General features: G+C 36.4%; 1 long non-coding RNA gene across 2 annotated transcripts; it reads right to left on the minus strand.

Annotated features, from left to right (window-relative positions):
• Positions 1 to 241,694: 241,694 nt before the first annotated feature.
• On the minus strand, positions 241,695 to 255,205 carry LOC135328384 (uncharacterized). Of its 2 annotated transcripts, XR_010389214.1 has the most exons (4): positions 254,929 to 255,205; positions 246,245 to 246,265; positions 242,256 to 242,292; positions 241,695 to 241,803 (listed from the first exon to the last, which is right to left on the minus strand). It is a non-coding gene; the product is annotated as an uncharacterized LOC135328384 (long non-coding RNA). The 2 variants fall into 2 exon arrangements; XR_010389215.1 differs by lacking the exon at positions 246,245 to 246,265.
• Between the last annotated feature and the right edge of the window lie 321,511 nt (positions 255,206 to 576,716).

The following is a 576,716-nucleotide window of genomic DNA, read 5'->3' on the forward strand; positions in this document are numbered from 1 at the left end:
TGTACCAGCCATAAATTTTATCAGCAGTGATTTTGTACTTACTTCCAAATCATTGCTCAAAATATTGAGAAACTTTTATCCTAGAGTGGAGACCTGTATCATTCCACTAGAAACAGTCCTGTACGTTTAAGTATCTGACCCTTTTTACTTCTTCAGAAATATGTACCTATATGGATGCATTAGACTGGCTGGAAGTATTCTCTAATAGCAAGAGATGACTCGCTCTTAGACTGTTACTTTTAGTGTATCTAGTGATAAATATAGGCAGATCACATGTAGTAGCCATACACAAACCCTACAAAAATGTGTCAGTTTCTATCATTAAAAGGCTGTGAAAGCAGCTTGGCACCCATAGCAGTTGCAGAGCAAAAAGAGACACACGCCTACTACAGAGTTAAAAAAATTTCAGTCCTAAAAGTAATCAAGTCTACATACCTGGTTATATAAAACTATTAGCCTGGATACGTACATCCACGTAGGATTTCAACCTGAAAAGGACATCCCAGGTGATTTTATATTCTTTAGAGTTGCTCTAACTTACAGTCTCAAGAGACCACTGCATCCATCAAAGATTGCCAGAATACCATGTACTCTGGTCATTCGTTGTTTCCCAGGACACACTTTGCTTTGGGATAATTGAAATATTCGTTTAGCACTCAGGTCTTCGATTATGCAGCCAGAATCCACAGCTGGTCCAGTTTCAGGTCTGTTTTTACCAGTAGTACAGCATAAAAGTACCTTTTATGCAGCTGGACTAAAAATTTTAGAAAATCAATTAAATATACCTGCTAATTTCATTATTGCTGTCTAACTGATGACTATGCAGTACTGGTCTTTAGAGTATATTAAGAGTTTGCACCAAAACCCAATCCCTGTCTGAATAAATAGCACTGGTCCAAAATGCAGATGGAGAAGTAATGCGAAGTAATGACTTTGTTGTTTATTTTTGGCTCTAGGCATTTCTGGCTTTAAATATCTACTTAAGAAGATATATTTTGTCCTCAGATGTCAGACTAACAGAGAAGATGGATTTCCCAGAGTAGCTCTGCCCACTCAAGTTTCACAGGTTTGGGTTTTCAATGGCAGTGCCTAGAGGACATTCAGGGATATGAATATCATTAGCTCAGTAATTCAGATCACATAAGAGTGACCTGGCTGTCCTAATTTTAAAGGTTATTTTAATTTTATGTAAATCTGTAACTGCCATTCACAAAAAAATCTGCATAATATGCCTTGCATTTTAGTTTTGCTTGTCATCCACTTTTATACATGAGTTAACTCATTTTTTGTGTCTTCTGGTGCATCAGTGTTGTCTTCTCAAGTGAAACAGATATTAAAACTGAAGAGGCTTTTTCCCCCTTAATTATGAAATGCAAACTCATAACTTTCCTTTCCTATTTCTTTTGTGTTCACCAAGCGATTTTCAAAAATATGTGCAGTAGAACCAGAAAAAGCTGACTGTTTCATACTTATGAAAAGGATAATCTGAACCAAGGAAAATATTCAAATTCTATGCTAGGCTGTGACCCCCATACTTATATTAGTGAAGAGTTATTCACCTTATTAAAATTAATCCCAGCTCATGTCACCACCTGCCCCAGAAGGCATTCCTTTATTTCAATATTTATTATATTTCATAGCCTTTATTTTTTAATTAATTTTATCTTTAATAATTTTTGCTTGGTTTCACCTCCTTCTGTGATTCACCAGATAAGTTGCATGATATTGACTCTTTCCTGATCAGTTAAGGCCACTTCCAGAACAAATCTATTCCAACTCTTTCTCTAAAAGGGAATGACCACATTTTTTATACGTTATCGAAAAAAGAAAAAAAGAGAAGAAAAGTCAATAAAAGAAAATGTTCCCTCCTCAACACTAGCAGATGATATCTTCTTCTCTGTGATTGTACTTACTTTTTTTTTTTTTTTAACCATTTAAGGTTGGCACTGTCCCTTGCTGAAAGCAAAATCAGAGCACATTCTTTGAAAAGTGCCTACTGGTCCTTTCCTTGTTTCCTAAAAATAAGACATGTCATGGAAAAATTGTTGCATGTTGTTTTTTTGTTTTAAATAGAGGATGTGAATCTAATCTGGTATGAATTTTCACAGATATTGGCACATGGTAATATGTATGAAATTCATAAATTTAACTTCAGGTATGTAAGAACATCTACTCTTAGGGGGTTTTCCAGACTCTCTAATCAATGGATAAGGAATAATAAATGGTAATTAATAAATTGCATCCTAGAGGCTTCTCTGAGATACATGGGGTGAATCACCCTTAGCAAGAAACTATCCACTGCCGGTAGTGCTAAGAAATCCAAAATATGTTCCAAAATGATAAAAATATATACATTCTTGGAGAATGAAGTGATAATTAAATGAAGAATATCATTTTCTAACATTAAAATAGTAAAATCAAGTAATAGCCTAACATTTTTTGAAAGATCAGAGCTTTCAAAGGAAGAGGAGACGTGCCTCAGACACTAAACCAGTCAATTTACCTTGCTATCCATACAGTCGAATGATTTTGGTATTTGAGTATTGAGGTATTTCAACAATCAATTAAGTGTCCTGAAAGCCATGCCAACTTAAGGTGGACTATGAGTATCTCATTTATTTTCACATCGTGTTCCAACTTTTTCAAACCTTCCTATCCTTTCACACCTTGGTTCTGACTAGGAAGATAGCGATAATGAAGTCCTCACAACAGCAGCATCATGTTAATCTTTTATCAGTTGTTGTTGACTCTGGACTTTATTATTTTTTCAGTTCTTTCTAGCTTAACTCTCACAATGATTTTCTTCATTGTTCTTGTTTTATGTTCAGCAGTGCTCCTCAGGAGATGAAAAAAGCTTGAAGCATAACAAACATCACAGAGACTGTCAATTAATACCTCATTAATAAAGAAAACAACAACAAAATGAACAAATAAACAAGGAAAATAGGCTAAGTGGAAAGGTGTTAATTGAGGAAGATCTGAAACGCTTGAAAGATCTAAACATAAAGAATTAAGAGAGCAGTGAGAGTTTTTTCCAATGAATTCATCTGCTTGTAGGTTTGAGGAATTGGTCCGCACATATGTTACATTGTGAAAACACATGAAAATTAGAGGCATAAGCAGAATTGACAGAACCGGGAAAGAGAGAGAATAGACAGTCAGGATTCTCATTAATCCCATCAATATTTGTCACTCACTCTGGATTAGCATAGATTGAGCAGACACTCAGCTGAAAACTTTCCATTTTCAGATGTGATTGAAAAAAATATTCCACTCATTTCTACTAGCTGAATTCCAAACCAGTGTCCAGAAGTATAGAAAAATATAATCAACATTTAATACTCCTGCTTTCCTTGACAACTTTGGTGTGACATGTTCACAACACGTCTTAGGTCCTTGGAACCCAGTCTCCTGTATTGCTCACCCTAAAAATTTTCCTTTTTTCCCTTGGCCTACTATGGATGAGTAAAATGTGAAAATTAATTTTTAAAAATAGAGAAAGAGTAGGAGAGTTGGGAAATAAAATATAAATAAAATAAAGTGAAATAAAATACAATGGCATGAAAGAAAGAAAAAAAGAATCGCATGCAGGTCACATTGTGACAAAATTAATTCCTATGTGATAACTTTCAAGATACAAGTTGATCTATCAAACGGTGCTTTTAGGGAAAACATATTTAGATTAGACTGCTTGCCACTGCATTATTGGTCTTTGGGGGATATTTCTTGTATAATTGTTCCAGTTAGAATCATTCACTTTGTTAAGGGACTTGTTTAACATTATTGTGTTGGTCTATCTGTGGTCAATATTAAAACATATAAAATCTGAAGGTAATTTTGATGAGTTCTTTTTAAGAGAAATTTTAATTTCATTCTTCTATGTGATTCCCACTGTTAGCATAACTGTCTATTATTGTGTGTAATTTTTCCTCATCTTTATTTTCAAGAAAACAACAAAAAAAATTAAAGAACTTGGGATGTTAGTATTTAAAAGCATGTTTTCTTTTAATCCTGAAAATTTTTATAAGAGGGAGAAAATCCTCCAGCTGAGATCAGCACAGAATGAAAAAGAAAAAAAAAAGATTATTTTTAGAGCTGGTCTCATGGGTTGGGTATGGGGCACTTCAGTTGAATGGAGAAAATCTTGCAGTTCTAGTGTCATACGTTTTCTCTTTGCATATTTTAATTTCCATGGCTGTCAAGTTAAACCATTTTATTAAAACTAAATTGACTGCACTAAAAAAATACAAACTAAACAACAGCAAAAGCTAGACCTTCTTCATTATCCACAGTGAATAAGGTGTACAGTATTTTTCCCCAAGACCAATTTATTCTGTGAACCATGCAAGCAAGCTATCAAAAGCTGTAAATTACTGGTCACCTCAGGCATTAGAAATAAGAGCTCCTTTACAGGAGCTCCCATTGAGTCAGTCTTTTTCATCTTTGCTAATTAACACTTTTTTACCATTGCCTTATAATAAATAATTGAAACTATCATGTAGGACATGATTCAGAAAAGAGATAGCAAAAACTTTAAACTAGATCATTTTCAAAGAAATCTTTCTCTGATCAGCTTCTTCAGTAAAGCCCTGAATAATTAGAAAATAAACTGTTTTCCGGCCTTAAAAAGTCTTTGAAACTCTGTTTTACCTGAACAACTCTAACTTATGTGCATATAGAACATGTCTTATTAGTACTGAAAAGCAAACCAACTGAAGATTTCATTCCCTGAAAAATCCAGGTAAGCTGTAAAATACTTCGCAGTAGTACAAGGACGTACTTTGTTGTGTGTAAGAATGCTAAAGGATCACAAGATCTAAAGCCAATAAGCATCTTTTAGTATGAAAACAAGAGAGTTTATCTTAAAGCTATTGGACTAGGTGTCTCTGATCCCAGCCTCGCTGTAGGATTTCTAACCAGAACTTCTTCAGAATATGTGAATATATTCTCCTAGTAATCTCTCATACTCCTATCAGCTCCCATCCTGTATTCAGGAATAATAATAATAATGTGGTGACATTAGTTGGTGCAGTGAATGTGCAGTTAGCTTATGATCTAGGAAACAAACAACCAAAAAAGCAAAGAAAAAAAAACAAACAAACAAGGATTTCCCCATATTTGTCAGTAGCTTTTAAAAGAATCTCAACTAATTATAAGCAAGTATTAGCTCTTGCATACCACAAAGGACAGTAGATGTTTGTGTATTTTGAGTTACCCGAGGTAAAACGATCACAAAAAAATGCAACCATTTTTACAATCCCAGCTCTCACCTGCATCTTGTATACTCCAAGTGATTCTGTAGTAATTGGGCACACCTGCATAGCCCTCATTTGCAAGGATGAAGTTTCTGCCATATTGTGATTGTCAGTATGAAGACTTGTTTGATTAAGCTGTGTTAAGCAAATGTAGAGCGCGCCTTATTTCGGGATTGGTCCACAGGGCTTCACTGCAAGGAAATGCTGTATGAATAAATATAATTAAGGAAAAGAAAAACCTAAAGATAATTTGATAACCCTCTGCGGAATTTAGCAAGGTGTCTAAGAATGAAATGTTGACATTTCTATGGTTACTTTACATATAAAAGAGGTACCTATCATAAAAAGCAAAGCATGCACTTAACATTCCTCAAAGGTGGCTCTAGTATTCTTCATTAGCTAAGTTTCAATTGCCTTTGTCAAATTCATCTTCCTGGCAAAGGTCTGTCAACTGTGAAATCCATTTAACATAATTAGTATTCTGTTGGATTTGACAGAGAGTCTGTGAATTAGAACTATAACAAAAGAGAACATCTACTTGTTTCTTTATCATCAAACACGTGGCGCTTCCAGCTCCTGTGGCAGCCGAGTATGGTTCCTTTTTAAGTCATGCAGACCACGCTCAGAGTAAGCGTTAGAGCCCCGCTTAAGTCTTTGAACATCCATTTTGCCAGAAATGATGACATTTCAAAGTGTTTTTATTCTGATTCATAATAATAGTAAATCTCAACATTTGTGGTCATATTGAAATTCCCTCCAAATCAGTACAGCACTTCATTTTTAAATTTTCTCAAGATTTTCTAATTTTGTTTTAGTATTTCGACATTTACTTTTATTTTTAAGCTATATCTCTGTTTGTTATTTTTATATTTGATTATGGCACAGAAGCAGCAGCCATGTACAAATCTACAACTGTTACAGATCTCTAAAACCGTGACATGAAATAACAATTGTAATATTCTAATGCATACTTTATTTTTAACCTCTGACCCTGAGTGTTTGCTACTTGCTGACTGAAATTTTTTATCCTTTCTAAGACAAAGAGAATTTTTTTGGTCTAAAAAAGTATGTTGGAATGAAACAGATTGATATGTTATCAGATCTGCAGGGATTAGAAACAAAGGTCCCAAATAAGTATAAGCAGCTATAATGTAGACAAGCACCCAAAAACTAGGAAGAGACTGGGTTATTCATAGTAAGGTCAGAGAAGAGACAAGGAGGAAGATAGTGGACCAATTGGCTGAAAATAGGAATGTCTGTATACAAGTGCAAAAAGTATGGAGAATAAACAAGCGAAAAACAAGGAAATCTTAATAACTCATGAAAAAATCTTAATTCTTCAGTCTTAATTTGAATTTATGATTTAGCCAGCATAATAGAATTTGATGGGGCAATTCTTCTGACTGGAACATATTAATTTTATAAAAAAGTGTCCTATCAATAAAGATTGGCACAAAATGAAATTAAAATATGTTGCCCTATACTATGTATATTACACATACGCACTTTTGAATTGCAGAATACACATGGAACTAGTTCTGTCAGTGATACCTTGACAAAGAAGGAGCCTTTTTATGGTTTAGCAGCCCAAGTGAGGGTCCTCATCACATTTATACTGGTTTATATTAGTTTATGCTGAGACACCCATGCTAGCCAAATTTCATACTCAAACTCTAGCTCTGCCTATGCTGTAATCACATCTTCAGTTTGCTGTGTAGACACGCTATGAGATCAAAGTGTTTTCTGTTTGTCTTATAGTGACACAGTTTGACACTTTGAAGTATGAAACTGCTTCATCACAACACAAATAGAAATCTGCTTCAGTCACTAGTAAGGGTTTGTCTTCACAAAGAAGCTACTGAGAAATTAGGAAGTGTGTGAATATGGAATTAGCATTTGTTGCAGTCTGACCATCTTTTTGGCCATTCTTATTATTACCTACAGCCTTTCTGCAACTTAGCTAAAACCTGCTTCTGAAGTGGTATAAAAAAACCCCTTTTTAATAAGAAATAACAACAGCCATAACAGGAACTCCAATGGAACAGTGAACCTGCATTTGTGGTTCTAGATGTTTCAGTGAAAGCACGGTTTAAGCAGAAAAGAATGGAATATTTCAACTGTTATCTTGACATGAATAAACTAATACAAACCTGAAAATAGGAAATATATCTATAATTTTAAGTGGGAGTTTGAAATTCTGAATTTTTTGAGTTTTTCTTAAAATTTCACCAACTATTAATCTGAAAAAAAAATCTAAGCAAAATAACAGCAATGCAGCAAATGCAGTCAAAGCTATCACATTCCCAGTTGTCCTATGGATGTCCTTTTTGTTGCTAAGTCATATACAAGTTTACTCTCTCAGAGTAATGTTTGAGGAAGGAATTATTTTGGCCGAGCTCATCTGTGTATTCATGCAGTTGCCCTGTGGTGTGCTTACTACTGACAGAATTCTTCAAACTGCTTTCATATCTCTGCTGACATACACATCCAGCTTGCCTTACTGTCTTATTTATGTAATTATTTTAGTTTTAAATATATCTATACTTTTCCCTAAATGCCTGCTATAGATATGAATTGTTCAGGTGGCTTTTCCTGGCTGTGCTAACGCATTCACAAATGGTAACAGAGAAAGAGAGGGAAAGAGAGAGTCCAGCTTGCCATCTTATTTATGTATTTATTTTATTTTAAATATGCCTATATTTTTCCATAAGTGCCTGGAACAATATATGCAATAAACAATATTAATCAGTAACTGTGCTCACATTATTCAGTTCCTTCAGCTTAATGCTGTGAAATAAATGTGAGAGACTAAACAGGCTTTTCAGAGTGCCCTGTAGTTCAATGAATCCAAGCCCTGTCTGATCATGGACACAAGGTAATTTTAGGCATTGACATTTCATCTGCAGTACCCTCCCTCTGTTTCTCTTCAGCTTAAACTGGAGAATTATGAACTTTTTTTCTCTCGCTTTCAATCTGTTTTCACTTATACGCCATGCAATAGTTTTTTTATTACTTGGTGTATATATATATTAAAAAAAAAAAAGAAAATGAGAAGCACTCAAACCATTTCAAGGCTGATAGAATAGCAGAAACAGCTTCATTTTGACTCCAGAAAAGAATCTCAGACAAAGAGGTGATGAAAGAAGAAACTATCAGTGATAGTCTCAAGAAAATACTGAAATCCAGAAGAAAGCTGAGCAAGAAGAGAGTTAGAAAAGGAAAAAAGAAGTGTCAGCCATAAGTAAGTACAGTTGTATGTCTGAGTTGTCCACAGTATTTCTAGGCATGTTTTTAATTCTCATATACATTTTGCACAGTTAATATTGTATTCATTATTATTCCACAGTAAATCTTATTCCCATAAATCTGGGAAACAGTATAAAAATGGTTTCTTCTAATCAGAAGATTTTTTTCAAAACCGTAGAATACCTAGCACTAAATGAGCACCAATTCGTTTAAAAAAATATTTACCTCAGAGTTTCACCTTTATATGATGGAAGCTTTCCAGTTGTTCGACTTCCAGACTACTAAACTGAACTATGCAAATTTCAAGAGATTCTTGTCATAGGGAAATTAAGATATTTGCACAGCTATGGTATGTTTAGAAAATGAGTGCACTACTGGAATACTATAGGCCAGATAGCTGCCTATAAGAATTAAATTAATGAATAAAAACCATAAAACAGACAGCTAACATGTATTTATCAATTTAATTTTTATTAGTCAACTTTTTTGAATGGTAAATGTATGATACTTGTAAAGAGTTAGTAGCTGAAATTACACGGACCCCAAAGCCTTTGAAATACATGTCCTTTGCGAGTGGTCTTAAAATGAGGAATGGAAAATGAAGGCAACCTCTTTCCCTGCCCCCAAAACACATGGTCATATCTATGCTGACAATATGTCCGTGGGTGTATGTGAGAAGGAGAACGGGCACATGTCTCCCTCTTGTACTTACGAATTTATTTTCATTTTAAACATGTCTATAATTTTCCTGGGTGTCAGCTATGGGTATGAATTGTTCAGACTGGTCTTAGGTCTATGCTAATAACTTTGTATTTTGTTCGTGTGCTTACACTGCAATAATGCCCAGGAGACCCAATTGTGGATAAGATCTCCTTGGGATGCGAAAGCTGTACAAACACATAACAATCTCTTGGTGATCCAAATAATCTGATTTTGTCTAAACTTTCTGTCCTTTAATAAGGGTATCCTTAAAAGCTTATTTTCATCATTAGGTTTGGCATTAGAATAATTCTTGTCTTTTGGTGTGGCCTGATGATTTAATAAGCTTATATGGACTCTGCAATTTCATAGTATTATATGTAATTTATTTCCTTTTTTAAACAGCAAGACACACTTGTTTGCAGAAGTTTTAGTGGCAACTAAATAATGATACTGGTGACAATACATTGCACTGGCAAGTCTATCCCCAATTTGTATGCACACAGCTTGAAATCCTTCTACAAGGTTCATATTTTGAGCACTCGTGTCTAGATGTTCAGGTTGATATCATTCAAACAAAATGCAAAGCTGAGAACCAAAATGCCTGCTTATCCTCAGGGATGCCATGACAAATTAGTAAGACTATCTGGTATTATAACAATGCTCTCAGTTGTTACGACAGTTGTCATATTTAAAGTCTTTACGAGCTTTCATTTGGGCACTATCATCCAAATTCTTTGTACTAGCTAATTTGTTTTTGAGGTAAGCCTCCCTTATTTCCTCGTTCTTTCTGGTACGTGCCAGCTTGGTCCCATGTGGATCGGCGCATCCCGAGGACCGCTCTCTTTCACAACAGACTGCCTGTGTTCCCAAGGCGTCGTTCTGGCAGCAGCTGATTGCGCAGACGCTGCAGCCGTCCCCAGTCGTCTCTGGCTGGGGTGGTAGTGGTGCTGCCGAGAACAAAGTAGCTCTGCGCCACTTATGGATTAGGCAGGAAAATCATCCGAGAGCTATTTCAGTCGGGTTGCAGCTGTTCTTTGCCTCCAGCATGGCACAAAGTGTCTATAAAATAACATTTTTGGGGAGGAGGGAGAGGATGTCACTGTCCCTTGGTATCCTGTTCTAAGCTGTTATATGATGCTTCTGTTAATATTCGCTACCAACCCGGACTGGCTTCAGATCGACAATCTCAAGACGCACCTATCGTTCCTAATCTCTTGGTGATTTGTACCATCAGCTCTTGAGAAAACTGGCCATTTTGTTTGTTGGGCCTTGGGTTCTTCAGCCTTCTAAGGCGTTGCTTCATTAATTTGGGGGAAAAGATCAACCAATCAGTGAAGACTGCACTGTGTTTGTTCTTAAGGTATGAAATGATGATTTATCAGTAGCCTTCAGACAGTGTAAATGACACCCAGCCTCTGCAGCTGTGTTGTGTAGCTCCTTCCTTCAAAATAAATCTAAATAAATAAATAAAGCAGCAAAGCACCATCTGACTCTGAGATCATGCACTGTGTGACTAATCCAGTCTTGCTAGACAGCAGAAGTCTGTGGAGGCTAAGAAAAGGTGTCATTAGCTGATTTTCATTCCAGGACCAAAAGCAAATAAAGCAAGAGCTGAAAACAAACAAAAATGTATTAAGCTGACAAAAAAGTCTCCAGTGGGAAATGGAAGACAACTAGAAACAATGATAATAACATTTTTGTGTGCTTTCATTACATGAGCAATTTGGGGATGTGCTGAACAATTCAGAAATATTTCGAATAGCTGGGTATATGCCATAATTGCTAGTTTACAAATATGTCAGATTCCTTACCATACAGGCTCCTTTTATCCTTTGCAAACAATTCTAGATCAGATGTTTTCCATTTAAACTGTTAGAAGAAAATAGTGCTGTCTGGGAGTAGTATTAATTTCCATGGCTGCACCGATCAGGATTACTCAAGCAATGTATCAGTCTGCAGTTTATTAATAAATAATCTTAATTTCCATTCTGATCTGAATTAGGTTAAGATAGTCTCAGTATATTAACGCAGTATAACATAGAGTATATATACTTAAAAACTAAGTATAAAACTGAGAAACCTGGGACAATGGTTAAAATGGACATGTGCAAAGATGCTAGAGCTAAATAACAATAACCTTTTTTCAATTTGTTTATATCTCCTTTAAAATTAATGTAAGCAATTCATTTTTAGTATCTATAAGTGTTTATATATATTGAATCAGTAGTCACCAAATCTGAGGGTTTAGTGTAACAACAAATCTCTTCAATCACTTATTAAAATTAGAGTAACTTTGATACCACTGTGGTGTTCTAAATTTGAGGGAGTACTTTTCAGTAAAAAAGACACAGAATTGATATCCCAGATCACGGGGTTTTTAGAGACCAGAGGGTATCCTCTTTATCTAATTTTACTGGTTCAGGAGAGGGAGAGGGGCAAAGGAAACCTTTTGTAACGAACTGCCACAGCTAACCTGGAGGAAACACAACCAATAGTTTGAAAGTATTGACCGTCAATGTGCATTAAATAATTATCCTCACTGAATGCTCAAAAACCCCACTGATGGTCAGGACCAGCAGTGTGTTCTTTAGAATATCCCCTCCTGGAAGAAGTAATTCTCCTGTATTGCCTAATATATTTTTCCCGATTCTCATCTGCATCAGAAACAAATGCTGCTCTGGTGAGGAAAGGTGGTGAACCTCCCGATCCTTCTCTGCTTATGGGGCTCTGGTTCATGTTGCAGAACTTCCTCGGAGTTTGAGAAGTGTCTCCTGTTGGCTGAAAGGAAACTGGAAGACGCACGCTCTGAGGGCTTGCGCGGCACTTCAGCCATCAGCGACGTTCAGTCCTGGGGTGAGTCTGCAGCAAAGCACACGCAGTGTGAAAGCCGCGTTCCCAGCACTACCTGTTTTGCTCCGCTTGTGGTGCTCCGACTGTACGGTAGTATTTGCTGTTGTAGACATCACTTTCAGCCGGCGGCATGGTGCCATCACCAAGACTAGGAAAACCGGTGGTCTTGAAGCTTCTTGTATTCTGTGAAAATTAGGAAATTCCCCTCACCTTGTGGCTATCCTGAAAAAAAAGGAATCTGGAATTTGTAGTCTACTGGCATCACTGAACTCTGTCACAAGATGTTTTGGTCCCCCATATCTTCATACAGCAAATCAACAGATGTTTGCCTTTGAATCCTTCTAGCATTAACAGAAATGTGCTTTAAACAAGGTTCTGTAAACAATAATTTTCATTTTCTTGCAATGCCAAGGCCATACTTTGCAGAAAACACTGCACAATGTCTGAGGAAACATTTTCTATGAAACTTGCATAAAGAATCATATTTTTAATTGGAAAGTCTAACGCAGTGGAGGTTTTAGAAGTGCTGTAGATTATAAAAACAAAGATTTGTTTGGGCTAGATTGTTTGCATAAGATTTGTAAAACAAAGAGGTTAGGAAAAATAAGAGTGTATTTATATTATTTTACTTCTCTCTTGTGTTCCCCATAAATACTCTGGAAGCACTGTCCTGTTAGCACATCTATTTGGTGTAATACAATTACTATATTAAAATTTATGTTGTTGTTTTAGGGATGTCTGTTAAAATTGCCCAGGCCTCCTCCTTGCATCTTCTGTCACCTTATGTTATTTAATTGACATGATTATCTTAACTAATTTTGAAATTCATATATGGATACATGACACATTTGAATGGCTTCTTTGCTATGTAGACAATTTGCATGAGATGGCACTGATATAACTTAATTTTGAGAAGACTGTAAGCAAAATGCTGAACATGGGCATAACTGTCCAGTATTGGAGAACTGCCAGCTGGAAACTCCACACTTTAAAGAAGCTTAGGTCACCGATTTGTAGCTTAGGCTTGACTCTAGCAGTAATGACATGTTCATGTTCATCCTGCCATATTGCTTTGGAGCCTTCCCATACGGATTTGAGGACCCCACTGGCCTAAGTAGTGAACAAATACGGAAGAGATTACCTAGGTCTGTGTCTAAAAGTAATGTGAGGATCATGAGGAAACAAGGAAATTAAGCTAATCATAATAGTGTGTTTAGCACACTGGCTGCCTAAATAATGACCAACATTTTGTGGGCAAAAAATATTTGTTATGCTTGCTGGATAGTGATATGAATGCAAAAATAGATAGCCAAACATTTAAGCTTGACAATAAATAATCTGGCCTTACAGTATTTTCCTTCACAGGAAATAAGAACTTGCCTTATGCTTAGGGAATGCAATCAGCATGAAGCTTGATGAAAATAAGCACGTAAGTGTTCCTGTGAATGTGTTAACCGCAAGCGATAGATTCCCTGTCACTGATTCTGAGCAGACAATAATAGTCACAACCTAGTCCAAAGTCTCAGGTTTGTTCAGACTTTGAAGCATTTCAGACTTAGGTCCTTACATTTCATTCACTCCCAGGCCTATTTTTGAGAAGGAATTGGTGGAAAAAATATATAGATATATGTGTGTGTGTGCATGTACATGTATATGTATACCCACATAAAAATCTTAATTAGGAAATGGTAAATTGAAAATGTCTATGTAAATAAAACATTTGGTTTTGTGGACCGTACCGTTAGATTGCATGTGCTCCCCTATTGCATGTCACATACTGTAATGAGTTCAAGTTTGACTAGGCAAATAAGAAGGTAAAATCCTATTTCCTGATTATGTCACAGTGATCTGCCAAAAAAAGCAACTACAATGGTAAGAGTATGCCACAAGAGAAAGCTGAAAGGCACACAGCAGTGAGTAATGGTGACCACAATTTTGGCTGTATCTTGCATAAAATTGGCAGTGCTCTGTTCAAGCAAATACGAGGGTCCTTTCAAGAACGGTTTTTCTTAACAACCCTTGTAAAGATAGAACCAATAAATTAAACAAATATAAATATTTTTGTGACAGAACATCTGAGCAATAATTGTAGGTTTCCCATTACTAATATGATAATGTTTCTGTGCATAAAAGGTCTGAGTTTAAAATCAAATTACATTATGAAAGTAGCAAATGCACTGACAAGCATCAAGACAATGTAACCTTCAATATTAGGACTGAAAGTCAGAATATTAAACTTTGTAGTTTTATTTACTTTATATGCTCAGTGATGTGCTTGTGTGCAATATTGTATCTTATCTCTGATCAATGAATATAGGATGGCAATATATTCATGATAATGATGCACATATATATCTGATGCATTTGGAGAATTATATCATTAAAATATAAGTGAACAGATAAATTTTATCATTAGCTCCTGTAAAAATTAAAACTTTCTTAGGGGAAAGAAATGTTGATTTTTTTTTTCCTGCAATAAGGAGGAGAATATTATTCTTCCTTTAATCTTTTTTTTTTTTCCGTAGGCTTTTAGAAATATCTGCAGAATATGTTGGCAAATTATAGATAGAGATCCAGAGCCTTTTCTATTATTTCAGACTATGGATAATGGCTTCTTAAGTAACATATGGTAAATGTGCTGAAGTATTATCATTTTAAAAAATCAAATTGAATGTAAAATGCAAATATAATTATTCAGTATTCAATAATAACTAACACATTTCAATGTCTATCTTAATACATCAAAAAGCACAGGTTTTCTGTTTGAGTCTTCTGTAATGGTAAAGGTATTCTCTTTGACATCCTGGCCTGATATTGCATGTGTTACACTAATTAGAAAGTCCAGTGAAACTAACCATGAACTCAAGGACAGTGAAAAATTCTGAGAAAGAGTAAAAATGTCTAAATAGTTTCAATGAGCTGCTTTGTGAAAATTTACGTTCCAAATTCTTCTTGAACAAATATTTTCTATAAGGAAGTTTGTCTGAAAAATAAGACTTTGCTATGACAGCATTGTTTTTTATCAGCTGGCTAATCTATACAGCTGTTACTTTGGTGCTATTTTAAGAAACGTGATACTCAGTGGGACAGTTTACATAACTGGTGAGTATCCGTTAGTGTTGACATTCACTAAGTGTGTTTTATTCTTTATGAGCAAAAAAAGAGTTCTTGTTTAACTAGAGCAGCTGCACTGTGGAAATGAGTTGTCATTTGTCACAGAAATTTGTAAAATCAAAGCATGTTTTCCTTGAAATTAAGAAATTTAGTGAGCAAATATTGAAAGCAACAGCTGTTTTAATAAATTCCACGTCCATAGCAGAGCTTTTCTTGGACCCTGGAACATGCGGCACAGGGGACTGCGAGTGCCAGTCTGTGCAGCAGGAGCGCTGCGGGAAGCACGATGCTCTTGCTGCTCTTCCTCTAGCGAGGGCAAGCGATAAGATATCAAGAGCAGTCTTAGTAGTAGACAGAAAGGCTCTACAGAAATATTCTGGCAAATTCTGTTTTTAAGAGCAATCTTGATATGCTTTGATTATATTTCTGTTTAAAAGCTTGATCTCTGATGGTTGACATAGTCCTAATTAACTACTGGTGACTTTGTGGATTTATGCTACAAGCTGAATATTGTGCTGATTCATAAACTGCTTTGTCCTCACTTGTTTGGATTTGCCCCAGGTTCTTATGCCGGGCTAAGACTCTAGCCCAGGCATTTTCTGCAATACCTCTCTCAGCATCTGTTTTAGCTGGTGGTGTGAAGAACAGTTTAGCAGCTACCCAGGGTTGAGGACTGATCCCTCTTTTTTTCTCAGCTCTTCAGCACAAGCAGAAGAAGCAAAGAAGGAAGCAAGAAAGTCATGTTCAGGCTCAGGTCTGTATCCTGAACAGTATGACCAGAGAGACTGCTATGCAGCACTTTTCCTTTAATGCTCTGGCAAAGAAAAGCCTGGGGCTGAGAAAGAACTGAAAGGGACAGAATGGGGATGGATAAGCAAGAAAGGAGCACTATCTGAAATGGAATATATATGAAAAAATAGATTGGACTGGATGGAGGAAGGATTCATAGATATGGAAAGCATAAGGATGGAAATTGAAGATTAGGAAAAAATACAATTCAGAAGGAATAAGCAAAAAAAAAAAGCAGAAATCTCAAAGCACAGAATCTCTTTTAGGTGATTCCCTGAACCTCATCAGTTCATCAAGAAAAGAGGACAGCCAAGAAGAGGAAATACTGTGGACAAGAAAAGTATTTATCTTTCTCCTAGAGGGCAAGTTGTCTTCTGCAACCGAATAGAAACAAAAGAAAGAGAAATGCCTGCTGTGAGGTACTTCACCAAGTATATGTCACCTACTCAAGGAAAACATGGGGGGGGGGGGGAGTGCCGTTAAGCCACAACAGTATTCAAACTTATAAATGTTTAACTATTCCTTCAACTCCTGCATGTTTTATATTTAAGCATGCATTTTTAATTGACCCCAGAAATTATTTCAGTTTATATACAGTTTTTCTAAGCCTGGGGCCTACCTGTCACAGGCCTATTTGAAGATTATCTATAGAAACCTTTTATGAAGGAAGGAGGGATGTTTTCATTTACAAAGGCCTACATCCAAAAGCCTGTTCTGGAATTTGGCTTAATTATTGATGTGCAGTTACGCAGGGATTTCCTACACAGTCTCCCAGTGGGCAACAGATTACCTTGAAGTTACAATAACCACTGTAATCTGAACAGGTCCTTCGTAGAGAGCAGAAATATAGGTCTGGATATGAAAAATCTTTAATGTGTTGCACAACGCTAGCCTGAGACCATGCTAAAACTGTTCTTAATGATGCAGGCAGTGTCCTTTGCTACTTCAGATCCTTTCTTACCTCTCTCTTCAAGGAAGGGAATCTCACAAGTTTAACTGCTATGGGAAGAAAAGGATTTGCTTGTTACGGTAAAATTACATGCAACTGGGTAGTCCCAGGCTGAGGTTGTAGTGTGCAGAGAAAGCCTGTTCAAGATAGCTGGGTTTGTACTTTCTTTTAAAGGATCGAGAAGGTTTTCCAAAAGCGTGCAGGGGAGAGTCCTCCACAGTATGCCTGTCATAGCTATTAGCTTCCTTTCTGGGGCTGTAGGTGTCTCAGTCTCTTTAAAATCTAGCTCCCAATGTTTTATCTCTTCAGGGGAGTCATTCCTAAACCCATATGGCAACGTGCCTGCAATTTTAAGTGCAGTATCCTAGATGATGGTTTCTGGAAATGCTTTGAACATGTATGGAAGATGAATCCTCCCATTTTCCCTAGAGCAGTGTTAATAGGACAGTGTGTGAAAGGTTTCATTGTCATTACCCTTAAAATGAACATAAACATTGGCATTTAAAAATAATATTTAGCTATCATAAAACTTTATATTTAAGAACTATCATCCAGCAAGAACCCAGTTTGTTTTATATATTGTTCTGTATGTAGGGATGAGTACAGTCACCTCTGTGACCACCAGCAGCTGTTTAATAGTGGCAGCAATGCTGCAGAGCAGTTTTAGGACATAAAGAGTAGAAGAATAACTTATCTAATTGAAACTGTGTGGGGAATTTAAGTAGGCAGAATGTAATTACTCAGGCTGGAATTTGGCTATTCAAATACTGAAGCCTTTAAAGAAATGTTAATAACTATTCACAGCTTTAGGAATATATCTTCAAATCACAATTTTAATAAAAATAAAAAGGGGAAAATACATTTAGCAGCTTATGTTAGGGAAATATTGTATTAACTGCAGAGGACGAAAATGAAGGTAAATATTTAAATACATCTGTTATCATGGGATAAGACTTTGATGTATCAATCCCATCTTCACTAAAGCCTCCTACTATAAAAATAAAACTCCCACATTGAAGTATGTCTCTGTTTTGCTTTTGCTATGATAAATAGCTATCACAAAAAAAGAAATTCGGCATAAAGCATGGATAATAAAAGACGTTATTTAACAAAATAACTTAAGGCGGTGGTTTTCATTACAAAAAGGTACAAAAGATGGAGAAGAGCAATGATCTGTTTCGCATAAACACTTCAAAAATGTTGTTTTTGTGATAGATCTCTTGTATACCAGTTACTGCTTTGTATTAGCGACTGCTAGGCAGCGTGGTTATTCACCAAGACAAAAAAATTGGCAGAGTTAAAAAGGTGACCTATAATTATATCAGAAGGTAATTGCAATGTCCATTAGGTACAGGTAATTTACACTGGAAATTTCGAGAGAACCTAGCCTTCTTTGAAGTTTTACTCTGAAAAGCTTAGATAGCAAAATTTATGTACACTATCAGGTTACGGACATTGATTAGAATTTTAGGATGCCTCTTTATTTTATTAATTTTCATTACAGCTTTTTGTCCAAGTAATATTAAAATTCAATTTGAGACCTGCTTCAGTTTGGATGCTTATCTGAAGTTTAGTCCTGCACAGGAATCTGCAAGCTGACACAGAAGCCTCCACTAGCAATGGTCGTACTCGTATCCTTCCTGCTCATGAGAGTGATAACTATCATAATCAATGTTGTCACTGATGGTGCCAAGCAAAGGAAGTTTGTGAACTCCTCCTACAAATGCAAGGTTATGCAAACTAGCACGGATATATTCCATGTGGCACACTGCAGTGCAGTGCTGTGCCTAGCTACTGGTTTGTCCTGAAAGCATCTGAGCTCTATTAGTGCAGCACTTTGTCTCAACTTATTATGGCTGAGCTGACGAAGCTTTATTGTCGTTGGTTTGGTCACTGTGGGTTTAGAGATTGCTGCCTGGCGCTCCAAAATACAGCTTGGAAAGCATCAAATTTATCTTAGGCTTAGATACAATTAAAAAACAATAACAACCAAAAACACAAAAGGAAACCTACAGTGCAAAGGGACAGTTAAGTATCTTTGTTTGAGATCCAAAATGGTTATCATACTGAGTATGGATGGCTGCGGGATATAAAGCTAATACGCTTTTTACATATTATCTGAGTAGTTAGGGACCAGAGCAATGTTCCCTCCTCATGCTGAAGATTTCAAATCCATATTGCTCATCTTTCCCCAGCCTGCCTGAAACACTAGCCCAGAGGCTGGTCTACCTGTTCATGTTCCTGTCGAGCCTGGACTGCTTACAGTCGAGACTGAGAGATTTGTGGAGACCAGAGGAGACTGCATGTCTGTACCCGGGATTCATGCGGAAACGTGGTAAGGCTGGTTTTGCTCGTTGGGCCAAACTGTCTTTTCCTTTCCTGCTCCAGGTGAAAGCAGCATTCATTAGTCTACAAAGTCATGGTCACTCTTGTTTTTGAATGTCGGTTCCTTTTTCAGCCTCATTGGCTATGGTTGCCATCAGACTGCAATTATTTACCTTTCAAAATGCATCTGTATGCTCGTCTGTGTCCTTCCCACATCCCCCAATAACTTTTGATAGCTTCTGCATGGTTCATTGCAGCCAGATTTGGTGGAAGGTAGAGGTCTCAGAAATAATTACCTAGGTTCAAGTTCTGAGCGATAGACAACCTACAGAGGGAAAATGCACACCGTTTTGCATAAGCACAATATTGGACACCAACGAATCCACACTGGAGAGGCCTCTTATAAAAACCTTTGTATCAGGAAAATATTTGGTCAAGATTTCATTTACTATCACAGCAAACCAGACAATAAAGAGAACCAGGTATGTGGGAAGCTCAGTTTCATTAGTTCTATTGGTCATGAAACTGTCTTTCTTTTTTTCTTTTCTTTGTTAATGTGGCTTAATCTTCCATAATTGTTGTAATAAGGTTCCCAAAAGGTAATGATATCCTATGACAAATTTTATACATTATGATACATGTCCCTTAGGCTTTATACAGGCTTCTTGCGATGGGTCTGACAAGCTTAAGAAATCATGTCATCCCTGAGGCAACCGAGGCTCCTTTACATAGTTCATTAGTCGAAAAGAGCAATGGCTTCAAGGTGCTCTAAAAAGATTAATATTTTTTCAGTTCATTGTTCAGTGGAAGAAAAGTACTGGTAGAACAATTCAGGGCCAAATTCTGACTTTAATCAAACCATTTCAGAAAACTACATATTTAGGAAAAAAATACAAAGTTGGGCAGATAGATGAGTGTTCATGAGAACCATGTGGCTCAACCAGGACAATTTCTATCCTTAATTTGAAAACTGAAGAAATTTGTCCTCCTTGTGCCAGGTGCTCCCTTCCTACTTTCCTCTCTAAGATCAGTTTGCAACATTTATATCAGAGAACATTTGTAATAAGATAAGAACATTTATAATAAGATAACCTAGGACAGGATAATGAGTGTTTCTCAGACACTCAGGGAGGGAGAAGTGCAAAAAAGTGATTGCCAACCTTTTACTCCTCTTGTCTTGAGCTATACTGCCTTGTCTACAGCTCAGCCATTAGTACAGGCGTGTGCCTTAATATATTAGCATAACCTTCCCTTGTCTTCTAGGTCAGAGAAAACTCCCATTTAAAGTCTTCCTCATTTGTCAAGACATCCATAGTCTTCCATATAATTATTCCCCCTCTCCCGTGCTACCAGTCTTGCTTTTTGTGTGTGTCAGTTAAAATGAACCACCTGCTTTTCCCTCAGGTGTAAATCCTGCTTAAGAGTCTCAGTTGCAGTCCTTATGCATCAGACAACACCAATAAAACAGAAAATCGATGTTTTTACACTCCTTCCTGCCTTCCGTGCAAGACTAAAATTTAAATATAATTCCTTCATTAGGGTTTTACAATAATGCTGTAGTGCTTCAAAGGTAGTGGTATGGTGATACTGACTTGTTTCAGTTGTCTCTGGTAATAACAGTGTTTGGAAAGCCCATGGAGGTTTATTGCAAACAACCTTTAGTGTATCCAGTAAAATTTATGTAAACCTGAAATGAACCAGGAACAATAAGGACAGCAAAAAACATCCTAAGGAACTTATGTATAGATATGTTTTATGAAAATGTTCTGGAGTTAGATACAGACTATACATTAATATTTTCCCTGTCAGGGGAAATTTAGAAATGTATGTGCTAAATAACAAGCAATTTTTGACAGCTGATTTTCTTGTATTTATGTAATATTTAAAACTGCTTTAATATATGCTGTTCTGGTTATCAGATAAGGTGTAATCCATTCCTCTTACTTTCCTTCAGTCATTCTTCTGTTATATTAAAAAAAAAATTAGAGTTATAATACTCTAAAATTTTTTTTAAAACTGTTTGAAAACTTGCAATAAGTTAAATTGTTATTCTAAAAATGATCTCCAGTGCATATGGCTTTTAATTTCTTCGTATATTTAGAACATTAATAAGCAGCATGTGTTATCATATGCGTATAGTTATTGCTGATAAAATCAGCACACACAAGCATAACAAGTCTGCAAGGGAAAATTTTTGCTTTGGTAAAGCTGGTGGTACAAAGGATTTTTCTCTCTGTCACTACCAATACAGTTAAGTCAAGCCTGGCTAACAAAATGTAGACATGCAGCTTTCAACATTGACTAATACAGCCATAGGCTTTTGAATTCAATGGGACCATCATGTGCCGTCGCTCAGATTTTAGAACAGTATGTAATTATGAATATCAATGGTTTATACAGATCTCTGTCTTTCACTTACCAGTATTTGCATTTCCACTATAGTTTTCTATCAAAATAGAACTTATAGTTACATGCTAAAGATTAGTAGCTAGAATATAAAAGACCACAATATTCATTTTTTTCCAGATGGCACTTTCCCATGACTCAGTTTTAAAAACTGATTCAACTAAAAATTCCTCTATATTCAGTGTTTGAAAATATCTACATACTGTTTATTTCAGTCCCAAATACAATATTCTTTTAAGCACATCTGTACTACCATCTACTGGAAAGGTGAGTAACTATGTATCAGCAATCACTGCTTCCATCTGCTACAGAACCTAGATTAAAAAAAAAATGAACCTTACATTTTCCCATAAAAAATTACATCTTTATGTGCACTTTAAGTTGTACTGACTTTACAGCTCTCTCACTGGTAATCTTTTGCAGTGATCGGGTTGAACTAAGGCTGGGTAGTTTTCATGAGGATGTGTTTTAGCCAGAAGTGAGGATATTCTTTATGATTTTCTTAGGATAAGGTATTGCATGTCAGTAATTCTCTTTTAGCTTGTGAGATAAATAGAAAGAGGACTCTGTGTGTGTGTGTGTGTGTACAATTACATTTCTCAGGCAAATGAGGGACTCGGAGAATCCAACCGAGCTATGCGTGGCAGAGACTGTGCGTGTTATTTTATATGCTTCTGGACTGCAAATCTCAGTTACGGTTTCTCACAGTTCTGTTACACCATTCTAGGATATCCTAAAACTGCTTTGCCAAGACTGGTGAACCGTATTCTTGTTTAGCAAAGTGAAGAAACATCTTCTGAACTTGGATTAGATTACTTTTTCTTTGTTTTAATATGTGACAGTCTGCGTTCTTAGCTAACCAGCCATGCATACACGCGCACACACACACACACACACACGTACAAACAAATAAAAACACCATAGGAGTTTTGCAAATAGTACAGCTGGATATGGTCAAGAGAATATGCAAGTAATCTCTAGCTGCCTTGTGTGTCATCAGCCTCCTAGACTTTACCTCATTTCTGCTACTGGCCACACACGCTGCCATGTTACCTGCTTCCAGGCAATTAAGTAATATTTGACGCTGACTACAGACTTCTTCCCTTTCATTCTTCAAAAACATGCACAGGCAAAAGCAGGGAGAGATGAGCAGGAGTGTAAATGAGTGTACATAAATGAAAAGCAGAGGATGGCAGCAGTGTTATTAGTTTCATCTGGATATAAGGAAATGGCTGTTCTCTATACATCTATTTAAAACTGTATTTAGAATACTGCCTACGAATTATTTTAAAAAAGGTTATTGCCTTGTTCTTAGGCACATCAAGAACAGCTAAAATAATCATTATTTGTTAAAATAACATTTAGATGAGAAACTATTAACTGTATATACCGTTATTAACATACATTATTTCAGCACATATAAAGCAATGAAAAGTACTGTAGAGGAAACTTTTAAAAATAGATTTTACATATCAGATCAAATCTGCAACAGCCCAGATAGTTTACCTTTGCTCTTTTGCTGTCTACCAATGAGTTGAAGAAGGAAACTCTGTCTTTCATCAGGAAGCCATCTGAGACCGTTCTCTGTCATCAGAAATCAGTCCAGAAGATGCATTTTGTGTCTCTGAAAGCTGTGATAACTTATTTCCAAAAACAAAACATGCAGTCCTTCTAACAGGGTGTAAACTGAATGCCTTCAACACAAGTACTTACCTTCATGACATCAGGATAGAGCCTAAGCCTCCCTAACGTCAACCTGGCTCCCAAAAAACAACAACAAAAAGAAGATTGAAAGGAAAAATTAAACAAGCTAACCAAACACACTCCTATCCTTAACATACTTTGCACAACCCTTGCTGGATTTTCACCTGTTCTGTAGCATCCCACCACACAGGGAGAACACACTACTTCATGGTCATTAACAGATTTACTGTTTCATAGCCTTCCTTTGGCCTTAAACCGTCTGTGTGTTTCTGTTCAGCCTGGCAGTATGGAGTTCTTTCTGTTCCTAATCTAAGGCATAAGGACCCTCTCTCTGATGTTAAAGAAAACGCTGATGGCCGTTCCGTCCACCACTCAATCTCTTTTCTCCTTTTTACCTTCTCACCCTTGTCTCGAATAGTCCTTCATGCTTTCCTTTGTCCACACTGGATTTTGCCCATCGAACTAAATCTTTTCTTGCTGCAGTGGCTGCTTTATTACAAAGTTGCATGTCCTCTCCTTCTTTAATATTCTTAAAATGAATTTTTCAGTGATTTTTAATCCTGTAAGTTACTTTTTCTTTTTCCAAGTCATCTTTCTTGATTGGCCTTCTTTGTTCCCATGCTACTGGTTCATCTAAGAAAATATCGTAACCAAGGTTTTTTCTGTGCTTTGTAATGTTCACTTGCCTTTACCTTTCACCAGTTTCTATCATAAGCATCCTTATATTCCCTAAGGTTACAGATACCAAATTTACTGGAAACAGTATTTACGGATGTAATACTGTTCTAACTGAAAAATATCTCTAAAACTGTCATTTTTCTTTGGCTATATTACTTGTACAGGAGAGGACTTAAAAGTGTGAATTTTTTCCTGATATGAGCTGTAAAAATGATATCTCTTTCAAAGACTTCCTCAAGACTCACCTCTGCCCTAAGGCCTATAAAATTCTAGCTGTTAATCATGTTGAGGGAAGTGATGGGCTGTAACTGTAATTGCCTTATTTCTTTTTTCTAATTAAGCCCCCATTATCCTCTCTCTAACATTAAGTGAAAGAAATCCCAGCAACATGTAATTAATAGTTATATCAGTTCTTCCCTTTCTTTATTTACTTGGACGTTGCATCTGTATTTCCTATGCATCCCTAGGAATGGGGATTGCACCATTTAAGACAGTAAACTTGCTGGATCCAGGTTTCCTTTTTTCTTAGTTGTTTGCACAGCTAACACAACTGTTCTCTAAACCTGAGGGAGGCTTTTGAATACTGCCATCAAATAGAGAGAACTACTCTACTTTTCCCCTTTTATTTTTCTATGTTAGAGGAGAGGAGAGGAGAAACGAGAGGAGATTATCAGGTTTATCATAGGCTTAAATACATGTCTAGTCATACTTGGGCTGGTTGTATCTGTTTAATGTGAATCATTTTACAAGTGGAGCTGTTTGGCCAATCTGAACAAGGATTTGTACAGGAATGAAAAGAACTGCTGTCTGAGAAGGGGATTAATTTATCTGAGAGATTCCAACATCTATGTAGTTTTCACCACAGTCATTTCCACCATGTAAATGGGAGCAGGTACATAGAAATATGTAGTTTCCAATCTTCTGATAGCAGTTTGGGACTAGCCTGTCAGAATTGTTGACAAATTTTTGACTCATATATATCAATGGTAGCTTTGACCTAATATGGGTAAGTATTAATACAGATGTGCAAGAACCAGTAAAACCCCACCACATTTAGAACAATTCTTCCTTTGGGCACAGGTATAAAGTACAAGAACACAACCAGCAGGTTCCACCCACAAAAAAGCCCCCAAACAAAACAAAACAAAACAAAAACCTTAGAGCCCATTAAATTTTAAAATGTGGTTATACAACTCTCTACTTGAGCAGGGGGCCCAGCAGGAGAAACAGTAGCAAAACAACACCCTACACCCACTCCTGGACTGCTGCTGAATTCATGAATATTGCAGAAACATTTTAGCTTGATGAAAAGGAGATTGAAAAGATCAAATAAAAGCACTGAGTGGGAAAAATAGTCCTCTAAGCCATTCACAGTGGGAGGAGAAAAATATAGAGAAGAGAAGAGAGGGCCTTTTAGATTAGAGAACCTTTGAGAGTGGAATGACATGATTTGGTTCTGTCATTATTAAAATTCATTGTTTTTAAAAATAGTACCTTTTTACAGCTGTTTTCGAGCCAGGCATGTAGAAAAATGGGGGAAGCTATTCTTCAAATTACTAATTTCTGAACATTAGATCTATCCTATTTATTGTTCATTATGTGGCAGGTGTAGGCGACTGGATTGAAGAGTAAAGAGTGCCACCATCAGGATGACTGGCCAAATGGAAGTGATTTTGTGAAGGTTGATATTCCCTCCTTTCCCAGCTTCAAGGTTTACTTGCAAAAATACTCTCTGAAATTCTCTTACCTAACCTTGTCTGAGCAATTAGCCAAAGCTGATTGAATGGGTTACTTCCAAGAGGTAGAGATGTCTCAGAAAGCTCACTCTCTTTTCTTACTCTCTCAGTGTCACAGCACTCAGTCCTCTCAGTCTGAGATCTTCTCAAGTTTTCTACTCGTTGTCTGTGTTGTCTTTCAACTCCTCCTTTCACACAATGGCCACCAAATCAATCCTGGCCTCTTTTTTTCATTTAGGTGTTTGGATGATGGTTTTGGTTTCATTTATTGATAAGCAAGAGAATACTTAATTGTTCTTTCATTTAGTATTAATGGCAGGCAGTGAGACCACTCACCATCTATCAGTGAGGTCTGTGGCTATTCACAGATTAAAGACAAGCACATGGAGAAACACCTTAACAATGTATTTATTATAAGATCTCAACAAACAAGGCATTCTCATCCTTCACATCTTGCTCACGTTGGGACCTCTTGAACCCAAAGGCATACAAACATGTTTTTATTCTTTCACAGAAGAAAACAAATAGACAATCAAGTAAGTGGATTTCATTAAAAAGTTCATTAAAAGTGAAGCAGACTGCAACAAGCTGAGTAGCAAACTATATCTTGCCTAGGGCAACAAGCAGAATTTATTTACTTTTTGTCCCTTTATCTTCCAACCCTCTTGTGTCAGACTGTGATGGATGAAGTAAGTACAGATTCTACACCAAAATCTGAATTCTCAGCAAATTGCTGACAGCTGGTGTCATTCCAAATTAGAGACAGGCTATTACTAGTGATCAGTTTATGCTATGAATTTAGTCTTTCTGACTGCTTGCAAATTATTTGTGAATTGGTTTTGATTTTTCATGTGCATTTGTGTGTAATTGATTTTTGTTTGAGATACTGCTTGTGTGGAAAAATGTTAATCATGTGGGAAATTCTTATTTATCTCTATATGTGCTATGTAACACTTTTTAGATAACTCATCTTCTATTTTCATTATAAACAAAAGAGGTCATCTTCTATTTTGAATTTATTCACTGACATATTTATTGAGAAGTTGCTTTGTGAACAGTTAAGTTCAAATTATGCCAGAGGGATTTCAATATGAAGCATTCAACAAGTCTTTCTGAGCCAAGTATCCTCAGCTCTTTGCTTCTGTGTGAACATTCTTGCAAATGAAACCTATCTATCAAATATGTATGACTGGACAATAGAGAAAGGTCGTTGATCACAGCAGGCAGCACAGGAAGAGCACATTCTCTTTGCAAGAACATATAAAAATAACATTATGCTTCATTTGCGCAATTCTAATTCAGAGCTCTCTTTTGCCATATCAGTTTCCTTCAGATTCGTCAGCTTGCTAGACACTACTTGACAATACAAGCACAAGAGGGAAATTAAAGGATATGTAAAAATAAAATAGCAACCCCTTTTTAAGTTGATACTATTCCTTCCCGATGTGAAAGGGATTGTGTCTTTTCTATTTTTTGCCACAGATAGAGATAATTTAAAGAACCATATAAATAGTAAAAATCTTTGCATCATTTTTTTCTAACTTGCTTATTATTCACTCCTTGTCTCCTCTTGGCTCTTTCTCTAAGGAGCAGGATTCTCTCACATTTTATTTTATATTCTAAAGCGCATGCTTCTCATTTCTGACCAAAAAATATAAGAAGTAAAGAAAGGCTGAACAAAATTGTGTTTTTCTGTATTATTCAGATGACTAATTTACACATGAGGAATGTCACTGAGGTGGCAGAAAAATGAACCTGATAATCTGGAAAATTTTGGCAGGGAGGAGAGGTTGCTATCTCTAGTTTCTGTAGCTTGCTTGAACCAGTTCTTTTTCTTACTTACTCTAGGTCAAGTTTTGTTCAATAGGAGTCTTTAAGTACTTGTATACTTTCTTTACTTCCTATTTCTCACAGCACAGAATTCATTTTCATCATTACTGATCATGCTCATTAAGACAAATAGTCCTGGAATAAATCTTTACTTTCCTGCCACTGTTTTTTAGTAGATGAAAAGGTTTTGGAACATTCTGTCTGTGTCTCTGTCTCTACCCTGGTCCCTTCTCCTTCCCTCCCTCCCTCCCCCCTTTAGATCAGGAAAAAAAGAAAAAGCCGTTCTCTGTACCTAGTTCATAAGTGGTACAAGATGTCAGAAATCTCAGGAGACTTTTGTCTCATCAGGACAGACTGGTCTGTATCAAAAGTGAACTCTCTTTAAAATGGACTTTAGTTTGTGGAGATCTCATAAGCACATCTCTAATCAAAATGGAGTAATTGCTGCACCAAAGCAGCATTCAAACAGAACATACATTTCAATGCAGCTGAGCTTGAGAGGGAAGATTAAAATGATTTCAGGAAGGGATATGCATGCTTCAACACTGAGTAAAGAAATAATCTTTAGAGAACACAGAAAAGTTTAATTTCACTCAGAAGTGTAATTTCTGCTGCGTGCAATATGCATTGACAGGAGAAAAAAAGGGCTGTGATAAGGTTCCACAATACTGAAGCCATATTATTATTTTTTGTTGTTCTGGTGCTTTTTGTGTGACATCAGTATTTACTACCATACTGTTTTGCATTGTATGTCAATACGCATGCATCATTCTATGGCTTCCATGAATCACACTCCTCTCACTTTTCAGGTGAAACATTAGCTGGACTGGGGCTGCCTCCATTCAAGGCTGATGAATTCAGGAATGATTGTCACCTTTCTTTTTCAGTATATATGCAAACATCTTTGCTAAATAAGAGTGATCTATCATTCTTCATGAACTTACAACATTAATGTAGTTGTCATCCTTACAAGACCTGCACCCTCCACAACATCTCAATGATACAAAGGAATACCACTATTATTTTCATTTTACAGAAACAGAATTGCAATAGAGAGACAAAATGACTTTGCCAAGGTTATACAGTAAGTCTACAGAAAAGCAGGGAATTATCTGAAATTTCAAAGCTTCAGGCTAGCACTGTAACTATTGGTCCAAACATTTGTTTTCTTTTCAAGAACACAGAGCATCCTAAATAGAGAATTGACACAAATCCTTTGAGGAAAGAAAATTAATCCTAAAGCACACATTTCAAATCTGTATATAACACTATGCCTACCGTAGTTATTTTCATTAGTACATTTCTGAAGTTTTAAAAAGAGTATCTAATAGCAGGCAAGCTCAGATTCAGGGGCTAGTCTTCTCTTATTATTTTTTCCAAATTAAAAAAAAAGCTCAGCAAGTCTTTAGCAAAGTAAGGAATTACCTAAGATTTCACAGCTTCAGGCTAGCATTACAGCTTTTGGACTAAATGTTCAACTCCTTTTCAAGAACCTTCAGCATCCTAAATAGAGAAGTGATAATAAGCTACCACAAATTTGAAAGCAAATAGGACTGTTGTTTGATTACTGAACTGCACAGTAATATAAGTAGAGCCATTAAAGCATGAAATTTTCATATAATTTAAATAGTGGTTGATCAGAGATTCAGGTAGGTGATGTAAGAGTATGAAAATCAGAAGGAAGAAGGGGAAAGAATCTTACATAGAACTTATTTTTAATAACTTTGTTTTGTTCATCTCTGTTGTTTAAGGAGAAAAAAAGAACTTCAGCAGAACTTCAGGATATTATTAGCACATAAAAGCAATAAAAGTTATTAGATTATAACCTCATTCACTTAATACGTTAATACATTTACCTTTTTTTATAGGGGTACTTCAGTATGCCAAAGCAGACTGTTTCTTGCAAATGTGTGTGGGTGAAAGCTCTTTCCCTGACTCTGAAATACAGGGAATAAAAAAGTTTAGAACTTATTTCCCACAGGTAGTTTTATAAATAGAAAGAGAACAGAACAAGCAAGAGGCAGCATGTGCTTTAAAGCAGATTGGGTACCATTTGCAAAAGTCAGGTAACACACTCTGTAACAGGCCAGTTTTATTTCTGCCTTGATTTAGTGGGAGGACTTGGACCCTTTCTTTGCTCTGCATGTTTATTTCACTACTATAATTTATCGGTGTTCATGTTTTAGTGTAATTCTTAATATTATGTTAACTGGGATCTATGTTATTTATAGTCTTATTTCAGGACCTGCTTTTGGGTGTAAGAGTCTATCGTCAAGAAGTGAAGAGAGGAAAGTTTTCTAGGATATTTACAGTAGCTGTTGCCGGCAAAAAGAACAAAATAAAACCATCTCAATATTCCTAATAAAAATGTTGACTTCAAAAAATTTAGCCATTGTAAAATATAGTTTGTATCAGTAGTCTGAGATACTACATCTGAGACCTTGTAAAAAGCTGGATTTACTTTGTACCTCTGTTAATGACCTATGTAAGATGTGGGAGATCTTTCGTCTCAGCTCATCCTGAAATGGGTAGTGCTCTGCCATTCCTTTTACAGTTATTCTACTTTATAAATAATAAAATACTTATTGGCAATGGTATTTGAACTCATTGTCGCTTAACTGCCCTAATGACCACTCTCCAGAGTGGCCCTCCCCACACACTTGCTCAATGAATATATAATTATTTATGTCAAAATGAGATTTGCTTTACTGTCATCTGCTGAAATTATCTATTACGGAACTTCTGTAACAAGTATTACATAGGAAGTTAGTCTCCATGGTCAACATCATAGTCTCGTCTGACTTTATAATCAATTAATCAAACTTGTTCTTAAAAATGATGGAGAGCCCCTCCCAGATAGCCACTGTATTGCAGAGCACGCTCCTTAGGGATATTCGAAAATGATGCTCAAGTCCTTGCCACACATCAGTCAGGCGAATTGCTTTGAAACAGTTTCTCTCCCACTGCAGGAAAGTGTTTTCACCACTGTTATTTGAGCACGGATTTCTCTTTTTTTGGTCTGCATGAGAAAAGTAGTCTCTAGGAGGGAGTGAATAGTTGAAAATCTTTTAGGGAAGGAGACAGTCAGCTCTCCAGAACTGGTGCCTATGTTATGTAGACTAATTGCTCAAGTGCCATGGAAACTGTCTTGGTCCTCTTTTTAAATTTTTTTTATTTTATTTTTTTTTAAGGATCCCCTCTATAGGTCCCTAATCCACCTTGTGTACAAAGCCAAACTTCCTAACACAGAACTGGATAGCAACCACAAGTTCCCCATTGCCATAGTGAGGAACCTTTGGAGCTCCTTTCTTACAGAACCACCAGCAAGGAGAATAAAATACATGCCTAATTTTTTTTTTTTAATCTGTTCCATCCACCTCTAATAGGTTAAGGAAGCAAAGGGATATGAATAACTGAATCTGTACAAAATATCTTTTTGTGACTCTTCCTTTGCCACCAAACTTCAGTTTGGCATAGGTAAGAGTAATGGACCTCATAGTTACAAAAACAGAATTTCCTGTAACTTTGTTGTGCCTCTTGCTGTTGCATGTTTATAACAAATTAAGAAAAGAAACATGCATTTTCCAGGAGTGACTTTATTTTTCAACCAACTTTCAGGAAGCATCCTTAAAAATTTCAGAAGGGATATCAATACTAAAGTCTAGAACTTCACTATCACCTTTTCTTAGTCTACTATGACTTTAAAGCAAAGCGTGAGGTTCAGGTCATTGCAACATATCAGTCAGGCCAAAAAGATTTGAACTAGGTTTTTCTGATACTCTCAGTGAGTGTTTTAACCACATCACAGTTGGTTAAAGCCTTGCTGATTGCTTCAGGTGAGAGGATTCCTTCCACAAGTTCAGTTCCTAAGCCTATTGTAATGCATTTATCTATGTCTCCAAAGCCTCTTATTGAAAAAAGCTATTTTCACTGAGGTAAAATGGTTTTTACTAATAGGAAACTTTGCAAAACTGCACTCAGCTGGGTTATGCTATATATAATTGAAACTATATTTTTCCTTTCAGTTTTCCTCATGGCAGCAGAGATGTATCTCATCACTGTAATTAAGTCACTATAAATATAAATTGATTATTCTGCAACCTGTGTTCTGATACAAAATCCCAGCATTACTGTGCTTGAAAACACAGCTTTGACATATTACTTATTACTACAGTATTGTACTCCAGCATGATAGTAAACTATTCAGTATAGGACTCTCAGGGGGATGGGGGAGGGAAGAGATAGAAAAACTAAAAACTTGGTGGTGTATCTTCCGTAATATTGATTTTAAGAAAATGGTTTAGTGCTTTCTGTAAAGGGCTAAAATATTTCCATGCTTTATTTTTGCTACCAGAGTCAGACTTTTCATATATCTGAGCTACTGGGGTTAACCCTACAACACTGTTTAAACAGAGTTTGCAATCTAGCACTTTTTAAAAAAAGTTCTTCTATGGATTGACACCAGCTGGGAGATGTAAAATGCAGAGATGTGAATAACTGGCAACAAAATTAACAGCGTAGGCAGAGATTTATAATGTATATCATGGAATTATTCAGGGTTTTAGCAGGCTTCTACTAAGTATTCTAACATAAACTGGGCCTGAGAAACTTGCTTCCTTTCGATGACTAAAGAAAAATCAGTTCTATTACCTCTTCTTTTCTTAATCCAGCCTTACTGATTTTACAACATTATTCTCAGTTTTATTAGCACCAATGAGACAAATTTCTTTACTTTAAAATGTATCTCCTACAAGAAGAGGACCACCCATAGCCTCAGTGTTCTGGGCAACACTGCAGAGACAAAGTTAAAGGATGACGGTTGTTCTTACTCTGACTGTTTTATCCATTCCAAGTCTGATCCTCACTTCAGAGGCCCTGGGTCACTCCAAAGTTGGTGATTTACCTGTTGTGTTATGCCGTATGTATTTACATACAACTGCTCCAGAACTACTTACTCTCATCAGTCAGTGACTCTGACTCCATCAGTCCCCTTTAACAACAGAGTCCATTAAAAATACCAAATTTATCATCAGATTAATTCCCTTTAATATTATATCAAGTAATAAGGAAAATATAGTACATTGATAAGATCCCGCTGTACCATGCAGCCCTCATTGTCTATTAGTAGCTGCCTGTCAGAAGCCCTTTTCATTTGTCTGAACTTTAACAGGCGTTAATTTTACTCTTCTTCAGACTTGCACAAACTTCTGTTACTACCAATAGGGTGTAAAGGATGATCCTCAAGCAGATGCACTGGACTACCCTTTGGGGAATCCATAATGTATAATTTTGAATGCTGGCAGATCTCTTGGTAGTACTGGATGTCATCCTGTCATCACCCAGAGGAGAAGGCAGATTGGCTGGTTGCTTAGCTTCAGCTCAGTGAACTAACTCTTAGCAGTAAGGCACAGAGAGATGAAGGCTGAACCTTGTAGATCTCCACTCATGACAACAGTAGCTTGACCTGCTTCTTTTCCTCCTCTTCTCTGTCCTCTGCTGAAGCAGTCATCGGAGGAATTGCTTGGGGTTATGAGCTCTTTCTGCAATCATGGCCATCAGGAAGGGCTGGAAATTTGACAAGCAGAGCTGCATGTAGTATTTAGGATCATGGTCAGGATGTGGTCCACAAAAGCAGAAATCTCGGGATGGTCAGTGCTATGTAGATTTCTGGGAATGATAGCAATGTTGGATGGAAGGGACAGCAGATCAAGTCAGCTGTGGCTTCGTCTAGCTCAGTCTTGCAAAAGTCCAGGGATGATGAGTCCACAGTTGACTGGGGCAACATGGTCTCCACAACTTTCTCCAGGGTTGTATCACCCTCCTAGTGAAGATGGTTTTCCTAATTTCCATCTTAAATGTTCCAAGCCAAAACTGGCGGCCATTGCCCATTGTTTTATCATCTGCCACGACCATGAAGAATTTGTCTCTAGCATCTGCAGTTCCTACAAGTTACAAATTTGGGGCTGATCTGGGCTTTTTGGAGGCTTGTTTCATGTTTGTCAGTGGCTTCATCAGTTTTTGGCCAGATCCAGCCTGTATGCAAATCTTACTGTATCCATATTTGTAATCTGGCCTTAGCAAATTTGAATAACAACATTAGACGTAATTTGTTGAATTATGTCTGGTTAAAATGCTGGCTTTGGTTTGCAGGTCAGTTCTGGATTCTAAAATGAGTATTTTAAACCATATATGTCACAGATCAATAGAGAAATATTGATTTTTTTTATGATGCTAAACCTTTTCATTTATTCACCTGTAAGATACAGTTCTATGGGGTTTTTTTTTTGAAAAAATTGTGAAATTCACTGCTCACCAGGTACTTCCACAAAAGTAGTATAATTATATGCTTTTAAAGCTGTGCATTATTGCGCCTAAATGCTCTTTATAACGGAATACGGTTATTTTATGGCTTTAGCAGGGGGACAGGCAGAGATACAGTTAAACACCAAAAGATTTGAATCTAATGTACCAGAACAGTTAGGAGCGACCTTAATTCTAATGGTGAATTTAATTCATAGCAATATCTATAGGACTACCTAAATTTAGCCCTTAATCCAGAGTACTACTTTTATTTTCATTTTTTTTCAGTACTGTGTATTTAAAAGTGCTAAGCTACTCTTAAATTTGATTTTCTGGCCTTTTAACCCACAGATCTTATTATTTAACATTCACTTAATATCTGCATTAATGTATTAGTATTACTAATATGATACTAACTGAAAGGAGAAAAAATAAACCTGATACATTCAATCCACTTAGGCTGATCAATAATGGACAATTCTATTATGTACAGCTGCTTTTGTAAATTAGGATAAAGCATCCTTAAACGGATCATTTACAGCTTAGGTACTACTCCACAGAACTGAAGATGGTGACGTCTTTGCAGCTTACAATAAAAGAGCAGGAACAACAGCCATCAGAGATCTAAATAGCTAGCTTAAAAGAACTCAGATGGGTAAGATTCTAAGAGTGATATTGATATTGTTCTTACATCAGTATGAATATTGAGAGATGTTAATTTAATACAGTAGCATTGCATGTATGCAACTGAACACTCAATCTTATCTCCAGACTTTCTGGAACTCTGGATCCTTATTCAGACAAACCTGACTGTCGCTTTCATCCTTCAAAGGTAAATTAATTGAATGCCGTATAAATAACCTGGAGTTCTTATGGGAAGAAATAATAAACTTCTTTCTCTTGCATGGATATGAAAGCTTTTATTGCACTTTTTGTAAAAGTGGAATATCTTATCTAAATAAACCACTACTAACATCCCCATATATGACCAAGCAAGCTTTCGGCTAATGCACTGCATGTGCATGAGCTGCTGCAAACCATCCCAATGGTGATTTATACTTTAACTGTGCTAAAGGCATGTAGTTTCTGAAACTCACTGAAATCTTGTAGTTTAAGGGGTGCTAAAGGGTGCTATATAAATCTAACATGCTTAAAAATATTTTTTCCTGTCAGGGAATACATGCATATATTCAGACATCAAGCAGAAATTGCACTGGGAATTTTGTAATACTGGTTGGATATTGTCATTGGCATCACAGTGGGTATACACATATTAAAGAAGACAATTTAGACCAAAGGTGACCTCAGGGTGAAATTCCAATCAGTTCATTGCAGCTCTTTCTGGGAACAGAAGAGATCCCATTATTGTGATCTGTACTGTCATCTGCGATATAGGCATACCCTTTAGTGAACCTTTCTAAAGCTGTTTATACTTACAGATTAAGATTCACAGCTTACTTTGCTTTGCAGCCCATTTAGGGAGTATCTGCTGCATGTGCAAGTCTTTATGCTTTTTATAGAACTATGCATTTCCATTTCCTTTTTTCTCTGGCTAAACTAATCATGTGTTGATAGGAGCTCCTATTGCACTAGAAGAAACAGCCATGCTCGGTATATAGTTCAACCAAAGAGGGAGGAAGAGGCAAGGAATGATAAAAAAAGGGGGTTGCCAAATACTTTCTAATCATTTGCATGCTTTATCAAAACCTTGCACTTCTTGAAAGCCCAAGAAATTTCAATATATTCATTTCTGTCTTTATGTTTGTGAAGAAAGTGCTAAACTTCACTCAACAGATGTTTTCTTTCTTTTCTTTCCCTCATGAAAATAAAATGCATTATTTGTCCACCTTAAACAAGAGGTGTCTATTCTTTTAGAAAGATGCCTAAGTAACTTTTCAGTTCCAATTTTTTCTTCCCACATGACAGGTAGGTAGGCACCTTTAAAAACTATGGGAAAATGCCTTAAGCTCATATTTAAAAACAGACATATTCAGCTATTATGGAGATGTGTGCAAGTAGCTACAACATTCTGTTTCCAGGAAACCCTCCAGAATTGCTACCAGACCCTGCAAGGTTATGAGTTTTAGCATCCATGAATTAGTTTATCTAATCTGAAGATTTCAGTTTATCAAGGATTCTCAGATCATAACTACCAGGTCAGCTGCTATCCTTCTGTTAACTCACAGCTGAGTGGAGATGCTTTTTATATAGTATCTTACTATTGAAACCTTCTCCAGACATCAGAGTTAGGTTCACATCCTTCCTCTGCCGAGACCTCTTAATCCTGTGTATCCCACCTTCCTATAGAATCCTATGTCGAGCTACAGCAGAGAGGGAAGCATCCCACCTTTATTTTTACTGAAGCTTACTTAAAAGAATTCAAGACTATTTGGACAAAGACTACAAGAGTTAGCCTGGCTGTGTAAAACAGCTGTCTTCATACCTAGTCCTTGTTTGAATGATTTCTCATCTGTTCACACACTGCCTACTTCATGTAAAAATGTATGAAATCACTGGAACTTAGGTTTCTCTCTCTCAAGTGAAAGCCTTTCCATGAGGCAGGAGTTAGATCTGAGAGTGCTGACATTGAATTTCTGCAGACTACAAAGGTGGCACTTCTGTTGTTCAAGATTATGTCACCAGGTTATCCTCTCCTTGAAGTATTAACTCACCTACATTAGCTTTCTAGGTATCATTGCTTCAGGATTTCTCTATTAGGTTGTGATTTTTCATAAAGAAGAAAAGAAAAAAATCCTGATGTAATCCGGTACTAAGCCCTTAGGAGGAACAGTGGGGGAGTTGTTTTCTCATACTTCTTTAAGTTTCTTGGGAAACAGCTTAGCCTTTTTCTTTTTTTTTTTCTTTTTGTCACTGGAGCTGCCATTATTCTGGTTCACAATACTAGATCTGTAGTGATGCTACTTAGAGAGTCCCTTGTGGTTGTGAATCTGGAGTAAAAATCTATAGTCATCCACTGGCAGTGCATATTCTTTGGCAGGAATAGATTAAAACCAACTGTTTTTTATATAAATCTCTAAATTTATTTCACACAAAATATGTTTTTACAGCTTTAACCACACAACTCATCTTTAATTTGATTTAAGATTGTGTATTTCATTTGATAGTCACTAAAATATACTGCATTGTCTCAAAATGGTACTAAATTCTGAGCTGCCGTCACCAGCAAGGCAATCTTAATTTTATCCATCAGTGGTATGAGAAGAGAGAAAAACATAATAAAAAAGTGGAAGAAGATTACTTTGCAGAGATAAGGCTTCAAGAAGACAAAGGCAATTAATTTTTGCCCTCTCTGCTCAGACAACAATTTGCAACCTGGAGGAGTGACGAGTCAGTTATTGAATACTGTGTCAACACATGTATCTCATCTTTCATTACGACATTTTCCTGCCGTTTTTACATTCTCAGAAGTGGACCTGCTAGAGAAACTTATGATTATATGAAAATTAGGATTATTTAATAATAGCAGCATGATTCCAAGGTGTTCCAATGTAATTGGTTATTTTCCTTGTAAATCTTTATGAAACTCCAAACTGGCAATGGTCAGTTTTCACGTCTTGCATGTTTTTTTGAGTGCCTTTATCTTCTCTGAAAATAATGTGTTCTCAACACTGATATCTTAGCTTTTGAAATTAGAGGGCTCTGTAAACACAGATAATAGAGAGGCAGCTCCCATCCCATATATTGATATCATAAATTATGGAACACTGAGGGTTTTTTTTTTAGCTTTTTAACAAAGAAGAAAAAAATTAAAGAGAAGTGACATCCTGCCTGTTTCTGAACTCTTTAAGAGTAAATATACTGCATAGCATATTTCAAAGTATACTGCCTTGTGTGCCACAGCCCCCTCCCCTCTATAGTCTACCTGAGAATGTGTATTAGAGGACACTGTGAGAGTTAAGCTGAAACTTCCCCTATTGAGGTTTATTGTGGCACCTTTAAGATGTCCCCAGAAGCACTGCCAGAGCAAAATATTATGAACAGTGAAGGAATTTGGCCGTCAGGCACCCACTGACAACAGTGACATAGACATAGTAGATGCATGCAGTGAATTCAGGCAAATGCTTATACTTTAGAGTGAACGGGTGCAAAAATCTCACCAAGAATGCTGTTTTTGTAGAATGCAGACCCAGCAGAGTATTTTTCATTTTCTTAAAGCAGGTGGGCTCTCTGCTCAGGCAGCACTGACAGTCTGAAACTCCCAGATTTTAATCCCAGGCTACACTCAAATTCCATCTGTGATCATCATGGGCTACTCTGCTCACTGCACTAAATTCTCATTTCCTAAAAGGGGCATATCAAAAGGTTATTTAATGAAGAGACTTTTACATTTAAACTAACTGCCTCTGGAGAGACATACTGAGAGAAGACATATTGAGAGATTACCGTGTTGCACAACACTAGAGCATGTTTCCAAGCCGTTAGCAGTCCAGGCAGCACACGACGGCTTCAGCGGGAGCGAGGTCAGTCTGGAGCTAGGGAGGCAATAGGCTCAGAGACCAAGAGTGACTTTGGCAAGTGTCCGCTTTTCTCCTCGGTGATATTGCCTCTGCTGTGAGGAATTAGCTTCCTCAGACAGTCATCAGAAGGACTGCAAACTTCCCAGGCCTGAGAAGCTACCAAAATGGAGTGTTCAGCCTTGCTCAGACAATTGTTTTGTAATAAAAATTATAAATTGAGCTTCAGAAAACAGTCTTAGTGAATAAATGGTGCAGCTGATGCTATTTTCTTTTTAGGAGAAGAGGCCCTACGGTGTCTGACTGAAGAACATCAGCTAACACGTAACCCGAAGTCTGTGCCACTGATACCTTGCAACTTTATTCCCATTTTGCCTAGTCTTTTTTTCTGCCGACTGCTGTTCCTGTCTGTGTTGTCGAATGCCTAGGAAAGTGTTTCTGTTACTGAACAGGACAGGCAGAGGAATTCAGATGCCTTCCGCAGAGCACAACTAGTGCAGTCATGAGACCGTTACCTCTGTTCATTGTTTGCATTCATTTAGACTTAGTAATTCTGAAAATCCCTTCTCCCTGTTCAGTTACTGGCCTCGTAGAAGCTGCCAGCCTCTCCTGGTTCAAAGCAGAATTTCAGTAAAACCCTCCTCAAAAGATTGCAAGAGATGTTCCTAAGCCAACTTATTGCCATTAAGCATTTAGCACGAAGATCCAGTTTAAAACACCACGAGTTGGCCCCCACTTCATTTAATTAACATTGATTCTGAAAGCACAATATAAATTTTAGTGCTTTTTTTAATCACTCGTTCTTTATATTCCAGTTGCACTGATTCTAAAGCTTATATGATTATAATCACCGTGTTCAAAGTAAAAGGCTTTTTCCCATGCCTTCCATTCCTTAAATTGTTTTTAGATTTCCCAAGGGGCACATATTGTGTAAGATTATGATGATAAAGTTTTTAAGGTAATTACGTTTCTTCAGTTGGAAGCCGAAGCGAATGTTTTTGAAGGTTACAGTCCCAAGAGCCCTGGTAAAAACAGGAGGTATGATGCCCTCCTTTACATCTAAGTAGACCAACTGCCACAAATAAAGCAGAGAGGCTAGCGCATCTCTGCGAACCGCAAGTCAATTTTTCACTTAATATATCTGCTTCTGGTTGACTAGAAGATGTCCATAACAGAGCATTAACAAACACTGTAATTTGCTGGGGTCAGCCAGGTCTGTAGCTTTGTGACTCCAAGCCCTCTTAAATTACGCTATCGGCTTTCAAAACCTGATTAGGTTTAACCCATTTCGGCGCCACTGGCTTCTCGGAAGTACTAATACACCTCTAATCAGAAAACCGCAGAGAAGTCAATCTGCTGCTATCAGAAACCTCGGCACAACTTTGTGTATTAATATTTCAGAAAGCCTGTAGGAACACACGCTCCCTGCTGAGCATTACCACCAGGCGAGCTACAGCAACAGCGGAGACTGATGGTCGGCAAACCCGGCCAAAGAAACTTACTGCTGTCGCTCCGCTGGCTGCGGGTTCGGTAACCAAAGGAGGGAAAATGAAACGGCTTACCTGATTTGGCTTGCGATTAATAAATTCCTGTAACTGTCAAGGGAGATGGCACACACAAGTTACGTCTCTTACAGGAATAAAGGCTACCTCAAAGTAATACACTACACTTACGGCAGTATTTGGTGGGGCTAACGGTTGTGCACTATTACCTTATGGCTTGATGTTACAGACCCTCTGCTTTTTTCTTTCTCTTCCCACCTCTAGTGAAAAGGTATTTACGCGGTCTTTTTGAAGTGTTTCACAGACATGAGAAGCTGTGCATCCTCCATGCGGATTAGACTGTTAATATTTTGAGTATTATCACATGAACCACAGCCAGAAAGGGGGGGGGGGGGGAGAACAAATTTTTCAGTGCTTAGCAACAAGAAACCTTGCCATCCCTTCATGAGAACATTCAAACATGACAGAAACATATTTGACACGCAATTCATTTATTTATTTATTTTTGACGGCAGAATTGAACACCACGCTTGACGCCTCCGGAGGCAGCAGCCCGGCGCCGTGGCCAGTCCGAGCCGGTCCGGGCCGGTCCGAGCCGGCCGGGGCGCGGCGCGGCGCCCTTTAAATTTGGGGGCGGGAGAGGCTTGCGGAGGTGAAGTGGTTGCTTTGGGGAAGGTGTTGTGGTTTTGTTCGGCAGGTAAATGGATTTGTTGCCTCACGCCTCATCTTAGTTTTCTCCTTGTCACTTTCTGAAGGGTTGTGTACCCTCGTGTCGATACGCGTTCGTTGCCGGTTTTGCCCTCTTTCCCCCCAGTTTCCCGCAGCAGACTCCTCGAGGGGGGCAGCCTCGCTGCCTCTACACCGAAAGGGAGAAGCTCGTGCTGGGGGCGGGCGGGGAGGAAGCGACCCGCCGGCCGCGCCGCCTTCCTGCAGTGGCCGGGGACGGGCGGCCGCGCTGCGGCGGCGGGGCTGCTGCGGCGGGGGTAAAGCGTCGCCGTGCGCTGGCGTGTGGCAGGGTGGCTGCGCTGTGCTGGGGCGCTGGGTAGGCAGCGGATGTTCATCTGAGCTCGGGTTTCTCTGCCGGGTGCCCACCGCCGGGGCTCAGCGGCGCTCCTGCGAGCGGTGGCGTCTGCCTCGCTTCCCTCCCCCCCCCCCCCCCCCCCCCCGTGTGGGAGAAAGGCGAGGAAGTCTTGAGAAACAAGAGTTAGGAAACTGAGTGAGTTTCACAAACTTGGCCTAATGAAGACTGACCAGTAAGAGAGACGCCTGTAAGAGAAAACTGATAGGAAAATGCAGGGTTTGCTGAGAGATGAGGTAAGCTGTGGGAAGGGGCATGTGCTTTGCAGCAGCAGAGCGACGCTGCCTGTGCCCAAAAGAGAGGGGGAAAAAAAAAGTAAGTTAATTGACTGCAGATCTATCACATATACCCTCAGTTTTTATTATCTGTTTAAAAAAAATGCTGGGAGAGTTTAAAAGGTTACTGCTTTCTGGAGCGCAGGTAAAAATCGCATCTCTGTGCTGCAAGCGCAGGTCTCCTTCCTGTGTGCTGCCCCGGGGGAGGGGGGAAGGTGATTTTTCTCACTTTGGAACCATTTTAACGTTGCTAGAGGCAATTTTTGTTTGAAGCGCTTGCGTGGGTGTCACGCCAGAAGTGGTGGCTGGAGAATACCCTTAGCAATAAGGAAGCTCTGGAGAGAGTGTCTGGCTTGGAGCTGGAGGCTGGCTTGTGAGCGCAGCTGGGGAAGCTGGCCTCAGTCAGCTCCTGCCTGGCAGGGGCTGCCACACCAGACCCCAGAGAGGCCGCAGTCTTCCCCTTCCAATCACAGTTCGCTGTTGTAATATTTATGGATCTCTTTTTTTCTTCATTTGCAGCTATCAACTGCAAATTGTTTAGGCGAGTGAACTGCTTCCCTCCCATGAGAAGCGATGGTGTAAATTCAGTTTTGTATCGGGCTGGAAAATAGGGCCTGCCCTGCTTCTGTGCATGTGTTTTAAGGAGCAATGCCAATATTAAATCTAGTACTTTGAAACTTCTGGCTTAGTTAAACATAACATGAGAGCTCCTGGGAATGTTAACTGTCTTAAGGGAATTAAACTCTTACTAACCTATATTTAAAAAATACATAAAATATTTATGAAATCCATGTTTCAGTGGCTGTCATGATATTTGGCAAGTTTTTTTCTTTGTGTCAGATGATTAAAATAAAATTTTAGCTTTTATTTGGCCCAACTTCAGTTTGCTTAAAGATCACCTCTCTGAAAGCTTCCAACCTAAGAGGCAAATCTAAAAAACTACAAAATTATTCTTTCATTGAATGCACATGCGTGCACACTTGGAGGGCCTATCTAATGCTTTAGTGTTCAGTGCTCTGTTATCTAACCCACTTTTGGGGGGCTAAAGGGTAAAAAGGAGAGAGAAAATGCTTAGCAGTAATTATAAATGAGTTGCAAGAAACAAATGAAGAAACAAACTGAAATTTGAAGGCTTAGATGTTTTTCTTAAACCAGGAGTTTGGTTTTTCTCTACATGCTTTTTTTTGTTACATTTTTGAGGGTTTTCTCTCCATTTCTTTTCTATAGACAGATTTATATACTGCTTATTAATGTCTGGGAAGAGAGCCATTTTTATTACATTCTTATATGTGTGTATATATATATATGTACACACACATACACACAAACTATATATATTGCTAGGAAGAATATTTTTGTTTATAATATTATTATTAAAATATTTTTGTATCTCCATTTCCATATTTTACACTGTGAAAAAGCCTCTAGGAAGCTGTCTGAGGTGTCGTGATCCTAGTTGTGTCAGGCGCCATGGTAGCGATAGCTTTAATAAATGCAGCATTATGTTCTCTTTCCAAATCTTTCTTGCTGAGATGAATTTAGCAGTCATTCCATCTGTATTAGGGAATGATCTTTTTGCTTAATATGGAGTGGCATTATTTACTTGTGAAATGATGAAATGTCTGTTTATAACTCCAGAAGAGTTGACTTTTGTTTGTTTAACAGTAATTTGTGTTTCTGTTATGTGACGGTTTAATTAAGGTTTTTTTTTAGGACTGTCTCTTTGATCTGCTATTCCTGGGCTTTAAAATTTGACTTTAAAAACGTCCTCTAGGCCAGTGCTCACAATATGCTTTTGTTTTGTGGGAATTATTGGAGTAATAACTGGAGGAATACTCCAGTTAACTGGGAAATACAGGAAGAAATAACTGACTTTTATACAGAAGTGTGCCTTTAGAGCTTCATAGGTTATGGGGACACACAAAACCAAAAAACAGCAAAGCTACCATTTACATTATAATCTAAATATTAACAGTTTATGCTAAGAGTTGTGCTGACTCCAGGGAATCCAAACCAGAGATGTCACAAAAAGCTTGGTAAAGCTTATATAGCCAGCAACACTCTACTTTAGTAATCTATATTGGCACTAATGGTATCTTAAAGAGATGTCCTGGGCAGATCAAAAATGCATACAATATTGTAAGAGCAAAAGTTGATGGTACCTGTCATTTACAGTCTTCAACTTATCTGCTGGAGAAGGTGATGCTCTACCATACCAAAATCTAGATTTTTGAGTACTCGTCTAGATCTGTGATTGTTTCAGACGTGCTCTTCTTCCAGCAACAACTTCTTCCATGCTCACATACCCTGTTTTACCTTGAACCAGGATGAGAGTGTTATGCTTGCTTGATGCTCTCTTTTTTGACCTGATCAGTATTGTTCATTTAGGATAAAAAGTAAAAAAGATTCACTAAGAGAGACAGATTTACCAGTTTAGTAAAATAGCTTAAGATGTGTTAGGGAACTTTCCTAAGAGACATGGCTGAGAATTAAATAGAGGTCTCTCACATTCTGCATGAACAGTATAACTTCCCTAGCTGTCATGTAAAAAGTAGTTACTTGCCCTTCTTGTCTCTGCTTTATATCTATATAAGTGACTAAAACTACTGAATGGTCTCAGCTGATGCAGCCCTTCTGAACTACACTAGATAGGTTGATCCATTTTGATCAATTGATGATCTTCCAAGGATTTTCAGACACCCTTTTACCTCCTGCCCAGTGTTTTCCTCAAAGTGGAGCTTTTCTTTCACTTAGAGTGCTAGAGTAAGCACTGTCTTCAGCCTCCAGTCAGCTGATAGTTCTAGCAACAACTTGGTGTTTGTGTCAGCCAATTTTTTGCATACTCTGGGATGACATCGACCCAGATCAGACGATCTGAAAACATGTTCTTGCAGTCTGATTTCCTTTGTAGTTTCCAGCTGTGGTTTGACAGTTCTGATGACTCTTGAAAATCACTAATTCCAAAGCAGGTCAGTAAGACATGGAAGAAAAATAGGGGATGTTGGACAGCAGAAACCAATGTGGAGGTGACTTCAAGAGACTGTTACCTTTCCCATCAGAATGTAGTTGGAATACTTTATTAACTCCTAAGCCCTTCTTCCCTGTACATGCACAGGCAAAATGCTTCCCAGTGGCTCTGATCAAAAACAGGTTTCTCCATTCTCTATAAAGGCCAGGTGATACAGAGAGTAAATCTTTGCATATGTAGTATAGTTATACAAGTTTTAGTCTGTATTGTCCGTGATTGAATTTTCATGTCATATCTCTTTCACCTAAGAAAAGCAAGTTGTAACAATCAAACTTATAGCAAAGCATTTTGAAGATAAGTGCTCAGGAGTTAATATTTATTGTACGTTTATTGATCTGTTCAGTAACTAGTTTAATGCGCCTAGAAGAGGAAACATTTAGGCACTAGCTTACAGTGATAAGGTGTAATGCAAAACTCCTGATAAGAAATGGTGGCACCAGGGACGAAAATACTCTGCTTCTATCTGCAGCTAAGTTGACAAATTCTTGCCAGTTTGTCAGTTACAAGAATGAAAATTACATACGTGTGAGTAGAAAACTAGCTTAAATATACTTACTTAGCCAAATAAATCCCTTAATTCCAGGATAACAACCTGCTTCTGGAATTGCATATTTTTTATATGGTAGACAAAACCAAAGTTTTTGACAAAACACTTTTAGAGGCATTTGCTAACTGAAGAAACAAATGACTTCCAGGAAATACAATGAGAAAGCTGCACAAAGGGAAATGACTTTAATATTTAGGTGCTTCAGATTTTCTTTTTTTGTTGTTAATTCCACATCTAAAAGTTAAAATGGTATCAGTGCTGTTTTTCTGATGAGTTGTAAAAGTGAGATTCTGTGAAGGGAAAGGTGAAGTTAATCTTTAATTCCACAATTATTCCACAGCATTGTGAAGATAGCCATCTTAATGTCAATCTGACAAAAGAAAAACATAAAGCTGTTCTGCGGTATTGCAATCTTTGTTCTGTAGGATGACGCTGGGGGAGTGGGCTGTCACTTCTTGTTGTACGGAGATGAACCACGTTTTAATATCTTATGTAAAGATTTTCATGACAAGATTATGGGAATCACTGGCTCATCCAGTTGTCCAAGGCTGAATCATAGAAATTCTGACTGCAACACACAAGGAACATTACTAGCTATGGTTATAGTCATGAAACCATCACTTGTGGGAGTAACCCTAATACAAGCAAGTAAACCTTTTTTATTTTTTTAATCCACTGAAGCACCCTAACCCTATTGTCTGTAGTGGGACTATATGGATTAAAAGATCAGAAAAATGATTAAATGTATGAACTCTCTCATACCTTTGTTTCCTGAACAAGGCTATATATGTCAAACTAATATCTTGGGAGAGAAATGCATAGCTCCTATTTCTAATCTGATCAATATAACTAAAATAAAACTTACTTAGGGCATAGCCTGCTTTGGGGGGAGGGAGGGTATTCAGGAAAAATATATTTCCCCCAATTTTCTGTGCAACTTAACAGGCTTTGAAGTAGAAAATGTATATGTAGCTAATGAGAAAAAGGTTGAAATATTAAAAAAAAAAAAAAAAAAAAAAAAAACAGTACATGCGCAGATTTGTTTACAGAAGTGTTCAGGAAATACGCTCTGCAGATTGAAAGCGGGGGTGGAGAGGACAGATGTCACTGCTGCTTATCCTATAGTAATTTCATATTTTCATACTCAGAAATTATACTGATTTGATAGCAAGCTAGAAATTAAACCACTCTGTAAAATAGTCGAGGCAGAAATCTTCCAGACATGTTATAAAGTGTGTTTTTTCTCAATTAAGGGAAACATTTGCATCACATTTTTGCAGCCCAAAGAAGCAGGGATAGGAGGAATGCAGTTTTATTATGCCTTCATGAGGATCCAAAGACAGAATTTTCATTGTTCAAAAAAATCGAGGCAAGGTTGTCTTCTGTTCTTATATCAAGATGTAAGTATCTTCTTCCAAATCTTCTTACATTGTGGGAGGTCAGCATATGTAGATGATGCAGTTTGCATGGGGGCCTTATGCTTTTGCACTGGCCTTGGTCGTCTCTAGGAGCTCTGGTTCGCTTGCAGCAAAGTTCTGCCAATTTGCTGCTAGCTTCATTTTCCAAGAACCAGAGTTTAAGTGATACACATTTCTATCCCTTCCACTTTGTTCCTTCTCTTCCACTTCTTGCAGTTTTACTTGGACTCCATTTATTTTCCCAGCTATCATCCTGGGCAGAGTGCTTTTGAAGACTGATGGAGACTTTTCTCTGCTGATTAGATGCATGCAGTCTCACTTGCTTTCAGTAATGGAAAATTGATGCAAGTCAATGGAAGTCTTGCAGTCTTACGTTACATCCTGTTTTTCCATTGCCTTTCCAGAAGCCACATACTTGCCGTTGGGGATTTCATAATAATATACAGCAGCTTCAGAATGAGTCTGTATTTGAGTGAAAGAATCCTGAGAAACTGGTGCAGGTGATCTGAGTGATGATAGCTGCATTATGCAAAGCTGTAACAAACCATTAGAGCTCAATATTGGTGTGGGGATGGCAGCGCCTTCCAATTATTAGGGTCTTGTGTACTTCATAATACCAGAGTTGTAGTTCATGGAAAAAAATTGGTATACTGAAAAAGTGCTCTGCAGGTGCAGGTTGTGTGGATGTGTATGTACAGTGCCAATGAAATACATACTTTCTCACCATACATCACTACTCTAGTCTTTCTGCCATGTATTAGCATAAATAAACACCTCTTGCAAAATTACTTTTATTGCAGCAATATGGCTGCAAGCCTGTGGGCCTCCAAATGACTTTCCTGCATCTCGTTCACAGATCTCCACAAATCACTGGTCCGTAAAGTTAACCTTTGTTTACATGTGTCCTGCCAACTGTTGCTCATGAGTGGTTCCCGATGCCTGCTTCAGCTTGTGAACTCCATGCACTGAAGCAAGCGCCCTGATAGAAGTGTGGTGTGCTGAGTCAACATAATACTTGCTAAGAAGCTTCAGAGACATCTGATTTCTCTGTTAACTCTGTTACAGAGAGTAACTGTCTGTAACAGAGTTTCTGTGTTAACTCATTTGATTTCTGTGTTAACTGTACTCTGAAATAACTGTTGGTTGAATGTCAAAAATATGTTGATGTCTAGCTATTAGCACAGAAGTTGGGAGATTAAAGGATTAGTTAGCTATAAGCCTGCCTTTGTAGATTTATTAGAATTAAAAGAGCTGAAAGATAGGGAAGAGCCTTGAGTTTTGCAGTTTTATAAACTTTAGGAGATAATGAATCCTGCACTGCTGAATTGATATTACTGGTGTCAATGAGTATATCAAGAGTTCCAATATCTTTGGTAGCCTGGAAATTTTTATGCATGCATAATTTATGTACATATGCTCCTGATTTCATGTGTGTTACATAAAGCTTACAGACACAGGTCATCAGGTGCTTTTCATGAAGGCTGAGACAATTTGTGGTTGGTACCAGTTCTTTTCATTAAACATATTGCTAAAGAAGGCATGCTTATTTTCTTTCTTAAAAAAAGAAAAACAACAATTGCTTTTGTGTAGTGCATTCAGACTGCACCCTTAGGCACAATCTCAATTGTTATGGTTTATATAAAAACATTTATTTACTCTTTAAAATCATCTTTACCTGGTCTGGAAGTCAGGAGTATTTCAAACAGTTATCTAACTTGTTTGAATTTCTGTGAAACTGAATATTTTTGTAGCACTGGTAATTAATAGAGATTTCAGATAACATAGAAGCATTCCACTTTCAGAATTTTCAACAAACCATTAAGAAAATTATTTTGGGTCTTCTGAGAAAAATTTCTAAGTCTTCTCCTACGTTGTGTGGTTCAGTTCCTAAAGCACTGGCCAGGCTGGCTGTGCAACCTAAATCCTGCGTTTAATAGATGGGCGCTTTACGTTTTTTAAAGATAGGTCAATACCTAAGTATTAGAGGCAGATTTGGCGTTTTGGGATTCATAGGGCTCTAAATACCTACATACGTTTTAAGTATCTTTCCATTGTTACAATCTAACCCTAGGAGGACCTGAAGGTTAGGCTAATAGCCCATTCTTATGTTATTTTTTTGAAAAACAAAACCACCACCTCCCTTTTCTTGTATAACTGGAAAGCCTTCTGACAGTGTAAAGATTAGGATTCCTCCTTTGTAGTTTTGGTGCCTGAAATAGTTGCTTTATGATGTGATACCACTTGTAGAGTACTGTAACACAATATTTTGCGCTTCCATGGCATGTGACACAGCTGTGCTGTGTCTGCTAAGGCAATTCTGTATCTTTGATGATTAGATGACAAATTTCTGATTATCAGATGTTTTCAGTAGGATATTCTGCTTGAGAGTTTGAAAAAACTCCATTTTTATAAATTTCTGTTTGTCTTGGTTGTTTGTTACTGTAGATTCTCTTGGTTGCTTATATAACACAGCCAGCTGTTGATTATTTTTAAATTGATTATCCTTTTTAAATATTTTTACTCCAAAGCAAGAGCTTTATGCTTTATTGAGGCTTCCTGCAATTCATGGACTTCCGTTCACAACAGAGGAGGTTGAATTGCATGCAGTACTTGAACAAAAAGTCTTCAGTATTATTCAGTATTGGACCTTAAAAGATCGTATAACTAAATTTAGTATCTAGTCAAACTCTGAATAACTGCTAATGGTATCCTGTCAGAGTGAATCAGAAACTCAATACTGGACAAAGCAATAAGTGTTACTCATTTTTAACATTGCCAACAGAAATAATAGAAGAAATGGGAAGGTACAGCACTGTGAGTTATCCATTTAATTGGCACCACCTCAAGCTGACCTTTATGTTTCTAAAGCATAATGTATATCTTGTATACACATCAAGAGGAGAAATAATGAAATTGAAAGGCTGAACTCATCAATGAAAAAATATGTAATCCATTTTACATTGACACATAATTCTTTGAGCTTCTGGAAGCCATCCAAAATCCATTTTAGTATTTTCGGACAAATGGCTAACACTTTAATGATCAGCTATTTAAGGTCAACAATTTCAAACACAGTGGTCTACTTGTACCAAATGAAACTTCATGTTTAAAAAGGAGTTTAATGTTCAGCTCTCTGTGCAATATCTGAAAACATAATTTGACCTCCTGGAAGGAATGTCTGCTTACCTATCTACGTGCACATCTAATGATATGAGCAGTATCATAAGGGTTGGTCAATTTGATCACATGCATTTATCGTTCTATATTGATGTACACAGTGGCATGTGCATTATCAAAGTTTTACCTTACAAAAGGCAAGCTGGGTATCAAATGTTCTGTCTGCCATGACATATTGAAAGACACATGGTGTGTATACCCAAATCATATATCAGATCTCTCTTTTCTAATTAATAAACATTGTGGCAAAATTTTGCTGTAGGCATAGTTTGACTTTTAGTGCATATGTTTTTAAAAGTATGTTCCAAATGCTAGTCTGTCTTGTTGTATCATTCTTCATTTCATAACTTAGTAATCACAGTAGATTTTAGTAGGTGTACTGCAAGCTGAAACACAACATTTTGGTCAACATAATTTATTTAAATACAAAGAAAGTATTAGCTGTGTTTAATATTCTCAGCGCTACATATCACTTAATGCTATATTGTTCTCTGGTGGTGATATACAAAATAATAGTGACAGCAGGATGAGGTGCAGTTCACAGAATTTCACAGTGCTTTTAACAAGAATAAAGCTAAAGCTTAAGATAATTAATTGCAACATTGGCATAGAGTACTTTGGATTATCTTTCTTGATCATTTGATGAAAAAACATTTCCTGCATATGCTTTCTCAATATAAGATCAGCACAATTACAGCTGAATAAACGCCTCAGAAAAACCACTTGTATTTATATTGAGTAAAATAATATGTTAAATTGCCCCTTCCTTTGCTCATACTTTCTCCATGCGTCTCCCAGCTGTTTCAATGAATTGCTTAATGTGAAGAATATTTGCAGAAAGAAGAACTGCTAAAACATTTTTAGAAAACTCTTAGAGAAGGCAATTATTGGCCTCAAAAACCAGTAATCGCTCAAAAAAACCCCCGTTATTAAAAAGTTGCTTGGACCAGTCAAGTTAAAGATCAGCTAGTTTGTGTCTAGTCCATAAAAGCCTCTGGATGCTAGTTTAAATGATTTGATAACTGTTACGCAAATGTGCTAGCTAAAACTGCCACTACACTCTTGGATAAAACAAAATGGATGAAAGGTGAAAGCTTTGTCCAGACACAGCCAATTTCAAAGAATTTCAGCAGAAGTACTTCCTTAATCTGCTTTCTGAATAAAGGGCATTCAGAGAGGCATTGTCCTCAGAGATTAGTGGGATGACACCGGATTTTAATTCTGAGCCTGTAGAAAAGGTACAGGTTAGGCCTGTGATGGGTATCTGCTTCCGTTGCTCATCCAGACTTGCAGTCGAGTGTGCTTTGAGCAGGGGAGTGTGCTTGGTGACCTCCAGAAGACCTTTCCAGCCTAAATTATTCTCTGATTCTGTCACTACCAGCGCCTGCCCCTGCCCCCAGCAAAATCCTATCAGTGAATTTGCCTCATTCTTCTGAGTTTGTCCTTTTTGCTCAGTTCCTGTCACACTAACTCAACTCAGAAATTAATATTCCTGCTCAGCTGCTCTGCCGATGGTACTTGCAGATGCAGTACTTTAATGTGGAAGTTTATTTTAGGCTTTGTGGAAACCACTCACTTTAACCACAGTGATCATCAAGTCTTTTGCTTCCAGTTGCCAGACAAGATATTGGTCATCTTAGTGTCTGATGTACTGAATTTTCATCCTATTGCTGCACCCTGAGAGGTATAAGCTTTCCATTTTAACTGAAGGCATTTATTTGCCCACATTAGGATCTCAGTTGCACCCTGTAGCTGGTGGTGGTTCAGTACCTTCACTCCTCCTGACTGTGCTGGAAACAGGATTCATAGGCTGGCAGTTTCAAGCTCCCTTAAACGCATAGCAATCTCGTACAAGACCGTACGTTGTGGTGGTGGCTGAGCTATCTTTAAGGTAAGCTTTGCAAATGTATCCTTCCAAAAAGCCTAAATTATCTTGGTCAAAAAGCAAATAAAATGCTCCAGTAGACAAAACAGCTTGTTTAGACCTAGTTCTTCTCTATGACCCTGTATTTGACAGTGAGTTATTCTCAGGGACCTTGTCTAGATTGAGAAAGTACCACTCTTAAGTTGTACTGTCTTTTGAAGATTCAGTGAACTTTTATTTAATCAATAATTGATCAGCAGGTAGTTCTGGGGAGGAGCAGAAGCACCATCACTTCTGGTGTCTGCTCTTGCCCTGTGGCAGCCGGGAGAGATAGACCTCCAGCAGAAGGCTAGAGGGGACGTTTGAAGGTAGTATCAAATCACTTTTCTGGGATTGCTAGGAGGATATCTGACAGCAGTTTCAAAGGTCTTTCAGGAAGGGTGATGGCATTAGTGTAAGGAGTGCTAACAGAAGCTTAATTAGCTCTGTTCAGAATAACGTGCAACTTTGGTGCCTTGATGAGATGAAGAAATGAGCATGAGAATCTTACTTCTCTGTACTATATAGAGTTGGTGAGTCACCAGGTATAGCATTTTAAGAAGCAAGAACAGTAGGGTTTGATTAAGAGGTGTTATTATCTTCATTCTTTTTAGAATATTATTAATAAAGAAAATCTCTATAGATAAACATATGAGGAAGATCTGATCCCCATAGCAAATCTTTATTTAGCATTTTTATTGTAGATTTTGATATTAAAAATGTTTTTTTGGCAGAATGATACACAGTTTACTTAATGTCTTCATATTAAAAGGACTAAGGGTGCATGTGGAAAAAAAAGGTAAGTCTTATTAACCAAATTTCCTGTAACCTCAGATCTTGTTCAGCTATTTGCACCTTTGCACAATGGATGCAAAGCAACACTAGATCGTAATGACCTCCTTGCGTGAAGAAGTGCTGGTGGCCTATCGCTTACACTTTGTCTGGGTGTAAATTACCCGGTCAGTCCCAGAGCACTCTCTCCCGAGTACCTTCCAGCAAGAAAACATGAAAATGTAGTCATAAAAGTAGTAAACTCTTAATTTATAATTTGAGTGCCAGTGTTGAGCTTTTGCCGAAACAATGTTTGTTTGTGTTTTTTCTACTGTCAGTGGGGAAAAAATGAAAATCAGAGGTGTACTTGAACTGCCTAAAGGGGATTATAAACAAACAAAAGGTTATTCTTTCTTGGTTTGTAGTGAATATAGGCAATTTACTCTGCAGTTGCATCCCAGTTGCGCTTCACAAATTGCTTCACTCTTTGCATATGAAGCTTCCTGAGCACTCCACTGTCAACACTTTACGAAGCCGTCGTGAAATTGTATATGTCATAGGAGGTAATGTGTTAACCTCACTGAATACTTCAAGCAGATTGCAGGCTGAAGAGCAGGATGGTGCTTAATTACTTAATTATCACCTTTTTTTCTTGTTCACTGAGACCCTGTTATCATTCCGCATTGCTGAAGGAATGTTTAGGGACAGACTGTATTGAGAAAAGTGCAGGTGCTGTTTTATGTTGGTGCAATGTTTTTTGTTTTTTCACCTTACATTATGAGAAATGAATTTTTTTTTTTAACTGGAAGTACTTTTTTTCTTGTTATTTTCATGTTGTTTTTTAGCCTGTCACATCTTGTTTTTTTGATTTGTACAGCCCTATTTTTTTAAAAAAAGGGACTTGGACAGCCAAACAGGTGTTGATAAAGGTACATGAAGAGTTTTGTAGTTTGTTCAAAACTGATGCGGATTAGTCCTGGGTAAAATTTTTCTGATGCAGAGAGCTTACAATAGCAACAAAATTCATGAATGCACAAAAAGGACTTCAGTATCACAGAGCTGAGCAGCATGCTCTTGAAGAGTGTGATTGCTTCTACTGTTGGGAATAAGACTAAGAGGATGAAGCCATTTTAGACTTACTTCTGAGGAACTAGCTGTGACTCTGAAGGGGGGTTAGCAGTTAGGATAAAAGCAATCATGAAAAAACCCAGAATATAGCATATGTAGAGAAAGAAAATGTTTAGAACAGTAGGCGAAAAGATTAAAAAAAGATGAAAAAGTATGAAGTTAAAAAGCTGATATATGATGCATTCCCTGAGGAAAGCATCTCACTGGGAATAGAAGAGGGCAGGGCAGACAGATGGCAGCGTTGAAAAGGGAACACACTAAAGGTGCAGAACTGGTCTGTCCTAATGTGCAGAAGGAGAGCAAGAAACCAAACATGGATTTACTCGGGCCTTTCAGTGACCCGACAGTCCAAACAGATCATACAAGAATGTGGAAGGAGATACTGCTAGGAATGGATATAAAATAACATAAGCGTGTATGATCAAGATAGGGAATGATAACAGATTCTCGAAAGACTCTGAAATTACATTTGAAAATAGAGAAAGATGAAGGAAGCCATAGATCCATTGTCTAATGAAGTGGATAAGCAAATAAGGGGTGTAATAAATGAGGCTGAAATATTTAATGCCTTTGCTCTTTACATTTTTAGTTGCTTTGAGCACATGGTAGCAAATAATCACTATCACCTGTGAGGTCAATGAACAAAAGAATAGGAAAATAATAGGTCAGGAGTGTTTAAATGAGCTACATATACCTAAATCAGGATAGCATGATGAAAATTACAGTAGTCTAGCTATGGAGTTAGCTGAAAAGGGCTCTCTGAATTATTAGTCAATATTTGAAAATGAACACAGGGTAAGTAGGGCCCTAGATGAATGAGAGTAATTTAGTACATTTACAGGAGGAGAGGAAGGAAGACCTAAAATTTTGAACAAAGCAGACTAATGTTGTTAACAAGGAAAATTTTCTAATAACTTAGTAAGCAGTTTAAAAGCCTCTGAAGAAACTTACAGTGATAAGAGTAACAAAGGTGAAAAGAAACAGCCCAGACTGATTTGCCAGAAGCACTACATGAAAGCATTCTGATTTCTTTCTTGGCAGATTACGAGGTCTAATGGGTTTAATAGGGAGTAAAAGTTATGGATTACTGTGATTACAGTATAACCTTATAGGCAAGAAGGACAGCTAATGTCTGTATTAAAAGTTAAATGCAGAACAGGTAGAAAACTATGTTCCTGTAGCAGTTCGTATAGTATAAATAAGCCAACATATTAAGTGGAGCATATCAAGTATTATTTAGTACTTTCATTATTAATCTGATGACAGAACAGGGAAAATACTTTAGAAAAGCTGAGCCCTTGTACTTCTGTGATTCCTGTTAGCTAAAGCAATATTTGAGTGTGAGTGAAGATTACATTTACTTTGGAAGGTAAGATCATGGCAACATAAAATGCCATTTCCATCTATAACTGGGAAATTCCATTCTAAAATAAGATTACATAGATTTTATGTAGTGATCTTGGCTAATCTCTTCTAGTTTCCTTATCTATAATATAGGATAGTAGAGAAATCTGCTTTACTGAAGTTTCATTTGCTTTTCTCTATGGGGGACCACTCTAGAAATACAAAGGACAGTAGCATTACACCCTGTAGGATTATGCGTTATCACAGGAAAAAGCGAGAAACGTGTTCAGACTTTCTTTTTTTTTTTGGTACTTCCATCCTAGTTTGAACTTGTTTGTATCCAATCCATACTTAAATTTCTGTAGGTAGAAAATTCGAGTCCTGGCCTGGACTCCAGAGATTAGTGGTGAATCAATCTCTGTCTTCAGTATACAATAATCTTAGAATATGTAGGATAGCTTATGTCACACATTCGTAGCCCAGCACATATTTGAATTCATCTTCATATTTTAAGCTCCTGTAGCCTTGGCATGATGCTGGTGCAAGTCTCATATATCTGCTGAAGTACTAGTGTGGAGCTTTAAAGTGGAGAGGCTTGCAGAGTTACTGTTTAATATTAGTAATGTTCAGTCAGTGTGAGATACTGCGTCGAGCGATAGAAAACATGTTTTTCCATGAACTGTAAAAATGAAAGCTTATTTTTCCTTGATCCCTGTGCTTTTACCACAGTAGCTCCTGCTCTTCCTATATTTCCTTTGAAGTTTATCATTCTGTAATGCTTCCAGTTCCCTAGCTATCCCTCTTCAGCCAGTGGCCCCAGCTTGACCGTTTGTCGAGTTTAATTATCTGTTTGTCGAGTTTAATTATCTGTTAAAAGAGCATGTTCTGCCTGGTTAATAAGTATGTGCGTTCATATTGGTCAGTCACCAGATCAGTCCGAACACACGGGTATATATTGACATCACACTTGCCTTTTCATGTGGGAAAAGTTTAATGTGGGTGTTTTCACTACTTCACTTTCTAAAACTCCTACCAATTTTTCACAGAGCTTGTAGAAACTTAGTCTCTTTGATACCTCTATCCTTCTCTCGAACTGAGGTAAAATTGGCCAATAAATCAAAACTTACTAAGGAAAATAAGTGCAGAATGCAATTGCAAAAAAGTTTTGAGGAAACTAGTTTTAAAAATATAACAAGCATCAATCCTGCAGCTTTATTTTAAAAGCAGAGGCAGAAAATCAAGGGGAGAAGTAGCATTATTTCAGTTTACAGGTTAGAAGTTGATAGATTAAACTTTTACAAGTCTATGGCTAGAAGTCTAGGTCAAAGATGAGACATGAACCCACAGGAGATGTATGCGTGATGAATTTTAGGGCACACAAATGTGTAGTGGGTAAATGCCTGTGTTTCTTGGTAATAGATTGGTTGTGCTTGAGAAACGGACAGTCATTCAGTTCTTTGAAATAAAATCAGACCTCACCGATGTGGGCTTAAAACAAAATTTTTTGATTCGTTGTCTAAATCATAAAGGCTAAACCAATATATTTAAAAACAGCCCAAGAGGGGTTTACAAAAAAGTGTCTTATCTGCTCCCCTTTCTATTGGCGTTGTTCCAGTCATGACACAGTGAAGCAACAAAAGAGGTAAGAGGTTCAAGCATAAAGCTGGACATGGGATAGAATCCCTTAAAATAGTTATAAAGATTAAAAGTTGTGATAAAAGCAGAAAGGAAGGACATGAGAGATGAAAGGAAATTTCTGACATTGTAAAGAGAGCTTGAAAGAGCTCTCAGTGAGGACTCGTAATGAGGAACATGGAGCTGGGGTAGTCTCTTTTATCAGTGCGGTTAAGATGGAGAGTTAGTATGAAAGAGATGTACAGTAGGAAGGTACCTGTCCATTCAGTACATAAAATATGGGGAAATGTTCTTCCCTTCCTCAAAAGGTAGCATTTCTTTACCCATGTCTATTTAATGAATATAAACCGAAATGACTAGCTAAAATACCAATTATTGTCCAGTCATTTTATTGCTTGCTGGCCTAAATAGCTCATAAATATGCCATAAACATAAACCCGTTTAGATAGAAATGTTTGAAACAAAAATTATTTAATGTTCCTTAGGCAGTAACCGATGATAGTCATGGCATTGTAAAACTAAATTTTTTTGAGTTGTCCTTTTTTTAGATAATATTACTGAGGTGTTATGGATTAACGTTACGTAACTGCTGGAAAAATAGTGATTAAATATTATAAAATATAAAAATCGCGTATAGTTTATCTACTTAGATGCTTATACCTTGGCTAACTTTTATTATTTTTTTTATGGAAAATAATTTCTGTTTGTTACCACTTCTGCCTCCAGGTTTTCTTTTCCTCTGTCAAAGTAATTACCGCTTGGAACTCGCAAATTTTCGTAGACTGTGGGGGTTTATACCTTAACATACAAGAGAAGTTGTTTAAAGCCCAGATAGTCTTAAAAACAACAGAAAATAATCTGAAGAATAATTCTTCAATGATTATGTTGGCATCAGCATACACTAAACTTAAACTTGGAGGACCTGTTCATACGGGATCTGGATTACCCCACTAGGTGTAGTGGAATTTGTGTAAAATAGTAGCTTTGCACTTACGTGCCGGAAATTATATGTGAGGAAGGAATCTGTATCATAGGATTCAAAGAAATGTGAGATGCTTACGAGTCCCCTTAATATTTCTGGTTTAGATAGTCTTGATCTTTAGTATCTAATTCATGACTTGGGGTAACAGATAAGAACAGGACCAATAAATAGATACTGGACGTGCTTCCCACGTCTGCAAAACACCTTTCACAGCACTGCCTTGGTCTATGTATCATTTCCACTTTTCTAACTTGGAGCAAATTAAAGTCTTTTGTCTGCTTTACACATACAGACTATGCTTTTTTGCAACAGTACAATGATATTTTGAAAGAAGAAAACCCAGCCCTTACTTGTTGCCCATAGAAACTGCATACTTTAGAAGAGATGTGAGCTGTTACAGTATATAATCTACAGCTTCTGCCAGCGATGCATTCTGTGCAGGCTCAAATACTGGTTTAAAGACAGTTTGTCTCACCTTTTTAACTTGTGTCCCAGGAGAAGATGGCAACTGTAGGGAAAGGAATAGTGATGAGGAGAACATTCCTCCAGTTCTGATCTGAACATTCCTCGTGCATGTGTATTACAGACAAAATATGAAAGCATCTAATGTAAAGTATACATGTTACAGCACACTTCCACAATGTATTGCTTGGTTATTATATTGTCAGGTCCTATTCACTAAAGAAGATATTCACAGATTGACTGTTTATTTAGCCAGAGAGATTGCTTTTCCTTCCTGCCCTCTTCTCTGCGTATCTGACTGGAGCTTCACTTTAGGAATGCCTGCTGCATTGGTTGTGTATAGGAAAAGAAATAGTGCAGGTTACAGGTGAAGGATTATTCTGAGGTAGGCAAAACTGCTCAGTGTCCTTTCCAGTACACTGTATAATCTATTTTTTATGCCATCTCTGCCAAGTCTTAGAAAGAAGTATTTTATTATAGTAGACCTTTAATGAACCAGTCATCAGAGGTATGTTATTGGACAGACCCTCCTAGATTAACTCCAAAAACTTCATGAACTCCCCAACTTCCGTCTTCGTCTTTCATTAAGCAGGGGATCCAAAACTCTTTAAGAGATTTATAAATTTATAATTTGGAAATGTAAATCTTATCTACAGCTAATCCAGATTTGGTCTGAGAGTAGTGTAGGTTAGGAAGAACAGTTTTAGGAATGAAGAAAGACTATGTAAAGAAAAAAAGTCATGAGGTTTTTTCTTCTTAATTCCTATTTTATCTCCATTTTTGGTTACATAAGCTCATGAGCCTTAGAATAATCCTCTACTAAAGAACCGAAACTTGAGCCAACTTGCCAGTTTAAATATTTGATATGAGCTCTCACTTGCTTCGTAATAGTAATCCGTCACGAAGAGAAGGCTCCATTTTGCAGGTGGAAATGTCTCGTATGTTGCTGAACGACGTTATTGTTGATTGTGGTTCTTCTGTCCTTCATCTTTGCTGCTCTCATTTAAGTAGCGGAACAACCTATTTGTGCTCTGGGATAGATTAACATACATACAAAGTTAAGTATAAATTCTCTATAATACCTTCTTATTATCCTGGGTTATTTCAAATAAACCTCTACAGGTTTAACAAGATCATGTTGTTCAGGGTCTCCTTGCTGTTGCAGTGCAGCATTTCAGGCATTTTTGGCCACTAGAACTTGTTTCACTTTCCAAACTAGCCCTTACGGCTAAATGGAGATCTACGCTATCAGTATTTACTGTTGCCCTTGAGATACTCTAGAGCCATGTATAAAGGTTCAGGTTTCCGTGAAAATCAGTTCTGAACACGTTTCATGAGTCAGAGTTTGGGAACTGACTGACAAAGTTAGCCATTTGCTTTGACTCAGGCCAGATTAACATGAAACAACTAAATCCTTTTTTTTTCTTTTGCAAGATTGCAAGATAAACAAAGTTAAAAAGCTTTATACAGTTACAGATAACGATAATGAATAAGAAAACTGTATTTACTAAATATTTAGATTAGCTTCTCTCCCCCCTCTCCCCAGCCTTATGTGCATCCAGCTGGCAAGTTGACTGATGTTTTGTAGGTTGGTAATCCCAACCCTGTGATGTCAGATTGCATTCATGGAAAAGAACTAAAGTTTGGTGGAGCCACGGAGAATTATAGTTTGGGGAAGATACCTGGGATATCTTCCATTTAAGGGGGTTTACTTCCTCCTTTCTATTTGATGAAGTCTTTAGCCTTGGTCTTTATGAGAAATCAGTTTCAGCTGTTCTTTGCGCTTCAGCTGTAGAAGCAGTAATAGCAACTGGGCGTTGCTGGGGGCAGTTGTCACCCATCCAAATAGGTTAACAGTGGGGCAAGCCAAAAATGTATTTTCAAGGCGTTATGAGGCAAAACATGCTTTTAATAGGCCTGAATAATGCTCAATAGGAGAGTAAAACCTTTTGTGTATTTCTGACCTTCGTGTTTGTAATATAAACATGGACTTTGCCAGTCACACTTTGTTCAGCCATATAAATGGAATTAAGACAAGCACTCCATTACTGGCTGCCTTTTGAGACATGATATGTGGTAACCAGCCCTTCTGGGGTGATGCCAGGGCCAAGGTTCTGACTGATTTCCTGATATGACATGATCTTTACTGAAATAATTTCATTTTAAAACCACTTTCAAGTCTCAATTCCTTAAGCATTAAAGAGAATGTTATTGCTAATGCATTTTTGTGCTTAGAAGTGAAAACCTTTGCTGTTTTTTGATCACTTAAAATGCTAACGTGTTGAAGGTGCATATTTACAAATATTTTCCATGTGAATATAACCTGTCTTGTAATTGCTAATATGACTTTTATGTAAGTGCTGAAGTATGATATTAAGAAGTATAAAGCAATTTAGGCAATTGCAGTTACTAAAATTGAAAACCATTTGACCAACATGAGTCTCTAATTAATATAATTTAGGAAATATTAACTTGGGATTTGTTGATGGGGATTGAATAACCCTCTCTGCACCAATCAGAAGGAAAGGAAAACCTCTTTAAAACCAGTGAAGAGAAGTTATGATGCATTTTTTTATTTATACCTTTAAAGACTTTGTGGAGGGAGAAGACAAACACAAAACACCCCATGGATAAATAACAGTAGAATTTCTTCAGTTCCTTGACACTGGAACCACTGACTTAAAACACCCCATGGATAAATAACAGTAGAATTTCTTCAGTTCCTTGACACTGGAACCACTGACTTACCAGATGGTACATTTATTTGTGCTAGAGGAGATGGGAAATCAACAGGCCTCAAGGAAATTTTTTGCCTGTCTATGCTGTGTCTTGGTTTTCCTTAGCTCCAATAAGATTAACAAAAGTTTATTATTTCCTAAAACAGCAGTGAATCCTATCTGAGAAAATACTGACTTTCAAGGCTGCAGTGTCTATTGAAAGCTCCCTATAGAGGGAGACAGATATCTGGGAGAAATTAGTAACTGAGATAGCAGTTGTTTATTTTTTCTGTCTATTTTGAAATGAAACTAAAACTACAATTAGCAAAAAAATCATAGTTAAAATACAAACAACTGTCTTCAACTGTAGTGTACATTAAGAATTAAGTAGCTTTAGTGTAAGTATATATATAAACAAATTTTTGTAATAGAATAATTAATAACAGTTCAAGGTCTCCTTCACACCTGGCTTTTCCTTGGAACACACCTTTTCTCAGTGACATTCTGTTTATGTGCAAGTCCATTAGTTTTAGCATTCAGGTAACAGCAACATCTGCTTCTGTGTGCAAGTAGGAGGCTAATGTGTGGCCTTATGCCTGTCTTTAGAGATGGATGAAACTTCCTCTGTATTTGGCAATGAATGTCAGTACTTAAAAAATCCCATTAATTTCTACAATAAATACTGTAACTGAGTTAAACTTTGTGTAGCTAGATGTTGTACTATCTATGTAAAATGTAGATATTTTATGAATTCATTAGGTAATTGTGTTGTAGATGAGATTTCTGAAATTCAGGTTTGCAGCAGTGGAACAGCTGACCTCTTATGCAAAGGGAATTTCCATACTGCAGTTTTCACCTCTTTGGCTAGGGAGTAATAGAACTTTGAGCATTAATGGTAGGGTGAGGACTTTTTTCAGAGTTTTTCAGAGGGAAATAAAGGTATTTTTATCCTGAGTAGTCTTTAATTAAATGTCTGCATGATTTCTGAGTTCAATGCAGTACCTATCTAACTAAATACTAAGAAAACTGATGTTATCCAAACTGTCATAATTTGCATATTTCTTCTATTGGCGATATAGTCAGGGATTTAAAAACCTGATTTGATTCCTCTCTGAAAGCCTTGTTGCCATGTGGAGTGCTTATTCATTGTTATGACCTTGCCAATTCTAGAGATGTAGTGATTTTTATTTTTGACAAATGAAACAGCACGTAGTTACATTGCAAGATATCTGAATGCAACATGTTTTGAAGTTTCATTAGTTGCTTAAGGTAACTGGAAATGTCTGAAACTGCATGCTACCAAATAATAGTATAATAGTAATAAGAGTGTATTTTTTCATTCTGAACATACTAAACTGAAGGTCCATCCCAAACTCTTACCTGCTATAAAAAATAAAGTTCACACATATAATGCTTCTGCATTAGTCAACTGTTGTGAAGTACTCAATAGAGCTCTTAAGGGAAAACTGTAAGCGAGTATTTCTTCAGTCAAAAGTGCCATAAAACACTGAAGATTGTTGTTGTATGGGGCAGTGGAATTACTGTAAATGAGGAATAAGCACATGTATTCGGTTCGTTCTCTGGCTTGCAGATGAGTAAATTATTTTTCTTACGCATAAAGGCGTAGCTATATAAATTGAAAAAGAGTAAGAAATACAATATTTGGGGATGGAAGGGAGTGTATTTGTTGTTCCTCAACAAATGTTTATAGAAAAGCCTCTTCATAAAGACAAAGTTAGTCAACAGTATTTATCAGTAATATATAATTAAGAATGCAACAATTCTTCTGAAGATGTATTGCAAATGCAGAAAAGATAAGTCTTGCAACCAATTTAAGTACCCTCAAGACACTCAACCTTAGTTCAGCCCTGTAGTGACACCATGAGGAAAAATATATGTTTTAAAACCACTTTTCTAGAAGCTGGGATCTTAGTCACTAAAATGCATTTGTCGTGTCTTCATGATCAGTGCACGGAATCAGTAACAGGAATGAGCTGATGCCTCTCATGTTCCACATGTTTGGATATTTTTTTACATTTAACCTTAATTGATTTTTCATATTTGTGTACTTCTTGGTTTTGCCCAAATCTTCATATTAATAGTTTATCTTTAAATTATTAGTAATTATAATTATGTCTTAAATCTAGAAATACCTTTATATTGTATGCAGCATATAAGTATACTTTCTTGTTTATGTTTGATGCCAGATACCACTTACATAATTTTTGCAGGAAAATTGAAGTTATTTTATATACTGAATATGATCTGGCTGTCCTTTCATCAAAAGAAAGTGATTGATACTGGACTTAAAATACAATAATTAAGTATGGTCATAAATATGAAAACCCTGAGTAGAGGAAGAAGGGTGTTTTTTTAATAGCAGGTTTGAGAAGTCATGAATTCACATGCATCCACTTTTTATAAATTATGAGTCATGCTAGAGTCACGCTTCCTAACCTGAATATCTGTGCTGTTTAGATTTCAAATGAACACTCTCTATATAGTGATATTCAAGAGGTTTGGGGATTTTGACGGGTATGATGTTGTGGAGATAGCATTACTGTGTCAGTTCTTGAGCACCAGGAGTAGCTTAATGGTGTTCCCGTAACTGTCTTTGGTATCTGAATGCTAGTACTGTTTGAGGAGCACCAAAAATGCTCTTGTGGACTGTAAGCTTTCATATTAGAAGCCTCATACACATTCCCTGTGTGTTTTCCTCATGCAGCGTTGGTAGGTTAGGGAAGAGGAGGGGAATGCACTCCTTTGTCTCTTATGTCTGAGCTGGTAGAAGATTTTACTCCTCCAAGGTGGATTCTTTTTTTTTTTTTTTTTTTTTTTGGACATCCATTCTCCAGGTCTCACAGGAGGAAGATTTTCTGCTTTCAGGTTATTAGCAAATGATCTGATTATGCTATATTTGAGGAGATTAAAACCCAGCAGCAGGAATGTATAGTGAAGGAGATGGACTGTTAGAGAGGAGAACAGGTTGGGCAGTTTCCATGCAGTCAAATAGCAGTGAGGGCCCAGAAATCCTTTCTCGTGCTTCATCATGTTTCAGCTTCTCTTGCACCACCTTGATGTCTCTGCTCTTAGGTACCTTAGGATCCGTTAGGACCCTGCACTTTATAGTCACTGACAGCTTCGGCCTTCTGCAAGGAGGAACAAGGCACAAAGGGCTTTCCGCTTCAACAAGAAATAAGTGACAGCATAACAGAAAATAATTTAATAATTGCCTGAATTTCTCCTAATCCTTTAGCATTCTTTTTATTAGTAAATAGTCACTGGCAGCATTGTGTAATAGTTCATTTATTACCTCAGTTTTAAGTAGGAAAGAACTGGTTTATGAACTCATCTGTGTATATTAGTAAAAAAGTGCCAACCTATACTATTATTTTAACCCTAATATGAAACAACTATCTTAGAGCTGTATGAAAAAATCTAATAGTAGGATAGATAGCTAAATTCACAGCTAGAGGATTCAGATATTCCTTGTAGACTAACAAATCATTATAATTTATCCTCATTTCTAACAGTCTAAGTAGTGGTTCTCTAGGTCTTTTGAGAGCTGCCTAGCCTACGTAACTGAGCTGAATAATTGTAACCTATGACTCTGACTTAACCACATTGCAAGACAGCCTCACCTTGTACTTTCTCACACTTCCTAACAGCTCCCATAAAAATAAATTAATAGTATGAACTGAATTTAAGTCAGTTTTTCCATCCCGATCTCCAAGCTAGTCAAGTGCTGGGAATGGGTCAACTTTACCATCTGGATCAGATGAAGAAGTGCAGTGAACAAAGCTAGATGTCGTACGCGTTTTGATGAAATGACAGCCCTAAGTGTCTTACTCTGTCCCTGAGAAGCTTCACAAAAACATTGAACAAGAAAGGCAACAGAGTGGAACGCTGAAAAACCTGTTCACAAGAGCCCTTAGGGCAGAGGAGCAATTGTCCGACATCACCCTCCGAGACCTTGCGGAGAGGAGAAACAGGAGTCACTGCTCTGATTTTTGGCCATCCCTGCCAGTTTCTGCAGATGAGTCAACAAAACTTAATGGTTCATGTTAACAAAGGTTGCTGACAAATCTACAATAATCAGCATGGAAACTTGACCTTTGTACTTTGCCAAGAGGCGATCATAGACCAATTAAGCCGATGTAGTCTTTGTACCTTACCTAGGCTGAAAGCCAGATTGAAAAGGGTCATGGAAGTCAAAGATGCCAGATGGCATAACAGCTGTTTAACATAAACTTCTCAGTCACCATCTTCACTGCAGGAAGTTTAGACAGGGGATGACAATTGATAAAATTACTAATACTGAGCTGACATCTCAAAGGCAGGTGTGCAGCTGATTATTGGAAGAATGCTTGCATTTAGCTTTTTCAGGTACTGATGAGAAAAGTAGAGTTGATAGCACTTCTGATTATTTGATTTTATGCCTGAAGAATAGTTTCATCCTGCTTAGTTTTACCATGCCTGTCACAATATGGTTAAAATGCCCAGAATTCTTGGAACCGATCCATATGTTTCTTAGCACCTCAAGTGCGTGTGTGTTCTTTTTTTTTTTTTCCTGTTGTCACTCTAATCTTGAATCAAAAATCTGCAGCTTCCTTTAAGACTTCGGTAATTTTATCAATCCAAGGGATTGATACTGGATACTGCTTTAGTTTCAGCTGTTCAGCTGGATAAAACAAAATCTGTAACTCCTTTTTCAGAGGTAGAAAACAAGCCGATGGAGCATTATATGTTGTTATTTTGTCAAATGAATTTATCCATAGAGTTATGTTTGAGAAATCAGGGTTGTTGTTTTTTAACGCTTATTCACCAGGAATTTTTGAAACAGAAATGCACATATCTGCAGAAAGAAACAGTTTATCACTTACTCTATTACTGTGGAAAGTGAACTTTTAAAAAATCGATTCTGATGTAAGATGAGTATTTTCTTCTGACTATCACTATGGTAAATAATAAAGAATTGGTGAAATTTTTATGTCTAGGTTCAAGACTGATTCTGCCCACTGCAGTTTAAGATGTTCTGGGCTGGAAATGTCTGTGTATAGCTGGTAAATAAAGCTAGATTTCTTCAAGTGCTCCAAACATTTACAGCTCTAGCTGATAGATGCTTAGGGTTGTGCAAAAGATGCACTTAAACGATGATTTCTAAACCTCTCTAAATCTACAGAAAGAGTTAATCCATTAGGCCTTGTTGATCCATCCTTGAGCCAAAATTAACACTTAAGAGTAGCACTGAGTTCAACTCAAAACATGGGAAGGAAAGAGATTTTCCTGTCTCTCATGAAATAGCCTACATACTGAAAGACTTGCCCAAGAAGTGGAAAGCTGGGCTGTAGAATTTCCCCAGTGCGAAAGAGGATGAATCCACTGCTTCCACTTCTCATGCAGACATCCTAGCTGTACAGGCTACCAAGCTGCTATTGGATCATTTCCCCCTCTTTCCTTTTGTAATGGGCCACTGAATAGAAAGAAATACAAATTGGGGTTTGAGGAGCAAGAATAAACAAGAGGAGGTTTGGTTCTGTAACCTGTCAAAGAGTCAGCTCTTCTAAGACTGTAAGCCCTGGGTTCTTGTCACAGCTCCAGGGATTACTTGTGAATTTTGCAGTTAAAATGCACGAGTAGCATGGACCTGAACCCAGGAGGTAGCTCTAACTGAATCTTAAGCCAGACTGATGGCCTGCTAAAGTGATTACCTCTCTGAATAGGAAAGGTTTCTGAAGTTCTTTGAATTAATTTCTGTTTCCTTATGGTTACTTTATTGTAATTAGACAGTATCTTTTGGAAGGCTTCAGATGAGATCTAAAATTTTACAGTGAACAGCCAGGATAGAAATGGGAACACTGTCAAATGGTCTACTTACACTTACCTATTCATGCTCGACTGGACATAGGTGATCCTTAGGTACAGTTTTAAGTAATGAAGTTACACGCTCGACCACTTTTTTGACAGGTATTCTGCTTCTTTTCTAGACCTGAATTTACAAAGATCCTCAAAAAAAGAGATTCCCAGATGAGAACAGGATGGAGAAAAGCCTGGAAAACATTTGCTTTTTCATCTGGTAGAGAGAGGGAGAGAAAAGTAGCAACTCGCGCTGACTGGTAAGTGGATTTTTTTTTCCTTTAGTCTTCCTTCTAGACTTTACATTAAACTGTAACAATTTGAAGAACTACAGGTATGTTCTCCCTTTTCACCGGTTACCAATGCCATCCTTACAATAGTAGAAGTAAAAAGAATGATTCACCCTGATGATGCAGAAAGCTTTAGTATGCTCCTTTTCCTTTACTTTCCTGTGGTCCTAATAGGTATCAGAGAGGGGCAAGAGATAAATGTATGTGTGCAGAAGCTCTTATGTTTTCAGCACTGGCCATGTGTTCAAAAGAAATATCACCATGGGACTCTCTTTTTTGTGATGATCTTTTGTTGCATCAGTTGAGAAAGGAAGTAATCACTTGGGAATAGCTACTTTATACAAGTTCAAGAGACTTCCAAAAGAGAACAAAGTCACGCTTCTCTATATAATACAGCAAATGCCAGAAAAGGTGGGTCATTCTCACTGCAAGCTGTAAGACACATCAGGCCAAATTTAACCCTTGTTTAAATCCACTGAAGTCTCTGGAGTTATTACAAGGTGACAAAAGTAGACAAAAAATAAAATATTGAGAGGTCTTTTGAATATGTGATAGTTTCATATTATGTGCTATTGACTTGTCCAGCATTACTTGCTAACCTACCTCCCCAACTGAGTGCTGATTAGGTATACGTTGCCTTATAGTTTACAGGATATCACTAGTCTGGGACCTGTCTGCTTGTGAAAGGCCTAGTGCAGTGTAGATCTGGAACATGACAGAGATTTCTAGGCCTTACTCTCCAGGGAAGAATAGATAGTCTCAAAGCAGATTTTATTGCACGTTTTTTCTTCATAATGAAGCATTTTTCTCTCAGCAGCCTGCTAGCTCCCTGCTTTACTTAAGGCCTGCGTAAAGGCTGCAGAAAAGTTCAAGAAAAGAACTAGACAAAAAAATAAATGGTCTGCATACGTAGGTCAGAGTGGAAATCCAGGGACAGGGTGGGGAGGAGAGTCCAAATTTTCAGAGCTTGCAGGAATTGCTTAATTCAGATTTTGGCTAGAAGCAACAGGAATTTTATCACTGAATTCGAAGTAAACAGGTTGCTGACACAAAGTGCTTTTGAAAATTGAAACATTTGTATATAAACTTCAAGATGTACTTTATATGTTATGATATAACTTGACAGTATTACAGGGTGATATACACTAATGAAGAAAACTACACTTTTAAACACAGAACATGTGTTAAAAAGAGAAAATATGTATGTATATTTATGACTGTTCAGTCAATTCTTCTGCTGTGAAGCCTTTCATTAAAAATGGTGAAGTAAAATTGTTCAGTTACTGCTTCTAAGTTCTTCTCGCTACTCTTTTGTGTGATCTCAGATGATGCTACACTTTGCAAGGACTTACTCCAGGAGTTCCCCTACAGCTTCGCTTTGTGTTGGCAGGAACAAAGATAAGAATGCACTTAGCAGAAAGACTCAGGAGTCTGCCTTCAGACCTGTGAGATACCCAACTGTTTGTGTGTCTGTAGCTTCTTATAGCAGCTTTCCCTTTTTCTTTGACTCTTCGGCAACAAAATGGGGTCATAAATACTACCAGCCTCACACTGGTCAAAGGATTCCAGTGGAAGATTATTTATATTGCATTTACTGCCTAATTTTTCTAGAGTTGAAAAGTTAAAAGATCTTTTTACTGCTCTTCTAACAGTTTTTGTTTTTCCCTCCAAAAAGAGAGCACTCTATTTAAAATGCCTTTCATAAACAGAACAATGGCTGTTTTACAAAACAAATACATTCAAAACACTGGAAACTTCTTGCTAAGTGTATTTTCCTAGCAGATTTTCCTAGTTTTGTGACATTCAGTTGTAGTGTAGAAGCTTATAAAAAATTTTCCCTCTTCATATATGAAGTTTTGAATCTTGTTTCTTGAGAAATTGGTTTTAAAATACCATATCACTTTTATTTTCTAGCTGATTATATCTGCTATAGTTTCTTTAATGTGTGGAATTAGTAGTCATTTGGAGTTGCTGAGTGAGTGTTAATTATAGTGGATCAAATTCATTCTTTTCTGCTTGAGTTTTTAGAAAGCTATTCAAATTTGTGCTTGACTGTTTAAATAATATTTACACTGATTACCAGTTATGTATCTTTTGGAGAAATGAATGTGTTCAAGGAAACAAAAATGATGAGCAAGGAAAGTCTGCTCAAGCATAAGCATTTTAAGGGTTGAAATTAATACTAGATACAAGATTGTGTTGGCTCTGATTTGTTCCTGTTGTAATATTTTCTCTGCTGGCTTCATCAATTTCTTAAGGTAAAAATAAAAATGTGTACTGTGCCCTCCCCTTGTTATGTACACATTACCAGCCTACGATGAATTTGGTAAGTAAGGCCAATAAAATCTTCAGCAGTTCTTTTGATTTTTACTATGGTTGCTCTGCAGTTTTTCTCAACTACAGAAATGTTAACATATTCCCCAGGGTTTCCAGAAAACCATTAGCCCTATACTTCTGTATGTGTATTCTAGCGAAGGGTCTCCAACAGTAATTTTGAGTGCTTGCAATTTTCAACCCAGGTGGTTGCAGAGCATCCACAGTGAGAGAAATGAAGCCAGTACTACAGTTTACAGTGAGAACATCCTAAACTCCTTGGGGATTAAATGCAGTCTCCCCTAATCCCTGGCTTTTACTCTGAAGTATGCAATACTCTTTTCATTATACAAGTGCTCTATGAATTCATCTCAAAAAGCTGTATAGTAGTAAGGGTGGGGCTTTGGTTGCTTGTTTTGGCAACTCATTCTTTACATGCTCTCTTCTTTCTTCATATTTGAGCATCTTTATAGTTCTTGTATGATTGGAAAGTTACTTTCTGTTTTTGGACAAACTTACTATAATTGACATCTTGGCACTTGTGGCTCTGTGGTTATCTGCAATACAAACTAGTGTCAACTGTGCCCTAGTGATCACAGACAGTAAAACGGCAGATTGCTAATCCTTTCTCGTTTGTACTGCCTTTCTTCCTACCTTGGTGATTATAAGGTTTATTTCCCTGGCTCAGTAGCCGTCATTTAAAGAAGTGAATTATTTCTCAGTATCACAGTGCTCGTAGGACTAATTGTATGGGGTTTTCCTCTTTAAATGTGTGAAAATAAATGACAATTAAGTAATTTACTTTAAAACCATAAACTGCATTTATTGCTTCTTAGTAAATACATTAATGGAAAGTTTCTATTACGTTATTAGTATGTGTGAAATTAATTCCACTTGTTACTCTGTGCACGCACATACCATATAGGCCAGTTACTGTATGCTCAGAGACGTTCATTTTATAGTAAGTTGCTCCTATGCTCGCAGTTAGTCACTGGAGATCATTCTGTGCTTCTCTGGGGCTGAGGTTGTTTACAATGAGCAGTGGGAAAGCGCTAATCCTTCCTCAGAGCTCTCCATCTGCAGAAGCAGATGACTGTTCATTTCAGAAATTTGTCCTGATATAGGGCAAAGAGCACATCTGCTTAATCACCCAAATGGCCCATTTTTATAAATGGATGCTTGCTTTCGTAACCATAATGCACATGTACAAATACAGACACAAACTCCACTGTAGTTTCAGTGATTGATTTCATTATTTTAATGGGTGATAATCCACATTATGGAATAACATGGATCTTTCCGAGTAAAGCTTTTGCAAACCACTTTATTAGAATATGCTACTTACAATGTTAAGAGAAAACAACAAAATACTTACTACTTTTATATACACATGCATGTATATCCAAGTGTGTATATTATATATGTAGACACACGTCTCTTCTGAATACCTGAACTGGTGGACATTTAGCAACTGTTTCTTGTAAAACATATGCAAACGAATTGTACATAGCACATATTTTTCCTGATGCAAACAAACATTTAATAAGAAAACATTATAGGTAGAATCCTTTGTTTGCAAGATTGCTGCCAGAAGCACTTTCCCAGGACCCCACTGGCTTTCAGTCGTTCGTGCTCAGAAGTGACCTTTTTTACCTAAAAGGATGGTCTGAGAGCTGTGGAACAATCTCCCTGCATAGAGAAGCAGTTTTCTGGTTGATCAGCCAGCACGGTTTTCTAGCAGTTGGTAAGCCCTGGTAGAACGTACTAAAATAGAAATGGCAGATATTTCTTAACTGTGGAAGGTTTTCCATCTATTGGACAGCTATTACAGTACTATAGACTACTTATATTTTAGGGATTTTTTTTTTTAAGGGTTACAGCATTATTTCTCCATTGACAAGACAGAACTCAGCGGTAGGCCATGATATGAGGCATTTAATCATAGCTGTGAGAGAGGGTGTGTGGAGAACAGTTTTCTATACTGTGAAATTTAACGCCTCAGTTTTGTTTTTTTTTATTTTTAATATGTTTCATAAGGACTTAGCAAGTATGTGTGAGTGTGTGTGTAAGAGCTGTTTTTGGTAGGCAGAGAAGTGGAATGGGGAAGAGAGGTAAGATGAAAGTAGTGTGAAAGAACTATGCATCAAATGTGTAAGAGTCAAGTACCTGTGCTGACATCCCAAGTAAAGCTCTTAATAATGAACATAGTTTTCCTTCTTTCCCAGTGGATGGTGTGTCAAAGCTGACTTCTTTTGACTGAAAAGTTTCATTTTTGAAAAGCTAACATTTTTCCTGCAGTAGTAGTTTCATTAAAGTTTTTGCATTGGGAAAAAAGAAGTTTCACTTCAGAGCTTCTAAGTGTGGACTCCTCAGTATCTATCTACAGCACTCATTCTTCATCAATAGCAGCTATGTAGGGCTTCTGGAATGAAGCGTACCAACCAACACTGTAAATGTATTATATGTGGCATGCAATAATCTAGAAATATCATAACACAATGAATATTTTATACCTGTGCTGGCATAAATTATTAATTTGGTTACTCGTTCACCTTTAATGATTCTAAAACATTGGAATCACATTTTGAACCAGTTTAAAACATTATCCATGTTTATTGGTCTTGCAACAGAAACATATGTTAAATATTCCGTTTATCAAATTGCAGACCAAATTTTCCTTCAGCCCTTTCCTTCTTCCCCAAGCTACTGGTATTCGTAGCTTATATTTTGTGCATTTATGTGAAAAATCATAACCAGTAGGAAGAATTGCATGAAAATGCCACTGAGCCTGTGGAAATCACCCAAGAACAAACTGCAGTTCCTATTCTTCCCACCTCTCTCTGCAGCAGGTGCACAAAGCTGCCTCTTTACCTACTTCTTGCAGTTGCAGCATGAGACCATCTGACACAGCCACTCTGAATGACATGGAGGCCTGGCTTCATTCATCAGATGCAACCACAATTTAGACTCAGGTGATACTAGAGAGTAAAAGCACTCATTTTCCATTGAGTATACTCAAAGGAATGCAGAAAGTACAGGATGAAATTGTCAGAACAAAAATGAAGCAAAGTGCGGAAAAACATAATGGAGAATGGAAGGGTAATCAAAAGAATGAGGGGATGCTACGTAATTGGCTAGGTAAATGGCATCAGAGTGCAAAAGGACGTGAAAAAGAAACAGAAAAGAGTAATCAAGAAGACAAGGGAAGCATATGTTAAGACATAAGACATCAAGTATAAGTGTTTAAGCATTACCTGTGCATTCTGTCAGATATATCTGAAGGGGAATGTTTTATGCAGTCATATTTTCAACTTTATGACTTAGTAATTGCATAGGCTGACTGTCTCAGAAAAGTGAATTAAAATACAGTATTTAAACTACTATGAGCTCCTATCTCATCTGCCAGGTGTTAGGCATTTCATAGTAGCTTGAGGACTCCATTTATATGTATTATATGGCTTTAAATATTGTACAGATGTGAAAACAATTACATCATTTTAAATGTGCACATTCAATAAGGCATCTGCGTTCCTCAAAAACATCATAATTGCATAAAGGAGGGAATTATGAATGAATCCTTGGATCTGTGATTTTAACATAAATATGTAGTAAATATTGTTAGCTCTCTATTAAAGGGGACACTGGCTAAATACAATGAGTGTTAAGAAGAGGTGTAATTTTCAAGCGTTTTGTGTTAAATATCTAATCAGTGTGGAAGATACCAGCTAAATCTCAGCAACATAAAATGGATGGCTTTCATTTTATCTTTCTAACATGTTTTTCAAAGAAAAATGAAATCCCTTCTGCTTAACCCCCCCCGAAACAAAAATAAAACCCTCCCCCCACAATTCCTAACCCTCGTTCCCCAAGAGATGGCTTTAAATGGTATGTTTTTTTTAAAAAAAGAGATTGAGCTGAATACAATTCTAACTTAGATGTAGTTTTCCAGGGTGCAGTTCTATAATGTAATTTAATGTCTGGCTGAAGAGAAATGAACACCTTTTCAGAATTGTTGAAAATAATTAAAATGCAGATACTTCTATCTTTGAAGAGTAAATTACATGGCAGTATTATCATCTGCGAGCCTTTTGTTAGTCAGGAGCGGAATAAAGTAGCTACTTGCTGCTTCTCACCTGAAACAAGAACCTGGCTGCATCTCCAACTCCTTCTCAGCTGCTGGTTTATACTGGTACAGAATAGAGGCACTTGATCACACCATTAGGTTGTTGTTTCACCTGGAAGATGTTTGCCTCCCAGATGAGAACTCTGTATTTGTGTATGATCCCTTCTCTTCCCTCTGTTCTGTATTGCTTATTCGCTACTGAGCTGTACTGGAATGGAATAGGCAGAAGTGCATGTTTAACTGGTCTCAGCTAGGAAATTCCTCTGTGCTATAACTTTTCCATTTCAAGGCAAAGTCAAATATTACTTCAAACCATCTTCAGTGGTTTTAAGCCTAACCTACATAGCTCTTGTTCTGAAAAGCACAAGATGTGTTCATATTGTCAGATACAGCAAAGCAGCAGATTAGGAAGAGGTTTCCTTGCCATTTTCAGCAGCTCCTTATGATCCTCCAGGTGAGACTCTTTATGTGAATGTAGCTGTGCAAGTGGAATTGCTGTGTAATTGCTGTATATATTAAATGTGAACTCAACATGACTGAGTTTAAGCTCAAGAGCTTGATTTCATAATGCCACAGGCATACACTTAGTTGTGCTGGGCCACACTGTTCATACAGAAATATCTTTGCTGAAAAACTGATCTTTTGCCTTTATAACTTGTGTTCTGGGGAAAGAGGGTTTTACTGGTTTTTAAAAAAATCCTGTTGACTAGGAATACTTTATCAGGATGTTTTGATGATACAATTATGCTGGCAAAGCCATCTTCATTGAGATCAGGCCTTTCAAGTGCAATTTATCCAAAAAGCAATGTTTATGAAAATACATAATTTTACGAGTTTGAAAACACCAGTAAATTATGTATCTTAGTTTTTCCATAGTTTACATTCAGGACTGAATGCATTCAGAGCATGTTTGTAAAAGCCTGATTCCCTGAACCTTTTTCCTTTAGCTGGTTCAAGTTAAAAAAATGCTATAATTTGATAAGTAAATAAATGTTTACAGATTTTGTTTTTCTGAAATGCAAGCAGCAGAGCATGAGACAGTTTTTATGACTTGCATCACTAGTGCCCAGGATATAGCTGTGCCAGTTGAATCTGTACCGAGAAAACCAGTTCAAGGTTATTATATTCCCACATCTATTTGGTTATTTTAAGCAGAGATAAAATGCCAAAACACCTGCCACACTTCACTAATCTTCCTGTTGCACAACTACAATAAAGTTTGCAGAGGTGAAATGAGACTCTTCTTCTTTTCCCCGGATTACAAGCCTCTTGTCTCTTCAGTTCTGCATAATGTTTCCTTCCTGAGGCAGTCTGAATATATGCTGCTAGACTTCTCACGTTAATAATCCCACTTGCTCCATTTTTTAGCAGGAAAAGCCACTGAAGAATCGGCAGAAGCTGCATGGCTCCATTGCATGAAAAGTGTGGGAAAAGACTTGAATGCGTGATTGGAGTTGTCAGCAAAATTATAGACCTCCTAAAAACACTGGAGTTTCTTTGCAAAGGAACTTCCTTTGCTTCTTCACTAGCCTTGCTAGAAGGTCAGAGTTGGGTTTAACCTGTCCTGAGAGTGTGCTTAGTGGTTCACTTCATGGTCCTCATACCACACTTCCATACTGGAGGCTATTTGGGAGCATTTGTGGCTTTCGTCTGCCCTGTTCGTTTAGCTTTCATTTCCAAGGAAACCAGAGCACAGAGAAGGAGGAGATGTGCACCACAGTCCTAATTGGTACACAGTTGAGGCATGCCTGACCAGTCTAGGTTCCCAGGTTCTCTATTTTAAAATACCAGTGGAAATCTAGTGGCCTTTCCATTTGGGGAGGAAAAACATGGAATCCTGTACATATGTTCATTTTGCTCTAATATACTTATTTACTTTTTCTTCTATTCTTCTAATGTCCTTATTAGTCTTCTGTCATCCTTTTGCTGACATTTGAGTAAAATGTTAAAGAACGAAGAATACAAAGCAGCCACTGCAAGTGCGGCTTTAAACTATTGAACCAGAATATTTCATTCTGCATATTACCTAACTTGTGTTATCTCACATTTCATTGATTAATTATATTTAAATGTAAATTTTGATTCCACATAGCCTACATTCTTTTTAATCAAGATAGACTTGTCTTAAAATACAGCATTGTATTTCTGATTCAGTAGTCAGAATATAGTATTTACTCGAGATTATTTTAGTAAGTATAGTTTGAACTATCTATATGCTTTTCCCTTCCTTACCTGATGTAAGGCCTTGCTGCAATACTGCTGTATTTTTAAGCAAATAATATGAATCTATGTGAAGGGTGTGTGAGAAGTGGAAGTAAGCATTTTTTCCCCAGTGGGAAAACAGATTTATTTTCAGGGATAGGAGGTTGAAATTATTGCATATTCAAATATCTGGCAACTTATTTAGCCCATAAAAGGAAACCATTTTTTAACATTTAATTAAATGGTTTGTATCAGAAATGGTGACCATTTCAGCTCAACATATTCAAAACAGCAAGTTTTGTTTCAAAACTGATCTAGCCTAAAAGAAAAAAAAAATTAAACTTCCCAAACAAATAAATGAACTTATTTTCATTAGAATGACATTTTTAGCATTTAATCAGAATTATTTGGGGCTTTTTTTTTTGCTTTATTAAAAAGCCACAGTTCTGAAATGTTTCAGTTTTACTCAGACTATTTATTTTCTCTTCTTTATCATAATATCCTGATTGAGTGACTGAATCAAGGCTCTGTTCTTGCCAGCTTTTAATGAAAAATTGTATATAAATTTTATATCATGGCTGCCTGGAAAGGATTCTGGATCACTAAGGGAATGGCCATCCATGTTGATAGTTGATTGTGTACTGTTAAGTAAGGAATGCCAATGAACTGCAATAGATACCACTTCTGTTTAAGAAGCAAATAATTTATAAAATATACACCGTGAGTGTATATTTCCTAATTTCACCCTATATATCAAAAACAGAAGCATAAAAGTTATGAATGAGAATCTCAAGGCAGGGTTTAGTAAATCCATAGATCAAGAACAACATGGATCTGTGATGGACTAGTATCTCTGTGCCTGGTGGTAAAGGACCTACCTAATTTTCTGAATGAAAATGGTGTTAGGTTGTTAAATGATTCAACTTCTGAAGTATGAGAGCAAATATTTGCTTGAACTATGCTTTCAGGAATATCATTTAGTATGCCTAGTCCATTAATGTTTCTGAATCCTTAGCCTTGCCCATCGGGCTCTAACACCAGTGTTGGATATATGATGTAGGCCTTCTCTAGCATATTGACAACCTTGCTGAATTTAAGTTGACTTTATTTTTCATAAGTGACATCCCATCCAGCTGTAGGCATTACTTTTATTTAAGCTAATCTGGTATCTCATCATCCTAGGACGCTTTTACAGCAAATGGAGAAAATAAGCACTTATGAGACATGTTTCATCTCATCCTGAGGTAGATGTCTGAGAGGTCAAATATATCATAGAAAGTGCCTGTTTATCCTCACCAATTTTAAGGAGAGCTCAGGGCGATTAGCTCAGATATGGGTGTCTCTAGTGTAACAGTCTAAAATTAAGTGAGATAAATCTTAATGTCCATGGGCAGCTGTACTCTTTCTTAATGGCTTTAAGTAAATGAACTCTTTTGGAAAATGTATAGTCACTTTCAGAATATTTATCAGCCTACAAATAGCTTTGACTAGAGAGGGTTATATTTTTTCTGCTTTGAAAGTTTAGCTTTGAGTTTTGCGATACTGATTGCACTAGGATGATATCTGCAGGTGTATCACCTATTTTTACATAAGATTCAAGTCTTGCAGAAACCCTTTCTTAAAATATGCTGTATCTCCTTTTAAAATAAGTCATCTCTTAATAATAATTTTATCCCATCAGCAATAATTCTGTGAAGATATCAAAAATCATACTCTTTTTTTTTTTTTTTTTCTGTGCAGGAGCTGTTCTTTCATATGTATGAAATGATGAATAAAATTCTCCCTTAAATCTAGGTTTTATGGCAGCTAGCTATTAAAAACTGAGGTTCTTGCTAACGCATAATGAAAGGAAAAATAAGTTAGTTTTCCCTGCTGAGAAATCTCTCTACCATCAGTGACGAAAGGACTGTTCTCAGCGAACTACAGAACAATTGTCTTGCAGCATTTGTTTAAATTAAGCCTATTTTATTGGCCTTTTGCACCTCAAAAGGGCCTCTCAGATTATGGTGGGTTGAATTCCTGCCCTACTGTGACAAATTCATGTGGTCTCATTTTCATGAGCACTGAACAGACGCCGCTCATGTTGAAATCCATGAGAGCTGTGTGTGAGAGTACTTCTGAAATCCAGGCCAAAGATTTGTAGCATAGTCTTAATGCGCCTAGACACCTCTGTGGCATTTGAATCCTTCTGTTAAGAGTATATAGGCTAACACAGTTAATGGGCATGCTTGAGCATGTTGTGACCTGCTTCCACTAAGCACAGTTTTATGTGCACGCACACACGCACACGCTATATATTCTTTGAGAAGTCCATGCGAGCATCGACACTGCACCCACATTGTGGCAAGGACCTGGCCCACATCTCAGGGAACGCTTCATCAGTACGTAACTATCCTTCCTATTGCTGGTTTCATAGTGGAAAGCAAAAACACACCAGTGATGGAGCTCTTCCTATAGATAGTAAAGACTTTGCAGCTGGTAGTTTCAAGCTGGCTGTAGAATTGCTGCTGCAGCAATTAGTAGCGAGCAGGGTCACTTCCATTTCTTGTTGTCTTGAAATGCTTTCGAAAGACCCAGTACTCCTCAGCCTTTGTTTTCAATACTGTTACTTTTCAATGAGAGTTTGCAACAGACGTTTGCTCCTGCATTTATATCTGGCTATGTGACTGCAGTGTTGGACTGCTGGGGACTATGCAATATAAGAACACATTTAATTAACACCGTTGTAAATACTCAGTTACATGAGCCCTACTCCTTCTCCCTGTCTCTCTATCTCCCCACTTCCCTAAGACTGTATGAGGGTTAGGAAAGGAGATAATTTTTGGAGGTTTCTATTGGATATTTGATAGTTTTCCTCTTGTTCACACAGAGGTTACTTACAAAGTCATTTCAACTTCTTCATAATTTACAAACTGACTTAGACTGTCTCATGAAATCATTGCAAAGAGTATGGCAGTTATGTATCTAGCACTTTAAGTGGTAGGAGATAAAGCAGTGCATCTGGGAAGAACAATGTTTATTTCCACTGAGAAAGATATGCTATGATGTGGTGTGTAAAGATTTTCTAAAAAATAGACTTCTTTTGTACTTGCAAGAAGGAAAACATTATTTTGTTTTGTTTGCTCTATTCATCTTACATACTGTATTTACTGTCAAAATCTCCTCTTAGAGATATCTCCATGACTGGTGAAACATGACACATGAACCATGAAAATCAGACTCTTATGCACTGAGATATTTTGTGGTACTGTTGATTCTTTTGTAAGTTCAGCTAATACAGCTTCACAGGTCAGCTGTGGGTTATAATTGAGATGGGTAATGTTTTTGTGGCTTTGAGATGGCAGATCATCCAGGGAAATGTTAACAGCTATAACACACACAGCACTAAAAGCAGTCATCATTAACAATAGTTATATGTATCTAAATTTCTACTATTTTGAGTAGTTTCAGCTATAAAGGAACTATTAGTTGTTAGTTTAAGTATAGATATGTACATGTGTGTATGTAAATATATATAAATTAATAGAAATGCATTTTATAGATATGTAGATGTACCAGTATATTCATTCTGAATAAAGACTGAAGAATCTATTGCAGGTGTATGAAAAAAAGTTTTTTAAAAAATACTGTTTTGGAAAAAAAAAAGGTTATACTCAAATTGAGTTGTGCATAGAAAATGCAGTGTTTTAATGAACACAACATGACAACAGGGAAGGGCTTCCCAGGTGCTGCAGAAAAATTCTGCTTTTCATTTGTAGTGCACTTTTAAAGACTCTGTTTCTGGCAGAAATAAGCTGCAGGCCTTGCTGGAGGAGAGAAGCCCTCAACTCCAGCCGGCTTCCACTCATCTGCTGAATCTTAGGGTTTCTTATGGGTTGGTTTCACTGGCTGTTTCTAGAGAAGCGCTGCCATACTGTCATACTGCCTTCAGATTTTCATTGCAGTTGTACAGTGAACCTGTAGTGCAGATTGCTTAGCAGTAAAAGCTTTACCTTAAAAAGCAGGAATTCCAGTGGTGCTGCTCCAGGGTGCAGCTGTCAGAAAGGGGAGTTCGATCATTACTGTGATGTACAGCACGTCTGCTGCCAAAGTAGTATCTGCCCTGCAGGCAGCAAGTGTGCACGTCAGTGTCGTTTCCCTGTGTGCTTCCAAAGCAGGACTCCCGCCGTTGTTTTTGTGCAGCTTCTCCGATGGAGGGACTGTAAAGGCTGGCAGAGCGGCAGGGCGAGCGCGCATGCAACGCGAGCGTGCTGATGGTTCTGCCCTGCGGCCCTGGTGTCCTCGAAGCAGAGCCGCGCCGCAGCCCAGCGCCTGAGCTTGCTGCGATGAGGACGCGGCCTTCTGCCAGGGGGGTTGGTCACTGTAATACTGGGGTCTCGCGCTTCAGGCTAAGTTCCCCATACCTACCTGCGATAGAAATAAATCATGACAACGAAGAAAAGGAGGACTGCAGCGCCTCCCTCAAGGCACAGCGTGATCTGCAGTTTGTATACTGCAGTCAGAACTAGATCACTGAGCAGGGAATCTTGCCCCTGGAATTACGTGGGCTTTGGATGCTGAACTGTGGGACCGAAGTTAAAAATCTCTACCATGAAGTTAGAGACCTGCCCTGGAGCAGAATTGTCTCATTGCAGAGATGAAAGCTGCAGCCACTCTTTACGTGCAGAAGGCAGTGTGGTCAGGTGTCCTGCCCTGGGGGTAGGCACTTGATACCACTTAAAACCTGGCAGTAGCTGCATGGAGGCTGTGTGCCATGTCTGCCCTGCCAAGCAGTGCTGCAATGGAAACGTACTTAATAGCAGCAGTTTCCAAGTAGTACAGTACAAAATACTCGGAAAGATGTGTGTGTATAATATGTATTCACATATATATATATAGTGTGTGTGTATAGATATAACTATACAGACAAGGTATATGTATAAATATGTATATATAAACATGTGTACGCACCCCCTCCCCCTCATGAACATGCTTAGAGTTTTCAAAAATTCTGGGGAGAAAAAAATATATTTTGGGCTTTTGTTTTCCATCTTCAGAAAATCTGTTGTCTGTATATTTATCAGGGTTCTACGTCTGCCTGTAAGCTTGGCCTTTCTTACATAATGTGAAGTTTGTTCAGTTATGTATGACTTCAGTGAAAAAAAATGATGAGTGTGAATGAAGGATATTTATTTCTTTCTGTATTCCTTTCTGTATTCCTTGCTTCAGTCCTCTGTTGGTTTTGTGACCTCTGCGGTCATGCTGGATGTTGGTGATCTCTGTATGCAGACTACTGGGGCTGAGGAGAATTAGTTTGTCTCTATTATGTGGTCTGTGTTTCACAGGGAAAAGCTTGTGAGGGCATAACGCTGCGCCCTTTGTTGTAGAAGAGCGAATAAACTTTTCTAACCTCTCGATACCTTTATGCCATAAAGGTGCAAAAAATCCTTGTGTCCAAATTTGCCTTTATCAGCATGTCATTTTTGTGGTCAAAAGTGCTCAGCTTAACTGACTAATTGCTGGTTTGCTTTCATGAAGGAAAGAAAAAGAAACCCTTAAGAAATGAAGAGTAAATAAGAGTTTTTAAACATCTGTTTGATTTTAATATTACAAATGGATTCAGTCAACTGGAGACGCAATTTAAAAAAAATGGGTCTGATTATTGTTTTTGGTTCTTCATTCGCATTATTTCAATGAAGCTTTAATGGAATTGCAAAGAAGTAGCATTAATCTGGATCAGATTAATGTGCATTTTAACTTGAATATACCTACTACTTTTGATTCTGGGGGGCAGGACCAAACCCTGTAATTTGAAATCCATTAATAACATTAAGATGAGAATTACGACATCTTTTATATCATCTTCTGGCTGAAGTTCAGTAAGAGCTCTAATGACTAGCTCAGTCCATTAACAAAAGGAAGTAGTCATAAAATAGTGAAGTGTTTATACATATGGTTGATCTCAACACTTGAGGAGAGGGGAGAAGAATACAATGTCTTGTAGATGCAAATATTTTAAAGAATTTTTCATTAGCTACTAACAAAGAAGCAGACCTCTATTGCAACAAAGGGAATAATTAATGTTTAAAAGAAAAACGTTTTAATTATCTTTGGACAATTTTCTCAGGATCAACTTAGAAGTATGACAGAGCTATTGTTTGAGTGATGATTCATTTATTACCAGGCAATTAATTAAAGTAGCAGCCCAGCCAAGAGAGGACAGTAAAATGTGTAAGAAATGTAATGACATTTAGGGATGCAGATGATGCTAGTGACAATGTAAGGAAGAAGTGGAAAGCATCTGTAATTCATACATTTAATCATAAAGCATTGTACTGGGTGTGTTGGGTCTCAGCAGTCTTGAGACAATTTGTCCTGTTTAAGTAAAATGACTTTCTGCACTCTTCTAAAGCATTGTGTCATGATTGCCATAGGAGTAAGCTAGAATTTAGCTGAAATATTCAGCACTAGATCCGTGTAGAGGATCTCGCTTCAGTATGAGATACTGATTTTTTTTATTTTTGTAATAATTTAAACTGTAACTAGTACTATTTCAGATGCAAGTAGGAAAATACAGTGCACATTTAAGTAGGGGCTGACCTACTGGAGAGAACTGCATTCTTGTGAAAGGTTCTTATTAATGTCATGGGCCTTATGTAGCTTACTAAGACAGTGGTAAAATGATTCTTTAGATTTTTGTTAATGGTTTTAGCAAAAGCGGAAAGAGATTTCCAAAAAGAAGAAAAGGTCACCTCCCCCTCCCCCACCCCTTGTGTGCCTTGCGTAGAAGCAAGCATGGTTTTTTCCCTGCTCTCTACTTCCATCTGCTGAAAATGTTCCAGTCTCCAGTCTAATTAGCCCTTTACCTCCTCTTCAGACTGTAGGAAAGTGACTTCAGCTGTAGGAAATCAAAGGCAGATAATAGCATGAGCCAAGTGCAGGAAGTTTCAGACAGATCAGAATTGCCGTTTGGCTGCATCCTTATGGCAACACCTATGGTAGTAAATGTCTAAGATATAGGAAACGGCACTCTTGAAAATTAAATAGTCAAATGATGTATCTCTGTAGCATACAGTTTTCTTAAGTAGTGAAACGTTGCTGCTCTACCTTTGTCAGCATGTTACAGCGCGCTCTCCATGCGTGTTAAAAGGATGGATGATTGTTGCCTTGTCAGTGAGGGAGCATGAGACACAGTATATAGGAAAATACTGTGTTTGCTTCTCACTGTTGATTTCAATACTTTTCTCCTTGGTTGTGAGACTCATTTTCTTGGTTTTAGATGAACTTGAAATTTTCATGTAAATTCAGGACTCTAGTGTAATGAGTTTTAGAAGGGAAAAGAGTCAAATATTGTGAGACTTGTTATAGGCTGTCAGAGAAGCTTGTACAGAAATATTTTTAGAGAAATGTTTACTATATTACTAAATTCATACTAAATAGATTTCATAATTTAGATTATTAATTTAAAAAAGCTTTAAAAGCTTTTTCTGCAAGTGATTTAGGAATGGAAGTGAATATTGATACCAAAAGTATGTTTCAAGATTTAACTGAAGCTTGAACTATTGTATAAATTTGCTGAATCATGTGACTAAAAATATGGATGAAACGTGAATAGTTATTCTACTGTATGTGTATGTAGACTCCACTAAATCACAAAATGTCATTGGGTGTTTTTCAGCACACACATCTAAAAAGGGGTGTCAGATATGGACATAAATTTATAATTTGATTTATCTCAGTAACTTTTTTCATTAGCCTTTGCTTTCATCTTTGTCTCAGACAGTGTCAGGATATCCTTTTTGCTGCTATATTATTATATAGTATTACCTATCCAGTACTGGCTTTTCAGGAGAGAATACAGCATGAAATATATAAGGACACACATTGCAATTCAGTGAAAAAGGTGTCTGGACTTGTGTTTTGGGGTATTTATAAAGCTCGTGAAAATCTCTGGAGAAATCATGTAACAGAGCTATGACAAATTACGATCAAAAATACCCTACTAAACAAATCATTAAGGAACCTTATGTCATATTTACATAGCCTATGTGCTAATCCAAAACCAAGGCGCGATTTAGAATGGCAGCAGGGCCTTGTAATCTGTGCAAGGTAAGTAATAGTATTTCCTAACACTACCCTAGGCAGCCAAGAGCCATCTCACTATGATGTCTTCCTGGCCTCATTTTCTGTTGGTGATATCATTAGCATGATAAGGGAGAAGCGAAGGACCCCCATGCCCACTGTGTGTTAGTTGTGGGTTCCCGTGTTGATGAATCCTTTGCTGTTCAGCTGTGCTGGAGTTAGGGCTGTTTTTTGCTCTACTGAAGCTTCTTCTTTTATCTACAGAAGTACAGAGATGCTGTCCCACAGCACAGGGGACCTTGTCCTCTGAAATGCTTCCAGCATGTTTCGAAATCAGGAGACTTTGTGTTCGGGATGGTATGTGGTAAATCCAGTGAATGGCTTGCAGCTGAATGGCTCTGATGCTGATCTAGGAAATCACCGTGAATCTCTACTCACCTCTGTATGTTTTAACACAGGTGAAAATACAATCTGCAAGCTTGTGCGTTACATCCTTTTTGCTAACAGAAGCCACATTAGTAAGGGTCAGAGCTTGCAAGTTTTTTAACCTTTGTTTTGCCCTGTCATACCCCAGAAAGATGGAAAATGGCAGAAATGTATTTATTAAGCAAAATTATATAACCTTGTAAAGGTGCATATTGACTGTTTTTTAAAAAACATAAAAATAGCCATAAATACTTGAAATATATTTATGGGTGTGGAGAAGTGAAGTTGCAAAGCTTCCAGTATGGAAATTAGTAAAAGCCATTCAACCACTTAAAAACTGTAGTTATAAGGCAAAGCAGAAGTCAGGATTTCGCCATTGACTGCAGAGTTTATCTGCCGTTAGTGGCATTCAGCTGTTCATTGAGAAGTAAGATGAAGTACACGTAGTACAATGTGTGTATCATCTCCTAGCCCTTGGTATTTATTCTGCAGAGCATTAGTGACGTTCCTGCAGGATATTGACAGTGCTTTAGAAATCATAGAAATTGGAAACAAACTGATGTATCGTGTTGCCAGTGTATCCTTCCTCAATCATCTCAGCAGAAGATTTTTCCTTTAATATATTCCCCAGTTTCTTGGCAATTTTAACTAGCTCAAAAAAAGCAGTAAGTCATATGACTGATTTTATTTCCATGTAGAAATTTTAGTCACATGTTTAGAACATAGTCTGAGGGGAATAACTTAGTAGCAGATTTTGAGTGATATGCTTCGTATTTTCATCAAAAACAATAAACCACATATCTGCATTCTTACCTGTTACATTACGTTGAAAACGAAGAGCTATGTTAAGGCTTGTGTTGAGACAGAACTGAATGACTGCATATATTATTTCAAATTTGATTTTTTACTCTGGAGGGGGTATTATTGTTTCTGTGAGGGGAAGAGAAGAGATTTATTTGTCATGTCCTGAATCATTCGTCTTCATCCTCTTATCATCAGTGTTTGCATCCAGGAGGAAGAGACCTTCCAGCACCTGGTTATCAGAGCATGCTGCTTTTAAGCAAATTATACTAGCTGGGTTCACAAGGATTTTAGCACTCTGTGTATCGAGCTAACACCAACTTGTCATTGCTGACCTAACCCAAAGCTGAACCCACAGAGGAGAGAACAGACAAGGACATTAGTTTGATTTAGCTGTCTTTAAAATACCATTCATGTAACTAGAAAGTGAATAGCTGATACACTGTAATACATGGGCATTAATGCCTCTGAAAAATTAGGAAAACATGTATTTGAAAGTAATTTTGCTAAAGCCTTCTGTTTTTTCATATTTTGGGAAAACATCTAAGGAAATGCATCAGATACCTAGCTATCCATTTTTTTTTAGTTTTGCTTGAAACAGTTGGTTACTTACTGTAACAACCTGCTGTTCTTACTACCTTTGATGAAGGTTTGCCTGTTTCTGAGATCTGATGCACAATCTCAGATAAAGAATGATAACAAGAACCAGTAAACCTGGAAAAAACTAAAGATCTCATATGTGTGTAGGGGTGTTTTATTTATTTACTGTGTGAAAATGTCCCTGGTAATTCTAATTATCTGAGTGAAGGAAAGATGTAGGCAAAAGCGATTTTATAAATGAGGAACCTGCCACAGAAAATGATATATTTACCAGAATGATCTACTTGTGATCAGAAAGTCTGCTCAGTGGTTTGATGGTAGAGGCAGGCTAAACCTTGAGTACAGTGTCCCATTTGCCTTTTAATAATGCTATCACATGCCTGGTTGCTCTTGCAGGTAACTTATCCTGGTGAATCCAACGAAATGGATTGCCTGGCACTTCTGCACATACTAATGAAGTTTAGAAAATGCTTTCTATCATTTTAAGGGGGGGGGGGGGAAATACTGTTCCTTCCAGCTTTTTGACCACCTAACTTGTTTTTCTGATACTATCATACTGTCATGTTTCTTCGATCAGTCTCTAACCTTTGTGCTCTTTCCTACAGTCTTCTGTATATACCATAGCTTTCTATATATGCCATAACTTAGAACAAGACCAGAAAATATAGAAGAGGCTACTTGACATTTAAGGAAATCAATGAGATGCTGACCTTAGTTATGTACAAGATGCAACTAGATGATCTAAGCTTCTCTTCTGGCCTTAAACTCTCTTGACTCTATAGTATACTATAATATCCACTAATATGACAATATTCATTGAATATCTAAAGCTTTTCTAACTTCATTTGGTGTTTCAGAGGATAGCTAGGTACCTGAGAGGTTTGGTTCTTTGAAATGAGCAGATGGCAAGACAAAATTCTCTTTTAAAAGGTTAGAGTTATGTAAGCTGGAAGGCTACACAAAGTATTTCAAATCTGGTACAGATCTTGTACCTATACACAAGTTAAATGATGGTAGAGAAAAATTAGGTAATTGCTTTGGAATAGGCATTGAATCTCAAACAGCAAGAAACTACTCCAAGGCTTAACAAAGACCAGCTTGCAACTAGAACCTGTCTGATGGAGAAGACAGCAGTAAGTACCAAACCCAAGCTGTTTTGCTACTTCCAGAGGGACATCATTTTAAAAGTAGCCTTCTATTTTTGTGATAATCAAATGTTTAAGCTGGCAAGATGAGTTTTTGCATGTCTACAGATTTCATCAAATCCATTTGGATTTGCATGTATACGATTACATTCTAGCTTCTGTATTAAATTTAGCTTACTTCATTTAAAAGCTTAACGTTTGCTCCTACAAGTTATTCCAGAGAGTACCTCTCCGGAAGAGGAAAACCAATTTAAACTTTAGTTGAAAAGGGGAGCTAAAGATTGCTTATATCCATTTAATACTGAAAGACAGTTCCAAGATCTATAACTGACACACTTGCTTAGGTAGGTAGAATCATGGACTAGCCTAAAGATGAAGAGGCATCCTGAGTGTGGGGACTGAATTTAACAGCATGTGAATTGATCTCTTAGATTATGTCTGTCTGATCTTTTGAAAGTTCAAATTATCAGCTCGTACCTATCTGAGGGGAAGAGAGGGAGGTAAAAACTGGGGTGTGAGGCTCGTATTTCACCCCAGCATGAATCTGAGACATAGCGCAGAGACCTGGATCTGAAAACTGTGAGGAAGCACTTGTGTGTAAGGACTGTTTGGGGTCCTGAATGTTAGATTTAGTGCAGAGAAAACGTCTGACATAGTTGGTTTGATGCATATTTAGCTAATTACTCTTACACACTCATGCTAGAAATCTTGTCACTTGCTTTGAGTAGGTTGTTGCTACTCTGAGTTCTTGCTCATTCGAGCCTGGCAAGCTAAGTTAAAAATACTGACTGCATTAAATATAACGAGCGGAAGTTTAGATATTCTTTCAAAACTTTGTGGGAAATGTACCTGCATGTTAAAATACAGATCAATTGAACTAAAATTAAAAAGAAATTACATCATTAATTTTTTTTCTTCAATGTGAATATAAATTCTGAATTTAAAAAACAAGCATTGCTAGATGTGATTACAGTGTTCAGAGTGATGGAGGAGACAGGGCTTTTAAAAATATAAATAGCTGGTATTTAAGCACTGTGCTTCTCAAATGGGCTGATACGGATACAATTTTTGGCTAAATAATGAATGAATAAGCACTTCAGAATGTGTTTATCTCTCATTATAGTTCATCTCAGAACATATGGCAAAGCAACAATCATTTCAGATCTTGGTAGAGCAGCAAGTAAGTCTGTCATAAGGTTTGCCGGTAAGGACCACAATATTTTTCTTTTGTTTAAAAATAATGTGTAAGTATTGGCCAATTTAATTTATATATTTAAAGAGATGAAGGTAGCCTACAATGGTATTTTTAAATGAACTTGATTTCTATCTCCCAATAGTATCAATCTTTTAAAAACACTGGAAACTTTTAAACATACAAATTTCTTTCAAGAGCTGTTCTTATTTCATTGATGGAAAAAAAGCAGAGGTGCTCTAGTGATTTCCAAGAAAGACTTTGGAATTAGCAAACAAAAAAGTTTTAGAAAGTCATGGTTCTTTGCAGTTTTAAAATAATGCTGTTAGATGAAAGCTTGAAAATTAGGAAACACTGAATGTTCATCCATCAATTGAAAATGATAAATTCATGTAGTCAGCCATTGAAAGAATATTATATGGTCAAGATGGCAGCCCGTTATTATGATGTTTAGCTAATGGGCTACAGCTTTTATGACTAATTATTAGTTTAGGGACTTAGCTATAACAGAGAGTGGGCACAAAATCCTTCTTTAATCCTCTTTCTATCATTAGAATTATGACCACTGTAGGATATTAAGATACCATAGTGATTTTTAAAATGGTTTTGTGAAAGTCAGTTTTAGTAATACAAGTTATGGAAAGCTACTTTCTCATCTTCACAATAGTAAACTTCATATTTTTAATTGGTGAAGAAAAACCGGTTCACTGCATGCTAATCTTTTAATATAATGACAACCTGGCTGTATACAGGCTGTATATACAAAATAAAATCTTTCATATTAAAAAAAAAATCTCTTGCAACAGGTTGCATGCTTCTGATATGTCTATAAATTTAAAAAAATGGCTTTTACTTTTAAGACTTTGTGGTTGCTTGTCACTGGAGACTATTGGGTTTTCTGTAGTTGTTTTTTAACCAATTCAATATTATATATGGCCCCTTCATCTGTTAAATGGTAGGACAACCCTGAGACTAGTCTCAGTTACGACAAACCTGAATTGTATAGTATACTGTGAGAAGAAACATGGTTGTAACTTAAGTAACAGTGGCTCCGATCCTCAGAAGAAAGTGCTTTTTGCTAGTGTAGAGAGAGAGTTACTGGAATAAATTCATACTTGTGTGCATCTATGTGCATATTCATAATCTGAATCAGAACTAAGTGAACTTCACAGGTTTAATTTTTAGCATGTCTTGATTTTTTTGTCAGAAATTTTTGCCTGTTTTTCACTAGTATTTGTACAATTCAGTTTCACTCATTTAGATGATCAGAAGTAAATTTTACATAACTTCATAAATATAAGATCATGTTATAGTTTATTTTCTGTGAGCTTGACAGTATAATCACACAACTTTTATGGCTAAAGCACAACAAAATAAATTTCGTGTTTTATTTCCAATTAGAAACCACAGAGTGAATAAATTTTATGGAGTTAATAATAATTTTTAAATAAAGATGGAGAAAATTCTCACTATTTATGTATATAAAGAGTCAAAAAGTAGGAGGTACATAAAACCATGATTTACAAATTATTTGCTCATTGTATTCAGCGGATTTCACCGCTTACAGAAGTCATACAACAGTGACACCAGTAGTTACATAAGTAGTAAGAATTTAGGCATGTATCTTGGAGAAGCAAGCTGGTAAGTATTGTCCCACTATGCAGACTGAGAAAATGAAGGAAAAAAAAATCAGATCACCTTCACAAAGCTGTAGCTAAGTCTGTGGTAAAGCAGAGCGAAGACTCATTGACTCAGTTATCTATAGCTGCCTGCCTCTGAAAATCACTGCTACGTAGTACGTACAGAATTCCTCTGTTAGCATAGAAAATACTCGTGATAAGTCGTTCTAATTTATTTGTCAAGTAACGAGATTTCTGGTTCTTTTTTTCTGATTTACTATCGCTTTGCTCCACTAGTAATCTTATTGGCTTCAATGAGACTAGTCATATAATGAGTTGTATTTCATCAGAGTAAGGTCACAAGACTCTGAGTTTAATGCGGTTGACAGTTTTTGTTGTCTATAAGTATCAACTCTGTAATGAGGTATTTGATTAACTTAGTTTATACAGCATTTGTTTAATAAAAATTGCACTGTGCCTCTCCAAATAGATTATCTGCATCCTAAATAAGTGGAAACATTCTGATCAAACAAAAGCATGCTAGTCAAACTTTGTATTTAAGTTGCTTAATTTACATGCAGATGTAGAGCAATACTCAAAATGCTTTAATAGTCTACCACGAGCTTAGGAAGGCTTCTAGCGTGCCTGGATGCCTTTGTTAATATCCAAGACATGCTGAACAAAGAACAGTTCAATAAAGCTATTTTGGATAATGGTATAGTTCAGTCAAGATGAGACTTTTCTTTTGCAATGTATATTTTAACTTGGCAGAGACCGCAACTCTTTTTCTCTCAACAGTTCCCAGATACATAATGTACGTGCTGTTGTACTGTCAGACAGTAGTAGAGGTGCCTGGAAAGCAGTTGAAGGAAGAAGGTTGAGTGACCAGAACTGTGGCTGAGCTTCTATTATTAATATTACATGGTGTCAGCATGAAATGTATTTTTAAAATTAAAAAAAAAGTAAAGTAATTGAAATTCACCAACTCAAAAACGTTACGCTTTCAAAGAAATAGATCAGACAACGTAAATGTAAATGTAGTAAATGCAAAAGTCAGATGGTCCAGAGCTTCAGTGCTCCCCACTTTTGTACTGTGCAGGAGAAATGGACTGCAGGAGCTTTATACATTCACATTTGGCGGTGTGAAAACAAGGCATGAGTAAGAGGGGAATTTGTTGCCTTGTTCAGAGTTCTAGTATTGTAGCAATCTTCAAGGAATTTTTGAGCATAATACATTCAGTACTGAAAAAGAAATGCCAGGGAAGTTAGACGGGTCTGTAATAGAGCTGAGAATATTCACACATTTTGTTGAGTATGTATTTTACACATGGTATAATTTGGAATAGAATTACAGGGTGAACTGTGAGCTGTAAGACAAGAATTATAATGATTTGAACACGGTGTAACTCTTCCTGCAGGTGGAAAGCAGTAGAAGTATCAAACTGAACAAATGAAATTTCTGGTATAGAAAACTGTTGAAAGAAACCTTCAAGCCCTGTTCTTGTAAACAAAGTTGCAGAATGTTTTTGGCAGGAGAAAAATAGCAAAATTTCCAGGTAAATTGAGTAATTTGAAGTACAAAACAGTTATATATAGTTCTCTGGCTATTAACAGTAAGGAATGGTATGTAAGAGTCTTAGGGGAACACAAATATTACTATAGGGAGTCTCTTTGTAAATGTCTCCAAGGGCAAAAATAAGTGTAATTGAGACAACATTTAATGACAAAACGAAATGAAGAACAGTGTTTAGTATAATATATAGTTGCCGAACCTAGAAGTATAAAATTTAAGCCCAAACTTAACCTGTGAACATGTATTTTGACCTTATGTATATTGCAAACAACTGTTTCGGCAGTCTGTTTGGGCACCATGTGGAGTAACCTGTGTTTGGGTAAAATGTGCTTTTTAGATAGATACCTAGTTTTGACTTGAAGATGTCAAAAGGTAGAAAATCAATCACTTTTCTTGGTAGTTCTTTTCCTAACGGTTAGTTTGAATTTGTCTAACTTCAGCTTCTGGCTGCTGAGTCGCGTTGTGCCTTTTTGTGTTGGAGAGCTGCAGGCGGCCATATTTTCTACCGTTGGAAGTGCTTGTGTGCTGCTGTCAGGCCACCTCTCATAATTTTTGATGAACTGAGCAGGCTGACATAGCTAAACACTTTTACAAGTGGTGGTGAAATACGTTTTTATCTCCCTCTGAATGGATTGAGATTGTTCTGTATAATACCTGTCCTCAACATCATTTACCTTGCCACCGTTTTTGGACTTGTCACTGTCCTGATCCAATATCGGGAAGGTTTCGTTACGATCCCAGGGACGAGATTAAGACCCTAAAACCGGTCAAATGTCGTATAACCCTTTAACTTTATTTTCACCAGAGTGGGGAGAAAAGGTGGGGAAAGGAGAAGGGGAGAGGGGAACGAGGGTAAGGGGAAAAGATAGAGAAAGTTGGAAAAGGAGAAAAGAAACTGGGTACTGCCACTCCGAGTCTGATGATGTTCCGCTGCCTCCACTCGAGATCTTCAGCCGTCACAAACAAGCCCCCCCATTCACAGAGTCTGCAGTTTTTATAGGTTCTTGCCCCGCCTCTGGGAGGTGCTTCCTCCCTTCCCGTGCAGATTAACTGTCGTGCGCAGTCCGCCCTCTCGGAACCTTCCAGAAACGGGCTGGGGGCATCTGGGGGTCTCCTGCTCATGTGCAGATGTGTAAATGTGTACGTGCGGTTTGTGCCAGACGTGCTGTTCCCCTAGAGGCGACCTTCTGCCCTTTTCACGCCTTTTTTCCCTGCGCAGGTGCATGAGGTTGTTTACCTCACGGACGGCTCCCGGGGGATGCCGGCGCGGCATTGCCCGGCGCGGCTTGGTGGCAGCGATGTCAAGACAAAACTGCATTTACTACCAGTTCTCTACAGTCACCCATAGTTTTGTAATCACCTAATGACTGCTACAGAAATATTGCATAACATAACCTCTGATTTTAACTTCCGAGGAATCTTACTTCTGTTTATATTTGACTAATTACTTTTGCTTGAAAAAGCTGTTGGGATGTATCTGATAGTCTGCTTGTTCTGAATTCTAATTATTATGGGCAATATTAGCAATATTGTATAATGCTAACACTGTATTTTAGTTCTCTTTGCCTAGCAATATTTGTTAGTAAATCAAACCTCTTACACAGGTTAAGTATTCCTCTGTCTGTATCATTACCTGTAGCAACCGAAGACGTCATTTTATCAAAGAAAAACATTGGGTTTGGTTAGTGTGGACTACTTAGTCAACCCTGCTAAATGTAGTTAATTTTTCTTTAATGCTTATTCGCATCTTTTTTTCCTGTAATTAATGCCACATGAGTTGCCCCGTAATTTTTTTATCATGTTGCCTGCCATTAAAAACCATAACTTGAACACTCCTGATCTCTGAAGTAACCCTATTAAGCCAGAGTTATGGAAAATTAACATCTCCAAATCAGAGATATCCTCAGATAACTCAGGCTTCCTGAGTGCTGATTAGTGAAGCTCACTGGTCCAAAAGTTCTTGGTCATAGTATCTCTCATTCTTCTTAACAAATAGAAACTGGAAGCTATTTCATTGTTGTCCTTAATGATGTTTTGTTATGAGTCACCTGAGGCTTCCAGTATATTCTTCAGCATTTGAAATCTTTGACAGTGTCAGGTTGAGTTTTTTTCTTCTGCATTATAACCATGAACTTAAAAATATAGATCCTTTATTCTCTAACTTAAAATATAGATCCTTTATTCTGTTTTCTTCAATGTCTAATAACACAGTTCTAGTCTATATTTTTCTGTTGATGTCTGTGTTCAGTGTCTGTGGTTTTTTGCTATCCATCACTTAAAAAAAGCAAGAGTATTTTTAATGTGCAGTCTCTATACCATGATGTTTCTAGACATATTGTAAACAGTATTTTAACATTTCAGTCTTTGTAATCCAAGAATTTCAAGTAATACCAGTTTTGCTCCATTTCTTTTCAGCAGAACAAATTTTTTATTTTTCTTATTTAGGACAGGCAGTAACCACGGATATGAAAAGAAATGTCTTCTGTCTTCCTCTTCTTTCCGTGTTTGCTCGTAACTCCCTTAATTTGAGTTCATGCTGGATTTGCCTGGTTATCACACTTCCTTTTAAGCTGTTGTGAATTGTGTCAGCCTCTTTTAGCCAGCAGTCAGTTTAGCAGAGTAGCTTCTTCGTCTGTTTGTGGATGCTGATACCCTTCCCAGCAGGCTACAAAATAAGAATCTTCAGCTCCAGAACAGGTAGGTGTCAGCATTCGCAGTGCTATTTTCCTTCTTCACTCTTGGTTGAGTGTAAGGGTTTTTGAGATTATTCTGTTCTTTAGCCCTCTTTGAAGATTCCCACAGTTACCAACTGCTGTATTTCCAGATGTTATTTTACCATAACCTGCAGTTTTTTATCACTACCCAGCACATACCAGACAACTTCATAATTATACTGAATCTTGGGTGCACATCTTGAGCTTTATGAATGAAAGAACTGCTACACTGGGTCAGACCATAGGCCTTTCTCTCCTAATACCTTGTCTTCAGCAGCTGCCAATAAACAAATGCATAAGGAGCAGAGCAGAGTAGAACGATCCATTTCTAACATGTCCGATCAATGGCATGAGCAATTTCCTGAAGAATCGCACTCCAGATCGTTGTGTTTAATAGCCACTAATGGACTTACCACATCTTTCCAAGAGACCTTAAGCATCTGCCTGTTGCTGTGTTCAGTCTTGTATTCTTTGGCCATTTCTTTTAATGAATAGTTCACAGTTAAGATTGCTTGACCTCTTCAGACTGTTAAAAAGGAAAAACATGTTTGTTAGTTATGCTTCCCACTCCTTGTTCGTATAAATTCTTCAGTTTAATGAGGATGCTGATGCTACCTTTCTTAATAATATTTTTAATAGAAAACAGGCTCAACAAGACCTATTCCAGACTGACACTTCATTTGTTCCTTTGTGTTTTTTAATGCACTGGATGGATGTGTAGAAGGTGGTCGTCCATCCCACTATGGCTTGTGTAGCCTTTAGGTTCTATAAAATCTTACAGATGGCGGAGCTCCTGCAACCACAAGTTTTTTGTAATATTTTGTCTTTCTGGCCTAGAAAAGCAAAACAACTCTAACGTTCAAACTCTTTGCAGTCTCCTCACTCACCGTACCTTACTCAATCCCTCAGTGTTGTATGGAAGAAGTACCTAGGAAGTAAAGAAAATATGTGCTTAACGAGGTGAGAGGGCAGATGGCACTCTCAGAGAAATCTCCTGTTTTAAATCTAACTTCAAAGCTAGTCCTTTTTCATGCTTCGAATTGCAAGCAATAAAAAGAGGCAATAAAGGAGCCTACCCAAAGGCATCTTCCAGCAGTTTGGGAGTCTGACCAGTTCCTTCGCAGTGATGAGAATAGACCTACTTAAGTTTAACTGAAATTGCCCCCAGATCACCAAAGATATAATCAAAATGGAAGTTGTGACAGTAATAAATCACCTCAGACTATACAGCTGGTATGAGCAGTCCTTTTTGGCTTTTTAACAATCACAGTAAGAGGAAAGTGGGCAGAAATTTGAAAGAGAGTAGAAGTAGGTCAGTCAGTGCCATTTGATATAGATGCTCCAGGTACTGATACTACAAACAGACACCTGTACAGTCTCTTCGTACTTGCCATCAGTTGATTCTGCTGGCTTGTCAAATCTTAAGTTTTTTGCATCCCTGCCTTCATGAACTCTGTCTTTAACCTAATTTTGAAAACAAACCATGCTCCAATACTTGAAAGTAGACTGAGGTTCCCAAATTAAGACTTTGGAGTCTTCTGATTGTGGCTCTCTGTTTATCATTACAATCCTGGAAAAATTAATCAGTAACGATTTCTTCAGCCACTATCACCTAGCACACTAATTCCAATTCTACCCTTAAACTTTTAAAAGACTTTAAACCTGAAACCCATAAAAGATTAGTAACCTGTTGAAGCATGGAAATGAAAAACTGGGCACTCAAAGCTACGTATACCAGCTTTCAGTTTTCTTCTGTGGACCTTCTTAAATACAGCACTAATTTTATCCCTTGCTTTCTCAGATACTGATCCCAAACTTAGCCTTCACTGATGTAGAGGAATAAGAACCCACAGCCACATAAAATTAAAACTAAGGCACTTTCATCTCCTAATGTCAGCTGTCAGCTTTGCTCCATCAACCTGACAGTACTTAGCAATGGTTCAGGCTGTACAACCACCTTAACATTAACCTCAGTTTGACCTCTAGCCATCATCTTTTAATTCGGACTGGGTACCTACTGTTTTCGACCATTAAGCACTCCCCCAAGTTGAAAGTAAGACTCTCAAATCACCTAACACTTAAAACTGCAGGGCTTAGCAGTAGCCCAGTCTCTGTAGCTCTTATTTTCCTTATGCTTTATGGGGAGCTAATGGGACAAGGCCGGTTGGGAATCTAGCCCTTTCAACCTTACTAAGGTATGCCTGTTTATTATTCATGCATGTTACTGCGCTGTCTGTATTTGGAGGTGTTCTTTGGTTCAGAAAGGGTATTTTTGTAAGAGTTTTGAATGAATAGCTGAACTTTTCAGTGATGCTCCTTAGTAAAAAACAAAAACACCCACAAGCACCTATTTGATTTAGTGGCTTGCATGCTTGCAGCTGCTCTAAGTGCAGGACTGTTACACAAATTCACAGTTCAGCCATGTCCGACTACATCCATGGGGGGAACTCTGGCCCCACATACACCAAACAATCTTTGGGAATTAAGGAAGTTGCAGACCAGATAGGTTTGTAGTAAACCCAGAGCTCTGCATACACAGGCAGCCAGATCTTGACTACCTTGTTTTCCTCATTACTAACTTAAATGCTTGCTTGAATGATTAGGCAAGTACCAGTTTATGTTAAAGTAAATGTCAATATGGAAGGAATAGGAAGTCTAAATGAAGTGTAAAAAATATATTTAAACTTTGTGGATACAGATTTGAGTGGGCAAATCTATGAGAACCACAAGGATGGGGTATAATCAACATTATCAAATTACATAATTATATTCTGAAAATGCTGTGTCCTTAATCTGCTGTAAAGAAAAAATATATAAGGGAGAAAAATAGTTAGAAAATGCCAATGTAAGTAACACTCTGCTTTTTATTTTTGGGAAAAAAATCTAGATTTATACAATTCTGCTTTTAAGAGTTGTATGATTTCACTATATCTAGTCAAAGAAAAGGATATTTGTTTTCTCTAAGACGGAAATATTTTGTTAGTTGTTTTAGCTGCAAACCAGGTTAAGAAGATATCTGAAATGTTAGTGAATTGAAAGTGTCACCAAATTATGGTTTTCAAATGGCAATGCCATTAAAATGAATAAATAGTAATTTAGCAAAGTGAAATAGCCTTACATTTTTTGATGAGAATGGCACTGTGAAGAAAAGTCAATTTAACATAAAGAATTATCAATTTAAGTTTCTAAACTTGAAAGTAACTGAAAATCCTACTTTCCTGAGAATAAAATTAACAAGTGATTTTTTTCAAAGGTTTTTTCCACTTTCATTCTTTAAAAGATACTAAGGAGAGTATTTGCACTACCAATAATATGTAAAACAGTGCTGAGATGGTTATTTCCTTGCTGAAAACATACAGAAATTAAAGTATTAATGTTTTCTGTAGGGAAGGCTTTTTAATTGAATAGGATAGCCTTCTTTTGTTAAAAATCTTCACTGTAAAAAAGTAATTTTAAATTTCTCATTTGAATGGATTTTTTATTTTGTGATTAATCTCTCACATGCTTTATCTGCTTCCTCCAGGGTGTTGGTGTAGATGAATACTAAAAATAACATTCCTTAGAAATAATAAGTTGTCAGACACAGCTTTTGTGATGCATGGGGCATATAGATATGTTTAAAACAAAAACTAATACTGATGGAGTACACTTTTAGAATATAGCTAGGTCAGACGGGAAGTATTTGCAGAAATCCAAACTGAGTCCAAAATATGAAAATATAGATTGGTCGTTCTCAGATTTTTTTTTTTTTTTTGAATCATTAATTTCTCTAGCAAACACAAAACTGCAATACAAAGGATTTGGGATTTTTAGTAGTAAGTTGCTGTCAAGTCAAAAGAATTTTGTGGGAGTTTAACAGTTTTGAAAACAAAACCACTTACTTTAGTGCTCAAGTTCAGTGTAAGAAGGTTTTAGGTACCTTTTCTTGAAAGTCTTCACTCTAGTTCTGAACTCACTGTATACAGGTCTGCATACATGGTAAAGAACAGTTCAGATAAAGAAATACCAGTCCTTATGATGAATGTTGAACCTGAAAGCAGTATTTGCTCATTCTCCGTTCTGTTATCATTTAGTATTCAAACGCATGTTTTCAAAATGGGGAGGGGGAACCTTCTTGAAACTCAGAAGGAGATATATGAAGGAGTCACTTTTTTTCCAGTAATAATGGCTTTAAAAGGCACTGTAACTGCATATGTATTAAGGTAGAGAACAAAAAATGAAATCCCTGCTGTCTTGGGATTACCCACACAGAGCCTCTGGTATCTTTTTAAATTTTCTTTTTACTGGTCTAGACCCAATATCTCTGTTAGCAGATTTTTTTCTCTTGAGTATGTTAAGTATAGTTCCTATGCATCTTCCTAATACAGGGAATGTGAGGAAAGGAAAGGAGATCGTTCGCTCTTCCTGTTTATGAAGAAGTTATTACATACCGCCATCTACCAACTAATTGCACCTGGGATCCCAGGCTGTCAGAGCTGGAAAAACACTTATCAGATATAATTTTCACTGACGGCTAAATTTCTGCTAATATTTAGCAGTAGCCTGGAAAGATAAATGCAAGGTTATTTGCAAAATAGGTTACTTTCTGACCTGTATGAATATGAACATTGTGAGAACTTCATAGGCTTTACTGTATTGTTTTAATGCAATAACTTGACACAGAGCTTATATAAAAAAAAAATTGAATGGGCTTATGATTATCTGGATAATTCTGTTGCTGGTTTTTCAGGTAGAGAGGAAACTTGGCTGAACTGAAGTGAGGGTATAGTGAGGGAGCTTTGCTCATTTTGTGCCTGGTCACTGTGAACTTAACTACCTCAGAGTCAGGTTTTACATGGTGTTCATAACCGGCTGATGGGTATCAGCATCGACAGCTTAGCCTGCTCTCATCTATGGGTTCAACCATATTACAGGGATTTGATCGAGAAAGCCGTAACCATGCCAACGGAGAAAGTAATGAATACATCACAGCACGGGTATCTTTTGTGCCTTGAGGTGTCTCAGTTAACCTGAAGAAGCAGGTTACAGTGAGAAACTGAACCCATCTGGAAGTAGAGGTGGGGCAAGAAATGCACTTAGTTCAGAGTGCACTAAGGTTGGGAAATTATGATAGTGGGATATCACCCATCCAAAGAACTGTTTTCCTTGCTACTGAGGGAAGAGATAACAAAAGATAGCAAGAAGGAGGAGTCAGAGAGAACAAAAGCATGTAAGATTCGTGTCTCAAAAAATCTGACATACAGTTTAAAATACTCTCCTTTTTATATGGCAATATTAATTCAGAAAGGCTGGAGCTGACAAAGTCCTGGTAAAATATGGAGATAGCTATCTTAGAAGCAGAAAACTCATTTGACAGTTCAGTTGGCCTCTGTTGTGATAAGGAGCCCTGGCAACAGGGTCTCAGTGAAGAATGAACTGGAGAGGTAATGACACAGACCTGCAGTTAACGGTTAAAACTCCTGTGTCCACAGGAGTCATTGCGGAAAGCAGTGACCACAGGAGAATTTAGGTTGGAAGGGACATCAGGAGGGCTCCAGTCCAACCTCCTGCTCGCAGCATGGTTGGCCCTGGGGTCAGACCAGGTTGGTCTGGGCTTTATCAAGTCAATCTTAAAAACTTCTAAGAACGGAGACTGCACAACCCCTGGGCAACCTGCTTGGCTGTCCTGTAGTGATCTTATTACAAAACAAAAATACAGTCCATTTTTGGAGTGCCAAGTATCTATATATTTGACACCAATGGGTAGTATTGGATGGGAGAAGGAAATGGGTCAAGATTCTATATGAAACTGTTAGATGCGATGTTGTAAATAGAAATTTGAAACCAAAAGATGTGTTTGAAATATTGGTACACCTAGAGATGCTGCATAACATAGAAGCCTGCCCTTTCCAGAAATTTACCATCCACAATTTTCAGGTATCTCCATCTAGTTTAGTGCCACAAGGTGCCAAGCAAATAGAGGTTTATTCACTATCTGTCATACACAGGGTACTTTTAATTATGATAACATTGTTTCACAGCCCAGTCCAGTGCATTATTCATCATGAAATTGAGGAGCTAGGACATGGCTAGCAAAATACAATATTAACTCTTTTTTTCTCTGTCCCTCTGATTGTGACTCATTGACTTTAAAATCCTGAGATCAGTACTTTTCTGATAAGGAAAACTTGTTCATGAGAAGTTTAGGGTTCAGAAGCAGTAGCATTATGACCATATTTGAGTCAGTCATGGATATGCTGAATGCAGAGGGAGACAACAGCTGCTGCTTGGCTTAGCAAATCACATCTTCAGGACCTGAACAAAAGATTAGCTGGTGGGATCTCTTGTTCTGTGGAAGAAGTACACTCTACAAAGTTGATTTTAGAATTAAAAAAATCATGCAAAAATGGAGCTGTGAAAACTGATAGGGGACCATATTGCTCACAGAGTGGTAGCACTACGTAGAGGTTTTGTGCTTCAGCTGCTTCTGCTAGGATCATACAATCTTGAATCTGCCTGAATGTCATCAAAGATAGAGTCTTTCTTCATCCTCCTAGCACTGAGAATGTAGCAGGAAGAATCTGCTAACAGGTATTTTTTTGTGTGTGGCAAGCTGTAATAAGTTGTGCATACCATTTGTGAAGGTGTAATTGCATCCACTATATCAGGTCAGCTAGTAGGCCTTGTTTTCAGTTGTGGGTTTGAATTTCACAAATCCTTATTCTGGTGTATTTGGTTGAAATTTATTAGAAGAACAATCCTGAAGGATACGAGTGTGTAAAGAATATCCTGAAGAACAAATATTTGACTACATGGAACATCTGGATGGTGGTGTTTCAGGAACTTTCTGATAATTGCAGCTCAAGTAATGAAGTGGTTTTGCTTCTCACAGAAGTCGTAGTAATGTACTTTGGAGTAGTTAGGCTGAATAAGTACAGTTGTCATCAGATATAGCAAATAAAACCATTGAAGTGAAAATCTGTGAAGATTATTTGAAGCATTGTGAATTCTCTCCAGGAAGTCCAATATGGACCAGAAGGGACACTTGAAATTTTGATGGCTCAAATTTAGGGTAAGGGAGCCTTATGATACATGGGATTGGGAGACAGGTAGATTCACAGCAACAGCAAGAACATATTACATATTTAAAGCTTGATGAGTTGTTATATTTTCTCTTAGCATTTGCGTGACAGGGCTGGAGGCATATCAGAATCAATTAAAATACAGAAGTCTTAACTGCTGTAGGTTATATATTCCCAATATGGAAGGTCATTTCAGTTCAACATCTGTAGTACATTATTATCCCCCCCCCCAAAAAAAAAAAAAAAATATTGTTCTAGGATGATAACAGAGGTAGGAGAAGTCAAGGAAGGCAATGGGGTCACAGTGAAGTGTCTCAGTTAGAAGTGCAATGAGATGGCCAGGCACTGTAGTCCTCAAAAGGACTGAATACATGTATACAGAGTAATAACCTGGAGAGCTCTATTTAGAGACAATCTGGCAGCCATGAATGCTGAGAAAAACTTGAGTTTTATGAATAAGGAATGAACACTGTCAGATCTTCATTGACCCAGGCATTCTTCTGTGTTACCAAAGTGGTCCAGTGTTTAATCAGGAGACTTGAATATACCTTGATGGAGGAGAGCAACCCCTGGAATTAGGCCTGTGTTAGGTATGTATATACACACAAACACACACATTGTTAAAATTAAAAGACGCAGCCTGCATTTTAAATTATACTTTATTGCCTCTGTGTCTAGGTCAATTAGCTCTCAGTAATCACAAGTATATGTGAATGAAAACACTATTTAAATACAAGAAGAACTGATCCTTAAGTCAGTAGATGTTAACTAGCAGTCTCAAACTACCACCTTGTTTATAGATTTCATATGACCTTGAGCAAACCGTATTTATCCCAGGTGAACAGTGCTCAACTTCGCGTACAGTCCTCCTAGTGAAATGTAAGTGTTCTACTTTCATGATCGATGTAGAGTACTGTTAGTGAACAGAGATGAGCTTAATGAGTTCCCTGAAGTTTTTAAAAGTGTTCTGTTAATAGAAAGTATCTAAGCCTTTCCATCTGCAAGGTGGTGGACTTTTTTTTTTTTTATTATTATTAACTATTTTGCTCATTCAGGTTTCAGTCCTACTATAAACATCAAACAAATATACGCCTAAACAATTTGAGCACCTATTGAATGCGGTATGACAGGATCAGGTGTTAATCTGTGAGACTTTAGAGAATGTACTCTCTGGGAGAGGGACTACTTCATATATATATAAGTAAGGACACCTGCTGCTGCACTGGGACTACAAAGTCTATATTTACACTTTTGGTCCAGGATTTCTTGTGCAATACAATGAAATTCCAAAGCATAAGCTTTGTTAAAAGAACAATAACAACAACAACAAAGTTATAGGTGCAAAATGCACCTAAACTTGAACTTCTTGCAACTAGATTATCTATTGCAAACTTCTGGAGGAACATTTTCATCCTCTGAATAAAGAGGTGATTCACAAGGGTGTACAATAGTTGTGCCAAGAAGAAAAATTGCCTATCAAAAAATAATAATGTATATTTTACTACGTGGAATTTGTCTTATGCTCTGTAAGAAATCTATAGGAAGTTATCTTTGAAAATTTTGGCCCTATCAGGAATGGATATAAAAATGTATTAAAATGTGCATCTCGAGCTTAAGGAGAAGAAAGAGAACATTCCTGCAAATATATTTTATTGTTCTTTTGATGAATTGAATTCTATATTTTCTTGGCACTCTGGAACTTTCCCGGAAAAAAGAAAATACATTTGTGAAGTGTTTCTTAAAGGGCTGTGCAATGATTTTTGAGTGCAGAACAGTAGTTAATTTTGTTATTTCCCTGAGGAGGATGATTTGATGAAGTAGTTCTCAGAGGCAGTTGTAAACCTATTTTGTTTATGATACTACTCATTCTTTCCAAGTTTCCTAAAGTGTGCCTTTTTGACCTGTACTTTTGTTCTTTCCATCTTGTGGGTTTTGAAGAGATTTGTAATGTGAAGTGTGCATTTCACTGGTATGAGAAGTTGTCAGTTTACAGATGAGGAGACACAATAATACTTCATTATATTATGTTTGGTAAGCACCCAGCTCCTGGGGACATGCAACTAGCACCATGAAATAGAAATGAAATATTTGTGATCATGGTGAAGTGCAAGTCCATAAAATCTACTCAGTGATAGTAACTAATAGTTTCAGTGTAAAGTGTTTGATCCTGCATGTTTCATTAGAAGAGAATAAAGAAAACAAGTACAATTTTTCAGTGGTCCTTCAGCTGTGAGAAACAGAACAAGAAAGAGAGGGTAGTGGAGAACAGACTATTTATGAGTTAGCAAGAGTAGATATTAATTCAAGAAAATGTAAATGTTGAAATTTCAGCAAGACAAGAATATTAATACAATATGAACAACAAGAGATGAAGGTCAAGAATAATTCACCAAGGTAGAGTGAGTCATCACTGAATTCATTGTTTTAAATTTGGCAAATATGATGATTTTACTTTGATTGTATAGAATATAAAATAATTCAGTAAATTAAATACCTCAGTATAATACTGAAAAACCTGGTAGTGCTGCAGTACTGGAAGGTGGGAAAGGGAAATATATTATGAACAAAATAATGGATGTGTGTTACAAAATAACGGATATGCGTTAATGAAGACAAATTGTATAGCATAAGATTTTCAATTTGATAGTGCCCTTGTAGTGTTTCTCACTACTTAGTGTTATGTGCTACAGGCTTAGAACAAGTAATTACATTTTTTAGATATATTTCCAGACCAGTGTTTTCCCAGGGCTGTATGTTACTTTATAATGCATTGCTTTGTCCTGTAACACTTATCATGAGAAGATGTAATTATTTCAGTTTGGTCTAGCATTGGGGTGCCAGCATTCTTTGTCTTGCATCTTTTGTGTTACTGTTTAGTATAACATTGCATTACAGATTTTTGATCAAAGTGGCCTTTGGTGATTTCTGTCAGCCTTCATGCTACGTGTTCTGAGAGCCTCAACAGCGTGATTGCTTTGGTTTCTGAGACGACTTCTGCAAAGTATTTGAATCTGTTATTTTATGGACTGTGGCTGTGGCTATGCTAATGATACTGCTAATACCTTCCATGAGCTGCATTAAAAATATTCTTCATAGGGACAAGAATAACAGGAGCAGCCTAGGCAGTACCACAGTGCCTAGTAACTGTAGCTCAATGTCTGCTGCCTCAAAACCTTCTAGGGATTTGCACGTCCAGAGGTCGATCAGCAAGAGTCTGAAGGGAATCCCTGCGTGAAAGGAGCAAGCAGCTGAGTGAAAACAATTCATCATGAAATAAATCAGTCACTGAGAGATTTTCAAACCTCGTACTCACTTGATGCAATCACAGTCTTTAGTGCCATCTATAAAAAGAAATGAATTTCAGGCTTCACGTGAAATAAATAATTGAAAGTTACTTTTATAGGCACCACCCTCCCCCAAACCCAAAGATAGGGCTAAGCAGTCTGTAGGCTTGAAAGAGTCCTTGTGCTAATCATTGAAAAATAGGTTCTGCATGAAAAAGTAATTATTAAATGATTAACAAGAAAAATACGAACATGAAATGAGCTTCAATTCACCACAGCTGCTGTTATGTTAATTTTTCTTTGAAGTGAACTTTTAGATACCTGGCTGTGTATGTCAAATTGTTTCTAATTTCTCATTTCTTAGAGAACCTTTTTTTTTTCCCTTAAATCGTTTGTTGACTTTTCAGAATACTCCAAGTCATTAAGTACAATAACAGGTCTTCTGTTCCTACTTTCTTGCTTCCCTAATGAATAATATTTATACCACAAGGCTAATGCTCCCTAATGTATGACGATCGCTGTAGTATACCTCCTATGTATACCTTCAAAACTCACAGCCATGTAAAACACAGCATTATTCAGTCTAAGCGTACAATTCCCATCACATCAGTTTTATAGGAACTTCACCCCAGGTGACTATTAAAGGGAAGACTGAATTCAGGATTAACATACTGACTTTCAAGGTGCTTAACTATGCCTTCTGAATAAATTCGTCCCTTACTAACCTGAATCTACCATGGCAGATTTCCAAAGTCTTTACTGGGAATACACTTCTCTTTAGTATGCCTTTTAAAAAACCTTTTTTTTCTCTTTTCACCTGAATTGATTAAAGGCTTTAATGTTGTCATATTTATCAGATTTTATGTTGTCTTTGCCTCTGAACCTCCCAGAAAGCCAACATGAATTCTGCAGAACCACACTGTGGAGTTTTTGCCTTAATCTCTTTTTTCCTTAGTTACCACACAGGAACACATCTGTTTTAATGTTATATAACAACCTATTGGGGAATCTACATTCTAGCACTGTTTTCTTACAGTTATGCTTTTATTTCATCCACGTTTCCCAAAACCTATTGTAGATCTCTGAGAAACCACAATAGGCCAGTACTATTGGATGTATACGCAAGACACCAGCATGGCTTTACTTCTAAATAACAGAGAAAGAAATCTGTTCTATTGAGTTTAAAGATGAAAGAAATCTTTATAGTTTGCAAACATTAATACAAGGTTAAGACTAAATTATTTCTGTATTTCCAGAGTCTACATTAACTTCTCATGCCATGCTGTATGTTGTGTATTTTTGGGAAGCTGTGATAAAATTATATTAGAATAAACCAGAAACTTACACATAGATGAGAAATGATGCGTTAAAATCCAGTGGTGCTTTTCAGAAGGTGCTGGAAATGAGCTGGTTTCTTCAGCTAATTCTAGTTTTTGCCTAACATTTTCCTGTCTATTTTATCTTGCATTTTCAACTAGAGACAATATTTTGTCTTTCCATGCCAAATTACAGTCTCGCTGTCTGCTCTGTGCAGGTGACAAATTCCTCCCTGGCTATGCTTCAGTAGAGGATAAAGCAATAGCTTAATTCTTTGTTCTTGAACAGGTTGGAGATTATTTAAAAACTGACACTAAATTCATGCATCTCTGTGTTTCTGTTAGAATATGTGGTATTTTCTAGTGTAATAACCTAAGCACCATCAGCTATAGCTTGTGCTTTGTGAACTATATGCCTCTGAGAGTGCATCTTATATCAAAAGAGTCTGTTGGTCTTCTATAAACAATGGTGATGGTTAGTTTAATATTTCGTAGGATGAGTTAGATTCTCATAGCTTACATCTTCTTGCTGACAAGTTCAACAAGAGAGGTACTGAAGTCATAATGTTCACTAGCCTGGAAGTAACATGTTAAAGGTTATATTCATTATGGCAGAGTATGTCAAAAGGCTGGAAGTTACAAAATGTCAGCTAACAGTGTGTAAGATTATGACAAAATTAATTAGGGAAAAGAATACTGGTTTTGGCTCACTGCAAATGGCATTGCTGGATGAGTTTAAACAACCACAGAAAGAAAGGTGACAAGGTGCAAATCTATCAAATAACATTTTATCGTCCCCAAATTACTTCTTCTCATCCTTGATCAGGATCCAGACAGTGTCTGTTCTATAATCTTCTTCAAGGAAAGTTCATTTAATAAATGAAGTTGGATTCAAGTTGAACTATTTTCTGATGTCTTTTAAAGGGGTAAAGTGCTTTGAAGCTAGGCCATGTAGAAAAGATCACAAGAAGCATCATTAATAAATTGTTTAAATTAGAAATAAGAGTTTGGGGGAAAATGATTTTTTAAAGTAAAATGGGCAGCATATAACTGTGGAAAAAAGAATTTGTGTTTCTGTGGTGTCTCGCTTAAGTGGTAGTTTTTGAGTGATGTGTATTTCTGATTTACTGTGTAGAGTGGTTTCAGTTAAAAATTCAAGTTCTCACTAATAGTAGTAGATATGAATTTTAGCTCTTTCTGAGTTTTCCTCAATTTAGAACTCAAGCATGAGGAAGCAAAAGTATTTGTAGATCAAATAGGTCTAAACCATTTAGTGCTACCTAAATCTCATCTCTCCCTCATCAGAGGATAGACCTGGCTTAGCGTTGCTGCAGTTTACATCTATTGCTAAGACCCATCGAGAAACTATCGTAAAGTGTTGTCACAAGGGCTGAGCACAACTAGTGTTCCAGGTTGCTCTCATGTAGTATTTCCTAAAAACAAGAAAACGTTCACATGTTCCTAACCAAAATTCTTGAGGTACATGTCTGCCATCAGTCAGATTGTTTTCCAACAGTGTGAAGAACATTAACTCTGCAGTTGCGTTTCTAATTTTACAGTGTTTTTAAAGTCAGCTGCCAGCAAAAGTAATGTTTAAAGTTTTTAGATTTTGTCAAAAATATTAAACTGACTTTTGCATGAAATCTGAGAGTATATTTTTAGCACCAGACTTAAGGGAGTCTAGGCTGCAGTTACCAGTGCAAAACTCTTCTAACACTAGTGCAACTAAAACCAGGTTTAACAGCTTCTACTGATAGCGTAGTATTTTGAATAGTGGTTTGAGTACTGCAGTCTGATGAGGCTATTAAGTGCAAAAGATTAAACCGTATGAACATGATGTTCTAGCATAAGTGCTGAAAGTTGTTTCATTTCGTATGTGCTTTTATATTAATGAAACAAAAAAGTAAGCTCAAAGTAATAGCATTCTAAATACAAATGATTTAGAAGAAAATGGGATATATGAATAGTGCACAGAATTCTTAAGTAGTCTGCTATTTTATTATCGGTGTTGGAAAAAATGTTACTTATTAATACTTAGATTTTTAGCAAATACAACAAAAACAGTCAACAACAAATGATATCACAATGGGGATATTTACATGACAACAGTGTTTGAAAATGCAAGTCAAAAAGATTTGTAACGAGTAACTTTCTATTAACATTACTTTACTATTTACTATCAGTCTTACAAAATTGTTATGAACAAATCAGTTATTAATATTTAAAGAGTCTTCAAGTATATGTTTTTTCAAGCTCAAGCATTGCATAGCTCATTCAAGCCTTTTTTCAATCTCTTCTCTCTTATCTTGTCAACACTACTAGAAATTGCTTTGAGAATTAGTTTATGAATGGACCTTATCATTGATACTGCAGGCATATATACAAGTGTTTAATTCTGCCACTTTGATTATTCCAAATGAGATGAAGTATATAAGAATTAGTGCCCTGGCTTTATTGTTAGTTTAATCCTCTTGTCTTTAATCAGGCAAAAGGCTCATTGTTTTCAGTCTGATTGCGCCCTTTAAACGTTAGTGGAGTAAGTCAGCCACATGAAAGAAAGGACATAATTGGCGGGCTCTGGGAAGATAATTTCCAAAACCCTATCTATAATCTCCCTATCCTCCTTTCGACAATATCTGAAGGTTTTCAAAACTTTTATTCCCACTGCTATCTTCTGTTTGTTTACCTGTTTTTTTCTGGTGTATCACTGAAAAATTTTACTGTAGCAAATTACTGTGGCAAGTATTCAAGTTTCAGTTTTCATTTCAGACAGAGCTGTCTTGTTATAAATGATAATATACATGATGTTCTCATTAAAAATATTCTGTGTGTTGAAATTCATGAAAATAAATTATTCTATCCTGTTTGCTTAAAAGCCATGAATATGAATTTTCTGTTCTCTTTGAGCCAGTTGGAAGGAAAATAAAAGCAATTGTATGTAGTTTATTTTACTCAGGAAGAGATAATTTTTAAGTGTGAGCTGAGTGGAATTTATTTTCAAAGGGATGTTATCAATTTTTATAGAGCTATTGAAACAAGGAAATGGAGCTATATGTTGACCTCAAGAGGCGAGCTAGTCCACATCCTGATCCCCAAGCAGTATTAATTACATGTATGCAATACATAATAGATCGTAATCCAGTCTGGTCTTGAAGTCGTCGATAACTTTTCCAGTTAAATCTATTCTACTCTTAGAGAATAAATTTATCTTAAAGGTTAGAAGTGGGGATTTTGTTTGGGATTTTGTTTTTCATTCATTATCTAATTTAAATCTTCTTTGCTGCAATGTAAGATAGTCTGTTCTTGAGGTACTCACCACAGTCATGAAAAATATATATACTCCTTTCTCTCTGCCCTGCATATATTTTTGAATATAATTATCTCTCTTTGCTCTTGTTATGAATAACTCCAGTTTGTTCAGTCGTGTCATGGAGAGGTTATGTTCTAGACCTCTAGTTATTTCCGGTGCCTCTTTGTGGACCATATTCAAATTGTTTGTATCGCTTTTGAAGTGCAGTGCCCAAAATGCACTACTGAGCTGGGAAAAGGAGAGAGAGTGTGTTCCGCTTGTCCTAAAGACTCTAAGCCTGTATATTCAGCCAGTGCAAGGGTTTTGCCTTTTTCACAACAGCATGTCTCATATGTAATTCATTACAACTTTCAGGTTCTTTTCTGAAAAGAAATTGCCTCTTAAACAGTCGTTTCTCACACTGTGATTGTGCATTTGATTATCCTGGCCGAAATGATCTGCCTGCACTTCTCCTTTCATTGTTGCTTTTTATTTTTTTCATAATTTCTGTGATTTGGGGTAACACACAAAACAAAATTTCTAACAAGTCTTTAAGGAAATTTCCAACAAGCAATAGTGTTATGCTCATGGCTTTAAAAATAATTTCAGGTGCAGAAATTTTACCTAGAAGATGGGCTATTTCACCCCATTCACAGTGGTAGAGAAATCTCCCTTGTCCTGATACTGCAGATACAGTACTGGAGTTGCCCAACTGGATTACCTATGCTTAGCTATATATGTTTGGAAAGTCTGCTATACTCTGCTCTCTACAAATACTATTTTATCATTTAAATTCTACCTCTGCCCTTCAGAAAGATGGGCACCTGGTATGATAAAAGCTGAAAGCCTCCGCAAGTTTCAGTCTAAGTTGGTCTAATTCTACAAGAATTTCACTGAAGTGGGAGGGGAAAGGTGAAGTGTGTTCATAATCTCTAATTTTCCTTCCTGATGATCTTGTCAAAGACCCATAGTCTTGCTATCCTTCCCTTTCCTGTCCTTTTCTCTGAAATAGTCTTAGATTTTTTAAATTGTTCTATTGATTTTTAGAGAAATAACTAATATAAAACAAGACAGGAAGACTGTGGTTTTCATGTATTTGCATTTTAAGATTTTTTTCAGAAAGATGACGCCAAAATTATTACAGGTTGAACTGGTGCTTTGTATATATGGTACAAGAAATATATCTAGATAAAAAATTCCAGGAACCTAATTTACTTTAAATTGATGTTCATTTTGCTCTTTCAATGAAATGCAAATTTTGCAATTAGGTTATGTATATACACTACAAAATTTCTAAGTTCATGTTCATTAAGAAATGACCATGCATCTAATGAGTGGAAGTCCACCTAAGTATATAATTGTTCTGACTGCTGTTACCAAGTCATAATTTATATCAAAATCTAGTTTATTGAGCAGCTGGATGTGTGGTATTTTCTTCGGTTTCTGTTCAAACCAAAATATTCCACACAGGAAACAGGAATGTGTAAGTAAGCCTGGACTGGTTAAAAATGTGATTCTCTGTACATAATGATGAGGTTTGTTAAGCAAACAGTGCCCAGAGATTCAGCTGAACCCCGGTTCATGCATTCCCTTCAAATGTTTAGTGTGTGTATTCAGATCCTATCATTATACTGCTGATATTCAGATTGTAACTCATGATTCAGGGCATGATTTAGCCTTCTTAAATCTGGGTTCCAACTCTTGCGGGGCAATGATCATTTTTACCTTGTAAATGTAGCTTTTATTTATTTTTTAGTAGGCTTAGAGACAGCTGGAAATTATTGTTACAAAGGTGCTTCTGATCACAAATAACACAGCTGAGAGACCTCGTATATTCTCATTCATTTCTGATATAAAATAAAGCTTGGCTAGTGAGTTTTCCCTGCTTATCCAGTTGAATTTTTTTTTAAAACAGGTGGGTGAACAGAATAACCTGATTCAGTTAATACTTTTTCCACACTATCTCATTTGGGAAACTATTGGAGCTTCAGAATGTGAAATTAGGCATGTTAGCTGGCGTAGCCCATCAAGCGTAAGGAAGAGCAGTAGTATCCCCAGTGTTACTCTACATTATGTATTCAAAGACTGTCACTTTCTGACCAAAGAATATGTTAATTTAGCTATTGTAGAGTTACATCCATTTAAGTTAACTGCAGGTTTTATACTTGGCCGTGTGAGCACAGGAGCAGTGCAGGCTTCCGTCCTCCGTACCTGTTGTGCGGTCCAGCCAGTTGCACTGATTTAGGGTGTATTCCCATTACTGATGCTGTAAACTGTGACATAAATGTGGAGACAATAACAAGTTACACTAGATTCAAAAAAGTTAAATCTAGTTCCTAAAATTTGAATTATTTCTTCTAAACATAGTGAAGTCAGCCTCAAATCCTAGAACTATTAAGTTAATAATACAACCTTACCCTGAAGTCAACCTCCTGACTTTGGAGTTGTTACAACTCTTTAGGAATGTGTATTTATGTGAAATGCTTATTTAAAGTGTCAACAATGGGAGTGCAACAAATGCATTGCTACGGAAACTTTTTGTTGTCTAATTTAAAAACAATAATAATACACTTTGCTGTCTTAAATTCCACAGACCTATGCAAACATCTTATGAGGATAAATTCTGAAATTTATTAGTAAGTATGTGTGGAGGGGGAGACATACAAAGACAGAGATTTCATTTTAACCACTTATGCATATTTACAAAAAATGCTATGTTAAGAAGGTCTGATTGGGTTTAAGAATTTCTCATTTTACATCGTTTGGAAGTTAAAACAATCAGAGTAATGTAATTTGTAGTTCAGACTACAAATATGATTTTCTTTAACTTAACTGGGAAAACTGTTGTGAAGTTAAAGAAGTTGAATTTGAATTGCGGAGGTTTTAAATCTGTGTAATGAAAAGCACGTTTTAGATGGTTGGTATTAACAACCATCTTTGTGGAGTTTAATTTATTATTTTCATTCATACTGTAGATGGGGGAAAAAAGGAATAATACATAGTATTTTTCAGTTTAAGCAAATTAAATCATGTCTCACTTGTGAAGTTTGTCTGAAGCGTAAAATTGATAGTTTATTTTGCTAACTGAAACAAAATACCTTGTATAGTCAGAAAAGATCTTGCCTGCTTTTCACAAAAAATATATATTGATGAAAAAAATTGTTTTAAATTAGGATTTTAGCAAGATCATGTACTTTCATGTGACCAGATATACCTGAAATTAAACATATACAGAACTTTAAGTTGCAATATGTATATAGAAGAAACCATCTGCTTGAAGTTTTAAAGCAGAGGTTGCAATAGCTCTGTTTAACAAAGAGACTTAATTAATAAATTAACATTAGCAAGCACATAAATTAACATTAAGCAACAGCTAACTGGAATGTTAATGTTTGTAAAATCTTCCAGATCCTCACATCCCAGATCAAAAGACATGCAAAGCAGAATAATTATAAGTGATGTGCTTTTAAAGTACAGCATCTAAGTCGAATTTAAGCTATCCTAGTTTTTTAATCTGATTTAATAGCTGGTGAATATTTTGGAATGTTTACCATCCCAGAGGATATTTCTTTCAGTGAGTCCTTGTGTGTCGTGTGGCTATCCTGATGAGGATAGTTTTTAAATAAATAAAAACATCAACATAAGGAAAGTGTTTCTTCAAGGTTGCTAAATGTGCTGCTGCTGACACAGAACCCTAAGGAATTTGCAGTGGAATATTGAAAAGCAAGTAGCCTGTATGTCCCTGCATTCAGCTACAGTAGCAGAGAATAAAATTACTATTCATAATGCAAGCGCTTTATCACTGTTCTTGCAAAAAACTGCTGTGAACTTTGAGACCTTGAAAACTAATATGCTAGAAACAATAGTGGAGAGATGGGAACTTAGAAAAGGTAATTATTGAGCTGTTGTTAAATAATAACCCTTTTGGGTCCCTGTATCTAGAAAGATATATTAAAAAAAAAAAGAATTTGCTGGCTGGAGAGCTATCAGAGAGATGCATTTTAAGTCAAATCATTCTAGACAAGAGGGAATATAATTTGGAGTTTCACAGAACCTGTAGAGTTTTATAAACAGGATCAAGAGTTTTGTTAGAATAAATAAAACTTTAAAGCTATTTCAGATAAACACTTCCGTCTCCCCAAGGGAAATTATTTGATATTCACTAAAACTGGGTCTGGGGAGAAGAGAAGGGAATGAGAGATGGTAAAGGGGGAAGCAGAGAGATGGAATCAACACACATTTTGACTGGCAGTAATCTAATCATAGTCTCTTGTCAAAAAACACAAAAACAAAGATATACAGCTAGAGATACAGGAAATAATTTGGAATAGTTCTAGTTTTAATTGGACCTCCTCTAATGAAAGGACCTTCTCCTCATCTAATGCCTGGTTTCCTCCTCTATTTTGCATGCCATTTCTCTGCTTTCCCTATTCTTTGGTCTCCTCTGTACCATCACACAGTATTTTGCTATTTCTTGTTGTTCTTGAGGAAGGGAAGACCTAGGACCTGAGAGCTGCATGAAGTGGGGCAAAGCTCAGAGGCGGTTTTGAAGGGAGAAGGGAAATATATTGTTTTTGCTGATAAAAGACGACTAGTTACGCAGGTGTTTCAGCTTCTTTTCTCTTGGCCGTGAGCACCAGGAAAGTGTTTCCTAAGCTTCCAGCTATGTTTTTTGTCTGGACTGAGCTATCGTCTCACTTATATTATCAGCAGTTTGTGACAGAGAATTTATTTGTTTTTTTGCAGACTTCTGGACTTTAGCACACATATGCAGGACACATTTTCTTCCCCTGTAAATTTCAAATGTGTATGTGTGGGACGGAGAATAAGACATATTACCAAGAAACCTTGTGTAAAGAAGGCGTACGCTGATGTTTTAAATCTATAGAGTTGTTGGTATTTGATGTTTGCAAACTGAGGAAGAATTTGAGTTTTCCACTTGGCAATGCGAATGATCTCAAGTGGCAGTGCAAAGATCTCAAGTAACTCTGAACGTTTTCTTCCCTACTGTCATCTTCTGCTGGTTTGAAATCTGTTTTGTTCTGTTAGAACGTACTGTGTAGGTGCATTTAAATTTGTACCGTTGCAAATATTGAAAGTTACAAGATTTTATTAGATGAATATCTAAAATCAGATTTGTAACATTGCTTAGATTTGATCAAATTCCGGCTTGCGATCCTCTTGGCCTTAGCGACAGTAGTGTGGTAAGGAAATCTTAGCAAGTGGGAAGACTGAATGAACCTTTAGTCAAAAATTAGAACAGGACAGGATTTTTTGAAGAAAATGTGCAAGGGTCATGTTGCATTGCAACCAGGGCTTCAGAAAGCTTTTCGGATGGATATAGCTTGTTGTACCTGAGAAATCTAAATGGGGAAAGAATAAGCGCAGAAGTTCTAATAAGATCACTATCTGTATGTATCTTCACATATTTATTAATATAAATTAATAAATTCATGTTTTTAAACTGTACTCAGGAAGAAAAAGGTGTTTTCATTTTACTTCAGGATGCAGAGACTCGTTACATTACAAGTCCAAAGTATACAGGCACAGCACCACACTAAAATTATTTGCTGTGGGTTTATGTTAGAAGCAAGAAAAAAAATAACCACTTTGATCAATTTGCTGTCTCGAATGCCCTCTAATCTAAGTGTTACAGAATTATATTTGATAGTGGCTCCACCAAATGAGTCACTTTAAAAATGAGGAATATTTGTGTCAATTAATGCTCCTGTCACTGTGCATCATCATCTAAATAAAAATGTAGGCACTAAATTTTGGCAGTTTATAGAATATTTTATTATACAAATATTTCTATTCTTTTTGGTTAGCTTCTGTTTGAGAGATATGTGTCTGCATGTGTATATTGAGAATATCTTTATAACCTCTTCAGTAAAGCTTTAAATTGGAACTGCTGGAATATAATCAATATTTTAATGAAGAGACTGATTCTTTAGTAAGATTGGTAGGCCTGGCAGGAGGCTGTGAAGACTGTGTAATTGATAGTTGTCTAGAATTCGTGCTACAGCAACTGTCAAGTCAATTAAAGAATGTAGTGATAGGTATTAAAATATAATTTAGGTATTTTTTCTCAGTTGCTCTTTCATAAAAATATATGCTCTCAATTATTACGTTGAATAAACTATTGCTCTAAAAATACAAGCTCTTAGGTTAAGTTTCTCTTGCTTGAAACTATTCTGTTTCAAAGAAATGCCCAGAAGCATGCCAGTTCTGATTGATCGTAACTCGTGATGGGCGCACCTCAGACATGGGTGGGATTTGTGGGTGCTGATGCTTAATAGCAGTGAGAACAGGAGCACAACTATGGTGTTCCTGTACAGTTTAAAAACAGTAGAATGGTGGGATAAATTTTGGCGTATTTCATCCTTTATCCCCTTCCCTCCATCCTGCATAGTGTGCCATCTTTTCTAATCTGCTATAAGTTGCATTGTTAAGGTGCTAACAAGGCATGTTATTTCGGCAAATCTGCTTAACCACTGAAGTAAAATAACAGTGCTTCTGCCTTCAGCAGCAGCTTTACTCTGTTGCTTTTCCCTCTCTTGCCCATGGAAACATTGATTTGCGTCATCTGCAGAGAGGCAGACTTAAACGTGGATCCCGGCTGTTAAGTGTGAAAGTGTCCCACGTGCTGGTCGTATCTGATGCTTCACTTTCTTCCTGGAACATACCTATCTTGTACATCTGAATGCACATTCAAAAGCATCGGTCTATGGTAGGGCTAATCTCATCTAACCCTAGTCATTCAAAAGTTAGGCAGTTGTCCAAGCAGTTCTCGGCTTCCTGCCTTAAACACAAGGATGCTCAGCTGTCCTAAAATGTGGTCTTAAAAACAGAGATATCACCTGCTCCATATGACTGGCTGAGCCCCTCATGTTCAACTTGTGGACAGTCAAGGTCAGGTGAGAGAAATCCCATGATGGAAAATAATTCCAGTACTGGGTACTGCAGGTCTGCTTCTGGGATAACTTGTTCCTATTTGTGAGTATTCTGAATACATACAGGATGATATTTTTGTGTAGACATTTGTGAGATTGCAACAAAGTCAGTCTTCTGAATTGTCATCTTCTATTTCCTTTTTTTTTTTCTTTTTTGTTTTGAGACTCGAAGATTGGCTTCATAGCTAAGGTATAATGACTGTTGTGTTTGCTTTGTGTGGTTTAGGAGAACTACCTAGTAATTCTCGTGATGACCTTTTATGCCAATCTCTTGTACTGTTACTGGTCCACTACTCAGTCTGGTTTCTGAAGGCTTGTATTAATGATGATATTTTCTTAATACTATGTAATTCAGCTTACAAGGGAGAAAGCAGCAATTGTCTTAAATACCATCAGATAGATTGATATGATATGCTTTATTTGCACTTGAATTAAGGTGATTTTTTTAAAAAAAGCTATTAAACACAAAAGATAGTAATGGACAGCTTCCTTTCTGAAAGATTGTAAAGTGAACCTGGGGCCTGTTTAAAAAAAGAAAAAAGGCTAAGAAAAGTGAAAACCCTGTAAAACCACAAATGAAAACCCCCAAAATATAGGGGAGAAGCTACTGCTTGTACAGGCACAGAGAAGATTACACTTTTTTAAATTCATTCTTATATAACATACTGTTTTAAGGGAGATAACTGATGTACCTTTTTTGGATAATAGACTGGAAACTGTGCTTGCTAAGTAAGGTTCATTTAGTGCTGTGTGTTACTAGACCTGCAGTAGAATTTTTGTGCCATTTAGCTTTGTTCTGGTTGAATAAATAGAGAATAATCAGTATTTGTTTCAAATGTGTGCGTGTATGTATGTGCCTATATGTATATATGTACACATTTGCACACACATGTAGGCCAGTAGTAGATCAGCCTGTAGTTGGTGTGAGCAACACAACCTATGAGTGACATCTGATTCAGTTTGGTGGGAGTTACTGCGGTGAGAGTATGCTTAGGAAGAGAGAGAGGAGATACCTGCAGAATCTTCTATTTCTCCTCCTACTATTCCTGATAGCAGTGACCAACTCAAACATAGTTTTTTACAGTCCCTCCAAATATAAAAATCAAACTCTACTTGTGCTTTGAATACTCAGAATATTCAATATTCTATTTTTAAAAATACATAAGAGAAACGATGTATGTTTATAAAGTGCTTTGAGAATCACAGAGAGGTGGTGTTGGAAGGCACCTCTGGAAATCATCTGGTCCAAGTCCCCTGCTCAAGCAGGGTGATGTAGAGCAGGTTGCTCAGGACCATGCGCAGTCAGTTTTGAGTATCTCCAAGGATGGAGACTCCACAACCTGGTCCAGTATTCAACCACCCTCGCAGAGAAACCGAGCTGTAATACAGTATAATAAAAGCTAAGAGATATTACATAATTTTTATGTCAGATGTTTTGAAACAAACCGAGTCGTATGTTGTCCTCAAAATCAGCATTGCAGAGAATGTACATAGCTGCCACATAAAGAACGGTGCTCTGAAGAAACATTAGATTAATTCTTCAGAGTAATACCTTTGAATTAGTGCTGTTGTTCATGCCACAAGATAAATACAAGTGTTTAGTGTGTGTGTACTCTGTTAGCAATGATAATGGTTTTATATTTTCAAGTAAATGCCCTGTGATATGTTTAAGGAATAACCTAATACATAATAAAAGTTTCAGTACAGTAAAAACTGAATTTAGTTACTCTGTTATAATCAGTAATTATATTGATGCAAAAAGAGATGGGTTTGTGCTGATTAGCCTGAATACAGCTGCCATACAAGAGAAAGCCATAGCCTATTTGTTTTTTTACCCCAGTACTTTTAATTCCATGGTTAAAAGGTAATCATCATAAAACCTGTGTAGGTGATTCTTCACTGTCATTTCTAAGATGGTCAGAAAATCAGAATTTATTATTTTTCCCCATTTTGTTATTTTTTTTCCTCATTTTGAATTTAAATGTAAAGCCAAAACTACTTCTGCAAATCAAACTCTAAAAACCTTAGGATAATTAGTTTGACAATGTCAGAGATATTTATAGCGTAGAAATGTGTCATGCATAAATGAGTCAACAAAGTATTTTATAGTAGATCAACCAAGAGTTAAAACAATTCATTTTATTCTCCTATCTAAAGTTGAAATAATGTATTATTGTGGAACATTTTTTATTTTGACAAAACCGTGTTTTCAAAAGGAAAACTGTTCCCTGGTAATTTTAGTCACTCTGTATGATATTGATCATTTTTATTATTGTTATGGCATCTGCATATTCTGTCAATAGAAAAGGTAATGAACATTTTTGTTTCAAATGTAATATCAGAAATTTTAAATAATATTATTCAAAGTGCAAGTATGGGCCATTAGAAATGATTTTAATGTCTACATGAAAATAAATATTATGGAGAGAAAACAGCAACGGAGGAAGATTAAGAAGACCATGTCAACGCAATGTAGAAATTCAATTTATATTAAGGCAAAAACTTTTGCTTCATAAATAAGAGCTGACCAAGCTATTGGTAGTTATAGATACATCTGCAAAAATCTATGAATCAGCAAGTTACTTTACTTCATATAAAACTTTTCTGTCTTAAGATCGATAAAGGTAACATTAGAGTATCAACCTTATCACATCTACAAGGATTTTATCAGTGAACTCTCTTATTGGCAAAAATACCCTTCTCGAAAGCACTGCTAATTGGAATTCAGTAAGAAATTATGATGAAGCAATGAATGAGCATCTTCTTCTGTAAACTATAGAAGTACTTGAAAAAGTTATGCTAGATATGCATTAAAGCCCTTCATTTGGATGTATAGATGTGGCTTGATTTTCTTTTCACTTACAGTCAGACTGCCAATTTACTGCAGCAGATGGCTTTCCTCACACAATCACACAATTTAAGATTCTCTTCTGTATTTTATAATGTCCTGTGTTTACATTCAGTGGCAAAAAAGAAAAAAAAGAAAAAAAAGTCAAGGTTGTGACACAGCCTGCCTTAGAGGAAGAAAATAAAGAAGTCTGTCTATGATTCTGCCCATAATTCCTCTGATTTAAAAGAAGAAGGAATGAAACTGAGTAAGTCCAAACCATCAGATAAGATTTTTCTACTGTATGTGCAATTCTGTAACATGCTTTACTTTTCACATGGTTACTACTTTCCATTCAAAATTTCGTTTTGCATAATCATCTACAGTAAAGAAATACAGTTCATGCAATAAATTAAGAAGGTTTAATCTCAAGAAATGTACACTGTTCAGGCATTAGAAACAGATGGTTTACTCACAAGGAAAACCCCCTTAAATTTACCATATACGTCTTAAAATAATCTCATTCTTGGTGTTTGTTGCATGAAAGCTCTTGTTCACCAAAATACATGTCTGAACAGTAGCTTTTCTAAATAAAAATTATGGCCTACTAACCTGCATTAAATACCCTTGGAATAATGCAGTTACACTTCTGTGCATAGTCACTGTATCCATTTTATTCAAGCTTTAAATACAGATCAAATATACTCAAGTCATCAAAGAGCAAATGTTAGTTGTATTCAAATGACCTGAATTCTACAGTGTTCCTGAACCTGGTGTCTACCCGTTGTCTCTTGGTGGCTCCCAGCTCAGCTGTTTATTCAGGGCATCTGAATTGCTTTTCAGAGGCTCTCAGGAAGTGTTGGCCTTTCTCTATTGACCAGAGACCTAAATTTACCACAGTATTTCTCCAGGTAAAAAGACAGGAATTGTATTGGGCTGTATAAGTATTTTTACAGGTTGTCCCGGGTAGTGCAGCCTTTAGACTGAAGCTTGTGAGTGATGCACATACATCTGACTTAATTAAGAGAATGATAGCCTATCGTAATGATACTAGGGTTACTTTTCCTGTAGCATGCAGATTGAAAAAAGCCCCTCTATTTACACCCTTTCAAATTGCAGTTTATTGTTGAACTATGATTTTATCTTTGTAGCTATTGTTTGGCTGTAAAAGAGGTGTGCCTTGTGCCTGGGTAGGGCTGCAGACTCCATAGAGAAAAAAGTAGCATGAAGTGATTCCATCAGGAGGTATCTAAAGAAAAGATACTGGTAGAAGGTCTTCGTTTCAAGACTGGGATTATTATTACAGTACTTAAAGTCACAGTGGGGTGCAGTTGCATTCAGGCATTGTATATGTGTATGTTAAATTGCATCTTACTTCTGTAATTTTATCCAGGCTTTTTCCAGGGCAAAGGAATGCTATCCAGGCTAACCTTTATGATATTGCATTTATTTGCTTTCTTCAAAAGATATGTTACTTGCAGCTGTGTCCGTGCTTGAACCATTCTTGACAATTTGAGACTAGATTAAGTTGTGGACTTTTGGTTAAGATAAAGAGCTTGATGAAACGTTGTATTGCAACCGAATGGAATTGTCCCAGGACAAGGGGTCAGTAGTTAATTTTGATGTGGAATATCAAGAAGATAAAATGGGATTAGCAGTGTAACAGGATATAAAGGCAACAGAGACAGTTATTTGCCTATGTATTAGACCTTTCTATTGAGGACAGACCTCTATTTCTTTTCTACTTACTGTATTTTTGCTCAGTTCTGATATTATTCCCAACACGTTTGTTTGTGGATAAATTGTTGATTTACCAAAATGAAAGGTATTCATGTGGAAGGGAGTTGTTTTTGACTGGTTCCTGAGCTGTGCAAATTTCTGAAGAAAACATTTCAGAATTATTTAGAGGTTTCATCCAGACTGTCTTAAATGTTCTGAAAAGAGTCTAATTTCTTTTAAGGTGATTTGGAAAACTTTTTGCTGTTAAAGTCTTAGCCTTGTCACAGAAGCAGCTCTGTACTGAAAGTTTTTTTGTCTTTGATCCTGTATGGTGGCATACTCAGTGCTGTCTCTCTGCTTTTTGCATGTTTGAAGAAAACAAGATGAATGGACTGAGAAAAGATGAGTATTGAGACATTAGAGTTCTTGAAGCTGAGTATCTCTTTCTCATCTAATTTATAGAGCCTTTTTAGCTTGTCAGTACCTTACCTGCTAATACGCACACATCAGGGGAACATCTGGTGTTTATGAACATCTCCATAATTTGGAGTTTTAGCTTATACTTATATTCAGCCATTTGTTGAGATATTTCACTAGTCTTAGTAATTAAAGTGTTTGTTTTGCTTGCTAGTGTTTTGTCTGCATGGCTTGGAGTGTAGGCATATAAAATCTCAATTTTATCTGCATATGTGAAGCACTCTACCTATAGTAGCACAGTTTTTATTCCTCTGGAATCTACTTAAATTTCCTGAACAATCTCCAAAAGAACACAAGTATTCGGTATTTAAATAATTAATTTTAATAACTAGGGACAGTATTAAATGATCAGAGTGCATTTAGTCATACCGTATTTATTTTTGTAAACTTTCATTTGCTTTTAAGTAGAAGTGTCAAATAAGCATATTCTGATTTAAAATATTTTAAAGTATAAAAAAAGGCTTTATATCAGATATGTTTGTATGGTAGGAAAAATAATAACACTTTTCTCTACGAAGTAGTTGAGGGAAGGAAAATAAAGATTTTGATCCACAATGAAAACAGATCCTGTCCACCACTTTTCATGTGGAAGTCTGGTTTACAGATTACAGTCTATGGTGCTTTCGTCCACAGGTCAGAATGCTCTATACAAAAAGCAGGGGATAATAGTTCATTCAAATGTGGCTTTCTAATAACACTTTAGTTAATCGTATGAAAGAAAATAGTAATGATGGGAGGTGATATGATTTACAGAGAGGAAAGAGTATTCTCCTTGAAGTTTTTCAAAACTGTTGGTTGCTTGGAAAGCAGTGATTTTCTGCGAGTTCCTTTAATTGTCCAAAATGCTTCAGTTAATAAAACTAGCCACTAATATCAATTTTGTTTATATTTTTCAGAATTCACACATGAAAATATATGTAAATCTTTACAAATTTATTAAAAATGCTGGATAATTTTAACTAACTTGACTAAAAGTATTAAAATATTTAATGTACTAAGAGCAATAGCTGTCTCAGAGCTAATCACCAACATTGTATTATGATGACTATCCAAATGACAAAATTACAGTTTTGAGTTATAATGAAACATCTTATTCGGCTGATTGTTACAGCACTAACATTTTTTCTTGCATAGAGCAAGTGGACCTCTGATCATTACCTGATTCACAAATCCAAAAGCAGGACAACTGAAGTTCTTCAGAAAAGACTGCTTTTTAAAAACTGTGTTATCTGAAACATACTATCCCACTTTCTGCTTCTAAACACATTTCAATAATATTTTGAATTTTCCATGAAAAAAATTGACTAGGATTCCTACACCTGAGGAAGCAGCTCCTTGCTTGTTTTGAATACACCTTGGAAGTGAACTTGAAATCATCACGTGGTCTTTAACAGCAGCAGTTATTTTTAACTTGCACATGGCAACTGGTGTCCTTTTGGAAAATAACATCGAAAATGTTAGTGATGGAGTTTAGATCTACAGATCAACTTGCGTTAAACTGATGAGAAAAAAATATATATTGAAACAGGCATTTGCAGGAAAGCAGATGATCTTTTCATACGAAGAAGTTTTTCAAAGATTTTTTTTTTCCTTAACAATATCAGTATGGCTTAGGCAGCAGCATGCTTTAAGCAATATGCTGAGCTAGTCTCATGAATCTCAAGTTTAAAATATATCCTTTTTAAAGTTATTTACATTCCACAGCATAGTTTGATTTTGATCTAGAAGTGCACCAGGAAAATTAGAATTCAATAGAAATGGAGAGTTCCTGAAAGACGATAACAATAAACTTCCTGAGCAGTGAAGCTTAGTATCGTCAAAGTGAGTGAGTGTTGTTTGGTCAAGATATTCCTCAGAAAAAGCCTTCTCTAGCATAAGTTTCTCATTACATTTTCAGATTTGTGTACACATAAATACTTTTATATAGTCTTGGAAAATACTTCTAATATGAAAGGATAGAAAAGATTATCTGCTTTCTTGCACATGGCCATCTCAGTTTCTTTTTGTCTCAGCAGTTCAGCACAAATTTGCGGATCTAAGCACCAGGATCATACATGTGAGTGCATGTTTTCTGTAGAGTGAGGGAGAATAAGAAGGTTCAACTTCCAGAGAAAAGTGTGAGAGTGTTCACGCAACATGGGAGGCCTAAGGTTTAGGAAGGTTAGGGACTGTGTGGTGTCTGCGGCAAAAAGAGTAAGGATTGGTGAGTAGAAGTGACCAGGTCAGGGAGTACAGTTTAGTTACAGGTTATATTCCTAAAGAATACAGAGAAATAATGCATAAACTTTATTCAGAACGTTGAATTTAATCCAGCAACATCATTATCTGACTGTATGTTCTGATGTTACCATAATATGATGAAAACATAAAAGTAGCTCTATGCTTAATTTACTGATAATATAGACAATATTGTCGTGCTACATTTTAATGAATATTATTTTTTCAAGTAGTCCAATTATGGTGTGTTTGTGTGTGTTCTGTATGTATATATGGATTTGACTCTAAAAATATGCAAAGATTACAGGGGACTGTTACTAGAAAGTACATTTTATTTGCAAATACTGATCTAATTGGAAAATTCAGTGACCACAACACAAATATTCAATTCTGTATCTTATGCCCAGTTAAAGAAATAATACGGCTAGTTTTTAAGCTAGTTTTTAAAGCTCAGGTATTTAGATTGCTTACCAAAAGCAAAATTAGAAAATGTCAAGGGTTAAAAAGAGTATTGCTCTGTCTACTAATTATAAACAACAATGCAGAGTTAAGAATTAATTTGGAAACATACATGTATAGACAAAGGATTTTTGTCTGTATAATAAAATGATTAATAGTCATGGGTTTTGGTGATAGTACACTTAAAACTATTAAATAATTGAATTCATATGCAATATAAATGCCAGGTTGCCATGACATTATGGATCTTTCAAAGAAGCTGTTGCTATTGAAACTGCTGTTTTTGAGAATGTACACTCTAAATAAAGATTGCATTACTGTTTTTCAAATGACAGTGAATTTTTAAACCTTTTTAATTAGAATCTTAACAATTTTTACTGTAAAATGTCAACTACAAGTACATTAAATGTAGCAAAATGAGTTAGCAACATGTGTATGCACACAAAGACTAATAAGGAAGAGCAAGGTTGCAGGGAGTTATGACTAGTACTTGCAAAGAATTAAAGGAAGACTCAGAAATTGTCGCATTAAAAGACAATTTTTTCTTTCTCTGCTGTGGAGTGAAAACTCAGATTGAGCAGCCATACTTCTGGTATAAGGTAACCGTGAAGGCTCTTTGTAGGTCTGTAACTGAAGAACCAAAGTTTTATAGTTTTAACTTTATGCAAGCTTTTGCTTAGATAACAAACCATTTAGAAGCCCTTTAACATGACTGAGTGACAATGGTACAACAAAGCCTATTATTTATTTATTTTTAACCTAAAACAAATCTTTCCTCCAAAACAATGTTGAATGGTATCTTTTTAAAACCATATGGAAGGAAGTTTTGCTTTATTCTGAAGGGCCGACCTTTGATGAGACATTGTTGGTCTTCTGCAATGTGCCATCATTGACAGTACTTCCCAGCAAACTACTCAGCAGCCTAGGGTTTCCTCAGTGTTGTGTGCCTGTGTGGTTGAAGATAGACTTGATTTCTATTGAAGCTAGCTTGATTCCTGTGATGAGCCCAGAAGATTTAAGATCTTAGGAACATGCAAATTGATCCAAGATGACTCTTTGCCTTTGGTCAGCTCCAGGAATACTTTTCTGTAGCAAACCTCTTTAAGCTTTATTGTTGCTGTATTTTTATTTCAGTGTCCTCCTTTGAAAGTTCCTGAAGGTGGGCCACTTGCGCTGTAAACACTGCTTCTGTCAGACATCTTCCTGTGATAGCTCTGTAAGGCATACAGTTGACCAGTGTGCTGCAAATTCTTTTCACAGGCTGCAGTTTCTTGTTGTAGACTTGAAAAGTTTGATCTTTTCTCCCCGTCTCTCTAGCAAATACGTGAAATAGCAACATGCAAACTTATATGTTATGATACAAATTATGATGTTTTAATCTAAAGATCAGTATCAGGAATCAAGACAGTTCAGGAGCAGGACAGAAAAATCCCAGCGAAAGTCCTTGTAGGAGGGGAGAGTGCTTTTATTTTAAAACCAAACTGGTTTCATTCATAGACCCACACACTCATACCTACACAGTCTCTAGCACCAGGACACACGTGCCAACATACTCTCCGTGTCAGCCAGATGCCCCGATGCTTGTATCCATGTGGTCTGTTGAGGTCCGTCTGTCAGATGCCATGGAAGACAAGGGATGCCAACCCCCAAGCCGTGCTCACCTTCCCTGGGCTCTTCTGGGCTGGTAGCTGCCAGAGGGCTCTGGATGAACCTTTCTGTCCTGACTGGGACCTGACTCTGGTTACTCTCTCCATCCTGAGAGTTGTCAGGATTTCCCTACGGTCTCCCCACCCAGCTGTCCTGAGAAGCTGCACTTGAGGTGCTGTGCTAGGGTTTAAACGACCTGCTAATTTAGGGGCAGTTAACTCATGCTGTTCTTACTATCTTTCTCTGGAGTCTGGTCCTACTGGAGCTTCCACACCCATGCATTCGCTATTTGTGTCTATCTTAACGTTTCTGTTACCATTCTCTTCAAGAAAACAACTTTTCTTGCTGATGAATGCCATGTAACTAAGTAGAAACTGATGATTTTATAGGTAATAGTTACATCTCTGTGGCTATTTTTGCAGGTCTCAACCTCCTAGCTTGCTAATCCTCAGGTTAGTTATGCCGCAGCATTCACAGGGAATGACCTGTGATGGAAAGCATGCCTGAGGACTCCTTTCATGCAGGCTGGACTGCTCTAGTGTTTGCTCAGACTGGTGGCTTCCTTGTAGGCTGTCTGCACTTCTTGCAGTGTTGTATGATTGGTATCAGTGGGATGAACAATATGGCCTATGATTCTTTGCAGAAGGGCTCAGCTATTGTCAGGAGCCATGGTAGCTAAGATTGTTAATAGACTGTGCTCAGTTGTAATTTGGGGAAAATGAGGGTGCATAAGCACCAGGGTTTTACGGGACTGACCAGCTTCAGTATGCACAAATGAAATGTAGAAAGTCTTTCATTTGGCTATGAATAAGCCTGGTCTCTTCATTCAGACTTTATTCTGTTATATTCTCATTCTCCGTACAATTATATCCTATATACTCCTGAACCCTGAAACCTTTCTTCTGTTTTAAAATATTACTCAACTAAATAGCTTAGAAGACACCTCGAAGGACCCTTCTTAAACACAGGTAGATTTTTTTTGCAGCTTTGCAAAGGTGTTTGTGGATGGTATCTCCTTTAAGACCACTTTTTGAAATTCCGTGAAAGTTTCTTGCAGCCTTGAACTTCAGCAGTTCTTTAACTTCCTCAAGTTGGAGGCTAGAACTGAAACTTCTTCCTCTAAAGCTTTTTGTTTCTTCAGTGGCAGCTTAATAGGAACGCTCAATAGAGTCTATGAGTACCTCTCCTTGGAGAGGTTCATTTTGGACAGACAAATCACAACAGCTACAGCTGAAATCTTTGCACTCTGACTGATAGTTAATCTAAAAGGAGGCTTTTAATTCCATTGCTTTTGGAAGATTTATCCCTGAAAGATATTTACTCATTCATTGTCCTAGACATGCAGGAAGATGGTCAAGATGCAAGGGGTATGATTTAATTAGCCTTCAGCTATACTAACTCTTCTGGAAGTATCCAGCACTAATTCAAACAGTGCAGGTCCTGATTCTGCTCAGGTAGAAGCCTGAATTGCTTCCTGATGAATGTTATTGTCCACTTTCTGAAGGAGTGGCCTGGTACCCAAAGCCTTGCCTATCACTCAGGTGCCAGCATTTTTAATTGCTGATGCCACTGCTCTTTGTATTGGGGTGGGGAGGGAGGAGAAAAGGGGAAGGGAAGGAAGCTAAGATTGTGTTAGTTATGATTAGATTTGTTATCTTGTCTTGAGATGTTGAATCAGACTAACATTCTTTCTTAAAAGCAGGCAGTCATCATTGTGTCTTTAGAATGCTTAGCAGTATTTTCCAACATCTAAAAATAAAAGCCGGGCTATGCCAGCTTTGCTGTGGGGAGATTAAACCATAATGGAAACTAAAACTAAGATCCTGATCGCATTTCTTTGGCAGCCTCAAGCCTGTGAGCAGAAAATAGACAACTCCTTACATGCCTGCTTTTTCCCTCAATGTAGCACAGCAAGTAACTGCCAGATATTTGTTTCCCCACAAGAAATAGTTACTCTTTTCCTGTGGTTTCTGCACCCCTGCAGCTACTTCTATCTGAACATTTCTCCTAAACAAAGTATTTTCAACAGTTGCTGGTGTGCTTGGAGTGTATAGTGATAACTGATACAAAATACATGAAGATGCCAGCTATATATATATGTGTATATATATATATATATATATGTATATATACACAGACACACACACACATATATATATATAGAGAGAGAGATTTTGCAGAGGTGGGGAGGAGGGAGCAGAGAGTGGCTGTGAAAGAGATCTGATAAAATTTGAGGTAGATTTTTTGCTAAATGCACTAGAAATTTCAGAGGCAATTGAACACTCAGGAATCTTCATAGGGTTTAAGCATTTTATATTGGCTTGAATTACATGGCTGCTTATTATATATTTATGAGGAAAAACTCATTCCTTCCCAAATTAACATAGGTAACATAGACTTACTGGCAATATTCAAAATGGATAGCAAAGTTTCACACTGAAAGTTTCAATTTAAGGAATAAATAAAAAACATTGTTGGTCTATTAAGATCATGGAACTCAATGGAATTCTTGTAATGAGAATGTTTGCTTTCTGCAGAATTTTAGCTCAGGAAGTATTTTTGCTTCTGTCACTGGAGATAACATCTGGGCAGCTGTAAGAAATCTGTCTTTCTTTGGAAATGTTTTTATAGGAGGTTCGTCACAAATGCAGATTTTTCCAGTAGCAGCTGGTTCTGTACAGAGGATAATGGATTTGTCTCAAGGGAAACAGTATATATATTAAATCCCTTGCCCACCAAAGCTATAAAGATTTCATGTAAAGGTGACAAGACAGGAGTATAGCAGATGACTTTGGGCTTGTCAATACTCTCTCTCTGCTTTTTCAAGTGTAGGCATATGAGTGTTTTGTATTTTTCACTTTTAACACTGATGTAAAATTTAGCAACTCTATACAATTACTTCTGCTAATAATGCTATCAGTCCTTCTGTTATACATTCTGGTTGTTTCGAGGACATTTTTTCAGTGATTTCTCTGTTTGTGCTGAAATGCCCAAGATAATATTACTAGTCTCACATAGTCTTTTCACTTCTTTTCCTATCCCCGTTGCTGGAACACTTATGTTGGTAATTGCAGAGATCGCTATGTCAGATTCAATTTTAAATCTGTTTCATCCATTGAGATTCAGCTTTCTGTTCAGTGATCTCGTCTATTATTTTAAAGGTAGCTCACCTCGAGAATACCAAATTATTTGTCAATTAGACAGTTTTCACTGATCCTAGAGACTGGTATGTTATTGAAAAATGTCATTTTTGACGTATCTCATGCTTTGCTCTTTTTGCTGGACGTTACTTTCAGCGGTGGTTTGGTTTCGTCATGCCACAGCTTTTTTTTTTTTCTTTTCTTCTTGTAGGATTCCTTTAGTCCAACACAATTGTAATTCAGTCTCATGCTGGTTTTCATTGCTTCCTTAGATTTTTTCTCCCCACTTACTGTCACTGTATTGTTATTACAGCAGTAGGAATTCTATTTTATATGTAATAGCGGGGTTTTTTTAAATTAAGTAGCATAATTTATACATATGCCTGTAATACAGAGGTGTACACTTGCGAAAAAAAAAGATATAAGAATTTTATTAAAGTCACAAAGTAAGGCATTTAAAATGTAGGAATGAAGATTTTCCGTGCATACTTAATTGGCCTCTCCATGTATGTTATTCTCTTTAGTTAGATGATCACTCTCTATTTTTCACTGTTGCAGTCCATGTACAGGACACGCTGTGCTACCGAATGTGCAGATATTCACAGTTCTGTCATAATCATCCGGCAGACAAAAAAGAGTGATGCTAGTGTAGAACTGAGGAGCTGCAGCTTTGAATATGCAAGTATGGATCCCACACGTTGGAGGGGCACTTAGTTACATGAGAAACCAAAGAACTCCATCGGGAGCCTGGCGTATTTTCGGCGGGGCCTGGCCAGCGAGGCAGGGCAGCCCAGGAGCAAGCCTGCTGCTGGGGGAATGGCATCCGTTTCAGCTGCCTGTATGTGCTTCAGGGTTGATAAAATGACATTTGCCACGAGGGAGAAACAGGAGTACATCTCCTGTGGAGAATTTCTAAGTAAATTCATCTTGCCTTCATTTTGTAGGTGTAGAAGCAAGACATTGAGAAATTGGGTTGAAAAGTTTGGGTAAAAAGCTTGATAAGTCACAAAATGTGATTGCCTGAAATAAGTGATATTGCACACTTACAGAACAGCCCCTACTTATCTTCTAGTTTAACTGCGAATAGTTAGTAGTTCCACAAAATCTCTGCCTCTCCAGGTAAGTGCCCTGAGAAATTAATTAATGCACCTGCATTAATAACTTGGATTCATATACTTACCCCACTATTATGTGACAACTTTGTGGGATAAAGTCCGAGTTTCTAATGCAGAATTTGACTGTAATAGTATATTCAGCAATTAACAGCACAGAAGTCTGCCTTTAAGATGAACTGGTGTCAAGAATTCATTTCCTTCCTTTGTGTGCTTTTGTTGCTTCTATGTCAGGAGTTTTCCACTGAGACTCAAAACTATTTCCTAGGTAAAAGAGGAAGGGTATGACTCTTGAACCCTTGTTCAGTTCCAGAATCTGGAATAGACATTTACTCTTCAGCTTGCCATCTCTCCACTGCTCACATTCTTCCTGCCTCTGGTTTCTGCTGCCTTTCCTTAGTCTTGTCAACGTTGCCTTATGATTTCAGTCCCATCCTTTCCTTTTCCCTACTCCATCTGTTCCTTAGTTTGTCGTGAATATTTTTTAAAAACATGCCATCCTGGTTTTTGGAATTATATTGTTAAAATTCAATAGAAATGGATTGGATTTTTCATTGTTATTTTCCACTTCGCTAATAGTTTGTCAAAGAAAAATTCAGATGGTGATTTCCGTATTTATCAATTTTCATACTAGATCTGTTGCTTTGTGAGCTTTACAGTCTTAGCATATTTATATACTGTGTGCCTCTTTCTGGTGTTCCAGAAACCAGCTTTCAAAAAACGCATCCATGAAATAACACAAGAAAGATATGCTAGTATTATTTTAAGGATTATCTTATTTGCCTTATCCTTTGCAATACAGAGTAGAAACACTTGTATAATTCTGACATTTATTAAATGGTACTTGGTGAGTAAGACTGCCTGGAAAAATTGTAACTGTTTTATCATTTAGTTCGTAATGAAACAGAAGACGTGCACTTACTGCTGCAAGGGTTCCAAGCATCTCTCCTTCGCTGTACATGCTGCATCTTAAAACAGTGTGTTGTAGATATTGCCTTTCCCACTTTCAGTTTCAGAAGACCCGACATTCTCCCACTGAAAAAAGCCATTTTAAATTCAGTTCAATACAGGGTGAAGGGAGGAAGGACAAGCAGTCTTTTTTTTTTTTCCCAGATTGCTTTTGATATCTGATATCTCAGATACAGTGCACTCATTATTCTGTTAATATTGAGAAGCGTGAATACAACGATCAACCTGAGATTCTTTTGAAAACATCCTTCAGTTTGTGGAAAGGATGAAATTTTCCTGTGCCTGCTGTTCTTAAGTAAACATAGTAATTGCAGGTGTGCTTTTAGTACATGTGTATGTGTGTAAGTTCATGCTTGTATAGTTTATACTCCTTTCAATTATTACTAGTTAATTTGGAGGTAGACTTTTGCCTTTAAATACATAATTAATGTAAGGGTCGAACATGCCTGACTTTAGACTCTTAGAAAAGTTATGTGCTGCCATGTTTCCTTATTAGGTATTGAACCATGATGTGGAAATCAATATCTCTGTGCTAGATGCATAATCTTCCCATACAGTGTCTCTGAAAGAAATAGAATACTCTATAATCCTGAACAGAAACATTTAATCAAGGTTTGTTTAAAGGCAGCAAGAGGAAATACTGAGCAAGGTACGTGCTCTATATTCCTCCCTATCCTGAGACTTAGGTGCAGAGCTAGACTGACCAGGAATTCTTGCCTCCACTCAGACTGCAGGCCTTTCCTCTCTTGAAATTGGACACGTTGTCATTTTTTTTCCCCGAAGAAATTAAGAAGGATGATTTTCTGGACTGTGGTTCATGAATTCCTTCTATGTCCTACGTTAGGTGTGCACGGTCTTTTCTGCAGCTGGATCGCTTTCCCTGAGCAGATCAGTAGTTTGCTGTTTATGGTTGCACTGCATATCCATTGCTACTACAAGGAAGGATTAGTAAAACCATTTCATATTTTTTATTTGTTTGTTTTGGTATTTATTATTCTTGTATCAACTTCGAGCTTGTGCCAGTAGTATACAATAGCTTGTCCATGGACTGACTGTATTATTTTGTGAAACAGTTCTAAGCAGGATGATCAAACTAGTACTCAGGACTCATTTTTTTCTAACTCAGTCTTTGCTATAACTACCTGTTTTTACATTAGCCAGAATAATCAGGAATGGTGTGCTGAGAGTGTGGATTCAATTCTGGTGAGTTGAATCATGGTGTCTGCTTCAGAAGGTTCATTGCCTTTTTATAAGTAGTCTTTTTCAATCTGTTTGAAGTATTTAAAATAGTTTCCTTCACCTTAGAAATAGATTTTATTGCTGAATTGTGTTAGACAGAAGTGATTCAATTTATGCAAATGACTATTCTGCATGGCAGAGATAAAAAAAAAATAAATTTTAACAGTTTTCAGACATCTGTGACAGAATTTCTGAATTAAACAACTGGATTAGTTAAACTGAAAAATTTGAGGAAAGTAATAGATGCTCAACTTTTAATTCTGTAAGATTAAATGTAAACTACTCCAACAGGCAAGAGAAAATTTCACACCTTCAAAGTTTTAAATCACGTGTTTGCATTTGAACATGTCAGTTGTTTGAGTTAATTAGCTTGATTTCCTGATTTCTATTTTAATAAATGTAATTACACACTGTACTATTATTCTTCAGTAGTCCACATAGTTGTAAACTGCCCAACCATTAGAATATTGTATTTGGATTGGCACCTACCAGACTTCTTTGTAAGTAAGAAGTCCCGTCTTACTTTCCCAAATGCAGTTGTATGGCCCTTTCTTCAAAAGAAGACTCAAGAGTTCTGGCGCCTGATCAGATAATTCAAAAGATAGAGGTGCCTGACCTGAGAATTCATGTACCTCAGCCTCGGAAGAAAGCACCTAACTTTTTCAAGGCTTTGCAGAAAGTGACCAACGAAACATGTAACACTGGGATTTGAAGAATTTTGAGTCATTTAGTGGGTGTTTGTAATATAGAGCCATGCAAAGACACCCAAAATGACTCTGAAAGAGACTTAGAGATTCAGAACTGCTATAACATAGGTATGTAGTGTGCTGTATGTACTGATTAACCCTCTTAATAAGCAGAGGTAATTAGTTCAGACACAATGTTGTATTAGCAAAACTCCACGATTTGCATAACTCAAGGTATTACATCTTGCGCAGCACTCTGCTGTGATACATACCACTGATTAGTGTAGAGCTGGCTCATGAGCAGCTCTGTGTGGCTTAACATAGACCTATCCCAAAGATTAGAGGTATGTTACACATGCAAGCATCCAAGTCCTTTATTGGGTATAGTTTTTATCCTCCTTTTGGGGAGCTGCTGCAGCCACCATTTCTTCATCAGTCTTTCTGCTGATGAAGTTTCATTAAAAGAAACTCTCTCACTTGCTAATTTTCCTGCGCTCTCAGAAATTCGCATCCATACAAATCTGTACTCCAGAACATGTCTGATAGTGGTGGCAGCAGATTAACTGTTCTCGTTTTCCCTGCATGTTTTTCTTGAGCCTTAAAATGTGTTCTCAAGAGAATTTGTCTCCATAAAGAATATCCTTTTCAGACAATTACCAAGTCTGCCTTTTATCCAGCAATGTGTAATTGAAAACCAAAAATGTGATCAGTAAGTTCTCAACAGCTTCAGATAAATACAGTAGGATAGCTTTCCTCCTTTCCCTTGTGAATTTGATTTGAATTGTTTCAATACCTTCCCCGCCAAAAGAAAAATATTTTTAGAACAGTTCTCAGGCCTGATATTTTATGTAGGTGAAAGCATCTGGAGTTAGAGGATTTCTGTAACCAAAAAGCTGTATTTACAAGGCCTTTATCAATTATCTGTGAAATGTATAATAAGCAGTATTAATGTCATTGTTGATGCTGGCTTACAGACATCTGTTTAAATTTTTATTAACTTAATGTAAGAAATTTAATTTTTTCTTTTAAAGTTCAAGGCAGGAACAAGATTTAACTCACATTTCCACTCCAAATACTCACTACTCCTTATTCACTGTCTTTTCCTTTTGCAATATTGATGTAATAGAGTAGATAAGGAATGTAAAGAGTCTGTAACATTCACTTTCTGCTAATTTGTCTTCCTCCTACTGTATCCTCCATCCCATGCACATTCTTTTTATTTCCTTTTTATTATTATTTTAGGAGTAATTTTTGGAAAAATATTGCATAAATGTAAAAGTGCAAGAAAAATTCAGTTGGGTTGAGTTTTACTCCAGTATTTTTTTATGGGTTCTCAGTAGTCAGCTATTTGTGAAGCTTAGAAGAGAGAAAATGTAGTTAGTTCTGAGAGGGAAATTAGAAATTCTTTGCCACCGTTCACTGGATTGGTGCTAGCGTGAATACGTAAAGCTGATTTTTGGAAGCTCTGAGTTATCCTTTAAAGTCCATCAAAGAATAACTTGAAGTCAAGTTTTAATGGAGTTGTCTGTTTTTGCTTAGTAGATCAGTTTTTCTAAGCCATAGCTGACAAAAGAGGCAAGGGTAGTAGGGATAAGAAATATCATTATTAAATCAGCTGACGTAACTGGAAAAAAACAGACAAGTTTTCAGGCACACAAACTCACCTATGACAGTAAAAGTATTTATGGATAGTATTTTCTGAATCCCCAAATAACCTACGTGATCTTTTTTTAGATTAAATGAAGTTCTTTGTTTTATCCTATTATCTTGAACTGTTAATATCATATTCCGTATTCTTTCATTTGTTTTAGCAGGATTTGTACTTTATCAAACAGTAACAGTAGATCAGGTGACTTTTGTTATCACAGGGTTTGCGCATCCTAAAATATATAGTCAGTAATAGAACTTTATTTATGTGTAAAAGCTACTTAAAGTCGATTATTCCAATTATTGCAGGCGGAGAGGACAGATTGCCTCTTCCTGTAACCCTGAACAGTACTGAAACATGCAGATGTACTCCAAGGAGTGTGGACATACCATAGCAAAGATTTCCAAAGAAAATTTCCATTTATCTAATTACATTATCTTTCCACACCATCAATAAAGAATAGCAATGAAAACTAATCACACCTTCCTTATACTGCAAGTAATTAGCACTGACTGCCCTGTCTGGTGCTAGAAAGAATGCGAGAGAGTCATTAAGTATATCTTTGGTAAGATAACCCATCCTCAAAACCATCTTGTTAATCCTGCATAAACTTTGAGAAAATTAAAAACCGTAAGACCTGTCTTCTAATTTTTGGTCATGTTCAAAATCAACAGAACAATAAAAATATTAGCTGTCAAAAACACTAACAGATTTGGTGTAAATTGGTGAGTACAGTTTGCCTGAAAAGCTTTACCTGTTTTCAGTCCATCCAGGAATAGTGAAGGAGGTTTTTACTAACGGATTAGCCAGGTCTAATGCATTATTGCATCCAAGTATAAAGACTGTGAGGGGCTGCTGTTCAGACAGTGCAAGTGAGCAAAGATTTCAGACAAGCAAAAATAATCATCTCTTGAAGCTACCAAACCCACGAAGATGAGTTAGATTTAATTTGCTCTTGTTTTATAATGTCCGTATTTTGCATGGTGTAAAAACAAGAGCTTTTTCCTAAACTTAGAACCAACTGCAAGCCTAAGCAATATCGTGTGACTCCTCTATGGGAATTTTTGGGGAGTGACACCTGCAGTGAGGCAAACAAAATACAGAAAATATAGAATACAGAGCAATTGCAATTCGTGTTAGACGCAGTAACTCTTTCAAGAGCTTTTATGCAGTAGACCAAAACATGAGAAACGAGATTAAGTTGGCTTTCAGCTAGAAATAGGTTGTTAAAAAGGTGAGAATTTTTCCTGTACACCCAACCCAAAAGCTGCAGACCTAAATCAGAGAGACCTATGAGATCTAGTAGCACAAGCAAGGTTTGGCTTTAATTAGGAACACTGAAATATTTATTCAAGAAGAGCAGTTCTGTCTGTTGTAGTTCAAAATGCAGGATAGGCAAGGGCTCACATGACCTTTGTGGCCAGCAGGGCATGTGCCAGGGCTAGGAGCATCACGTGCGGTGGAGAGAGATGAGAGCAAAGCAGGAAAAGCCTCCAAATCCACGTGGGCTGAATAAATCTGTAGGCTGAAACGAAAGCTGTGAAGTCGCTACAAAACCATTCCGCAGCCTGAGATGAAAGAAAGTTTTCCTCTTGTGCTCGTCTCTCTTATCTCTTCAGCGAGCCCGCTGCGCATTATGGCTGTGACAGCAGTTTGTTGGGGCCTGTTCTGGTTCTCAGTGACAGTATAATTTCTCTGGTGCTAATATGCTGGCAGCATGCAGGTTTGGGAACATGCTTACACATCAGTCAAAGGTTGCTACCTTTGGGCTAGTGTTACTTAAATTTGTCTTCTGAAGAAGAAAGGCTACCATCAGTCAGGGTAGACTGTATGCCGCTCTTGTCCGTCTGCTGAAAATCCCTTTTTTCTTTACACGTGGACTCAAAAGCAGTCGTACAATATAGTATTTTCACAGTGTCATGTTCATAAAGGAAGATGGCTGAAGTCAGGTGAGACTGGCATCTTTCTTGTCCATTTTATGCCAGTTTTTCAAATATGATTAGTAACAAGAGACAGTCACCTTGCATCTCGCTGTGCTGAGCTTATGATTTAACCATTGCAAGGAAATGCGAAAGGACTTGGGCATAAATCAGTCAGTCCCAAAGGGCAATCACAGGGCAACGCAACCATCACCTTCAGCAGCTGATTGTGGGAGGTTGGCAGAAGGGAGCAGCTCTCGAGAGCCCAGTGTATGCTCTACAGCAGGTCCAGCATCTACACAAAGGACATCTGTCCAGCCACACTGAGAAGGTGCGGGTTAGCTTGTGGACATCTGCCAATTTTAACGCAGATAAAAATGTGCCCTCACATGGGAAGTTTATGAAACTACGGCATAAGTAGTTTAACACGTAGTAGAAGGAAGAATACATTTTGAAAATGTTGCTTGGGAAGATTTGTCTTCATAATTAATGGGAATTTTCTCTCTTTCTGCTTCAAATTTTTTCAGATGTTAGATATAAGTAGTGGAAAATATGAAGGTGCATATGAAGAGATGTTGCGATGCAGCTATCTTTCCTATTATGTTTAAAGATTCCAAACAAAGTTACTTGGCTGGTGCTGTGGCAAGCAAACAAGCATGCCTTCAGACACAGTTGTTATTTTTTCTCATTTCCCTGTGTGTTCATTCCTTCACTCAGACTCACAGCATTATCAGAAAATGATGGTTAAGTGGCAAGCTTTCCAGCACTAGGTCCCTACATGCCAGTAATTGCTTCACTGAGATTTGTTTTTCTTAAAAAGGGGGGGGGGAGGGCAAAAAAGACAAGTTATTGCTTTCTCCCATGTTTTCTGCCTTTCCAAGAAAGATTGCTTATCCTTCCTTCTCAAAAAACTTGTATTGACTAGCACTGATGGGAACTGAACTGTATTTTACTTCCAGCAGAATGTCGTGTAAATGCTTACTGCTACTTAGAGCTATGCTTAGTTAGCGTTGGCTCTGTTAATGCTGGTGTGAAAATAAAGAGTGCTGTAATTAGTAAAGCCATAAATGCTGGCCTAATAATTATATGTTACCATTTAGTTTATGGGGTTTTATGGAAACTGCAGTTACAATGTTATGAAGAATTATACTGATCTTTAATTGCACAATCTTTTAAATTATGCAGTCCATGAACACAGACTTTTTAATGCCTCATGCTATAGCAGTTAATTTTATATCCCCATAGTTCTGGAAACCAAAGTGATTCTTTTAACAAGGCCTCTTGAAATATGTTTCAGTAACAGCCAAGTTCTGAGGTTTTCCTATTTTTTCTTGCACGTTTCCTTCATAACTAAGCTATTTACTCTGAAAATAGAATCACGTGCAAAATTACGCTCAGCTTTAGCTGTCAAACAAACTTAAGCTTCCTAGTGGCAAGGACAGAAATTACATATATTTTATATGTGGAGAGAGACTGAGCGGGTGAGTGGTTGTTCAATAGGCACCAGCATATGGTATCGAAGGTGCCTCTCTGTGGCTTTCTAAGGGGCAGCTAAGGCAGCTCTTTGGTGGATCTCTAGGATTCGGTCCTTGCACAAGACAGCTCCTAAGGGAGCTCCCTAGTCCCGGGCACCTCACAGGCTTCGGGTGAGGCCATACTGAAGGCTTCTCTTTTTCACATTTACTGACAAAAACACCAACGCAATAGTAAGCCCAAGAAGATACAAAGGGTGTCCCACGTCTCAGTAGTCATGTTTTCTGTGCTGGGAATTGCAGAGGATTCGGAAAAGAAGCAAAATGTCAACCTGTCCGTTGCCTTTTCTATAGGCAAAAAAAAAAGAGCATTGTGAGTGTGAGCCAGCTGTGGTACAGAGAAAGTGCACCATCGTCTTCTGGGATGTCTCTGTCAGGGGATGTCACCGTCTGATGTACCGTGAGCCTCATGGGAGAAATGAGAAGGGATTTTTTTTTCCTCACTGATACTTAGGTAGCAAGTGTTTGTAGCTCGTAATTTACCACATGTGGACTTTGGTTAAAAAAAAAAAAAAAAAAGGACAAAAAAGATTCATCAGTGCTCATGTTTAATATGTATTTGCAGGTAAGAAACATAGGTCCTCGTGTTTTTAAGAAAAGATGTTTATATTTTTAATCGTCTTTGTCTGCCTTTCTGAAAATGAGAAGGTGTTACCTGTGCTCGATCCAGCATGGCTTCCACAGTTAGTCAATTGGGCATAGCCAAGTCCCGTAGAAGAGGCCGGAGACAAATCCAGGCCAGTCTAGGACTGAACTCATGCACCTTTCCATGAAAGAAATAAGCAAAATCTGTGGTGCGTTGAAAATAAATTCTACTCTGCCAACTGTTTTTTTTTTGTTCCCTGTTGGCATGTATTTTTGGTTACAATAAACAATGTTATGCATATCCAGAGAGAAGCTGAAAAACATTTTATTTCTGGTGTGTGCCAATGAGAAGTGAAAGGGGAAAGGTAGGTGGGTTAGAGATAGAATATACTTTTTTTTTTTTTGAAATTTCCCAAGAAAAATGGGATAGATTACATGAATTCTCTTAAGAATCCATTCCTCTTTCTCTGCACCTTATCAATTATGCATAGAAATGCTTGCAGTATGCATGCTTTTTTGTACTGAGAAAGTGACCTGTTGGAGATCAACTTTTTCCTTGGGAAAAGAAGGTAAGTACCATCATAGTTTACCTCAAGAAATTTTGTACTTCACTGAGATTGGATGGTGATTTACACAGTTTGTAGGTGAAGAGGAAGAGAACTCACTGAAAATAAACTCAAGCTTGAAGGAAAGCAATGACAAGCAGCGAGAAAAGAAAAGATTGCAGAATAATGATGCTTAAATTGACTAACCTCTGCTTTAACAGCTATGGCCAGCCTCTCTCCTACACATATTTTCAATCACACAATCCACAAAGGACAGAGGAAAATCCTTTTACTGCTATTCTGAATTCATTGAACTGTAATCTCAGACTAATATATTCACAGTCTCGGTCTATGTTTTGTGGGTTAAAAAATCCTCCTGGGAATATCACTTCTGTGTTGTTTCTCTTTGTAGAAGGGTGGTCCAGGATTTTAAAAAGCTGAGGTTAGAAAAACGCCTTTGAGTGAAAAACAACAACAGATGTCTGATTATTCCATGGGAACCTTATTGTCATTCATTCAAAATCTCTTCTTGATGTAATTTAACATAAATAACAATTCAGAATAAGTAAAATAGAGTATGAAAAATGTCATTTGACAGAGATAAATTTATAAAGTAGTTGAAAGTATTGTCAGGATTTTACTAGCTGAATTAAATGTTTACTTCAGGTGGAAGAATGTTACCCCGAAAAGGAAACACATGCAGATGTTTTTATCATTTTTATGTATCTCACTATAAATAGGCAACTCACCTTTACAGGCATAAATAAGAATATATAACAATTGTAATCTAAGATGCTGAGTCAATACACTCCCATATATGAAGAAGTCTTACTGCCTTCAAGGAGTCCTATTAAATTAATGTGATTTTCTGTGTAGTCAGTACTTAAATAATGTGCATTAGAGGGTCAGAGCAAAACTTGGTTCAGAAACCAAGAAAATTGACAATATTTCTACTAAAGAATATTGAGTGATGTCAAACCACTAGATATGAGAGTAGGCTGTAAAAGAAAAGCAATGAAAAGTAATAATGGCCTACAAAACCAGCTTATTATGCGTTATTAGTTGAAAGCAAATTAAATTATTCATTGATCTTTAAGGTGTTAGACTTTAATTAAAGTTTCATTTATATATTCCTTTAAACTGATAATAAATGGTTGATGACTATCAACTTTCTTAAGTAGATTAGTAACTAATGATATAACTGGTATACATAAATGATACTAGGTGAATGTAAAAAAAAGCTGTAGCAGCTAACAAGTAAATTGCCATTTATTTTCAGAACTCTTCTTTCACGGGAAGTGTTACATACTTGCAACAATGTAAAATTTGTATCAGCCACTTTTTTAAATGATGAAATTGTTTTCTGGGCTAGAAATAGCAGGCTTGGTTTAGAAAACATTAAACTGAGATTTATATTAAGAGATAGCATGGAGTTCAATTATGTTTTCTGACTTTTTTGATAAGATCTGCAGTTATTTATGTTGGTTGTTAAAATGTTTACGTTGATTTATATATTTCACTTATTTACAAAACCTGTATTATGCTTTTTTTTTCCTTGGTGAGATATGGAAATACCTCTTAAAGAGATGAAGCCCACTTGCATTTTTCTGCTTTTATGTACCCCTACAAAAGATAGTAATTTAAATCCAGTATTAGGAATTCTGCCATAAATTTCAGGGACCCTTTCTATGGTACAAGAGGTTGCTGTTGTTTTCTCTCTTAAATCTACTAGACTGTTTGCTAGAAAAATGGTATAATGTGCTTTCTGTATCGCCTTGAATAAGTGAGTTATGTCTACATCCATTTGGGTCTAGAGAAAATGTAAGTGCATGGTTGGGGGTGGATTTTAGAGACCGGCTCTTGGTGTTAGGCTTTCATCTGCCATGATTCGGATACTTAAGTCTTTTCATAAGGCTTATTTTTTCTGTACCTCTATTACTTGGGAAAAGGGAATAACCTTGCTTTCATGCCTCTTGAGATGAATAAATAATGAATGAGTGTTCATAGACATTCTTACAGACAGCTTTCTGCGTATTATCTAAACCTCGACCATTCACAACAACATAAAGAAAGAATAGGGTAAACTCAATGTGTTTTTATCAGTCAGGCTTCTTAGATACAGATCCTCCTAAATTGTTGGCTATGTGTGCTGAGCTCAGCTGTTGAGAGCAGACTGTAATGATCTTGTTTCGTAACCTGTCCTGTGTGACAGTCTGTCTCCTATATCCTGTCCTGTTCCTTTGCTTTGAGTAGTCTAAACAGAGATGATACATCAGGTACTCATCAGGCAAGGTTTGTGAAAGGATAGAGCTCTCTAGATCCTTTCTATAGCATCAGCTTTAAAGAAGCAGAGTTTCTATGCAGTGTTTTTCACTCTCTGGGATCACCCAGAAGAAAGGAGTTGAGACACTCCTCCTGACCATGGACCAGACTAGAGTACTTTTCTCTTTTTCTGTATATCTTAGGCTGATTTAAAATGTAAATATGAATTAAAACTTCACAAAACACTTAGAAATGTGAAACATATGAAGCTATTTTTGAGATATGTCTTTTCCTGAATATAAATCATGTTATGTTTCTTTTAATGGTGTTCGATTTAAATAGATGTGTAGCTTAGGGTATCTTAATTCTGATTTCTTTTTTTTAACTCAGAGCTAAATATGTTGTACAGCTTAAAACGTTCAAAAGGGTGAAGTGATTCTTTTCATTTGGAAAGATGTTAACTTCCCTGAAATATATGGTGCAGGATATAAAATCTTGAGAGAAAAAAAAGAAATTCCATATAATGTCATAAAAAATGTCATAATGCAGGGTTCCATTTTCCTAGTTATTCCTTCCCTAAAAAGGAATAAATTGTATTAGAACTCTTCAACTCATTTTGTAGCTTCAATAGAACTAGTTGAATGGGTCTCTTTTTACCTGGATTATCACTGCATGTGTATTGAAATCATGTTCCTTGTGAACTGAAATTTCATCTTTGTTAACAAAGGGGACTGGCGGAGCTTTTCAGAAGTTAGCACTATTATTGCGAATCTTTTTTGTATCTTAGCATTAAACTACTAGAACCAATTTTGACATGACACTGTTTTATCAATTAATGCTTAAAATAAATATCTGAAAGTAACTGTAATTTAAGAATATGATAGCCATTCATTAAAATTTTATTTTACCCTTTAATGATATTCTAGAAGTGAATCCTTAAAGATAGAAAGAAGTACTTGTTTAGTATTGCTTGTAAGATATTCCTTGTATCAGAGAGGTTCATGTCCCTGAATAATGATTCCGCCATAAAGAGGCATAGCTTTCATTAATTTCAGAAGTCTAATTCCAGCTATTGTCAACTTCTGTGTGGCCAGACTCTTCTGACTTTAATATTCCTAGGAATATTAAACTGAGAAAATCTGAGAGAGTCGTAGGGATATGCACATAGCTATCAATTACAAAGAAGCAGTTCATAAACATTACAAAAAAGAGTTGAAAAGAACATAAAAACTAGTAAGAGTGTAAGTGCTAAAACTGAAGGCTAATGAAGGAAAGTAAGGTTGGGGTTTTTTTATTCATTTGGACAACTGTTTCGTATATAAGGTTAGTATACTAGGCAAATGAACATTTGTGAGTTGCCATCTTTTACTGTCAAAGGCTAAACAAATAGATTAAAAAAAAGGAAACTGCTAATATCAAATTCAGTTTCTGTTTAGGTTTGTATTAGACTGTAAAAATGTTTTATGTTCTCCAAAAACTTCCATTCCATTTAAGATTGATTTTTCTATGTCCTGATATTTTATACTTTATTCAGGATTACTGTTTGATTCTAGATCAACCTTGTAGGGTAGACGATGGGGAAGGAGCAGATTGTGTTGAAGTACAAAAAATATCAAGGAAGATTTTGTACATACGCTTTTTGCAGTCACTAGGAGAACACAAGGAGGAAATATGATCTGCCAGGCTATTACCGGAAAGAAGGCATGTTCCTTATTGGTATTTGGCCTTTAAATTTTCACACCTCCAATTGCAATGATAATCGTGAAATGAACATTAAAAGAAGTGACAGAATATGGCTGACAGCCTTTAAGAAAGTTTGTTCGTTTGCCATCATTTGGTGAACACGGGCGCAGCATAGTTTGTGTTCCAGCAAAGTGGGATGGCATCCCACAAAATATGGTTAAGTTTATTTCTTAACTACATCTAAGATTGTCTGATAGAATAATAGAATCGAAGCTTAAAGATCAAACATGCTTAGTCTGCATGTAGTGGCTAATAGAGCTAAAATCATAAACCCCTAATTTATTACATCTCTTTATTAGTAAGGTTGCATACAGATTTTTCAGAAGTAATTGAAAATGTTCACCTCAAATTGTGTGAAAATGGAAAGGGGAACATTGGCTAAATAGGTTTATTTTACTAAATCACTTAATATCCTCATTTTTCCTGTCTTCAGTCTCTTTGCAGTGAAATCCAGCACTTTCACCTTTCAACTATTGAAACTTTTCAGAAGTAGGATATTTTTGGTAGCAATCAGAGGATTGAATGACGTGGCATTGTTTCCCAGGTTTGGTATGTTCTGAGATTAAAACATACTTACTTGCTTTTTCTGTGTTGTCTCCAATTAGAATATCTCTGAAAATTAGTTTATAATAAAATCTTCAGAGAGAGGTCCAGGCTGCAGTCAGCAAAATTATTTTGAAGGGTAGCAGTGTGACTTCAAGGACAGACACAAATTGAAAAGATATCAAAGGACTGGGAAAGGTCACAGCAGGGAGAAGGGGCTTATAGGTGAAAGAAAAAAAAAGAAAAAAAAGAAAAAGACTGAACAGAAGGATGAACTGAGGAGGTGAAGAGGACAATAGCTCTACGGAATATAATACATAGTGAAAATTGAATCCATAAAAGATGGAAAGCAACACTGGAATAATAAAGATGTGCTACCTGCGCACTACAAAGTCTGATGAAAAGTAAAGGGGAGACTCTTTTTCAAAAGAAGGCTATTTGAAGGCAAAGTGAGGGTTTAGAGAAAATTTCTGTAGATCATAATCAGAAAGGTTAGAAAACATGGGAGGAAAACATAAAAGGGAAGTCTGTGAAATAATATAATTGACAAGGTTGACAGCCTCCCTGCCAAACTGAAGAAGATAATGAGCACGTGGAGTTACGTATTTTTAAATCTGTTGAACAAATATAATACTTAAGGAAGTGAAACTTATTAGTGGGCTTATTTGCAATGCCACTGACTGTCGAGAATTTTAAGGGGAAACTAAGCATTTCTGACAGATACTGCAGGAAAAATAAAGCAAGAGATCAACTCCTATAAAGAAGTTGTTTAGGTGATTTTTTAGATTAGTCAATATTAGTTAAAGGAGATCAAAAATACTAAATGAAACACAGATATTGAAAAATAGTCATTCCATAGAATGCCCTCTTGCAAATAGAAAATTTGGCACATACAAAATGATAAAATTGATATAAATTTTATTAAAAAATGAAACATTGGGAAAAAAGCTATTTTTTACACTGCACTAAACATCGCCATTAAGCAGTCAGAATTTTATGTCTGTGATTTTGTCCAGTGATAGTCCTGAGGAATACTGAAAGTTGTTCTGATGTTATTTGTTGAAGATGGTAGACACTAGTACATGTCATGTCATACAGAAAGATACTGGGTTTTTCCTCTTTTGGTATAAATCCCAATCCACTGAAATCAGTTAAAAAGCATCCACTGATTCTGATGGATCTAGGATTACATACCTTTTCTTTCTGTGCTTGCATCCCTTCAGCCTCCAAAACTTTAGCCCTGTCTGGTATTGGATAATATTCACTTCTGTGCAAGACCTAAAGAAAGATCCAAGTGCCCCATACAGCCTCTTCAAAGAGCTTCCAGTTTGCAAGAATATAGAGTTAACTGAAGAAATTGTAGTACAATCAAAAAAAGACTGCTTTGTGCATAGTGAAAATCATATACTATGTTGAGATCGAAGGGTTGAAGGTATATCCCTACCCAGGACTGTGGCATGTCAGCATTAGGTGTGTATGTAGAACTCAGTTGTGTTGTATCTGAAGTTTGTATCATTAAATCCTTAAAACATGGGTAAGAATGAACATTTTAGAAATAGCAAGAGAGTTCTTCAGCCTTCTGAATACTAGCATGCTGATGTGCGTGGCAGCAGTGAAGACTTAAAAAATACAAAATAAAATTCAAAACTGGTTTACACAGCATGCCAGTCGTAGTGCTCTTGCCATGCAGAGAGACATGAGACCAAAGAACTGAGCAGGCAAAGCACATAGCAAGAGTACCTGATATAATCTGAGTTTCATCTCAAAATATTTGAAGCTACAGTCATCTAACAACTTTGATTCTCAGTGTTACTAGATTAGTACAGATAATTCCAGTTTATTACATTTTACATCTGTGATAGCTGTCCACAAATAGATAATTTAAGGTGAGTTTTTATCCTCATATGCAAAAGTGCTGCAGCTTTGACTCCTGTGGTGTATTTAGCTATATGGTGCTTTGCAATATTTAGAAAGACTAGACATTTGAATGGATACTGAGAACACGAACAGTTAGACCAGATGGGGCTTTATAAAGGGACATGTATTTTACACCAATCTATACCTGTGCTTTGGGTTATAAAGTGACTTATAACCAAATGTGAATTATGGAGAAATTTTTCTTGTGCCTCATAGGCAATATCTGTCGTCTTTCTCTAAAACAATATATTTCTTGTCTCTAATAAGCAGAAAAGGCAGGACACTGGCCAGATCCAGTGGGACTATTTGCAGTTTCCTGTCTTCGCTTTTCTCTTTCACTATACTACGGATTATAGGCCAGCTTTAGCTTGCAACGTTGTGGTGTTTTTGGCCACAGGTCGTAGGGCCCTGACTGTTGAGTGGGAATGGCCTAGCTGAGAGATTACCATTCCTGCTGCTTCTCTGCTCTTGCTGTAGGACATTTGACATCAGTCAGCTCTCAAACTGATGCCATTTATGACACAGCATTTCCAGGAAAACCAAAATCAGAATGATTCGCCTTAAAACATCTCACATAAAACTTCAGCTGCTTATGAGCAGACTAATGAGCAGCTCAGATGGCCATGATGTGCAGGTGGGGCAGACAGTAGTCCCCTTGTCAGCCATCCCTAGTAAAGCTGTTCCAGCTCGATAGTCAGAATCCTTTCTGGGACACTGGTGTCGCTGAGGTTTGTCTATGTATGCGGGTAGTATACTGTGTATAATTTTCTTACTAGCATTAGCCCATCAGACTGCATTAGCAAACAATTGTGTGTTGGAGGATTGACTTTGCAGACCATTGATTTTCTATTCAACGAATGAAGATGGAATTTAGTGTCTGGACTGTGTTTATACCAGTGGCATCTGGTTGATGAATCTTACACCAGTTGAATATGTTTGGTATTAAACAAAATTGATATATCATAATATTTCTGATGAGACCGGTGGAACTTTCATTTTCAGAATGTTAATTTGATTTATGACTTTGGTTTGTTCTTCATCCTTTGAAATTGCAGTATACAGCTAAAGCCAAACATTTGTTTGAGTGTTTCTCAAAGATGGTCTCTTAAACTGGTGCCTAGATAATGCTAAAGTATTATTCACGCTTATTCTTCTACTTCTTTTTTTATTTTTTTGCAAGGTGCCTGAACTTAAAGCTGCTCTTAAAAATTACTGTCTGACTTCACTTTGTATTCCAGTATTAGCTTTTATAAGGCAGAATTCTTTGAGCCTTCCAATTACCAATTTTTCCTACTTTATTTCTATCCACGTCCCTAGAGTACATAATTTTGACTGAGAATGTTCTGCATCTCCAGACTCTGAATACTGTGAATCTCAATCATATTGCTGTTGATGATTTAGCCTTCATAATGGTTGTAAATATTTAACAGTGGATGCCATTAGACTAATTAGTGGTATATGCTGTAGTCATTTCACATCTGGACTCTTTCTAAATTTTCCTGTTTAATAATTGACTCTTTATCATCCTTGAAAAATATATCTGTGCTACAAATAGCTTCTTGTTATTGTAGTGCTAACCCTCTATTTAATCAGTTTAGCTGTCTACCAGTACAGTACAACCTCAAGATTTGAAAGATACATCTTCAAATACAGATTTCAGCTTTTTTCAATAGCCAGCTGAGGGTATAGATGCTGAAATACAGAAATACAGAATTTGGAAACGTATCTTCAAACTATGGTTGGAAGTTGTGTAGATAGTAAACTGTTATTTCCCAGCTTTTATCACTAATGAAGGTAGGTCTACTTGGACTAACACAGGCCTATGGTTTAGCATGGGCCAATGCACAGACTTTCTTACCACTCACTCATGTACAGTATAAACTATAAAACTTTTGTTTTGCTGATAGCTGCAGCTCTGGGGAACCTTTTTGCTGATATATAAATTTTTTAGGGTTATTATCAGCTTGTTGAAACGAAACTGCTGTTGATATGAAAACTTTGATCTGAAACTAGGACAAAGTGACCTGAAACTAGGATGATTTCATTTTCTTGACAAATAGACATCTCCTGATAAGGTTTTCTATGAGTTAACCATGTACATGTGGAAGGAAACAGGAACTAATAATATGTAGGTAGCATATCACTAACACTATCCAAGATGGTAATCCTCCTCCCCCTCCTCCTCCATCAAGAACCATCCATCAGGATGTTGTCTAAAGCCATTTGCTTTGTTTTTTAAAATCTTCAGTGCTTCTCTTCTTTCATATAAATATTATAAGCCTGTTCTAGGTCTTTTGCGCTGTATGCAATATCTGCATGACGCTGAAAAATATCAGTCAAAAAGTAGTCACCTGTTTGTTTCTCCATGTTTGGCTGTTTAGCTTTCAAAATCATTGTAAGATCTAGTCTTAAGTGACACTGACCTTTTATAACTGGATTCAAGTGGATTTTGGGGTTGCCTACTTCACTAAGTTTCAGAACCTCACCTCTATCTGGTAAGATAAAATGAATAAACAACTTTCCTCATTACAAGTTGGTGAAAGCCAGCTGGGATTCTTCAGTAGACCTTGTGGTAGGGGTGGGTGATCTGCAAGATAGGTAATGGGGAGCAGACAGACTTCTGTCAACAGGAGTAGTCGTAATATATCACATTGTAGGCATTTTTGTGAGATCCATGATACCTGTTTAATTTCATATGCTAATATTTGGTGAATAAGTATACAAGTTTGATCTTTTCTAAGATTTCAGTCACCTAAGGAACCCCTATGCCATGTCCAAACGTGAGTTTTGCATGCCTTTCTTAGCTCTCTTCCCTAATAATGCGCTTTACCCAAATAAGAAGTCCTTGTGAAATCTGAGCTATAGGTGTTACTGCAGCGTGTGTTCTCAGATGTCAAGTTCAGTTACCACCAAATATCCTGAAATAGGAAAGTAATCAGAAGCTGTACACATCAGGTACCTTGGAACTTTCCATCAAAAGGACAAAGACCTCGTGTTCAGGAGAGAGAGTGCCTTCTTGGGGATGAGTTAATATAGAATAAACTTCCACGTAAAAGTGGGACAGTTGTAGTCTTATCTTCAGTCTTACCTTATTTCAGTGCATGCGGCGAAATAAAGATACAAAATGAAAATCAGCCATACCCTATTAGCACCCTCCTGTAAATTATCCTTTCAAAATAACAAACTGAGGGCTTCCTTATACATTTAAAAGTTATCAAAAAAAATTGAGGATAAATGGGTATTTTTAAAAAAATAACACCTCTCTTTTTCCTGTTGTCTCTTATTTATAGAAAATTTCCATCAGTAATTCAAAATCATTTTTTGACTAATTATGTTTGCATACTTGTGCACCCTATAACCACTCAGTGAATAGTGCGAGTGTATTTGAGTGACAGTAAAATAAAAAAAAACAACAGAATGAAAAACAATGAATCTACCACAAAGTAAATAAAAGCAAAATTTGGGCCTGTTTTTATTACTGGAATTGATGAGGCATGAAAAAGAAATAATCCATTGTGAGATACAGATGTCATGGTTAGTTTTCAGGGCTGACAGATTCAGAAAGCCCCAAAAGTTAGCAAATAAAACCATGTCTTTTTTTCTTCTAAGATCTTAGCATGCAAACTAGCATTTCAAGTCACCCTCTACTCTCAAATCTTGATCAGAGTTTAATGCATGTGTTTTGTATGTTTTTTTCAAGTATTTTTTCCAGTTTAATATCACAGATAAACATGAAAATCATGCCAAACCACATGACACCAAAACAACAAGAACTCTATAGGGATGACACCAGACATTTAAAAGATGATGCTTCTACAAGTAGGACTCTAGTCACAGTATGTAAGACTCAACTCTAAGGGAAACACAGGAAAAAAAAGAGAAATGAGGGGGGGAAAAAATAAGGAAAACTGAAAAGAAATGGCAAACTTCATTGTTACTGAAAATTAAAAATGTCAAAAGAATCTACGTTTTGCTAGGCAACTTAATCCTACTTTCAAAGATACAGCCCTTAAGGAGCCTAAACCACATGGATTTTCAGTATGACTTAGGGCCCAGTTACGCAAAAAGTTGCTTCAGGGCCATATGTTACCATGTCTCAGCTGCTATGTAGTTATTGCCTTCAGTTTGCGATAATTGTGATTTAGTCCATAGCAAATGCACGGTGTTCTGAGATAATTCAGCTGGTAATTAGGACACTAAGAGGACTTCAGACATGCAGACAACAATTAAACTGGCAATGGTATTACTTCTCTGCATGTCTTGTTCATATATTCTAAATGTATTTTTAAAGAATTTCCATTTCTAAAATTGCAAATAGATGCCAAATAGCACTTTCTAAAGCCTTTTTTTCTAAATACTTTTTTTTCTATTTCTAAATATTATTTACAGTATCAATAGGTAAGTATCTTAATATGCTTTTGAAAGTGGGATTTAAACACTGACATTTGTTTTAGCATGTTTATTATAAAAGTTCAATATGTTTATTTTCCGTGTCAATATTTTACTCAGCATGTAGAAGGAAAACAATTCTTATACAAGAACACAAATATTATGCAAGCATAATCTTACGCATTTGTACCTAATGTGAAAGATATATTTTCATGTTATTTCAGATTGGTTATTTAAATCTATATAATCGAAGGTATGATCCTAGTTTTGAAGGAGAAATCTATCGCCCGTGAAAGTTCCAAAAGGTCACTAAATATAATAATCCCATTGTAAAAGCTAGGGAAAGAGAGAAGGAAGTTTTCCATGCAGGGAAGAGTAGTGTGTTTATAAGACATTTTGAGGTTTTGTCCACAGCAGGAAAAAAAATGATTTTTTTTTTACCATGATTAAAAAAAAAAGCATTTCTTCAGCAGCCTCTTAGCTGCTTGGTTTTTAGGATGTAACTATGAATGTTGAAGGTGCCATAATGATTGATTTAAAACTAAATGATACAACATATATTTTTGATTGTGGAAAGTAATGCTGATGCTGAAATGGGAAGTTCAAGAATCATCATAAGTATTAAGGAAACCAACAGCATGGAAATAGATTGTCCTGTCCCATTACAGGAAATATAGATATAAATATATCTATATGCAAATTTTTTTATCATATGTTTTCCAAGGTTCCTCTTTTCCATGTAAAAAGTTATTTCACATTAGGAAAATGTTTTAATTGTATTTTTCTTCATTCTAAGTGAGATGTTTTTATTGCCTCTATGCTACTTCCAATTTCCATTTCACTTTGTCTGTTTTAACCTCCAAGAAATCTCATCAGTGAACTCAAGGAGTAGAGATGCAGTGTAAAATTCTTTATAATTCTAATTCTAATCCTTGAATAACTGTGAAAATGTATTCCAGAAAGGCAAATGATAATTGACTAATCATCATATAAGTCTTAAAGCACCTCTCTTCATGCATGAGAAACACTCTTCAGGAGTGGTGTTTGCACATTTTAAATCTGTCAATATCAGTCGGTAGCAAAACAACAACTATAGATTCAGTTTGCCACAGTAGTGCCACAGTCAATTTTAGATCTGTTGTTTTATGTGGTCTGGATTTTTAATGTCCCCAATCTTAATGAAAGGCTTAAGATCAGCAAAACAGTTTTGTTTGGTGACATTTGTTTAAATACGGAGATGCAGAGAGAATGTATGTCTTTAAATCTTCATGTAAATTTGAACAGGTGAGGGTCACGGGAGGAACTTCCTGAGGAATGGTTTTCAGACTGGGTATGCTGACATGGCTTTAACTGTGCTAGCACTTGCAGGTTCAGTCGTAACCTGACCTGATCATTTGTGTCAACTAGAATCAGATTAATTAGGATTTCTAAAGAGAAGTGAGGGCTTTAAATACAGAAGAATTAATGAGTGCACGCACTAATATGACAGGGAAGCTGAGATGAATCCATGTGTGTTTTGGTCTGTGGCCGGATAAGAATAATTGATGTCCTGTCATAGTAGTCAGCTCTCTCTCAGTTTAAGCATATGGCGTATGACTGAGGTAGCAGCAAGGGGATGCGTCCTTGTCAGCATTTGGGTGTGTCGTTTCTCAGTGCATGGGGTACCTGGATGAAACATCAACATAAAATTATGATAGGCTTGGAGCTGATTCTCCTCTTGATTAATGACGCTAATTGAAGTTAAAGTATGCACACACATGGAGGGCAGAACTGAACCTTCTTAATTTGTCTCTCTCAAACAGCTAACACCCACTCTTCATGGAGAAGTTAAAATGCGTGTGGGCTCGTTGTTAACATTTAGAGTTCCTGCTGTCTTGCCATACGATACTAATAAATCCCACCATGAGAAGAGATTCAGTGGAAGTTATTTGTGCTCTACTTCAGAACTAAAAAGCTTGGATATCAGATATATTGGATTCTGCTACGTGATTTGTAAAAGTCAAGCTTTATTGTTAAAATAGGAATGGCCTCTTACTTATTAACTGATTACATTAAAACTCAAAGTTTGGACCAATTGCCAAATACTGGCCAAGGTTCTCAAACCTACCAGTAAGAACAGATCAGGTTTTGTGTTGTGTTGTATTTGTGGGTGATTTAATAATTTTCTGGTTAATGGTGAAGAAAACATAAGTCTCTCTGTTGATGCTTGAGTCTGACTGAAAAACACAGGACAAATACAGTAATACTTCAGTTATGCTTTTAAACTTGGAATCAGCATTAGGGCCCAAAACCAAAATTTTGAGAAATAATAATTCCTAAGAGAAGTGAGCTCTCGTTAGCTCAAAATTGATGAACTTTGTATTCTGATTTAGGCTACTTACAAAAGTCTAAATAAACCACTAACAGAATTCTCCATCATTTAAAAGAAAAAGATTAGTAGCTAATTATGTCTTTGTAGCTTGAAATCCTTGCTGTTGTACAGCTTCTTTACAAACTTTCCTTTTTACAATAGCGGTGGTGAAGGCGTTTCACAGAAAACTGTAACACAAATCTTAAGCTGAAAACTGTTTAAAATAGTAACTAATGATAGGTATTAGCATAGTTTTGGAACAAAACTAGAATCTCTTAAGGTAAAATATTAGTTTCTTCTGAACCACTTGAACATACAGGTTTTTGCTTTATCCTTTTGGCTTACACAAAGGAACCCCATATTAGTTGGAAGCTTGTAAAAGACAAATCAGAGGTGTGCATTTATAAATGCATTGATTAACTGGAGTTTGAGAAGAAATATGGTATGCACTCATACACAAATATCCAGTGGGGAAGGAGTTTTGGAGGGGAGCATGCCTCTGGCCCCTGCTGCCATGCCTATTTTCAAAGGATATCATGCTGTTGCGGTGTGTATCTATGTGTCCCATCTATCTAGACATAGGCTACTTGTGATACCATTGTAATAAGGCTGTGGGATAAGTACAGGAATTTTCTCCTCTCTTATGGAGTGTTGGAGATTGGAAATATATCTGCTGAGGGACCAAGAAGTAATGGAAGACCCTTGGAGACTTTTTTCTTTAATAGCTAGAATTCTGCAAATTGCTAGGCATTGACTTGCACTAACTTAAATGGGAACTGATCTCGCACAACACCACCTTGGCAGTTTAAGTGTTGAGGAGCTGCAGGTACTGGTAGTAATTTGCACTACCAGAACTGCGGGGCTCCTGTATGCTCTGCAACACTGTTGGTGGGATATAGAAGGTAACTTTGATGGTGAAACCCAGCTCTGTTCTTAGATAGCAACTGGATTCAGCCGTGCTTTTTACACTGTTCCCGGGCACAATGAATCCTTAATTTTGGTTTGGTTTCCTATGCAGTTCTGTGATAAAGTTGTGACATCAACAAATCAGCAGTTAAGTTAGTTACTTAAGTGTATCAATATGCCAATTTGCTTCTAATTAGCAGTAATATGTGTTTGGCTTCCTGATTTCAGATTTCATTGCAGTACTAGCAGTTAGAAGCAGGAGACAAATCAAAGAAACAAAATGCTGAAGTAATACCTTTGTGTTTCAGTAAACAAACAAAAAACTTGAGTTTCCTGTAGAGTCATTTTTGGCGAGGACTGCGTGACTATTTACAGAGTCTTCACCTAGCACTTGGGATTCTGCAGTATTGGATTCTAGCCTAAACACCGTGTTGCGTGTGTGACAGATTGGATAGGCCGCATTTCCTCTTTTCTCTCTAATGAAGTGGGAAATACTGACCTCTTTTGTAAATCCCATTGATAGCTGTAATCAGATAGTTTCTCTGTAAAAGATTGGTAGTATTACAACTCATGTCCTGTGTACTTTCAAAGAGTGTCCTAAGATCATCCACTTACTTATACCATAGCAGACAAACAATGGAAAGATGAAAATGAACAATTGTTTTGAGTATATTTTAGAATTTCCCTTTTGAGGGATCACAGATCCATATTTGTTTTATAAAGCCTAGCACAATGGCGTTTTGGTCCTTGATGGAAGAAACTGCACTTCTAATATTTCAAGTAAGAATACAGATGTTGCTTCTAGTTTGTTTTTATGAAAAGGAGCACTCTTTGCTTTCAGTTTTACTGACAAACCAGAGATTGATTTGTGTGTGTCACAGTTTGTGAATTTGCTTTCAAATGAGGGCCCTCGAGAGCAGCATTAGAATTTCCTGGTGTCTGAGTTAGTGACTTACTTATAAACTAATGATGTCCATGAAATGATTGCCAAAAAGAAGGCTTAGGGGTGGCCTAATAGCAGCCTTCAATAGCTACAAGGAAGTTTTTAAGATGGAGCCAAGCTCTTCATAGTGGTGTGTGGTAGGAGGACAAGAGGCAGCAGACATAAATTGAGAGAGAGAGATTCCAACCAGGCTGAAGGGAAACCTTTCCACCCTGAGGAGGGTCTAGTAGCAGAGCAGGCTGCCCAGAGAGGTTGTGCAGTCTCCATCCTTGGAGGTTTTCAAGACCAGCTGGATAAAGCCCTGAGCAACCTGGTCAGACCATGGTGACCTTTCTCTGAGCAGGAGGTTGAACTGGAGACCCCCTAAGGTCCTTTCCAACCTAAACCCTGTGATCCTGCAATTCCATTGCTGTAGATTTGAAAATGCAAGAATGCTGTCAGTCATTCCTCTATATCAGGAATATCTTAAAAGAAAAAGGCAGCAAAATAATTTCATTTATTCCATTTTGTTTGGGAAGATTATTTGTAATCATACCAACAAAATAATACTTGTTACTACAGATGGACAAAATACTGTAAATCATTACTTTGCTGATTAGTCTGTATTTTCACATGTAATTTTATTAAAGCCTACATGGCATGAGATAATTCTGCTTTATGGGAGTATTTGAAAGATCAAACTTAGCATGAAATTTGAAGTATTTTCTTGAAGTCTTTGAGCTGAAACTACCTATTTCTATGGTAGTTTCAAACTACCATGGCTTCCTTGAAGATAATAATATTCATGTGGCTGAGAAAACTGCAACATCAAATCTAAGTAAAATCTCTGTAGCAAAGAAGTGTTTTTTCAGCATAGCATTTGAAGAGGAAAAATGTACCATATACTATTTTAGTGTTCCATGATAGAGGCACAATGTTATGTAAAAGCTATAGTCATTCTGTTTAAATTCATCTTTTGTTAAAACAGAATGTACTTTGATGTTCATCATAACAAAAGTTGTATTATTTTATTTCCACCTGATGCCTATTACTTCTGACTGAATAGAACAAATTTTTCAAAAACATGACCTTTTTTAATGCTTCAAGCAGTGGAAATGAAATTTCCATAGGCCGATGTCATTAATTAATTGTAGTTGCCCACACTGTTAAATAAATCCTTAGGATCCTGTTTTCTCCCCATGGATTTGGAACTCATGGGGAATTTGTCCATGAAGTTCTGTTTTGTTAAAAACAATAAAATAAAATCCCTATTTCTTTCCTTGTAGGTACCGTTTTCAGATAGCTTTATTCTTGCAGATTTTCTTTGAAAAACATAATTAACATTCTTTTTTAACAGGAGATCTAAAGCTGGACACTATTTTAGTAGCAGTGCCATTAATAGAGGCATTAGTACTGCTTTCAAGTTTAAAATGTTCATGTTCACTGTATTTTACTTTATTCTTCTGCTTAAAAATGAGAACTAAATTTTCATACATATTAATGCTTTTTCTTTTTGCACATTAGGAAGAGATTCAGAATGGTGTTGCAAAAAGCTCTAGGTGAAAGAGGATTTGGAGTAGAAGGAAGTTTGTGCGTGATAGGAAATGTCTCCATCATTAGGATGTTTGGGTGATTTGTCGGATAGCTCTTCAGATGAGATGACTATACATGAAAGTGTGTAAAAATTAAAAACATTGTTTCAGCACTTTATAAGGTTTTAGTTAGTTATGTAAGGTTTTTTTCTTTAAAAATACTGGAGACAGTCTGGCTGCTTCAAACTTTTTGAACACCTCCTGTGCTGGCAAAACTTTTAAAAGTAGACAGAGAAAAAGCAACAATAAATCCTGTATATTAATGGAACAAAATGGTTGGACAACATTGAATGTGAGTTAATGGAACTAGGTAGGAATTGTCCAGTTTTCATTAGTGAAGTCAAGGACAATGAAAGTACACCACAATTTGATAAAATAAGGTGTCTTCATCACAGTAATATGTACTCCTCCATCTATTTAAGGACTCTATATCTATCAACCTTGCTCTTGGACAATTAAGTGGCAGGGAAAATGATCACCATGCCTGCTGCTAAGTTTAGATATATAACCTCATTGAAAGCTAAGCCGGAGATAAGTGCCCCGAACTGCCTAAAACAACAACACTGTCCCTTGGGTTTGTAGCTCTCTGCTTTTGCTTTTAAAACAGATAGAAAGCTGTGCCCTGCATTTTTCACGTAGATGGTCTGATTATCTACCTGAGGAATGGGAGGGCATTTCAGTGCCTTTGGTTTCTAGGAGAGGAGCAGAGCACAGCATAAAGGTTGCAGGGGCACTGCAACCATCGAGTTCCTTCTTTCACTCCAGGACAGGATTTAGAGAGGCAATACACTGATGCTTTACACAGCAGCTTGCTGCACAAAAGCAGAGGCTATTCTCCCATTCGTTGTAATGCAGAGGAGCTGTTGGTTCATATAGCAGCTGTAATTAAGTTGTTCAGATTGTAAGCTGCTAAGGATTGCCTGTCCAGGAAGCTAGCAGGCAGTACACTGTGGGGCAAAGTGATTTTACCAGTCATTGTTATAATTATAGTACAAGTCCACACCACCCGAAGTCTCTGTGTGGACACCTGTAATGCATCTGCACTGACAGTTGCTGACAGACCTTAGCAGGCTTCAGCTGTGCTAGGCCTGCAAGCCTGATAACACAAACAAAATCTGCCCAGGTGCACAGTACTGGGCATGAGCTAATACTCCTTGTAATATTGTGAAAAAAATGATATAACCCAATGAGACATGGCTGCTAGGCCTGGATGGTCTTGTGTTACAGAAGAAGTTTAGTCAAAAGGGTCTCCAGTAGCTTCAAAACTTACATCATGCCTTTTTCTGCTGTGTAGACATGGGATCTATATGTAAGTATAGTCAGAAATAGTGTACTTATAAATTCAAATCCAATTTACTGAACATTACGTAAAAACCCATTAAAAAATACATCTCTCCTTTGTGTGGGAAATATAATCTACAGTATCCTTACACGGAAAAGGAAGGTGCATGAAGCAGGAAAAAAAAAGAACTATGACTGAAGGATAAGGTACAGAAAAATACAGAGCAAAGTGTTCCACCTGAAAAGCTGGAGCCAACAGTGCCAATAAAAAGGGCCAAATACTAGCAGTTAAAATGTAAAGTGGAAATTAGAAAGTAAATGAAAACTTGAGTGATTAAGTAGATATTAAAAAGCAAATTGGTAAGTAAATCCACAGCAAGAAGTCTCTTGCTAAGGTACGTAAGTAGAGATGAGAACATTGCATGAAAATGCTTGATTTACTCCCATGAAAACGAACACCTTCTGTACTTTGTCAGAGAAACAACAACAAAAACAAAAGAATAAAGAGCTACTAATAACCAAAGGTAAATTTTTCTTTTTTTAAAACTCTTAAAGTTGTTAAGAAATGTAGGGGTAGAACAGCTTGTGCTACCTAGATCATCTAGACATGGAGCTCTCCCCAGAGATTACCATGGCTCTTACAGTGACATCCCTGTGAGAATGAAATCACTGGCATGGCTCTCAACATAGTCTGGGACTAATTTCACATGATATGACCAAGCAGCAAATAAAGGGGAAATATATAAACATCTTACAGTTATTGAAAGGGGGTAAAAACAGATGGAAAGTGGTTTTTCAGGGCCCAAATATTAGAAGCTGAAGTTAAGAAAAGGGGGAAAAATAGATCTAATGTGAAGGATAAAAGCAATTCCTGTCAGTTAAGTATAAGGAAAAATCTCCCAAGGGGAAATAATAATACTCCTGTCATTTAGCACTTTTGTAATTAAGTTGGATATCACATTCTGAAATATACAGTACTGGAGGGAACAGTTCTGCACTGTCAGGTGATTAATTTGTTACTCCTAATAAACCTCTTCTGGATCATGCTTCTAAAATGTAAAATGTATAGATATGCTTCTTGGTAACATAAGCACTTTTGTTGTGTACAGTACTCACATATACAGTGCTACACATGCATAATTTATTTAATCATGTAGAAAAATGGGTCACAAGTGTTTACAGTAAGAGTTAATCAGTAAGTCTCAGAATATATCATTGCAAAAGGGATGCTGTGTTTGTTGACTTTAAGACCATCCAGGACTTCATCAACTCAGTTCTTTCAAAGACACTATCTAAAGACCAGACTCACCTAGATCAAGTACTGTGTATAATTTGAATTTGCTTGAATGATGTTGACATCAATGATCAGATAATGATCTGCTTGTCTTGTTCCAGATCTTTTGAGTACATCATTGATAATGTTTCTTAAGGACTTACTTAAAATCTAGTGTAAATAAATTGTTTTCACTAAATGTGATTGCCAGCTTCATAATCCTAAACAAGACAGATTTAAGGAACTCATTTCTCATTTTATTGAACTAACTACATTTACCTTATCTCCTTTTAACTGTTTAGTACAGAAGAATGAGATACCAGGACTCAGTGCTGTTAACGTCTTGGTTTCTTTCTGAAAAGGCATTTCCTGTTTACAATGGTCAGAATGAGATCCAGGATTGGTATTGAATATGTTAGACCCCTGCAATTGTAATTGTGGCAAAAAAAAAGTAAGCATGTCTGAATAGCTAAGAATGGGATAAGTGAATACAGAATTCAAGTTTTACTGTTTGCCAAAAGGACTTTGGCTTTTTTCCTGAAATGAATTTTAAAAAGTACACATATATAGGAGATACTGTTGAACTTGCCAGTTGGCCCTCAGGTTAGACACACAAAGGTTGCATAGTTTTAGTTGTTGCCCTCTGGAGCTGGCCCATTTATTTTAGTTTGGATTTAAAGTTTTTTTTAATTTCATGAATGTATTTTTGAAGTGGGTTAGCAACTGAACATGTACAGATACTACATTTTCTTCTGAGGTAAAGCCTCCTATACAAAAGGGATACAGATAGTAAAAGTATTCACAAAATATCTATCTGTATTTCAAGAGTGAAAATAAATAGTAACTCGTTAAACCAGCAGAAGGAAAGAGGAAGGGAAGGAGAAAGGAAGATCTGTAGATTTTTGGCTCCTTTGTAGTCCATGATTGTATTGTCAGTCATTGTCTATTTTAAAGTTGATAAAGAACAATGGAACTTTGGAAAACAGCATTACTGAAAGGCAGAACTTCTCTATCTGCTCACAAAAGTATTTATAGAAAAAAGTACTTGAAATCACCTCTGTATTTAGTGTATTTCAATGCACAAGTAAATAAATGATTACTCAACTTGCTTATCGATCACAGGTAGAGATTTGCACAGATAGTTAATATATTGCAATTCATTATTTCTGCTTATTCAGTTATGCATTTGGAGGCAGAGATGTTTATTTACATTATATTGATAGAGTACATAAGAAAATGGGACTCAAGCTTCTATCAAAGTACAGATTTTAATAATAGCAGTCAGGACAGAAATGTCAGCAAAAGACATTAATTTAGAAAACAAGCCAAACTGATATTTGTCAATGGTAAATATGAAATACAACTGCCAATTCTTTAAAAAAATAATTCATGAAATGAAACCTTTAAAGGCATTACTTATATTGATGATTTCATTATTATGATGTTCACCCTTTAGCTTTTCCTGCTTGAACTATTTCCTGTAATCCTGCATAGAATAAAATGGAACCCTATATAAGGATCCACAATGCTGCTATGTAGTGGTCTTGCTCTAGTTGGAAGGGAAGCAGGAAGAGGACACCAGAGGAGCATGGGAGAGGTTACTTTCTATCCAGGATGGCATGAGTGGCTTGGGAATATATAATAATAGATTACATGCAATGAAATGCAAGTTTGAATGATATTTGGTATTGAAGTTTTCCTACCAAGAAGCTGCCAGACTGTCTGGAGCAGGCAACATAAGGAAGCCTAGGGTTTAGGATAGCTTCTTGAAGGAAAAGAAAAAAAAATAATTTAACTTAGCAGTGGAGGAGTCTGTTGTTTCTATATATAGCAAGGCAACAGAATGCCTAACACACAATCCATGCAGTGGGATGGAGTTAGGAGCATTTTTTCCACTAGGCAGTTAAGCAATTGCAGTCTTAAAGAGATAAGTCTTCCTGTGAAGTGTGAGAGGCTACAGGCAATTTGTTCATTTTGTTTTATTTCTTGGTCTCAAATCCTATTTTGATCAAAACATGATTTCAGACAAATGATTATTGCCCAGACAAAAAGGCATCTGGGTTGAAATACTATAGTCTCCTCTTTCTTCCATGCGAAGGAGTAGTCAGAGAGGACCAGAACTATTAAGTCAGACATGTCCACTCTGAGGAGGCATCATAACTGACAGGATTAAGCAGTGCCTTCCACATGCTGACCTTTGAGTCCAATTACTATGTTAGTGCATTTTGAGAAATCTGAAAGGTATTTGCCAGTAGCTTATAATGGTTAGCTATCTATAAAATTGCACTTGTGAGAATAAGTTCAAAAGTCCCTATCCTAGATGGAAAGCTATGACCTAGTATTATGCAACTCTATATAACTTAAACACCAGCCTCTTAAGTCAATAGGTTACATTTTTAAAATACTGTTGGCATCTGAGGCTTAATAAAAGTTGTCTTGACTGTCAGTGAAAGTGAGGAAAATTAGCAATGATAGAGCTCAAAGTATGCCAGCCAAGGATAATACTGATCAACTTCTGCAGCTCTTTCAGTTTCAGTAGTTTTGCTGGTAATTTTCAGATTTAGATTTATTTTCCTTATATGAATTGGAATTACTACTTCAGCATCAGTATTGTTTGTAGCTGTATTTATATTATACTTGAATTCACATGACAAAGCACATAATGGGAAAGGATCCTCTGCAAAATTCAGTTTCTTTCAGATTCAGATTTGGATGGTACCTAATTTGGGAACCATTATTAAGAATATGACCATTTTAAGGACATTTCACAAAAGAAATTGGTTTAAAAAAATCTGAACAGGACAATTTTAGTACTATTTTGTAGGATAAGACCAAAATAAGTCCACAATGGTCTAACCTGTCAAGTATGTCCATCACCTCTTTTAAGCCTTTATGACTATATATGCTGATTTTCATCTGGGCTCCTTTCTGAAGTGAAATAAACTTTTTGAATAAAGAATAAATCCCAAATGCCAGGCCTCCAGTTCAGTCTGTTTTCCTCAGGATACAATCCTGATTGTAAGTTAGAAGTTAACAAAATAGATTGGAATATTTTCAGAATCTGGTATTCAGTTCCATTCTGAAGCCAAAGATTTTAATCAATGGGGAGATGAATTTGTGCAAAGAAAAAGCAATAGGTCTGGTTCTTCAACCAAAATAAGTTGTAAATAAGTAAGAATGGAAATAGGTAGGTTGTGTTTATCACATGAAATAATTGTATGGAAAACATTCTAGAATGATCACTACAAATAAGCAGCCTTTTCTAAGGATTGATAAATACATCAATTGTAGATTGAGAAATGTAAAGTGTGTATAAGTTATGTAAGCACTCAGTCTACCTGCAGTAGTCTAATTCTTCAGCTGAAGGACTCAGAATATCTGGTATCTTTATAGATACTTAGAGAAACTGTAGCACAGCATGCTTTTATCCACAAACTTCAGCAATAATACTGTGTGCCTACAGCTGAATAGATTTAAGGCCAGGAAACACCAGGGCCAGAAAAGGGATCAGAAAATCATCAGGAAGAATGGCAGAAAAATACCTAAAACATTAAAATTGAGAGGAAAAAGCTGTCTGTTGAAACCCTGGAGAGGTAAATATTTTTTCTAAGTGCAGGAGCATCCTCCTCCTTTGAGGAGAGAGTTGATGCATTATGAGAAGTCCTGTTGACTTATGCATCTGAAGTGTAATATATGAGGAGCAGCTCCTCTGTGGTTCCCAGTAGGGCTTGGTTTGTGAGATCAGTGCTTGTAACTGGGATCCTTGTAAGCTTGCCAAAAACAAGGAACCCTAACAGTTTGCTGGTAAAAACTCAGGTAAGGCTTAAAGGCTGGGATTTAGTTCTTCATCTAAACTTTTTGATCAACAACAACTTTAAGAACTGTATTTGGGATCTAAAACACATAGCTCCCTTTTGTGGATCTAGCTCCTAGTATCTTGTCAGAATGTCACTGAATCTTCCCTATGTCAGTTTAAATGTTTTACAGTGCTGGTAGTTGTCATGCATACATATCACATAGAAGGTCCATGAAAGATACTGTATACTAGCTATCTGAATCATCTCTACATTGTCTGCATTAGAATATCTTGAAGATGGCTGTATTTGTAAAATAGGTGTCAATGGTGTACATACTTGTTGGTAGTTAATGCAACAGTGTCATAGTTGCTGATGATATGCAAGGATATATGTAATGAATGTCACATAGCACATTTCAGTATTTGGAATTTTCTTTTCAAACATCCTAAGCTGTTCTTTGCCAGAACCTACAGAAATGAAGGATGGCATAAGTCATAGTTTGGAAAGGGATGATCATTATCATTCAATCAAAAGCTAAACCCACTGCACCTTCAGATTCAGGAACATACTTTTGAGCATTTTGTATGCAAATAAATAAAAATATAACCACATAGAATTAAAAAGTTATTTTATATGAAGCATCTAGTCATACAGCTTGTTGCAGCTGAAGATTTGTTTTTCCTTATAAAAGGAAACAATTAAAAGTGGACTGACTTCACATTACAAAGCAGTGAAATTTTGATTGAGTCTATCAGGTGACTGCATAAAAGTAGTCATCAAGGCCCTGATCCTGTCCAATTAAAGACATTAGAAACACTGACATTATTTTATTTAGCTCTGAATTTATCCCTGTAACCTGGAGTTGGATTTGATGAAGTCATAGTGTAAAGTAGCCAGCATTAAATATTGCTTTTTTCTTTGCTTTCTGATCTTCTGCTTTTCTGATCTATTTCATTTTGATCATACTGTTTAAAAATGTAAATTAAGCTGCAAGTTAGGTACCTGAAAGAGGTCAGGAGCAACTGAGCAACCAGGAATTCTAATCTGTTAGCAAGGATAAAGCAAAGAAAGATGACAATAAGCAGTACCTAACTGTTCTAACAGTTATCTGAGCAAAAAACAGTATTAACAAACCCATTTTTGCTAGTTAAGATAGTGAGGTTTTGTCTTCTAATGAATAAAGCAATATTCTAGTTAATCCAAGTACTTTTAATAAGGCAGATCTTAGTGTTGCTGAGTATCATTTAAATTAACCTTGTTAAATATTTATCAATGTGATCTAGCAGTAGGTTTTGTTCAAAACAGCTTTCTAGTATGCCACAGTAGCTTTGTTAAACTTCTTTACGAGATTACATCCCAAGTGGAAATTTATAAAAGGAAAAATGTGTATGTTTTGTGTACTGAGTATTTATGCTCACTTCTAATATGCCTTTCACTGGGATCCTCTGGTGAAAAGTTTAACATTATGTATTATATCAGTTATGCCTACAGCACTTGTTCCTTCATCCTTAAGAAATTCATTTTGTTGCTTGCGTACATTCTTTGTTTCTCCTAAAAAGTGAGAAAGAATTTTACATCACTTATGTGCAAGAAATTTATGAGAAACTGTCAGCCTAAACAGTGGTTTGCACTGATTTCAAATCAGTGCTTTCTTCAGGGGCATCTCAGGCCAGATCATTTATAATGCTCAAAGAAACTTGAAGAAATTTTAAAAGTTAGAACTACACCTCAACACTGCACATCAGTTTAAGGACATGCAGCTGACCTACTGCTGACCTATTTCAGGCATAACAAGCAAGTAGAAAGCAAAAATGTATGCTTGGTGATACTGCAAGTGTTGGAATCCAAATTCACTGTTTTAGTTAGAGGCATGTTAACAGGAACAAATCATAGTTAAATTATTTTTGATCTCATTTAAATGACAAAACTTCATGCTGCAGTATCATTTCTAAGTGTTCTTTCTAATAGACAAAAAATATTTCAGCTGATTTGCAAATGACTTTCATGTTAAATAAAAATCTACTAAAACTATAAAGTGCCACATGTACCAGTGTGTTAGGATCATCCTTGCAAGCTTTAAGTACACAGTAATAGTGAAGAAGGCATGTACGTAAATTTGATGGCATATTTTTCCTTGGCTTTTACTGATATCACCTTGACTAGGATTTCAGAGTTTAAATCTAGGTGGAGCTTGTGCTATTTTATTTACACTGTCTTTTATGTCTCATTCTTGCCCTCCGTTCACATTCTTAAGCAGTGCTTTGAATAATCTATACATTTAGTGCCCACAGAATACATGCTCAAGTTATATTTGAACTCATGTTTAGGATGCAACCTACATCCTCAAACTTGAAAGAAAAGTATCTCCATCAGAAATAATTACGTTTTAATTGTCCCTGACAAGTTGCTGCAAATGTGGCTTTGTCAGATCTTGTTTGCCTCTTATACTTTTGCTCTTTCCTGTATTTAATATCCCTAATACTTCCTTCTGAATATATCAATTTTGATTTCTTAGATAAAATAAGTAAATTATACTCAAATTATAGAAAATCACTGAAAGAACAAATAGAAAAACTTAGTATGCTACCAGGCTCCACTTAACCTTTTCCAATTTCTCCAGTTTATGAATTACACTCTTGTTTAATTTTATTAACTAAAGACCACATTGGGGGGGGTGTCAACAGATGCTGCTCAGAAGTTGCTTAGAAGTGTTCAAGATATCATCCCTTGGCATTGATAACAGATCAATAACTAGACAAGTTTTTAGCATTCTTTCTGTGGAATAGAAGAAAAATTTTTCTTAAATCATTATTTGCTTAAAGAATCCTTGGCCCTTCTCAACCTGATTGCTTTGAGTGTCATAAACAATCTACACTTACTCATGTCTAGTCAATAGGTATTAGCTGTTCATCCAAAACTATTACCTATGTCAGCTTTTAACTCCTTATTCTTGACCACAGTGTGTTGCTGCTTTACCACTTTGGGAGGGCTTTATTGAATGCCATGGAGTTGCTACATTACTTTTCAGCTGCTAAATGGTAAAAACATCAATACACACCTTAATGTGTGAGAAAAGTTTCTTGTACAGTGCTAGAGCCTTCCATCATGTCACACATTTGATGTGTAGAGACTCCTAGTAGCAAAACAAAAGAGGACTATGGCACATGAGCTGAATCTCTCCCTAAAAGATTCCCTGTTTTCCTCTTAAGTCCCCAGCACCAAAAAGGAGAGCACAAAGACTTGGGAATACTTTGGGATCACAGACATCCCCTTCACACCACAGTGCAGCAGCTTCCTGCTCCACAGAAGCATTGAGGTGGTGGCCCTTTCTTCATAAAGGAGAAATATCTATGGGAAGAGCCTTGAAAAGGGTCCTCAACTTCGTCATTCCTTTCAGCCTTGATCCATAATATCTAGCTACTCTGAGGGAGTGTTTCAGAGCTCATTTCTGTTGGATGGTTTATGAACAGTGGAAAAACAGATGTGGCAGTTCAGGTATAGTGGGTATGGCATGCCTAGCTCTTGCACAGCTCTGATCCAGCCTCACAGGAGGTAGGACTTCCCAGTGAATCCTATTACACTGTGCTATATCATGTTGGCTTTTGAGTAACAGTAGGCTACCCAGAGCACTTAGATGAGTATACATGTGTCCGGGTATATTTTTTGATGGATTTTTGCATATGCCCACTCATGAAGGCTACTGCAGCATCTGCTCTTATAAAAATAAAATACTTTTTAAGCCAGAAAAGCAGTTAAAGTCAAAGTTAAAGTCATTCTCAGAAATGCAAGAAAAAACAAAAGGGAAATGCCAGGGAAGGAGAATACAATTTGTTGCATTGAGCTGATTCCCTTTTAAAATGCCACCAGTGTTTGGCATTTAGCCATTTGTTAGCAAAAACAGATTCCCAGTCTCAAAGACCTAATGATGTACTAGAGATTAGAAGGGAAAATTATAATTAATTTTGTGTAAAGTCCAAAGGCAAAATGCACTTGAGTTAGAAAAAAATTGTCCTATTTCAAGTGCCGGAATTCTTCAGAGTGGTGATGGGACATACACAGGAAGAGGAGCTAATGAGCTGCTGTTTTCTATTCAAAGCAAAAAAATATTGTGGCAAAATGACAAGCTTCCCATTTCAATGTCATCTACAAAATGCAAGTAGTCCACTGCTTACTCAATGAAGGAAAAATTGCAAAGCTTATTGTTAATGAAGATTTTTGTTGTCATTCTTTAAATAGGTCAAATGGCTATGTTTTAGTTCAATATAGTTTATGCAAAGCAACACTTACCGTATTTCTTAGATTATTGCTTAGTCAGAGAAGGCAAGTATTGATAGATATTTTTTGACAAGCTATCAGTTGATAAGTGCTTCCAGTTCCACATGTGTATGTCTGCCTATCTGTCTTGATTAATAAAGTAAAGAATTAAGTGTGAAGTTCTCTGCAGCATTGCAAGATGGCATGTTTCTGAAGAAACTGTAGACAAGAAAAATATTCATAGTATATGCTTCCATAAGAAAAATGTTTTGTCAAGGTGATACACATGAAACTAACAGAAAGCTTTCTGAAAAGTGAGTGAGGAGGAACATAAAAATGGATAAAAATGATACAAGAGATAGAACAATCTGGAAGGAAAAGCATATTGACCTAGAAAGACTGTTATAGACAAGGAGGTACCAAAAGAGAAATATGATGAAGTTTCAAAAATTGCAAAATAACCTCCACTCTGCAGATCTACTTCAAGTAGAAACTAGTAGAAATTCTCCAATTTAATCACTATATGCTCTGCCCCAGCACCACAAAGCTATTACACATCTATTTTTAAATGTCATTTCTTCCTATATTTCATAGCTAGTAACCAGATAACTAAGACCAGTGAATAAAGCAGAAGGAAAACCCCTGTAAAGAGCATCTTTTAAGGCATTTTGAATATTTAACCAGATGCAATTCCCTTCACTTACTAATATTTTATAAAGAAAGCACTTGGCTCAGCTGAACAATAAATTAACATTCTAATTTGAGACTCAGACACAAACTAAGCAATAGCAGTCATGTCCACTAACTCATGGTGCAGTAGCATTCTGTAGAGAAACAGCCCTTGAAGATTTGACATTATATACAATTTTCAAATAAGACCAACACTAGCCTTTTAAAACTGAAATAATCTTAAAAATTGTCTTTTTCTTCATCCATCCTATATACAAATGTCAGGTTCTCCATTTCCTATCAGTCAGGTTTCTTGAAGACACCTTCCCTCTTCAATGCCCAACCTACAACTAATCTATTTACTCATCCAAGCATCACTATGCACTTCTAAGACTGTGACCTAGCTTTAAAAACAGTAGCTGTCAGTGGGTACTAGTATTGCCTTGCTTTGGAGTTCTGTTTTATTCTTATTCAAATAAACATTTTATTTTTTATGCCTGTGAGACAAATCCCTGCTGCTCCAATTTCTCTCCTTCAGCTCTCCGTGCTAACTCCTCTTCCTGCTTCTGACCCTGCCCCACTTTCCTATTTCCTGTTTGCTTAACAGCCTCAACTCCTCTGGATTCCCCCCCCCCAGGACATTGTGCTCTTGTGTTTGCTGACTTTCCATCAGGAGAAAGTCAGTCCAGTAAGATGGTATCTGGTTTCTTTTGTGTATGAGGGACAAAAAGAAAGGGTTGCTTATGAGAACATGCACCCTAAACACCAGTTTTCAGTTCCACAGTGGCATTTTTAATTCATTGCCCAACTTCATTCAGGTTAGTCATAGCTATACTGGTTTCTGATACATTACAACTCTTAATTTATGCAAAAATATGCAGCCACATAGGGGACTGAACCAATTACATCACCGGTAAGGAAACATTGCAACATGAACTCCACCCTTAGTTAGATATCCTCAAATTAACATGCTAATACATAAGAATTAAGTTTCACTGATTTTGCATTTGTATTTTTCCCCTTTAACAGTAGTGAGAACTATTTAAACAAGTTACATGAAATTAATGAGGGCCTGCAACTTGATGCAGGTGCCCCTGCATTGCTGCAGAAGTGTGTGTTAAATCATAACTGGGAAGATGGAGCATCTCCTCCCAGCTACCCTTGTGTTCAGCTAAAGTCTGAGGACTTAGCAGTGAGCTAGTTAGATGCAGCAGTGCAGAACAAGATTTCATAACTTCAAACAGCTTTCAGAGTTTTGTTCACTGGTTCATGCTCAGAAAGCTGGAAGATTCAGAGTAACAAATCTAACTTTCTGATACATTGTCATATCTCAAGCCAGGGTTTTGCTGTCTTACCAACTTCGTTTTCTTAAATGAACCTTCATTTTGCTGCCTGATTGTTCTTGTGATTTGCTCCTTTAAACTTCACCTGGGTATTTTTGAGGGTTTACTACTATATTGTAACTTTTCCCTTCCTAGGAGACAGCTACCTAAGCAGGCCCTTTAGACTTGACCAATTTCTATCTCAAAAAAGTGCTTCTGAATGATTTTTGGAATTGCAATTTAGCTTCAGAGAATATCAAAGGGGGTAGGAGAGGGGCAACCAGCTGCACATTTAATAAGAATTTACTGTTTTGTTCATGGGTAGAAAACTCAGACTGCATATTTTGGGCACCATCATCTTTGTTTCCAAAGAAGATTTACCTTTTGCTTGCATACAAATGCCTAAGTTAAAGTATTGAGCAGAAGAGCAAATGTGGATAGACTGAAGACTGCTTGTCTAGGATGGTCATTGTTTTACCCAGAAGAAAATGTATTTCTTTAGTTGTCTAGACAGCTTTATCAGAGATCATTCAGATATATTTTTATGCATGCATAGTTTCATTACAAATAATAGTATTTTAAGAAAACATATCAAGGACTGAATTAGGTAGTATTTAACTGGGTATGCAGTGTGAAGTGTGTGTTACACATTGGCACCAGTAACAATAGTTAAAGTATGAGCATAAAAAAAACAGGAAAATCCAATCTTTCCTGTCAGTCTGCACAAATATACTTCTAACTGAAAGTGACATGCTTTTTAAAAGCTCTCAGTGGTAAGTGATTTAAAATTGCAATAACATAAGGTAGCTATTAAGTGGTCTCTGTGAAGTTAATTTGATAGTCTAAGCCCATTTTACAGTCAGTAGGCACATGTTTCACCTGATTAAAAGTAGACAGTCAGCTTTAGACTACACAATGCTGAAGCAGATACTTTAGCTACAACTTTGCCCTAACTCATGTCTTGTTCTGCATTTTCATGATGGGAGCTGCCTGAGCAAAAGCAGTCTAAGTCCACAACTGCACCAAGATCTCTTCCCAGGACTGGAAAAACAGGTCCTCCCCACCATGTGGAAAGGAGAGTTTCCCTTTTCTTGCCCTCCCCTATCATGATTAGGGCCAGCTGCACTGATCAGAGGCATGGTTATATGGCAGTCCCCATGGGCCTGGCTACAAGGGTAAGGAGATGAATAAATAACAGACTGTTGACATCTTATGTTGAAGTGATTCACCTCAACTCCAACAACTAACAGCAAAACATTTACTCTGGGGAAAGCATCTGACAACAATTGTTTGTGGACCATTTTTTGCTACTCAAACACTAGCAGCCAAATACAGTGGGAAAGTCAGACATGTGGTGTGGGGTAGGAAAGCAGCATAAGCACAGACATTCTGCTAACAGAGCTTAATTAAAAGTGTTAGGAGGACATGAGAGAGAGGATGAGCATGAACAACAGCTGCCTGCATGGAGGCACAAATCACTTAGAGGAAATAATGAAACTGAGCCAGTCTGGCATAGGCATATAAGTGATGAAAACTTGTTTGGCCCAACAGCTGGAGGCAGGACTACTAAGAAAACAACCCAATCTGGGCAGAGATGGCTGTAGAGAAAAAAAAAAAAAAAATAGTGCAGAGAAACACTAGCAAGGGCCACTTTCAGTTTGCTTTTAGAAAAAACAAACTGAAAAACAATAAAACCATGAAAAGATACATACAGTCTACTGAGTAAAGCAAACTACAAGAAATACCTGTCAGGAAGCAGCAAGAGCAGGCTACTCCACAAGGCAGAGGCGATAGCCAGGCCAGCACCCTCTCCCCCAAGGGCAAGTTGTCCCACAGCACACAGGCAGGGCAGGTTCAGGTGACAGTCCCATGAATGCCAGACAAGCCCATGGCAACAGGGCAGGTCCAGCACCAAGACAGAGGTCAAATCAGCAGGTTGGGCTCAGCAAGGAGTAGGGCTAGACCTAGGCCTACCCACAGCATAGCTTGAACTGGACCAGAGGGGTTAAGGAAGAAACAGACCTGAGCTTATATGTAGTTCCTGTGCCAATGGGTGGAGGATGTATGGGTGGGGGTCCCAGGTGAGGCTGTTCAGGGCAAATAAAGCCTATTGGTGCCCTCACAGTACTGTAGGAAAACTGTTCATGTGATAGCTTAATTGGGGTGAACACAGCCCTCAGAGCAGCTATGAGGATTTTCTGTTCTTCAGTGGCTGGCCTAAAGGGACCAGACTCTGCCCTTTAGCAGGCAGATGTTTTGAATAAGGAAAAAAAGCAGAAGCAGAGTGTATTTTTCTTTTAAAAAAATTTACTATTTTTGTCTTCTAAGTCATCCCCATGTATTGCAGAGATGTTTGCCCTCTCTGTGGGTGGTCACACAAGCTTCCAGTCTCCAAGCTTGTTTCCACTCTCCAAGGCACAACTCAGAATTTGAGATAGAGTATCCACTGCCTCCTAAACCTTCTGTAGCCCTGTCCTGCTCCCTTAATCCTGGCAGTGAGGTCATTATTGGAACTGGGGGACTTTATGGCTTAATCTGTCTATGTTACTGCCCAGAAGCCAGCCCCCCCCTCCATATCCTCATGGAAGAGTGCAAGGTTTGCAGCAAGGTAGTTCTCCCACCTGTTGCTATTGCCAAGAGGTGCAGAAAGATTTTTTTTTTCCCTTAGTTGACCCTATACCTCCTCTTGCAACCTTTAGAAGAATTTTGTAGAGAAATAAACACACTATTTTTGCCTTTACCTTGCTGTCAGTGCCATTCACTTCAGATCCAGCTCCCTTAAGGGTACTCAGCTTCCCTTGCTTGAGAGAAAAAAAAAGGTTATGACAAGTTCTTGCTGCTTCTAAGCCTTGTAACCTGGTCCTTGCTGTTACATCAGTAAAACGCCTGGTTTTCAGTATGATCCCAGGAACCAACAGAGTTCAGTGCCCCTATCCAGGATCCTCTCCCAGGTCTGTATCCCCCATTAAGCCTCCCTGCTGTAAAAGCTTCTCTTTCCACTCTTTTCAGTTGCTCCTACTGGAGTGGCTGTATCTAAGCAGCCTAAAGGTTGAGGCTGGGGAAGAGTGAAGCTGAGGAGGCCGCACTGTGCCTCATAGCTGCTGGGAAAGATCCTGCAGGACATCAACTTTGCAAGTAGAGCGGGACTGTTAAATTTCAAGGATTCTGGAGTCCTTCCTGGCAGCATATAATCCGCAAGTATAGATATAGCCAAAGTTTCTACCAGTAGTCAGATGACCAGTGGACACACTAGGACACCAGTTACAGAAAGCAGTTAATACAAAACTGCTTTTTTTTTGTTTACTTATCAAAGACCCACTGGTTGAAATAGTTACTTGATCAGCCCTCAGGCTGATGTTCAGACATTAATCAAGCTCTGGAAGAAACATGCTTGAGGGGTATTGTGATGTGCGGAGCTGTCTTCAGTGCAGTGCCTACTGTGTGGCACCAGATTTGTGTGTCCCAGGTCATTGATTTGTACAAAACCTACATACACATATGAGAGGTGAAATGAGCTATTTGTAACACTAAAAGAATTAAGTTTTTAGTTTTAAATTCCACCTTTAATTTTTACCCTTCAGTCTGGTACATGTTGTGGCAGCCAGATAAAATGAACTGTAAAAGGTGAAATAAAATAAAAAGTCATCTATAGTCTGTCAGCTATCTGAAAAGAATGACATCTATGTAGTGTAAAAGCCAACAAAATATATTTACCCAGTGCAATGTAAAAATCCCGAAATAATTTTTCACAACTATTTTTGCTGTTTCCCATGGACAAACTTTGTGACGTATTAGAAAATGAAGATTTTGATTAAAATTGATATTACTGAGCCTACTGCTGCTGCTACTGGCCTTAGTGCAAGACAGCAGAGTTTTCAGGAGCAGGACTACTGAAATTCAAGCTAAGAAAATGTAAACTACTAGTAAATTAGAATGGCAAATACTGTAAATGGTAAATTCAGAATGCCACTATTAATTAGGAAAATTTGTTTAAAATGTATTTTCTTATCAATCAGATCCTTGTTGCTAACATGCATTTTCAGATTTATCTACTCAGAAAAAATGTTGCTCAGTTTTATTTAAAACTCTGATTAGAAGTATACGTATCAAGATGTGTGTAATCATGCACACCAAAATGTATATTATGCTATTTTATACCAATAATATGTAATGCATATTAACCTGAGTCTAGCCGTATAGATGCATGAGAAACCAGTATGTCTAATTAAAACTTTTACTAGTTGTTGGATCATAGTTACTGGATTCCTGTTGTGAAGTGAACAGATGCCACACTGAATCTAGTATGTGTTAATAATTTAACCTAAGAACATGACCACAAATTTATCCAATGCTCTGAGGACAGATGCTGGAGTAATATCCTCCCAGTTATAGGTAATGAAAAAAGGGGAAACCAGCCTTCCTAATGAAGCAGGGGGTCTGAGAAACTCTGAGCTATCAACAGCTTAGATTGATGTGACCGCTTGGATAAAACCTTATTAAAAAGCAAATGAATATCACAAGGTCTAACCATTAATAAATATGCATAGTTTTACAGTCAACTAAGAAAGTCATGTGATTACAGGGAGTAACTGTAATATTAAAACCATATTAGCTCAGTTATTTCATCAATGTGCTTGAGGACCTAGGCAAGTGATTGAAATCAGTGAATACTGGACAAGATTTGACAAAATTTTTATTGTCAAAAACAGCACCTAAATCCATCTTCATCTCATAAAAATGATTTTTCTAGATCTGTTGCGTGTAGTTTTTGCCACATTTTTCATTGAAACTGGGTTATCAGATATCTCTAAAACAGTTATTTAGGTACCTTGATACAGTTTTGGGTACTAAATTTTGTTTAAGTTGAAAGTATAGGCCTTTAACCTTAACTTCTGTGTCTGTTTCCTCAAAAATAAAATCTACCCGTACCTACCATCTTAGCTGAGCTTTTCAAACTGATTGTGTAAGTACTATGTGTTTTTCAAGCTGATTTTCAAACTGAAACGTAAGTACTATATGTTCTTATTCTTACTTCGTTTATTTCCCTTTTTCTGGAGGTTGCTAACCTGGAAGATAAACAAAATATGTGAATATTTTGTCATATGATGTAATTCCTGAATGATACACAATTACTGCACATATTCATTCCATTAGTGTCATGTTGTTTGATGTTAGGATACTACCCGCATGTATTTATTTTCTTTCCTAATGTTAAAAAGTCTCTTAATATTAAAAAGTCTGAAGTATATCCAGTGTGTAGAGCTCCATCAGATCACAAATATTTTTGCTCATCAAATCATCATTTCCAGTTCAGATAAAGGAAGGCACTTTAGCTTAAATAGATAGGAAGACACTGGCCATCTACTGTTAGGACTCTTGTTCCATCAGTGACTGTGAATAAAGTGCATTAGTTCCTCTGGAAAAAAATAGAAACAAACAAACAATGCACTAAATTTTCTGTTTCCCAAATTCCTTTACCTTCAAGGAAGAGCACCTAGCAACTAATCTATGTTGCAAGTTTTGCTTGCTAAAAAGGAGCAATTAATTACTCTGAGTCTTGAAATCTCAGCAATGATGAGGGACCCCTGGGTCATTTTCTCATTTCGGTGTGTATTTTCATAGTAGAGGCGGCTGCCTCTCACTCTGTCCAGCAAATTTAAAACAGAATAGTCTACCAAAAGCACCATCATATACTGCTGACCCTCAGTCATCATGGAATAGTTACCAAGTGATTTTTTTCATGGCATTTTGTGTCCGATCTTTCAAACTGTCAGTCAGGATCTGCAAAGTCTGCTGTTTATGATTAGAAGCACAATCGTAAAAAAAAAACTCTAATGTATAAAATCCTGCCCAGTTAGTTATAATCTGGGTTGATGCTGATGTCAGGCATCTTAGGTAGAATTGATATATGGAGACCTGGCTTGACACAATAGCAAGGAAGCATCAACCAACATCCAGAACTGTTTGTAGCATTTGAATAAATTCACTAATATATAACTAATACAAACGGATGCATGTCAAATTCCTGAACATTGGGAAGCCTGAGGAAGCTTAGTGTCTGAAGCTCTATCTGAACTTTGTGCTTTGTCACCTTCTATGGTGGGTTAAATACATGGTGGTTTAGGACACGCAGAGATTGCAGCATGAGCTAAATTTGCTTCCCCGTCTTAATAAGGGGATTTTTTGTTTGTGTGTGTGTGTGTGTGTGTGTGTGTGTGTGTGTGTGAAGAGAGAGAGAGATTTTTGCATTTATTAAAAATAGTCTGAATGCTAACAGATGTGAGCAGGGTAATGGAAATGTCTGTAAAATTTCTCTGATTAACTTTGATATCAGATATTGCCTTTGTTAGGTTTAAAGTTCATAACAGCTTTTGAGAGCTGTTTTTTGTTTGTAGACAATCATGGAGATTATTTCCAATAAGAAGTCAGTTAAGATTCAATCCTTGTGGCATATCAGTAGGATTTTTTATGATTTATATGTCTGTCTTCAAGCAATGGACTGAAATGATTGGCTTAATTTAATTTAAATGAAATTTGAATTCCTTCAGGCCAGATTTTTAAATTTATTTAAGCATCTAAAAATGCCTAATGTCATTTCTACCTTTAGGCTCTTCAGATACCTTCACAACGCTGGTCTAAAAGCTTGAGTCATTTCAGGAAATAATACTTTCATTCTAAATGACTTAAATGCTTTTAAAATTTTTACTGTTTACCCGTAACTATGCCTGCCAGCTAATCTCAGTGAGATCTTAAAGACTTGTAGTACAGACGGCTTCAATAACCTGAAGACAGCCAAGAATATGAAGGTTCTTTTACCACTTTCTGAAGCAATACAGCCCCTGCTGAAACGTCACTCAGCCTTCCTCATGTAGTCAAAGAAAAAAAAGTCTTGGATGACAAAACAGAATGAAAGATTAAGTGAGCAAATAAGATACTATTTGGGTGTAGTAATCAGATCATTAGCAATTTAGTAATTAATCCCTGTAACCAGCTTTCCAGTGGCCAAACTGAGTGACAAAATCAAGGCTACAGTTATATCTCGCTACCATATAATTTTTACTGTCAACTAAATGCTCAGTTAGTCCTGCATAGGCCCTGCATAATCAGGAGACCTACTAGTTTGCAGAATGCACTGCTAAATTAATACAATATAAATTTGTCAGTTAGTTAAGCAAATAACAAACAAATGACTCATTGTACCATTAGTGTTATGAGATGGTAGTGCTTTTTACAGGAAATAGTATAAAAATATATATTTGTTCCTAATGAATAGAAACCTTCACCATAATAATTCATTAAGGACTTGTTTTAGAGAGAGTGACTTTTACTAGTAATTACTCTGTAAAAGTGATTTTACAGAAAATGTCCTGTGATTAAGTACAATTTCTAATAATTTCAAATAGCTCCTTTCAGTGGAATAAGGCATAATTCATGACAGTGGGGATAAGCAATGTGTATTGCACATGAAACTCATGTATAATTTAATATAATCGATGAAGTAATTCATAACTGATTAACATCCTGTTTGTTGTGAGCACTGCAGAAGAGAATGTAGTCCAAGTACCAAATAGCAAAAGCTTACTACCATCTGTAATATAATGAAGAAAAATATAAAACAAGTTTTTGGAAGTGAGTGTGAAGGAAGAGGCGTGAATCATTGAATGGTGATAAAAACTTGCAGGATACTCCAATACAAAGAGCAACATATGTTTTATTATTTGAAGGGAAAGGTTTAAATCCACTTCCTTTTCTTCTCTTCTTGTTCTCCATTCATTTTCACTTCTGCACAGAGTTCTCTAGGGTTTTTTTTGTGTTTGTTTCTAAGTAAACAGAATCACTTCCATTCCTCTGAATCTGATATGTTTATCAATAGCACAGATATTATCCTGTATTGTCCTGTGGTATTCTGATTCTTGGTTCTTGCACTGTGAGGACTGCTTTGTTAATTGAATCTAATTCCCGTGATCTGAGAACAAGTTGAAACTTTGTGCTTTACTATATGTATATATAGAGATTTATTGAAATGACTGTTATTTAATATCTTGCATCTATAAACATTTAGCCCTATCATTTATGTTAAAAGATGTAATACACAGAAAATAAAGTCACAGTTTTTCCTCCACATTTATAAAAAATGTCACTTGCAATAAGCTATACATCAGATTGGAATTTTGTAATTAAAATATTTTCACTTTTTTTCTGGGTTACCTTGAACAATAACAAAGGGTTAGTGGTCTTATTTTAATCTAATAGATGTGAGCAAATACTTTTATAAATACAATTTTGTTCCATTATCCTATCTTATCCATTGCATATAATTTTGTATTTTCAGTAAAAAGTAATGTTAAGGCAATCATAGAATACTGTTGGTTGGAGGGGGCCTCCAGAGCTCATGTGGTCCAACATCCTGCTCACAGCAGGGTCAGCTAGAGCAGGTTACTCAAGGCCACGTCCAGTCAGGTTTTGAATATCTCTGAGTCTGGAGACTCCACAACCTCTCTGGGCTACCTGTTCCTGTGCTTGATGTGATTTAGTCAGATTATTAGGAGAGATGTAAAAATTGTCTCTAGCCAGAAAATGCACTGGAATTGAATTTCATTATCTTTACTGCCAGCATTCAAACATAGCCATCAGCTCCATGTTAAGGTCATTGTTATTTGTCAGAGCCTTGCCTGATAAGAGTATATGTGTAACCAACAATCATGTTGTCTTACTGGAAGAAGTCAGTTTTGCTACGTTTTTTTTTTTTTCCAGGGAGCCTAGAAAGCATGGACTAGGCCCTATTCATTCCCATGTACTTGAACCAGGGGGCCAGGTGGACTGTTTCATGCAACCTGCAGGATAAACTGCAGTTCCAAAAAGTCAGTAGAGGTTGGCTGCCTGGAAGAGTGGAAAATGGCATAGCCCTACCAGCACATTTGAGCCAGAATATTTAAATAAATCCCACCTTCACTGAGAAACTGACCCCGATGATACTTCTAAAAATTATTGAAGATGGTGACGTGTAATGATAGGTGGACTTAAAGGACAGCACAGTTTGCCCAGGTATTTCTGAGAGGACAGTTTGGCCATATAATCTGGTGGGTGTTTTTCTTCTAGTTAGACTAGGTGAATAATACGTTAGATTACTCCTAAATGTGATAACTCAGAACTGTTCTGAGTCTTTCAAAGTATTTGACAAATTATTTATCAAAAACTATCACTCCGTATTCTTTTGGTGCTTCTATTTCCTGTACGAATGGTTAATAGACTAGAAAAGAAATGTTGCTGCTATGCATGGAAATGCTTTCACTGCTGCCGTTCAGCAAAATACAGTGGTGGTTTGCATGCACGTGTATTTTGGTTCCCATGAACAAGTTTGGCAGTCTGTGAGTTGGAGCATTCAGCTTCACCACACAGAACCTCAGATTTTCTCAAGCATGAGTATTGCTTTACAGAGTGCAATCCCTCTCTTTCTTTCCCTCTGTAAATTTAAGAAAGAAAAGATTGATCTCCAGATGCATTCTTTCTGCCTGTTTCTCTCTCCTGCACAGAAGCAGATAGATACAGATTCATGCATGTTCATGTATGTTGCTGTCTATAAATGGAACAACTGCTGATGGTTTTATTACATGTTTCTATTAAACCCTTTCTAAACTAGGTCTGTTTTATTTCCTTATATGGCCTTATAAATGATCTGTGCTGTTTTGCCTTTTACCTGATCCAGACACGATACAAGCTTCCCCTTACTTGACTTGACCTGCAGCTATAGCTTTCCTGATCTGAGATAGCTAATCATTTCTTTGCCTTGTACATAGTGGTTTCATTTTCTTGTATCATCATCCTTTCCTGAATTCCTATAAATATTTATTCAATATTTCGTTATCTTGTATATAATCAAAGTGACAGTATATTGGAGCGCCGAGTTCTGAGACAGGTAAAGATACAGTTCCTCTGTAAAATGGTGCAAATTCTAATGTTCTCTGAAATGATTTTTCCAAATGTTTTCTGAAACAAGAGCAGAATAAAAGAATTAAATTCCATAATGATACACCACATGGCTGAGACTGGCTACAAGAGGTCTAAGTGTCAGAATCTTCTTCTCTGCAGTGTCGCAGATGAGATTCCAGTGCCACTGGAGCTTTCTGGTTCTGTCGCTATGCAAAGAAGCACTGCAGCTACTTAAATAGGGAGCCTTTTTGTTTTGTTTTTCCATTTCCAAAGATCTATTTGCTTTGAGTTTATCCCCAGTAAGAATATAAATTGATACCATATTTGTAAAGGAAAATGGTCATTGTTATAGATTGTTAGTAATCACTGCTAAGTAGAAAACAAATAAAAGTAACAGAGCATCTGATTTGTGTCACACGTGACACGGAAGCATTAGTCAAAGTAATTGTAAGAATCCATTGCAAAATGCCTTAATCATCTTTTGCTGCTACACATTAGCAAGGTGTCTACACATGGATAGAAAGGCAACATTTGCTTGTGGTGTTTCAAACTGCAAAATGTTAATAATTTATCTTTCTTACGAGGAAAAGATGGAATAATTGAATAGCTAAGTGGACTTACTCAAATTCTGACTGAAGAGAAGTCTACCAGCTTCAAATTAGGTCCCAAGGTGCACAGCTATCCAAACCATAAAATATAAGGTTTTTTTGATCAAAAGCAATCCCTCTCCTTCCCTCCTCCCCTCTAAAATATGACATTGCACCATATAATTGCACAGGAAATTAAAACTCTTTTCACAGGTTTAATAATAGATGAGACATAGGCTTTGAAATAATTGTTTTTATTGAGCTCTGCCATTCTCTAGCATAGCATGCAAGCTGTGGCTCACATCTTGCACCTCTGTCAGCTCAGAGATGGATTAGCAAAAACACTAAGGGGGTCCATTTGGAGACCACAGGAAACAAACAGGTGCCAAAAACACAAGTCAGTCTCCATCTTTTCTTTCTTTCTTTTTTTTTTTTTTTTTAATTCTGAGTGCTTGTTTTGAATCACTTAAACTTACCTGAAAAGCTACTTTGTAGAGTTGTACTTCATAAGCAGCAAGCTCCTTAGCTAGCTGCCACTGCAATTCCTGTCTTCTTCAGGAAGCTGCTGCCTTCTTTTCACAGCCCCAGTTTCCTTCTGCTCTAGCAAAGGGTGCCAGTTTCAGGTTCAGTGTTCTGAAAAGTGAAAAAATGAACTTAATGAGGTATAACGGCAAACTGTAACTTTTAGCAAAAAAAATCCCCAGCTACTGAATTGTTGACTGTCACCTTGAACTTGCACGGTACAAACAGTATCTATCTTCATATGAAACCAGCATATATTGCATAATATAACATAGGTGTATTTGAAATCCCAAACTATGACAGAACCTGGGGCTTTTGTCACCACTACAGTATTACAAGTTTTTAGCAGCAGAGCTCTGTTGAATTTATACCAACCTTATTGATTTAGTTTGTCAGGCACTCCGTTGTTTTAGTTTGCCCATGTCTCTTTTTTTCTGTTGGCTGAGTCTTAGATATAACTTATGATTTCCTCAGACAACGCTCTGAAGGTTGTCTGGAAGAAGGTAGATTTTGTTAAGCTGCTCCCGGGTAGGAGCAACAGGAGCTGGGTTACATCCAAAGGTAATTGGGACTTCTTGTTCCTAAAGTTGTCTAGAAAAGTAATAGACTGTGAACTATAGGATGAAGTTCACATACTTTTGGAGAAGAATTTCCAAAAATCTCTTTTCTTTTTTAGAAACAGTGACATTCGAGAGTTTTTAAGCTATGTCTTTGTTTTGTTTTGCTATGCTTTTATTTTCTGGTTTGCAAATAGAATCTGCTGGATGTTACTTCAAAAACATGGATCAGATTCTGAAGTAAGCTTCAATGGGATCAGTTTTTGAGCAAGAAGGGGCTTGGCAAAATTTGATGTTGCTTAGTAATCTCAGCAGGGAAGCATTTAAACAAAGTTTGTGTACTTTGGAGGGAAGAAATGGTTCTCATTCTCCTTCAATTTTTCGTTGTTGTAATACTCTTAAATTAACATTAGTTTTGCTCTGTGCCCATTTGAGATGTGTATTAGGAGGAGTCTGCTTTTCTTGTGCTTTAGCAAGACAGAAAGCAAAGAGCTGTTCTCTGAAAAAGTCATTAAAATTGTGTTTGTTATACAGTACAGTCATTTCTACTCCTGTCTTTTTACAAGAATCCAGTGGCATTATACCCAGAGCAATGAACACCTTGATATTTTCCACATGCCGGGCCAGCTCCATAAAATACCTGACAACCTCAGATCTCATTTCCTATGGTAAGAATTGAGGGTGGCCACTTCCAGAGAGCGCTCAGTGTTTAGAGCCGGCTCCATGCTCATTACATTACATTTAGTACACAGCTATTGGTCACATGCATGATGCATGTGGACATGCATGATGCAGAGGAACTATTTATTATAAGAATAACAACAGCATACAGGCACATATTGGTCATGCTTTGTTTTGAGGATACAGTATTACAAAGGTTAATCAGTAGTTGGTAAATAATATATATATAATACATGCATGTATTATATATACATTCTCAGAAGAAGAAGGAAGGTCAACTGTTAGAGAACTCTGATGGGGAGAAGAGTTGACAGTCTGCAAGGATTTTGAACTTCTCAAATCTAGAAGAAAGCAAGCCGTCAGGAGAAGCATCTACAGAAAGGGCGTGCATATAAATTAGCATATTGCTTTTCATTTATTATTTTAAATTGCTTTTGTTTTGATACTGATGCTTACTTTGAAGAAAGCGATTTCCTTTCTAATCACCCCTGTCATTGTTTCCAGAAGGCAGAGAAGTGCAGTCTGAATTTACGCTTAGAACTGTAGTCCTGCAATCCAGAGCCATACAGGGAAAAGGGTGAATCTGTTGGAAGCTTATTAATACATGAATATCTGGAAGAAATGTCTGCGGATCTACAGGGATCCACACATATTTCCTAATTTATAATGAATGTGGCAAACCATGAGTTAAATCATCTAAAGTAATGTGGATTTCTAGTGTTTGACACCACCATGTTTTAGCTGGTCAACAGTTACTTCCTTTCCAGAGATAACATGTCTCAAAAAAGGTTTTTCTTTTTATCTTCCTAAAGTAGAACATGGTATAATTTTATTTCTGTACAGTCTTATCTACATTCAGACAGAGCTCTCAAAATTTCTTCATGCTGTGTTAGTGTGTTTCAGTACATTTTAATAGCATCTTAATAAGTGTACACCCCAGAATGACTTTCAAGAAGCATAACATTAATAATTTGTAAGCTTAAATCAGAAAAAAGACTATTCCAAGTAAGGTGTATCTGATTTCTCTACATAGAACTCTGAGAGTATATAAGTGTCCTGTGTCACCCGTACATTAAGGCAGAAAAGCACAGGGATTTCTTTCCTCAAAAAAGTCACAAAGCAAGTGATAAGGCTTTCTAAGCTGTGTACTCTAAGAGTATTGTAGGTAAGTATATTCAGGCAGGACTGACACAGCTGAACGAGTATCTAGCATCAGTTCAGTGGTGTGTGTCGATTCTCAAGAGGTGCAAATGTCAACCTAGCAAACTAGTTTATAGGAAGTTGGGGTCAGCTGCTATTATCTGCGGTCAGGAGAGCTGACACCAGGGGCCATTTCTTCCTAGTCAGATTTCTGCTGTGAGAATTTGAAGCCAAATCTTCCATTTTCTACAGTTATGACTGGACATCTTTTGCAGAGTATTCTATATATTACAAGCTGTGCAGGCCACCTATGAAGAAAAGAAGCCTGACCAAGATTCATGGGGACATAAATGAATCATCCTATATTGATGACATGTTTTTCTTCCATTCTGAAACTAGCTCAAGGATCACAAAGTTCAATCAGTGTTTGGACATGGTATATAGTATATAGTTTCTTGAGCAATTTCTTTTGCTCTGTTATAGTCAGTTAATGCAACAGTGAACACGGACTTTTTTAATTGCTGTTTGGTTCAGGCAATGATCATGCAGTTGGATGAAAGTGTGCTTTCACCCATTTAAGGAGCTACAAAGGGTAACAGATGCTGTAAGGAGAAAGCCTGTTGTGTCCCAGGTGATGCAGACATCTTGGCTTAGCTAAGTGTTGGTATCTGGGATGCCGGTGCACCAGGTTACATGACAGGTAACAGCACAGGCTCCATGTACCAAGCTCACATAGCATATCCAGGGTCAGGTGGTAAATATGATGGGCCATGTAATAACAGGAGAAGGAGCTGCCTTGGAGCTGCATAGATCTGTGGAAGGTTGCTACTTAAATGATACAAGAGTGTTTACCTTCTTTTGTGATTTTACAACCAGGTAAAGCCCAAAATAAGAGAGGCAACCACAGTTTAAAACCATCCATGCTATGAATGCATCAAACACCAATGCCAAGGCTGGGGACCGGGAAGCAAGATGCAAACTGCATGCTGATTATATAAAAACGTGGTTTGAAATCAGTCATGTTTATGGCTCTCTTCTGTGATGACCTCTCTGTCTGGAGAAGCTAAGCTCCAGACTGGACTAGTGCCTGCCTGCCTGCCATCAGGATGTAGCGCTGCAGGTGAAGAATGGGAAGTTCATGTAGGGAACCACAGAGGTTGTCGAAAGTCATATAAATTACTACACTTATTTTGGTAGACAGTTCTCTACCAGCCACCTTACTTCAAGGCTGACTGTAGTTTCTGCCTGCTTTCTTATATTCTACAACTCATTATTAATTACATTTGTTCACAGTTAGGAGTCAAGGAGTCAACTGAAGTAGTACAACAGATTGCTGACTATGACCTTCCAAAAGGGCATCAGCTATATTTATAAAAAGAAGAAAGATATTACAGCAAGTAAATTCCCATTAAAAGTACTTATTATTTGTATTTCTTTGAGGCAAAGAAATTCCAACCGTGAAAGTTCCAGCCTTGCTATGCTGCGTGCTCTACTCATGCAAAATTGAAGGAGTCTCTCAAGGGGATCTTAAGGCCCCCTCAAAACAAATACCTTTAAGGTATTTATTATCTAACATCCAGATTCTGACCTAAACTTCCCCCAGAAATACTGGCGTGATCTATATAGTGAAGTCAAAGCAATTAATTCTGAAGCAAAGACTGACAAAAGAAAGGTATCAGGACCTGAGTGAGTGAATTCACCTAAGTATAAGTAATAAAAGCATTAAACTTCAAGGTAATTAAAGGTAATATATATTCTGAACTTAGAAATGTAAAAGTATATGTAGTAATGTATGTCTTTCATTTATATTCCAGCCTGTTCAAATTGGCTCACTCCAGTACACCTACCTCAGTTACATTAATCCTGCAGCGTGTCTGAGAAATGAGCAGGCAACATGCATTTTTCACTAGGTACCTCCAGATTGCAAGGTCTCAGGTAACACACACAAGAGAAGGGAAGTAAAGCGCCTTGAAACCTGCACAGGTCATTCAAGAACTGTGTCATGGGCTTCTCTGCTATTTCTTAAACAGAAAATGTGGAGAGTATAGACAGAGCAGGAGCTGCTGTGCTCACCAGAGGGCCTAAAGTGTGGCTGGAGGAAATCCAGCAGAGAATGCCCAGATGAAGGGAGAAGAGAAAGTTTAAATGTGTTTTATGAGACGGGATGATATAGTCATGGACTGTACATATAAACAGAGACAGAGGTGTCAGCACTCTGCAGACCTTCAGTCTACATGCTTTCACAGATCCACAGAAATGCCTAGAAACCAAACTGATAATTTGACTTTCAGTTGTAACTCAACCACCATGTGGACCAAACGTAATGGTGTGGATCACAGTCTGTGTCTGTAATTCTGGAATAACATCCTTGGTTGCAGTGATGTTGTTTTAGATTTACTCTTTGTAAATAAAAGCGTAATTTTCCCTGCTGATGTAGAAGAGGAGCATTTCGCTTTTCTCTCTCTTTGCAAAATAAATGAACAAAATAAAATAGATTAAGTAGAAAAGAAAACCTAACAGACAAGGACTGATACAAAGTGTGTCTACATGCAATATGCTTTAAAGCTTATATTCACTGATGCATTTGGAGAAAGATGCACAGAAGACAGAGATGTTTAAGTTCTAATAGCTGGAAGCTACAATGGGACAAATTCAGTTTATAAATAAAGTTGACTTTTTTTTACAGTGTCAGGAATTATATATGGGAACGAACTATGTAGGATATGGTGGATTCCTTGTTGGCTGGTATCTTTAAATCAAGTCCAGAGATTGTTCTGACAGGGCTGCTGATACTCATTCCAAAGCTGTGGATTTAGTGCAAGAATCATTTAGCAAAATCGTATGGCTTTTTTTTTCACAAAGGACAAATTGTGTGTGTGTGTGTGTATACAAGTGTTTCAAGTGCTGATAGAATCGGTTCTGTATATATCATTCTGCTTATAGTGCAAATACATTTTCCAAGGCAAGGCTTTGCAACATTTTCTAAAGACATTTAGCTTCTAGATTTGACAAGTTACCATAGAAATTTTGATCGATGCCCAAAAGGCACTTCAGAATTTTCTGTCCTAAGTTCAACACGCAGCAGTAACTGGCTGATCAGCTGTGGGAAAGTGTTTTGTAGCATTGTCCAATAAGCTGTTTTTTTCCATTTGGAAGTTTGGATGTTTGAGTTTAGTATGGGTGAATACATCTATTCCCAGTATATACACACAATAACAGAATAACTGATGTAGATGAATATTTATTTTAAAAGTGAAAATCAGAGGAGACAGTCTACTTTGTCGATCCATGCCTTTGAGTTATGTTGATTAATTGATGCCATTAGAAACATATTAGAGTTAGCAGGATTTCCGGAAGAAACTTAATCTTTTGTTTTATTGTGAGTTGCTAACAAAGTAATGTCTGTGTGAAATGTGAGCATTGTGTGGACAAGGTAGATACTTGACCCTATCAACATTTTTTTTTATAGCCCTCCATCTCCTTCATCTTTTTCTTGTGGGAGATGTTGTTTTGATAGCCAGCAAATTGTTATTCTAAGACCATGAGACATTGCATGCAATTGTTGGCAACTGCAACTGCCTAATAAAATCAGTGCATTTTTGAAAAGTGTAGGTAGACAAAGACAAAAGACAAACTTTGCCTATTTTGTGGTTAGGCAGGTGCTGCTGATTAGGATAGTGTCTAAAATGCTGGCCTTACCCCGGTTATTTTAATGTAGTTCTAAAAGGAATGACGCTGGTGCTGTGTTTGTAGTATAACTGTTTCCCTGGAGACAATCTGTGTGAGCTGGCTCACTTCTCAAGAACACACATTAATAAATTATTAAATAAACAAATAAATGCATAATTAAAGTGGCTGACTGGTTTTGGCCTGGCTTCCTCGTATACATTTCCTCTAAAATGATGATTTACAGTCCTGGCAGATGGCGGGTCTTTGTTTTGGGGCTCTGCAAGTGAGACTATATATGGTAAACAATTTATAATGCTGTGGCCGTGATTATTTACTGAGAATCTGAATGCACTAAGTAGGGCTTACCCTAAGCTAGTATTACACAGACAATGATAAGTTTTAAAATGAGAAGTTGTTTTAGGATAAATATTGTAAACTTTTGTTACTGTTGTTTCTGCCTGGTAGCTGATACTACATTATTAACATTAGGATTATTACTGTGTTGCAATAAAAATGCAATAATGATTTATAACTTAGTTCTCTTGTGGTCTGTAAGATCTGTTTATTTACACTGGCAAATGACATTAGAAGCTGTGACTCTGATTCTGCTTCCATGTGTAACTTCGTAAATCAGGCATCCACCAAAAAAAGCACAGCTACAGGGATACGGAGCTGGCACATGTGGTAGGAATGCAGGAGGGAAAGTAACATCTTCGCAGGCTTAACATCTATTTGCAGTCTTGCAGGTAGTCCAATATCATGCAGAAGAAAATAAAACTAGACATGCTTAACATCTTTTGTGACTGCAATACATGTTATGTAGTACTTAAAATTTTGCAAGTGGAAATGAGCTCAGCTAATGCAATGAAGTTTTAACTAATTTAAAACACAACATTGCTAATCTTTCCCTTCCATTTTAAAATTAAAGAGCAAATAGTTTAGAGAAGTGCTATGGTGTTGAGTTTGAGGGACTGGAAGATTTCACAAATTCGGTTCCTAGATGTGCCAAATTTTTCGTTTCTGAAAATGTGCAAATCACTTGCTTGGAAGTCTTTGCTCCCTTTGCTTACTTCCATTTTTGTGTTTAATAATTTTAGGATTAGATAAAGAAATGGTCTCTCCCAGAAGAACATCTCAATCTGTAGCTTAGAAAATCTTCCTTCTTCTTTTCCTGGCCTTCAGAAGCGTACAACCTTGGCCTTCATTGCCAGTGTTTAGATTGGAAGTACCCAATGTTGATGAAGCCTACAGCCCAATGGTTAAAATATACTTCTGTAAAATAGAAAATATTACACTGAAAGAGGTTTCTGTTAGGTTGCTTTTTCACAGGGCTAACAATGCACCCATTAACGTTTAGGAAAGCTTAGCTCCATGTAAAAGAGAGATTTATGGTGAGTGGAATTGTCAATGATTAAGGTATTCACAATGACTGGCTTTAGTTGCAATAGCCTAATCTAAAAATATTCTAAAAATATCCTTTTTATAATTGTGAGAGAGGGAAGGAGAGAGAGCGAAAGTGAGCATTCAGATCTGAACTTAACTTCAAGCATTTGGAATTGTTATTAGGAAAAAGCCCCTCATTCTCTTCATTGATTATAAAGAGTAGAAAAGGGATACTACCTTCATTCATTTCTATTAGTAGCCCTTGTGTGTGCCACTGTCCCCCGCACACATAGAGTGGAGGGACTGTATCCATATCACAAATTAAAACACATACTGTGTTTTGACTGTGATGAAATGAATGAACAACAAGTGATACCCATAATATAAATTTTAACTATGTTGTTATGAAAACAAGGAAAACTATTGTTAGTGGGTTTTTTGACAGTTTTATTTGAATTGAAGACTGTGCCTTAGGACATGATTACAGATTTCCATTCCACACTCCAGTTTTATGAATTAAACAAAGCAGAGCAAAGCAAAACAAAACAAGCAGAAAACCTTGATAGACTGATAGAGGAAGTTTGTAGAACTGTAAATCATTGAGGATGGTAACTCTTTAACTTACTGTGCACAATCCATTATATTTACATTTAAAGTGATTTTTTAACTCCCCACTTCTTTTCTATAATGCACATTTATCACAATGTAGAAGAAAAAGCGATCAAGCTTTATTTTATAGTGTTTGTTGGAAACTCATATTAATTTATATTGGAAGCACAGATTCTATTCTATCTAGAATGGCTGCCTATTCATTAAATCTATATCAGCAGGCAGACACCTCAAACAACTTTATTCTCCAATTAGAAGTGAATCAATTCTTTTACAGCATGATAGGAGGCAGAAAGGTTTCTATGATGGAGCACTTGCTGAGGTTGGAAGCCAGATCTACTGCAAATAATATTAATACTGTAGCTAAAAAACTATTTTAAATGTACCTTTTACAATACCTTTCACATAGAAATTGATTAGTGAATAACAAGGCATAATACACTGTTTTTTCTTGATATTTTCTAATACTGCATGGGTATAAATCATGACTATTAACCATTTAACTTTCTCCTTCTCCCAGGACATGTTCTACAACTTTTAAAATCAAAGAGGTTTAATTTTTAAGATAAAAATAAAAGGGAACCTAAATATAATACAATCAATGTTTTTAAAATATCTTACCTATTATTACGACTAAAACGTGAGAGTTTTCCATTGTATATTGCCAAAGAAAAGAAGTTAACATGACTTAGAGGTGTGATTTTTTTCAGAATATTTGTTTCTATATTTTCTGTAGTACAAAATCATTAAATAATGAAATGTGGAGATACAAATTTGCGTTTAGGTACTTTTATTCCTCATTAGAATGTGCCGATCAGATTTCTTAATGTTCAGTCTGTGAAGGACCATGATTTTAGACTAGCAAGGATATTGCCAACCTGTCAGGTTTGCTGTGAGCTATGTCACATACGTGTGTGTTTTTTGTCAGGTTGTTTCTCAATACTGTGCTTGCTTTTAAAGGCTGTAATCAAAATCATTGTGGTGGTTGTATCATACACTGAGTAGGAAATGTGAAATCATTGTGGAAGCCTCTGCCTGATCTGTGTGTCAGACGTGCTTCTCCTGCAGCTGCCGGCCTGTGTGCATGTGAATAAGGGCTCTCTGAGCTAAACTGCTGCTAGTAGAGTTTTCTGTGGCAATTTTGGTGTGGTGACTCGGACCCTACAGGAGCTGGTGTCATGGGGAAGGACCACAGGCTGCCTGCACTCAGATCCCAGGTACCACCTAATAGGTAAGAGTCCTTTTAAATCTCTATACTGGGAATTTGAGCGAGGATTTCCAGACGATCACCAGACAAGCGAGGATTCACGTTTCTTAATGAGAGCCTGAATGAGTGGGTATGAGTGAGGTGAGGTAAGCACACTGTAAGAAATGTGAGCCAAGGAATTTCTGTCTTTGCAAAGAGTAAGGTAAGGCCTAATAAATCCTTTATCTTGGCATCATTGCAGGCTAAGGAGAAGGGACCACAGGTAACTTTGGTGTGCACACCGGGTAAGATTTATTGAGAAAAAACAAAGAGTACCTAGCAATCTAAATCACTACCTGTTCCACCAAGAGGTGCGCCAGCTTTTTATATGTATACTAATTATTGTTCTAAGACTTGAGCCTTTTTAGATAAATGGAATTTTTATAGCTGGGATGACACTTCTGAACAATTTCTGCAAGAAGGGACTTTTGCTATGAATAAGATGATTTTGCATTTAAGGGGGACACTGGAAAAATTAGGACCGAGGGTGCTCCAGAGACAGTGAGATGCTTTCTTCGATTGGCATGAGGAAGCTTCAAAATTACAAATAGAGTGTGAACATGGAATGGTGAACTGGCTTCAGGACAATTCTGAGACCACGCGCAGCCACCTCGAGCTGCTCGTGAGCCACACTGGCAATGACTGGCATAACTCGAATGCAAGTATATGTGGTGGAGGTTTGGTCCTTAACTGCCAGTTACCTCCTTTCCTCCCCTGTCTCCAGTTCCAGCAGGAGCCTCCTTGGGTTCTGCTGTTAAAGACTCCGACCTCAGCAGACATGGTGAGCTCGGGCTAGATGTCATGACCCCTTGTGCATCTTGTCTCTTTTCCATTAATTCCCTGGTTTTATTGTTGGGCTGGATGCTCACCTCGGCGGTGAAGACTGCCGGCTGATAGTCAGGCAGCACAGGTCCTATATGATTTTCCTTTGTCTGCCTGAATGAGTGAACATGGGATTCAGGTAGCTGAAGGAAGTGCCAGTACCCCCGGGAGACACCAGCATATGATATATATATGTGGAATTTTCTCAAACCATGCATGTATTTAGATAAATGACATTTCTAGGCCAGCTCCCTGGCCCCACGACCTTGTTGAAGTAATCCAGTACCATGCTTGATCTTGTGGCTGCTCGTTTGCCTCCCTGTCTACGCTCAGTTGCTGCAGCAGCTCTCTTAGTTGACAAGGCTGAAAGTGTTTTTTTTGGCTACCCCCTTACTGTCTCACTTTGCAATAGCAAAGCGAATGCGGAACTAAAATTCAACATCTTTTTCTAACACACGACTAACAAAGTATGAATGCTCACTTTTAACTCCTGATACTACCACTCTGAAAAGATTTTCAACTCTTAATCCTGCTTCTCTTCTGTCCATTGCGTCTGATGGCGAACCTTAGCTTGCTGTTGCAGGGCTGTTCTGAAAATAATCTCAAGATCATTTTTTTAAGATGAAAAGAACAACTTTTCCTGAAGTGCATCTTACCCTTACTGATTATTCAAAAATGTTAGTCTTAATTTTCACTGTCTGAAAAATTTATTATGCAGGCGTTTATTTACATGCTTGTGAAAGCTGGCATTTTCAAGTGACAATTTTGCTTTCAGACCCAGTGTGTATAAAAACTTAGCATTTGGTGGGGCTTTATGTTTGAACCAGTTTCAAATAAAATGCTGAGCTGAACAAGATTGTTTTTCATGTGTTTTTTGTGCCAAGCTGTGGAAAAACTTGATTTCTTATTCTTTAAAAGGAAAATAATAAATCAGTCAAACAAAATGTACAGAGAGTCCAAGTTTACACATAAAAGTTCACAACATAACTTTATTGGATACTAAAAATCATGGACTCAAGATGCTCATTTTATGACATGTAATAATTTCCTGTCTCCCTCCCAAACTATCCTGTCATGTGTCACTGGCAATAAATTATCCTTCTCTCTCATCCTTTACCATAGGAGATGACCTTTCCCCTGATATCACCTTTTCCCCGATAATGTTTCCTTTCTATTCCACCAGTCCTAACTACTGTTTCTCTTAGATGTAGCTCAATAATGTGTCTAGTTGACCTCAGAGCTGGTGTTCTCTGCTTGTATTAGATTTGAAAACTGTTGGGTTTTTTTTTCATCATTTCAAAGCTGAAGAAAACATGTTCCTGAAAGACTGGTTATATCAGTTTGTCTAATAAAAGGTGTTACCTTTCTGAGGGACCATCATACCTACAATAGTCCTGTTACTAGATTGTTAGCTAGTTCTTCAGTACTGCAAACATTTCACAGAAAAGTAATGTTTCATTTAGTTCGGGGTTTCCTAGTGGAAACAAGTCTTGTAACTGATAATTCACTGATAGTAAGGAAATAATTACATATTATTACATTAATGGTGAAAATAAGATATTGTTTAGAAGATTATTGTCCATATTATTGTTCAGCCCCTGGATGTTGTTACCTGTAGACAGATTTGATGCCATTTCCTATTCTCATCTTCGTTTCCGGCTGTTAAATTGCATTAATCTAAAAATCAAATTCTGCTTATGCAGGTATGGAATTTCATATTACAGACATTTTGTTCAGAGGATTGTGTTAGAACAGATAGAAGAACATGCTTTTATTTACTGTAAACATGAGAAAGTGTTTCAGGACACATTCACTGTATTAAAATGGGGTCCATGCAATAAAAATCATGCCTAATTTTAGATTAATTTCAAGCTTAGAAAGCCTGTTAGGTTTAGTCGCACATTCTTGCTAAGAATATAAGTGTAATAGGGTCCTAAGAGTTCTTAGAAATCCATGAGAGCTCTTTGAAGCTCTTTCAAGAGTTATTGACCATGTAGGTAAGCACGATCTGTTGGTACAGTTTACTTCTGCTTTCATAACCTGTTTGGCAATGTTCATCAACAAGTGCTCTTCAAAGAAAAGTCCTGAGCTTTCAGAGAACTAAGGATAAAGATCATTGCATGGATTATTGCAGGCAACTGCATGTGATAAGAAAAAAGGGCAGGAGAAAATAATGAGTTATCATGATGGAGGGGAGTTACTAGTGTGGGCACACAATAACCTGATCTGAGACCTGAGCTGTATAACATAGGTGCAAAGGGAGCTACCTGCAAAGCAACAGATTATGCTTTGCAAATTGAACTTAATTATTTAAGATTCTAAACACAAAATGTTGTTTTATTGTGAAGAGTCCCATTACTGAGTAATAGGGCAGTAAAATGGCAGATGAAGTTCAAAATTGATAAATGCAAAGCAATACACATGTGGAAAAGTAGTTTTAAGTTTATAAACAGTGGTGAGCTCTAAATTATCTACTCCTAGCCAAGATGAAATGTCATTATGTTTGACAGTTCTGTGAGAGCATTGGTTCTGTGTTCAGAAGCAAACAGGATTTTGAGAATGTTAGGTAAGGAACTGAAAACGTCAAAAAACAAAACTGAAACCGAAAACGTCAGAATTCTACTACATATGCCCAAGAGAGAACAACCCTGGACTTCTGGGCATTGCTTTGGACCCTACATTTCAAAAAGTGAAACTTAAAAGTGTGCAGAAATAATGATGAGGGTTATGAAAGTATGGAGTCGCTTTCACTCAAGGAGAGCTTATGTAGACTAATATTCTTCAGCCTGGAAAAAAGAAAGCCAAGCAAGGACATGATAAATGTATATAAAATGTGAATGTATTTAAAAAGAGAATGACAAAGAAATGATTTAAGTGATCACAATGCAAGTACTAAGGGCATCAAATGAAGCAAGTAAGTAACAGATTTAAAGCAAGCATGTTTATAAAACAATATGTTTAAAACAAACAGAGGATGCATTTCTTCACAATTACATTCCACAGTATATTTTGAATGCCAGAATTTTAGAGGGGTTCAAAAAGCAGCTAAATAAATTCACAAAGGAAAGCATCATCAGCATCTATATTCACATAGTGCTACCACACAGGTTTATGAAAGGTCGGAAGATTTCCTGAAAGAAATATCTTCACTTTTTTTTTTTCCTCTTTACATCTTCTTTAAACATTGACTCTGGTGAGTCAGAGACAGGATACAAGGCTATATGGACCTTTGTTCTAACCCAGTTTTATTGTTTGCATGTGATTGCAAATTGCATGCCATTGTACTTTGAAAGCCTCTCACAAAAAAGGTAAAAGAAATGGTGATCCCAGACATCAGATAAGACTCATGGCTAAGAAAATATGCAAAAATATTTAACAATTTCCTGGTAAATACATCAGATGAATCCTAGTATTTCTGCATTTCTTAACTTTTTCAAAGTACTTCTCAGTGTTCTCTTTTAGGATACAAAGTATCCTATATCATATGTTACTGAATATAAATATATTATACTATTATTGGTGTCTGAAATAAGCTGGGCTTGTAAGCCTTTAGGTGCCAACTTCTAAAACCAAATTAGGAGGTAAAGGAATATATAGGTAATTAGAACTGAGAATACTGTTGTCACTGATACTTCTGACTCTCCATGTGTACTTTGTTCCATGGTCCTAGCACAACTGTCCATAATTTGATATCAGAAGAGACACAAAACGGAAAGCCATTTTCTGCTGATAGAAATGAGCACGGCTACTTTTGGAGTGGGAAACTAGCTAACTGGAGAACAGATCTGAAATGATTTCATTGACCATCTCTTACCTAATTTTGGCAGATGATTGAAGATTGATTTTTTTCTTCCTCTACTTCACTTTAGTTTTCACTGACTTTCATTATTTTTTTCTAAAGACTGGTGACTTGTGTCTTAATACTTCATTATACCGTACTCTCTCAGGAGTCAAAGAAGTCAATGACTGCTGGAGGTGTTCAGAGCTTCTTAAAAGTTATCCAGAAAATGGTAGGATTAAATCCACAAAGAGAAGTAGAGATCAGTTTTGCCTAAGAGATTTTTTTTAAGCTTTCACTACTTCACTCTGTGATTTATTGCATTATCTCATGTGTTCAAATTTGTGGACTATGAATTTTTGAAGCTTGCATGACAAAATAGGTTCTTTTTAATAAATAGAACTTGTTCAGACACATTTCTTTGGACTAAGCAACTGAATGAGAACTTGAGCATTGACATCTTTTTCATTAGGTGAAACCGTCACTGCTCAGTTCTCAGATAAGAAGCAAATTTCATAGCAAATGTTAATAGGGAGGAAGTGGGTCTTGGATTTTGTAGTTTACTGCTTTTTTTCACATCAAAAGGTTATGGAGTTCAGAGACATTGCCTGCCAAAACTCCTGGAGTTAGTATTCTTCAGTTGTCCTTTACTGTGATTGACATATGTTAGAGAGTTTGTAAATAAATAATTGATGTTCTTTGCAAGGTTGATTTACTGTTAAGATGAATATGTGTCTTGGCAGAATGTTTGAATGGTAGGTTGCTTTCACTTTGACATATTCTGTGCTATTTAAATGCAGAGATGGGACTTTCTCTCCACTGCTGTCCACAAGCAGAGCTGTTCTATTTGGCCTTTCAAAGACTAATAAATGGGAAAGGTATCTTCTGTGCAAAATACATAAAGTATTTTCGATGTATTATTTATGTAACTAATCTTTCTAAATCAAAATTATGAAGCATTTTTGGATTCACTCTCAAAGGCATATCAACTGTTGCCTTTGCTTTGCCTTGCTTAGCTTAAGACAGTTATGAACACAGATGTTGCTGATGAGGCAAAATTTCAGGTGTTTATTGTTTAAGATGCATAAATTGCTTACAAGCCATATTTTTAATTATGCTACTAAGGGTCACACTTAGAAAGACGTAAACATGATTTACATAGAAATGAGCAACCATGTTAATTTGTGCATTTAAAACATGTTCGACAAAAGACAGTTTTCAGCAGAAAGATGAAACAGGAAAAAAATATACAATGAGACTAATTGCCATCAGTTTCTTAACCCTTTCAGTGCAATAACTAATGGGAGTGTTCAGAGGTTTCAGTGAATTTTATTATCCAGGTTTTCTGATAGAATGAATTTAAATGATTAATCAGGGCGTTCAATCATTGTGGTTGGCAGGGGCTGGACAGAGTTGAATGTGTTTCTTCATCTCCCTTTGTTAGTGTTGTGTGTGTTCCCTTTTGCCATTCATTCCTGGTCAGGTCTTTTTATGACACAGAAGCCTACATACCGCTTCATGGATCTGCTGTTTTAAGAGGAATACGTGAACGTAATTAATATATTATTTTTACTTTTTATCTTACTATTTTACCTTTAATCTTTCTGGGGCACAGTGAGGAACACTACACAGACACAAGCTACATGTATAACATAGCTTTCATTTTCCCATTACATCCTTCACAGCAGCTGCACATCTTTCATACACTCTTAAAACAATTTATATCAGCATATCTATACCTTATATATTACTGAAGCAGAAGCTGAAATGAGATTTGTTTTAAAGCTTGCTCTTTTAGGGCTATAAAAGGATACATATTTTATAAAGAGAGTAAAAGAGTACTTTGCTGGAGTCTTTTGGCTTCACTGGGTTTAGAGTAGTTTACCGATCCGAGCCGCTGTGAGTCCTTGGTGCAGCGTTTCTTCTGTTCCCTTTCACCACTGCTCAGATACGTAGCCTGTGAGGCTGGCTGATGCACGAAGGAGGAGGAGAGCAGAAACGTGATTCTGTCTGCTCCTCAGCTGTTATCTCTTTGCCTGGAGTGGAAAGAGAACAGAAAAGACTCTGAAAACCTGCAATAATAAGCGTGCATTTTGGGGCAACTGTGGAAACAAGATATGGTTCTCTGTTCTCTTTTTGTTGCCTTATATAGGAAGATAGGACCACTGATGTAATCCTGTCAGCTTTCATTCGCTATTTTAGAGTTGTAGCTCTTTGCATACATATATATATATATTTAAATAAGCCATTAATTTTTTATCTTTTAGCTCCTCTTCCCAGGTACAATTCTTATTGTCTTTTTATATTGTAAAATCTATGCTTTAATTAAAACTGCTAAGGGAACTGCTACACTGTCTCATAGATGAGGGAAGAATTATTCATAGGGACAAATTCATTTCCCGGCTACTGAAGCTGAATAGCCCCTATCTGTGAGTACTTTTGCTGTTTAAATATTTCTCCTTTCAGATGAATTCTATGATTGTAAGTGGTTAAGAACGTGCCAGAGTTGTTAAAATCCATTTTCACTTGACTATGAACTTTCCAAGTATAATTATTGTTGAAGAGAGAAAACATGAGAAGTGGAAACCACAAGAAGAGTGTAAAATGACAGTAAATACGTGTATCCCATGGTTTCCTCATTTATGACTCCAGTTAGTCTGCTTTATTTTATGGTAGAAAATGGTTTGCTGTCATGTAGTCTTGTCACCATAACCGTAGCTGAATAAATATCTGAATAGGGCAGAAAGCGAGGTAATTTCTGTATATTCGGCACCTCATATGCTGGAGTTCTTGTTCCTGGAGCACACTTAAAACCAGCTGACTGCTGCACTTGGGTTGTGCTCTTCTGCATGTTGTCGTTCTTCTGGGGAATATGTGCATCTTTTTCTGTAATGGTTAAAGCATTTGTTTTATCAAATTTTGAGATTAAACACCATGTGATTCAGAAGTGACCTGTATTTTTGACATTTTTGCCAACATTTTAAGACTGTGAACTACTCTTGTAGAGTACAAAAATACCCTTTTCCTCCCTAATGTCTGCTGGTTTTTAAAGAGCACAGTGCTGTCCTGTAACTTAGCATGTTGAGTGAATTTATCAGAAAACTCTCAACCATTCTTGTTAACATTCTCCATGAATGAAAGAGCAGCCTTGATAGTGTTTGTGCTCATTTGACTTTGCACGCAAGCGTTCTTCAAACTGAAAACTCATTTGTCGAGACTGTATGTTCCTGATAAAACAAATTCGAACATGGTAGCATGTCATGAGCAAATATTCTGTTGCTAAAACCAAGCAAATGACTAAATAAAATCCATCCAAACTCTTCCACCCACAAGCTTAGCTATGACAAGAGCAAATACTTTGAAAAACACAAGTTGATAATTTCTCCAACGTTCTCTCCAAAAGTAAAAAATAAGTACAAAATAATAAATGTAGCCATTTAGTGATGGTCATGGGAGAATGGCACATAACCTATGAAAGAGAGGCTTATCTCCAAAAAGTCCAAATAAATAGGAAGGAATAAAAGGGAAGAATGCCACGTGGCCACCAAGAAGTGACAGTGAAGCCTTTAATCCCTCCGCATCCTTCATGCGCTCAGTGTACTGTCCTGGCCAAGTCTAATGAATACTGTGAGGGACTCTGTCTTCTCCCCAGTGCAGCCGTATTAGACCGTGGGGCTTCCCATCGTTCCTACGTAGGCATTGCAGTGCTCTGTGGCTCACGCTTTGGGCTTTGGCCCTTTCTGCTGGCTGCGACCAACAGGTGCAGCCCTAAAACTTTTTTATGACATCTCTGACAAGTATGTCGGTGAAGAAGAGCTGGAGATGTGGCACTGTTGAGGAGGAAGGAGCTTCATTAAATCTATGTTCAGCATCCAGAAGCTTTCTTTTAAATTCTGGCATAAATTAGACGTTTATTAGTAACATAGTCATGAAACCATGTTGATTAGCATATATTTAACCACTTTTTATTATCTGCTTAAAGCATGGACTTGTGTTTGATCCTCTTTTAAGGCTTTGTGTAATATAATGTAGGAAAAAGATATACAGTCAGCTATTAGCTAGAATGCATGTTTTGCTCTAGTAAATAAATCAGGTAAAAACTGTTTGGTAAAATTTTGGAAATACTAGAAAACTTAAGTAATTGTTCTTCTCCCATAAAACGCATTCATTTAGTTTTACATTGTCTAAGGTTTTCAGTTTTGAAAAAAGGAAGATTCTTAACACTTTTGCAGGAGACAGGATCTGCTACATATGTGACTAAAAATAAAAGCAAAAAGTGATTGATAGAAAAATACTTATTATTAAACTCTTACAAAAAACTCTGAACACATGTATTAATCTCTGCAGGTATTTTAATCATTATTTTAAGATGGGCTCTGACAAAAAGAGAGTGAGTGGGAATTAGAGTTTGGTCTTCTGCCCCTGCAGATCCAAGAAACACTGCCACCAATCCCCATTTATTTCAAAAAAAAAAAAAAAAAAAAAAAAAAAAAGGGAAAAACAGCTGATTTAGGACTTTTGGATTTGGTCTACAGAAAAAGAACCTCATTTACTCACTCAATGTCCAGTAGATTAGGTTTGTTATACCAGATACTTTGTTGCAGAAAGGAGTAACTAAATTAATAAATATAGCACTTTATCAAAGTCATTAGTCACAAATAAAGTAGATATCAAAGGTACGTTTTATAATTATGCCTTACAATTCATTACAGAGGTACCCAGTTACCTGGTTTCACACTTAGACCTTCTGTGAAACTCAGAGCATTTGCATAGCTGCAGATGGATTGTCTCACACAGTAAGAAAGCCTTCTTCATTCAATAATCCTGAGGAAAAACAAAAACAAACAAAAAATTGGCTAAAATATTCCAGAAAAGTTCTAACACCTCACAACTGTTCATTTCTTAGCTCAATTTTTCAGATAATTTAATGCCTTTGGAAATCACACTGAGGTTTTGTGGCATTAAACTGCATTTTAAGTGCCAACTGGAGATGCAACAACATCATTATCTTGAATTAAAGTGCAAGAAGAGCATTCTACTGGGAGTATTATGGTACCTATAGGAAGGAAGTGATTCGTGAGTGCTCTTCATGAAATTAGCTTTATACCTCAGTTCTGGAATAAATGATAAAATAGTGCAAAGAATGTGTCCTCAATCAGTAGCAAGCTGCCTGTCTAAATCTCAGTAACTGTCTAGCGTAATCTTCAACAGCTGGGTGCTGTTAGAATTCATACTAATGGTTATAATGTGGAGTCCTCTAACCCAGCGCTTACTGCTACTTATCTAACGTGGGCCTGAAATGAGGTGACATGGTAATGAGTTGATACAAATTACCCTTATAACTTTCACACCGCTACCAGGCTAAGGCAAGCAATCAAAGGGAAGCTATTGTCTGCTTTTTGAGATAATTTTAATGTGTTCCATTTGACTGAATACTGCTTTTTGTTAAAACATCAGAAGAAAATGTGTTAGTGGTTTTCATTCTCCACCTCCTCTTCCTCTTCATGGTTAGATGAAATTACTTACCTGGCTTTACCAAAATAATGATATTTACTTTGCTGACGAAAGCAAAACAGATTTGTGCTGTTCTGTCTGCTTTAGGAGCACCTTCTGTTATAAGACAGCCTATTAGGATAATTTGCAGCTCCGTGTGCTAGCTAGTGCCAATTGGTGTGATTTTATTTACAGCGCATAAATTTGTAATTAAAGAGTATACCTGCAGACACTTTGTGCTTCCTGACACAGCAAAGCACTGTCATAAGCACAGTGATGGCTATACGCTTGATTCCTTCCTCATTTAAATCAGTGGGGAAAATGATTGGAATGATACAGCTGCATTATCTGAAAGCAGATGCTGTACATGACAAGCCCTTTTTGCTGTCACTTTTTGAGAAAGAATTTGACAGGCAAGCAGGTTTTACAGATGCGAGGAGTCTCTGTAAAAGAAGCACAAGATGCTTTTTCAAATTTGTGGGCATGTAAAATTTACTATTTGTGCCAGACTTGAGTGAATAATTTTCACAGAATGATTTTTTCAGTGTATTTAGCCTCATCTTCTTCTTGTGGAGCAGACTTTACTTTCCCCTAAATTGATGATTCTTTTTCTCTGAATTTTGTTTTTAACTTGTATGAGTTGATCCCAGGAAGGTTTCTTCCACTACATGATACTTATTTTACAGACCGTGTTAAATGTTTGATCAGATAAAACACAAGAGACTATGATGTTGAGCATAAGACTGACTGCACATACAAGCACTCTTTAGTGTAGAAATTCTGACTATCAGTTAATAATGTCCCATCTATGAAGAATTGTTCTTGTAAAGCTTAATCATGCAGTCTTTTTACTGTTGTCCTACAGTGCCATAGAACGCCCTGCAAATGAGCAATAACATATCACTGTAGGTAGAAGTGTATCACTGAAAGATAGTCAGAACCTTAAATGAGAAAAGTATCTGTAAACAGAGAAGGGACAATTTTTGTATGTTTTTTTCATAGTGTAAGCATCTCTAACTGCTTTCCATCTTTCGTGTTCATATATGAAGATATTCATCCTGTTGACTGTTCTCTTGTTATGAATTGTGGACCCAGGAGCAGATTCATTTCTCATTTGGAAGAGGCAACAGCACAGATTGAAAGGGGGTGTAGTTTGTGGTGTATTTGATCAAAGTTGAAAGAATTAACACAGTCTAGTTCTGGGCTTTTATGGGGCTCTGAAGGATACTTGATCACCTCTGTGATTGTTCACTTCAGGTTAATTTCCCAATTTCTTGTGCTTGTGTCTGTCGTCCAGCCAGGTAACTTGGTGGTAAGCATTTGCAGCAGAGCAGTGAATGGGGTCCCTCTCTGCAGAGCACGCGGAGCGATGCAAAGCTGATACCTCTGCAGACCTCCTCCCATTGCTCTTTGTGGACACACTGTAAAGGAGAATTTGCACATTGTAAGTGTGCCCAAAGTTGGGAAATGTAACAAGGCCCTTTGCGATTTGGAAGTAGAGCTTTATGGCAGATGGGTAGCAGGTTTGGCAGTAGGTCTTGGGCTTCGTCAGACTGTGGTAAAATTAGCAATCAAGACATGTCCTCCTGTGTCCAAGGTGAACTTTCTTCGCTAATTTCATAGTTGCAGGTGAACACATGCAAATTCTGGATTCTCTTCTACTTCTTACCACATGATATATTCAAAATTTTAATTAATTGCTTAGCATTTCTGGATGTTCATTCAAAACTGCTTTCTTGGCTTTTGCTGTCTTGTTTATTTAATACATTTAGCTATATAGTTAATCACCTGCATAAACTCTTCCATCCTAGTCAGTAATATTTGTTAAAGCAGTTTTGCAAAGAGACTGCACTAAGTTTTTCCACACTCCTGTAAAGGACTTGTAAAGGCCCTTAACACATTAAAATTGCTGCAGTTTTGCTGTGTGGAAGGTAGTGTTTCAGAGGAGGCAGGAATCTATCAGCTTACAGTTAAATTTTGCTTTTGCACCACTGGCTGCTATTGCTACTAATAGAATAAATATCTAAGAAACCCGCTATGATAACCTACATGATCAGTATCTCTGATGTTAAATTACAGCTTTGACTTTTGAAAAGTATTTCTTTCTCACCCTGCAAAATATGCCATTTTCCTGTCTGGCACAGAAGCTACATCAACTCAATCCTTTGTGATGTGATTTCCCACTTCATTTGGGGGAAAAAAAAGAAAAAAAAACCCATCCTTTTTATGTATGAATTCCAAACTACAAGATTCCTGCATATTTTGAAATCTCTTCTTCTCAAATGAAGTTCAGGAATCAGAATCACACTGTCCAGAATATACATATAAAAGGAAGTTCTTAAAACCACATATCTCCAGGGTTTGGGTTCAGTGATCCAAATAAGCAAAGATGATAGCACAAAACATTGTTCCCATTATTTGGTAAGCCAATTCTGTGGGAACTCTGAATTTATTAGATTTATTAATTTTATGCTTGATTTTTTTCCTTCAAGAATGTGCTTTCCAATGGAGTTCTATCTGCAGAGTGGTAGAAGAGTCACTGCTTATTAATCTGATTTTATTTATATGGAAAGTGAATTAAGCATGAAGAGTTGTGGTTTTTTTGTTTTTTTTTTCTTAACTGTGCTCTACTTAGAAGGTGGAGGAGTCTTTTACTATTTGTTGTCTATTGCTAGTTATTTGAAAATCTTATTTCTATAGTGTCCTTTGTAAAACTTGACTCCAAATACAGTCTAGGGCTCTAAACTCTAGGACTATCCAAGTTTGAATATAATTATCTGAGTGAAAAGTAAATTATGTAGACTGAAGTGAGCTTTATACATTGCCTGACACTTTTGAGTGTGTCACGAGGTGAAACCTACCCAAAAGGACCTCTCAGATTATTAGAGCTTTGGTCACATCTAGTGAGCTCTGACTGACTAGATTAATCCAGTATGAGCAAGATAAACAAAGAAGCAATAGGAAAATAAAGTAATAGTGAGCAATAGCCTCTTGGAGGGGTGGGGACAAGTCCACAGACGTCTGTCGTGCATAGCAAGCTGAGACCTGGGTGGAATTGCTACACGTAGGGGCTGAATCACCAGTCAGGACCTGACATGTTGACAGGTTGGAGCGAGTGCCCTGTTCTCCTGCATCCATGGTGCCAGTCAAAACTGGAGTGGAGGCGTGGGAGCCTTGATTTGTGCGTGTGGAGTGCTGCAGAACAGAAGTCAGGGTAGCCATTGCTACCATCCACTATATCTTTCCTGCTTAGTAAATAAATTTTAGATTTTATGTCACTGAGTAATGTGAGCAGATCCAGCATATATCAATGCAGCTTTACAGGAGCTGGGGAACCTATACTGATTTATGCCAGCTTTACATTTATAGCCAATCCTAAGGAGAACTAATAAGTGATACTGGGTTTGTACTGACTAATTTCTTTGATGGAACAGAAGATTGTAGCTTAATAATCATAGCTTGAAATACTGTAGTTAATTTTAGTTCAAAGACTCTTTTTTTTGGTCTGGTAGTTGATAGTCTTTTTTTGCTCTTCAAAGAAGGAGAAAATACACAACTGTTTCTTTGAGAATAAAATAATGAAACAAGAAAATGGCTTACAGGAAGACAACATAAGACACTTTTATCTGAATTGATACTGACTCTCACAGAACCCTTTGCAATACTGTCCTTCAGAAAACAAAACAAAAATCCAAAAAAGAAGACAAAATAAAAAAACTCTCAAAACATTTCTCACTCAACATGTGCTGCTTTAATCGTTCACAGGGAGATGCAAAAGTATTTTCCCCAGTTCTGTTTGTGCTCTATGTGGCATATGGGCCTTTTAGCTCTTCAGTTTTCTTCCACAACATCTTTTTCCCTCTCTGCAATTTAATGTCTCCCAATTTCCTTTGTCATACCATCTGCTTCACTCCATGACTGTCAGACATCATTCCTTTCAGACACATCCTAAGTAACAACACCAGGCCTCATTTTTGAGCTGTATGTAACATTTTACGGAATCACTTGTGCAATGTTTTTATCAGGAGAAATTGGAGTCACTGTCCCCCAAAGAGAACAAGGGATAAGGAAGTAGGGTAACTTAGTTGTTTTTACCTCTATTTGAAGTGTTTTCAAAAGTTTGGTCTTTGTGTATTGGTGTTCTCAGCAGAAAATGTTAGAATCAAGTATTGCTTGAGTCTAACAGTTCTTACAATTTATGTTTAAGAAGCTGCCCATATCCTATATCCCTGACTTGGGAATATTCAGAAAATAGGATATTCTTTGTTTATGGCCTGCAGGACCTCCTGTGACCATTGCATAGCCCAAAAGTCAGAACTTTCCTGAAATGCTTTCTCAGCTACATGTTCTTGGTACCTGTTCAGACTGTTTGGTGCTTCCTTGCTCCCTTTCACCTTTCTGCTTTATACCCTAAAATAATTTACTGACTTTGCCGAAACAATAGTTAGTTGAACTCTTTGCATACTTGGGCTCAGTTAGCTCCCAAAATGAAGGTATATGGGAAAGTGGCGAAAGACAGTATCTTGTTTCTGAGTTGTCCAACAGTTATTGCTTCAGCTGCCTAATTACATGAAGGTGTTTAATGGTTCTTTATGTCTGTCATAAATGACAAGTGGTTGTTACACCCACCATGGTCAGCAATTCATAACAATTTCCATAACCTATCCGTAGAATTAAATATTTAATCAGGATTGTAATAAATAAGTTATGCACATAAGTCAGAGTTCAGTCACTCACACCTATACTGCAGAATAAAGAGAGCAAACAGACTTTTAATGTAATGTTATGTTAAAGGGAAACCTAGTAAAAGTAGGAAAATTAAATAATCCCAGTATAACTCTAAAGCAATTGGAAAGATCTGAAATGCAGTCATAAAGAATCATAAGAAGAGACTTCTTAATAGAAAAATGATGATTTTTTCAGAATTTCATTACACCTAAAAACTTTGCATTATTTTTAAAATGTTATTTTTCTGCTTCAGTCACTAGGCATTAGACAACTCATTTACTTGCAGTATCCAGACAGCATATTAATTATCACCTAAGACCATTCGTTCCTCATCATAGTCTATTTTTCATTTATTATTATTCATTTCTGGTTTTTTATACTGAATTTAAAAAATGTATTTCATTCCTTCCAACTTGCAGACATAAAAAAAAGAATTAATTGAATATGACATCCTCAGATGTAGGATTTCTGTATATTACAGCAGGAAGGCTGTTGGATGAGTTGTCAGCCCATTTTTGCATGTAGCATTAGGTTGTATCTACTGTATCTCAAGGAAGGGAAGAAAACTGGGGAGGAAGTGAGCATAGCTGAGACGACTCACCTGGAAGAAAGCAAGTCAGATCTGAACTGGGAACACTGGCCAGAAGTGCATTCAAAATGAATTTGTTTGAGTCAGCTTGTGCCTGAAATCAGTGGAATGTTATGAATACGGAATCATGTCCAAGTTAATAAATCCCACACATTTACGTCTAAAGCCAGTAAGCCTCCCTGGTGCCAACAGCAGGCTCTTTGGATTTATCAGCCTGCTTTAGTTGCACATCCACCTGCTGTCTCTATCTTAAGTTTCCTTAACACTGTTGACCATCTAAAGTTAGTATGTTGTGGTACGGATGGCTACAAAGAAGAAAGTTGCACTTCTTTACAAGGCCAAATGGTCAGTGTGAGGTAGTGGGCCTTTCTTGCAACCTGCAATGGACAATTTGATCATATTTCTATAACATAGCTCATGTGTCATCTAATTTGACAAAAAGTTTTTATTCACATGGTTGAATGAAATGTTCATCAGAGCATTTAAACATTTGTTTAAACTATGTAATTGGTTTTAAGCCATGGATACTGAGATGACCACTCAAGCATAGGTTTAGCTTTGAGACATAGTAGCAGTTCCATGTAACCTTCAGAAGACCTTGCAACCCCGTGAGTCCTGTTCTGGTACATTTTTAGATGACTTCAGGATTGGAGAATATGTAAACCAGCTGTGCAAGATGAGGGAATGAGCAGATTTCCTAGTCTCTGGCTTTTGCTGAGCAACAGTAGTCAAGAAACTTGAACTTCTGGTGCTCATACCTAACTTAATTAATAATAACTTAGTAATCATATTAATGTTTCTAAATGACAGAGAATGAAAAGTATCACATAACAAGGATATGCATTCCTTAGGCTGTCTTTTAATAAGAAGGGATTTGTTTGCATTTCTCTGCAAACAAAAAAAATTATCAAAGTGAGAAATCAAGTGGTTAGTTCTGTTCTTCTCGTTGCGTCCATGGAATTTAGGAACAAATATTTTCTTCTGAATCAATGGTTGGGTGACGTTATTCAGTACATAAAAATAAATCCTTTAGTATGGCCTGTTTTTACAGAAATTAGCATGTTGTAATAAGGTATCATTGTGAAATTTACGTGTATTCCTGACGTTTGGATTTATAAGTAAAAGGTAATGTATTACAGGAAGTATTGGCTACTGCCTCATTTTCCAGCATACCTTTTGATATAATCACTTCAGAACAGGATCAACATCCTTGTTTCATATGTTGCTGAATAACTGTAGTATTCCCACTTGGCATGATAATCTATGCCATTTATAGAAAACTGTTTACTGATGCTTTCAGAAGAAATATTAGGAAAAGGTCAGTTTTGAAATTTTGCCATTTCCCTGTTCCTTCAATTATAGCCCACACATACTACAGACCCCCATAGATAACTATGTATGATCCATTCTCGCAACTAGTCAGAGACTGCTATTAAATGTTAAAAAACAAAACAAAAAAAAAAACAGAAGAGGCTGTTATTTTGGAACTGTCTTCTTGACTCACTGGACTTCTTCAAGAAAACCTGCAATAAAGGAATAAGCATGGGAAAAATACCCAGTAGCATCACATGTTGCAGAGCAAATTAAAGCAAATGGTTTAGTAATGGTTCGTCTTGAGTGTGTAGGACCTGTAATAGAGGGGCAGGAGAGAGGAAACCAAGGAGGAAGCAGCACAGCTTTTTTTTCTGAAGTACTGTAATGTAATATAATATACTGTAATATGTCAAAGTGGAAGCTCTCAGCCTGTCTTGTGCACTCCAGCCTCTTACAGTGCAAGTCTCATGTCTGTCTCCCTGGGGCCACCTGTCAGTAACAGGGGTCCTCAAAATGTGTTTGAAAGTTGAAGTGAGAAAAAGTAATAAAATAGATTGTTATATTTTTTCTTGTTTATATAATGGACATGTAAGAAAGGTGGCTAAATGAATTCAAAACTCTAGTTATCTAAAGCTAGTGAGGGGATCTTTTCCTGGAGTGTGTATTCTACAGAAACCTGAAAGGCCACAATCAAAATACTACCAGCTTTTTCTCATTGGTATAATTGTTTTTATTGTTCCATTGATGAATTTCCTATCTCAGCTTCCTAGTCTTTGTTCAAACTTATAAATTAAGCTTTATCTTTGCAAATGTATCAAACTCATTTCCAAGGGACCTAATGAGAGACTTATTTTGACCTTCTATTTAGAGACGTAGAAGATGAAGCTTCCTCAAAGGACTTGCTTTTTTATCATTAAATATTTAGAAGACAAAGAGACTATATAAATCTCCAACAAACTAATGTCGCAGCTTTCCTTTCAGTGAGATTTCTACCATCGGAAGCATTAAAGGGTATTTGTAGATCCTTAGAGTTGTAGGTCTAATTAGCCAAGTTAAATTAAAATATGAATCTCTGTGGGATAATGGATTATTAGATTATCTTTTCAATATTGACAACTAGATTTACTCTTAGAAGGATTTTTCCCCAAGTAACTTACTTAACTCTTGTTATGCTGTACCCTCAGGGTTTCAGAACTAAAGATGATTAGGGCCGATGAATCCTGATAATGAAAGAAGACCAGAGGTTATGAGTTTTTGATTAAATAAAAGATTTGTCTTAGATCAACTGTTTTCAGTTGTCCACATTATTAGCAGGAAAAGGAGAAGAAAAAAACTTACAGGTGTTTTAACGTGGTTGGAAAATTTTTGTCTTTGCAAATACATTATGTTTCCCAAAGAATATAAACAAGGAGTTCAAGATAGATAGTCATCAGAAAAAAATAGGTAAAACCAGAAGAAATCAAAGCTTATTTCCTTGATCAAATAATACTCCTTGCTCAACAGGAAGAAGAAACAATTTCTGGGGTTTCTGTACCGTTGTATTTGTTGGATTTCTTCCATCTCTGCCTAATTGAAGCTGAAAAAAGAGAACCCAATCATGTTGTAAAGGCTAATATATCTCACAAGGAGAAGTGGAGATTCCGGATAATTTTCTCTAAATAGTTTGAAATAATTCATCCGTATGTTGCAAAAATTATTTTCAATATTAAGGAAACTTAGAATTTACACATTTGTCTTCATGTGACCATGAATGTTTGTTTAATAGACTCCCTAATAATATGATCCTATGCATAGTTAAAATGTGTTTACCTTTCTTTGACTTTCTCATTGGAGTATATTAAGATCAAGTTCTGGCTTCCGTGAATTGCCTGTGGAAGTATTTTCTGACATCATAATTTCTACATCATCGTAATTCTTTTATATTGTCTTCCACTTTTAAGAAAAACTCTAATGTGTAAGTTAAAACTTGTTTATATTTTGGTTTGGTGAAAGGATTAGAGATACTTTAGGGACAACTACATCTCCAGGAGAAAAAGTCATTGCATTATTGCTCCAAAAGTAGTTTGCTCCATATAATACTGAATTGAGTAATACAACTATAATGTTTATGGTAGAATAGTGGGAAATGCCATTTTTTGGTTCACACAGTATTGTGTTAGTGTATTTTGAAGCAGCTGCACCGTTGATAATATTCTCCTGTTCTCCATCTTAAAGCCATTATCATGCCACGTTTGGTATATTATCTTTAACATATATCAAGGTGGAGATCAAGCAGCAAGTTTTTGAATTTGATGTGCTTCCTTCTGTGTGTTTAAAATGCTGTAAAGTTGAAACAATTTAAATGAGTAAGATTTCACAACATGAAAAGTGAGATTTTAAATGTTTCACCAAAACTCTCTGCAAATTCTTTCATTGCCTGAGGGAGATACTTACAAGAGTGTTTTAAAAATAGGACTAAAATGGATCAGACTCACTTTATTCATTCTGAGTTAATGGAGAGAGTATTGCTTTTTCTGCGGGGCATTTACATTTGAAAATTTGATTAGTGTAATGCACAACAATGCTAGTATGGAATATTGTTCAGGGGCTTCATTCTATAATGACCTGTCTGTGCTTAAGGTAATGTGTTAGGAACATTCCTATTGAAATTAGTAGACGTAACCACTGAATTTAAAATTATGTGTATGTGCTAAAACTTGAAAGAGTTACATAACTGTTTAACTTGCAAACACTGCTGTTTGTTTTCCTTTTTTTTTTTTTTTTTTTTTTTTTTTTTGATTGGGAGCTAATTGCTGGTTGTTTGCAAATTTTATTAGATGGGAAACTTCTTTGGGGTCTCATTTATTCCTCTCAACAGAAGTATCATTAGAAATGGAAAGCTGACAGAACCTCAGTATCTGATGAACAGACAGTGACCAGTGTCTTCTGACCACAGCAACGTTATTTATATCACAGATGTAAAACAGATGTCCTAAACAGATTCAAATTTATGTGGCCTAGAATATAGTGTGCCTTTGTTGTCAAGAGAGAATGCAAGAGTTTCTTAGAAAATCTCATTTGTCTTCATGTATTTTTGACATTAGATTAACTAATAGCCCATAAGAACATTAGCAGTTGCAGGAGGACTCACCAGTTTTAAGCAAGATCTGCTCATGCATGTGTTCTTTTCACACAGGTATTTTTCATTGTGTCAGTAACTCTCCTTTACTCTTCAGCTCTTGTTCCACACATTAAAACCCTCCTCTGGGAGCTGTTGGGAACTTACTTTCTTTTTTATGCTGGAGACATCCTGGTAAAGACTGCCTTCTCTCATTCTCAAAAGTATTCCTTTACCTTCAGGTCGTAGTTAAGATGTATTCTAGAAAGTATTAATATTCTGTAGAAGGTCGAAAAAAACCAAACCCATGCCACAGTCATGTTGTTCTGTTGTTTGGTAGATAATAGGTTGTTTTTTTCTTTGTTTCCTATTTCTTGGTGTGAGAGAGCAGAGGGAGTTTCTTAGTCATTTTTGGAGCATCATTTTTTTGTTTGTTTCCTTGGCACAGAATTTTGAATTGCCATTTTTAGAGTCTGTTCCCTGAAGACAGAAAATGCTTTTTCACTTTTCATCCTATTTTCCCAGAGCTGATAGATGTGGTCTTTATACCATTTTTCTGCTGCATTGCATTACATTTATCATTAAGGAGGCTGCGCGAGGCCAAATATCTAATTAATGACATTATAAGGGCACAGGTTGAGGGAGAAAGGGAATACTGTTTCTGATGAGGTCAGGGTGGTGATTACATCTAATGTTCTTCAGGCAGCCTTACACTAATCCATATAAGCAAATCACAAATACCTATAGAGCAAAGCCAAGTAGAATCTTGCAAGGTACATATTTATGATGTTCACTGAAATAACACTGCTTTTTTTGTCTTAAATGCATAGAAGAGGACACCCACTCAGGAAACAGCAAACTGCCAGTCCTTTCATGTGATACTATGCGTATTACACTTTTTGTCTCTGAAGTTCCACTCCTGTTGCCAGCAACATGTTCAGACGTTTCTGTGTTGTGTTGTGTAGGACATTTCAGGCTTTCAAGAGAAAGAAACGGTGATGGTTTCCTGGTAATTTGCATTTGTAGCTTGCTGCCAGTTTATACTTTCCCACAGACAGGTGGGGAAGAAGAGTTCCCTTTTCCTTCAGGTAAAATACTCAAGGTACTACTAAAGCGGTATAGGTTGTTGCAGTGAAAAAGTGAGATACACAGAAGGCACAAGGACATCGTGTCCAGTCCACAGTAGAGACTACAGGAATAGCCTAGTAAAATAGGGTGAGCTGCTACAAAAATGGTCGGATAGATAGACCACCAGTAAGCTTCAGCTTGGAAAGGCGGGCACAAGAACACAGCTGTGGTATAATTTTTCTCAAATGAAAAATGATTTATAGGTAAGGCAGGAGTAAAACATCTGGATTTCTTCCAATTAGTCTGGCTGCATTGCGTTCACACAGATGTTTTTACATTTACGCAACTGGCTTTCTGCAGGAAGAATTGTATGTGTAGACTAAGTCTTTGGTAAATTCATGTGGTGATTTACACAGGACTATAGTCAATCTCTGGCCAAAATATGTTTTGGAAAACGGTAGCTGCGACAACTTGAGGTACCTGAACTGACAGCTTATAAATTGTTTGCTGTTGGGAACTGCCTTTGTACATGAGAGAAACCAAAGCCTATTTTGAATGGGAAGATTGTTTGCATCCATAGTTCTCTTCCCTCTACCTGAAGTTGAAGCCTGCAGGAGATGGCAGTTTGCTCCCTTCCCCGTCATACAGCAAGCTGTGATACAGACACTGAAACTCTATAACAAACAGGTTTTTAGTGCAAAAAAAGCTACAAAAGCTATGCAGTGGGAAAGATCAAAAGGCTCACCGATATCCTAAGTCAAAGCGGTAGCAAGGAGGAATTTGTCAGACAAAAATGTCAGAAGATCTTGTGAAGTGAGCAACTCTTTAGGCTATAAGTAAAAGCAAAAATATTTAAAAATTCCTGCAGTTCAGCCTGGGAGAAAATTCTTTTGTAGCCCCAAGCTGGTTTAACCTTGAGTGCGTGGACAAGCTAAAACAGTCAAGCATCTGAAGTTTCTCTGCCATGTTACAATCAGGTACATGCTCAGTTCTGCTTCCTACCTTACACAGTTTGTGTCCTCCAGGACTGTATTTGGATTGGGGGGGGGGGGGGGGGGGAGAAATGATGATTTCTAGTGCACAAAGGAGCTGATGAGTAGCTCATTCTATTGTGCATCCGTATGAAAGATTGGTTAGCCACTTGCATGTCCTTTCACCTTGTAGTAAGCTAGTAAGTATTCTTCGCGTAAAATGAATGGCATGTTGCAATAATTGTATAAGGATGAAGAAAGAATTTAACAGGCACTCGTGAAAAATAGATCTTCTCTCTCTTACATCAAGTTGTATCTACTTTTCCAAATTATAACACACACATCTGAAACAAAAATGAATTCTAAGCATCATGAAGACCAATAATACTATTATGATTTTTATGCAGTTGAACTTGTTAAGCTGAGAATTTTTCACTGTATTTTTTTCATATCTTGTTCAGATTGTGCAAAGTCAAAAGGAGAAGATTTAATTTAGTACAGAAAGCAAAGGGTGCTAGCGGGATGGTTACCTAAACAAAATGACAAGGCTTGAACAATAGATAAGGAAAAACTATCTGCTTTTAATTCTGGGTTTGAGGAAAATAAGAAGAAAACAGATATGATGGAAAGAATGAGATTGCAGGCACAAGGTATGAATAAAGATACTCTAATTTGGATGTAAAAGGGTAGAATAGGTGGAAGGGAAAGGCTAGACTCTGCTTTTGCATTAGGAGAAAAGATTTTAATGGGTTCTGTTTCATAAGCTTTACAGATTCAAGTTAGGACAATTTAAGAGGTTACCACCTCCAGCTGTCCATCACATTCATTGAGTGGCGGTTGCAAGTCCCAAAACTGGCTGAAGAGCAGTGGGTCTGGTCCTAAGGTGCTGCAATTCAAAATCTAGCATATTAATGCAAATCATCATTGATTTTAGTCTGTGTTTATATATTGATCTATGAACAGCAGTGGTTGAGAGCTCTGATTCATGATCCCTGTTGGATTTAGCAGCATTTAGGGACAGAAGCCAATTCAGCCACCTTAGCCGAGTGCAACAGAGGCAATGAGAGGCTGGAGGGTGCTGCTGAGGGGTAGAATTGGCTTATCCGAGCAGTCAGAGTCGTGACAGTGATAGTCTCTGGATGTGTGTAGAAGTGCTTTGCTTATGCTCTTGGGAGGTTTTGCAATGCCAGTTCATATAACAAATGCAGAAAAATAAAAATGAGTCCTTGGCTTACCTCCGAACAGCTCACTGGTTTACAGCCAGCATGGGCTCAGCTTTCAATAGCTCACTGTATTAGTCCTGTGTATTCCAGTGCTTTGAAAACCTCCTTTTCCCTATTTGTTCGTTCCAATTATATTTAATTATGTTCTGGATATACGGATGACACTTTGGTGGGTGTTGCAGTGACTGGCTTGCATTTTGTTTAATTAACCAAATGTAGTTTTTGACTTTGTTGGTGCTCAGCTCAGTGTTCCTTGAACTGACAGTTGCTGGTTTCAGTTTCAGGCTGGTACAGCAGTCTTTATGATAACCCATACTATATAAAAGGCACAGTAAGGTCTCAGAATTGGGATTTATCCACCTTATTCCAGGCTTAGATGTTCTGAACATATCTCATGTAGTATATACAGCTAGCACGTCTGTACTTAAAGGCCTTTTGGTTTTGTGTGTTTGTGTGCTTTAATAAAACTCGAATTTGTAAAATGTATATGTACATGTACATTTAATTTAATTCTATAAATATAATGTATTACACTATAACTTTCACAAAGTCAAGAAATCCAAAAGTTTCTATTCCAGCAGTAATGATAACTTACTGCCTCCGTATAACAAATTTAAAGGGCTAGACATCCATAAACGGATGTCTTTGTAAGTATTAAGTTTAAGCAGATGTTAAGGCTTTACAATGAATAATTTTAAGTAGAAATGCCTCCAGATTAGAATTTTTGAAAATTTAGCAAAACACTTCATATTTTACTTCTTGATTTGTTTTCTAAAGTATGAAATTAAGTAGGTAACCATGAACTAAAAATAGTAAATGTTTACATTACTGTAATATTGACATTGGAAGAATTTTTTTTTGCGCTTAAGGACATAGCTATTTTGATACAAAGTTGCATTACTGGTGACCTGAAAATGGGAGGAGGAAAACAACTTTTTAAATTTTATTATGTTTAAAGATGGACTAAAAATACTGTTAGCTTATTTCTACATCTGTATCATGTAAAGCTAAATATATGATCTCATTGACATGAAGTATCCAGAGAATTTGAGGTTTATTATTCATGATATCTTCAGAAATATTGGGGAAGAAGACATGAGAACAGACAAGCCTTCAGGTTGACGTAAATGAAATAATTCTGTAAGAATGTACTCATTATCCTCCGTATGCCACTAGAGTCCTTCATGAGGCTTGAACTCCTACCATGCATTATCATCATGAAGCTGTCATAATCTTCAGAGAAAAACTATGAGAAAACCAGGTATCAACTAACAAGGAACTTTGGTACAAAGAAGGGAATAGAAGTACTGAGAAATATAATTGCAGCTTATATGAGTTATCCCACTATCAATTCATGATCAAAACATTTTATTTTTTAGCCAATACCCCGTGGGTCAAACGGAGTTATTGTTGCTCTTGTTTTTTTATTTTTCAGAAAACTTTTAACTTTGTAGAGAAAGTAGTCATTGAAATAACTTGCCTTTCATTTTCTGATCTTTTAGTATATCATTATTCTTTAGCTTTCCTGTTCATCTCAGTAACCAAACTGCAGTGACAAAGGATAAGCTGTTTCACACATTTGCTCTTATTATTGATTTTTCCAGATACACCTTCATGTTGCTATTTATCACCACAGCTATGCCTTTGCAATAATAATAATTAAAAAAAAAAAAGAAGAATTCTGATTTCTACTTAGCACAGGTTAGATATTTCATAATGTGAAAAAAAAAAAAAAACAGAAAAAAACACTGTAGTGATAGGATCATATTCAGTGAGAAAGGCACTCTCCGGTCACTGAGTTTTCTTCTTGAAAACATTCCTTACATGCACTGAAACATTTACAGTTTTAACCCTGCCTAGCATGTAATTTTATTGCACATATCTCTATGGTTGCAAATAAATTGGAGCTAAATGAGCACATCTTCATTTCAGAATTCATACAGTGAAAAAAAATCTCAGGTGTGTCTTGAGATGATCATAAAAAGCCTTGCAAGGCTCAGAACTCAGAGGCAAAAAGTAAAAAGAAACTTCTAAAATCGTAGCTTTTAATTTTTGATCATGTTATTTTTGGTGACTAGTGGGCTTTTGAAAGGGATTGGTTTTTCTCATGAGATGTTTCTCCTGCAGATTATGGAAGGAATAGCCTTTTTTTCTTGTCTAATATCAGAATGAAGCTATCAATAATATCACAAGTAGGGCTTCATTATTTGTTGCATAACACTTTACAATTCCGTTTTCCAAATCAGGCATATAGCCAAGAAAATCCAGGCTCTGATAATGCAAGTGGCAATGCATGTTTGAATATAAGAGAGAAAACAGGGGTAAAAAATAGGTTTGTAGATCTTGCTGCAGGATTATGCTTTTATTCCTTTGTATGTGAAGTTTTTTTTTTTTTTTACTTTCTCTGATCTCTAAAAGAACAGATTTTGTTCTAACATAAATTCTTTACTTTTCTAGAAAAAAAATCTAAAAACAGTAGTTGTCAATCATAAGATGTTCTCATTACAAGGTGTATACTACAGAAACAGAAATATGTCAAAACCGTTTTAGTTATGCAAAATATTAGATATAAAGAAATATCAAATTATATTTTGTCAGGACTGTGCCTTAAGAATTAAAGATGGGAACTTCTAATGACTTTCCAAAGAAAGTTATTACCAGCAAGTGAAAAAAAAAGGATAAACTGAAGTTAAAGGGAAGAATGTTTCTCAGTATGTGTCAGGGGGGTCTCTCCAGGTAAGTGTGATGCTGTGTGTTTGAAAGACTGTAGGGTATGCAGTCAGGACCCCAGAGAAATGGACAGAAGAGAGAGAGCTGAGCGAGAAATATTTCTTACTACTGTGGGTCCTGTATAGGAGCTGTTGCAACTGAGAGAAGTGGTTAGAGACTTTCTTACAAAAACACTTAAAACCCAAAGCAGAGGTAACTCTCGTGGTTATGGGCAGCCTTCTCACACTTCCCCGAGTAGGTCGCGTTGAGGACTGCATGAATGTGCATGTGTCCTTCTGAATGTAAAGTAAAATACCTTCCAGTTACCGCAGAGGAAAAGCATGTCCGTAGGCTTTTAATAGAATGGTCAAAATACTGTAAATCTACCTCTTAATAATTCATTTATGTAATTATGTCCTCAACATGCTTAAATTATGCTAGGGTCTATTAGCTTAGAATCAAGAGGTACAAAGGGTTTTTTTTGTTCCCCAGAGGAATTCTCATTTATTATCCAGAGAACAAGGTGAAGAAATTGCTTAGAGAATTTTGAAAACTTAGAGGGAATTTGCTAAATTTGGGAAATGTAAAACTAGCTAAAGGTAACATGAATGGCTGTGGGAGCACACTGATAATATGGTAGTTATGCAACTGCAGGTAAAGGCGAGTCCAATATTAATAAAATGTGTATCAAGAAACAGACAACTCCTGTCTTCTGCTGTAAGATAACTACTTTTTCAATTCAACTGAAGGAAGTCTTTGTATACTAAAAATAAGAAAATGTATTATTCTTTTGGGAAATAGGAACATAACGCAGGGATTTTTAGGGAGAGTAGAGATTTCAACAGGTCTGCTGTGGAACATGCAGAAGCATATCTACAGTATTTTATGTTGTCAGCAGCAAATGTAAAATAATTTGCTGTGGATGCAATATTTTAGCTCCTCAGATGTAGTGCAAGTATTCCTTTCGCGCTCTCGTATGTGACAGGCTTTTATTCATTGTTTTTCTTTCTAATGTTGTGGTAATCCCCTAAATAAATACAAAAAGTAGGTTTACATAAAGAGATCAAAAGCTTCAGTGAAAGACTAAACATTTTTGGTTTACATACAGCTAATATGAACATGATACAATAACATTACTCTGGCTGCAATGCATGCAACTTCTGCTGTGTTGAAAGGAATGTGAGCCCGTTTGCCTTGGGGCTGAATTTGCCTGGATGTCTCCAGATAGCCACTGCTGGACTCTGAAAGATTTGAACATTGGTGCATACATTCACATTCTTGTTTTAGAATTATGCACGAACTATAAAGGGAAAAGGCTATTTTGCTATTCTGTTTCCTTTCTAATTCATCCAGCAGAACAGTTTACTTTATTAATAATTCATTACAGGGAAATCAACCATGATTTTGAAGCTTAAAAAGAAAGCGTAGGAAAAATGTAATGTTAACTAACTTCTGAGCAGAAGGTTCAGGGCCTATCAAATCAAACTTTATACAGGAAATTAACTCTCAAAACGTAAAACTTCTTCAGATGGAAAGGGCAATGATGAATTGTTTTAAGCAAGAACATAAGACCAGAGTCTCCTAATAAAAAATCCTGACCTGTGAATGTTCAACAATCTGCTGATCTCAATTGAGCAGAAAGATTGCCAAATTTAAAATGCACTGGCCAGATGATTGAGCCTTATTTCCAGCATATACACATAGTGGAAGTAACTCTATCAGCATTCACTCTATCAGCATTCATCAATACTGCTGTATTCCACAAAGCTCTTCAAGCATTTGGAGCAAAACTGTTACCGTGAGATGCCACTAAGAAGCACATTAACTCAATGGCACTGGGTGCAGCAGAAGTATCGAGGTTCAATAAGGAGGAAAGAAGATGTTTAATTATAGTACAGCAAATATATATTACAACAGTTTGGCTGAAAAGATGATGTGTAACTGACTGGTTTTGCTAATACACAATAATGCTGTTGAAAATAAGTGGACTAGATTACAAAATTTTTTTGGAGGAAGAAACTCATTGAAAAGTAATACACAATTCAGCTGGCATTTAATCAATAATACAAAGATGTTTTTTACATGTGAAAGCTAAGTTTATATTTCTGGTGGCACTGAGTGAAGTTTGACAAAAAGAAATGGAATCAGCCCAGACTCAGTGTTTTTTTTAATAGCCTAAAGCTGCTCTTAACATTTATGTTGACATTTGGAATAGGTTTAGACTTTTGCAAGCTACATCAGAACAACCTGTAAAGATACTGTGCTCATGTATTTTCAGTTAACCACTGTGTAATGCAGCTGGATGTTTATGAAGAGCTGTTTTCCTTCAAAATCAAAGCATGCTGAACCTTCAGTGATCTTATTTTTAAAACAATTAGTAGCCATCTGCGTTCCTTTATCTGAGCAAATGGAGGATTTTGCAGTAGCTGGTACAATCAAGGCTGATCAGCATGCAGAAGTATTGTCATACACATCCTGTTCTGCCTCCTCAAAAACAACATTAAAGCTTGTTTTCTTTTTGCTGCTTTCTTCATTATTAAAAGAAATAGAACTAGTAGAGTACTGCATAGAAACAAACTATTGTAGAACTACAACGCTACAATCATTTGTGGAAAAGAGCCCAAGTTACATTTAGATTATTGCACTAAAGTAACATGTCGAGAAGAGCAACTTTGGAACAACAGGAGTGGAGACCTCTGAACTCCACTTCCAGGAAAATTCCCCTAAAGCACCACTCATCCAATACGGTATGAGGGAAATGCATGGCTCAGTAAGAACGCAGAGAGGCTGACGGGCAGATTCTTGCTTTCTAGGGTGACACTGTGCTCGGTGTTCCCCTCCCACTCTCCATGGCAGGAATGTTGCAGTCAGAGTAGCTTTCTGTAGAGCACCAACCACTCCTTAGCCCTGTCTTCAGTGTGAAACCAGCCTAAGGTCAGAGCAACACTCTAGGACATGGCCCTGTGCAGTAAATGTTATGGCACCCGCATATGAGCACAAACGTGCATACATACATGATTAATTTTTGCCACTGAAAAATGGAAGATAAGTCTGAATTGCTTCTGAATTGCAAGTGTCCATGGTCAATGGGAGGGAAAATTCATGAATTCCTGTGAAGCATATAGGGCTTACAGTATCTACACCTTCTGCTTTTTTTCTTTGACTGAGTCAAGCTTTGAATACTAGAAGAAATCTCCCCATAAATATGTGATAGTATACTAATTTTCCTGGTTTACCTTTTTTTTTTTTTTTTAATTTCCACACAGAAAAGTTTACTTTGGGGATATATGCTTTATTTGATGTTCATTTCAGCAACACTGTGTGATTGGAATACGTCTGTTTTTTTAATATGAAACAAGTTTTCCTTTTAGAAAATGCAATGGTGTGTCCATTACAAGAGTTGTTAAAATAAATTATATAGAAAGATAACAGGAAATGGTTGTTTGAATAAAAGTTACTAATAGGTAATTTGCATTTTATATTAATGAACTATAAATTAGTTCTTCAGGGCTACCCAGTTTCTCTTGACTCTGGATATAAACATGAAAATGGGGGCTGCTCACTGAATCTGTTATTTGCATCTGAGAAATTAAAGGTTTTTTCTTTCATTTTAAAATCATTTATTAATTTTTCTTGGCTAGTAGAAAACCAATAATAATAAAGAAAAGGAAATGCTAGGTGCTGTTTAAAAATCTGTGAAGGATCAACAGCATACTGGCATGTAATATCTTTTTCCCTCATGAGCTGGAAATTCTTTGAGTATTTTAATTTAAAACATGAAGGTATGCCCACTATCTAATGAAAAACCTCAATACAATGCCTTAAAAAGACTGAAGTTATTACAATAATATTCATAGTATGACATCTGTGGCACTTTGAATACTATTGAATAGAATTAGAGTAGAAACAAAAATACTTTCTGAAATAGGGAAAATTAATGAAGTAGCGGACTATAAAATTGGAACAGCCCAGTAAAAATGTGTTTCTTCCTGTTATTTGGTGAAATACTGTACAGCAGAAATACAGGAATACAGTAGAAAAACTTTCAGAGTATCTCAGGTGAGATGGTTTCACTGCGCCTTCTTAATGCAAAGCCATTCCTTGACTTCACATCTACCTCACACTCTCCCTATGGTATGCCACTTTCCCTAATATATTCCATTAACCTTTTGGGTTTTATTATGGTATCTCCTAAAATGCCTAAGGTGGGGTGAAGAAAATGTCATATTCCTATTTTTAATGGTAGTAATACCTATTTGTCCTTGACAACAAGTGGCCTGTTGCCATGGTCCAAAGGTCCAAAACAGAGTGGGAGACTACATCCGTTGTTCAGCTCCTTCTTACTGGGTTAATCACACAAGAGAAGTAATGTGCAGCTATTTAGCTGCCTAGCATAACTTGTTAGCTTGTTCAGAGCATTTATTGGGTAGGTACGGCTATTTTCTTCTTGCCTTTTTTTTTTAAAAACACTTCTTCCTCCCCCAATTGCTTCCCATTGATCTTTTGGCTAAAGAAAGAGGGCTGAAAGCTATCAGGCTCCTAAATGTTACTTGTCCTTTAATGAGCATTTTGCAGAATTCTATGCATTTTCAACTGGATAAGAAAATCGAGTGATGCTGAACTAAAATTGTGTCTTCTGCAGTGTTCTTAGGTACCTAATGAATGACAGCTCTTGCTTGGAGCATAAAACTACGAGAGGTTCTCACTGTAACAGGAAAATTAAAAGCACTGGTGGAAAGAATTTGTTAATACAATATCAGGTAAACTGTCACATGAGGGAGGGGGATATAAATATAGGAGTTATCAGTATGCCCACCAACAAGTCCTCCTAGCCACACCAATCCTGCAGCTATTTCGCTTCCCTTGAAAAGCCAGTTTCCTTTTTGAGTCTTTGAGCACTTTACAGTGTTTAAACCCTGAAGACGGAGAGAAAGTGTTTAGATCCATACCCCTAAATTGGGATGCATGAACCATAATGTTACCTGCTTAGACTCTTGGAACCCCAAAATGCCATTCTGGTTTCAGCTACACCCCTTACTTACCACTTTGTTTTCTAGGCCTGAATTTGCTGACCTGCGTGACCAATGGGACATGCTGCAAAACTAACTTGATGTGGTTTAGGTTTTTTAGCTGTAGAGGATTAGTGGGATTAAGTCATAGAGTTTTTTCTGGGTTTGGGAAGGCCTGTACAAAAACTATTGTTAATCAGGGATGAGCAAATGAATTATCAGTCAAATATTTGTACCGTTCATCAAATTTAATGTTTTGATTTTATCTAACTCAAACAGCCACTGTATTTGATCATTCTGCAGAAGCTAATATATTGTGTTTGTACTGGAAACTGAATTAGGAGGTAGCAATGTCTCTATAAAATCCTAAGTAAAACCACTGTCATACCTGAAAGCACTTTTTACCAGAAGCATTGAATTCACATATTTAAAACTGACTGAATAATCGAACCCAACAAGTATTGTATGAGCGTGAATGTTGAAAGTCTGTGTGCTGTATTTCTTCCATATGCAAAAAGAATAACAAAATGGGCATATAGATCCATAGTTTACCAGCCTGAATGTTTATCCTGAAATATTAAGTGCATTGGAGAAGTTTACAGAAATACAGTATGGCTTAGTTCCAAGGATATCACTGGAAAAAAAACAAGTTTTTTTTTTTTCTGAAATAAGATCATCTCAAGTGTTATTCCAGAGAAAAATCAACAGGCACCTTGGAAAAAGTTGAAGGACACAACTATAACTTTTTCATTTCCAATTATGCAACTTTTATTTTGGTAGAGCAACTGTGTTTCACTGATAAGAATGACTTTTAAAATATAATTGAATATTTAACATTTAGTATATGCATAAGTTGGTTTATTATTCCTTCTCAGCCATAATATATAACATTTTATATCAGGATTACATTTTTTCAGACCAGGTCTTTTATAATCAAACTTGTGTCACAGTTTAATCTTATCATTATATTACAGTCCAGTACTCTTAACATTTTTATTGTTAATCAGAAGTTAGCAAGATTCCATATCATGTAGCTCTTCCTTGCTTCAAAAATGCAATATCCTGAACCAAAAAATGAAAAAAACTCCCTCAGATTAACAGTAATTCTAATAAAAAATAAGACATGATGTAGAATAACTCTGCTAATCTGACTCAAGGTTATGAAATTCAATGATTTGGGGAAGTAGTTGTTCATTTTGTAGTTCATTATTTTATTTAATAACTAAGGTTGTTTAACAGATTGGTGTGAAATGATAACCTGTTTTGTTTCATATATTCCTTTTGCTACATTTGACTTTGTGGCTGACCATTAAAACTGGCAATATTGAAAACTAAACTAACAACACAAAAATACTTTTGCAAAATGTTTCTATTCTTACCTGAATTTTCTTTGAGATTATTCTTATTTTCTCTGTCACTGTTTGTACAATGAGGTTTTAGTTGGTTTGATGTTTACAGACAAATTTGCATGCATGTTTGTAATGGGCTTATGGGTTGTTAATGTAAAAGGGGCTGTATCTGCATATTAACTATGACACTTTTGTGTCTAATGGTTAACGTGGCCCTAACATGGCTCAGACTACATAAGCGAGGAGAGGAAGGGGCTCTCCCTCCACTCGCCAGAGAGCATTTCCACAATCCTTTCAGCCCAGCAGAATGAAAGCAGAGGTCGATAATGAGAAGGTTCCTCAGACATTACCTTTGGTCTTTTCTGGGCCCAGCTGTCGTCCATACTGTAAATGCTTTGGTGGCTTCCTGTACTACTGCATTGCACCTGGTTGGATTGCATCTTCCCCATGCTCAGCCTCCTCTGCTAATGTGACACTTTCCATTGCATTAACAAGGGACTCTCCAAGGCAGTGGGTTTGTCTTTAAGGAAACAGAAGTAATCTATGCGCCTTACTTAACTAATCAAAAAGTAAGAAGACTTGAACAGTAAATGCATATAAAACTTGTAACAAAATGAAGCAAAAAAAAAAAAAGAGTTAAATGTTCATGAAAAAAATTAAATACTTTTGAGTAACCTATTAGAGAAACTAATTGTCTGCCCTTGGATATTACAAAATTATCTTCAATTAAATAAGTTCTTTCACACAAACTACTTGTTTAGCTCTGATAGCTAACAGTTTTTTTAACATATTTGATCCTCGTTAGACTGAGATGAATATAAGGGAGCAGCTTCATTTCAGCAGTGATCAGTTTTGTTAATACCTGGAAATATGTATGGATAAGGATTAATAGTAATGCTTTTTAGTTTGTCCCAAATTGCTTTAAAACAGGCCAAAATATAATCATTGTAGATGGCAGTATCTTTTTGGCCATAACCGGTTATGACATTTGAGGTTACAGATGTACAACTGAAGTGATGCCATTGCTTAAGGGAGATCAAGAGTCAGTACTACTGCACTAAACAAAAAAACAGATCATTGCTGCAACCATTTGCAGACTTGTAACACTGCAAACCTCCCCTCAGCTGATGATCTACACTGTTTAAAATAGATGGAAAGAACATATTAATGTACTGCTATTATCTATGTAAAGGCTCTAAAAGAAGTCTCTGACCTAGCCTTGATAATCTGAGACATGGTAACATTTCTTCTTTGAGCCCCACTCTATCAGATATAACACCGGTTAGCAAGTCATAAAGACATTGTCTTAATTAACTGATAGAGAAGTTATTCCATGTTTTATGTTTAAATGCAAAAGCAGATATAATCACTATTATGTGGCCATAGCTGTTAGGTGTAGCACACTTGATAGAGAAAACCTTTATAATCAGTAGAACACCTTCTTCTGCTACATTGATTCAGGAACATCATGGAGTAGCCTAAAATGTCATTTTTCTTTTATTTGTGACATTATAGAGGGAAATGGATTATAACCCTTTCACTGTAAGTTTATGTTTTCTAACTTGGAAAAGCAGTATATTGCTTTCTGTATTACTTTTTGATAAGTTTTTGTAGCAGAAGTTTCAGTATAAGCGTTTAAAAGTTTCAAAGTCATTAAAAAAAAACCAGGTATTTTGTGGTTGACTAAAAGGATGTTTTTGAAAAAAAAAGTTAGAGAACTCCAAGTTGGCCCAAACTAAATCTTGTAAAATTTTATAGACTATAAAAGAAACATTTGCTGCTGCAAGAAACCTCACGTCTGGAATATAATTGGTAGTCATAATCTGACTACCCATTGCATCTTTTGATATGAGAATATACATTTGCATTTTTTTCAAGTGTAAAATTGAAAGCTGTAAGTTAAAAGGGAATTTAATATGTCATGCTACAACTGTGCCATCTAATTGTCTTTTTTGTTTCATGTACCCGAAGCAGCAGTGTTCCTGAAACACCACTGACTTGTCACGTATCAAACTTTTGTACAGGAAACAAGAAAACAAAGTTGGTGGTGAATACTTATACATATAGATATATAAATATGCATGAAAGCAAACTGCACTTACCAATGACGAACAGGTCAGACATTTCTTCATTTTTAATGATGGTTTGAAGGGGCTCTCTTGACATGAATTAATCCTGTAGGACTCTCTGAACTAGAAATCTGCAGCAGCATTACTTTCTTAAAGCAACAAGAATCGTCCAGCTCTTCATCCCCTTCCTTTTCACCCAGCCTTCTCAAATTACAATAGCTCTAGTGATGCTTTTGCTTTTGCTTTTATATACATAACATACTGGAGGTTTTTTGGTTACCAGACATTAATTACCAAAAATGTTACAGACAGATTGTACTGGCCTAGGGGAAGGTGACTAGAAGCTTTGAAACCTGAATTTACCTGAAGCGATGAGACCCAGAGCAGAGAGCACTCCAGACACACATATTTACATTGATTTCAATGTCATGACACTAAAATCTTGAGTGTGCGAGAACTGGTAGAACCAGAGAAGAATCTGCCTGAGATGACCAGACGGAGATGAAACAGAGTGGAGTTTTTTTGCTTTTTCATAAGAGGGTGGTATGTGCTTGTAGCAATGCTGACTTGAGGCATCTCCAGGGATGCTGGAATGAGGTGGACACTTAGGAGGTGTCTGTGCAGCTGAATGACCATGGCCTGTCCTCTTATGGGTAGATGTTCTGGGAGCAGACTGGTGGGCCTTCAGTGTCATTAAATTCCTGACAGGAAGGAAAGGAGACCAGTCGGTCTTTGGATCAAATCTTTTGGGGGCACAGTGCCTTTAAACTGGGATTCAAAGGTGCTTTTTCTGCACCCCTTTGCTGGACACAGTGTACAGATGGTTTCTGTAAGCCTGTGTAGATGCACCTGTGACATCTTTCTCCTGCATATCCAAGCCAGTGGTCTGCTGATTTATGTGTTTAACTGTAGCTTGAAAATGTCTGTAGATCTGAGTCTGTGATTGACAAAGCTATAAATTTTATTTTTCTGACACTACCTGAATCACATCTATACTACCACAACCTGAAATAAATCCTTTAATCATTAGATAGGAAGTATATACTTAGCGGTAAGTATAGTATCTATTTCTCTGTAAACCACCATCTCTAATATATATGACATATATGCATATAAAAGTGTCAAATACAGCATTAATTTCATATTCAGTGAAAAATTCTGAACAATAGAAATATTTTAATCAAAATATCTATTTAGATACAGGAAGCAGTCATGTATATTATTAACTTACTATTTAAAGTGAATTATCATAACAGGATCTATTTATGTTACTCTAAAAATAATATTCTTATTCTGATGAGTTGAACTGAATACCTTTATTTGTTACACGTGAATGATACTATGTCTCATCACTTACAAAAATCAATAAGGTCAAATATCTTTTATTTAAACGGGTCAGATCGCAAACTGACCTCTATTGTGCTGAATAAATGTGGAGCATGCTGATATTTTATGAGTGATAAGAATGTTCTACCAGACCCCATTATTCACTAAATTTCAATTAAAAAAAAAATTTAGTTCAGCAAATCAGAAAGAAAACTGAACTGTGAAATGAAATGATATGAAAATAAGATGATACAAAATAATGTACAAATAATTGTAAATAATCGAGAAGAATAATCTCGGCTTTATTCCTTTAAACATGTGCTAACTTGGTGTTATATTGAATTCCCATTGATTTAAATATTACTCAAGTATATACAGTTAAACATGCTCCAGATTCAGCAGGGGTTCTCAACTCCTATTTACATTCCTAACCTCCTGCTGAAAACATGTGATCAGTCATTTGCAATATCAGACTGTTCCACATGGATTTCAGTACATATCAGTTGTTTACCTTTCGGTTTTAAACGTAAAATTGGCTTATTATCAACACCAGGTTTTCAGAAACAACAACATATTTAGAAGCACCAGTTTAAATTACTGAAAGTTTAAAATACCAGTTTTACATTTTTGTGCAGTTCCTTTTTATTACAATCACTCTTCCTTATATTAGCAAGTGAGCCCTTAAGAAAACAGATTTGTCTCAAAGAAATAATCTTATCTCCCTTGTCTGACCAACCACTACACAGTATTACATATTGACTTGCATACATACGAAAAATCCCTGAAAATATTAACTTGAAAAAAATTCTGATGGAAAAATTATTATTTACCCTCCAATAACTGATTTCCTACTTATTTTTCCAATGCTCTAAAGTAAAGAGCTCAGGATGTTGACACGCACACTTTAAAAAATCTTTGCTTATAGATTTCTTCTTCCTCCCTCTGACTTATATTTTGGATACATAAAAAGGGAAGAAGAATGTCAAGCTTGAGGGTTGAATCTGAGAGTTGAGTTTGATGAACTTTTGATCTTCCCTCCTCTAGATGCTTCTGATCTGTTTGCATTTCAATGACACATAATAATACTTATACTTCCCACAATTGCTGGTTCTGCCCACTTCACCTTCTCTGTCTAAATTCTACCCTCATAAGTAAGAACACTAATAAAGCTCTCCATCTTCGATGCTGTAGTTGCATAGCTAAAAGCATGATCTTCAAATGCTTTTCAGTCTAATGACAAGTGGCTTGCTTGCTGGTTTCAGAAAATAAAAGGTGCTTTAACTAGCAATAGAGAGAGAAGTAAAAATTATTTGGACAAAGGTTTCTTTTCCAACCCACAGACTAAAAGTTACCTCATTTAAATGTTGCTACTGTTGTCTTTTACCAATATCACCAAACCTTATATCATTTGTTAGATATTTCTAACATATTCCTGTTTGTACGTACATGTACAAGTTTTTTTTGGTTTTGTAATTTTAGTTTGACCTCGTCTAACTATAGCTTAGGAAAAGAAGACAACATCAGGTTCCTCTTATCCTTAAAATTAATTTTTCTAATTTTCTTCATGCAGCTGAATTTTCTTCTTAAGCTGTGGATTGAAAATCTGTTTTCACCCATTCACACATAATTCCATTTTATGGCTCTAGTCACCTATTTCTATAAAGCTGTCCTTCCAAGTATTAAGGATAAGAATCATCTTGTTTAAGAAAACCCAAAAGAACAAGAAATCATTTAATAATAAAACAACAACAACAAAATAACATAAAATAACTTCATGATGCTTCAACAAACCCATCTCTGCTATCAGTATGACAAGTTAAAGGGAAATTGGAGTGGTGAGTTATTCTTTTTTTCTAACCAAACCTAAAAAAAAAAAAAAAAAAAAAAAAAAGGAGCCTGACTATGAGTAAAAGAATAACTTGGATTATAAACGCATCCTTGACTATTACATTGTGCAGTCAGGTCAAGACCAACAAACAGGGAACTAATTTTTATTTTATTCCTTTTCTGTATATCAAACATTTCTCATAGATTTTCTGTACATGCTTACCTGATAAATCCTTTGGTCCACAGTTCCGCAGACATGAGAATAATTACAGATTTAGAAAATACGGCCTATATGGAAAATTAAATATATTTTGTTGCTTAGCATACAGCATAGAGACAAATAGGCACACAGAAAATAGTAAGATTATTACCTAGGTTTAAATAAGAAAGACCAAGGCAAATGTGAAATACAATTCACAAGAGATATCAAGATTAACAGCAAGTAATTGTAGAAGTAAATTGTTATTAGAAGAAGGTGAAAGAAAATGTTGTTCCACTACTTAGGAAAATTATCAGGAAAATGATTCCAAGCAAATCTGATTATTTAATATTTAACACTTCTCACTAAAAAAGGAGCTAGTTAGCACAGTTAATACTGATTATAGGGAAAAAAGGGTCTCAAGCCTACAATTAGGAAGAAACAAGTTAGAGAAAAACAAGGTAAATTATGTACTTTCAAACTCACCGGTCTCATCAGCTTCATCCTAGGGTACTTGGAGTTTTTCAAGACCTGACTGGACACAGCCCTGCGTAATCTGGTCTCAGGTGCTTTGAGCAGCAGGTTGGCCTGGAGACCTCCGAGGTCCCTTCCAGCCCAGATTAGCCTGCATCCTTTCCAGATCCTGTGATCCTGCTGCTGTGTCCACTTTGGAGAACTGTATTTCAGGAATGACATGGGTTAACTGAAAAGAGTCTACAGAATAGCATGATTTCTTAAAAAAAAAAAAAAAAAAAAAAAAGCCTAGTAAAGAGGGCAGTGTCAGATAAATGTTCTCTCACTTAACATTTGCTTCTTCTGATAGTACAGGCACACGAAAATTTGCTATTAATTTGACACATTAGGGAAATAAAGGCAGTAGGGAAAAATGCCTTTCTCCTCTCCCTTTGTCTTCTGCAAAAATACTTCATGAAAAAACAAAAGCCCAGAAGATCCAAGGACATTTAGTAAAAAACTGAGAATAGTGTGCTCCTTTTTTTCCGCTCATTGACAGATTTTGTAAATTCTCCAAATTTTGATAAATGAACGTCTCAGTTTCTTAATAAAGAGATTTGGGTATTAATTTCTCATCTAAATGTTTATTCCATCTGTATGTTAAAACAAAGGACTAATTACAATACTGCTTTGAATGAAATGAACAAACATCTTGATTATTCACAAACCACATTTTCATTTGTTTCAGTGATGGGTACTATGTTATTTTAAAAGTTCTCTTTGGGTTTTGAATAGCAAGGGATGAAGTCCTTGTAGAGGAAGGTCAAAAAATAAAATGAAGTAATTAATACAGTAGGAGGTATGGTTGTTCTGGTAATCACTAGTAAAAATACAAATAGATGCTTGGTCTGGCAGTATTTCACGTGCAGAAATGTAACTGTGCAGACAGCTCTGCAACTAGATTGTGAGGAAACAGGCAAAAGCTGGATCTGGAGAACAGGCAGGGAAAACAGCAGCAGATGAGCAGCAGCATTTGTTGATTCACTAGAGACCCTTTCTTTCCTTTTGGAAAAGGAAAGGATGACCCACTGGATGATCATGAAACCTTAAGGAAGTTCAGATGGAGATGTTATTATATTCTTTTAAGTTACAAGACTGTAATCATTTCCAGCCATCATATAGTCAGTGAAAGTGTCTCTGTGGTTCTTCCCTTTTCAACATACAGTTAAGAAATGGGCTAATGGAGGAGCTGAAGTTTTACTCACAGAGGTTCGAATCAGTGTTGTGGGCCATCACTCATAAATTAATTTGTCTCCAAGTATTGTCTTCAGCACTGTGTAGGATTAGGCCCTTTACTCAGCCTGTAAAATTATGCAGCTGAAAAGTAACTGTGTGTCTGATTGAAAGCTAAAATTAAAGTGATGGGAAGACAGTTGCAAATGTGCTAGTATGACAAATTTGAAATGAAGTTTGACATGTTGAGTTTACCAATAGCCAGCAGAACGTCTAGAAAAAGGAGAACTAAAACAGCTAAAAGAAATCAGGTAACAAGAAAAATAGGCATACCTTTTATGAAAGAACAAAACATGAAGGTTTTTTTTTTTTTTCTCCATAGGTGTCTAGTATGTGCTTCATAAGCAGTAAAAAATACTGCAAAGGGATTTTAAATTCCCCCGTATGATGATGGTCTAAACCCTGGCAATCTCTCAGTGGAAGGCAAAGATTAAGTTAAATTTTTGCAAGACTCTTAGGATTTGACCGAGACCCCTTAATATACTCAGTTTGCTGTTAGAATTAATTGCTGGCAACCTTGAATCTCTTCTGTACTGATTAGTCTTTTCTGCTAGACTATCAGCCTGACTACATCCTCAGAATGAAAACTTTGCATTCTATTTTCTCTTCGTTTTTCCTTAATACTATTTCTCTTATTAAATAATAGCCAGTGACTGATATTTGTGTAGTTCTGTCTCAATATTAAAAAAACAAATATGCACCATTTAAAATGAGAAACATTACCATGTAAAAGGTTTTTGCTAGTTAGAGAGGACAGCTAAATTGTATGTGAAATAATGACTTTGAAGAGTGGTATTCAGTATCTAGCTTTTAGGAAATAAAAAACTAAAAGCTACTTTTAGGGCTACTGTAGTGATACATACTCACTCCAATGACTTACAGAATTACATATGTAAGTGCTCATGAGTAAGTGATATATCTATGTGCAAGACTTGCGCTCTACTTTAATCTTGAGTTTTTGTCTTGTTCTCAGTCTGAACAGAGTCATTTAAATTCCAAAGACTGCAAATATACCGTCAGGTTGGATAAAACAGCAGCACCGAAACACACACAGAAACACTATTTTATTTACATATATTTCTGTGTGTATATACATATTTATTCTATGTACATATAAATATACACACTATTATAGATTACATGCATATATATGTATGCATGCATGCGTATACACACACTTTAACCCCCACCTTCACATTTTTGTGCATGGATTTGTGTACATATGCAATAATCAATCCCAGTATAAGGTAAATTTGGATATGCCCGGGAAATGTCTGCTTCTCGTTCTGCCTGAGTACAAGCAGAATGCTGGGAGCTTATACAGATTATACGTACAAATGGCTTTGAACACATTGTGTTAGCTTTGCTCATATTTGAGCAAAGTCATACTGTAGGTTACTAGAAAAAAAATTACTCGGCTATCTGAAATGATTATCATTTGACAATTTCTACAGATCACCATGCAGAATTGTGTGGCAATGGGTGTAAATTTAAATATTAAGATTTTTTTTTTTTGAAATAGGTTTGCCATGCTCATTGAGAACTGTGGGTACAGAATACATTTCACAGCATCATAGGAATATGTATTATATTGCTTAATACTGAACCTACTCTAAGAAGTAAGTCTCAGCATCAGTCATCTATTACCAGGGTCATATTGCATTTCATAGATCAGTGAATGTAAGATGTAATACTAGAGGAATTATATGCAGAAAAAGAAGCAAAAAACACATAATACTTGTAATGGTAGAGGATTCAGGTAAAAATACAAAATTATTGGAGGGGAAGATTAATAAGGATTGTTAGAGGAATGGAATATATATCGTTATCTTTGGTATTTCTTTGGCAATTCTGGTTATGAGATAAGCTTCAAACTGATTCTGTGCTCATAAACACGAGCAGAAGATTTCAGGAACTCCAGTTCTTACAAATTCCCTTTTTGCTGTTTAACTTATACACACAGAGATTTTTTTTTGTTGTATTTTCTGTGTTTGCATTGGCATGGATAGTGTTATGTTTAAACCACTAAGAGAGAAGGAAGACCATGTAAAGGCCACATAAGGTAAATGACCTAACAAAAGAGAAAGAAATACTTCTCCTTTTCCAAGATATTATCACTCTGACCAAAGAAATGAAATGAAACAGTGGAAAAATTAGGCAGAATGTCAGGAACTTTTTACTATTGACGGAAGAGCCTTCAAACAGTGCCAGAAGATCAAGTGTCAGATTTTGACAGGTGTGCTACAAGGCCAAACGTACAAATCTCTTCAAAATTTTGTCATATCCTTCTGCGATTCTTTCCAAAAAATAAAAGGAAAAAGAAAAGAAAAGATTGAAGTGGGAAATTTATATTTTTATGTGTTTTGAGGTTATGACCAAAGTTACCACTAGCCCCAATTTAAAGATTTCAGAACTGTGAACAAGAGATGAAATGTTACAAGATTTATGAGGGGCTGGAGTTCAGTGAATGTGTGTCTAAAGAAATGACTTGCATTTTAATGAAGTGTATTACACTTGAGAGGCAGTATCTTGGTTATCCTTTATGAACAATGACTTTGACTGTGTGCTGCTGTCAAAGAGAGCTCATTATACCAAAGAAGTTATAGTTCAGCTATATAGATTGATATGATGGCCTCCAACTCATGGTACATTTCTAAAGGCAATGAGACTAGCAGTTAGGGGCATCCAAAACGGTAATTACTTGTGGGAAATAGCTTCATGGTTTCTACCTAGAATTCGAAGAACTTTTTTCAAGAAAAAGAACTTTTAACTTGGTCTGTAACCTAAACCTCAAGGCTGCCCTGCAACTTTGCACAGCAGCTAAAGAATTTTGAATCTGTCATATTGTACAGATTGAGGGAAAGCATTTAAAACACATTGCCTCTGAAGCAATAGCTAACAATTTGAAGTAGCACTGTAAATACTGTAATTTTGTTTCTTTTTATACTTTTTTCCCAGATCAGAGAAGTTTGATTGATGTAGATTAAAAATAGCAACTTCAGCAATTTCTTCTACTGAAAAGGCTATACTTTCAACAATAAACGATGACAGATATCCTGATTTCATGAAGTACAGGAGGAGTTTTTTGTTTGGTTGGTTTCTCCACTGCAATACGTTCATGATCAGAGTATCACTGTCATGAAAATTTTAACCTGACATTAATAACGTGAAACATCTGAAAACACACAAAATGGAAGAGATCAGAAACACTGGCTGACTTGCTGCACCAAGCAGATTCTTTCTTTTACTTGTAGGATTCATGGCAATTGCAGGCTTCTACATTTTGAGGCTGCAAAGTCATTCCTTAGAAAGCAAGAAAAGGACAAGCCTTCATGAGGGGATCGTGTTGATCTGCTTAGTCTTAAGATCAAGTTAGCACTTTGATTTCTTTTTGAAGAAGAAGTAGTGAACTGTAAAAACTATTTCTCTCTCTCTATTAATGCTGTGGTCAGGTATTAGTTTGTCAGTTGTCAGCTAGGAGACTTGGCTTCCTCAGATTCTTTTTTTAATTGTGATTCTTTTTTTAATTGCTCATGATATATGAAAAAAAATGAATATAGATAGGAAGATACTCCTATTTTGCCATGGATACCCCTGTTTCACGTGCATATGTTTCCAAAGAAGAGCTATCCTTCAACCCTTAGTCTAACAAACAGAATTATCACAGGGATATTCCCTGTAAAGCAGTACTATGGAAAAACAGTATTCATATGCTTAAATCAAAAAGTACTTGAAATTCTGATAAACAGTCCTACTTCTGAGATTTTCTTTATCCATTCATATTTATTCCTTTTAAAGTGACATCCTGCCAGGAATTTTCTACCTCTTACAGCAAGGAGTTAAATTAAAATCCTACAATCATAAAACAAACTAGACTTAGTTCATATGTTAATGAGCCAGGATAATTGCAGCTTTCCCTAGGTAATCTCCATGTCAATTATTCATGAACCATTGACAGCAGACATGACATTTCCATCTGACAGCTTTCAATCGTTCTGTTTACAAGCGTGAAATGTTTAAGGTGTGTTAGATAGGAGTTAAGAATTGCATTTTTTAGGAAATGAAAAAAATTGGAAAAGAACAAAATAGAAGAAGGAGATGTAGTAAATTATATATAAGATGTAGTAAATTATAAAACTCTATAAGGGGCAGGAACGGAGCCTATTTCTGACATTAACTTCTGCAGAGCAGGAATGGAGTTGTTCTTCAAGTATTAATGTCTGCTGAGCTCCAAAATCTGCACTGAGACCAAATAACTTATTACGTGCAAGAGCTGAAAGCAGTTCAATATACAGCAGAATGCCATGCCCAACCTTTTTAATTTTGCTACATGCTTTTGAGCAAAAAGGAGGAAGCCTCTAGGAATCCAGTGGCAGTCACTGCCCTGTTTTGGTGCACCGCAACCTCTGAGCTGTCACCCATCATGTTTCCTCGTTCCATGGAGAAAATTTGCGACCAGCTGGCTGAGCAATGCCGCCTTGCTCGTGTGAGCAGCACACGCTGCTGGATCACAGCGAGCACTAAGATCAATAGGAGTAGGGAGCTCTGTCTGAAAACTGAGACACAGTGTTCAGTGAGCTTGCAGCTGAGCTGCTTCCAGAAGTGGCACAGCCTTTCCGCTACCAACAGGGCTTCGGTCCTCCTCGGAGAGTGAGGCCACCGTGCACCATGGGGACCTGGCCTCAGCGGGGCCTGTGCCCTTCACAGGGGGTGGTTGCTACTGCCCATCGAGCTCACATGCAGCAGAAGTCCCCTCCCGGCACACTGGTAGTATCGAGGCTTTACGAGGAGAAAGTGCCGTGTTTTGTTTACCACATCTGCACTGCTTTTTGCCCACCTAATGCACTAATAAATACCACACATGGACAATACCGCCAGGCTCCCTGCTTCTATTTTGTCCCTTGTTCCATATCCCTTAATACTTCCCCCCAAAAACTAATGACAATTATAGACGTTCTCTACTTTTCTTTCTGTGAAACTGGATTCCTCTAGCATAAAAAGCTGCACAGGCATTCAGGGTAGGTACCTCATCTTGGTGATCACTGTAGCTATGTCTAGGCACACTCCAGCATTGCACTCCTGGGCTGGGCTGTAAAATAAGTGTATACAGAATGACTCAAACGTATTAGCAGGAACTCAAATAGAGAGCTTTGTTAAGGACTTAAGATGTGTTTGAATCCACTGCTCCTGCAACCTGAAACAACTAAGCAGGCAAGGTGCCAGGCCAAGAATTTGGTTCTAAATTCTCAAGGACAGAGGTTAAATCAGATAATTGAGATGCAAACTTTGCAGTATTTAAGGCATAGGTTCTGCCAAGCTGATTTGATACCCAGTAAAGGTTAAATTCCTGTGTATCCTTAAGTGCCTTTGAAACAATGTGATTTTATAACTGCTGTTCTTATATCTGTGAAGACATTAGAATATTTTCCAATACTCGAACTCTAATTGAAATTAATTGACAATAATACAATGGGGGACAAGTTTTTAAAGGCATTTAAGTGCCTAAAGATGCAGATAGGTACTTAGTGAGGTTTTTCAAAAGATTCTGTACACCTGACTTCCATTATAAAAAGTGTAAGGAGTTTCAGTCCATTAATAAGCTATTTTAGTTTTTCAGTGTTCATATTAATTTTAAGGAAGTGAATATTTAAGGAAATGCTCATCCAAGGCTGAGCATTTACATTTGTTCTAACCAAGTTATTTTTCATCTGAATACGTATACTTCATAGCATAGCATTACAGATTTTTTAAAATTCTTTTTTGAAATAAGGGGGATTGGCAAAGCAAAATGGAAGAATGGGGCGTTAAAAATCATTAGGGTTCCTTGAGTGATTAAGGCGGCTGATTTTAGGGTGCAGCAGAACTCAACATACAATACCATATTTCACAGTAACCCACCATGGGAGTTCTGGATCTGCAGCCAAGAGATAATTGTTCCAGTACTGATATTACGGAATTCTGCCTCAACTCCTCAGCCACAAGTGTGCTATCACCTAAAGAGAGGCATCAAAGAAATCCCTCAGCCCCCTTTTACTATTTTTACACATGTGTGGAGGTAGTTATAGTCTGAGCTTTCATGCTTATTGGCCTGGAGTGGAGGGCAGTGCAAGGGAAAAGTCCTCGTTTGTTTTTTTGTAGGGTTTTTTAGTTGTTTGTGTCTCAAGCTGTTGTTGCAGTATAATACAACTTAAAATATCATTGCTTGATGTAATAAAAATAATGATTTTATGAAATCTCAATTAAAATGCCAAGGGAAATAATATTATGTCTTAGAAAACTCAAGATATATTAATGTTGATAAAACAAACTGTTTTCCTTGACTTATGGTATTGATTGAGTGACTTACAAACCACTTGATAGTCTAAAAGTATTTCAAATAAAAGGCAAACATGACCTTTTGCCATGATTATGTTCCCCAGATACTTCTGCCTGTTTGCATGCACAGACAAGCAGATACTGTATTGACTTCTAAAGGTCTTCAATAAATGCTGTAAGAAAGGTAAAATCTCCTATTCTGAAGTAGATAATAATGTTAAAAGTATCCCAAAGGGCAAGTGAACAGCAAACTTTAAACTTGGAAAAGTATCACTTCTCAGGAATAAAGCAAAACTAAAAAAAGGCCATTGGAAACTATTTGCTTTATTTCATATTCTGAACAGACTATCTGTGATTAACTCTGCCATATGGATATCTAACATGACCTCTCCAAAACTGGGACAAAATTTGGCTTTTGCTGTAAGTTCTTTTCCTCCCTTTTAAAATGAACTACACAGTGGGAACCCTTGTATCCCACAGCAAAAGAACATAAACTGTTAAAGAAATGCTTGTTTAAAATTTTTTACATTTTCCATTTAACTGTTATGAAATAATAGTGCATAGTATGTAACTCCCTTTCATTATATTCACTGTCAAGTGAGGCATCTATATTTTATTTATGATTACTACCTACAGCTAAATTTCCACAGAATTTCAATTCAAGTAAAAGATGCTGTGGAAGATTTCTAAAGCTGACACTGCGTTACAGTCCTTTAAATCTTATTTTACATAGAATCATTAAGGGGACTGAGAGCTTTGCATGGGAGCCTGTGCTCACCTTCACAGATAAAATATTTAAATGAACACATAGTACTTCTCAAACTTGTTCACAGTTGAAACCAAGGTCACGAAACAGGTATACGGGGCATCTGAGATTTTGTGTGTTATTACATTTTCTCAAGGCCTCTTAAAAAAAAAAAAGTCAGGTCATAGTTTATGAATGAATAAATTATTGAACAGACATTGAAAGTTTTTCATTGTTCTCAGTGTCCAGAAGAAAGGATGGAATTCCTGTCTGAAATTCTTGAATGAAAAAGAAATAAATCTATGACTGATTATGGAAAGCAAAAATGGGTTTTGTGAAACAAAATGATAAATTAATTCGTCTTTCTCTAGAAATAAGCTCTAATTATCACAAGGAGTAAGGGATTAAATGAAAATACAGACAGAAAATGAAGAAATCAACAAAATAGTTTATGATACAGCTAAGAAAAAAAATCTGTGTGAAGAGCATTAGAAGAGCACCAGTGCTACACAAAAATTTACAGCTACCTTTGAAAGAAACCATTTTGTATTATTTTTGATCACAATGATACACTACTGGCTTGCTTTTCAAAGACTAGCATTATTTAACATAGCAAGCATTGGTTTTGTAAGCAGTTGCAAGTCAGTCTGAAAAACATTGATACTGCTCAATGGGCATTTTTTGTTCACTGATAAGAGCTAAAAAGCAGATCTTCTAATTTGGATATCTGAAGTCAGTAATATTGATGAATACTTGACCTTCGTATCTAAATATAATGGTGTTCAGCACTTCTAAAAAAAATCAAAAAAGCTTTCTTCAGCTTTCTTCTTCAGAAAATTTTTCTGTCAGCTTTCATTTGTAAATCTGTACCTTTTTGGGCAGTCCTAACCTAAACATGCACTGGTGCATAAAGCTGAAGAATTTTTCTGGGTATTATATGCTTTAATGGAGGTTAATAGCAGATAAATTGGTCCTATACAATGGTAACTGCATAATGTAACAAATTCTAAGTATCACTCCATGCAGAGCAATTAATCTTATAAATGTTCTTTAACCCCTAAAGAACATATTTCAGAATGAGAGACATGAAAAAGAGGCCCACACAATTTGGAAACAGCTCAGCAGTAGCTGGGATCTCTTTCTTGTCATTTACATCATCCTGAATACATACATGCAGACCCAAATTCACTTTCCTTCCTATTCCTTTTAAGGAAATTCTTGTTCTTTTTTAAGTGAATCTGACTTGATCCTGCCTTTTACAGGCACTTACTTTACCTCAAACTGTGACAAAGTTGAGATGTCTTTTTTCCCCTGAGGTCCAAAGCCTTTCTGCTGTTTCAAAGGAAAAGTTGAAAACCTGAGCAAGCCCAGGCCAAGTTAGCTTCTCCCAGAAAAACTCCTTCATGATCCCTGCAGGTAATAGTAACATGAGCTCCTTCCCTGCAGGCACACTTTCCCGGGCTGGGATGGAGAATGGGGTCCTGCATCCCACAGCTTTGGGTACAAACCACCTGATTCCCAGTGAGTCCATGCTTGTAACCTCTTTGCTTTGGAAGGAAAGAGCGGAGAGACAGCCTCCATCCATTGCGTACATGGGTCAGCCAAACCCACCCCGAGGCATCCTGTGCGTTTAGCTTCATGAGTCAATTGGCTTTTTATCTGTCTTTTCTATAACACCTCCTATTTCAGCAAACTCTCAACCGTGTTCGTAAGTCTCTTAAGTCTCTTGTTCTAGTCCATTCCTGTTCAACAAATCATCTGTTCACGTCTAACATACACTTCTGTGACACATTACCTCAATAGGAGGTTCAGCTGCAGTCAAGGTGTGCTTATCTACTTCGCCTTAGGGCTTGTCTCTGAAGTTACAGTGAACTGAGGAAGTACAACATGTTAGCTATTCTAAATCAATTCCCTACATGAGCCCTTTAGTGTGCAGTAATGCTTTCTGAGTAAGCAGTAGCGCTGGACACCTAGTCTACTATGCTGTAAACTAATGCTGTCGATCACTTCCCATGTTCTGTAGTAAAAGAATAGTCCTTTACTGTGACTCTTCAGATCACCTCTGACATTGACGTTTTTACCCAATACTGTATAGTATACTATAGCATATATTATGTATTATGCTGTATTGCATTAATTATAATACTATATTATGTTTTTATAGATTCAAATGTCATAATCGTAAAATCAATATAAAAGTAAATAACAAGGTCGCTTTTAAAACTCAAATTTGATTATAGCTTTGTAGTCTTAGCACAAATATATTCTTATGTACTATTTCAGGTTGGGATTTGGGGGAGGTGGGGTTGTGTGATGTTACAAAAACAAGCTCCAACAGATCTATAATATTTTTGCCCAAAATTGATATATAGTTATATAGGATGATGAACTAATACTGATTTTATACAGACTAACCCAGTGTTGCTTTATGATTCATGAAATACAGATCTCTAGTAATTAACGTATAGCTCAAAGTTATTTAGTGAATGTTGTATACACGTGTTTATCCCCACTGACAGCTTGGAAATGATTTCCATTGCATCGATGTTGACTATTTGCAGTGACCTAGATATGGTTTTTTCCCGTTGTTGGAAGTGTTAGAGTACTTAACAATAGAAATTTGCTTTCTGCTAGTTCCTGCACTTGAAGGAATTAGATGTTTCACTGACTCCAGACACGTGTTTATACTAGGCAAGAGGTTTAGAGGCAGAAACTTCAGTTATTAACCAGATTGCTGTCACCCATATGAAGGCAGTTCTTCTAGGTAAAAAATAACCAGCTCAGGCCCCAAACCAGCGAAACCATACCCATTTCTCAGCATTACTATCTGTGAATACAATGTGTTGGTCAGCTGAACTATTAAAAAAATCAAAAAGCAAAATGTAATTTACTGACCCTGTAAAATCAATGACAAAACTCCTATTCATTTCAGGAACAAATTGTTAACCCAGAGTGACCCCACAGTAGCTCTAATTGTCTGCAAGCTGAAAGATTTTCTAATACTCAACTTTTGGCTTACCACATCAGATCCTAATGTCTCACAATAAATAAAAACTCATTTTAAAGCCCATAATTGTATGTTTATTCAGATTTCAGCAATAGGTCAGTGAAATTTATCTGCCTTCTGTAAAGCCTCAATGTTATTTGTACTGTAAAATGTAAGGATATTTAAGGACTTGCTAGTTACTATTTTAGTTGCTTTTAGACACACGATAAATTTTTAAATACTATCATAGAAATCTAAAATAATTAAGAGAAGCCAACAAAATTACAAAGGAATATGACTTCATATGGCAACATTTACTAAAAAATAAAGCTTAAGCGATTGTTTGCATCTCACATAAAAAGTAAATTTATGGATGTAGCTTTTAGTTCAGGCTTTTAAAGTTTGTTTTTCTTTCCATTTTCTTTCCATTATATGATACTACAAATAAAGACAGAGTTGCAACCCACTTTTTTCAGTCTGTCTCCCTTTCTTCAGCTTCTCACTTTGCCAGTTCACTTTCTTCCCTCCCTTTATTCTCTTCATTTTTTCTCTTGATATTATCACATTTCTCTTTTTATTTTTTCTTCTTTCCTCAATGTTAGTTTCTGTCTTTGTTTTAACATATAAATTATTTATACCCGCAAAGCAATCCTTCCCTGGTAAATCTCACTCATATAGCTGTCTTTCTTCTGATGTTGTAAGTTATGCTTTTTCTCTATTTTATGTGTAGGTTTCTTTGCCGCCCCCCCTTCATGATTCCCTAAGTTCCTGTTATATGATACACCAATGCAGTCCCTAAGCCTGATGACAACTCCATATGTTAGTTAGTCCCTATTTGCTGTCAGGAGCTCACATTAAGGAACTGGCTTTTTAAAGTGATAATTATTTAGTGGTGAGTACAGAAAAACACAACAGTTGTGAATTGTTTAGCTGATTATACTTTGAAATGAAATTCTAAGCTTTTTGTACTACTTTTTTTTTTCTTTTGCCATTGAAAAACAGATAAGTTTAGAGATAGCAGAGAGATGAGATTTACCTCCTGTCCTAGGCTACAGTTGACAATCACCAAAAGGCAGGTGGACGTACAGCAGCGCACTCCCAACCACTCTTTCTACTCCAGCCACTTGCTCCTTCATCCTCCTCTGTACCTTTTGTGCTACTGCACGACTAGCAGTGGTGAGATGGATCACAGGGCTGATTTGTATGTGTGAGGAAGAAAAAAATACTAGTTTCAGTCTGAACACTTTCCTGATCCAGCTCAAGGTGAAGGTACATGCCTACTCGTGCTGGCAGAGTGCAGAGATAGGCACATAGACCTGAGGGTAGGGGAGAGGGCAATGCTCTCCTCTAAGCAGAAGTCCACCATTAGATCAGGTTCATAAAACCTCAGCATTAGAAATGAGGATATTCTGGGAAGACATAAAAGTGCACTATTACAAAGGTATAGTTTGCATCCCCATATAAATTATCTTAAAGAGTGCTTAATACAGCCAGCAGTATTCATAAAGTGCTAGAAGTGAGCACCTGGAGCAGGATCCTAGTCATGCAACTTAGCATGCATCTTCCTGCCACACGGATATGAAGGCATAAATCATCCTCTCACAATCAGCCACAGCAACTCAGCTGAGAGACAGCATTTCCTAAAACATCTGTCTGTCGTAATTGACATAGCAAGCATTCCTGCGTTGTTTCACTGTGCGCTTAAATGGATTAGTTGAAGCTACTACTAAAGATAAGAAAGCATCTCCTTAGCACCCCTTTGAAGTTTCATATAGAACATAAACACTGTTTTTGATATCAAGCTGATACAATAAATTCCCCAAAACATGAAAAGTATCATTTCTCCATACTAATATTTTAAAAATATTTGTAAAGCTTTCACTTAAAAATTGAATAAGGGCTTGTCTTCATGTGGAATTCACTAAGTATTACTTCATTGTAAATCGTCTGGAATAGATGGCCTTATTTGACTTTTGAAGTTACTGAGCAACTTCCCACTGTACCAGTAAAACAGATTATGTATTCCACAGTCTCCTGTCTTTGGAAATGGAATAATTCTATCTTTTTACTAGAACTGTTCGTGTGTTTTAGCTTCCTTCGGTGATGATAGTCTAACTAGAATGCTTTTTGTTGCACTACACATGCAAGTCCTGCTGCTCTGATACAAAGTCTCCGGGGATGTCAGCCAAATTAAGGCAGAATAATTTTCCAAGTGAACAGGATTCAGATATACTTAATTGTCAATGATGGTATTGTTTAAATTAAAGTAATTGTTGACACCTAAGATTTTACATTACTGTTCCATAGAGCATAATCTTGGTTTATCCAGCTGATGTCTCGTAATACAACAACCTTGAGTAGCTGGGAGCACACCTGAAACAGCCTTTGGTAAATGAAATAAACCTACAGTCTCTATTTTATTATTACTCATACTTCTCTGCCATTGCCGCACAGTTAGTGCAGTAGACATTTAGCGTGCAAGTGCATACAACATTGGACCATACTAAAACATCTGTCTTTTTTGGCTGTGTGCATTGTAGAGTCACTTGCATCCATAGGAAAAGAACCTAAAGTGTTGTGATGCCACCTTAGTTTTAAATATTTACTGTATAGGAGTGCAAATGGCAGCATAAGGCAAGGCAAACATGAATTTTCTGTGCATTTACAGGAAGTGCTAGATTAATCTCTTGTGAAATGATTTTAAAATTCCTCTTGGATCAGATACCAAATATGCTAAAGAAATTTTTGGATTTCTAAGAGGCTTGCAAAAAACTAGAATGTCTGCTAAGATGCTAACAATGTAATTTTATTATCATATTTATTAAGGCTATGTGACATTTAAAATGTGTCCTAGAAAAGAGGATTGAAAATTAAAGAGTTTTTTCAGCTAAAACCTCACCTTCTTTTCTAATGAATTTTGAATTAACCTGCATCAAAATCATGTTTTCTATTAGTTCCTCTTCTGTACAAATTTGAAAAGAAAAGAGTGTGTGTATGAGACTTGCTTGTGAGAAGGGATAATTCTGATCTGTGAAATGAATACTCAGCAAGATCAATTTTGCCAGTTATAATGGCAAGCATATTATGCACACTTGCAAATATTTGCTATCTCTGAATATTTCTGGATGGATTATTCTATTATAATAAAATTCTTATGGATAATAAAATGTTTTGTTTTCTTACTTTGCTTTGGTCTGTCAGTAATGGATTAGGTTGTAAGCTGAAGTAAATTAGCACCAAGTTTTTATGGTGACTGACACCAGAACACGACCAAGTCCAGTATTTTTTGATGCTTGTTATTGTCGCATTGAGGCCTGCAAACACAGCTGAAGTTTTGTACACGTCCGGATAATATTTTTAAATTCTCCAGTGTTGCTTTTACAAGGTGATCTAACAACTGAAAATATCAATGCTTTAAAAGAATTCTTTGGTGATTAGAACTCTTTTACCTCCATTGCAGTTTAAAGGCAGCCTAAGATCTAGCAGCAGCAAGGCAACTTCATATCTTCAAAGGATGTTTTTTCAAGCCTGCATACCAAACAGAAAACTTACCACTGGAAAGGATAACCTTGGAGGAACAAAGCTGTACCTGCTTTACCTGTCAGCTGGGTCAAGACAGCAACTGAGAAGCTACACTCCTTTCAAGACGTCAGAGAATTTTTGTTCTAAATTAAGCTCAAGTCAAGCAATGGGTCACAGTTTCATTCATACTAAAAGAAATTGCTGTGTTATTCAGACTGGAAAAATGAAAGTTCAATATGTGTGTATGCATGAGTGTGTGTGTATATATATTTTTAATATGTATGTATATTAACTCCTGATGAAAATGAGAAAGTTCTTACTGAAGTGGTATTGATGCAGGCAGAGAGGCAAGAACATGAACTTCTAATGAGGTTGTGTTTTTTTTCCCTCCTCACGTTCAAGATAAATGTTTGTGAGGCTAGAGAGTTTTCTTCTTAAGCTTTCTAAATATGTCATTTTATATATATAAAGCAGCTGCTTTATCAGAATAAACAGAACACTTACATACCATGCTAAATGAACCTGTTTTTTTTCTGAACTTACATGAATAATTCAAGATTACTGACCCCTCTTTCTTGTTCTTTCTCTCAAGAAAACTTATTCTGATTACATCTCTTTTTATTTCTTTGATTCTCTGTTTGCTTTGTTTTTCTGTCCAGTTCTACATCTGAGTTCTGACTCAGGTATATTTTGAGGCTAACAGCAAGTAAATTTTTTCTGTAACATAAGCCAAAATCACAAATACGAGTGATACCAAAATCACTGGTGTACCAGAGGTACCAAAATCACAAATACCAGTGAAGGATTAGCTATAGACAGAAAAATAGTTGGAATATTTTTCTCTATATATAGTTGTGTAAAAAATGCATACATATATACATATATATCAGTAGCATTCATACATAATGATATGACTTTTTAAACAAAATTCTGAGGCAAAATTTTGGTCTTAGTTATCTGTTATCTAAATCTGTGTTCTAAAGTGTGGTTTCACCGTTTACTATGATGTTCAGCATGAGCTTTGTGGAGTTGCTGTTGAACATACCAGAGATGGGGGCAATGAGGTTCTTCCAAGAGTGAGAGTAATCGGGCAGAATGTTTTGCATATCGCTTTCTAAAGATACCTAAGGGTATCTCTCCATGGACAGTTCTCACACTTCAGAATGGGCACGTGGCACATACCAGCACATGAAAGGCTGTTGCAATGCAAGTCAGCCTTCATCTCCGGCTTTCTAAGAATACTGAGGTGGCGCGCCAGTCCCACCAGCCCGTGTAGTACGATGCTGACTGTGGAGAGTAGCCATGACTCAAGTCCTGTGTATGGTATAATCACACAGTCATTATGTGATTCTCTGGGAATCACTGCTGATGCCAGATTTCTTGTAAACAAACTCTCCTACCTCCTCTCCCACCACTCAAGTGGCCCAAATTCCCAAATGTCCTCCAGTGATATTGCAGTGGTCTAATGCTTCTTTGTGGTGTGTTTCATTCTCTAGAGAGTAGCCCTGTCTGGAAAAAATGGTACAATCAAAACACGGGGAAAAAATGATGAAACAATCTAGCGGTGGAGAGAGAGCCCTGTTACAGGAGCAAAAGGGGATCAATTCTGTGGAGTGCAACACACTGGAGAAAGACTTCTACTCTCCACTTGCGAGACAGGCAGGCACAGCAAACAAATAGCTGTACTTAAAGTGCTTGGAAAGAGCACTCTTCCTTCCCCTTGCATCTCCCTCAGCCCAGCTCATGACTGACAAGGGTGAGCAAAACGCTCACAAAAGAGCCTCTACGTCCACCCCAGAAACCCCACTCGCTCCCCTCGGCAGGAGGCCTCTGAACTGTTTTTCACAGTGACTGACAATTCTTTCCAACAGTACAACTGAATTCATGTTCTGCAACATTTTTTTTTCTCTAAGGACATTCTTTCTTTTTGTTAATACAGTGTATGTATTTGATCCTCTCACCTTCACAAGGCAATCAGCAAGGCTGGTCAGCAGTTTACTACGGAAAGAGAAACAAAAAGGGCAGAGAGGGGTTAAAAGAATATCACTTGCTGCTCAAAAAGGACTCAACATATAGTAAAATATAAAGTTTGGATACAAATTTATGATGTCTGATCCTGTGGCAGAGATAAGCTCAATAGTTTAAAAACATAAACCTGAACTGAAAATCATGCAAACCATTATTTTTCTTGAATCAGAACTAAACCGTCATTTTGATGCTTTTGTGAACTCTGCAAGAACTGAACGAAAACAGATTTTTGGTTGCAAGTTGAAGACTACAAATAAAAATTGACAGCTCCTAGCAGCAACTTATTTAGTATGAGGCTTATTTGCACTTGATAGGCGCTTCAAAGCAATGTCATGTCACAGCCTATTCCCCTCTCTCTCTTCCTGCCCAGATGACTCACAGGCATGTACAGCCCAAACGTTCACTCCTGCAACGTGACATTGAACTGCTTCACTCTGCATCACACCAGCAGGGACATATTCCACTCAGGAACATTTTACATATGCTCGTGATGGCTAGAGGGAGGGCATTGGCAGCATCTTTGAAAATGTTCTGCCTTGGTGGAGAAGGGCTTCCTTACAGCCAGCCAGCGGCACCTTTTAAGCTCTACCTCGCCCCATCAATGGGAGATCTCTCCCAGCACTGTTTTGTGTGTGTGTCTTTATCTCTGTGCTGTGGGACTATGTGAAAAATAGAGATTTATTAGAACAGCAAAGGAGCAAAGAAGGAAGGGTGTGCATTGTAAAAGCACACAGTGAGAGTCCCAAAGAGCTTAATGTTCTTAAAGATCAGTTAAAAGATTTGTCTGAATAGGGATATTGGCTTAGAAAACTCTAACCCTATGTGGGGAATATGAAGGAGAAAGTAAGAAATTCATCAGACTATTTTACAACTGTAGAATTGATAATGGCATGTGACATATATTTCAATGTATATAATGGAAAGGACTTATCTGTCATTGTAACATGAAGCTTGATTTCAGAATGAGTTATGAATCTGATCCTGATGTATATGTCTAATAAAGTCAATGGAGATATGCAATGCTGACACTAACACATAAGAAGCGGCTGACTGCCTCATTTTAAAATACTGATTCCTGTTAGTTTTACTTCATCAATTTCACAGAGCTATTTTAGATTTATATCAATGCAAGCAAGATTAGAAACAAACTCAACATCTGCAACTTTTATATTTAAGACAACTGCAATTCTTGAACAGATCCATTACAGTTCCAAGCCTCCTAAGGCCAATAATATACCTTTTCTCTTAAATGGAAGTTAATACATTTTTACGGGTTGTAATGGTATTGCATTTAATATAAATCTCACCCTCTTGCTTAGCCTTATAAGTCGTCTTCTCCGTGCAGAATGAACATGCCATCAGCTGTAATTTGTATGAGTCTAGACCCCAGTAGTCCTCTATGAAAGACCCAGCACTTAGCCTTTAACCATCAATGGATTTCGACATCTTTCCCATACAGAGAGAAACCTTTAATTAATCACTATGACCCAGCACCATAGTCAGAGATAGCCATGAGATATACAGAGCCAGACAAGGCATTAATTGTTTTGCAATTCTCTATTTGTGTGTGGATGAATCCCTGCAGAAGTTTGGCTCTTGGCAAATGACAAGCAGGCCACGGTCCAGTACTTCAAAGACAAAAGGACCTTTCTTAATTGAGTGGTACAAGTAACTTCTCCACTTCCACAAATTTTAAAGGAGTAAATCCAGAAGCATACATTTTCGTGAGCTCTGTCTATGCTTAGTGTGTAGCTGTAGTTATCCTTCCCATTACAGTTGGTTCAAAACTCCTCAAAAGTACAAGTGGTCTGCTCTTCTGATTATGTTACAAAATGTTTAAATTAAAGCAAGTGAGATGTTCTGTCTTTGTAGCTTTCGTTAGTTTTATTTAGAAGGAAATAACCAAATAATTCATAAATACTAAGGCTTCTTCAAGACAAATAGTATCCAGCTAATTTTCCTTTTACATAAAGGAGTAGAAAAGCAAATTTTCATCAAATGTCTAATCCTTAGTCATAGTGGCCTTTACATTTCTCGTAGTGGAAAAATCAGATTTAGAGTGGCAAAATAGTATTTTAGAACTAAGTAAATCTTTTTTAAAGTAATGATTCATTTAATATGTAAGTCGATGCACTATCATTTATTTCTGTAACTCCCATAATAGATCCATGAGACTGTTACTGTTAGTAAGCCTTTTTTTGGCTAACAGTATTGACTTGTATGTCTTGAGGATCATTCATAGGCAAAACAGAGGGCTGTCTGAAAGAAATAATGATTTATAGGGAGATGTTAATTCACCCTCCTTAATTTTTTTCATAGTACAAAACCGAGATCATCTGGTGAAGTCAGGAGGCAATGTTTTGCAAATGATTAAAGGATATTGTCTGTTATATTGACTTATGACAGCTACTCTGTCTTGTTGCAAAACCTATTGTAAAGGCAAATTACAATTAAAATAAAGAAAAAAGGACTTATAGTATTATCACTTGAGAAATACTAACTCATACAAAGGCTTGAGGCTGGATTTTGGCACATGTGTTGTACCCATTGCTACAGGTTATGCACAGTCTCAAGAGGATCCCCATGACTCTAGAGGACAGAACATGTCCTTCTTTTTTGGAAAGAGAAATGATGTAATCCATCCATTACAGATAACTTCCAAGATAACAAGCAATGCATGTGTATGAAACATAACAAAGTAATATACTGTATTAAGAAAATTGCATTTGTTTTGCAATATAAATTAAAAACAGATCAAAATGTTCAAGATGACTGAACATTAATATTAACAAATAAAACATGCATAATTTGTATGAGACAACGTTCAGACAAAAATGATAATGTACTAACAGATAATGCACTGAATTATTTTATTATTTGATTTGATATAATAAGAATCCAGACTACAGCCACAGATCCAAATTACTGATAACTAGCTTGAGTTGTTTCAGCTCACACATGGACTATCAATGTGTCTCTGAACTCTTTTCACACTTGACCTCCTGGAGGGCAGTGGAGCTATATACAAATGTACACTATTCTCTGTGGTCCCTGACTTTGTTAAAAAGGAAAAAATGCATCAGAAAATCTATATTGAATTAATACGAGAACAGAAAAAACATATCTTGGAAAGGCTTAAAAAGGAAAGAAAGGAAATAAATTCATGAATTGAAAGCTCTGCCTACCTAAAACGTTATAATGCCTCTTAAGAGTAGCACTCTGATGCATTAATAGTGGAGGCAGGCGCTCGGTTTAACTACCACTGCAGCTTAAGGTACACAATTACATTCTTCAGCATCGACATTTTCACCTTGATAAGCATAATAATGCCATGCAGATGCAGACTAAAACCCATAATTTCAGCACTCTGCTTCTACTCACGTTGATTATAATAAGGTATGGCACTGAAGCATGCACGCACCTGCATTTAATTGTCAGCATAGCCCTTCATTTAAACAAGAAGTTAGTTAACAGTATGCCTTCTGCAGTGAATGTGGGAGGCATCTCAAATAGCTGTGGCAAAACTGAGACAGTTAAAAGCACCAGTAAAAACGTGTGCAAAAAAAGTGGTGATGACTTAGAATCACCTCCGGTTTCTCGGTGGGTGTCAGTGCAAATTGAAAACAAAATGCGATATGTTTATATTTGGAGGGAAGGGCCTATTTCTCTCTTTCAGTATTTTAAACCAGGAAAGTTTCCCTGCAGTTAACATTACGTCAGTATACACCAGTAAGCCAGAACAACACTGAAGGGCAGATCCTGGTATGTATGTTAAGAAGTGAAAAATGCCTAAATAATAGTAATTTTTTTAATATATATATTTATATACATATATATACATACACACATACACAAACACACACGCATGTATATAAACATAGTGAAATGTAAAATTACATGAGATTATAACTTTATACCGTACCTTTGGTGTATTGAATAACTTCTGGAAGGAAGAAAACAGCAGCATACAGTAAATAGAAGCAATAATAAAATATATTAGAAATGTGATTTAAAGTAGGATAATAGTCATATGTATGTGTATATATGTTATTCATACAGTTATCTATGTATGTATATGAACTGATTGAAAAATATCCAGCTGGTAAAAAAAATTGATATCAATAATAACAAAAAACTTTCTGTAAGATTAAGTTTCTCTAACTTCAGGTCTTTTAAATAGTACTGTACTGTTGCCTGGTTCTTCTGTTGAAGCAGTAGTACTTTGAAAAAGAAAAAAAAAAAAAAAAACCTTGAAACAATCAGAACAGCATAGTTTACTACCACTAAATAATTCTCTCTTATGTTGCTGTAATAGCTTGGTAACATATTTTAATTTCTTCTCTTCATATGATCAGGAGGAAAGACTGTCAAAAATGCAACGGTTTGAAAAGGAAATGTCTCTGCCCTAACTTCTTAAATGCCACCTTATGCTTTCTATGAGTAATTAGCAATCATACACTACTTGTTAGGTATATTTAATCAGATGACATATCTAAACAGTTACAAATCTTCAACAGCTCATAGATCTTTCACTAAAAAGCAAGAAGTTACTTCATGATTGTCAACGGAAAGATAGCATATGTCAAAAGTAGAAGTGGGAAGCTGGTAGGAAGTCTAGCAAGAAATGGAGTAGGTTATGTGGCTGGCTCACTGTCAGACCATATTTTGTGTTACTGAAGTTAATAGCAGCTCCTAACTCAGCCCGTCAGCATGTGACACTGGACAGACTGGCTTATTTTGTTGGCAATTTCGCAATGCTGCTATTTTATTCTCTATCAGAAAGAGAAAAAAATTGCAGACTGTGGTATCCTCCTAACAAAATCTCTCTTTGCTGGGTTAGGAGCAAAACTAAGTGTTACTGAATTTGTCTGTGTGTAAAATATAAACCTATGCATATATAACTACAATACCTTAATTAGCCTATGAGCTTGTAGTAAAAGCAGACTTGAAAGCAACTACAGTAATGTATTTATGCACACTCTTTCCAGATTTCCATCTCAGTCTGCAACCTGATTACATGTAGTACTTTAAGGTCAAAACTCTGCCTAGGATTATGATAGATGGAATTCACAGAACTGCGATCAGTTGAGGTTTTGTTAAACTGACTCTTTTTATCCTTTTATTTAGATGAAATAGGAACTCATCAGCTTCAGTTAAGTTTTGCAGACAAGCAAGCCAATAGGTAGACTTGGCAGGCAAGGCATTTGTAACCGTTCATGAAATTCATGAGCTGTGATCAGGATCATCTGATGATATTTGAGACAGATGGAGTAGATCCTCTTGCAAAGAGTGGCAAGAGTCTTAATACATTTTCTTGTTTTAGTCTTAATATATCTAAATATCATATGCATTACCACTTTCTTGTCTTGAAGGAAGCTTTGTTGAGGAAATAAGATAGAAAATAAAGAAAAAAGAGCAGCAAGGAAAAGGTATTCTTACAGCATTCCTTTACACGATGAAAAGTAGCACAGCATTTGCAATATATGAAGAAAACTGTTAACCTGAGTTAGATACCAATTTTACAGACGTAGCAGGCATTTTTAGATCGTCATACAAGTACATGGCAAACACTTACCTGAAAACAACCTGAAATGCAAATTTTCTGAAGTTGAGTTACCACAAGGTACTCAGTTGATTCTGTGAGCGGTAAGCAGTATGTACTACAAGCTGAGTAAAATTATGAGTCAAAAAGTAAGTGAATATCAAAGTTCCTCAGCAGCAAAGTTATCTTAAGCTAAATCCTCAAAGATCTGCCATGACAAGGAAAGTGGAATATAATCATCACTGACATCAAGACGACCAGTTGCACATCCTTGGTCTCATAGCTAGTGTAAACGACACAAAGCAAATACCAGAGGTGCAGAGATGGCCCTTGTCGTCCTCTGAACCTTCTCTGCCATATTTACTTTTAGTCAGAGTAGCCCAAGGGTTTCTATTACTCACTTGATTTATTAAGGACATTAACACTGAAATGGATGACACAGGCCACCACTGTTTTTCCTTCAGCTATAATGCCTGTTCCTTTTGTAGGAATGCTGTGCTGCTGGCCACAGGGAAAGATGCGTACTTAATGAGCCTTCCTGGAGATGCCACACTATGCAGCACTAGATGTTACCAACAGAAGATGATTACCATGGTAAGTGACTTGGACAGTCTTTGCTCTGATGAATATGCTTCTTGGAGGGTCAGACTGCAGTGGTGGCTGCAGCACAAAGCAGCTGGATAGCAAAATCTTGTCCTAATGGAGGGAAATTTTACATTCCTGGTAGCGCTTGCAGTTCATTTAAAAAGTGCGTTATAAGTGAAGCGCTCATAGTTTTGAGTAAAGTGTAGTGCAATTCAAATGTTGGATGCTGTAAACTTCTTAAGCTTTAATTAACCACTGCATTCATTAAAAAAAAAAAAAAGGAGAAAAACAAAGATAATACTTCTTTCATGAGAGAAAATAGTTGAATGTCTTTAGATGAATCATTTAATATCTGTCAACAAATGATTACTAGATCTCGGAGGCAAAAATCATCTAATTGCCCCTTAGCATTTAGAAGTAGATGAGTGACTGGGAGGATACTGTTACATAAATATTGTCACATATTATCTTATCTTAATACCTAAATTATATAGAGTTTATGTGACAAATTAAATTGAAGGCAACATTCATAACCATTTATTATTCAGTATGAAAGGTGAAATGAGACAACAACTAATCCCCACAACAAACAGTACTCTTTATACATTAATACTGATAAACTGAAGTAGTCAGGCTAAATTATGCCTAGTTTTGCCTATATAAACCAACTGGCACCACTGAAGTCCTGATGTAACACAAGAGAGAGTTTCTTCAGTGATTTCATTACATCTACATTAATTTAGCAGCACGTTTTATATTTCCAATATCCTCAGAAATACACACAGATGTTTACTGCTTAACATGATATTACCTGTTAAAGCTAACGATAAAATAGATGTTGGAGGGGGAACATATATAGCACCCTTCTCCTCAAAATCTTTCTAAGATTCTCTAGCAGGATGTTATAAAATCAATATAATACCATTATCATAATTCATAATGCAGCCATTTTCTGTGCATTCTTCCTGTGGCTGGTTGCTTCACCCTTGTATTAGGATTGTATCCTCATCCTTTACTTCACTGCTGCTGTGACCACATTTTTCTATCTTCTAAAGTGGACAAGGTGAAATTGCTCTCCTACTGACTATAATGGATCCTAAATAACTTGCTTTGGTTAGATCATCTAATACACAGATTGTTAGCTCCAAAGTGACCTCACCAATCATTTTATAAAAAATAGCCATTCTGCTTCCCTTCTACCCCTTGCACATACAGATATAGATCTGCATCTACATTAATTTTGTGGAAATATGCAAGATCCGTATAGAAAAATTATGTTCCTACAGTTTTGGGGGAGTGGGCGGGTGGGGGGCTGGCAGTACCACGATTATGAAGCCTGTACAAACTCTTACTCTTTCAGGCTTTGCCCTCACAAGCTCAGAGTGCTTTTTTATGTGGCACTAGTAGGTCAGATTTTGTTGTCATTCAGACATACAACTTATATGAGATCAGTCTAATTTGCAGATGTGACAGTAGATTTATGTCTTTTGTGGTGTGAAGAAACAGAAATTACGTATCTATTTGATTTTTAGAAGAAAATTATCAAATTCAGAATCCACCAGTTGTTCTTTTCTTTCAAAGATTAATTACATATATTATTAATTGCAGAGGCAGTGTCTCTGGATAAGAGAGTCAATTTGAGACGTATAGGTTCTTGGAAGAAAAGGGCCCATTTAGAACCAAGTCTTAACAGTGAATCAGAAAATTGTAGATACAGTCTTTTGAACAGAAAGCTATAAGGTAATATTTAAGATCATATAGTATTTGAAATTCATTTACTTACATTAATCACAAACTTCTAATAAATTAGGAAATTTACTCAAATATACTCATATAAATACATATGAATATATAAATACTTGTTTGCTTGTATGCAGGTCTTTCAGTTTTTCTCAGAGCGTATAACTTGTTTTTAAATGGCTCATGTTCTTTCACATTGTATTTGCACATTTCTGCAAACAATTGCTTAATGATGATCCTCTGCATTCTCATGTAAATATATATTTGAGATTTTAAATATATATAATTGAAAGGTGCAATCAGGTAATAGCATCTGTTTATAAAATGTAGAAAACTTAACCATGTGGCATATTTTGTTTTTCTTAAAGAAGGTGGGAGAATATCTTGCTTTTGGAAAATGTTCATTTGATTGAGAGACTGACAGTCCCACTAGCAAAATTAAGGAATTGCTGATAAAATACAATACATTGCCTTCCCTTTCCTATGGTTCAGATCTGAATCCTGTTTTTAGAATACAATACAAAGAAGCGATATCAGTAACAACCAGCACCAGTAACAAGCCACAAGTATTTGTCCCCCCTTTCCCTCAATACACTTAATTTGCAAGCCCCATCCCTGATATGAGCAGGGATACATGGAACATAAGTATGTCACTTTGTAAGGTTATCTGCTTAATAGTTACTCACGTAAGACAAAGACAAAAAGACAGGAAAAGTAATAAATTAAACACCCAGACACACAAACCCTGATGAGCAGGAGATGACGGAGACAGCAACGAAGACCACAACACTCAGGTCACTGGCTGATGGGCCACTGAAGGAACCACTCGAAGCCTTGGAGTGGCTCAGCCACATAAGGAGTAAACAAGATTATCATGGGTCTCATGTGAAAGAGCAAACTTACTAGGGATGTTATGAACAGATTATGGGAATGTGCAAAACTTACTAGGTGAAGTTTAGGGAAAGGGACAAAGGGATCGAGGTGAATCAGGGAGGAGTAAGCATGAGAAAGCAGAGGGGAGAGAAGATGTAAGGGGCCTGTCATGCATAAACCTGGCACACCTCCTGCGAGGACCGGCAGAGGGGACTGGGCTCGTTTGGCCTAACGCAGAGGCGGCAAGGGGTGACCTTAAAGCAGCCCGCAGTGTCTGGAAGGGTGGTCACCCAGGTGGGTGACGGGAACCTGCCTCCTGTGGTGGGCAGTAAAACGAGGAACAACGACCAAAGCTGCCGCTTGGGAGGTTCAGACCAGACATGAGGAAGAAAACTCTTCACGAGGAAGATTGGGTAACCCACTTCTGGGCTGCACTGAATAGCTGTTGTGTCTCCATCTAGGAAGATTTGGCGAGACCTGAGCTACCTGTGGTGAAAGTCCTGCTCCAAGCACAGGTCAGATTAAATGACCTTCAGGGGCTACTTCCAATCACTGTTTCTGTGATTCTTACCTGGTTTCTTCAGCAGCATCGTGAGCTTAGTGGATCATGAGAGACAGTGCCATAAAAGCAACAGAAATATCATAGCTGCTAGTTCAATAGGAATAGATATAACTGCGTATTTCACTGACCCCACTGTTCAGTGGTTTGTGTAGCTGTCAGATACAAAATCCAACAGTTCTGGATTTTCCACTGTGAACTAACACCAGAAAATGCAGTAAAAGGAGGAAGTTAAAAACATGTTGCTGATGTTTTCAAAATAAATATTTTACTCAAAATATATCATAAATGTGAAATCTCATAACATCGAGTTCCTGAAAAATAATCAATAACATTTCCTTCTCAAAACCTCATAAAACATATCACTAGCATCAAAACATTCTACTTTGGGGAAAAAAAAAAATAGGTCAGCTGCAATAGCACCCAGTATGCAACACATTCAGTGAGATATCTTAATCCTGTTTTTCATTCCTCCTTTTTTCATAGAGTCAGTACTGGCTTACTCCAAAAGAAATATCTGAAATTGATGTTCCTCATTGCTTCCTAAGCCCCACTGGGCACTTGATATGCAGTTTATAATTTTCTAGAGCAGAAGGGATAAAATCAAAACTGAAGTGAGTCACAGATCTTAATTGAATTTTTTTAATGGTGTAATTTTCAGCAGCGATTATTTCATGCTTTAGAATTAGTTTGAATATAGCCAAGTTTATGTTGCTGCTTTAACCCTCTTTACAGTCATTTTCTGAACACCCTTGTGATGTTGATACTAATATACCGGAGATGTGAGCGTGGTTTTTTTCCTTATTAGATGTTTGATTTCTGCTTCTATCAATAAACGCATCATGGCTTCTATTATGCTGATTGAGAACCTTTTTTTTTTTTTTTCTATAGGTCTTTTTGATAAGGAGGAAAACGTTAACCAACTGTTGGTGGAACATAAAGGAAAATAAAAACATCATGTGAATATGAAATACTGTTTTTTACTTATAGAATTCAAAGTATCATTTAACTGAGTCATAGATGTTCGTATTTACTTTCAGCTGTAAGCATGATGCAGAATATGAAAATGAACTGCTAGCACGAGGTGCCTTGGTGCCTCCATAAGTAATAACAGTTGGCAAAATTCTTCTAATCTTTTTGACAGCATCTTTATTAGTAGTTTTAAATATATATTTTATATGTATATACATATATTTTTGAAGAAAATTCAATTGGCTTTCTTTTAAGCTTTCATTTCATCACATAATAGAGGCACAGAGAATGACATTCATCTGACCAGAGAGCTGCAGTGTATGTTACTGCATTTCAGCTAGTCCATTAAACTCCCTTGGTAAGTAAATTAAATGAAAAAAGCATCTTTAAGGTAAGATTCATCACACCTTAAAATGGACATCTAAAATCAGTTGGATGATTTGCAGCCTAAAAATGTCTTCGCTGACTATGAATGGATCTGAGAATGACAAGCTTAGATGTAAATAGATGTCTGCCGTGTAGACAGACAAACTTAGGTGAGATTTCTTCATCCCTTAGACACAAATGTTACCCCAAAGTCCTTGGATTACTTTTATTTGAGTGACCACTTTTGCTGAACATGGAGACTTGAGAGCATGATTGCTTTCAAACAATCCCATAAAATGGGGGCATGCACAATTACCTATTGCTGAGATACACAGGGGTGGGTCTAAGCATTACCAGGCTACCTCCTGCTGCTGCCACGCAGGCCCTGCTGGCCAGGCAGCCCCCAAAATCAGGGGAGGAGGCATCAGCCTCTGGTCTTCCCAGGAACATACCGGTCCTCAGCCTTGCTGAGTAGTTGTCTCATCTCCTCTCCTTTCCTTCGCATTTTGATGTCTAGTCATGTCTATACCCTTCTTCTCTCAATCTGTGACAACGGCATTTCTTTTGTTTTAAGCAGTTACTACCATCAGTTCAGGGACTCACCTCCGCGCTCTTCCTCTCTTTGTACTTTTGAGCCCCATGGGCCTTGCAGCCTCTCAGGTAGAGGCTGAGGGGGGTCAGCAATCGCGATCGCTGGTCCGTGACTACTCTCCGTCGAGCTGGGCCCTCGGGCACACCAAGCTGCCGCTTCCTCTGGAGGGAAGGCAGCCTCCGTGCCCCAACAAACTGAGCGCGTACTCGCTCGTTCCCATGTGTGCTTCAGTCTCAGATACGAGCTGCAGTAGTGTACTGCCTTCACTCTTATCCAAAGGCCTGATAACACAGCAGTTTAGGCCTATGCATTCCTCACGTTGTAGAGATTTAGTAACTATGATGTGAGTGTTAATGCATTAACACCATGAGTGTTAAAGCAGTAATAAACACTTTTGTTTATAAACTAATTGTTGTATAAAACAACTAACAAAACTAGAGAAAAAAGCATGGGTGAGCTCCTATCACTATCAAAATCATTGATACCAGCAAGCTCAGGATTTACTCTTATGAGATTAAAATATCTCTGGTTTTTCATTGCTGTCATATAATGATGAAGCATGTAAGTATTTTGCCATGCTGTAAAAGCTTACACATTACCACTTAAAAAGATTTCTCCAATACTGAAATACTTTTTTTTAGTAGCATATAATCATGTTAATTAATAGGGAGAGTGGGAGGGAAAGAGGAAGACCAGAAGGAAACGGTTCCCAAATGGAAACAATTTGAATAATTTTCAACATATTATCCAAACTGGATCTCAGTCAAGACAACAATCACAAAACCTGAAGAAATAACAGCCTATTTTGTGGAAATGAAAATGGATGTAGACCCATATATTAGATATTTTGGTATTCTGATTACAGATAGGAGAGACACAAAATACTTGATAATCCCCAAAAATAAAAGCTATATGTGGTTAGTGTTAAGAGAGTCTCAAACATGTAGTTGTTTAAATGTGAAGTTAACAATTTAGGAAAATGTTGCAAAGGAGATATTTGGTAAAATGTTTGAAAGGAAAGTAAAATTTATTTTGACCTCTGAGACAGATAAACTGTAAGTAATGTCAGTTATGTAAACTGAAACAAATGGGATTAATTCATCAGTTACCAACTCTTTATGAATATAAAAAAAAATTGCCTATAATCCTTTTAAAATTAGAGTTGTTTAGTTTATTTTGTATATATAAGTCATTGCGGTTAAATATTACAGATTAATACCCTCACCTAGAAAATGGCTTCCCCATGTCATTGGCCAACCACTGACTTAAGTCAACATAGTAGGATCATTCCCTAAAAACACAGATTGCTTCCAGTTTGCTTTCTATGCGCTCTCCATATACTCATATAGACAACAAACCTGGGCAGCATGTACACACCTCAGGATTCAGAGTTTCCCCCTTTCTCTTCTGACTTCTCTAACCGTTGTTACTCCCTCAGTCTTCGCAGATCTCCATAAGAATCAAATCCGACTACACATAGTGACTGTTTAGGTGTTGCTTACCATATAACATTAATTTTGGACATTCTAAGTCTTAGCCTACTGTAATGTAGCTGAGCTCTTTGACCTAGTTTCCTGTTTATTGTAGCTTAATTATTAAAACTGCTCACTAACCAGGCAGTTAACATGGTTTCAATTCATTTTTCAGATACAAGGATTGCTGGCAACAGAATTAAGCTAAAATTAAATTGTAGTAACTCAATTTTTGCTTCTAGTCATTTGGGAAGGGTTTTTTTTCATAATTCATTAAGAATTAAATTATATTTATTTGTTCAAAACATCCCACTGGCCTTTAATATCTTGAAAGATATTAATATCTTACCCTCACCTCCAGAGAGTGGTCCTTATTTTATGTGAATTTCTCTTGCTATTCTCTAAAACCTGGAAAAGACAATCACTTTCTTCCTCCCATTTTTCTCTCAATTCCTGGCAACAAAGCTCAGTTTGGGTTTTGGAGAATGGACTTGGGCTAAATAATTATTACAAAAACCAAATGTGCATGGTAGTAACTGACAAATCTTGGAAGGATTTGGATGCATCAGATACTCAAGCTTTGCCTCAGTAGTTTTTCTTTTAATAAATTGAATTCTCAGAAATTTTAAGCCTCCGTATCAAAGGCTTCTTGCCTCTGCTTCAGTTTATTAGTCATTTATGAAATCTGGGTAAGGATGCATGTTCAGACTTTGAAACAGGTTGAGATTAAGACTATTTGGTACCGGCCCTTATCATTCAGTTTTTTTTCAAAAGACAATTTTTCAGCTATTACTCACAGATTGAGCAAGAAAGGTCCTCAGGATCATATAATGTGTGTGTCCACTCCTTTCTATTTTTCTAGAATTATTTTATTTAACATAACATTTATGCTCTTGTTATAGTCAGAGATACGAAGTCAGTTTTATTTCCTCCCAATAGCGGTTCTCTATTTTCCTTTCTTTCGTTCCAGTTTTATTCTTTTGACTTTGCACCCTGAGCATCTCCCCTTCCCCGCTATTCTATTCTGCTCTAGTCTTCCTCCTTGTTTGCCTTTTCTTTCAGTCAGCTACATTTCTCACACGGCAGCATGGAAGACACTTTGTCCTATACTCAGATATACTTTTTTTAGCCCTTCAACAATAACATACATTCACTTGAGCATGTACCTAGGCACTATCACTTATTCTCCTTTTTCATGCTAGCAAATATTTGAATATTTGTTCCCCCAGTTACGCTGGAAGATCAATAAACTACAGCAGAAGTACAGGCAGCCAGGCGTCAGTAACATCTTAAATTAGCATAGCTATTTCTTATATAGTTTAATATAGCTTTGACGGGAAGAAATCAATTCATAAAATTACCATGGCCTATTGTAGATAATGGAGAAAAATAGAGCTGTTTTAAAATACGTCAGTTTAAAAGGTAGCCAATTTTGCTTTGGTAAAAGTCAGAAAAGAGCTGTCACCTTCTTCTTCCCTTTTGGAGCTAACATGTCTATATTCTCAATAATAATTTCTTTGTTTGTTACCCATTATTCGTGACCTCCAAGGTAACTACAAAGTCCCCACAGAGGACAGAAGGTCTCCTACATCAGACACTAACATTTAAAAAGAAAAAAATACCAGGGTACATCCACTTTCTAATGCAGCTTTTCAGACTTAAAAATTATTAGTTGCTTCACTAAAGGATAGATATTTGAATGTGTTACAAAGAAAAGCAAAGTTTCAAAATAGTTTGATTTAGCAGAGCTGAAATAACATTTGGTGTGTCATGAATATGCTTAAAATTTGTCATGCGAGGAATAACATACCAGCAAAAGTAATATTCAGCGAAAACATCAAGCTACATGCAAGTGCTTTTTTCATGCATATTGCCCCATATTTGTGTCAGGACCAGCAAATTCCCACCACTGTCTCCTGCCCCTTCCTCCCCTTCCTCCTCCTTCCTACTGCCCTCTCTCCTTCCTACACCCCCAACCCCCATCTCACTTTTCTCCTCACATATACATTAACTCCCTCAAGCAATTTTCACTTTACATTTGTTAGCAAGAGCCTAACAGCTCTCTCTGCAAAGAAAAAGCAGCAGTCATTCACCACGCTGCTGGACATGAGAATGGTGGATAGTTTAAGAGAATAAACCTAAGAAATCAAATCACGGTACCTGTCGTAATTAGAAGCAATATGGACTAACTACTATTTGGCTTGCTAAGCAGAAGGTAGAGGCCAGCTTGCTTGTTGCAGGTACGCCAGGTTGCCATACACCAGCTGGAACAATCCCTAAGAAACCAAATAATTGTGTCTGTAAGGTTATTTCAGAACTTTAAATGCAAAGATTTAAAATGTCTCCTGTGAGCACAGATGGAGACAATGCTGTCACTGCAAAGGTTGCCATTAGAAACAGATTGAGCCTGATAATCAGACTGGACTACTAATGGCTACAAGTACACTTTGCCTAACCAGTACTGGCAGGATGCTTTCCTTACAGTGATAAATGTACAAGCTGTGACTTGCGTTTCATTTCCAACCTTGGCAGGCTGAAATAATCTGTTAATGAATGAAGACATCTTTAAGCATGCAGTTGTATGCCAACAGCCGTTGCTAATCCTCCATATCTATCTTCTTTCATTCCATTTACAATTCCACTTGTAATCAAGCAATGAATAAACTACTGATGCTTGGCCAGCAATACCCACATGACCTTAGAAAGTATTTGAAACCTGCAAAAAAACCAAAATATGCTTGTCACTAGTACTGCTTACATTTTCACTTTAGTGTGCAGACAGGCAGTGCATTTGAAAGTCACTCTGAAAATAAACTGCAGCAAACTCGATCAAAACCTTTATTATTAAACATGACACACACAAAAAGCCTTTTGGAAATGGCTATTAAAAGTAACATTCAGCATGAGATGTTTCTGCAGTTTGCTTGGTTTGATATAGGATATATCTATATCAGCAACAGAGCAGGTTAAAAAAAACCCATAATTTCAGTAAAATCCAGAGATTTATTTTATCATGATGATGTTGTTAAAGAGTCTGAATTTTACAGAAAGCTGTATAACTGTGGTTATATAATTCTGAATACTAAGGATAACACTTAGTGTTAAGGAGAGAGCAAGTCAGAGCAAATAAAGAGGTACTAAATTTCAGCGCTGTCACCCTCTGCGTACTGTATTTTCTCCTTTCCTTAGGCATGTACAGTCACTATGGACAACAATAGAGCTTATTCAGATGCAGGTTTATAAAATGTATTTGTGGCCTGTGGGACACTGGCAGATGAACAGCCTTACAGTTAAGGTATTTAAAACATTTTGGTTCGATTCCCAGTTCTGATAAGGTCTTACTAAGTGAACTTGCACCAAGATCTATGTTGGGACACGCAACAGTCACCAGGCCATAAGAGAAGAGCCCAAGAGGAAGCATGACTTGTTAGACCAGTGGTCCTCAAAGGTTACAAGTTTAACCTCAGTTTGGGAGTCTCCTAGGTGGGACATTTTCATTGCTGGTGTAGTACTAGCGTAGTTCCTGCAGAGGGGGACAGGGAAAGTGGGGATGGGAACAGTATTTTCCCATTCTTTCTTTTGCCTTAAAGGAACCAAGCTGCTGCTAGCTCTCTTGTGGCTTAAGTAAATAATTTAGCTAATAATTGCTGCTGTTTCTCACCTGCCAGCACAATTTGATTTCAGTACTTTTTCTTGGAAATATTTATAATTTCTCCCCTTTTTATAATCCAATCAATTAAAAAATGAACAATAAAGACCTGTTGTTTTTCTGCTTATGATCTGCTTTGAAACTTCTGCAACCCCATTTTGACCAAGGAATTTAAGTGATAGTCCAAATTCGTCTTACATTTGCATCATAGTACTTAGTTTAAATGAAATACTCAGACTACCTAGTGTTACAGAAAAGCTCATAACACATTAACAGAACTGTTTCAACACACATCTGATAACTAGCAATGAGAAAATTGCCTTGCCTCATCAAACTTCAATGAAATAGAAGTCTTATGGCAGGTGAACACTTAGTCCTAAAAAGTCACTATTGCACTGAACTTATATATTTGCATTTAACATTTGATGTTTGAAAATAGGTTTTAATCTTTGTTATAAAACTTCAAACTATGCTAAGAATTTTTAAAACATTTTTACCATATCAGAATTTAATGAGGTCACTTAGAGGTTGTATACATTCTGTAAATTTGAAATTTCATATGTGGTTTACCTGTTTATAATCATTATAAATATCTTTATAATACCATTATTTATCACCTTCAAAATGAAGGATCTGAAAGTGGGTATGTTCAAGTGTTTTAAGCTGTCAGATCAAATAATTAAACCCACAAAGAAACAGAGAAGTGTACCAAACTGTTCACTGAATAACTCAATATAGCTCTGACTTCTGTTGCATTTCTAGTAAATAACAAATTAATATTTTAAATGTAATACCTTCTAAGTATTAGCAAGTAACTGATTAGTATGCAATACCTAAAAACAAAGATAGTGCATATTCCAAAGTGTTTTTAGCACTCATCAGGTAATCATACTTCGCTATTTTTGAGTTCCGAGGCTAAACAAGAAAAACACGTTAATAGAAATCAATGCGATACCCACCTCTTACAAATGCTTTATTCAAATAACTGGGCATACGTGCTTATGGGGCAAGATCGGTGTGCAAGATTGCTGTCTTAATGGGTAGGTGTGCGGTTCAGGTCGCTGCCGGCCAGGTCCCGGCTCTGACCTCTGCTGCTGGCTGCTGGGAGCACAGAGTGATGCTCACACAGCCTCCAGCACTTCTTAGTTTGTTTTTTTCACTTTGCTGCTCCATTTCCCTCCTCCACCCACCTAGCTACTCCTCTCCCAGCCAGCTGCTGCAGGTATAGAAGTAACGAGACCTCCCAAGTGTCATCCCCCTCACGCTTTGAGAGACCTTGTTACTGCCACACTTTGATGCACCAGTTGACGCAACCAGAGGTAGGGAAGGGGTGAAAAAGCCTCAGGCTTAGAGACAACAGGTAGGAGGGTGACAGATGTGCTGCAAGCTACTTGATGGAAGTCAACAAAAGCATGGATAACTAAGCTAAAAGTAAAAATTACAGATAAACCAGAACTATGATTTATGCAGACTAAACTGAATTATTTTTAATAGTTACAATCAGTTCAGGAAAGAGCTATTAGTCCACACATCTGTCCCATGTTCATGAGCTTCAGCAAATTTGCACAGATTTCTTACCTGCTAGCCTTTTTCTCCCCTCCTCAGTCTCACTCCAAGGCTCAGTTTTTCTCCAACTTCTTTCTCTTCCCAGTTGTCCTTCAGATAAAAATGTGACACACACAATCAGTAAGAAGCCCGCTAGCTTTATTTCTCCCTACTCTTTCCCACTTGCCAGAAAAATGTGCAAGTTTTCCAAAAGCATACTTTAATATATTTCATAGATGGATATAGATTGTTATGGATGAAATTACCTTTTCATCCACCAGAAAACTAGCAGGATTAGGATCTTCGTAACTTCACCTGCCCTGGGTAAGATTTCTGGTCCGTTCTCATAGCAGAAAATAATATCATAACTGGGAGTTCTGGCTTGATAAAGCAGTGGTTTTTTATTCAGCCAAAGAATAAGGTTCACAAGCAGAGCAAAGTGAGGAGCTCTCATGGCATTACTTCCAGCTGTAGGCAATGCCATTAGCTGTTTGTTTTTTGGTTTTTTTTCCAAAATAATTTTCTAAGCAAATTTAAAGGAAAACCTAGCAAAATATGTACATTTGCAGCTTACATTGGCTGATACAGTTTTTTTTGTAAAACAAATGAGTCTGAGAAGAAAGGTTTTTCTCATTATGCCCAAATCCTTCCCTCTTTCTCTCAGTCAGATTTGAGATGTAATAAATACATTGATTCTTTATACATTGCTGAGAAGATGCATTTTACTGCATAGAACTGTCCTTAAAATTTTGATTCAGATTCCTAGAGATACTAAGGGAGGGAAAGGGGGAATTCACTGGGAGACAGAAAATTGTAAATGAAATACAATCAGTATGAATAGTAGTAATTTAAAGTTTGGCAAACATGTATTGGTTCAAATGGCATTTGTTTTAAGAAAATAATGAAAGAATATACCTCTTTAATTTTTTTAGCACATAGCTCAGGCTGTGGCTGTATAAATACTTTTTTTTCCCCCCTATAAAAGAAAAATTTAGGAATTTGTCACAATATAGCTTCTGCAACTCACTGATAAAAAGCTGTCCATCAAAAGGCTTGATGACGCAGACATATCAGCTCACTGGTGAGCTATTAGCAACCCAGACTGATTACATTAAGAGTGTAGAGAGATAGCTTATCCTTGTTGTGTAGAATTTTATACTACTGGAAAAGTGAGAGGGGTTTGGAAAAGGCTAAGCCATTTGCCTTACACTACCTTGAAACAATCTTGAAATGGATGACAATCCATTTTTATGGACTTGTTATGTCAACCTCAATTGTATCAGTTGATCTCTTTAAACCTTTCTCCCTCAGTCAAAAATACTAATGAGATTTATTTAATAAAAATTTTAAGGATTTAAGATCTCCCACCTTAGTGCTCATACCTTATAAAAAGGATGAGTTTCCTTTTAGCCTTTTTATTTATTTATTTATTTATTTTTACTTATTTGTTAAGTGAATAAGTGAACCAATGCCACTAGTAGGTACTGGATCAAGAATGTGGTATTTCCATGGAAGAATCTGAATTTCCCTTTACTGGAAGGGGTAGAAAATGTGAACACAATTATTTGAGTCATAGGCATAGTCTCAAAGAGGATCAAAAAAAAAAAAATCCCAGAGAGAGCGCTTGTCCTGACTTATTTCAGATTTTTCTGATACTCTTTGAGAACTATGTCATTATTATATACCCAGAGATTCAGGTCCAATGCTTACTTTCGACTTCTGAGCAGGTTACCTTAGCACACACTACTGTAAATGAATACCCAGCAGAGCGTTAGACAGAAAGGTTGCTATCTACATGGCATGTGTTAATTTTTGTCTAAAATGTATAAAACTGATGTTAATAGCTACCTAGTCTGTGTTAGATATTAAGATAAGCCTTTTGTGCAGCTAAAATAGCTAAGGACCAAAGTGAATTACTGGAGGAGGCTGTGGAATTTTTATCATGGGAGGTTTTAAAGAACAGAGTAGACAAACATCTCTCCGTGCTTATATAGACATAGTTGATCCTACTTTTTGGCAGGAGAACAGACTAGATGCCTTCCCAAGATCTGTTCCTGGTTTTTATGATTCCAATGTGTTGCTAGTGGGGCCTTTGTCCTAGGAGTATAGCATCAATACATGGCTTCAGGTATTATTCTTCAACAGACTGATTTTTTCCTCTTGAGATGAACATTTTCCCATGATTAGTAGCAGCATCTTCTATGTTGCTCTTAAACTATACAGTAAGCCATTATACCTCAACTAACTTTCAGTTCAAAAAGAGCTTTTCCTATTGTCTTAGTTCTCCTTTCTGTAAATTTACTAGCACTTTTGATGTATGATGTACATGCCCATTTCAATTTCAAATTTGGCAGGGTTTATATTTACTTGCCAAAACAAAATCAACCTCATCCTCTTGATTTTCCTTTCTCCTCCACAAATTTTCTGTTATGTCTATATGGTAGAAATATTGTATAAATGCCCTATAAAATAGAAGTGATGTGGCAGTCAAAAGCAAAATTCTATATTGCAGCTCCCAGGTGGAGGCCAGACAGCAACATAAACTGCAAATTGTGCAGAGTGTTCATAAGGAAAGACAGTTTCAGTGAGAGCTGGGGAATTCTCAGTTATCATAAAGAAAGTCTTCAGAGTCAATTTTTAAAATATTTATTTACATAATTAACATCTGCAGCAGTTTAGAGCTGCCAAGATATTTTCTCAGATAAATATGCCTTCCTGAGTTCTTATTGTTACTAAGCATGGGTTCCTAAAATGTATTTGTTGGCTTAGTGACCAAAGTAGGTTTGGGAGAAATAGTGTCAGGTGGAGAATTAACCTCAAATCGTCATAATTTTCATTTAACAAAATAATTTATCATTATTTCTATTTAATTTAGATTTCATTTGCTACATAAATATGAAAAAAAGGAAACCTTCCTAGGGTTCAATTTAACAAAGAAAAGTAATGGAAACCCCTAGCCATCTATCAAGTTCTGATGATTTTCAGAAGTAGAAGATAAGATAGAGGTTAGAAAAAAGTAGAAAGTTATTGAAAGGCACTTCATGATTTCTATTTTCTATGACTCCTGGATGGTTAAGCATCTTAGAAACATACCTGCTCTTTTTTTTTTTATTATTATTATTTTTTTTTTTAACTGAGATGCTAAGCCATTTGAAGTAAAAATTAAGATATTTCTCACACACACAAACAAAATTTAATATATTTTGAAACAAAATCTGAATCCAAGTCTAACATTTAGGTTCTCACTATGCTTATCTCCAGGAAAACATGCTTTTCTAAGACAGAATTTGTTCACTCCCTAAAATCTCCTTTTGACGGCATCCATCAGCACTGGATACTCTTGAGAAAACCAAAAATTGAGGATGTTGGCTTTGGCTTACATCGGGGCCTTGATATCTGATATTTTTGATCCTGTAAGGTTTCACACGTGCTTAAAACTTAGAGATAACTACTACTTTCTAGTATGTAGCTTCTCAGTCAAATTTACACTCTTGCTTTAGCTAGTAGGTTTCTTATATGATGGGCAAGGAGTATTAGATCTCTGACAGCAGGAATCACAAAATTCAGTGCACGTGCCCAAGGGAACAATTAGAATGTCAGCGTGCACCTGTGCCTCAAATATGGCTCTTCTCAGAGAGCAACCCCCTACATGTCGAATGCCAGGTGACCTAACTTACCCTTGACTATCTTTATTCACACACAGGCTGACCCATTTAAAACTAGGTAGCTTTCTTAGTTAGTTTAGTCCCAAGTTTATGCCCTGAGTGCAGTAGATCTGGGTTTGCTCTCCTCTGCTTGAGAAGATCTGATTTCTTACCTTCCAGGAGAATATCCCATAAGATATTCATGAGGGAAGAAAATATTCTCCTTCTCCAATTTCTGCCTGAAAACTGTTCCACTTTGCAATAACTAATTAAATATTCAGTGCGCCAGAAAGACACTAAACTTGAGAGCAATTCCTTAGCCAAGGGATATGGGCACCCCCTGAAGATGAATAGCCGTGGTTCCTGTTCTTGCTCCACTGAAAACCTTGGCACAATAATCAGGGAAACAAGAACTAATGCACATGTTCTCAAGTGAGTGAACCACTCTACACAAAAAAGAACAGAATAGGACAAATCCTACTTACCTAACCCAGTATAGTAGTTATTTTAGGGATTTGCATAAATCGTTGTGTTGAACATATATATACATCTATACAAAACTAAGGATTAACAGTGGGACTCTAGCAAGTAAGGAGAATAACCATAGAGCAATACCACCACTAGTCTTGTGTGAAATCCAATCTACTCAATACATACTGCATATAATATTGAGACCTACAAGTGGAAAAAGAGATAGCCCTAACTCAATGTACTGCACTGTTAAGACTGAGGCATTTCTGCCTAATTGCAGCTGTAATACCTGTGGATATTTGCCCATCTGCCTAGAAAAACTGCCTTAGAGTGTAAAGATGATTATATTATTATTTAAAATGAACTACTACAATATCTACATAAATTATTTATGGGGTTGGAGGTTCCAAACCTTAAGGGCTATTGTTTGCTTAGAGCAAATTAACATGAAATGTTTAATTCTTTTATTCTATAACATTAATAACTTAGTGATAATAATTAGCTTCAAAATATGCCTATCTTTTTAAGCCTAAAAGAATAAAGTGATTTGTTAATTGGTTGACTATAGCAATGATTAATAATAAATAAAAGCAGTCATACTTCTTTTCTAGGGGTAGCATATCTGTCTCTTTTAGCAATTTATAATGGACCTCTGGATTACTTGTTCTAATCAGTATGTTCAGACACTCTTATTAAACACGTGCTAAATAAACAGAACTTGTATTATAAGGCAATATATGATTCTATGGCACATATCATGAGAAACATTTCCAACAGTAGAATAACAACACTGGAGAATGAAAACAGATATTTTCTCTTGCAATTAATGTTATTTTGAAATCTAATTTACTGGGGGAAAACTCAGAATTTTATAGCATTGTAGTCACTTGTACCCGGAAGCTATTCTAAATTATTCCTTACTCCCATGGTGACTATTATATTTTTAACCCAAAGAGCTCGGCAAATCATGTGTGACTGAAGCAGCCATACAGTACTGCACGTATAGTACAGAACTTTTGTTGGCGTAAGTATAAGTCTGGTGGCCAAATCTTAGGAGAGAGAAATATTTTTGTTTTCACAGCCAAAGGAACCGGGAGTTTCCCGAGAACTCAGGTGGCTGGATCCTACCAAGAAAAGCACCTTTTTGCTGGTGTGTTTTGACACCAAGAAACTGACTGCATGGGACATGATTAACCAGCTTGTATGTTGTGGACCAGCTTTGCAGATAATTTACAGTTTTGTTACAGTTTGATGTTAGGATGAATATCATTCCACTCTTCATATTGGAATATTTGGACAGTGTGACTGGCGCGTGTGTCATCTTGACTGCAGCCTCCCCTGGTGAAACAAAGGAGGAGCCATAAACAAGGAGGAAGAGAGAGAAATAGAAGAAAGGAACAGGAGAGGAAGGAGAACCCTCTATTCAGGAGGTTTTTTTAGAAGCCTTTAGAAGCTGAAACACTAAAGAGGTGGGTTAGCAGTGACGACAATCAGGAGTGGAGCAGCAAAGGAGAGGCACAGCAACATCTGCTCTGGCTACTACCACTGACGTGAGTGGTCTAACCACCAGCTGGATGTGTCTTTTCTAGTCAGCACAAGGCCCACAGTCATCTGAGACACGTACCATTGCCAAAGGAAACTGCATATAACTTCAAGGATAAGAGACTGGTCTGTCTGGCTTCGGATTCTTCCGAGCTCCCTTTAACAATTACTTGTGATTTGGCTCTGTGATGGAGAAAATGGATCATTAAATGCCTAAATGGCTGGAGTTTAAATGGCTGACTATCTGACAAGGGGATTCTTTGGGCTTGGACAAAAAAAGACTGTAAGAGCTTATCCAAGAGAAGAGGGGAATGACTAGCTACTTCATCAGCTGCTCTACAGTGGTAGCAGAAGAAGTGTTTTTAAAGTATTCTCATTCTCACTTTTGGTGGATTACTCAGTTTTTTCAAGTGGTTGTAGAAGCACATTTTGTTTTTGCCCCCAAAGTTTTTTTTCCTTTATAAGAGTTTGAGAGTGGGAAAGTACTGACCTTTCTTAAGTGCTCAGCTGGAACAAGTTTCCCAGATTGGGAAGAAGAATAGTTTAAATTTTATATTCTTCTGTACAGAATTAAGGGAAAGCTATGGTAGAAGAAAACTTATAATTTTCACTGTTGTAGATAATAATCTTCAGCCTTAATTAGTTTCTATAAACAATGGTATATTAAATTCATGCCTTTAGTTCTGTGCAAGTATGATGCTGAAGGGTAAGCTCTAAATCTCTTTCTTTTGGATCATAATAAAAGTTCATTTTAGTTTTCAGTTGAAAATATCTTCATCGCAGTTATGCTTGACGAACTCATCTATTGTTCACTGTTGCATGCTCTAATGTGACACACAACATCCAGTTTGACATGGTTTGATCATTTAAGACTTGCTTGTGAAGCTGCTGAACATAATCCCAGTTCAACAAACCATTTGACCATGAAAATAAAAACACTGTTAAATAAGCAAGAAGACTACTTATATGCTTCAGGTTAAGCACTTTAATGCTACTTGAAGTCAGAAAATATGCAAAAAAAAAAAAAAGCCAACAAGAAAAACTAAAAACTGGTTGTTTGGTTAGAGACTATACTGAAAAAGATGTTTGAAACTGAAATGAATGCTCAGGAATTTCAAGAGTTAATCTCTACTGATTTTTCTTTACTAACTTTTTTTCTTATGTTGTCATGTTTCATTCTCTCTGTTTCTCTAGAAACCTATTACCTAGAAGTAGCAATGTTGAAAGTCAACATTTGCGTGGTACAAGATCTAAATATAGATCTTGTAGAGATTTGAGGAGGACAGAGAGTTTCTGTTTTATAAATAAGCTTTCTGAATTGCCTTTAAATGATAGGTATCAACTTGTTTAATGGAACAAGTTTTAAATATTTAAATATTGTTTCTCCCCCTCCCCCCATTTCCCACAGGGTTGACTAATGAGTTATGAGTGATTTAGAGTTTCCGTGATAAAAATTCAACCTCAGAAGAAAAAGTTGTTCCTAAATAAGAACTGTAGCTAATTAAATATACATAATTTCATTCTTTCATTTTCTTTGGCAAAGCTTCGCAAGACTTAATATTACTTTAATCAGTATATTCAAAATGAAGCAATAAAAATTGAAATTAGGTTTGAAAAATGGAAATTAAGCAAACACTTGCAAAGAATTCTGTTCTTTTGTCAGAGTGCCAAAGTAGAATTAGGAGTCAACTTTATGAAATTTATTAGAGAATTAGTACAGTTACATGAAAGAGAAAATATGAAATTTTTCTGTTTTAATTATATGCCCAATTTGGTGCTATTACGGTAGCTTTTCTTGATTAAAGTGTTTAATGGGAACATTACATGGAAATATCTGGCATATTGACAGTTTGAAGAGTTGACTGAGCCAGCTCTCGAGGCCATTAAAGAGCACTCTCATCTTAATCCTGAATACTTTGTTCTTTTTAAGGAAAGTGCATGTGAAAGAGCTGCCTGAAAAAAAAAAACATTTAAAATGATATCATTGCGCACTGAATCATGCGACAAAGTCTCATGCAGTAACGAGGATTCATTTTGGATGCTCATGCAACAACATGGATCTATGTGAAAACCCTTTCATTTTGTAGAGTTATTTGGTAAACTTTTTGAATCTGTTGGTGACAGGAGGGTCTTTTTAATTACTTTTTTGCAATATTTGTCTGGTATTAGATCTTAGATTTTTTCATAACTGAGCAAAACTACTAAGATTACATTGCAAAATCATACTCAAAACACACAGTTTGCTTACCTAACCGTAAGACATAATCATAAGGATATTTTTAAAAATCTATATCTTCTGAAAAGTGAATGCCAAAAGTCCCCTCTAGGCCTTTATGTAGGTAAAAACATGGGCTTCTCAGCAAAAAAAAAAAACCTATCTTTTCTCTAAATCCATTATTTTTTTGAATGTTAAGCAGAAGCCTGCATGTTGTTTGGCTATTGCCCACCGTAGCTAAAGTGCATCTCAGAAGCCTTTGGAGGCCATCTCCAATGGTATCAATTTCAGGTGCAGCTCCTACCTGAGTGTTGTTCCATACCCGATGCCAAAACGCTGCAATTGTATACAGTGTTTATCGTATTAAACATGCCACTTTACAAGCAAGCTAACAAGAAAGTTTGGCCAGGGAACTCTCTTCAGTTGTCAGAAGATATAAGGGTGATGAAGAACCTAAAGAGCATTTGGGGCTCTACTGGGTGAAGGCTGGTTAAATGGTCACTGCTAACATCCTACCACACGGACTTAAAAAGAGGAGTATTCCCACCTGTAAAACCAACAGACTAGTAAGGAACTACAGATGATAAAAGGTCTCAGTTTTCTTTAAGTATTACATCTTACTACATAGATTTTTTTTTTCCCTTCCTTTTTTTCCTTCACAAGCAAAACACAACCAGCCTGTGTATCCTGCAGAACGCAGCCACTGCGTAGGTCTGGAAGAACTCACACACAAGCGGTGCGTGTTTGTGCATGACCTCGCTAAGAAGTGAATAGACAAGAGAATAACTTCAGCGTAAATCCAGAAATGCCAAACCTAGCTGAGATGTTACTGAGCATCACTTCACGTCTATTCTTTACATTTAAATACATTCAAATCATAGATAAACACTGTTTGCAAAACAATCCTGGCTTCAGTTCTCCTTAGAGGCACATAACAGTAACAGATAAGCAGTAAAACTAAAGTTCAGGACGTGCTTTGCACCAGCATGTTTTGCCAGACTGAAAGTTCACACCTACTTGGAGGACTGATGTCAAAACAGAGGTCTTCTCATGAGAGATGTCCACTTCTGTGGCTCCCCGTTGAGTTACAAGAAAAGTCATCAGAGTCCTGACCCAAAGCAAACTTGGAGGGTTTATATGGCAGTGAACACCTCAGAGGAAATGCATTCTCCTGCTCACTGCCGTTTCTTTGTTTCCTGCTTCATTAATTCTGCATATATAAACCCCAATTGATTTTTGTCTATTACACTCACAGAGACCCATCTAATCTGCTCTCTTTCACTCTTCTGAAGTCTCTATCGCTTTTCCTGACATTACCCTTGTTTCAGATAATTTTCTAACCAACAGGTTTTATCTTCCCTCTTCCCAGATCCACTTTGGTCCTCTCTCTCTGTATGGGTATTTTCAACCTTTCCCAGCTAACTATCCACTCCAAAGCAGTAATATGTTGTTCCTGCTCTTTCACAGATGTTAAAGAAGACTGGCCTAAGCAGTGATTCCTGCAGCTCTCTGCTAGCTACACGACTTTGTGATCATTAGCCTTCACTTGTCATTGCCTCATGGCAGAGCTTTCCTCCAAGAAAATTTCCGAATTATGTTTTCACTTAAGAAGTGCTGCATCAAATAGCTTTCCAAAGATCACATGCATGACATCCACCTCATATTCTTCAGCAACTAATGTTTAACTCTGTTTGAAAAAAGACTTCCCCCACCCCATACACACACACGTGCGCGCATTTACTCCGTTGGCGCCCTGACCCAAATGGATTTTTGCTGAGCGAGGACCAGGAGGCTGGCACAGGTCGCTGACACTGTAATGTGGAGCAGCAGTGAAGTAGAACAGAGCTGATGCAAAAAAACAGGCCATTCAGATACTTTAGGCCTACTCCAGTGCTTTGACCCAAATAACCTGATCTGCAAATAGCAAATAACTTCTCCTGCGTTCTAAATCAAAGGGGAAAAATAAGCTATTTGGGTCAGAGCATGCAAAAAAAGGCCTACCCAAATGACTAGTCTCTCCCAGACACTGGGGTTTGCATATCTTGTGGATCTTTTTAATTTGCAATTTTCCCATGGCTCCAGACAGATGTGTCAAACAGAGCTGAACGTTAACAACATTACCTAAAGCCACAGTGATTTTTAATATCTTCTACTAATATATTTATTTTGAATACAACATTCCGTAAAACTAGCACGATCTTCCTAAGGGGTCTAAAGTTATGCGGATGAAGGTTTAAAAGTAAAAACCTCAGCTTTATCTTGTAATTTCCACCCCACAGATTACTTTGGCATTCATTTAGTATAATGATATTGTCTCTTTCCCTTTCCAAAGTGATCAGAAACATCCTGACTTCTCTCCAAATCCAGCTTCTGTTCACTCTGGTGCATTACTCATCACCCCCAAAGGATTTTTTGAGGATGTGCACGAGGGAGGGGAGTCAGAATGAAGCGCTTACAAGCATATTGCTTTAGTAGAATACAATCATTTATAAATTTCCTATTCATTAAGTTCTACATTCCCAAGAAACTGTAACACTAAATTTACACTGACTTGCAAGGACTCAGCTGGATCTGTGTCGTAACTTACAATGCCATAATGAAGAAACACTCCATTACTATAACATAAATAGTGAATTAAAGGCACAAAAAATCCTCAGAAACAAGCAAAACTGAAAGCAGCCATCAATTGTTTGTTTTAAAGAATCCATTTGTATTTTTGGCTAACTTGGGAGCCATTTTCAAGAGAAAAATATAGATCTGGTTATAACCAATGATGGAAATTTTACTCAAAAAGTTCCTATATCATACTAATTTTGTTTTGTAGACATCATTTGGGGCTCTTATAAAGGCTATATAATTTCAACACGTGTAAATGGAATGTAGCAAAAGATATTTATTTGATTTTTACTTGTTTCATTATTATAATTCAAGGAGGGGGTTTTGTCTGGCAAGACTCGTACCCGTCCCAACACCCTCCACATTACTGAAGAACTGTTTGGGAACTGTTCACAGACACAGATGACAGCAAGAAGGATCCTTGCACATAACAGGAACTATTTTTAGATGGTCTCGTATTAGTCTGCTCGGACTGGGCTGGATATGAGTCGTCTGAGAGACTGAAGAGAGCTGGAATATTTATCTGTGAGTGACCAGCTTTAGAGGGGAGAGGGAGTCGTTGGACAGGAGCATAAGGAATTCACTAAGGTCAGAAAATACAAGCGACTGGTCCAGGATGGTCACATCACAAAGATGATAATTTTCCCAGAAAATTGATTTGAGACAAACACTTTCTTGCAGCCATCCGAGCCCTGCCTGGGGCGCTGCTGCCCCCATCGGAGATCCCCCAACAGTTTGATTTCTCTAACCTAAGCAAGGGAAAGGGTTTTCGTCCAGTGACTGAATAGATATTTATAGTGATCCCTCCGCACAAGATCTGATTTCTTAAAAGACCGGGAACTAGCTGACTGAAGAAGTCGCTCCTAGACACCAGTGCAATTTATGCCTGAAAAACCTGTTATAAAAAGATGGCGCAGGAAGCCTGCTGTCTCCTGGTGTGACAGTCCTATTCAGCAAGACATTGCACCAATGGTGTCCTTTTCCCTGACTCTGACAGCTTGGAAACAGAAAGAAAAGCAGCATGTTACATGTTTTCACTGAGAGAATTTACATAGTAACTCACAGTTTTCTTAAGTTTAAAAGGCTAAGACTATTTACACCAAATATTCAAGCAAAAATGAAAGTAACAGCATGAGAAACATCACACCTGGCTGCTTAAATTGGGTGAGAAAATGATTCTGGCTGCACACACACATCTCTGTAGTTAATTTAATTATCCTAATACCATTAATTGTTTGGAGAACACTTTGCAAGATACATTTAGGAAATTTCTGATAACTCATGGTGAATTTTCTCTCAGTATCTGAACGTATTGTATGGCTAACTCCCCACCCAGTCTGAACTATTCTCTGAATCTCAGCTCACTGACTAACTGGTCCAGAGGTACCAGAGGTATTTCATTCACTAAAATAATTCAAAGTCAGATGATACATGACTATTGCTAAAAAACTGTTGCCCGTCTATACTCTGGAAAATATCTCTGGAAATCCCTGAATAAGGATTGCAACAATGCATACATAAAAACAGAAACAGATTTCAAAGGACAAGGATATAGAACAGCAAGTTCTGATATCTGTGGACCTTGTGTGAGCACTTCCATTAATTACCAAGCAAAATCAGGACTAATCAGAATTTGTTTTAAATTCCTTGCATGTTAAAAAAACAAACAAACAAACAAACCTTGAATCAATAGATCATCATGTTTTATATTTTTTTAATACTAGGAAGGTAACTGTCTATACTGATTCTCTGCAGTATACAGAATGTAAATGAGTTAGGCAGACCTCATTTGGGTTTCATTTTGCATCTACAACACTGTGTTATCTCAGCAATGAAGATTTGTCAGTATTTATGCATATGCATATACATGCAGGAATGGAGCTGTTAATGACTACTGAAACTAAAATTGCCTAACATTTTTCATATACCAAACTGCTTTCAGATAGCCATGTACTATCAGAAGTTTTACTTTTGAAGATTAAGTATTTGATACAAAAAGCAGCCTTTAATTCATATTTAAACAGGAGACTCAGTCTGGACAAAGACTTGAACTTGATTGTTATTCTGCCTATGAGGGGACTTAAGCATGTTTTTAAAAGTTTAAATTGGAGTCTTAAGCCCATGACTTAAATTAACTCCATAATGAATGCAGCTCCTTATACTTATTTCATTGCTGCATTTCGGTGGTCTGTGGAAATACTTAGCCACTCTTCCTCTCGTGACCCTGATGAGCTTATTCATGTTCTGTGCCCTCCAGCAGCTTGCTCACCATTTGTGAACCAGGTCCTGCAGACTGTAAAATGGATAGCATGGGAAGTATAATTTCCCCACAGTATTGTCATCGCTATTCAGCAGACCAGTATTCAGCTTCCAGCTTCATTGTACTGAGCAAATACAATAAACGGCAGCTTCCTTCATAAAAGAACAAGGTTGGGGGGGGGGGGGGGTGGAGAAGGAGAAAGCGCTATCATCTCAGTTTTTCCAAATAATTCCAATGGAATTTGTGACAATTCTATTTCATGCCTATCTGCCTCAGAAGATATCAAGAACACTTTAAAATATGCCGAGAGAGGAAAAATGAGATTTTTGTTTTCCAAAAAGCAAGCGAGTTCCACTTGGAAAGCCTTCAAGTACTTTTGAAAATATGTCCCTAAACAGCTTGACCATCCAAGACATGTACAGCTTAGTTAGAAACTAAATCCAAGTACCCCAAGTTTTGCATGATTGCTTTTCTGATGAGACCATCCCCTCCCAGTGCTTTTTTGCATAGCTAAATATATATGAGTTTGCAGTAGAAAAGCACTACGAAGCGCAGAAAACCGAGAAGCAATCCTCAGGAACAAGATTGAGCAATCATTTAAAATTTAACCATGACTGCACTTTAGCAGCTGGCAAAAGGAAATCACTTTTAAAATGTTGTGTTCTAGTTCAACAGGAGACAAAAACAAAATAAAAAGTAGAAAGGGTGAGCTGCTATAATTGAGAACTGCGTATTTATTCATTCTCCTTTCCCTGACAAAAGGCAAAGTGGTTTTGCTCAAACTTTCCATTAAAATTCACCTCCAGGTAAAGACAAAACAGAGGATTTTCAGGCTGAATGGTGAAGGTTTCCGAAGCTAAAAAGCAACTGAAGCTAAAGATTATAACAGAAACTGTTATGCACCCTTAACAATAGCAGGCCATGACCAGAACACTGCTAGTATAATAAAAAGTTATTTAAAAGCATCTCCAAGGAGAAGGTAAAAATTTGCAGGAAAAGCTTTCAAGTTCTACCAACAAGGGCTCCTTTGACTTATCATTTAAATACTGTTTAGGCATTTAAAAAATGTCTGATGCAATTCAAATGCAATTTTTAAAAAATATGTTTAGGCATTTAAAATCTATAGGTTTACTACTTTTTCTTTAAACTTCTTACATACAGTTGGAAGGGGAAATACACATATCTGGAGTATAATGCACCTAAAAAAAATTTAAAAATACTGAAGTCTGTGCCTTTATGACTATAATCCTATTTTCCTTAAAATCAACTAAGAGCACATAGATGGAAAAATTGGATTAATTGATAAAGCAGTAAAAAAAAAAAAAAAAAAAAAAAGCTGAAGTAATGAGAACATGGTGGTGGTTCGCAAGATTTCCTTCTCTTCTAGCTTGTGATGTTTTTAACCTTTGATCCTAGCTGAGGACCATCTTTTCTGGTGCGTATTTGTTTCCTAGGATTAGTACATACAAGCTACAGGGTATCAATCGCTTGCATACGTAGCCAACTGCAAAAAACTGAGGTTTTTGCTTTTCTTTGTTACAGGACAAGGAGACAGCTCGGTCACACAGGCCACCTGTGTCAGTGAGACAAGTCTAACTGTTAAGACAGTTAGCAGTGGAGAGCAGGATGAATTCTGTGGAGTCAGTAAGCCTCACACTAAAAATATATACAAAAACAGTGCAGACAAATATATATTTTATATATACTTATAGCTACTTTCAGCATTGTAGGGAACACAAGCAAAAAAGTCAAAGTAATTATTGATGCCTTTTTACCAGAATGAAATTAAATGCCTAGAAAATATTTACGGAAACATTCTGGTGCTATATTATCCCTAAATTCTTTTAATGAACTATATATCATTAAAATGTATAATCAAAGAAATGCATTCATTTGTTAATTTTGAAAGTAATGAATACTCTCAAGACTTTTTCCAGATTTACATTACTTTGTATCTTTTAGTATTTCACCCACAGTGAGATTGCAATATTTTCCAGGAATATGTTGTTTTTCTTTTCTTTTCTTTCTTTCTTTTTTTTTTTTTTTTTGAGATGCAGATAGTAATATTCTCTCATGCAGTGTTCACTGAAATTAATTAACAATATATAGAATGGAAAATTACAGAAGTCAGATGAAAGCTATTCATTATCTGTGCTAAGCTCCAAATTTGGAGAAAGATAAATGATTACCAAAACAGAATAATAATTAATCTGAGCACTAAACATACTTGTAATGTATTTGTTCACATTGTAATTGCTACACTTACAACCATTATTAATTAGAGTTCTCACAGAGCTAATGAAATCCCTATATCGGTCACCTTTGCTGTTACAGATGTGAAGAGACTACAGAGAACAGAGTTCTCTCTTTAATGATTTTAGAGATAATTTATCATTAAAATCTCTCTAAGTCCCACCTAGAATTTTGAGCTGGAGTCTAAAATAAATTTTCATTCTTTCTTAAAACCCAACCAATTCTTTTACCACAGTAAAGGGTTTTTTTTTTCTTTTTTTCTTTTTTTTGAGAATTTGGCATAAGATTAGCAGATAATTGGATTAAAACCAAATTTAAAGGACTGCTACTGGATAAACAGTAAACATTAGACTTGCTGAAATATTCCAGCTTGTGTTTTTGTGTTTTCCTAAAAAATATCTATCAATGAATAGATTTTTTTTTTTTTAATAGGCAATTTCCATATAAACTTTCAACTAACTAGGAAAAAGAATGACATCCCATGAAACAAATTATTTGGACCAAGCATCCAATTTTTGTCACTCTGACTTTCTGATGCCAAGACACCTCATGGATTCAGCAAATCTGGTACTTCATTTTTTTGATCTGTCATCTTGGCTGGACTCCCAGTTCGCTGGCATGTGCCCTCATGCACAGAGACTCCCCATCAAGCAGGTGAGTTTCCATTATGTAATTTCTTACCAATAGTAGTTGCATCTGTAGCATACTAAAGCCCAAACATCATTTTCTGCAAAAATATAAAGCCTTTTGTTCAGACATTTTTCCTGAAAGCTGTCTTTTTTGAAACTCATCCTGTGGGGCCTTATCGATGTTATATGTTAATCTTTTCTTTTTCCAGAAAATTCTTCTCCTCTCTGTCCTTTGCATTAGTGCCATGTAAACATCAGGGTAGGTAACCCCTCTCTCTGAGGCATCTGGATGGTTTGCAGAAACAGATTTTCTGGAATTTGGAAATGTGAAAGAACTTAAGATAATAAAAAAGCTACTTGATTGCAATAGGACTGTCTGAGCCTAAATTTAATATGCAAACTACAAGTAAAAATCTATTACTGAGAAATTCTCTAGCAATTTATGAAACCCAGCTGACACATGTACCACATAATAGCAGTATATAGTCACTATTTACTTTATGCTAATACACCTATTTCCAAAATTTATCCACCCTGCTATTTTTGAAATGTGAAGTGTCTTTGAGATATACCGCTCTTCCAAAATATGAAGGACCTGAATCTGCTCCTCTCAGTAATGTCTGAGTAAATCAGAAATAACAGCAGCAAAATAAACACCAGTGGACTAATGCGTGATAAAAAAAAAAAAAAAAGAAAAAAGAAATCAAGCCCAACATTTTACACAGAAGCGAGATATATGGGTACATACCCAGACATAAATAAAGGCTAAAATATTTATGAGTTACTTATTTTGAGAAATATTCACAGTGATATTTAATCACCTGACAGTAAATTATGTATATAAACTGTATATGTATTCATTCCATATATCCCCTTAAATGTTTACCACATATATATCTCATTGCTGTGATTTGTGCTGCTTGACTCCTGATTTGAAGGCATTGTGTTAGAATTTGTGAGAGGATTGCATATCTCTCTATCAGAGGAAAAATCTGAGAGGTGCATTTCATTCCATAGTATTTCTTAAGTATACAGTTACTAGAGGCAAACTCAAAATACATAATTAAAAAGTTGCAGATTAGCCACACACTTCCTCTCATTTAATTGATACTTATGATTATTATTCTTTAATGACCAGAAATAATATGATGTTAATTAAATATGAACTATGGAAACATTACCTAATTTACATACTATACAACACATTGTATGGAAACTGTTTTATGCTAGAGAAGTTATTCTGTATGTGGCTGACCCATTTTGTCTCATATTTTTGTAAATGTCATTTGACTTTGATTTGTAGAACCATGCAGATTCTCTAGGCTATATCCTTATGCATTTACTTGCTAAATTAATTTTAGACATTTGAAGGGATGAAATTAGTGATTTAAGAAAGATTAGTTTTGTGTGCTCACAGCTAGACAAACCTATGGTGAAAATTGTAGGATTTTATTTTGATGTTAGCTTTTTTGTTTGTTTGTTTTCCTGCCCTTGCTAGAACTCCTGCACAGCGTGCAAGGCTGCCTCTGTAGATGCTGAGGCTGTGCAGTACAGGGATCACTCCAGAGCACACTGTGCCTGTATTGAGAGGTGCATAATGCTGGCAGGGCTACAGCTACCTGCTTCTGCTGACAAGTCTGTCCTGGTATTTATAACACAAGTGTCACAATACACAAATAAAGAGACATTAAATAAAGGAACCATTCCAACCATCCCGACCTGAAACCACAGAAGGTAACTCCATCCATTGGAGTAAGGCCAGATATATCATAACATCCTATCATCCTATCCAGGGACCATATCAGACTGGGAGGGGGGAAAAAAAAAAACACACACACATCAACAAAACCCTACCCAAACATATTCATAAATACTCCACACTTTATAGGTTCTCTCCACCTTTGCAGCTCTTCAAGCACTGAAGTTACAAGCAGGCTGATTTGAACCTCCAGTCTGCAAGATTAAGATAACCGCCCCTGCAACAGATGCATAGCCTAGCGCTGTTCTTGAACTATCTCCATTCTTTCACATTTTGCCCAAAATAGGATTCTCGAAAGCTAAGAGAAGAAACAGGGAGGTGTTTCAATTTCCTACTCTCAATGCTGAGAAGACAGGACCTATGTAAGGGCATGGCTCCGTGAGAAAACAATGAAAATGAATCCCCAACCTTGAATGAGTTTGAGCTGATGAGTCTAAATGGCTTATCAAAACATAGACTGCTCAGCAGTCTACTAGTTATTCTGAAGCTGAGCTTTTCCAGAGAGCACAGCACCTCACCCATAGAGCTGTGATTAATCTTGCTGCAGAAGTGGAAGCAATACACTCACGTGTGCGCGGCACGGGGCCCCAGCTAGGCACTGAAAAGTTGCTGTGTTGCAGGGCACTGGGTAATGAAACGTGCCCTCTGACCCTGTTATTAGGTCTCTTCCATTTGGTATAAAGAGTTCAATGTATTGAGCCTGACCCCCTTATATCTCTGGGTACTGCCTTGCCATCCGGGCCATGAATTCAACCTGCTGCTGTTTCACTTTTTAGCTCAATGAGCGTGATTCTCATGATGCTGTCTGCACACATGAACAACCTTGCAACTAATTTCTGAAGGCCTTGCTATCATGTGAAGATTAAACATCTGAGCAAATAATCACAAAGCCAAAAGTGCCCATTTTCTCAGTAACACATCTGTCACGATGAAAACCTCATCCTTTGTGTTTTGCGTGTGCTTTGCTTGCTTAGGGAACTAGCATGCTAATTTTTGCTCAGAGGTTATAGTATTGAAAGTCTGTTTTTGTTTAACAGTCAGTCTTCACTCTTGGGTTGATATTTTTTCCTGGAATTTCCAACATGATCATATAACTATGTGCTTCAAAAATGTAGGACACGTTTATGTCCTCAAAAAAGAAAATACAAGTGCGTTAGTTTGTCACTCAAGCAGTAATTTCACATTAAAAGGTTAATCTAAAACAATGCACGACACCTATGAGGGTAGTGAGGATTATTTACTTGTTAAAGTCATCTATGCTCAGTCAAGGAAAAATAGATGAGGACTGGATCAAATTTTAATTATTTGACTTTTTTCTTGCTATGATGAAAAACAAGTCAGTCAAGGAGCAACATTCCAGTGACTCAAAATGAAACAGAGCAGAAGGGCTGGATTCACCTGCTATTAATTTTGACTTTTTATCCAGCAGTTCAGAATTAGATTTGTAATCCATCAGGTGACTTCTAGCTTAATCATGATCCTTCTGGATCACTACTGCACTGTACAGTACAGCTTAGGCTACAAGCTAGATGGTAATTTTGAGTTACGCTCTGTAGAACTATTCCCATATTAGAAATGAGCAGTGGTCTGAATTCTGACCTATAATACACACCAAAGCCAACATAATAACAGAAATGTACCACTCCTCCTCCAGAGAATCCTGCTCTCTCTCCTTTTACTCTTTCCCATGCTCATAGCCAGTTAAGGTACAACTAGGATCAAAATCGCATTCGTCCCTCTTTGCATATAAACCTACTGGATAAATAAGATCCTTCTTTAAATCTCGTTACCCCAGGCCAACCTCTCTCTCTCTTTCATCTCAAGCTGAAAACATCTGTTTTAATGGTTAATCTCCCAAGCACCTGAGACCAATCCTTTCCACTGAGCCTGCACGTGCCAAGACGTGTCCATAGAGCTACATGAACGTGACTATTTCCACCGCATCTGCAGAGTCAACAACCCGCTGCAGAAGCCATCACCATTAGACTTCATCGCTGGTCAGAATCCCTTGGGGCTACGGACATCGCACGAAGGCAAAACAGATGAGAGAGGTGGAGAGAATGCCTCATTTCAGGTTTCCCTCCCTCCTTACAGAAATACAATGGGAGAAAATACCTTTGAGCTGAGGGCAAGTGCAGTTTAACGAGATTAACCACAGACACTGCCCCTTCATTTCTCCTCTTACTCACTCCCTGTCCTCAAAGAGATATAAACTAATCTGACTATAGTCCCTCTCTCATGTCTGGGAAACAAATTACCCTGTTCTCATCTTCAGGAATAACACAGAACCACATATTCTTGATATGGGTTTGGGGGGATTTTGCTGTTTTGTTTTTTAATTTTCTTTGGTTTTTAATTTTCTGCACGCATAGCCTTAATTGCCTTCCTTTGATTAGGATGGCTATTTTTCTTAATGGCAGGTTGGCTAAGAGGAGCATTCTGTTTGTTGTGTTTTCACTTTCTGCAAAGCCGCACAGGGACCCAGCTGTAGACGAGCGTGTCCCATAATTAAGAGAAGAATTAAAACTTTATCCTCACAAGCTAATCACAGGAAGTTTTCAGATGAGTTAATCATGTCAGATGCTAATTAAACCACATCCCTTGTCTTTCTTCCTGAATGTCCAGAAAAACCTTTTCGGAAGCTGCCTGCTGCAGATGCACATAATCTGAAAAAGCTGAAAGATTTTACTTGCCTTCCACCCTCTCTTCCCAGGATCTTTGTTTCAGAGCCTCTATCTGAGGCTGCTCCAGCCTGTTGAGGCTGGACACACACCGAGAATACCTAAGTGTGGATATCCATTGGCACAGTACAAATATGAGTTTTCATGCCTAATACCAAGCGAGGCTACCCTGGACAAAGTCAAACGCAATCGTTAAAGGAGTGGTAGAGAGGAAGTAATTTGCACCTTCTGCTAAATTGCTGGGGAAAATAAATCACATCTCTGGAAACAAAAAAAAAAAAAAGATGTTTCTTGTTCACAAATTAAATGCAAGACTGTATCCCACAATTCAGGTCAAAATCATTTAGTATTGTGATTTGGTACAAAGCATCGTAAGGGTACATTGTTGAAACAGTTTCAAGTTTGGGAGAAATCTTTGAACTCTTGAAAACTACAGATTTCTCCAGAGTAAAGATCAAAAAGATCTTTATTTGGATAGCTGGATTGCTTCATTTTTTTTTTTAAGGGAAGTTATATTTAGAAATGGAACAAAAATATTTATTCATACATCTCCAGTAAACAAGGAAACCTAACTAAGCATTCTGTGTGATTTGTTCTTTCACATCAAGTGTCCTACTGCCATCAATAGCTAACTTTTATAAAAGATCAGACCTCAGAGAAATACGCTTACAATGATTTTGACTGCCTCATAATGGCATTCATTAATTTAGTAATTACTTGATATAACAGAAAAAAGTTCCCCTCTGAAAGAGAGGCTGGTTATATCAAAATCCCTTCAAATCATTCCTCACTGTAGCACTCTTCTTCACTTCTTGAAAATCCTGTCCATGCCTACGACACAATTTTAACAAGAAATTTTTATGGCACACAGCTGACATGTTCTAATATTATGAGAAAATACAATTCAGTGTCATACAGACATGAATATTAAAATACATATCATAGGAAAGCCAAATGAGCCTCTCTACACAGAAAATGATGCACACTGGGTTGGGAGTAGGCTATTGCTGTTTTCTGGACCTCCATCCTCAAGCGGCTGCCAGCAACCTTGGGGATGATATGTACCGTACGCAAAAGCCTGCGCCCAGCCAGTAGCTCTGTATTTCAGGATGCCTATTTTCAGGTAACTGCAATGAACGGGGAACACTTGACAGTAAACTTTTCTTTAGAGGAATAAGATTAGGTTAGATACAATGCTAATTTTCACAAGTGTTCAGGTACATAAAACTTGCATTTAATCAAAGGTGATTTTATAGATAGTATTTAAAAATAATATATAGTTTAAAAATCCTAGTTTCCTATGAGGTTTTTAAAGATATATAAAGAAATAAGGTGTTTGTGTGTGACAGTCTTTGAATATGGTCATATATAATAAAGCTGGAAAATCTTTGTGGCTATTGACTAAATAATAGGTAATGACTCATGGCTTTTACTGCTTATGAGAAATACTATAGGCAACTCTATCTAACCCAGAATTACAAACATTATATCTAGTTTATATCAGCTGGCTGAAAGAAGGTCCCAGAACAAGTTAAATGGATGTCTCAACTAAAACTATTAATGCAACTGATTCCCCAGTTGAAAAAAATGGATTTCAGTATATAGCGTGTGGAATTGCTTTTTCCTCACACTTTATAGTTATGATACAGCTTCTTATAGGCATAGAACTATTGGATTGAAGAGTTTCACATTCTTCTTTCACATTTTCAAGTGAATGCCTGTATCAAGACCTGCAACTTGGACTCATACCATTTCATAACTTCTTTCATATTAGCAGTATTAACTTCAGTTTTTCTCACTGAACATGAAAGATGGGGTTTTGAATTAGGTGAGGTCATTTCACATCCATGAGGGATGATGCCTTGACTTCCTTCATCGGTTTGAAATGAAAGAGCGGTACAACATGCACTTTGCCCAAGACTTGCTTAATACAACTTTCCCTAGAAAATGAAGTTGCTGCCATTAAATTTCTTACATCTTTTTCATACCAGCTGGGTTTACTGAGCTTTAGAGGGTTATTAGTATTGTTACTAGACCTTATTCATTTCAGGGCTTTACATATTAATGGTCAGGGTCATGCAAATCATGTATCTTAAAGGCAGGTCAAAGTGAGAGATGCACAGAAGGAGAAAACTGCATGAAAAACTTGAGCTAACCACTGCCATCAAATATTAATGTCACAGGTTAATTTATGTATGATCATATATTTCCACAAAGGTACTTTAATATCAGATTCACCAAATGGACCAGGTGATAAGACTGTATAATGGCAAGACTTTAATATAGCTTATCTAGTCTGACTAACTGGAGTTAATGATCATGAGAACACAAACTCCCTATGTCTGTACAGTTTACAATCTTTCCAGGAAGAGAAGATTAATTTGCTTTAAAATAACAGCAGGTAAATATAAATAACTGAGGAATAAAAGCAATGATGATCATTACCCTTCAGCGTGCCTTGGAAAGCCAGAGCTCCAAGGTGGGATCAGGCTGCCAAAACTCTCATGGTTTTCTGGGCTTGTTTTGTAAGTGGAGAGCTAAAAGCCTGGAGAAAGTAAAAATGAGACTAGCAGCATTAAAATGCAGTGCAAGATGGGACACAGGGAAATGAAGGTCAACAGGATTGTCTACTAATAAGACATGAACTTGCATTACTTAATGATACCCTTGTAATCTGCCAAAAGTAGAGAGCTTAAGGAGTTACTGAGCAAAGAGAGTCAAATGGAAATTAAACTAGAGTTCTGGCAATATTTTAGAATGAAGTAAAAAAAGGATTCAGAATTAAGCTGTCTCAGAAGCTGCGAGCCACAGGCAAGCAGGTGTGTTTGAGAAAGTACATTCAGGACATATCATTCATGTTCTTTTTTCAAAGGAACACTTTATTTTAATATATAACCTAAAGATGCCATTAACTGCTTGAATAGAATATGCTTGCTCTTTCTTGTTTTTTCTTTCTCATTTTTACTTATACATTTATATTTATTTATACATCTGCATTAATACCTAAAAAGCTTTGGACTTAAACTGAATGTTGAAGCTTGGTTTCGATGTGAATACACTAGGCTTATTTTTATTTTTTTAAACATTAAAAAGTAATGACTTGGGGGGAGCATCAATCTAGCAATATATATTTGGCTAAAGCCTTTATCAAGATGTTTGTGTAGCTACAAAGATGAACATATTAGTATGACTATTTTGCATATTTCTGTTTACAGTATTTGAAAGCATTATTGAGATTATATATATATTTTTGTGTTAAATTTTAAATCTAGTACAAAATAAGTTTCGTGGCTTTTATTTCCTCTTTAGAAATTGAAACACATCAATAAACATGGAAGAACGACGTAATACATAAATTCCACGGTTAGTTTACATAACATGAATTCCAAATGTATTCTCTTTCTGAGGGCTTTCTCTTGCTATATTTTTTGATTTATTGAGAAAGTTCATTTCTCATCTACCTAGCTTGGTTCTTTTCAGTGTTACTTCTTTGGGTCTGCTAATACAAACCCTAGATTTAGAGCCGTTCTCACCACCCTTATATTTAGACTGGATAAGGAGCCAGTGGTGTCAGAGAAAGAGCAGGAACTGCTCAACTATTTCTCCGCTGAAATATCACCTGCCAATAGGGTAGTGGTTTCAGATAAACTGTACCAAATGAAGTTAGGCATTTTAAATGAAGACAATTTAGTTGTAAAACTCATCGGGCAAATTCCTCAGTGGTTGTGGTGTTGGCAAACATAAACAGAGTTTGTTTTAAAAATACCTGTTTGCTATTTACAAAAAGCCTCTCTATCAAAGGCTATGCGAGCGTAGTCTACGCTTTACTATTGTAATTTGTGTAGCAGGATGCCTTTTGTGGGTCATTATCAGAGATTAACATTGCCTTCTGGAACAAGTCATTACGCTTTATGCTCACAACCTTCCATGCTTTTAGTCTCACAGCGTCCTTCCAAATGTGGTGAAATGGTGCAGTTCTCAAGTTAGAGCATGCAAATACTTATATTCCTGCTGGTCTCTTCATAATACAACATCCATATAGTAGGTGTCTATGCCACAAGCAAAAGACTCTCAAAAAAGCAAGTTCTTAAGCTGGGCAATTTTGAAATGAAGTTGATAGAAGATATCAACAAGAGTCTTAAACTTCTGAGACGCTCTTACTCTAGCAGCAATGTAACTGGTGTCCATAATAAGACTTTTTTGCACTGTCAGTGTAGCAACTGGACCTTAGCACAGACAAGGGATAGATCTGTAGCTTCTTTTCAAGTCACCAACAGTGAAACTATTTGTTTGAATGTGAACTGGAAAACACTTCACAAGTGCAATCAGCTCCATCTCTTATGCTTTGACATACTGGAAGAAACTCAGAGCAAAGGAAAAAAAAAAAAAAAGATTAATGGGTTGGAAGAGATGACACATAAGGAAAGCTTAGAAGGATTAAATATGTATAGCTTGACTAACCAACAATTAAGTGGGGGGAGAGGGAGGAGATATATCTGTCAAATGCAATGAGAAGGTAAACACCAAGGGGCAAGAGTAATTATTTAAGAATACAAATGGGATATATCTAGAAATAATGAGATCAAATTGAGAAAAGGACGACACAGTCTGAATTTGAAGAATAACTCAATGTAAGTGAGAAAGGGTATTTCCGTTTTTTTGCTCAGGAGATTATTCCACAATATGCTAGATCTTCCTCAAAACAATTAAAATGAAATGGGTAAAGCACAAGGGACTATACTCTAGGTTACAATCCTGTATTGGCAGGGCTTCTCCTTTTGTCCTAAGAGATCTTTTCTAATTGCTAGAATTTTTTTCCAAAATTAATAAACACAAAAAAAACCTGAATAAAATGAGAGGTTATCAAATAATAGGTGTTTGGAGATAGAGAGAAGGCTACAGGAAATGGCAAGAGGAAAAAAAAAAAAAGAAAGAGTAAGATTTGTATCAATTAGGTAAGTAATTATAGGTCACAAAGTACTTTCTAAGGTTTTTTCAGACACTTCCACTGTACTACAATTCTCATGTTTCCTGTCAATGATGCGACCTTGCACAGTCCCTTGAATATACTGATTATTATTTAAGAAGGTATATATGCACAGTTAAGAACAAATATTTTTAAAATGAAGGAAAAGAAAACTAAATACTTTTTTTTTTGGCAAGTTATAGTCTTATGGTTTGAGGGAGGAAGACATGGAAAACGGTTATAAACTTTGTTAAACTAAAAGAAATTAATTCAATTAATGTGTTAAAACATACTGTGTCTACAAGGAAGAAGGAAGAAAAAAATCTCTAAACTATTTTTCCTTCCATGGTACTGTTAATTTCACATAACATTTGAAATTCATATAACAAAAATAGAAAGAAAAAATGGCTTAATTCCTTTATATCATGCAATACCTTCTAATACTCTGAGTGACAAAATCCAATATTCTGAATAGTAGCTATTGATTAATTGAAATTCAGAATTTCTATTGAAATTTCTGCTCGCAGTGGGTTTTTTTTCATTGTCATTTTTATTTTCATTCTCCAAGAAGGACATTTTTCTTCTTGAACAGGTAAAGAAAGTAAACACAAAAGAACTAAAACAAGAAAAACAATGTGATATAATATTACTATGCAACTGAAGATCTGGATGTAAAGAGAAATACAAGTAATTAAGAAGAATATATAATTTATATTTCAGAGGCATATGTATTAATTCTTAATTGTGTATAAGCAAGAGAGCAAGAATTAAATATATAATAACTGGCTGATGCAGATCACTGCTCTTTTAACATAGTAACCAGTGCATTCTTTCAGTTTTATTAGCCCATATCTGAATCAGAAAATTACATTTAATTTAGTTTTTTAAAGATGAACCATACTATCTAAACTATTTTCGGACACTTTTAGTCTTCAGAGGTGTTCAAAAATAGCACTGCTTTCCTCTGCTATTCGCTTTGGGTTTGTAAACAATAGAGTCATTTCTTTTTAATACATTCCCATTTATAGCTGCTTATGAAACAATACACTGTTATCTTTGAAACTATAGAGCTAACATGACAACTGAGTATTTAAAGACCATAGTGATTTTAGGGTACTTCACAAACTCGCCGTCATACCAAAAGAACATACTTACAAATGATCTTTTCTGGAATAATACAAGTTTATGCATTAGTCTATAAGAGAGAACTTTGTCTAAAAAGAAAGAAATCTTCACTCTGAAATACTTCAACTATAAAAGCATAAGGTAGTACAATACAATATGATATACAGAAGTGTACGTGCACTCTCATTATAACCAGAAAACTACATCATTGTGTACAATAGCACTGTGATAATAAAATCCTAAAATGCTGTTCTACTCCGCAAATGATTATAAAAATAGTTTTGTTGCAGGCTGCCCTTCACTGATTTCCTTATCAAATGCTTAATTTACAATACAAAAACAGAGCCTATATCTGTTCCCACTGAAATCCAATGACTTAAATGAAAACAAAATTATACCAAGTAGGTTTCTGAAAATCCCACTCACCCATTCTGTTTGTAATGCAAGTTATGAAAAATAAAATTAGACTGCAAAAAAAAAAAAAAAAAAAAAACCAAAATGATTGTTATTTCCGTAGGGCTTTGTTAGAAGCAACAGGTTAAATTAGGTTCTCTGCTCACTATTCCTCCAACAGACTCCTGCAAATACACAAGTCAGGCCAAAAAGCCATCAGAAAGGCATTGTTTATTTGTTGGTGGCGGGGAAAACTACAACTTTAGACTGTCTTTCTCATTGATGGAAATCCCTGTGGACAAGGTGGCTGGCCGCTCACCCTCCCTGTCTCTTTGGCTCTATAGAAGGGCAGGAAAGGCAAAGAACAGGCCCAAGAATTAGGTTGACTGGGACACCAGGAGAAAGGGAAGATGCTTCGGCAATGTTAAAGCATAGATGGGAAAAGACACAAATAATTACTTCAATTAATTACGCTGAATACAACCTCACGCTAGAACACTAATGACAATCTTTATCATTTCACTTTCTTTAAAGACCCTTGTAGCCTTGACCACTAGCTAAATTGCTCCCATTTCTTCTATCGAGACTGTCCCCTCCCTGGTAGTTCACGTGAAGAGCTCTTGGCCTTCACTCAGTAGCGCTTTTCCAGAAGTTTGCCTGCTGGAGGGAGGGCTTCCAGGGGCACCTCGGCTGCCTAAAAACTATAAAGACTGTGTACATTAGGATTGCACAATCTTTACTGTATGTGGCTCCTCATAGACTTCCCAAAGTACCTTCAGCATAGCTTTTCAGATCAATTTGCTCCAAATACTTCTCTTAGGAAAGTAGCTGGTTGTTTCTCTATTCTTAATATGAGTTAAGAATTCATGTTAAATAACATCATAGGCTTTCAGGACTTAAGGTGTATCTGAGGCTTTTTCTTCTTCAGAACTTTTTTGAAGCTAAAAGCACTTTGAAAAGTAGCTGGTAATACCTCCTTCATATATGTGCTATAAGTCCCACCCAGTCCTGTTGTCCCCTGGAGAATTATAAAGATTAATTAATTGATTACAGGCATTTAAGCTGCCCAAGCTTGCAGATTGCTGAGTAAAGGATGACCAAAATCATTTTGTCAGTTTATAATATTTAGTTTTATTTTCATATTTACTTTTATTTTCATGTTAGTTTTGTCTTGCTGCTTTCCTTGTCACCATTGTACCATAACATTCTTTATCTCCTAACAGTCATATTATTCTTAATCGTGGTAAGTGTTAATTAAATTAATACGAACACCAAAGAGAATATTAAAAAAAAAAACCTGAAAGACAGCTCTTGATTTACCTCTTGCACACAATGGCAATGGGAGCTGAATATTATAAGAAGCATGAATATACCACATCAATATATGGCCCTCAGACAGATTTTCTCATTACAAAAATCATTGCTTCCCTGCTTTTGCGCTATTTCTTGAAAGAAAAGCTATAGACAAAAATTACAACTGGAAGAAAATATGGAAAAAATCATTATAAATCTAACAATTTCATAGGGATTGAGAGAAAATCCACACAAAAACTGTTAGCCTATGGGGAACATTTCTGTACAAAACAGAGATTTCAGAGGGATTGAGAAACCTTACATTGGCTCAAGGAAAATTGCTGGGCTTGCTTTCAAAGCCAAAATGCCTATCCATCATTTTGTTATTCAAATGTCACCTCCATGTCAACAACTGGTATGGCTCAGAGTTGACTCTCAGTAAATCGGAATTGGTATTATACTGAGACATCATCCCTTCCACTAAAATCTTTTGTTTTAGAGAGATTATGAAATAGTAAACAAAAACCTTTTAGAACAAGGTTCAGACTAGTCTGAGTATCCTGTAAAAATCAAACTTGGTAAAAGCAAGAGGCCCGTATAAAACTGCATTCATATAACTTCATAACTAAATTTCACTATCCTAAAACACCATATAATAATGTTTCACATTGAGATATCTGTCCTGTAACTTCACTCCCCCAAGCACATGTGCACATGCCTAAAATACAGCTTTGCTCATCTGGGGTCCTACCTTGTGTCATCTTTCCAATTCTTTAATTAATATTAGAAGGGCCTCAACCTTGAGTTCCTGTAAGATCAAAATTAAGATTAGCAAAAGAAAAATTGCCTGTTATATTTACAAAATACTACCTTAATTTAAAGGTGCCTACATTTAGGGAAAAAAAAATCAGGATGTTTTTTAATAGGGTAAATGAACTTTTCAAATTAGCAGGGGGAAAAAAAAAGCAACAACAAAAGAACCCATCAGTTCTCTCATATATAAAACACTTTTCCTCCTCACATTCACCTCTGGGAACACCCTACAAGACTGAGTAATTAAATGAATACGGTTCCTCCATTCAAAAAAAATTCTGTCTATCGTTACTCTGTGCATCCAGCACAGAGTGCTAAGATTTGGGGAAAATAAAGTAACATGGGGTTTTATATTCCACATTCAGTCCTTGAAGCAAAACCAGAACACAGCTGACGATGATGGAGGCACTCAGATGACAAAAACTCATGTAAACGGGATATTATAGACAAAAAGAGATGGGTGTATGCTCTGTAAAGCAAATAGACCAAGATGTCATTGCACTTAAGCTCCCAAGAGAGTAAGGATAGCAGATGCGAAATGAGTCTCCATCATTATATTCCCCTTGCTAATATGACTACTCATAACCATGGAGTTTCCTCAGGAAAAGTACAGAATGGGACACAAAAAGTAGCTTGGGATCCCATACTTCTGCAGAAAAACTTTGCTCTGAGCTCTGTTCTGCTGCAGTAATACTGCTATCATTACTAAGTTTAGCTATTTTAAATATTGCCTAGGATGAACCAAAGCTACTATCCAAATAAAAAAAAAAAAATTTTTTTCCTTAGAAAATTGGAAGACTGTGCTTCCCCCCTCCCCCCCCATCAAATTTCCCTATCATCTAGAAAGGGAAAGATAAGAAGCCAGGCAACATCTAGTGGCTTGTATTAGATTATCTCTGTAGGAAAGATCTGTAAGCAATGACATCAGCGTGTATTTTACGGGCATTTTGACTCTTGCAGCCTTGTGTGTATGATAGCTGATAGAATCACAAAAATGGAAATCCTAAGCATTCATTTTAATTGCCTGTTTTTTGGACACTAACAGTGGAATACGTGAGGACATACGTGCCCTTATCCAAGGAAGCAGATTTTGTTATAATAACTGTAAATGTTAGACAAGACAATAAAAAGTCCTACTTTTTCAAATATCTTTGCCTTCAGGTGCACACACACAAAAAATTAAATGTTTGGCATTTATGATGAATCTATGGTTACATATTACATGTACAAATGGATGCATTAAAAGTTATTTATCAAAAAGGTTTCATCTTCATTTCAGTATAGTTTTAGCTGCAAAGAAGAAATATACTTGCCAGTGTTCAACAGAAAAATTGCCCTTAATATATGTCACTATGTTCTTTGAAACTTTTGCTTGCTGTTATTAACTTTTAAGTCAGCACTTGTATTTTTATCACAATTGTTATTTACAGCCAGAGAAGCCACACTCCTTATACCAATATGTCTGTGGACAAGGATAAATGCATTTCCTCGAGATTCATAGATATGTTTTGGACCGGGTGTTTTCTGGTGTGTGTGTGTGTATATATATATATGTGTATGTATATGTGTGTATATATATATATGTGTATATATAAAACATATATACATACATACACACACACCCCTATTTTTTCCCCATAAATGGGCATACTTTTCCTTTAACCTGCCTAGAAAACAGATGACTAGTACACCACCTAGTCTCCTAAAATAGGTTCTTGTGATACTGCATAATAGATCAAAAGCACTCACAATTTTATTCATATAGATTTTCTCAAATATCAGGTCCTTTTTGCATTGTTTTCATCTATACCATGAGGACTACTTTACAGGGTATCTGAAGTTAAGTACAGCATTTCCTCTTCTCGTGTGATTTGTCTTTCTTGTATGGATAACCAGTAAGAAAATAGCCAGCACTTCAACTGCAGTTGAATTACTGTGTCTTTGGATAAGCCTCCTTTATTGTTTTTATTGATTGCAAACTGTATGCAAATATTTACTTTTAATAACATAGATTATATCCACTTGATTACAAATAGAAGCCCTTCAAATTTCAAAATGGTTCAAATCAAAATCCAACTTTACAGCTCATCAGGCACAAATTAAACTGGAAGAAAAATTATTGTGTTTCGAGGGGGAGAAAGGGTAGTTGTAAAAATATTTCATTTCCAGACAACTTTTGAAAGACGGATTCCATGAGGGACAGATGTATATTCAAAAAAATACCGGATCACGACCTTCCAGAGGAGCAGCCAGCAATAGGAGAATTCTAAAAGGATCACGACATTTAGATTGAATTGGACCTATCAATATTATTAAGATATACAGAATAAAGAATTATATTTAGATATCTTTATTGCATAAGTACAAAGGATATGTATTTTATTTCTTCATTATTTCTATTTTTCCTCGATTAAAAAAAATTTAGAAAGTGCAATGCTGAACCAAACTACCTAAGATAATATCAATGATGGGGGAAAAACATTATACTGAAAGTTTGTCTATCAGATACTATTTTAAGTGGAATTAGTTATCTGAAAATTAGGCATTATTCTGAAAATACAGCTTCAATGCTTATAACTACATCATCAGCTTCAACTATTTTAGAAGACTATATCCTACAGCTGTAAAATTTGTTGACTTGGAGTCTCAGATTTCAACTAGGTTTAAATAAACAAACTTCAGTGAACTAGCTCACACCTTAAAGCTAAGTATGAGCCTAATTTAAAAGGGCTAATTAGATTAAAAAAGGCTGTCCCAAATAATCAAGGCCATAATCATTCAGATTGTCCTCTGTTATTTTCATCTCCTGCCAGTCCTGGAACTTCAAATAGTAAAAAATTGTTAGTATTGGATTTCAGAAGTTAGATAATATATCTGATATTCCAATGAACCTCTGCAGACATTGTTGAAATTTTGGTGATTGACTCAGTTCATTGATATTTTCCAAGGCTGGCTGCTGATAGCTTAGAGAACTACAACTAGAGAATAGGGTGCCTTTTTCCAGAAAGTGTTCAAGTCACCCTTCACAACTGTTTTCATGTAATATATCCCCAACTGAATCACATAAACACCACAGATATATTTATATCACACTAAACACTCATTGCAGGCTTAAAATGAGATATTTTACACACCCCTAAAAACTAAATGCTCTAGTAATATAAGAAGCTTAAATATGCTGGGAATAAATATTGATTTCTGGAGCTCAGCCACATTCTATATGGGTGATGGCTATAAAAAACTCTTATAGAAAGATAAATAATACTTATTTTTCCCTACACAAACCCTTCTTCTAAATTATTGAACAAATGACATATTTGCATTAAGTATATGAAAAATAATATTCATCTTTCTGTTTTGATCATTACTATCGGCACTGAAATTTTCTCTAGTAGCCTACGTAAAGTCTAAGCAATCGGATGTGGATATTTGCAGAATATAAAAAAGGTTAGACTTTGATTTGCAGGGAAATGGAGCCTATATTATTCAAGGAGAAAAATAAATAATTTGAAGTCGCTTTACATAAGTGACAAACTTAAAACCCAGACTAAGACATTTTAAAGTAAATCCTACTGCCCTTTTCAGAGCAAGCAATTCTCAGGATAATAACATTGGTAAAGGTAAGACAAACTTTCCAAAGTTTGTGCTTGACCGGTAGAGGTTTATGCTATAAATTAATTTCTGATTCCATGCAATTCTTATTGACGCAACATTTTAAGAATGATGGACAGAAATATTTTTTCCCCTTCTTGATGACAGACTAGGTAGAGCTTTTCACATAGCTTACACGTTAAAGCTGGCCAGCCAGACATAGACTTATCCCAGGTAGAAAGCGGTATTGGTAGCTGGGCAGGGGAAATCTCCACTGTAACTTACGGCTCTAATGGCTGTGGCTACATGTGCCGTTTTGGTGGATCTTCATGCCAGGAATGTTTTATTTGTTCTATAGATGCTCAAGAGACATTTTAAAAAAACAAAACAAAAACCAACCACAAGATTTACCAGGCTTGACTGAGAAGCTGTTCAAGCTTTTGAGGAGCACACGGATCACGTCGGGCTCCAGGAGCTGCTCCTTTTTCAGGAGAAAATGAGTAAAGGAGGGAGTCAGCTGACTCCCTGCTTACTTTATTTCCATCTGTGGTGCAGAAGACACTTCTTCCACTGCCCAAATTTATCACCCAGAGTTTCTGCCAGTATTTAAAGTGCAGGCATGAGCTTAAAAGGGATGACACAGCACTTCTTGATACAAAGAAAATGAACACATTTTTATGCCACTATTTCAAAAGTTTTTATGACATCTTTGAGCACTACTAAAATAAGCATGGTTCATAAGTCAGCCACCTTGCCCTACTCAAGCTGTGTGCAGCTTAAGAGCCAACCCTGATATAAAATATGAAACCTGGAGCATGACTGGCTGTATTTAGCCAGCTAAACAAGTCAGGTAGCTAACAGCACAAGGCTCAGCACCGCGAAAGGGACAACAGCCAGGCAATATATTTTCATTTTGGTACCTTTAACAACATTTGCATATCATTTAAGCTACAATTAAAGCCCACATATTCCAGGTGCTTTTGATGAGGAATCAAAAGAATTTCCTTGTGCAATATTTAAAGGTAATTGATTTTCAAGCTTGCTGCCATTATCCGTGCTGAAGTCAAAGAGTGCTGTATCATATGCAAAGAAGGTGCCTAAACTGCTCTGAGGTTCAGAAGGCAGCAGCGTACTGTATTTCAGATCTGCTTTTCTGAAAGTTCAAAAGAAATCTTGTGACTGGCATTAATTTTCAACACTGCTGAACTGCATCAGAATGATAATCGGAGATACTAGTGCTTGAAACAAATACTTTGTACCAACGAAGCTCTCATAAAAGACTTGAATTCATAACTTGCCTAATGAGCATGTGGCCATAAGAGGTTGTATAATGATAAGGAGGCTTATTGATCAAAGAATTTACCTATTTTACCAAGCATGTCGGTAATTACATGTCAGCAATATGATCTGTAACTTCCCTATGAAATTTAAAGAGCATAATGTTATACAGAAAAGAAAAATCTATATTTAGCAAGGCTCCTAAATATGTGTTTAAAGTGAAAAGAAAAAAAAGCATTATGGAAGTCTGCTGGATTTAGCTAATTACTTTCATTTAGGAACACACTTAAGTTGTTTCATAGAAAAGGCAGATGAAGCATGCATCTTCATGCTTCCTGATTAAGGATAGAAATGAAGTAAGGCAAAACTAGCAGACTGAAGACTTACAGTAAAGATGTGTATTTTCCCAACTTATAACCTCTTGGAGTTGGGTTTTTAGTTGCTCGTTTTTATATTTGTTTTTCCCATCTAGACAGCAACTAAGCCTCCTTAGAGCTGGTAGTACTATCTAAACTTTTTCAGGAATGATCAAGATACATAATTGTTATATTTCATTGAGAAATGGAAATTAGGGTTTTTTTTCTCTGTAAAACTGTAAAATAGTTCAAATTGTAAAAAAGTTCTTCCTTTTACCCCTAAAATTAAGTAAGGTGCCTTTAAAATCTTCATCGCTTCAGATGCAACAATAGCAATGTCCAAGGAATGGCAAAGAATAAGAAAAGTAGAAAATTAATCAGAAAACAGAAAAAGGCAAGACTACAGAATTACCTTTTGAGATTTACATACAGAATTTCACTGTTTATTCTATATCTTGTTTAGCCATATAGCTTGTGTAAAAATTAATTAAAAAGAATGTGCAAAGGAAATCCACCTGTGTTAATTTGTATAACTATGCAGTGTTTCATAACCTTTGAGCTCATTCCAAAAAAACAAAAGTTGATGTTATTTTCCGCTTTATTCAAGAAACAAGCTCAGCGATCAGTTGGAAAAATTAAATTAACTACTTATCTCTGTTGTACTCTTTGAAATTCAAACAGCCAAAGACATAAGATTTTGGAGTAAGAAAGACAATTATTCTATGTCATGTTTTAATTAACAATCTAGATTTCAGTAAAAACAGCAAGCAAGCATCACAATTCTTTCATTTCTATTCATACATTGAGGATGTAGGGAATTCTCTAGAGATGGAAAAAATGTTCAGTTCAAGGAAAACTTTATTAGTAATAATAAGAATTTATGTCCTGCTTTTGTAAGTGCTTCTCAGGCAAATAACTTTGAGGGTGCTTGGCTCACTGAATAATTTTCAAAAATGTCAGAGTAACCATATCATTTACATTAAAGTTAACCATTTTTATATGTACATACAATTGTACTTAACACATATTGTTGCTTTGATTTTGAAATGAACTACTATCCAGTAGGGATCAACAAATGGAGATGAAAAAGTAAGGATTAGTGAGGTTTAGTTTTTTGGGAGGTTGTTTTTCTACTTTTTTTCCCCCTTTATTTCTCATATCATACAGACCTCTAGACTAGGAAATAAGTCACATCTACCTTTACTTTCCTATTCAAAACACATTCTTCTGAATAGCCTGCAATCCCCAGCTCTCACTGCAAAGAAATCACATCTTTTAACTAACCAGTAACACAGAAGTTTTAGCCGTTGCTTACTAACAGAGAAATCAGGTTATTTTACTACTAACAATTGTCCTTCTGCTAAATTGATTATCAACTCTCGAAAGTACTTTTTTCCTTAATATGCTTCATCTTAGATTACAAATACTATGGTTGAGTGTCTATTCTCCTCTCTTGGAGGTTATAATGCACACTGACAGATGTTACTGAACAGGAAAAACAAAAACAGCAACAACAAAAACCACAGCAGCCTGTCATCATACAGAGATTTTTTTTTTACCGGGGCTTGACAAAGTGGAATAGAGCTTGGGAACAAACAGAAATGCAGTAACATTGTGCAAGCTTTTGTTTCTATTTTGTATTTGGGGGGAGGGGAAATACGTAAGTGGCATATATTTAACTTTCTTATTTTTGATTTTCCTCTGTATCACTTCAGCCTGTGCTCCCACCTCACTAAAACGATGAAAGCATCAGATCCAAGAGATTGAATACAAATTACCACAATCGTTGGTCACTGTGGAGATACTGTAGTTTACGCCTGTGATGTGATACCAAGTACTAACAAAGATCCCCAGAAAGACGGCAAAGTGGGGACTTGCCCTTGTGGATTACTGGAAACGGTTTCCAGAACTAAAACTAAAAACAGTCTTTTCTATCATACTTATCAACAGCTCCCTTCCCACCTGTTTTGATATCTCATTCCCTTGCACAGCTCTGTCTTGAATTCGTTACAAAAGCTGGAAGGATATTTACCCAAATTATTCAATGAGCCAGGTAACTGAAAACATAAGGTGATTAGCTTAAGCTGGACGATTAAACTTTTAGATGGCCTTATTTAGGGAGCTGAATCACTCCCTGCTGACAAACTTCTTGGAAACTGTTTCCAGTAGTGTAGCTATAAGCCCGCATTAAGCCTTGCTTAATACTAAGCTTCATTATTTTCGTATTTATTTCTCAGTTTCTTCCCCCTGCTCTCCCATTCAGTGTTTTGGGGACAAAGCAGGTAGGGACAAAATTCAGAAAGTTAGTTTCTTGTACCCTATCTATGGTCAAAATACAGCACGTAGGACCCATACCCTCCTCAGGGGCTGCAAAAACTCTCCTTGCTCCTAAATGCCGGTGCAATGCCTACCACCAGGCTTTGCAGAGAAAGCTGCAGCCAGAGATGGACCTGCGCTCCTCCTGCCAACAGGCAAGGAGGAGCTGGGATCAATGGGCAGCCCCCAAAGCATCACAACCCCATTAGATCAGCCCCAAAGCACATTTTTGAAAGGGCAATATCTACCGCGCTAGCAACTGTGTTGACGAGGAAGAAAGAGGTGGAAATGATGTCACCAAACCAAAAAGTATCAACGGAAATAAAGAGTAAATAAGATGAAGAGAATAGATCATACGGTGCTTAGTACATTTTCTATTAAACTTCTCAATAAATCTCTTAAGGCATTTCAGCTCACAGTTAATTAGATAGTCTAAAGTATGCTTTCCTTGTAGATTCTTTGTTGTTAAGAAGAGTAATATGAATTTATCCGGAATCCTCCCAAATCCTACTTCGTTCTTGTCCAAAGTTTCTGTATTGACGTTAGCTAGGTTCCCAAGCAACTAGCAAACTGAAGATCTTATACTACAGACTATTAAACTTCAAAAAGGACTCTGCAGCCTTTCAACTCTTTTATTTGTAGTCGAAGTTTTTAAATATTTTATAACAGCTATCAAGAAGTTACAAGACATTAATCATCCAGAATAGTAAGTTTGTGGTCACGATTCCAGTATCCTTTTCTTGTGATTTTTTTTCCTCTTTTTACTTCAGTTTATTAAACATTAATTTTTTATAAAAGATGAGTTACAGATTTGCTTTCAGGCATCTTTTCTCATCACACATACTAGTATATTTTTATGCTTTTCAGAAGGATCATTAATGTTTAGAAATCCTAGTCCCAAGTACTTGTAGCAGAAACATGGGAGACTGAAAAGCTAAGGCTGTGATTTGAAACAAACAACATAAAATGATTTTTTATTTTTTTTATTTACTTAACACATATACAATAATTATATGCTTTTTTGGTTGCTCCTTTTGGTTGCTCCTTTCCCCTCCCCCTTTTATTTATTTTTTTTAAAGAAACTGTCCGAACAGATAAGGACAAACCTCTCGGAGCACATGGATCAGGGTCATCTGGCTGATAGCGTTCAACAAGACTTGGGAGAGTCCCTCACCAAAGACTTTCAGGGAAAATAAGCCTTACCATAACAGGAAAAGTCCTTGTGTGAATAAATGTGTTAAAAGAGAGAAAACTGAGTAGGTATAAACTGTTATTGCAGAGGATGAAGGTTTTCCTTTGTTTTTTTCCCCCTCCTCTCTCTCTCTTTTTTTTTTTTTTCCATTGAAGAGTTAAAAACAGGATAGAGAATAGAACAATTGGTTTAGATGCTAGTTCTATGCTTGAAGTTCAAAGTGAGAAAATAAGCAAACTTCATTGTATGTTTGCTGTGGGTCATGTACACTTTCATCACTTTTCATTTGCTTTTTCATATGAGCTGTTCAATATATAAGGTGTTGATTGTCACGACAGAGAGTGAAGGAAAATTATAACACCAGAATACAGGATAGGTGGTTTGTGTTGAAATTGACTGGTGATTATTAAAAATTCTTTTTTACCAAATGTACTTAGAAAAGTGCAAATGTACATGAAGATTTAGGAAGTCAAAAATAATTCCAAGAACTGTGCTTTGTAATTTGGTTATTTCTTAGCTAAATTACTGGACAGTTCTGAGTAGGGTTGCTCTTTGAGAAAATAATGAGAAGTTATGGAAAATACCAAGTAACTGTCTATAATTATTGCTATGTTAATAATGTGTCCCATATAATTTAGATTTTCTAGATCATTCAATAAAAATATTATAAATTTGCTATTAAAGGTGTCAGATCTCCTTAAGTGATTTTTTTAATGCTGACAACACATATATTTGAAACTATTTTAAACACTTGATGGTAACAGAGTTTGAACTAGCTATACTTGCCACAGTGGTGAGCAAACATAAAACTCATTTCATATCAAAATACATTTCTATAGCCATTTTAAATTCATATATAGGTAAATTGATTTCAGAGGGAGTTATGTACTTAATCACCTTTGAGAAACTGGGCCTCAGTCCCTAATCAAGTCTGCTTAAATACGCTAACCAAATTTTTTCAGAAATGCTGACATCCTGGAAGCTTTGCAGTATCAGTGGGTGTTTCTGGCTATTGCTTGTAATAACACATACATAAATTTGTTTAAGAAAATACAATTTTGAAATTTATTTGTAAAATATTTTCTATGATTACTGCTGAATTTCAACTCATGAGCACTATATGGCTCTTAAATCAGTTTCTGTTCTAAACAACAACAAAAACCCCACAAAAACCCCACAAACCCCCCCCCAAAAAGCCCCCCCAAAAACCAAAAAAAAACAAAAACAAAAAACCAAAAAAACCCACACACACCCACAAAAAACCTGTTTGTATCAAAAAGAGATCTTAAAATATTGGAGATTCTTTCAGGACAGAATTCTGACCCATACTAAGCTCCGAGTAATGTTTGCATGAAGGTAAATAGAGAATTAAATATTAGATGATGTATATTCTGACTTTTAAGCCAATGAAATAAAATAAGTTCCATATTAGGGATTTACATCCGAATGGAAAGTGGGCCTTTAAACAAAGTGTTTAACTGGGCACATTAAAGTAAAGGAAAGGGACAATTGGGTTCAAAGGGCAGAGGAATTGATGGAGTGGCATTTATAAGGGACTAAACCAATATTCTGAGATGAGAGAGACAGAAACTTAGAATTTGTGCAAGGATAGGAGAAAATTTGTTCTTAAGAGGACTGAGGTAGTAATCGAGATAAACATGATCCTTATGCGGAAAAGTGAGGGAAACCTGAAAGTGGACCCTTAGGAAAGGATGAATAAGGTTTTTAAGAGAAGATTATATGGGTACAGAGCTACAGATGCATGAGAAACAGAGGTGGAGTAAGACATCTGAGATGGAAAGGGAAGGAAGAGTTAGGTAAAATAAAGTCTGCCTCAGCCTCTGCTCTCAGAAGAGAAAGAAGTAGGGAGGAACTATGTATCAGAAGACAAATTTTAAAAAGTTTGATACTAAAAAGAAGAAACAGTCATTTAAGAGAAAAGTGGAAGGAAAAATGGATTTAGAAGTATGTTCAGAGCAACAATAACAAAACCAGGATTACACAGTAGAGAAAGAAAAAAAAAATCCTTAAAAAGCTGAAGAACAGAAGCACAGAACACAGACAAGGGTAAGGAGAACAGAAGATAAAAATAAACAAGCCAGCTACTAGGGTTTTTTTTTTTTTTCCAATTTAAATTATGCATAAAAGCTAAAATGAATTCTACATGCTGCATAGAATGTGTTGACGCACACAGACTCTTATCCAAAGACCACTCAAATCAATGGTAAAAACCTCCAGCGGTTATTTATAGGCTTAAATCGCACTTAGAACTTCACACACTCGGATCCAGGGCTGAAATGCGATCTATGAAAAACGCACATGTTTTGGGAGGGCTTTGATCACACCTCCCCCGAGCAACCTCTTTCCAAGGTCCCACAGAGGGGTCTGTGGGCACACGACTGTTTCCAAACGCAGAGCCCCTGACTTGCAAAGGCCCACAGGTGAAATCACAGCACTGCTCTGGCTTTTCATGGCTGGCACATTTGTGGGCATCGCAAAATCCCTTGCAGATTTCCAGGCAAATATTATTCTGTTGAACAAAAGCTTGAGCATACTCTCCATCATGAACGTAACAATTCAGTATCAATCTGGCAGCACCATTACGCTTGAATTTCCGTCACCATTCCCATTATCAATCTATTTTTTTGAGTGGTTTATAATTCAGCTATTTTAAATCACATTAAGATGAAATTCAACTTGCAGCTTCCTATTCCGGCTGTATTTTGTTCTCACAAAATTGCATTTAAATTGTTTCATTCCCTTTTTAGGTTAGCAACCGAAAGAAATAAGCATTTAGGAAACACAGATGCCAGCTTCTCACTAAAAACTGCTTACTTAAAAAAAAAAAAAAAGAAAGAAAGAAACATTGCAGACTTATTACATACTAAAACCCAACACAGACAATCAAGAGATACAAATTCGATGTTGCTTGTGAAATTTGTCAGTGTATTCTTTACAAAATATTTATGCTATGGTATTACATGTTTTCACTGGTTGTCCTGAGCTTATTTACAAGGAGAAAATTTCACTGCATCTACCATCATTGCTCCGTTCACCTAGTTTGCCTTGGAGCACAGCAATCTTACTACTCTCCTAGTCTCAAATAGCCTTCATTCTTCCCTTGTCTTTAAATCTGGGAAAGGACTGCAATACAAGTAAATGCAAGTCCTAAAATGCAGCTTCTGGACTGTTTCAACCATTATTAACCTTCCATGTTCTGAAAATTGATTAACCGTTTATCCCTACTTTGGGTTTTATTTTCTGCTACTGTTTTTTCGGTAGTGATCTTGGTCTGAATTATACTCCTTATATGCAGTTTTTATTCACTTTAAGCTTTTTATGCCACTAGAAAGGGCAATCCGAGATGTTAGCAATGCAAACATAGCTTAACCGATTTGTAGATCTTCAGCTCTGGGCCTGCTGAAGAGACCTTTACACTCAGCCCAATGACCGATTTTAAGGCAGCTCTTCACTCAGTTAAATACTGTCTTCTTTGGCCAGGGGTATTTCAGATGTCACCTCTGAATTTCCAACTTGTAAAACCTATACAGGTGTTATAAGCTGCTTGAACTACTGATTTTACAAACGTGCACCTTCCCTCCCTACCAGTTTCCATTTCTTGTAATGCAAGTAGCCACATGCATTTAAGTAGCCGCCACATTGCACTGACAATTATCCATTTCCTCATATTTGTCTTTCTAATCAATGTCAGCTTAAGTCAAACACATAATATAAGAGGTTGCTTTTTAGCGTCAAGATGATCGCTGCCACTGCGATTCCTCACTCAGGTGAGAGTGATAGTTAAGTAACACGGGATTGCATACTTCGTGACCAGCGTGCCACCTGCTCTGTTCTTTAGGAACCACTTTGTGCATCAATTCTTTGAGCCTTTTCTGTTGTCATATTTCACCATTTGATAAATGCTATCTGCTACTAGTGAACTTTTTGCTGCTGTTTTTTGATAATAGCTTCTTTGAGTTTTCTCTTTTGGAAGCGCACGCTCGCTTTTCAACTCTTGTGTTTGGAAATACAATCTCATCTCTGGGGCTGGTGTGGATTTCATTACGTAGGAACTTTATTCAGAAATTCAGTGAGATACTAGGGAACCAACTCCTCAATTCCTATCAGTTTCTCAAAAAGCCAGTGGGACAACTTAAGTGAATAAACAGGAATATATTTTTCATGAAGCTTTTATATCTAAACTTACAATATTGAATGATAGAAGGGACAAGCAACAAATATATACTACAAGGTATCATAGAAAAAGATTTTTTCTTGTGTCCAAAACACACAAAAAACTCACCAAATGTAATATCAAACAAAAGGCAAGGCAAGTTGGTCTACCCCCCGTGCAGTCACACACTCTTCCAGGCCGAAATAGACCCCTTCCATTAATATTTATAAGCTGTCTTCAATTTTCAGAATGCTAAACCAGAATTTAAACCATATAAACCATAGCTATTTAATCCCCCATGAGGTAAGTCAGTAAATGCCGTTGTCATCATTTTACAAGTGGGCAGGCAGAGAGGTTCAGACAGCTCCTGCAGGATAAATGCTTCAGTGTTGAAAGACGACTTAGAAGATCGCTTCTTGTCAACTAGTCAGAGCAAGTGCAGCTATCAGAGCTCCAGTTTACCCAGGACCAGCTCAGAAAATATTATAGGCCAGCAGGTCAGATCTGCTCTCTGCTAAACCCTGTGCCGCTTCAGTGAGGTTGCACAACTGCAAGTCAAGGCAAAACTGGCTCAAAGACTTGCGTCTAGGTGCATCACACAAAAAGAATTACTCCTGACAAAAAGGAAGCAGAACTATGCGCATGCTGCAGATAAGAGACACATATAAGCTATATTAGAGAACGTTAAGTTTAATGGACTTAAAAAATAAGAAATGCTAAGTTACAGTTGGTTTTTATAGTCTTTGTTTCTACAACACATGAGGTTTGTATTAATCATTTAATTACCAGATTTTTAAAGAATCCAGGCTCAATCAGTGTAGAAGGTAGATAACATCACTGAACAAGAAATATTTTATACTAAAATAATACTTGATACTTTCTTCTCTTTTTTAATTTTTTTGATACTTATTTTCTGAAATGTCTGAACACTGTTTATGTTCATGTTAAATATTTTATAAAATATAAAACATGAGCATAGAACATAAAATATTTCAGGCCAAAGAACTTGTGTGATGAATCTGAAAGCGAGCAAAATAAGATAAACATCCACAACATTTTTTAACAGGTGGTGCTACAAGTCATGTCTATAAGTTACATGTAGACTTTTTTGCAAGGTAGCTTTTCAGCCATTATTTCAGATGAGCTTAGAGCATAACATTTGGCATTAAGAATCTTTTGCATTATTCTAATACATATTCTTTGCTTTAAATATGCTGTTTATGTCTCCTTGCTACAAGGTAGTAAAGTGATAACTAAGCTTCCTTATTCAAGATGCATGATAAAAAGCTAGTAAACACTCCAAAAAAGCTGATCGCTGAGAAATCTGGGTTACAGATAATAAAGTGAGAGTTATGCATTGGAAAGGCAAAGACCTTTCCCCCCTTCCTCACATACAGAATGACTGAGAAAATTAGGCAAGTCTTGCAAGAAAATTAGCAATGAAATGGGTGGGCACCAAATAGTTTCACAGCATGACAAGAACTCTGAAAAGGTTGGTTTCCTACTGTTTGCCATTTTTTATATATGTGATTCAAAAAGAAGAAAAAAGGCATTTCAGAAAAACTCTCAGATTTTTTTTCTAAAGCTTGCATACATTCCTTATTAGTGGTCAATTGGTCTGGGAGAAGCAGAGAACCATCTACTGGTCCTTGTTTTTTCCCATGTAATGAAAATGTGACCCTTAACTTGACAGGAGTTTAGATACTTTTGTCTTCCCCTACTCCTCCACCTGGGGGACGCCAAATTGTGCATTTATCAGATACAGAATTCCAGAAAACACTCTTTTTCTTGGAACTAACACAATATTAACACCACGTTATGGCAGCAGCTTCAAAGGAATTAGATAAGAAAAAATATTAATAATTAGAAAATATTGGTGGATAAGTACATTTCATCAGAGGATAAGATCTCAGAAATAAATTAAGAATATTACTTAAACTTTCCTGTTTTACAGATGATGAAATTGAATTGACAAAAGTGACATGCTGCAATTATGAAAAGAATCTGCCTCTTAGCCAGAATCAACCCCCCGCTTCTGTATATTTTACCAATAAGAATTTCAGATGTAAGGACTGGGTCTATTTTCAAAGTCTTAGAAAAATCAAAGTTGGATCCTATTTATCTGCAAACACACTGCAGTTCTCCGCACTACGCCAGCAGGACCCTAGAGGAAATGAAATCTGCTATGATGCAGTTAACATTCATGGGCAAGATTTTCTATGTATACCAGTTTTGGTACAAAAACTCCAGAAGCTGTAAGTTAAAACTAGCAAATTGGGGTTTGATACAACTTTCAGAATGATTTATTAGAAGATACACCCAAATAATGTAATGATTATGACATGAAAAAGATTAAAACCCCCCATACAGCAGTCATTCGTGTTTATATTGAAAACACACAATTTACTAAGCTATCCTTTTTGTTACTAGTGCCTTTTAGCACATGAAAAGTCTTCAGAGAATTTAATTAAGAAATAGCTAACTGCAAAATAAAAAAAACACAGCTGAATGACTGGGTGGCTTACTGCCTTTTGTCTCTGTATCTAGACACATTAGCTGGATGTCACTCAAGGCAGAGCTCTGGAGTAGAAATTAAGGGCTATATTTAAGATCTCACAACTCCAATTAGTCTCCCTTTGGCTTCCTAACCCATTCCTGCTTACAATTTCCCTAGAACAGCAAGTCATACAAGGATAATTGTATTGTCCTGCAGTTTGTTTTTTTTAAAGCAAAAATTGTATTTTAAACTGAAAAGACCAGAAAGATAACGGCCACCCTGCACAGAGGGAAGAGTTTGGCTCCCTAAAGACTGACCCATACCAGTGCTTATGCAAGGAAAGATCCTCTAACAGTCAATAATAAAGTGATAATAAGCCTCTAATGAATCCCAGTTTCCTTAGGAAGACGAAAGCGAGAAACACAAACTCATAGAGGACAATTCCCCCAGTTCAGGGGGAGAAAAGGAATATCCCTCTAACCCTCCCTCACCCTGGGCTCTTGCACAAGGGCAGCAAGGGAGGCGTGAACACCCCAGAGGGACAGACTCACCATATCCCAAAACAAAACCAGGAAAAGATGAGGCTCAAATAGACAATACCTGCCTCTAACATCTTGCACTGGTTGTACCATCCAGGTACACCTCCTCTCTCCCCTAATACTCCAGCCTTCGCCACCTTTCCTCAGTCCTTCCAAGCTTCTCACAGGTAAATGTGCCGCTTGCTTTTCTTGTTAAAGCAGAGTGCCTCCCAAGTTTTGGTTACGTTTTCCCCTGGGCCTCCGAGACAGATGCTTGTTATCCCATTTCCCTTCGAGGGATCCCATCAGTATTTGGATGCAAGCAGATGCTGGCTGGTGGGGACACGCAGGCAGAGGAGGCTCAACAGCTGCTGTACATCCCCCTGAGCTCCCCTCGCCGTGCAAAACCTAGCAGGCTACAAACTTCTTTGGCTACTCCGTTCACCCATATGTTTTTAGGTTAGGCTCATGCCTGCTGAGACTGCTTATGCCTCTTTCGAAAGCTGTTCTCAGTTTTGTTTCCCCCAAAGGTAGTAGGTACCAGGCAGTAAATGGGTAAACATCCATACCTGAGACCATCTGGGGCACATTTAGGTTTTTGGCCATGCTAAGTCAGGTACGGCTTCTAGCCTGCTGCTTCCCATCCATCCTGTTCAGAGCACAACTGCCCCACTGCCAAGGGGTGGCTCCACAGGCATGCTTTCTGGCAGCCACAGGAAAAAATAATATTTAAATATATATATATTTTGTGTTATTAAATATATATATATATTGTGTTATTTTGATTAATAGGAATTCCCTGCTCATATACTCAAAACACTGGCACACAAGTCTATCCAGCCCCCCCATAAGGAGCTCCAAATTTCAGAGCTATTGAAGAACACAATATTTTCTTAAACCGCTTAAAACATCTGAACTCCTGAATTTCTGTTATGATGCAAGTCATAATAAGCATGTCTTGACTACAGGTTCAGCCTGATTTTGTTTCAGGAAAGAAGCACAGAGTACACAGGCTGATAGGAAGCCATAGCGGTATGCCTGGTTTGAACATTGTGTCCTCTGACATTTTATAAGAGGGGGAAGGAAAAAAAGAAAAGTTAAAGTTTCCTAACTAGTCTGGCAAAAAAATCTTGACTTAAAAAAAAGATGATGAGATAAAATGTTCATCTTCCCTTCAGAAAATATGAGTGTTGTTAAGTGCCGCTGTAGTGCTATATTCATGATAATGAGATTCATGCAATTTCTTTTCACTGTTATAGCTTTTCATTTTGATCTGATATTATACCCCACTCAGCCCTATCAGTGGCACAGGCTGTATCAGTTTATGTACAAGTAGCAGCCTCATTTAGATGAATAAAAGTTGTTTATGTTGTTTTCCTTTTCTGGAGGGATACAAGATAAATAATTAGCCCAGTGACCCCTACCCTGCTTGTTTAACATTTATGCAATTACTCAGAGCTTGTATCTGATGGTTCCATAACCATGGAAGTAGAAGAACATGGCAAAGGAGAAAAGCTATAGCACACTTAGTGAACATACCAAGAAAAGGCTATACGCTGCAAGTAGGCCTTTAAAACATGAACGTGGTGTCTGCAAGACTAATATGAAAATTCACACAAACTCAAAAAAAGCAGCTACTGAAAGCCATGCTTCTTACCTATTTGGTGTGTGTGTCTTTCTCTCCCCCCCCCCCCCCAAAAAAGGCATTGGAATTTCTCTAAAATTCTTAGAACAACTTCTTTCTTCAAGTTGCAAAAATATTCTGATGTAGGTTTCTAAACTTACAGTGCTTCATGGAGTTTGTTTTGCAAATACGTACAGCTCCTGCAGCACTGCATGAAACCAAGCTAGCACCAGCCTTCCCCCCAGCACTGCACACCACCACCTGGATACAAGATGTCTAATGCAGAAGCAGTGGAGCCATTTTAGCACCTGAGCAACAAAAGGATGCAGTTATCTCTGTTAGATCAAACTTAATATTGGGATGACGTGCATATCCTATTTATGTGATTCTATAGTCCACTAACTGGAGGTTTCTGTGCATCATTCTTTTGTATAACTTACATATGTCTCAAGATTGTCAGTTGATGGAGGTACACATTTATGCAAGTATTATATTATTGCAGGATTTCTGGAGTTTTCAGCCAGATTTAATATTTATAGTGAAGTTTAATTTCAATGATTCAGATTACTGGTCAAAACACTTCTCAACATTAACATAAACCATCCTAACTCTGTTTCCAGGCAAAGCGCTGTGACAGAATGATGCCTACAACTTACTCATAAAAATTCAATATGCTCTGGTATTTCCAAATAAATTAGGCAGTAATTATTTTTCCAAGAGAACACATTGAAGTTGTGAAACCATCAGAGTACTATTGATTGTGATCATTAATGGCTCCAAGGATAGAAAGGAGTAGCCTAGATTGAGGAAGGAAAGGAAATGAGTGCCCTTCAAGTTACTTGATTTGTTTAACTCCCACTCTCTCTTAAGGTAGAGAAAACTATTTTTTTTTGTTTGCTTGTTTTTTTGTTTGTTTTTTTTCCCCACCTCTGTTCTACATTTTCACAGCTGGATTCTTGGCCTCCGTGTGACAGAGCTGCTGAAGTTCTCATCAGATATCTGAGACTCTACTTACACACAAGTGGAAATCACACTACCGACTTTGGAAAGAAAGTGACCCCTTCCCCCTGCCACATATCCAAGGGGTGCTAAAGGACTGTCCTCTTAGCATCTTATGATCGTGCAACCTAAATGCCTCCTATGGCCTGTAAGTCGATAAAGAAATGTTTCAGGCTGCCTTTTTCATAAACTTTTTGGTCATGTTGGAACACTAGTTTGGCCATATTCCATCAAAGCAGTATTCTCTTAAATGTTGTGTTTACACAACATACAGTAGTACATAGAAATTTGTATCATAATATGCTGCTACTCCACATGTGCTGGGTGTGCTGGTGCCGCTGTCATGGACTCAGTGTAATACTGTGTTTTAGCTTTAAAACACAGTGTAGTTCGACACCTCACTAGCTTAAATACTCTTGGTTTTTAGAGCAAGGAAACGATCTGATTTCTTGAAATAACTTCAAGCCAAGGAAACTGCTGTGTTGGTTGGCATCACTGTCAGGTTGGACTGAGTTATTTTTCATTTCCATAAATTAGAGGAATGGAGGTACTCAGTATACTCATCTAATTCATCTTGCATAACACAGGTCATATGACTTTTCTGATTTGATTCCACATGAATCAGATTACCTCATTTAGAAAAAGCATCCGAACTTGATTAAAAATTACCAGCGATGGCCAATGAACCAAAACACTTAGTTAGCTTTCCAGTTAAATGACCTCACTTTAATTTTATTTTGCTTATAAGCACATCTTATGTCTCATTTGACCACGTGTCATCTGTATTCAGCCTCCAGTCTCATTATATTTTTGTCTGCTGGACTGAAGACCACATTACTAATTTTTTTTTTCTTCCATGAAATAAGCACATACATACTTTGATCAAATTACCATTTAAATTCTCTATTCATAGATATGTAGAATCCATAGAGTCTATAATTCTATGGATATAAATAATTCTACCTCTTTTAAAAAAAAAGTTACAGTTCTTCAAGCATTGATCCTTGAGAAATGATTCCTTGATCATTTTCCATTGCGTTAAGGACCCTCAAGAAGCGGTGATGGCAGAACTGAGCAAGCTCCTCCCCTACTTTGGGTGGGAAGGGACCCCAGGAGGTCTCTAGTCCAATCTCCCGCTTGCAGCAGGGCAGCTCAGTAGTCAGACCAGGCTGCTCAAGGCTTGATCCAGTCGGTCTTGAAAACTTCCAAGGATGGAGACTGCAGAACTGGGCAACCTGCTCCACTACTTGGCTGTCCTCACAGGGAAAATGTTTCTGCTTATATCCAGCCTGAACGTCCTTCACGAAGTTGTGGGTAGCTGCCACTTACAATGCTCTCATTTCAAATTATGCCCTTTGTCCCCTGTTCCTCTGCCTGTACCTTCTTATTAAATGTTCCCTGAATACACTGACAAAGCGTGTGTCAGCACTTCTATCTGTAGTGCCAGGTTTGTTAATTCGCAATCAGATGATTATTTTGGGGAACCAGTGAAAGAACTGAAGTATCAAGCTCCTTACAGAGCCTATATTGGGAATAGAGACTATTTCTTTATTATTTCTCCTGAGTGAATGAGCTTGTTTTTGGTACATTAAACTTCAGAATTTGCTTACACCTGCCTTGTATTAATGGTATATCCTGCTGCTGGAAAACATTGTCAGGGATACCGTTCTATTTTCTTCTAATTTTGCAAGAATAGCATAAAATAAAACAAAAACCCAACCCCCTACAGAACTCTGCTCAAACTATAAGTATTCCATAACTGTTCCCCATTTGCCGCTACATTGTGAGGCCAAGAACACTTCCAGTTTGAATCCATTATACTTTACCAGGATTTGATATTGCTTTCACACCTTTAATGATATGCCCTGCACTAACAAGTAAAATTTCTGCCTCCAGCCAAGTTCTGAACCCACACGGCACCTCTCACCACCCCATCTACCCCGTGCCTCCCCTGCCTCCATTCTGCTCTGCTATAGGCACCTTTTTCCACATCTTACGTTACCATGAGGAAAGAAAGGATAGGAGGCTACAATACATGCCAGCAGATGACCAAGTGCAAGCAGAGCATCTCGATTACCTCATCGCTTTATACGACAGACAGCACCTCCTCCTGCTGTATTTGAGCCTGGTGCCTGCCAGGATGCCTTAAGGGCTGTTCCTTATTGCCTCTTAGGGACAGCACAGGAAAAAAAGGTAGTGGACCTGGCAGAACTGCTGAAATCACTCTGTGATGAAACCCAGTCCCAGCGTAATGAATTCAATCTTCAAGGAAATTGCCAAAAGCTTAGCAGGCCCTCATAGCCCTTCTGCGTCCCTAGTAAGGAGCTGACAGCACAGATACCGCCTTCAAGGTTTTCTGACAAAGTCAGATTGGAAAGCAAAGTAACAAAAAACCAAGCCTTTAGAAGAAGTGAGAATTAATCACATTAGAACAAAATCCACATCTACACCTTTGATGTAGCTTCCACACCAGTAGTAATGATATAGTTTACTTTGTTTAAAGAATGAGACACCACATGCAACCATTAGCACAAAAAGCTTTCTAAAGTATAGGATTAGGAAATCACAAATCAAGCATTGCTCATGGGTTTGTCATAATGCAATAAAATATTTTTCTGTAAATACAACTATCAGAACTGTAACTTTGGAGTCAGTTAGTTTAGGGAGAGCATCACCAAAATAGAATTAAAAAGGCTAATTCTTGTTTTAAACAAGCTCGATTGCAATCAGTATACACACCCACGTATTTATAATTACAAGTCCATAAGAATATTTTATGATCATTTTATTTCTGATAGTTTTATGATTTTGCATAAAAAGTTTTTTTTCCACTCCTTCACAATTGCCTGGATCACACTGAGGAAATAAGATTTTTATTTTACAGGGCTACTGAATAGCATGTTGCATTCATCACTTTGGATTACTTGGGAGATGGAATATCTGGGAAGTGATTTTTTTTTTTTCTTATTGTGGAAAATAGTTTAAAGAAGCACTGGTGTGATGAATAGTTAAAAAGTTTATGGTATCTTTGAGTGCAGTACCATTGAAAGCTCATCCTAAGGAAGGTGGTAGCAGAGTTGAGCTGAACTCTTTAAATACAAGACCTCAAAGGTATCTTGTTACCGTGTTTATTTTATTGAGCTTCTTGCTGCTTTAAAAACCCATATAGTGATAATAACCAGAAAGGCCAGTACCTTGTGTATGAACGGTTGTCTCCAGAAGCATCTGTCATGAGATGACCAGATGACATTCTCCACAAGGATGCTAAAATGAACATAAAACTCTATTGAACACACTGCTGTTAAACCAAGACTCCTACTTAAGGTACACAAAACAAGAACACCTCTCTCTGGGACTCTGAGCAAAGATTTCAGGGCTGAGGAACGCAGAAAACTGGCTGCAGGTTGCTTATGGACATACAGACATTTGAGTAGTAGGCCTGATAAACAAGTCTCAAGTCCTTTATGTGAATGTTTGCTCAAGTCAGGATATGAAAGTGGTAGTATTGCAAGCAAAATGTGCACAAGCCTTGAGCAACATGAATGCGCATCATGAAAACACACTGTTTGGCTTCCTCCTCAATTCTTTTTTGCCTGACTATAGCTCAAAGAGGGTTACTTAGTGTCGCCAAGACCTTGCTCCTCTGGATGCAATATCCCAAATCTGTTTTTTCTGAGATAATTATGTTCACCTGTGCCATTCTGCAGTGCCATTTTGTGACATACTGCCTTCCTGAACTGCAAAACTGAACAAGTAGTACTCTGTGGTAACAGGTCCTTAAGATTAAACACAGTTTTCGTTATATGAAAATTAGCTGGAATGAGCTCTGTATAGTGCTGTTTGACATGAAATCTTTCATTAGAAAGTAGTAAAGACTTCAGAATTGGCTAGAGTGCTTCAATCTTATTTAATTCATCAGGCAATAAAAAAAATACACATAGACTAAAGGATTTAGAAAGGCTTTACATAAACTTTTCTGCAGAGAAAAAGTTTAAGATAAGATCCCAGAGTTTTTATTATAGCAATAATTAAATAATAACAACAAGTAATAATTTGCTCCAGGAAGTTCAGATTTTGAGCAGTGAAAACATTGCTTTTGCTCAAAGGTATTTGAAAAGGGTGAGTGGAAATTAATCCATCATCTATAATAGAGCAGATATGAAAGCATTCAAAGGAAAAGCAATTTTAAATTTTTTAATGCTGATTTCTATTTTAATTATATAATGCTTATTTACAATTATAATTATCCATGCGCTTCTTAGAAGAGTGACAGTGTAAAGGAAATGGATTATATATATTCCTACAGAAAAGCTAGAAACCACCATTTCTGTATTAAAACAGAAATCTGTTTGTGATGCTACTTTTAAAAAATGTGGCATTAATTTTTCAACATACATATATTCCTATACTGCAATGAACTAGAAACACCATAAAACTTTACTTTTAAGGAAACCAGAGCTGTGTCTGGAAAACACAAGCAATTAAAACTCTATTGCTGAAATTGCTGGTTTAGAACCTTTTCTTTTAAAGATTTCTTAGGTATGGCAATGTATTAGATCTTTTTTGTTTGTTTGCTTTGTTTTCAATTTTCAAAAACAGCATGAATTGCGAGCTTTCTTTTTATCTTGTCCTATATTGCCATTTAGCAACATTGTTGCTGCTGTTACATAAGCCCCCAGATGCAGCACAGAGTTTTCTTACTATATCTCCCACCTTTCTCTTCCCACAGTTTGGTAGTGTCTTTTTCACTCTGCCTTTTTTTTTTTTTTTTTTTTTTTTTGGTGGGGGGTGGGAAGGGAGGGAGGAAGGAGGTCTTTGTATTTTCAAGAAAAGATTCTTTACAAATACCGCTGTGACAAATCCATTATGCAGCACAGAAGCAATCAGCGTGGTGCCAAGTTCTCGCTGCGAGCTGAAGGTCCAAACTAGCACTGCTCCAAAAGATCAATGGGACACACTTCTAAACCGTGAGAGTTTTAACTGGCTCCATGCACCACTCAAAGAAAATAAAAGATCAGATGGCGAGTGCAAACACAGAAATAAACGTGTGCTTGCTTCTGTCCTTCTGGCCCACTTTTTAAATACAGCTTAGGAAAAAAAAATGCATTAAAGGACAACAAAGAAAATACAGTAAGCAGCCAAGATCTGCATTGTTTAGATAAGCTGTACTCTGATTTGTTGCAAGCTTTAAACAAAATAGGTAATTAACCTTGTGGAAAAAAAAATACCAGGGGACAGGGTAGATACTCCCTCACTTGAATTAACAGGACTGGATATCTTTATTGCCATTTTTAAAATTCTTTTTCAAGTCCAAGTATAAGTTATGAGACAAATCAGGGAATTAGAGGCTAATATTTTATTAGGGAGAAAGAGGGGTCTATTCCTGACTATAAAATCTTGACGCTCTGGTCAGGATATGTGTATATATGTATTTCATAAGTAATGCAGATCATTTACAGAGATGATACTTATTTTGAAGGGAGAAATAAAATTCTTCATTTGTGGATATTGACTGGCTGCTGCCGAAAAGCTTTCAGATATCAATCTTGCTCTTCTCTTAGATCATTTGCAGACAATAATATATTGACTGGATTGTACCAGGCAAAATTTCTTGTTTTTTTTCTTGCCAATATGTTTCTCAGATATCTCCTGCTGTTTTTAAAATGAGATACCTATTTAAATCTCCCATATATATTACTGGAAGAAAACTTTGATGTCTTAAATATCTGAAAGTCCTAACATCTGCTGTTTACTTGCATACATCTTGCATTAAGGAAAAAGCACACACAGAGACATGCATGCGCACACACAGTTTCACTGCAGAAACCAGTCAGACTCTGGCAGTTTTACAGTCTTTTTAGCATTAAAAAAAATTGTGAGTGTTGAAGTAAAGAAGACTTTGTTTCACCAAGAAATACCGACAGAAAAGACAACACGTTGCTTCATCTCTACTAAGTTTTAGAGAAATAACACAGCATATATAGAACATCATTTGCTGCTCCTATTCTGCAATTAGAAAGCTTTTGAAAAGAAACTTCAGGTCGCTTGGCATGCTACAAGTGGGTGATTATCTCAACTATGTGATGGTAGATAAATATTTTTCAATATTATACAAGATATATAACCTAAACCTGGGAACAAGCCACACAAGTCTTTCAAAACTGCCTTCAGGACGTGCGATCAGCCAGATGGTGCGCTCCCCATTTACGGGTGTGTGCTGTGGTAGGTTTCTTTCAAACAGTGCCCAGTATTAAACATGCCTTGTAAATATATCACTGAAGTACAAAGGAGGAAAGATTTTCATGAAGTGAATGTGAACTCATAAGTTTATAATGGTTTAATGAAACTCAAACTGAATTTCTAACTACATTTTCTACTCTCAGAAAAGTAAGCTACTTGCTTTATATTAATGAAGTTATCCTTGCAAGGTTGATGAGACTAATGTACGAGAAAGTGCATGGAAATCCAGTTTCTTGTTTATCATTATACGCCAGCTACTAATTAGGCAAACAAAGACAAAAGATTTTGACGCCTTTTCTGGTCTGGTTATTGCTTCCAGTTCCACGCAGCTTAAATCATCATAATATTACCCCCCCCCCCCACACACACACACACACATTATTAGAGTTTGGGTAAATGGATGGATAAATAGATAGATGTCATTATAAAGCCAATAAGAGAAATGCAACATATTCAATACCCAAAGTATTTAAATACTCAAACTCTGCCAGAGAAAAAACACAATGCAATGATATTTTGGCTTGAGCTCTGTCTTTCGCTGCTACCAGGAAAAGACATTTCTAATTTCCTTTCCCTTATGATTTGCACACATTAGAAACAAAAAAACTAAACAAAGGTACATAAAAGACTGAAAGCTCCCTGGTATAAATTATCCTCAGAGACAAATTTATGAGCAGGAACAAACAACTTGCACGGCAAGAAGAGAATCTAGACCACAAGCGCTGAATTAGAATAGCGAGTTCCTAGCCTTACTCATACTAAAAAAAACAAACAAAAAACTCCCACACCCTCAAGCCTTTACATAGCTCCTTTCCTCTTTATCCTTTTTGTCCTTCCAGTTTACAACACATTACAATAACAGACATAAATAAAAGGTTTGTCTTTTCCCTCCCCCCAAGGCAGGAACTTTTCTGGCAAGAGTTTTGATCCCAGAGCCACTCAGTACTTATCAATCTTTTCAACATAGCCTTGTATACATTCAGAAGCTAAGACTAACCTCAAATCATAGCCAGAACATTTTCTTAAATGGGGTGAGTCACGTCTGAATGGCTCTGAAACAGAGCTTTCTTCCTACACAGCCTTAAAATGTCTCATATATTGCCCAACAGGAAGCTTAATCTAGATTGTGAGAAGCATCAGAGGATACTTTTCCTTCTTAAGCTCTCTCAGTGAGAAAGCTTTTTTACTCACATCATCACCAGTTCAGCTAAAATCTTAAAGACACATAAATCAAGAAGCTGTCACTTCTTCTAAAAATATTAGTATACAGCAGCAATGCAATTTTCATGCCTGACAACATAATGAAACACTTCTGTGTAGAAGCTGCTAGAAGTGTTATTTGTTTGACTCTGTGACCAGCAGCAGAAGTTCAAGCTCTAAGGAGCTTGTCGTGGATCTCCACTAACTTCGCAGGCTACCTCTGGTCTGGAAAAGGATGAGGTAAATGGTATTTCTTCTGTAAGCAAGGACTGTCCAAGCATGGTTAACTAAAGACTTTACATCACTTTATTAGCATTTTTACCAATGCAGTCCCCATCAAAAATAAATCAAGTTAAAGCATGGCCACTGCTGTGGAAAGGTTTAGAAAAAGGTAGTTCCTGCTGCAGAGAGCTTGTCGTGCACATGAAGTGAGAAGCCAGACCCCAAAGGCAGTTAGTGGGCTCCTGACCACACCTGACTGCATCAGTTTGGTTTAGACAGCGTTCCCAAAGCCCTTCCCAGAGAAAGGCTGAGGCGGTGGGCAGCAGTGCGGTCAAGGCAGGCACCCGGGAGCAGGGGTCAGGGACTTGCAAAGCACCTGCCCAGAGGCTGACAGGACCTCACTGCCACAGCAGCAGCATTTGTGCCAGGATCTCCCAACAGAGCCAGATTGGGGAAGAAGCAAGTCTCGATTCAGGTTATCCACATCCCACCTGCCCTGGCCATCAGAGATGGAAAAGAGGAATCCAAAGTGCAGCTTCCTTATCCTATTTCAGTCGGATGAACAAAACGGTAGCAGGCCGATGTGACCTTTCCCTCAAGAGCTGGCAGGTCCATCATCAAAGGATTGCTCCCAAATGCAAGATTTTGGAGCACACAGAGACAAAACCCTCTGTTTGGAAGATTTAAAACAAACAAACAAAAAAAACCAAACAACCAACAAATCTTAAAAGGGGCCTTATATATGTGTGTCCATATAAAAAAATACATATCTCTCCACCAAAAAAAAAAAAAAAAAAAAAAAAGATCAGCTGTTTCAAACCTAAGAAAGGAGGTTATCAATACATGAAAACAAATGCAAGGAGGTTTGCTAAAGCTGCATTGGACAAGAGCAGTAGAAGGACAGAAAGTGTATGTCTACATTATAATGAATGCAATAGAGATCTGAAAGATAGAAAGAAAAAAGAAAAGAGTGATTTATTACCTAGTCAACTAAATTTAAACTTGCATTAATGTTAAATGCTTTTATGACTGTTCATGGGCAGTGAAAATTGTAATGAATGTCCCTAGACACAAAGAACTAGAGTTAATTCATACATAAACTATTCAGATATACTTACTGGAACTGACAAAAAATTGGTGAGCTAAAGAAAAAGCACTTTATGAGGTCAGTCAGAAATAACAGATGAATCAGCAGCATGAGAGATGTCTCAAGTAAAAAAGCACTAAAAGAAAAGGGGAAAAAAATCTAAAGAACAAGAAGGAAATAACTGACCCAACAAGAAATAGTATACTTAAAAGAAGAAATTCAGGAGCTATCATTATTTACATAGCTTTTCTTGATTTTAGAGACAATAGAGGAATACATGACATGGAATAGCGAGCTTTCTAAACAGCAGATTACAATAAGGCAACTGGTACAGTTATTTATTTAGATTATGCTTAGTTCACATCCAACTATCCCAGATCAATACATTTCAGACCCACCAGAAAGGAAACTACAGGTTGTGTTGTCAGTTCAAACCAAGAATCTGCAACAGCAATTTTAGTCCTGCTCACCTGATGCAATAGTCAGCTCACCTCTGAGAGTGAGCAGCTAGCTGGTGGCCCAACATTTTATCCCTTGGAGTCTTATCCAGACACCTTTCACAGAATTAAGTTCCCTACTTTTCTCACCATACAGCTGAAAGAAGCCTCTGCTGCCTAACAGCTTTTGAGGCATGACAGTGTCAGTGGAATTATAAAATAACACAGCATTAATAAAGTGTAATAAAAAAGTTTGTGAATCTCAGACATTAGAACTTGGTCTCTACAAATAACAACAATTAATGGTTGTTAGCTTTTTATTTAATTTAATAAAGAAAGAAAATCTCTTAGGCCTTGTGTACATCCACAACTCCAGCCTATATAACCAATTCAAAGCTCAGGTTTCCTTATAAATTGTTCCAGCTCCCAACATTAATAATAATAATTGCTTTGTAAAGACCTTGGTAATTAGCTCTGCTTATGTTTAATAAAAAGTCTTCATTAAGATTTCATTATGTAACTCTGCTTCTTCACAACTTCATTGAAGTTAAAGGGGAAAACTCTCCTGGATGTTACAGACTACCAAAGAAACGGACCTTTCAAGCCATCAAAATCCTCACCTCCTATAAATGAGCCACTCATGATGACAAAAGACAACCACAAGAGCTCTTAGCCAATAGCCTTATCACTCTGACTTCAGGCTGGGAAGTGCTACAGAAACCAGCATTACTCTAACTGCTCACAGACAGTGTCAGCACACTTCGGCACATCGTTCGGGGACTGCGCGACACCCTGTAATTGTTCATTGCCAAACACACTTACTGCCATCTCAGAGAGGATCCATCTTTCGTGAAGGCTGCTTCTTTCTGAACCTGGGCTGAGCAGTGTTGCCACGCTTGCACGGTCCCTCTTACGTGGCTTGGTAGACAGCAAGCCACACAGCAGCCTGAATGGCGGCTCCGAGCATTCGGGCCTTCTGCATCGACCTTTGTTACCCACAATCGTCATTTTGATGAAAAGCAGCTTGTTGAAGCCGGCATCAGCTGAGACAGATGATATGAATAAGAATAATGAAACACCTCTGATAAGGTGTCTGTTTCTTGAGCTCTTGAGCACTTCAAAGGACACCACTAGCTAGCCAATCTTAAAAAAAGAAAAGAAAAGAAAAAAAAAAAAAAACACATGACACAAACACAAAAATCCCAGGAAACCATCTGTGAGATTATCAACAGTAAATTACTGTACTGTTTGAGAGTACTAGTTCAAGCCCCCTTTCCAGCTGGGAGAAAAAAACAGAAACCTCTCCCCCCCACCCCCCAAGATGTATCATGCACTTGGTTGCCTATTAGCATCCGTTCCCAAACAATTTTCATGCAAAAAGATAAGCTCTACTAATCAAGAGACAAGACAGAGGAAGATAGTGGTTCATGGGCTTAAGTATCATGAAAGAATTCATATATTACAGGTATTACTAATATTTCAAATGGAGAGTCAAATTCAGCTAGAATAAAATTATTCTGTTTCCAGCCTAATTTTTTTGGTTCAAAAATATTATTTAAACTTGGGAACTTGTCTTGCTAGTTACCAAACAGAGGCAATTCTAATAAAATGCTCCTCCGGAAACAAACACTCATGTTCTGAGAGTAAAAACAATGTTCCAAGTGTGAAAACATTCACTGAACAACATGAGTTTCCACCTGTTTTAAAGTGGCAACTGGACCCAAGGAATCAGATAGGTAAGATTTTACCAAAGAAAGCTTTATTTTAATTCTAAACCCACATTCTCTTCCCAACGAAGATGTGTAATTGGTGCAACTTTGCTAAGCCTCATTTTCTTATATTAATGAGAGAAAAAAAGCCTGCAGTACTGTAACTCCCCTTGGTTTTAGTATAGGAGTAGTCATGTAGCATGTTGAGCCTCAGCCATTCTCAAACCACCTACTGAAAGTAAGCAATTCAGACACAGTAGGCAAGCAACAATTAGCATAAAAAAACCCCCACACATTTCTGTATACAACATAATGAGCACTTCATACAGTATGTTTCTAAAGGTATAGTTCCTTAGTTAGCTCTGGCATCTACTAGCACCGAATTAAGGCATCAAGGCACAACATACTGAAGGTCACTGAAGACTGGAGCTACAGTCAAAGATAAAGGTAGCTATGCTTTCGTGGCCGCATCGTGGCCACTGCACTCATGTTAGCAGTGACTTTTGATGAACTCATGGGTTATACTGTTATTTCAAAAGTAACTTTCTGATAATTACTTCAGGATCTATACCAAGCATTTAGTAAGCAATAACAAATTACTGAGGTGCTCTTGATACTTTAAAGCTGTAAGTGGTGGTATTCACATTCGCAAGAAGTGCTAGCAGATTAAGAGGATATCTTTAGTTGTACTTGCAACTGTGAACATATATTGCCTTATAACTGCCAAAGTTAAGTAAAGACCCATAATTGGAAGATATATCTGAAATTAAACATTTATATTTCCCCCTCTTCCTCTTAAAGAGAAATTTTTGGAAATAACTGAAATAAATGTAACAGTGGTTTCTCTAATAAAAGAATAAAAAGCTTATTTCCCTTGACTCAATCAGCAGTATTTCATGTACATGAAAAAAGTTAATAACACTTTCTGATGCTCACAACTTTCTCAAAGCTAGCTATTATAATACTAGAAGTAATTAAAAACATTTTCATCCTTTTGCCTCAGACAGCACCCTCGTACTTGATCAATTTTAGAAACAAGGGTTCCTTAATTTTGTCAACAGAAAAATATTCCTTTTCTATATCCATTGTTGTCAAAATTCACCCTTTAAATATAAAGGGTTGCGAGCATCAGTATCTAAAGCAGCTAAGGTAAACACAAAGTAGATCAGTATCAGCATTCATTGAGTAGGCATCACAAGTTTCACAAATATACACAACAGGTTTGCTGCTCTTCTTTAAAGCTCATCAGCCTGACCTTGTGATACCACGTCAAACAAAACGTGCCCAGGGCAGCAGACTTCAGCTGGGCTCCGATGGGGTCGCACAGGCAACGCAAGCACGTTCCTACACAATCCGATAGCAACCAAGGGCAAGCAAGTTGCAGATATAGTTAAGGAGCTATTTGAGTAGCCTGCTTATGTAAGGATCTCCAGAGACCTTCAAAAGTTAGTATTCTTAAATCATTCCCTTGAATGAAGGAATATTATGTTCCTTGAACATCAGCTTTTGCATGGCTTTGCAGTTTTGTGGTATCGCTATCTAGCTCTGCTCAGTTTTTGGCATCTAATTCATACTAGCAACTTGCCATAAAAGGAGGAACCCCCCTGTATATACAAAAGGTGCTCACACATGAGTAGAGGACAACTATAAGACCTTTAGTGTTGAAAACCAACCAGCAGCATTAATAATACACGTAATATACGAAACACAGAAAATCCTCTTGGTTTGTGGTTAGAATTTTCCAAATCAAAAACAATGCAAACCACTTCCAACTAACTCTTTTTTCAACTTTTTTGTTTTCTTAACTTTCTCAGATTTAATTAAGTTTTCATAATAAGATGATTATTGTGCAAATCTGAAGTATCCACCTCCAACAGTCCTCTATTTCTTGAATATATTAAGTTTGCTATTTACTGTAGGGATGGGTAAATGGATCTGGAAGTTTTGGCTCCAGTAAACTGCCTTAACACCTTTTGCAGTAACTCGGTACCTACTCCGCATTAACAAGATTTTCACAGGTTAAGAAAATCCATGGGGTTAAATCTTCATTTTGGTACCTTATGCCAGCATAACAGTCTTTGTTTCAGCTGAGCAATGCATTGATGGTCACACAGCTCATCCTTGGCCAAATGGTCTGGAAAACAGGAGCCATTAAGATGGGATATGAATATGCACAGTGCGTGTGGATGGAAATGCAAATCTGTCTGGAGGCTGTTTGCCCAAAACTGATAACTCTGAAAGGGAAGACAACCATCAGCCAGATTAAACAGCAACAAGGGATGACCAAGAGGCTATTGAACCCAAAGAAGGGCTTGAGGAGATGCACAGAAGCAGACACAAGCCTGTGACGGGAGGGCATGAGAGCCTGGGGGCAGCGGCACAGTCACCAATCCAGGCAGCTTTATGTATTTAATATATAGTTTATATAACAGCTTTGCATGGGGGAAAGGTAATCTCTGTAAGGTGAACAGTTTTATAAATATTGATCACAACACAAATGAAATAACATCTATTCAAGACATCTCATAATTGGAAAACTAAATCTTCTAAAGATGCTTAATTTTGTTGTCTGGCATGCTCATAAGCTCGATATTCTATAAATTGCAGCAGACACAAGTAACTCTAGAGATCTAGAAATCCAGTAACCATTATTTGGAAAGGCATGAAATAGCACAGAGTTAGGGATAATTATCATCAGGAGGCTTTTACCATTGAATCTACTCAAATAACAAATCTATTGTGGTTTCAGACTGCTTTCCTCAACATCAAAATGTATAAGCCAATTTCAACAAAAATAGGCTAGAGGAAACAATAAATGTTTTGCTATCTGTCTTACTAATGGCAAAAAACAAAACAAAAAAAACCCAAAGTTAAAAGTTTAGTTGATCCAGGAAATGGTTTGTATTTTGAGGTGACTCTATGCTTTTTTCAAACTGAAAAACAAGGCATCTCTCTCTCTCTCTCTCTCCTGCATACACCTACATAGCTTGTAAAAATTCTGGATAAAAACCAGTAAATTCATAGCCCCCACCAGCTTTCAAAGCTATATTTGCCCATAGTACCTAGATGCAAGTCTTCCCAGCATCTCCAATAAACCAATCACATTTGGCAACCTCATTAGCAGGCTCCACAGACATGACAGAGACTGAAAGTACATAGCAGACCAAGTTGCCCACAGGGCTTATTTCAAAATTACACTTGTGGCACACAAGTGGTCTGAAAGTTTTTTTACCAAACATTTCTCAAACATTACCAAAACCATATTATCAGAGAACAATTTTTCCCTTCCTCTAGCTCCTTGTCTTTCTATTTTTAGTTCTATTGAGGCTCATGAGACACACACTAAACTACTATTGCTAGTTTCTTCCTTCCCTCTTCCCTGAGGATAAAAAAAAACCAACCAAACAAAAAAAAACAAAAAAACCCCCTTCAAATTTCCAAGTGTCTTTTTACCAGCAATAATAATAAAAACCTTTTTGTAAAGAAGAAAAAGAAAATATTCTCTCTCTATTGCTTTCCATTTCTCTGTTATAGCTTATTTTATGAAATGTCGCATTTTCCAGCACTCCACTGAGAAAATTAACTTATCACAGGGAAAACAAGGACATAAGGAACTTACTGAAGTGTGATAAACTAGTTTTTCAGTATCTGTGAAATTCAAGGATGTACTTCTATATCAAAGGAACAGGAAAGCTTTCTATTCACAAATATTTCTGAATCTCAGCTGATAAAATGAAAACAGCAATTTCATTATTAACTTCCATATTGTTATTAATTATATTTCTGTAACACTAGATTTATTCTCTGCTATATAAACCTATTTGAATTTTGCTAATTGCACTACAGAGATGACAAGAAGATTGAGTTGCAAAAAAAAATTTCTTGAAGTTATTGCATTTTTTTCCCCTGTTTTCCTCATCATCTCTTCCACCAAACTACACATGCACAAAACACACCCCACCCCACCCCCAAGAAAAACCAACAGGTATGCTATTAAGCAAAGCTAAATATAGCTTTATAAGCTAAAATATAATTAAATGCAAGAAATTAAGCCAAGCAGGTATCTTCCAGAAACAGAAATCCCAGTATGCCCATTACAAAGCAAAACAATCAACAGGATGACAATTCACGCTTTTTTAAGGAGAGAAGTAGAGAGAGAGAAAAGAAAAAGATCTAAAATAACACATAGACATCCTTGTCTGTCAGTCCAATGGGTACAAAGGCGCTGCACAGATATTCAGGCATTCAACAGCTCCCGTTTCAGGGAATTCGCTAACAGACCATACTATCTTCTTGTATAAAGCAGCATTGAGAAAATCTGAGTGAACAGCAGTTTGACTCATTATTTGCTAAACATATTAAGGTAGTGAGAAGTAAACATCTATTCTTGCCTCTTCCATGAGCTTTTCCGGAGAGAACATCCAAAAAGATGATAATGGAACAAACTAGTAAAACAGAAAAATATCTATAGGACCAGATTAACTTTACATGGAAGCTGCAAAGCTAAGTATGATTATAGGCCTACATTTTCATGTAATGCCAATCTTCATGATTTGCTGTACTAATTACAGCTTATTGAGAACAGTATTTGCAATATAAAGCTGATAATTTGATGTCCTCCTTGCAGTCCATAAGGCCCATTTGACCTGGCATAAATGGAACCTGAATGTTTCAATGCTTTGATAAATAAGTGTATGCAGATTATCATGGCTGTTGTTTAAAGTGCTGCTTCTTAGAACCACTTTGTTATTCTTTTCTGTGAAATATTTTCAGGAGAGAATTACAGGAACAAAAACACATTGGGCTTAGTGATCAATGTAATTATATAGTATTGGATTCCACCTTTTATTTACATACTTGTCCATAAAAATGAAAGACTCATTATAATTCCCTTCATCTATAAGTATGCCTCTAAGAACATAGTCTCTTTCTAATGGAAATCAGAATTACAATTAGTTTTGATTAAAAAAAAAAATGCACCAGAAGAATTTTTTTTTCTGCAAAAGATGCTGACATGGTAGAATCAAAGCAGTTCAGAAGGACACGTCAATTCTGTTCACATTTATAATGTGAAACAGAGAAGGCTAGGCAGCCAGCCTGCCCAAGTTTCTGCTGCCACTTTCATATAGAGACAAACTTGCTGGAAATCAGCTTTCTCTGCAAGATGCCTAGCTCCCAGAACCCCAGATGGGAATCAGGCAGCCCTTACATCCAGTCAGACACACACACACAAAAAATACATGCATGTTTTTCTCTACTCTTTCAAAAGAAATCTTAACATGAAAGGTTTTTTAAAAAAAGTATATTTGAGGATGATCTATTTTCAAAGGCAAATATCAGGTTTATATCAGAATCTGCTAGTATATTGCATTTTGAAGTACTAATGTAAAATAAAGGTCTCTATTCCAGTTCAAAGTTTACTTCCCTAACCTGGAATAATTCTGACACTTTCTGTCCCACAGCAACATATTAGCTGCTGAACTTGTTAAAAATGAAATACAATGGGTACTACTTCATGCCTTCTTTATATTTTTAACATTAGATTTGGCACAATTAGAATATATCTATCAGATCAGGTACAAAAGGTGACATAGGCAAAGAAATCCACAATTTTGAAAGTAGACAGCTTAAAAATAAACCAGACACCTACCTGGTTAGCATGCCAAGGTTTCAGCAGCTACACGTTTGTCAAAACAAAGTGAACCAGAGACACCCAGGTACTACAAATAACCTGCAGATTAAGTAGTGGTCTAATGAGTGATGGTAAAGGCTAAATGTTTATTGTAGGCAGCTGTGGTGGTCCATGTGACTGAGGTACCTTACGAGAAAAAAGTAAGCTCATTAAGGCAATGGGTTTCTAGATTCCTCAACTACTATTCAAAATGATTAATTATCAAGATATCCAGACACAACCTGCAATGTATTTAGTTACATAAAATTTTCTGTCCAGATAGTTTTATATATATATTTTTTTAATTGTGAGATCACTGTAGAATATAAAGTCTATGACAACTACTAAGGGTAAATACGTCAAGCAGTCACCAAAGGGCATAGATTTATCTCCTTCTGATCTAAGGAGGTGTTTTCTTCACAGGTAACTGCAGGATATAGCTCCTAACCAAGGCATATTTTCATAGCGCTATTTGGGGTAGTGGCCAGACTGTCTCGTGAAAAAGTAAAGGAGTCCAGGAGCGCAAGAGTGACCTTTTCCAGATCCAAGAGCCTTCCAAGCAAAGGCTAACAATAAGAGCTAACGTATCCCACCATAAAGGCAAAAAGAAAGATATGGGAAGCTCTGCTGCCCTAAATCAATCTGAGAGTTCACTCTTGGGGGTGCCTTGGAAGGTTATCGTTGACAAAAGCTCTTGAAAGAGAAGATTTCTCTAAGGAGTGTCTCTGATAGAGCTGTCTCCAAAAGAGGATTCAAAACAGGGAACACTGCCTGTGATGGTAATGCTAATGATAACCAAAATGTTGCTGGGACAACTGCCTAACTCTGTTCTATCATCTCTTGAGGAAACTAATAATGAAATTAAACCAAAATGAAACTCCAAATCTAAAGAAACTTTTATTTTTCTCTTGTCCTGCCTACAAGTGATCACATCTGACTTCTACTTAACCAATTTTTGTTTTTTCAAAAACTAAAAAGAAGGTCCAGAGAAAAATATAATCAAATGTAGTTTCTTCTTTTTCCCCTCAGAATGTCCTACCAACACTACGTAAAATCTTTTGCTTTAGAGCACCTGGTTCCCAATTGCTAGCTACAGGTAATTAGCCTTTAATTATCACCAGTTATATTTTCACCTGCAAATCACTGGAACTTCAAGTTTGCCCAATTAGCATATTCATCTCCCACCTGCAGGCAGCGAGGAAACACTTTTGCACTCAAATAAAGGATTAACCTGTTATTTACCAATGGTTTAGGTTCATTCTCTGCTGAACCCACTAAGTGAAATTCTTACATGTATGTGCGGATTCAGAGGTCAAATGATCAGTTTTACTAGAAACTGATGCTAAGAGTTTCTTACGCCCTCCTGCAAGGTTAACTGTGGGGAAAACCTTAAAATGTTTTCACAGTAATACAGACTGAAGTGAAAAAAAAAATCAATGCACAGACAAACTGTCCAATCCTTTCAATTTTCTCTCACTAGTTTAACATTGCTAAGTCAACTGGAAGAGATTTCTAGGCATTGTTGACATATCAATGAAAATGCAGAGCATGAAGCCTTCGCCTCTTGAATTGTCCTAAATGTTCCTGCAGTACAGGTAGTGCTCTCAAAGGCAGGTGGTCTGATTCTCACTAAAAAAAATATATATGCTTCCGCTGACCTTCCAGTAACCAATTTTCAATTATTACTCAGCTTATTATAGAATTTATTCTCCAGCTTAATTTTTGTGTGCACTGCTATTTTTCAAAGTAAACTAAATTCTGCTTTTAAATCAGCTGGTCTACTGACATAAGGTTATTTTTTGCATATATACAGATTTGAAGATGTAAATGTTTGCAGGCTAGGGCTCCAGTTTTACAAACACACACATCCTCATGCACATGGCAAGTTCCAGTGGTGCATATTTTCAGGAAGAGGGCAAAGAATTATGAATTGTTACAGACCAGGACACTGTGGCCAGTACCTAGAATAATATATGTACAACTGTAATATAAATAATACATACTGCATTCATCTTCAGTATAGAATGTCCTAGGTTAGGAATATTTTCATTCCATTTTAATAAATAAATTGGATACTCTCTGCATAAAAGCAAAGAAACCATAACATTATCACAGATACAAAGAATCTATTGTTTAAATTAAAAAAAGAAATAGAGAAAGTCATTCATCTGTGAATCCAAGAACCTTTGTTGTTTTGCAGAGTCAAAACCCCCCAAAATAAAAAAAATCCTCCCCCCAAATACAGCAGGTAAACTGAGTTGTTACGATCACCCACTTAGAACAATAACACTGTGCTAAGGTAACAATTTCATTTTTTGAGTACTTTTATTTCTCATACTCTGCAATATATCTTTATGTGACAGCTTCAATTCAGATAAGACTCTGTTGACAAAATATGCATAAAATATGCATAAAATTGTTTATACAATATGTTTATAAGATTGGCTGTAATGGGTTCAGCATAACTAGCTCAGTCTATCACACTAATCCTAAACTTTGATGAAACACTCTTTTGCTTATCAAAAGTTATAGCTATTAGGAAAATATGGAAACAAAATAATAGAAAGTACAGTTTTAAAATAATATCATTAACCAGCCAAAATCCATAGTTATACTGTATTGTCTTTCATATGCAAATAGATTTGTGTTGCTACTACATGTGAAATATAACTTACCACTCACAAATACAGCCTTTGGTGGTGAGCAGGTGTTCGTGGTAAAATGCAACAATTAATCACAGCTAAAATATTTTAAACATTTTTAGGAGGTGTGGCTACTTAAATATATTCTTTTTTTTTTTTAATCTGCCAACAATATTATGTTCTGTAATTTGCCTCTTTATAAACACAAAAAGATTGTCTACATGTCTCTTTTTTTTGCCAAAGCACTGGAACACCAGAACAAACAATAACTCACATACTAATGCACCTCTTCAAGCTTTTAAAGTTTTCTTTTTTGCCAGTTTACTCCAGATACATTAAACTGGATTTCTGAAGGCTTGGGCAGGTAGTTTACCCACAAGGCTTTGGTCTATTCTGAGTTAAATTTCTTTTTTGGTTTCAAATACCAATTCCATCTGTAACTTGAAAAATCTTCTTCATAGAGTTTAATCAAAACTAATTAAAAAAAGTTTTCCTATGGGAATGTAACAAGTCAGTATTTTCCATTGAAGATAATTTAATCAAACATTTCTGAGCTATATTCATCCTTCCTTGCTGACTTGCTGCATAGTGATAGGCATGAGCATGCTGCCAAGATGCAGTGATTTTTGTAAGCAGGCCAGAACTATGGGATATACATACGATCAGAATGGCTAATTACATTGGGATGGTATGGCCATTTTTGCACGACTAATAGGCTTAAACTGGCTTCATGAGAAGACCATACTCCAAACCAGAAACACATTTCTGAGCTGAGACATTTATTCAGACTAATGACCTCGTATTTCCCAAATGCTGGTTATAGGTATCTTCCCTGAAAACATTTCTACCAATAAAACTACTCCCTCCTGTTTCATGATTGTAACCCATCTTAACTTAATGTCAATCAATTCATAACAGATGTGACTATTTTAAATCGTGATCCTGATAGCAATACATTTTTAGTGTAACTTCTTAAATTCTCTTAAGACTATACACATGATACAAAATGGGAGTTCAGAAAAAAGCCATAAGCTTTCCAGATTTTATGTTTGTTTGGTTTGGATTATATTGGGTTAGTGATACACTGAAATCAGTTTCTGATAGAAGGGTCCAGACTTGCAGATGACGCAAGTAGCTCAAGGAAGACCAAAAGGGTAAAGCGAATGTAGATGGTACAGATGTAGGTGTACAGATGATATAAGGATGATAACCCTGGAACAAAGCACTTCATGTAAATGGTAGGATGACACTTCATCATGCTGCCAGATGAAGTGAGCTCTGCTAGGAGAGTTACCTATGTATTTTGTAGACGTCAAAAATACACTCAGGAAACCTGCAATTTATAAGGGGTTATTTCTGTGATGATGCTTGCGGAAAAGGTATGTCAGCTGTGATTGTACACACCGCCTTGACCTGCCATCATGAAAGCTGTCATTAAATAATCCTATTTAATATTTGAGAATATATTTCCAAGATATACAATGCCAACAGAAGTCCAGTTTATTTTGCTCCCAGTCACTGCCACTGACAGAAAAAAATAAGCATAAAATTAAGACCACACTGCAAACAGGCAGACATTTTGAAATGTCTTTTAAAGAATACTAGGAAGTAGAAATTAGGTAAGCTAATATATAGCATGAAAATGAATGAAGATCCTAGGAACGCAGTTTCTCCAATGAGAAAACACAATGTACATTTAAAGAAAAACTGTGTGAATCAGCTTTTTAGTAGACAGAGAACTTAATTTTAAGTTATCAGGTCATTTTTTCAAAAGCAATGAACCATATGTTAATAATGTGTTAGCAGTGGTCTTGGAAACATTAATGAAATATCAATATGGATGATATCAAGGCTATATCAAGCACTATGAAAGACATTAAGATCTGTATCTCAAGACTGATGGTATTTTTAAATGGAATAGAGCTATAATCCAAAACCAAATTATTAAATTTCTAGAGCAAAAATTCTACACAGTCAGAAATCTCTGATAGTCTGCCACCAGAAAATAAATACTTAAATAATCTAGCTAGTTCCTCACTTTCATATAATACTGGCTCACTCATTATCCCTCCTCATTTACATTATCCACTCAGAACTTTAATGTTACTCTTTAGCCTTTGCAGGAATACATGCACTAGATACTGCTGCCATCCAGGACACAGCAACAGTACCATATATTTTAGGTCACATTGTCCTGACACAACAAAGGGGATTATATCTGGAAATATAAATTTTCAATATATATAATTTATCGTTACATAAATCTGCCATAGATGCTTATAGCTAGCAGACTAACTTTATCTTTTTTTCCTTGTTGTCTGTAGGAGAGCCATCACATTTGCCATGAAGTTTCTTCAAAGAGAAATATGACACTGTCCCTTCTCTTACATGAATGTCACAATAAATACATAATATTCGAAGCACGTTTTTTATACCAAGACAGAGCACAATCCTAATTCAATACATTTGGCTGAAAATCAGAAAAGCTCCCCCCCACCAAAGGCATCAAAAGCTTTGCTTTGACTTAAGTGATTCCAAAATTTCAGCTCATCAGACAATACATCAATTTCCTGACACTTCCTTCAAATTGGCTATTAACATGCAAATCCACAGAAGGTAATTTATCTTTTCCCTTCTTTAACAAGAACTTTTTACTTTATTATTACTATGGTTCCGTTAAAGCAGTCTGCATTAAATGTGATCCTTTCTCCTTAGAAAAGGAGACACGACTTTATTAATGCAACTTCGATTGCAGATGTTAGGATAGAGCTAAGAAATGTGAAGTTTGCACTTTCACATTTACTTTAGTTTGCCTGATGTCATTTAGAATATATAAAATGTAATTAAATTGAGCTTTATTTACATTTATTTTAGGTATGTATTTAACATCCAGTCTTCAAGGATGTTCAAAAGTTTCGCATGTGAATATCATCAATAATCAAAATACATTAACCCTTAGCTGTCCCAAGTCACCAGCAAGTCTCCACATGTACAATCTATTAATGTCATCACATTCTGACAACCTTTAAAGTTCCATTTTCTAACTTTACAATTCAATAAGTAATCAATAACACATCATTCATGTAATTAGTTTTTTCTCCCAGAAAGAAAAGGTGAAAAGAAACCCTCAAACCATAAGTAAAGGCTTCATATCGTGGTGTCCAGTATTAAGAGAATGAATATGGCCTATTAACCTGTGGCACAGAAACGTGGATTTCCTCTCGCTGCCCAGTCATGAGAAAATACATTACTGATGCTAGTGTGGACAACATATTTTCCTGTCTGGAGCATCTGAGGTCTATCAATACTCAGCAAAACTCGATGTTGACATGGTCATTTTCCAGCAAAGCCTGATTTGGTTACTTATTTCAAAGCTGTCCTGTTAGCATTGAACACAGCCATCTTGACTTCTGCCTACAGCTTCACCTACTAAATATGCAGAGACAAATCTTGTTTTTATATTACATACCTCTATGATTCAGTGGAAATATTATTTATGCAGGATATAAAGAATAAATGATACATTGTTCTATTGACTGTAGTATGCAAAAGATGACAAATATTGTTACACTTGAAATGAAAATCAGTCAGATGTTCTGATTAATGTAATATCCAGACAGTTCTCTCAGTCTGTGGAGGAAATATGCTGCTGTGCCCCCATGCTGCTACCTCCAAACACAAAGGTTCACGCAGTACATGAAGGTCCTTTTCCAAAACAGACTCCAAGAGACAACAGCGCCTAAATGGTACTGCCAAATATTTTATCATAGTTTCTCTTAAAAGTTACAGAACAAAAAAGAGGCATTTTATTCTGAGCTGCTAAGGCTGCACCAAGGCACATAATTGCATTCTCAGCCCAATGAACTCTACCCAGCTGCAATTAAACAAAGCTTCTAGTTGCTATATCAGGAATTCTGATTTATTGGATTTTTTTGTTGTTCTTGTTGGTTGTGGTGGTGGTTTCCCTTTTGGATATGGTATATGCTGTACATGCTACTGTTGGGGATTAATCAGTAATAATAATGGTGTAGCTCATTAAGCATATTCTGCATTAAATTTTAAAGTACTATTTCCATTTGCTTTGGCAAAATAATAATGAGGAATATACTGTGGATTTCCTTTGAGAGTTACTAGTATTATTACACTTTGAAAGTGTATAACTGAATTAAAAAAAAGTTTCTGTTGTCATTATCAAGGACAAAGAAAGAAAGAAACTTAATGGAAAAGATGACTGGTTGAATATCTTTTCTGTCAGAACCATGGCTTTGCCTTTTACCTTCTCAGCCACTTTCTGTCTGGGAGATAGTGATGCTAACAACATTATGAAGCTGTGACTAGAACCATCAGAAAAGCGAAAGATTTCCAGTAAAGGATTATTCCTTAATTTGGATTCATTTAGTGTTTCTTCCCTCAAAGAGACACAATTCTTTTTTTTGATAAGTATGAATAGCCAGTGCTTTTTCCCAACATATATGGAACCTTAGAACTGAAAAGGACATCAGTATATCTAGCATCTGTATCTGTCTTTCATAATAATGGCTGCATAAGATCTTACACTGAAGACTCCTCAGTAATTCCAAAATTTCACTGTCCATGCCTGTAGAAAGTTTTTAATAATTATTATAATAGTAATTCAGTCTCTCTGTAGGTCATGTTATCTGAAGCTGTGTTGATTTTTGTTCTTTGTTGGAATTTCTCCAATTAACCTATGTTGTACATATATATTAAGGTCCAAAAGGATAACTAATTGTCTAGTCTGAAATCTGTTATACTGAGTTGCCTGTGTACAGAGTGAAATAACTCATATTTTACTAAAACGTTTCTTTCAGAATGACAAACACTCCTGAATTTACAATGTTAAGAAGTGAAGCAATTTTTCCTCTTGATATTTGATGACTCTTTCAAAAGTGTCAAACTTTCAAACTTTGAAATGGTCAAAAAATGTCTATTTAATTTTTCATCTGAATGTGTATAGGAACCCCTATGTCATCAAGCCAAATCCTGACATTTGCAGGCTATCATTCCACATAATCCCCAGACTCCACCTCAGATTAGTAGGTCATTTTCTTTCTGTTTCCTAAGAGATAGATGACAGACTGCCAAGGTCCTCACTCTCTGCTATTTGGTTGATATTTCAGCATCTTCCAGCTGCTGATTAGCAGATTAAAGAGCTGCTTAGGAGCTTTCAGCACCTTTGTCTTTCTAATACTATATTTATACATTATAATCTAGTCACTTCTCAGCTTCTTTGAAGTGTGTGCCATTAGTCTGTTGACTTTTGAGAGACTGGACCTTTTCATTTCTTTCCTCCTGCTCCCTATTAAGTTTGCCACATTTGTTCCAATGCAGCATAAAAGCAAACACTGCAATGCTCTAGGGAAAGGGAATTTCTTGTTTTTCTTAATGTTGCTATGAAATAAGCAAAATGCAGAAGGGGGAAGGAAAAGAGAGAAGCTAACAGTCCTATATAATAATTTTGCCCTAGATTTTGTGACTGATTTGTTAACTAAAAACCTGGAGGCTTAGCCTGGGCCTATACAAGGTAAATAAAATGGCAGTGATGTTTCTTGTATTTTTATATTGGTAACCACTCTGAATAATATACACTGCAACACAATAGGATTTTTTGGGGGGGAGGAGTGGTGAGTGAATGGTGTATACTCTTAAACTGATTTCTGTAATAAAACAGGAACAAGTTATTATAAAAAATTATTTTCCTAACTATATAAATAATCAGACTTCTGATTTGCTAGCTTATATGAAAAAAGTCTCTCTGCCAAGGAATTTAGCTTATATATATGTATATTTGTTTTCCAACTAGGTGGAATAAAAAAGAAATCTTTAGGGCATCAGTAAATGTTAAAAATGACTGCAGACTCTGTGCCATGTTTACACAATGCTACTGATTTAACTATGTAAGATTGAATAGTGAATAAAAATAGATGGTATGGAAGTTAAGTACTTCTGCAGAGAACAAAGAGAAATAAAAAATGCATAAGAATAAAGCTTGTGAAGAGTAAAAGCATGCCAAACATAGCAGTTTCTTTACAGTTTTTGGACATATTCCCTTAAGTGAATCTTAAAAAAGCCATTCCAACTTTTGTTGCTCCATTGAAAATAATAGAAAAGGAAGGACAAAACTGACACAGTTCACCATTCCTTGAAGTGCAGCAGTCTCTCACTGTCTATCCTTTGTTGTTAGGGTATTATATAAATATACTCCTGGTAAGAAGTTGCTCTGTGTTCCTGTCCTTGATGTTAGCAATTTTAGAAGTCAATGGATCACTAAAATCTAGAGCAGTTTTTAATCTACGTAGCAGAAACTGACGAGATGTACACACACACCACCACCACAGGTCCTGACCATAATCACTGCATCAAAATCATGCCTAATGTTGCACCTAAACTAACTGAAATATGAATAAAGTTCTAAAGAATTTCGCTGAGGGCAACAAAGCAACATTAATATAAAATAGGGGACCAAGAAACATCATAGGAAGAATTATGTTGTTATATACTAGGTATGTGCAAAACCATATCAGTTTTGTATATGAAAAATAGTTACATGGCTTAGTGTAAGATAAGAGGTCTACTGTAGAGGACTTTCTACAATAATATTATTCATAACAAGTAAAGCTATATATGCTACATGAGAAGCTGTCAGTAAATATCTATCATCTAAAATATGAGAATGCAATTATTATTAATATGTTAAAATCAATCAACTTTAAAAGGAAGATTTTTAGAAAAAATACTAATTTATGCAGGCAAATCTTCCCTTCCACCACCAAAGGAGTAAGTAGGAAATAAGAAAGGAGTGTGAATGGCAGGGGCTTCTAGAAAGACACTCTTAGTCTCACAGTGAAGTCTTTTTTTTTAGAAAAAAGAAAAGGAAAAGTAACAATACTAGGAACAAAGCACCCGTGAAGCCAACAGTACAGAGTGAGAGCTCTGAAGAGTGTTTGCATTTTTCCCCCAGAGTGCAGAGGAAAGTAAATTTAAGTCACTAAGAGATCATATGTAAACTGAGAAGTTAAGAACAGGCACAAGCTTATGATCCTATCCATTTGGACTATATGAACATTAATTTCCATCTGCATTAAAGGTTTAGTCTTTTATCCCAGTTCTGTTCTTAGGTTCAGCTTACCTGAGCTAACCTTCAGGCAATACCTGAGCATATTCTTGCATTGAAAAGCATGAGTGACAGGTGACTCGGGAGTTCAGAACAGACTCTGACCATTGACTCAGCTGATACATAAGTTGTCCAACGTTGGGATTCCTCTCACATGTTTTTTCCACTTTTGGTTTTGCATTAGAAAGAATTATTTAGTCCCACAATAAGAACCTGATCCAAAGAATGGTGAAATCTTCAGCAATAACATGAGGGAGAAGAATAATAGAATTACTGCTCTCTTCTTTTCTCTGTGCTCACATACAAAGCTGCATTGCAAGAAAATATCACAAAATTGCTACCCCACATGGGACTCCTTCATGTTCATCTTCTTTCCTAGTTTCCGTGCGGATGACATTCCTTTGCTGCTCACTATAAATCAAGAGGAACTTTCCTTCCTCCCACTACCTTTGACTTCTGCTAATTAAACCTCTTTATGCCATCACAGCAGCAGCGCCAGCCCAGCAACTGTAGGCAAATGTGCCACATTTACGGCCTCTCGGATCCTGCAAACCAGAAAGATAGAGGAATTATAAGGGATACGTTCACTGCTCAATAATAATAATAAGTTATAATTGGCCATCTGCAGAGAAAAATGGATCAGAAAGGTGGAAAGGAATTTGAATAATTTTCAAATAATACACTTGTTAAATTTGACTGAGCATAAAGGTTCATCCTTATTAAATGTTGAGTCATCCACCTTTTCCTGTCCCTACCGTCAAAAGGGCACCAACACTTCCCACACCAAAAAGTCCTGTGATGAAACATTAGTTTTGATACTGATGCTAGAAAAAAATATATAGAGAAAAACATAAATACTTAAATGACTTTTTGTGGGGGAGGAGGGAGAGAAGAGGGAATCATGTCAGATCACTTTCAATAGTATTTTTCCTAAACACAACACACCAGATTTTAAAAAATAATAGTCTACACAAGCAGCAGTTACACAAGTTACAAAACCTGAAAATAATAAAAAATTGGAACTGTTTTCTACTTACTTTTATTTACTGTATAATAAGTACATGCTTGTCTTTCCCCAGAGAATATAATGGTTTTGGCATAAGATTTTACTATGCAGAAATGGAAAAAATTGACCTGTCAGAATCTTAGAAGACCAGTTTCTCGCAAATAAAAGGCTCTTTTTTTTAGGGCATTACATTCTAGAGTATTAAAAGTTTACTGACAAATTGTATTAACTTTTGGACTCATGAATATAAAAATGAAAAAGCCTTAATATTCTAAAAATCAATAACTGATTCTCAAATTAGAGGATGAAAAATACAATTTAAAATCTGGGAGAAAAAAAATGAAGTAGAAGTTCTATTGAACTAATAGCAACTGCTGTGTCGTTTTTATTATTATTATTAGCATACTATTAAATGACAAATATTTAGAGATCCATTTTACATTTTCCTATGTCTGTGTTAATATGCTGTGGCCCATCTTCACAGAAACTGACAGAAAAGGGATCCCAAAAGGTATGGTCATTTCGCTTTCCTGTGCTTTGGAGGATATTGGTCTTCAATTTGCTATGAGCATTCTCATGAGAATAGCTACATCCACACTCACTTCAGAAAAACTTCTATAGTCTACATTAGGATCTAGTCTATATTTAACTAAATTCTGTATATGGTAAATATTCAAGTACTTTTTTATATTAATGAAGCTCTTAGTGGACCATGTTTTCCATGGCATCTGAAAGTCCAAAGACTTTAAAGAACAGCAAGAAGTGTCCCTCTGTCAACAGTAAGTATATGCATTTTTTAATTGATTTGATAACCATCGACAAAACATTCTCTAAAGCAGATTTTTAGACTTGTCCGAACAGTAATCCAGGACATAAACTGAAAATATAATCTCTGCTCATCCTAAAAATTAGCAGTATTTTCTATGACCCCTTCTGTTTTATAATGTTGGTGGAGCTAATTACAAATTAATCGGGGAAGAGGTAACTAACTAAAGTTGGATGATAATGCTCCTCAGAAGCATGTATTGTTTAGTTTAAGATCTCCTTGTTCAGAACAGAAACGAATGACATGCGATGCTGGGAGCCGGTGGATTTGGAAACTATAAATACTATTGCAGCAGTTGCTTAAACTACAGATAGATGGAGTAGGAACGGCCAGAAGTCAGAATTTATGCTTGATGGAGTACAGAGAAGTTATAAAAAATTTACTATGGGTTTGTGCTGTATACACAGTGTACAAGTGAATGACAAAGCATCTGAATGTGTCTTAAATTTGACATTCAGTGGGTCAGAAATGAATATAACTAAATGGGCTATGTTCAGCTCCAACCTAAAGCTTTCCTGGCAAAAAGGAAAATGACCAAGGAAAATGACTGTTCATTCATTCTAAAAACCGCATAAAATAAATTTCACCTCCTCAGTACTTACAAAAAATATTCATGAATGAATGTCACAAAGAAAGGATAGCTTGTTCAGAATTTACTGATGATAAGTAATGGGGAAAAAAAATTGAAAAAATCATCAACAAAGGAGAATGCCTCTGTATTATATAACATTTATGTGTGTGTGTGCATGTGTATATGTATACACACATTATATTTACACAACATATTTTCTGAAATTTTTACCAAACATTTCTACATACTAGCATTACATTTACTTACACTTTATTAGGGAATCAGGTAGTGAATCACATTAACCTCAACAGACTTCACGGGGAGCCTACTTTATTGTAAGCAACGAATATAAATGAAAATTGAATCTAAATAAACATGACTTAGAGATAGATACCAGATGACCAGAAGACTCATATGATGACTATTCTATATATTTATAAATAAAACATGCAAAGAACAATCCAAAATTGTCTATATCTGCTTGTAAAGTTTTAGTTTATGGTATATTCACTACAGTCACTTCATTTTAATTCCCGCTGTGTTTTTTTGTTTCCTTGTATTTGTCTTTGATCCACTTGATATGGGGGAAACAACATATGTGGCTTAAGTCTTACCTCCAATAGTTAAATCAGCTGGAGGCCCAAATCCGACACAGTGTAGGAGAACTTCAAAGCTGCTTGTAAATCACACAGCCTCGCAGATGCTTCAGAAGTGATTCTACTGTCAGGAATCATGAAAATCCAGCAACTTCCTAGCCATATTAATTCTTAGCCAGAAAATCTTAAGAAAGCTACCCACCCCATCTGCGGATTCTCTGCTTTTAAGAAAGAACTTCTATTGGTCTGATTTGCCTGCCAACACAAATGAGAAGCAAGCAGATTGCAAGTCTGGAGCTAGACAGGCTGTGAAGGTGCATGGATGCATAATAATTAATGATTCATTGTATATGTCTTTACTTTAGAAAAAGTTAAGCTGGTAATTATGGGGCAGATTCCAACACCTTGCTCATGTCAAGCAAGAATGCCACTGAAAGAACCACTGAAAAATAATATGTTGCCCTGTTACATTCATTTATTACTACTAGGGTAGTAATAACTACTGTGCTATTGGAATTTTTAGAAGTGTGGGAAGGAAAAGCTTAAGGTTTTTGGAGAACTTTGATGAATCAGATCCCTATAGACTGATGGGGTATATCTTGGGGAGCAGAAAGCATTACTGAACAATTTCTAGGGATTTAACTAGTAAAGACTTTCCTTGTGAATTTCCAAATGCTTTATGATATCGTATAGGTCAAAAGTGCCACAAGAATACTTGTTCTTACTCTAGTTGGGTATGTCAGCTTTTCAGTCAAATTCATAGGTAAAGAGTAGAAGGACATAAAAAAAGGAGAAAAGTTAATAAACCTTCATCAATTCTCAGCAGGTTTGATTTTTATTCTATATGCAAAGTATGGCTTTGATTCTGTTTTTTTATTAAACTTTGTTGATGTTTTGCTTTTTCTTACTCTTGTCCCTTCCCCAAGACCATCCTGTGTCTACTCTTGAATATCTTTTTTGTGTTGTTACCATTTTAATATTGAAACAGAAACAGTGATGGTCTTACAAGAAAGGTGTAAGTAATTCCCCTTTTCCTCAGGTACTTCCTTTTCCTTTATCTGGGTCCCTGGAGAAGGAGATTGTATGAATTAAATAGACCATAAATCATTACCAAATATTTGATACATAGCGCATAACACTGCAACAGGAAGATCTGTAACTTCCCTGGATTTCAGGAAGAAAATAAACATTAGAGGCCCATGCATCTTAGAGATAAGAGAGGAATGAAGTTGTTCAGGTTATTTTCAGTCAGTTATTTGCAGTCTTTGGTGCTGCATATTGATATTTTAATAGAAGATAACCTGTCACTGCCAGACTTCTGTTTTATTAATAAGTTTTTGTACTTGTGTACTTCTTTCTTCTGTATTACGTCAAAAATCTCTTCATGTGCAGAATTTCATCATATACTTCACAAGTTTCCAAGAGACTGTAAACCCAGGCTAGCTCAGTTCTTAAAATTAATGGGAATATAGTTAGCCTTGTCAGAACAGTTTGTCTTTGTCTGTCTTCTGCCTCCAGCTCTGTTGTTTCACATATTACCTGCACACAGTTAGTTCTGCTTGGATGTCTAGAGGTCAGTTAGTTATGCAATGACTAGATAAAAATAGGCTTTACTAATATTAATAGTCTTTTGCATATAAAACAAATTGTGTAACAAGCTATAGGTCAGTTTCATCTTGGCAAATGAGTTAAATAAAGCACTATTAGATCTGTGTGATTCAAGGCTTGAGATTCTACATGGGTGAGCAACACTGCTAAGTTACATGATGACTATTCACACTGTAATGGCAAATTCTAGCTACAAGCTAAAAGACATGAATTCAGGTCAATGCTTTGGTACAAAGAAAAGCAAAATCATAAAAGTATTAGACCTCTCCTCTCCCTCATAAAATCACTCTCTATTTTCAAAAGCATTATGCCGTTAGAACATAACATTAATTCGAACCCACAAGAGTTAAACACATACGTGGACCTACAACATCATCCACCCGAAGCAGGCAATTTGGTGAAGAAAGAATATTTCTAAGTTAAAAAAAAAAGGTAAAGATCATGGTTTGTCTTCTCTTTACAAATTTCTATGACGTGGTTAATAGAGTCCTTGTACTCCTCCCGCCCTCTGCTTTTGCGGTAGGAAGGGAACTTCAAAGAATGAGACCTCATAGAGGAAGACCAAAGGAAAAGGTAGCTGTACAATATTTTCTTTCCTTCATATGTATACAATACTTTGACACAAAATTCAGTCCAAGACTAGAAAGAATTCTCCCTAAAATTATGATAACTAACACAAAAGGAATCATGTTCCTTGCAAATGCCACTACCTTCTCAAAGACAACTTTCTAAAACTATCAGCTGTCTATACATATGTGGAGCAGGGGTGGGAGAGGCGACTCATGGAAAAGGCTGGAATCACAGGAGGAACTTCTGCAGTTTAACACTGAGCATTGCAAAATCTAAGTTTTAGATCTGTTTTCATCAGGTGAAATCTGAAACTTTGTACAATCTTTTACATGATAGCTTTAGTCACTTTTTACAGGAAATAAGTCATGTGCAATTCTAAAGCTGTGCAGCTAAAATAACATGAGACTGTGCCCACACTGAAAAGTCCATTTAAGATACAGTTTAGTTTATTATACTAAATTATTTAAATAGCTTCAGTAATAGATCTGGCTTGCACACCACCAGATTTACATGCAAGCAATGCAAACAAGCAGCTCTCTAACCCTAACCATGCTGTCATATCTTAAGTATGAATTCATAGGAGCCAACACACTAAGCTGTATTAGCTATCAGTATGTTAAATATTCTCACTCATCTAGCATGCCAAAAATGTTATATGTATTTACTATTCTGTACCATTTATCAACTGCAGTATGGTTTAAAACACTCTTGAAAGTCCAAAGTATTGCTGACAGTTTTGAGAAGAAACATTTTCAAAAAAAATGTGGAAGAAGTTTTGTTTATGTATATTTGACATCTGACTAGTTTTTGGAACTACAGGTGGCTGTCTTCTTAATGTAGTTTCAAGGGTGAGTGGAAAAGGGCTAGCTAGTCTATTTACTTTCAATCACATTCAAAGTCTAGACAAACACTTCATCTGTGTTTCAGAGAAACAAATGCTATAGTAAAATCTTGCACAAGTGGTCAAGGCCTCTGCAGAACTGATTGGTGAAGTTGGAAGACATCTGCTTATCCTCCGATGTCTCACCATCAGCAGCAGCTTTACAGCATCTGTTTTGCTCTTCTCCCTTTCATTTCTTCCGTTATATTTGCCTGTTATTAAATACCCAGGAGGATGATACTTTAAGTCTAGCCATCTGTTATGGAGCCATTAAAAATAAATACAAATAAATAATAAAGAGCAAGTGTGTGAGAGTCTATCCACTGACTAAGAAAAAGAGCATAAGTGTGTTTAAAGAAATACTAGGAAAGTGGGATGAGTAAAAATCACTAAGTCATACTTTAAAGGCATTAAATCTACTGTGAAACATTTTAAGCACATATATCTAAGTCCTACAGCCTTCAAAGTTAAGATTAAACTCACGATTAAGGTCTGTATCCAAAAGAGTCTTTGAAAACTTCAAATATTGTTGTCTACAGGTAAGCATCTGAATGGTTAACAGTTAATTACCTCAACTTTTGTCATCTTACTTCTGTCTTGACTTCCGTCTCATGCTGTCTTCTCTATTAGAATAATAAGAAAGCTACTGTCAGAAGCCTGAGATAGGTAGTTATAGGCTGTCAAGTTACTTCGTTTTCTCTTAGACAGATGAAATAGATCAATCTTTTAAGTACAAATAATGTTTCACAGACTGAATCATTCACGTAGCTCTTCTATTCTGAAAATCTTAATGATATATGGACACAAGAAATAAGATGCAATATTCTCATAATAGTATCTCAGGGGTGTGTTCAGGTATAAATCCTCCTCCTGCTGCTATTTATCCACTATTCATGCTGTAATATTCTCCCCCACAGATCACATACTGCTTTGAGGATACATGCTTTACTGCATATCTTTTCTTAACTTCAGTCTTTTAATCAGAAGCGTTTTTCAAAAACACTCTCCCATCTCATAACACGTAGATTTGACAATGATTTTTCTGCATTTTCTTATAGTGGTTTGTCCTATGATTCTCCTTTTACTTCACTCCTTCCCTTTTTTTCACCTCTTAGTTGGCAGGTTTTCGTTTTTTTAACCAACAGTAGTGGAACTGTGATTTCTGGGGACAAACAATAACTCAGGCCTATTTAATAATTCTTTTTTATTGATGAATTACTGATTTTATTGATAGAAAAGTTAAAATTGTCTATATTTTATCACAAAATTTTGCTCACCTTTTCAGCATTTTGATTATAGACAGTATACAGCCTGACAGATAATATTCTATGTAAATAGTACAGCACAAACTTCATGAGGAATCAGAATGCATATTTTGCTCTAATCTCAAAAAGTGTTACACATCTGCCCTATATTACATGTTGTGTATTCATAGCAAAGAGTGAAATCTAGGTATGCACTTTTCCAGGTCTGGGATCTTTATTGCTTGTAGATTTAACAATCACTGTGAATAATTCAATTGACTGGTAAATCTTCTTTTCACTGGAAAGTATTTATGTAGTATATTCACCCAGTATATGCACAGGAAAATGTTAAACGCTATGCACAATCCTATAGTAGCTCTATATAAATATTGTATGATTAAGATGCATTTGTCAATAAGACTTTACAATTATAAAGCAGCATTTCCTTATACATATCTCATTTGAGGGAAAACAAGTAATGTGAAAAATTTTACAGACACTTTTAATAGTTTAATTTTGAATGAGAGGTTTAAATAGAATATTCGCATGAAGTAACCATAAATAGAATATTTGCATAAAGTAACCATAAATAACTTCAAAGAATCTAATTGCTCATAATATCTTGCTAATATTACTGCAAAATAAATTGGGAATATATTGGAAAACCTTTATGTCAACAAACTGTTAACATCAGATAACCTTTTCAGCTTATTTCTGAGATAACAGTAATGGTCAGTTACTTGATGGTTTGCACAATGTAACCCGAGTTTTTCATTGTCTTGATATGAGTGACATTATTGCTCACATACACCTTCTTACAACATTTCTATTATCAGTACAAATTACTTTTGGCTTGCATTATATTTAGGTCACCAAGTCTGACAGAGGAAAAAAAATATACTCTCATATAATACTTAAAGCTATTTCAAGACAGTGTGAGATAACAAGATATTATCAGTGTGCAAATGAATATTAACTAAAAAAAAAGTGAATTAATATTAATCATAAATACTGCAGTCATTTACTTGGAAACTATGGTTTGTCACTACATAGCCAATTGTCTTCCTCTCCATCCATCCATCCATCCTTCCATCTTCAGGCCTTTTTGCATCACACTGAGCTATCAGCCCGTAGATATTAAGACTATTTTGTTGTTCTTAGCTTTCGTGTGTGTTGGCGGTCTATTTTTTACAGCTTTTTAAACAGATTGTAAAGCTTAACAAGACACAGAGCAAACAGAAATAAAACCTTCACTAGCAATATTGTTTTTCATTGTCCCAGTTGCTGCCAAATAAAATATATTGGGCCTATCTCTCATTAAAAAGCCAACAAAAAATGCAGTTTCACAATTCCTAAATGTATACTTATCTATTTACAAGACTACAAATTCTGGGATGCATTTTGTGACCAGGGTAGTTATGGATTTCAGATTCATGAACATTAATAGGAAAGTGAGTATTGGCAAGTTCTGCTGCCAGATTTGACTTCTACTGTTCTGTGAATACCAAAAGGAATTTTAGCTAATGTTCCCCAACAGTTTGACTCTGATTTTTGTTTTAAGGATATTACAGGAGACTGCAGATAACACATCAGACGTGCATTCTGTGATATGGTAAATGACAGGGAACTCTCTGTCTCTATTAATAATTCCAAAAGTTTTGATTTTAAAGAGCTTCTCAGTACTAGAAAGAAAACTTTGCAAATTGCATCTATGTTTAGTTTTCTGAAGACATAATTTTGGATAATGCTTAAAAGGAAACCATACAGCCAAAATCATGCATTGTGCTTCAAACAAGCCTAATAGATCACATTTCTTCTACGCTGGGAAAGGATTGATTCACACTTGCTAGAACAATAATGGATGTTTTGTCTGACTTTGAAGTCTCTGCTGATAAAGGTTCAACAACACTTTTGAAAACCTGCCTGTTCTTTCATTCTTATCATTCAAAGACAATTCAGAACAACAAAATTTGGCAACATGTTAGACTTTAGCCCAAAATTTTAGTAAAAATCTTTCAATATCGGTACAGAAACCTGTTTACTCAACATTACATAATAATATCAAGTAGTATTAAGATAAAGGAATGGATCTTTCTTTTCTGTGGTTTCCTAAAATTGTCACCCATGTTAAAACAGGTTCTCTATCAGACTATATGTGACCTAAAATGCGTATTGTTCAATAAATACAAACAAGCATTTATTTTCTGAGGTGAAAAAGCACACGTAACATATACATCTGCAGCATGGCATATAATTAGAATTTGTCTAAAGAAGTCCTTTTAGCTGATTGACTGACAAAAACTCTTACTCTAAATTCAACATTAAAAGTTTCCAAATTATTCCTCAAATCACTTTGAAGATCACCTTGAAATTCTTGGGGACTTCATGAAATATTTCCCAAGTTCAAATATAGCTGCCAGTCAACAGTCACATACTTGCGTTTGACACAGATATAACTCAAAAAGCCCTAATAAATCTCAGTGGAGTTCCTCTACATTGACACTAGCATTCCTGAGATGTGCAGAAGTTTGGATCTTTTCCTAAGACTTAAAAAAAAGAAAGGAAGCAGAACTTTGAACATCAAAGACTTAATTTGCAGCCCCTAATTTCAGAATTGTTCGGGGAAATCAGTCACACTATGGCAAACAGGGAGAACACACAGAAATTCAGGACCCCATTACCTGACATACAGGAAAGCTATTCTTGTACTCCTGGCATGCCACAGCAATATTTGTCTGAGCAGTGCAAGGGACCTTGAGAAGTAGGCCATTTTCTAAGCACATGGAGAGTTAGTGAAGCTTTAACTAGCACAGCATTTCATTCAAGAAGTCAGCGTCAAGACTTCATTTAAAATTATCAGGGGCACATTATCTGGGAACACAACAAGAAGCAATTATTGGTTTAATTAGCCTGCATTCACCACGTTGTGCTCCTTCTCTTTGTTGGATTGCCAGGCAATTTTGTAAAATCATTAAGCAAGGGAACTGTAATTCCATAATGACCTAATCTGCAGCTCCATCCTATCACCCTGGAATATTTTAAAGTTATTTATGACTGTCCTCAATAAAAGCTAAGCCCATTGGGCAAGAAGCACTTCAGGTCTCCAAAATTCCAACTGGTTTCTCTTACTGAAACGTTTTTGTTGCATTGAGTCATCTATTCTTTTCTGCACTTAAAAGAGAAGTTTTGCTGTCAAAATAAGGTTAGTCTAAACAATGCATGCTAATATGGAAACACACAGGGTACACTAAAGAATATTTTGGGGGCTCAAAACTGTCCCAGAAGAAATATATTCTTTTAACTTCTTTCATTTTCAACATAACCTTTGATTGTAATTCAAGACATTTTAAAATTTCTTATTTTTTGCTTTCATAATTGCCATATCAGGTTTATGTCCTTTCACTGTGCCTTTCATGGCATGAGAAAAAAGGTATTCTTAGATTTGTAAAACAACCATGTATTTACACAGCTTTTAAGCTTTTTTAATCATTGCCTTCAAAAATCACAAAGCTTCATTGTAAAACATCCAGGTGGTCTGCATGTGGAACACTTGGAATAAATTAAACTGTGGAAGATATCAGCTGATGATAACTGTCTTTGAAGTTACTATTTGCCCAACTAAATTGTTTCAGCAGGCTAAAACAAATCTGGGTAGAAAATTGCAATTCCTTCATACATTTTGCTAATCAGAAAGACAGGAAAACCAATTAGAACAAATAAAAGGAGGGAAAAAAAGCATCTTTCACATGTTTTGCTGTGGAGATAACACAGAAGCTCTGCACAGCACTAAAATTAGGGACTAGTTAACAAATTGAAATTGCAATGGCAATTTTTATTTTAAAGCAACTTAACTGAGAGTATGGCCTAATTTTAATATTTTGTCAGTGAGATATGTCAAAAAGGCTGCACAAATAGAAAAGGTATATAAAAGATTACATCAAAAAGCAATCAAAATTCCGATTAGGAAAAGCAAAGGTAAAGTAAGCAGACACCAAGAGAGAATTTGGCATGATGTAAATCAAAGCAGCATGATTTTAAAGCTATTAACAAATAGAACTAGAAAGTGGTGCAACTTGATCAGAATGTTTCATTTTATTACTGCCCTCAGTGTGTTGACCTGGACCAGATGTATAAAGGAGATATCGCCACTTAGTACATAATCTAACACTGGTACAAGGGGGTATTAGTAAGTATTTTAAGTGGTTTCCAAATATGCAACAGCACAAATCCTAAAAGGCAGACAGAAAAAGGGAACTGAATATCTAAACCTTCATTATGGAATTACTTAAACCTAAGACGTCTCGTCTGAGCATGTTAGGTAACACATCCAGGGCAGATAAAAGATAATGTCTTTATTAATGTGTTTAGTGGATTAAGTCAAATCTACTCTTTCTTTTAGGCTTTACCTAGAGCAGTTCAGCACGTGATAAATACATTAGTTTTTGTTTACAGTGTATGCTGAAACACTGAAAATGTGTTCTTTAGTACTTGGTTTTTAATATCCTAATATTGCTCCTTTTAGCCTTAGAAATTAAATGAAACACATTTTGTTTAGTCTCTTGTAAGGGTTTACATTTTTAAGTGCTGTGTGCTCCGGTATAATTAACTCAAAGGAAACTGCAGTCTGAAATTCCCAATAAAACAACAAAGAAAAAAGATTACAAATTGCAGATCTTGTTATTGCAGGAATATGGGGGAAGTGTCACAATAAAAGCAGTCAAACATAAAATAAGAATTCTGGTCAGAAGAAAATCTTAAAAATGTTTATCCTTAGGAAACTTAGACATGGAGGATGGAAAAGCAAACTAAGCAGGTAATTACATATGGTTGTACAGTTTTTCTTTGAAGAACTATTGATCTATTTAAATGCACTCAGAAGCAGCTCATTTAACGCTTTCAAAAACTGTTTTGTGGGGAAAGAACAGGAGAGACTCAGAAGCAAGAGGAACTCTACACAGAAGCGGAGAAATGACAATCATATAAAAACAATGCACAAATGCAGACAAGACTGTGTGCTCAACTTCTTTGTCATGGCATAACATAAATAAGGAGTCCCTTATTCAGAAGTAATGCCACTAAAACAAGTTGCTACATGAACAGAGTAATTAACGTCGTAATGGCTTTCCTGTGTATGTGTATTTTACAGTTACAATTTGATTGAAACTTTTTTTCTTTTTTAGGTAATTGGCAGCATTTATGTGGCTATTCTTCCATATGGATTTTCTGAGTTTCACTAACAAGTGATTTTAGGTTGCCGCCACTCCTTGAAGCTCTTACAGGATTATTTCCTCTGCTGTATAGAATTTACGGGAACTTAATAGCTTTGAAATTTGCACTTTCTGTCAAATTTGACAGAGATTAATTTGGGGACTAAGAAGGTAGTAGGAATATAGATGCAATGGTCATATAGCTTTGTTTGTCTTAGGAAATATATTAAGAGAATATGTTTTATGCAGTGCATGGATAGAAGTTAGGACAATTATCACAAAGTCCAGAAGCAAGGTTAGAGTAAAAGTAAAAGAGAACTTTGTTATTTAAAGTGTTTATACTTAAAAAATGTTATTTCCAATGTGGGACTGGTGTGAAGAATGCTAATAAAAATTTTTTAAGTAGAAAATATTTTAAACAAATCCACATTTTTTCATCATAAGGATATCCATCATTGTATTGCATAAATTTTAGCCAGTGGGAAGTTTTTTCTAATGCTGGATAAAAAGCACAATAAGCAAGAAGCCCCCATTGTCAGAGATAACAAATCCAAGCAAGCAGTACTGCTTGAGCTGGTCCATTCAAATCTAGTTTATTTATCTCTGCACTGCATTCCACTCTGAGTCTTAAACACACCCGAGAATCACAGCAAGAAACTGCTTTTGAATTTTGATTTCTATATCCTCCTTTCAGATAAAGGGAACTGATCAAAGAATAACATCAAGCGGCATCCTTTTCTTTTAATATAATACCCTGGGGGTTATGTTGGTTATCAGACTTCTCATGCTGTTCCAGCTCACTAACCATTGCACTCACCTAGGCTATGCACTGCCTCAGGTAAGTGGATTTGCTTCGAAGAAGGGAAGCGAAAAGGCAGGCACAATGTCAATGTCAGGAGGGCATTTGCTCCGTGGGGAGCCTCAGTGCCAGTCTTTCCTCAAAGGACTATCCCTGGTAGTAAGCTAGCACTGGATAAAATATTAGGAAAGTGCTGGAAGAGGACTGCAAACCAGGACTCCCCATTAACGTTGTACTCCACTCCTTCTGAGACCTTTCAGAGTCTTGTCTCCAAGGTCTTTATCTTTCTTCTCAATACTTATGTCTATACTACTTTTGAAAGCCAGGTTCAGTTCAGTCTCAAGTTTATGAAGGAAAGTGGCTTAAGACAGCTCTGTCCACTCTGTTGGCTTAATTCTCCCTTTGCTCACTTCAGTTGTGCCGGCACTGCAATTTGGCACACTTGGACTTATCTCTTGAACTATTTCTTTCTTCTTTAACATTGCCATGGTAAACCACAGCACCTATATCTCAAATGACCTTTTGGAATGTGCAAGGTCACTAACATCTTTTTTATCCTGCCAAAGCAGCTGTGACACAGCTCATGAACAGGAGCAGTAGCCTAAGTCAGGTGAGCTGCACTGCCATGTTGGACACACTGACATGAAGAGTTAGATGATCCTACTCTTATCCATACCACAGTGGCATTTTCTACTCTTCACAGCTGGAAGAACATTTATATTTTGCCCAGATGATAAACAGCATTGCAAATTTGAAGCGGGTATAACCTTGTATTAACTATATTACTTCGAGGGGAGAGAGAAGAGCACATCGTGATAAGAGCTTACCTCCCTATATCTGCAATCGATGGGTGCAGCTTTTGCTCATGAGAGGAGCTTCCAGTGCTATTCTATGCACATACCACGTTTGAGAGCTCATTTCAGGGCCAAGGAGTCCTTCAAAGTGATTTCCAAAGCTCAGCCACCCTTGATGCCTGCCAATCATGGGAAACAAGTTTGCAGTGGGAAAGTACAACAAAGAATTTGTGGTAGAGTTGTCAATTCTGAAAGCTGTGTTTAAAGTTATATTTGCCTATGAGCTAAAGAAATCAATGGAAGCTGCTTGTTGCAGTCAGGCATACACTAAGCCCATAATTTTGAACAATTTAAGTAGCAGAAAGACAATTCTTAACATTAAAATCAGTAGCTTCATTTTTTCTTTTCTTTTTTTTTTAAGTAATATTTTTCATGGTGTAAAAGAGCTGAATTTATTATTTAAATGACTGCTTGCACAGATGACTTTTTGATAAAGAGTACTAAGAAGCATATTATTTCCATGCATGGCAATTTACATGTGAAATTTCCATTAGTGGTAATGGCAGTGGCACATATAAATCTCCAATTCCCTTTAGCATTAATTGCAGTCATCTATATAAGTACTTGGATTTTCAGTGACATTATACCCATAGCTTTATAGAGTCAGAAGGGATCACCGTCTGGAGAGGCTAAACACTAAGCACTGTCATTACTAATGGCAAGTAATAACTAAAATCTTTATCCTAACCATCAACAACATATAGCATCGCATAAAGTTTATTCTAGGAAAAAAAAGCTAACAAAATACGCTAGCTTAATTTACCAGACTGTTAAACTAAAACTAGTTGACAGAATTCTAAATTAAGCTGATTATAATTTGAAGTACACTGTGCTAATACTTTGAAAGTTACTAGCTAATTTGCCATTTATTTGAATAGGTATATGTGGAATCAGCTTTAGACTTTTCTAAACCTTCAAGAGGCAGTATTGGATTTCTTGTAATATGGGTCTTTGTGTGAACTTTCAGAGCAGCTGTTGAAAACTATAATATAAGTGAGGCTAATGAGAGAGGGACTTCTGGGATTTTTGATAAAGTTCAAATAGACTCCATATTAGAAGAAATTAAGCAGAAACAACTCCAAGTACATTTTAGCTCAGCAAATGCATTATTTAAACTAAATTAAACTTCAGACATTTCTATGTTAATGAAGTTATCAGAAGCTCAGACTTCTCAAATTATCTGGCATGAAAAATCACATAGGTATATTTAAAACAAAATAAATCCAAATTGTACTTGATCTCATTACATAAATACCATAACATGATGTCTGATTTTTGCTTATTCTTCTCCAACATGCATCACAAAACAGAAAGGACTCTTGCAGTATCTTAATTTTGAAACAGATAAGTAAACGCTACTACCTAAGCATGATATGAAGAGCAACAAAGTTATTGTTTTTATGTTCAGAGCTCATCAGAATCTGTCCAGTCATATCTTACTCAAACTTGTAGTTTTAAGAAATGGAGGCAGAATGCTTTCCAGATGCAAATGAAACTAGGGACAAACTACAAATAGGATTTTTTTTTTGCAAAAACACTGAGAAAAGAATTCCCTTCCCGAATCCTGTGCAAAAATTCTTAGAACCTGAAGGAGTTCAAAGCACCATTCAATCCCTTTTCCCTGAATACTGATGTACGTATGTCTCAGCTGACATATAAGGCTTTATGTAATCAATATTAATCAAACTGAGGGCAGTTTAACCTGCTACAGAACTAGTCTTCAAATCTCACGAATCCTGTGTCCTAATTCCTTTTACTAATTTTAATTTCTCTTTGAACACAAATTCTCTGATATAAAATCAAGATGATTTAATACACAAGGAGGTATTTTAGCAATGATAGAAGTTATTCAAATACAATGCTAAACAAACGTTGTTGCAAGATTCCTAACAAAATCCTCAAAGTACAATGCTGATTATATTGGGATGATATATGCCACTGAAAGCATCAGGCATGGTGCCCTTGATTCAAGTTAGGCCATATCTACTCTCATAACCAATTACAAATATTACCATCATGAAAAGCATTGTTAGCATGCTGCTAAGATGAATTTCTTCTTGTCTAATGCTAAATATCTAATAGTTAGTTAATCACTCTGAGAGTTATTCATCCCAAATATCCCAGACATATATCTTAGAATTATTACCTGATGATGTCTATTTCTCCGTATTGACTCTGAGGGGACCTTGGGCCCCCTGGAATTAGCGATTTTTGGATGGCTAAAGTTAGGCGAGAGAACTGCCACCCTTCTGATGGAACCAGTATCTATCAGAAGCTTATACTTTTATAAATAATTATTCTAGTTCTCCTGAGGGATGTAAAGTTGCACCAGCAAAAGTGCTGTTGTTTCGTTTCCCTACATCTGAACTTAACTTTTGCCAGCAAAGTTAAGTTGGTCAGAGAAAAGTCATCACACCTCTGACAAGCATAGCTGTGCTGGCAAAAGTTTTTACAGTAGACCTGTCTTTAAATTAGCCTTAAGTTAAATTACATCAGCAATCAAGGCTCCCTCGAGGCTGATTCACAAAATTAGGATTACCTAATGTACTCATGTACTGCAGCTGCATTTCCTGCACCTTTCTATTTTCCTCTAAAGAAATACATGGGGGGGTGAGGTGGTGTGCGCACACAAACATATACTGGCTATGAAGATACTTTTAAATCATAGCTTGATAAAGAGGATTTTTCTTCATCATGGATGAGGAAGATTCAAAGAAACATTTTCATGCAACAGTCCTATACTCTGGATGAAGAGAAGGGGGATTGTTGGATTGTTTTCACCCTTAATTTTCAGTGTTTTTTTCCTGTCTTCCCTCCACACACACCTTTTTTAAGTGCTAGTTATTCTTAATTCTCTCCCCACTACCAGATGGCTGAATTCTAAACTGTTTTATACTTTTTTTCTGGTTACAAACATTTAAGTATTTTATCACACTCCATTGTAATATAACAAAGCAATGGAAAGTAGTGTTCATCTGTCACTGTTCTGCTCAGAATGCATGAGCTGGTTGTGGAGTAGAGTTAATTCAATACTGTGTTTGGAAACAAACCTAACAGTAGGCTAGCTGGATTTCATAGCTTTGCATGAAAAGTAGATAGAGTTCAACTTCTGTACTTGACATGCTAAATCTGCATGAGGATCCTATCATCCGAATTGATGCACAGATATCTTTTACATTTTAAAAGGTAGAATTCCATTTCCAACTTTCATATGTTACATTAAGAAGCAATGTAGTGCAATGCACAGTAAGTGACAGAAGGTGACTGAATTTCTGCCAAGAAGAAAGCATTCTTAAACAGATCAAATATTTCCTCCTAATTTACAAACAACCCGTAAGATTGAAAATGTTCTTTTTTTTTTTCCTACACAGTAAGAGACAGTAAACCACAAAACATTTTTTGACGAGCATGAATAATTCAGTCTTTGGGGAAATGAAAAAAAAGAAATTCTGTTTTTCAGCAACTGCAATGATTTTTTTTCCATTCTCTTTAGGATTTTTTTATTTCATTGAACACATAGCATTCATCTACATCATTTCCCAGCTTCAAATGCGATTGAATATTACTACGACAGTGACAAGATATCACTTTCTTCTTTACGGAATGGTTCTCTTACTATTTGTCTCAGCCTGGCTGGCTGTTCAAACGCCAAACAATAAACGTGTGCAGAGGCTCATGTAAACAATCAAGCAGTTAAGAAAAGGATTCCAGAAATCACCCTGACAGATACACAGGATGGAATCCATGAAATGATGTGAGTTCAGTGCTAAATACCATATTTTGTCTCATTCTCTCATCAGGTATCAAGAGATCTTTTTCCTTCCTCCTTTCCTTCAGTAACTTAAGGGTTGAATTCCTAATCAAATTATCTTAGCTTTTTTCTAATTGGTTCATCTGGTAAATATGTAACCCAGAATTATATATATAACTAACAGATCAGCTGCTGTGAGAGACAAAGACTCTTCTTGGAAGCATAGATATTTCTTTACAAGTATAGTATTCTTAACAGGGCTTCTGGATTGTTTGCTTTGTTTTTTTAATTCTACTTTTTTGTTATTGTTCAAAAAATAGATGTCAATATTTTAGCTTTGAAAGCTGACATGCCTTTTGTCTTACTTCCTACAGAGTACGGAGAGGCCAAATGTTAATTTAAGCCTTCTTTTCTAAACCATATGAAGATAATGTTTTGTGCACAGAGTTTCAGAAATCAGACAACAGAATTTAAGATTCCCTGGCAAGAAAGATATGGCTAGATCTTTCTCCAGATCTGTGGATTTTTATTGGTTTTATTTTGTATACTATATTATCTTAGAGTTATAAAAGACGTGCTGCTAGTATCCTCCCAAAAGGTTATGGTATTGTTATTAAGCCCCTCTGATAGACAATCTTTATATAAACAGTAATTTTGGAGCCAGCCGTCTCTAGCACAGCGCTGAGAGGTGCTGTGAAGGCCATTTGGAATTTAAGATGTTTCACGAACAGCGACAAGTATAAACCATGATCTGCATCCAGTAATGTTCTCCACAAATGAATTTGTTCAGTACTGTTACTATCACGGCTTGAAAGCCGCCTTCAAGCCTCTGAGGATATATATGAGATATAGCGTATTCAAAATTCAGAAATATTGTGGATGAATTATATACTCCCATAAATGCGTTAACTACAGCTACATATATTGCCAATATATCACACACTGAATTAAATAAACGGAGAATTTACTGCAGCTTACACAGAAATAAAAGCACAGTCTATTAAATCAGCCATATTCTGAATCAGATACATAACCTATCTAGTCAGATACTTAATATATTGAATCAAAATCACTATACCTGCTTCATCAGATACATCATGCATTGAATGAAATACACCATCCAAAAAGCATATCGATATTAAACTAAATCATGTTGAACGGCTACATAATTTACTAAATTAAATAAATTGGGTCAATACAGTAGTCACTGAACCTAGCATATCAGGTCATAAACAAACACAAAGCTTTTATGTTCTGAAAGAGCTTGTCATGCATTCACAGTTAGGTCTTGGCAAAGTATTATCTTCAAACGACAAGTTTTCCAAAGACTTTGGAAAGAAATTTTTAAAAAGTTATTGAATAAATGCACTGTTGATTTAGGTATGACACTTGAACAAGAACTGCTGTCTTTCCTAGATATCCAATCCTCTCAAAAATTATAAGACCACAGGCAAACCAAAGATTCATGAAATTCATATTCCTTAAAAAAATATTCCCTGAGAAAGTTTACAGCAAATATCACATTTTGGTTGTTTTCCCCCACACTTCACTTAAAACAAAAACATAATGAAAAGCAGAAAAGAATTAAGTTCAGGATGAGAAAAAGATTTCTAGTCTTAGAGACATTTCTAAGCAACAATGACATGCGTAAGCCAAGATTGCAAGTTTGATGTGATACAGACCTAAACTCTTTCTTAATATAACTTTTCAAAGGCTTGGCACTAGTTATTCTACAGGCATTTACCTAAGGCTTAGTGGTATAGAATCAGACCCTCCCTCTTTAAATTCACTGGTAAATTTGTGTGTTTGGTTAGATCTCATTTTAAAGATTCTCTGAAGCTTGAACTAAGGCTTAAACGGCACCAGGTCAATATTCCATTTCATAGAGGAGCTCCTGTCCTTTATGAATACACTCAAAACTGCGAGAGAGTGGGAATGTAGTAATAGTCAGTAATTCAGCCCTCAAGACATTTAACTGGGATCTGTGGAGATCTCAGTTTCCTCTGAGCTGCAAAGCTACTCTTTTTATCACATAACCAATATTTAAAGAACTTTTTTTTTAAAAAAAGTGGAACAGTTTTAGCCAACAGACAGAATAAAGATTAGAACTTACATTTTTTTCACATTTTCTCTCTCAATACTTCCAAACATCACTTTCTATGGAAAAAAAAAAATCCTCTGCAGGTTCTTTCAATCAATAGATAATGCTCCGGAACACAAAATAACACTATTGCTCATTAAATAGTTTCAATGCATACCTAAAAAATAAAGTGGTGTTATCCTGAAACAACAAATCCTGCAGTCTCAATATATGGACATATTACTTTGCAGAAACCTTTAATTCTTAATTCCCCTTGCTTGAGGAACAAGAGACCTGCTGGAGTCTTTCACCCACTAACGCATCTTTTGTAACACAAACCAGCAATCAATACCAAAAGCAGATGTTTTATGAAAACTTCTCTTTTTTTTTCTCAGCTTCGGTCCTCTTAACCCATGCTGAGAAGCGAAAGTAAGAAGGAACACTACTGATGTAAAGGGCAAAGCTAAGGATGAAAAAGTCATGCCACAATTAGAAAAGGTAAGCTACCTTTTATAGAGCAAGACATACTGAGTTTCTCAATACAGTAGATTGAACTCAACGGTTCTGTAATTCTCCAAATCAGACTGCTTTCATGCAAGGTTCAGAGTAACTGTGTTTTGAAGAAAATACATTTGCCTCCTTAGAGGCATTCAGCATGATTTTAGAAAGTCATCAAGTAAAAGGTCAATTGTGAAAATGGTGGCATGCCCATAACCTTTCATTTCTAATGAAATGCTCTGCAGAATCCCATTGGAGAAACAGCTTGCATTTTTCCAATAACTTTTATGTTGAAATCAGCTTCCACATAATACATTTAAGAGAAGCTTTTGAGTCTGTTTCCTCTCCTCTCCGCCCCCTTTCAGGAAAATCACTAACCTTGGCTATCATATTGCCTGTGCCCTAATAGTCAGGGAAAGATAAGTTCAAATTGCCAATACAAGTCCTATTTTTCAAAGGCATATATCTGAGCAATTGGTTTGCTTTAGTTTATGCTTAGAATGCAACATTTTAGGATATAAAGACTTTGTTGTGTTCCTGTAGAAATACACTTTCTTTCTTTCTTTCTTTTTTTTTTTTAAACATATAGGAGGAGAAGAAAGAATAGGCCTGATACCAAAATGTGATACATGAAGCAGAACTCTGCATACAATCCTGCTGATTTCATCAGTGTCCCTTCTGGCCCGGAGGCGTCATTCATGTGGGTCTCATGGAAGGCGTGAGGCCATCATCAGTTAGAGCTGAAAGTGGGTGAAGCATTTCACTGCTTTGCCTCATTAGTAGACTGGATTAAAAGAGTGCTATCTTTTGCTATTTTCAAAACTATTAGACAAAATCTAGGAATCTGGAGCAAGACAAATATTCAGACACCGACTAGGGACAGGACCTAGGAAGCAATTTTGCAACAGGATCACACTTTGTAAGTGAAATGTGAGAAAAAGTTTGTCAAAAACTCAAGATGTTAGTTCATACAGTGTTAAATATGTAAGAGACTAATCTACCAGAGGAAGTGTTCTGATAAATCTATTTTTTCTTCATGCCAGATTACCAAGAAAAGGATAAAGAAAGTTTCACTAAAATAAGAGGAACAACAGGACACCCTTTGTAAGGAGACTCTTAAGTTTGGCATAAGTCTGTGCATCCTGAAAAGGGACATGCATCACAATCATAATGGAAAGTCCATGCCCAGGTTACCAGGGAATGTGCAGAATAGTACCTGGATTTCTTTCACATAAATTGTAAACAGTAATCAGTTATATCTCATTGCAAATCAAACACATGAAAATGCTTTGTTTACTAATAAAGTATTGATGTTAACCATCTCAAAAGTTCTAAAAACAGTGAAGAAACTTTATAATATATATCCATAGTATTTCATGCCATTTCCAGTAAAACATACGAACAAAAACTCTAGCACCCAATAAGAGTTATAAAAGGAAGCGTTCTGGATATTATCTGTCCTCACAATATTTTAAGACACATGGAATTCTTGATGATTGATTTTATTTTAAGTCGACCCGAAAAGTGCTTATTTAAATCCAAAAAAAAAAAACAAAAAAACAAAAAAAACCCAAAAAACCCTGCTATTCCTTAGGGAGCCATTAAAACCCTAACTTTATATAATTCCAATCATACCTTCAACTCACATGCATATCTATATATATCTATATCCAGATATATATATATAAATGCATACATTTTTTAAGCTAGCGCTCAGGAAGGCCAAATTCTGTTCTTTGTTAGGCATACAACAAAAGCAGAATTTGGATCAGAAAACTGTAAGTGAACTTTAATTTTCACTGAAATGTCATTTGAATTAGGTCCCTTCACATTTCTTAATGTTCACTGAAATGAGATATCATGCTGGCAGTATAATAGCTTGAGCTGGTTCTTTTACATGCATCACCCAACTCTGCTAGGGGCAGAGCACTCTTATTTGATCTAGTGGGAGACCCAACTACACAGGTAGTTTCTAGAGAGGCAGGAGTCTCATTCCCAAGCTTAAATCCAATAACATGCTAAGTTATTTTGCAGGATCACATAGAAGTCACAATTTTTTTTCTGCATCTAGCCTGTATATCCTATATCATCACAGTCCTCTACATACAAAGGTCTGCATATTACTGGCTGAATAATAAGAACTACTGGTAAAGTGAAATAATAATATTAGGCTGAATCAAAGAAGCACTTAAGATGCCGCACAGCATCTGTGCTGCACATGCTGCACAGCTTTGATTCTTGAAATGCATAAATGCTATCAGGCTCTCATAAAATAAATATAATATTACCTGACACAGGTATGTTTGTTATTATCAGTTAATATTTTTATGCAGGATAAAGGATGAGTCACAGAGGAAATGTGTTTCTTCACACCCCCTTGAACAGGCTCAACAAGAGCAGAGGAGAGGCAGGCTCGCGGAGGTGGCCCACCCGGCCGCTCTGTCTGCAGGCAGCGCAGCTCTGCTGAGCTCAAGCGGTATCAACGTAAAGCAAGAAGAAACCAAACCAAATGAGTTGTGCCCTGCTCCATGTTAAGGAAGTGAACTAACGCCACCTTGGCTATTAACAGCAAGACATAGCAATCTGAAATAGTACCCGAAGCAGAACTGGGCTTGGAATCAAACCTCCCAGCGCTGCACAGAGTGGCTTAGGGGCTGCAGCATGTCCTCTCATATAAACACTGTTAGACTTAAAAAAGGGTCATTTCTTCTTCTCTCTGTGCTTCACCCCTGTCTGGGGTCACACATCGAGAGCCAGGAGCGCTCCAGGTCCTCGGGTTAACCCCATAAGCTTTGCATGCCAGTCTGCTCACCAGAAAATGAGGCATCGTTTGAGAAGACACGGTCCCTTTTGTACAGTTACTCTTTCTGCAGTTACCTGATCAGACCATAGATTTTGTGAAGTGCTGTGTTTAAGGTCTTGGAACAAGGAAAAATTTTAACCTGACAGAACATAATTGTTAAAAAAAAAACCACAGGGAGTTGCTTTTCAAAACACAGATTTTAAAATACTTTGTCATCTGCTTTTTGCATACTTACAGGCATTATTAGATACAGTCTATCTACTTAGCTCACAAAAATAGGAATATAAAATATGAGAAAGAAGAAAAAGTTAAAAATAACTTGACTTTTTGACTTTCCCTGTAGAAATAATTTGCATCATTTTTAATTTCATCCAGGCTGAACAGATAGCATATTAGGAAAAAAAAAAATGCAGACCTACATTTTAGCTCTTGTTGTTTACCTTTTTAGACTACATATTCAAGATACCTTTACGTTTTGACATTAGGTCATTGATACCTTCTGCTGATGTGATAGTTGCATTTTGCACTGTTAGGTCTGTGAGAGAGTTCACAGAAAATAGTCCTAAACCATACATAAATAAAAGAAAACATTATAAATAATATTCAAAAAACATACATACATTTTAATAAGCAGCTAATCAAAATTGGTTGTAAGGCATTTTGCAGCCCCTTTGGGAAAGATGAAGCATGGTTCATTAAAACAGGGTAGAAAAAATCTGTATTTAAATCTGTTTGATGCCAAGGGTTTAATCACAGAAGAGAGCCCCCTCTTACTGTATGAAAATGTTACAAAAAATAAAAGAATATAAAAAAATTAATTTAGTCTCCAGATACGCATTTATCTATTAAGACATGCATGAATATATCTTTCTATATTTAACCAACCCATGATCTGCTTTACTGTCTGAAACAGCTGTATCATCTCTTTTAAATGAAAAAAAAAAGAAGGAAAAGAAAAGAAAATGATAATTATGAGCTAAATATTAAGGTCAAGTTTTGGGAATAAGGACTTCTGTGTACACAAATTACGTGCAGTCACACAGAAACACTTTTATTCAATTAAAATGGAATTTTCATTTTACTTCTGAATCCCTGAAAGGAAAGGGGTGGTCATTCTTCAGCCCAAATAAGGTAGCTGTCGAAAAAAAGAGGCAGGATTGAGTCTCATCACAGAAAGGGCATGACTGAAATGTACTGTATAGAGCATACTGGTATGTCCACATGGAGACAACTTTAAGCAATTGCACTCAAGCTCTGAGTCAAATACCATGATTTTTCTTTATATCTTATCACCTAGTCTATGTGTCCTTCCACTTCTTTCTCTGCTATGAACTGCTGATGAATCTTACTGGTGGTCTTTAAAAATGTAGGACATAAAACCTCTAGCAATGTATACAAAGTAGTTTGAATAATACCTTAGGAAATTAAGAGTTTGTCGCAGTCTCATAAAGTCAAGGAACTGTATTGCCAGCAAGTCCTTTCACCCACAAGCTGCAAGGGGAACCCAGACCTGGGGCTGAAGAATGTTTCTCTGCAAGCAGTTAAGTGCTTGTGAGAAATGACCTGGCAGCAGCTATTTGAGGAACTTTCACATAAAAAAAACATGATCAGGACATCTTCCACGTCAGGACCCAGAACCTGGCCGCTTTTCAGAACCTGGCCGCTTTTCTGTTCACTTTCCTCAGAGTGCCAAGGCTAAGGCTCATTCCCCAGAGTTTCAGTGTACATACTTATCAGCGCTCTTTGCTAAAGTTTCCCAGCGCTTTTATGGGACTTGCTGGTTCAGCCTGACAGAGCATTGCATGTAAATTCATTGCTGTTTCCAGAACACCATATTTATTTTGGTAGTGCTAAGAAAGGTTTTGTGTGTCTTTCTCAATTCCTTATAAACACCATTTTATTGTGATGAGCCGGAAATGATGAGGCCTCCTCAATATTATGTGGCTTTTACTCTCATGCATTACATTTAAAGGCAAAGTGAAGCGCCTAGCTCATCATTAACATCTGGAAAAGCACAAAAAGTGCCATATGAAAACTGAAGCTTTATTAAAGCAAACAAGAAGGTAAACAGAGGAGCTCAGTAAGCAGTGTAAGAAATGTGCTGTAGGAATTCTGGGGGAAAAAAACAACAGTTGAAGCTAGTGAAAGTGATGGTCAGATTCATTTCTCACCATGCCTTACATGCAGGCTACCATGCAAAGCACCAAACAGGTTCATGAAAGCCTGGACTGTAACTCTTGCTGTGACATTGGCCTGCTATGTGACGTTGGGTAAATCACACCTCTTTGTGCCTCAACTACAAATGAGACTTACGTAGCCTTCTGTTGGAAAACACCGGGGCGCTTTGGGTCCTGCCTTTGGTATTTCCAGACAGTGAAAGCAATAAGGATGGAAAACTAGAACTGCTTTTCTTATAGTGCCTGCAGATTTTATTCCACTTGATAGAACAACTTTTTCTGAGTCCCATCTTCTATTTTCTCTGCGCTAAAGGGGATGCAAAGGGCTGGATGGGCACAGCTGGTCTCCCCACATTATTATTCATTCTAAGGAAGATGTGCTCACCCTGAGTTGCTCAAAATGTGTGAGACATAAAACAAATACTTTCTGAATATCTGAAAATGCCAACAAATCCATGAGCTGAAAACTAAGTTTGGGTTAAAGAAGAGTTTTCCTATCCTAGTATAAATAGGAATCAGTTACAAAAAAGGGAATAGAACATGTCTGTGCATACATCGTTAACAAGAGAAAAGTATATATTTCCTCTTTATTATTATTGTTATTAGCTGAAACTTTCTGAAAAAATCATTCAAGACATTAGTTCCAAGGGATGCTCCAACTCCCTTCGTGAGCCAACAAGACAGGAACGTAAGCCAGCCATATATATAGTAAACTATAAAAACTGTGCAGCTACTTACTTTCCTTTCTCTAGCAAGTCAAAGCAAGCTTTCATTCATAAAGACCATTAAGCTATATCTCTTAGAATTACACAGTAAGGTATAATGACAATTCTCACTACAGTTTCATAAGCAATATAGAAGCAGCCAGTATTTACACAGACGGATTTAACTCTCTAAAGCATTCACATTAGAAATAGTGTCATCATTATATAAGATGCTATTTTATTTCTAAGATATATTTTCTGTTGTGCCGCAGCCCCTAAAAAAATAAAAGGTGATGATTGTCTTTTCCATTGCAATGTAACCCCCTACATACAGTGACACATGCACCCTTCCTTACTGCATTTATTACCAATAAAATTGAAAAAGGCCAAAGCATATCAGCATGTCTTTATCTTTATTCATAACTCAGCAAGTTATTTAGACTTTTATGTATAGAGTTCGCTTCAGTAGAATGTATCTGAAGCAATCCAAAGGGCACATACAAGCACAATATGTCAGAACTTTCTCTTCTGGTAAAATAACACTAGAAAAAAGACTTTTTCTAAATAATTTCCTTTATGTATTAGAATTCTTAAAACTATTTGTTCTCCAGACAATGCCATTTCCTATGCGCTGACCCTTTTTGGGACACTCTGACAATGTCTGTGCCCAGAAAGTTGAAAATATTCTGGCCCCTGCTTTTAGATGCGGACCCTATCAGTGGTTCAGGTTGTTACTGAGACAACTCTCCCCTGCCCCCCCCCCCCTTTTTTAATGACTTTGCTTACCAGCAAAGAAAAGCAGGCATGGAAGGGGAAATTATAAAAAAAAGAGTAACAAAAGAGCCTAAAAATATGTTTGTACTGGAGATGAAGATAAATTTTACCAGAACTTTTCCTTGTTCAAATGACATACACTGAAAAGCACAATTACCAATGCACAAACTGAAAATCAGGTGGCCAATTCAAGTTGTGCTTAAGGGCCACAAAGGAGGGAGAATTTCTTCAGTTCACAAGTAATGGAGTTGTCAGGAAAGCTTCATAAGCTCGACATTGGCAGTTTTCTGCAGACAGGGGTCTACAAAGAACAGAGAAAAATAAAAAAGAGTGAGGAAGAGACTATACTGAATGCCAGCACAGGTAGAAATTGAACCAGGCAGGGATGGTGGCATAGGCTAACTTTGAAACTCTCTAAGCTGATCTACATTTTCTCTGTTCTTGCATGCAAACAACACTGAACATTATCTATTCCCAGTGCTCTCTACAGAGCTGATGAACTGCAGATTTTTTTTTTTTTTTTTTTTTTTTGGCATGCTCTAGGAAAATGTGATGAATATCAACAGTAGGTAAGGGACTTAAACCTGTCAGGAAATCGGAAAGGATTGGAAAGAATTTCTGTGAGAAGAAAATGCTGAAAATTTTTATTGTAGTACATTTCATCTTAACTAATTAGTTTGTGCTGTTGTTTGACTCTACTGCTGTCAGAGATAGAGGAGCAAAAAGCTGCTACTGTAGGTTTTGCAGACGTTCAATATGTTGCGAAGACCTATACAGAGAAATGTTCTTTTGCAATCAATTCAAAGAGTTTTTAAAGAATTGGATTATTAAGGCAAATCACATTTTTTGTGTATTGCTCTGAAGTGGCCATTTTTGATTAGACCACAGTTGAACCCATAAATATTTGGATAGAGATGCTTTCCCACTTGGTCTGCAATAGTCTCTCTTTTGTCTATAAGTGTTTTCTATATAATAATTTCTAAAAATTCTGAACAGCAGTATTCTCCAAATTGCTTTCAAGGAACAGCTACACACTAGGATATGTAAAATTAGCGCTGGCACAATTGTGCTAACAATCCTCCATTTTACTGTTTCTCTTTCCTGCTGAATGTTCTTTTTGAGCGACAAACTCCTTTATACCTAAGGTAAAACTGTAGTATGCATTTTGCATATAGTAAGTTGTATTTGCAGTGTAAATTATTAACACAGATCTCATGGAATTAACTATAGAATAGATTCAGCTGACAGAAACAGATGATTCACTTTTTCGCTGATTCTGCTGCTGCCATGCCTTTTGTTAACATGTTCAGTAAAGAGTCCAGGCATCATACGAACACTTACCTGTCCATTTGATTCAGTCCTTGAATCATTTGTAACAAAATTAAACAGAAACGGTGATATGGAAAAACGTTATATGGTTACCTTAGAGAGTATTCGCTAGCTTAACTGTTGGCAAGGCCAAAGCTTTCTCAAAGCCCATTCCCAGGAGGACCACGAACACACAAGTCCATTCACACAGAAGGTTTTGCACTAGGGTCCTTTGACTCTTTGGCAACATAGATCCAGTCCTACTGAAAGGAGTTTCACTTGGTCCATGCCCAACTAATTTCCATTTCCATGCAGCTCATTCACTGCCTGGCTCTTGAGGCCAAGGCTCATTTCTATGCCGTGTCTCTGTCTCGACTGTGAGGACACAGCAAGGATCTACCAGACTTTAAAGAGTGGGAAGCAGCTGTCAGGGAGGGACCTGTGGAGAACGTGGAGCCCTACAGTCACCCATATAAATAATTCATTTTGTAAGTATGAAGAACAGCCATGACTGTGACTAAATAAATTACTTGTCCTCGCACATAAATAACATATCTTTGAGCATGCACACACAAAGATTGTTTCCTTTAGCACGAGTCTCTTCAATGATAGTGACAAGTTGTTTCAGAACTACTATCTTCTCATATATGTTCTAGAAGGTATATATGGGAATCAACTTGTTCGACAAGGGAAGTAGGAAATATAACACATCTTATATGACATGAGGTCACTAAATGTCTGCTCCTTTATTAGTTGTTTTTTTTTTTCTTCCTTAGCCCAGAACACTAGGTGATATTTATTGGTAAACATGGTGAATAATTGCCACTAGGAATAACTTTGACTAGCCAAAAAAGAGTTCCTGCTTGTTTCATAAGAAGACAAAAAAAATTGTTCAAACTCCCCCAAAGCCACATTTTCACAAAACTTGTGAAAACAAGGTCACAAATTCACTTCTGTTCCACCAATGCATACACATTTAAACAAGCTCATTACCTCACTGTACGAAGAAAAGGCTTCACTTGCAGAAGATGGTCCTGAATGGCAACCGTTCAATTTGAGGGATGTTGCACAGTGTTCAGTATTATTAGGATTGATCTTCTCTGTAAATATCAATAATCTTGATTTAAGAAACATTTTGGACTATAATGAAACTTAGCATGGAAGAAGATAATCAATAGGAAAGGGAGAAAACAAAACAAATAAATAAACCTAATACATTGAAGAAAGCAGAAGCATGGGCAGCTGTGTGCTTTCCATGAGCTTTGCACAACAGTGTGGAATAGTTTGACTACACTCGGCTGTACTACACTCAGCTGTAAACGCAGTGTTAGAGTGTTGGTGCTCCTTGTGGCAGACTCATCTTTTTATTTATACTAGCACTCACTGATGGTAGCCAAAATCAACACAAGAGGCCGTTTCCGAATTGGCCTATTGATCTGAAAAAAATATTCCCTTTTTCACTGAAGTTTGGTATAAATGCCAGAAGAGATAATTACATTGTTATGGCAGGCTATGCTTCATTCCTCCAGCAAAATCTATATGTACTTACCTCCTTATATATGTCTCACTCTATAGCTTTTTCTTCCCCCCAATTAAATACAAATTAATTATATTTCATAATATATATTAATTAATAGTGGTATTTTTATGTATTAGATTATATACTAAATCACTCTTTCTCCCCGGTCTTCTAGTTTTGATCAGTTTTAGGACTTTTGATAGCCATCAACAAGGTATCTGTGCTTCCTTCAGAGTTTAAAAATAAACACACTGATTGTCTTCTCCATTTTTACCAATAGGAGAAAAACAACAGCTGATGCATATTTACAGTACAAACTTCTTCTGCTAGATATATACTTCAAATTGCCATGTAATGCTTGCTGGCGAACGTTAAGGGGCATTTTGTCTACCAACATTTTCAGAGCGAGAACATTCTTTACTAAACACTGTGTGAAGAAAACATCATTGCATTATTTTTTCAGTAGTATGAATTATGTTCTAGCAAACCAAAGGTTTAATTATCTTTCAGATATACAGTAATGGTTTTGGAGATCTCGCCCTGTTTTCATTGCAGCAAGATGCTGCTTTATTAGACAAAACAGTCTAATAAACACATGTGAGCATAAGGATTCATTACATGTTCAGGAAACTTATACGGGAGATTTCAGTTGCCATTGAGGGTTGAAGACAAATTTACAGAGCATTAATAATTCTCTCACTTCTTGAAGCAGCAGTACGAAAGGAGAAGACGGTCTAAGGCAAACCCGCTTAGAACCGGACTTCCAGGCAATATGTTGTAAGACCCCTCTGGTGTAGCTCCCAGCTATAAAACATTAAAATGCCAAAAGTAAGACTGATGGGGAGAATAAAGAACGCTATTCTGTCAGCATGATGCTTGTTCAGTATTTTTAAACACCGACACCAGAAGGTTCAGAAATACTGAGCAATAGGAATTTTTCTAAAACATTTGCTAATCATAAAAAGTTATCTATTAACATAAGTAAACTAAACTAAGGCATTTCATAACAATACATGGAAATAATGCAGTCATATCAGATCATATCCATTTATGCAGAAACAGTTTCAAAATCTCAAGCTCTTTCTCTATCAAAAAAAGGTAATAAAATAAGTACACAACTGATTCAAATAAGTATATATTTAGAAACATCAGTAGACACAAATTCAAAATGCAGTCTCTTGAGAAATGGCAATTGGTCCTAGTTTTGTAAAACTAATTCATTTTTTTCCAGAGGAAATAGACAATTCAACTCATAACTAGCAACATAACTCAAAGGAAATATTAAGAAAGAGAACAGTGAGAAAAAGAACTGTAATGAAATCATTATGTCTATAGAAGAAGATTAGAAACCAAAGTATTAGAAGTTTGTAAGACAAATTTGCAATATGTGATGATCAGAGTATATTTGGGAGAAGGGAGGAGAAAAGAGCTGGAAAGGGAAATGGAATATTTATGTAATGATAGAACAATGAACTTAAAATGGAACAAAATAATCAGCCCAGTCAGTAGTCTGCTAAATTTAACTTTGAGTGGAATCCTTTTCATTTATATTCATGGTCTTTCAGACTTTATTTATTGGTGCCATGATATATTCCAGGATAATACCTTAAAAGTGAGGTAAATAATTAGGGTAAACCAAAGAACTAACATGGAAGATAGTGGGTGCCAAATATTTGGTGCAACTAAAAGATTGTTATATAGGGACTAAATGGACAACATAAGAGTGATTCACAAATCTGACGATCGGCACAATCTCAGAATTTTGTAGAGAAATCACCTGACATCACCATGAGATGATGATCTGCCCTGGATACTGCATGAAGACAGTGTCTATACTAGCAAATGTCTACACCTAGGACATGGACTATTCCTGGGCACTGGTAAACAAATGCCTGTACTCATAAACTGCTCCAATATTCCCTAACATAAAATTGGCTCCTTGAAATTTGTTCTCCCAAACAGTTCCTGGCCCTGTTTCAGGAGCCTGATTCATAGAGGGTCCATACCCAGGGGACAGTTTGCACATCGTCATCCAGGTTTGGCACTAGGGAGCTCCACACCAGATTGGCTTCCATGCCCAGGAGGGCTCCTGGACTTGCCAGCACAAAAGTAGCCTGGGTGGCTGATTCCAGAATACGCGGCAGCAGCAGCAGGGTTTAGGCCCCTGTTTTAGGCTCCTCTTCCCCCAACAAGCTATTACTCAGAAATAATGTTATACTATTAGAAAACAGTAAAAGGAACAGCTTTCCTCTGAAGCAGTAAGTATTTTACTTCTTGTTCTCCTACATATTGATTGCTGTTAATTCTAAAACTTTCCTAAGGCAGTCTTTTAGGCAGTATAAAAAAAAAAAAAAGAAGTAATAAAACTGTTCCTTTGTATAATTTGCACAGTCCTAGCACTTCATTATAAACCCAAGCCTGCCTCGCCAAAGAATAGGTGAAAGCTTTTGCATTCTGAGCAAGGATGGCAAATGGAATGGTCACTTTAATATACTAAAGAAAGGTCATAGTGATGTCCATAATGCCTGATGCTATAGTGGTCATTATTAAAACATGCTAATTTTGCTTAGGGACATTATTGCAGTCTCTCTCTCCTTATACACCATTAAGTATTGCTGGTAATTATTAAAGTGGCAATAATAATAGGGAATATAAAAATAATAATAATACATATTTTAGCTATAATACATAAAAGAATGACAATCTTTTGTCATGCATGTCAAAGCTTTATTCAGCCATATCTCTCATTTTTAGATCCTTAGAACAGAAAAAGCCTCTGAATGGCTTTCTCAAAACTTATCTTCAAATTTCTGTCAGGCATAAGGTTTGCTTTCATGCAGAGGGTGAACTCTGGGACCCTACTGCAAATCCTATGGGTTACACGAGCTCCTTCCTTGATAGTTCACATGAGGTCCCAGGTCCTGGTACTTTTCTCTGTTTAGATTATCATCACAGCAGGACCTCCACAGAGCAGGTAAAACGACTCAACACAGAGTTTCTAGCACTGAACAGAGCATTCCCAGACCTGAAGCAAGTTATCTACTCAGTTTAGGTACATACAACATCTGAACATAATAATAACTCACCATTCTAACCCTTAATCCCATCATCGTCATGAGATGAACGAACACTCAGTCATTTCCATTTTCAGGAAATTTTGTTGCTGTAATACAATTACTCAGTGACAGCCATACTGTTGATCATGAAAAAAAATACACTTCTTCCTGGCAGCTCTGAAAAAAATCATTTTATTTTCTTGGAAAAGACACAGAGGCATGAAATGTCTAAACCTTCCTAATATTTTAAAGAGTCAGGTCATACAACAAAAGATTCTTTAGCTTCTGATATTTGTCTCACACATGATGGCATTAATACAAATAATGGTAATCAACCAAGAAAACATTGTTGTTCGAAAATTGATCATTAACAGAAATCAATAATATATTAGTGGCAGTACACATTAGGCTCTTAGAAAAATAAATACACCACTAGCAAGCAATTCTTTAAGAAATGCTTGGAACGAGATGTTTCTGCAACTTCTACATTCTTACTACTTAAGACATATCACATTTGTAGTCAACTCTGATGAATTTTTTTAAATCATCTTTTAATAAGTCAAAGGAAAAGCAGTGTGCCTAGCATTCCAATCTTAAATCTCTATTTCTGCCAAAACTACTGCGAGTACTTAAGTAATAATATTAATAAACAACAAAAGCAAGGAAGGGTTGCTTATTGTATGTTATTGCTTTCTCTGAGCCCAGCACTGTAAGGTACATTACTGAATCTAGTGATAAACTTTTATAAGTATGACTACATCCACAGTAAAACAAAATTTATGTACTCTTTTTATTTGATCTATAAAATGCATAGGAGAAATGGATAAAATTACTTACCTGGTTACTACTAAGGTCAGGAATTTAAGGATCGTATCTATTACCACTGTGGCCTACCCTAACTGCATATACTGAGAACAGGGAAAGCAAAACCTGTTTCTTTGATGAGCATAAATGGATAGTTTGTTTTATCCTGTCTATGATTTTACTGTATAAGAAAGATAAGAAAAGAAGGAAAGCTGAGTTTCAATGTGCCCTTTAAAACTGTATAAAATTTCAGAGGAAAAAAAGCCAAGAAAAGACTTCTCATGAATAAAAGAAGCTCAGAATTAAAACATGGTATTTCCTGAAAATATGAAGATTTCTCTATATATGACATATGTGAAGATTTCATATACAATATATGAAATATATGATTTCTCTAACATATATCATAGCAGAAGTAAAAACTCAGCTGTGTTGCTCTTACATTCACACTTGATCACATAAATTTCCAAGACGTAAGACACTTCATGCATGTACACCCAACAGGCTTGTGAGTATACGCATGCCTAATGATTATTGGTAAACACTGTAGAAGAAAGGCAATGGTGTGTTGTGAGAGTTATCCAGTACTACTAATCATTTTTGTCATGATAGAAAAATCTATCAGAAATTGATTGTCTTTAGCAAGTGCTGATAGAAACATTTCTATCACACCACGTTTTTAAAAGTCGATCCTGAAATCAGTAGATACTCAGTCCTGCCCTGTGAAATGCTATCATAGTAACATTTTGCTAACTGTCACATATTTCAGGTTTTATTAAGAATTCGGTTAAACTGGTAATGACATTCTTGCCACCCGAGTCACATATTCTGCCTGAAATTCTGAAAGGTCATCGGAACTTTGATTTGAATCGCTATACTTGATCCAGAGTCTAACCACACACAGTGAAACTCAGACAGCTTCCAAAGGATATAAATTAGCTTAAAACTTATGCCATATTTAGAGAAAGGTACCTCAGACAACTTCTAAGATAAGTACTGTTTGTCTTACCAGACACCTTGGAGTCTCTTCTGTAGCATAACATTTTATGGTTCATAATCTGTATTCACTATGTGTGATAGTCAAAAAAGAGGGAAGCTGGGAGAGCAAAAAAACTAAACAATGCCCTGTTTCCTGTGCTGCCCTGTTTAATAAAAGAGAAGCTGATGTCCCATTTCTAAGTGACAGGCCACGAGCGCGTGACAAGCGTAGGCTATCGTACATCTAGATTCTGCTTACTGCAGTGTTGGGGAAAATTTCTACCTGTGAAGAAAAAGGCCGAGCTTCTGTTTGGTTGTTTGGAGAGGGGACGGACTTTGTTAATGATGGTTTATTTATGTTTGTTTATTTTTAAATAGCAGCTGTCTGAAGCCATACAGTGTTTGGAGCGTGAAATTAAATCTCAGGAGAGATGGATTAGAGGACAGAATGCCAGGGACTCGATCACAAGTTCATGATAAAAGTGGTTTATCCTATAGCTCTGAGAATCTATCATGAAGCTTTACAGCCTATCATTTGCTAGTTATAATTGTTTGCTACAACCTGGCATCATACACACATGCCCATACACACTTGCACTTATTTCCCTTCATTCATACGTATGCATTTCTGCATATTCAATATTCTGGATTATTCCCTTTATAATATTTTGTTCAGGTCTAAGAACAATATCTATTAAAGACACACAAATACCTTATAAACCATACAAATGCCAAATATTATCTTGTACCATGTACATTTGTCATGAATTCCTGCCTGACAGTCAATCCTTTTCCAGCCAGCACATCTGCTGCAGTAGCCCTTTGCCTCCTTTTATTATATTAACTTTAAATAAAATCTTTAATGATACTATCATTTTTAGAGACTTTTTTTTAGGAGGGAGGGAGGGGGAAAGGGAGACATTCTAATTAAATGTACTCATTGTTGGTGGCAGCCTAATGCTTTTACTTCCAAAGATTCCCCTAAAAGAGTTCAGATGAAACATGATTCTTAATAATCAGAGACACAAGAGCATTGTAGAGCTGATGGTTTAATATTATTCTTTGACTTGACACCAACAGGGTATACTTTTTTTCCCCTGAAATATATTTGATAAAGTAATAGCAATCAAACTGCTATAGTAAACTAATAGATGTAATGAAACTCTATTGGCACCCAGAGACTTTTGAAATTGGAGAGAGACATTAGATTAATTTGGAAATCAGTCTTTCATTAATTCATTACACGGCTGTTTTCGAAATTCTCACATGCAATCATAATATAGCACATGTGAAAATTACAGGTGAGAGAGCAGGTGAGACCATTTAGGCAATTATTCATCGGTGGAAGGAAGAGTTGTTGATCCTTAGGAAAGCAGCATTACATGTCACTTCTGATTTCTCTTCTCCCTCTCATTCTCTCCCTTTCTGTATCTGAAGCCATATGAACCTCTAGATACCTTATGTCTTGGGGGGAGGGGAAACTAGCTTTCACTGGAAAGAATTGTAAGAGAGATGATCAATCAATATCTTTAACAGACCAAAATGGTTTTTAAAGTGTAACACGGTGACAGGATTTTCCTACTAGCAGGGGCGATAGCCTGGAAGTCTCAAAGAAGCACAGTCAATACTATTAGAGACTCACTGGAGCAACTTCAGTTCAGTAGACTCCATCCTAATAAAAAGAAAGGGAATGAGTCTCTGGAAGAAAGCAAACTGTTCCTAAAGGAAAATATATATACACATATATATGTACATATATATACACATATGCATATATATATATATATATATATATATATGAAGCAACAACAGGGTTAATATTTGTGCTGCATTTCAGCATGTGATTCATTTTTGGTTATAAAAAAAAGTTTGAATCAGATGACTTTTTGACTTCTACAGTAAGTACATCTTTATTGGACCCAGTAGGGCCACCAACTCATATATGGTGTTTAAAACGGAATTTTTATCTAATTTGATCTGAAAAGAGCTATAATCCACCAAGGAACTAGAATGACAGCATCTACTTCAGCAAATAGCTCAGAAGTGCAACCTGTCAGTGAGAGCAGCAAGTTCAGCAGCCAATGCTAAAAGCCTAAGCTGGGTAGTTTTTTACTGCATAGCATGAAAGAGCAGAAAACACACATGAAGACCATAAAGAAAGGGAATATACGACTGACAGCTCTGTGAGATGTTATTCCTGGAGAGACTGGCAAATGTGGGATTCGGAGTCCATGTCATCGTTGATAACTGATTTTCTTTGGCCAAATGCTGACCTAAGTACTCCCGACCCCTGAAAAGTGCGTCTTTTAGTTCATGGCTGTCAGAGCGCAGCGAGGGCCACGCACTAGGACCCCCCTGCCAGTGCCCCTATCTCTCTTAAAAAAATTGAGATAAAACAGATAAGAGTCTCAGGAAATACAGAGGTGACATCGCTAAGGACTTTTTAACTGCAGGTATCAACTAGCTCAAAATAAATTTGTGATAAGTAAATGGCTGCTCATATATCCAGCTGTGTCACTGAATAGGATTGTACAGAAAGGGATTGCTTTAGCTGCAAAGTCACCAGGCTCGAAGGGGAACTGGGCAGTTACTGTGTTATCTCACACAGTCACTAGCCCATAGCACTGGATGCTGTTCTCCTTCCTCCTTTGAAACCAAAGACGTTAGCAGAACCTAAAGGCAGTCAAATAGCACCCACAAGCTGCATCCTTTTTGATTAGACTAGTAAAGATAAATAATGACTTGAGAAGGAGGAAAAAAATATTTGTCCAAGGTGACCTTGTGGACTGCTTATTAAGCCATGTCTGAATTAATGGTTCAGGTGAACATATTAATGATGTATTGAGGAAACATCAGGCTAAATTTTCACATTTTTTCTTTAAATGTACTTGAGTTTGCCTCCATTAGTAATAAAGCATAGTTTTGTTGGCAGTGCCAATCACTCATACTTGGACCAAAAAAAAGGTCCAGTCCAATAGTTTGGTTTGACTCAAAGTTTGCTCCCTGATGTGTACGTGTGCACGCATGTGCATGTTTCATTAGCAGACTGGGAGATTATGATTCACATAGCTCTAGCTCTAAAAGTTCTGCATCTACTATTTGATGCATTGATCCTTTCATTTAATAGCTAGCCCTTAAGCCATAATAACTTCCAGATATATGCATTTATTCTACAATAGTCAGAAAGGTCTTTTTAAATATTCATTCTATTCTGCTAAATAAGCAGCCCTCCTTTCCAGGAGGCCTGTGATTAACACTCCCTTCATCCGTCACCACTATACACTGCCTTTGGGAAAGCCTGATCCTTGTGTCACTCTGAAAATGTAACTTGAACCAGAACTTACTTCCCTACTTCTGCTGCTGCCAAGCTTCATGACTTTAGGCAAATCACTTCACCTTACTGTACCTCAGTTTCCTCTCCATTAAAATGGGGACAATGCCTAGCTTCATAAAGCATGTTCAGTTCTACAGATTAAAAATAAAATGCTATATATGAACTTAACACAATTATTCTACACACAACGGAAATTTAATTTCACAGGACTGCGGGATCTGGTTGCCAACGATAAAGCTGTCAACTCGAAACTGCTCCTGGCAGCCAAAACCCTGCATCAGCATCTTGGCCCAGTGCCATCAGTAGGGCCATAAATAAGGAATGGGACACATTTGTTCTTGTGGAAGGGACACTTGACAGGATCATCATCAGCAGTTGAACTTCCAGAGCTGGCTTCTGCTAACTGACTTAAATGAAAGCAGGATTTAACTCAGCCTTACTTAATATAGGTAACCCAGGAAAACAGAGGAGCTATATGAGAGAACTTTCTATTGAAAAGCAAGGGGGCTGCATAACACAGTGTTCAGAAATAGTTCTAATAATGTTGCTGGCTTAAAATAGTGACCTGCCTATTCGACTAACTATTCCAAATGCAGTGGAATCATTATTTCCAACTGGCAAATTTAATTGTATGGTAAATTAATGTGTAAACGGCACCTTACTGATGCTTAATAAGTATGAAGGAAATACACTTAACTTTTCATATAATGCAGTCAAATTGCATAAGCAATAAGTGCACATTAGATGTCATATTTATTACATCAAATTGGTGAACATTGTTAATGCATTAACATTTAAAAAAGTAGCCCATGGCAAGTCAATTTCACAGCAATTAAAACCGAAAAACTGGTAATTGACATTTGATAAGTGTGTTAATTGATATAAAGCCTGCAATAGCTAACATGTTAAATGTCAATTAAATCCCTGTGTTTTTACAGCTAGAATTTATTAATAAAGAATCTAATTACAAAATGTTGGTTATGTCATATTATGTTAATTACGCAACAACTAATTTCATTGCTAAAAAAACTTGCTCAGTCCTCAACAGCACTTTTAAAAATTCCCTAATTTTTAATGTTTCACATTTAAGATGTCTTCTGTTTTTTGCTGTACTAGCTGTAACAGATGGGAAATTATTGTTAGATTGGTGCAGAGTTGCTGGATCAATCTTATAATATTGAACATAATAAGGATGAGCACTTCTAGCATACTTTTGATGATGACCATGTAACTATTTAAAACTCTTTATAAAATGTAAAGCAACTGGTGTGGTTTTGTGAAAGTACAGTTATGAGAATATTCTATATAAAATGTGTTAAGTATTCAGCAAACACAAAAGCTATTCCAGGACATTAAGTATCCTTATTGTTCATGAGCCATTGTTTATATTTACAGAGCAGTGATTCTGGACACTAATCATACAACCATTCCCTGGCTACACCAATCATAGCTGTTTCTTCATATCATATGTTGAGAAAATGCACATGAAAGGCAACAAAGAAAGTCTTAGCCAACTGGCATACTATGAGATGGCTGATGTCTCCACAGAGACTGGCTTGTACAGATAGCTAGACCTTTTAACTACGAATGTTCAGATATTTAACCTTCCCCCTTTGGGACACAAAAGCGACCAGCATGAAGCTTGTCCCAACTAAAAAGAAAACATTTGGCAAGCAAAGACAAGGTTTTACACTTTTTCATGCATAAGAGAAAAGTGGCTGACACCTATTCCTGCTGATAGAGCAACCGAAGAGTGGGATATGGCCCTAGCAGACATCCCAGCTTACCACAAGAGTCAGCATCTCGCCATTGAAGCTGCACAACGAACCCTGCCCACAGCACGTCCCCCGAGTTTCCAGCTAAGCAGCTCACGAATCCCTTAAGGAGAGCCTGAAGAGAAAGGGGCAGCCTTAGGATGTCCCCATCTGTGGCACCTGGGCTTTTCAGGCTGACATTGATGAAAGCCAGGGGAACGAGTTATTGCCACTAAGGGCATGAAATGAGAGAAATGAAATTGGAGCTGCTGTAAACAGACTGGAGGCATCAGCCAGAAGCAGGAGCCATAGAGGGAAAGGCAGTCCATTGCAAGGAATTATTTAGAAAGAGAGAGCAAGGGGGCATATGTAGTGGAAGGCACAAGGAAAGGATGAAAGAAAAGCAGAGAAGAGGTGCTTTATGTCCTCAATGCAAACAGAGGGAATTAAGGGAGTTGCAGTATGGGGAGAGAAGTTGGAGACAGGTGAAGTTAAAAGAAAAAAGGCAAAGAAACCAAAGACTTCTGTGCCACTGCTTTTTCATGTAAAGATTTCTTTTAATTTGTGAAAAGGTAAGAGATTTCAAATCAAAATGGGAACGGCGGTTCCAAATTTTTTCTATTATAATCTAAGCTACAAATCTTAATAGCATGTATATACTGTGCCATATTAACAGTTTAAATTTTGTAAAGTTTTGTATATTTTCCCATTAATTTTCATCATCGCTTCTATCTTTAAGTTCCTCTTGAGGGAGAGTCCTAGGCTGCTGCTTCAGAATTTGACCAGATACCCTTTTGCCCAGTGTAAGATCATCAACATAAAAAGGTCCTTTTCCCTAACGAAGTTAAAATTGGTTCTCTATTGGTCTTGTTTGTTTGTTCAGAACACTTGTTCCAACTGTCACTTCTGCTATTGCAACTTTTACAGCTTACTTTGCTTTTAATTTGACACTAATAGGGAAAAATTGATTTTATTTCCACTTATTTCCCAGTTTGTCACATGGTTGTCTACATTTGGGACAACATGCAATGCTGCCTCCCTTCACTGAGGGAATGAAAATTAGATTTACATTAAAGCAAGATTTTGTCAGGAAGGAATGTTTTGGCCTGACAATATCCGTAATTGGATTCTTAAAGAGAGGAATGCTTTGTTGAAAGTATTTAAAAATTAACCTCCTTTGAAACTGGAAGCAAACACCTTTAGGTACCTTTAAATTAAAATTGATTTAGTATAACTTTTTTCTTTATTTTTTGCTTTTTCTTCTTTTTTAAGAGATTTATATCTCTTTGTCAACCAATTTTTAAATGCAAACAAAAGGCAAACTTCAAAATTCACACACACTGTCATAGCATTCATGAAACTTAGAGGGAATAAGACAGGCATTGAGAAGAGTCGAGAGGAAGTGCTAAAAAGCCACTCGGTAAACATTTAGGAATAGTAACAATTTCCAACATTTGTTTAAATACTTGTCTAATAAAAAGCCATGTCTTTAGCATACAGTTATTCTATGAGTGTATTATCATATGTACAGTTGGCAGAACAATTTAACAACAGCCTTTCCCTAACATGTCATAAGGACAAAATCCCCTCCTTTTCATTTTAGGAAAATAATTTCTCAAATTGTTTATTTTTATTTCATTTTCAATTATTCTAAATGTGCAGAACAGTTGGTTTAAGAGGCTCTTATGAAGGCCAGTTGAGAGTGATTGTGCTATTTTGCTCATGGCACAAAAAATACTCCTCTGTGAGACCACAGGCACAGAGTAAGACAGGCCTCTGCCTGATTTCTTGGCTCTGAGTGAGGTTTGGACAAACTACAGTCCTTAATCAAGGACATTAAGTTTTATGTACCATATCAGTTTACAGATGAGATTAATGTTTCAGAAATTATTATTTAAAGATGGTAGACCCCCTTGATTTATAACTACACAAACACTGGGACCATCATACATGTCTCCTTTGGTCCCTAACTCCTCCATGCACAGCACTGAAATCCCAGAAGCTACGGGAGCTGTCAGGCTGGGAGGAAGGGACAGGAGATTCCTGAGATGTAAAGCATACCTCATGGCCCAGGCTGAACTGCTGTAATGGTCTGATATTCTGAAATGTTAGAACTTGTTTTAAATACACACAATTCAGTCCTGAAGTCTAGAATTGGCCAGAAAAAAAATCCTTAAAAAGCAACAAAAAACACCTTGAAATTTGGGTTCACCTTCCATTTGAAAGAAAGCAAGCAAGCAAGCAAAAAAAAGAATGTTTTAAAACTCTTTGTGAAAAGACTCCTAGTCACCTGGCAGCCATAACATTTGCCTGAGAAAGGGTATCTTTTATTTGATCCACATCACACTTCTCCTTCCCCCAACCTAAGTGGGTATGGTACCCCCAGCTATTCAGCCTCTGTCTTACTCTCATGTTCTTTGATGGGTTCCCTTATACTTTTTCATAAAGAAATAGACTGAAACAGAAAAAGTGGATGTATAGCTTCTGGATTTTTGTATCTGAGTTATGTAAAGCCCAATTACCTGCTCTGCCTGGTTTGAAAGCAGGCTCTTGCACATCATGGGTTTGCAGCCCAATCTCTTTGCAAGTATCTTAGCTCCTCCTTCTTACACTTACACCTCCTGACGAAAAATCTCCTGATGATTAGTGAAAAGCAGTTAAAAAGAATGGACAAATCAATGCTTTCCAAAAAGATATGTTTTCCTGGGAAAATATCTGATCAGTTCTAGGCAGTTCCATCTGAAGATAAAATCTGCAGCTTTGCTTTCTGTGCAGCTTAGATGCACTTCAATAGCTAGTTTTTTGGGCTGCTTTTGCATCAGGAAGGCTGAAGAAAACCTTCAAAGCTCCTTTGTAGCCCCCTTTATATGTCATTTCAAGTATCCTTATAAATTCTATTTCTGATATAAATACTCTTGAGATACTAAATTCCTCCACAGATACAAAATTCCATCTTATATAGTACAAGGCAAGCCATAATAAATTAAAAAATGTTGCTCCTAACAGTGGAATTCCAATGAAAATGGATACCAAACTGCAACATATTCAAATAGTTATTTCAACTGAATAATAAATTCCTGTCATGCAAAGCAATGTCTTTTTTTTAATATACTTTTTTTTTAAAATTCTGCTGATTGTAATGGGGGTCATAACATAAATACGGATTTGTCAATCAGTATTTGACAATCTTCATAAATATAATTCTATTTTTAGGGTAGACTTAAAGGTTATGTTCACACCTGTTTCTTAACTTGCATCCTTCTCAGTCCTCATATATTACCAAATCTTGAAGACTCAACTTTCTGAAGAACAGGCAGCATAAACTGCCTTTTATCTTCCTGTGTGGAGATACAAATCTTACCCAGGGTCTTGTCACTGAGTTTCACTTACTACAGCTTCCTTCTCACTAGCCTTGACAAGAGAGTCCAGACGGTCAATGCCAGAACTGACATCTATTCTTCTCCTCCAGCCACTTTACCTGCCTTTTCGCATCGTCTCCTTTCCAAAGATCAAAGATAAAACATCTTTCTCACTTCTAAAGATCTTTCATCAACATTCCTCAGCTCTTATGAGGGTTAAGAATCAAAATCAAAACAACACACATTTCTAAAATATTTTGTATTGCATAAAACAGGAGGAGAATAAAAGGAATTTGTAAGATTGAGTAATATAACATTCATTTTAAACAGAAGTGGTTTCCTTCAGGATTTTCTTATTTTTATCCCTAGATTTATTCCTTTTAATGACAGAAAAGAAGTGATAATTAAAAAAAGCAGTCTTTTTTAGTCTTTAGAATAATTTACTAGAGTTTAATAAAGTTGTTCAAAATACTTGCAACATTATTAGGCCCAGTATTTAAAGAATTCAAATGAATCTTCAAAGTGCTCAGCTTATGAGATTTGCAAAATTAACTTTGTAATTACAGTATGCAACAAAATTCAGTGCTGATAGGCATTTTCCAACTGAATGGAGTTCATTTCTAACATTAAACATTATGTGTCCTGTCTCAGATAATTTTGGCTTACCCGAGTACTATAATGGAGACAGATTTCTTCGCTGTTACCTCTAGAGCAAAAGTGTCAGAAACTATACCATAGATTACATATCATCAACCTGCTCATTTCAAAATCTACCTGCTTTTGAGAAGCGAATTCTGAAGGACAGATCCTGTTTACACAGATTCAAGTTTTGTTCTGCTTAAAAACCCTGTTTGAAGGCTGCCAGGTCATCTTCTCATCCATCCGTTTTTGTCTGAGAAAAGAACCCTCTAAAATGTAACTTTCTGCTCTATAACGAGAGAACTTGGTTTTGTAATATATCAGGGATAATGTGCATTTCCTGTTTGATTTTAAAGCAAAACTCTTCTTTTATCTCAGTACATAGTAATTTTGTTTAGAGAGTAGGGCGACTGCCATTCTTTTACAGAAATGGTATGATACAAACCATTCTGACTGCTTGTAAAAAGAGAAAGTTAAATTTAAATCTTTACAAGCAGCTGATTTGAACAAGGGTATATACACATTTGCCTTTCATAGTACTTTGTACTGTTTTCTTTCTTTCTTTCTTTCTTTCTTTCTTTCTTTCTTCAGGCAATATCTTTAAAAGATACTACTGTCATACTTCATGAAAAAATACAGAATTGACCTGCAGGTTTGAATAAGAGTCCAATGGTTACATGAAACCTAGTCATCAGTGGAAGGTGAATGCTGAAAAAAATGAATAAAAACAAATTGAATAAATGAATGAAAACAAAAACAAAAATGAAAAAATAAAAATTAATACATACATACATACACACACACACACACTGAATGAAGCTAAACAGTGGAAGAACTTATCTAGAGACATAGAAAATTCTCTTTATATTGTGGTATTTAGATCAAAATCATAATAGGTCAAACCTGACAGGCTACAGGCCAGGAGAGCACTGGATTCCTGATAAGCCGGTGGCCTGACCTGGTCCCCTGCCACGTGACTAGGCCATGTAGTCTCTCATATAACAGGACATGCATGTGCAAATCCACATGACTGGATGCCTCTGAAATGTGTTTGGTACACTGATATTTCTTGAATGAGTTGATTTATCATATGACCAAGCACATATGTCTGATCTATTTGCATGCCCTACCATGTAAAAATACGTACAGTACCATGAGTGGACAAATGCCTACAATTTATTTCTGTGCTGAGCACATGTCCAGGTATAAAATAGCCCTTCCTCTGAATGAATGCAACAGATCATGGAGTGAAGTGTCACGTTATTTCTCATTTAGCCTTAAAATCTTTTATTCTTTCTTTCATTGATTGGCAATAAGCTACCCAATTCCTGAACCTAACCACCACAAGAAATCAAGTTTATAATAGCACAGAATTAAGTTTTATAGAGTGCTGGATTTCTAATAATAATCTCTGTGCAAATATCCTTTGACCAGTCATTCACATATGCCAAATACCAGATAATGTCCTACATCTGCAGGTACATTTAGGAAATCTCATCACCTCGCATTTAAATATTTTTTTTTAAATCCTTTCTATGCATAAACACATGCTGAAGTCAAACGGATTTGCATGAGTGATTAAAAGCATAATTTGAAGGCAACAGTTTTAAAGAAGTGTACCTATAGGTATTATTTAACATCCAGTAGCTTTACTAATAATGTCGAGAAAAGTGGCAGAAGACACCATAGTTAGACTGCATTTTGGGGTGATATATGTCTGCATGCTGGGGAAGATTCAACATCTTTTCTTGCATGCTAAATGAATCAAGGAATTAAGCGAAAAGAATGTATCTGAAACCCTATAAATCTATTTGTACAAAATGTTATTAACATATAGGCCTCACTCCCCAACTAAGTAACTTACTATAATAAAAGCTGAGAAAAGTAGAATAGCAGGAGGCCTGTTTTTCATATTTCATTCTCAGTCTTCCACAAGATCTTAGAGGTTTGGGCAGAGGAGAAAAAAAAATTAATACACAACACAAGGACCTGGAAACTTTTCAGTGCATATTGCAATTACCTAGTTTGTCCCATTCATATGCATTGTATGGTTTAATATGCATCATTAACAGTTCACTATTTCAGTACCTATTTACTAAGCTTCAGGCACTGAAGACCTCTAGATCTAAATGCTCACATCAGTATCTTATTCTTTGACACTCTGCTTAGGTTTTAGCTAGCAGGCATGATAACTGAGATTAGTTATAACTAATGTGCTAACCTTTTTATCCCTCATATTTACCAGTGAAAAGATTCATTGTATTTTCATTCCATTTGAAGTCTTCCTAAAAACACACTTCTACCCGATCCTAAGATGTGTTCCTGAATCCATATGAAATAATTAACAGAATATACTTCCAAGAAACTTACTATAATTATCACCATTTTTATTATACTACCTCTTATAAAATTAACTATTGAAAAAAACCCATAAAAATAGCCATTGTCCTGGATCTTTATTATTAAAGATATGTTTGTTTAGTCCATATTCAAATTTGGGGCATTCAAACAAAAGAGAATAGAAACAATCACGTCACACAAAATTAAGCATATTTTTTACCTACAGGAAAATGAAGAGACAAAGCTCTCAGTACTTGCCTTATTCCATTTAGAAAATAAAATACAATTTGGACACTGCCTCAGTAATCCTCATGGTATTTTGAATTCTTGCATTACGTAAGATGGAAAACAGGATCTCTAAATAATGCAACATTTTTTTCAGTACATTCAACCTGATAAAATAAGAATCAATAAAATTTTTACTCGAATTTCAGCTGAAGCCTTTCATAGGCTGTGCAAGGCCATCAAGTTTTTCCATTTAAAACTTACAGGTCTAGATAAGCACATTTTATTCAAATACCTGTAAAGTTAATAGCATACAAGTCTGTGACTGAATTTTTAACCCTGGGAAGATCTCCACTAGTTTGATAGATTTTAAATCTACAGAACAGTATACTGTCTGTTTTTCCTCTGGCCTAGAACTGTAAATATTAGACTAACATAAGAACTATTCTTTTTATGGCAGTTCTTGAACTAGGAAAAGAGAGAAGGTTTGAGGCTTTGGTTTGTTTATGCTTTTTTTTCTTTTTTTTTTTTTGTTGTTCAAAGTTGTTCATTAAGTATATTGAACAATTTCCAAACCTAGATGATAGCAGGATCTGGTAAGTGGTTACTGTTTAGAAACACAAGTCATCTTCAGAGTGCTTGTTTCAGCTATTGCTGAATATTAGAAATTTAGCTCTATGAAAGAAAAATCACAGTAAGAATGGAAAGCTCAAGATATTTATCGGGGAAGAGGAACCACTCCTGTAGAACAGATACTCTGGAGACAAAATTTGAATAGTCACACTAGCTGGGCAAAGTCTGTCATATTTCAAAAGGAAATGGTAGTGCTGTGAAAGCCAATCAGCGGGGAAAATAAACAAATCTAGTATCACCAAAATGAAAGTTAGCTCTCTTAAGTCTCGATCTGGTATCTCCTAAAGATCAAACATACTTTAATGCGAGTTCTCAGACTCTTTCATTTCCTTGAGAAAGCCAGGAGGGACATGAAAACTGTGGATAACTAAAATCACACCATATCCCCACCCCATAGGAAGGTCGAACCGGATGGGCATTCTTCTCCCTCACCCAGGAAACCGACTCTGCAACTGCTGAGATTTTCCTCAGGGATTTCCCAAATTCTCTCCACATTTTTAGGCCTACATGGAATTTCAATGTTATTTCCCAGTGCTTTCTCTTTTTTTAGCCTTATCCCTCTTCTCTTGTTTCAGCTGCTTCTTCACTAATTTACTGTCAAACTATTCATTTCCAGATCTGTACAGGAAGTAAATCCTTGAATTATTTCTACAGTCATGGAATCACAACAAAACAGATTAATAAGGACCTCAAAAATCAGCTGGGCTGTATGTTAGATCAACAACATCAAGAAAGGATCAAAAATGATTTATTAGTCTCTGATAGATGTCAATGACATGAACTATTAGTTACTGTAAACACAGGAACTAAAGTCTCCTCAAGAAATAATTACGCATGTTTGTGAGGCAAATAAGATCTGATTAATTACAATTTAGCTGCATTTCATAATTCAGAGCAACAGAATCTTTTTCTGTCTTCTTTTTCTCCTTTTCATTTCAGGCAGAATGTTTCCACTTTTGTATATTTTCTTTTTTTCTAGAACCAATCACACAACTATTTATATTTTCACTGTTTGATTAGGTTCTGTTAAAATTCCTGCATGCCCAAAACCAAACGCAGCTAAGTATTGTACTGTTCCATTTTTAATAGCAACTCATTTAGGACCTTTCTTAAATAACCTCATTTTAAAACTAATTTAATAGTGTTCTAGGTATTAGTTTGGAAATACTGACTACACAGTATTTTGGGCATAATTTTGGAGGAGGTTCTTGCTAACGTATACCACAGAATAGCACAGCCAATGGTGATGCTGACTTTTTAACATGTTAAAAAATGAAGAGAAAAAGAGAATGTATAGGATCTTGGCATAGCAACGCATGGCTGCACAGCTGGTTTCCAGTGATAAAAACATTTGTAGATCCATGTCAAACACATACATACACACACGTGCACACCCCCAAAAAATCAAGGGCGATCCTTCTCATATCCTTTTAGGCTCAGACTTCTTTCTTACCCTGACTGAGGTCAGACAGTCTCCTGTCGAGCAGCTTGCTCTTGTTTGCAGAATCTCAGTTCATCCGTGATGCCGGCAATGACTTCCAGCAGGGCTGCGGATTGCTCCCTGCGGTGAGCCCTGTCCTCCCGCTGCAATGACCAGAAAACTTCAAATCACTGTGAAAAATTCCAAACACCATACAAAAGAGAGCACATCACATGAGATGTTCGACACAGGGCTAAACCTGTCTGCTCTTAAATAGAGTGTAAAAGCAAGAGTAAAGGAACCATCCTTCAAAACTGGATTAACATATTCAAAAGTCATTTCATCTCCCCCATAGGCTTAAACCATATCTACATAACCCTACACCAGTAGACGCTACAAGTACCTTGTTACCATCACAGAGATACATGCCCTCAACGTAGGACTCTGGTACCAAAGTTCATCTCAGTGCTCTCTCCACTGCTTTCTGGTCTGATGCTTTGTAAGACATTTCTACATACAGTGTGGGCAGCAAGTTTTGCACTTAGTGCCTTATGGCAAAACTTTATGGCAGATTTTTTCCTGTTTTCCCCCAAATGCTCTTACTTTTTCCTTCTTCTAAGGCTTGTTACATCTCAATGCTTCACGCTGTATTTCAAGTCCTCCACAGTCCCAGTTTTTTTCTGCTTTTGACACCAAGGAGTGGCTCATCACCTAGTGTTTATTTTCCAGGAGGGTAAACTGGAAACAGTTACAGACTCTCTGGATAAAGAAGATAATTTCTGAATGTTTTTCTGTCTGAGCTTGCATGGGCCTCTGATGAAAGAGGCACCAGAACTGGAGCTGCTTGGACAGTGAGACAGCAGATGGCAACTGAATTCAGACTCTTCCCATGCCAGAACAGCATCTGTTTGCGGATGAGAAGTTTGCTGATGGAAAATCCATAGAGGAGACAAACATATCCTACTGTGACTGCATGATTTTCAAAGAAATACTACACAGATCTGAAGCTGAAAGCCTCTCTCTATTTAGCAAAATGATAGATAAAATGCCTATCCTGACTGTGGTCCCATTCATATTGCAATTTAGGAAGCTGGGGAAGACCTTACTTGATTAAATTAATGGTCACAGTGTTTTTGCACAGTCCATTGCTGACTTTATCTGGGCATCAGGAGGTGATTCCAGATATTTGTGAACATGTTTTCACTTAGTAATAATAAGGAATGAACACATTTACTAACAGTGTATTCTGAAGCTTAGCAACAGCCATAGAATATTATTAGACCTCTAAGCAATGCTTTAAGAAAGATGCTTGGAAACTGACCTTGCGTGATTCACAGGGCACTTTAAATCATTGCAATTTTCCTTGGAATGAGCTGCAAAGAGAAAGCTGCAGATGATGCCTTAGCTTAGCCGGGTCAAGGAAGGAAATGCAAGCGTCTGTGAACAGGAAATTATACAAAAGATTTTTAGTTCCGTTGTATAACTATATGACTATAACTTCTGTCAGTTGTGCCTGAGCAACTTCAAATGCCCAGATGCACTTTGTTATGTGTTTTTTTTCTGTCTGTTTTTGCAGCACATGCCCTTCCATTCCCAGTTTCTCTGCTGTAATATGTGACCTTCTTGGTCATTTGTCAAGAGAGTTATATAAATGCTGAGATTACGTTTTCCCATTGTCCATCCTTCTGTTCTCAAGTACATAATTTTTATTTTTAATAAATTTTTAAATAAAAATAGAGCAAGCACATATCAAGGTTACGGAATTGTCATATACTTTCGATTATTAGGAACGAACTGACTTTACAGGACTACAATTAAAGGGTAACTTTAGTTTGGCCCCAAAACTTAGACCTTCCATAATATTTCCACCTGTTCTCAAAGTCAAATGTGCATTTCTTTATAAAAGTATGATTTTCAAAGCCTCACAGTAGTTTTGTATAGCACACATTATTCATGTTCAAATCATCAAAAGTTAACATTTGCTTTTGAAAATGAAGGACAGAATCACAGCAGAACGTGGACCAAAAAAATTAACAATAAGAAAGTTGTTCCAGTAATAGAGAATCTTTCTTTAAACTATCAAAACTAAAAAAAAAAAACAGATCTGTACTGAAACTGATGACTTTAACACCTCTAAATATGCTAATGGTCACCCATATAGATGGCCTTATACACTGCAATCTCGAAGTGTACCTGTGTGAACATGCTCCTGAATTTTGCACATATGGTGGCAGTGGAGGGGTCTGTCCTTATTTTACTAGTTTTTTTCAAGTGCTTCATGTTGTTGAAAAATGTTGTAGCTGTCTTTACTTTTTGATCATATATAAAATTGAGCCTGTTGGTAGAATAATTATATTCTCAGCAATGCAAATCAATGTTTTCCAGATGGACAATTGAAAGGACTCTCTCTCTCTCTGTTTTAAAAGCAGCAATTGATGTGCTGTATTTTTTTTTTGTTTATTTCCTCTCCCTCAAAAAAAAAGGGTTTTGTTTACCACTTTCCATTTATTTGTAACAGTAGTAACCTACAATTCTGACTGTCAAAGAAATAAACTTCAGAGAGTTTGGAAGCCAACTGTAGGGAAACCTCTCAGAATCTACAGGAAAACTCAGGCAGAATTTCATATTGGGCCTACGCCAAGTCACACATATTGTATGTGTACTAATTGATCCCTACAAAAATATCCTAACTACTGGTGGAAAGAAGTGATGTGACAAGCCCAGAGACTGTTACAGCTCCAAAGAATTCTCTGGAGCAATGACAGCTTTACCAGATGCCTGTGTGTCCTCATATTTTATAACTCGGCGAAAGAAACAAACTGCTTGCTCTCATCATTTTTTAGAAAAAACAAAAAGTAAAAATGTGTACTGGATGGAAACAATCTCATCTGCAGTGAAAATTTTCTTTCACTAAGAAAACAATGTAAGCAAAATCAGCGTGTTAATGATTTTGTCCTAGGAACTGAATTTCCACCAATAACATAAATCCATTACTTCCAATTTCAGGCCAAATGCTTTTGTCCAGGCTCACTCAACGCAAAAGGTTCATTTCGTTGAATGGACTCCTCCCATCCCCCATTGATTATGTGCTAAATGACTTGGTTTACATTTACAGGTTCTTTTAGCTGTACTCGTAGTTCAAAGAAATAGGTTTCTCCAGATGCTGGCAACAGACAAAGTAGTCAACAATATTACCTACTGTTGCCATGTTGAGGGGTACCAGCTGTGGCCTGTCATAAACACAAGGACTCAAGAATAGAAAGGCCAGAACTGTTTACAAGACCATGTCTTACTAGTTTCGTACTGTAGCATTACTTGTATAACAGTCCAAATTCTTATCAAGGTATACTATACAGAAAGGAGAATCAGGTCTCACAAGGCGTGTTTGATTTGACTACAGTTATTGCTCTTTGGGACTTCAAAGACATTTAACCTTCAACCCCCTCAGTGCCACTTGGCTTTCATGAGACATCTGTGTAACAGCTGACCTGTTAAATCACAGCTGTGTCTGGAAAGTCACAGCCATAAACCATCTGAAAGGAGGACTTCTATATTGATTGTATATTTGAAATATGACAAGGTTACTGTCCTAATGACAACAAGGAATCTCAAAGTCTTTATGTGTGAAAGGAAGTATTTAAAACTTTAGAGAGAGCAAGAATGACAGTTCTTTTTCTTCCACTGTACAGCTTCAAAGTAAACCTTTTCAGTCTAATAGTTCAAGGGTGCTATTTAAGCAATTCCTCTCATTTGAACAAAAAGAAGTGCTCTAACTCAATTCCTGTTTTTGCTACAACAATAAGATGTTTCATTTTAACTTGATAAAAGAAATGGCTCTCATGGGGTACAACATTCATACACACATTGCCTAAGGTAGCATTTAGAGACAGAACTTAGGGCAACGTGTTGCAGGGAGTTAGTAGGTCTAATATCAATATAAAGAAGAGTACTGTAACAACCATAGTGACATTACTGACTTATTTAGCAGGAACATCAGCAATGCTCTTGCCCTTCTATTGTTGTCTTATACCCTACTTTCTACTATTCATTTATCTCAGTTCCCACATAAAAAGTGTAACTAGTTCTTTTTGGTCTTCTTCCCAGTTTCAACATCCTGTCTTGAGCACTACTTGGGTCATTGACAATAGCAATATTTTATATGAAAATGAAGCACTATCTATTGCTCGTTCCAAGCCAGTTGCTTTTCCTTCACACCAATTTCAATTAATTGGGAAGAAAAAAGAAACAACAACAACAACAAAAAACCACTTGTAAATTATTGGGAACCTCAGAATTTCCTGTTCATTTCAAGCTGAGGCTTGAGGATTCCACCTCTTTAGAGTTTCTTTTTTCTTTTTTCTTTAGTCATCACCAAATACCTACTTTTTAGTAGTATGCAGAGAGTGAAAGGAGGGAAAAAAAGCACCTGAAATCTATAAGGAAAAGAAAGCATGTAGAGTTGTGCCATTCTGAACACCAGCCAGTCAAAATAATAAAATGGGTTCATCAGGGAGATTTGCAAATCTAAAGACTCCATTTAATAGATATACACTGTGGGAAAAGAGCTGTATGGTAATATTGTTACAATTTTTAGGATTTTTACTGGGGCAGCCGAAGAGAAGTGAAAACCATAATTCTTCAAATATATTTCATCCAATGTGTGAAATTTGTAGAACACCTTGCACATACACTCAGTTTTTCCAATGGTGCACTGTATTGCCAATGTAACTGTAAATTTCCCTTGCTTAGATTACTTTTTCCCACTGAACTTCTACACCATTTCTAGTATCAGCTGTATTCTGCTGATACTACTAGCAAGGAGATGGAGGGTGAGGAATTTTGAGATTAAAATCCCGGTCAGGAAGTCTAACCTTCTGCCTCCCGTTAAGATGCGCACCTCTCGGTAGGCAACAGCAATGTTGCCATGCCTTTTAATGTAGCACCACTCCAATTTTTTCCAGTCTTCCTCTATGGCTGCAATCACTTACTATCACCTTTTTCCCTAGATGTGCACATTGTTTCAGTCAAATGCCTTCTTTTCTTTTCTTTTCTTTTTTTTTTTTTCAAATCTACGTTTGTTCATTTCTTTCTTTTCATACTCTTAAACTGGTCTTTGCTCTATCTTTGCTTAGCAATCAGGAGTTGGATGACAGGAGACAGTGTCTTTGTTCAGCCTGAAGATCCCTTTTAGAAAGTCCTCAGCCCCAAAGCTCCTCTTCCATGGCCATCCTACCAGAGTTTCTTTGCTTTTGCATGCCCTTTTGGTTTCTTTCTGTACCTTTTCTGCTTCTCTTTCAGAGATACAGCAATAATAACAAAACAAACACATAAACAAACAAATCTGGTAAATGTTGGACCTACAAAGACCCTTCTTTTGGGGACGGAGATGTGTGTGTACTTGGTGTGAATGCTGACCAGGGTAGATAACTTCAGTTTTGTGGAAAAATGGAAATTAATGAAAAATATTGGGACTTTTTTCCTCTTATAAAGGAGAAAAGACTTAAAAACCTAACAATTAAATTGTTGCCAGAAATCTCATGAGGCAGCAGACTGAGGGCCTGGCTACGGTCACAGAGCTGATTACTAAAAAGGAGCACATATCTTATATGCTGCTGAAGCACACGGTAGGCACGCAGTAACACATTTCCACAGAGTGTACCTTTCTCAGACATAGCGCTCGTTGGAGCTGCTAGCTTTCCCACCGATCTCAGTGCTTCCAGTAATTTCAAGACATAACCAAGCCCAATTCTCTAATTAGTCTTTAAAAAAAGGTAGAAAAGGTGTTCTACTACTTTTTAGGTTTTATCCTTTCCCCTTCTTTTCTTTTCCATGCAATTGTGCACAGAACACTCAAGGAGAGCAAAACTAAAGTCAGCCTCCCCTTACCGTCATTTCCACCCATAGCTCCCGGGGGAGCCAGGCTGTGACTTTGCCTGGGACATGGCTGGTGGAGCCCACGTGAGCTTCACAATGCCCGGCCCACGCAGCGGTTTCACTTTCGTGCTCTACAGGCATCATGCCCAACACAAATACACGGCTTTGGGAAGCCCCTGCTGAGACCGCTCACCCAAACGCTGCCCCCAGCTCAGCCGTGCAACCACGGTTCTGCCCTTTTTAATAAATACCTTCTTAACTTGCGTGATAGTAGGTCTCATCATCCAGTTGTATTTTATTCTCTAATACTTTTATAGTGATTCAGGAGACTAACCCACACTATTACACCACCTCATCAGAGGCCAGTTTTTCTCTTGTTGAAGTCGGTAGCAAAATTCCTATAATAAAAAGAGACACTGACTGCAGATGAGCATTAACCATATCCTTTCAACATTTTTCTCTGCCTAATGGAGTATATTAACGCTTCCCTGCATAACTTCTGAATGATACTGTATGCAATTTCATTGTTAAAGTTTCACTTAATTTAATTCTGCTTTGAAGTTTCTGGTTAAAAATAAAATATGATTAATGCCTATAAAAGAGAATGAGAAATCTGAGTGTGAGGGAAGTTAAGAATTCTGATAATGGCTACAGTTTCTGGGTAAATTGCCTCCATAATTTTTATAGTAAAACATGTTAATGTTTCCCCTGCTTACTGCAGCTCCTTTCCCTAACAGTCAGTGCTCTTCCCCGTGATTCTCTTTTAAATTAATTAGTGTGGCGTTTTGCTGCTTAATATAATATACTGAAAAAACAGTCGTTCTCCCTGAAGGTCATTAATGGCTGTATGTGACTGAAAGAATGTATATCCTACTTGCATCCTGAAGGCATTTCAGCTTCAGAGCAAGGAGATTTATCAGATCTCCCTCTGCCTATCTGCTAAACCGGAGTTTTGAAGACAAGAAAGTCTGTAGAAGCTGGAAGGAGGGAAGATGACTGTGAGACACTCCAGGACCAGTCTGAACAGAGCGTGAGGATGCCAAGCCTTTATTGCACTATTTGCAAATTTAATCTCATTAGTGATTCTAAAATCTACTAATGCTGGTTTGGATCAGATATTTGGATTTCAGTGGGACCAAGAACTGAGGCCATAGTTCCAAAACCAGAGCTGTATGGATTCATTGTATGGATTTAGCCAGAAAATTTTTCACATAGATGGTCATGCTTTTAGTCTATTAATGTGTGGTAAAATACAATATAGCAATTAAACACAATAGATGTAGTATAATAAAATGGAAAAATTATCCGTTAATCCAACAGAAGTGCTGTGGATACATACCAAGCTAACCATTCAATCTTCTTTATTAATTATTATTAATTATTATTACAGGAGCTCCGTAATATCTTTCCCAGTGGTGCTACCTATGTAGGACTTGAATATAATGAAGTGATTTGGAATTCACAAAGAAAAGGGTCACCCTACAATTAAGGATGCAGATAAGCACATTTTCAAATGAGTTTTGTTAATTCACATTTGGCCAAGACATTAAAAGCAATTACGGCATTAAGTACTCACTGGCTTAAAATAGGGTCTTTTTAGATAAATAAATGTGCATGATAATAGATGCTTTTTAAAAACTGAAATTTATTCCACACATGAACTCTGACAACACTACCAAATTCCAAATTTCTCCAGCATTTAGATCTGCCTGTTAATCTAAACTGTACAGATAAATTTTAACTAAACCTTATTAACTAGAGAGAACCTAATAAAAAATGTGGTCCCTTTTCGAAAAATTATGTGATATTAGCCCCGAGCCAGAAAATAATCACCTTTGAGCATAATAAGTAGTTACATTGAAATAGACAGAAATTCTCATAAAAGTAAAATATTTAACTTAAGCATGGGCTTAGATCCCATGCATAATTTGGATCTGACTTTTTACTTGAAACCTGTCTTGAAAATAACAAACTATAACAGTCTGGAGAAGAATATCAATTACAAAAAGAAGTGAGCAAGTAAGTGACATTGCTTGCTGTTGCTGCTCATTTTAAAAAAATCAAATCTGAACCAGTTATTATCCTTAGACAATGGCAAAATTCAGAGTGAGAACTTAGTCATGACTCTCACAGAGCCAGGAGTATGACTGTTGTGCTTTGCTAAACCTCTCTTGCCTTCATTTAGAGTGACACAGGACTTGGGGTAAAGAATCCACTTTTTACAGTAATGAATAAAAATATGAATCTTATTATTGAAAATACCAGTATCAGTAAGATTCCCAAATAACAGTGAGGAGATACCCAAAGCAAACCTTTAGAGAGCAACAGAATATTTATACAACTAAAATGCCATCCCCTTACCCTACACCCACTCTGTACAAAGACTCACCACAAAGATAAGTCTTTTCTTTTTTTTTTTAAATGTGGGCACCAAAAAAGGCAAAAATCTCACATACACTGGCTCCATCTCCCTCCCACTAAACATAAGCTTTGTGATCTATTCTTCAGTGCTTTATTACAAATGAAGTAGATATATTCCCCTTGTTGAATAAGTATCAAATTGAACTATAATATAACTTTTTATGGATAAGATAGACTCACTTAAAACTTACAGTACTGACTATCACTCACCAGTGCAAGACTGGGCTTTTGCTCTAACTTATCCCATAAAAATCCAAGTATCTAATAGAGCCAACTACGACATTTTACAAAAGCATTCCTAAAGCAGTGGAGCAGTTTGCTAAATGATTTACATTCATGGAGACATTGCTCCAGCTAGCTATAAACAGACTGTGCCAGAGACCTGGAAGCAGCTTAAGCTCTTCTGAGCAGGGAGGTGTGTTAAGCAAGCCACACCACTTTCCTCCGCCCAAAAAGTACTCTACAATATGTAGCAAGATGCAGACATACACACTGTCCCAAACTCTGCTAAGAGTGGAAAGGAAGGACTAGAGCCATAGCAGCCCTTCCTTTAAAAAACAAACAAACAAACAAACAAACAAACAAAACCCACATAATTCCACTAGAGAGCTGAGTCAGTTCTAGAGCTTTCTCTCTGTTAAATATAACTTCCGTACGTACTATTTGTTTCTCTATAAACAATAATTTTCCATCCAAGTCAGGAAGCAAAGTCACATTCATTAATTTAATTTTGCTCTAGATTTTTAAAATAGTCTGTAATCAAGCTTCTCACTTGCATCATGTAAATGACACAAATTTGGATCAGAATGTTGATGGAGAAAGTGAAGAATGACAATATCATTTTAACTGTTGCTGGTACAGAACAAGCAATAGAGTATTGCTTTCCATTTATAAAGCTCAATACACTAAAAAAAAAAAGAAAAAAATCAAAGCGCATGGTCCATCAAAGGTTGTGTAAGCTCTTGATAGTTAAGTAAGTTTTCTTTCACACAAGCCCTTTTTCTTTTCTTTTTTTTTTCTCTCCTACTCCTATTTCAATTTGCAACTCAGGTGCATATGGAATCTTTTAGACAGTCTCTACTCTTGCAAAAGATCCTCTCACCCAGATGTAGAGGACTGTGTTACAGCAGAAAAGAACTTCTATAGCCTTTGACTTCTTGTTCCATGCAGATTCAATCTGAGCTGTTACAGGGCAACAAATGCCAAGTCCAGCCTTCATTCCTCTCCTAACCCAGTGGCCCCATTCTGGAAAAATCTTAAAGTGCAGCCAATAATGTGTTTCCTTTCTCAGAATGACAGCTTGTCAAAACTGTGACAAGCTTGTTGCCTTTTATCAGGTATAAAAGGGACACAGCGTCATTAAACTTCCGACTTTTGAAACCTATGTCATTTCAGCATAGAATATCCCTGCAACTATGGGCCTAATACCTTCTACACACCCTGCACGCCTTGGCTGGGACATCTCTATATTGAACAGAGTGAAAATATGAACCACATGGATTAGTCAAGTAATAATGACATACTTTTTGCTTTCTCCAAAGAAATACTGTGATGTGTTAACCTGAACACCCTGTGCTAATCTTTTTAATTTCTTTGGTAGCTGACACTGTACAAACCTTGGGCATAACACAGCCTGCGGAGCAAATCCCAATTTGCTACCCACTTTATAAAATCCACAGGAGGCTTTCTACTCAGATAGTACCACAGGCTCTAAAACAATCTAGCCAAATAGTTGCCAGGCAAGGAACTGAGAGAAGGCTGACCTTGTAACACAGAAAGCTTTTCTTGCTTTTAACATAAGCCAGTGATCAGATTGCTCCAGTGTAGTCTATCTTAAGACTTCAACAGAAGGGACAAATTTAAGTGGGGACCGACTGCATGTGGCGGATGTGAAAAAGCCCCCGAATGGAGAGAAAATATTAGTTCTGCAAAGCAGCCTTCAGTTGATGTTCAAAATGGGTACTGGACCCAGATCTTAGGAATATTTCCAAATAAGCTGTGGATAGATACTACACGTGCTGAAGCAGAGCAGGAGCTATTAGTATACATGGTTCTGTTTCGGCAGTCAGCTCTAGTAACCACAGGAATAACTTACATTAATCTTATTACCCTGTCGCATAAAACAACCCGTGAAAGGCTGCTTCCTATTAACTCGCACAGAATACAGCTCTCCCAGTAGCTGATGGGCTCTAACAAAACGTGAATCAGCCTCCATTTCTCTCACAGCAGCTTCCATTTCTCCTCTGCTAAGTGCAAACACCTCATCCACCCTCAGGAACATTCGTTCATCCTCTAACGAGGAAGAAGGCTGCACTCTTATTTCACAGGCACAATGCTACCAAAAGTTTGATCCGACCTCCAACCCACACCCTTGCAGCAGCTCAGATTACTAATTGTTCTCACATAGTTAGGATTTGTAATAGTAAAATACTGCCTAGTAGCTTCTAAATTACCCTGCCTGCAAAGCTCTCTTACTGTACTTCCCTGAAAAGCAATTTGACATTTGGAGTTGAGAAAGTTGATAAAGCAAGGATCCTCCTTGGAGATAAACCTTTCTCTTGCTTTTGGGTTGCTACCAGGAAATCTGCAAGCCTCTTGGTACTAGACCTACCTTCCCCTTTTCTTCCTTTCTAATATTATTGTCTCTCTTTTAATTATAGTGGCACCAAGAGACCCCAAATGCAATCAGTGACTCATTCTGCCAGTCTCTGTGAAGACATATGGTATGAGACAGTCCTTGCCCTGAAGAGCTTACAGTTTAAATAGGCAAGACAATAATGAGACACATTAGCATTGTTATCGCTGTCTCCCAGCTGGGAAATCGAGTCACAAAGACACAAAAAGCAACATGTCGAAAATCACATGTCTGCACCTTACAGTGAAGGATGGTTCAGTCGCCTCCAAGTTAACAAGCATTTAAGCTGATAAACTGGCACAGTGCAAAGGAATGCTGACATACTCATTTGGGCCCAGAAGCCCTACAGGCTCGAACTGCGCCGTTTTGGCCAAAACAACAATCCCTGAAATGAAGCACTGCACTGAGCACATTTACAGGACAACCAAATCAGGTGTTTCGGCACCATACCTTAATCTGCAGTCAGTCTGGGAGACTCTGGACTCACTGCGCAGGTGCCCATGAAGGGCTGGCTGTGCAGAAATGGAACTTCTTCAAGACTTGATCAAATAAATTTCTTTAAAACCCATCTTCCTTTCTTCTATCAGCTTGTTTACCCACAAAGTGAGAAGCTGACCTTAGTTACAGATTTGCCTTCTCGGCAATCTCCCTGAGCTGGGCTCCAAAGCATGTGCAGAAAATCCCCATGTTTTTCATAACAGTAAAGATCTGAAAGTGAAACTGGGTGGTATTTTGTGCATCAGTTTGATATTATCAGTTTGAGAAAACAGTTTAAAACTAAGAATACTGTACATATTTGGAAAAGAATACTGTATGCTAAGGAATAAGATGACTGAATATACTTTTAAGTCCTCTGAAAAAGAAAAAAGTTTCTGAAGTGAATTTATTTCAAAAATATTATAGCAGAAATGAAAGGAGATTTCATCTGTCTTTTTGGACTGAAACTACACATGGTGGATGTCCTGGATGAAAAATAGTCAGCGTTATTCCTCAGTTAAGGAGCTGCAGGATGCTGAGTTATGCTGTGAAGTTAGCCTGTCTGGGAAAGTTATTGCTTTTTTCTTTAATCTGATTAACAGCATGTTAGATTTTATTTCTCTTATCAGGAGGTCAATTGCTGATCCTGGGCTTTGTAAAATGTGTATATATATATTTTTCAAATCTATTGAAACAAAATATAATTTGACATAGTACCTTTTCGTGCATGACCTCTTTTTTCTGATAACCTTGGGATGTCTAGTGAACTTCTGTTATTTTCTAGAATTGTCTTCCATTATAATTTTGAAGCACAAGTATTTTTTTCACAAAACTGGTAAGAGTTATGAAATAGGCTCACAAAAAAAAGAAAAAGAAAAAAGAAAAAAACAGAAATTAGTATGGATTGTTGTGACAAAGGCACTCACTCTATCACTTTTATGTACTTAGTGTTTTTCATTTTTGGCTACATATGCTCCATTATCCTTTGCTTATTTTAGAAATACTGGAATGAATAACATACTGGGCACACCGTAGAGTAGGTAGATTGCTGCTGCTTGTATTACCAGACAATTAGTCTGGAGCTACTGTAACAGTACTGCTATTTGTGATCTATTCTGATCTTGTCTATCCATTCAGCATTTTGATGCAAAAATGTTACACACCAAACTGATTAAGATAATGCAACACTTCTAGCTTTTACTCTAATTATTTACTTCTCAAATACACACACAAAGCTTTCACACATTCACAATATCTCTTTAATAAAGAAAACTACTGTACAGCAAGCTCAAAAGGAAAACAAAATCAGCTAACATTTCTGTGAAGGGTTAGATTGCCTGCAGGACTGAAACTGAAGAACAGAAGACAGGCAGAGATCTTCTGGTAAGATAAGATCCATGACACTGCTGACATATAGTCCATTCATAAAGCCATCCAGATCCATTTTAAAAACAATTCTTTCTCCTGGTCACCCTTTTTGTTACAACTTCGGGTAGCATTTCTTGATTGTATGCAATTAATGCTAATTTGATTTTTTTTTCAAATGATAATTATGTTACCAGTCATTCCTCATCTATAAATTCAGTAATTTATTTCCAGAATTCAAAGCAGTACCACTATATAACACAAAAAGAGTACTTTGCATATTGTTTATATTCTTGAAGCAGTAGCTAAATGTTAGCTCATTAACTAATCCTCACAAAATCCTCATACTGATCCTGGTTGGGATCAGTAGTGATATCCCATTTTCCAGATGGGAAAACGGAGAGGAAAATTATTTGATTTCTAATCCCAAGCATAATGAAGTCAATCTAAAGATTCTCATTTGATTTTCTAAAATTCACCATATCCACCAATTTAGGAGATGAAACAGTATTTCTGTCCAAGATTAACTGCACGAGTTTTGGTGTTCCTGTCCAAAAAAAGGATTTCCCTTTTCTTTCTATCTTCTATGAAATTTGTGCACATTGTGCAGAACAGTTGCAACCTCAGAGTTCACTTCTAACAGATACTCAGTGATCTACTGAAGGTTATGTAGGAATGTACAAGGGAATATAGGTGCTCTGAATCAATTAGAGTTGGCCTGAAAAGAAGTGTTGTTCATGCTAATCAGTTGTGACAAAGTCCTCTCTCAAATAAGAAAATTTCCCATGCCCTTTCATATAGACTTTTACATTCATTGGATATTCAGATCGTCTCTGTAATCATTTGCATATCCATCTAATATTTAAGGAGGTATATGATGGCCTCTAGTGGTGCATATCTGCATAAAAACCCTGAACTGCTGTTCTTTTTCCTCAGAGTTTTAAAGATAACATAGTAAGAAAAACGAACATTTGAACTGGATCTTCTGATTTAGAAGAAGGACAGAATATTGCGCTCAGTGAAGAATGGGAATATTTCATCACTTTTGCTTGCTAATAAACAAAAATCATGAGAAAAAATTCCTTGAGCCACCATTATAACATTAGAGTCATTTCAAAAGTATTGCAAATCTTTACTATTGCATTGCTTTCTCTCTCCCAGGCTTTTGATCGCTCTGCACAGTTAAACTTTAGCTTGCTGGTATTGCCGGTCACTAACTGACTGGGGATACTGCAAATGCTGAGTGAGGTAAAATGCATGCTTTTCCATAGAGAAGCTGCTGTCAAAACAGATACTCTTTAGCCTGAAGTAGTCCTCTATGTTAAAAAGACTTTCAAGTGTGTATTTGTGAAATATTTTGGGAGAGAGAGACAATACTTGGTAAATTAATGCCTAACAATGGAAATACAATAAAGTAAAATTTTACCATAGTAAAATTTTAGTAAAATTCTTTACCTTATTCTTGAAAATGGCATCTCACAACCCAGAGAACTGTAAGGGAGCTCACACAGCTGATGGGGACTGCTCTCACACAACTGGAAAACACAGATAAGCAGTTAAACAGTAATACCTTCTTTAGCAAGTTAAATATCCAACCGCCAACTCTTTTGTATATCTCCTCTTTAAGTCTATTTGTTTGTGCACTTTTATTTCTACATGGCCAAAAACTTGATTTTTTAAGTGGTTGGCAAAAATAACATTTATAGATTGAACTTTTAGGCAGTGATTTCAGCCTGAAGAGTTTTGTGTATACTTAGAATAAATAATATGAGCCTTCACTGATACTAGTTTCTTTCTAAGCAGCAAAATATTTTTTTTTCAAAACCAAAGTAATTTACACTTTTCTGTCAAGCTTCTATATCACATTTTTAAGAATCCGTTAACTAACAGCCAAACTGATAAACATTTCTTTTGCAAATACCTTTTGCTTCCACATTTACAATCCAAATGACATCAACAAAATATCAATTTACAAGAATTTGAAAGAATTTAAAATCCACTTCAAGCTAGTCTTCTGAACCTGACCAGGTCATAATTGCCGTAGCTCATTCCCATGAAAAAAAAATGTAGAGATAAAAAGCCATTAGCCAGTAAGGCCACCAGTACCCCCAAGATTAATATAAGGAATCTGAACATGGCTTTCTGTTATGCCAAACTTTTTGCAACAGCATCCTTCCCTGTCTTAGGCTATCTGCAGATTTAGTTCACATATTCTGTGGACACCATGCTAGGGGCAGAAGGAATGCAAGAGAAAGACATGACACAGACTAATTGTCTTCGTTATTCTGAAAGTCTTTTCACAAGCACTGTAACACAGCCAGAAGTCTGCAACGCATAACTTCCACATCTTTATGAGGAAGGTAGTGCAGGTGCAATCAGGGCTCTTTTTACAGGAAAACAGAGTTGTGAAATCTCAGGAATGCAAATGTTGGGAGATGCCCTGTGAACAGAGTAGTATGTCAGTAAGAAAACATCTTTTCATCAGAATACAGCAGAAAACTGTATGCAAAGAAGTCTCTAATCACACGATCGTTAACTAGGCCTAGCCTCTCTACCAGCTTCCTTTAAGTGCAAAGCGTAGAAGGTGAAAGGCTTAAACTCTTCTGATAAAAGTTGTCAAGTACGTACTGTTTTTCATCTGTACCTTATTCCTTCCAGTTTTCTCACACTTCCCAGGGTCTTACGAGTTCTGTGCACCTGACTGCCTCTCTAGCTACTTCTGCGGCACAGACCTCCCCAAAGAACTGCACTCCAAGCCTTAGGACTAGTGAGCCATGTTTTCACTGGGCCAAAGTGAGTCAACTACATGAAAACCAAGAAATCCTCTCACAAGGGGATATTTTCTCTCTCATACCCTCTCCTCCTATGCCTCCCCTCTACATCACATCTCTATGCTCCCCCCCCTCTCCTTGGGATCTGGATGCCCAACATAGTGTGAAATATTAACTAGATAATGATTTTTATTTCCTTTGCAGGAGATCAGAGGAGCTACTGAGAAAACCACTGCTATGAAGCAGAGTGCAGAGAGAGCCGTCATGTGAGGAGCAGTCACCAGCCGCTCTCTGTGCAGCAGTGATGTTAATGTATAATGCTATATCTTAATAGCGATCTCAATTGGCTATTAAAATGCAGCATTGCACATTAAAATCACCACCCCACTGCTGCAGGAACACTTACCAAAGATGCAGTCCCTGAAAATTACCTTTCAGTTCAATGGAATGCTGCCATGCCAAATGAGCTGTCTCAGCTCCTCTAATTTTCTGCTAAAGAAATAAAACTCTTACTTTTTAATTTTAAATTTACATGATTATGCTGAATGGCATATTCAGCCAAGGCAACACAAAAGCAGCGTGGATGTACTGCATGCAGTACCTCAGAACTCAATAGCAGTGGTACTGTTGAACTTCCTCAAGAAAATTGTACCAACTTCGAGAGAGGTTATTATTCTCAGTTTCTTTAAAGAATTCCCTTTGAGGACACTAGCTGCAGGTATAGGAGAGGGGAGAACAAGAAAATGCAGTCAGTAAGAGTTTGTTTCTGAAAACTTACAAGTTAGAAGCAAGTGAATTTTGAGAAAGTGGGATAACAGAGATGAGGAAGGCTATGTAGGATGAACAGCGGTAAAAGACATGAATGGATTATAGTCCAAAAGAGGAAGCATAGAGTCTGTTAGGCTGTGTAATAAAGGGGGAGGATGTTGCTTAAGAAAGACTTGAGTCTTTTGATCCAGGGAGACAACTTTGGCTGCTTTTACTAGTATAGACTAAGATGAGAAGGAAAGACAGAAGTAGACAAATAATAGCGGGTACTGTAGTGAGCTCATGCCTGTTGCCATCCCTGATTCATAGAAGAAGATGATCAAAAGTCAAGTCAAAGAGATATCTGGAATTTAGCAAGAACATGTTGCAATTGCATAAGCTTCAAACTGTAGACAGGGCTTCTCTGTTCCAAATATCTACTCAGCTGAACTGATCTGATTTGAAAATAAAACTGTGTGATAGGCTTGAGCATCTTACCTCCTCTTTAGCTACAAACAGCTACTTCTACTATCCAATTTGACCCTATAAGCCATACTAGATCTGTTTGACTGGGTTTGAAAGGTAGAACTAGTTGGGCATATGCATACGAAGCAAAGTTTCTCCAAAATATTCTGATGAGCTGGTCCACAAATGCTGTTTTAAGCATACTAATTTTGATCAATTTTGCTAAATCTTTTACCTGAATTGCTGACATATCTGCCTAGGGGCCAGAGACAACTGCCGCTTTTACATCTGACTCCGGCCAAAAATATAATGTCTGCCCCAGTGCCAAGGACCCTGGAAGCTGCAGAGCCACAGCCCCAGGGACTTGGCTGGCAGGGCCATCCTGGAGCTTGAGACCCCAAGGGAAACACACAGCTGCCCAATGAAGTTGACAATGTTGGCAGTTTCATTGCTGGTATCATCTGTGAAGCTGACAGGACATCAGTTTCTACTAAAAATCTACAGGGACAGAAACTTCTTATTCATCAGGAAGTTCAGATGTGAGATTTCTCAGATTCAGCCTGAAATCAGTTCTCCTTGCACCCAAAAAACACATGTGCAAACTAAAGACTGCTTTTTTTGACAGCTCTACTGTGAAATTGATTCTTGTTTTTCTGTTTCAGTCTTCCAATAAGAACATAAAACTGACCAGGTTGTTAAAAAGTATTCTGAACTACTTGAAGTCATTAGGGAAATGCTTTTTATAATCTGCTGTTAGTATTTGCAAGTTTCTGCTATTACAGGAAAAAAAAATAAAAAAAAAATTATAGTTAGCTCTACAAATAGATTTGTAACAAGCAAAAGTGAGAGGCCCTGCAGCAGAGATTCCTCCCTAGCCCCTTTTTAGTCTCATGCATTGCATAAATCTTCAGAATCACAGTAACATGGCAGACTACAGGGTGACAGTCTAGCCTACACAGGAATGTAGGAGCAAGCCGGGAGCATGAGGCTCAGTAGACTCAAATGGGAGAAAAATTTTGGTTGCAACAAAATTTGGCTGGAATATGTACTTCTCCTTTCACTGGGAAATACTTCTTGCCCTTGTAAACTGGTTTCAGTCTGGGCTCAGAAAAGGCAAATACTTTTGAAGTCAAGCAAAGACTAATCAATAACGATCCAAATAGTCTAACGGACTCTGGTCCACTTTCTCTACTAGCAGGAACCCAAGCCTTCACAACTTCAGGAGAGGGTAGCAGTTGCCTTGTATAATAGTGTCCACCTGCTAAAGGAGACACCAGATGAGCACCTCCCTTTAAAAATAAAAATAAAATACATCTTACCTAGAAACACACCAAGTCTCTGCAGAAAGGAGCGTTATGCTGCATGCCCATTTTTTCGCCATCATGCTTCAAATAGTCTGGGCTGCTTTATGCAACACTAGTAGTAAGTACCAGGAAGATACTGCACTGGTGACCTTGGATTTTACAGCCCATTACTCCTGAGCGGCCTCCACAAGACTGCTACATTGCCACCTGCCACATAACACCTCCTCTAATGCCGTCAGGAGGTCAAATTCTGTTCACACCTCCCCAGGTCCTACCCCCGTGGTGTCACAGAGCTTCTCCACAGAACTGTGAACAGAAAGTGATCCGGGGCTGTCAGCGTGCTAAGGATGCTTCCTCCCCTCCCAGGTCTGCTTTTGTCACTTCTCTGACAGGAGGTGTAGAAGAAGAGAAAGGAAGATGGGCAGAAACATTTCCATTTTCAGCTTGGTTAAAGGAGTATTTCAAATCAACAGATGCCACAAGCTTTATGAAGAATTCAGAAGCTTAGTAATTATTATAATTCTAAATATTTTTTAAGAAAGAAACCTGAACATACAGAGGAATGAAAACACATACACGGTCTGAATGCATATGTCCAGAAAAAAGGTCAAAACAATGCCCTCATCGCTTGTAGCAGTTTTTACACGCAAGCCATATTTGAAGTAATTAGCATAGTTGTTTTGCCTTTTTATTTGTACAAAAGGAGCTGACAGACTACCCAGAGACCCTAAAGAAAACTGCCTCAGGGGAAGACAAAAGCTGTCAACATCAAGCTGCAGAGATCTCTTTGAGGAGGAAAACAAATTCCCAGCAAGAGGAGTTGATATGCAGGTTGATGAGCTGTTCAAATAGGAAACACAGACACTTGGAGAGAGCCTGCTGCAAACACATGCATGCAAGCAACAGAACATTTGGCAAAAAATTTGGCATGACAAAAAATGAAAACTGAAAGCAAGCATACGGATATGATGGAACTAAGAAATGCTGGCATGCCATAAGGGGAAGAAGAGCTGCAGTGAAAGCAAATACGCCTACCAAACTAGATACAAAAACATGTGCTAGCTGGCAGTACCGGCTAAGCCCTGGCCACTACCAGCAAAGAGTGGTGCTACTTCAATCAAGTGTTAAGGGAGCATTTTATGTCACACAGAAAAATGTAGTAGATGTGTTGATATTATTGTATTCTATTGAACTAATACAAGAGCAACAACAAAACAGGTTTAATAACCTACCCAGGAGGGTTAGTAGAGAATTTTCTCTTTCACAAGCTTTTCAATGTCTACAATACATTTATGAAAAAAAACCATTTCCCACAGGCAATGTTAATTTTTGCCTACCTGCCTCAATTTTCTATTATATCATGGAAAATAAAACAAATTATTTGGACTAGTTCAGAAATTTATTTTCCTTTTGCTTGGGCTTCTTGGCTGAAGCTGCCATTTCATGGGACCAGCATTACTTAAATTATTTAAATATTTGAGCAAGATTTTAAAATACAAATATGAATTCTGTATGTACTTCAACTCATAATTAGAACCTGTCACCATCTAATGGCATCTTTAGCGAGTCCTCAAGTATTCCGGCAAACAATTATTTGAGGAGACTTTGGCAACTCTCTACCCTATTTATTCCCACGTCCCAGTGGAGACAGATAATTCTTAACATTCTTCAAAGTTATCCCCCAGCACAGCCTATCATCTAAGCAAGAATAAAGTTTCAATTTCTGTTTTGGGGACTTAGGTTTTGTCTACAAACACACGTTCCACTGAAAAAGTGAGTAATCAGAGTCCATAAGGCGAGAAACCAGGACAGCTTGAATCTATGTACTCAGCATATAGTTCAGGAATAAAAATAACACCCCCTTCTAAAGACATCAGGGAAGACATACTAAAAAATACAATGCATACAAGCAATTAATGAAAACAACAAAATGTAAAAATATTTAATCTATGTAATTTTATCCCTTTTAGCTATTTTATATAGTACTTTAGGCAGAGCTAAGATAATAATGCCACCACAGATAATAAGCCAGTCATAAAATAGGGCAGGTAAAGCTATGACAATAATGAAATGATCTGAGTAAAGCCTATTATTTTCATTAATTTTCACTCACTTTCCACCACAGTGGGAAGATATTAACTTGCTAATATCTTTTATCCTATTCAGAAAGAAATGCATCCCTTGAGCAAATAAGCTAAATTATTAATTTCTTTGTATTAGGATTTATAAAATAATAATTATTAATTAATTAAATGTATACATTAAGTTTCTGGTTACAGTCTTCAGATGCAAATTGTAACTAATCACTGTTTAAGAAGGTATCCCTGAGAACCTTAAAAAAAGCCAGAGGGTTTTATGAAATGCATCAGTAAAAAGCATGGAATATTTCATTGAACTTACCTATTACCATCATTTTATAAAAGTCTTCAAGACTTTTTTGTAGTAAAGTATGCTGTATAGATAGGATTGTCATTATCAGCTTGTTCTGCTAAACAAACTGAATAAACAGTCTGTCATATGTACAGGAAAGGTTGACAAATGTCCAAAAAGAAGTGACTCATGATTTTTCTAAAAATCTTCACCAGTTGTGACGGAGGCCCCAAATCCAGTTTCTAAAATTAAATAATCAGTTGCTATATTTCATCTGTGAAAACTTTAACACATCTCTTCTGAGAATATGATGTGAAGAAATTGATTGAACCTATTCACTTGAGGTTTCAAAAACACTCTACCAATAAACAGAAAACGCTAGCAGTTAATAGGTGCAAATCAAAGATCTAAACCATGCTCCTTCACACAAAGTCAAACTAAAAGACATTGCAAACATTGGATTTTATTGTCCACGTAAGAAAATAATTGACTTAAATAACACTATTATCTGCCTGAGAAATTCTATAGGTTCTCAAATACATGCAAAGCTAGAGACAAGGCTTTAGCTGTGTCTTTCTCATGTGCTTTTAAGTCAGTTATTTTAAAGGCAAATTTGAAAAGATGCAATGAGCTTTTAAAAAAAGTTCTCAAGTTTTTATAAAACATTTAGAACACCAATTTCTTTCATCCTTATTTCCTTATTATCCAGAGCTCTCATTAATTATCCTTATAATGACTTTCCAAATAAAGTATATTATCATTATCCATTAACATGAAGCAAGCATGTAAAATAAATGAATAAATGACCCAACTTTGCTCAAGAGATCACTTAACAACAGGAATGCTTCCTCTAAATTGTAAAAGTTATAGTATTATTGTAAAAGCTATATAAAAAAACACCTCAGTACTTAGAAAACATATTTAGGACAGCACAAAGAGTTTACTGCTTATATAAACACAAGGGAAAAAGCACCAAGAAAATCTATAAAAACTATGCCTTTTTTCCAAATTTTTTTTTTTAAAGTAAGACATATATTTCACTCTTGTAAGAACTTGTTTATACGGTGCACAAGCACAAAAAGTGGAGATGAAAAGCACCATACCAAGGCATCAATAGTAATCGACAACCTCAAGTATTTGTAGTGTCTGCAAACCATTGATGGAATTCACAATCAGAAATTCATATGACTAAACTAGCTGAAATGCCTGTGTCAACAAGAAACATAACTATAGGAATGTGAAGTCTCTCAGAAGAACTGTTTGCAACAGATGATTAAATAAAAGTTTCTCAAACTCCATATTTGGTATGCTAGAAAAAGTTCAGAGAGAGTTGTCCTAGAAGAGAGGCTTCATTTCTATTGCAGATTCCACTAAAACATGAGAAGCAAGTATCAAGATACTTTTCAACTTCAATAATTATAAAAAGACATATCTGTCACTCCAAAGACATACAAAACAACTAAAGCAATCACAAGAGACACGAGAATTTTGACTTTGAGGCAAAGCTCACATGCAATGAACCCTGATGGACTAATGTGGATTTAAGTGAACAGCAATATAACAATATAAAGCCAAACCAGAAAGCCATACACATCCCAACATATTTTAAATTCATAGTAACAATGCTTTCATAGTTGTTGATTAATTCCAATCTAAATTTCAACATCTTTAAAAACAAAGAGAAAAGAATAGAAAACCTAAAGGATATTTTGCAACTTTTTCAGCATATTAAAACTTCTGATTTCAGTAGGGAAGTGCTAGAGAGCAAGACTGAATTTTGTCTAGAATATTACTCAGCAAGATTTTGGGGAGGAGGAAAAGAAGAACAGGTAATGAAAATAATAACTATGATGTGCCAGAATTTGATTTAAATTGCAATCTAAGTTACATGCATTGCAATTCAAAACCACACGTATAAGTGATCATATTCTTCAAAAGCAAAAGCACATCAGAATGACAATCTTGCTGCTTGCATTGAAGAAATCAAAGCACAACAAAAGGTCTGAAGCTATTCTTCACTGCAAGACAACTGAGCAAATGAAGTCCCTACTAGAACATCCAAATTTGCACAGCTACAAAACCTAGACAAATAAATTTATAAATTTATAAAATTGGTCTCTGTCACAGGTTTTACTCCTTTCAAGGGCAAGGGCTCAGCTCCTAGAGTTAACATCAGTTGCAGTGAGTGGACTAAAGAAGTGGACTAAATGCTGGTACCTCTCTTGAAGTCCTATTAACATGTCCTTGTGCAGGATCAAGGCTCCTTATCTGTTTGATCCAGAGTCTGATATTCCTCAGGCAGACCAAAAATGAGGCAACACTGGAGGCAAATGTGAGTTCAGACCACAGCTCAAAATACAAAACAAACCTAGTTATAAAGATATTGTCTGAGGACACACCATCTGCAGTTTATTGCTCTCTTCAAGCAATTCTCTAGCTTATCCTAAGTATAATGCTAACATCATTGCCACGGAGTTATTAAGTACCTATAACGTAGCTCTTCGCTTTAACTGCTCACATAAGAGCTAGCTGGAACCAGCTGTGGTAGGAAATGGTACTGAATGAATGGGGATTCAAACACTGAAAGATGCAGACCTTTGCCAAATTGCCCACTACAGCTTACAAGGAAAGGCACTGAAATACTTTGACATTAGTCAACTTAAAATAAAACCCAGGTATATATAAAAATACAAGGAGAGATTTTGAGCTGCTATGAATTAATGTAGCTCTGTGAAAGTCAAGGCATATAAAAGCCAGGGTAAAAACAAAACAACAACAAACAACAACAGCTGGAACAAATGGATGCCTCCATGATCATACATGATCCAAACAGCTGGAAAGGGAATTTGGGCCTCTGTAGTACAATTCTGTTCACATTTACTGAGATGCAACTTCCCTTTAAGTCACTGGAAGTTACAGAAGGCAAACTAAGTCCTTATTTACATTACAGATGACTTCCATCACTGATAATTCTTTAAGAAATGCAGGGTCAGGAAAACTGTTACAGAGGAAGAGTCTCAGAGTAGAAGCTGGCAGCTGAAATTGTCTGAAATTGCCACAAAAAACCACATTCACAAGTCCCTGAAAGCTTCTTCAGCAGCTGAAAGAATGAATGGAAAATTATATGGTGGAGCTGCTGCTACAGAATTGCAGTAAACATGAATGGTAGCACACATGTACTATCATGATACAATACATATATAAAGCTCCCTTTAAAAAATAGGAGGAAGGAAAATGAAAGAATTCACAATTGGGAAGAAATACAGAAGTTCTTCTATCGAAACCTCAATGGAAGTCAAGTGACTAATTTCAAAAGGGAATTTTGCTTGGCTAAGGAGGATTTAAATAAGAAATGAAGAGTGGGTCAACACCTTCACCTTTTATTAAGTACTTCACTGCCAAGAGAAAATCCTTCCCTCCATCATCTGTGCATTCTGCTTTCTGAACAGTACAAAAATCTGCCTCTCAGGTCTGAAAATTATAAATTCTCACAATGTTGCCATCCTGCATTAATGCAGCATCTTGGCCCCAAACTGCTGTAGTGGACAAAATAGCTGAGCTGGCTTGCTTTGTGTATTGGTGTTCCCAAGGGGGAAATGCTGCTTGTTGAAACTGAGATCTCTTAATATTCCACTAAGCGAGAAGATACATAGAGCATTCCACAAGCATTAACAGTGTCCTTTTTATCCCAATGTAATGTTTACGCAGGATAACGACTGAACACCATACATACAGTAACATAACATGTATAAACTACTAAGAATGTATTATCTGCTAAGAAAAAAGAATCTTCCTCACCGTACATTTCAGATGCAAGCATGCTGACCATAAACCATTTATACCCATGTAGGTTTAGGAACTGTTTAAATTCCACTATTTATTTGAAAATTTTGATACCTGGAAACTGAAATATTGGAAGAGAATATTCCCTAAGTGGTCGGGAAGAAATAAGAAAGGCTGTTGGCTTCATCATGCAGAGTATCTTCTTTTAAGAGTGGCAGAACTGCTGGTGCAGAATATCAACCGCAGAAAGAAATGAGTGAGAACTCCCACACATAACTTTCAGAACCTAGGATTTGCCTTTTTAGGTACTTTCTGGGTCTAGATATACACTGATTTACTGACGTAATTTAAAAATAAATATTGTGCTCAATTTCCTGAATGTCCATCAGTAAGCAGTCCCCAGAACAATGTGGGAGGAAAGATTAAAAAAAATAACTAACACGGAACTAGAACAGAATGTGGGTGTTTAGTATAACGGGTACACTTTGACAGGAATGTAAGCAGTTTTCAGAAAGTATTTAACTTGATTGGCAGAAATCTCATAGAAACAAATTAGCAATGCAAACAATTTACAGGAAAATTAGAAATACAATTTAAGCATATTGGATACCCATTAAAGACTGAATTATTTAAAAGCCATCATACAGTATGATCCAGCAGTTCTCAAGTGTACTACTTTTATTTGGATCATTTATTTCCATCACATTTTAATCAAAGGTGTAGTTAAAAAGCAAGTTTGACATGCCTGTATAAATGATATTATGAAGTATGGGCCAAGCAACAATTCTGTCTGTCTATAAGAATTCAAGCTTGTGTTTTCTATTGTTTAACTTATTATGATTCTGCCCTGTCTGCAGAGGCCTAAGAACTTTCCATCTTAATCTCTCAACATCCTCTTTTTTTTTTTTTTTTTGATTCCCTGAATGAATTGTCTGTTTTTATCTTTTTTATTGCTACAGAGGAATAACCTGAAAAGACTACTAACCTACTCTTGTAGGCCATCCATTTTACTCTCTCAACGAGTTCTGTATCAGATTTTCTGATGTCTCCGGGTAGAAAAGAACATGTACTTAATGGCCATGAAAACTTGACTTGTTATTGGAATATTCAGCCACTTCCTTTTGTTTCATGTATTCAAAAAAAGAAAAGTGAAACCAAAATTTTTTATTGTAGTGAAGGATTACTTGTTCTAGTACCATTATCTAATTTAAGGATGATGATGCTCAGGGTTTTTTATTTGCTGAACTTCTAGACTCTTTCTAAATAAAAGAAATACGTTCTCTACAAGTATTCCATACAATTCTATTGGAGTTTCAGAGATACAAGTGTTTTCTATCTCTTTTCTTACTGTCATGCTCATTCAGACGTGCCGTGTAAGGAAAAAACAGAAAACATTTTACAAGAAAGAATACACAGAAAATCGGAAAGAATAAGAAGATGCCTATTTCATCTAATACTCCTTTTATTATAAGAAGTCATGGAGTCTAAGAGATTTCTGAAAGTTGTTGTTCCCCTTTAAATTTCTACTGCAACATCAAACATTCACCTAGAGGGAGATGGGAAGAAAGGAGAAAAAGGAGAGAGCCCAATACAATCATTATCTTTGTTCATTGAGCTTCTGGTAGAAGATGATAAAGCGCTAACTCTCAGGATACAGATGGAAGACATCTCAAGGGAAAGATCTAGGTTAAGTAAGGACCAAAACATTTGCAGGAATGACCACCAGGTGATTTGTCTCATAAGCACACAACCAGTAAACCTGAAGCATTCTCTCGTGAGCTGTCCCATCAGATTGCTGCTGATGAATATCGGAGCTGAAACATTTTGACTAAGAAACATGTTATTTTCCTGCTTCACTGAACTTAAATGTTTGGAATGCCAGTTTCAAATAATTTGTGATACAGTATTTAATAATCCAATTTGATAATTGTGGTTTACCTGCTGTTCCAAATAAGAAATGCTTTATGATAGAACACACTGTACTGGAAGGATTGCATCCAATTTTTCTTATTTAAACAGCTATGGAATAACAGTTACCCATAATTTTAAAACAGAGTATTATATACACGTTAATTTTAATCACTCTGAATTCAAGCAAATCAGGCTATGCAGGCCCTGTCAGACCTTTCATATTAGGCACTCAGCTATAAATATACCTTATATTTATTATGTTTAATTATTAGCAAACTGGCAGCACGTATTTCATATAAACATTTATATAAGAAGTATCTGTTTTTATTGTAGTGAACATTACCTTGCGTATGTTAGTCAGACATGGAAAGACACAAATGTGCCAGTGAAAAGAGAACTGAATGACAAAATTTTTAGAGAATGTATTACATTTCACTTTTTTGTACTTCTTCATTTTTCAACAAGCTGAAATATTATTTTGTAAACAAACCATTTCAGATTGGATTCTATTTCCTTGTTCCATAATTTTCTGTAAAGAACTGCAACAACAAAAACTCTTCAAGAAAATCCAAAGCACACACATCTAGGGATCATTCACCCCTTGCCTAATGCTTTTGTCGTTTTGTTTCTGGTAAAAAGTAAGTGCAAGCAAGTAATGGCTACTTCTACTTTCTTTTTTTCTTAAAAATAAAAAAAGAAAAAGAAAGAGAGAGAGAGAGAGAGAAAGGCAAGCAATACATGTCAATAAGTTTACATAGAGCTACATTAAGCTACAGTGATGGAGAAAGTCTCCAATAAAAGGAGGAATCTATGTTGTTCAATCTTGCACTATTACCCAAAGATTTTTCTCCTTTGCATCCTAAAGTAAAATTTCTCACACAAAAATAATTTCTCATGAATAATATCTGAAATAGTTGTTCTTTGTAGAGGAATTCTAGAATTGTATTAGTTATTCTCTATTCTGTAATAATTACAAATAAAGATATCAGAATAAAATATGCCATTTTACTTTATTTTTACATTTGTTTTTTACGTTTTTTTTTTTTTTTTTACAGCTTTAAAGTGATAGTGCCTCTATTTGAACTGAGGCCCTGAGGTTATGCAAATGAACATCTATATACCATGTGTAATTCCTATGCTCCCAAGCTGCCTGGCACAAAGGCTGCTACTCTACTTCAACTCAGCAGATTAGTCTATAAAAACCACATCTGTTATCAGCATATTAGTGAGGAGGCTTTTCCATATTGTACATTAACATGGTAATATGCTCAATTGCATTTTTAACTTTTGTCAGTTTTGAAGGAATTCTTTGACAACAAAAAATGCAGGAAAAAAGGAGAGTCAAAGGCCAAAAATGTGATCTGGGACAAGACAAAGCCACAACCTTGAAAATCTTCAGAATTTCCTGATTTAGTGCATCTGGGTGCATTTAGCAGTCTAATGTAGGCAAATGAAGCTAAGCTTTTTACTTTTACCTGTGAAAATAACCAAAGTACAAACTGATGGAATTTTCTTGTTGAATCTATATATCATACTTGCATATGTAATTAATTTAACAGGTTTATAAGTACTTTTAACCAGTCCTGTACTTTTTAGCTTCTTAGCTCCTTCTTAGTAGGTTAAAGTTAACTTTACACCTTATTCATGAGAACATGCAATTCGTGAAGCACAATGTGGTAATTTGATTAGTTTTACATAGGACCTCAGCAGTTAAGGAGAGAATAAATTTTAAAAAGGTGATGCTCAGCTTCAGAAACCTGTACATGCTGTGTTTCTAGTGAATTTGCTATGAAGAAAATGAGATGCCATTTCTAACTTTTATGAAAATATGTCAAGACTTAGTACACGGTGTCACTCAGCTTATTCTCACCTTCAAAGATGAATGATGAGGGTGAGAGTGACTGTTGCTCTCTTCATCATATAATTAGACATGAATATGGACTACCTAGACAGGAGCTCTAGCTTCAGACTGTAAAATCTTCCAGCTCTTGATCTCATATCCTTGCTGGTAGTCTTGGGGGAACAGGATGCCACAGAACATGTCTTATTGCAGATGGCAAGCTTAAAAAAAAAAAAAAAAGAAAGAAAAAGAAAGAAAGGAAAAAAAAAAACCCTAAAGCCGAGCAAATAATAGATAAGTGGTAGTAATTTTATGCTAATCTATTTGATTTTGCAGTAAAAGAAAGGATTCTTTGTAACGGCAGAACCAAGCACTGGCTCATGATTGTCAGCGACGCCGTTAGATGCTTCCTTGCAGCTGGGACAGCAGTTGGACTAGGACATGCTCCTCTACACAGTCGAGCATTTAAACCGAACTATGGACTTGACACCACAAGAGAGGACAAACAGTATTTTCATATTCACATACAGTTTAAGAAATCGTTCTATACAGTTCCCCTGTTATTTGCCTAGTTCCTAGTTGATCCTAGTTACTTGTCACCTTGGGCTGTTTCTGAAGGAATCAAGCTCAAGGTTCCCACCCATTCTCAATAAAATGGATGTGCTCGTGTAACAATGAATGAATGATGAGCTAATGTTCAGCTAGTGGGTTTTTCATGTATACCTATATGTGCCACACATACATACATATATTGCCTTCACATCCCCAACTTTATAAAACCCATTTTTGGTAACAGATGCACACCCAATGTAATATATATACCGTTCCAGTAAGCACATAGAAGGTCTTAATCATCTCTGTTCCATAAGATGGAAAATAGAAAAACCGAATTTAACCCAATAGGCTGCCCTGAAATTCAATACACTGCAAATCATTCCTATGTTTGGCAAGTCAAAGACTTATTACAAACAAACCCTGACACAAAGCCTTTTAAAAACTCAAAAATCAGAAGCTAATCACTGCATTTTCATCACATAAAAAGTTCAAAGATCCTTAATAAAGTGGAATAAGGCCAGCAACTCAAACTAAGGAAAAAGAATGAGAAATTTCTAGCCACCTAACCACCTCACTAATAGCCTTCCTTAGAGCATAACTTCAACATAAGACCAAAAATAATTTTTTGAAATAAAGTGTGTTTTTAAAACAGACTGTTTCCAATAATCAAAACTGAACATCCAATAGCAATCAGCACAAGTGAAGCAGCTATCATATGGCCTGACCTCTTTGTCTACCATATTTAACATAAATTTGCCTTGGTTTTCCAGTGCCACTTCTAACTTGCACATGGTTACATATCTCAGTGCTTCCATGCTCAATATTTGTTTACGTTAAAAAGAAAAAAACAAAGTAGATTTTGCCACAATTATATTTGTGCCAGAAAAGGCCCTTCTAATTTACACTGATTTCTCTATTTTATTAACTCTAAACATAATGATGTTGATACCTCTGCCTTGTCGACTGCTGTATCTCAGGAGAAATTTCATTCTGAAGAATGGAATTAAACATGTATAATATTGATGGGAACAGAGAATCAAGTGCAGTACAAAAACGAGACATTGATCAATACTCTATGTCCTCATACTCAGAATACAGGCAATGAGAAATTTCCTGTCCTCAAAACAAATGACCAGAAAGAAAATATTCTTAGTAATGAAAGCATTCTTTCCCAATCCGCCATATACCTACTTTCAGTAGCATTTATGTCACATAAGTTAGGTTAGTTTTCCCAGTGACAAAAAAAGTTCTGAAATAAAAAACTTAATCCACCTTATAAAAATTCCTTGTATCTGAACATTAGCTTTTTACATTCAAAAGATAGCCTATATCCCAAGCGTAGTACCAGAATGTCCTGTTCTCACCTTGCATCCAATTCTTTGTTCTTTTTATGTCCATTTGTCCTGCAAAAATATTTCTTAGTTCCAGCTGATGTTGAGGACTGTATAGGTCAAAGGACATGAACCTTTTGAAGCTGAATAAAACCTTGAAATTAAAGGATTATAACCTAACGAGAACAATATATGTGGAAAAGAGGAAAATATATATATACTATAATAAAAACTATAAATTTTGTAGTTTCTATACTTTGGGAGGATTGGATTTTTTTTTCCCCATAAAGCCAACCTAAGAATACATGTCACTTTTACAAATCATTACCAATTCAGTACTACTAAATTTCTTCAGTACTGGGAACAATTTAAACACCTTTAGTTTGTTCATTTTATTTTTTTAATGCTTGATCACCCTTTTTTTTCTTCCTTACTAAAATTTTGTCATTCATTATTGAAGCACAAAACCTCCAAGTTCTTAATGAGATACAAATTAAAGAACCAACTTCTAATTCTGCCAACATTAACATATATGTGCAGTGCAAGTAGAGGGGTGACCCCACAGACAACAGAGTGCTGTTCATCTGGGGCCAAAATTCCTACTGTAAATCCCTTCAGTAACAAAATGCAAGCCAAACATTTTATTTTCATACCTTAACTATTTATATGTATGAATAGCTAAAAGGAATAACTGCTCACATATATAAATCTACTTCAAATAAGAGAAAAACAATTACAATCAATGTCCATATCATCATTTCTAAAATGTTTCTCTTCAAATACAATACATTTCAATACATACATTTATTACATTTATAAATACTTCTTCAAAGTTAAATATAAAAACAGAATACAAGATATGTATTAAATTTTTATTAAATCAATTTTATAAATAACATTATTTGAAATAATACAATAAATTAATAAATCTTAATTCTATGTAGACAATCATGTTTGAAAGGATTTTGAACAAATTAAATATGTTTATGTGAAAGACTACTCAAATGGCAACTGGAATTGAATATTGAAAGGAAGTAACTCATTTTTAAAAGTGAGCTCTTTAATACATTTTTTTTCCTAATTATGCTTTTCAGAGATTTCCCTCTGAATAGGACATGATTACCCAGTCATATCCGCTTGTCAAGAAATAATAAATTAAATAATAATTAATAATAAAAACAAACACCAAGACCAATCTTGAGCAAATGAAGAAAATCATTATTAAGAAAAACATAAAGTTTTTTTTTCATATTTAGGAAATTCATGTTTTAATATATTTTAATTTGTTAAAATTAATTCAATTAAAAATAAAATTTAATACATTTTAAATCTTTTTACATATTTTCTTTCAGAAATTAGTCTGATGAAATTACTTTTTCCTTCACACAGAATTTTTGAGAACAGAAAGCCCCCAAAAAGCAATTATAATAATAAAAACAGGAATTTTCATTAACGCAAATCAATATAAGTGACCAGTGTCTTTGTTCAGAAGATAAAATTTCAGTGTTATGCCTTTTTACGTTAATAAGCAGCACAAGCTGCCAGCAGCTAGAATTGACAGAGGGAAAAAAAAGAAGCCCCAAAGATGCGGAAGTTCAAGTAGAAGCCTCCAGAAAACAAGTGAGAAACCCAAGTGCAAAGTTGAGGGGAAAATATTCACAGGCTAGCCAGAAATCTGTATTCTGTATCCTGGACTGTATCCTGGGAGTGAAGCAGTGAAATGATGCGTGCAAATAGAAACTAATTGCTTGAAGGCCTAGAAAGGACAAGATGAACAAACATATAGACAAGGCTATCTGGAAACCTGGCACAAGCCTAGCACAAAGCACCGGCCTTTCTCGCAGAAGGAATGGTGGTCTATTAGGTTCACGTAGAAGATAGGCTCCAAATTTTGAGCCATAACGTGATTTTTTCTTTCAGAGGTTTAGACTGAAAATGGTTATAACCTTATGCTCAGAAAAGAGCCAAGATATATAAAATAGTGGCTTTCCAGGAGAACATTCCGACCTGGTGAAATCCAGCAAAAATGTAAAGCCTGTGAAACATCTTAGGCTAAGAAATAAGATAGAAATGAGAAAAAAAGGAGTCACAGTTAGTTTAAGCCAGAAATTTTTAGCCCGGCTTGTCAGCCTACTTCTGTTTCTTTCTCTCTCTGATGTTGCTGAATTGTAGGCACTGTAGGTAAAACAGATTTAGCTGATGTGATGAATGAACAGAACAAAATAAAAACAAAGCAATCAAACCAAAACAAAAAAGGATGAATAGCTTCATCTCTGGTCACAGCGCACTGTTGTGGTATACCTGGAAGACAAGGACAGCCCCTAATTAGCCAGCCCAACCAGGCATCAATAAATCAGTGTTGAATATCCAAGAAGATGGCAACTTGCAGTGACTGCATGGTTCAGTGAATCACGGAGGATTTCCCACACAGAAGAAAGAAACACTTTAGGAAATGTGAGGTAGATGCTCGCCTTTTTTGAGCTAGGCTTTTTTGCCTGTAAAATGAATTACAACACACGCCAAACGTAGCAACTCAAAGTAACACTGATTTGACCCTTACCACTTGTGGAATGGAGGTTAAGCTAAAACATAAAGCATTGCGTACATCAAAAATTTAGTGACTGTACTTCCTACTTTTCTCTATATAAAATTAGTACCAAGCAAAAGCATCCCAGACCTCCTTACCACCAATAGTTAAATTTAACAAATTTTATACAAAAACCTTGCCTCATCTATTCCCTCAGTCCAGTCCTCTTATTTGAGCTAAAATCCCAGTTGGGAAAAATAAATATAGGAGAAATTCAAAAGCAACCAAAGCTCTGTTTATTATTTAATCACAAGGGGCAGTAGCATAGGAATTTCTTCAGAGACTGCCTATTCTCTCTGGAGTTAAGCAATACTTTTAATGAGCCAATGCACCATGATTGCGTACCTGAAGAATGATAAATCAAAATCCTGTCAAATTTGTAAATACTCATATAATGTTTACTGCCATGAAATGAACTAAATCACAAAGCTTTTGACTTAAGCACTGCGCATAACCATTTCTCCAAGGATTAAATCCTAAACTGGGAATACTTTGGATGACAGTGTAATGACACCTACAGTAAATTACCTGCCCACATTTGTAAATACAACCTGTTCTTGTTTCTTATGTGTTGGGTTCCAACTCATAAGATGTCACCCTTACTCTATAATTAGTAGCAAAGTTTATGAATCATGCTTTAACACTCAAAGTTCCTCAGATTGCATCAGATTAGAAATTGCTGAAAAATATCAAAATGAGAGTGTTAGTCCCTCTTACTAAAGATGCTTCAATATACAGAGGAAATACCTGTAGGCTTTTTTTGACTGTAGCATTTATAACTTCATACCATCAGAAGGCTGCTTCCCCTTCAGACAGAGGGTATTTGTTTTTTGATAATCCAAAAGTTGACTCACAATAATGGGTTGATTTACCTCTGATATTATCTGGCCTATGAGGGTACCAACTTGTATTTTATATGGGGAAAAATTTGTTCTTTTTCCTCCTCAAGTCTTCATTACTCCTTTAGCTCAGCTGCAAAACAGTGATCAACAAACACAGATGTGAGATTCAGACCAACTCAGTGAGACAAAACTTAACTTCATCATCACTCTCTTTTTATTCTTCTGTACCACCTACTCATCATTATCAAAATGAATGATGGGTATAGTATGAAAAAGCAAAAATCAAGACCTTGCAGCAGAATATGGAATGGAATGGAAACTGAAAAAAAGTCTATACACGAATTTTGATTTATCTGAAATCATGGCAAGGAACAAACGTCAGCTACAGAAGAAAAGAAAATGCTCTTTGGTAAGGGTAGCGTAATGTCTGCTTTGAAAAGGATTTTATTCATTTTCCTGTAAAGTACAGGGAATACCTAAACACTCACACATCATGCTCATGTTTGCCTCTATGCTCACAGGTCAGAACTAGATTTTTTATGTTTAAAGGAGCAATCACCACATTCAGTCAGGGTAATAATGATTTTAATAATTACTCCAGTACCATTTAATCAAGAGATGCTGTAACTCTTCTGCAAAATAACTCCAGATTTTCAGGCAGCATTATTTTCCCTTTCTTCTTGGCCTGAAGTGAAAATGCAAGTAGGGAGAAACCAATGTGTTATAATTTTACACTTTGGAAAGCATGTTTAAGTCAGAGGAAGAGTTTCCTCAGGCTTTTGTAACCAATCTCAGAAATGTTAGTGGTTGGAAGCAAGAAAACATACATCATATTGCTGCTTGAGTCCAGAGGTGATATCAAACAAAGAGCTCCAAGTTGCCAAATATGTATTTTGGCTTTCTGATTTTATTTAGTTGTCAAGAAACTGCAAGAATCCGAGAGCACTCCCTCTTAAAGGATAACAACTCTTGACAGCAAATACTTGTCTTTCTTCAAATTGTTTTCCTCTTGCTGACAGCTTTCCAATCTTCTCCAGAATTAGCTTGAATTGGTTTTCTTTCCTTCAAGTTCCAGTTTTCTTCAGGCTTGTGGTTAGCTGAAAGATAGTATTGTCTACGGTAAACTGCATTAATGACAACCACAGAAACTGCTGGCGTTATAGCCCACAGTATCGCACAGTGCAGCAATATTTGGCAATTAATGGACTTGACCTGAGGAACCAGGGGGCAGGAAGATGACACTGCTGATACCACGGTCCCTTGGGATCCTGACATGAAGGTCCCTTGAGGGACCTTTCAGGGCCACCGAGACCCCAACTCAGCCTTGCTCTTCGTCCTGCTTCACCGAAAGCCTTTGGCTCGTGAGGCCTGACCGCTACATTGCGATGCCTTACCCTAAAAAAAACCTTTAAGAGGAGGAATCATCTATCCCCAGTCTGGCATACAGTCTCCCCTTATGCGCCCCACAGCCTTGAGCAACCTTAGAAAACAAGGGCGACAGCTGCCTTAGCGAGAACTGAAAGAGCCAGAGTTCAGGGACCAAAGCACCTCACGCATCAGGGAACAGGCAGAGTTAGAAAGACACTTTTTGGAATTATAAGACTTATGCTGAAATTAGGTATGTATTTAAAAAGTCAGGGCATGATATATTTGAGGTAAAATAGAAAGAAACCTCTGCAGGACAGGGGCAGTATTAAAACATTTATTTCTCCAGCAGTAGTCTCATGCATAAAGAAAACTCAAAACTCACTGCAAAAACAAATAGAGGATGTAGTAGCAGTAAAGTAGTGGTATGAAAATGTGAAAAGCAAAATAGAATAAGAAAGAAACAGCTGTATCGAATATTTAATAATGAAAGTGTGGAACTGTAGGGCCACATTATTAAGAAGCCCTGAGAGAGTCCTTGGTTTCAGTGGAAATGAAACCTTTTACTGCAGCTGGGGAAGCTAATTATTAACATTTGCAGGATGCCTTGCATAAATTAAGATAACTGGAAAGAGCAATCAGGTTCATTGATAACCTCATATTCAGTCTCTTAAAATAACAGTAAAAATCTGAAACATAATTGCCCATAAAAGAACCCTTATTCAAATTGTGGAATAGACTCTCTTGTAGTCTTAATAAGCACGAAATATTCCCCCTGCATTCCGGAAGACCATATAAGAAAATAGTATTATTCAGTATTTCAGAAACACTAGTAAAAAAAGCACCTCTCTTTACACATTTTCTAAAATAATGGTCAGCCTACAACTGTTGGCAATACAACTGTTTCACCATCATGAAACTTTTATTACAAAATATCAAAGATATCAAGGTTATCTCATTCTAAGTGAAAAGGAGCTAGTGTGACTAGATAAAGCTTTTTTTTTTTTTTTCCTCTCTCTAATGTGGTAGACAAGATATGTAGTAGCTGAGAAAAAGGGAAGCATTCAGAAAGCCTTTCTTTAAAGTAGTGTATTATTTTCTGAAAAACAAACGCACATATTTATAACAATTCAATCTCATTTTGTAAAGGGAGTCTGTCATGCAGAATCCAAGCTATGAATCTTACTTGGTACTGCTCAGTCTTTTATTTTGAAGCTTCTGGTTTCTTATTAAAGAAAATGTAAATTGCTCAGAAAATGTTCTCTGTGTACAGGAATAGGCAAACCTCCCAGGGAACAACCTACATCTCTCAGGCTGTGACCAATCATTTGGCTGTTGAAATTAAAAGATACCACAAAATCTCAACTTTTTAGAAAATGACAAGCTCAACTTCAGAAATATAATTTGCCAGACTTGGATCTTATTTACCACAGAGAAAAACAAATTTTTTCCTACTTTTAATGTTTTCTTCATACCCCAATGGATCTCTGGCTTTTATAAAGGTATTGCATGTAGTGTCCTGAGGCACTTCTATTTGTATTATTATAGGTGGCTTTGAGACTATAAAGAGAAGCTGAGCAGTTCTGTCCTGCGTGAGTTGTGAATGAGATGCCCTGTAATACAAACAGAGGCACCCTGAGGGCACCACTGAATGTGTGTGTGTGTGTGTGTGTGTGTGCGCGCGCACACACACACACATGCATGCTCAGTTTAAAATATAACCTGATAACCTGTACAGGACTCTTTCAGACGAACTGATCTCTAAAGGTTAAAATTTTGAAAGGATTTTTTTTTTTTTTTGCCTTAGCTTGCTTTCAGCATTATCAGTGTCTCTGATAACAAGATTACCTTTGTTTTTTTTTAATGTATTCAAGGCCTTATGGTTTGAAAATCTTCCCTTACAATGATTGATTGTCAAACTTGTCACAAAATGAAACCTTAAGAAAAGTGATCACATTTAAATGGAATTAAAAAATAGATTTTTCATTAAAATTCAGAAGGATCTTTAAAATACTTGTATTGTAAGTAAGCATCTGTATTTTTACATTAACTATTTCCTTTCAGTTCAAGAAGTAAGAACAAACACTTATCATCAGATTGTGTGATATTATTGTAGACTCAACTCTCCCCAGCTATACACCAGCTGAAGAATTTTCCTGTCCTGGTTAGAGGCATTACTTAAAAGACATTTGTTCTAGTCAAACAAACAGCAAAAAATAAAATATACCTTTCATACCAGTATGGAAATTTAAGCTTTTTTTTTTACAAAAGAAACCTTCTCTTTTACATCACCAGTCTCAAAAAAAAAAAAAAAAAAAAAAAAAAGACAGTTGGCTTTTTTACTATTCTTCACCATATCACAAAAATTCTTCACCATATCACAAAAATAGCAGGATGAAAAAGATGGATCTGATCTTGCAAATGTCTATATCTAATAACAGCCTGACTCCTACTAATAATTCAATACAGCTACTCCTATGAGAGAAACTAATCATTCCCTATAGTATAGGCAGCACTGGACCCCAGGTGATACTCTTCCTATGTTCGACTTAGTCCATGAATACGGACTTTCAGTTTATTTCAAACAAGAGTGGATGCTTTTCTATCACCAAGACAAACAATAATGCCAAAATGGTCTTTGACATTTTTCTTTGCTGTCATGACCTGTACTGCTGCGGGCTTGTAGCACGGTCCAGCGTGGTCTCAATGGGCAATTGTACCTGTCTGTTCGACTTCCTACCAGAGAAGAATTTGCATGCTCTGGGTATTTATGATCTTGTTTCCATAATCAACCAGGGAGAGTTCATTTTCATTTCAAACTAGTCTGCATTTTACATGTGCCTGGAGCACCCAGTGATGCATCTTCTGTGAGCAGAAATATATACATGAAGCACTTCAAGCCCTCAGGCAGTGAAAGGCCATGGAAACCACAGCTCCTGTTATTGATAGTGGCTAATGACGGCATGCTGTTTATAAAGTACCTCAAAATATCCAGAAGTCATTTAAGAATGAAGCAGTTTTAGAACGATGCAAGTAACAACCTCCTTTCTAAATTTATTCAAATCATACGGCACACCTGATAAAATAATCTGGTTAAAAACTTTATGCCAAACTTGATGATACCATATGGGATCAACCACCATGAATATAACTCATGATTACTTTTAGGTGAAAAAGGAAGGCATGAAAACGAATTCTTACAAAATCACGGACTTCTGCAAGAATGCTGAAGGGAAAACAGTTTCTATGACACCAGAACAACAACAAAAAGTAGAAAGCTCATCTTTTGCTTTGTGGTTCTATACTAGCAAATCACTAAAGTGGTATGAGAAGTTTGATCAATATGTCCAATTTTAACATTCATTCTTTCAAAATGGTGTCATTTGCATTTGATTATAACAGGCGGGGGTTAGGAACAAGATAGACATTAATTCTCCCTTTCATTTTTCTGACTCTGTTGAACTGCTGCATTTTTCAGTTTTCAAAGAGTTTGACACATTGATTATACGCGCATTAACACAGATGGTCTTCAGCAGTGTAGGACAATCACTTTGCAATACAGCTTACAGGCAGTCAGATGATTTGACAAACAGACAGATATTCTTAGTTATTACTTTTCTCATAAGAAAGTCTTCCCAAAAGGGCATAGATAAGTTTCTTAGCAAACCTTGAGTTTTCCTCCTCAGTGAACAAAATACTTCTTTAACTGCCAGACTTACAAGGCAAGAGATCAGTTACCCTCAATTCCATAATAGCACTGCTGGCACTTCATTTCATTTTATCTGATAATGATACTCAAAGCTAATGTTCAACATATTTTCAAGCTGTTTATTTAAAAAGCAAAAAAACCCTACAGCCTGGAACTTTTGTTCATGATATGCATTTTTAAAAATACAGACAAAGGTTTTGCTCATTTGGGTTGAAATTCACTTTCTGCTGAGTACTCATATGTATCTTCTCTAAAATTTAAACTAAGCTTCTCCTTCTCCCCTTAAGGAATGTAATTACTATCCTTCATTTCTAGTATTTCCCATGATGTGCCTGTCTTCCAAATAGAGAATAATGCATTGTCTGTGCCCCAAGGAATATATATTAGAAGATAAACCATATTATTGTCTTTAAAGGGAATTATTTTAAATAAAAAAGATGCTAGGATGCAATTACTATGTTCAAGAGGACACATTTAGTTTTGTTTAAATTGATGTTGAAGAATGCTGCATGCTTAATAGCACCATTCAGCTAATAATATGCTACAACAGGAACTATATTCATAAAGTCAAATATAATTTGCATACAGATAAAATATCTATTTAATCTACAAATCCACACTGTAAAATAGAAATTATAGATTGGTATTTCCTTCCAGTGTGACATAACTATGGATAAAGACTTAAAACTTTTCTTGATACTTACTTGCCGTTCCCCCAGACTTAGGAAAAAAAAAAAATCTATGTTCTACTTTTTATGCTTCCTCAGACTCATAAAGGTGCTGGAGGGGTTTTTTGTTTGGCTGTTTTTTCAAAACACCAATGCTATCACCAGTGTTTGGGGAAAAAAATTTAAAAATTTCAGGGTCATTTTACAGTATTTTTAAAACCCCAACTATAAGAATTTTTAAATATACAACTGCAATAATAATATACCATTTCTACGTTATAGAAGAACAGAAATAGCAGATAATGTAGTATATTGGCATAGACCCATATAGAACTTTGATCTGCATAACCTTTCTGAATAAGATGATGAAACTTTTAATTATTTAAGCTTACTGCTCTGTTTCATAATATATTCATTTTATGCATCTATTTAATGCTTTTGGCTGCCTGTATTTATTTGATAAAGCAATATATTCTTCCGTTTTCCTCCTAACCCTCTCTCTCATTTTCTACAAAGTGATTAGGAGGAAGGAACAAATAGATCTCCATGCGTTCTGACCACAGGAGAAGAAAATGGGGAATTAAATTGCAGGATGGGAGATACTAGTCAAACATTAGGAGAAAAGAATACAAGATGCTAAAATATATTTAGGAGGTGTTTGAAATCTCCATCACTAGTAGGTGTTATGAACACGCTAGTCAAATACGTCAAGAATTTATTAGTTGTAGCTGATTCTGTTCTGAGCCAGACAGATGGACTAGGTGACTGCTAGAGGTCTTTCCCAGTTTTATTCTCTGCCATTTTTCATGAATAAAAGTTTTAGGATAGATTCGAGCTTCTTAATTACAGCAAGATATGGTTTTGAATGAATGTAATACAGCAAAAGAGCAAGATGCATTAGACAAGGATGGTATTAAATGTATCAGACTAAATCCCATTAAAAATATGGTCTTTTGTAATTGCAGAATGTGGGTGTTTGGTAGCAGTAAGAAACCTTGGAGATCTTATTTGCCATTTATTTTATTTTGTTTATACTGCCTTATGTGTCATAGCTAGAAATACTTGATCACTCATGCAAAACCTAGACTTGAAATTCTTCATTTTCAGGAAGCGTTGGTGTGCTGTTTTTTTCATATACTAGAAAAAAAGTCTTAAATGAATTGACCTGCACAGGTTTCATTTGAGTGGACCTATGACAGCTACAACTGCAATACAGTTTCAAGCCTGACAACACATCTGTATATTTTCAAACGTTGCAGTCCTAGGAGCATCAGCATATTTTTTGTTTGCTTGTTTTCAGATTCTGATTAACCATTTACCTTTCTTTAACAGCTGCTTTAACACGTTCCACCAGAATCAGTAAATGGCCTTCATGATAAAGAAATGCAGATTTATTCTTACAACCCAGATTGCTGAGTTCTTAAGCGTTAGAATAAATCATGCTTCCACATTAAATTGTATGTCTTTCCTACTATGTATAAAAACACTTGTACTACATTTCAGGATAATCTTTGTATGCTGCATATGCCTTCATATTCCAAAGTAACGGAAGGGGCAACTCCTTCCAGCAACTGCTGCTGATGCTGGATAGATAGTAAGCATGAGGGTAGCATCAAGCGTAGCAAATTCCGATCTTCAGGACTCCCTCCTCTTCTCACCTGGGAGGAAAAGACAGTCCTTGGCCCCACGTTCTTGGAGTGGCAACAATTCAGTGTTGCCTGTGCTGTCAGAAAGAGTTGAGCTGTCTGTGAGACAGGCTAAAATATTTCTCAAAGATATAACCAAATAAAAGACAGTGAATATGTTCTCCAGACAGGAAACTGAAGTAGAACACCAGATGTTGCATCTTCTTGGACTAGATGAAACAAGACATTTGCCAAGCTCCAAGGCATATGTTATGTGACACCCAACATCTTGCATCACAGCAAGAGGTTATTTAGGCTTCTATTTGACCTCTTTGACCAATGAAAGGTTTAAAAGCAGCTGAAATAAAACTGCAGTCACCTGTTTAATCTATGCCCCAATTTAATCCATATTCCCAGTTTCAGAGCCAGTGGTGCTAATGATCTGTTATCAGAACTGCCAAGTCATACAAGTAGATTGTCTCTCACACATTTATAAAAGGTTAGTTAATGCTAAAATCTACTTTTTTCAAATGTTAAGGAAAATTTCCCAAGCACAAATATGTTTACGTGTGTGTATATATATATATGTATATATACACACACATATACACACACACGTTCATGTACATATATATATATATGTGTTCCTCACTACAAACATACTTCAATTCTGTGAATCATGCACAGCCATTTGCATAGTAAGTATATGCAGAGTCTTGTACAAGCCTATTCAGACATTTATAAACAGTTTATAGTCATGTGGAGTTCAGCTGCCATCATTTTTCATCTGTATCGCTGAAAAATGCCATACATACAGTTGTGGATATATTGAAAATTGTTTTCAAGGAATTAGTCCCATGCGGTTGAAGGAAATGATTTCAAATTGTTTTGTAGCAAGCTGACTTGACGTTGCAATAGACACAAATTATGCAGAATATTTGTTTCTGCAAAGGCAGCCATTTTCTGTGTCCATGCGCAGGAGAAATAGCAACATTTTAAAGGGACAGAAAAATCTCTTAGCCCACTCAAAATCTAAATTTTGTAAAAATGAAGAAAACCTGGTCCACTCCTATCTGGAAATGCTTATCCCCTTTTCCCAAAGTCCAAGGTCCTTCTGCTGATCGTTTTTGCTGCGGGTGCTCTTTGGTCATAGTCCTCAGCCTTTAAGTCTTCTACCAGGTCTTTCACCTCAGGGGACCAGTTACATCAGCTTTGCTAGATCCTCCTTCTCTCTACCCTATCCCTACCTCAGTCGTGGCATTTATGGAGTTTAGATCTTCAAGTAGCAAACTGTTACCATGGATGCTAGGAGGGGAAGATAATAATTTCACTCCTCCAGGAGAAATTTTCCTTGACCCGCTGGTGATTTGCCATCTATCCATGGCTTGATTTCATTCCTTCAGGGACAACTCAAAACATGTAGAACTGCTATTGCCTTATCCAAAATGGAAAGAAATTACTTTGCTTCAAAAGAATTCAGAAGGTAGAGTAAGGATGGAGTAGGAGTACTCTGTATCTCTTAGGCCCTATTAATTTCAGCACACACATCAGAGAGAAGCATGCCAGATTCAGGACTTGTGTAAAGAAAGTCTTTCTGAACTTTACATTGCTCACTTAACACTAGTCATGTATGTATGTGTGTATAAACTGAGAGAGACTGCGACTAAATATGGGATTAAAAAAAAAAAAAAGCTGATTCAGGCCCTGACTTGTTAGTTTAATTGCCCCAAAGCTGGGGCTCCCACAGGAAGGCTGTAACTGGGGGCCCGGCACTCCCAGGAGCACGGGGTGCTGGTAGTCCCAGGGCCTGGGAGAAGGGGTGTGCACGTGCATGCTCAAGGTGGGGACTTGGCAGGATTTAGCTGCAGAAGGGTGTTTAGAAATTTTAGTTTTTATTAACATTTTGCAAGCTCCTAATATTTTTCTTTACTTGCTGCATTGCCACTATGGATCCTCAATTTATAGTTCACTGATTGTCAGTTAATTACATGCCATTAATAAATTCATAAACCACTTCAATCCTGATTTTGATTTAAACTATTTGAACTGAGTGCCTTTTCTCCGCAGCAGAGGCTGCTACCCAATATATGCCACATGATCTGTTCGGCAGTCGCCTCTCAGCCTCAGTAAACTCTCGAGCACTTTGTCCAGCTATTGGGGCTTGTTTTTAAGGGCAGAAGTTGTATTAAACACTTATGTAACAGCTGTAATACTGCCAACATTTGCATTTTATTACACAGCAGAATAACCACGTCACAGAAGCTATTGATATAGTCAACCTTGCAAATAGTGTCAAGTTCCCTTGTTTTATCACCACCATTTGATCAAATTTCAGTCACAGATATAGCCTGAAAAATTACTGTGCTACCAGTTAGACCTTTTTTCCCAAATCTTTTTTTTTCCCCCTTGCCTTCAAACAATATTTTTAGCTTTAATTAGAAATACATTTACTTGTATGAAAAACATTTTCAAAACTATTGCTTTGGAAAGGGATCCCCTTCTCCCATCATTTAACATTAAACTGAAATGTGGTAGAATAAAAAGCTTATCATATATTTAGTCAAGTAAGAGCTCTTTGGCTTCTCATGCTTCATTTAAACTTAATAAGAGAATTGGAAGTCACATATATGCATTTCCATTGTTAGGTCAAAACTCAGTAACGCAAAACCAGAAACAGAAACACTTGAAAGCAAGTGCAAGAAGCAGCTCTGAATGCTTTGACCCAGTCAAGGAAGGTGTTGAGTCACTTAGTGAAACAGAAAGAGCCTATATTATAACAGAGTCGCAATACAGACTACCCTTAGTAAAGGACTGAAGCTTGTCATTTTTCTCATTTTCATATATGCTATAAATAGGAAGCCTTGGTCCTTGAATTTTTAGAGTATTTTTGTTTTACTGGCAGAGAAAAAAAGAAAATATTCCAATCAGCCATAAGTAAAACCAAAATTATTCTTCCTATCAAAACAAATGAAAAACAAGTCACATGTGGACAAACAATATAAAGCAGTTCTTTTAGAGAAACCTGTTATTAATAGCAAAAAAACTCAGAGAATAATAGACACACTGGACACAAGAATTCTCTTGTGAAACATGCAGGTTCGAACTTCTTCCATCCCAGGTAAGTTTTGCAGCCTCTAGACTATTAGCAAGATCTACAGAGCGAGTCCCATCACTTCTCTGACAGGTGCATCAACTTAAATGTTTTTCTTTGATGGTTGTGACATGTCCAGAGATAGAACATTTTTGGAAAAGATTTTTTTTGAACATTCAGAGATATCTAGAAGTTTATCTTTTTAACTTTGACAAGAATACTGACAGTTATACTACCTTGCCAAAAATAGATTTGCATTTATCAAATAAGAACCATTCTACATATGGTTTGTCAAATAAAATATGAACATTTGATAGAACTATTTTGAGCGCTTTGCATTTAGGACTTTCAGTTGGACACATATAGATCACAAAACTGGTTTATGAGATTTCTCCCTAGTATTCTTTAAGAAAAATTAGCAGGGTTAATTTAGCACATGAACCTCTCTATTGACAGGAAAGATGTGGCTTTCTATCCTAACATAGCTGGATCTGAAAAGGATTGCTGCCCAAACCATAAATAAAGGAGTTGAGCATATGATCACTGAGGTACTTGAAACTGGGAGCACTTTTTACAAAGAAAGGCTTGATTACTTCTGCTAGATATTTGTTTATACAAGAGTAATTTTTGGAATAGCATGGAATATGGATAATAATTTATTTAATGTAAAGCTTTTTTTTTAAAAAAAAAAAAGGAAAAAACCCTTTATACTAAAAGACAGATAAAAGCTTGGTATTCCAACTGCAAAAATGCAGCTTTTTTTTCCAAGTGCAAATATTGAACATTAGAAAAAAAAAAAAGGAGAAGCACTGAGAAGTAGAAACTCTAGATATAGATCATCATCTCTCCTGTCTGGGAAAAAGTACTTGCTCCAAGCAGCACTGTAGAGATTTATTGTTTGTTTCTCTTGGAAAGCTAACATTTCAAGAGAATTGGACTCTGGACTAGATTAACAGAGAACAGGCTGTGAAGAGAAAATTATTAATTGAAAAGGTTATTCCTAGCTGGACTGAGAATACATATGTAACCTCTGCCAGTTTTTTTCTGCAGCAAAGGGCTAGGTTCAACTATAATGCTGACTCCTCCTAAAACTGACCAAACAAATTTGAGCTCCCACTCTAAATACTGAGAGTGGTGAGAGAGAGGGTCAAATATGTTTCTTACATATCCTTAACTGTGAACAATTTCTCTCTCAAAGCATCTAGTTTACAGAGAAATTATAAAGCAACGAAAACTTGAAAAAGGAAAAGAGGACATCAGTAAACCATCAGTGTGCATACGTGGTATCTCAGCAGCGTCTTGTCAAATAGTCCTTTATCTCTGAAGAAATGATTATCCTAAGGATACCTCATTCTCATGTTGATTTCCTCTCCTTGAACTCCACTTAAGACTGTCAAGGTAGAAGTCCACTACTCATTTATTGATTCAAGCTGGGGCACCCGCAGTGCACTGCCAGTCCTGAGACACCATCATCTAATTCAGCTGGAATGATTTCAGGTCTATTTTACTGTCAGAAAATAAATATAAAAATCAGGAAGACCCTCACTTTCCAATCTACACTCCTCTGTTCCCTGCGAGCCCACCAGCCATAAGGACCAGCTCCATGTTTTTCCCTCCATTTCGCTTGCTTATTGTGTTCCATTTCCTAGGGGAATGCAATCGAGATTGCAGTTATGACTATTTCCTTACTCAGGGAATATTAAATATACTTCTGTTGCCCAAAAGGCACGTAATAATAGCAACAGTATTTTGCCTTACCAGTTTAAGTCTTAAATTAAGCAAAGCAACTTATGCAAGGGAGTCATTTTGTTTCTTGTACTAATTTATCAATAAATGTAGACAAACATCTCCTTTTCCTTCAGAGAGGACTACATAAAGGCAATCAGATCAGCTGACTGCAGATAACTAGTGGTCATCCAGAAGATTAACATCTGTCTATCACTTCTAAAAGTAAAATCCATGAAAAAAAAAAAAAAGTAAAACTGGTTTTGCTATTTTTTAACTCTGCGAACTGGGGTGATTCACTTCACCTATTCTTACCTCTGTTTTCTCCACTACTAAAACTAAGAAACATACACTTCACTTCTTTCGTGAGGAATGAGAAAACTGGAACAGGGTTGTTCTCCTTTAACTGATAAATAGTATTTGTGATTTTAATATGTTTGGTGTTCTTTTCTAAGAGAGAAGCAGTTTAATATAGTTTCCTTGGGAAACAAACAAACAAACAAAAAAACTAAAAGAAATTCTAAAAAATAATAAAAAGCAAAATCATTAAATGACTAAAATCAAACATATGATAAAAAAAATCCAAGCTTTGAAATTTCATTTACATTTTTGGAGCTATTTGGTGGCAATCAGGTCGATGTCTTTCAGTTGACAATACAGTACAACTATATTGTTTTGGGGAAAAAACCATACTTCTGATAAAAGATAACATTCGAATGACCTTAAAAAGATAGAAATACTCCAAGAGTATCCTCGAATGCCTTATCCTATTTCCTTTTGGGGGGAATCAGGATTTCTTTCATTCTTTCTACAGAAAAATAGAAACCTTCACAAAATAATGTGTACAGCACACAACTACTGAACCTTAGTGATATGGTTTGGGTATTTTTCAAAGGAGAAAAATCATTTCTGCTGGGGAAACCAAGTCCAAAACAGTTATTTGTCAAACCTTTCCTGGAGGCTTGCACACATAGTTCTATCCTTCTTACTGTAAAACCTTCTGGTTGAACTTTAATATTTTTTTCATTAGGCAAGAAAGGAAAGCAAGGAAAAAAGCAAAGCACCATTCAGTAAGATTGCAGCATAGTGTGTCTGCCAGAGAAATGAACTCCAGTAAGCAATCGTCTCCAAGATGGTGAGATCCCAGCTGTTCACCCATTTGGATCAAACTGATAAGCGTGTTGAAAATCATGCCACTGAGCTGCCAAAACATTTCCCACTGCTCCACACACGGAGCCAGCGGAGCTGCTGAAACCATAAGGTGGTGTTCAAAATGAGCTCGTTCTGAATGTGCTCCTCTCTCCTTCCTGGAGTGTGTGAGAGAGCATACATTTCAGCATCGAGAGACTTCGAGATGCACAGAAACAGAGATAAAGAAAAACTAATTAAGCTCTCTGTATGCTTACAAGCATTGCTAGTCATTTTAAATAGCAAAATATCTTGCATACCAGCCACACTTTGAAGAATCCCAGAGGGTTACCACTATCACCTAGGTAGAAGTAAGGAGAGGAAAAAAAAAATTGAAAGTGTGACCAGATGCATTCATGACTCGCAGTGGAGAGAGCAGATGCAAGGAGGAAGGAGAGGAAGGAAACTGCTGTATTAGATTTTGCAGTAGACAGGTTGTTAGAACAAACAGATAAACAGAACAGTCCGTTTAGTGCTTTAACCACAAGTGATACTAATAGACATCATTTTTCATAACCCTTACGCGATCTTTTCTAATTTTCTCCCTTCTAATGGTATTGAAAACAATTATTTCAACATCTTTTTGTAATTTTTGGATTTTTAACTCTATTTCTTTCTGTAGATAGGGTAGTTATTTCCTAGCCAGTGAACTCTTGCCTTTCTGCAGATTTCAGAGGCTGTCTCTGTGGCTGGTTGGAACGCTAGCGTGTGAAGAATAACACCTTCAGACAATAGCTAAAACTCATTATTTAACTTAGATAAGACTGTATGTGTTTTATCCTTTACTTGTTTGTAGCAGTTCCTTTTCTAGCCTCTACTTTTCTAACATTTGGAAAACTTAAGAGAATTGATCAATGTGAAGGTGTAAAATCTTTATTTTTTTTTTTTTTTGAAAATTGTACTTGAATGATTAGGTGTGTTCTGCTAACAATATAGCACTGACAACTATCTGCCTTGCTTATAAGGGAGAAAAATGATTCAGAGCGTTGCCACAAAAGGGAAGAGAATCCAGGCCATTATATAGGAATTGCAGACCTTCTAAGAATATATCTCATAGATGTATTTTTCTTATTGCTTATAAGCCAGACTTCCTACGTACAGCGCTGCTTGTAAAGGGAACTATGTATACATTTAACGAATAGCGTTTTCATTTCGTTCCAAAAAGGTATAGCCTCTTTTTGATGATAGACCACTTCTGAGGAGATAAGATTGAAAGTGTTATAATCCTGTATGTATAGAGAAATATATACATTTTAAAACTGAGTATGAAATGTTTACTAAAAACAAAACACTGATTTCCACATAGAACAATTATTTTTATTATATCCTAGGATAAAATGTGCTAGTAGTAGAAATCTTCAGGACTGAGTAACAAAACAACTAGTTTACCAAGACAACACTCTTCCTTATTCTCTGTCTTTTACTCTTGAAAATTATCCCTATTACTGTATTCTTCAACAAGAGAAAAGCATGAACATATAAATTGCACAGTGTAGCACCCTTTGAAATACCTTGGATAAAGGTCTACATTAACTAAGCTGCCCTGCTTCAGTGCCCAACCTACCTCAATTAGCTACACAATTTTGCAATGCCTGATGTAGAAAAATATTTAAGTTCATAAACCTTCACGAAGGAGCCCCCAGCTTCCTGATGTTTTTTGTACTATTTACTGCAACAAAAAAGTTAGTGAAAAACAGCTGCCATAAATTAGTTTAAAATCAGGATGAGACCTTTTGATACGTGTACAGAGAAGACATCCTGCTCAGTTTGCAAAATGAGTAACTGCTGATGAAAGGAATGCAATGAAAAACAAGATCCTTTAGGGAAAAATCTGCCCATTCCAAAACAGAGAAAACTTTCATTGACTTAAATGACAGTTTACTCCACTAAAGACTGCAACATTAGTTTTGCACAAACATTACTGAGAAGCTGTTAAGCTGCAATAGTGGGGGGAATCTGAAAACTTGTTAGAGCAAATGCCATTTGCATTACTGAAATTACCACTACTGGTTGTGAAGCTACATGACTACATTTTTATTAACTGAAATTAATAACCTGCTAACATTTAGGAGTTTGGGTGGAGTTGTTAGTTTTTTTTGTTTGTTTGTGTTTTTACTTAAACAGTCCCATCCCTCAATTCTGTGTTACAGAAATACAAAAATAGGCTTTATAATTTCGCTGTATTACTTTATCAGCAGCAGCATTACACATTTGCCACTTATTCTGAAAGTTAAAGGACAGGAAATTTTCTCTAATTCTGAACTAAACAACAGAGGTAAGTGCTTTTATTCAGTATGAATATTGCTATGGAAGTACAACATAGAAATAAGACAGAGATGACACAGAAAAACGTGCAGAGAATCAAATTAAGTTGGCACAATTCAAAGCATGCAGAGTAGCCAACATCTGAGAAAGTTTAGTGAGAAAACTTTGTAGCCTAATGTGCAAAATGAAATTTAGCACACTGGAAAAAAACAGTTAATTAAAGCATTTGATAGTTGTTGCTATTGCATTCATTCTGTGAATATTTAATCATTTCCCCTCCAGTCATCTAATTTGAGAGGCTTTTTTGCAGATTGAATATTTCCTAAATTTTCTTCAAAGAGGTTTCATGTTACCTTCTGTTCACCCAGTGTTTATCCCTTTCAATATCTTATGTAGATTTGGGAGATGGTTTCAACATAATTCATTCTTTTCTATAACAAAATGCTTCACCTTCAGATTTCATTCACATTGTGGGGAAAAAAAAAATCAAACATCTATTGTTGCATTAAGATCATAATCCTATTTGACTACTACCATGCATTTCAGTTGGTGTTTTATTTTCACTGGCAAGAGGGCAAAGAAGAACCATTCTCAGAAATCTTTCATATATCAACAGCTATCCAGTAACTTATATACATCCTGGCTGCAGATCCTTCACAAAGCAACATCCTGCAGTTGTATAAAAATTAGTTACCACAATATTAAGGAGAATAATAAGTTGTAAAACTCTCTAACTTTAACATGAGGGCTGAACCTGCTTTGCATATTGTTGCGAGAGGATGGAAAGTGAATTTAGAATTGTATGTTTATTCTGTACACTTTTTCTACTAAAAGCTCAGAATCTTACATTTGCCTATATTTATTCTCACCTGGTTGCTGTAAGTCCATATGATTTCTCCAGATGATTCTGCTATTTACCTTGCTCTCTTCTGTCTCTCCCTTCCAATTTTAGTGCCAACAGCATATTGAACTCAGCTGACTTACAGCACAGAAACACCAAAGAAAGAGAAACCAACTTTATTTCTTGAGCAGCAGCCCCATAACACAAAGACATATGAGGGAACTGTGGCAATTCTCCTTGCAGCCAGACCCAAGTGAAATTTCCTAGAATAGTGAAATGACCTCTTATTTCAATTTTTCATCATTGCTACATAATTTTGACAAAAGAAACTCCTCAGACTACACAGAAGTGCTCTACAGAGGACAGTCTAAGAATCACCATCCTAGATTACTGCCAAATGACAAATCCATGCAATCTGAGAATTCTATTTCCTTAGAGAACTTTTGGCTTTCTCTTCATTCTTTTTAATTTATGTTTTTACCCCTACTAGGGCTTTTATATATATGTATGTGTGTGTGTGTGCACGTGTAGATATATATATATAAAATCCAGGTCATTATTATTATTTTCAGTTCTAGGGATCACTATTCCTCTCCCAAACAGAGCCTACAAAAATCAGCAGAGATGCCAGAAGATTTCAGAAATGCAAACTATTTCTGATGTACAGCAGGTAAATGGAAGAACTAAAATTAAGAACTTGTAATTTTCTAATCCTTGTGCTTTCTAATGTAAACCAAGTTTGACAGAGACTAATGATCTAACCAGAACATCAGTATTTAGGAGAAAAGCATAGGAAGACACAGGAAAACAGAAGAAGGCCATTAGAATGGTAAGGGAGCATTTGGGATAAGAAGACATCAAAATGAAATGAGAAAAAACAATAACCAATAAGTTCCAGTCAGGCAGTTAACCAAATTATGGTCCTATCCAGCATGCAGTAAGCCTTTCTCCTAACCTTTAAAAAGTTTTTTTTTTTTTTCCCTAAGAAACTAGCACATGGTTAAAAGGAAGAGAGAGAGAGAATAATGTAGGATTTTGGACCCCCTCCAAAAAAAAAAAAAAAAAAAAAAAAAAAAAAAAAAGAGAGAGAGAGAGAGAGAGAGACAGAGAGAGAGACAGAGGGAGAGAGATGACTCTGATCAGGCACACTATTGGGAACACACCTTCTTCTATCCCCTAATTTGGAGATACAGTGATGGAATTGCTTCATTAAATGAATTAGGCAGACCAACTTCTGCCAGATAGAGTCCCTGGAGGGTCAAAGATAGGTGACCTGTGTCAAATTAATCTTTCCAAGTTAGGGCTCTTGCCTTCACTCATTGGACATGGATGTTCCTGCTTTCTTTCCTATAAACCCTCTTCACAGGATAGGCAGGACAAGGTAATCCACATGTTTGCCAGCTGGAAATTGTGATCCACATGAATCTTTGTGTTATGGTACTACTCTGTTTTACAAGTCTCAAATCTCTCCATTTTTCTTTTCCTTTCTTTTTTTTTTTGGGGGGGGGCAATTTTTTCTTTGATTCTTGATTAAGCTTATCTTTGATTAAAACATTTGATTATTTTAGATTTATGAACATTGTGCTTTTACAGTCAGTCCTTTGGTCTTCTGGCACTTCAGAAGACAACTTGCACCCACATGAGGTAACTCAGGTTTGCACAGCAATGGTGAAGAAGAAACAAAAAGAAATGGTGAACTGCACTCTGGATAACAAAGATACAAATGTTTTGGATAGAACAATTCAAGAGAAAAAAAAAAGATTTTCTTACTGTGTGACACAGCAAAACCCCTTAATTCTAACTCTAGAGAACAAGAGAAATCCATTTTCCAGCAGAATTTTCAATAAATTCTTAATTCAGGAAAGAAGAATTTTACAGCAGCTTCTTCAGAGTATATAGAAATTTGGATCTAAGGCTGTCTTCTAGGTCCATCTCTGCCAGGAGATGGCAGAGAAAGAATCAAAAACTGAAGGCTTAGGGGAGAAATAGGAAACTAAGCTGCTTGACAGCTGCATCTCCACTAAGATAAATTAAGCATAGCTGACATTACCAACTAATACTATTTATGCAGGGCATTTCAGATTAAAAGTGGACACATTTGCATGGGAAAGGCAAAATTATGGCTTATACAGTTCTGTTCTTATCACTCACTGTTTTTATCTAGCACAGAAAAACATCACATAAATATGAAATGTATGCATTCCAATCTACCAGGGTGGACAAGGATGCATACATGTGGCCAGCATGTTCTGACAATCCATCACTCCTCTGTGCACTATGCTTAAACATGCTAAACAAATAATAATTATTTATCTGCTAATTAGATTGCTCTGCTTTAGGCTGTATCCAAACAAAGGAAAATGCAGTTCGTGATGCAAAGCACCACTGAATCAAATGTCGTGACACTGAAGCAAATGGTACTGTGAGATCCAGAAAATCTATTAAACATTACTAAATACTCTTTTTTCCCCACTCCATTTCAACCTCCAACTCTAACATTCACTAGAGTTTCAGTTTCAGAGCCAAGTAAGAAACTAAATGAAATTTGCCTCTCTTTCTAATATAGTTATCCTCTTTAGCAATGCACAGGCTTACATGGAAACCCTCTGCCATTTTGTAAAGTAACTGCACAGAAATCCTGTCCCAGCCTTTTGGGGAAGAATTCTGCTGCAGTGCACATGCTATTTAGTTAGCTGCTCAGATTCCTGGGGGCCTTTTTTTTTGTTGTTTTTTCTCTCTGTCTCTCTGTTACTGAGTAAAGGTAACTTGTCTGCCATGCTTTTATCCTTCAGAGCACCTAGATTTAAAAGTCTTTATCTATTTCTGATGTTTCCAGCATGAAGCACTTTAATACATTTTATGACTTCTATGATTCCAGAATTCTCTTTTTGATAATGAAATAAACTGTATTTCCCCATCATTTGTAAAGGGTATTCTGGGAAATATGAGGCCAGAGATTACATTAAATTACAGCTTCTAGATGAGTCCTAATGCTGAATGGAAGACAAGGGTCTTCAAATTTTGTAACCATGAAGTTTCTTAGCTGTACCAATTGCAGTACTATTGTTATCACAATCAAGGGGAATACTTAGGAATTACCCTACAAAACTGAAGTTCATTCTGAATAACTACCATAAATCTTTCTGAAACCCACTGTAATTTTTCAACAAATGAGAAAAAAAAGTTCAACTTTTTTTAAATCCAAGACATGCTCTGAATATTTTAGGATGCAACAGTGACAGCATGGTGTTATCTGAGCAAGGACCCACATAGACCTGTAGTCTGAGGATGTGCTAGTGTCTTTGCAGAACTGCTTACATTAAATTAAAAACAACAACAACAACAACACCCAAAATTCAAACCTAGTTAAGCTTCTCTTTGGATTTGCATTTGTTTTATTTGCAAGTCAAAATACAGCCTATTTTCCTCCCAAGTTCTGGGAATTTAACAGAAAAATGTACATGCATAAAATAATTATCACTGACAACCAAACTGTCATCACATTGCTTCTCTTCCAAGTAGCCCTTTTCAAGACATATTTCCATTGTGATGGTTAAGGTAAACTAGTTGCACAGTGATGGAAACTGTCAATAACTTGGAACCATTGATTTGTTTAGGTCACAAAGTTATGAAATTACAGCTTTTCACTGTTATTCCTAGTTCTCCTTCTCTGTTCCTTTGTTGTTGTTTTGTTTTCTATCTTATTTGTTTTTAAAGATGACCACAACTATACCCTGTTTTGGGATGCTTTCGGTTAGTTATAGAATCCAAGGTTGACATAAGAACAAAACTATCCAGACAAAATCTACACTGGCCACCTAAAAATTAAAAGCAGTATTGCCTCATCTGCAAACCTATGGTTCTAATGTTATTTCTTAATCAAAAAGCACGCTTACATTAACAATAATCTGCAAAGAAGGATGAATACGATCATAACAAAGAATCTAGGAAACAGCAAAAGTCTTTTTTTTCTTATTTTAAATTACCTGGAACAATAAAAAGGTTAAAGCACAAACAGATAATCACAGGACAGAATGCATAGCTAACATCAGGCATATTAGTTGCTTACAGGGAAAATATTTCAGTGTGCCCAAAATAGCTAAAAGTGTCTATATCAGTGTCAAAGCTGCTTTAATATTCCTCAGAAATGGTTTTGAAAAAATGGGGCATCTTTAAGAAAGGAATGCTTGAACTCTCTGCTGAGGTCAGATTTTCTCCTCTGGGGTAGTCAGCAACTGTAATATTCTGAGCTGTCAGTCTGGCTGGGAATAAAGTAAAGCACTTGAAGTTAAGGTATACAAATACATTTTTGGGTCCTGTTATTTTATAGTGATGATGGTATCAGAAACTAGATACTTTTTAAATTTTAACCTAGCAAAATGTAGAGCAACAGGCTAACCTATACTTTAACTAGTACCATTGCAAACTACTAGTCTCCTTTATTTTCTCCTCTTGATTGGTACTCATTAAAAATAACATTAACTTGTAACTTTTTTTGGAACACAGGTATCATTTTCAGAGACATCTAGAAATATATATCTATATGCTTAAAAAAAATTTCCTAGACCTTTCAAGATGTAGTTTTGCTACAAAGTATCACCCTCCAGCTCTTTGTAGGACAATACGGCCATTAATAATGCTTTGTTATTGTATATGATATGATTTATGCTCAACTCTAATGACTTACAACGCTTTTTTATTTTATTTTATTTTATTTTTTTGGCAGTATGAGCAAATTAGCTCTGTTTTCCTGGCACAATTAGTTGCAAGTCCTTCATTTTTATTCTGCTGAAAACTGAAGGACAAATCAGTGATAACAGAATCAAGCACTTGGGTAGTCAGCTAAGATTTTGTCTAGGAGCAATTTATCATGTAAATGGTGTCTGCTTGGTTTTATGGAAATCTGAAAACAGCTTTCTGCATGATTGAAGCCTCTGTCAATGAAAACCCCTTCAAAATGTGACAAATGTGTCTTATCTCTGGGAGATGCTGAAAGGACTTAAGTGATAAAACTATATATACACTTACTATTTTTATCCAGAGTGTACACATGGAGAGCATCTTGAGGATTTAACAGCAGGATTTTCTATATTATTGAATCAGTTGTGTTTTAGAGAGAAATCAATTCCATTCCAGAGGATTCAAAAAAGAATCGTTGTTTTACCCATATGATATATAAGTATTAATTACCATCATCATAAGTAAACAAAACACAGTATGAAGTGGTCTCCCAGAGAAAAATGAAATGTATAACAGATGATTTTCAAGCCTTTCTGGAACATGAACTGCATGCTTATTAATTGTCACATTTGTCACACACCTATTTATGTCAAAGATGCCACTTGCGGGGCCGCATTATCTTACAGACCTCCTCCTTCCCACTCTGCCAACCTACAGTCATTTTACTTAGCATGACATGGCTACGTCTTGTGTCCCAAAGGTGAATTATGATATATATTCCACTGTGAATAAACAACATTGCACGAGAGGACTTTATGCCTCTTGTAGTGCAGACTCCTCTAGGAACTTTAAAAAAAGATATGTGCAACAGTCTAGGACTTTTGATATTTCAATGAATCCATAAGGTAGAAATTGGAAAAATTCACTTCACACAGTCCCTACAAATACATTTATCTGATTGCTCTTTTAAGAAAATAGTCTCAAAATACCTCAGATAAAAACTGAATTACCTATGAGTTGATCAGAAGAGTAACATGAAGAACAATTGTTAAAAGCAGTTGCATCCAACACAAACTTAAATTCAGCTAATTACATTCTGCAACTAACAGGAATTTCATAGTTTCTAGAATATAGGAAATGCAAAGCTTCAGTTTTCAACAGAGGCCATATTATTTAAATACATAGTTCCCAAAGTGAGTTCTGCAACTGGATGAAATATCCAATTGACTATCCCATTCGTGTTCTGTTGCCCGAAGAATAATCAAAGAGCTACAAAAAAAACTATTACTTTCATTGTTTCTATTTGCCTAACCTACACAAAAGCATTAGCTCCTCCACAACTTAAAACAGAAGACAAGACTCAAAATAAGTCTCAGTTTGGCCATTTTTTGCTCAGTTTCCCTGGAATCTGTTTACATCTCCTAATTTCCTATGGAGATGGTGGCATTCATTTTGTTTTAAGAATATATATGTACACATACACGTGGACATACATACCTTCTTTTCCATTTTCCTTACAGGAGCAGTCTGCAATTTATAAATAGACTAGTACAGAAGTGTGTCACACTGACCTTCCTATTTTTACTCTTCAAGGAAAGATGACAAAGCTTTCACTGAATTTTTCACAAATGAAGCATAATTTTCTTCATGGTCTAACAGATATTAGCAACCAGAGGGCTTTAGCTATTTCTGTCATTGTCATCTTCCTAAATCTATTCCCCTGAATCAATGTAGTTTCTCTTCAACTGCTCTCATTGTTTTGGGGGCTTTTTTTTTTTTTCTGGTCCTCCTAAAAAATATGCTACAGCAACAAGGAAAATCCCATTTTTCCCTGTTTGAGGCCTCAGATACAGATTCCATCCAGAGAAAAACAGGAGGAAAAAAAAGTATAAACCATTAGTTAAATAAGTCATTGCAAAATTGTTCCTTTAGCACTTATAAAAATGTAAGCACCTAGGAAATCTGTGCAGCCCCCCTGGATGAAAAGTGTTCTTGGGCAGGGTGATTTTTTGTTCCTTCTGAATACTCCATGTTCACATTCACTTGAAAAACTCTCTCTCTGCTTGGCAACACTACGTCTTGCCAGCCAAAACCCAGCTGTTTTGCTTATGGTATTTAGTACCCCAAAATTCCTAGGCAGTCTTAGCAGCAGTGCTCATCATCCTCTCTACTGGTCTGCAGCCACGTGGCCCTTTCTACAAAGCCTTCAAGTGAGTTAGTCCAAAATCTACTTAACAGGCAGAAGTATCTGTTCATTGACACTTTATTGGAATGAACTCATCAAGCCAAACTGTGTGTGTGTCTTTATGTATTTGCATTTTTTAGTTATGAACAGCCTTGAATCCATAATGCATGCATTGTGCTTTTTAATATTAAATACATGATATAAGCCAAAGTAACATATCTATGATGAAGCAAGATATGGTAGCAGATTTTAATCCAGTGAGATCAGATAAGTTAATTTTCATTTGTACAGTCTTTAATGGTTAGCCATTTTTCTTCATTCTTAACTTCAAATCACTATTACCTCATTCCGCAACATGTAACTTCTGTACGGACCCAACTCTGCTACTGTTTTTGCACACTATCTCAGTGTTAATTTTAAAGTTAATTTTTTTCTTTAGCTTACAATATATTCAAGTTTGATATAACCTAATGAGCTCAGATGCAGTCAGATTAAAGAAAGCATTTTTGACTTCACCAGTCTAATTTAAAGGCTGGCACTTTTTTTAAAAATAACATTATGTTCACTTTCTGTGCAAGAAGTGAATATAATTTTAATTTCAATGGTTATGGATTTTAATGATACTCTCTAAAGCTTTACCAAATCTCCATCAGCCTGATAAATTTGGTCAAAAGGTTCATAGCAATAAGGTCTCAGCAGAGCGAGAAAGTTTACTTGGATTACATGCGAGTCAGAAAGAATATTTTGTGCATTTTCCCTAACTTTTCAGTAGAGATTTGATTTCTCTCCTGGGGTTAGTATAATTAAAGAGATGATTGGGTGATGGGTTATGAGTCATCAGGGACAGAGTTTCTGGCTCAAATTGAAAATAATGGTGGACAAAGGCTGCTCAGGTAATTGAGTGTTTATGCCTGCAGCTTTGTTCTGATCATCCTTCATCAGTTTGATAGTGTCTCCAGATAAACCCTCTTAATAAACCATTTTCATAATTTAGAACATATCTGCACTTAGAAGCGACCAGTAGCCAACTGAAATATTTTTCGTTTACCTGAATGTTCCTTTTCTGGTGAAATTTCAAGATACGAGAGAGAAATATGATTTAGAATAATTCACCTGTAAAATGCTCCTTAACATCTATAAAGAATAGACATAACACATGCCATCAAATCACTGTCTTGAGAAGATTACACAAAACAAGTTTTTAATTTCAAAGAAAATCAGAGCTAATTAAGTCTGGAAGGAACAAAATATAATTGTTTTTGATCAAAAATATAAACATATTTTCTGTTTTTTATTATTCTTCCTCCAAGCTTTATCCCAAACACTACTTATCTGATAGAAGCTCCAGGGGAAAATGAATATATATATAGCTGAAGCCATTCTGTATCAAACACTACAGCAACACTGCTTATTCAAAATGCTCTACTGCTCTTTACATGAGCAGATAAACTTACAGAAGCTGCCCGAAGCAAATTTTAAATGAACATTAAATACTTCCACACTTTTAAGCAGCAAAAACAGAGCCTGGAAAGACTGAGTTATTAAAAGGAAAATACAAACGGGTATTTCTAGTGGCTTTTGTTTACAAATTTAAACTAAAAATAATAAAAACCTCTCAGAAACCTGCAGCCTGTTTAAGAGCTTATTCTTGCTTTGTTTATAAAAAAAAGAAAAAAAGACATTTCCTCTCCATCCCTCCCCTCCAAAAACACAATATATTTCACAGTTCAAGGACACCAAAATTATTTAAATATTGTTAGTATTTAAAGGGAAATTTTAATTTATCATGCAAAAATATCCTGTGTTTTCCCTTAATAAAATTTTTTGTGAGTGTGGTGGTAGGGGCAGGGAAATAGAACAGACATATGAACTGAGAAAGAAAATCATGAAATAGCACAAAGATTCTAATAGATGAGTTTTGTTAAATTGGGAGTATCCAAAAGGCCAGTGAGTTCAAATCATTGCTTATGGAGAGCTGATAAACTCGCATATCATGTATGCTGGAAGAAAAAAGGGAAAACCCTATTTTTAAAAAAGTTTCCTATTTTTTAAATGCACTAGAAACTTTTTTATACTACATCTACAGGCAAAGAATTGTAATGTGATGCTTTCCTGAGCATGAAGTTAGATATAATCAGCTCAGTGACTTAGTTTTTAAAACCAGAAGATAACATTATTATGATCTAGTCTAACCTCCTCTGTAATGTTGATAAGATTTCAGCCTGCAATTCCTTCATCACATACACAACTTCTGTTTTCTTTACCTTGAAGCATTTGTCTTTAGAGCAGATGTCCCAGAAAAGACACATTCAATTACCTTTCACACACATAAATATATTGTGGGCTTAAAACTGCGCTCAGTTTCTTTCAGGGTACAGAGTAGCACTGGAAAATTAGGGCTACCGCCTTTCAACTGTGTAAAATTTTCTTTTTTCATCAAGAACAGGAGCATGACATTCCATTTTGAGCAATTATGTACATTAAAGCTTTATATATGATGCATTTCTTTTTATAATTCCTAGAGGAGGTTTTGGACTGGGAAGAATAAAATAAATCTGCAATATACTTTCTTTAAGAATGGTGGTGGCTGTAAGACAGCCCAGTTTAAAATTTAAGGAAGGAAGGAAGAAAAATCATGATTATGTAGCAAATTAATACTAGTATCAGATTTATATAAAGGTGTTTGCATTTGTAGATAATTATTTTTACTATTTTCTCCTGTATTTCTAAAAGATGCAAAGAGCAGGACCCCAATGTGGGTGGAATTTTATAAACACATTGAAGAGGAAAACATCTACTGCATAGCCCACTCGAACTACAGATAAGACTCAAATAAAATGAGGTTTACAAACTGAAGCAGATCATGTCAGAGAGCAGTAAAAATGTGCCAGAAACTAAACTCGGATCTTCTAAGCCACAGTCCAACATCCTACTCACTGAACCTGTGTAAATTTAAAGCAATTAGTCTTTCCTGACTTCAGAGATTCTTTTAGCTGCCTAAAACACACAGAAATATGGAGAACTGAACAGCATTAAACTGCTCTGAACAAATTAAATTTAAAATATTAGACCTTAGTCTTAGTCCTATAACAATTAGTGCTTTGCAGCTTTAGAAATTCAGAACAGTATATTAATCAAGTTGTAAAAATACAAAATAGCTCTTTAGCATAGAAAAATGCTTTCTAAAATGATTTTAATAATAATAAATTTCTTGTCAATGGTATTTTAATTACAGCTCTGAAATGCCATGAATCTGTCTTATTCAACCATCGCACTTGTATTTATTTAATTCTTAAAATAAGCCTGCATACAGAGAAGCAACACACATGGAACAACATTACTCTTCAAAGTACATGCACTGTCCTAACAGTAAGTCAGGATAATGCTTTATTTTTACTATGATTAATAGGACAAAACATTTATCATTACAAAGGTCATTTTTTTTGCCAAGCGATGTTTATTCCAGAGCCTGATCGATTGGCTGGTGAAGACTATAGCTTTACACAGCATTACACCTTCCAAATGATGTTCAGTACTGATGTAATAAATACTGATATAATAAAGTGATATGTGAAGAGAACATCGGCAGGTCTGGGAGGCAGCAGCTGGGTAAAGGGTAACCCAGGAAAAAATCTTAGCGAGCTGTGGAAACTGTAGAAGACGTTCAGAAGAGGTGAGAGAATTGGAAGAGGTGCAAAAGGTACAGAGATGACAGCCAACATTAGTAAACAAATCTGGAGAGATAAAAAAAAAAAAAAAACAGATAAAGGACAAGCTGGACAGAGGTTTCCAAGCCCCCCCCCCCACCACCACCCCACTACTGCTGAGAGCTCTGATTAGGAACCACAGTCAAGGGAAATACCTGCTGCGAGGGCACTAATCACAGTCAGCACTCAGAAAGGTTTGATTTATATGATACTTGGAGAAAAAAAGGTTTATCTAGTCCCCAGGGGAAAATGATTTAAAAAAAAACCAGGAATGATAGCTCTGTCACAGACTTTTCTTTACCTGCCTTTTTTCGCTCCAAGTTCATAATTCCTTACCATATAGACATTACTAAGGGATTTCAGATGCTCAGACTTAGAAGCATCAAAATATGCATATAATACTAGCTATTAAACTGTTAACAGTGTTTAAGTGATATATAAACACATAAAATGAGGTAGAGAAAGGACTAAGCTGAGAAAGTATTAATTTTGAGGTAAAATAGTATTTCAGTAAAATTACACTTACAATATAGTCTAAATACAGTTTAAAAAGACTTATCCTAAGACAAAAGATAATATCCAAACAGGAGCACACCTAGCGTATCCTAGAAAAAACGTAAAGTATCACGTAAAGAACCCACCTATGTTAACTTAAGCAGGAGTTCTCACCCAGATGGTTATCATGTTTCAGTAAAGAGGCAGTATGCAATAGCTGAGGCATGGTAGCTATCTGAAATACTAAAATATTTCAAGAACTTTTCTGCTATACTTTAAATACTTGTCCCGATCCAATATCGGGAGGGTTTCGTTACGATCCCAAGGACGAGATTAAGACGCTAAAACCGGTCAAATATCGTACAACCTTTTAACTTTATTTTCCACAGAGTGGGGAGAAAAGGTGGGGGGAGAAGGCGAAGGGGAGGAAAGAGAGAAAGAAAGAGAGAGAAATGGGGGAGAGAGAAAGAGATATCACCACCCGTGGATCCAGCGGCGTCCCGTTGGTCCTCTTCACCCTGGGTGTAAATTTTAGCGATGCGCGTGCAGTAATTACAACTCGAGCAGGGTCCGACCCTAGGTTCCCGCTGAAAAGTTTGGAGCCAAATCAAGGCAAATTAAATAAATAAATTGTAATGACACGCGTGCAGTAGTTACAGCTCGAGTTGGGTGCCTCCGAAGAGGGACCCTGAACAAAGAAATCCCTGGGCAATTATAGCTTTTTTCAAATTAAGTTTCCCTCCCCTCATGCGGCAGTTCAGACCAATAGTAATCTTTGGGTCTGGGGTCTCCTGCTCCCTTATTGGGTCTCATCATTGTTATCTTTACTCTGCCCTTCTTTCTCAGGGCCTTGACAAACAGGTGTTGTTCCAGCAATTAGCACTTACAGTGTTATCTTCCAAGGTCCTGATGAAGAGGATACAATCCAGACCCCCCTAATTAACACTGTTTCAGCAGTGAGGGGAGGCTTTGTTTCTCAGGGTCCTGGCGCCCAAGCAGGCCTTATTTCAAAGCCTTGACATCCTCCCTCCCGGAGTGTGGCGCATAGGAATGCAAACTGCTGGTAACTCCCTTATCTTTCCAGTCTGCACCAGCTCTGGGGCCCTTTCTCACTGAACTAGGGAGTGCGGCCTAAGGCTTCAGCAAATTTAGCTACTCATGCTAAGCAACTTTTATAAAAGTTGTGCTAAGCGGCAGTATTTTGCAGTCCAGGTCCCAAAGTCTCTGCCCGATCATGGTCCGGTTCAGCGCAGGCTCGGTGTGTCCCGAATGGTCGCAGGGAGACCATTTCAGGGGTCGCAGCAGCTCAGTCCTGTTTCCGCTGGGAACAGATGGCTTGTTTGGGGTTTTGGTTTGCTTGCACCTTATGTACCAAGAAATGTTTAAGGCAAAAGTTCACTCATCTGTCCGCCACACCACCCCGTGACTTAAACATTGATTGGTACGTCTCCTTCCTGAAGTCTTCATAGCCTTCGTCCATGGTGGTGATATGAGACAGAGATCAGAAGGAAAAATATAGAAAAGGTAGAAGCACGCACAATAAACAGAGGTCTTGCTCAATGCAAACTTATTCTTTAACAACTTTAACAACATATAACTTCACAGAACAAACATCAAAATTGAGTTAACAAGGTAAGTGATTGTTACAACAGGTAAACAAATTGCATATTTGACACAACATGTCGGATTAATTGAACAAAGCAAGGAATTATACAAGATAAGAACATTAAAGCAGCAACTGCACATTACAAATACAATATTAACTGTTTCACTCACAGTGCCCCCAGTAACCAGGACCACGAATCGCCACTCCAGCCATTCCAGGTTTGGACAGGGATGTGGGCTATTTTTTCTGATATCTTTGGTTAACTGGAGAGCTACTCCGCCTACATCATCTATCTCTAAACAACAGTTGGAAATATTCAATTTCCCACACACCCCTCCCTCTTCAGCTAACAGATAGTCTAAAACCATGCGGTGCTGATGGATTGCCATGCGCATCTGTTGGGACTGCAGAGTTAAAAGATCTATTGCATTTCGTTCCCCAGCTTTACTGAAACCAGGGGTTCGGCTGGGGAATCCAATTTCTCAACCCCCGGTCCCTGTCAGTCTGAATCTTCTGTACCAATCATGAGCAAATCTGCCTCTGGAACAGATGCAGACTGAGGTTTCCAATGATCTGATTGTCTCTTCGGGCACTCATTTTTCCAGTGCCCCTTCCCCCTGCAAATTGCACACTGATCTCTCCTCAGTGGAATTCTATTTCCCACTTTCAACTTTTCCACTGGATTGTGGCCTCCAGGGGGTATGTCAGGAGGCCACTCGTTATTCTCCCATTTTTGCGTCCCACCCAAATCTGCCTTAATGGATCACGTCTTACAGGCAACACTTCTGTCTCCGAGGTTATCAGATACCTTTACGCCTAACTGAGGTCCGCCTGTTTCTGGTAAAAGGAAAAACAAAGATCTGATAATCCCTATATAACAAATTCCCGACCACCCCACGGGTAAAAATTTATATGCTGTGTCCACAGATCCAATAATGCCCCTTCTTAGCTCTGATGCTCTGAGCAAATGGCCTGTCCTTCCCATTTGCAGGTTTGCTTGTAAGGGGGATAATTGGATCGTTGGAGAGTTAAAGTTTCATTTTTGTTTGACCAGTATCCCTCAAATCCCCGATTGTGCCCCGTTTCATCGAGCCACGTCCATAAGTGGAGATTCCCGTCTTTATCGAGTGGCTTACGAGCGAGTGTCCATCGACATTTACTTTCCCCCACTTCGATCCCTCCCTCCTGGGTACGATTTAAACAATATTGCCCCATGGCTGGAAACTGAATTGGCCAGGTCCCACTGTCGTCCCACGTGTCGTCCGCGGTTTCGCTATAATTGCTTACGATCTGGTCTGGGGTGAGGGGTGTGGACGTCCACGGCCAGCTTGATAACCCTAGCGGTCCTCCGCAAACCCAGCAGTGGCTTAAATTGAAAGTTTGGCTTACTGCTTTCGCCAGCAACATGAACTCGTTGTTCTCGAAGGGATTAAATGGGTTGGGGGAAGGTAGAGGGAGTGGTCGTTCGTCGCCCTCATGGATGCATCCTTGAATCTAGATGGTCCAGAGCAGTAGATGCATCTTGGTCAGACCACCACCTTTGAAAACATAAATAAGAACAAACTCGCTCCTCGGGTCAGGAGGAGGGAATAATACATTTTGTGTGAATCTTGTAGGTTTTCCCACTAGCATCTTTTGCTCTCTGAATATATTTATTATTCTATTAACCTCCCAGGCATTTTGCTCCCAAAAAGGAAGCCATTCCAGGCAGCCTTTGAACACCGTATGTGAGTCCGTGTAGATGTGTACAGGGGAAGTAGCCTGGCTTTTGCATTGGGATACGCTCCACACTGCAGCCAGCTCTCCCACCTGCGCACTGCCCTCTCCCTCTGTAATGATCTGCTCCTTAGTCCCCACTTGGAGCGCCACAGCCCGGTATCTCCAGGTTTTTCCTTCCCACTTTGAGGAAGCATCTGTGAACCATGCATTTAGGATCTGATCGGAAAATGTGGGAGCTACTTGAATTACAGACGGAAGTTGGGGGGTTTCTTTATTCAAGTCTGCCTCATCTTGTATATTTAATACTTTAGTGGCTCCCTCTGTTACGGAGAAGATTTCACAATAATGCTCTATTTGTGCATACCATTTTCGTACAGAGGCTCTCTGAGCCACCCCGTCAGGGGGCAGGGTCCCTGCCAGGACTGCTTTGGTCACTTTAAACGGACCTCGGAGAACTATGGTTTGCTTTCGAATAGCTCGTTCAGCCTCTCTTACAGCAAGGCTGACTACAAACAGCCCCTTCTCCCACAGGTGGATAAAGAGCCCAGTCCGGGCAAATCCCCATTCGATCTGGATAGGGTCAGTGGGGTGGATTGGCCCCAAAGCTTGGTAGGCGTTTGCCTCAAAAACCCGCAGCCACAATGCCTCATCGTGGACCGAGGTCCACTCCCAGTGAGCCCTTTTCCGTAGTAAGTTGTATAATGGCCTGGCAATAATTGAAAAATTGGGAATGTGCTTCCTCCAGGATACGAGTAGCCCTAGAGCGTGTTGCAGGTCCTTTTGGGACTCCAGCATTTTAACTGAGTCTAATGAGGACAGGATATCCAGGGGAATGCAGGTCATCCCCCTCCTCCACCAGATTCCCAGAAATTTTACTTCACTGGAGGGAGTTTGGATCTTTTCGAGTGGAATTATCAGCCCTACCTGCTCTAGGTGAGCAATAATGTCACGCTGTGTTTTCTCAACGTCCTCTACCTGGCTCCCTCCCACGAGCACATCATCTATGTATTGATAAATTTTGACTCCTGCCTGTATGGGGACAGTTTCAAGCTCTTGTGCTAGCGCATGATGGGCTAGTGTAGGGGAGTGCTTGTACCCCTGAGGTAGCCGAGTGAATGTGTATTGCTGTCCCTCCCACGTGAAGGCAAAACGCTCTTGGTCCTCAGGCTGCAAAGAGACCGTAAAAAACATGTCTTTGACATCGATTGTTGCCATCACAGGGTGGGACTGCTCCTGGATAGTCGCTATTAATTCAGCAATGTTTGGCACAGCTGCCATCAATGGGTCTGTATTGTTATTTAATTGCCAATCGTCTACGGTTAGTCTCCACTTACACTTTGGTTTTCGAACTGGCCATACAGGGGAATTGAAGGGGGACTGTGCCGGGATCACAACTCCCTGTTTTTTCAGGCCCTCCAATACTGGGGCAATACCCTCTCTGGCTCCCAAAGGTAACGGATAGGGTTTTACATTAGTCAGCCGGGAAGGGGGGAGGGGAGGCGCTGCTTGCAGCAAGCGCACTGCCACACCGGAATCTCCGGTTAGTCTTCTAACCTGAGGAACACCGAAAGACCACAAATTTCCCTGGATGTCCCGCCACTGTTTCCCCTTCAGGACGTCTATGCCTAAGAGGTTCATTTGAAAAGACCCCACAGCCACCATGGTGTCCACAGGACTCTCTTCCCCTGGTAACCACAATGTTACCGGGGTCATGGGCACCGTCTGGGTCTTCCCCAGAGCACTTAAAACTATTAGGTGTTTGGAGGGGACCGAGATGCCACACCGTTCCGCCTCACTCCGTGTTAGTGCTGTAATTTGGGCCCCCGTATCGATTAAAAAGGTTACAGGCCTTTTCTTCGGCCCCACCCCTACGGTGATGAACAAATCTCCTTTGTTATTGCAGGTGAGCTGTCTTATAAACATCCGCCCTCCGCCTCCCCCCTCACCCTGAGGGGGCCGAGGAGCTAGTTTTCCCACCGCCCTTTCATCCTCCTCAAACCCCCCCCCCACGTTTAACGCCGGTGCGGGGGGTGGTTTCGGTCTGGGCGGGGGTCCCTGTCCGGACCACCTCCGTACCAGGAGCTCTAGTTTTTTGGTCGGGAGCCCGTCCATCAAGTCTCGGGGCACGCCTTTTTGCAGCCCCAATTGCCATAGTCCCTGCCGGGTCAGGGATCTTTCTCTTCTGGCTAAGTCTGGGCTCCTCCCAGAAAATGCCAGAGACTTGCTTGCTGGCTCTGCCGCCCGCACGGCCCTAGTTTCCACCCTTTGGTAAGTCCGGCCGACTGGCCCGTATTTCCTCCCATAATTGATCAATTCCTGGGCTACCTCCCCCCAGGTCCACACCTTTTTCCCCAGCCACCGATGCTCGGGGGTTACCATCCCCTCCAGGGCCGCCGCAATTCTCTCCTCGCGGGGCACATCTTGGATTCTCCCCTGCAATTGGATCCCAATAGGTTTCAGGGAACCAGGAAGTCCCCGTATTAGGGGAGTCATCCGCTCGGGATCTACCGGCAATAACATCGGAGAGCTCAGGTTCGGCTTGAGTTCCTGATCGTACATCATTTGCAGACAAGCTGCTTTTTGTACACTTTCCAGCAATTCATCGACGGAACCTGTTATAGCTAGGGGATCCCCCCTTTCCAAAGGGTTCAGCCCCCCCGCCCAATACGCGGCCCTCTGAGTCAGGGACCACGGGGCTCGGCGATCGCCGGTTGTGAGGAACACGCCCGGGCCCCAATATCCCTCTGCCTCCTTTTCAGATAGCAAGATCCCGTCCCCCCCCGACAGGGATACCCTCCACACGTATTCGGTTTCGGATTCCCTAGCCGTTCTGGCAAAATCCTTTCGCAGCTTGGCCAGTTCGGTAGCTGTGAAAGGGATTTCTTTGGTAACAACCTGGGGGCGGTTGTCGCTGTCATCCTCGTATACATATTCCGTTTTGACTAGTGGGCACATATGGGGGGGGCCGTCTACGGCCTCCTTTAATCTTTTTAGGTCCCTTTGGGGGTAAAATTGGCGTACCCGTTTTCCCTCGAGCAGCACCTCAGTTTTGGTGAGGGTGTCTGCCTCCCTCAGGAGCTGGTTTCTTAGCTCCTCTTTCAGTATCAGATTTTGGTGCTTCTCTTCCTCCAGTGCCTGCTTGGTTTCCCGTAATTGTTCTTGCAGCGGCGTTAGCGCCGCTTGCAGCGCGGCAGCCACGGCCTCTGCCTGACAAGGTGCCCGCTGCCTGTCCTCCACCGCAGCTGCTAGGCACGCTCCTAGCACAGCGCAAACAATAGCTTTCCCTTTTCCTCTCTTAACTTTAGCTTCTTTTTGCAAGACCGCTATTCGGTCCGCTACACTTTGCAATTGGAACCAATGGTCCCGTGCCCAGTCTCGTCCTGAGGGCGAGGGGCAAGAACAGTGTATTTCCAAAAGGTCATATAGTTTCTCGATTTCTCCACAAAAGTCGCCTGCCTTCTGGGCGGCCATATCCTACAAAGGGGATTTCGTCCCGGGAGGGCCAAACCTTAAATGAGTCCAAGTTTCCCCTATACGCTCCTGGGAGGCCAAACCGTAAGCTACTACAAAAAATGTCCTACAAAGGGGATTTCATCCTGAGGGGGTCACACCTTAAAGTCCAAGTTTCCCCTATACACCCTCAGGAGCCAAACCATAAACTAGTTCAAAAAATGTCCTACAAAGGGGATTTCATCCTGAGGGGGTCACACCTTAAAATCCAAGTTTCCCCTATACACCCTCAGGAGCCAAACCACCAACTAGTATACTAAAGATCTCAGCATTCACTCCTTCCTTACGCTTCGTTCGTCTCCGGCCGCTTCCCTCGCGAGAGAGCGGAACCGCGGATCGGAACTCCGCACTCGCTTCGTACTTGTTCGTACGTCTCGTTCACACACACTCGCTCAGCACAGCACAAGGTTGTACGACACTCTCGTCTCAAGGGATCCTGTCCGTGACGCCAATTAGATGTCCCGATCCAATATCGGGAGGGTTTCGTTACGATCCCAAGGACGAGATTAAGACGCTAAAACCGGTCAAATATCGTACAACCTTTTAACTTTATTTTCCACAGAGTGGGGAGAAAAGGTGGGGGGAGAAGGCGAAGGGGAGGAAAGAGAGAAAGAAAGAGAGAGAAATGGGGGAGAGAGAAAGAGATATCACCACCCGTGGATCCAGCGGCGTCCCGTTGGTCCTCTTCACCCTGGGTGTAAATTTTAGCGATGCGCGTGCAGTAATTACAACTCGAGCAGGGTCCGACCCTAGGTTCCCGCTGAAAAGTTTGGAGCCAAATCAAGGCAAATTAAATAAATAAATTGTAATGACACGCGTGCAGTAGTTACAGCTCGAGTTGGGTGCCTCCGAAGAGGGACCCTGAACAAAGAAATCCCTGGGCAATTATAGCTTTTTTCAAATTAAGTTTCCCTCCCCTCATGCGGCAGTTCAGACCAATAGTAATCTTTGGGTCTGGGGTCTCCTGCTCCCTTATTGGGTCTCATCATTGTTATCTTTACTCTGCCCTTCTTTCTCAGGGCCTTGACAAACAGGTGTTGTTCCAGCAATTAGCACTTACAGTGTTATCTTCCAAGGTCCTGATGAAGAGGATACAATCCAGACCCCCCTAATTAACACTGTTTCAGCAGTGAGGGGAGGCTTTGTTTCTCAGGGTCCTGGCGCCCAAGCAGGCCTTATTTCAAAGCCTTGACATCCTCCCTCCCGGAGTGTGGCGCATAGGAATGCAAACTGCTGGTAACTCCCTTATCTTTCCAGTCTGCACCAGCTCTGGGGCCCTTTCTCACTGAACTAGGGAGTGCGGCCTAAGGCTTCAGCAAATTTAGCTACTCATGCTAAGCAACTTTTATAAAAGTTGTGCTAAGCGGCAGTATTTTGCAGTCCAGGTCCCAAAGTCTCTGCCCGATCATGGTCCGGTTCAGCGCAGGCTCGGTGTGTCCCGAATGGTCGCAGGGAGACCATTTCAGGGGTCGCAGCAGCTCAGTCCTGTTTCCGCTGGGAACAGATGGCTTGTTTGGGGTTTTGGTTTGCTTGCACCTTATGTACCAAGAAATGTTTAAGGCAAAAGTTCACTCATCTGTCCGCCACAATACTGCATTCACAGTTTGGTTTTCTTCCCTCCATCTCCCTGCTATGTTCCTGCCCTCTAGGGTTCCTGCAAGCTCCGAGCACCACTTTCAATACTAGGTGCCCTAATCACCTTAATGGTACAGGATAAGCCCGAAACAGCACCTGTTTCCTAACAGGTAATACGATAATTTTCTGTAGCCTAATAGACAGAAAATGGAGGCTGGTGAAACTTTTTTAAAACGAGGGAAATAGAGGAAAAAGAAAAGGAAGAAGAAAGTATGGTGTGGGGAGAAGGTGTTATCTGACAACAAGGAGAAGCAATACAAGTGCAGGAGTGTCCTTCCAAGATGATTCTTTTGTTTATTTGTCTTTATGAGCACTGAGTTAATCAGGTTAAATGTTAAAGTAGAAGTGAATTGGCATCAGCTCTTCATACATCAAGAAGGCCCCCACACTCAACGTTTCTCCGTTCGGCGCACATGCACCATGCAGTGTGATCTTTGCGAGAGACTCAGTTCAGCTGTGAAGGCACCATTTACATATAAACTTAAAAATATTTATTCATAGACACACACTATATAAGTAAGGCTCTCAGACATGGACAATTCCCTGGTTAAATAAAACTACTTCATGGCTTGCTGAGCATGCCACTGCATCAGTCATGCGTATCTGTGTCAATCAAAGCAGGTCAAGGACTCGAGTGCATTTTGGGGATCTGCCTTCCCACTTCACTTTGGCTGACAAGTGATTTGCAAGGTACATTTTGCCTCTCCTGCATATCAAGATTAGGTGTTACATTAGAGAATGAACTGAATGGATTTATGATTTGGCTACTAAAACATATCCACAAAAAAAAGGAAGGAGTGGGGAAAAACTGGTGAGAAAGATAAGTGCATGTCACCTTCCCTTCACAGTTCCTTCTAGTTCCAGAGAAAGGTGTTCATTGCCTTGGGATATTTAACAGAAAACAAGATCATAAATGATTAGCTTATGAGAGAAATGTCTAATTTTATACAAAATAATGATATAATTAAGTTGATAAAATATTTAGAAAATTTTCTATGTAGCTTGCAAAGACTAAGTAATAAGGGATTGCATTAAAAAGAAAAAAAGCTTTTTAGACACTATAGAGTTCAGTCATCTGAAAATTTCTCTATGAAAAATGCTTGTTCACAAAATAGGTAATTTTAACCAGGACTGTACTAAAGACATCAGCTAAAGTTAAGTCTAGCTCAAACTCAGATTTAACAATTACCAGACACCAGAACATAACCATTACTTTTTTCCATACTCAGCCAGAAACTCCCTCCTCTGTCCAAAGAGAAACACCTTCCATTTTTATACTTGTTTATTCTCGCCTGTCAGCATGACTTAGCCTGACTCGTTCAGGTTTTAACATTGCAAGTAAGCGCTCCTCCGGAAAAAGTCTGTCTTTCATACAAAACAAAAATGAAAAGGAGCTGCTGAGTTTATACTCAGTCTGCACTTTGCTTGAAATATCATAATGGAAAACACCACTTTCTGCCGAAATTTCTGTAATCATTTATGCCATTATAAAACCAATGTAGAAGACCATTCTGATGTGAGAGTATTTTACATCTCTTTCGCTTACTCTGTACCAGCTAAGTCACTGTGTAAGGTTCAGGGCAATGACAGCCAGGCCCAATGGGCAATGATGAATTTGTGTAATCTGAAGAAGAGGATTAAACAATTAAACAAACAAAAATTCAATCCTGCAGAGAAAGAAAGAGCTGTTCTTTCTGAGTTTTTTTTCTTTTTTTCCCCTTATTATTCATTTTTGAACTACTTTTGATTTAGGCACAATCTGGTCCATCTAAAAGCTTTTTGCTTCTCGGAAATGATTTTGGAGGAGGGCAGCGGTTTACAATCAGCAGGAAAAAGCGGTAGCCAAGAGATGTATTTGATCACAAGCAAAAAAACCACTCCAGCTATCCTCAGAATTTTAACAAGTTGCTTCTGGAGTGGCACCAAAGAACAATAGAAAGAAATTGTTTTATTTATTCAGAAAAAGAAGAGCTATTTATGAAATTCCTTCTATAGTGATTATTGCTCCTTAGATGTAAGATCTCATCTTGCTATTAGAGTTCTTTTTCTGAATAAGAAAAGCATGCTTGATGGAACAGTATTTCAGATCAGACCTGAAAATATAGTGCACTTGCACAAACACACAAAATACGTGCAAACAAATCAAAGCACAGAGCTTGCCTACAAGATTAATCAATGTGGACATGTGTGCAGCTGTAGCAAGAAACATGGAATTTCACAAGGATGTGACTTATTGTCTTTCCTTACATGACTCATGATTGAAGTCCATTCACTGAAACATTTCATTAACTGCATAAACACAATGACTCAGAATTCTTCATAACATGCCTGAAGCCTTTTGACATTTTTCACGAAAGTGAAGATTTATGCCTTACCTAAAGTTTAGTTAACAATCAGTGGACACCTTCTATAGATAGTTATTAAAGAGAGAACACAGTTATATGACATATGTTAACAACTCCACCTATTTTCTTGTCTGCCTTGCTTCCCCCCCTCCACCCCAGTCTAGAGAAAAAAAAAACAATGAAACGGAGAAGTCTAGTGAAATGTTTGTTTCCTTGAAAAAGGAAAGCCTTATTCAATACATGATATGTTACAGGAAAAAATAAAAAGTACTGTGTATTTTTCAATAGCCTCTAATTTGAAGGCAGCCAAATGATTACAAAAACACAAATTACCAGTCTCCTAGACACACAAGAGCATGCAAGACATTTTTATCTTAATCCCTCAGTTCTGTTTCTGGTCAGTAAATATTAATTACATAAAAGTAACAATTCCCTTGATCAAACAACATTACACAATATTATTCTGAGCTAATACAGTTTTCAGTACTCTAACAAATAAACAGGAAGGGGGGAATGTAAAGACAGAGAAGGAATCAAAAAGCTAAATAACAAGTCTTTTGCTTGAAACAATCCTGATACAACTGCAGGTTTGTTTGTTTTTCATTATCTTTGATGTTGTACCCAAGTCATCAATCCTAGAAGAAGCACCTTCCTGAAACATTTTCCCTTATGCTGATGTACTTATTCAATTTAAAAACCATGGTAACATGCAGTAAGCAGTGGCATTTCTGGGCAGTTACTCTCTCCACAGCTGTTTATTCAATATAAGGCATGTTTTGATAATTTAAAAATTAACTACCTGGACTAACTGATTGCTTAAAACTCTTTCATGCAACAAAAAAACAAACAAAACAAAACAAAAAACCCTTGCATGAGAATCACAAAAATAAGTGATAGAAAAGAACTTTTCAGATTTCCCAAGAAAGAGAAAAAAACTTGTAAATATTTATCATCCAGAACTATTTTTTCCACTTTATCTGCCTGCTTTCCTTCTTTCTCAAAAAATAATACATAGATGTAAAGCAACCATAGAAAGAATATATATGAATATGTACTCATCATAAACTCTCTATCCAAGCAAATCATGAATAGGAGGGTAAAACACACAGAAGGGCAATCAAATCATTTTTCTCTATCTCTTAAAGGACTAACTTTTAAATGACAGTGGCTTAAATCCTCATACCTTTTTCTTCTCCTTTCAGAAGCCTGAATAAGAAGGGAGTAGTAATATTTACTTGCAAACTAAAAGGAATGAGATGGACAACACACAGCAGCCAAGAAACACATTCATCACCAAGCTGCAAGCACAAGCTGAAATCTCACCCTCATCCTGCAACTAGTTGCAAAGCCACAGGAGCAGCTGCATCACCCACTCTGCCTCTCTTCCTCTTTCACTCTGGGGCTTCAGCTATCTTTCCAAACCCTCCTCGTATAATCTTGCATGGATATGAAGGTTTCCAGGGACTCTATTTTAGGAGGTTTTGAGGGGTTTGGTGTTTTTTTTTTTTTTTTTTTTTTTTTTTTTTTTTTTTGTCCATAATTATATCCCTCTTACAGGTTGGTGTACAGTCTCAAAGAAATACAACTGATACTTGTGTTGATTTGGTGGGGAGGATATTAAATTAACTTTACTACCTATCCCACCTCAGATACTCATTGTTCTGTTGATAGGTAGGAAGGCCTGGCTACCTTGGCTGCTTGACAGCTAAGCTGTTTAGCATTACTCACTTGCTATCCAAATTAATGTTAGCCACTCCTGTTAACTACATGGACTGCCAACTTCTCTTCTTAGCTGAGTTCACTTTAGACCAGCTATTTACCACAGATGCAAGGAGCAACTCGTTAACCTTCATGCTAATCAGTGTGTTTATTAGTCTCTCCCAGAAACTGCATCTCTAATCTATTACCCAGGTTGCTGATTTCCTCCACCTCTGGTTTTCTATGTCTTTTGGGCTATTTTCAAACAGTATTTTAGAAGAGTTTTATCCCTTTTGTATTCCATGAGGTACTTCCCTGAGGTATGGCAGCCTGATGTTGAGTGAGATAGAAGACAGTGAAGATACCAAATATTGGGAGGAAAAAGCATCTATTAGGAGGAAAAAGCATTATCTAGTAAATTCCATTCACTGGGAAGGGGAGTCTACTGACCGGTTGACCTATTAATGATTTTGATGGTTAAAAAGAAAAAAACCCCAAACCTAAATTGTTGAAACAAAAATTTATTGGTTTTTATAAAAAATCAAACAAGAACAATATGATGTAAAAAGAGAAAGAAAATTGCCATGGGTTAATCACTCAGTTACTGGGACAATCACCTCTAATGTCAGAGATCCAGAGTTACATCCTGCATCTACCTAACTCAGGCTGTGGACTTGAATGGACACCTAGGTGACTGCCCTTGTTGCCAGGATAGTCTCAGTTTCTTTTTGCTTTTGTTTCCTCTTTTAAAAGTAAATTAAAGTATATGTTGTATATCTAGTTGGTTTTATTTAGAACCATTGAAATGTCAACTTAAAAAAAAAAGGAAATGAAATCCTATTTTCTGACAATATTTCTTACTCTTTTCAGAAATCACTCTGGGGAAGGCTTCTCTCTTGCCATCCCCTCTTTCACTGTCAAGATGTTCTTTCTGACTTTGGCCTCCATGACATTAATAACTCCTGAATTCAGTAGGCATACAAATTTTACTTCCAGTAATTGACATATTCGTAGGATGTCACAGATTCTGTAGGATCCATCTTTTTTCACTGCCAAAGATACACACTATCTGTTTTCCCCTTTTCCAAGTAAGACTCCAGTTTTGTATCAAAATTCTCCCCATACCTTTCACTACAGCCCAAAATCCTTCTCCTTTCATGCAGCCCTATGTTTTATAGTTGCCCTTAAAGAGATGGGAACTGGTCTCTGAGATGTGAAATCACTGCAACTTTAGGCCATTTCACATGCCTGAGACCACAAAATGAAGTTTAATATTTTGCGATGACAATACGTCAACTATCTACAATGAAAAAATATCCGGCCATTCTTTTAAAGACATTTAGCAGTTACCCCTGCTGGCTCCAAGCATTAAAATGTTATTTGCTTTCATTCACCTTTCTAAAAAAGCTCCATGGTATAAACAATGTTTCAAAACAGTTGAAACTTATGGAATATATCACTGAATGCATTGTGTTGAATAAAGTGGTATAGCCAGTGCAGCCCAAAGAAATAGTGCTGGGAGCAACAAATTCGAAGTCACTTAAGAGTGTATGGGGTGAGGGGAAGAAGAGCTTCAGGTCTGTGGTAGACAATCCACTGAATGTGATTTTCTAGCATGAAGCCATAACTTAGTGGGAAAACCCAATCCTCTAACATATAAACAGAAGAAGACCAGACGATAGAGTATTGGAACAATGGTCAGAGAAGGAGAAGGAGGAGTTCAGGTTCATAGTTGACAAAAATTTGAGAACAGATCAGCAAAGAGTTGAGTTTTGGAAAATACTTCCAATTTGCTTATTCAAGACAAGCTTAGGACATAAGTTTATGGTAGTCTACACATACCTACATTAAAAAGACAGGTATGACAGATTTTTCTTTCTATCCAGCAGAAACAGACAAAGCAAGATCCAGTGGTTCCTCTGAAGCTAAAGAAAACATGAGTAGAAATAAATCACATTTTTTCAATTGTATGTATTACACAGCAGAGAGACCCAAGTGTGCTCATCTGTATTTCTTTTCAGCAGCACAGCTAAATTCAAAAGGATTAGGAGGCAGGGAAAAAAAAATCAGCTAGATGATTGTAATGCTTCCTTATTTAGATGCATACATTCAATATATTTTGCTTTTCACTCAAATTTTACAAAACGATTCCTTCTGTTTACCATTCAGATTATTATTACTATTATGCCATGATAAATACAAGTAGGACCAAAATGCAGTTTGCATTTGCCTCGCATCACTCTCATTGCAGTTCTCTAGTGGACTACAGAAGCATTTAAAATTTCATCTAGTTAAATCAGAATTATACCATCCTGTCTAACAGTACTGTATATTTTAAGATCTAATTATTATTCTATTTATATCACTGCTAGCACTTCAGATGGCTAGTGTGAATAGGAGACAGCCTCCTGAGATACATCATCAGACATATACTTGATTTATCCTATACCTTACATCTGGAGGCATGAAACACACCTAGGAGTAAGGATTTGCATTTTTGGATCCTCTACTCTAAGGAAGGCAAACGGAAACAATAAGTTAACCTAAATATTGTAGCATTACTTTTCAGGCCTTCATGAGGAAGCCTGTATATTCCAAGGGGGGACAAGGGCATGGCAAAGGTGCCCCAAGTGGTTTCTAGCTGCTAAATCTTCAGCATCACCGCACAACTGGAAGGTATCACTAAGGTTTACAGACAAGAGACAACATCTAATGCTTTGAGTTCTAATGTGAAGGCAAACTAGGGTGGGAGATAAAACATGAGCTGGACTTTAGCCCTATAAAATAGAAAGTCACTTATTTTAATAGTATTATAGGAGCAGTAATGTGAAGTGTTTAAGAGAAGAACAAACAAACAAACGAGTGAATGAAAGAATTTATTTTTCAACATTGTCTTTGCAGGTTCTATATCTGAGTTAAAAAGGGCTGGAAATCACTATGCAGGTTCCAGGGTATTTTTTCTTTCATATTTTTCTGTAAAATCATTATAAATAGATTTTTTAAAATAGTTTAAGAAGCTAAATAGAAAAAGGACATCTTGGAAAAATCTGTCTCTCAAGATGTCTTCTTAAGCATTTGTGTATGCTTTCAGAGGGATGATAGGAAAGTGGAGCTTTTTCGTAATGTCCTGAACACTGTTTTATTTGTATGCAACCTGGAACATAATGTTATATTTGTTCTGCCTTTATGGTCTTGTGTGTTATGTATAGCTATATGGTAGTATTATGTGTATCTATGCAGGTGCTATGTGTAAATACATTTTTGTGGAGTGATATTATTATTAAGATATAAAATTTCCATAAAATATAAGAGTTAGTAGTATTTGCTCTTTTGTATAAATATATGGTGCTCTAATTACGCCCTTGTATTCACATTTAGAGATTTGTACGCTATGTAACCTACAGTAGCAGAAGATACAATCTTTATAAAAACATTTAATCAAACCACCTCGCTTTAGGAGAAGAATCACCTAAAGAGAAGATTTTTACAGAGTAAACGACAAAGCTTGATGTTACGAAAGAAACAGTGAAGAATCCACCTAAATCTTTCCCTTGCTCTTCTTGGTAAAAAATGGCAGCATCATTTACAACACTTATTCCTTCAATTTGCACGGCTACATTACTGTCATCAACATGACAAGACTTTGCTTATCAGAACTCAATGCCATGCATCTGTGTCAGATGCTCTTCGCTATTATTCATGCTAATGTAAACACTATGATACAATGCCAAATTAAGCAACAATATACTGAGCTTATTTCCAGCTTTTTAAGATGATAGCAAGCTGCTGAAATTTATTCTTTGCCAGAGATTGTGTTGGAATAACAAATAATTTAATCAGCATGTAAACAAGCAGCCTTTATACAAATTTAGAAAATATTATTGGAAAGATGTTTGGCAACATCACAGTATCATAGCATCTCCTAAGATGTTTCCAACTGAAAATTATAATCTCTGGAAAAAAAATTCTTTCAAAAGTACATTTAAAATATTCCTATATGCTCATCCCCAGTGACATACTTTATTCAAATCTAGAAAAGAAAATTGTGGCTAAATACTATATCATTTTCCATCCCATTTATGTCACTTCTTTTTACATTTGAACTGTACTTTGTGGGTCTGCTGTTTGCTGTACTAATTTATTGAGTCACAAGTGACAACATTGTCCAGGTTACAGCTGGGGTAACACAAACTGCAATAAATCCATGAGACAGACAGAAGATAAAGCATGTGAGGATGCGACAATTTGAGGCATTATCCAGACAACTCGCCTAACAAGACCAAAATATTAAATCCAAGACAGAGTTTACAATGTGGCATATTTGTATCTTCTGTCTATAATTAGGCCTTTCTATGAAAAAAAGATTTCACCAAGTAATGCAAGTAGTGATATTACAATCAAAATTCTAATAAAACAACTCTATATGACAAATAACTTTTGGACATTAGCCTGATGAAAGTATCTTTATATCCTTTTCCCCCTCCAAAAAGTATAAAAGTCTGAATTCTTACTTCCAGAAATTTAGAATTAAAATGCCCCCAAAATGATCTGTAATCTTAAAGCAATTTTTAGAAGTATTTTGAGTGGCAAGCACAACAGAGCAATTTGTACATACTGTTAGAAGTGTATCCTTTCTTCAGATCCTCAGAAGGTTCTCAGGAATCTAATTTTTTATTGTGTGGGACTTGCTCTGAAAAAACAAAGTAGCGCTGGATACCTTTACAATTTGTGATTATTTTCCTTTGAAATCACTGCAGAGGAACATGACATTCAAAACTTATCATACTGATACGTGACCTATCCATATTATCACATATACTGTAGAAAGGCCAAATAAAGATAAAGTAAATGAATTAATTTTCATTCCTACAAATAATACTAACAGAGATCTTGGAGGTTTGCAGTACACTGTTACAGTAATTCTATTCTCAGTTGGCAGAGAAGTTCATGTGTCTGTAGAAGGTACTTCTCTAATGCTACATTCAAATGTTAAAACTAAATAAAACAAATTTAGTTATAAATTACCCCTAAGATTTTGGATGATGACAGAGGCAAATAACAGAATCTAGACCACACGTAATGTAAAATGAAAGAAAAGTGAATTAGCTAAATATTTTATCATGCTAGTTGAAAACTTAATACTATTATTCGCTAGTCCTGTTTCTCATTCCTGTCATTTCCAGTAATGCATGGAACATGGAGGAAAGACATTTGATTTTTTTTTTTTTCTGGCTATAGTTTATATTATTAAAACTTCAGACATTTCACATTTAAGTTTTGGCTGTGTTTGGTGAAAAATCCAAGTATTTTGACAAACAAATTATTTGTCTTTTCTGCAATTTCCAAATATGCAAGATCACTGAGAATATTCTATGATAATTCTTTGCTTCAGAATAAGCTCGTGTTGGTCTTTTGGCCCTTCTAGCTGGTGTCCCAGCTAGATTCAAGCAAAAAAAGGAAACAGTACTTTTTAAAGTCTTGGTAAAACACTGAGTTTTGGTTCTGAAACAGATGAAGCTTCTGTAATTTTTTCACATGAGCATATTCCTCCTGCCAGTAAGTCTGAAATGTAAGTCAGCTAGGGGCCACCTTTTAATATGTATTGTAATATGTATTAATTTAACATGTATTAATTTAATATATATTAAAGTCTTGTCATGCAGGAAACTTGTTTCATTAACATTTCTTACATACTATCAATTAGTCATTTTTTAAAGTATAAAGTCAAAGAGAGATTAAGAACATTGGTCTGCCTTACAGAGACAGGGAAGAAGACACATGACACTGCGATCCATTCTCCCTGTATTCCCTAGCATTCGCATTCAACTATGGATGAAAAAGATACATGCTTGCCTGCTCCCACTGTTACCTGTTTATGGCTATCCATGTCTATTCCCACTTTCAATCTACTGATACCGTTTGCTCTGCAGACTCCTATGGCAACAAATTCTGGAAGTTCATGAGCTCCATTGTAAAAAATACTGTCTTTCATCTAATTTAATCACATCTCTTTGTAATTTCAGTGATTGCCCTCTAGTTCCAGTATTTTGAAATTTGGTGAACAATTCTGCATTTGCCACTCTCCTGCTTTTGTAAGCCTGTACCATATCCTCTCTCAGCCTTCTTCTCAATTACAAAGCCCTCAAAAAGTGCTTTGACCGATTTTAATACAACACCAGACTTCGTCATGGCAACATGGTAGGTAGCATTTTCTTCAAGCCAATTTGGAAAAGAGCATTAAACCAGTAATTTATACATATTTCTGTGCTTCTGCACAGTATAAATTCCTAGTATAAACTACTAGGAATACAGACTTAGAAAATAGTTTTGCTAGTGCACTGACATATAACGTTCTGAGAACTTACAAAGGAAAGTTAGTTTAATTCAACATTTCTGAACTGAAATCTTCTGATACTACCTCTTACAAATCAGAGGCATAAGAGAACAGGAAATGATAAAGAGAAAAGAGAATTAAGATGTTGGTTCTGTTTGCTGCAATAATTGTTTAATTTAATGCAGTGCAGCACCCAGGACTGTGTAAACTTCCCAAAGTCTGTTTTCTATAGTTGAAACTGAAGTTTTCTGCAATGCTCCCTGCAGTCCTGGCTCCAGGATGCAGCCTGGGTCTGGGGGTATTTCATATTTCGTCATCCCTTCACATTTTTAATTTTAGCTCTACATTTGATTTTCCTACTACATTTTCTCTGGTCAATTTTCCTCCTTTAGCTACTGGCTTTCCTTCACCTTTCATTTAATTCCTCTGCACTGTCTCCTAAACAACTCTTAAACTGAATTTTCTGTCTTCCTTATATCAGAATGCATTTGAAATTTATCAGAATGAATATTTAGCAGTGGTAAAAAAAATTAGCTGATGACAGCTCTATGAATACACATCTGTTGTAAGTCATTCAGTTTCACCTGGATATCTAGTAGTTAGATGCCTTCTCTCCAGAAAAAGAAAACTTGTGAAGGACTAAAACCCATGAGCCCAGCTAAGGCAAGATATTCCTGAGACATTTAGCTGGAATCCCTTAGAGATTGTACTTGAAGAAAGGAATATGCCTTGCCTTAGTGGAATTGATCCCTGGCCCTCCTGAGCATGTGGCTGGGACAGACTGGCCTCTATTTGGTAAGGATACACGCCTGCTTATGTGAGAGCTGTTAGAGTGCTTAGGAGAATGTAATCACGACTTAAGAGAGAATCCCAACAACGCACAATCAGTAGAAACAAAAATAGAATTGAAAGAAGTCTAAGGAGGACAGAAAGGAAGAACAAGATAAAAGGGCAAGGAAGGATCAAGAGAAAATCTTCTTTATCTTCCCTCCTACCTGCTGCTATGATCAGGCTGTTAGATGATCAGTAATGAAAAGGCTGAAATCAGCCCCCAGGGTTATTCTTTAGCCAAGGACTAAAATGCCTTTTATAGATGTCTGGCAGCTTTCAGTCCCTATTTCTTTAATATAGATAGAGAAACACCATATGTTTTGTTCTGAGATTGAACTGAACATTTTTGTTTTGGATTCAACAATTTATTCATCATCAGTCCAAAACTTAATCATAAGAGCTCTAATAATCACCCGTTCAAAGTGTTCCTCCAGGGCCACAGTATAATTTCCATTGCTAGATTTTTTTTCCTTCATAATAGAAATTTGACTTTTCCTCTAAAAGATCTACTTGAAATATAAAACATATGAAGGAATCCTAAGGTCCATGATATTTGGGAGCTCAAATTTCATGATCACTATTCCCATCTCATAATTTGTGACTCAATGATTTACACATTGAGCCAAAATTGCAACATCCACTACAGCTCAACAAGAAAATCTAAAAAACCTAATAGTTTAATATTATCTTCTACATCTGAATAGAACTAATGTATGTTATGATAAGAATAGGGTAAAGTGGCCCTTAGAGCATTCAAGAAATAAAATCCCTAAGATTTTTTACCTCATTTGCTTGCTATCCTTATTTTTTCCCCATTTCTTTTCTAGAAATAGATATATTTTCTGTCACATATAAGTTACATGTTTGATGTTGGTCCTATGATTTTTCCTTATTTTTATCTTTGTGTCAAAATGGTGGCTGTCCAACTGTCTTACATTTTTATAGTTTAATTTTATGGCTTAAGTTTACTCCCTGCAGATGCGTTTTTAAACAAGCAGCCTTTTGCCTTTTTTGTGGAGAGGTGGCTTTGCTACTCTTTCTGACTCAGACATTTTTGAAACAAAGGCAACATAGTTATATACTTGATGTATTATGTGTTTACCCCATGCAGTCTACTCCAAACACATGATTTCATTCATTAAATTTCCAAGTTATCTTCTCTGGAAAAATACTGGTTATAATTACAAAATGTCTGAAGTTTATGGAACCATTTGGGTGAGTATGAGGAATTCTGGGCTGGGCATTCCAGCTATTTTTTAGATTGAAAGACTGAGAATGAGTTGTTTCCCTCCATGGGCAAGTATAGTGACTATTGAATGCTTTTAGACTCACAGACATGGAGAGAGAAGACTTGCAGCTTTTTTTAATGACCAACAGGGAGAGTCACCAAACTTTCTGCCAACATTACTAAACTATGACATTAAGGGAACATCTCTCCGGGTGGAGGAATCATTCAGTCTTCATGTCAATTAACTTCTCCAAGCCAATTAATGACAACTATGGTGATATTTCTGATATGGACACTCTTCCTTTGGGAGTTGGATTGAGTCCGTTATACTCATTTAATAAGGAAAAATGAACAGGTGGCAGAATGTTTTACTTATGCCAGCTTGTGTCGGTCTTTAAGCAAGAACCTAACTGTCCTTTAATCCATTACCATTCACTGAAGCTATCCTTTGGAGAAAGGTTGTTTTTTTTTTTTTTTTTTTCCACAATATGAATTGCTGCATCAATATATTTCAGTGATGAGGTATCATCTAAGAAGGTGGAAGATGATAGTTATATTCCTTAAGTTGCAGGGAAAAAATATCACTTCAATTTTTTTGCTTTTAGCAATAAAACTATCAGCAACAGACAAGGTATAATATATATTATGAACAGATTTCTCCTGTTATGAAACAGACTTTTCCTTTATAGTATTGATATTTTGGATTTGCTTAATTACATTTAATTATGCTTTATGAAAATTACATTTCATCAATTCTGTTCATTTGACTTTTATTCAAATTTGTCTTTTTGGGGGGAGTGAATTATCCTGGAAGCATATTATTTTGTCCTGAGAACACAAATTTACAACACGTATTTTAATGGTGCAATTTGTTAAGCAGCTGTAATTATTTAAAAGTTGCCATGTCATAATGTAAAGAAGGTATGACACTATGAAATATTAAAAAAAAGGAAATAAGTAACAAGGTCACTGTTTTATAACTGCAGTTCTACCTAAATGATTGCTATTTCTTTTAAATACAAAATTTTATCATTTCTTTGTCACTTCAAATGTTTGCATCTACTGTATCTGCAATAAAGCCTTCTTTGGTTTTGTCAAGTTTAAGTAGAATAAAGGATTAACATTCATTTGACATTTTTAATACAAAGAGATGAAATCAATAGAAATAAAAATGGTAATTTGTGCAGCATTGCCCAAGTTATTGCACCAGCTTCATCAATAAAATAAAATGCCCTTATATGTGGTCATCATTTTACTTTATTAAATCTACATCCATGATCTAAAGCTCTATTGAATCATTGAAATGGTCATGCATATTTTAGACATTAAAAAATGAAATTTGACTTCACTAAGTCTCAACCAATCATCCACAGTGCTAATATAATCGCAAACTTTATTTGCTTGCATGTCAGTTATGCAGCACTTAAAAGAGAGAGAGAAAAAAGAGCAAGGACTATGCTGAAATCCTCTCAGCTTAAATAACTAATACAGAGCAATGTTGTAATGGGAAAGGAAATGAGTGTTATGATTTATTTGGCCAAAAAATAAAATCAGCTCCAGACTGGAAGTGAGGGAGGGAGGTGTCAAAAAAATAACACATAATCTATCTTAAACCTGCAGCAGTACATAAAATACTTCATAAAGAATTCTTGATGACAAGCTACAACACTCAAATTACCTGGGTAACATTTATAGCCTACTCAACATTAACTTAGTTTGCTCCAATTTTCCTGCCATCAGTATGGAATCCTATGGTCATAAGACAGACTAAAACACTACCACACTAACCAAAGCAACTTACGTAGGATATGTAATCACCACTGAAAAATATCATTAGGACAACCTGTAATGGGCCAATATTTTGCTAAATAATAAGGTAAAAGAATTGCTACCTGGGATACAAGTGAGCTGTGAAAATGACCAATCTATTACTAAATTATCTCTATAGTTTTCTATGTAGCAATATGTTAACTGCATGTTAGAATGTTCTCTGTTCTGATGTTAATTTTTTTTCTATTTTGAGAAAATGCAGTTATTTTTGCTTATTTGCTTTGCTGTTGTTGTTTTTGCAAAGTAATGTTATAGCATTGTACATTATTTTAAAATAAGGAGAGTGAGTTCAGGAAAAAAGGGTGTTAGTAGCTTAGAAAGTAGTAGAAAGCTTAAAGTAGAAAGTAGTTAGAAAGCTTAAAAAATAAAATTCTGGTTCCTGGCAACTCTACTTACAAATATCTATGATGCACTTTATCATAAATACCTATGATTTGCATTTGAAGTATTCATTTTCCTCATCTTTTTTCCTGCCTCTTTTACCTCCCCCTTCTGCTTTTCTTTACTGAGCTCTTCAAGAACTCTAAATGAGACCAGCAATGTATTCAGCCTCCTTCTCCTTCTTCTCAGCTCCAGTCTTTTGTTGTATATGCATACATAATAGGCATCGTAGATTTTGAAATGCTGATTCAGATTCAGAGAGCTGATTATTTTTCCTGCCTTCCAATCCTTTTGAATTTAACTATGCTACTGAAAAGAAATAGAGATGAGCACACTTGGGTCTCTCTGCTGTGTGAAATGCTTTCCCAGATTCCAGCAGATCAAGATACCTCCAAAGCATTGCAGAGATGCCCCTGTCTGATGAGGTCTCACACCTCACCTGTGATGTTCAGGTAAGTCAGAAAATGAGAGAAGACAGGTAATTAAATTCCATATCATATTATATATGCATAAAAGGTGACAAGTTTAGGATCCATGAATTCTTAACTCCAATGTTGCTAACCTTACTGGTTCCACATCTCAGACTTAATGTTCAGTTGATATGAAGGTCTGTAACCCTTCCCCATCATATTAGCATTTTTATGCAGATCTTATTCTCTTTTTTTCCATTCTTGAGAATACAAGAAGAGGCAGCCATCCTATCAAGCTATGAATACCTTGTGCTAAAAAGTGTTTGTAAATAAAGTTACAGAATACAAGTGAGGCAAGAACATCCACTATCTTTAAATTATCTGAATACTTGGATGTAGTCTTACTCACTGTCTCTCAGTGTCTCTCTGGCCCAATACATATAATTTGTCCTAGAAAAGTGAAATTCCATTTACAAGGAATACAAGAAAGTACTCCTCATCCTTGAATAGTTTATGCAGCCAAATTATTGGACTCTGTGAATATAAGCTCCTCAGTCTCAGAAAAAAAAAGAATCTCTAAGTTTTCTAATTGAATTGGACCCCACAAATTTTCTGCCCTCTTCTTCTAATACTTTCAGGATTTTTGCAGTTTTCTTATATCATGAGAACTTCTTCCTAGCAGAACTCCTTTCAGAAAGGACAAAATTTAATAAACAGGTTTGGAATAAGCGAAATGCAGTTCTTGGGAGACATATTTTCTGTTTACCAAAATAATTTGCCCAACTGTACATGAGAGTTCTAACACTAAAAAGATGAGCTAGGTGTCCGCACTGGGATTTATTCCATCTCAGTGACAATAACATTCAATAGGTGCTGAAACATTCCTTTTTCCAGAAGGCTGAGGCTTTGCTACAGGTTGGAAGATGGAGAAAAGAAGGTGGCTGGGAGGTAAGAGCCCCCTATATGTAAAGAGTGTCAGACTAAAAGCTGCTGTAGAAGAAAGAGGGGGAAAAAAAGTGAGCAGCTGGCTGAATGGTACAAAGGTGAGAGAAATTACATTATGAATATAAGAGGTGGAAAGAACACTCCTGGATTTAAAAAAATTGGCCTACATGAAAACACTGAAAAAAATAAGGCATTGTTAAAAAGATATTGCCAACATAATATGAATCAGATAGTCCATATTGCAATAGAATATTTCAAATAATCAGAATTCTTTGTGGTACATTTTCTTACTTCCCATTAACTAGACACTTTTCCAAGCATATGGTAGCTCAAATTATTAAAATAGGATTCAGATAATAGATAGTGTTTACCATCAGCTTTTAGGCCTTTTATTATTCTAGGCTCATCAGCTCTAAACAAACAGAAAAATCACCACACTTCTTTATTAATAAGCTTGTAGTTAGACAGCTAGTTGCAAACAAGTTTCTTCTACTTAGGGAGCTTGTTCCAAAAAGTTGAACAATCTCAACTATATATTTCATCTAGTAGATAGATTTGAACTTGATTCCTGAACAAAATAAAGATGAAAAATCTCATTGAAATAAGTAGGACAAAGCAGAAAAAGATTTTTGTTCTGGGAGCTTGCTCATCATGAATAAAAAAGGTGAGCAATGTGACAGCCTTGTAGGTTAGCAAAGTTAATGCTCTTTCTTTCTTTCTTAAACTTTCTTCTTCACATTGCAGGCACATTAAGTCAAATTTTGCCCTCACATGCATCACTGAGCTCAACAGGAGCCCTCCTTCTGCTTCCAAGGGCAAAATATGTCCTGTACTACTTTTGGAAACTTTTTATTAATGACCTTATTCATATTTACTTCATTTTCTATGAAATAGACCTGTTCATTTATTTTTGAACACCCAACTTTTTTCTGTCATCAATCATTCACAGTTTATTGATACCTGAAATTTAAATTCTCATGTATTTTATCAAAAGATCTATACTTAACAGCTTTTATTTAGCACCAAGAGTGCAAAAAGTGAAGTAAAAGACTTCCATATGTCTTGTAAGTGATAAAGTTTTTTTAAATTTCGTTGCCTCCACAGAAGAATATTTTCGTATGCAAAACTTAACTTGCTTCCAGTTCTTAAATGATCACTCATATTGCTGTTTTGAAAGGACTACTTAATCAAAGCATAAATACATGTCTTTTTGATCATATGAAGCAAGCTGTTTCCAGATGGAAAAGCTAAGAAATCCATTTCTTTGAACTGAAAGTGATATTCAAAGACATTTTTAAGGCAGAAAGTGTAATAAATACCAAACTTGCACGTTTCTAACCAAACAATGATGTCTATTCTTTCTGCAACAATTATATAGCAGGATATACTTTTAAAATAAAACTAATATTTCTATATTTATATGCCTTCACACATACATTTGATATAGAGAGCTTCATTAAAGCAAACTAAATTTACTATCTCAGCTGCTTAGAATTAATGATCAACATAAGGCATATTAATGTAAGGTACCATTTCCAACATGTAGATTATGAAGTCTTTCATTAAATAACTTAATTTTGATAAAAGTATGCTGAGATGGTTACACAACAAAATGTTCTCATTTGCTGCAATAACTTGCTTTTTTAAAAAAGCTATTAAATACAATTAATGATAAGAGAATTTTATCTATATTTAAAAATTGTTGGTGTGATTTAGCATTTTGTTTCACTAATTGTCTCACTTCTAGTCATGTAAATAAGAATAAACTGTAGTGGTTTTTCTTAAATATAACACAGGAGGGTTAAGACTCTGACCATCACTGAATACATCTGCTTCTAGGCAAATTTAGTTGGAATCTCTGTTTAAGCTTGAGACAGGAACTGAAAGTTCAGTTTGTAGCACCAAGATACTTTAGGCAGACTGAATCTGCTTGTATGACTTCTAACAGTAACTCAGCAAAAACAGTTTAACTGAGAAATCACTGTGCCATTCTCCAGTTGTTCCATATGATCAGTGCGTTCTATACCGGCTGAGCTCTAGCTTAGGTGTTCATCACCAGGGCTAAATACTAGTAATTAAGAAAACAAGTCCTCTCTATTTTTATAAAATCTATTTCAGTCTTACAGCAAATACTGGTCTATTATGCTACATGAAAATCACAGAGGGCATTTGGTAAATAATTATAACAACAGAAATCTTTTTGATGTCTAGGAAATCAATGAAAATGCACAGAAAGAAAATTTCCAGAGTATTTCCTTCCTTACAAAGGAATATATTCTCCATTTATTCCCCGATGCTTCAATGCAAAGACTATCTCAGAAAATAACACAAATATTTCCTGTGCACATCATTGCATCTGTATTTGGCTAGGCATAATAAATTGAGTCTTTTCTTGCCCTCCAAAATGAGTTTATTGTGAGGCTTTTTGTTTTTAACAGCCAATTGCCAGATCCTTAAACATTTTGTGATCACTGAATTCTGCAAGTTGCATTCCTTAACATAATGTAAAAAATACATCTGGCCAAAAGGCCTGCCTGGATAATGATAAATATTTTTATCGGAAAACCTCTGGTGCCAACAAAAAACCATGATTCTCATTTTTGCATACTAAGTGGTTGTAGATGCTCATTTGCAGGTAGCTGTAAGATATCACTGGCAACATCAGATTAGGATAACAGGTTTAGGAAACAAAGATATGTCTGAGTACAGGAACAGTTTCTGGAATATTTTACCAAGTCTTTTGTGAGGATCAGGACAAATAGGCAAATACATTTAGTTGCAGAAGAAAGCTTGAAGCCATTCATTGTACCAGGAACAGCTCTGAACAGCTGCAAGGGGGAAGCCTATGTTCTGGGGAAGCTGAGTACACAAACTGACTGCCATTTGGCAGAATGGATTTGGAGAACAAGTTCGCTAACAGTGAAGCTATGTTCTGGTCTGATAGTCCTAATATTAACAACAGCTGAAGATCATCAGAGTCATGAGAATATTTTCTGCTTTGCTTTCATAGAACATAAAATTTCAGGACGCCACAAGCCTACAAGATGGCAGTGTGACTGCCAACACTTTGTCACAGTTTCAGAGTCAGATATTGGCAGAAATAGAAGGACAAGCGGACTGAGATCAGTGCAGATAGTTTGCATGTCTTCATGCCTGGAGAGCAGATCAAAAACTAGTCGTAGGAATAGTAACTAAGTTGTTTGGACAGTCCATACGTACAAGAGTTAGTTCTCCCGTCCGTCAGAATAAAGGTTGCTGGTCAGCTTAGGGTGGGACACAGGAATGGCACTTTCTTGCTTTTCTGGGAAATAGAATACTCAACTGTATACTATATTCACTAAACTATTTGAAAACTAATTGCTAAATGACTTAGTATTATTATATGCAAGAAACTACTAAAGTAGTAAAGTTTCATTTTGTTGTTTTCTTCCATCACTTATTTCTAAAAGCTGCAGTCTTTTAAAAATTACTCTTTGAAAGGCTTTTTGGAGTTCTCTATGCAGTGTTTGTTTGACAAGGATAGGAAAATGCAAATACTAAAACAAACAATTTGTTGAGCTTAGCAAATAGAAAAATACAGCATTTTCATAAAACTTATCCAACAGTTGAAAATAAGTATCTATTTCATTTTTTTGATTGTTGTTTTGCAAATACTATCAAATACTATAAGAGAAATATTGCAAACACCGTACTGGACACATACAGTAACACTGTATTAAGAGCTACTAACCTTTTTCAATTAGAAATCTATTTACACAAGGGCTTATTGCTGACTAGTTTGATTTGACAGAAGACATTAGTAAATCTGAGTAATTAATTAATTAATATATTATAACTACACAGTAAGACTCCAAGAGTTTCTAGTGATAAAAAACTTATTTATAGTAGTCCAATACTTAACTGGGATTAGGAAGACGCTTCCCTTCTCTTCTCTTCTCTTCTCTTTTTCTTTTCCTTCCCTTTTCCTTCCATTTCCTCTTCCCTTTCCCCTTCACCTTTCTTTCCTTCCTTTCATCTTTTTTCTTTTTTCTTTTTTTCTTTCCTTTTCTTTCCTTTTCTTGTTTCCTTCTAATTTTCTTTTTTTTTTCTCACTCTTTCTCTCTTTTTCTTAGCATGCTTAACCATTCCATTGGCAAGGCAGAGCACTTGCAAATTGAATGATCTGAATGATCAAACACACTGAAAACTGAGTAGTTTTTCTCACAGGAATGAATGTCTTTTTGAGACATGCAAATGGTGAAACATTTTCTAGGATCATGTTTTCAGAGTAACATCACTATCCGTAGAAAGTATTAATGATACATGACTACTTCACATATTACTTTCTTAATAATGTCTTATTGAAAGTAACTCATGTAAATTGTGGGACTGAGTAAGTAGCATGTAAACAGGCTACTTTTTGCATGTTATACAAAAGTACAAATCATTCCATTGTTCTTTTGATCATATAAAATACGAGCAGTCTGTGAGGCAAGGAAAAATGAATCCCAGAGTGCCTAATTCAGGAGGTATCAGATATTCTATCTCTGTAGACAGAGGGGAATGAAAACTAACAGTGATCAAACAGTAGCAAATGCAGAGTACGGTAGGCATACAATTATTAGACACTAAGCCATGCAACAATGAATGTCAAACAAACTATTTTTGTATTACAATATCAATGGATTATAGTTGTACGAAAATCCTGTTTATATAACTGCTAACTGAAGATAGTTAGGAAGCAAAATAATTGGGTCAGAATGACAGCAAAACTGTTTGAGGATAACTGTTCTTCATAGGAAATGTTTGCCAAAGGGCAACATGTGATTACTAAATTAATGGATAATGTATAAACCAATTAATATCTTGTTAGTAACTAGTGGTTTGATAAACTAAAATATCATAAAAAGATAAGTGAGAAATTAAAAAAAACTATTTTTAAGAAAAGTTTTCAGTGGAAGGCAACTGGCACGTTGCTGGTATTAATTATATATCGAATTTGAGTTGAATCCTGCTTATTTTAACAGATGTTTTAATTACAAGCTAGGGGCACGCAGATGTTTTTGTGTAGTCTGGGAGAAAAATCCTCTACAATGTCCTAGAACCATAGATAAGAGATAAGGCTGGACGTGATCTGGAGATGTTATATAGGCCATCCTTTTCCACTGAGGCAAGACTAGCTAGACTCAGACTACCCCAACAGATGTTTGTTTTTAAAAGTTTCTATTGAAGGAGATTTCACAATCTCACTCAGGAAGTTATTTCTTTCTGCTTAATTACGCTTTTTGTTAAAAAGTTTCCCCTGATATGTAACATAAATAATCTTCCTTACAAATTAAGTCAATTTTCTCTCATCTTAAGCCTTGTGGAGCCTGAAGTCAGCATTTGCATGCAAGACGACTTGATCCCTTTCTTTCTTTTTCCAAGTCTTTTAAGTTTCCAACAAAGTTCATGTTTTCGGAGCCTGCAATTAATTTTGGTTTGTGACTGACAGCTGCCTCCAATCCCGATGATGTGTCCAATTAAAGGTACTAAAGGGAAATATTTATCCTGGTAACAAGTCTCACCAATGCCCAGATACAGTCAAATGTGGAGAGAGTTAAACCCTTCCAGAAGAAAAGTAAAAACACCAAAAGCTAGGTAGTTTGTTAATCTTCTTTGCCTATCTCTTTCTTAAAATTTAGCTACAATATAAGTATTTTATTCACATTCTTATAAGCATGAAGTAGATTGGAATAATATTGCCAATTTATTAATGTAACATTCCTGTTACATATAACCGTAAATGAGATATGCCTCATCATAAATTCATATTCACTTTTGGTGCATTTAGACTATATCTTTCAGAACCTTCTTTATGTTAGGTCAGCTATTTCCCATTTTGCATACATACTGGATTTTTCTTTCCTAAATGTAGTACTTACTGCATAGCTCTTTAAAATATTACTGTAAATGTGCACTCTGAAGTGCCTGCACCTTTATCTGCACCTTCTTATACATGTTAAACAAATTTTGTATTTGAAGGTAGGCCAACATAGAAGTCACTAATCTAAATCCTAAACAGAATCCTAAACAGTAAATCCTAAACAGAATTATGTTCACAAAAGATACTCAAGATAATCAAGTAATTCACTTGAGAAGCCTTCCCACTTTGACTGCCTGCCACTGGTAACAGATCTGAAGAGGTTTTTTCCAAATTTGTACTTTCATCTTAATTTGAATTCATCTAGTTATAGCACACTTCCCTATGCTACGAAAATGTCATATGAAACTATGCAGAAAGTTCTACTAAAGTCAGAATATACCAGATCTACAGATTTCAATTATCCACTAAGCCAGTTTTCTGGTCCAAGAAGAAACATCAGCTTCAACATCATTCAACATCATTTGCTCTTGACAAATCCATGATGGTTGTTCTTATCACCTTACTATCCTCTAGATGCTTATAATTTTATTCCTATTTCGTTCAAGTAACCTTCTGTGTATTGCAGTAGGTCTGATTGGTCTATAATTCTCCAGAATCTCCTTATCTTTCTTTACAGGTAAGTTCTTATGTTTGCCCTTTGTCAGTCCCCTGGGACTTCTCCTATCCTGCATTCGTTCTAAAAAATAATTGCTAATGTTCAGAGAAGTCTTTAGCTATTTCCTTAAATACTCTGCAGTGAATTTCATCAAGCACTGACAACTTTAATACATCTAACTCACGAAAACATTCTCTCATCTGCCTGTCACTACTCTGGCTTGTGTTCCTACCCCTCTTGTTAATGATAAAGTGGTATCTTTTTGCTAGTTTCCCTTGCATTGTTTCTTAGACTTTCTGGTTTTCCTCATATAATTATCTAGCCATAATATTTTCTGACAGTATTTTCCTTGCTTCTAGTTTTTTATGAATCCTTTGTTTTTATTTTCAGATTCTAAAAGAGATGTTAATGCTTCCCTTTTTTGCTGCTATGACTTTTCCAGTAACAAACATTTCTTCTCGACTTTCTGTGCCAAGTGCTCTCAGAGGCCACAGTTTTAACAAATGAATATTATACTAAAAGATACTTGGAAGAGAACATTTTTGTTTGGTAGTTGTAAGCAAAAGGGTGCTGTCCCAGTTTAAATTCTCATGACACTGTTGAACAATTTTAAAGTGAATTGTTCCCATTCTGCTGCTGTTTCTTGTTCTCCATTTCTTAGAATTGTGAACCGCATCATTCCACAACTACTTCTCTTCTATTGCCTTTAGGTCTTCACATGCTCGGTCTGGTCTCCCCTATCTTCGCAGTGAACATCACATCTAAGTTATCTCCTCCAACCTCTGAGATAAAAAAAACTGTTCCCCATGCTTTCAAGAATCTTTTTACATCTACTGTGTTATGAGTAAATATCCAAGTACTTTAAGTCCCTCCTTCATTAGACAAGACCTTGTCCTTTGAATGTTTCCTGCAGTTTCTCAGAAACCTTGTTCATCTCTCTGTCTATTAAGTGAACTACAGTAGGAGCAGGATCCCTGCTCTTTTACTTTTTTTATCTTAACCCAGACTCTCTATTCTTCCTGAAGTTTCAGTAAACAACCTGACTCCCTTCTCTGACAACTTATTTCAGTTTTGTAGTCAGTATGAAGGACTGTATGGGGCTTACAGACTGTTACATCATATATTCATGGAAATTATAACTCAGAAGAGTTATTCAAACCCTTTCCACATTCACCCCTGCTCAGTGACCTATCAAGAAAGAATTAACCTGTTCTGGCCTCATATTGCTATAGTCACAACAGCAACAAAATACTGGACAGGTTACAAGGCCTGGAGATAGGCGAAGCTAGATGCCAAGGAACCCCAAACCAATATGCAATCATATTTCTCAAAATCTAACCAACACAATCCATTTCATAGTAACTAAAGCATTCAGATTTCCCCTCAGTTTAGTTATTCCACAGCAATATGAAAGAATTTCTCTATGGGAACTGACAGTCTGGTTAACTCCCATTCTCTCACATCAGCAGCCTATATGCCTAGAAACCCATATCCCTACCCCTTGGTCCTTCCATATAGCATATTCTCTAAATAGGTCACACAGTGAATTAATTCTCTTTTGTCATATAAAACGTCATTTACTCAGATCTTTTCTAATAACTGTATTACCACAATGCCAAGATCTTCCTATTTCAGATGTCTTTAAACAAGGACCATCAGAAGCATTTTATTTTGTCAAACTGAGTTCAGAATCTCGATCATAGCTTGGAAGGAAGTAAAAAGAAGTATTTCTCACATTATTGTTATTAGTACATTTATCTGGAAGACAGATTTAATCCTCTCAAGCGTTAAGAGGCTCAATAAAGGGTTTGTCAAGTATTTTCACATGCTCTGATACATGCCATTATGTACATGCCAAATGAATACTATTAATATGGATGATTAAAAAAATAAAAACCTATTTGTTCATCCTTCATCATCAAGAGATGACTTTGCATTTTGATTTTTGTATTTTAGAAAGCACTTTGTATTGAGCCAGCAAACATTTATACCAGACTAAACTAAACTAAAACAAAACAAAATGAAATAAAAGAAAAACAAAACAAAATTAAACTAAATAAACAATAATTCTGACCTTAAGATAGAGAAACACATGAAAGCCTTTTAATTCTTTTTGGGTTTTCAACATAGCATTTGATTGTTGAAATTTCAATGATAAAAACCTACAAAGAGAAATGGGCCCCACTCCTAAGGAAAACAGAGAGATAGTAATATCAAGTTCCTTATTTATTTTTATCAGAATGTGAGCAATCTTGTTTATAGATTTTGCTTAATAGAAGAAAAATAAAAAAGGAACCTGATTACTGAATTTTTAGTAGAGGGCTTGAAGCAAACTGCAGACAAGTGGATCATTTCAGTATAAAACCTTAGCCATAAGTAGTAAATTCCCTAATGTGGGACATTAAAAGATTAATCAGAAAGCTGATGATTGCAATAGGCTCCACCTGCCTAGTAGAAAGTAAACAGTTTTCAGATCACTGAAGACAATTTGAAACAGAGAGAACAGTGGCTTTTTCAAGGAATTTTCACTTTTTTGTTATTGTCATCATTTTACAGTCTTTCTGGAGACTTTCTCTCCACCTGATTTTGAAGAATATATTACTCAAAAATGAGAAAGGAAGGATAAAAGAATTAGCTTAAAATTTTTCTGAGAAGATCAACTTTTGGGAATTATTCAAGCTACCAACAACTGATATTGATGTAAATCCTTTTTAGAGAAGAGTGTCTTAAGAAATGGATGATAAAAGGTTTTCTAATGGGGCAATAAGACCTGTTAGTATCCCTATGTGATGGCTTCTATTCTAGCACAGCTGTGTTTCTTGGTTTGAGATATATCCATTCCACCATCTCTAAAAGCTATTTTTACTTAAAACTCTTCTCATTCAAAAGCGCCAATAGTTTATGTGGCAATATTGATGCACGAAAACACAGAGAATTCAGTACAGTGTTGCAAACTACTTCATGTCTTTTCAACTCAAGTGTTGACAATCCTCAATGTATCATAGTGTTGATATTCATTATTTGAAAACAACTTTACAATATTGCCAGTTCTTATGACTGCACACTAATGCTTATTACACACTGAAGTTAATTGTCACTCTATAATTGTGGTCAACAGATGTTATTGATATCTGTTAACCAAAGTAGATATTGCAGTAGAATTTATATATATACATACATATACATGTATACATACACACACACACACAGATATATATATATATACACACACACACACTCTGTGACCTGTGACTGTGTTGTTATCAGGATACCATCCTATGAACGACAGCAGGGACAACTATCTTTTCTATATGAAAAAAAAACATTTTGCCATAAGCCACTGAATGTTCACTAAACTAAAAAGCACCCAGAAATTCACATGCTATGACCTGTCTCTCAGGTATAGCCCTGAAGAAAAAACATTGTCAACCACACAGAAATAGTCAAGGAAAATATTATTGTCTTCTAGTGTTTCTTTTCTCCTACTCTCTTAATTCTCCAAAACATGCTAATGACTGACACGAAGAAGCATTTCCAGTCTGTATAGTTTGAGTGTATTTAATGGAAGCACTCAGTGAAGCAGCCAAACATACAGAGAAGTAGGAAATAGTACCAAACAGGAGAAAGGCTTTGCATTTCCTCTTCCTTTTATGTGTTCTTGCTGTAGTCAATCACAGTACACAAATACAGTATCAAAACAGCTCAGACTAGTTAATAATCCATACTTAAAAAGTGATTATGTTAAAGAGAACATCATAGGTCAGTTCAACTTACCTTTTAAAAAACAGTTTCTGGACTTTAACTAACTCTCATCTAAAGACTTTATTTTAGCCAACTCTACAGATATTACAGATGCTGAATGTAAGTTAATGTACTTTTTATCACCATAGATAAAGGAAAAAGTTTGTTGTTCTGAATTTTAAATGTATTCCTCAACTGACAAAGAAAGATTCTTTTTGACAGTCACAATGAATGAGAAAAGTAATGATAGCTTAGAGTTATTAGGAGGGGATTTCTAATTTGTTCTCTTCATACAAGTTTAATGCTTGACTTTAATTCTATGGTTTCTAAATTCACAAGGAGAGAGCCAGAATTTTTTTAAAAAAATTATATTTACATTTCTGAGAAGAAAACAGAAATTAATCTGTTTATCTTTCCTTCTGAAGTATAAATGGCCTCTCTACAGACCTTCAAAATCAAGTGAATTGTATTTTGAATATTTTAAGATCTGCATTTTATACTGCTGACATAACTTGGAATTCTGCAAAATAACACTGTGTGTTAATGATCAGTTCCTTTGTATTGCCTTAATGAAAATTAGCAAAGCCCAAAAATACAGTTAAATCTTTCTGATATTTAAACTGTTTATCAAATCTATATGAAAAAGAAAGTTTTTAGACAGAATGGTAAGAAAGAGCTTTTTTTAATGGTCTTCATTTTCCAGAAACTTTCCCTGAACTTGATGGTTCTCTCAAACCTTTTGGTGAAGGCCAGATTAGCATAATCCAAGTAACTACAGTCCTAAGTATACACACATGTATAACCAACATTTGTTTGAAGGTAGCTATTTTATCACTAGCTTAGCAGTAGAACATACATAAAACATACTCTTCATGTACATAGTACAACCATTAGAAATAAAAAACCCTGACCTACAGTATCATGTGAAATTTCATCTGTTAGAGTGCTCAAAAAATTCAAAATAGATCACAAAATCACAAAAATATCTTCATTTTGAATGGGGAAGACCTCCTCATCACACTTTTCTCTTATCAAAAAGCAACTAAATATTTTTTATGCTATCAGAAGAGAAATCTTCAGATGTAAAAACAAAGTTGTTTTAGTTACATATGATAATTAGAACATTATTAAAACATAGATTAGAACAAGGTGTCCGTGATCATTTAAATTAACTTTTTGTTTCTCACTGAAGATGAACTTTGTGACTATATACTCTGCAGTGCTTCTCTATCCTGATTTGTTGTATCAGAGACAATCAAAAATATTATGAGTATGATGCTAAACAGTGGAAACTGAAGTTTGTTAACAATTTTACAACAGAATAGTTTTGAATCAGAAAATGCCAAGCATTTCTGAAGCATTTCTTTAGAAGATATCAGTCTCAACGAAGCTTTCACTGTAACTCAACTGAATTCCATGTTAAGTTCCTAGAGTGAATGAAACAAACCCCAGAATAACTCACTAAACAGCTATTATGGTATTCACCTTAAAATGAAACTATCTTCTTGCCTTGACAGAAGCAGACGCCTGAGGTGGTGCTACCAGCAGTTCTGCAAAGTGCCCAGTGCGACTTTGGTTAGGGCACCCGGGCCTCCAGCATATTGTTTTCCAGTTGTATCAGCAAGAATGCTTCCATAATCACCACCTTCCTAAACGTTATCACCCTGTTTCTCAGACAGGTAAGGTAATTCTGACATGTCAGTCATTTCTTCGTTGTTCAGAGCATCTGCTGTGAAAAGTGTAGAAGAGTAATGCAGCGTTAATACACAGTACAATTCTAGCTATTGTTACAGATTTGTGCCAGCATCACTTTTGCAAAAAATATACAAAATCAAATCACATGTTAAAACTCACCAAACCTAGGGGTGACAAAAAAATATTAATATGGGAATGAATTGGAATGTGACTCTGTTTCGGTACATGTGAAAGATCAATTTAAATCAAAAGTATTACAGTTTCTTTACTGCTTACTAACAGAGCCAAAATGTATTGAGCCTCCCAGTCAGTGGATTTATTAAAAAACAAGAGACTTTTTTAAAAAAATTTCTTTGTCTGGTATCTACCTCCACCAGTCTGAGCTCAAGTAGGACTGCCAGCGCAATAAGGTTTACACTGTAGTTTTTTCCCTGTTCACTGAAAATGCCTTTGTTTATTTTGTTTCCTTTTTGTATCTTTTTTTGTCACCTGTTTTAGTCGGAACTGAGCACTTGTTTTGCTTTTGACACTGCTATGAGTCAACAGCCATAGAAGCAGTGCTAGAAGCAATGACTTAAATAAAAAATCCGGACACAGGTACAAGCTTACCAGATGCTGGTGTGCCTGATGTGTCCCTCTTTCATCAATAGCAAAGTTTAAAGTAGGAGACTGCAATGGAAAAAGAAACAATTTTCTAAACCTTTGGGGGTTTTTTTGTTTGTTTCTTTCTATGTCTGCACTATCTCCTTTTGTCTTTAGGGAACCAGCATAGTTCCCTAACTGTAAAATAAGAGTACCATCTCTAGCTTACCTCAGCTAAAATTTCTTATGGTGCAAAATGTATCAGACTGATCTTCATCTGGAATCAGAATTCCCAATCCTAACAAATCTCATAGAAAACTATCCCCAACAAAGATGAAATAAAGTTGATACTAATTCCTGTTCAATTCAGGCAGCATTATCCAACATTTTACTTAATATATTTTTGTGAAAAGATTTTCATTAAGAGTTAGTTACCCCAAAGAGCTGACATTCTCCCACCGAATCTTCCACCTCCCAGTTATAGCAAGATTAACTTAAAAACTAATACAGCTACATCAATAAAAACTTCCATCTCCTAGGACGATAATCAAGTTCTGGATCCTTTCGGCTATGCTCAGATTGTTCTGCAGGATAGTACCACACACCATACCAGCATGCAGGTCCTCTGAAAAAGCATAACAGGAAGCTGGCTAGAGGACCATGCACTTTATCTCCAGTTTGATGCATGGATAGCAAACCATTTCAGCACAAGTTTAACGTGGTTTGTTTAGTGAGAGAACAGATCAGTCCTTAGTGTTGAAGGACTTCTTTAAAACTCCACTGGACACGTAATTCTGCCAATTAATTAAGGCCTGTGAAACAGCAGAGGTATTTTCTACAGCTCTGTGGAGGAGATATAGATAGCAAGATTCTTTTACTGCACAATTGGTATAACAAACTCTAAAGCAAAATGGCTAACTCCGTTTCTCACAGACTTTCTAATGTATCTTCGTTATGATTGATCTCAGCCTCCTGTCATTTCTTTTCTTCTTGCTTTCATCAGAATATGCATATAAAGAGAAGGGAAGTATTTCCCTCTAGACCTCTAGGATTTTGTAAGAACTTTCTGTTCAAAGCTAGGAATGTGACACAGCATTCAATCAATCCTTTCAAAGATACGTGATTTCCTTAGTATATGAAAAGATTTCACTTATGAGGGGAAAGAAATTGAATTGCCTTACTTCCCTATTCTAAATTCCAGTCTGAAATAGTGTTCCTTACTAGATGATTCTTAATTTCTAGGGTATAATTATATCGACAGAAATTATTTATTTTACAAATACAAAACTAAATTTCTTCATGAAAAATTAACTCTGTATAAAGCTTGAATTCAATTCCCAACTTCCTATTGTTTTTAAGGTAATTTTTTTATGGAAATACAATGCTTCAGAAAAGAAGTCTACTTAGTTACTCTTCTGAAACAGTTCAAATTAGTTATAACTCTTCCACTGTTAAACCATTAAGTGCATTGCATGATGAACTGTGCAAACAGAGAGTAAGGAGTAGCTAACCTAATTAAAACAGTATGATGATAATATCTGTACAGGATATGAATCACACTGTTCTGACAAGGATCATCACATTTAGAGATTAGTAAATGCAGTTATCTCCACATTCATATCCTCCTCTTCTGGCAGAAGAACAGGTGGGTTGGAGCTCAGGAGACCTGACCTATATTTCCAGCCCTGTGAAGATGCTACTGTGCCCTGGCTGATCGCTTTTCTAGTATAATGTACTGATATCACCTTCACTGTGAGGGCTTGTGCAAATTATGACAGACATGTGTCTTATTTTCAGAAATATCACTAAATCTTAAAATGCGTAAATGCTTCTCTGAATTCATATGTTGAATCTGTCATCTTAAACTTCGCTAAGAGACACAACCAAGCAACAAATATTTAGTGTGTGAAAGAAAATACAGTAACATTTAGAAACACCCTCAATATTTTGGACAAGTGATCAAAAGAAACCAAAAATAACCCCCAGGTTATAGATACAGAGAAGGAATTTGTGGTGAAATTGTTAGTAGTGATAAGAAGGAAGAGGAAAAGTTTTGGCTGAAAGGTATGTTTGGTTCTGGCCAAGACTCTTTCCTTGACTGTGGCACAGTCATTATGTGATGTCCTCTTTTATAAATTTGGTTGTATATATCAATATTCCCCAGTGTTTGTAACCAAATACAAGATTGTTTTCAAGTAAGTACATAAAAATGTTTAACATATTTCACTTCTCAAGTGTAAGAACCAGAAGGGCACACAGGTGTTTGATCTATTCATTTCTGAAGTTATTTGTGCATTAAAGATAGCCATAGTGAACTAGGCAGGTTGCAGAATATTTGGCCAACTGTGAGCATATCCGTCTTCTCCTAAAAATCTGGACTTCCTATATGCCTTATTACTGACCTGGGAGTAGAGGTTGAAAAAGAACACTTTATTTCGTACAGGACTACTACGTTTTTATTCTTTTATGTAGGGAATAGATTAAAAATTATTCATGTCACCACTATATGTTTGAATCAAAAAAGAAATAATGACATTGGTAGAAACTTTACAGAACAGAAATGCTCTCTACGACTTCTACCTGGTGAAATCTTGGGTTACCACATGAACATAGTGTGTACTGTCTTCTAATTGGACATTTATTATGCATTGACTGCTGCCACCTCTGAAATTACTTAGAAGTAAAAAGAAAGGAAGTTCTTATTATTTAAACTATATGTTCAATATCTGTGTTTATTTTTAATTAACTAAAATTGTATTTATTCAATTATACTAAAACTAGGAAACATTTGCTTTGATGACTCAACCCCTTCTTATCAAAGATTTGACTATTATCATTTCGAGAATTATTTTTTAACATGTAACTGCAGGAGCTGCAAGTAACTCAAGCTGGACTGTTCTGTCTTCTTTATATATTTTTGTTTTTCATAGCCTTAATACTTACTGTAAGGAGCTGGAAATGAAAGAAGGGAGAGGAGGGAACATAAAATTAGCTAGTGGGTAATCTATCCACTACCATTATCTAATCCTCCTTCCTGTTTGGGACTCCCCCCATCCCCCTTCCCCACCATATACCCAGAAATTTATCATATCAAAAATTCTGTTGCTGATCTATTTTAACCTTCCCAATATGCTCATTTCCCCTCCCATTGCCTTGCATTTTAGAAGCTAGACAGTTTTATAAAAGTTCGTCATCATCTGTTAAATTTTTCTTTCCCACAGTTTCTTTTTTGCCTGTCTTTTATTATTTGTGTCCCCGAGTCCCAAGGTTGAGCATTAGTCCAAAAATCCCATTTAAATCTGTTTCCTCACAGTACCGTAAATGTTGCCCAGCTCTAATAAATCCCTACAGGGCTACAATAATTTTTCCAACTTGTGTTTGTAGTCTCCTAGATACTATCAGCCTTTTGATTACTACTTCACCATTGTGCTTACAAATTGCTCTCAATTTTAGCCCCTATAAATCTGATCAACATACAATTGTGTGAATTGTAGACTGGCATAGAGAATTATGGTGGTTTATTTCATAAAAAAATTTGTAGGTTTTAAGACTAGTATGGACTATGAAAATTAATTTTGAGCTCATGCATAGTACGAGTCCAGTAAACTCTTCATCCAATTCTTCTTTGAACTTATAACACAACATCTAGAAAGATACGCTCTCTGGATTTAAAGATTCCACTGAGCAGTGGATTCACATTGCGATTTATTACCATCACTGGAAAAAACTTGAGTACTACTCCTAGTTTAACCTGAGATAGCACTGGTTGTTAGTCACTTGACTTTTTTATGCCTTTTTAACAGATTAAAAAGCAATGTATCATCAAAAGTCTCTTTTCCTCATGTACATACTTACATACCATGATTAAATTTCCTCCCAAATTAACTTTGGACAAATGAAATAGAGTAACAGAATTAAACTCTTCAACCTTAATAATGAGAATTTTTAATTCTCAGATCATTCTGATGACTTTTCCTTCCCAATAATTCCTAATTTCTGAACGTCCTTTCTGTATTGTAGGTACTATATTCCAGCAAGTGTCTCACTGACTTGTTTATCCGCCTTGGCAGAACATACTATCTACCTAATCTGACCTAGTATTTCCTTTTCTACAGTTTCAAGATGACCTTTGTCTTCTCAAAACAGTGTTTCAATAGCAATATCTACAACCAGGATACTAAAGATTTCCAAATCAATACGCAAGATAAGAAACAGTCTCTCATCCTACAAGGGTGATTTCCATGACATCTTAGCCAGTTTACACAACTGTAACTACAGCAATTTGGAAGATAATAAGAAAGTGTGAAGAGTGCATAGTAAATTCAAAGCTGACTTTCAAACATGACTTCAATAGCTGTACTTCCTAGGCAAGCCTCCCAAACCTTTCTTTAGGCAAGATTTATATCAATTTAAAAGGACAAATGCCTAAAACTTGCACGATTCCTAAAGTTCAAGCCTATTCATGATGCATGTATGTGAGAAAATGGCAAATAAGAAAAAGCTGGCAAGCACTCTGAGAAGTTCTCACACACACATACGCACCATATTTTGAGGAGTAAAACAAGAATATCCAGACATGTAACTTCAGTTTTTCTTTTCTGTTTTCCTAGTAATGAAAAAGAGTATCTTTGGAATCTATCTTCCTTGGCACTTTTCACTAGACTTTTCTTTAGACGGCTGCTCTGTGCAGTTCACCATGCCTTTCCATACACTTTGCTTTTCCAGTGAGTTTCAGAGTAGAACAGTTGTCAGAGAAAAAGGATTGCAAACACCACAAGATTACAGGGACTTTTTCCTGTGCTTTATTTAGAGACTGGGTCTGTTTCTTCAAAGATGTCTTTGTATCTTATTTGGTGGAATACACTTGAAAGACTATTTGATAGATGCTAAATAGACCCTTTATTCTTTTTAATAAGGAGGTATTGTAAAGACTATAAAAATGAGGAATAAAAAAAATTATTTGGACTTCAAGCTCTTGAGATAATTAAAAATTGGAAAATTTAATTCTTTTTTTTTCCTTTATCTCATTTCACTGTTCTTTGACACTTTCATTTTCAGTTTACTTTCACCCACTCATTAGGTAGTACATTATGGCAGGAGACACAAAGAAAAAAACAATTAAAAGGAACTATTCACATTCAGGAAGTGAAACAAAAAGGTTGAGTCCCAGGATAAGATCTTTGCCTAATTCAAAAAGCGAAGGAAAAGCATAGCGTGTTTAAAAATCAAAACTACCCTCCCCCCCCACACACACTTTTAAACTACTTTTTATCAGTTTTCAGTCCCAGTTCAGGGGATTAGTTTCTCTATACTGCATAACTTGCCTAAAATGAATGAGCAATATACAGGTAAGAACAGAAACTGGGTAGCAATGTAATTTATTCTCCTCTTCTCCCTTCTTACATATTTCATTAACCCACCAAACTTAACAGCTGGCAAGGGAGTAACATACCTCTGTTCTACACCTCTTCACCACTTCCACAGTGGGGAAAGTAGACTTTGGGTTTCTCAGAGTTAATTTATTTTCTTTTCTGCACTGGTCTATGAACAGAATATTTTTTTACCTTCTTCTCCTAGGGTATCTGATAAATCATTGCCTGACTGTAACCAATAATATATCCTGTTGCCAAAAAGAATTACCTAATATTTTAGCAGGATATACAAATCAAACTTGTATTTCCTAAAACTAGATTTCCTCTTACTCACACTGCATTGTGGTATCTAAACATATTTGGTATAATTATTCTTCTTAATTATTCTATTTAATTGACACATTTATTCATCAGATAAAAGAAAAAAAAAACATCTTTTACTTTATGGCATTGTTTGAAATCCCCTGCTTTCTATGCATGCAATGTAAATCTTGTTCATTTAATCTCCTTGAAGTAAGCCCTAAAGAAGTATTGTATCTTATTGCTATTCTTCACTAATAATTATGTTATAAACCACTACTTCATTCTTGAAGAATCACTTGAATTCCCTCTATAATGACAGTGATGAAAACAAAAAGATCTCACTTTCAGTAGAATCAAATGTATCTCTTAGGAACACATTCTGTGATTGTCCATCCTGATTAATACATTACTGTTTGATCTACTTCTTTTCTTTAAACAGTCCACCCCCTTCCAAATCTTCAAACACACAAGACCCTTAGAATGTCAAGCTCCTCAGGATATCAGTGTAAAGTTAAACAGAATTATACTGAATACCTACAGAAAAAATCTACTTCTGGTAATCAAAAACTATCTTGGTTTTTTACACACTGTCATAACTATGAAATAAGGAATTTAACAAGGATCAACCTACACTTGGTCTGAAGCAGGTACCATTTCTGTCACATAAAATAATTTTGTATGAGTGAAGTCTGATTTGAGATGGGGGAAGTGCAGCAGAAAGAACTCAACAGGGGAATATGGCATAAATTACTGCACTCTTATTCAGCCAATGAAATTGAGAGTAAAAGACTGTCTTTTACTGCCAATAAGTTATTCCAACTTATTAAATGAATAGCTGTCACTGTTTTTCTGTGCCTCCACTATGATGCAATAACGCTCTTCTAGCTCAATCTCAGAGGGGCCCCTCTACAACCACCATTCGTTCTCACAGGGCAAGGAATGTCTTACACACGGAACTTCTTTGCATAAACACTCTCCTCCCTCTTTACTCACTTCGCTGTAACACTAAAATATCACAGACATCCTTTCGTTTACATCCAAATCAGAGTAATTTTTAATCTTGAAAACACAGATTAGAATTTAAAAAGCAAGAAGCTGAACTTAGTGTCCTAAATTCACACTTGGATTTCCTATTCATAATTTTATAGATCTTTATCTGAATATAAATATGCACACCTGTATGCATATATATGTATTATATACACACGTAAAACACTCTTCTAAACATAAACATGGGAACTAGGGAAGTTTCTCCAGAGATAATGCATGCACAGATATGCTTAATTTCATGCCAGCTGAATACAAAGCAGCTCTCACTGAAATGAATACTTCTCCTTTTGAAATCAATGTAAGTCACTGAGTGAACATCTGTTTTGAACATCCAAAGCTATCTAGATCTGAATTCAAGAATCTATCATTAAATCTGTACTTTTTAAAGCTTGCCCAGCACAAAGTGAGTTTATCCCTCAAGTTAAACAATAAAATTAGGTCCTGTGAGATATTCTGAAATACTTCATACAATAGCTTCACCTTCCTTTCATTCTAATAGTGTTTTTGTTATCTATGACACCTATAAAGATTATGCTAGAGATAAGAAAACCAAAACCAGCTGTTTTTGTGATAATCAACTACTCAGTTAAGAAACAGTAAAGGCCTCCCTTTATTTCTTTTCTCCCTACACAAGACAAGTATGCTGCCAAAGAAAGAGGAAAATACAGGGCAAATACTACAGTTTTCATTTTAAAGATGATTTCAATCTTGGCTCCTTTTCCTCTGTCATTGCAATATTATGTATATAATCTAGAAAATAAGCTTCCTCAGATGAGGAAGGGTTCTGCATTACGTTTGTATGTAGAATAGGGACGGAATTTCTGCCTATACATCAAGCACGTTGTGTGCATCAATTTCACCATTGAACATCTGCTGTAATTAATTGCTGTCTTGGTATTAGGAATGGAACTAACATTCAGGACTAGTTCTGCTAGTATCAGAAAAAAATACTATGAAGTGTGATAAAAGGCTGATAAATATTTCCGCTGCTATGACCATATATAAGTACTTCTACTTTTCTATGTCCACAGCATTAGAATTCTGTGGGTTTGAAAAAGACTTGATAAAAATGAAATGACACCAACTAACTTTCTTGAAACAGGTCTAAATTTTAGTAGAGATCTATAGCTCAACACTGTTCAGCACTGAATTAATTAAAATATTATCCAGAAAGAAATTTCCACAGGGACTAAGAAAAGCATCACTTCTTTAGAAATTCTGTTGGTAGGAGGTAAAAGAAGCTGTGAGCAAGAGTTTGTCCCAAGGGGCTTGCTTTCTGGGAGTCATTATTCCTTCATCTTCTGATTCTTCATACCTTAAATCTTATCTTGATTAGAGAAATACAAAAGAGACCTTAAAAATTCCTAAGTCTTTTATGTTCACCAAGTTTGTAAGCATCCTATCATGGCTGCTTAAAACATCATCTTTAAAGTTTCTTTTGATACAAGAAGCGCACAAGATAACTTTGAGGATAGAGATGGTCATAATACTTTCAATAGGAATGGGAACTATTGAATTCCTATTGAGTACTTTCAATAGGAACTTGGCAAAAGTGAAATTCTAGAAACAGTTTAGGAAGATTTAAAGGATTGATATATATTGCATTACGGATTTACATTTGGCCATTATGGTCATTTGTAAGCACAGCTCCCACAGAAAAGTACCCTGTTCCAAATTGAGTATTCACTTTTTTCCCAGGATTTAAAAATCAAAGAACTGTTTAAAAATACATGAAATAGTGGGGGGAAAAAAACTACATAGTGGAGGTAACAATACAAGAACTTCTGTAGCTTCTTACTGCTGAGAATAGGAATATCAGTGCGGTCTCCTGAAACATCTGATCTGGATAAGGTATTTATCTGATTAGAATTTAATTGTGATATTGCTGAAGTGGTAGACCTTGAATTAGAAATATCCAGCAGACAAATCAGTTTCACTGCAGTATGCAAGGTTCATGAAATCATTTCTTTTCTATTTTGAAATGAAAACAGACTTTTCACTGCAGTATGCAAGGTTCATGAAATCATTTCTTTTCTATTTTGGAACGAAAACAGACTTTTCAAATATTTTATTATTAAATAGGGATTGGGTCTTTTTGTGTTTACACCATCTCAGCCAAGACCCCATTTTGTCCTTCAGGCTCCATACTACCTTGTAAAGCAAGACTGAAGCCTGCTCCCCTTTCTCTCCCCCTACGTCTGAGGCGGTGGCCCTGGTCTCTACTTCAACATGATGCCATGAATTTCCCCTCCATGTTGTGCTTGTGCTATAGTAATATTCTCTGATTTCATTCCATGTACTTAAATCCTTGTTAAAGTAATGTCATTCAAACAGTAAGGCATGGGTTTTGGCTGACCATTTATGATCAGCAATGGTTGTTAAGTCTTGAAGAAGAGTTGGGTCGGTATGTGTAACGGTGGTTCATGCACTGCTTACCTGTCTGCACTTTGCTAATTGTGAAGCTCCAAAAGACATAGAAAGGATATCAGCTAGGTTTCAGTTTTACCAACAAAAGAAATTACTTTCTGCTATTCTACTCTCATTATTCAGTTTAAATCTACATAAAAGATGAAGAGTTAGCATTTGCAGCCAAAGAAAAGGTGTACTGTAGTCTGTAGCCAAGAAACATAACTGAAACCCTAGTGTGGTAAGAGAAATGAGTAAGATCATATGGGAAAACTATGCAATTGTTTTCAAAAAAAGCCTAAACACAGTGCTGTTTCAAAGAACATATTATGTGAAGGATGATGATGGCACAGAGATCCTTAGGCAAGTAAGAAGCACAAAATTGCTTCTCTAATTTCTGATAGACGGATATGATATTTGCATTCTCCACCACTTCTTAAATAAAATCATAGTTGCTATCTATGGGTAACTGAAAAGCTAATTATTTTTGAAATTCTTTTAGAAAATTATTGACAAAGAGTAGGAAAGTGCTTAAGTAGCTGGCAGGTAATATTCATCATCTTCCTACAGGCCTGTATTGTAACAATTTATGGATATGGTTTGAAAATGTTCAAAATTTAATTTAATTCCAAAAATACACCTCCCCTTTGAATTCTTACAAAAATATATTCTGACTGAATAAATATCTCTTATCAGTCTATGTTTGAGACCACAGAGGAGACACAGGACAGCTTTCAGTGGTGAGCTAAGATGATCTTTGAGCACTCTCATTTCTCTTACAGTGGGAAACTACTAGCTACTCCATAAATGACTTGGAGGAGAAGGAAGGCTTGACCACTTTACACACTGACTTTAACATCCCAGACACTATACAGCTGTCTGGGACCTGTGTTTAAGAGCAACCAAACACAGCTATCTGCCAAAGTTACATTCTAAATCTTGTAAGACAGACATTAGTGTGCAGGATTCACCAGAAGATCACATGACGTCGAAATGCACTGCCTTTAGGCTGCTTTGAAAATGGAACGTAGAGTGAAAAAGCTGTGCCACAAAGTATGGTTTGGGAACGACGCCGTAAACTCAAAAATAACCTGTTCAGTAACTAAATATTTCTAGTTTAAGAGCTAATACTCTAACCTTTTTATTTAATAAAGCAGCATTTAAACCTATGAATGTTCTCCTCAGATTTTATGGTATCACAAGTCACATCTTTTTAACTTCTCATTTCCCTGACTTTTTTATATGCTACGCTAATGCAAGGGTGTAATTCTTTTAATAAGAAAAATCCAATCTAACAGCACTTCAATGATAAGGTCCAACAACAGCATCACTCAAAATATCCCCATTTCACATTTCTTGCAACAATATTTTGTGGAAGCAAAAGACTTTTCCCCCCTTTTTGGAAGCACGTAACAAAATTAAAAGTTTGTATTATTTGCCTCTTCTCTGATTTTGTGCATTTTTATGCCAGGTTTTCATTCTTGAGGCACACAGCTTGCCTTCATTTTAAACAAAGCATTTTGTAAATGTAAAATAATCAATACAAGAGGCAGAAACAACAATATATATTGAAAATTTAATACAAATTTCAAGATCATCTAATCAAGAAATATGCAGTACATTCCAGATTAGTTAATTGGTCTTGATTGATGACAGTGTAATGGCCAAGCAAAAGATTTCACTACTGTGCTGAGACAGGACATCGGTCCTTCTGCCTTTTCTTAACCATGAATATAATTCACCTAGATAATTTTAAACTAGTGAGGAATGCTATTTAATTTGCATTCTTTGGCACTTCTCGTTTGACACATTCAGTATATTTAGACAGGCTATTTTTCTTTGCCTAAGCTGCTTATACTGAAAAGACACAAATTTTACCTGTGTAAAATACAGTACCATCAACAGCATAAGCTTAATTACACATTTACCTTTCTTAAGGCCTCTCTTTCCAGGCCAATACCTATTGCATTCAGCTTTACTTTCACAGAGAAAATTCTGAGAATGTGTTAGGATAGCTTGGGAATTTTTCCAGTTTTTTTGTATATAATCTTAAAATTACTGCTATAAACCAGTGACAATACAGTCAAATACAGCAAGAATACCCTAAAAGCAAACTACAAAACTTATTCAAAACTATTGTATTCGGTTGAGCCAAAGGTCCACTTCACATAACCTTCTCTGAGATTAACCAGTAACGGATGCTGAAGTGTAAGAGATGGGAAAACATAAAGTGGTATGTTTTATGGTACATCCTTTCAGCTTCTAGCACTTTGTGGCTGTTAATTCAGAGAGGGTGTAAATTCTTACTGTATCTGTGAAGTAAAATATTGAAACTACATTGCTATCTTTCTATCACAGCAATAACTTCTACCTTGACTCCATTAAGAGTTGGACTCCCTTGTACTGAGTAAAGTACAAACATATAAACTCTGCCCTAAAGAAGTATCTAATAGAAAATGTACTAAAGAATAATCTAAAGGAATAAAAGGAGTAAATGAATGGGAGGGAAAAAGAAATAAAACAGCTTACCTTACATGGCTTTTCAAGTAATCCATGTTGCAAAGAACAAAAGTTTGGTATTCTAACTGCCATCCTCTTCAACTGCTTAATGCCATCCTTTATAATTAAATTTGTGCAGTAAGGTATTAGAGACTAAGTTTTGTTATATTTTTGTACAATAACTTGCTAATCAAATGTTTATTGAGGGATATCTCTTGAGCTACATGACAAAATTCAATTTCAACTGTATGCAGTGCATAAAATTACTTGCTAAGGGACCCAGGCCTCCTCTCCTTTTTTGTATTCCCCAAAAATGTTCAAGTCAAAATAGTTAATCTGATAGCATAAATCATACTTATGCATGTGTCAGCATAAGTAAAAATGGAAAGAAGTAAATTTGCTAACATACATTACATAGTTGGATATTTTTAAGATTTTTGAGCCACAACTGTGTTTTCAATTCATTATGATGTGAAACAGCAGTAACTGTACTTTGAAAGAAAGGTCATCATTCTAAAACAAAAAATTCCTGTTCTTTCAGTCTGATAGTAGATTGGATACAGAGATAGTGTAGACTGTAGATAGGTAACTGAGCAAAAAAAAGGTGTTCTGCTAAAACTATAAGCCTTAGAGTCCACTGACATCTATTCTTGCAAAGCTGCCCAAATGAACTTTTACTATTTGCCTTCAAAAATCTCATAACCCTTAGTTTATTCAGATGATAATTCCCATTCAAGCAGTTCAAATCGTTGTCACTACTAACTCCCTACTTCACACTGAAAATATAAGTTATATAATGTAGGACTCCGAGTTCAAACTACTCCGAGAATATTTCATAACTGCATAAGGAACATGCTTTTTTGTTATGATAGCTCTTCTGGATGCCAAGTTATAACACTGGAAATGTTACAATTTACAAAGGTGCTAATGAGCTGCTTTAAATACCACAGATTATTGAAGTAACTTTCTTGTGTTATTCTACAGTGTCAGAGGAGTTTCACACAATGTGCTAGAGCAGCATAATTTGTTTCTCTATTTTCTTTCTTTACTTTAAATTGAAAAACAAGAAAAGTGTCAAATAAAATGACACTAATTTATTTCTATCAAATGTTCCCATATTAAAGCTCATTCTCCTATGCAAAACAAACAAATGGAAAGAGGAGGGGGAATTCCTTCTCTGGGTAAATACAAGCTCCCTTTATTGCTTTTTAGAATGTTAGACATTTTCAAAATGACAGCAATACTCACTTGTGCTGTTTTTGTCAAGTATCTATCAGGATATATTCATGGCTTTAAACACTAAAAAATATTCAAATGTGGCATGCTTTCTATTTTGGTTTATCGTGTTGCATTTTTTTCAGATAATATGAAGGGATCTTGTTAATTCTTTTGGATCAGAGATTTTAGTTTATGGAAAAAACAGATGCTTGACAGCAACCTTTCAAATGGATAAGGGACCCCTACAGAGACTGAAATTTTTTCAAGAGTGGAAATAATTTTTTCAACAAATGTCATAATTTCCAAAAGTTACATGGTAGGATTCAGAGCATGTAATCTACGTGTTTACAGGGAGTCACAGCAGTTTCCAAAGAACAGAGGCCAAATGCAATTAAAAGGAACATTGTCTCCAGTAATTTACATATTACACTATACCAAATGCCACCATCAGCATAAATAGGCATACCACTTTTAAATTATAGGCATACTGAACGCCTTATAGCAAAGATTAATTTCATCCACTACTTAAAACGTCAAACCACTTTTTACTGTTCATCACTTCTAAGGACAAGAGCTACTGTTATGTTACAGATACAATTAACTAAGATCTATGACGGAGCTAGTTTATTTCGCCTCTTTTCTTTTTAAGGGAGCTAGATGGGGGCAACATTAGGCATCGCAGCAGAACGTATGTATATATCTCCAAGGTGATAGTGGGGTATTTCACAGAGTCCCTGTTCCAGTGCCCTGTTACTGCATTCCATAATGGTGTCACCAGTCTGGGTGGTGTTTTCATATGTGACAGAAACTTTGCAGTTTTTTCCTTTGGCTTCCCTTTCTTCTCTTCCTCCCTACCATCTATCTCCCTGATGCTACAGAGCAGGTGCACTGTGAGGCCCCTGACCCTTCCCTCCCCATACTCTGGTGGCTACTCCAGGCAGCATCTGGCCATGACAGTGCCCATCAGGGCTTTAAAGGCTGTGTTTGGCCCAAGCACTATGTCTAAAGAGCCTGGAGCGGGATAGCTAAATTTATCCTGAACTGTGTGATGACATACAGTTTAACATACACCTTATGATTTAATGGCAGCCACATCTCAAATTCATAAATACATTACCTTGTTTCTAAAAAATACAAGATATCCATAGGTCCTGTCATGTGCAATAATTACTCAGTATTTCTGAAAAATCAAGCTTGATAAATACTCAGGTATGCCCTAAATGTTCAGTGTCCTCTGAAAACACGGAGTTCCACATATTCCTCTTTTTCTGTAGCAGCTGTGCCTCACCTTAAGTTGGGCATTCAAATGGGGTGTTGGAACACTCCATCCTTCTACCATATGATTAATTTCCGCAAGACTCTGCAGGTAACAGAGGTGAGATGTCTGAGAACAGAACGAGACTCTGAGAAACCACGTATGACAATAGTAGAGTGGAACCTACTGGATAATCACGTTAGCATTTGAAATTCTTCAAACGTCAACTGTGGAAAAATAACATTTCACAGGTTTTCACAGTTTTACTCACCTTTCATTGAAATCCATTAAAAACACATAACAGATGAAAAAAAGAATCAAGAACATGACAAAAATGTAAATATAAAATTTCACACAAACAAAATATTTTGCAGCTTTACAGGAGGAATACTTTGATATTGTTTCAACTGTTAGAAGACCAACTAGCAAGTTTAGGAGTAAGAACTGAACAGCTTATTTACATACTGTTTTTTCAGTGATAGCTATTATCTGAATAGGTTTGCAAAGTGAAACAGCAGAAATTAACCACCGACAGGTTTTCCTTGAGGTTTTTCCTTCAGGAAAACCTTATTTCTACTCCATCTGATTTGAGAACAATGTCTGAAACTAACTGAGATATTCTGAGAATCCAAGGAAAGGAAAATTGATATACAATACACATGTGACGGTAGGCCGAAGCTGAATTTACATGTTTCATAATTGCAGGGTAGTTATTTATCTCTTTCTAAAAAGAAGCTGTACTTTGTATTTTGTATATGAGAAAAACACTTAGACCATTTCTTTCAGCCTCATTTATATGCAGAAGTTATGCCACGCTGTTTTCCTCATTTAATTCATTTGAGATATCCTTAGGATACAAGTCCACATTACTTAGATTTTTGGCACTCATACCAAAAGAAACAATGCCTATTTCTTGATGGTATATGCCATCAATGCATAAATCCCTTCCCATCTTTCTTTTTAATCACTTTTTTTTTTGTAAAGTTAATTCACATTTGTTTTAAAGGTTTGCCTATGGGTTTGGACACATCGATTGCTTTCTTTTAATCGTATTCTTATGTCTGCCATTCTTCTTGATCTAATTTAATCAGTGAGACAGTGCATTTAAGAACTCTCTGTTTAATATTCTGACCCTTATGCTATGATAAGCGTAAGAGGAAATCTCACATAATGGATTCCCCTGTCACCCAGACATCATAATTTTTGTGTGCATGTATGTGTTATAATATTTCCAGCCTCTGCTCTTGAGTCAATGCCTGTATTTTTGACAAAATTTTCAGTATCCTTCTGCTCCATAAGCACCCTCTTTAAGTACAGCACTAAATTATTTTTCTCCTTTTTTTGACTGTTTTCTTGTCCAATGATCAATGATGTCTTGTGTGGAGTTCCAAATTAAAAAAAAAAAAAAATCTACTAATTGTACTTCATTCGAATTCTGAGTGAAAACGGACTTGAATTAAATTTTGACGAGGTTGGGAAAAAAGAGAGAGAAAAAAAGAATCCCTTCCCTTCTCTTCCCAGTCTTTTTCAAGTTAATGCTTTACACAGAGATTGATGAGTGACAGTAACAATTGCAGCAAGCAGAGACACAAGCCATCAAACACAAAGCCTTAAAACCAATGACATGAAGATTTAAAGAAAAAGCTAAAGAAAAGCCTAGACAAATACTGGTAACACTCTGCAATCCTGATACAGCAATCAGCTTTGTTACTGATGCTCAAATAGCTTCAAATGTGTATGACTGCTGAACACCTTAATAATTATCTCAGTTGCTCTCCTATTAAGTGGTCAATGCATATGATTTCCATACATTATACATATGGAAAAAGTTTTTCTGCACTAATACCAAAATGGTTAGGAAGAATTCATGCTACTGTGCAATTTTATTGAAACTAGGGCTTGGAAAAAATGAAGCAGAATAATGAGTTTTTTTAAAAATTAGGAATTCAGAATTCTTTCATGCTGTCAGCACATTTTTTTTTAAAAAAGCCTGATAACCACAAAAAATAAAAGCATTTATAAACTTTACATTTTCTGTTTCATGATTTTGGTCTCATTTTGGTAAGAGCTTTACAGTTTACATCCCACTGACAACTTCCAATCTACATACTCATGAAATTTCAGGAAAGCTTTCTAACAGCTTCCTCTCCTCCCGTCAATTTAGATGATCAGAAGAGAAAGTACCAAAAAAACAGAAGAAAGCTCGTGTGTGCCATGTTTCTAGTGAGTAAATGCATATTAATTTAAACTCCTTCCTTCAACCCGCTAATTCTGACTTTCTTGTTATCTAGTCATTACATAGTATCTGTATGTTCTGATCCTACAAAGTCTTGTGCACATACTTTGAAGAAGGGACTATTTATGAGCTTGAAGTCTTGGAAGTGTGTTGCTGAACTGGAGTCCTAGTTTCTAAACTTCACAAAGAATGAGACACCATGCATCTTGGATTTTTTCTGGGTTGCTTTTAAGAAGTTTTCCCAGATGCTTTTTTTAAGTAAATCCCAGATGCAAACTTCTAAAACACTCATAGATTCTTTCATTGTAAGACTCTGTAGTTTGTGCTAAAATTCAATAGTATAGTTTTAACCCAGTAGTTCTACCATGAACTGAAATAAGCTTAGCTTCTGATGAGGATTTTCTTTGAATGGAAGTATAAGTGACCAAAAGTAAATTGTAATGAGGAACACAGTACTTATCAGTTACTGTGCTACAGATTCCGTTCAACTTAGTCTGTATTTGCAAGAGCGACATGGATCATGATGCAACATTCTCTCATGGTATTTTTTCCTTAGCAGTTTAGGCAGATTTTAGTCCCAGCTGATACGGGACCCTCAACCATCCATTCCCATCATCGCCTTTTTGTCACCACAAATGGTGTCATGACCTCACAGGAAGTCAGTTCAGGAAGCTCTTTGCTCCTACACCCAAAAAAGGGTTTTCAGCTGGATCACTTTCCTGACCTGGCTCACTGTGCAAGCACATGAGTGGTGGGGCTAACACAGGCTATGAGATGGAGATGCTCAGGGTCACAGGAAGACCTCCAGAAGCCCTCAGCTAAGTGGTCTTCAGTTCTGTGGAAACACATTAGCCAACACACATTTGCTGTGTTCTCAAAGAACTAAACCACCTACTTTCCCTCTTTGGCTCTGTTAACTTCTCTGTCTTCCAAGCTCCCCTCCAACTCTAAATTCTAATTTCCAGTTCTCAGACTTTACGTAGTCTTGGAAAATTGCTTTTTTCAGTGAATCCAGGGTGGAAGCTAATTCATTCAAGCTTAAAGCATGAAAAGTAGGGAAACTGAAGCATGTATAAACACTGTAAGCAAAATACTTCAATAATCTCCAACTATTTTTAAGATCTCATGCATCTGAAGGCTGTTAAAGATCTTATTTTTAACAGATCACAATAATACCAATAGAACTCATTAGCCTTAGCTGAAATCAAAGGAACTCAGAGTACAAGATGAGAAGACCATGTTTTTGAAACTGATACCTTCTTCAGATCTTTCTAAATGAATGTCAATTTCTTTTGAAAAACTTACCTTCAAACAAGCTCTGACTTTCAGTCTATGGTAACCACATATAAAGCCACACTATTTAACCTAATAACCCCCTTTATTACTGATTAATGTTCTTTAGTGCTATTGATTCTTTCTCATTTTAGATCAAGCTATATTTTATAGAATCAATATGCAAGCCAACATAGGTTTTGTTGACAGAAATGCATTTCCTGGGTTATTCTGTCACATCAGACACACGTCTCAAAATTCGCTCCACAAAACTATCAAACCCCATTTTAGAATGCCCTTACCATTAGACTTTTGCTTTCTATATTTCCAGTGGAAGACAATCCTAGCTTGTTTAAGAAGCTTTATCAAGACATTAAGGGCCTCATCATTTACAGCTAATTTTTACTCATGGCCAGGTTATAACTATTCTTTATAATAGTTTTTTTTAGTTCTTTTCCATCTGAGGAGAATAATTCTGTTTTGTATTTTGAGACAGCAACCCTTCCATCTTCCTTTTACTATGCTAATCTAGCCAAGTTATTTGCATATATGAAAGACTTTCCACTCCTCCAATACTTCTGCTAGCAGCTTTCACTTTTGTATGGTGCCAAGACTCCATACACAATTGTTCTACTGCAAGATACATTTTGATGTGGGGGGAAACCAACCCCAAGCCCCTACTCTTGGTGCTTAGACATAGCTCTTTGATGAAAGCTATAAGCAAGCTGCTTACCCAACTGAGATGTGACATTTCACAACAAAGACAATGGAAGTAAATGGACACAGAGAAGGATATTGGGAGCGGAGATGATACGCAGACTTGTTGGAATTGCAGCTTCCAGGGATCAGCCTGCTCCTCCTCAATAGGAAGAAACTCGAGCTCTGGTCCATGCCAACAGCGGGCAGACAGGCAGCTCTTCCCAGGGCCATCCTCTGACTAGTCCCTATCCCCAACCAAGGGACACAGAATGCAGGGAGTGTGCAAGTAATTAAAGCATCTGAAAAGAAACAAAAAATGGACAGTTATTTCTTCTTCATAAACTCAGCTCATAATCCAACAGCAGCTGTTGGTAACCATGGAGGTTCGCAGGTGGTGAACAGTTTTGAAAATCTACTTATCTACAACATATTCGAAAAAACTTTTGTTTTGTTGGCAGTAAAATGGCTATGGTAGCCTCCCATGAAGCGCAGTATACCCATGCTGACTTTAGTAGGCCTGACCTTATAAAATAATGTCAGGTATTAGAGAGATTCCAAAAGCAAGGCATTTCATTATTTTATTTTTATAATATCTACAGAGGACTAAAAGAGAAAGCACAAATATATATTTTTTCTTTCTCAAAAAAGCAAAGTGCTGCACCTATTTCTATTCAGTACAAAGAAACTTAATTTTTAATATCTCTAGATGGAAATAGATTGTAATTAGTATTTTGTTTTGTCATAAGCCTTATTTTTTCTATGGAATTACTTACAGCAAATATCTTCATCTTTCAGGAATAAATTTTGATCATTTACAAAATTATGACAGTAGAATATTTCTTATTTCTCATGATCATAAATCAACAATAAACAAGCTTTGATGTTTTTCAGCTCTCCAGAGGTACAATAAGTGCATTACTGAGAATAAATATTGTCCCATTGCTACAATATGAGTAATTCATCATGTCTAAGATCTCTTGATTTTTATCTTCCAGTATACCTCTTCCCAAGCTCAGTCTTGAGAACAAAATTTATAGAAGGTGTACATCATCTTATCCTTTGTACTGTCACTCTACTTTAAACACTGAACATGGCATTCCCATTAAAGTTATTCGTAAGGTATACATTTTATGAACTATGCTCAGAACCTGTGTGTGTTTACCAATACATTGCTTACCATTACCAACTGGAGTAGTACGGTATTTATGCACCCCAGCCACTGTGGTTTGTACCCTTTCTTTACTGGCAGTGTCCATGGCAAGCACAAATCATGTAAAATGTAACAAGCCAAATAATAAGCAATAACTCACCATGTAATCTGCACACTACCTAAAAAAGCAATGGCTGTCATGTAATGTACAGTAGTTTTTTAATATTTTCCAGCAAAGGAATTTTAGTATTTTAGCTCATGCTAAATATAGCATACTTTAGCTCATGCTGAAGTATTTTAGCTCTTGCTAAAATACTGGGCAAACACAGAGAGGAATTCACTCTAGTTTTCAATGAGGAAACAGTGTAAATTGCTTCAGATACCCATATATCTGGAAGCTGATGCTTCTTAACAAGTGCACATAATGGAAATAAATGAGAAATACAAGTGATTGTTAGTGGAAACAGTAGGTTAGTGAATTATCTGTATAGCTTAGGAGTGCTACCATATGTTCAAATTTGCCTTTGGTCCTTAGCAAAATGTACTGATCTCAAAGCTGTCCCCAGCAAATGAATATCCAGGAAAAGAAAACAAGAGTGTGGCATTTGAAAGTCAAAGCAGCTTATTCAACAGAGCTTGTGAAATCAAAGGAAAAAATTTAGAATGGAAAAGGGTAAAGGAATTTTATTTTTGGTATTGAAAAAGTAGCAGAAAAAATAAAATGAGATACTTTAAGATGACACCGTAACTACTGATCAAAGTACTTCTGGGTGCTTGGAGAGAGAACGGCATTTAAATTTGAATGAAAATCAAAATGAAACATGGGAAGAGCAATGAAAAGGAAAATAGTACAAGCAGGAAAAGAGAGACAGTGCCCAAAGGTTACACAAAGCTAAAAAATGATGAGAAATAAAAATGTATTTGATAAACATCTTACAAATGGGGAAAATTCAAAAAGGAAAAATCTTCAAAATCTTTCTCACTATAGCCATTAAATGGGAGTTTTAAAGCGGCAAGGTGGATATTAGTGCTTTGTCCACAGTATGTTTCAAAGAATTTGGTGCTTAATTCTGCAAGTATTTTTTTTTTTAATTGTAGCCTATAGGATTTTCAGCATTTGAAAAACTAGGCCCAGACTAACAAAGAAAGAGCATAACAGTGAAACATTTAACAATACATAAGATAAAATGGTTTTAAAAAAAGTTATTAGTTATTATGTGTACTTAAAGCTATCTATAACTGAGCAGATCTTTTTTCTGTGATACTTTAATTTCAGGAACCCAACCTGCACCAAGTGACAGAAAATCCTCTTTGCACTATCAGAGGATCTTTCCATGCACTTTTAGCTAAATTTTAAAGAATAATCTAGTAAAATATTACTTATTTCCATACAGCATCTCCAAATACACAGCCTTTGTTCATGATTGTCTCCGAGTAAAAAAAACCCATAATACCAGTTTGCAATATGCCCATGCATAATTTTTCAAGAACACAATTGTTCCCTGTTAAATCTGAATCAGACATTTTAATTTGTGCAACTGGAGGGATTCCTGATATTTATCATCTCTTTGCTTTTAACAACTACTTTATCTTGCTTCAGAGGATGGGGGTATTGCTAGCAGCTGTGCCTTTGAAATCTGCACTTTTGCCAAAATAAACAACAATTTTACTGCCCACACAGCAATGACATTTATTATGATATACTAATCTGAGCTGATCAAAGTATATTCTATATCATCAGAAAAGCAAAACAACAATAATCAATTATCAGATCCTGTTAAAAGTGAAAATGGGGATAAACCTCATGCTACAGCAAATTCTCAGACTGTCATGTCTTTAGTCATATATTCTAAACAATCCCCAAATCTATGGTCCAGCATCAGCATAGAAACCTCCCCATAAAAAATTAGGTACGTTCACTAATTTCTTCCCTTCTGTTCTGAATATAGAGATATGTTTATATTACATGTTTTACTGATTTCAATTTAGCAATCTGGAATATCCTAGGATAAAATACTAATTTGAGTTAATGAACCAATAAAGTATGCTCATCTCTCTACAGTTATAATGTGTAGGGTTGTATGATCCTCTTTCTGTAGACAGGGATGTTCTTTTAAATGTCCTGAATATCCTCAGAGTATAACTGTACTCTCTTGTCTTTTCCCCACACTAGGCCTTTTGGAAACTGATATACCCATGTGTGAGGTCAAATGGCATTTTCCTAATCTTCTTCTACCTAACTCGTAAAGAAGCCATGACATATAATCGTAATGCTAGCATCTGCTAGTACCATGGTGAAAGAGCTTTTACAAATAGAAGCAAGTGTATCAATAACAGCAGAGATACATAGAAATGGTGAAGAAAAGGTAAGAGATGTCTTAAAATACTATTTTTTTTCCCCTCACTCTTGTCAATCTAGCAGGAATAAACCAAGGACAGAATTTTAACGATCTTATAGGAACTACAATATACTGAGAGCTTACAGCCTTTTCTTCTTCCTCCGTCATTCTTACCACAATGCATTCCTCTTGAAAGCTCTCAAGCTCCAAGGCAGCACACCAGTTTTGGCCTTTTCTAGAGATAGCCTACAATGACTGCAAAAGAGAAAAGGGAATGAAAATGAGAGTCACTCAAAATAAATGATACTGGATTTCTATGTCCAAGCTAAAATGGTTCTTCAATTTTGGTGGACATCTTGATGCAACCATTCCTGCCCAGCTGGATACCATTAAGAATCACAAACCAGATTGCCACAGGGCATTCTGACAGTGGTATTTAAAAACCCATTAAGACAAACCTTTAGTGCAACTGAGAGTTTATGGAATCAAATTAAGAAGGAAAAAAGGCTCACTTCCAAATTAAAATAGCAAAAAAGAGCTTATTTTATAATTGTTCCAGGGAAGTTCGTAGGAGGCCATTTGGCTATTCTGTTTTGATTTTTGTATGTGTGCATTTTTAAAGTTTTTACAATTATGGGCATCTGGAAAAAAATTAGTTGTAACATGATCATGTAAAGTGAATGCATTGCTTATTAGATAGGATAACAACAGAATTCAAAGGAAATGTGCTCAGAGCATGCTATTTCCTTTCAAAAAGACCTACATACTAGGCACAACAAAAAATATATTTAAAATTTCTAATTAATATTTAAATTAAAAAGATACCCAGAAAGCTATCATTAATTCCATAGAATTGATTTCTATTAAAGAACATGAATATTCTTTTCAGGAAACTATTACAGAAGCCATGATCATAGACTGCTTTTATGAGGCTCTTTATAGGCAAGCTATTTTACACAGTTATTGAATATAAGACAAGTCATAAAGCAAGGAAAGATGTGATGGAGTCACAAAGTCCAATTTCATGAATGTTTGATATGAAATTCTGATATGTAAAGATTTGAGATACTGGGATACCAACTTTTAGTCTGGCCCATAACAAACACTTTCAAGAACTCTTTCTATGCTTTTCCAAAATTTATTTTTCAAAATCAGGTTTAGACTACGTTTCCTCTCATAATGTTTTGGAGAAAATCAGATAAAAGAGGCTCTTGAGCTTAAGGCTCAAGATACTTAAGGATGCTTAAGGATCAAGGATACTTAAGGCTCGTCTCTAAAACATAGGAAACACACACAAAAAATAAAGTATAGAAAAAGCAAAGAGGGTCTACTTTATACATAGGATTCAGGTTTATAAATCTGACCCAGGTCAGGAATTTCCCCCATATCACATTCAAGTCATAGGAAGAGAGATCTCTTTAGAGCTTCTTCCTCCTCCCAGTTCTTCAACTTATATTTCATATTACTTAATAATATCTACCAGACAGGTTCCTACTGATTAACAGATAGGCAACAACTTTGTTTTTAATACACAAATGAACTCATAGGAAGGAAGTAGCTAGTTAGGCTTTTGACTTCATGAACACATATTGCAGATGTAGCAATAGAAGTGTAAGATGAAATATTTGCTATTATAGTGATACAAGAGAAAAAATAATGATGTTTAATTTATGCTCTAGAACTTTGGAAAGAATCTACTACATACTACGGGAAGTTAAATAGGCCAATACATTGAAAATAAAGAAAACATGAAAAATAGAAAATGGTAAGATACCAACAAAGCACTGAACTTTATACAGTAATCAAATACAATCTTACCCATATTTTCAGTTCCGATTTTAATAGTTCACATTAAATATTCCACACTTGCTTGGAAATTATGCATTTAGCTCTAAAATGTATATAAAAAAGGATATCCATCATTATTTGTCCAATAAATGACATTAAATTAGTTTCTGAATATGACTAATAATAGCCAATAATATGAAACTGAATTGGCACTATTTGACATTTTTGTTGACAAAGTCATTGAAATGTACTTTAATTAAAAAGAACAGATTGAACCACATTCCTAATATGAAAATTCTTTGCTTTGTGGTTATGCCTTTCTGCATGCAAGTGAGGTGTGTCTATGCCTGCTGATTTCAGAAGCCAGAAGACTGGATTTTTATTCTATCCAGCTTATTAATTACAGAAAAGAGAAAAAAACAACTATTTCTTTTTATGTAAAACTAAAAGATGTCTGAACTTAAACTCTGCAAGTGGTATATATCACGTCACATTCATGAACCTTAGTTCTTTTAGACAATGGTTTTAGCTTAAAAAAGGATGTGAATAATTCGGGAATGTCAAATATCTATTTTACATTTTCAAACAAATTTTTGAGCATTCTTTGTCAATATTTTCAAAGTGGAACTTAACTCTTCATCTCAAAGCACCCTTCTTTCACAAGTTGACTTAAGTTAGACAAGCACGACAACCTACAGACAAACCAAATTATTTTAAATTACTGGTCAAATACAATTCTTCAGTTTATCCTCCTTTTTTTATTTTTGTGTTGAACTCTCTTCCCCTTCTCCTCCAAATAGCCTTTAAACCTCCCTCCAAAAATATTTTTTAATTTCTCATGCTACCTATTTTTATTATAACTGTTGCCCTAATGAATTCCTGATCTACTCAGTTCTCCAGCATGGTAACATAGCTGGCAAACACAAGTCTGAGGTTACAGACAATGAAATAAAGAGAGAATGAGCTGAAAGTGCCTTTTTTGCTCGCAATCTGTAAATCTGCCAATTGTTTTATACTGTGCCTTTCAGCATTCTCATAAATGCCTCATTCTAATCCCTCGTATGCCATTTTCATTTTAAAAAGTTTTCATCCCATAAAGAATAAAAACAGTATTTGCCTATATATTAGAATTAAAAAATCCTGTATATCCTATTTAAACCTACAATTTATGAAATAAGGCTTCATATTTGCTAGTTATTTCCATATTTTCTTTTATTAACAGTTACCTTTTACTATTTGATCGCTTTGCTCTGGGTGTCCAAAGGCTATGGCATAGCTTTCACAGATGGAGACAAGAAGCAATGAAGCATAGAGAGATTCTCACATGACTAACTCTGCTCTGCTTCTCATTTCATGTGAAACATCCCATGATAAGTAAGAGCTGCAGAACGTGCACATACATATTCCACTTCTGACAACATCAGTATTTTGATCAGCCAACAGGAAATTCAAATACATTCAAGAAACTGGATCCGCTGTGACCGTGGTAACATGTCAGCATGCCTGCTGTTTGTCGGCATAAGAGACTGAGCTGAGTAAATACAACCTGGTGCTTTTAATGAAAAAAAGGGGACACTTGGCACATATCTTAGCTCGAAATCAGGGGTTCTTTTCCCGTATGTTAAAGGAACATAAAAACAGGTATTGATATTAACGATGGCAGAGGAAAAGGACTAAGGAAGAGTTAACTCTATTCAAATCAAGAGATTCTGTGTCTTTGGATGTCTGGTTACAAAAATATCGGAACACATGCTATTCCTTTTGCTGTTATTTTGATCAAAATGAGTCCCCAGATACAGACACCTTAATTCTGAAAATTCTCTACACACAAAATACTAAGTAAACTCAGTGAAGTACTACCTCTGTTATACAGGCAGGATGAGGCCCTAGTCACAGCTCTTTCTTGATTCTAAAACTTCTCTTCTATCTTCTCTTTAGAGCATTAGCAAACATTTGGCTTAGTACAAAGCAGGCCTTATTTCACAGCAGTCCGAGAACATTCATTCAATATCACTACAAAGAGCCTGTCATCTAATTTATTAAAAGATACAGCAAATGAGAAGGAAAACAAGAAGAGCAACAAAGTAAATGAAGATGAGAAAAATGATAAACACAGGTTAAAGTTAGAATCACTGACAATATTATACATTATACCTCAGAAGGCAACAATTTGCCAAGTACTAGGATATGTTTCAGCTATAAATAAGAAAATAACGAACATCATGCACTGTTTTTTGTCTGCATAACTTCAGCATACATCTCTCTTTTTATAGACAACAGCTCAAACACTGAAGCAGCAACCTCATCTTCCACCAAAATGACTTTACAGAGTCTAGTAAAAGAACTGTTTCTCAGGGATAGTGAAGTAATAATGCAAGTCTTCCTACATTTTTATAATCAAATATGACAAAGTCCACTGTCTTCAATGGAAATTTCACTTATCATCCTTTGCCAGCTTCCTGGAAAGGAGACTTTATATAGTGAAAAACATAGTCTCTCATTTGAAAGAATCACTCAGCCACCCCTCATATCTGATGATTAATCTTTCTTGCTACCTGCATCCTAAGATAATTGAAAACATAAAGTAAATTTCCTGAGTTCAGATCACTTTACACTTCTTATATCACCCACCTATATTATTATCTCATTCTCTTCTGGTGTAGCTGAATTAAAGGATACAGCTACATGAAGAAAGACAAACAGCAAAGTTAAAGGTGGCACCTAGGTTTTAATCTTCCTGTTCTTAAAGAGATCATAACTATTTACTTGGTATAATTGAGAAAGATGAAAATGGTATGAGAAGTTAAACTGGATCTGCTATTTATCTTCACTCAGAATACAATAAGTATTACACCTAATTAAAACGCATCTGGAGCTCTGTCTCATTTTTAGAGGATTAAGTAAGTGTACCAGTCACTGAGCAACAGAAGACAGAATGACATTTGCTCTAAGACTTCCAGAGATTCAAATGAGTTCTGAGTTTGTGGACTAATGGATATTCTAGGTTAAGAGAGGGAACTCCAGCATGTTAGAGAAAGACACGGGATTTATTTTGTTGCAGAACAACAACAACAAATGTTGGTATCTTAAAATTTTTGCCAAGGAAAATTGTAGTTTTTCAGAGATATGTATTATTCATGCTGGAAACAGCATAAATGAATTAATCTTGATAATAATTTCATACCCTATGGCTCTGTTTATACTATGCCTACTTCTCATTTAGAAAAGTTGCTGTTGTGCCAAACTGACAGAAGTATACTCTTATGAAAGTAAAAGTTGTATCATGGTTTCTTTAGTAGTGTCATAGCTGAAGGCTATTCATGAAAAAATTCACATTATTACTTGGAAAAAAAGAAGTTAAACCAAGCAGTCATTAGAAATAACTTTACAGACACACACACACAGACACACACACACACACTCCCTCCCTTCAGTAAAATAAGTTTTAATGCCTTATATATAACTTAATTTAAAAATGCTATTCATTTTACAACAAAAATTAGTCTTTGTAAAAGGATTGGAGACACTGTGAAGAAGAAAATAAATATCTGAAGATAGATTTTCTGTTTTTCAAAGACTTTTTTCAGGTAAATTTGAAGTATCGGTACAAATAATTCACATAAAATTATTTGCATCCTCTCTCAAATGTCTCTACTTCTAATGCTTCTTAGTGTTAGGTCAACACTGGTTATTTCAGTATGGAAGAGAAATGAATCCAGACCTTCAAGGCATTTACCAAATGGATGTCCACCACTTTTTGTAGATGCATTAGATTGTATAAATACCTTATAGCAGGCTGCACATACTGTACAGGTAGGTATCCATAGCTTATTCATTACCTTATTCAGTTTAGCAATGGGGAGGGAGGCACAGGAAAGACTGGAACCAACCAGAGAAACTCAGAGGCCCTAAGAATCCTAAAGTAATTTTATGGCAACTTCTTCCTTGTATGTGATGAAACTGACTCCTTACATTAATACGATATTTCAGGTATAGGTGGTAATAGAGCTCAGAATGATGATCACAATCTTATCAATTCTTCGTAACTCATTCCTGAATTATAGTCCTAACTAATAGTGTTTTTTCAAAAAAATTTCATGAATTTATTCCCCAATTTCCTTTAATGATGAAAAAAATGTACTGACTCAATTACAAAAAAAATTGTCAGAATTTTCTCTTCTATGTTAGAAAATCAGTTTTCAAGCACAGTACATACCCTATGTAGAGCAAAGAGAAGTGAGGTGAACAGTAATTTACAGTGTTTCTTAGTCAACAGAAATCTAAACTAGTTCTATGAATAACCTACATACAGAATTACTCTACTGTAGTCTAAATTTATGCCTTTAGTGTAGTTCTACTAAATATGAATTCCTCTTATCCAGTATACTTTCTCATTTTATATTCCTAACATGGAATTCACATATGTAAAGGTTTCTGGTAAAATGGGTAAACTAAAAGTCTACTATCACACTTCAAATTTGGTATCTTTAGAAGACAGGTTTTGTCTGCATGAAAATGAGCCTGGTTCAACAACACAGAGCAAAATTCTTCCTTTTAGCTGATGACCAAAACATTTCTTTTACTAAATGCTGATTAAATGACATCTACTCGTTGTTTGTCCAGCAAGCCTTTGTCAAGATGGTGAAGGTTATTCCAGAATTCTTTTTATTCTAATTCTCATATACAGCTTTTAGGTGTCCAGACACAGCAATAAACTTATTGTAGCAAAGACAATTCTTCCTAGTCAGCTTGTGATAAAGAGGTTGTGAAATTATCAGCTGTGTAATGTTCTTTTGATTCTTAAGGCTTAACCTTTTCCCTAATGTTCATCTGCTACAATTAGTATAGCACTGAACTCTTAGAACCATAAAATCTCTTTCCGAAGGTTGTTTTCATGTGTTAATTATTAATCATTCAAATTCTCAAATGTCCCTTTCTCCTTCACCTATTCAATGCACAAATCCCCTTTTCTGTTCCACAGCTTTGCTTGAGTCTCTGTTTTTTCCAGATTCCACCATACCTCTGACTGCTTACTCTTGTCTTCGATATAGCTCTAGTCCTTTACTGAACCACATCGACTTACTGGAATGAACACAGGCTATCAACTTGAAACTTCCTCTTCTCCTCTGAGCTGATTTCAATCAGATTTCTTCCACTCGGCCTACAGTCTAATTTTTTCAAGTCTAATTTCAGCTTTAATATTCCTGTCTCAGCAAAAACATCTTAGTGTATTGCTTAAAGGAAATAAGAAGCAAATCTGTAGCAATGGTGGAGGGTAGAACAATACTTTTGCAGCTCAGACTGATTCTTTGGATTTGTAACAAGTCTCTGCAGGAAATGTGAGAGAATAGCCTATCGTAGCCTGAGTTAATAATTTCTTTTCTTTTTTTTTCGGTGGGGTTTCTGTTTTCCTATCCTACCTGACACAATGAGAAAGAATAGCTGGAGGATGGAAGTAAGTACATTGTTTAAGACAGTAAAAATTTAATGGAATACTGTTCTGCCAAAGAAACCAAAGATCATACAGCTGATGTAGACACTAAAAGTTTCTGTTGTGTTGTTAACAGAGAACAGCACCCTTTTTGAAAAACACTGTCTGGCAAGGTAAGAGAAATAAAATTACTTTGGGCTACATTCTGTTTTGATGTTTTGTGCTACTTTTCTCTAACTGGTTCACCAGCAAGGCCCCAGACTTTTCTACCAAGGAGGTAGAAGGACTATCTATATTCTTTTACCTACACTTGCTTAACTGAGCTTTTGATCTTTGAGTTCATCATTGTATGCTGCAGCACAGCTACACACAAGCCATGCTTTGCACATCCAGACATCACACTGCACACTGGAAGGAAGCATAGGTAAGGAGGAAGTATAAATAAGTAATGATGAAAAAAGAATCAGTCATGATTACAGATAAATTGAAGTGCTATGGCATTAGCAGTATACTTCAAAAAGTTGCAGAAAAAAGACAGAAACACTGAAAATTTGGGTGAAGATGGGGAAAGTACACATAATGCAAAGAGGAAGGATGTAACTGGTACTCTGGGGAGAGTGAAGACATTATTATCAAGGGAGATGGGTGGAAAATACTGCAAGGATTTCTGGAAAAGAACGTAATGGGAAGACTGCATACAAGAGATCTGAAGAAGGAGTCCTGCATGTGTATAGTCAACCTGTCTGTAAGAAGCAAAAATTCTGTAACTTTCAATAGGACATGTATGTTTACCAAAAGGTTGGGACATTCAATCACATTCTGTGTGGATACACAAGTGATATAATTGTTTTACTTTTGCATTCCCCTTTTAATATTTGTACATTCATTTGTGGAATCAGTATATGCAGCAGTCTTGTATCCAAAGGCAAAGTAGCATTACTAAAAAGACTAAGCCATCACAGCCTGGAAGGACTGTTGGAACCCATAGAAAACTAAACAAGCTTTACTATTTATTCAGTGAGGTCAAACCTGCAGGCATGAATACCGTATTAAAGTGCATTCATAATTCTTAATTTCCCTACTATCTGGTAATACATTAAAATCACAACATACAGTTGATTTATTTCCAGTACAGCAAATATATATATGTACATATATATACACACACACACACATACACACACATAAAAATATAATGAATATATGCATATTTTGTATATACGCATATAAATACATTTCTTTTAAATATTGGGCTAGGAAAAGTGTTGAAAAAAGAAGGTTTCTGTGACAAAACAAAATCCATACAAACCAATTTTGCTACACATCTCATTAAGAGATGTAGATGCCCTGAAGTTCAAAAATATAATTAAAGCAACAAAATTCAGCTCTGAAGAATGTCCATCCTTTGGAGACGCGCTCCAATACTAAAAGAAATGCCTTTCTTTTTTCCCTTCTGACTACTCCTCACTCTCCTTTCTCCATCTTGTGTCAAGAAGAGAACATGACTGGGGTTCACAAGGCAGGAAAACAAGTGCTTTTCATGTTTTCACTGCAGCATACTGTACATAATTTCTGGGGTCTGTTTCATCACCAAAGGAATGTGCTTTGGAGAACCTGACAGCACTCCAGCCTTTTTTCTTCCATGAGGCACATCTGATTCATCAAATAAAAGATTTGAGATTATAACTGTCTGAAAAGCAAAATGAAAGCCTTACAGAGAAGCAGATGCTACAGCATTATAAATTCCAAGTGTACACTGTACTTTGCATAGACAGCTGTAGCACAGAAACTGCTTATTTTAAAGTAACACATTGGGCTTCTATGTAGTGCCACAGGATTCCAACATCTGGTTTTTCTCCTCTGTCTGCACTACTTGCTATAGCCACCTCATACAACCACTTACTGACATTCTCTGCTCTCTGGAAGCAGTTCTTGCTGAGGAAATACGCATCTTTCTCTGTTTGTTTACATGCACTATACACTTCATAACCACAGTTGCCCCTCAGCACAATTCAATTTTCTCAAACAACCTTAGTGCTCGAGCTACCGGTTACTGTAGAGATCATTTTCATTGTTTATTGGAAAAAAAAAAAACCTCGACATTAAACCATAATATTTTGAGCAAGTGAATAGCAGTATCATGTTGGGGAAAAGCTCTACATACAAAAGCTTGTAGAAAACAGACAGATGCCAGTTAGTTTCCCCACTGTTTTCAATAATCATGTGAGGAAGTGATTCTGCTATCTTTTCTGCTCTAGCTATAAACAGTAAAGAATTTTATATATAATCCTGTGCAACCTTGAAACAACTGATATTTATAACTTTGAATTCCATCCACACCTGGATAAGTATAATGAAAGTTTTCTCATTCATAATATGATCTTAAACAGAAATTTGAGCCAAAGTTTATTTAAATAAGATAAAGAATATACATAGTCATTTTGTCTTGAAAATTTTCATCCTCCTGTCCATAACTGTGTAATATTTTTTAGAGTGTCATTTATAGGCATTGTAACCTAAAAAATAAATAGTACAAAGCTTTTCTATTAAGAAATGGAATCATCAGCTCTGCATATGAAATAAAAGCTCTTCATTATACTTTCAGCGAAGTAGCAGGTTGGGTCGCTTGAAAATTATCTACCTCAGTCCAATTTACTTTCTGGAATGGGGGTTTCTTTGGCCATATTAGAAGCTTTTGTCTTTGAACTGCTATAGTATATCTTGATTTGGGGTTTGGGCCTTAAAATGAGGCAGTGGGTCAGGAGTGTGACCTACAGTTCATAAGTGTGTGAAAAATCATTTCCTGCACATGTTCAGTAGACATTTGATAGGAGGTTTAAAGCTACAATCTCTTACATGTCATCAGGCAACAGCAGTAAGCCTGGGTAGCTACTGAGCATTCTTCAGTTCAGGCACTCTGGAGGGATCAGTAAGTTTTTGGAAGGAAAATTGTCCTCCAGCTAGAGCAGCGTAGGACGTAGAATGCCTGTCTTATGCTTGTAATGTCACTGTCTTCTGGTATTCAAGCATCACGAAGTAAAAAGCTGCCCAGTTCAAATGTATAGTCATGGAAAGGAATACAAAAGTAAATGGGATCTAAAGGAAGAAAGCCCGGGAATGAGAAAGGAAGTGAGGAAGGAGCTGGTAAGTATGACCCAAGAGGGGCTGTGGGGAAAGAAAGCTGATAGTAAAGATTAAGGAGAAGCAAGTGGAAAGAAAAATTTGGAAAAGAGATAGAATGAATGTAGGCATTGTCTGGGAAAGACACTGCAAGAAGAAGCTGGGAAAGCAGGAGGAATAGATGTGATAAACTGAGCAAGAAGAATGGTGAGAACTTAAGTACGGAAAATGATGCTATTTGAGAAAAATGACACAGGACAAGGACTGGGAATATGCCATGGTTATTTACTGTTCCTTCCTTTACTTCAGAAAATCACTGTCTCATTCACTTCACAAGACCTGTACAGATGGTATATTAAATTGTATAGTCATAGACATGCTTTATAGAATCTGTTTACATTTTGTTGAATGTGTAGTGAATGGGACAAGGAGTTACAGAAATAAAAATGATTAAGGCAGCTGTATCTGTGCTGAAGATCTGGATTAGATGTTAACCTTTTCCTTAGAGGTCTTGAGGAAACATTGTATTTCAAACTTCATAATGACTTTATAAAGGCTTTCTTTTGCTAATTCTTAAATCTTTGTTTTCTGGGTTTTCCACATCAGATCCTGAGCCAAATCCCTGAGTATTTAAATGAGATAGAGAATTCAGCAGAGCCCATACCCTGAATGTGTAAAGAATTATACAGCACCAAACACACTGAAGAATAGGAGGTCACAGACACTCAAAACCAGAACTAGTGAGCTCAACATTTGAGCTTAATTTCTCTGCATGGCCATTACCCATCTGTAAAGCGGAGATAATAAAATCCCTTTACCTTGTGAGGATTTTGTGTCTATAAATTAACGTCTGACACTACGCTAATGAGCACCATTAAAAAAAGCATAAGCAAATTAATATTTTCTGCTTTAAGAGTGAGGTCTGAATAGTCTGAAGTCAATAAGGCATGACCACACACTGAACAAGGACAAGGGAATGAAATACTGAATACTCCTAATTTAGGAAGTACTGTCCATTTTGTGCACTGAACGAGGCAGGGATCCCATGGAAAAAAATATCTGTGATGATGTAATTAAAGACTATTATAATGCACATACCCAAGGGAGCCAAGTGAAGGTTGCACAGGCAGCTTCAATTTTAACATTTTCTAATCTGAGTGCTTGACTTGTGACCTTAATAATGTGGGTATTTTTAATATAATTATCTGGCTATAATAATAACTGCTTCAGTAGGAAGAGAGAAATTAAAGAGTTATGCAAGATTTTGAGACGTGACCTGAAAAGCAATGGAACCTAGACAACAATGCAGAGATCCTTGAAGACAACAGACATTTCAGAGACCCTGAGGAGACACAAAGGAGATGATGTCTCTGTTGCAGTGAGAAGATAAGCAGAGAGACAAGTGTAACACTAAGATGAGCTTTCCAGTCCTCAGACTTTTAAGTGTTTATGACAATGGCATACGAAATATTTACTTCATTTTTCTTTGCCAGTCATGTTGTACTCAGACTCCCGAAGCTCCACCTGAAAGTAGAATAAGAGTTCTCTCACTCCTACAGTTTTCTTTAAACAAGGCATTTTCAATAGGGTTCTTCCTCAAGAGGGAACAGTTCAGGCTCATCCACCAGTTCTTGTTACCTTGTAAAAATTATGGGACGTTGACAAAGCTTTTGCTTGTGACTCACAGTGTGACTCATCAGCGACACTGATGACTGAGTCTTAGAGAGGAGTTTTCATGCACTTACGATTGGTATAAGGTCTTTTGTTCTAATATATTGTAGATTGCTCTGTTTCCATGACTGATCTCACCACAGAAAAGGCAGATGGAAAGAGAGTGATCAGCCCATTATTTAGTGCAGATTAGGTTGTTATTTTCCCAGTAACATAAAATAAAAAAATAATTTATTCTAAAAAATTTCAAACCATATTTTTACAAGGTAACAAACTATTACTTTGTAGCAGAATAAATGGAAAATACAGTTACACTATTGTGTCAGTGTTTGCAGGTGAGGCTTGGAAAAGAAGCAGATACTTAACAGAGGAGTCTTAAAGCTATTTCTCAAATGTATCTAGTATTTACAATACTTTTTATGTCTTTAGCACCTTCAAATGCCACGAGCATATTGTTTTTTCCACTATTTTTAGGACTATATTCATAAAGAATCAACCCTAATATTGATTTCTGACATACCACTGGTAGCTATTAACATCATACAGGTTTGAAAACAAAAGTCCATGACACATCTATTCTCCAAGCAAAGTCAGTGCATGGCTGTGTGAATGTCTGTTCCATGACTAAGCAAGTGGTGGTGCAGGTTATAGGATGAGAAGCCTGTACTCCCTTTTGAGGTGCAAAAAATATTCAAACCAGCTCTCCTTCCCTTTCCCCTTCCCCTATCAAAAAGAAAAAAAAAAAGTAAAAGCAATTCAGAAAGGATAGGACTGTTTCTTGATTTTCTGTAATAGCATCGGATTACGCTGGCTTAGAACTCACATGAAACCATAGCCTGAAAACTACAGTACCATGAAAAAAAAAAGTCATTACATTAATTATTATGATTGGCACTTTACAAATTTCTACACTAAAGTAAACACAAATTCCTGCAATATAAATAAAAAGTACCTTATCAGGAAATCCAGAAGGGTTGCTACAAGCATTACAGAACAAATGTCCACATACCTATTGGATCTAGCAGGAGAATCCAAAATTGAAATGGGCAAATTGAATCTAGCTAGACACAAATCCAACTCCAAGCAGCACCTAACCTGAAATGTCCAGACTTGAATTTACTCCTGTTCACAACATGTGCTCTCTCACAGTTTTGTACCTAAGACAGGATCTATATTACCTGATACTGCTGAGGAAGAAGAACTCCCTAAACTAAGTGACAGTGTAGTCTGAAGAGAGTATTATATCTGAACGTACACATCCCTCCTGGCTTTAGAAGCTGGGAAAACAGCGCTTGAGAAATATTCCCAAATATTACTAAATTAATAATGAAGATAATAAGATACCAATATGTACTTGCATGCATTTTGGAATGCAGACATCAAATTTAAGTCTTCCAGCTTATTTAAAAAAATAAAAACAAAAAGACACCTTGAGTCTCCTCCAAGTAGCTAAATGCTATTGAAATATATTATTATTGTTCCAACTCTCTTCAGGAAAAGCACAGATGTGGTCTTCAAATATTGACAGTCTTAAGCTGTTAAGAAAGTTTTCTCAGTTCTCATGAAATGTACTCATTACCACACTGTATTCTTTAACAGCAATAACCTCAAAGCAATCCATGTTATCTTTATTCCTGCCCACCAAATTAAATATTCAATCCCAATCAATGTCTGAGATTTGCCAAGAAGCCAGTGTAGCAACAGCTAATGATGCCTTAACTGCAAAATGCCTATGTAATTTAGATGATCATATTGAGTGATTTCCATTTCCCGCTGCATAAAAGAAAATAAGAGATGACTTAAGATGCTGCTAATTAATCTGTTAATATTAATCTGCTTGTCTTCATGAGTGTTGTGAACAAGCTGGAAAAAGACTGGGCTAAAAGCCAGAGAGTTTATAGAAATATAATTCTGGTTTTGTAAATAATTTACTGTGTGGCCATGGGCATTTCTCTTAACCTTGTTACAATTCAGTTCCCCCATCATTTAAGAGATCATAATATTTAATCACCTACCTTATATATATATGCAATAGGGCTTTGGAAACACAATGTTGTAACATAGCCAATCAGTATTTTCTTCTGAATTCTGGTAGTATTTCATATTCAGGAATACCTATTTTTTTTATTATGTAAATAATTAATTAAAAACAGAAGGTGCACTCCATGAATAGCTAAAGAGTCAGGAGTACCCAGTTTTAGCTAAGTGAAATCACACACAAAAAAGCAATTCATGTCAAAATCACACAATGAAGTTTGTGAATAAAAAATTAATGCAATTAAAACTGTCAAGAAAATGAGTGGAACAGGGTTATCATGGTCTGCTAAAGTCAAAAGCATACAGCATATTGCAGGCAGTTTTGAAATCTTGGGGTCACTATCAGAGTGGCAATTGAAGTGTTATTCATAATCTTCAAATATAAACTTTGAATCTGCATGTTTATTTCTTGCAGTCTGCTCAAGAGGATCTTTCTGAGGAAGTTTTTTTAAATCATGTTTCAGTATAGAAACTTTGCAATGATTGATAACTAATTCAAATTCTCTTAATTAGGAATACTGTCATGCAGACTGAAAACTAGCTAAAAGGATGTAAACAGTAATAGCGACAAAAGCTGAAAAAGGGGCAGAAGGTCTTGTTGATTTAGGTAAGGATTGATATCATTTTATTTTCTTTAACATTTAAAGTCCTGCAATAAGGAGTTAATAGCATGTTAATGACATTTATAACTGATACTAAACTGCAAAGCTATGTGATCATTACTAAAGACAAAAATTGTATAGACAGATCTAGGCATATTGGAAAACTGTGCAAATAGCAAAATGAGAGTTACCTGCAAGACAGTACAGCTATGAGGTATTCTCAACTCTAGGAAGAGATGTTGGAATTGTATTTTATTAAGGGTCAGATTTGATTCAAATAAGACAGAATCCAACAAAAATTTGTTGCTTTCACTAGATTTCTCTCTCATCTGTCACTCTGAAATAATCACAAGGAATCCCAGGTTTACTTTAGCAGAAACCAGGAGACAAAGCTAACTTAAAAAAAAAAAAGTTATTAGAATAAACACATATGTTTTTCATTTTGGTTCCAGCTTTTAATCTTGTTTATAATAGCCCAAAAGATCAGGGTAGCCAAATTACCATCAGTATCACCTTAATTATGCCATTTATACCTTTGATTATCATTTTTGTCAAACATGATACAGATCTAATTCTTACTGGTTACACAAATCACTCTTTCACACTTATGTCAAACTCCATCAACAAATATTACCTTATTAGTTTTGTATTATCAGAATGTAGTTTTGCACTTATTACTTCTAGCTAGCAAAATATGTGCTACTGTATCAAATGTGTAACTCCTCATTTCTTTCCCATCTAATAGATAATGATACTACATTCTTTTACATATACATATAATTCAATTCACTTTCATCAAGCAAACTATTTGGACCTAAAAATTTCTCTCGTTTTTTGCCAAAAATGAAGAAAATTATGCTGTGTCAGTAACTGTTCACAGTGATCTCTAACAAGAGTAATGGGATTCAAGTAAGAAATGCAAATGAGCAAAAATAATCAGATGACAGTATGAGTTCTTTCTAAGGTCATGTGTACACAACACAATGAGATCACAGAATTTGGGCTGACTAGTCCAAATCAGTAAATTCACACAGTACAGTTTATTATCATGAAAACTCATTAGGATTTCTTAGTGTTCTCATTGTCATATGAATATATTTTTTATAACTGTATTACAGATCTCAGTTGGGTCATGCAGAATCAGTTTGGGGGAGTATAAATTTGTGGTGGAAGGTCCAAATGTAGAGAGATTTAGCAAAAATTTAGAAATTTTTCATATGACAATTTTAAGTATCCAATAACTGGAGGTTTTTTTGCTGGACTTCAGTGCCAGTATCCTCAACATCAGAACGGGGTATAATTGTCAGACACAAAAGGTAGGCATATTGTTATGAGAAAATGCAATTTCAGAAAACTGCAAATGGAAATGGAATGACCTACAGGGTGTCTCTTGGCTCTAATCCTCTGCATTGTGGTCTTCTGAGAAATCAGCATGTGCACGTATATACAGATGTCTTTACATTAAAATATTTTCTTTATGAGATCATGCAGCAATGTTTTTAATACGAAACATTTCTTTGTTCCTTATAAAAAGCTTAAAGTAAGATAAAACAGGGACATGCCCCAAAGGGAATAAAGTAACATCACGAGTACACAAGAAATTACAAAGGTGGCTTACAGTTAAAGAGCAAACAGCTATGAAGGCTATAGTGACAGTCTCCAGGAAGATGATGATGAAAAACAACACCCCAAATTGGGAAATGCAGATATCTCCTGTAGTTTAGTAGAACGTAGTTTTCTACTCTTTTGTAAGGCACAAATGATGTAAAGGAAAACATTATCTTATTGCCATATGAACACAGAGAAAATACAAGTGAAAAAATATGAGGAAATATCTGTATAGACCTAGAATCATAGAAAAAAATTATGCTGGAAGGACTTCTGGAGGCAGTCTAGTCCAACCTCCTGTTTGGAGGAAGAGAGGTAATTTCAAAGTTAGATCAAGTTGCTCAGGACCTAGCTCCAAATGAGTCTTTTGCATCACGTGAGAATATGCAGCTTAAATAATGTTGTTCCGTTACTGGTACAAACTACCTTAACTAAGGCAGAGAGGCCAAAAGGCTCTTTTGTGTAGGGTCACTAATACAGACTGGTGAACTGGACTATAGAGGAGGACTGTGAGATTCTTGAGAAGGATCTCATTTATTCCAGCCCAGTTCTCATCCCTTAAAGGCCTTAAGAGCAATATCTTTTTTTCAGTTCCTTTGCTGTGCTTGGATGGCAAAAAGGATAACTCATCAAAAACACAGGAAAAGGACATCAGTTTAGCTAGCATGTAATATTTTTGTTCACTTCTAATTTCCTATGGTGCAGCTATACATTACAAATTATAGGTAAATCACATTTATAAAACCACAGAGAACCAGGTACTATGTGAAAAGAGCTGTGGCAAGCAAAGAAAATGTGCATGTGCAATTTCAAGGTTAGTCTAGTGACTCATACAGCATAATGGAGTATGTCATGTCAGCCCATCCACTCAATTCTGTGCTTTAATTTTGGTTTCCATTTTGAAGACCTTTTAAAGATCATTTTATTTTCAAAACAAGAATAGCTAGCTAGCTAGCAATCAATTACACATTTGCATTTTGACCAGAGTTTGGGGCTTTATTGATAGAATTTTGCTTTCTCTGTGGCACACCAGGTAATCAATTAAAGCATTTGTTTCATCTGTGCTTAACAGCAGCAAAAAATATTGTTTTTCAGATTAATTTTTAAAAAAGTAATAGAAAGACATTTGAAAAACATTATCTGAAGTATTATTATACAGGCTGCCAAGAGATTAATATATCGTCAAGGCAATAAGCTACCTGTTGTTGATTGTTTTCTTTCAGTACCTTACAAGAGGTTGGTGGTACAGTATATTCTTTCCAAACACTAACATTTGGAACAATTATTGCATTATTTTTATCAATTTATTAAATCTAAAAAGGATCTTTGCTTATTAGGTATGCTGAGCCTTGATACAGAAAGCATCAAACAAGCAGGAAATAATTAACTTCATTATCCTGATGCTTTTTTTCGCAGTCTGCATTGTGTTTCTCAAAGATTGTTTTATGTTACAAAAGCATAAGGTGACAGGTTTGTTTCAAAAGACTTGGTTTTGTTTTTCTCTTTATTGGGTTTTTTTAGCAGAAGGCCCATCCAAAGCTTATTTTCCCTTTTATGTTTCCCTATTTCTAATTTTTCCAATGACATATATAAATTCCTCAAATTGCTGTCTCATTCACTGTCATGAAATTATCACATCATCTCCTGTTTCATCTTATGTTACTTATTTTGTGATAGGTATTTTGCCAGGAAAGAGTAATCAGAAACACACCTAGCATAGCATTGCTTTGTGGCACTACCTGAATACCATCATAGAAACATCTGAACAAAAAAAAGATCTTTTTGTTTTGTCCCCCATTCTTCTAATTTTTATTCAAAATCTCTGTAACTCTTCATGGTCAGAATAACAGCTATTGGTAACCACTAAAAAAATCAGGGTTGAGACCTGCAACAGATGGTAACTGAGTAGTGGGCTGGACACGTTGTTCTCTTCAGAACTGCTTTTCACAAAGGAAAGTTTTCAGTGAAGTTATATTTATATACTATATCAGATAGCATCACAATTCAGAACAGAAAATGTCAAAATACTACTAAGACGACTGCTGTATTTATACTGAGATAAAGATCTGATGTTTTCCATATAAATCAGATATAAATAGCTGAACATTTTGACTCAGGAGTTGAAGAATGTTATTTACTTATTTTTTAAATGTAGATTTAATATCTGGATGGTAGTAGATTCAATGGCACTATATGGATTTATTTTCGTCCCAACTAACACAGCTATAATGAAAATGTCAATGACAGGAATATTTCCTAAAAGAATTGTAAAAAATGTATATGAAATTTGCTTAGAGTACTATTACTGTTTATAAACTTAAATCAAAATATATATGTATCTATCAAAAGAGTCTGTAATAGAATCAAGGCTTGTTTGTTTCTTTTTAATACTTTGGAAAAAAGTTATTATAGATATGCTAAATCCAAATCTTCTGAAGTATTCTGGTAGCTGATTTCAAAAATTTAGAAAATTGATCTGCTGAGGATAGTTTTTAGTTGAAAAGAAAATTGTAATTTTCTTTTCTACTTCCTAAACAAGACAATTTCTACCTTATGTAGACCCACTAATCCAAAGTCAGTTAAAATACTATCACAAACAGGATAAAAATGTCAGGCCTAGCCTTCAAGACCATAATGCCCACCATCTAAGGAGACTATGTCATCTCATTAACTATAGCATGAGGTCTACTAACCAGACCATCAGCATTTAAAAGGATTTAGGGTTTCCATATCCAAGGCAACTTCCTAATAATAGTCTCCTCCTTAGCAATTATATTAGCTTCTTAAAAATACAATGTAGTTCAGTCTTCTGCTAGTTTAGGAAGAGGAAAGGGCACTGTGATTTAGAGGATTAAGGACTGAATATAGTTCAATTCAAAATTTTGGTTCTGAGACATTTTATGAGAAATTGTGTCACCTTCTTTCAAATTTTCATGTGATTATTATTTTACCAAGATGACTTTTCGATAGCTGGCCATCAGTACTATGGATCGCCTTTTAGCCTGCTGCCTTCTGAAAATTAATTTCCGAGGCTGCATGATCAGTCATAACAGCTTGGTTAGATGTTTTACATCTAACTTTTGGATATTGCTTCAACAATTTCTGACCAACTATGAAGTGGGTATCAGGTAAATCATGTTCTTACACCATTACATTTTACATTTACAAGAGTATTTTCCTGTCATCAAATTCAGTCCGGGGACTTAAAACTTGATGTCCATCAAACTCTGGGGTAAAGATCTGTATGTTAGTGCATCTACATCAAAACTCATGTATCACTAAGCAACTAAATAGACTACCGCTAGCATTTTATATTTAATCATCAGCGGTGTGTTTTTCCTTAGCCTTGGCTGTTAAAATCAAAGGACATCTGTCTTCAAAAAGCTTTTACTCTTCATGTTTCTGAAGAAATATCCAAATACATTGCCCAAATGAATCCTAGGGGGTTTTTTAATACACCATTTTAATCCAAGTTAATGATCTTGGGTGGCTAGAATCACAATTACTTTTTAATACCTCGTTTCAACAATACTGTATATGGATCATCTAGTATTACGAAAAGAACAAAAAGTGAAAGGAAATACTTGTTGGAGGAAGCAGAGTGTGATGGCTCTAAGAATCAGCCATACAGATTCAGTTCAGTATTTGTCCAGAAATTCATGAAAGAATGAGATCCTCTCTTGCAAGAGCCCTTCAACAAGACAAGGTAAAAAAAAATACACTTATTAAGCATGTTCATCTTCTGCCTATACAGAGAACTTGTTATCTTATCATAGAAGGCAATATGACTGGTTTAACTTGAATTGTTCTTAACACGCCTTGCTAGTTCTTATTATAACCCCGTTTTTTGCTAGGTTCTGGCAAGGAGTTTAATTGTTCTTAAAAATGAAGTTATACTGTCTATAACTTCTTGCTGTTCCTTTTAAAGTAAAAATTCCCTTAAAAGAAAAAGATTCTATTTTCCCATTTTCTGGAATGTTACCTGCTATCTGTGAGTGATTGACAGGAAGCCTACGAGATGGTTTCAATCATGCTTTGAAAACCTTTGAATAAATGTTATCTGATTTAGCTCATTCAGCACAATTTGTTGAAGTATTCTAGTCCATCTTTCATTAGTCTGATGTAAAATATTCATTGCTGATAATAATTGTGGTACTCATAATTATCTGTTGTGGATATCTAACTGCACTATTTGGAGAAGACTGAAAGAGAAAATATGTATCAGTTTTGTTGGTATTATCTTTCAAAGCACTTTCCTGGAATACTGAGCAGCATACCACCACTTTCTTTAGTTTGCCTTTTATTACTAATGCACTCCGAGAATTATTTATCATCTTTTATTCGCCATGTCAGTTGCATTTCATTTTGTGCTTTGGCCTTTCTTTGATTTTGTCCATACATGCTGGTAAGACAGAGAGAATTCCAATATTAAGAGCTTTATTAGTTCCATAAGGTCTGCTTCCATTTAGTTTTGGGGGCGGCAGCACAACTAAATGAGCTGGGACAGGAAACAGGCAAATTGACTCTATCTATCAGACTAAAATCTCTGAATGGCGCACAGAGAAACTTATTTCCAGGTTCACTTTATAAAATCACTTAATCTACAACATAAGAAAAGGATAGGCTATTTACCTTTTGTGTCTTAAATCAAACTCTAGCCTATTCAGAACCTCTTAAGGAAAAGAAAAATGTCACATTTAACCTAAGACAATCTTTAAGTATCCAGAAATGTGACAAATGTAACACTGTTTTGCTTTTTGATGTGTTTTGCTTCTATCTCCTATTTCTCAGACAAACAATCCCATAAAAGAATTCCTGTCCTTTTCTGGAATGATCATTACAGATAGAAAAAATGAATTACTGGAAACAGAAAGCATAAAGAGACAGCTCTTACATCCATAACACAGCAACCCCACAGATGTCAATAGACTTGCACTAGAACAGGCTAAGTAGGAGTAGAATTTGTTCTATATAATGCCGTTTATTCAAAGCCTGGCTTTTATCATTACATTAGACACAGACAACTAGAAATTAGTTTTGGACTTCAGCAGGGGGGGCGGGGGGAGAGAAGCTAATCTAACAGTTACTTCGATGGATTGAAAGAAATGGCAAACAGGTCAGATTCCATAGTGCCCATTCTCTTGTGTCTATTGTCTCACCCACCACTGAATCCATCGACCTACCAGCAGGTACTACTAGAAATCACCAGTTACCAAGTTTCAGTTAGGCACGTCTACATGCTGCCCACTGGCGATATGCATAGTAGAGCTTCATACTGTTGATACTGCTGAGCAGTTTGATATCCATCTCACTGCTAAGTCTCCACATGGTTTGAAAACCAAGTTAGCTCACACCTTCAACTACAGTATACACCATTAAACATGCAGAGAATACACTTAACTTCTCCCATCCCAACCTCCTCCTACTCCCTCCTTCCTCTTCTAGAAAGCCAGAATTTAAGTATCTGTTCAAAATCAAGCTTAAAGGAATGCTCAAGCCTAGCAGCTGGGAGATTTTTGTTTGTTTTATTCCCAAGCAGAAAAGAAGAAAGAAAGGAAAAAACACACCTTATATTAGGCCAAAATAATTTTACTGTGGTGATTTCCAGAGGGAGATAAACACCTCTGCATGCTCAAGAGTGAATCCTGTCTTTTGAGAGGGTTTTGCTGTACTCTCCTCGTTTTTAATGACTGGCTTCAAAGGCTCTCTTGCGAGCTTCCTGACTTCTGTGAACTCTACTTAAGTTGCGTGGGTAGTGAATAGAGGAGAACGAGCACCAAACATAAATTTTACAAAACAGTTGGGCACCTAAAATTAAATTTTGTAATGCTGTGTTTCATTGTCATTGTCCTTTGTGTGAACCTAGTCCACAGCACCTAAGTACTTGATTTGCACAGATACATGTTTATAAATGGAAAGAAACACATGCACAAATTCAGAGGCAAGCGTGAAACTGTCTGAAAATTGCTCTGTATGAGTAGAAGTGAGACTCAGATGAATAAAGTGGCTGTAGGAAAGAAAACGGAACGGAAGCATACGTTCCAAGTGTTCTGAGAAAGGCAGAAATATAGATGCTGAAGGAAGAGAACTTGGTTAAAAAGAAAAAGCAATAGAAAAAAAACCCCCTTCCCTACTGAAGGGAAGAAAAAGTCTTGATAGGTTAGGCAAAATAGATTGAAAATGGTGTTAATTATGCTTAGCACCATAAATGGCAACTAAATAAGGAGAAACAGTAGATGCAATATAGTTGTTTTAAGTTGTTAGTGTAGCAGAAACTGCAACACATCGCATCATCTAGGAACAATTACCAGCTGTTGTCATCAGGGAAATCATAATTTCTTCACTATTCTACTGTACAAAACCTATGTCCAAAGCAGCTGGCTGCGATTACCTGTGTCCACGGAACCCCGGATACGTAAATTCCATTTTTTGTTCTTTCTCACACTGTTCTGCAGTCAGAATCCTATTCATTATTCTTTTTTTCATAACTTTCCCAACCATTTCTCCCCCAAACTCCTAGTTCATCTCACCTGCCTTACCACAGGGAGTGCATCTTACTCTATGTAAAATGCTTTGGATTGATTTCTAAGAACTATATATAGGAGAAGTTAATCAAAACTGATTATGCTCTTCTGAAAATTGTCTTGGTTTATGTCACAAAAAAATACATTTCTACTGATGGGAAAGAAGAGAGATAAAGAGGGCAGATTGTGGCAGACGATAATCTACATTCTAAAGCTGGCATGGACCCTGACAACAGTAAAAACTGTCCTTTTGAGAAAAAAGATCTATAGTGCTATTTTAACTGTTACTCAGCAAGACATAGAATAGCACTTCAATGTTTATCCATAACAGCATAGGGCAGGAAGTCACTGATATAATCAGTTCCATTAATACCATGATGATTTGACATTAAATGCAATTAGGAGGGGACATTTTTATGCTACTTCTTTTCTGTTGTTATTGTTATTGTTTAATAATCTCATCTTTGATAGGCATGTTTACTCCTACAGACTTCATGTCTCTGTGCTGCTGAATGGGAATCTGACATTCAGACACAAACCTAGCCTCTTGCTTTTTGATCTGATGGAGACAAACCTAATACAGTTAAACAGTAGGCTGCCAGCAGCCCTTACAGATCAATTTATGATTTCACATGGCATTATCTTAAAGAAGATACATTGATATTCTTTCATAAAATCTACATTCTAAGTCTAGAGGTTTCTAAAAATATATGTATATACTTTGTGGCTTAGCAGAAAATTGCTGCAAACAGTTTACACAAGGGGACTGCATTTGAAGATTTATTTAAATAATTATGAGAGCTTGTCACAGTTAGATACAAATATGAAAAAATATCATAAAAACAATAAAAATTTCAAAAAAAAATCACTCACAAAAATAAGCTTGAGAAGACTACTGTTGAACATAGGCACACAAACTTTTTTGTTTTTTTAATAAATATTAGACTCTGGCCAGGAATTATATCTACTGCTTGTTTACATTTTATTAATACTAAATGTTAAGGACTTTTATGTGCAGTAATACATATAACAAACACCAACCACACGATGTAGATGAAAAAAAGGTGGGGCGGAAATACAGATAAATGTATGCATAAAGAACTGAAGCAGACAGGAAATTATGGAAAGGAAATTCCTTTGGAATAAATAAGAAGCCTGGTGGAAAGAAGAAATAGGTTGACTATCTGGAGACCTTTAAATATAACAAAACTCACTGAGAGATTAAACTCTCAAACCAGCAAGAGTCAGTCTGTTCCTAAAAAGCAATTTGGAGTTTTCTGATTGCTCTGAGAGGAATTAGTCAGGCAGCCAGGGATTTTCAGAGCATGGCTATGGGCTTGGGCAATGATGTAAAGCTGGCTATATTGCCTCTGCAGCACCTACACATTCCCTTCTGCCAAAGAATTTTTCAACTAGACACAAGCTTTTCACTTGAAAACCCTCAATCCATTCCTGTTTCTATCACAGATTTCCTGTAGGACTGTGGATATGTGTAAATGGCAGAAAATGGGAACACTTCACAGCTGCCAGGTTCAGAAGTGTCCTGGGAGATACAGAGGGATAAGACCTACCATTCCTTCACCCTTATCCTCCAACCTGATCTCCAGAAGAAAACCCAACACACAAGCCAGGAGAAATTCACAGTCACCTCTGGATGACCGGGAGCCAGAGTACGTGGAGAAGCGCATTGACCCTGCAGGCTTGTCATAGCCTCAAGGGTATGCACATTGCACTAGTTCACTGCACTTTGGGGGGCAGTTCCCAGTCCTTCACTGATCTAAGCCACTTGCTGTTCATAATGCGTCATACTTCCATTTGTACTGACACAAAGGTCATGTGAACTATATCTTGACTGAAAAATACTTGGTTTTGCTCATTTATTTTAAAACTAAGATGTAAAATGGAAATATGAAACTAATGTCAAGAAGCTACATTTTGCATAACTATGAACAGGATTACAAATTTCCCAAGAACTTCTCACACATATCTAACTTTATTTCAGCTGTGCTAAGATACCAGAAACATCTATGCTGATGAGCTTGCTGACAAGATACTGGATCTACAGGAGAACTGTGCCCTCTTATCCAGTTCGTGTCTAACAGGGACATCCTGCAGCATGTAAATTGGAGACAGGAACCTATGCTTTGGCACCGGCATTGTTTCTATCCTATTCGAAATTCATCTAGCACTATTGGTGCTTGAGTAGACTGGAAAATAAGCAGCTACTCATTTATAAATCATGCCTAATAATACAGTGTCCTGAGAGAGTAATTTTGGTTTTGGCTTTTATTTCCCATTATATTTATCTTTAACTTATTCAAATCCCCAGTTATACCAGAGAAGAAACAATATCTAAGCAAAATTTTTCCCCTTATGATCCAGGTTTTCTCAAAAGAACTTCACAAATTGCAATATGGTATTAAACAAATATTTTAATGTAACTATATAAAATCAAAAATAAAAAAATAACATGCTGTTTTCTGAGTCAGCTAAAAATTTTTTATATATATTTCTGAAGAAACTCTGAGCTGGAATTCCTATTTTGCCTATGACTGAAATCAAAAAATTACTGCCAGACTATCGGGTTTTGCCTTTCAAAAGAAAACAAACATCTGTTCAGTAAGATAAGTCTCCCATCTTCGTTTCAGCTGTTTTATTCTTTCTAGTTATTTTGCAAGACCACATAATGATTTTTTCTCCCATTTCCCTCTACCTCTACCCCTTACTAAAGGCATTTAAGGTAATCTTTATGCTTTCTAGGGGAGGAAAAAAAATTAATACTCGACCTGTGTGAATTATATTCACATAGGCAAAGTCCATTTGTAGTTGATTGTTTCCCTGCATGGAGGTTAAGCTTTCCAGTGTGCATTGAGTTGTACCATCTCTATTTTTTTGACAAGATATGCAACATTACGTCATGAAATATAGACCCATGATTTGGTAGATATTAGGAAGGGAGTAGATATGCCAACTATTCTCTGGAAAAAGGGAAAGAAAACTGCCTTCTTTCAGAACTTGGACAACATCTGTTTGTCCCATATTATATTCAGAAGAAAGTTATTACTAAAGTGTTTTATTTTAGATGAAGCATTAGCTTTATCTGATAGTATTAAATGTATCTTTTTAAACATATTTCCTATAAAGAAGATTCTGGAGTTCAAAATACCACTACTGGATTTCACAAGAAGCATTTCAAACTCTTTTTTTTCCAAAAAATCTTTTTTAAAAAAGTGCATGTGGAGCGGAGAGGATCTTCCTAGAAGGAGTATCATCAAAGCCATATCTAAGTACAAAGGTCTCTGAGACCGGAAAAACCCAGCTTACTGCTACAGGGAAACCCACCTATGTGTAGAATCATCAGCTTCAATGAAACTTTTCCTTTGTAAATATAATGGGGAGATCAAGGATTACACAATGTATGATGAGGCTAGGCAGGGACTTCCTTCATCCTAGAGAACTAAAATGAGAACTAACAATCTCACTGCTTGAACAGTAAACAGTTATTTAAAATTTCTACTCATTCTTCTCCAATCTGCCATTCAGTTCTAAGTAATTAATTTCCCATTATCTAGATCAGCCTAATTAAAGTCAGAGTGAAATTATGCTTTCACTGGACACTGGCATTTAAAAGGAATTTCCGTTTTTTTGTTTGTTTGTTTCGTTGGTTTTTTTGAGTTCCCCATTACGTTCATTTCTTTAAAAGACAGCTATTTTCTTTTACTCGTTGAATGCTTTTGGATATGCCAGCACTCATTAGGTTCATTTTGAAACAGTTGCCATTTTTCAGGTGTTGAACAAGGTATATATATTTTTTAAGCTTTAAACTGATTACCGCACTTAGATGTAAATTTCTTCCCCCCCCCCCAAAAAAAAAAACCTACTTGGAAAAATACGAATGAGAAAGCATTATGTTCATTTGAAATAACTTATATTTGCCACCATCTTAACAGCATCCCACTAACAATTACTGTGGATCAGCTGATACATGTTAACTTAATGCCTGGTAATAACTTTTTTGTCTGTTGGATCAGTTCACTTTTGGACAACTGAGCACTTCCTGGGAAAAAGAGAGCCAATTTACCCTGTGGAGCTTTCTTTTTTTCAGATGCTGGGCACCCAGACTCTTGCTGAGAAGACTGCTTCACAGGTTATAGAATAGCTAGTAGCTTGGCTGCTGGACCATCTGGAATACACAAAAGTGATGCTCAAATCGTTGGCTATCTTTAACAAGATGCAAAACAAAGTATATCACATTCTAGGATGTCCTAATTCTAAAGGCAGTGTCTACCCACTTTTGAGTGACTAAGTTGAAAGAACTTGGTTTCATCTTTGGAGCAGAACTGAAACAGTTTCACAGTACAGGAAAGTTAACATGACAGGCAAAACATTTTCTCAGCTCTACTGATCACCTTATTTAACCATGTTTAATAAAAACTGAAGAATACAGATTATAAGGTAAGAATTCATAAATTGTCTGTATTAGGGTAGTTCGAGTCTTCAAAATACACAAAGGCTTAAGACAGACAAGTATTGATTAACTAAAAGAAATTTGCTATCACGCTCTATTTCATTTCCTCAGTGGTATTTTTTGCATTGATTTTGATCTTCTAGTCTCATTTAATTTTACAGTAGTGTTCTGAGCAGTGATATAAGACATATCATACATGACTGTTACTCTCCTCTAACTGTGTTCAGAGAAGTTTGTTCATTTAAATGTAAAACCTCAAAGGACATTTAAAACATAGATGGTATCCTGATGCTTTCTTGAGCAATCAGATTAACTCAACTATTTGTCTCAGTACTCACTCCACCTTTCTATAAGTATTTTTGATTGTTTTTGAACAAGGTAATTGTTGCCTCAGGCAGCCTCAAGTTATTTCCAGTCTTTTTATATATTTTTTTCTGATTTTGAAGCATCACTAGTTCTTTTTTTCTGTGTTTTTCTCTTTTCTCTTTCAGGTTTATCACTTGGGGCATTGGCCACTAAGGCAAACCCACCTCTGTCTCTGCTTTCCCATAAAATCCTTTGATGGGTTCTTTGTGGTATCTCTGGTTGGCCTATTATGTTAAAAGGAAGCTTTCTGCCTTCAGATTGAGAGATTATAGTCTGTCTTTGAAGCTGATATGATACAGACTCTCTCCTTTCAAGCTTGCAGAAGACAGAATTTAGAACCCCTCTTTACCATTTCTGTGAGGGTGCAATCCTTTTGAGGGAAGGCAGCAGCAAAAGACCACTAGAGCGATTTTTCCTCCTGTCCCAAACCTTCCAGCCAAAAATAGACATCAGCAAGGAAAGTTTTTTTGGAGTTCACCTGGTACTTCAGCCACATGCGAGGAAGCAATGCAGGAACAGCCTGAGAGCGCTGACACACCAGTTCACACTTGCTTCTTGCTCCACCAAGAATGGCAACTGTCTCATCTTGGCAGCTCTCCCTCCCAAGTTGGAGCTGAAATGACAGTTCAACTGGGTTGGTGACCACTTCTCCTATAATTTACATGATGCCAAAGAAATGGCAGGAGCAAAGGCATTTTTTTTTATTTTGTAATGTTTTGTTTTGTTTTGTTTCAAAAAGCCCTCTGAGCCGAGGCTTGAAACCCCCTGGCACCACCTTTCATCAATTTTTAACATAGCCTTTTCTATCTTGTGCTGCCTGCCCCTCTCCCCACTCAAAGAAATACTCTCAAAACAGTTTCCCATTGCCCTCCTCTGGTTTCTATTGTTTAGGCATATTACTGTGGAAATGCAGTTTTCTATAAATCTTGGAGAAAAACAGAGTTCCACCTCATGAAACACCTCAACAGAAATTTCCTAATCTTCACACTCATGTCCAGATTCTTACAAGCTATCTCACTATGCACAGTTACATGAATGTTAATGTACTTTATACTTCCTAGAACAAACTGGTTGTTTTAATTGTCACGAAGAGGGCTTAGAGTTGACAACTCTAACTTCAGAAGCATTTCTGTAGGTTAGTGATCATCTAGGAAATAGAGCAATGTGCATCTGAAATTAAAATATCAAAGTTTTGTTCTGATATAAATGGAAAAGAAAAATTTCAACATTTTTATATCTTATTATGTTAAAACAATTTCAAAACTTTTACTTTCAGAGAATAATCCCACAACAGTGAATAAAGACTTTTGAATAATTCTAAAGAATTTAACAGATACTACTAAATACGCATATTTACAAATGCATTATTAAAATCTCCTAATCAAAGTAATTTTTCCTGCAATATTATCCTTTTTAACAAATAATAGCCATTAAATGACAGAATTAAATCAGAATTCAATATTCTACAGCCAAATATTAAACGAAGGCTGATGCTGATGCTTCTCATAGCACAAAAATGTAAAAAGGTGGCAAACATTTTCATCCAATGAAGAAACAAGCTGTAAACTCTCATTTGAAATCTTGCTTCTATTAAAGAAAATAATAATTAACACACTATTCTTACCACATAAAGTTGGTGAACATGCAGGTATCTCCCACTAAGTTGTTTTGGAGGGAAAAACAATTGCTAATTATAATGAATATTTGGCAGTTCAGGCAATTACATTTCTATAATGATTCATACCACTTTCAAGTAAGTCTTTAGACACACGGTTATATCATTTTAGTGTTTTTGCATTAGGTGGAAAATAGTTTAGCTAGCTTCTGCACTTTCATTCTTGAGGCAAGAAAACCAGTTCCTTTTGACTCAGTGTTCCATGAATTCAGTCAATTGAGAGGATTTATTCAAGGAAACAGAATACAGTTGACTTCTCCAGTTGACTGCAAGACTGAAATTGATGGATGCCTCAAGCACATTCTCAAGATCAATCATTCTAAACCATGTAAGAAAACAAAGACAGTACAGTCTTATTTCAGTAGGGGTCAGATTCCTTTTTTTTTTCTGAGATTTTGATTTCATTCTATAGAATAGAATGTTATTCTATTAAAATATTCAGAATGAATTATTATTCCATGTACAAAACTCTCAAATATTCAGTAAGAAGTGACTTTTCATTTCAAGACAGATACAAACGTATTTCTCACCCTACTGATACAGTTTCTTAAAGAAATTGTCTATTATATTACCTTTTGATATCTTACATAACAACTGATTAAATAGTTGCCTCTATCTTGATCAATCACACAAGGTGTGATTACTAGCAAAAAAACCCAATGGCTGCAATGAAGATTTATAGCAGGTTTTCTTCCAAATGATGGAACCATAATTATTTGGAAAAGTAACTTCTAGACACAAAATACGAAGTCTGATGAAAAGCCCTAATGAAGAAACCCTGAGGGAAATACTCTGTCCATGCCTCAGCATCTTTAAGAAATTTTCTGGTATCTGTATATTTCTGTTACTCTGTTAAAAGCTTGGAAAGCCAGAACAATTTCTAGGGTTCCCTGCATACCTTTAGGTGTGGGGAGAGAAAGGAAGGAGGGAGTAGAAATGACTTATTTAGTAAAGAGGATGTTGATTTCTATACAGTTCTAAACCAGTCACTTATTCTGCAGCTTCCTATTCAAGGACATACTGAGGAGAAAAGGCTTTCAGAAACTCATTACTGCACTGATCTAGTTCAAGAATTGCTCAATGTCAACTGCCACCCTGGAATACCTCAGGATTCAGCCCCACTGCCCAAGTCAATCGAATCTTCCTTACAAGGTCTCCACTTACCATTATACTTATAGGACACAAAATGTTGAAAGCTCTTTAAAGACAAACAGGAGCTTTTCACTACTTCCATTGTAACATTTAGTTTTCCTAATCTCCTAGATTATCTAAGTTTTAAAAGGAACTCAGTTTAGAAAAATGATTATACTGAAGGATTTTCAACAGTACTTTTTCACGCACTATTTTCTAAAAAACAGGAGGGCATCATATTTTTCCTTCTAAGACTGCTGATAGGCTTTTTTCCTGAAATCCTATGGGAAGTTTATCAGATGTCTTTTTGCTACCAGATAGGATGCCATTATTATTGATATAGACAATACACCTAAATATCTTGCTGACTGACAGGTGAAACTTCCAGCTTCTTGCAATAGTTTTCCTTTCTAACAAAGGAAACAACTGAAAAACAATTCCAGTCAGCAGGTCAATTACCCTTATACCCAGAACCTGTTGAAGAGCTGCACTTTAACTATAATAATCATTTTGTACTTGAAACTCTATTAGGTTTATTAACAAAGTATAAGAATACATCAGGTGACAGAGACATAGAAACTCTTAGACATATAACACTCCAAGAATCGTAGGTAATGAAAATAATACCAGAGGGTACTCTCTGATAAAATACTATTTTAATCAGATTGTTTGTTAAGAAGTATCCTTTCATTAATTCCCTTTGATTCATTTTTTTTGAACAGAGCAGAGCAAGTAGAAGACTTGGGTATTTTATAAAAACTTTGATTTTGTTTGTTTTTTGGTGGTTGTTCACATAGCAGTAGTTAGTACTTTCTTTATAAATACTTCACAGCTTACTGCTTTGTGGCTTGTCTTAATCTGGTGTATAAGACAATAGCTATTAAGACAACAGTCACTTTAAAAACAATTACCAATCAGGGTTATTTGAATATCATATGACAAGTCAGTAAGGTATCTGTTCAATTTTTTTTTTTTTAATAAAGATATGCAGTCACCTCCATTCACATTAAATTCAGTTTGACTTGAATACTTCCTGTATGATGCAGTACACGCTAACTGCACTTCCTTACATTTCTTCACTGTACTACAGCAGCCTCTGGGGTGCTCACAGCATTTAAGCACACTGGTTTTTCATTTGGCTTCTGAGAGGATCCATCTCCCATCAAGGAAGCATGATGTAAACACATTCATGAAACAATCCTCCAGCTTAGCTATTTAAAAAGGTGAAGATATCAAGAGCACTAATATATTACAATGGCATAAAATCTATATGATGGAGAGTGAAATGAACATATGCCAGCTAGAATTGTAGTCTAGTGGTAGTACAGTGTGATGCCTAATGGGGAGCCACAAACAGAAGTTAGGAGTGTCGAGGAGGCCATATATCTCTAGGGGAGGAAGCATATACTAATAGCAATCTGGAATCTTGCTGACTGAAGCACTGCCATTGCCATGCTCTGAAGAGCCAGTGGGGAGAATACTGTATGAAACACAGCAAGAAAAAGAACTATGATGTAGGCGTACAAATGACAAAAAGTTTAAAAAGCAGGATAGCTGTTACTTTCCAAAGTAAATATTTCTTTTACTGTGGTGGGAACATTTTTATTTAAAATATTTCCATATTCATATTGGTCTCTAGAATGAAAACGGTTTTGATTTGGATGGCATGGCTTACTATTTGTGCCACAGAGCTTGCAATGGAGACGTAACTTCATAACAATTGATAGCTGTAATTTTCCTTTCTTTTGTATCTTCTAATTTCATCCACCAAGGGAATAAGCAGTAATTTAATCATACAGCAAGGTCACAGGAAGTATTTTCACAGCTTTATCTTCCATAATATTTTAATATGCAAGACCACCCTTTAGCCCCATTCTGCTTCTGTTACATTTTTATCTCACAGAAATATCTGTGCCTTCAGAATGTTTGGAGAGGCATTTAGGATGATCAATATTTCATTTCACATACTACAAGAAACCTACACACAATGAAAAATATCTCTGTGCTGGCATGAGATCATAAAATCAAATGCTTGTTTTCACTTATCCATATGATTATGTTGCAGAACTATACATAGCAGTGTTCATGTTCTAGGCATTATATTTAAAATGTGGACAGCCAGAGAACTGTGTTGCATTTGTATGCTGAAATCACATCTTCTGTACTTTCTGAAGTAGAACAAGCTGCTTACCACATTTTACAATAGTCTTCACATAAGGCAGTAAAGCCTAAGGTCCTGTCTGTCTCTGTGAAACTGAGGGCATTTTTGTCCTCCAATAATTTTCTAGTATTTCACAACCTCATTTCCTTAAGTACCTCTTGGTCATTACCTCTATGCATGACAGCTCTGTGGATCAGGCTCACATTTTTTCTTCCTGTAAAAACACCTCAAAGAATCTTTACAAGTAAGATCCATCTGGGGCAAAACTTCACCGAGGTGGCTGAGAGGGTTGTAAGTTCTATTCCCAAAGAAACACATCTTCCAGAAGTCTGAGGTCAAAGTCACCTATAGCAGTTCTGTCCTAGTGTTATATCCACTTCAAAGCAATGACTTTTTTTTTGACCCAAGCTATCAATAGCTCCCTCAAACAACCCTTACCTGGGCTCAGAAGTGGAACACCTGTGTAGAAAAGCCAGTAAAAAAAGGCTGTACTCCCCTTTTCACCTAAGGTTTGATTCTGAAGGACAGCAATGATTTCTCCTCTGTCTAGCCCGATTATTCTTTCTCTTTGTCTCTTGGTCTTCTCTAGGGATCTGCAGAGTCTGGAAAAGGAGAGAAACGGAGCCAAAAGAACATAGCTTTGATCCTGGAGGATAGTTATCTAGGTTAATTACTCCAGTAGGAATTACTGTTAGGAAGAAGCGTGCATAAATTGCTGAGGTTATGATCTGTGTTAGAGTAGCTGGACTGTTTGTGGCTCACCTTTAAAGAGAGACTTTTACTAAATACAGAAAGAACAGAGTTTGTGCTGCTCCTGAGACTTTTTAAATTATGGGTGAGAAGAACAGGCATCTCAAAACCCCAGCAGTATTATCTGTTATGTCACACAAGAACCACTTCAGCAGATTCTCCACAGAACGGCATCAAGCCAGTTGCTTAATGATAGGATACATTCCCTTATGTACAGCCAATCAGTAATTTAGAAAAATGATAGAATCTTTTTATTTTTTTCAGGGTCCTTTTCCTGCGCACTGTCTGGCTTGCAAGACTTGTAAAAACGGCAATAAAATCACCTAATTCATGATTTATATATTAGGCAGCTGACTTTGCAGTGAGATTTCTCATTGGAACAAATAGAGTTAAAATAGTCTGTCTTAAGACAATGCATAGGTTGTGACAGCAAAGACTCTGCTTGTTTGGTAGGCATAATTTGCTGAAGTTTCTCTTACATCTGGAGTCAAAATGTCACATCAGAGTGACAGTTTCTTTGTACTTACAGCTAAATGAATATAGAAAGTCCACAATAAAGTGTTAGGCTGAAGGCAAACAAAAGATGTTTGCTGTCCTCTCATAAAGCTCTGAATTATGTATTTTAAATGCCATCAAATAAGGCACACAATGTAATATAGATAAAGATGGATCAAGACTGACCTCTTTTATGTTCCACAAAATTTGGTGAGCTTTCCTTTACAATGTTAAGCGGAGCTTTAAATATGACCGTATTTTAAAAAACTGAATTCTGGAATCATTCTGCATATGTCTTAAGCCAGTAAAAGACAAGACAATAAACATTAATTATTATGACCATGGTACTTAAACAACAATGCCAAGCACTTTGGAAGTGCTGATATTTTGATTAGATTGATAGGGAAAAAAAAGAAAATAATTACACTGTTATTATCTTACTGAATATTATTATTTCTCATAATGTGGAATTCTATGCATAAAGTGCTTAATTATCATCCCAGATAAGCTGATCACAGATTTAGACAGAAGGTCCCTTTCACTAGGCTGCTCCCAAATACCTAACAGACACAGTTGCACTGTTGACATTTTTAAGAAAAAATTACTTCTTAATGAATGTTCCCTAGTGCTCAGTTTCAGGCTCCAATGATACTCTTTGAGCTACCAATATCTGCTTTTAACTTTATGGGTTCTTTTTTTCCCATTTTTTTTACCCATCAAAATTGGAAACTAAAAATGCAAAAGTTATTTTTTCCCCAAATCATCTATTCATACACTGATGTGGCCACAAGAGTTTTTCTTCCCATTTAGTTTCATCCAAAAGGAATACAATTCAGGTAATACAGACCAAAGCATGATAACTGGAATGACAGGGAGATTTTCCTCAAAAGTGCACTCCTGTTCTATACTAGAACATTAAAGTAGATGTCCTCAAAGGTAAGTTTGGTAACAAATCCAACAGCAAAAGACCAAGATCTGTACAGTAACACCACCAAATTAAGTCATGAACGAGTGACAAACTGAGTTCTTCAAGCATCATTTTTTCAAAACACTAACCCAATCCTTACCTCTCAGACTGATAACAACTAAGGCACCAGTTCTTGTGGGAACTCCTTCTGCAGCAGGATCTGCAGTAGAGCAAAAGCCCTACTGGCTTTTGAAAATAGGTCTGTGGCACTGAATAGGCAATCCCTGGTCAAACTTGTATATCTACTCTTAAAATATCACAGAAACCCTTTTAAATTTTGGGTATTTATCTTATCTACTTACACAAATATAGTCATCTGTGGGGTTACAAGTCATTTTGCAACTTGTTCTGTGCAGAACTGCAATTAGAAACTGTTGAATATGGGTAGGTTCTTTGCAGCCAAATTCGCCAAATCAAATGGCAAATTCTTTTCACTGTACCCAAGCAATTTCTATCTCAGTTTTGAATAGATGGCAAATTTATAGTGACATGAAATTATATAATCAAATTTGCACATGAAATACTTACAGTTATTCTCTAATGCATCTATTTTCTTGAGCGACATTGTTCCATACGTGGAAAAAAAAGTGGAATAAATCACTAGGTATTATTCCTAATAAATACTTAAAAAGATCATCTTAACTTTTTTGTATTTTGCTTGTTTGTTTCTCCAGTAAAAAAAACTGTTTTGAAATTTAAGTACACAAGGAAACTTTCAGAAATTTCAGAGGTGCTAATAAGCATAACTATTAACACACTTGCAACTTATAACAGAATTTTCAGTACCTACAAACACAATGTAATAAAAATCTCATTGATTTTTGTTATTAATCCAAAGAGAGGTCCAAAAGAATTTACAAAGCAATTTAGCTTAAAGGCAGCATAGTGATTGGATATGGTACCTATATGCATCACCTCAGCAGTAACTTGCTGATTACTACATACAGACCTGCCTTAATGGCAGAACAGGGTACCAAGATTAAAAAAGTTTATATTTTGAAATATAAAACTTTCTGAGAATTCTTTGGAAATTAACCGAGATGTAAAGAACCTGTATAAAACTGAGATGCTTTTCTAAAATTATTGCTTTAATGGCTTTCTTCTTTAAAAACAACTAAACAATTAAGATAAAAACTACAGAAAAAGTATATTCAACATACTGCATGTATTGAAAATATGAGTGCCGTATCTATAATGTTACTTGTGCACTACGCTGAGAGCATATTGAGATAAATTACATCTATTTCAAAACTAATTTGGACAGAATTGAGCTGCACAATACATAGCAAAAGCAAATTATCTGAAATGAAAATTAGGTCCATCTAGCCTTCACATACAAATCACACTGTTCTTTGAAAGTCTAGTTGACCCATAGCTTCCTCTGTGCATGTGAAGACAGTGTAAGCAGAACACCAGTAATTCCCAGCTGGTATACAGTCCTTTTGAAACATGCAAAGAGAAGGAAGATATCACTATAGCTAGATTGTCGGCTATATTATTACCTAGTCCTGTGCCTAGAGTTCAGAGTTGCATTTATCAAGACAGTTCTATTGCTACAGTACCAACATGTTTCATTTAGGTAGTGGCAATTTCTATGCTGCCTGCACAAGTGCTGGCATACACCTGTAATTGATATCCACGGGGCATCAGTACCCAACCAAGCTGTGCGGAAGTTAGTTTGGAAGCACATATATTACTTGGTAGGGACTGCAACTCGGACATGCTTCTAAGCTTTAACAGTAATCATTTAACGACTATACCTGATATTATAAAGTAGCCATATATCAGAATTAGTATGAACAGATTTCCTCCATCGAAACTTTTCCATCTCATACCTTCTTTATTGACTAACGGAGGCAAATAGAAATGTGATGCAAAATTCTGGAGATACAAACTCTATGGCAAAATTCAAAACACCCAGAATTTTGCCTCAAAACCAACAGATGTACCTTGGGAAGAAGCCATAAGTCTTATGCAATTCACATGTATCATTCTGTCTTATTCATCTACTAGCAATGACAATCCAATTTTGAAAATTATATGCATTAAGCCTGTCTCTTTTAGTAGCCTGCAGGGAGTTGTTGGCAATCAGTCTGGATTCAGGATAGCTGAATACTACTTTTCATTTTCCAAACTCAGCTCAATTTCCATAGATGTTTCCAAAGGTAGCTGAACAGCTTTCTTCCCAGTAGTCCAAAGAACATGTTTTGTCACCTCTCACTCTTTAAAGAGTATGTCCCTTAAGGTCCATGACAACTAAATGTGTGTGTGTGTGTGTGTGTGTGTGTGTGCGTGTGCACGCACGCATGGGCATGCATATGTGTGCGTGCACATGCACACACACATAAATTTAATGAAGTCTCTCCAGACTAGTGATGTGTGTTCACTTGTAAACATTTATTACAAGTAAATATGGTATATTAGTAAATGAAATATTTGTAAGAATTGCTAGTACTATGGAGCTCACATTTGCTTTAAACTATCACAAATCATCTGCATCTACATAGTTTCAGTAGTTTGGTTTATTCCTAGGTTTTAATTCAAAGCCTTTTTCTGGCTCAGCTTAGAACATGAAGAAGGCTTGCATGTCAAAGCTGTGATTAACTTTATAGATGCAGTGGAATTATGGAAAAGGATCATGCAAAAGCGCATACTTGCCAAAATTATTCCATGACCTTGTGCTTAAGCTGAGTTTTAAATAATTCAGTGATGTATTGAATGAATAAATTTGTGCTGCTTGTTACTCTAAACAGTCAAGCATTCACTTTCCTTGCCATTTTTAATAAAGCCTCACTTTCTAATATTCATGAAATATTGCATTTCAATTAAATTACATACGTACTGAGAAAATAGTTTGCCCCAAGCTGTTTAGTGTTGACACCAACTGTCATTTGCCTTTTCTTTTTGTATAATAACCACAGAGCTTTTACGTACAGGCAATATAAAGCACTGTCACACTTTAATGAGAAACTTTTTTGGTCACGTATAGCACAAGAGAGAATAAATCTAAGCTATTTTGCTATTTTTAAAGGCTATTAATTTAGCTTAAGTAGTGCAAACCCAATCCTAACTTAAGTTGCATGCCTGGCTTCATGGATACAACAGCATTTACAACACTAAATTCTGTCAGTGTTTCAGGTGTTCAGGAAAAATGCAGAATTCAGGCTTTTGAGCTGGTTTTTATAGAAACCATTTTAAAAATGAAAAGGTAATAGAAGACCTACAAATTAAAAGGATAGCATTTTAATCGTTATAAGAAAGTAAAGGAGGATGCAAATGTAAAATCTTAACTGCATTACAATGCAGCAAAAATATTACTCTCAAATTTGTTTCATTGTAGGTAAGTTGATTAAAATCCTTGTGGCTCAATTTATTTCTCTTTAAAAACGGGAATCCTGCCACCTTCCTACCTATAAGTAATAATCTGATACTGTCATATTAAATGCATTCCAATAGTGCAAATTTATCTTACTATACTGCTTCAGATAATAAAACTGCTTGCAGTAATATTTTATATCTAAATCTATATACTCATATGGTCATTCCCATTCTACCTGATTGCATTTTCCAGCATTTGACCAAAATAAAGTGCAAGTTTTTAGCAAGACCTGGAAAATCTCGTGAAGTGTTTATTGTGTATCACCCCTTCTTGCCTGATGCAGAGAATGAAAATCTGTTACTGAGCTCAACCAGAGCCTGGTTCTTGAGCTAAAGCTGTAAAGGCTTCTCTGTTTAATCTGGAGACCAGAACTGTGTAACTACAGCATGCTACCTTCCCTGGACAGCAGCTACCACACAAGTTTATTCTCAGAACGCATGTAGATAAGTGCTGTCCAGAGGAAGCAAATACGAAATTAATGCCTCATTAGCACCAGTTCAAAAGCTCAGCAATTCCTCACACCTGTTATTTTGTCATTCCTTGCTGTTTACAAACAGCAGGTGGAAAAAAAGCAGTCTCCTAACTTCACTTGCTAGATAAAGGAAATCTTTCATTTATACCTGTAAAACAACGTGGGTACAGCTACTATATTGCATCTCTAGTCATCTTAATAACTTTTAATTTGCTCCTAATGCACTGATGATCTTAACTATGCTACCCACCAGCACCATTTGTCATAATATTTTCAAAGTATCCTGAACTATTTACTCCAGTTGCCTCAGCATAACTAAGAGGCCACAAATGTGTGCCCTGAAGCACTTACAATCAGTGTAAAGAAGATAGTAACAAAATTACTGTGAAGAGCTAGGCAGGAAAGTACATGACAGCTGCAGAAGCTTGTGATTACATAATTGAAGCTATTTCACAATATATAGAGAGAGTTTTAAATAAACAAGCTAAATGTCATTCATTACTTATAATCATTTCAGGAAAGGAGGCTGTCTTCAGCAGAAATTTGAATGCTGATGACCCAGACTATAATTTCAGGAAAAGTGCTAACTGAGCCAGACCATGGGCCTTCTCATACAAAGGTCTTGTGTTTGATGCTTCCGGGAAAATCTGGGAAGTTACTTGGGACATAGTTTCACGTTTAGATGTCACTGACACAATTACTCATGTGATGGATGAAAGAAAGGCTGCACAGAAATGCTTAACCTATTCAACTCTACCTTCACTTTAACTTCCTTTAAGTAACCTTAACTGACTTTAATAAGTGTTAGAGAAGTGCTCAAGAAGGAAAGAAAGAACTGACATAATGACGGAGAATAATATAGCGACTAGACCAGACTCATTCCTGCCATTAGCACTAAATCAAAATAGAGAGTCATCTGAAACTGTTTTATAAACAATGCAATCTTAATATCAGCAATGTCCTTTAAGATAAGATAAAGCTATGATCTTTAAGCAGTCGCTATTTCATTACCAATCAAAAGGACATCTATCAAAATTTAAAAACAAGACAATACAGAGGCATATACCTAACGGCCTAATTAGATTCGAGAAGGTCAAGTAAATGCCTTCAACTTTTGTTTGTCTTTCTCTGGGATCACAAAGTGGAAGGATTTTAGAATCTAAAACAGCAATTTCAGCCTAGACACTATCTTTCCCATCTTCTATGGTTTTAAGTCAGATCATTAATTTTCAGATTTCTGCTAAGCCTAAATGAATTCCCTATTGCCCGGACTTAATGCTCATATTGTATACCATGCATTTTTACACAACAGATAACAACCTTTCAAGAGGCATTGTGACCTATAAAGTTAACAGTTGTTCAGGTTATTTTTATATTCTTATAGATTTCAATATATGGTAGGTGTTCCAAAGCTAGTATACTGTCATTTCATCACTGATCAAAAAAAAAAAAAAAAAAAAAAAAAAAAAGTGAAAAAATTTAAAAGAAAGAGCAAAAACATCAGAACACCTTTAGTTAACGCAATCTTGTACTTGAGCATCTAACCAAAGAGGTCAGAGAATGGTAAGTCAAATACCAAGTCTAAGCTCCCTCTTTCCTCCTGAAGACTTCCTTCACTCTCTTCATACTTTACTGAGGCTGCAAACTTTAGCCTTGCCTTGACATAAACATCTTTGTGTATGTGATCATTTTTATGTTCTGCAAATGCTTTTGTGTGAGTACTCTTAAGGGGAGTCTGTGCCTTCCCTTCGCTTCAGCTACAAACTCGGCGTGCAAATGAAGACCCAGCACACTGCCTACAGTAGCTCCAGTCAGCCTTTTTACACTGTCCTCCCATTGCAGTATCTATAAAATATTTACACAAGCAGTTTTATCAGCTGCACAGGCTGGTTAAACCTAAGTACTAGGCTATGAAGATGTGAAGCACTGAGAGTTAGCGAGACATGTGGCCTCTTTTCATTTCCTACACCATAACTCATGGCAATTGACTATGTTATCACTGTCTCTCTGATCCTCACCATGCTACCCACCAGCATCGTAAAGTGTACAAAAGATATTTTTCCCCCATTAATTTGTTAAATCTTTATTTCTCCTCCTCTCTCAGAAGTCTGATGTGGACTGGTGGGGCCAGCAAGTCACTAAACAAGAAAGCCTCTGGCTCAGCTTCCAAGCTCTAAGCCATGTCCACTGCAAGGCAGGAGGGAAAGCTGAGGAGAGGGGTGTGCAGACAAGTTGAATGAGATGGTATCAATAGCCACCACATGATATTTGCTTTGGATTTTCTGATTTCATCTGATTTGTTTCGGCATCTTTTGTAAAATGTGACCAGCTTTAGTCCTGGTGGTCCACGGCTTTCACATAGAGTATCTGAAACATTCATTCTTACCTCATCAGTGAAACTGTTCACATTGTCCTTCTCTCTCACTTTTAAAAAACCATACATACAATATCCATTCTAGGCGAATTTAATAAACAAATTAAAATTTGCTCTGAACTAGTTAGGAGTGTAGCATTCAGTTTCTGAATGTGATGAGCACTACTTACATCAAAGAAAAAAAATGAAAAAAAATCCAGATTGTATCAAAACTATTCCATCATTCAGTGAGAACCATCATATCATACTGTGACTAAGTATTTTATGAGGAAAATATTCAAAAGATGTTTTGAAAAATATCTCCTCATCTTACTTTGGAAAAATAGGCTGACAGCAGTGATAACAGAACATTTTTTTCTTTAGTTCTGTATGAGCATTTTGCAAACCTCAAAGTATCACCACATAATGATCTATATTTTGGTAGAAAGCATGTTTTAAATATGGATGTTTTCATCAGCAAAGCTTTTCCACCACCCATGTCCATTCTCCAAAAATACTTTGCTACGTTCAAAATCTTTATAGTCATAAAACAGAAAGGAAGAGATAGATAGTAGAAACATTTGTGTTCTTTGTCAAACTTTAGGAGTAACGTTTTCATTATTTTCTCATTTCCTCCCATTTCCCAATATATATAAATATAGAATAAAGCAAGAAAAGATGATTTATAAAGTGAGATTACTTAAGCAATTCCTAACGTGCTAAAGGAATTCTCAGTATTAGTAACAATTTCCACTTCACAAACAAATGTTAATATTATATATTACACTACTTTTTCCATTACTAATCATTGGTTCTTTGCATTTATTTATATAAAATAAAAATAAAACAGCTAGATGCAAATACAAATATATGGTAGTACAGCCAATAACCATGTAGCCCTGTAATTGCCATTGCTAGTAACAGGCCATAAGCTGCGTACTGAATTTGCAGCACCTCAGGACTGAGGCTTGTCAGGCTTGCTTTGTCTGAGCTTTTTTTGACCTGCCTGCAGCGTGGTTTTACTTGGTGTAGCTATAACAGCAATCTTTTAATTGACCAGGTGGCTATTGCTAAGTCGTATTACTTGTGTTTATCTTTGATACAAGCTATCTTTATACAGATAGCAGTGACAAGCGGTTGCTCTATGTAGCATGAGATATTTATGACTGATGCAATGACAGAGCAGAGAGAAATACTGGCCTGGTGCGGCACCAGAGGCTGTGAGGAGGGGAGATGCAGGCTGAGGCATGGAGGGGTACAGGCCTGGGGGGATAAGAGATGGGGCACAGGCACTGGAGACCCCACAGCTAAAAACAACTTGCCCATGGTCAAAGAAATTTAGATCTGGAGCTGGACAAAACAGGTCTCACGGGTAACAAAGAGAACAAAGAAATAGAATCTAACATACGTAAAGGCACTCTATATAGTAAATTTAGATGTAACATGGAGCTGCAGACCAATAAAGAAACAGAAAGCTGTAAAAGTGTGTTAGCAAACATATAAAAATGACTCCAAGTGAATCCTATTGGGAGGAAGAAAAACCGTCAACCTTGAACATCATATTCTTCCCAGTGAAGGACTCCAGATGCTGACGATTCACTGTAATGCCACCAACACCAACCCAGTGTGACACCTCTGACCTTGGGACCCAGAGGAGCAGGGGAAGGGTAAGCGTAACACCCCGAAAAGGGGTAGAAACTAGAAGTGTTTATAACAGTTTTAACTGTATCTTATTACCAAAACATTTTCTGCATAGATGTATTCTTTCTCTTTCTGTAATTACATCTGCACTAATTATGATGCTTGGATTAGACTGTTAAGATTTTGATTATACTAACAATAAATTATTGGCTTCATATATAAAGTGGGCTTCCTCTTCATCCATAAACAAGATTTTGAGCATAACAAGCTGATTTAATGAAAGATATTTTATATTATACCATTCAGTTTTCCTGGCATAGGCTTTTACTCGCAGAGAGAGAGGAAGAGAAAGTTTAGGTTCACAAACTAGACAAAAGCCAGTCCATCACAGCATTGTGATGCTGGCAGAAAGAAGCCCAGCTCAGTAATATACACCCCCGCCGTGAGGGGGATACAACTGCACAGCAGGTGATGACCAAGGCATCATGTCATACGCACAAAGGGAAACCAGTTCATTACTACTAGATACACAATCAGCTATTACATCTGAGCTAAGCATGGTTCAAAAACTTGAATCTTGACCTTCTACATTTAAACTTCTATTTTGAAGATTCAAAACATTTTTTAAAAGGCTCTAAAGGATGCAATGAACTTAATTTATCTTATCTTTACAATACTAAAGCTGCATCAAATATTTAAGGCATGAAGTCCTCAGAGAAGGCAAAAACAACAACAAAAAAGGGATTAGTATTACATAGACATTATTTGGGCTTGGGTTTTGTTGTTTTTGTTGGTATTTTTTTAATTTTCAAAGTTAATATTGAGAGGTTTCACGAGCCTGTAAATGGTCTGGCTTCACATTTATATGGCAGTCACCTCTTGTTTTTAACATATTGTGGAGATCTGAACTAAAAGGGGATGCTTCCTAAGGGTCGTAGGGAGGGGCTCTGCCATTTATTCTCCATTGATCACAGAGGAAATTTATATATGGAGGTAAAACAATATAAAAGCCCATTTTCTTTGATAACAGAGACTTCAGTAGGACTTTCCTGATCAAAATATCTCTGAGGCCAGAGAAAGCCCAATGCTTCTATAGCTCACTTTGACTTCACAGAGTTCCATTTTTACAACAGAAGTGGTGCAGCATTTAACTTCCAAAAGGCATGAAGAAATGAAGCCTATCTGAAGGATCTTCACATTACAAAATTGTCACATGTGCATAAACTAATCAAGATTCCTAACCCAGGCAATTTTATTTAAAGACATGGGCTATATTAAAAGAGGGGCTACTTTGGAGACAGAATAACTAATGTCATCAATTGTAACTGTAAAAATATTTGGGGGGAGCATAATCAAAATGCAAATGCAGTGTTGTTCTTTGTAGAACTGCTCTGAAGAGCATGTTAAAATTGAGACTCCACAGTTAAACAAATCAGAAAGATGGCTGAATACATCAAGAAAGGTGGCAGCACTGCAGAAGTTAAATTCTGACATATATGTCATGATCATGTAGGATTTGTAGAACACATATGCCTCAAGGTGATATTTGCTTGTAACTCAAGTCTGTGTAGGCTGAACATTGTGGCATGGTGGCACTTGTTAAGTCAAGTTCAATATGTTCATTTTCACGATGCTCAAGTAAGACATTTGAAAGGACTCAGCATGGATCACAGGCATACATCAAGAAAAAAAATCACTGTTTTCACCATTTTAAAAAGCTGCTTGTATTTTATGATTTAAAGACTTCAACATAATTGAACAAATATTGAGTGTGTATCTTAATTACTATGATCAGAATGGGTAGGGCAAGCTACTATGCAACTGATTCATGCAAAGTATGAAGTAATTAATAAAACATGACACAGACTACAGCATCTGAGAGTTTGAAAAGGTACACAATTTGTTGGCACATCACTTTTTATTTTGGAGTCTCACAAAAATGTTAGGAACAATATTTAAGAATTCTCACATTCTATGTGTTACTGCTACCCATGTTATCCATAAGCCTTTTGTGCTTGAATACAATGGAAAGGCTTTGTCTTTTAATTAAGTACACATAAGAACTCTTACCAAAGCAGACCTCCAAATCCATTATCCAACAGCAGCAATTAGAAGAGCACAGAGGCAGAGCAGGCATACAGGAAAACTTCTCCAGTATATTTTCCCAGACTCTGTAATGTCTGCAGATTCAAGATATCCTCAGCTAGAGGTGGGATTTTGTATAAATTAAAATACATATTTAGTGAGGTAAATATACAAATGGAAACAATTTTCTATCTAAATATTTCCCAGATCTAACTTTATTCTCTTATATCAGCATGGTGTAAGTTAAACTGACACACCAAGCAGCACATTCAACTGCCCCAAAATGTAATTCTGTCTGGTACCAGAGAGAGAACCTATGGGTTTTATTGTTTGCTTGCTCTCTGCATGGCAGTGAAGTTTAACTTTCATTTTTCAAAACGTAGTCTAGAGGGGATTTTGCTTTCACTTGTAGAAGTATAGTACCCAGTTTAGTAAAACACTTGTAGCCCAGTTAAGTCTAAGCATGCTCACATGCTTATATGCATATGCTTATTGAAGTTAACATGCTTAAATGCTTTCCTGAACTAGGTCCATTCTAAAATGTCTGAATGGCAAAAACCTTAAACATGATAAAACCAAATCTAGCATTAAGTGCAGCATATTCATCTGTAAGCTAAAAATGCATGGGCACAGTAATAATAAAATTAAATAAAACTGAAATAATGTAATTAATTTTGCAGATAAGAAAAAAAATAGAACATGCAGGTTTTAGAATTTTGAAGGACATTTCACAATAAAACACCTAGCATAGACTTGATTATTTTAATTAGATAGCTTTCCTGTACACAATTCTCTTTTTCCTCATGTGGTCCAAACTCTCACTTTGCTGTGTTTACACAGCTTATCTTCAAATAAAATACTACATGCTGATTAGCTTGTCAGGAAGTGTATTTTAAAACAATCCATGATAATCAGTTCTATGACAATTACATTGTTGAACTCAATCCTACCTTTTTGAAAGTCAATGACATATATTCAATTTATTCCAGGGGAGTGGGAGCGAATCCTCAGTTCATTTGTTTGCATATAATCTGATAGAAATATATGTTGTTGACTGTAAAGTAAAATAAATCTGTTTCTCTTTCAAGTAACACAGCATAGAGGGACTCCCAGGGCAAAGAACTGATGAACAAGGTCACTTCATCAAAAATCAAATTATTATTGGAAAATAAAATCTTAAACAGTTTAAAGAGTGCAGTCTAATAACATTTTCCTTACAAATTCTGACTTTCCAGTTTGTTTAAACAAAGTTTCCTAAAGTGATTACTAGTGTGATACAAGTATCTTATGACCCATTTACATATATAAAAGCCTTTTGCCTACTTTGTGGCCCAAAAGAAAGGAAAAATGTTTTGAACTAATAACTGAAACATTATAAACTCACTGTTCTCTTTTTAAAAATTTAACACAAATCAAATAAAGTTTTGATATTACATTCTTTTATTTTGTGAATAAAACCACAGAAATTAAAGAGTAGAATACCCATTATAATAATAAAAAGAATTCAACTAACTATGTAGATAAGAGCCTAACTTTAAGTGTATGAATGAAACCACAGAAACTAAAGTTAACTTCATATGTAAATATTGATTGAGTCATACCAAAAAAAAAAAAGCATAAGAACTGGATGTTAGAATAACAGTTCCTTATGAGTTTGGCACAAAACAAATGAAAAAAAAACTGAAATGTACATGCAAGTGTATGTGTAATTCAACCTTCAGAAAATAAACCTATACAGGAAAAAGTCATATACAAAGATGTTCATTCTATTTAACATCAAAATAGAAATGACAATAAATTAAAATATGTAACTGGAGAGCTACACAGATTAACACTTGCCTCTCAAGAGCTGTCTGCTTCCATTTTCTAGATTGATAAATCCAACTGAAAAAATATTGATCTCTCTGTAATACAGATCAGTAAACGATTCCGTATCACCTTTTATTTTGATTATATGCCATCAGATCGTAAAAGCAAAGTACACAGAAGATCCAACAATTGTCCTTCTTAATACTTGACATGACAGGGAGCAGGAAATGGTTTAAAGAAAATAATTATTCTCATGAAACTGACAGACATACTATTTTTAGGCTGAATTATCATTGCTTTCTGTATTTGAGTGAATTTTAATTTGCATTATTCAACATACACTTTGATTTTCTCTGCTCTGACTTATAGATACCTAGGTCCCAGTTTAGTCAAGCATGTATAACACACAAGCTTAAGCATGTTCATATATCCTATTGAAGTTAACCTTACATTAATAACATTAAATACTAACATTAACATGATAGCAACTTATTGATATTAACAGATAAAATTCTTGCCTCCCCAGCACAGATGGGATTTTTCCCCTGACTTAAACAAGACCATGGATTTCAGCCACAATAGTTAGTTAGTATTCAGTGTATAAAGGTAACAGAATTAAGTGTGTGATCTCTAAAAATAGAAATAGCTAAGAATATACTTAAAGTACACATCAATAAAATCTAATTTAATATTGATTTTATTGTTACAATATTTTACCTGCAAAAACATCTATTTAAAGTGGATTTTAAAATGATGATGCACTTTTGCATATGTCTATGTTGTTTCAAGTCAGCTTGTTTGTCGCTCATTAAAAAAAGAAAAAGAGCTGTACTAGTAGCTCCATTAACCTTACATTAACAAACTTACAGACCAACAGTAAAAGAAAAAAAACAGTGAGGAAACATTTCAATTTCACTTTGTCTGGGCTTTTATAAATGGCAGTAGGTAAAAAAAGAGTTTAAAAATAGAATTTTATGCAAGATATTATCTGGGCAGCTAGAGATTAAATCAAAACAAAGTCATTCCATTCCTGTTACATGAAAATATTCACTGCCTTTTAGACACCAAGCACATGCTCTGTCTTTTCAAAAAGTACTGGACGATATCACACAGATGAGACACTTCCTGATATCCTGGACAAGCTCCATTGATTTTTCCAAATACTCTGTATCAGCAATGAAATGTCAAGGAAGGTCTCTATATCATTGTTAGTTTTTCCGTGTCCTGTGAGCAATTTATATTATTTGTCCACTGAAATATCAGAATAGACTGAAGACGGAAATAACATGCATCTATAAGAAACAGTAAGACACTGATCTCACGTGTCATATTTACAATATACTGAACTTTTGAGCCCAGCAGTCTGCTTTGTTGCTATGGATTATCACTAGTGAGATGCAGAAAATGCACACAAAAAAACCCACTAGTAAATCCTTATTCCTGTCCCAAAGCTGAAAAAAAACCCCTGAAACAGGTGTTACTTTGTCTAGTAATATTCATAACACTTCAGATTTTATTAGTTTTATTTCTAGACAAAAGTGTAGGAGTTGTATCCCAATCAGTACCGAGGTTAATGGATGTAATTTCTGTCCCGGCTTCCAGTAAACCCTCTCTATGAACATCCCTTTACGACCTTTTCAGACAGCATCTCTCCTAGCTCTTGTTTTTTTCCCTCCCTTCTGCAACTATTTGAAGCTTTTAATCTTCATCTCCATGAAAGACTAAGAAAACTGCCTGCCTACATTTGTCCAGAACTCCTCTATTTTCTTCTACTTTCTATATTTATTCCTACCCAATCTCTCCGCTTAAAAAATTTGTATCTTCTTCCCATTCTTATCTTTGTGCCTCATGCGTCATTTAATATTACAACTCCTTCCTTCTCAAAAGACTTGGTCTGCTAGGTAACCTGCTTACCAAGAGGCAGTGCTAAATTCATATGTACATATATTTATATATATGTATACACACACGCACACACACACACACACAGAATCTTAATACTATCTGTCACACACTATCTTAATGAACTGTCTCCTATAGACTCAATGCATTATGTTTGAACATTATTGATAGTTTTTAGATATGGTCTTGGACAAAGAGTCTGTCTCCCCCTGTTCTGTGCAGAACAAAGAATGCCACTAGCATTCAACTTCTAATTATATACTGAATTTAAATAGTACTCAACCCTATGTGCCCTAGAAATTATTCATGGAAAGGATTATTCATGTATTGCCCTAATACTTGTCACTCAACCAAGAGTGATGCCTGACTCACCTGAAAGTATTGATTTGCTACCCTGAAATTCAAATTCTTTCAAAAGTCATTTACAAAGTATTTTGTAATTCCAATCATAGAAGCTAGAGCATTTGAGCTTTAATCAGCAGTTAGTTCACCTGTGCTCTTTCTAGCATTCAGAGACATTATTTTTGCAGGAGCCATTGAGAGAACACGGTCCTGACTTTCAGAGTCTTTCCCACAGAGCAGAGCAGCTTTTAACTGATATCATTTACCTGTGAGGATACACCAAGCATTGCTGAAGTGAAGTTTCAGTAGTAAATCCAGTAACAGTCCAGTTCAAGAAATCATCAAGAAAACACTTAATGAATCTGCAGCATAGGCTTAGCTTCATTGAACTTTACACATTAAAATCATTTTGTAAAGAGAAATGTACTTCTATATAGGGCTAAATATTTTTATGAATTTAGGGATCCTTGGAATCCAGGCAGATTATACTGAGAAACAGGAAACTATTCTAACTGCAGGATACTGCTGCCATTAGCGGTTTACTAACCAATGAAAGAAACTCATTTGTTTTTAATCCCGGTCTGATTTTCATTTTAGGTGTCTAATGTCCAAACTTGTAATCTTCAGAGCAAAGCATATATGATGTTTAATTCTCCCTATACTGTACGGGAAGCCTAGGTATCTAAGTTTTGGCTTTGTCAAAATTTTACATCAGGTATTCTCTGTAGCTTACTTCCCATCCTCCCCTAGTCTCACACTCATCAAAAATGGATGGAGAGTGCTGTGGCTTTTTTCTACATGCACCCTGAGTTTCTGTCCATGGGAACACAGTATAATGAAGAAAAAAAAATGGGGTAGAAACATATTATATCTAACTACAGAGCTAGGATCAAGGCCCACACACAACAGAAAAAATATCCTGACTGCTTAAGTTTTGCACACATTGCTGAATGCAGCTTAGTCTAGATTACTTTTGAATAAATTAGGAAGGATCTCAGAGACAGCGAATTCACAGTGCCCTGGAACTCTGCTCGGGCTAATTACTTTAGTGAGAATCATTGTTTAGGGAGCAAGGGAGACAGCTAAGAAAATATGCTTTTAAAGACCTATCTGATACCAACCTCAGCTTGTGCTTGCAGACTGTTCGGGCTAAGGTTGGCAAACATGATTTAGCTTCTCATCTAACCAGATACTGAAAGTTGATTTAACAGAGTGTTTGTTACAGTCAGCTTTTTCTTCTCAGGGCAAGAAAAAGTTACAAAAGCCCATCTGCTTTAAGACACTCCCATTCTGGATCATTGAACTGTCTACAGTGATCATACAGCAGCATTCACTGAACAAGGAGCATACTCACCAGATGCACATATGCCATTAGAGCTTTCAAAATAAACCTCTGTTATTCGTTTAAAATATTTATTTCCTATGAATGTCTGCTTTGTAGCCCTATGTGGATGTGGATGTGGATCCTTATTAAACTCCATTTCCTTTATCACATTATTATAAACACAGATTATACCTGTTCATATGAGGAATTTCATTTTCTTTGTAATGTAAACCCAAATGATAACTTGTTTAACCAGGTAATAAAATTAATTTCCAACTTAGCTACTAGCTTTTTCTAAGTGTTCCTGAAGTAGTACAAAATTATAAATTAAAGTTATATTAATAAAATTATCCAGTACCAGTGTATTTCCTTAATACATCTTTGTCTGTTCACAGACACGTAATCCCAGCTCAGGTTTACTATATACTCAGTTACCATGATCACTTTTATTCAGTCAGAATAACTGAAAATGAAATGAAAAATGAAAAATGAAAATCTCTTCAGTTCCTACCTGACGTCTGACAGACAGTCTGATTCTATTACAGGTAGATCCATTAACAACGCACAGTAATCGAGCAAATCATTTCCTACATATTCAAAACAATGAACAAGAATCAATGCCATTTTAAAAATACCTTTCAAAGGTGTGGGGGAGAAACGACACCTTGAACTCTGCCAGGCTTAAGATGTGTGAATATTTGCAAACTTTGCAAACTGCAAATTTTGGCTTAACTTCTTTTTACATCACCCATGCCCTTAGTCTCGTTCCTAGCTCTCCTGACCCTGGATTTCAAAGTCTGCCACTACTCGGACGGTCAGCGCAGGAACAGCAAAGCAGGATAAGGACAGGACTGTCATGAGCAACCACTAGAGATGCCTCTCATGCGTTAATGACTTCTCATCTAAGCATGGCCCCAACTGCAAACCCTCCAGTCTGTTCCAGGAAAACGGCAGGCTCTGCTGTTGTTCACTACCATCTCCCAGATGACAGCTATGGAAACAGGTCTGGTTCCACAACCGCTTGGAGCTGAACCGACAAGCCTGATTTTTAAGCTGACTTTTTACATTGTTAAAGATCACACAAGATATCTACAAAATACAGTGAGGCTCCTGCTTTTGGGGGGAGTTTTTTTATTTTTTCACCGAACACGTAAGAACATAAGCAGATTTCCACATAAAAGCTAAATGTTTGCTGACTAGGACACTTGTATCTATCCAGAAGACGTACAGGGCTGGCTGGCAAAAGAGGGAAACTGAAGGAGCAGAAGAATTTCTACTGTAGCCTAACATGAAATCATTTACCACTTACTTCAAATATTCAATTTACCTGAAGAAAATGAACAGTGGCTCATTACTCTTAATGATAAATTATTCTGTAATACTGAAAGAAAAATTCAAAAGCACAGGCAGATAATTATTCCTTAAAAACAATCCAGGTTTACATGTGTAAGTGACATTAATCACATGTATTCTTCGCATTGTGCAAAAATTGTGATGATCTAGGGTGCATGTTTTTGATGCATGTGGTTACAGAGTCAGCAAGAAGCAGTGAAATTTTCAGAGCACCATTTCTTATTTAGAATTGCCTAGCTATCCATTTTTATTAGCCCTAAATGCTTTCAAATTGTCTTTTGAATTTCTGAGGTCTAAATGCCACTTCAAGGAGATTACACTCCATTTTGGCAGTGAAGATTTAAAATTTAGTACGGCTTCCAGGGCATACTTTAGGAGATAGACTTGTTTCTAGACATTTACATTCTCTAGCTAGCCATTTTCATATAAACAAAGTAAAAAAAAATTGTAGCCCACACACAATCTAAAAGATATTTCCTGTACCAATGTTTTCTCCCCCCATCTTTTCAAATCAAATCATCTTTGGTGTTTAAATCTATTGTATTGCAAGCAAGTAAGGTTAGATAGATTACTAATTCTAGTCCAGAAAATCCTTTATTATGCAGCAAGCTTTTACTTATGTTATTTCCAAAATATCCATGCTTTGGCAGACACATCAATTTCAAAAGTGATAGCTTCACAGCTAAGAAAAGCACTCAAACTGCATAAATTTCAAACATTTCTAACAGCGATGAGTCAATGCATCAACACCAATCTAAAAACCTTTCAAAAGTTAGCATGTCTTTTTGCATTCTAGTTCTGGAAGATGTTAAAACTTTTTAAAGATGACCATGTAAGAAAAATAGCCTTCTGTGAAGGTTTTTCTCCCTTATTATTTTTTCTGTTCAAACAAATGCAGGCAATGAAATAGTTTTGTACTTGAGAATTAGTGATGAAGGCTGAAAACTGACCAAGCTTTTAAGACTGTAAGCTTTCATTTATCACATCATCACTTGATGAACATCATTACTGACAATCTTTATTCCAAATATTTAGAAAATATACAGTTTCTAATAACAGTGTATTTGGTGACAGAAATTTTGCTGACAAGAAGCACAATTCTTAGCAAGTACCCCTCTCCAACACCTAGAGCAGAGAGGTTGTACACAGTATAAGGTAGTTTACAACAGACTTTCTATAGGGGCTATGCAAAGCAGATTTTGGAGAAAAGGTTATGGATTTCATGCTCTAAAGAACACTAAAGGACAGTAAATATTGTTATGTGTATCTCACATGAACTGACAACAACTGTAGCCCCCAAATTTTCAGGGAGCAAAAGACCACTCCAGAGAAACTAAACAGGATTTCATATACATTCATATGCCTTTAGGGACATAAAATGCTGAAATTCAAAAAAAAAAAACCAAAACAAAAAAAACCCCAAAACCCTAACAAAGCGACTGAGAGTGTCTCTGGAAGTACCCATCTATTTTGCCTGTACTCTTACGCAACCAAGAACAAGAAAGGTGTGAACCAGAAGCTATGAAACTGCAGCTATTTTGGGAAGGGCATTAACTATGCCTACAGAGCTTCTGCAATACATACAGCTCACACGCAGAAAGCTCGGAGACCTGGTTCCTAGAGCCTTGCAGATGCCTAGGTCATGCACTATGTGGGTTAAGCAGACATACCAAAACTAAATGAGTCCATTTAATCATCCCCTACTTCATGGATTCTCCACTGCTCTAAGTAATATAAAGTAAGGCAGGACCCCATGTTACACAATCCTCTACTCACACGGTCTGAGTTGTAGAATTAGTCCTAAAATATTCAGCTTGGCATAACCATATAGGTTATGAAAAGGTAAACAAAAAAAAAAAACCATGTAAGAAAAGGATAGGAAAACCAGTCCTATAAGGAGGAAAACAGATAGTTTATTCAAGATAAATAAGTAGATTATACATATACACCAAGTTACAGATAGCTACTGCCACTGGTCTGTTTGGCAGGAAATACAATCAAAAGACTAAACAAATTTCAGATACAAGTCCCACATGCAAATGACCAACAACCTCTAGCTGCACTAAATACTCCCAGCAGGGATGAGGCAGGTAAGCATTCTGAATAATTTATCACTGTAGGAAGAATCAGTCTAAAATAAAGCCCAGTGCATTTCATTAAATGACAGCAGCAGCTAGTTGATGAATTGTCCCTGCTTATAAATATTTTAATTTCTAGGATAAGAAAAGAAATGCAGAATCCTTGATGTTGGCTAACATTATTCTTATTAGGTGAGAAAACAGTATAAATTGAGAACTTGGAAGCAGTCACTTGTTTTACTCCAAGTAAATGAACACTACTTGGTCTTTCATTGTAGGTCCTCAGAAAGAAATTACTCAAGCCAATTCACTATTTAAGACAGAAAAATTTGGTGAAAAAGTAACTAAGGAAAATGTGATTCTGACATAAATTTATTGTATAAAACTGTTGTTTTATTGTACAATTACGCATAAAGTACTATATAGAAGTAACATCTTTTCACCAAACCTCATTCTTCACTGCAGCCATATCGAAAAGTATTTTAGCATACTCTTCTGTTAAGCTGTAATTACTTTAGTGCCCTGAAGATGTGAGACTGTACAGCTGTTCAAAAGTATAATGATAATTCCCCCACAAGATTTTAAATTTTTTACTCTCATTGGCTGTAGAGAAATAGTATAGATGCAGAAAAATAAACATGATCTTTAGCACAGCTAAGAAGCTTTGATCAACTTCATACACAGAAATCCACTGAAGGAAGGAAGACATAAGAGAACTCTAATTTCTGAGGTGTAACCAAAGGCATCTTTTTGCAGAGTGTTGGTGTAAGATCACAGACTACTTTTTGGATTTCAAGTTAATTTTCAGGTCCACTAAGTAGATCAAAAATCTTTTTTGTTTCTAATCAAGACAGATTTGAACCAAATGTCAATATGAGACAAAAAAACAGAAAAATTCAATTCATCATCTTTAGAGTCAATATTCAGATAGAACAGTAGTTGACTGATAATACAAAGTATGTATTTTATTTGACACTGGACTGTCATTGGATATGGCAACTCAAGTCTGAAACTGATTTTTTTGTTGTATACACTGCAAATGTCACAGTTAGTTGTGCACTGAAACTTGACGCAATCTACTTAATGTTTCTGAAGCCCATTTGAGCTCAGCATCTATGCCATAATGAGTAAGAATATCTGTCCAAAATGGAAGGTGCTGATTTGTTCTTAATCTTAAAGTCAAGAACAACTTTAACTATTTAACTAAGGGAAGGGGGGGGGGCATTTGTTCTGTTTGTAAGTGATTACAGTAACATAATGTTGAAATCACTACTCTACTAACAGTATAGTCTGCTGACTAAATGATTAAAAAAATGTGTATACTTGCTAAAATACATCTCTGAGTATCGTCCCTTTTAAAATCACCACAGTGTTCTTTCAATACATTAGCAGAGATGACAAATATGCTCATAAAGGACTTATATCTTACATGGTAATATCTGGGTTAGGTCAAATGCATGCAAAAAAATCCTCTTCAGCAGTGCCACAAACTGTGAAAGGAAAATGTGATAGAAGATATTCAGTACCATCTCCTTTTTATCAATTTCTAGGTCAGTTGTTCGTCCTTTAAAAATGTCAAAGCAAGACAAATGTTCACAACTGCTGTCCTAAATAATATGCTACATTTGAAACCTACAATATGCCTTTTTCTAGCTTTTCAGATTAATTTGAGTTGAAGAAAGAGTTTGTCTAGTGCAAGAAGAGAAATTTAAAATAAAAATTCAGAGTTCTTTTCAGGTGCTGTAGCTCTGACACATTTATTTCTTATACTGTGGCAGAAAGATCATTGGTGATCTCACATTTTCTGGGCAAAGGATTTAGAGAACAGGTCACTGCTACCTGTCTCTAAACTATTTTTTTGCCATTCTTTCTGTGCACTGTTTCAGAGCTTTTATCCATTTAAGGAATTAACTCTGTTTGCCATCACAGGTAATCTGATCATTATTAATTCTTTGCAGAAATTTCCTTCACTTACAAAGGAGCTAATTAGTTTAAGTCTTGGAACAATCTGGAGCAAAACGCAGAAGTTTCTCTCTAAGGCAGAAAAGCATCTTCTTTTGCCCATGCTAAGTGCTCCACAAGGTTACACAAGGTTATGCTGCCACTAAAGAAGGCAGGTTCTGCTTTGAAAAACCTGGTCACAAAATTCTGAAATAAGAATACATTTTCAGTGAGCTAATTCAAGCCAGTCAGAAAAAAACAGGTGCTGCACAGTGATAGTTTTCTAGTCATGGCATTAGCACATGCCTAGTTCCTTAAGAATTAATAAGACCTTTGAGAATTAGTAAGTCTTTCCATGTCGTATTCAGCAACCTTCCTCTCACAGATGCTGAATGTCCTAGTGACCTAAGAGAAATACTCAGCTTCTTTCAGCATTTCATATTATTCATTTAAACTGCCTTCATATTGAGGCATGCAGTATATATAATAAATACCTGTACTTAAAGCCACTTTTTCAGCTTCATGACCTTTTTTTATATTTCCTTTCACAGTAACCAGCAGATTTAGTTTGCTTTTATCAGGAGGGAATTAACACTTTAGTCAAGTTTCTCTCCTACCAGTCTCCATCCGTGCAAAGCCAGTTCACGCATCCAGCTTAGCTATTCCACAAGGATCAGCCCAACACAAGGTATCACAAAGTACATATAAAACTTCTTTGACCTCATTCTTTATGAAGTAATACCTCCGTGTAACAACAAAACCTCAGCATCTGATTGAGCTGAAAAAGCTTTTCATAAGGAAAAAAAGTACACTGCAGAGCAGGATAGGCCAAGTGACACAAAATTCACCTTTTAATCTCTCCAAACAGATCTGCACTGAGGGTACTGTGGCCAGAGCCAGCTGTTAGGATTTCCATTGCTGGACAGAGAGAGGACAAACATAAACCCTTTTCTCATCACTTTTTCCATTTGCTGATCCATTAAGCATTGAATTAAACATTGAATTTATAACAAAGAAGTTGCATGTTAATCTGGAAAAATAAAATATCAAGCATAGAATTGTATCTGAGACAGAGAAAACCCACAGCAACTCAGTCTGCCTGTGTCTATGCACCCATGTATCTACTGCTATGTGTGGCACTTGGATCTTGAGTCTAATATGCTTCTTCACCCCAAACATGAATGACACCAAGCAGGATGATGATTAAATAATAAAGTGATACTGCAATGTGAGGTTACTCTACCATAAAACAAAATAGATGGTGCAAGGACACTTGTCAGTATAATAACATGCACTGCATGAGAAAATAAATTGAATGTGTAATTAAAATTAGGAAAAAGTATTGGCTTTTTATATTTAAAAAATGATACTTAATTCTTCAAGTCGAAAAAGCAACAAAATACAAATATTGTGATCAGTTTTAAAAAGCAGCATATTGCAGAAAAGTGGTAAGTTACAGGCTTGATATTTTTATAAGCAAAACAGAGCTAGAAACATTCTATTGTCCCTTTCAACTTCTGATAATAAACTGGGCATCAGAGATGCCAAAGCTGGCAGAACAATAGATCCTAACAAGAACTGTGAAAAGGTCAGAACTGACCCATCTGTCTTAAAACAGAATGAAAAGGATGTCTGATGAAAGCTGCTAACACCTACACATAGGAGTCTTTGCATCTTTTATACATTGAAAGAAAAAGAATAAAATTATATTAAGATTGTCAGTTTAAAAAGAGTTCTATGAATATACTTCATCTCAGTTTTTCATTGGCATTTTGGTTAGCATCTTAATTTGAATGAAAAGTGTACTCTCTTCTCCAAATCCTACCTGTTCACAAACTATCAGTGGGGCTGGATAGTTCATGCAGAACTGAAGAGTTTGTGAATAATGCATTGCTAATAACTAGAACAATAAGTAACTTTCAAAAGAGGAAACAACAAATGGCACTTCCAAAATTCTTTATTAAAGAAAGCTTTAAAAAACTTGCTAGACCCTATGTACCATGAATTTGCCAGCCATTTCGGTAGTCACATAAAATGATTAATATTTTTAGGTTTTCACTACATTATCCTATTTCCTATATCCTATTTCAACCCATTATCAGCCACTAATGTGCTCAAAATAATCATCTCTGTAAACAAACAGGTTTTGCACTAAATATGCATCAGCTGGAGCAGAGACTAATCCAATTTCAATTACCTGTGGACCCAAACATGAGATCATACATTTTTAGTGGCATTCTGCGAATCTGGCCTTTCAGGATGGGATACTTGTGGGAGAAGATGCACCGGCAGGTAATATGCAGGGTCAGATTAAGGGGCACCAAAAGGCAACAGAAGGAGGACAGCTTGCTCACCAGTCCTCTCTCTCAGAAAGCTCAAGGCAGCGAAATGCCTGCATTCAAAAACCCACCTCCAAAGGAGGCCACAAGCAGCAGTCCACCGCTCTCACTCGTGAGTGCACTCGATTTCAGTGCTCGATTTCATCATTCCCGCTGCCCTGCTCATTACATACCGAAGTTTCTGTTCCTCCACTCCAGAGTGTGACTGTGATGCTCTGCAGATGAAGTCAAAGTTGTTTTGTGTTTGTGATGGCACAAAACACTCTTATCTATTGCTTTCTGCCCTTCACAGCGCAAGGTTGTGTCCGCAGCAGAATTTTGTCAGTGGAAAGACGCTCAAAAGCTGTCATATACAAATATATAGTGGTTCTTGGCTCACAAAGCCCTTTACAAGCAATGTATCAAGACCTCCAGTATCATCACCAATAGGCTGCCCTGGGAAAACATTTGCCTTTAGTCAATTCACTAAAGGGTGTTTTGGTTTTTGCATGTTAAGATTCTTTATGGGAGAAGTATGGAACAGCTGCTATTAAATTATTCTAGATCCTCATCTTAGCTTAGAATTACAATTTAAACTGGGGTCAAAATATGGCCCACTGTAGTAAAAATGACCCAAAGCTATTTGAATCCATCAACTAATTCATCTTTGATATTATCATGCCATGTCTTTTACATATTTTGGCATCACTGTGTTAACTTACTCAATTTCGAACTACTACGCAGCATGTAGACATAATTTGTATCGCAAGAATGTGTGTTAATTAACAAAAACATTTATAACAAGCTTTTCTTCTTAAATTTTTGACATTTAACTGAAATTAAAACACACAACTAAGTAAAACATATTGCAGATAGATTGCGGTAAAGACCAGGGAGTATTATTGGATTTTATTTCTTCAGCTCCTTTCTATTTGTCACCGCACCTTACCAACTGACAAATCTTTTAAATGCTAAATTACATAATTTTAGATTATGTGAGGTTTGTATTTATTATCGCATTTATTTTAACATATTTAATTTTCCTAGATAACTCTTATTACTACTTCCAGTAATTTTGGGTGTAAGTACCTAGTTTCTATGGGAAATGCACTTTCTATTTAAATATATTACAGTTATCTAAATATGTAAATCCTTCTTTAAAAGCTATACAGTGTTACGTTTTGATAATTAACATTAACTATTCTATGAAATCTCTTCTGTCAAATGTGCAAGCCCTCCTACATTAGCATATAGCTCTGCAGTGCTTCTACCATACTGCTTTCTTCAGTGCTTTACAAAGGATTCTTGTACTATCGTAGCATTTATTAAGATGATTCAAGAACATTCATAGAAAACATATTATTCCAGATTACAATTTGTTAGAGTAATTTTGATAGGGGCTCTGGATTAATCTCTATGAAATTCTGTTAGACCCTTTCCTAAGGGTAATGTTTCTTATATAATGAAATCCTGTAAACACAAGGGTCAGGCAGTGAACCATGGCTAAACTGTGCAAAATTAAATTCAGGAAAGACTACATGCAGGGTTCTCCTTTATGCTCATCTAATCCTTGGATAACTCATGGCTGATGCTACAGAGGAAATACTTAGCAGACCTATGTCCTGGTATGCTTATTCAGCAAAGATACTACAATCACATCTCATTGGCAATCACAGGACACTAGCCACATTTGACAAAGTCACCTGAAATCCAGTTTCATTCAAAGAAACCACGGGACTGTAAAGAGGGAGAGTAGGCTGCTGATGCTTATCAGATCTTTTCTTGACAGGGGAGTAAAAAAGCAACAAAGACTCACAACTAAATGAAAGGTCCACCATTTTAGCCACAGCCTCAAAATTATTTGAACATATTAATTTCTAAGACTAAAATATATAGGCTAAACATGAATACAAACCTTTTTGTTTAACTATTTAAATATATTTTTAAAACATATAACATTAATGATCAATCAGTTCGAGATCAGTGGCTATGACACAAGAAACCATCCCAAAAGCAGTACCAAAAAAAAAAAAGCAGTTCTTTCATGGTGGTGATCTTTGTTATTTTTTTGTTGCCTTAGAGAATGAAACGATTTAACGAGACATGTTTAAATGTGGTATGAAAGCTGGCTTTTTCACAAGGATGGTAGCAATTCCAGTTAAATTAATCCTTTGTTTTTGAAACTCTCAAGAGTAGGAGCCATGGTAGTCATCAGAACCAGTCCTTTGAACCATATACCTAATCTAGCAAAGCAGTGTGCTCCAGTTCTACTACATGAGCAACATTTCAAAAATCAATAGAACAATTTATGTACTTAAAATGCTTCACTTTAAAAGTGTTTTTCCTGAGCAAATCAAGAGACTCAGCTATTTTTCTCATACATGGCATACCGGGCAGAAGTAAAAAGGGCACTGTGAACCGGCAAAGAGCAACATCAGATTTTTACTGCATGTTCAATAGCTAATCAAAATAAGCATGACTGAATGAAATAGCCATGAGAATCTAAATGAAAAAACTTTCAAGATTCAAAAGAAAATGCTTTTGGGCAGACTCTTCTCATATTTCTTGTTTTCCTTAAACAAGTATTCAAAACAGTCATGTGTGCTCTGATCTCTGTTACCATAAAAGTGATCTTCGTTTTATTTTTTTTAATGAGTTTTTCTATTCATGTTGCTGTGTATAAAAGAATGAGGTCTTATCTGCTGAACTGGGAAGAATACACTGTCTATATTTAGAAAACACACTTGTAACGGTGAAACAAAAGAATTACAAAACATAGCATAAAGTTTCCCAGTTCTAACTTGTCTTGCTTTTATAATGCGGAAAAAAAAAGCCAGTGTTGTACAACAAAGATCTTGGCAAAAGCCACTTTAACCTACTGAATGATTTATGCTGTTCTGAAAGGTAAATATATACAATGCCAGTGAACAATGGATTACCTTCATTAGAAAGCGGGTGCAAACAGAAGCATTTGCACATCAGAGGCTGACTACCTTTGCTTAACTAACAATTCTGAACTTAAATTTGGTCTTTAACAGTCCTCTTACTCTGGCACAGAGAAACAGCTGTCACAGCCCAACTAGAAATAAAGGTTATATGACTGATCCAGGACCTTTGTTCACTATCAACTAAACTGTTCTGAAAATGCCACATTAGAAGGTAGGCTTGGAAGATAGTCTTTCTCCATTGGCAATTAAGTTAATACAGGGACCAATCTGTAGGTGCTCTAGGACAGTATGATATTCTGAAAGGTACCCGAGTTAGCCAAGAAATATGGCTGCATGCCAGCTAGCAGATTATAATAACTATATTTTATTATATAATAAAGATATTTTTTGAGCATTGGTATTGCTTTAGACCTCCCCTGCCTAGTAAACTGGCTGAGGTTGAAAAGGAGTCTGCTTTTTTGCAGCAAGTAAATACAAGTATTTGGTCCACCAGACGCACTGACCCCTTAGTAAAATAAAACTGAAATTCTCTTAAGAGAAGGAATCTCCTGAAACATTAACAGCCAAGGCTGGGTTCAAATTAGTGGTACTGTAAGGGAATAAGCTTCCCTTGGCTCTCATTCTCAATAGCCTGCCACACTCATAGCAGAACCAAAGGAAATAAGTTGCTGGCAGTAGGAAGACAGGACCAACTTTGCAGAAGGCAGAGTCTGACCGCAGGTTTTTTTTCTGACAGGCAGAAACAACTAAGGAACAATAGTTGAAGAGTACAAATTTATTGCCAGACAATTCCTAGATTGGGTAAAAAACCTGCAACCTCACTAAACCTTTTATCTTCCTACAGGTCTGAGACAGCAAGAATTAGTCTAGCACTGCCAACTGTCTAATATATTTTTTTTCCATGGAGGGAATTGTGTAGTCAGTGTGAATAATTAAAATACATTTTTAAATGCTTAAAATATGTATTTTATGCAACACTCACACAAGGAGAAAACTTTGCTTCAGTAGCAAAAGGACAGTTCACCTGTAAGCTGTTTTTATATGTATAGTCTTAGTTGACAACAGTCTTTGATCCACATCCTTAGGGCAGATTTGACATCTATTTCACCCCAGGCAGGCACAGATCACTTGAAGGATGTTTCTATATAGTATAATGAATGAATGACTGCTAGAAGCCATGTCATTGTCCTCCTCCACCTCTTCAGATGTGATTTGCAGGTCAAGTGCATCTCATGACATGTCTAAAATGTCTCCCAGTAAATCAAGCAATGAGAAGAGATGCCTGAAATACTCCCCATCATGCTGACACCATAAAATCGTGATGAGTGATTTTGAGAATCTGAGGATAAACTGAGCTTACCCCTATATTTGGTTCAGAATAGGGCACCATTTTTAAAGAAAATTCAGTCTCTGACAGACCACATTGAAATTCTGTGCAGAAAAAAAGCCTCTACAACTCCTTCAAATTAAACCTGTTTTTCCTGCTGAGTTTTTTTAGCTCTGCTTACATTCACCCATTTTCCTCCCCCTTCAATAAAACATTTTTCAATGCCATAGCAATTTAACTGTGAAATATTTACTTTTATAGCCAATAGTTAAACATTGGTCTTCATATCAAGCATCCAAATTTACTGCAGAAAATTCTGCATGACCTGTTTATGTAAGGTGATGGACACTTTGTAGAGTCCCTTGGTAGATAACATAATGAAGTAAATCTTGGAAATATAAACAGGACCAGTATCAGGCCATCTGTGAGTTAACCATTCCTAAATTGTTACTTTAGCAAAGTTCCCACTGCAAATGTGTCTTCTGGTGATTATAGGGTGAACTTGTTAAATTATTTATTTATTCTTTCATTCCATGCATTTTGCAGTAGCAAAAAATACTACCTACGAAGAAGAGCTAATCAATTAAGAATGAGTAAAGGATAAAATATTTCTAGAGGCAAACAATCCACAGTAAATAAAACCTGCCCTTTCCCCATGCGATTTGATTTGCTAAACATCTGAAAACATTTCCGCTCACAAGTCTGCTACAGCAATTTAAATTCTTTTTATCTTCCAAAGAGCAGCTGTGCAAGGTTTCGTTTTGTGTAAAATCAGCATAAAACCAAGAAATGAGTTATCCACCTATAAACAATATTGTTTTGCTTTTGATGAACAGTAGATGCTTTCTCTAGCTGTCATAAGGAGGTAGGAATTTGGCTAGAGCACAGATGCATATGTATTTAAACAGTGGCTCTGCAGTACTGTTAAATGGAAATAGTTGTATTTTTATTTTTCTTCTGGAAGGCAATAAATGTTGGTCCTCCCCAGTTTAATTTTACTGATTTTTTTTTGCCAGAATTGAAAATCCATTAATTTTATCCAGATTAAAAATGTTTGCTTTGCAGCACTAACACTTCATGCAGCGCTTAATAACAAATATATTACTGCATGTTAAATGCATTGCAAGGGAGCTGATCGCTTTGCCCCCAAAAGAATATATAGGACATAGACGTTTCTTCATAAACTTCTACATAATGTGGAGCTCTTCTGGCAGTTAATTTTTCCTAACACATGCAAAAAAATTCTTGAAAAAGATTAAACCCCATACAAATATGTCTGTATACACACACACACATATACATATATATATGTACACACACCAAAATTGAGAAGGTCCAAGGCATGATTACAAAGACAGTTAGAGTTATCAAGTAGTCACAGCTATATATTAAAAGGGTTTTTTAAAAATAATATTATGTACTTACAGGTGAACATATTAAAAGTGCCTTTTAAGTCTACGAGCATACATCCTCTTTATACTGAAGGTATGGAAGTTGGATGCTGTGCAACATCTTCCTTAACACCTGCCAAAGGGTTATCAAAAACTCCACATACTTAGAGTCTGTGTGAAAACAAATGCAACAGAATGGACAAACTGCCAAATTATTTGATAGCAACAATACAGCTGAGGGAAATACCACACTCACCCCATGCCTATTATGTGAAAAAGGAAAGCTACAAATGTAGAAGTAAATTGGTTTTAGTAGTTCTGAAAAAAAATTGCCATTATCTTTTCTGCAGAACTCTAGTCAAAGAATAATGTTTAATAGAATTCAAGAGCAATAATAAAAATCCATTTTTAATGCATCCAAATACATTAACTGCATTTTTTTCTTCTTCTACAGTATGATAACTCATTGACTTGCAATAGGAATCTTCACCTCTTCAACTGTAATGGAAAAAAACCCTTACATTCTAGAAAGACAGAAAATACTGCTCAGTAGCTATTATTTTGGCTGACATATATTTTCTGTGCCAGGCAATTTAAGGTTTATGATTTTAAACTTCAAAAAAGATAAACAAAAGGCAAAACAGACAAACCTATTCTGAAGTGAAATCTAAAGGTAACTTTTTTAAAAAAATAACAATACATGTATCTGTACCATTTCTCACTGTGGTTCTGACTAGAGGTATATCTTTCTGCTCTGGAGCAGCAGATTTGCAAATCCAGTTAAAAAACACTGCGTAACAATCGAAACAGCACCAGAAGTAAAGTAAAACCAAACCAAATCAAAAGGCTAAGCAAAACCCTGTATTCTGCTCTTTGGATAGATATAGCTTGATTTGTAAAAGTCTAATTGTTGTGTAGGGGTTAGCCTGTTGTTTTTTTCAATCAATACAAAAACTTTGTTTTCTGCTTTTCAATCTGACAACAACCAGTACGTGTTACTAGCAGATACTAACAACGGACCAACTTTGAAAATGATTGCAGACAAGTACATCCCTGTAATGCCTACTGAAATCAGTGAGATCCTTTAAATACTCATGCTATTCTTGACTACAGTCTCAGCTAAATGTCAAATTTGAAGTTAGCGCAGTTAGCTTATACAATCATTATAATTTTCTCTTAACATTTATTTGGTTTATGAAAATTTAAAACCTGTCATATTCTCTTGGACACACTGAAAAATGCTTAATACAGTATCCAACTATCCAGCTATCCAACAAGCCTTTGTTTAGCTGTGCTGGTATTTCTGGATTTACTTTCTGGTTTGTGAGAACAGTGCTTTCGTTTCCCCTTCGCTAGTCTTGAAACCCTTATAAAGCTCATATTTGATTGTTGTATACTGGTGATGAACTTTCTTCTCTTCTCTTTTCCTTTCTTTTGCTGACTTCCTGAAAGTAATTCACAGGCCATCAGGAGTCTGCAGTCTACAAACTGAAAACCATGGAAATACACCATTAGAAATACTGTCTTGTTCTGCTTTGCGTTTTTTCCGATCATACACCTTGGGAAAAGAACTGCAGTTAAAATGTTAAGAGGGAAGTTCCTGAAGAATTCACAAAGTGATATGATTTCTTAACACATCAGTCAGAACATGCTACTGTATTACTTTAGAAAAAATATTCTAGGAATTTGTTTGGCATCCACAGATGCAGCAGTTAATTATGTAATGTTTTGTTTGATGTTAGAACAGGCTCCATTTATCTCTGGTTGTGGCACTGATGGTCATGTCTAATAGACTGGTGTACAGTAATTTTTTCCCACTGGCATGATCGTAAAATATTCATTTCAAAATTGAAATGTATTCATCGCAGCTGCCATGAAACAATTTACATTTTAAAGAACAGTGAGATGTTCCAAATTGCTTGGAACCTGTTCAGGTGCTTGGCAAATAGAGATCTCGCTGCAGGTAGCATACCCATTCTGCTGGATTTAAAGGCCAGGCATCTACACTTTGTTGGTTTTGTGTTTCATAATAAAATTAGAATTCACTGACATGCTGAGCAAGAGAATTAAATAACCTTTCCCATAGTTGTGTGTGCTTCCCTCTGTGGATCGTTTGCCACAATTAGAACCTCTGAGGACACTTGGATCCTGCTCAAGAATACTACTTACCTCTGATGTTTCTTTATGCATAGACATTTCTAAGGCACTCAACACTGTAGTATCCTACTCCTTTGAGAACATTAGTAGAATAAACCTTACAATATGCTTGAAAATTAAAGTAGTGTCATTACACCTTTTTACAAATAGAAATATCAAATCCAAGTACTCAAAGAGTACTCAGAAGTACTTGGACTACTCTGCTTAGGCACCTGAGCAATAGAATTCATGACTTACATGCAGGAGTAAGGTAATGTAAGTGGGGGAAATTCTGGTGGGAAAATTGGCTTTGAATTCTTACAGGAATCTGTTTCTCTTGGAACACAGATGGGATGTTACCAGTATACACATACATATATACATACACAAAGCATTGAAGCATCTGGAGCTACAAAACCCATGTGGTTCACCTTTACATGATGAACACTCCTGAAGCACAAGAGATCTCCAGTGGGATCTGCAGAGCAGCATCACGATTAGTCACAGTGCAAAAATGACCACAATAAGCAAGCCATGTGACAAGGACAAATAGGAAACTGCATTATTGTCCAGGTCCTAACGAGGACTCTTTCAGTATGACACACAGCAGTGGGTGCAAACAACAGTCTCTCATGAGGTGGCAAAGCTTCTGGCATTCAGCAATGCTCAGGAGCTGCCAGAACCTGGACTACATGCAGGATTTTTATGATTCTGAGGCTGACTTTGTCAAATATTTTAAATAATTCAGTTTTAAGTAACCTCCAGTTACTTAAGTCTAAAGCCCAGAGATCAAGCACCATCAACACAAATTCAAGGCTCTGATCAAATTTTGAATATCCCCGTAAGACTGCTTTCACTATTCAGCTACTGGATGTTCTGAGGACTGTTTCTTTCTTATTTTTGTGAATGGGCTCAGAAAACTATGCATGCTGGCCGGGATTACATATCAAGATAGTTGAAAATCTCATATTGAAGAAAACATCCATGCTTGATGCACCTAACTAGACAATTAAATACTGTTCTTTCCTCCTGAATTTAACTCTGACTAGTTAAAGCCAGTTTCTGAGGATCACTTCATTTAGTGCCTTAATTTTCCATTGTACAGAAATAGTGGTCATAAATTGTGGGGTGAAGATTTCTGCAGATCTCAAGGAACCTACAGCTTCACTGAGACAATGAAGTAGAAAGACTGGTGTACGATCCAAGTGATCTGAATTATGGAAATTGAAGAACTTATCCAGGTTACTCAAAACTGTGGAAAACTTAATTTCAGCTAACTTTACTCTTCTACATTCTTATCACCAGACTGCCATGCCATAGACTATACTCAGTCTTAAGGATGGAATACAAAGCAGCACCTTACTGTTTTTATATAGACAAAGCTTTTAACCAGATGATCAAAAGCATATTGCTTGTTTACAATAAAGACAACTAAAAAAAGGAAACAGATCTGTGTTTTCAATTTCAACAGACCTGTGCAGAAATAGAAAGAAAAACCAAAACCCTACATACTTTGACAAATAGAAGAATCTCAAAAAATTTACAAATCAACAAACCTGAGCTATTTCATACTTCTTTGAGGATCTAGTTGCAGACCTGAAAGGCCCTTCTGAAGACCACTGTGCTGTCATCCTTTCTACATCTGTCAATCAACAAATACATTTCCAGATTTCTTTTTTTCAACTTGTTTTTTTTTTCCAGGTTAAACAGAGCAGAAGTGAAAGGGTGGTCTGAGAGTTTCTTAGACGCTAAGTTTTTGAGCAGTTCAGGGGGTGACTGAAGATATAGTATACTCTTATGCAAAGAGAATGAAAAAAAAATTGCACATGCAATGCAGCTTCTAAAATAAAGCACCTGAACAATACAGAATAATGTGCTGTGTTTTTAATGGAAGTCAGCATGTATCAAACAAAAAAATCTATCCTTTTGAACCCACAGTCAAGACAATACCTGTTATTTGCCTGTAGCTGTAAAGCAAATACAACACTGACATTTCCACTTTCAACTGTAATTCCTCTCTTGCAATACATAGTAGTAGAAACAGAACAAGCCTTCATATTTTGCCTATGGAGCCTCTGCTGGGATAAGAGCTGCCATATCATGGTGGCTTCCAAACTGACTCTTTAATCTTTTGTCTCTTTTTATCCCAGAAGTAATTAATCTAATTATGCTTCCCCCCCCCCTTTTTTTTTAAGAAAGGTATTTTTGCCAAAAATCTCTAGCTTAAAGACATGCAAAGAATTTATTCACATTATTATATTTAATTACTGGGTTTTTAGCACAGAAACGACCTTAAAGTAGAATTTCAGTTCAAAGAAGAAAAGGTTTTTGAAGGAAAAAGAAAGTATACTGAAGCTAAAGTATGCTAAACAAAAATGTGAAATACATGAAAGTTTCCCATGGGAGTGAAAACCTTAAACAGTTAAATAAAAAAGCCAGCAAGGTCTCCAAGATCAGTAGTCAGGTAAGTCAGGAGGTGTGCAGTACTGGGACACCAAGATACCGTACATTTCTGTAGCATGCTAACAAACTATTGAGTATATGGAGCAAAGCAGGGTAGTAGCAAACCACATAGTAAGGTGCACTGCTCAGCTGACATCCTAACCTGATTTTTGTTCAGAGTTCTGACAAACCTTCAACACATTTCTGTTCACTTCAGAAAAATACATTATTTAGACAGCTCTACCTGCAGATATGTTTAATTTTTTAACCCCCTGAGATGGATACCCATACAGATAAGAACATATCATTTCCTAGAGCAGTTATGAGTACACTGAAAAATAGGTCACTCATATGAGAAATTAATGTTTTTCTAAATCCCTGAAAGACAATGTTTTTTCCAGCCCAATTATTTATATTTAAGTCTCTTAAAAAAGAAAACATCATAAGAATGACCCTAGAATAAGGACAATTACAGGCCAAAGGATGCTTTTTTTTTTTTTTTTTTTTTTTTTTTTTTTTTTTTGATGTGTTTAGCCTTTAAAAAGCAGAACTTGGCTGAGGAAACATGTTGGCTTGTGTGAATTTCAACACTTACTAATTTAATGACATTTTGTTAACCTAATTATATATCATGAATTCTTCCAGGACTATTCACAAACAACTGGAGATGTCAGTATAACTGTGGGAAAGCAGGGTCAGGTTGTTGGGCCCTGACTGACCCATAAAAGGGAGAATTTAATAATGCAAGTGAAATTAAAATGAAAGCAGACACATGAATTCACACTATCTTTCCAAAAATGTGATGTTATGTTTTTCACTGGTGACTGAGAGCAGGAATAAACAAACTTATGAGTGTGTTGACTTCACACATTCAGCCACATTTTCTGTAACTTCATGAAAGAACAGAAACAATAAGCTGCCACAGAATCCTTGTGTCTAAAATATTAGGATGATTTAAGATGGGCTATGTCAGTGCTTAGCTACAGTGAAATAGAAAAATATTTTGCTCATTAAATTATGGACTTTAGGAAAAGTATTTAGTAAGTAAAATTAAAGTAGAAAAATATTTTCTTTTAAGAGAGGCATTTTGTTCACAAGATGCCTGTGAGAGGAACATGAGAGTCATCACTTAAGCTTTAAATACAGACATGAGATTGTCTTGAAACCGTTATGACAGACATAAATATACAATGTTGAGGTGACTCCATATCAACCTTAACACTTTTCCATGCATTCCAATACAGGTCTTTCACACATAAAACAGCCTGAGGCCCTATATTTGACAAAGCATCGCAATGAGGCTGCACCGGCATTTGTTGGGAGAACCTGGCTTAATATCTGCAAAAGATTAAATTGAAACCTGTGTATAACTAAGAACAGCTGAAATCCCAGATGAGCTCATTTTTCCACTAAGAAGATGTTTACACAGCCTTCCTACAGGTAGTAGAGCACACTGAAGTTCTCTAGAGTAAGCAAAAGGGACATGCTGCTTGATGATAATGTCAGATCATAAAAGGCAAAGTATACAGATCGCTGTAAACTGGAATAGAGACTGCACCTAAGCCGGCTCAGAAATCATTCTAGGCATCCCTTCGCCATAGAGCTCCCAGTAGAAGACAAAGCCTCTCTGTTGTACAGCTAAGAGTAGCTCTATACTGCAAGTCGTAAAACTGCTGTAATTACAACATTACAAGCACTGAAATACTGGGATCAGTTCAGAGCCAGTCTCAGTCTGATACACAAATGCTTAAGGTAACTTTAAAACTAGGATTTGATAACAGGAATGAAAAGAAAAACAGGCAAAATGCTTTTGTGGCATTTATGCAGACATATAAGGTCTGCAAAAGGAAGTAATAGAAAGTTTCTTCTTTTATTGCAAGAATTAATTTCAAAAATACTTATTTCTAAATATGACTATTTGGTTCAAAAGTGTGTTAGAGCTCAACTGTATGAGTCATCACCTAACTTCAGGCCTCTACTATACAGATTATGGATACTAAGCTAGTCACTGCAATTTTTTTTACAGCCAAATTGCAAGAAATAGCCACTTTAAGATGCAATTATTCTAGCTTCTTTTAGATATCCACTTCAGGATGCAAATAGTTATCCCAGATTATACTGATTAGAACTCTGCTGATTATAACAGACACTTGAGGAGACAATTATTTTGAATCTAAAACAGAAGGATTATCAACTATTAATATCTAATGTAAGGAATGAAAAAAGACTCTTACCCAGCTAACCTCTACTGCTTGTCCATGCACTGTCTTCAGGGCAGCAGGTGGGCACAGCTGTGCTGCTGTGCAGAAGCCCAGTTCCAGGAGGAAGGATGCGTGGGAAAGCCAGGAGGGAAAGCCCCATGCTGGCAGCTGTAGGTATGAGTTCCCTCCAGCGAAGGTGACAACTGATCTCGAACAGCTTCCCTGACCGCTACACTGCTGGCTACAAGAGAGCAGCTGCCCCTATTGCTTTCTTCTCAGCATCCGTTTTCAGATCCCAGCTAAACATGTAGGTCCCATTGTTGTCCAGGCTCGAGGCTGGAGGAGATCCCAGTATATGGGTAGATGTATATGGGCAACATTCTAGATGCCACACAACTTTAGAGAAAAAGAGGGTAATGCTTACAGATCTCAGGAATTACAGGTTTTAATAGTAGCTCAGTATTAGTGCAAATCAGACGCATCTAAATTCTTTTTCAGATTTGTCCCTAAGTTCTCGGTCTAGCAACGTGATATATTTTCAACACAAGGATATAAAATCTTTAATGAGGGAGAATTCCTCAGTAGACGAGATTGCAGAATCAAAATTAAACATATGAGGGTCAGATTCTACTGTATATCAAAATACCTTCACTTTGATCAACGAGTTTGAACTCAGTTTATAACAATGATGCTTGGAGAAGTACTTATCACCTGGTTTCAACCACATTGTTTTCACTTAATGCTTTTAACCAATCCATTTATTGGATGAAATAGGTGATATGTGATAATTTCCAGTGAAATACTGAAATTATCATTTTGGAACATATTTGCTGTCGCATACCATATGCGGAAGCAATTTCTTAGCATTAATGTCATTAAATTTGTATTGGTACACTTTTTGCTGGTACTTGGCACCTTACAAATACCTAAGTAGAAAACAAATTTATTTTTATTTGCCAAGGCATTTCACTTACTTATGTGGTGTTAATTTTAATGATCACTGTTAGTTCTTAATACTTAAGCAAGTATCATTACTTGTAAATAATTTACTTTCCTATCAAGCTCTAAAAAGTCACATCCGCGTTCAGCCATGATGCTAAATAATGCAAAGTTATTCCATCATTGATATAAAATCATAGCATACTTCATGTTTGATACCTTTTCTAATGCAAGGTGCATGATATTTTAAACAACTGGGTCCTGGGTAATCATTACTCCTCTGATATTTTTCAAGCAAGTAGAGAAGTCACTAAAGCAGGTTTAAAAGGAAGGAATGAGGTTTGTAGGGAGAGGCAATATCTTTTACTAGACCAGCTGACATAATGGGGAACAACCAGTCAAGCTATCTGGCATGCAGTCATGTAATCAATTCTTTCTGAAAGAGTACATAAGTACAAAAGGGTAGAAACTGAAATAGCATTTTCATAGCTCATGTATGGATTAGCAAAGTGTAACTTTGAAACAGAACAATTTTGAAAGAGAGATCTTCAATTTGCAAACTTAAGTAGCTACAAATAATAAAGAACACTTCCTTAGAATAAGGTATTAATTTCAGTCAGTGGTAATTCCAGTAACATCATGGGAAGTATCCAGATTTTCAAGTCCTAAAAATAATTCCTTTTATAGATATATCATGTATCTTACATACTCTACAGAAAGTATAAAATATGTAGCTGTCTCATGTGCACGTAGAAACAAATTTGAGGATCATCAGAACTAAAAATTTCAATACACACAAATAAAGACATCTATGCATACACAATAGGCACTTAATCATCTTCTATATAGAATCTTTGTATGTATATGACGAACGAGTAATTAGGGCATTTCTATTCCAGACAAAGAACCATGTGGAGATCCCATGCGAGCTCATGTTCACATGACAGATCCTATACAGTGGCAGTAGCTTAATGCAGAGAGCAGTTCATTTATTTAACACAGTATCTAACACATTAACACATTATCTAACCTAATCAGCTCTGCCTCACTAACCAGATATTTTATCAGTGGTTCTAGAACAGGCTCATCCCGAAGCAACACAGAGCTCTCAGCGCTTAGAGCAGCTCAGACATACCACAGTTAATCCAAGTGAACAAGGAAATGAGCAAGTGAATGAGCAAATGTCCACAGAAGCATAGGCATTTGTCTCAATAATACTTTGTCCTTCAGCACTAAACAATTCAGACTATATGGAAATGTAAAATTTCAAAATAAGAAAAAACAACAACTATATATAAGTAATACTGGAGACGGTATAAGGATTTAACAGTAAAACATAACATTTACAAACCATGTAATAAAAAATGGGCTAGCTCAACTTTTGATCTCCCTATGGACATTCTTTTGTTCTTATGTTTTGACCTTACAAACTTGCATGTGCTTAACTTCAGTGTCTTGACTCTGAGGTCAATGCTCACATATATTTTGAAATTACAGGTCAGACATATTCCATACATATTTAAAATGGGAAATACCACTGCAATGCTAATTTAAAATGATAAGTTGACTGTACTTCACATTTCAGATTCAATATACAAGCTAAATAACGGGCACATGAAATAAAGCTGTCTCTGATCAACATCCTGCAGAGTCTGTGGTAGGCTGAAAAAAATAACAGTCATACTAGCTATAACAACAGCTGAAAGGATAGTGAGCCAAACAGACTGCGGGGGTAAATCTACTACCTTCAATGAGGTTTACATGAGGAATGAATATGTCCTTTTATATTCTGTTCATAGCCAGGTCATTTTATTTGATCTCTTTGTAACAAATTTCTCTAGAACAACATACAATGACTTTCTTTTGAGAATTCCAACCGCAACATAAACACCAGGCAAAATAAACTGATTTATGCTCATTTAGGAAAATTTAACTGTACATTGATGCAGCTAGACAGCAGTTCAATGTTACTACTAGTGAAAATCCAAAGTTAATATAGTAGACAGAAAATTAAAGGTATGGAAAGTTAAATTGGCAAATGTAACATTAATGAAGGAAAGTTAGCAGATAATTAGAGTTCCTAATTTCTCTTTAGATGTCTCTCAGGTTGCGCACCAGGCAATTAGATTTCTTTGGCCTTCAATTTACTGTTGGGAACAGTTGAAAGAATGAGATTTTGGGAAGAGTAAAGGGAATTATGCTTTTTTTTAAATGAATATGCTGAAAGTTTCTTCAATGTGGACACAGACTTCAACCTACAGAGAAAATAACTTTAACTCTTCTTTAAAGAAATACTATTGTTCCTTTGAAGTACATTTCTGTAAAATAATACCTTAAAAAGCTAGAGAGAATTTCTCAAAAATAGCCCCCCCCTCCCCCAAATAAAACCTAAAAAACCAAACCAACACCAAATTTCTACCAGGAAATAGCACTGAAGGACCCAAAAATTCTCCCATTAATTAATGTTATTCTTCTATAAACACAGTTATGAGATTGCAGAGAGACCTAAAATCTAATCAGTGCTGTAACTCTTCATACTAAATCCCCCATTCTAATAGTCTTTCATGAGTAAAAGGAAGTTTATATGAAAAACTATGCATCAACCTGCCCAGTGCTGAGGAAGAAATGAAACAAGCAGGGGGCAACAACTCAGTTTGACTTTTTTCAGTTGTATGACTAGTTGAAAAATTTGGAATCTATGAAATTTGCCTTGCTTTCAAGAAACAATAAAAACATGCAGAAAGGGCATAGGAGTTTCCTCTACTTCAGACTTTTTAAAGTGTTTATTTCTATTTATAATAGCGTTACTAAGTGGGCATAACATCACTTATATGCATATGCACATCTTCAGGAAGAGGCATGCAAAGCGAACTAGTGTCAACTCTTTGAAATATCCTTTGATTTGAAATCTTCTCCCCAACACCCACATTGTTAAAATCGACACCAGTTCTGTCCCTCACCCCTGCTGAGATCTTTCTTTCTAATAAAAATTAAGATGCCTTTAACTACTTCTATCTTAACTATTTATCTGAAAAGAAACAAATCCTAAACGATTTTCCCTAAAAATTCAGTTTCAGAGCTTACTTGAGACATCGTAGCTTCCCTACAAATCAGAAGAGAAGTGACTAGAGAGCAGATCTGAGAACCAGGAAGTTTGTAGCCAAGTGAATATGGTTTTGCCATTACTAATAAAAAGCCACAGCTTTGTATTGACTTGACAGCGCCAGGTCTTCAGACTCATATGAGCTTGCCTTGGCCTGAGCTGATTTTAGCTTGTATTAGCTGTGATAGCAATTGCCCCCAGAGGCCAAGTAACTGCTACCCAACTTGTTTTAGCTTAGCTCTGTAAATAGCAAGGCTGCTGCTAACTGCCTGTCACCCTCTCCCCACCCCGCACACGTCTTTCATACACATTCTCCTAATAATAATAACCTTTAGTTGTACTTTTTAAAACAGAAACTTACAACATTAATTGAACTAACAGTAAGTTCTTGACTTCAAATTTAAGCTGCGGTCCCTTTTGCGTATAACTAGGTTTTGAGCATAACTTCATCAAGCTGATTGTGCCACTGTAATCTCATCTGTTCCTCAGCCTTTCTTTCCGTAAGATGAGAATAATCATATTCAGAAGAGGAAACAAAGATGACTAATAGAGTTTGTTGCCATTGTAATGTCAGTGTATCTATACTAAAGTTGTGTATGAAAAAGCTGGAGTTAGTTCATATGTGAACTGAAAGAACTTTCCTTCAAATCTTTCTCTGACCCAAATATAAGCTCTTCAGTTCCTTGCCTTTGCTTCCCTAAATTTTCTGGTGCTTATTTACTGTTTTTGATTGTGGATTATAGCTGTA

This window comes from Dromaius novaehollandiae, chromosome 4, assembly GCF_036370855.1.
Source record: "Dromaius novaehollandiae isolate bDroNov1 chromosome 4, bDroNov1.hap1, whole genome shotgun sequence".
NCBI classification, from domain to species: Eukaryota; Metazoa; Chordata; class Aves; order Casuariiformes; family Dromaiidae; genus Dromaius; species Dromaius novaehollandiae.